Below are 549,174 nucleotides of genomic sequence, written 5' to 3' on the forward strand. Positions count from 1 at the left end.
TGGCCGTTCCCAAGGGGCTCTTGTCCCCACACCATGCCCGGGGGCAGCACCTGAGCTTGGGAAGCACGAGCTGCCCCGCACGGATCACCACTGTTGCATGCCTAATGGTTTTTCAGGTCTGATTCAAACCTGGTCAAGGATTTGGGGCTAAAGCCCAGTGCATGCGGTGTGCAGCAAGGCCCTGTGGCTGGGTTGCTGCAGCGAGCACTTGTTACAGGCTGCTCAGGCATGTGCTTTGCTCACCTGTGGATGGGGAGAGACCAACCCACCTGGAAGACATCCAGCTGAAACCCTCTGGCATCTTTTCATAAAGGTTTTGTACTTTTACCAAATAGTTCATTTCTGCTGGACAGCAGGTGGCTTTTGTTTTATCTTGGGTTTTGAAATGCAGTGCAAAACCCAGCAGAATAATTCCCTGACTCAGTTTCTGTTTGGCCAAGTCTGTGTTAACGTAACACCTGGCTGTAGCCAGGCATCATATGAATTAGCCTCTTGCAGCTGTCTAATTCTATTTTCAGTTCAGGGGGTGGGTCTTAGAACCTCAAAAAACAGAAATTACTTTTCTATGTCTTAGAAACAGATCCAGGACAAACTAAGAGGATTTTCACCTCTTCTAAAGAATAAAGGTTCATCACATGAGTGTGCGATTAAAGTGTCTTTATTTCCGTCAGCGCTTATTAGGGCATGCCACCTAAAACAGGCAGTAAAAGAATTTTCAGGATCACCTGTATTTCTTACCAGGTCCATCACGGGGTGCGGTGTAGAGAAGTACCCACAAGCAGCGGTAGCTTGGCAACAAGTATTTCTTCCTTCTGGCCATACCAAGAGCTCTTCCAGGCTACAGCATCCTTTCCATTACGAACTGCTGCAATTTCTGCAAACAGCATCCTGGGGTGGGGGGGCACGCGGAGGCCTGAGGCGCCCAGAAAACAAGGGCAAGCTGAGCTGGGCAGAGGGACTGCACTCAGCCTGTCCCGCTGACCGTGCTCGCTTACACCTGAAGGGCACAAAGTGAGTTTATCTGCCCTGAATGCCCAAGAGCAGCTCTCTGGCCACAAAGGGGATTGCAAGGCCACCTGGTAACACATTTAAGAGTGAATGCTGCGGTTCAGAACAAGTGATGCCAACCTGGCTGGTCTTTCCCCAGCAAAGGACTTTGCTGTTAAGCATAGGCAGCACTGCTGTCGGTGGTGTTTCCCCACCTCATGCTTTGGAGCACTCAAGACGGTGCTTGGCCAGCAAGAGCACGTGTGCTTCAGCAGTATTTCGGCGGCTGAGCATACTCCCAGCACGCTGAACCTGCACACATCCTCATCATCACCAGCCTCCTCCGAAGGGGCTTTGCAGCATCTTGCTAATAATACTTACAGAGCATTACTAAACCCCAGAAGACATTATTTATATACCGTTCATTGCAAGAAATGCATGATGACAAGGCCTCCCTTCTTAAGCTGTGTAATGCCCCATTGCTGGGAATTTGCATGGGCATTAAAAACAATATGTTTCTAATGGCGATTTTCTACTCTGCAGAGACATCACTTACAAAAACGAAGGGGGGTTGTGTGCTCAGTCATAATTATGTTGGGGGTGCTCAGGCTTAGGCCACTTAGGCCAGCGGGAATGATACAGGATTATTTGGCAGTGGGAAAGCAGCTTTGAAATGTCTGCTGCTCTTTCTGAAGGGACAACCAAGTTCTCTCTTGAATTGCTCCCTTCCACAATGGAGAATTAATCCAAACGGCTCTGGTAAAGGCCTCACTTGCCCCATTTGTAGCCCTAACTGCACCCGCTGGCCAGCATGCAGGAGCATGACATACATTATATATTATAAATTATATATATTATAAAATATGCACTATAATGTAGTATAAATGTACTATGTACAATAAATTTTATATTCTTTGTACATTATTAGTATATATCTAACAATAAAATGTTAAATTTTATTATACAAATATTTATTAGTTTTATCCAAATATTTTATGGTTTGCAGAAAGCATATACAATATTTATATTGTATATTATTTTATTTTATTTTTATTATACTATATTTATATTATGCATGTGCTCACACACATATATACACTGGATATGCATATATAACATCTATACATACACACATTGCTGTATAGACTATAATATATTCTGTATATACTACAGAAACTACAATATTGCATATTATATGTAGTATATTTCTTTAAAGCATAAATACTAAAAATTATACATGGTTATATAATCTCAGTAATGTATAAATAACACATCGAAGATTATATCTAATTATCAAAATAATACTTTATACTATATATGTCATATAATGAAAGTATAACATACATCATAGAATATTTGATGCAATGTACAATATAATATGGATAATATATAGACTATAGATCATAGATTATGCGTAATATATATATAATGTACATACATTGTGCATGCATATGCCCCATATACAATATGTGCATATATGTATAAAACAGTGCATTATATAACGCATGCTCTATATACTAAACAATATAGTCTTAGAAAGCTAATACATACATTATATAATAAGAAAATACTTCATTGTGTAAATAATAAAGTATAAATAATTATACATATATACTACATACAGTGCTTTATAATATGCCTCATATAATGTTTTATATAACAGGCAACATATAATTTGTAATACACATTATATATCTTGTGCTATACTGCATAATATAAAGTATACAAATATTGATAAATTTTATATAAATATGAACATTAATCTTCATTCATTTAATTTACATATTTATAATTTATTATACAGAATAAATTCTATAGCTATCATCTAGTTAGTTTTATAATTTGTTTCATTTATATGTATGAAATTTTCCAGGTCCGAATCTAAGGAACCGTCGGATGCAGATGCTGTTTATTTTCCTCCATTCTTTTTTTTTCTTTTGCACTGTTATTGAAATAGATTTAATTCATATATATGAAAAACTATAAAATTAGCAAATGAAATGATGACCTGGGTCCTTATCCTAATAAATAAATAAAATTTGCACCTCAGGCTGAAATGCAGCATTTCCCCGCGCACCCCAGCAGCAGCTACATCAGCTGCCCAGGGCTTTGCCGTCCTGTGCGGGGCTTGCTGTGAGCCAGTGCCTGGCACAGGGGGGCGGTTTAAAAAACTAAGTTTGTCTAAAGCCACTGTGGCCCAAAGGACTCTGATAAGGCACGTGGCAAGTTGGAGCCCAGGTGACAAACAGGGAGGGCTTTGTGCTCCCTGAGCTTCAAGGCCATCAGGTCTTTTGTTGTTGCAGCCTATAACGGGTGAGTTACCCAGCCTGGGAGGCCGCCTGGCAGGAGCCATGCCAAAGTCCCAGCAGCTGGGGGCTGCTTTCTGGAAAGTTCCTGGGGCTCCCTGCACAGTCGTGGCAGGGCCAGCGCAGTGCTGGGACTCGGTGGTGCTTCCCAGCAGCATGCTCAGTAACACTTCACAACAAAAATGCAAAGAAAAGGCACTGTTGGTGCCCTGTCCTGGTGCCTACACCTGTGCCCCCACCTGTGACGTAGAAGGCCACGCTGGCATGGCCATCCCAACCCTTCCGCGAGGCAGACCTTTGTTATGCAAATTGTAAACTAAATTTAATTAAAACCACTTATGGCCCCGTAATGAGGCCCTTTATCTGTGTGGCAGTATTTGAGACGTTTTAGCTCAGGGTGAGGAATGTGGGACAGTGGCAGAGCAGAGCGATGGCACCACCGCCTGCATCACCCGGTCCCAGCCCATACCACCACACCAGTGCTGGGGGGACCTCCAGCAGCTTCCCCACTCACCCGCTCATTAAAGACTGACACCAGTTTTTAAACAGATTTGTGTGGGGAAGGGAACTGAAATCTGAAGCCAAAGCCCTGTCCCAGACCCCTTTGCTCCTTTGCTGCACGGACAGTATTAACGGCTGCTACCTGACAATGCTGTTGGTACCAAAATTGTTAACAACATGCAGGCGAGTGGTGGCATTAGAAGCGTGGAATGGTTTGGGTTGGAAAGGACCTTAAAGATCGTCTAATTACAGAGAATTTCAGCTGTTCCCCTGTTAGCTGCACCGCCTCTCGTGCTGACAACACTGCAGGGAAAACTCTTTCCAGCTCATCGCCAGCTGTATGCCCGCGCTCCAGTGATGGTGTTTGAGCTGCATTTTTTAGGACCCTGAAGGTTCCTGTAATTAATCTCCCTGATTCCTTTCAGTTTGCAAACACTCCATTTCAGACCATGTGTTCAGCTCTTTGTGTGCTCAAAGAGCACAGATCCAGATCCAGAGCTTTGCAAAACAGGCAAACATATATGGCCATTTGCACAGAGAGACGACAACCTCTGTATCTGCCTCAAAAAATTGGAAATCAAGTTTTGGGTAGGCTCAGCATTTTCTGAGGTGCCCAAACCTGTTATTGCTGGATGAATTCAGAGCCATCAGCAAATTGATTTGTTAGCTGACAGCAGAAGGCTTTGTTTGCACAGCGCTGGCCACTCCTCGCTGCCGGATGGCGAGAAGATGGCACCAGGAAGGCAACACCTGCATTCCCAGAAGCTGCTGCATGTGGCAGCTGCAGCTTGGGTTTCAGCCATGCCGCTCGGGTCTCTCAAGGGGTGAAACCCCAGTGCACAGCCTCTGCCAAGGCTTCTATAGCCCCGCGACTCCAAAAGCGCGGCCCCGGTTTCACGGGGGATTTGTGAAAGGACCCCACTCTACAAAGCACTCAAGCTTCCTCTCTCCTTCCTCCTCCCCAAAGCCTGAGCCTCCCCTGCCCATGATTCCCTCAGCAGTGCAGGTTCCCAGCAGCAGACGCAGTGAAAGTGTGGGTACTGATGCTTACCCTGACATCGCCCTGCTAACCTGGGAAATTCTTCTGGCTCCAACAGATTTGACCTGGCTCCTGCTTGGGCAGGAAAGAATTTTCCTGAATATTAGGAAATCGACACTGACATGGAGCAAGTTTTGAGCACAAAGATTTCCGTTGGGATGCCGCTGAAGAGACGTGCATCCTCTGGGCCTCTTTGATGGATGCGCTGGGCTTCGGTCTGGGAACAGTGCCTGGCAGCCCAGGAGGGCTTCAACGCGCATTCAAAAACTTCCCCAGGGAGCTCCTGCTTTGGATGCCTGGCGAAGCAGCACCACCAGTGCATGGGAAGCTGTGCCCCAGCAGGCTGTGACGGACCCGTCCCTGGGGCTTTCCAGGCCCCGTGGAGCAGGGAAAAGCAAAGCAAAACTTGTCGTCAAACATGTTTTGCTGCCTGTATCTCTGAGGCTATCAAGGCCACACATTTTCAGTGTATCAATTTTCTGCTAAAACCACAGCTTTGCCTAGACCTGAAGCCAGTCCTGGTGCAACAAGGTTGGTTTCCTAGGAGTGGAGACAGCAGGTGCCTGGTGGCTTCAGTGCTTTTTGGCCCGACTGAACAAGGCAAAAAAAAAATAAAAGAGAACCCCAAAACAAACAAAAAAATCTCAGCAACTACTTTTTTCTTCCTATAAAAGCTATATCAAAAAAATAAAATAAATACTTGGAGCATTCCTGGGGAGCTGGGGATCTCCAGACGGCCACCTGCCTTTCCCAAGGCAGAGCAGCCCCATTTCAGGCAATAGCCTCCAGGTGAGCGAGCCCAGCAGGAACAGGTTGGTGAGTGAATGCCTCAAAGGCGGCACCATGCCCAAGGTGGCTGTGTGCCCTCCTGTCCCCAGCCCAGAGCAATCAAATGCCTGAGCCGTGCCCTCAGCCCACGCTGGGCCCTGAGCACACCAGCAAGTGATGAGGGGTTTGGGCCCAGCATTCTCACACAGAGCTGCGTGCCATAATGCCTTAAGGGTGGCTCCGAGGCTTCTCCTCCTGCTGCCGGAGGGAGAGATGTCATGGCGGCACCACAAAGCCTGCCAGAGGGCTTTCACTGGCCCAGTGTGCATCCTCCCCAGTCATGCTAGTATTTTAATGTTTTTCGCTAAAAAACTGAAGAACCTACTTTCTGAGCAAAGAGGGCGCGCCACCACACGTCAGGGCTGACTGCCCCAGCCCCTGGGGTGAGTGGGGTGCCTCGCTTGCTGCTCCCTCTGCCATAGCCGTCGCCCCTAGGTCTTTCACGCCGCTGAGCTGTGCCCCTCCCAGCTGGAGGGGTCCCCGCAGCTACTGGGGGTGCCGCAGAGCCCCCCGCGGGGCAGCGGGCTCGGCCCCAGTGGGTCCTGCACACGCGTGGCCGCCTCCCGCCGGGCGCAGCCGTCCTAGGGAGCCCCGGAGCCTGCCTTTCCGAGCGCACGGGAAAGCCTCCCGGGCGCCTTCCTACGCATCAGAACCTCTTGAATAGCTCACCCTTTCCCCCAAACGTGACACACGCACGCACGCACACACATCCCCTCCCTCCGCTGCCCCTGCACCACTTTTCCATGGCTCTTGCGCCCGCCGTAGAACGGAGCGCAGCGCAGCGATGGCCAGAGCCTGACCCGGGCTGGGGGCGAACACCCAGGGCTCCCATCCCTGCCAGCCCCCCCGGGACCCGGCCCGCCTCACCCCGCTCTCCTCCCCCCCCCCGGAACTGCCTTTTAATTAATCTCATCAGAAGGCGCAGAGCAGCGCGATACCTACTAGGGTGCCCTCCCGACAGGGCAGGCAGGGTCCGGCCCCAATCCCCCTGGCTAGGCCAAGCAGGAAGCAGTGGGGGCACGTCTGAATTTGAAAATATTTTATTTGAATAGTAAATAATTATACAGTTGAAACAGTTCTATCGAAGCACTCTATAAATAGCTAACAGTTAAGAAAATAATGTGTGTAGAAAAAGAGATTGCATCTAAAAGTAAGAGCTGTTGGTTGCACAGGATAAAATGGTTCAGACCGTGTGTTATTCTAGGTATAAAAGTTAAAACCTTTTAGCAGATCCCTTTAGAAAAAAAATCTTCTGAAATGCACAGTGAAATGGCAGGAGGGGGAGACAAAAAAAGCGCATTAGAACATCTGCGATCAAATAATATCAATTTTCATAATTAATATAAATAAATAACAAATAAATAACATAATTACGCAAACCAACATATACAAATAGTCAACTCATGAGCTACCTTAGTAAGGGCAAAACAAACAAAAACGGAAAGTTGGCATGTCACAGTTAAGGCAGTTTCTACAGCATTTTCTGGAGACCATCAACAGCAGAGTCAAGGCATTTGTGGCTACACTAAAGGAAATTCTCATTTCTCCTCAAGCGCTTTGATCTGTTCACATTTATAAAAACCGAAAATAAACGAAAAAAAGAAAAAAAAGGAAAAAGAGAGAGAGAGAGAGAAAGAGAACCCGAAAAGGTAACTGTAAAGCCAGATTCCAGCAGTTCACAAGCCATATTAAAGCTAACGGTGCGGCGAGTCCGGTGCGCAGCCCGCGGGAGGCGCTCGGCGGGCCGGGAAGGCACGGGCGGCTCTAGCAGGCGGGGCGCAGCGGCACCTGGAGCAGGATGACCTGCCTGTTCTCCGACGGGTGGCACTTGTTGATGTGCCGGGTGAGGCCGGGCGAACTGTAGAAGGTGGCCGGGCAGTACTTGCAGGGGAAGACCTGGGCGGCGTGCAGGAGGCGCAGGTGTCGCTCCTGGCTGCTCTTGCTGGGGAAGGTCTCCCCGCACACGGGGCACAGGCGGCACTCGGCGGGCGGCGGCGCGGGCGGCACCTCGGCGGCGGGCTCGAGGGCCGGACCGGGGACCGGGGCCGCTCCCGCTCCCGGGGCCGGTGCCGGGTGGCCCAGCAGGTGCTTGCGCAGGTAGGCCTGCCGGCGGAACCGCTTGGCGCAGCGCGGGCACTCGAAGAGCCCCTCCTCGGAGCCCGCCTCCGAGCCGCCACCGGGGCTTGGCGTGTCCCGCTCGCTGCCGCTGCCGCCCGCCTCCTTCGGCGGCTCCTCCGCCGGTGCCCGGCCCGGCTCGGGGCCGCCCTTGGCGGCGGCGGGCGGGCGCGGCTTGTGCCAGCGGCGGTGGGAGGCGAGGTTTGCGGGGCAGGAGAAGACCTTGTCGCACTCGGGGCAGCGGTACTCCACGCGGACGATGCGCGAGCAGCGGTGCTGCGCGAGCGCGAAGGGGTCCCCGTACTCCTCCTTGCAGAGCTGGCAGATGAACTCGCCCAGCGGCCGGGCGCAGCCACCACGCGCCTTGGCCGGCGCCTCCACCGGGCCCTCCTTGATGCGCAGCCCCAGCACGGGCGACGTGGTCACCTCGTCCTCGAAGGTCAGCTTGCGGATCGCCTTCGCCTTCTTGCCCGACGGCGCCTTCTGCCTGCCGGGCTCCGCCGCTCCCGGCGGCCGCTTGCCGGGCTGGGGGCGGCCGGAGGCGGCGGCAGCGGGGGGGGCCCCGGCCGGGGCGGGCGGCGCGGGGCCGGGGGCGGCGGGGGCTGCGCCGGGGCCGTTGTTAGCGGCGGGCGGCTCGGCGTGGCCGGCGGCGGCGGCCCAGAGCTTGAGCTCGGCGGGGGCGAAGAGCAGCGGGTCCATGGTGCTGGGCACGGCCGGCGCGGGGAAGGACTCCGCCGAGACGGGCGAGCCCAGGCTGAAGCTGCGCTCCAGGTACTTGTCCCTGCTGACGGGCCGCGTCGGGCTGTACAGCGCCTGCACGGCGGCATCGGGCGTCCCGAAGGGCACCGGCGGCGGCGATTCCCGCGGAGCCGGAGCGGGCAGCGGCGGCGCAGCGGGGCAGGTGGGCGGCGGGGCGCCACCGCCGGCGGGGAGTGGGGCGGCCTCGCGGCAGGCGCGCACCCGGTACGAGACGGGCGTGGGCCGCCGGCTGCGCTTCACCAGGAAGCCGCGGGGCATCTTCGCGCCGCCGCGGGAGGCCGCCTCCGCGCCCGGCGGCAGCGGCGCTCGCTCCCCTCTCGGCCGCCGCGCCGCCGCCGCTGCCTTTAAGCGGGCCGGGGCCATTGTTCGGCCCGGCAGCGGCGGGCACGGCCAATCAGCGGCGCCGCGGCGGGCGGCGGCGGCGGGCGGAGCGGCTGCACCTGAGCCCGAGCCCCCGGCCGCCCCCCCGCGGCGCGGCACACGCCCGACCCGCCCCCGGCACGCGTGGGCCTTTGTGTGCCGCCCGCGGCGGGGCCGGGCCCGCTCCCCCCGCCAGGGGCCGCCGGGGCCGTGTCTCCCCCCCCCCGGGGTGCGGAGCCGGGGGTTCCGGGTGCGCTGCGGCGCGGGGGCGCCCGGGGGCCCGGCGGGACCGGGGCGCCGCTCGGCGGTCACGCGTTGGACGGGGACCCTGCAACCGGGCGGGGGGTGTCATGGGGGGCCGGGTCCTGCCCCTGCTCTGCGAGGGGACGAAACCCGGGGCGGCCGCTACCTGTTACGCGCCGCTCCCCGGGCCGCGCGGACACGCGGCCGCACGGGGCGGCGGCAGGTGGTGGGGCGAGCACCGGGCCGCGGCCCCGCTGCCCCTCAGCCCTTTGTCCGCGCCACACAGCCCACGGCCGGGCCGTGCCCAGTGCCCCGCAGGTGGCGGCCGGGGGGGGGGGAAGCAGCCGGCCCGGCCCGGGGTGCTGGGGGGCGGGGGCACGCGGTCGGCACGCGCGGCGCCCCCGGCCCGGCCGCCTTTGTGCGCGGCATTAGCATAAAGCTGTGCCCGGCCGCCCGCGGGCCGCACAAAGGGCCGATGGGGAGGGGCCGCTCCCGGCACCGGCACCGGGGGGGCCGCCGGCGGGACGGGCAGGGTAGGGTCGGGCCGGGCCAACACGGGTCGAGCTCGGCCCACGGGCTGCGCTGCCCGCCCGTCTGCCGTGCCGTACCGCCCCAGCCCGCAGCCCCCCCCCCCCGCGGGGCGGCCCGGCCCGCTGCCATTAGCATACAGCTGCCGGCCCGCCGGGCACGCGCCGCGCCCCCCGCCGGGGGCTGCCACGGAGACACCGCCCCCGCTTCCCCCCACTCCTCCCGCTCAAAGCCCGGCCCGGCCCGCTCGTCCCCCGGCGCCCCGCTCACCTGCGGCCCGGGCGTACATGGGGAGGTGTGGGTGGTGGCGGTGCAGGTAGCGCAGGACGGGCTCTGGAGGCAGCGGCTGCTCGTCCGTGGGGTGCTCCGGGAGCGGCTCGGCCGCGGGTGGCGGCCCGGGCACCTGCGAGTCGGCAGCGCTCAGCCGCGGCGCGGAGCGGAGCCGCTCCGCCGTGTGCCCCTCGCGTGGCGCCCCGCGAGGGCCCTCAGGCTCCGTGCTGGCGGCCCTGGCGGGGACCCAGCCGAAGGGAAAGGGCCGGGCGCTGGGCACGGGCACCACGCCCGAGCCGTGCGCACGCCGTTTGCAGCGCTGAGTGAAGGTTTGTGTACGGGGCTTGAAAACACTTCCCGTGCCAGCCGTAGCTGGCCCCTCTAGGCATGTGTTGCTTCGGTGTTCCTTAAATATTTCCTTAAACATTGCCCCTAAACACGTGAGACTCATCACCAGTATCTGTGGAAACCGTAACTGGAAACGGCTGACCTGTGTGTGTTTACCCTCGGTTCTTACCCTGCTCTCTGGAAGACATGCTTTTTCCTCGCTTTTACATTTCATTACTAGCTTTTTTGCATGCCGAAGTGAGCTGAGCTATGAGCAACAGGAAGCACAGACGGCAGGTCTCCTGCCCCACACAGCAATACCAAGCCAGTCCCAAGGCACGTGTGAGATATTCCCTAAGTACCTACCATGCCTCTGGCAGCATGCCAGGGAGGAGCACCCCAGGAAAGTGTACAAAAGTGGCAGTCAATAAGTATTGTTAAAATCACCGTGAAGAAAATCCAAGCGAATATACAAAAGGCAAAGCCAAATTTGCATCCAGATGCAGTTACTGTCATCTGTGTTTCTGGCTCATAGAGGTGCTTTTGGTGCATTCAGTGAGACTATTTTTGTGTGTCAGGTCTGCTGCCACTAGAAAAGGGTAAGGCAAGCAAGTCTTTAATTGTGACATTTGTAGGACACCAATTCCCCTTTCTCTAAAGTTGTTCACATGTGAAATGTGGTTGAGTGATGGCAGGAGAAACACTTCTCATCAGGCCTCCTATTCTGCACAGAATTTCATTTTGTGTTTTTTTATAGATATCTTTCAAGAGAATCTAAAATAAAACTGCACCGAGGCATTGTCGGTATCATGACAAAAGGAGGAAAATTGCATCTCGCCCTTTGGGAGGAGGCAGGGGCCGAGCAATTGTGTATTACAGCTGTGACACAAGACAGCACACCAGTTTGGGCCCTGTGAGCGGGTGGGCTGCCGTCCACGCAGCATCCCTTCCTTTTGTCAGCCTCTGTCCGTTCATAGTTGATTCTGTTTGCTTTCTGCAGTTAAAAACTTTGTCAGCGAATGCTTAAAAACACTGCACTCGCACAGAATCTTGCTGCATAAAACAAAAGCAAACACAGTGTGAGGAAAGGGAGGGCCAAGTCCCTAACAGCAGGTTGGAAGGATCAGGATTTGGGCTGCCATTAGGTCTGAGAGCAACCAGAAATACGCTGGGGTAGGGCGGTCCTTGGGTGGTTGGAAATCTGCTGCAGACAGCGGTGGTTTCGCAGTGTGCAGTGGGCTTGGGTTTTGAGCAGGCAAAGTTACAGACTACTGAGGCTTTATGCCTCGTGTCTACAGTATGAAGGCTAAAGCTGTAAACAGCACTAGCAAACATTTTAATCCTTATTCAGGAAATCCACCTATCACTGAGAAAAAAAAATTTTTGACTCTTTTATTTACAAAGGCCATTCCCTATGTGTAGATGTTGAAAAATCTACTTTTCATAGCCTCAGCTGAGACAGGTTTACGACGGCATTTAGTGTGTTCCTATTAGGATTTTTTTTTTAAGTGATAACTGGATAAAAGAAGCCTCCAGATTCTCCTGGATATTTCTACTAAACTGCATGTGTAATGCAAAAATGCTGTGCAGGAAAACAAAGCAATTTAGTGAAAGGTTCTACTGACAAATCTAAAAATATGCCAAAACAATGAAACCAAACAATATGCTGTACTTGGTGAAACCCCCCGGCTAGGTATAGGATCTGTTCAGGTTTCCCAAAGGAAATAGCTAAACAGAAATGCAACGCTTTAGGAGAAGGATGGGGAAAGAAACCAAAGTGAACAACACTAACAAATTGCCCAAATAATAAAATGCACTTGTTGGTCATTTTTCTTACCTGTTCCGACAGCAGGATTTGGCGCAGTTCCTTCTTGAGATCAATAAACCGATCGTGATAGATGGCCATGGACCAAGGTTCCCTGAAGTAGCTGGTTAAAAAAGAAGAAATTTAGTTATCTTGTGAACCTCTCATTAACCACTAATAAAGTATTTACCTGCTTTTTTGCCTTTATAAATTACAGTTCTGGACCCATCATGATCGTTTGTTCATGAAATGCCTCCCGTAACAGCATGGTCAATCAGTTCTTTTAATGGATGTTCCTGATGTACAGCCAGCTTCAGTAATTACATTTAAAGTGGCTTAATTCAGAGCTGTGGCAAGACCCAGTGAAGAATCCTGATTTTATCAGAATTTAAAAGCCCGAAGACCTGTAAAGAACGGTGTCTCCATTATCTGTCCTCATTTGAGAAAAGCAGATTGCAGGATTAACTGAACTGCTGCATAAACAAATTAAATTTGTGTAGACAATGACACAAATGTTGTTCATCATTAAGGTTTCTGGATTAATAAAGGCCAGAAAAACAGGCCACCACAGTGTTGCAATATGTTCTTTGCAGTAGTGTGCTGAAGCTAAATTGAGGCTATTCTGGGAGGAAGCTCTTGTAACTTTTTCTTCCACTGACAGCATTCATGACAGCATTCTTCTGTGAAAAAGGAGTAAAAGGATGGCGAGGACATGACTTGACATAGAACTTCAATGCTGCAAAAATAATGGGAGGCAGCTTAATTACAGAGCTGTGAATTATTTCCGTTACCTCTATAATGAAAATAATTTTTACAGTTTCACAAAATGCTGTGCATGTGTAAGTCTTGCTAATGCTAACCGGAGGCTCACCCAAAAAACGACTGAACAGATGTCAGCGGGGTCACGCGGGAAGCTTTACGAGGGGTGTGCTCACATGGCCACAACCAGTGTTGCTCTCTTTGGAAAGTCAGTGGCATCGCTGGCACTGCTGTCAGGAGTGCACCTGCGCTACTGCTTGATGCAGTTGCATGGTCAATAAGTGAACATCTGCATAAAGCAACTTAAAAGGTGACATGCAAGCTTAATAATTCTGACTTATCTGTCTCTACAGAAAACTAATGTGCTGTTTCCTTTACGCAGAAGAAAGTTTTTTGTAATGTCGATTTGCCATATTTTCTGCCTCTCACTCCTTGACCGAAACTTCAGCTCTCATTAATGCCCTGCACAATTGACAACACTTTGTGTACCTGGCAGAACTTAGCTTGTTTTTTTACACACTCATCCCATGATAAGCTCTTTTCTCCCTTTTCACTGTGTCCCCTTCATCTGCATTTCACTTTGTATTGTCAGCTGTCTGGGCTGGGGCTGCCTCTCCATGTGATCTGCGGTGTCTGGCACAGTGGGGCTCTCCGGTAGATGTTTTCCCAGTATGAATATTTATTGACACTATTACAAATACTATGTTCTTGCTACAGTAAATCCTGCCCAGCCTCAGAGTCTCTGGCACCATGTGACCAAGACTGATGCTACTTGTTCATTTGGATATGAAATGCGCTAAAGAGCTCAGCTTCAAGTATCTTCATTTAAGTAATTATGTACCTGTAAGGTGCAGAGAGAACAGGATATTCCCCAAATATTGAAGCAAATTCAATTTCAGAAGAAAAGCCCCACCCAACCCAAACCTTTAACTTAATGTCAAAATTAGATAGCGAAGCAGGGAGAAGGGCGGTGTGTGAGTGTGCGTGTGTTATATAAGAATACATTAAGATAATTAAAGGCTCTCCAGTTTTACTGATATGCCCTTCTAAAACCCATGTTCCACCGGCCAAACATTTTATGTTTACAAGTTGGTATTTGGGTTCTAATTCTAACCCTAATGGTGATTTCATCTCTTGATTGAGGCACATCAAACTGCCTTACATTTGTTACATCATTCGCCCACCTCACCAAGATGTCACACTAAATAATGTTTATAAAATATTTCAGGGATGCTATATGTTGCTGCTACCATCACCAGTTCAGCCAGTAAGTGCATTTTTTTGCCAGTTCATGTCAATGTTCCCAGATTTGGAGCTTAAAAAATGAAATTTGCCACCAATTTACAATATTTGATGTGAATAAAATGCCCTTTTTGGAAAATGCTTTGTTTGCATTTTCTAGATAGACAGCCAAGAGGAGGTACCAGTAAACAACGTTTCCCTGATTTCCGTTACTTCCCTTCACCTGAAGAAACGTAAGCATCAAAGGCAGTTTATAGATGTACTTGACAGAAACACTTCAGTTGCTGTGCTGGCTCTGCATTTTTATCTGTTTTTTTTGTTTTGTTTTGTGTTTTCCATTTGAATCACCTTTCTAAAGAGACACATGGTGTTTTTGAGAAAGCAGATCTACATATAGCTGTTAAAGCAAATTTTAATAATGAAAAAGAAAAAATGAAGCCAAACCAACAAGTCAACTTTCTGAGGCTCATTCTGAATTTTATTACCACTTTAGCAGCAGTCCCTCAGGGCAAGCTGTAGAAGGCTTGAAAGTATAATGCTCTTCAGTATACAAGATGAAGCTGGCATGCTACCAACGGAGGCTCAAAGGCTCCTCAACTATCATGAGAACGGCATCTGCCACGTATGTTTGCACCATTTAGTCTTTCATAACCTGCCAGAGCGATCAGGCTAAATATGTACAAGATGACAATGTTTGCCAGAAGCATAACGGGTTTTCAAACTTGGTCACTTCCTAACGGGGATCCCCTGCTGGCAGACTTTTATATCTACAGAAGCTATCACAGGAAGGCATTTTTAACGAGATGGGATGAAATGGTCTCCTTTTGAAGACAGTAAGCGACATCCTTTTTGTTGCTAGGGAGCTGTTCTCGCCTTTCATTGACAAACAATATTTAAAGTCTGTTCTGCCTCATTTGTGATGTATAGCCTATATTAGATGAAAGGGAAGAAGGAGGAAAATATTTAGTGGCATCCTGTACAAAAGACAGGGAATATTTCGCTTTTGAAAAGATACAGCACAACAAAAAATGGGTAAAGTTGGCTACTGCTAGCAAGCAAAAATGGAGTATGCATGGAAATGGTTTTCAGTCCGAGAGCTTTAATCTGCAGTTCATTTGCACCTACACAGCACTTTCAGAGAACAACTCTGTTGTCTCAAGGGAAGTTAATTCTGAAGTGGCCGCACTTGTGCGATGTGACCTCTCAAAGGCAGCGAGGACCCGGTGCCGACCTCTGGCAACGGTCCAGTCGGGTAAGCCAGGTGCAGCAGGCATGAGGTGTGCCGCTGACTGCACGATGTGAAAGCCAGGAAATCTTAACGATTGAAGCAGAAGCCTTCAGAATAAGATTCAACTCTTACAACCAAAACAAAAAAGCAACACAAAGAAAAAATGTAAATAATTACAGTTTTACAAATAATTTTTAAGTCCCATGGTAAGAAAGTAATGGCAGAAGGGTGAAGACCAGCTCTGCAGACTGAGCTTATCTACTCTGATAGACTTAATCACAGAATCACAGAATCAGAATTGTAGGGGTTGGACGGGACCTCAGGAGATCATCGGGTCCAACCCCCCTGCCAAAGCAGGTTCCCTACAGCAGGTTGCCCAGGTAGGTGTCCAGACAGGCCTTGAATATCTCCAGAGAAGGAGACTCCACAACCTCCCTGGGCAGCCTGTTCCAGTGCTCTGTCACCCTTACCGTGAAGAAGTTCTTTTGCATGTTGGTGCAGAACTTCCTGTGCTCCATTTTGTCGCCATTGCCCCTTGTCCTGTCCCCACAAACCACTGAAAAGAGGTCGGACAAATCCCTCTGTCTCCCATACTTAAGATATTTGTAAACATTAATAAGATCCCCTCTCAGTCTTCTTTTCTCAAGGCTGAGAGACCCAGGTCTCTCAGTCTTTCCTCATAGGGAAAATGCTAATAATCATCCTTACCATTTGCAGGCTTGGCATAACTGTAATACTCATACAGACCAGTTTTATCACACCACGGCAGTATTTTCCAAACTTCTGCAAGTTGGGCTTCCCTTCATGAAAATGAAACAAAGTGAGGCCCAAGTAGCTTCCACGCATACCATCAAAGATGTGCTTATGAAGATTGTTGTTTATTTTGTCATTTTCATATTTGGCGCTTTTCTTGGAAAATCTCATCTGAAATTCTCTCAAAAAAAAATCACCAGCGGAAAGAGAAACTAAGAGCAGTGATGTGAATGTATCAAAAGTAGCAAAAAGAAATCAGAAACCAATTTTTTTTTAAAGTTTGATTTTCTGATTCCTCTTAATTTGAAAGTCAATCTCATTAATTACAACCTAAAACCCAATGGTTTACTTTTTAATACAAGGACTGTAATAGGTTTTTAATTATGTCCATTCCTTTTCTTGCTGCTTCCACGAGGCAGATGACAGCAGAGAGAACTGGTGCCACCATGGTCAGGCCTGGGGCACATCTTATGGATCAGGAGCGTGGAGCCAACGGCTCATTAAACTACGGAGGAACAGTTGCTGCCTGCAGGTGAGTTTATCAGGTTACCAGAAGGTGTGAGCGTGCTGAGACAGCCAGGCTGTAGTGCAGAACCCAGCTAAGAGAATTGAAGCCAGGGACCTCGCCGGCTGGATGCTCGCGGCTGCCCCACCTGTGCTCCTGGTGACTTCTCTGCTGCGAGGCTGGGACGAGGGAGGATTCCAACAGCCCAGAGGGCAGCTGTGCACCGGTTCCTTGTGACAACGCCTTTGGAGAATCCTGCCGTAGACCACTGGCATGTTTGAACCACAGTTTTGGGTGATGTTGTCTGATGCTGTTTGTTGGTCTTCTTTTGCTATGTAAATCTTTTATGGCAACAGTAATGAAACCAAACTGAACTCCTTGCCTCCTGCTATCCCCACTCTTTCACAGAGAGTCTATGAAGTGGTTTGCATCCCTTTGTAACTTCTGGTAAATGTCTCTAGATAGGTAGAATCCATATGGATCTCTTGAAATCACATTCGTGTCATAACGAAGCAGCCCATAGATCACTAATGACCTGCCTTATGTCCTGCTCAGGTCAGAGGCACTCTGCTCAATGTTGCATCTTCCATCATCCAGCGCTGTAAGCACATGCAGTTGGTTGTCAGAGCGGCGCGCATTTTTTAGGACACAAAATAAAACAGTCACTGGTAAGCTCATCTCCTGTGAATCTGTGATTAAAGTTTCTGTTTGTCTCCACAGCTTCCCACACTTAGTGGTGAAGTCAAAAATCAGTTGTCCATTTTTCTTGGGTTAATTTTTTTTTTAAATGTAATCCTTGAAATGCAAAAGTTTCCAGGCTCTATCAGCTATCTCTGAATGATACTGTATCACTGTATCACAGAATCACAGAATCATTTAGGTTGGAAGAGACCTCCAAGGTCACCTCGTCCAACCTATGACCTAACACTAACAAGTCCTCCACTAAATCATATCACTAAGCTCTACATCTAAACATCTTCTGAATACCTCCAGGGATGGTGACTCAACCACTTCCCTGGGCAGCCCATTCCAATGCCTAACAACCCTTTCGGTAAAGAAGTTCTGCCTAATATCCAACCTAAACCTCCCCTGGCACAACTTTAGCCCATTCCCCCTCTTCCTATCACCGGGCATGTGGGAGAATAGACCAATCCCCACCTCGCTACAGCCTCCTTTAAGGTACCTGTAGAGAGCAATAAGGTCGCCCCTGAGCCTCTTCTTCTCCAGGCTAAACAACCCCAGCTCCCTCAGCCACTCCTTGTAAGACTTGTTCTCCAGACTCCTCACCAGGTTCGTTGCCCTTCTCTGGACATGGTCGAGCACCTCAATGTCCTTCCTGTAGTGAGGGGCCCAAAGCTGAACACAGTACTCGAGGTGCAGCCTCACCAGAGCTGAGTACAGGGCGACAATCAATTCCCTAGTCTGCTGGCCACACTGTTTCTGATACGAGCCAGGATGCTGTTGGCCTTCCTGGCCACCTGAGCACACTGCTGGCTCATATTCAGCCGACTATGAACCAGTACTCCCAGGTCCTTCTCTGCCAGGCAGCTTTCCAACCACTCATCTCCCAGCCTGTAGCGCTGCTTGAGGTTGTTGCGCCCCAGGTGCAGGACCCGGCACTTGGCCCTGTTGAACTGCATACATTGGCCTCAGCCCATCAATCCAGCCTATCCAGATCCTCCTGCAGAGCCTTCCTACCCTCGAGCAGACCGACACATGCACCTAACTTGGTGTCATCTGCAAACTTACTGAGGGTACACTCGATCCCCTCATCCAGATCATCAATAAAGGTAGTGAAGAGAACTGGCCCTAATACTGAGCCCTGGGGGACTCCACTAGTGACCAGCCTCCAACTGGATTTGACTCCATTCACCACAACTCTTTGGGCCCAGCTACCCAGCCAGTTTTTAACCCAATGAAGTGTATGCCAGTCCAAGCCATGAGCAGCCAGTTTCTTCAGGAGAATGCTGTGGGAAATGGTGTCAAAAGCCTTACTGAAGTCGAGGTAGACCACATCCACAGCCTTTCCCTCATCCACTAAGTGCGTCACTTTGTCACAGAAGGGGATCAGATTCATCAAGCAGGACCTGCCTTTCATAAACCCATGCTGACTGGGCCTGATCGTCTGGTTGCCCTGCAAGTGCCAAGTGAAAACACTCAAGATAATCTGCTCCATGAGCCTCCCCGGCACCGAAGTCAGACTGACAGGCCTATAGTTTGCCGGGTCCACCCTCCGGCCCTTCTTGTAGATGGGCGTCATGTTTGCTAGCTGCCAGTCGACTGGGACCTCCCCTGATAGCCAGGACTGCCGATAAACGATGGAAAGCGGCTTGGCCAGCTCTTCCACCAGTTCTCTCAGTACTCTCAGGTGGATCCCATCCGGCCCCATCGACTTGCGTAGTGCTTTAGCAGGTCGCCAACCATTTCCTTGTGGATTATGAGGGCCACGTTCTGCTCCCCATCCCCTTCCACCAGCTCAGGGGGCTGGGTACCCAGAGAACAACTGGTCTTGACATTAAAGACTGAGGCAAAGAAGGCATTAAGCACCTCAGCCTTCTCCTCATCTCTTGTCACTAAGTTCCCCCCCCATCCAGTAAAGGATGGAGATTCTCCTTAGTCCTCCTTTTGGTGTTGATGTATTTATAAAAACATTTTTTGTTAACTTTAACAGCAGTAGCCAGACTGAGCTCCAGATGAGCTTTGGCCTTTCTAATTTTGTCCCTGCAAAGCCTCACAACATCCTTATAGTCCTCCTGAGTGGCCTGCCCTCTTTTCCAAAGGTCATAAACCCTCTTTTTCTTCCTAAGCTCTAGCCACAACTCTCTGTTCAGCCAGGCCGGTCTTCTGCGCCGGCTCGTCTTCGGGCACATGGGGACGGTCTGCTCCCGAGCCTTTATGATTTCCTCCTTGAAGAGTGCCCAGCCTTCCTGGACTCCTCTGCCCTTCAGGACTGCCTCCCAAGGGACTCTGCCAACCAGTGTCCTGAACAGCTCAAAGGCTGCTCTCCGGAAGTCCAAGGTAGCAGTTTTACTGATCCCCCTCCTGACTTTGCCAAGAGTAGAGAACTCTACCATTTTATGGTCACTGCCCAAGACAGCTCCCGACCACCACATCTCCCACCAGTCCTTCTCTGTGAACACCAGGTCTAGTGGGGCACCTCCCCTGGTAGGCTCACTGACCAGCTGTGTCAGGAAGCTGTCTTCCATGCTCTCCAGGAACCTCTTACACTGCTTCCCTCTGAGCTGTATTGTATTTCCAGGATATGTCTGGGAAGTTGAAGTCCCCCACGAGAACAAGTGCTGGTGATTGCGCGACTTCTGCCAGGTGCTTGTAAAATGCCTCATCTGTCTCCTCATCCTGGTTTGGCAGTCTATAACAGAACCCCACCATGATGCTTGCCTTGTTGGCCTTCCCGCTGATCCTAACCCACAGGGACTCAACCTTAGCATTCCCAGCCTCGAGTTCTGCAACATCAAAACACTCCATCACTCCTTCTGTGTTGTCTGTCCCTTCTGAAGAGCCTATAGCCATCCATTGCAGCACTCCAGTCATGGGAGTGGTCCCACCACATTTCAGTGATGGCAATAGCTTGCCTGCCACGATGGCTTCCAGCTCCTCCTGTTTGTTGCCCATGCTGCATGCATTAGTGTAGATGCACTTCAGTTGGGCCATTGCCCTCTCCCCCAGCCCTGACATTGTTCCCTCAGGCTCATCTCTAAAGAGCCTCATTTCATCCCCGTCCCCCTTCTTACCTAGTTTAAAGTCCTCTCAATGAGCCCTGCCAGCTCCAATTTGATCAGTTCTCAAATATTAAGCCTTCAAAATATTCAAAGTAATTTCTTAACACATTTAGCTTCTTCAAACTTGAGATGATTTTGGCCGTTTAGGGAAGCTGGCTTTCTCATTCGTGCTTTTAGCATGTGATGGAAAAAGTTACCCTACTGCTGGTGTGCCTTTGCTTCAGCATACTTCATTCCTTCTGCTAAATTTTTCCACAATAAGAGAAAGGTGCTGCAATTACAGACACAGACTTATCCACAACGACAAACACAGACAAAACTAAACAGTTGCTCAGCTGACCTGGGGTCGAGTATACTACAGTTACACCACAAGTACCTATGAAGAGCAGGGAATTCCACTCCAAGGAGTGGGGAGAGGAAACTGTTGTGATGGGTTGGGATGGACAGAAGTACACATAAGAAGAAATGTCCCATCTTGCCAGGAAAAGAGAAGATGCATTGTTTTGGGGAAAATAATGGATATTTTTATGACTCAATTACAAAAATACTGTGATTCTAGTGGAATAAATAGAATATTTGTAGCTATATCTTGCATAAGTAGACCAGAAATCAGAGTAGAAATTCAGTTGCTGACAATATAGATACCATAAACACTGAGCATTTCCTACTACATATCAACTGACCAATAATTTGGAAAGACAGCTTGTATATATAAGGAAAAATCAAGACCAACTTGAGCTAACTCCCATAATGCAGCACTTGAAAACATTGTTCTTAATCACAAAGAACATAAAATGTTCTCTGGTTTGCAGTTTCTTAAAATTCACTTAAAATTGCTGAACAATCAAGCACAAGTTGGAAAAATGGCATGCTAATAGCAAGAATGCTATTTAACTCCTTGCTCTAAAATTCCACTCACTGAACACCCATTTGCCCAAGCATTTGCGTTACTCCTGTTGAATTCATTAATCTGGGACTGTTACTGCTCTGACCCAGAAATTAGTGAAATCAGTAGCTTTATGGACAATGAGTCTGGATCTATGATTTACTTTGTTAGGCATATTTACAAAATAGTGATGCAGTTCATTAACTTATAGGCTGATGATTCATTTGTCCTTTTTGGTAAGTAAATCATAGACAGGAAGCCTGTGTTTTTTTACTACTTTTAACAGCAGTAAAGCCTTCCACTTGGAAGACAACTGGTTTAAAACCTCTGGTTTATCAAACCCTTTTGTTTGCAGCTGAAAGAGCAAAAAACAGTGCAGTGTAACGAATCTCACAGTTGTTGCTCAAGAAAAATGGCCACTGACTCCAGCCTTTGTAGCAGACAAGGCTCAGCCCCCAATCAAAACAAAGACAAAATCAAATCAAAACAAAACAACAACAACGACAACAAAAACAAACAACACATGCACACAAACATCACACTGGGGCTACTGCAGAGACATGGTGACTTCAGTGGGATGTGGGTCACGGTTTACAGTGTTTACTGCTTGCCAGCATCTTCACTTTGCAAAGGCCAGTTATCCATCATGACTGATAAATCACTTCTGTTTTCTGCATTTTTAATATCCAGGAAATGTTACAATAAAGTGCCATTACCTGGAGGCACCGTTAGAAAACAAATCTTAGCAGCATTTGCTTCCTGTTGAAATGCTGCAGTCCTTTCCTATTCTCAGTAACCAAAAAGAGATATTCTCCATTACTTCAGCACTGGGAATTGGTGTCCAGTGCTTATTTTACTAGATAGTAGCAGTTATTGTGTATCTCATTGTCACTAAATGCTACTCTTTAAACTTCCTAAACTCTGTGCCTTTTAGAACTGATATAAAAACATTGCTGTCTGTTCTTTCTACAGGAAAATTATAGCTGACCCTCAGGTAAGGTTTATTGCATTTTTTCACGTAAGACTATTTCACATGTAATGTATTATGAAAAACAATTAAAAAGAAATTAAATCCGGCTCACAAACTCAACAAATATGCTGTGTGGAATGGTATGATTGCTTTTCTGTAATTACTTGCTTATGAATTCAAAGTTCAATCATTCATAATGGTTTGCATAATTATTAATATGAATCAGCAATGTTTGACTGCAAATTAGTGTGGTAAGACTCAGCTGACTGGCCTTTACTTACTAATTTGGACGTGGGGTTTCTTAGTAACATAGCTCTTCATTAGCAAGTTAGCTGCTTCTTAAAACTACATTAATATATAAAAACTGAAAGTCACCTAAAGGGGTCTACCATTTGTATTGATTTGCTGTGAAAGTACAGCTTTACCAGGGTACCTTGGGGTTAGCATTTAATCCTAGTAAGGAAAATAGATGTTAGTGCTTTGATAGCCCTTCATGTGTTCCTTTTTCCTTCGCTCTCTTTTCATAAAAAGCACACAATTTGTCCTCTAATTAGGCTGCAAAGTGTACTGAGTAGCATTAGTCCCTCTCAGCCATGCTCACTACCTGCCACATTTCCTTTCTGTTTTTTTTTTCATGCCTGCAGAAAATAAATCTCACTGTCTGCATGATGAACAAAAGCCTAAGGTGGAATCCCTTAAATGTAACTGCAGTGTGCTAATGTATGGGACCCAGCACATCCCGGACAGCACTGCAGTCTAGTTTTTCTCTTAATGAACAATCATGCTCCATTTTTGAAAGTCTGTTTTAAAACCAGCTTTTGTATGTAGAATGTATTTCTTGTTTAATCACTTATTATACAGGCTATTTGTAATAAATGTATATCAGTAACTAGTCCTTTAAAAAATAATACTGAAAACATCAAATGTTCTTTTTCCTAATTTTTCTATTATGCTGTGAGATTTATTAGAGCTGTGTCATTAAACAATCCAGTGTGGTATTTCTGCTTAAACTCTCATTAAATGACACTGATTAATACATTACTTTTAGCCTAAAGTACAGAGTGTTATGATGTGTGAATTGAATTTAAGCAGAAAAGGCCAAACGGTTACTTTGAAAGAAGCAAATGTTGTTCATACTGCTCAAAATATTTAAGCATTTAGCCTGAACAGCTAGTACAAAAAATTAATGTGAGCATAAATGAGCGTGTTTGAAGAGAACAGCTATGGAAACATCCAGTGGTATTATCTGCTTTTATTGTTTGTGCGCGGAATTTTCCAAAGCTCCTTAGTGAATGGCAACTTGACCCCCTTCACTCCTTGCTGTTGTGTGTTTGGGAGCCTTCTGTCCTATTGCGTATCAGTAAGGCTTAGGTTCCTGCATCAGGGATTTTTTTGGTAAAAAAAAAAAATTAGACTTTAATAGGCACAGGGCGTTACACAAGATTTAGGCACTTATGCCAATGGGGGTACCTCAAAAACTTCTACATGGTTACTGGGTAACCTTGCAAGGCTTTTCTCCTAAACATCTGGTTGTGGAGATGCCCAGAAGTATATCTGTCTAACCATGAATGAGCAGCAGAGTCTTATCTTACATATGCACTTCTCAGTTATAGCTGGAAAGTTGACATATATAATAGAGCAACATCCGAATCTCCAGGTGTTCCCCTCAAAATAGGAAGCAGGAATAGACTTACTACTTCTCAATACACACTCAGAAATTACTTGGTGCCTTTTTGTTCCTCCCCTAATCAAAACAAGAAGAAAAAAATACTTCTGAGAATCCTTCCTGTTTTCTTCTCATTTTTTGAAGAAGGGCAGTCCTTATTTTAAATCAACTAATGCAAAATTTCAGCACTTACCTAGAATTGTTTTTACTGTTTGAATCTCAATGGCTTTGTCTTTGTCAGCAAACAGTTCAGACAGGTGGAGTGGACGTGACACCCCTGCTAGACGTGTTTCAGGGTTTTATTCTGATTGCTCTCTCTTGGGCCGACTGCTGTGTGGTCCCATGGGCAGGACACCAGCATGCAGTGCATTGTGCTAGTTCGTTTCTTCCACAAGGCACGCAGCCTGTGTGCACTGAGATGGCTCCAGGATGCAAACCGAAGCCTAGTGAGTACAGATGGCTAAAACACGTTTCTGGTAAGAGCTAAATATAAATGCAGTATAAATAGAGCACTTAGTACTCTGTGTTATGTGTGATTCAAGCACTTTGCCACATCATGCATTAGTCTATCACCATGCTTTACAAACTGTAAAGTACCAGAAGCGCTTCTCACACAGCATCTTCCTAACTTCAGCGTTACACCGAGAGTAAACTCTGAATATGCCCAAGAAGAAACTTTAGAAGGGGATGGCTGATCAACACAACATTTCAGAGGGTGCCTTTTAGAAACTGGTCAGCATAATGGTGTGCCTCTGACAGGATTCCTCATCACTGTCAGCCCAAATCTGCGCTGTTTGTCCCAGCACTGCTGCCTTTGCTGCTCTCGCTGTCATGAGATAGTGGTGCTCCTTTGTCTTGTCATCAGCATTACTGCCTCATTAACGGGATGTGACCGGCATCTTCTGCAGGTCATGTCTGAAAACAAGTTCATTAATGCAGTATTACAACATCCCAAGGAGGAAAAGCACTCACACCTAATTTGATAAATAAGCTAGTTAAGTATTTTAGAAGTTAGTGGGCCAGATTTTTATGCATTGTGTTAGTAAATTTGGTTTTCATTAATGCCAAATGAAGCCTATATGAAGCACTTCTCTCTCATATTAAAGGCATGATGCCAGTGAGCATCCATTTGGTTGCCAAGTATCAGGAGACCCCGGTAATTATCTGTTCTGTACTCAAGATGCAGCAGAGGGAGATTCCACCGCTCTGTAGACACGTTCCATAACTTGGCAACTGCCTTACAGTTGCCTTCAGCTCAGGAGCATACAAAAGGGTGCAACTGGCCAGTTACATTCCTCCTTTGTGAAGCAGTGTGGAGCACTGATGACCAAAACCAAATGCACAAGCTTAAAAGAAAAAGTATTTCAGGCCTCTCCCCGCACCTGCCTCTTTTATCTTATGCTATGGGAATGGGAAGGATTTGAAGGCTTTCAGCAAGTGCCAGAGACCTCTGAGGGAAGGGAAGGAGTGTGGTGCAGTGAGTGCTTTGTGTTACACCTGCTGGGATTTGCTTTCTTTTCCCTTCAAGAAAAATCTTCCCTGTTGGGAGGAGCCTTACTCTTAGGTGCTTAAATTCCATCAGAGCCTTTTCAAGATGCAGCCTTACAGGAAATCAATAAAAACTGCAGAAATTCCTTCCTGAAGTGGATTCTAAATCTAGGTAGTAACGCTGTGAAACATCCAAGTGACATGAAAAGAATGTACACAAAATCCTCAGCTTCAGGATACTGTCTGTGGTTCCTAAGGTTGTGTCTGCCTGACGTCTGACAGTGACATCTGAAGGATGTCGCTGCTCATTTTCTGCTCAGGAACGCGGTGGCCAAAGGCCCAGATGGAGTGAGTGCGACGGCTGTGGCGGCACCAGGCAGATGGAAGAGTGACCATTGCTGATGCGATGCTGGCTTCTTGGAGCACAATGACAAGTGACAATGAGACTTTGCTCAGTCAGGGACTGTTGCCTGTCTAAGTCCCTGACAACTTGCCCGGCAGACCTTGGCACCCTGTAAAACAGCCAGAGGGATGAAGCGCATCCCCCCATGGTGCAGGCAGAAGAGACAGCTGTCTGACTGGTTGTGACCATCTTTTGGCTTAACAGCCTATTTCGTCAGCTGTTGTTTGCATAGGTAGAAACAAAAACATTGGCTCTTAATTTCATGTTTAGCTAAGTAACGGACTGGGCCACTCAGATGCTACTCTAAATTAAGATGGAGTACCTAACACATGGTAGGATCAGGCTGCAGGAGCTTAACTATAGGCAATTATTTTTGAAAAACCTGGTATCTTTTGTTATCACATTAATGTCTATGTCACTGGGATCACAGCTAAGGCAGCTGGGCATTCTGAGGAGCATTCAGTTTAACTCTGCAGTTGTAGAGTTGTACTGAGACCTCCTTTAAGGATGTCCATTTAAGGTCCTCCTTTAAGGATGTCCACAGTACCTGTCTGCCAAAGAAGGAGACAGGAGAAAGGAAACTTGAAAAATCATTAGTTCCATCAGATTCAGTTAGACCAGCCAACACAAAGCTAAAAAAAAAAAAGCATTGTTTCCCTTAAATGCATAAAAGCATTGTTTCCCTTAAAAATAGTAATAATTCAAAAGCATTTGAGACTTTCAGTGAGCTGTCAAAGTACTGTCATACAGAGGAGGAGTATTCAGCTCACTAAAAGATAACAGACTCTCAAGTGCCCTAGCGCATTTCTTAGCCATGGGACCAAGGAAATATAGTTACACAATTTTATGCTGTTTTTGTTTGTTTGTTTTGTTTTTCAGTTATTGCTCACCAGGTTTGTAAATCTGCCAACTTGAAGTCTTAGAGGCTTCTTTTAGAGGCAGCTTTTAATCATGCTGAACTCATACTGAAGTCAATGGAACTTTTCCCTCCACACAAGGAAACGTTATTTATCTCATTATTACCTTTGGTGGCAGTTTCATGCGTGCAACTGGAAGGGGTTACTTCTTCAAGTTAGCTGAATCTTGAGGGCCTGTTGCTAATGCTAATTTGAAAATGGCACTGGCCCATTACGGCCAGGAAATCCGGTATCATGGGGTTAACCTTCAGCCTTTATACCAAATGCAAATCATCAAGGAAATTCATTGCTAGGTGCAGTCTCTAATTATTTAAAAGACAATTTGCATGCTACACAGAAATAAATTGGCTCCCAGGTGACAGCTGTTCTACTGTGTCCATTCCTGGAACTAGATGCCATGCCGTGAAATCTAAATGCAGAGCAAAAGATTAAAGCGATGTACTTTCTTGCCTTATAAGAAGGCCTTTCCCAAAATACAGGCATAAAGAAAGGAGGAAGGGAACGAATGTTTCAAACCAGCAAGTTTATAAGCTTAACTAACAAACTGCAACATTTTCAGTCTACTTTTTTTTTTTTTCACTAAAAAAAGTTTGCGCTTCACAACTTGCTAGAAAATGCTGCAAGTGGGTATAGGTGTAATGTGTAGCAGTTTAAAATGATTTTTTTTCCAACAAGAGAAATTCAGCCTTAACATCAGGTTTGCGCTCACCCAGTGCTGTGAGATCATTACAGACCATGTGAACATCACCCAAACCAGTTCTTCTTTCTATCCCACACAGAGAAATCACTGATCACATTTTCATATTCCTTGCCAAAGGAAGATCAGATGCCACTTTTCACCTGCATATAAGCCTCAAGACAATCTTCATCCCACAAGAGATGCCAAAACATTTTTCAATTTCATGGTTTTCTAACAGATAGTCTTCTAATGGCTAGGTTTAACATTGTACATTGTTGCACATTGTACACATACATGTACACTCTAAGACTACATTGTATTCCCAGCCTTTTTCCATTGCTGTACCTCCTCCTGAAGGAAGCAATTTCCTGTGCTGGTGTGCTTTGCACTAGGACTGCTACATGGAGCTTACAGGCAGTTTGCTTCCTCTTCTCACTGCCTCTTCCTTTTCTTACTAGCCCTTTCACTCTGCCTTGGCAACCTTTGTTCAGCATCACTACTTAAGAAGAGCTGAAGAGATGCGATGAGGACTGATGAGCAGTGTTCCCCTGTGGCACACCTGTGATCCTGGCCAGACCACCTGGACACGCAGGCTGTGGTGGTGCCTGTGAGTATGTGGGTGCGAGAGGACCTTGACCTTGCACGGCTTCAGAACCTGCTAGGCTCCCAGCAGTTTCGGCCAATAAATAGCCCTGAGAAAGACCAGCTAAGATGCAACCAGTCTTCTGCAAGAGCTGATGACTCCTCCATTGAGTGTCTGTGCTGGCATCAGATAAAGCTGCCCTTCTTATTCTTCTTATGTTGACTGGCCTACCTCATCCTATTAACAGATCATCACTGGGATCTTCATCTCTCTTGAGATTTTTTTAAATCTCTGTGGATGTTTAGAACTTGATCTTGCTTGTAATCCCTGATGAGCTTGCACAGTGTGTAGGGATCCTGTCACCATCATGACGGCAAGGGAGGCTAATACACACTTAATTGCTTTCATGAAGAAATAAGCTGTCCATTTGGAAAGATAATGTCTCATCTCTTTAAAATCTGTGTGTGTGGCTATCAGGAGTGCGGACAGGTGCAGCTGCACTGAGGTCCCTGGGCTGGGCTACACGTCCAATGCACAGTAACATAGTGAAAGGGAACAAATGCTGGTTTTGTCAAGGTCAGGAAAATACCACTACCTGTGTCGCAGACAGAAATCCCAAAGCAAAATGACGTATTCTTCCAGATGTTGATGCTGGTGTGAAACTTGCTAGTGCATGTAACTACTGACACTAACCACATCTGGGCAAACAGCACAGGCGTGTCCGACAATGTTTGTGGTTCACAGAAAAGATTAGTTCACAGCTGTGTTTGCATATTGTAGCACCATGAACAAGGCTGATGATACCTTGCCACAACCTGAATACTGAGTTTCTTCCAGTGCTCAAAATGTATTAGCTGATCAGCTGTGAGAAGAAAATTTTCTGCAGTCTTAGCCTTTATCTCATACAATTGTGTCATCCACCTTCAGTTTCTACTTAACACCTGCTGACAGTATACTGTTTATGTGAACTTTACATTTGCTGGGTGCTATTGTTCTCTTGGAAAACAAACCCAACCTTTTCTATAAATCAATATGCCTCCCAGCAGAGGCATATTGGATCTCCTGAACTGAAATCTGTAAAGAAGCATTTTTGTCCAAGAAACTTTTAAAACCCACAGTTAAAGTTTAAGTTCATCCCATCTTCCTGTAAAAGATGGGGAATAACAAAGAATGAGGAGTCAGACTCTGACATATTTAGAATGAGGAGAGACTGCAGAAAGAGAAGTGCAAAGCATCCGAAGAAATAAGAGAGACGCACATCCAGCTGCGGTGACGCACCAAGTCCTTTTCAGGGGAGCTCACCCTTTGAGACGACAGCTGATACCACTATTCTCAAGACATGGCATACAAACCAATCTTTTGTCATTAAGTGAAAGGCTTGATTGGATTCCCTCCCTCTCCCATTTCAGCAGACATGCTCATTTCTCTGTCCTCAGCCATGTACAATGCCTTATCCATATTCCACTGAAGCTTTTTGACACTGAACCAACAGAAGTGCAAAAGCTAGAGTAAGAGGTACAGGAATTCAGAGACTCGTAAGTCCCTGTCTCAAGATACCAGGTGCTTCATTCCTACAGAGAAGTGCAACTATCAGCACAGTCAATGCAATTTAGACACAGAGGACTGTGCCATTAAAACTACATATTTCTAGTTTGTTTTGGACTAGCAGACTCCTGTCATCACACAAAACTTCTCTTGGACCACAGCGCATCCTTTACATCAAACTTTTACTAAATATTATCTAAATAATATTGTTTAATCTGAAAGCTTTACTGTCATTTATGCCTTTTTTCAAATCAGTTACAAATATAACCAAATCATGCCTTAAGACTTTTAAGGCACCACTATCAGCTTTGTATCATGATGAAATTTTACCATTTGTTCCTGTGCTTAGCTGTCTGTCTCCAAACCAGTTTATGTAAGGCAGTACTTCACTTACCCTGTACCTGTGACAATTCTTGGTCCCAAGTCATCACTTGCGAGGGATTTAAAAAAAAAATCAAAGATGTATCAGCAAGTTTTAATTACATGCTCAAAGAATTCTATCACATGAATGAAACTCAGGAAATTTTTTTGCCACGCCTGAACTCAAAAGCACTTATTTTAGCTGAGGCATAAGGAATAAACCAAGTCTGAGTTTTCAGTCCATGTAACTTGTTAAGATATAAAGTTCTGCAGTAGTAGCAGAAGATTAAAGATATGGTAGATCTCATTTTTCAAACACCCCCCTTTTTCCAAAACAACTTCTTTAATTAAAGTTTGCATTTTCAAAAGCAATGAGAATGTCTTTCAGAGGAGACAGGACATAGATCTTAGCTAGAAATAGCCAGGCTCTCCAGACTCTCCTGTTGAGTCTCAGTCCTTGCCCCAAAACGCCTAGTCCCCAAGACTGCCCTGCACTTGCTCAGGCACAGCTGGTGGAGGGGAGCACCTCAGAAAATCTGCAAGACCTGTTTCACTGCTGCAAACTGCTTTGGAGGCCTGCAAGCTGTATGGGGAACATCCACTAAGCATGCAGACTCCTGACACAGCTTTCGGCTATAAAATTAAGTAACTCCCTATGTTCATTTAGACAGACAACAGTCTACAGGATAAATTCTAGGATTTGTTTTATCATCAGCTGACAGACAAGCTAAGCAGTGTGACTAACATTATGTGTGATTTAAAACCTCCCGAGAAAACTTTGGATAAAAGTTTGATTTGAAGTGCTTAAAACACTGACTTTTAATTTTGACTTCTGAATATGAATCTTGAGTTAAAAAATAAAAAAGGATTCTTCAGACTCAGCTTAATGAGTTAAGCCTACTGACTGTTCTAAGCAAATGTTATAATGATTCTGAAATGCTCTTTCAGATGAAAGCTGTTCAAGTAAACCACTGCTCCTTCTCTAAATAAATCTGAGAGAGACAGTTCTTTCCAGGAATCTCTTCAGAGCTTGCATTGCCACTGATAATTTTGCCAAGTAGTTGAAAATATTTTTTTTAATCTATCTTGAGCTCTAAGGGAAAACAGCTAGAAGATAAACCATAAGAAAAGAAAACTATAACTCATTCAGAACATAAATTTTATGCACAACGTTGAATTCATCTTACCTGTAAAGGTCTGTAATCTGCCCTTCATTCCAGCGATAATGAAGATCATTAAGAAGATGTTCATGCTGTCCATACAAGCAAATATAGTTGGACACAGGAAAGGGTGTCTTTGAAAAGCACGTGATGCTATCTACCATGCTGTATTTGTTGATATGCATTCTAAAATAATTCCCATGTCCTGCCTTTCCAGTTATCATTTCCATACCCTGGAACACAAAATAAAAGGCAAACTATGCAGATGGAGAGAACACCTGACCTGGCATACATACAGGATCTGCTAGGGTTTCCTATTTGATATTTACCATTTCTTAAAATCCACAAACATTTTTAACCAAGAATATCCATTCCTGGTACCACAGTTTATACAACAAGATGCCATCATTTGGGTACAAAGATTTGCTCTGTGATTTAGACCTTGGTTAACTGCACAGAAACTGTGAAGCATATGACTGTGAGCACGGCATAGGCTTTGGTTGCCCAAGCCCGAGTGCCACGTGAGACACCTAAGGGTATCTGGGACATCCGAACTGGGCTGGCAGTTATGACAAAGGAACCATGGGTGACCTGTGACCTTATGGAGCAGCACCTGGAGGTCGGAAGGGATGACCTGGGGCATCTCAAACACAAGATCGCTCTGTTTAGGCAAAATCGAACCCTGTTTGTCCTTGTATTCTATATAGTGTCCATACTATTGCATACACATGGCATATCATAACTTACTATAAGATAGCGTCTTGATGAACAAAGAACACACTAGTATACCTACACTCTCTCTCCAGATTTATAAGTATATATACATACATATATATTTATATGGATATACAGGCAGTATATGCGCAGAGTCCAAATTTATGGCGCACTGTAGAAGCTATATGACAATAGGCAGAGAGTTGATATTACCACATTAATCAGTTACAAGCAGGCTTCAATGTTACAACCCACAAATTTATCATATGTCAATCATTCTGTAGTAGTCCGAGGTATGATGTGCAGGAACAGCCTTCCAACAATAAAATTACCACCAAGAAGGACACTGTCTTTAAATTTTATAAATGGCTATGCACTAGATGGTTGTCTGCAATTGCAGGAGGCTGGGCTTGATCTCTTTGGATGTTACCTTGAATTACAATTACTTTAAAATATATGCATATACATATATGACATATATATATGCATATATATACATGCACACACGTGCAAATATATACATATGACTTAGAATTGTTCTCAGTGACACCCTCTTGCTAATAGAAACAGGGCTGTCGACTATTGCTTACCTTATCACTATCAATAACAAAATAATAGTGTTAGATGTTGATGTTCAAACTGTAGCATTTAGTTTCAGCTAGTTAAATCAATTACTTAATACAAGACAAAAATGTAAAAATGTGTTTCAGATCTCACAGTGGAATGATCAAATAGCTTGAAGCTATTTTTTAAAGCTGTATTCATGTTCCAATTTTATATATCTTTAAAACCTGTTGCTAGGCTACAGTCACCTTTGTAACTTCCACATCTCTCAGTTAATACATTTCACTAGCTTCTCTTACTACTTTCCTAGGAAATTCTTTTAGGATTTACATGAAGTTTGTGGAGTGGCTTTAAAGATGTTATCTTTTCAGACAATGGGGAGTCAAAGTTGCAGCAAAAGAATTCTTATCATGTTCTATCAATTCGGAGTGACAAAATCAATTTTTCTCTCTCTGATAGTCCTTTTTGCCTCCCAGTACGTGCTGCTTTGGACAGCTCAACCTGGATCTGAAAAGCTGGAAAACAAGGTGAGCCATGCTTTGATTTCCTTCCCCCTCTAAAGCATGGATTCCCTTTTTAAAACATCATTTCTTTCTATGGACCATTGCCACCTGAGTTTTAAAATGAACACTGAAGTAGTCTTTGAGAAAACACTCTACCTCATCTACAAGAATGGGCTTGATGTAGAAATCCCTGAGGAAAAAGGTACAATGTATATGAAATAGAAGCTTGAATAGGTGCACGGTCCTTTTTGGCTTTAAAATACATGAATCTAGTCTTCATGTTTCACAAGTGAGGTTCTGCAGTAAGAGACGTGGCTCCACGTTAGTGTCATGGGAGAATCTTCCACATAGCCTAACTGCACAAAGTGCTTCCCTCTTTCGCATTCAGAGAAAGAAGACTCTCATGGTTGTAGGACTGGCTGTTTTCTAGCAGCAAAGTACACACCATCCCTTCCAGGATACATTCTTTTCCTTCTAGTCTAGAAATCAACTGAATTTCACTGATAAGACTGTGACATTTTATCATCTGTATGCATTTATGGCACCTTATTACAGAGGGAAGAGGGTAAGAGCTAAGGCTGAAAGCATATTTCAGTGAAATCTAGCTAATGCTATCCTATCTCTTCTTTATAACAAAAGTACATTTTTGGAGAAAGCCAAATGTCAGAAAGTATGGTAACGAACATCTAAGAGGTTCAGTTCGTTCTAATTCATACTGTTATAATTCACCAGCTGCACCTGATTTATATGATGCACGCAGGCTTATCAGACTCTGGATTTACTACACGAATCTGATGGCAAATACCACCACTACCTTGAAGTTCTGTGTATTACCTATGTGGTAGGAACTTCAAAAGCAATATATTCCATGTGACTGAGAAAATGACTTGTACCTCTCTAGAGAATCAAGCAAAAAGAAGGCCATCCTGAAAAAGAGAGCACTGAGGAAAAGCAAACATGATATCTTCCCAACAGAGGAAAAAAACAAGGAAAAGTTAAATAACATAACTTACATGGTCAGACAGTGCAAGCTCTACGTCCAAGTGGATGGGGATTTCTGGTTTGGAAATATGCAAGTAATTACAACCTCTGGGAAGAACACCTCCTGCCATAAATGAAAAGATGAGATTTATTCACTCATACACAGAAAAGAAAATAAAGTGTCTGTTTACTCTCCTTTTCCCAGAATGATTATTATTTTTTTAACTAAGTGTCTAAAGAGGAAAATTTATATTGTTGTTGTGGCTTCATGTTCTTTGGTACTGTTATACATATTGGTGCAGCAGCCACATCTTGAAAAGTTCTGATCATGACTGCAATAGAAATAAAAGCACAACTTGGTCCATTACCAGCAAAAATCTTCAGTGTAAGCTTTTTCTTTTTTTTTTCTTTTTCCCCTTCCTCCCAACTCCTAGACAAGTCTACAGAGCTAAAGACAAATGAGGAATGGCAAATATTAGGGTACATGGTACATTTCACATGTAATTCTTGTAAATAATGCATCCCATCTGAGATACCTCTCAGTAGACAGCATCAGTCATGTTCTAGATGCTCCTGTTTCTCTCACTTGAAAATAGAGGGAATCTAGCATAGGTTAGACAAAGCTTTTAAATATCTTGAGCTAGGTGGTGACAAGAAGAAATGAATCCTTGCATGAATGCAAGCAGAATCACTCCCTGGTATCAACTGGAGGCCCTCACCTCTCTCCACTGACTGTACAGGGAGCTTTGATGACTTTACTCATGGCTACTGAAGTGAAATGGACCTACACTGACTATATAGCAGCAAAAATACCAAAGAGGGTATGAAAGGATGGCAGAACTCCATTTTCACATACCTTTAATTTTACACCCCTTGTACATGGGGATGAGGCTATCCATGCCTTCTGGTGGCTTAGAAAAGGGCTTAAGGGTTGGATCAAAGAGATTCAGCATAGATGTAGCAAGTTCAAAGCCAATCTCTTTTGAATTGAAGTTGCTGTGTGTCCATTCATCTGCATAATATTTCCTGGAGTACTTTGTTAAAGAACCTGCAGCCCTGATACTGACATCATTAGTATGGAATTCAGTATCAATCACAAGTCTTCCATCAAAAACAAGGCAAGCATCATTAATTGCCTTAAAGGTTTCATAATCCACAGTCCTGTAGGCAAAGCTGAAAAATGCCTAAGAAGAAATGTAAGCAAATGCAGGTTATTATACATTAGTTACTGGCTAATTTCATAAATAAAAAGATACATTTCATTCTGAATGTTATTTATTTTATAAAAATAGGAACATGAAATGCAGTTGGATTTTGTATACACAGATAAATCCTTCTTATCCAATATTCATAGCAACTAAAATTAAAGCTATAAATATTGGATCAGAAGGGGAGAATTACTAAACCAGACTCACCTACTTCTGGTTAAGTAAATTAATTTGATAAAAAAAACTCTAAGATTATGTATCTCAGATAGCCTGAGTAGATGTGCACATTTTCTGTGTTAGTATATGAAACAGACTTGAATTCTTCATAAAGTTGTTTTGCTTCTTTCAAATGGTGAAGCTAAATTGAAAAACTAATTAATAGAAAAAGCACAATGTAGTTTGTATTTTAGCAGCATAACCATATATTACAAATATTTTTCAAACTGTTGTGCCTAACTGTATACCAGCAAACTATGCAACCATGGCTACCAGCACAGGCACATTCAATGAAATTGCAAGATAGGAAATTCAAATTGTTCAGAAGAAATTTCATCCTCATTCAAAGTACTGAATTTATGCCAGTCAGTGCTGTGGAGGCCAAGAAGTCTGTGAGAGGTATAAAAAGACTGAACATGTACATGAAAAGGAAAGCACTCAAATTTAATATACCTCATAGTGACCTAAACTTTGGAGAGCACATTCAAACTTCGTCAGGGCTGAAACACATCTCTAACTATTCCAGGCCTGTATAATGCTTGCTTTAGGAAGCAGATTACTCTGCACGCCCTTACTGCTTAGAGTTACCCTGCTCTCAGAGACAGGGCACAGGGCACAGGTCTTGGATGTCGGACAGACCCACTGATCATCTGGGTCAATGCAGAGACCATGGCTAAGTGAAATCCTTGGTATATCTGGCAGTCCATTTCTGAATCTGGTAATAAACGGAGCTGATACATATTCAGTACATTTTGGTTTATGGGAGTGAAAAGAGACACGACTTCCACTCTGTAAACACCGCCCCCTCTGTCCTACTGCTCAGCTTACAGAACTGGCCCTGAGGTAGGGATTTATTCCAGGAGCAGCATCTACTGAGGCCATGAGCTTGTCTTCCCCACAGGAGATTTCAAGGGCATTGAAAGAAAATAGCCCTAAATCCCTGAATTCCTCCTCTAGGTCTGAAAGAAAAAGCTAGTGATAATTCTCTTCTTTTGTCCTCCTGTGGCATCTGCCTAGTCCCTCTCCTGGGATGCCAGAAAGCAGATGAGACCCCCACTCCCCAGAATGGGAGCTGAGGCAGCACCACCACGACGAGCACCACAAAGCAGGTGGAGCTGGAAGCAGCCACCGTTTCGACCCATGCACTAGGTGCCGGTGTGGAACAGATGTGCACACAGCACGTCGTGCAAAAGGCACTGGATGCCCCAAGAGCTGCTCTGAAACCCAGTGCAGTGCGAGGGGGAGGACTGCAGGGTCTGCCAACCCTCCCTTTTTGTTGCCTGCTCTGCATGGCTCTGCATGTTGATTAATAGAGTGGCTCAGACTGCTCTCAGAATCACGTACATCTAACACATCTCTTGATGCCTGATTTATTTGCTTTTCAGCAATGTCTAAAAGTGATTTAGAGAGGCAAAAGCCCACCTGAAATCTGGAGCCAAAAACATGCTCACCGAGGAAAGAAGTGCCTATTCAGGCCAAGATGAGAGAGGTACAGGTGAAGTTAAAAGTCCTGCGTCTCCGGGGGTCTCCATGTCCTGGAGCACAAGAAATGAAGCATGGGCGAGTGAGCCTGGGTCACAGCAGCTCGGGACTGGGGGCACAAGCCCAAACCCCTGCCTGCCCCACACCTTCACCTCTGGCAGAAAGCATCATAAGCAACAGAAGCGGGAGAAGCTACAGCTGCAAACAGGATCTTCACAGATGCCTCTTACAAAGGATAAAATGATGGCTGGCAGCTCCCAACAAGAGCGTAGAACAAGAGTGTAGACTGGGCATTGACGGTTAAAAGTAGTAATGACAAAGTTGAGATATGCTTTCAGTGAGATCACATGGTGTGCAAAGGGAACAGACAAAGACTTACCATCTTGTTGCTGCAATATATATATTGTGAAGCTCCAGATCCTTTAAAAGGAGCTTTCTCCTTCATCAGTGCCCTCAGCTTTTAAAACGATTACATGACAACAAATACTCCTGTCCACAACCAAGAAATATTACTGGGCAAGCCAAGGAAAGGGTGGTGAAAGAAGTTACCGGATGAGCGTGCATTACATTACTGCCCTCATCTTCAGCAGCCCGAGACGTAACCGCATCAGGGTAAACAGCCATCAGGAACACATCTGTCGCTTACAGTCAGCCTCAGGGAGGACACAGTTGTGACCAGGGTAAAGGAATTACCCAATTACACCACCACGGAGCTGTCCTAGGGACTGAAGGCAAGTGTCAAATGCTTACTGCCAGCTGGACAAGCCAGTCAGGAGAAAAGGCACAGGAGAGGGAAGCCAAGAGAGCTGGAAATTTTAGCACCACTGGTGAGGCAGGCACACAGCAGCAGAGGAGCTACAGCCTCTGTGCTTTTTGTATATAAACAGGTAATGAACAATGTGCAGCTAAAGAAAGGCTAACCATCTAGCAGATCCAAAATCAGGGAAGCTCTGGCCGGTGTCCTGCCTACTGACAAGCAGGACAGTGCCACCGGAGGGGAGAGGAGGGAGGGAGGGAGAGAGGGGACCGCTGCAGCCTCCAGGCTGGGAGCCATCTGTCAGCCTGGTAGGGGAAGGAAGGAGGCTGCTGCATTTGAGAAAGAGGATATTTTCTCCTGTTGTTTTTATCCTACAGGACTCTACAAATTAAACCCCTAAGAACTGCCAATCAACAGTTGACATTGGCTCAAATCCTAAAAGGCCCAGCGCGGCTGCAGTGCCAATTCCTGCACAGCCTGCTCCCTGGCAGACACAGATGCTCGCTGGAGCTCCTGTCCTCCTTGGAGCCCGTCCTCACAGGCGGCTGCAAGCCCCGCAAGACAGCTGAACTGGGTTTGGAGAACAGAAAGCCCCCAACATCACAAGTAACTGCATGTCCCTCAGCTTAGAGGCCGGGTAAGACCGCAAGAGGCAAGAGCCATGACTGGAGAAAGGACAGGCAAGGGGCACAAAGGGCAAGAGAAACAAACCACGAGGAAATGGGGTCTTGAAGGAATGGCACAGGCCACACAGGAAAGGTGATGGGAAAGAGGCGACGGGCTCATGGGGAGGTGGTGAGTGGATATTAAGTTACGAAAACCAGATTCACATCTCTGTGGAAGAAGAATAAAAATAGAGGGATTTTAGGGAAAGAGGGGAGAAACTGAAGATCTGCATATGAGGAGAGAGCAAGAGGAACGTCGCTACTGATATGGTGATCAAAGGTGACTGCCAGTGGATAAAAGTGTTGTGCAAGGTCTTCACCTCCTTCAGGAAAGGCTAAGATATCCATACATGGAAAAGGACTGGGAAAAAAATGATTTGGAGGGACCACCGGTGGCTGGGGACCTCTCTGGGGGTGCTACGTGGTCCCTCCTTTCCAGAACTACAGCAGACTTGAGGCACAAAGGAGCCTGCAGGCAGTGGGGATGTGCTGTGAGGGCCTTAAGGCTTCCTAAGGATGCACGTTTTAAAATGACTCTACTAGAAGCTCACTCACACAGATTAAGCCCAATGATGAGAAACAGGGCTGCTTTGCCCATTGGGAAAGGTTAAAAACCATCTCAGATCTCATGGATGTGTGAGTGTGTGTATGTAATTTACCTAGATAAGGTAGATGAACAAAAATGTAGTCATTAATGGTGAGGGAGAAATTTCTAGAATTATGCTGAAAACGTATTAGGAGTATTTCTCACTCAGCAGTGAACAACTACTTGTGAGTCAGCTGACTAAAATACATTTAAATCCAAATCAGTCAGGGAATTAACAATGGTATTATTTGGATTTTTACAAAACAATCCTTCAGACTAATAATTGAATGCTAATTCTTCTAGAGACAATGAGAAAATAGATAAATCAGCAAGGGACTATCATGATTTGATGGTCTTTGTCTTAAAGAACAGACTGAAGGAAATACAATGAAAGCATATACTTACCGAACACTGCAATTTGAATGGTTTTGTATTAGTAGTGAAAGCAGCACAAGTGATAAGGTCTGGGTCGTCGCCTTTGCTCCACTGTGCCAGGATACTGTCATAATAAACAGACACACCAGCCTCTGACAGTGCCTCCTGAACAGCACTTTCGATTTCACTGTTGTTAAGGCAAGTAACATTTGAGCTGAGTGGAGGCTGCACGAGATGTATGCGAGAACCATTAATTCCAAGAGATAAGAGGGTTTCTACCGTGGTGTAAATGTCAATTGTATTCCCATAGACAATGACGTTCCCTAAGGGGGAAAAAAAGGGGGGGGAAATTTCTAAGATGTACAATGAAAACCTTATTAGTGTAACTCAGATGATAATAACACAAAATTGCTCTCTTTGACCCTCTTATTTCTCTGATGCTATGAACCAAACAATGTTACCTAGCAACAGTAGCTAAGATAATTTAGTGAAGAATCTGTACAAAACATCCCACAAAGTAAGCAAGTACTTAACACAGAAGTATGCCATTCATTTTGACCCCATAATTTGAAATTATTTTGATTGAAAATCCTTTGGGAACAAAAAAAAACCACCCATTTTTATTTTCTTCTCCTCTCTCTCCTCAATTTTGCTCAGTTTTGCTTAGTCAAAGCACTTACTGGAGGGACATGGGGAACAGGAGCAAATTAAATGCATCATGCAGAAAAACATACACAAACTAGAAAGACCAACATAGAGAAAACCAGGCATTGTGCAGTACAGGAGGTCACCAGCTCTGTGGCTTCCTCTTGCCAAGCCTCCATCTCCAGACAGCGGAGAGGCCCCTGCGGACGCAGTCCCGTGCTGCTCTGCGCAGGTGGCTGATGGGAGGCCCAAAGGCCTGATGCTGTGCTGCGAAGCAGCCCAGCCAGAACTGCACACTGCTGGGAAACCAGCACGTTCGAGGCAGACGCTTGTGACAGGTATGAAAGCAGCCTTTGGATATCACTGCTCCTTTCACAGTGCATTGCCACTATTTCAACCAGCTCCATCTTTACCCTCAGGCAAAGGGAGCTCTGATTCAGACCTACACTTCCCACCTTTCAAGGGAATGCCTTTCGCTCCAAAGCCGCAAGCTGTTTGGTAGGATCCTGCAGCATTTGCCCACTGAAGCGGTACCACTTGAAACTGCGTAATTAAAGACGAGAGCAAACAGGCGAGGATGGGAGGTAGCAGGTTCTGTAACTCGCAGCCCTCCTGGCAAGGGGGGAGGCAAACCTGGATACGTCGGGGCATTTGTGTGCTTTATCTAAGGTCAGTGTAATATAAAGCACTAAGTACTCATCTGAGCAAGGCCCGAAAACTGCTCCTCTCCTCCCTGCCCTCTCTGTCAGAATAGAAAGCATCGCCAGGCTCTCCAATCTGCTCCGCCTTCAGGTAACCCTTGCAAAATGACACAGCTTTTGTAGGACAGACTGAGAACTCCCTTCTCAGTGGCAACAGGGAATAAGAAGTGCTTACTGTGGTGGTTTTACTCGGGTGGGCAGCCAAGCTCCACCACAACCACTCTCACTCCCCCTCCTCAAAGAGTAACAGGGAGAAAATACGATGAAAAGGGCTCAAGGGTTGAGATAAGGACAAGGAGATCACACAGTAATTATTGTGATGGACAAAACAGACTCAGCATAGGAGATAGTAAGATTTATTGCCTATTACTAACACGCTAGAGAAGCAAGAAACAAAGGAAAGAAACCAAAAGCACCTTCCTCCCCCATCCACCCTCTTCCACCTCCTCCCCCGAGCGGCGCAGGGGAACGGGGGAATGGGGGTTATGGACAGTCTATAGCGCTTCTTCTCTGCCACTCCTTCTCGGTCACTCTTGTCCCCTGTGCTGTGGGGTCTCTCCCACGGGATGCAGTCCTTGCTGGACTGATCCGGCATGGGCTGCCCACAGGCAGCAGCTCTTCAAGAACTGCTCCAGATATGGGTCCGTACCACAGGGTCCATCCCTCAGGAGCAAACTGCTCCAACCTGGGTCCCCCACAGGCAGCAGCTCCTGCCAGGTCACCTGCTCCTGCGTGGTCTCCTCTCCATGGGCTACAGGTCTGCCCTGGAATCTGCTCCGGCAGGGGTCTTCCACAGGCCACAGTCTCTGTTGGTGCAGGTCCACCTGCTCCACCGTGGTCTCCTCCATGGGCAGCAGCGTGGAACCCTGCTCCACCGTGGTACTCCATGGGCTGCAGGGGGACAGCCTGCTTCACCATGGTCCTCACCACAGGCTGCATGAGACTTCTGCTCCGGTGCTTGGAGCACCTCTCCCCCTCCTTCTTCACTGACCTTGGTGCCTGCAAGGCTGTTCCTCACTCCTCTCACTCTCCCAGCTGCTGTGAGGTGCAGCATTTTTTTTTCCCCTGACTTAAATATGCTTTCACAGAGGCGCAAAACAACATCACTTATTGGCTCACCTCTGGTCAGCAGTGGGGCCCTTACCAAACATGGGGCAGCTTCTAGATCCTTCTCACAGAAGCCACCCCTATGGCCCCCTGCTACCAAAACCTTGCCACGTAAACCCACTACACTTACCTAAGGTGCAGCCTAGCAAAGTGTCATTCTGACTCTAAGGCATGAAAGTCTGGGCAGCAGAGAGATCTTCACCATTTGGTGGAACCAGCCTCCTCAGGGGGAGTTCAGTGATTGCATTACATGTTGGCATTTCTGTATATACAAGATCAGATTCCAGCCCCACATTTCTCAAGGAAAATTAAAATTCTGTTTTATATGGTAATATTTAATACAACTACATTGGATTAAGGAAAGCAATGCTCCTTTACTGACCTCTTGTAAATCAACAATTTACGGTTTCTGCTTATTACAATATTAGTGGCTTTTTAGATTACAGTGCTAGTAGTCAAGGAACTACTGATATTCATTATGGACTGAAATTATGTTCACTGGACAGATAGCAATTCCTCAGGATGCTTTTATTATTTAACTACATGAAAATGTATCTATCTGTGAGTAAACATAATAATCTTCCATGGAAAAAAGCAGCCATAAATAAAGACCACTAGAGTAGTTTTATTATTTATTACTCAAATGTCAGTGTTCTGCTGCAGAGCAGGCTCATTCATTTTCCACAAGTGGAAGCACAAGATTTCAGTGACCCCAGCATGACCTGACTCTTTTTAGTTTGCAAAAGCTAAAGAAGAAAACCTGTATTAGCTAAAGCATCAGTGTCTCTGGTTGGTGATTCAGGCACTGGAATTTTAATACGATAGTATTCCTACAAACATGCTTTTAATAAGGCAGTAAACTATGTTTAGGTAAAGAGAAAAAATAATTGCTCGATTTTGGGCCATTAAAACAGTTTTGTTCCTTACTTTACTCCCATCCTACTTTTTATTTTCATGGAAAGTGCAGTGCTAATAGGAGATGAATTTCAATTAGTTACAATTACAGTTGTAATAGGTTACATGCGTTAGGTGGCTGGGTTTCATCAGGGAAGCTAAAGCACCAGGGCTAGGGGCTGGTGCTTGCCCTGCTCTGGGCCCCAGGCAGCAGTCGGCCCTTCCCGAGCTGCCGGCCCAGGAGTGGGCAGCTGCGGAGCAGTGAAGGATGTGGCTCGCTGCTTGTCCCACGGGTCCTCCAGCATCGCCTGCTGCTCAGCACATGTGATTCCTCCTGCCAGCCTGCTACCAGGTTGATCCTGCTCCGCTTAACTTTGGTAAAAAAGCACCCGCTGGTTTCAACCAGAATGAAGTGGTACCCAGCATTTGCACGGGAAAAAAAAGGCAGTTTAAAACCTCTACTCTAACTCCTAATTAAAAGCCGCTCTCAAAATCAGTGCTACCAAACGAAGTTTTCATCCAATTAGGCTAATAAGACTCACACGGTGAAGTTCAGTGATTAACACTTCCCTTCAAAAAAAGCTCCAGAACTACCAGTGGTCTTGGAGGTATACTCATCCCCTCTCCTGTCCAGAGCTTTTCCTCCTCAGCCCTCCATGGAGCTGGGGCAGCTGAGCACAGACCCATGCCCTGAGCCCGCTGTGCCAGCTGCCCCAGCTCTGGGGGTGTTGCTCCTGGCCCCGGCCCTAGCCCAGGGCTCAGTCCCACAGGACCCTGCCGCGTGCTTCCAGGCACCCTCTGGCAGGAAACATGCCTCAACACAGCAGAAGCCGTAGATTTAGCTTACAGCTGAAGACATGATAGTGCCTAACGAATATATCCATCTTTACACCACAGCAAAAGCCAGCAGCAATACTGAAATTATTAATATTAACTTAGTATTAATAAAGGTGCATTGGTCCCAAAAGAGATGAGGTGTAGTAAGACTGCTCTTGTGCCTGAGGAGCAGTTCTGGGTGCCTTGCATCCTGGACGCTGGCTCCTTCTCAGCTGCATTTCTGCTCAGGTGTGTTGGAGCACATTCCAGGACTGGGCATGCACAGATTTACATGAAAGATGAGCAGTAACAAATAGGGAGAAGCAACCACCTCATCTGTTTATGCAAACGCAGCTGTGCATGTCAGCAGGACACTAGGCAAAACCATACAGACTGCTTTATTTACATGCCTGAGGCCAGGAAGCTATTTGAGGAAAACGTGACCTGAGACATTACCATGTTTATTGTCTTCTGACCTGACCACAGCCAGACTTGGAGGATGATAAAGAAACCTCCAGTATCTTGAGAACTTCCTTAAAGGTCTGCCAAGCAAGACACAAACTTAGCAGACCATGGCAAATAACTATCAATTTTCATTATTCTACTCTCTACCAAGTAAGCCAGTTCAACTACATTTTTAGGAAATTCTTGTTGCATTCAATTGACAGGAACTTTCTACAAAGACAGCTTTCCTCCTCTGAACTCTGCCCTGACTCAGATCTGGCACAAAGAAGAGATGATACGTGAGTTCATTCACTGTTTGATCTCTTTTTCTGCAGTCGAAAGAGTTTAACTCAGAAGCCTGGATGATACCAGGTGTTTTCTATAGCATGCACATTCAGTGAATATATGAACAACACACACATGAGCAGGCTCAGGAAATACAGGTATGATGGACAAAAACCTGCACAAATGTGTGATGTAAAGGGATAAAAGAAAATACAGGGAGCCTGCAGTTCTATGTGTAAATCTGTAACTGATGCAACAGAACACAGAGATGACAGGTACTGAAAAAAAACCCACCTCCCAATTTAGACCTGTTTTCTTCATGTTATGCCTTGAATCTAGGTATTTTTCTATACAACATAAAAACACACTCACTAATTAAATTATTATTTAATTGTCAAATTAATGACTCTAACTAGCTTTGCATTTGGGATTCATTTTGTTTTATATAATAATTATAGATAATTAATCTATCTCAAGCTTTTTTTTTTTTTTCCTAGCTAAATATACTGGGTATCAAAAATGACAACAAATTTTAAATTCATCTGGAAAACAAAGCACAGCAGATGAAAGACTTTGTTGGAATTAATCAGGCACCAATCACACCATGGAATTAAGGAAAAAATAAGCCTAGAAAACATTTCTGCAAATGTGCGTGTGTTTACCAAAACCCCTACCTTCTGAGTTGACGATGTTTTCTTCCAGCCAGTGCATTGCCTTTAAGCAGTCCTGATCGTCATTGAGAGTAAAATGATTGGAAGGGACTTTCCCTGTGTATCTCTGTGGCCATTCACTTAGGACATCTCTGTTAGTTGGGAGTTTACTGACATCTGCTCCAGTAGGAGACACGACCTGGAACAAATGAATGAATGAATATATGGCATAAATCTTGGAGCACTGCTAAGAAAGATTTTTAAAATCAGCTCTATGTAATAAAAAAGAAACCATATGATAAAAATAATTCCTTCCTTCCTTTTTTATTTTATAGAGCTTAGAAGTAAGAATAGATGTTGCTTTCTTCTTGAAGACAGATAAAACCTGAGTTTTTTCTTGCTTCCTTATTTTTCTTTCTCCTCCAGTGTAGCTATTTCCCACAACTTATATTGCAAATTAGAGTTGCCTCCAAATATCTTTTTCTAGGAGCACTTAAAGTCATTCAGACCATACTTTAACTTCTGTTTCATCCCTGATGAACAGTGAACATAGATTGTCATTTGAAGTGTGTCTCAACTCTGAAGAGCGATTACAGAAAAAAATGAGTTTTTCTTGCTCCACAAATCTGTTGCACACATGTTGTCCTCCATGTAATGCAGAAGTTTCATGGAACATGCCCCATACCCATTTCAAAGTCAATAGTGCAATCACAATTAAACTAATGATACAGAACTGGAAGAAACTATCTAGTACACAGAGGTCTGATTCAGCAGCAAGACAGAGCTCTCAGTTCTACCCCACACAAGTTCATTTTACACACACTCTCTTCTGAGACCTGCACTGCTGCTGTAAACCAGGGGAATGGCAAAATTGCTTTAGTTGTCACCAAGGCTAAAACAAAGCACCCCAGCTGGAAAACTGGTCCTTCTCACTCTTGAGCCTTCACTTCCCAGGATTGTGTCCCCCAACATAAATGCTGTGAGACTCCACTGAATACCATAGGTCACCTTCCCTGAAGCATTTTATCTCACTTGAAACACAACTGTGTGCTACAATAACATACAGCACCTTGTAGGTGCCTAGGCATGGTCATCATGAGAACTGAGTAATTAATTTGATAAGGAATTGCCTCCATTGCCAAAACTAGGTCAAATGGTGTTACACCAGCTGGAGTTAAGTCTCCTGTGGCTGGGGCCACATGTTGTTTGGGCCTACTCTTCAGTGGGTTTAATGGTCACAGAGGCAAAATACTGGCAGCTTTGCTTAATATCTGGTACTGAGCAGTGACTTTACTTGTAGAAAAATTTGTAAATCTCCCTCTCTTATCTGCTCCAAACTCTATAGCTGCACTGAAGCAGAACAACCTGCCATGCTGTAGGGCTGCTTTCTGGTTATACAATTGCTATGGAGTACTCTACTCCTTTGCTGACCACAGAAATGCTCTTCACTCTAAAAAAATGTTTTCTTTTTTTTCTTTTTTTTTTTCTTTTTTCTTCACTCTGCACACAATCTTACCTGGTATTTCTGTCCCATGCAGAGAACAAGGTAGTCATACGGTACTTTTCTCTGCTTGGAAATAACTATATATTTGGCAGTGCGATTTATGCCAATCATTTTACCAACCACAATGTTAACCCAGGAACAAAGTGACATCTGTGCATAATCTTCATCATTAAAACAGTGGCTGTGAAGAAAGAATATCTGTAAGTGACATTTCAGCAGCTGACAGCAGGCATTAATTAGACATCTGGTGAGTTAGCCAAAGTCCCCTAGTGGTTCAAGTCTGTTCTCTTGCTGTGAGTTTACTGCAGCCTATAGTAAAAGATTAGTCATTATGGAATACTCAGTTACAAATTGACAACTTTCTGCTAAAACCGAATAATCCCTCCCAGCACTGGGCCATACAACCACATAATTTAAAAACAAAGTCAGAAATAAATGCTTTACGTTGCTTTTCATTTGCAGCTTGATGTGAGGAGGAGACTTTTGCACATGCAAAGAAAATATTTTAATAATCCATTTTTTATCCTATTCTAGATTCTCATGTTATTTTTTTTTCACTTGTGCTTCATTTGGTACTCAGCTTCACCAATAGCAGATATGGTGAGACGCAAATACAATTATGGCACCACTGGTATTTTAACACCTTTGTACCAAAGTGTTAGTCTGAAAAGTTTAAAAATAAGTAGAAAGGTAGTAAAATGCTTGTCAGAGGTGAAAGAGGAAGGCAGGGATATCCATTTTTTTTCTTGGTGATCTATTTCCAAATGAACTTTTCCAAAATATAAGAATGAAAGATGCTGGAAACTCACTAAAATGACCCCTACCCACAAACTTTCAAAAGTCTGTAAAATGCAACTGAATTCCTCTGCAAGATGAACCGAATATTAACAGGCATAAAGGAGAAATTATCATACTGGTTATCCAAAAGAAAACAAAATTGGCAGGTTTATGAGGGAAATGTGTAGATGTGAAAAACGCTACTCTTCACTAAGAGAACTCACGGACATGGTTTAGTGGGTGATATTGGTGGTAGGGGTATGGTTGGACCAGATGATCTTGGAGGGCTTTTCCACCCTTAATGATTCTATGAACTCAGAGACTCAACACCGACAACTTATTTTACTCCTAGTACCAGAATACGCATTCTAAAACATCAGAGCTGACTGGTACACATTAATTGCTGTTAGTGATTTCCCAAAATTATCCTAGAGGATGATGACAATAACAAATAGAGAACCAAAGGGAGAAACAAACAAAGTTGCTTTCATGTCCCGAAGAATTTTAGAACAGAATGTCCAGGCTTTCTGAGGTGCTCTGCATCCTCCGTACTCACAAATACCAGAGGGAAATAAATAAGTGAAGAAAATCACTTACAATTCTGAACTATAATCATGCAGAAATCTATAAATAAAACGGACATCAAGAAGAGATGAGGTTTTTCAAAAGCACCTTTATAATTGAGGTACACGGCTCCTGGGAGACTGACACTCCAAAATCACAGGGATGCTTTCAAAAATCATACCCTGCAGAGTTCCATTTCACTCTTAATCTGCTTTCAAATGTTAACAGCTAATTCTGGGGATGACAGCCATGAACAGCAACTTTCTGTCAGGGTGGATATTTTGTTATTACAAGTCTTTTTTTACAGTATATTCCAGAAAAAGTGTACATGCATTTGTGTGAGTATACAATCTCTTCATTTCCTAGACTTGTACTTAAAAACACCCCTTTCTACAGTAAAAAAAATTAATTCTGGTAACTAGTTATCAAAAATTTCTTACTCTTCACAGGGCAGAATTCCAAATATGGTAAGTTAGTTTTAAACATGTCCACATCACACCATTTCCATGGCTTTGTAGAGATTTCTGTTTTAAGGAGACATTGAGTTGTTTTGTCATTTAAAGAGCTGTCTCCTGAGGGCTTTACTGCTTTCTAAGTAAAAAATTGGTAAGAACAATGTGCTGGTTCCAAACGTCACATGCCAAATCCAAATAAATTATACCAAGTTCATCCCCAGCTACTCAAAATGACTGTGCTTCTCACTGTCCAGAACAACAATGATCTTCTCTGGAGCGGGGATTCCTGGTCACTACTCCAATATAAAAAATAAAATGTCTAAAAGAAATATACTAAATTTAAGTGAGAATTATACACTGTGAATTTTAATGAGGCAAAATTTTATCCTAGTAGTTGGAAGCTACTCTACTCATTGGCAAACAAGAAAACTTGTGAAAATATTTGACCACTCACTGGACACAAGCATCTTTCAGTCTTCCCTTGAGATGTTCTGCACCAGAATCATAGCTCTGCCAGCCAGGGGACAGTGAGCATAAGGGACTGGAGCAAGACTTCCAAACACAGGCCAATGACTGACACACAAACAGTTCACAAGCAGCAGGATTGATGCAGCACAGTTCTTCCAAGTCTGTCAACTTTATCTTAAATGTTCCCCTGCGTACTCTGCTCCCTCCCAGGTTGTCAGCATTATTTGGAACAAAACTCATGGAAGTTAAATTAAGCAATATTTAAACATCAAACATACATCTTTTGTCATCTATCCTTAACCTGGAGATCTAAGCAATCTAAGAAGTCTTGGACAGCAGAGCAGCGTTCTGGTATAATATGATGGACCACCGTCCTGAAGTTACTGCTTTAGTAATGCTTTGTGCTATTTCCCTAGTAACAGTTATATTTAACACATTTCACAGGTGAATGCATGTTGTATAGAGAGACTTGATTATTTTGAGAGCACCTGCCTATGTTCCTATTTAAAATTTAGCACAAGTTCACAGAAAATTACAAAGTGTTATGCTTTCCTTTGAAGCTATGGAATTGTTTAGATATTAAATCAAACCTGTTAATTAAAAATCTTCTATGTTTGGAGGCTGGAAGGTCTTTTCCTGGAAGGCCATGAATTGAAATCAAGGTCAGATTGTTAAACTTCAGGTGCGGACTGTGGAAAGAAAGACATGCCACAGTTAAATCAATGTGATTTTGCTGAGGCTCCATTTGGTACAGCTATAATGTGAGTGCATTTTAACATATAGTTATAAGCTGTATTGACAGATAACTGATTTCCCCAATCCATCCTTACGGCTCTTATTCGAGCTGTAGCACAATGTTGTCTCAATTCTGACAGAAATATTTAGATTCTCTCATGTCACTAGAAACTCTGATCCTAAGACTTTCTGGCAGGACTTAACTTCCATGACCATAATAGATATAGCAAGACCACCAAGTCTTTGCTCAAAGGCTGGAAAAAAATGAAAAACGAAATCCAGTACTCAGTCTGGTGAGTCTCACTGATTTCAAGCACTTTGCTTAACAGGAGTGGATCAAAGAATGAACTTCAGGACCAGCAAAAGAAAGGTCAAGAAGCACTTAAAAAAATCATGCTGGAAATCCGCAGTTATTTAGACACTTGCTGAAAAACTGTGCAATACTCTAATTACCATTTTTATGTCATTTGTCGAGTACATGCTACAAGGGAAGTCAATCTCTGCAGCAATGCAACGTACTATGCTTAAAGCAGGGTTCTAAAACATGAAAGGTCTTGTCCAGAGCAGTGTACTTCTTTGTGTTATTTTCATGAGTAATGCACTCTTTCCAGTACACCACCACACAACATGTGAAAACACAGGAAGCTGTGGTCCTGTTGGAGAACTGGGAACAGCTACTGCTGTTCATAGCTCACCTTCCATAAGCAGAGACATGGCTGCAGGAAAGGAAAAAATTATTCCTGACAACAAGTAATGTGGCTGCTTCCTGCACCAGGTCTACTGAAAGGAGGAGGCCATATCAGAGGAACAAGACAGACTTCAATTCCATGTGCAGGAGGATACAGAAAACAACTCCTTTACACAGGGAAGGTACAATGTGGTTTGTCATCTTGCTAAGATTGTGTCTTCGTACAGAAAAAGAAGAGTACTTACTGCCGTAGTTTCATTAACACCAGAGGGTGGGGGGGAACAAGACTGACAGTATGTTGAACTAAATGTGATCTGACATTTAAAAACAAATAAATATTATGAGTGATTAAGCCTTCTAATCTTCAAGGCTTTGTGTAAGTTAAGTATGGATTGATGCAAATGGTACAAAGGAATCAGAATGTTTTTTATCAACCGACGTTAATTTGTTATTCATACATTAAAAAAATATATTCAAACAAAGTTAAAGGTCATACTTAAACCAAGGAATTTTGAGGTTATGGCTGCCACTCTCAAAATGCGTATTAATAGTTTAATTCTGGATTATGGATTATCTATGGTAAGTCTCCATGCATACTCAGGCCAAGCACAATGTAATAAATAACCTTAATGTAACAGAGTGCATATATTTATACAGATTATGGGCCTGATTCTCATTTAAACTAAGGTCACTCTGCAGAGGTGGGTGTAAATAGAATTTGCTCTTCATTTACAGCCACATTATGCTGGGTGAGTGATATAAAGTGGTCTTAATGTAAATGACAGTTAGCCCAATATATTGAGCTGAATTTAAAGTGTACAGGATGCCATCTGCGCTCATGGAACGCTTCTAGTTGGGTGCAAATGTGAGTAATTGCAATAAACTATAGACACCTAAATAGTATGAGTGCTTGCCACATAGTTTACATGTAATTATGAGGAAAAGGGCTACAACAGTACACAAACATCCCAGACATTCTTCTATCCTGCCTGCCCTCCCAGTACCGAAGTTTCTTTTCAACTCAGAGTTGAAATCATCTTTCTACTTGCCCCATGGCCTCTTGCCAATGTCTCCAAATCCAGGTGCCATAATAACATTAGGTTTAAATTACATTAACAACAGTCAGGATGAAAATGCTGCAAGCAAGCATCAGAAAAATGGCAGAATGAAGGCCCCAGGCAACAGTAACGTACCTGTTTTGCATGGCTGCACAATGATGCACATTATTGATCTGATCACATGCTATTTGCTTCTACAGATGCTGTACCTCTGTTTAGTCCATATGGTATTTGTTCAGTTCTCTCCCATCAAATGTGAGGCTTCAGCTCAGACCTCTCACTCAGTACGATTTACTAACAATTTACTTGTACCTCAGAACTCCCACGGCATTCCCATACACCCCAAACATTAATTCATGTTTCCCATTCATTCATCTTGTAGGCATCAAATCATTGATTAGCAACTCTTTGGAATACTATGATGAAATCAGTAATAACTTTGATTCCTATTTTACGTTTAAAAAAAATCAATACACAAAGGAAATTGGATTAAAGCTATCAAAAGGGGGTGCTGATGTCAGAGGCAGAATAGAAGAGACCCTGAGTTGGTACCTGACACTGCCCTCCCGGTCCCAGATCTCAACTTGGAATTGCCAAAAGTGAGTGAAGAACAGCTGCAGGCTTCTTGGCTTTGTTCCCTTGGCACCGAGGTGCCACATGGCAGAAAGAGGCAGACACCCCACGGGCGCCTCGGTTTGGAGAAAGGCCCACTGTTAAGCAGCTCTCTGGCCACTAACCACACTGTGGCTCAAACTGTGGGTGGCATGAATTGTGTTTCTTCTGCAAAGAAGAACTCAAGGTTTGCAACCACAAACTATGAGGTAAAGCATTGTCTGAGCAGAAAGTGGAAGACTGGAGGTTAGAGGTGTGCACAGCGGAGAAGATGGCAGGGCAGGGAGCTTCCCCAGTTTGGAAGCAGATGGTGGGAGGTGAACAGATATATTTTTTTAACTGATTTCCACAAAGAGATGAATGGCGAAGCCTCCACAATAGAAGACAATCCTCCCCCTACCACTTTGGCCACTTGCCACATTTGCCGCAGCAGGGAGCTCTGGTTGGATTAGGGTTGGACTAGATGATCTTAGAGGTCTTTTCCAACCTAGATGATTCTCTAATTCTATGATTCTGATCCAGCCAACGGGGCATAAGGTTAGACGCTTGTGATGTTCTGAAAACTTGACAACTGCAGAGCCTTCAAAAAAAAAGTCAGGCAATAAATGATTATCTCTGTCAATTTCATGCAAATAATGCTCACATTTGCAAACAGGGAAGTAAAATTCTTCATCACCTAAGGATCAAAGTTATTGGGTTTAAACACAAACTAGCATTCATGAAAATTATCGGAATCTTTAAGTACGAAAATAAAAGCAAAAACTAGCCATGAAGATTATAAAGGTTGATTTGAGAAGTGCAGCTGGTATGCCTCAGCTTAGGATTTTAAATCTATATATAGGCACTTAATTATGAGCCTGAAAAATACAGGCAACCTGTAGGTGCTTGGCTGTGGTTACTGTCAGGCACTGGCACACAGAGTTACAGGCAGGTAACGGGTTCGACTATTTGGGACAGCGACTGTCAGGCACATTACCACTTGACATCATTCACCCCTTTTCTCCACATATCATTATTATTTCTAGGCTAACAAAAAGATGGTTTATTTATGATGGCTGGGGATTCCTTACTGATGCCTAAAAGCTCTTAATAATGGGAAAACAACAAAGGCTCTGAGAAACAGGTAGAAGAGAGAATGTCTTATGTGCTTCTAAAATATATGCCGACGCCTAATAGGGAGTATGGTAAAAGCACAGGTTCCCATTTGGTGAAAAAGTCTTCAAGTTAAGAGCCCGAACCAATGCAACGTTAAACAAGTGCACCTGCATTTCAGAAGCAAGTAATTCCAGCCGGGATTCACGTTGCTGTGGATACAAAGGGAAGAACAGCACAAAGATACTGGTGAAGCAGGGAGGGATTAGAGTATCTAGGGAAATAAGTAAAAGGTGTTGGGTTTCACTACACAATTCTAGAGGACAGCTACAAAAGCAAGTCTAAACACCCCTGTCCTTGAAATAAAATTGGATTACCAATTTATTGTGACCAAAATCAAAGGAACAAACAACAAAAATTTTAGTATGTTATTTATGTATATCTGCAAATCTGTTCAAATATTCCTGGCTAGTTTCTCAGGATTTTTTGCCTCCATGCTTTTCCTTCTTGGGTGTGTGGTGCAACAACAAAGGTTTAGATGGTGAAAAGGTGTCTGAACGAATTATTTAACTGCTTTCTTTAAACCCCTCATCACAAATAATGAGTCAAATCACCTTTGTAACAGCAAATAAAGTGCAGCAAAATAGTCTACCTGAACCTATATGTTTCAATTTATTTGAAACTAAGCATCACACTTTTTTTTAAGTTTTCCAGTCATTTATAAAAAATAAAATAAGAAAGGATTACAGAAGATAATACCAACATGACTACCAAAATAGGTAGCTCCATTTACTGCCCTCCTGTATGCATAATTGTTGAACAATTTAACTTTCATATTTGGCATTCCAACCTATCCAAAAGTAAAGTCATAATTACCCTCAACTTTCATGTAGCAGTGCATTTAAATACAGCAGCTCTAGATAATTCTAAAAATGGTAACAGTCTGTTTTCAGCACTACCAATAATTAGGTTGAGAAATTCTTGCATTAATGAAACTCTGATTCAGAGAAATTTCCCCACTGCTCTGCAACAAAAAACGAACCTTTCAACTTCTGTGGGGAAGAAAGAGCCCTGAATGAGAGAGAGGTGATGCAAAATGAGACCCTGCTGTTTAGGGCACAGAAAGTCCATGTACCCAGGTATAGGTCTCACCCCAGAAGGAAGGTATAGGCAGAACCTCTCCTTGACACAAATAATACAACAATTTATGCAAACCTGTTTTTTTTTTTCTTTTTGTTTTAAAAGGGGAAGATCGGCACCCCACACTTTTCAAGAGCAAGGTCATCAAGACATGACTTTGAGAACAGATATCTCCAAAAGGAAAAGATTTTCTAACATATTTTACAGCTCCACACAAAACTGCAAATAAAAAAGCTCAGCTTAGCAAAGGTTGCTAATAATAATAATAGTGAAAAAAAAAACACCACATATGCATATTTTTACTAAGTGATGAATATGTTTCTTAGTACTATAGACTTTAGGAGCAACCTTTACAAGCAATGCATTTTCACACTGCACTATACTAAATTGCTTTTGTTTACTTGGACAAAGCCCATTGCTGTCTTAGGCAGAGCTGAAAAAGCCTCTACCTTTCCTCTTCCTCCCACACTTCAGACAGCTACATTCAACTCAGACAAGTAAGAATCAGGTATGAAGATATGTGAAAATAACACAGCAGAACCGTTTCCCTGTATGGTGCTATGTGATGCCATCCTGGTATTATGAAGGCTCTGCAGCTGATCTTACACTGCCTAGTTAGTAAGCTTTTGGTAAGATAGTCAGTGACCGAAGCAGAAAGGGTTTATTGTTTGCATCAACAATTACCAAAAGCCTCTGTTCTCAAGAACCTTAGTGAGTGCATCAATTACAAACCTCAGAACAGGATTTTAGCTTAACTGCTGACCAACAGATGTTCATCTACAAGTCATCCATCTCTAATTACAAGTAATCAAAGATAAGCCATTTCTCCATTGGATCAACCTTCAAAAAAAGTGTTACGATTGTGAATGAATTTGCTCAAGGAAAGAAGGGATAACAATAAAGTCTTTACTGGGACACCTTTCAATGCAAGAGTCAAGAAAGAGGTTTTCCACATATACATTTGCTCTATAAACTGTGCTTGTTTATAGACTCTTCCTCTTTCTGCTTGTTTATAACTCTTTCTCCAAAGACCAGTGACAGATGTGTCAAGAAGAACACCAGCAAAACTAAAACAATAAGTGAATCTGATTTTCAGTAGCTCACATTTAATGTGACTAACACTTTTGGCCCTGGGCAATAGGTAAGTCAGTTGATTACTTCAGTGGGAAAATTCACACCTTCTTTGTCCCAGAACATGACTGTTTCTGTTCCAAGACGGGCCACAACATTGGTGATATACACCACCCATTTCAATTTCAGAAAATACTCTTTAAATTGTTTAGAACATAGATTAAGAGGGAAATGTTTGGGTCTGATTTTAATTTATGAAATATTTCAAGATGAAATTTCTTTTAAAAAAGAAGAAACCCCAACAAAACATTTTGTCATGTCCCAATAACTATCTCCTTATATGAAAACAATGTTCACCCTTAAAAAGACTTACATTTGGATGGAACAGTACTTTTTAATCAAGTACAGTGCTTTTTTCTGAAACTTCCTACCAGCTGTACTGCTGATTAATTGTATCAGATGCTGAATTCCAAAGGAAAGCAGCCTACAAGCCCAGGCTGTGAAAGACACGACCACCACTTCTGACATCTTATGCAAGAATCCTTTCAAAAAGCCAAACTATTTTTAGTTTGACCCTTCAGTAACAGCCTTCAATGATGCTGCGAGTATTTCTCTCTCCCCAGCTGCCTGCTCTCCTTCATTGGGTCTCTCTCTGCAAACTTGGTACTTGATGGCACAAACTGTGTTTTTCTCTCTGTACATTGTACTTTCAATTCTTTGTTTAATTTCTCCTTTTTAGGCAGCTTTAAATCACCCCCTAATCTCGATTACTCCCTGAATGTTACCAAACATGTCTTCTCCCATGTTCTTCTGTCAAACTCCTGTCCATATCATGACTCATTTCTCTGAAACAATCCTGCTACCCTTTTCCCGTCACTGCTTCTATTCTTTCTATCCACCTGTCATTTCCCAGCAACTGTTTTTTGCTTTCCTCACCTATGTCAACTCAGTTTCCCCTATTCTTTTTTGCGCCATTCTTCTCCAGTGATTGTGGCTCTAAACTGTAATTCAGTTGAGGCTTTTCTCCTTTGTTAGACTAATTCTTTTCCACACTTTGTTTCTCAACCCATATTGACCCTTGCAATTTTACCACTAAGCTCTTCCCCATCCCTTAACCACCTCTCGTTCAGCTCTCTTCTTCTACTGTCTGACTCTGCGTCTTGCCAGTACTTGCAAGGTACACACCAGGCTTTGAATGGGCACACAGGTTAAAGTGTGTAGCACACAAACGCTGGACTACAACAACTAAGAGGAAATTAACACAACCTAAAACTGAGTCTTAGGTACTTGCTTATTTACACATTTACTGCACAAACTGCATTTCTGTAGCATAGTATGAGCCATATTCTGACTGGTCAGACAACCCAATGACAGGTTTCTTAGAAACCTCTTTACAAAACTACAATACTCACCCAAGATTTGTTGTAGTTCCAGGATCTTGCTTATTAAAAAAAGCATGGCAAAGACCTTATACTATGAATTGCCATATGACAGAACAGGAAAATCTGAAGAGCTGTTTCCGTGACCCATACAAAACACACATCTGAATCTGACACACACATATACCTATGCGGGAACACCCCTACCTACAAAGTTTACAAGATTAGCACTGTTATCCCAAATGTATGTTGGCTTTGAATTTGACCAAATCCAAGTACCACTAGCCATTGCTTTTGCTAGAGCATTTCCGAACTAAAATTTTAATTTTCATTCCACAAATGTTTCCGTATTTCACCCTGTTCAAAGCACAAAACAGGGCAATTATTTTTCTAGACAGAAAATGAGGGATATCTCATGATGACACTGGTAGTTACAGTCTCTAGCTGTTTAAACCTAATCACCTGGCAGATTCAAGGTCACATCAACACCATTTTCCACAAATAAAGGTACCATAAACTGGGAAGTAAAACTAGAGTGGCTGAGAGGTTGCTGTTTTGTCTACTCCTGTGTGAATGTTTCAGTGAATAACAGAAAATGAAAATTCCAACTCGTTAACAGGACATTTGTAATACTATTGGACAATTATCAAAGTCAAAATTAAGTTGCTTTTTTTTTTTTTTTGTGGCTGTCTATTTACCCCAAGTTATTGCATGTTATTGCAAAGGAGATTAAAATTTTGACTCTGATAGTGGTTGATACAGATTTGGCAATGCTTCTTTCACCCAGATGAAAAAGTATGCACCCTAGAAAAGCCCACGGATGTCAAAAGTGAGGCTCCCCTTGAATTTGATGAGCTTGAGATTTGTACCAATATTTCTCCTCCTAATAGCAAGAGCATGCAGAAAGAGAAGATGCTCACAAAAGTTGTATGTTCCGAGGCACCACCCCAGCACCACATTCTCTTGACAGAAAGCTGGCAGCCTGGGAAGGATCGGGGCATGCATGGCTGGCAGAGGATTCAGCTGGGCCAAAATTCCTGATCTCAAACATCTGCATGTAGCAGCTGCAAATCTGGGCCTCACAGCACCTTCAGCCCTGGCAGTCTGATGAGCACAGCTGCCTCGCTGATATTGCATCCAGGAAAGAGAAGCAACTCTGAGAGGTACAGTGCCGCACACTGTGTAGTGCCCATCTCTTTACCCAGCCAACGTGACATTTCCCCAACAGCGCATCCTTCCGAAACAGCCTGTGCCCTGCAGCTAATGTAGAACCAGCGTTGTGCCTGATTAATGCCAAGATGCTAGCAGCTCCCAGGGAAACAAACCGCACAGCACAGTGTGCTACAGGTCACACAGAAAGGCAGCACAGTGCTTGGGTACTGGAAGCAACCAAGATACAGCACTGAGGAGCTCCATCGAACCTAGCCAATCTTCACTCAGGGAATCTAGATTATAGGGCATATGGTAAAGATTCACCATCTCATGAATATATCTTATGGACACCCAACTCTCATTGCAATGTAAACTGCATTCATGCTCTTCTCCTTCCTGGGATCTGGACAGCAGTTACAGCAATTCAGAAAATTTAAAATTTCAGCTCATCACACATTCAAAAAAAAAAAAGAAACTACCCTCATTTGTATTGTGATTTGTGATGTTCGCTTGCCACAACCCTTACACTGCATGTTAGAGTAAATATAGACCAACAGGAATCTAATCTACATCAATCGCTGGAGGGCAGAATCACAACATAACCATCAGCCAACTAATTATTTCTCCATTTTACTAGTCTGAGAAGTTTGCTTTCAAACCAACCCAAAGGCAGGTTATAGACTGCTTTGAAGAACTCAATACTTACAACACCTCTGCAGCAGCTCTGGGAAACAAACTTCAAAACAAAGAAAAATAAATATGAACAGAACAGAAAGTACAGCTACTCCATCACTTCAGCAAAGAACTGAAAAGCCTAAGTGTGGTGTTTGCACTTGCAATGCTTCTTTATTTGCTTTGAACTGCACTGACCAGATTGCTGCCAGAGCTGCTCCGGGTAGTCAGGTTACCGAGCTCTGTTCAGAGCTGCTGAAACAGCCACGCCGATGGCACGCCCAGTCACCAGGTAAGGCCTGATAAATATACTTCTATAAAAATTCTTCTGACTCACATCAATTTTGAAACAGGCCTTTTATGAGAAAACTACTATTTCCAAGATCACTTTAAATATACAAAAAGAAGTTATGACTACCGACATATAAATATTAACAAAATAAAATCTGCAAATACTTACAAGTTGAAAGTGCGAAAGAACAGTTTGGGCTGAGACAAGTATTTGTGTATGTTTTAAGGACAAGTACGTGAAGTTGAAATAATTTACTTAAAATTGAAAGCTCTCTAAAACAAGAATATAAACTACAAGATAACAAAACATCGATGCAAATTGAGTTCCATTTTTTGGCAGAGGCCAGTCAAACAGCTGCTGGGAATGATGAGGACCCATGCCCTCTCCCAGTTTATGTCTGGTATCAGTCACTGACAGCGTTCATTATGATAGAGACTACACAACAAGGCGAGATACGACCTATCGTATTTATCTCTGTCACAACTTGATCTCTATTCACCAGAAATGATGGAAGGCAACAATGTCTGAAGGATGCGGGCCTGGTGACAGTGAACACATGGTCAACTACAACATTGTTCTGGGTTTGCCTTGGTATGAAAAAACGGCAGTCAAAAGGAAGCACATGTATACCGATTCTTGTGGCAAAGATAGGTAGTATAAAACAATGAAGATCACTAAACCATTCATTACATGTTAGCTCTGTGATCAGCAAGTAAGCACTAACTATTTAATTAGTCAACTAATTAGTGACAGGCAACATGGAAGGCTTCAGATGTTCTCAGACAAATGCAAAGATAAAAAGCCTAATTAAACAGCAAGCATTATGCTAACTATTGCCAAACAGGACAGATGTGCAGGATATTGTATAATACTGTGCTGCCAGATAACGGCAGTTGTAGTTGTTCTGTCAGAAAGTGTGCTTTAAAATCCCCAGCCATTTCTATGTTCATCTCAGACACCTTTAACTTAGGAAGGGAGAAGCTGTCCTGCAGGCAGACTGACTGTGTTGGATTCTAACTCTATTTTAAGAGAGAAATTCATGACTTTGACAAAAAAAATACTTTAATACATTCACTTTTTAATGCAATAACCATTTTAAAGCATCCAAATGGAAAGAGAAATGTATTTCACAACCTTTTCATACAAAATGTGGTCTTAGCTGCCATTCATTTATTGCTATTTTGTGTAGCAATTATGTATATTTGCACCATCCTCAGAGAATAAGGCATTGTTTACACCAGAGGTTGGATTAAAAAGGGTTTCGAAATCATGGATTAAAAAGGGTTTTCCCTATAATTAGAAGACAATAACGCTTTCCACAGCTATATGCAAAGAGGTGGATAAGAAGCTAATTGGCTCACTACACTGGAACCAATGACAAGATACTGCTGTGAGCAAGGTTTTTGCACTCTTGCAGCCAAACTTCAATCACATGCCCTCAGAGCGTACTAGTTAACATGCTGTTCTGTGAATCATCCACCGAATTAAGTACAAATGCTATTTTTTGAACTGTATGTTTTTCTGGCCTAACTCTGCTGCTATGACCATCATTCTTAACTCATAAAAGCAAACAAGAAAAAACAAAACACTCTGCTCTCCTGATAAATTAGTATTTAACAATGAGCTTATTTTTAAATCATTTCAGTACTTGGGAATAGGAAGAGATTAAAATGTGCTATAGCTGACATTCTTCAGGAACTACATGTAGGGGAAGAATGATTTAACGGAGATCTATTCAGCTTGGTACTTCAATTTCTAGGTGTTCACAGTGTTTAAAATCTATTATTTATCCGCAGTTGCTCTTTTTTCTGCTGAAGGTCACCTCCAAGAATTGGTATTTTCAGAACTCTGAACTCAACCCATTACCCCTGTTCTCATATTCATAGCTACTGATATTCTATATTCATGAAAATAGGTTTTTCGTGCTCAAATCATTTTCAGATCCAATTTTCATTTAACATTTGCAAGCTGAATGCTTAAAACAGCTTTCTCATTTATAAATTAAGTATATGTATACTTTATCTCTGTGCAGACAACAAAAATGTAACTTTTTAAAATTTCTTAAATCAGACTCTTTTTTAGGGTCTTCATTCACGATAATTTGTCAATGGTAGTGACTCAGCACTGCAAGCTTAAGTGAAGGTCACATGTATCTACTGGAGGATCTGTTACAACTTTTTCTTGATTTTTTTTTTTTTTAACACCAAGTCACTCAAACGAAACTAAAAACACCTTGCAGTTTCAGCCTAACCACGCTTTGGATTTCTTTGGCTTGATTTAGTCTGATGCTGAAACAGTTTTCTCCCCACATCCACAACAAAGGGGAGGCAGCAGTGCCAGTTGCAATGACAGTTTGGAGGGTGGGGAACAATAGAGGCAGAGCCTCCGCGTTGCTAGGCTGAACTGCTTTCTCACAAGGGGAATATTTGTTCAGTTGCTACTTCTCCTTTAGGGCTGGCCATCCCTCAGAATTTACATTGCTTTAACAAGTGGTCTGATGCTGCTGCAATTTGTGTATGCCCCATCGTAGTGCTAGAGCGACCTAAGTCCCAGCTTTGTGCAAGGGGAAGCGCATAATTGCACTGCCCAGGAGAAGCCTCATGCAGGAATTGCGGGAATCACAATTTCTTGCCTGCTTGCCATGCTCCTGCAGGGAAGTTAATTACTGAAGCAATTTATGATGCAACTCGCTGCCCCCCTTCTGCAGCACCTCGGAGCTGCTGCGTAGCTTGCTGCAGCTCCTTGCATGCCGACCAGGCCCTCAGGGCGCCCACGTTCACACCTGTACCTGCTGGCAGCTGCACAGCCAAACCCACAGCTGCACCACTGCCCAGCGCTGCCTCCTCCAACATCTGCCTGTCCCTCGGATAAAAAATTCTTATGTGTCCTGAAAAAATGCAGCACTATAGCTCGGAACAGATCCGAATGTGACTGCACTCAAGAAAAGAAAATCAGCAGAAGCTATTTATTTGGATGGTGAAACAACATGCCCAATGAGATCACCTTCACTGACCTGGCATTAGATTAAGCACAATGGAGGTGGTACTCCAGGGCTCATGGTACGCCAGCACTAGGAAGAAGTTTCCCCTACTGTCAGGTCATTCCATATACTCACCTGCAGCATTTTTGCACTGCCCTTTGAAATAACCAGCACTGATTTGGGCACACCAGCGCGCTGAGCTCTGTGATGACCTGGTCCAAAAAACTCTCAATGCACAGTAACGAACCAGAGTGACGGACTGCAGCAGCAGTTTGTAAGGCGCTGGTTCCCAGCATCCACTCCTCCTTTGCAGCAGCGTTTCAAAGCTCACTCTCTGTTCCAGCGGATAGGATGCGGTGCCCATGGCTGCTCCCTGGCACCCTGCCCCACCGCGCTCTGCCTTGGGCATGTTGGCCGAGAGCTGCGGTGCCGCTGGCACAGTGCGGTGGAGCAAGAGGCAGCCTTCTGCATGCTCGAGGGAGGAGACACTGTTCTCATTGTTATTTCTCTGTCCACTGAAAAATATATTTCTTCAGTTGAAAACACTTGTAAAATGTAGTTCTAATAATTGTTAGGTAGGTAAGTGAATTACATTTGTGTGTTTCCATGGTGACTGATAATGTAAAATAATTAAGTATGAAGAATAATGAGGAGAAAACTACTTCCTCTTTTTAAGGATTAGGGGCTTACAAATTGATTCAATCTAGCTATTTTTAGTGCATGTAGCCTTTGCACAGAGTATTAGAAAATTATGAGTAAATCAAACTAGATTGTATTAAAAGGCCTTCACATTGATCAGGAGACTTTCTTTAACTGCTGCTGCTGAGAAAATTAAAAAAAAAATCTTTCTTAAACTTGTACATATGTTAATATAAATTCTGTGACATTTTGCACTAAGTACAGCTTGTTTTCTGCATTCTCCGAGCAATACTCGATTTCTCCTAAGCAGGAGCACTCCATTTGTGCAGTACTGAAGACAAGTGCTCTCCTATGTACAAGAAGGACATGTTCTGCACAAACTCTTTCCTGGAATATAGTTTAAATAAAACTTCTGGCTGAGGTGTCTCAGAGATATAAACGATTTCCCTGCAACACCGATGTTATCTGTATGTCCTGTTCACTACAGGTAGACAGCTTCTGGCTAAGGAGGACAGACCTGGTTGGTGCACAAATAGCTTTCTTTTCCCCTCACAGTATTTTGTACCGAAAGCATAGAAATAAGCAGCACGGGATGAATAATGAGAAAGCAGCTAATAGCACTAAAATACGTTTTCAACTGAACTTTGAGTAGGACTAAATGCCTAAAAGTGCTGAGAACAGGAAGATGAGAGGAAAGTGCTCTTACCCTAAGGTGGATAGAGGATGCTCTACATTAAAAGTCAGGAGCCAAGAAAAGAGAATAAGAAGCAGATGTTTTTTCTTCACTGTTCTAGTAATTTAACAACATTCATAAAGCACTGCAACAACTTCTCTTGCTATAACGATATTTTAATTTGTGATGTCATTGATGGTTGTAGAAGTACCAACTTCTGGCTTAACTGAAAAAGTAGGCAAAATTTTCCATTCTCTGCCCACCATAGAGATGCCAAACTCCACTAGTTTTTGTAATGAGCACTTTATTGTCATGATCACATTCAGAATTGGCATTTTATGTTCGTTTTTGCAATGCTTTCAGGACATTTCTAATATGTAAGTTTAAACTACAAGGAAAACAACAATTGCATTCTCACACAGACTAATGTTCTGATAACCCCATAAAATCGGTATGGATGGGGTACTGGCATAGAAGGTGTAAGCAGTGAGATAGCAGAGAGAGGGTCCCCCTTCTTAATTTTGGAAAGTCTGTAAAACAGACTGTGCCCACAGCTGGCTCTGGCTTAGAGAGAGGAAGGTATAAAAACAGTTGCATATATTTATCCCCCTTCTTAACCAGTTTATAGTTTATTTACTCCAGTTTGGATAACCTGAGGTAAACAGAGCCAATTTCCAGTTTTACTGCTGAAAAATTCTTTAATGTTTGCTGACAGCCTGTCCTTCTGTTGGGCCACCAGGCAGGCTTGTAACTGCCAGAGTGCAGTGCCCTCTGCTAGACCTTTCCCATGCTCACTCCAGGGCCTACAGTAAAAATGGTAGAGGGGCCAGAAATAGCAATTTTCCAGTTCCCAAGCACTCCCCAAAACAAACGCCTCATCAGAATCAGAGGTATCCTACTTCTCCTTACAGGCGGTGGGTACCATGAGGGTGCATCTCAACAAGCTCATGTTAGGCATCCTGCACAGCTCTGGAAACAGCACCATGAGGTAGGAGAATGGAGGGATTCAGACAGTGATTTGTGGTTCCAATAGGCAGAACTAGCTTTAACAATCAATAGTGCTTTGTAGCACATGTGAAGGGCTATGGACTTAATCTCTACCAACAGTGTTTTTGTATAAGAGCAATGGTCAAAGCGATTGTAAGTATGTGGAATTCGCATTTTTGGTGGGCCTTTGTTTTGAGGATCTACAAGCATCCTTGCAAGCACTTTTGAATTCCAGAGTTAGTCGGGGTGGAGACACCAACCTCTCTACATCTTCAAATTACAGGCTCAGAACTTTAACAGCTACTACTTGGATTCAGACTCAAAGCACATGTGTACACTTTTTTTTTTTTTTTTTTGGATAAAAAGGCAGCCTGAGATGATTTTTAAATGGAGGAAGCAAACCCCTTCAAACAAAAGGTAATGTATTCTCAGTAAAGGAAATAAAATTAGAAACTTACCAAAAAACAAGTGTTTCTAGAAATGAGATTCCAACATCAGATGCACCAACCACCACAATTCTACTGTTGATGGACGTTTTAGATTCCGTTATTAACTTTCGATTTATGTGGTTCAAAGAGTAACTCAGCTGTACAAAAAAAAAAAAGAGATGACATAGTGACATAGATATACATTAAAAATAACTGGAAAAGTCTGCTAAGAATTATTAAGCTATCAGCACTGTGCTGCCTTGCACTCATACAAAACTTATAGGTCACTGACATGACTAACATCATGATTTTCCCATGGACACCACAAGATAATACAGTAGATTAAAGGTACTAAAATGATGAAATGTATGCATCTTTAATAGGTCACAAAATTAGTAGTGCTTGATGTTCTGGCTTCTCTTGAAAAAGACACTATAGAGTCTTTTAAGGTTTAAAAATACTGTCTCTTCTAGAATTTACCACCATTTAGTTAATTCCTGGGGCACATATTTACATGATGCTGAGATCATTTTTGTACCTTCTGGAGCAATTTTTACTCCTGCTGTTTCATTTATGGAAATGCTTTTACTTGTAAAATCATTAGAAAGCTGTGTCTTGAATGCCTTAGTTTTCAATGTGCTAGTTAAATACACAATCTCTTTCAAAATATACATATATATTATTAAACACAGAACAGCTACACCAAAAGCCAGGCTGTCATATGTGTAAGCTACTATAATGTCACTGAGATGAATACCCTGGCAAAAATCTTGCCACAGAGTTTTAGTTAATACCTTCTCAGTTTTCCTTCTCCTGATGCATATACATGTACTGCATACATGTTTAAGACAGTTAATTTCTGGTATTTTCATTGTAACTGTTTCTTTAGGTCTCCTGAACTAACTGAAAGATTCCCAAAAATATAAAAGAGAGTCAAGAGACAACATTGCATTTGACATTTATTTTTTCTGCCCCAACCTATATTTAGTTTTCAAATTTTTGATGAAAGACAGGGAAACACTTTCCGTCTTACAGCACATCTCTGCTTTTTTTCTTATTTATTGCTTTGGGTTATATACCTTCACATTTCACAGAATGAATAATTATAGATTTATGGATGCACTGAAGGGAGAAATAGAAAACTGTGCTACTTTGTCAGCCACTTCTCCTATATATTTCTGCAGTGTCACTTAAGGAGGAAGCAATGTAGGACTTCTAACAGGTTTTCCTCTATTACTAATAGGATACATCAGGTTAATAAAATTAAGCCCTCTAAATTCCTCCTATAAAATTACAGTAGAAATATTCGCTATATATTAGTCGACAGAGTAACTCAATATATGAAGAATAAGTACTTTATTTTAAAGCTATGGTAATGATGCTGGCCTTCTCAAGAAGAACATGGCATACTGAGATCCCCAGGCAATCTGTTATGCTATGTCTTTGCAGTGGAGACCTACAGATGAGATTTCAGCAGTCTCGCTACAGAAGCTGTATACCACACTAGAGTGCTCTGCCACATCTTAAGATGACATCTTAAGGCAAGATTATGGGTCAATTATTTGCAAACCGTCATCACTGTAGAGGAAACAATTTAAGACTTGGCAATTAAATGTGTTCTTTGGGCAGGCAACTTCTTCTGTTTGTTTGTTGGTTTTTTTTTGTTTGTTTGTTTGTTTTTTTTACTGCCAGATAAATGTTCTTCTGGCTGTAGTTCTTCACAGTGCAATGATGACATCCAGTGGTGAGCCAGATTCATCTCTGAGATGAGTGGGCTGAACTCCACTGAGAAAATTCTAGAAGATACCTTAGAAAGTATACCGGCCCACTGTGCTGCTTATTGGGGAAGTTGGGAGTGTGAAGCTTGACACGTGCCCGCAGTCTCATGCAGCCCCACACCGAAGAGCCATAGCCAGGACTGAGCACATAACGGTTGCAGTGCTGCCAAGGCTGACGATACGTAGGGCATCTGCAGCTTTCTGTGATCCAGTGCAACTTTCTAATCCAAAGCCTGTGCTTTCTAACATGGTTAAACACTCCTTACAGCAGGGTTTGCCAATAAAAAGAGTTTGATCATAAATGAAGATATAACACTTCCACATTTCAGAAACTGAACAAACCTTATATATTGCACTGAAAACATATGTTGTTGTTAAAGATTTTCAGAAACAAGAAGAATAGATGAAAATTATTAACGCAGCTAAAAGCACTGCTTAAAATAAAACTTGCGCTATGCTTTTATAGCATACTAAATGGGTAAGCCCTGACTGCAACACCTAGCATTATTCTGCAAGGGCTGAGATGGAGATCTCATGGCACCACAAATACGTGCTGAGGGTGCAGTGTGTTCAGACCCTGGGGTCTGTGAACTCTGCAGTCAAGAGCAATGAAAGGCTTTTTTAATTTTATTTTATTTTTAGCTGTGCACAGATTAGCAAATTTCTAAAAAAGCAATGCCTTCTGAAGGAAAAATTATCAGCGATGCTTTTGCTGAAACATGGCTTTTAACAAATCCAATAAAATGGTAAGAAGAACATGAAGAGAAACTTCTTCTAATGTGTCTAATCAACCAAAATAACTAGACAGGAATGTCGGCCACTAATAGGATAAACCCAAAAGACCTTACAGCAATGCCAAGTTCAAATATCTTCCACTGCAGTGCTGTTCTTTTTGTTGTTGTTGTCATTTTTGTTTTGTTTTTTAATGTACTCCAACAAAGAAATATAAAGCAGTAATACAGTTTTCTAGGGAAGAGTTGTATCTAATTTATGAAATGGCTTCTGTATCAATGATACAAAGGCAGCATATGAGTAGAATATAACCGTTTTTGTTTGCCACACAATGGCCCCAATACCAACAGCTGTCATGCTTCAGAAATCACCTTTCTAACAGCTAAGTACACTAAATGGCCCCAGGGAGTAAGGAATTAGGTGGATTGGTCCCATAATACCACCTTATTTTAACAAAATGTCAGGACAAATGACTACATATGTTCCCCAGAGGAACAATCAGACATCATAATTGATAGGTCAATAGCAAAATCTAACTTGTTTACTTTGTATCCAATTTATTAAATAAAATAACAATCATTAACTAATGTGAAGCAAAAAACAATTATTGCCATTGTTAGAAAAAGCACACATAGCTCAGAGAAAAGTATTTTCTTTGATTATCAAAATGAGATTTTTTTTTAATTTATTTTTTTCCCTTCTACTCTCCTATCTGACAGGCTCTGCCATTGCACCACCTGTCACATTGCTTCCACCTGGGAGGGCAGAGCACCCACCTACAGCTTCAATTCCAGCTGCTGACAAGGGCGGCTTCTCTTGATTAGCCCATGGGGGATATGTCTCCATGTGGACCATCAGTGCCATCCACTTAGAGGCCTTCAAACTTTACTTCCATTAAAAATGCGTATGCATTTCTCACAGTGCTCCACTGAAAACACAAATCCTGCATGTAAATCATGTCTTACTCATCATTACATAGTATATGTTCCAGAATAAGAAATTTTACAGCATTAAAAAAATCACACATCCTTCTACACTAAGTAAGCAGTGAAAAAAAATAGTAATTTGGTTTTAGTGAACACGTTTGTATGCACTTTTTCCTCCCCACTTCCAAAGCAGGCGAAGCAGCATCATACATCCACAAGGCACGTTCAGATCTCTCGTCTGGGTAGCCATCCCGTTTGCATAGTGCCTGGGAATGTATTAATTGTACATTTACTCACAGTATACAATGGTAGTACAAACTCAGATGGAGAGTATTTTGTAGTTTCTTTTAGTTCTCCTTTTAAGCAATGGGCCCTGGGCTATTTGTAAGATATATAAAAATGTTTATTGCTATTGTTTTTAAAATAGGTCTGGTTTTATATCAAATTCCACCTTCATTTAAACAGAAACAATGGAAACCGAACAAACAAGAATGAAAAGAAGTTGGACAGAGCTTTGACAGAAAAGGAGCAGTGGGATGTTCTGAATTGGGTATTGGTAAATACATCCTAGTAAAACATCCCAAGTGTGTCAAGGAGAGCTATTGCAGCCACTGCTAGAACTGTTCATGCAAAGACTCCATAAAGCTGCAGAGTCTGGACTTGATTTTATTACACGCTGAGCACCTGGGCCTTATCCAGCTGAAAACAATCAAGTGTTTGCTAAATGTTAAGTATGTGAGAGTGCCACTGAACTCAGAAGGCCTGACTCTTGAGTTCGGGGCACTACTAGGTAAGCATGGAACTGACTCACTTGTGTGTTTGGCACCTTTACAGACCCTTTATTACTCCTGGAGGTAACAGTGCACCACCCGGGCAGACCTCCAGCAAGGAGCACCTTCCAGCACTGTTTTCTGTGATTCCACACCTGTATGCAAAGCTTTTGTTTTCACTGAGCACTTGCCACTGAGAAATCAGAATAACAGTTACTGCCATGCAGGATCTATGTAACTTGAAGTCTGCTACTTTAAAAAGCATCAGAAGGAGTTAAAAATTCAACAAACCTGTTCCTGGATCAGTGCTGAGATCAGCAACAGTGGCAGGCAAACAAGAAAGTGAACAAACAGACCTGTTTTAATTTCAAGCTCCATTTGATTCGCGAGAAAAACAAAGAAAAAAAAAAAAACAATGCAGTCTGAATAACTTTTTAATTCTAATTGTTTTTTAAGAAGAACCTTTCTTTAGTAACTTGGTTTTACTAACCAGATAAAATGTAGCCATTATATAACATTTTTCATCCACAGCCCTCAAAGGCCTTTATGAATGAAGTCAGTATTATTACATCAGTCGTCATGTGAGGAAACTCTGATCTTCAGCTTCTAGAAAAAACACAAATTATACATTCATGATCATTCCTATGACAATCCCTATGATTCCCTTTGAAACCAGGGATTCACTGTCGAACTCCAAAGAGCAGCAAAAGAGAGCAGACATGGACACACGTTTAATATCCTTGCAGAACCATTGCTACCATGGTAAGAAACTGTTCTTTTTTCCCTTTTAGCATTAACATTTGGCTTCCCAGCCCAAAGAGGGCTGGACAGTTTGCACTTGCACAAAGATCTCATGATTGCTGCTCAGCTTAAAAGAACAAATGACTAAACTCTAAATGTTGTCATTTTCAAAGAGAGTTCAGTTCTCCCCCATGTTAGTTGAAGAAAGTGATGTGCAGGAAGGCACAGGAACTGCAGCAGAGCCACTCAAGTGCGTAAAATGGGTTTGCAAGTGGACAAAGCATACAGCTGGCTCTCAGAGTTAGTTTCCCCAGATTATAAGATAAAGAAATCAGCTTTACAGTGGTCAATGCTCATCGGTTGTTTTGAGAAAGTCACTAATGCTCTGCTGGCAATTCTTGCTTCCCAGTTCATCTGTGTCTACTTATTTTTATCCCACAAGTATTTGGAGGGGAGAGGAAAAGCAGGCAATGAAATGGAAACCTTTTTGACAAGATTAACAAAAACACAAAAATGTAGCAATATTTAGGAGCTTCAGCCTGAAATACCTTCCAGATATTATATAGTTGGACTCTCAGCATAAATGTGGAAATACAGGAGGGGCTGGACTGGATGGCTTTCAATTCTGTATGCCAAATTCATATAAACCATCAAAGGTCTATTACACATAACATCTAGAAGCTATACTGATTTTCTCCAAGGAAGGCTCTAGCTGTGCCTGAAGCTACAGCAGCAAAACTGGAGTTCACAATAACCATGTAGACGCTACTGATGCAGTGCTGGAAGGTTCTCTCCTTGTCCCGCTTTTTGTAAATCTTTGCAAAGAGCTGACCTCTGTAGCTCAAGTCCATACAACAGAGAAGTGCAGACAGCCAGTCACTGGATAAAGGACTCCGATGAGAACGCTCTGACTGTACACAGCTTGCACAGAAACACCGAACTAAGTAAAGAATCCTAGCAGTTAGAATTACTCTGGAAATAGCAACTGGATTGGATGCTGGGCCAATGTGTAGGGGCAGGTAAATTATTGCACACAGCTCACCAGTGCTGCTAGCTTATCCCAGTGTCTCATTGCAACTGGCACTGAGCCCCCTGCTGCCCGTCTGCATGGAGATGGCTCTCCTCTGGAGAGGCAGAGGCACTTCGGGGAGATGCCATGGAAACTATTCTGCCGAGCACCTCCCTGGCACTTGCACCGCGCTGGCAGTTGCAGTGGGTACCAACAGCTTCCCGGTGTGCACCCTTGTGCCATGCTCCGTGGTGTCGGCGATAAGCCTCCACAGTGCAGGGGCTGGGGGGCCCAAGGAAGCAAACTTTCACCTGCATTTTCCCTGTGGCCCACGTGCCTCCTGGCAGGGGTAAGAGCAGACCTGCTCTTGCAGCGCAGCTCTGCTTTTCCACGGATCAGCAGCATAAATAGTGGCAGTTCCCCTGAATTAATCCGTAACCAGTAACAGCTTTCTTGCCTTCTCACCAAGGAAGAATAGCCCTAGTTTCTCTATTTGTACAATTTAGTGTACCAGATGCCCCAGGCACAACTGCAGGAAAGCCAAAAAAGTCCTTCAGATTTGCTGGAGACTGTATCCGCAATTCAGCTGGTGCAAACCACCTCAGAAATTGAGCACCCAGGAGCACCTGCCTCACCATGATCCTGCAACAGTGACCCTAAGGAAGTCATAACCCACACCTTTAAAGCAGGCAGATGCTAAATAGCAAAGATTTCTTTTAACAGCCTAAGACTGCAATAAAATGCTAATTGAAAAACATGAAAAACGTGTGACAAATAATTTAGATGTTGAAAATTACCGTAGAGAATAGTTTGTAATAACCATGTTACCAATACGATTAATTTTGGTAACGGACATCTTTAAACAAGTTACTTGAACAAATTTCTAAGACATCTGAACACTAGCACAATAGCCAACCCAGCTTTCATTGCTAATCATACAGTCCTTGATTTCTAAGTGTTTTCTTTACCGTGCATTTCCACAGAGAAGAGGCAGAAGTTTCCTTCCAAGTCCTGGTCCCACAAGCAGGTACCTGAAGCTTGGTCCTGATCACTACTCTGCACCAAAACCAGAGCTGTGGCGCTCTGCCCTCCTGCACAGAGAAGGCTGGAGCCCAAAGGGTCAAAAGAGCAATCAAATGCTTCTCAAGTATCAGAGCTGACAGAATTCCTCAAATCCTGCTTTTAGTGGCATAATTATCAAACATCTACTAAGTCACTCTGACTCCAAGGTAAATAAAGTAGATTGAAAATGTAGTCATTTTAAAACTAATTTGTTACCAATAATTTCACAAGAGAAGTTGGAGTCTAACAGTCTGAACCAAAGCCATTTGAAATTAATGGGATAAGAGTCATTTATTCAAATTGGCTCTAAACATAAATGGATATGGAAAAATACTTTCCTGCACTAGGACCAGGGTCTCAGCCACAGACCATCATTAACTTAAACAACGTTTCGCTAACTTCTCAGGTTTTTTTTATTTTTTTATTTTTTTATTTGTACATAGTTCTTGTGCCACCACAATGCACACCAACTGTATTACCTTCATGTAGAATAAACAAAGTAAATTAAAATTAGGATTTACCTATAAACAGCAAAATTATAGGCTACTGAAAATACCACTAGCCTTTCCAGACCTTACAAGGTTTTTTTTTCCACAAACACAGAACTTTCTTAAGCTTTGATTTTAAGCAAGTCCTGCTTCACCTCTCTGTTTATAAACTGTGAAAGCTAAACATCCCTGACAGGACCTGATGGCAAAAATCTCTCACTGATGGCTGGCTCGGGAGGGTTTCCCTCTGGGGATTTCTCTTGAGAAAAGTAATAATATGGCTGTTAATAACAAGTACCACTAGAAAACCACCACAGCACATCACAACTTCTATGATACCCATTTCAAAACAGGACTGTATATGCTCTGGGAAGGGAGAAGGCAGAACCATTTCTGTCCATCGGACCTACTCCACACACAGGCTCATGGCACATAGGTAGATTTTTCCTGAAGTACTGAGTTCATTGAAGAATGTAAGAGAAGTATAAAATTAAGAGCTTTAAAACATAAAATCTAAAAGACAGGCAAGCATCACATTTCACACTGAAAATAATAAACACAATTACTAACAGTATGAAGATACAAGGGGAGATTGATGCGCAGCTTACTGCAGTAGAGTCATGTTTTAGTGACAACAGCTGTGGTTCTTCATTTTGTAATAAACAACATTACCTTTCTTTGGGAAAAAACATCTATTTCCCTCCTTGCAAGTTGCAATTATACCACTTCCAAAGTCTTTGGAAATGTTTTGAAAAGGCTTGAAAACAAGTCTGACCTGTTTTTAAGCACAAATTACTATTTTAGTTTGCTGCAAATGTCATTAACACCTGTATAGTACTGACATCATGCTTTCAAAATAAAGATAGGTCATCTTACTTTTAATTTCACACATGCACATAAGTGGTAAACATTCAGAGCATTCCTGTTAATGATGCCATCTGGTGCCTCCCATAATTGTGTAATATTCAGCCTTCCAAACAAGATGTAATGGCAGCAATACACAAAACTCACTGACATTTACAGTAAGGAAATTTATTATCAGCCATCAGTTCAGAATGGCTGTGTTTGCATGACTACTGGTGCTAGAAAAATCATCACCTTCACCGAGAAAGTGGAGGTACCATAAATAATGGATTTGAATCCATGCATATGCTACAAAAGCATTAAAAATTCATTACTCAGGCACAATAGCATCTTAAGCAACAGTTACTTCTTTAAAAATTAATACTACTTTCCTGGTTAAATGAAAACTACATGCCAAGCCTTTGTTTTTAATATCAACGTGTTCACATACAAATTATATTATGTAGGAATGATTGTATTTTTACTTTGATCCGTCAATCTTAACATTTAAAAAGCAGGGAATTCTCTTGCCCATTTTACTTAAGCTTTTTTTGCTACATTCATTCTCTTTTATCTTAACCGAGGCTTACTGATTTAAAAAAACAACAAACAACTTTCATGTTTTAGCCACTTTCAGTATATTCCACTGCCTCACTCCAATCCATATAGAACAAACTGAGCCAAAATGAAATTTCCTATTGCTACAGATTTTCTACGAAGTCAAAATACATTTTAGGGGAGGGCAGGCAGCTATAACGTAAAATAGCAAGAACAGTTTTTCTTAACCACTTTTAGTAATTCAGCGCACTTTCAATTTTTATTACTGAATAATGTTGAAGGGAAGACATCACAGAACTATGGCTAACTTTTTCTGTGGTGGGACGCAGCACCAAACCCACTGCTGTACAGGTAATCTTCCCCCTATAGTCATTTCCTGGACATCACTCCAGGAACCCTGGCAACACTCAAGCCTTGAACAAGTTCACAGTGGACTAGCTCAGCAAACTCAAGACTGGATTGAGCACCTCACTCCGTGCTTTTGCCTGTCACTCCTTCACTCACTACTTCTTGTCCCAGTTTAGACATTTCCTCTAATGCACCCGTAGCATGACTTGAGAAGTACAAAATTACCCGAGAAAGATTTATTGTGTATGTTACTTTAAAATAGATTTATACAATGCTGTGCAGACTTCCACAACATTCAATTGTTCTGCCTTCCTTTTACAAGCTATAGCGCAAGAAACAATTCCGAACTGTGCAATAAAACCTGACAGCTTGAATGATACCATGAAATAAAAAATATATAACAAACCCAATAGCATGAATAATAATGATCAGGCAGAAACAAGTAAATAATTTGACAGATGTGTGACATTTTTTTCTTTGTTGTGGATCAGTTATTCTTGTTAATTATATCACCTATTCTTCCCTTTTATTGATAATTACATGAAGCAGATGGATAACAGAATGCTCCCAGATGGTGAGAAAGCAAACAAGTTTACAAATTGTTTATTTATGAAGATATCATTAAAAATTATTTCATTATCTACAGTTTTCTACTCCACCAACAAGTACAGGCACCTTAAAGGCCAGCAGCACTTCATAAGATATTTAGTATTCTGCTGTAACCAACTGCTTTTTAACATAACATGACTGAAATGACTGACAGATGTGCAAAACACAATAATAATCTAATCTGTTTTAACACTGTGGGAATTAAGATTTTGAATCTTTGGATCTTCTGCCAATTGGCGCTTCAATGCTGTTTACTGATTCTGAATACAAAAAATCAGAGATTTCTTTTTGATTTGGAACAGCTGTAGAAAGTGTTTGATCTAATGAGCAGACAGGAGCTTTTTCAGGTCTGTGTCATGAAACTCTATAGCTTGGCAGATGTATGGCCTGATGCAATTTTGAGCTAATTTGTGGAACTTCTGATATGCTTGCTAGAGAAGGGCAGGCTTAACAGCCATCCCAAAGTCTGGGTACTTCCAGGATTAAATGCAAATAAGACCATTAGCAACAGTGTCATTCCAGAGGGCTGCAGCGGGAGACTAGGGAGTATAAGGCTGCCCCCTCTGTGCCTTCTCAGTAAATCCTCACCTGATTTATCCCAATCTCTTCAGTAAAGGGATGCAAGATAGAGTTTTGTAGGATCAGACACAGAAAATCAGCAGCAAAATGTATTTGCCATCTCAAGGAATGCAATAAAAACACACACTATCATTAGTGACTATTACAGGAAGATGTTACTATGGTCATAAGAATTTTCAGCCCTTTAGAAAATGGACAGGCACTGCTTGGGAAGCGTCGGGTCTTCTGAAGCACAAGACGAAGCAGCACAGAGTCGTGATTTAGGAGCAACAGTGAAAAAACCTGTGGTTGCCTTAAAACCAGCACAAGGCTTTAATAACAAGGACAGGAATCAGAGAAGAGGAACAGAGTGTCTAAAGTCTGTATTTCTTCAGAGTCATGGCCATTTTAACCACGAGCAAAGAGGCAACACAGGCCAAAGCCTGTCTCAAACCAGAAACAATACTGAATGAAAGGACAAGGCGTGAATGGGGTGGCTGGATAATTGCAGTTAAACAGTTGCTTGGTTATTGGTAAGTTATGTTTTCATATGATAAATTTCTGCATTAAGAGCAAATATCTCTACCTTACACCAAGCTCTCCAAGAAAGACTACAGAAGGAAGGACCCATGCTGTCATAAACACCATGAAACCCAGTTCATTCTGCTTGCTAGAAGCAGGTGTGAGCATGCCAGGAGTCCATACAGAGTAGCACATAGGGTTTTCCTCTTTTCTCTTTTTCCAGACTCTGGAGTAGACTAGAGCTTTGACAGAGGGATGAGGAGAGCAAGTTATTACAGACAAACAACAACTTCTGGTGCTCATCTGTCTGTGACAACTGATCCAGACCTGCAGGAAAACCACCTCTCTTCTGCACAGCCAGGATCCTACCGGACTGGCAACACATGCGAATTAGCTGAGGGCAAAGCTTTCCTGATTTAGATCACTGCTTTGGCTTCTGGCTTTGGAGGAAGGAAACAGGGAAGAGAGTCCTTGCAGGTCCTCGTTATCTGTACTTGGTCACTGTTAACAAGTGAATCTCTTCAAGGTCACAAGCAGGCTGGAACGTATTAAAGAGAGACACAAATTGATTGAGCCCCCAGGCTCCCACTGAGCACTCTCTCTATGATACTAAGCCACTAATGGCCTACAGAGATATGTATGCACAAATCAAGAGCTGTGCTCAGACACCGAATGGCTGAGCTGCTGAGCCCCAAGCTGTTACTGGTGAAAAATAAATTTTGCAGCAAGAAAAAGAGAGAGACAGCTCAAAAAAAGGCTGGGACAAGAGGAGGGCAAAAAGCTGCAAAAGCAGTAGATGAGAAGCAGATGTTGATGGCTAGATATCAAGGGGCATTTTGTGGGTATCAAAGCAAGAATTTCATTACAATTATCTCCATCATAACAGAGATACTCAAGCAATTAATTAGGAAAGGCAGAATTTTCAAGAAAGAATTGAAAAAGAATTGAAAAAAGAATTTTCAAATGAAAATTCTACATTTTCAAAATCGACTTAAATTACAACACAGAGATTGTAAATGGCATGTGAAAAAACTGCCACCATTGCAGAGCTACCTACAACAGGAATTACAATAATAACCAGTCCTTCAGCTTTCAGGAACAAAGTGGGCTTGTGCTAATTTCAGAAAGAAGTGGGTTTTGTTTGTTTGTTTGCTTGTATTTTTTAACATAAGAAGGAAAACTCACCTCAATTAAAAGAAGCTTAGCAAGCCAGAAGAAACATGTGAAAAAGACAGGCGGAGCTGTCTCAACTACTTGGAAGTCCTGCTTGCCCAACGGTTTTAAGACCCTGCAAGTTCCTGCCATATCTACACAACAGCTTGGGAAAGATCTTGTTTAAAACCATCCTAACAAAGATGGTAAATGACATTTTCTCCTTACTGTTATTAAAGTGCTTGCCTCAGAAAGTTTCCCACTACTTCCTACTCCAGCCTCTTCTGCCTTTCATTTTTCCCTCTCTCTTCTCCACACTTTCCTTCCAACATTCTTTTTCATTTCCGTTTTACCTCACTTTATAGCCTGCTAGCATCTCTCTTCCATGACCAAAATGTGTCTCGCTATTTTTAGAGGTGACTATTCTCAACCTTTCCATTTGGCAGTTATTCTATCAAGGAGTTATATGTAGTATCTTGCTGCTTGCAACAGGAATTGTGCCTTCTGTTTCTGTCTGAGCACACTTTTTGATTGCTAAAATAATGTAGAGGTATAATAATCATGTGCCTGCTGAAAGCTAATTATACTAATTTTATAAAAATACACCTCGTTTTATTTGCAACTTAGCTGCAGGATTTTGCAGAGAAGAGTAGATTATTGATTTGCATCAATCTTCCTTTCTGCAACATTAAAGAGAGGGCAAATGCCTTAGGCCTGGCTACTTGCCAGAGCTAACAAAACATCCAAGATCTGAAAGCAGCAACAGCTTTTTACTTATACTAGCACATGCAGTCCCCCATGGTAGGTTACCTCTTAAATTATAAAGCTTTCCCAACTGATGCTGGCCAGAGGTCATTTCTTTCACTCAACAGAAGAGTCAGTTTAGCTTTGTATGGTTTCAAATTCTTGGTATTTCAGAAAACTATAGGCAGCAGTACAGGACTAGCTTTATCCTCAAGTTACTGCCTAGGGATCAACCCCAGATGTCAGTTTTGATAGAACACAGTCTGTCAAAAATCTATAATTAATGCTGGTGCATATGCATGGATACTTACATGGTGCTAACTTTTTTTTTCCCCAGCAAAACTTTGCTAGTGAAATATTTGTGTGTTTTACTCAACAGAAATTTATTAAACATTGGAGATTTTAAACAATTATCTCACTACCTGCAACTCTCAGAAATCCTTAGAAAGAACCCAGGAATGAGCAGACACCAGTTTGCAAATCTTTTAGAAATTGGAGGTTTGTAATTTTCTATCTCCAATAAAAACACTAAGATGAGCTCTTCTAGTAGGAGTACCAGCACACTTTAAAGATAAAATAGGAAGGAGTTTAAAAAAGAAGGCTTAGATAGTTTATTCTGTATAGAAGAGGAAGGTAAGGATGTACATGCTGAGGGAAAGACTTTGTTCAACAAAGCCAAACTCAATTCAATGGGCTCAGCCATGCTCTGGATTTTGCTTTGCCAATTGCTACCTAATTAAGAATTTTGAATGTCAAAAATTACTGACTAACTGCGAAAAGGACAGCACTAAAAATATTATATGGGAACCCATCTCAGCCAACTGGAAGGTAGTAGACAGACATAAAGCTCCCTAATTATGTTTCTTTAGTAAATTACAGTCACCTACTGAGAGTATCTATCACTAATTGTTTTTTTTCATAGTATTTCAGCTTCACTAGTTATTCTTGTGAGGAGCCTCTTCACATCAAATTTTAGTTATTTAAAGCTATAAGACAGCATAAAGTGTAAGTTATTTAACCAATGAAATTTTAAGAGACTTGAATTTCAGAAACTCTTGACTGCATGAGTCCTACATAAATAAGAACTGTTTGGTAGTGAAAACAAACTTTTTCTTTGCTGATAAATTATTCCTGGTATTTTGAAGCATTTTTGAAGGTACCCTATGCATTGAAGAAAACTGACTTCGGGACTGATAAAAAAAATTGATATAAGCAATTTCTACAGAAATTGTCAGAAGCATAAAATTGTATTTTTTCACTTGGAGAGCATAATACCTAAATAAACTTACCAGGAAGTGGGAATAAATAGTAAGTCAGAACATTTAAAATGTGTTATGAGTCTGAAAGTACCACCATGGAAAAATATTGGTAAAACATAAGCATGTATTAGTAGGTAAATGTAATAGTTCAGCAATTGCTGGTTGCAATATGTTTTAAATTCAAGCTTAGAAGAAGCAATGGTAGCGCAGAAGCAGAGCTGGGATTGTAAGGGTACGGACACCATGTTCAATGTAATTAAGAAGCAACCTATCAACACGAAGCTGGTAATGCCATCCCATCTGCCAAACCCTGCATTAGCTGGCACTATGCCTCTTGCCTGCTGCTGCTTCTGTTACCCACCTGATCCTTGGAGACCTGCTCTGATGGAGCGTTTATGCCAAGCTCTTCCAGAGGATAGACAATCTGTCGTCTTGGTCGCACGGGAACCATGTAATGAAGGGCAGATGTCAGGGAATGGGCACAAGGATTCTGAAACTGAAAGACAGAGATCTATACTTCAGCAGAGAGAATGTCAGAACAGTGCATCACAGATGTCTCTTGTATGGCTTTGCAAATACAAAATTCTTAGCTCTGTTGGCTAAATCTGAGAGAAAAATCAGTAAATAAACAAACATACTCAGAGCAGAGGAATGAATTGCAGATAATTCCTGACACTAATGAAGATAATTATGAGAGTAATTACATTACTATCTCTGTGGGAATGACAGATAAACAAGTGGTTTGGTTTATGGGATTTTTCAGCACAAGTATTTTCCCCAGGAGGATATTCTTCTCCATAGTGATCATGAATCAGCTTGATTTGACCTCATTAAGCTATGTTATCTACTTACTGCTAACCTTTACTTGTTTGGCAGAGAATGGTTATGAATTTATATAAAAATTCTATACCAACTAAAATGTCAATTTCATCCAAGTGATAAATATTAATAAACTGGCATAAACTTGAAGTGAATGAAAACCCTAATGCTAATGTGACTAGCATGGATCATTAGAAGTAGCTTTATTCCATTTATTATGGTATGACTGGCTCCATCATAACTTATGACACGAAAAGGAAAAAAAGAAAAGAATTACAGGAAATAGAGAATGACCATTAATTCAAACTAAATTACACTGAAGTACCATTCCATCCACAAAGATCGAAAAAAATGTTACTACACTGAGAACTGAGTAAAATATCACTTCTACTGCTTATTAGAAAGCAACGATGAGCTAAAGTAACTTAAAGGAACTCTAACCTGGAAATAGACCAAACTGGAATTATTAGTATGATTAACTTCTCCTTCCATCCACTGCCATTAAACTGCATTTTTGTAAGTGCCTCTGAAGAACTTGAGAACCTAATGCTACGCAAGGACATTGGTTTCTCAAGAGAGCACTTCATAGAACTCCACAAAAGTGCACACTGGAGAAGCAGAAAAATACACCCTTCTGAAAATGGACCTGTCCAACTTGTAAAAATCCCTATGTTGAAAAAGGTGACAATTCCAAAACCACATAAGTCAGAGGACTGAATTCATCTCAGTCGCCATCTAAAAGCTTGGAGCTTAGTCCAGCTAGCCATGCAGATACCCCCAAGAACTGAAGAAAGAGGTGAGCATCTCCAGAGGGCAATTCTTTCCCTCCTAAGATAGGTAGCTACGATCGATAGATGAACTGCCCTCTGCGTGCACTGTGTTTTCTCCATTAATTCTGCAAGGAGCCTAGGTGATTTGGCTGGGCTAGATACTAGCCGTAGATGGCTGCACACCAATGCATTGACATGATTGTAAATTTTACTTTGTGCTCCCTTTTCTTGCCTGACATGAGACTGATAACAATACAGACATGTGGGTATTTTTAGAAGAATCTTTTCTTCTGCTTCCACAAATTATGTTCTTGGAAATGAATCTTCTCATGCAGCATTAGGTTCTTATTTTTTTTCTGTAGCACTTGCAGAAACACATTTGTTTTCAGTAACAATGAGGTACCTAGATCCTCCTGAGTTTTGATGAAAGTCTGAAGTACCTAAATCACTTTCGAAGTACTCTTATAAGCCACTTGGATGTAGTTTTGATACTTTTCCCTTGCACATGCTCATGCTATACTATGCTCAGTGACATAATTCCTTTTTTCTTCCCTGCCCCCCAATTCATTCTGAATCTTAACAAATAGGAGTACTTCTCAAAATTCATTGTGTAGCTGAGTAGCTGTATGTGAGACAGCACAACTCATTTTGGTTCTAGTAATAAACTATGACAAGAAATATAAATTGTTAAATATAAAGGTGATATATGTGCATTATACCTTGTCATTTAATATTTGCTTGGTAACTGACATGCAAATGACAAAGACATGTCAAATGTATTGGCTTATTGAAAGCAATTAAACAGAAAACATTATGTTGGTCCTCACTTGATGAGTTGCGACAGTTCTTTGTTTTTTAACTACACGTCTAACCTAGGGGCAAGAACTTAGGCAGGACTGGGAATACTGAATGCTTGCTACCTCATCCTGGAACAGATCTATTGGGAAAGGACAGTAAAGGGCAGAAACTTGACCCTAAGTACTACAGTATATTTAATGGAAGGGACTCATACAACAAATACGAGAACCTATGGGGGTAAGAAGCAGATATACGTCACCCAGAAACAATGAGGAGGCAGCAAACAAATTATTCTTCTACTGTGCTGCTCCTGGGGCAACATACTAACGTGTGTAACTTAAGACATCTAACCACATTTAGAGAACAGTTGCCCTAGGATCCTCTAAATTTGATAGAAAAACAGACACTCACAAAGAATCATTCATCTCAGAAGAAGCCACCCCCTAAGAAGAGCTCCACTCTCTTAACAGCCTGGGTAAAGAGCCATGGACAAGTACACATCAAACTTATGGTCCTCCACACGCTTCCTGAAGATACTGAGTAAGTTATGACTTGCGTGCACTGCTAACAGCACTACAGACTAAGCCTGCTATGCAACAGATGTGTCCATGAATGCAGATTATGTGGCACAAGAAAACAAAGTACAATTTGCTCCAGGTTGCTAAGACAATTCCTGTTTACAGTCAGTCATAGAAGCAAGAAGAACAAAGTGAGCAAAGGTGACAATTTTTAATATGTAAAATGCAAACAACTTCCTTATTACCTTGCCCTCTTCATACTGTGGATAAATAGGGTAGTAAAGAGAAGATTTGTGGGCTAAGCGAAGAATCTCCTTTAGAAAGTGTTTGGTATAGTGATGAAATATTGGATTTAAGGCAAAGTGGTAAAGACGTCCATGTTCCTCTTGCTGGTGGTGGTTAAAATGAATAAAGTCTTCAATATTGTAATGTGATCGAATATACTCAATATCCTGGAAAGTAAGAAACTGGAAATCAGCAGTGATGAAACAGCTACATCCACAGTATTTTAGCAAGAGCCAATGAGTTGCTTTTTATCAATTAAGGAATTAAATAAGAATACCAAAATGAATCACAGAATGACAGAATTGAAGGGGTTGGGAGAGACCTCAAGAGATCATCGGGTCCAACCCCCCTGCCAAAGCAGGTTCCCTAGAGCAGGTTGCCCAGGTAGGCGTCCAGACGGGCCTTGAATATCTCCAGAGAAGGAGGCTCCACAATCACCCTGGGCAGCCTGCTCCAGTGAAAATGAAGAGCCTTTGAGGGTTATTCTCAATTAAAAAGCACATTGACTAAACACATTTTTCTTGGAAATCTTTTCATTGTATCAAAAACTACTATTCTATTTGTCCACCTTTATTTACAGGGAATGCATATTTGACCCCTTCACAACAACTGCTGATACAGGTTAATGGACATTCATGGGGAAGAAAACAACAAAAAGAAAAACACAAAAAACATCTCTGTTTGGCGGAGTTCAAGGCATAGAAGCCTGGTCTTCTCACAAGAATTAAACCAACAGAGGGGAATTTTACAGAAAAGAGCTGTGCAAGAAAGGCTCTCCAACAGATTTCCCCTATTAAAGTGATAAGCTGGGATTTTTGCATATTTATACACTCCAGGAATTGTTGCATCCTCTTAACGCACTTAGAATAATAAACAGCTGTTTTCAAAAACAGGAGCAACTACTCCTTAGTTTAAGAACTAAGCACTACAGTTGTTGAAAGATCTATAATCTACCTTTTCAATAATATCAGAAGTCCATAAAACTAAGCATTAAAGAATGTTTATTTTCCAAGAATAATGTTCAACTTTATCTTTTTTCGGTATTCCATTAGAGCATATGTTTTTTGCTCATTTGTTTTGAAGTCAAGTGCAATTTATAAACTACTGTTGGGAAAAGAAGTTAAGAAAGGAAATCTCGAAGGACAGGTGCTACTCTTTGCAGTATGCTTAGCAAAACTGCTCACTAACTTTGGATTCTTGGGGGCAAAATAAGTAATTCCAAACACCTGGAGGCAGAATGGCTTTATGCTAAAGAACCAAAAAAGGATGCAGGAGGCATACTTTCAGAACCCATCAAACAATTTCTTGCAAATAACGGGATGATTTTTTTTTCATTTGCATGTCAATCATAGTACATGAGAAGGGAAATAATACAGTTTACATAGGAAAGAAATAGAAAGCTTAAAGAAGCATTATTTTTCACATGTATTTTCTGTTAGGTACATGTATAGTGGCAAGCACAGAACTCAGCCTTCGGTGCTGAGGGCTCATTGTTACTATTTTCATACAATAGAAACGTAGCAAATGGGGAAAATATAAATAGAATTTACCATTTCATCTCTAATGACTGAAATGCCAACTATTTGATCCAAAACTTCTGCTATGAATGCTTGTACTGGGGTCCCATCCTGCAAGGCAACAGCAACATAGGCACAGTTCCTATTTTATTATTGATCTCAATATTTTACTGTAAACGTGTATTTCGCCACATGACCACAGTTAAAATATTTTCCCAGTGCATATTCATGCACTACCCAAATTTAGCTCTTCCTAAACTCAAGACATAATGAATGCTTAGAACAGTGTTGTATATAGTCGAACTCCTGACCATGCAGAACCACACTGACTAAAGTTTAGGTTAGGTCTAGCTGCTACAGCAGTGCTATAGGCTCAGCCACTAATTTAGTCCTGGGTTAAGTTCTGATGTTAGGAAATAACATTAATTAAAATATACATAATCTTCATCAATAGCAGTATAAAATGGATTTCCCTGCAGTTGTATGATTGGTAATGTTAATACTCGCTATTTTGTCCATGTAGCATGTTCCACCGAGCAAAAATATTCTGATGTTCCCTACTGTTTCCTAAGCATATGTCTGGTTGTGTTATGGAAAGGAGAAATAGGCCCCTATCATGTAACAAAACACACTTATGTATTCATCATGCAGTCAGATGTACATGCAAGAAAAGCAACAATGAAAATCAGGCTGTGCGTGGCCAACAACAACAAAAAGTATTCATCCTGCTCCTGTCTCAGCATTTGCAGAATCACCAGAAAAAGGGGCAGTTGGTCTAGGTGACAGATCAGATTAACCATCAAGTCAGGCTGAATACAGCCTATACCAACTGCTGATACTGACTGAGTACATACATAGAGTACACCTGTTTAGAGTAACATAATAAGTTCTTGATGTATTTATCTGTATTTATCCATTCTACTGTAAACGCATTTGCAGCAAATACTCACTGGATCCCTGCGAGCCAAAGTAAATATCTTTAAGTCATTCAATATACTTTCATTCAAGCTAAGGGTTTTAATAAGCATTTTGACACCAGGTATATCATTTGTTGTTGCTCTTCTTACATTAAAGGACCTAGTAAAAAAGAAAAAAAGTAGAAGTTTTCTCTGTGACAAATTAAAGGCTACAGTTACTATGCATGTGAAGATGTCTTCCTTCCATAAGCTCTAACTACGTCTTTCTTTTCATAGCTGAAATTGGTTGCTACATGACAGTTGTTCCAAATGTGTATATTAAATTTTATTGTGTAATAACAGGAAAGATCACACACCATCTGCTTAAAACAACTCAGAAATGCTGCTTTAATTGCTACTAAACACTTACATCCCAATGCCACAAAGCAAAGACTAGCCATAGCTGTAACCACAAGGTATCGTGCTCCTGAGACTAAAAGCCAGAGACAGGAAGCAAGGAATCTTTAAAAATAAAAATAGAATCCATTAATATACAGACATGTGGAAGAAAAAAGAAAAGAAAGAAAAGAAACAAAACAAAAGAGAGAGAGGGAGAAAAAAAGAAAAATAAGTAGAGCCAACTGTCATCTTCAGATACGGAAAAAAAGAAAGGCAGGAATATCAATACAACACAGGAATTTCTCCAATAAACACCAAATGACTAACACTTGTGTTAGGCCTCAATTCTTCAAACAGTTACACGTGAGGATAAATTTACACAAATAAAATGCCTCTGCTAAACATAAGATTGCCAATTACTAATCACGTGACAGTGACACGGTATAAAAATGTTTATGCAATGTAGCATGTTCCAGCAGGTTTTTTGTACAAAAACCACCAACATGTTAGCTACAGACAGGAATACCCTGGCACCTAACTAGTTCACACACTCGGTTATAAAACATGTTCCCACCCAAAAAAGAAAAAATTTACTTCACAGTAACAATCTACAGCAGTTGATAAATTCTTGTTATCTTTTAAAGGCATCAACCCTTCCTGGTTAAACAAGACTCACATACAATTAAGACTTATGGAGTGCTGCTCAAGGAACTCAATTAAAACTTAATTTCAAAGAATTAAGAATTAATCTTTCACCCACAGTTTACAAAAGCCTGCAATTCATGTAGTATAATTTCCATTCCTGTAGTTCTTGTTTTCAATTTAAACTTGTATGTGCTATTCTTCATCCTAAGTCACATTAATATTGATTTTGTGGAATATGGTTCTAATAATATCAGTTCTAGTAACTTTAAAAATATATCCCTACATAATATATGATATGTTATGGCAAATTTCACAGCTCAATCTCATGGAATACTTTCAACTCAATTATTTGAGTGCTCAAAAGCATACAATACATTTGATTACTACATTCTGTAAGAAACCCTGCAGCTGGCATCCAAATTACGAACTAATCCTGAATTTCTAAGTGAGCTTTGGCTCAGTTTCCACACTTGTTAACACATTTCTACAGACAGCTAATTGCAAGATCAAACAAGTGATGAGGATGATGGCCAGCAAGACCAGCAATCTGGTTAACTCTGCAACCCGTGAGCACTCTATCTCCCTGCTGCTCTAGTGTGCCCATGGTTTGAGTTATTCCCCCTCCAATGGCCAAAAGAAAGCAATTGGGCCAACAATGAACTACATTTTTAGCATTAGAAAAAACAGAACACATAAAAAATGAAAATTGTTTTAAAGATGAAATAAATATATAAATAATGAAACAACCAGATCCACTGTCAATATGAAAGAGTAGGAAGGACTATCCAAGGTTTGGGCTCATTTCTTTTCCAGCAAAGAATTAACTCACTTTAGATGCCCAGTTCCTTTGACTGCTCAGAAGCCAGGACACTATTATTATTATGCCTTTTAGTGAAAATTGAAGGAAAGTACCCATTAAGCAGTTCAGCCTATGCCTTCTCATCTGTTATTTTTTCTCCTTCACTGTTAAGTAGCAGACCTATACTTCCATTTGCTGCACTCTTGCTTTTTGTGTACTTAACACTTTTCCTTACTCCTCTTACAACCTTTGCTAATCAGTATCTCATTTTGTGCCTGTGCCTCTTCTGATTTTGCCCTTTCATGTCTTCACATTCCCACCTTCTTACCCCTGTTTTCCTTTTAATCCATTTTATGTGATGTCCTTTTCACTCACATGCCTTTTGAAAGCTCTTGGTGCAAGTACAATATATTGATCTTCTACTTTTTCATAATTTTTTTTCTTCCCTCTTTTTTTTTTTCCTAAGGGAGTATCTGCTGTTGTACACCAAGTTGTGCACAGAAACTTTCTAAAAGCTTCACCTGGTTTCTTCCACACCTCTTCTGATCCTAAACCTCACTTAAAGGCTATTTTTTCCTACTTTCCAGCACAGCTGCAGGGGAGCTGGAAAATGCTACTAATGACATTATTCTGTTGTCATGGAAAGACTGGTATGACTTGGAATATGCACAATTTAATCAGAATGTTAAGGTCTTTTAAAAACCTTGATAACGAGTTTAATTTTGAACAAAATCGCAAAAGGACTCATGACTACCAATCCTACTGCTGGATTACTGAACAGCTGTGACTGAGATTAACAGGAATTACTCCAGTGGCTTTATCTTTGTCCAGCTGGATTCTTACATAATACACAGAAGCCCAATTTCATCCCATGGTAAAAGGCTTCTGCATATGTCCAAGAGTAGCTGGCCAGCTCCTGCACAGGCTATTTGTATACCATCAATGGTGATTAAGTATGCAACTAAAATAGAATTATTTCTCTGAAATTACAGAGTATTTAGCTACATTAATAAGAAACAAAAGGAAAATGTCCTACTGTGTCAAAAATTTAAGATTGGTGTTTGGGCCAGCACAGGTTTGTGATACAAATGAAGGATTGTGACAGAAGTTATAAAGACAGAGTTTCTGCATCCCAGTTTACCAATACTTCAGACTATAGAAATGTTCAGAGTAGCATAAATTTGAAAAACATGAAATACCTGATTTGACACACACAAGAAAAAGAGATAAATTAGGTAAAATAGATACTTAACAATGAGGTTACTGCTGTGTATGTTCAAGAAATACATTACTGCAGTACTCTCTTGCAAGAGAATTTTATCATGTTTCCAAGAATTAAATCTACATCTGGCTTTCAAATATCAATGCTATTCAAACCAACCCAAGTCTAAAGGGTCAAATGTGGCACCATATTTCTCTGTTGGCCTTGTTCTACAATGAAGTAGCTTGGAGAAGCTACTCATCCATAATAACGTTCATCTTCATTAAGTTAGTACCATACATTCAAACTTTAAAGGAATCCTCCTATTGCAATTTTCTTTTTACTTTACAGGAAACCATATAAATGCTGGCAGTCAGAAGACCACTTGCTTTTACATGTTTAATTACCTTATTTTTTGTTTCATTAAAAATCAAGTCACTAATTAATTTATTTTACTGAAAATATAAGGTATTTCTACACCATCTAGTATAGTGCTATGTGGAGGAACATCTGAGTAGGCTTAGAATTCACTCCACAAGAAGTGATACAGTTGCAGTAATGCTGCTGAAGACTAAGTTACTTAGCCCTGATCCTAATTGTTCCAGGCACAGTCCCGTGCTATTCAACTATACTGGTTTTGGGACTCAAGCTACCATTTCTGCAAGATGTTGTGCTGTACCATGCAGACATATCAGCTTGCTCTGAGATAATGAAGGAATATGCATCTGGTGCCAGGTTTGATGATGCAAGTATATTCCACAAAAGTAACTCAGAGTACATCATTTGTTGTCACGAGGTGCATAACTCACTTGAGCAATCCAGCACGGTGGAACACGTAAAGCTCATGGCCAAGCTGGGTAGTAAAGTAAGGGACAACACGAACAAAACTCTGGATCAAGCAGAACTCCGGCACATGATGTGGCACAAGGATGATACAGAAGTCTTTGTCCTGAAAACATTTGCAGAGAATATAGGCTCTTAGTGATCTTAATGTCAGCTTTACACCAAAGCTTCTGACTAGAAGGGATAAAATGAAAATAAACAAACTTAAAAAATGTGCTTAAAATATCCATACACTCCAAATGTTGTTCTACTTAAGACACCTTGATGCCTGGGCAGCACAAAGGAACTGATGAGCCCAACATAAACTTGGCTTACAGAAATGGGTCTTTTAGCTCCAGTAGTAAAGACTTAGTTAAAATGCTGGCATTCCCTTAAGGTCCTTCCCTTCCCTGTTCTTCTTTTCTTCCTCAGTGGAAACAGTACGCCTATGCCCACACCTTTAGGGTTAATCTATTTTCCTTGAGAGTTTTTTTTTTCTACCCTGCAATTCTGTTGCAGTGGAATTTTAAGACAATGTATGCCTGTCCGGGATCTTTTGCACATTTGCAGCCAAGTGAGACCATCAAGGAGAGCAGGGTGTCCTAAGATCCTGAACAAATAGTCAGTGTGCATGCACAGCACCATACCTTGCACTGTACACACACTAAACCTGAAGAATGTAAGTTTGTATACATACAGTGATGTTCATCTTGTCCTGAATTTGGCATTGCTGGTGTGCATGTGCTACAGGTTGCCTATTCATACAAACACACATTGTATTTGCAGTCAACTTGAGCACATAGTGTGATTAATTTTTTTCTTACTACACCTGGTAAGTAGTTACTGCACTGTATATTCATATCCTTGTTTACCTCACGTTAGCTTTGCCCTAAACACCCACAGTTTAGGATATAGACAAGTAATACAGATTCCCTTAATAGTGCTGCTTCCTATGATTTAACTCTGGTTCCTGTAATGTATTTTCCTTGATATTATTTTGAATTTAGGCACCATATAGATCTATACACAATTTTAAAGGAGTTCGAAACATTTGCTCTCTAAATTTGCATCTCAAAAAATATAAAAAAAATCCCCCATGGAACATAAACAAAGAACTTATATAGACAATACAGAAAGTCCAAAAGCAGCCAAAAACAGAAGTCAGACTCAGGGTAACTCAGCACAGTGTAGCTAGCCATGCTGCACTCCTGTGAGTCACTGAATTAGTCAGGCATCAGACCTGAGCTACTCTTGCTGACAGCTGCACTTCTGTCACACCAAGCACACACATAAACTTTAAAACTTTAAAGTATACGTACTGGAAAAAGCTTGAAAACATAATGCAAAAAATCCAGTGATCTGCAACCAAGAGCAAACATTATTACAAAAAATGCATAACAAACAGATCCTAAACATTTCAATATTTACTTCCCCATAAATGCAAGGAATCTTTATTCACAATGCTAATCAGACATTCCTGCTAACTCAACATTAATCAATTGCAGACGTCACATGCTGCACATCAGCATGTTTGAAGCATCACTATTAACAAGAACAAGCCTCAATGTCTGAAATAATATCAAAACATTACTTTCTTCACTGAATGGAAAAAATTGACTTAGATGTTGCTGACTCAAAAAATATTTCCAGAAGACTTCCATGGGCTAAGAGGGCAGCATTAGTATACAGTAAATGTTAAATGAGATTACAAAAAGTTGTTGTCATAGACCACAGTATTCCCAAGGTTTGTGTCAGTATCCATTTGGCAAACCTATCCAATGTACTTTATCAGACTAATGGCAACATCAATACTTTGAAATTGTTTCTGACCATTTAACTTCTTTCCACTTCTCACCTCCTGGTTTGGAGTAATTACACTCTTCATCCAATGGGGACAGTGAAAGGTGACATCTGAGTTTAAAAAGCCATATGAAATCTAATAATTTAATCCTATTTCTCCTGTGTTTAAGGATACCAAAGAGCTCTCAACCCATCAAATAGAGTTATGATGAAGCTTTATGAAGTATTGTTCCAAAGTACAAAATTTGTCTTCTGAAGATATTCTATACGGATATATGTTACCTAAAAATACTGATAAAACCTCTCCCCATCCAGACCTGTAATTAAAATAACTAAGCTCCCTTTAATTTCTTCACCAACAACATTACTAGATGGAAGCAGAAGTATTTTAAAAATTAATATATTTGTGATTGAGTGAAAAATGTGAAAACTAAAAATGCTAAAAATACAGATTTGATTGGTTATTATATATTCACCTATATAATTCATAATTATGACTAGTTAGGAGAATATCTAAGGGAAAGGAAAATGTTACAGCAATGTATTTTTCTATTCTTTGGTATCTGGTACCTTCTTGGTAGCAAGGAATTCAGGCACATAGGTAGGAGATTTTCCAGCGGGTTTAAAAAAGTATCAAACATCTGCAGATATATACTAGCAGTTTGGTTCTTTTGCATTTTACTTAAAATGCACTAGCAAGCCACAAAACAGCTCTAGACCTAAGAGATGGAAACATTTAGCAACTTTACTGGATAATACAAATTCCTCAGCAGTGAACTTCCCTCGAGGGCTAAGATTCAATCATACCTACACAAAAACCAAACTACTATTTCGGGATCCATGCCATGCAGGGTCAGCAGTAACTCCTTCACGACAATATTCTGAGATACAGTCAGGATTACATCATGTCATCCTCTCAGACATATTTGCTTTTCTAACGGTCAGTACCTTTTGCAAACAGGTGGATCAAGCTAGTGCAAGCTAGGGAAGGATACACGTTAAATATCTGAAAACACCATGATCTACAGACTCCTCAGTTCTGAAGAGAGGACCTTGCATGAGTGTAAATCTTAGGAGAAGACTATGGAAAGGAATGCTATCTTCTCCACAGATATCCATCTTGGAATTCAAACTGTTCCAGAGATGTCTCCAGGGAGAGAAGAAAGGGTCTGCAATGTTCAGAGATAAACACAGTGAACATATCTTGAACAGGAACAGTGGTGCACATGAAGAACAGAATGTCAGAAGTGGGCAAAGAACTGACAGATCCTTATCCTAAGAAGGACACCATGAGCAGAGAATTCAGCTGGACTACAGAAAGATTATTTCTCAACATAGTTGCAGCAGATCACTGTTTTGTATTGTTACTTTGGTGTACTGAGAGTCATTCCAGAGCAAGTCCTTCACCTCAGTATTAATTTAAAATAAAAAATTATTCTATTCTGGAATAATTGACTTGCTTCATTTTGTTTTAGTCTAGATTGTCCATAAATTAACTGTTCTTGAACAGACTTCCTGCAACATGATTATTCTTTTGTATGTACCAGTGTTTTCATATGTATCAGTGTTTCTAAGAGCACAGACTTACAAGCACTGCACTTCTCTCTTAGATTTGAATTTAATGTTTTTTTAGAAAAAGAAACATCCAATTTCAACCAGCATTTTTCCACCAAAAGTAACTTGCTAATTTTTGTCCCCATAGTTCTATCACAGGTAGGAAGTTCTAGCTGGAGGTTGAAAATTTCAGTAAGTTATCAGTGAAATTAAAAAAAAAAAAAGAAAAGAAAAAAGAAAAATCTAACCTAGTTCCAGCAGGTGCTGTAACTTTCAGATTTGTCCAAAAATATTACATTAAAAGTTGTCACTAAGATTAGGAAAGCAGTAACTATTCATCCACACTCACCTAGTCTCATACTTCTCATCAATACAAAATAGACGAATACAGACAGTATTTGAAGGTCCTCTGTACACTGGATGGAAAGTATCTTTTTCTTCAGTCTCAAGGAGGGGTGATGCTGAGGCTTTAAAATCTTTGTGTGTGATATAATCTAAAAGCAGTTCAGTATGGGAAATGGTAATCACTTCACCTTTCTGCAAGAATAAGAGAGGTGATCACTTAAAACATTCCAGAAGAAATTTTATTTTTTTTAAATTAAGGTCTTGTATCATTCCTATCTTAGAGCATTCCAAGCAGACATGCGGGGATGTAGTTTTTACCTGTCACCTTGACAAACACAAAAGTTTGAGGAGGTATTTTTAATACGCTTTCATTTCTAAAACACTAGATTAAAATGGTCTTAAAAATATAGAAATTGTTGCCAAAGAGCAATATATTCATAAACTAATAGTTATCTTCTCTGGAGATATTCAAGGCCCGTCTGGATGCCTACCTGGACAGCCTGCTCTAATGAACCTGCTTTGGCAGGGGGGTTGGACCTGATGACTTCTCGAGGTCCCTTCCAACCCCTACAATTCTGTGATTATCATTAGAATCACTTTGCAAGGCAATAAAACATCTTTCAGAAATGCTTTCTCACGCATACTGAAACTATGTGAAAATTAAAACATGTTATGGTAAAGAAAATGGAATCAAAGCAGATAATGTTGTTAAAATGGAAATGAACAATAACATGAAGAAAACCGGAGTAGCTTCGATACATTACTGAAAGAGAGACTAAAAGACAGGTGTAACTGTTTAAGATTTCTTGGGATAAACTCTCTGCTGATCTGTACTGCACCAATACATGTCGTAGTAATGCTCTCTTATGAAGTTGAGCTTCACCATCAGAAACAACAGAAAATGCACAGAGAGAACAGGCACCCTTTAAGTTCTACAAATTATGGGAGAAAATTGAAGCTATACTTCTGTTTTTAACATTTTGGTAGCTTTCTGTCAGTTACAGATTTGAAGCCTGGTAACAGTCAAGTCAAAACCTCAAGACTCACAGACCTTTTAAAGTAAGCAGACTCCTGCCCTGCTACAGAATGCTCTCTTCACATCTGCAGCAGGTCCCACTTGAAGCTGTGCATCCCCACACCTTTCATAGAATCATAGAAACACAAGGTTGGAAAGGACCTACAAATTCATCTAGTCCAACCATCTTCCTGTCACCAATAATACCCACTAAGCTACTAAATCATATCTCATAGTACCTTGTCCAGGCACTTCTTGAATGCTGCGAGGGATGGTGACTCCACCACCTTCCTCGGCAGGCCATTCCAGTACCTCACCACCCTTTGAGAGAAAAAGTTTTTCTTGATATCTAATCTAAATCTCCCCAGGTGCAACTTCTGGCCATTCCCATGAGTCCTATCATTAGTTATCTGACAGAAGAGGCCGACCCCCTCCTCATCACAACCTCCCTTCAGGAAGTTGTAGAGTGCAATGAGGTCTCCCCTGAGCCTCCTCTTCTCCAGGCTAAACAATCCCAGCTCCCTCAGCTGCTCCTCATAAGACTTGTGCTCCAGACTTGTCACCAGTTTTACTGTCCTTCTCTGGATATGCTCCAGGGCCTTGATATCTTTCCTGTAGTGAGGGGCCCAAAACCGAACACAGTACTCAAGGTACAGCCTCACCAGAGCTGAGTACAGGGGGGTGATCACCTCCCTGCTCCTGCTGGCTACACTATTTCTAATACAGGTCAGGTTGCCATTGGCCTTCTTGGCCACCTGAGCACACCGCCGGCTCATGTTCAGCAGAGAATCAATCAACACTCCCAGGTCCCTTTCCTCTTCACAGTCTTCTAGCCACTCTGCCCCAAGCCTATAGCGTTGCATGGGGTTATTGTGGCCAAAGTGCAGGACCCAGCACCTGGCCTTGTTAAACCTCATCCCATTCACCTCAGCCCAGCAGCCCAGCCTATCCAGATCCCTCTGAAGGGCCACCCCACCCACAGGCAGATTGACACTACCTCCTGACTTGGTGTCATCTGCAAACTTACTGAGGGTACACTCGATTCCCTCATCTAGGTCATCAGTAAAGATACTAAACAAGATAGGCCCCAGTACCAAACCCTGGGGGACACCACTTGTAACGGGATGCCAGCTGGATTTAATTCCATTAACCACAACCCACTGGGCACGGCCCTCCAGCCAGTTCTTTACCCAGAGAAGAGTATACCTGTCCAGGCCATGGGCAGCCAGTTTCCCCAGGAGAATACTGTGGGAGACTGTGTCAAAGGCTTTGCTGAAGTCTAAGTAGACTACATCAACAGCCCTTCCCTCATCCAGTCTGGTCACACGATCGTAGAAGGAGATGAGGTTGGACAAGCACAACCTGCCTTTTGTGAACCTGTGCTGGCTGGGCCTGATCCCCTGGATGCCACGCAAGTGCCATGTGATCTCACCCAAGATGATTTGCTCCATAACTTTCCCTGGAACCGAGGTCAGGCTGATAGGCTTGTAGTTCCCTGGGTCCTCCTTACAGCCCTTCTTGTAGATGGGAGTCACATCGTCAAGCCTACAATCCTCTGGGACCTCTCCAGATAACCAGGAACACTGATAGATGGTGGAAAGCAGCTTGGCAATCACCTCCACCAGCTCCCTCAGCACCGTCGGGTAGAGCTCGTCTGGTCCCATGGACTTGTGACATTCCAGATGGAGAAGCAGGTCTCTAACTGTCTCTTCCTGGATCACAGTGGGTGATTCTCTACCTGAATCACAGGGGACATCCAGGTCCAAGCATAAAGTACCCTGAGGATAACTATCTGACTATTAAAGACAGATGTAAAGAAGGTGTTGAGAACCTCAGCCTTATCCTTATTGATCACATTCCCTGCTGCATCAAGTAAAGGATGGAAATTTTCCTTGGTTCTTCTCTTGCTGTTAATATATTTGTAAAAGGATTTCTTGTTCTCTTTTACTGCAGTGGCCAATCTGAGCTCAAGCTGGGCTTTTGCCTTTCTAACTTCCTCTCTGCATATCTTAGCAAATTCCTTGTAGTTGCCCCAAGTAGCCTGTCCCTTCTTCCAGCAGACATAGACTCTCTTTTTCTCCTGGAATCTCAATAAAAGTTCCCGGTTCATCCATGCTGGTCTTCTTCCCCTCCAGCTCACTTTACGGGACTCAGGTACAGCCTGCTCCTGTGCCTGTAAGATTTCCTTCTTGAGGAGTGTCCAGGCTTCTTGGACACCTTTGCCTTTCAGTAGTGACTCCCAAGGGACCTCTGCAATAAGTGTCCTATTCAGGACAAAGTCAGAGTCCGCCCTCCGGAAGTTCAAGACAGCAGTTTTGCTAGTTACCCTCCTGACATCACCAAGGATAGAAAACTATACAATTTCATGGCCACTCTGCCCAAGACAGTCCCCAGCTTTCACATCTCCCCCCAGTCCTTCTCTGTTAGTGAAGAGCAGGTCTAGTGGGGCACATCCCCTGGTAGGCTCTTGAACCAGCTGTATCACGAAGCTATCCTCAACACACTCTAGAAACCTCCTGGACTGGTTCCTCTGCACAGTATTATACTTCCAGCATATATCAAGGAAGTTGAAGTCTCCCATGAGAACGAGTGCTGGTGATCGTGTAACTTTTGCAAGCTGCTCAAAGAATGCCTCATCCATATCTTCATCCTGAGTAGGTGGCCTATAACAGACCTCCACCAAGATGTCACCCCTCCAGGACTTCCCCCTGATCCTTATCCACAGACACTCAACTTTATCATTCCCAACCGCAAGCTCTTCAACATCAAAACACTCTTTAATATAAAGAGCCACACTACCACCCTTCATACCTTGTCTATCCCTTCCGAAGAGCTTGTAGCCATCCATCACAGTACTTCAGTCGTGGGAGTGATCCCGCCACATTTCAGTTATTGCAACTAGGTCGTAGTTAGCCTGTCGCACAATTGCTTCTAGCTCCTCCTGGTTGTTGTCCGTGCTGTGTGCATTGGTGTAGATGCACTTCAGACGAGACATCTGCCTCACCCCCAGCTTCAGTATTGTTCCCCTAGGCACTTCTCTGGTGAGCTGTTTTACCCCCTTCCCCATCATAGCTAGTTTAAAGCTCTCTTGATGAGTCCTGCTAGCTCCTGCACCACGATTCATTTCCCCCTTTGAGACAGGTGAGTTCCATCCATTGACAACAGGCCAGGGGTCGAGTAAACTGCCCCATGGTCAAAGAACCCAAAGCTCCTGTCTCAACACCAGCCCCTCAGCCACTTACTCATTACCCATGTTTTCCTAGCCCACTCCGTGTCCTTCACCTCCCCAGAAGGAATAGGACAAAACACAACCTGCGCTCCCACTCCTTGAACTATTCACCCTAAACCCCTGAAATCTCTCTTCATAGTTCACAGGCTTCTCTGAGCGATTTCATCGCTGCCTGTCTGAACTATGAGTAGTGGGTAGTAATCAGCGGGGTGAACCAGCTCTGGGAGTTTTCTAGTTATGTCCCTGACCCAAGCCCCAGGTAAGCAGCACACTTCCCTACAGCTCAGGTCTGGTCTGCAAACGGGTCCCTCCGTTCCTCTGAGAAGGGAGTCACCTACCACAACCACCCTTCTTTCTTTCCTGGCAGAGGCAGTCTGAATGCGTGGAGTCGACTGCCTTGTCCTTGGTAACCTCTTAGGGGAACCTTCCTGTGCCTCCCCCCCCTTCACTGTCCAATGCTACAAACCTATTGCTTAGGGGGGCCTGGGGATGCGAGGGAAACAGAGGGGGAGTTCGCTCACAGTGCCAAGCAGGGACCCTCTCCCAACCCTCCCCATCCCTCAGGTCGCCCCCCGACCCGACAGGGACAGGACAGGCGGTTCACCACCAATTGTGGGGTATCCCCCTGGCACCTTTCTCTCTGGCACACCAGGGAGCTACTCCACCAGTCGATCTCCCGCTCACAGTCTCTGATGGCCCTCAGTCTCTCAACCTCATCTCTCAGCTCTGCCACCATGCTGAGCAGACCTTCCACTTGCTTGCACCTCACACAGGTGCAATACCTACCGCCCTCCCCCAGCAGCAGCAGGCTCTGGCACTCCCTGCAGCCAGAGACCTGTACAGCCATGGTTCTGGACAGGCCTTCCCTTTGGGTCACCACAGTCTTTTTGGGACAAGCTCTCTGCCTGGTGGAGACCATGGCAAAAACTGTGGTCACAGAGACTGCCAGCAGATAGGATGGACTCGAAAGGGAGGAGGGACAGCATCCCTGTGCCCCACCGCACGAGCTCCCACACCCACCGCCGCAGCACGCTGTGGGCGGTGCTCATGTGCTGGCCGCCCCTCCCCGTGCCTGGTGGCTCTTTCTAGGCGGAGGGCCTGGGTGCAGCAGCCATCCCTGGCAACGCCCACTCCCTGTCAGCCTCTCTCGGGAGAGCTAGCACTTGCGGCGTGGTCGTGCTGCTGTCCCGGGCCGCGAAGCAAGGGACCGAGGTGCCCCTGTAAGTCATGGGCGGACGCTGCGGTTGTGGCTGCGCCGGCTCCGAGGTGGCCGACCTCGACTGCTGAGGTTGTCTACTTTAGTCAGTGGCAGACCCGCACCAGCAGCCCCCATCCTTTTTCTCCCTCTGTGCCACTTGTTCCCATTCCCATGCTGCCTGCTGTTCAGGTGGAACTAGATGGGAAAACTCCTCTGGTTAATCACAACTGCCACCTCCACCCAGACCCTAGCTAGAGCAGCTTCTGAGCTATGCAGGACAGCAGACACTAGTGTGGGCACATGCAGTGGACATTGCAGGAGTGGAAACACTGCTTGTCCTAGCAGCCTCCACGTCTGCTTCAAATTAACTTCAAAAGTTAGCAGCACTGCTGTATACAGGGGTATTACCTGCACAGCTGCATCTTGGTCACTAATACGTTCCACATTTTGAGATGAAATGGACTCTGCTTCCTGACTTGTTTGGTTGCTTTTATCTTCACCTGAGTAATGAAAAAGAATAAACACACGTAAAAATGAGAGCATAACCATCAGAATCATAGCAGTAACTAAGAGTAAGTGTGCCAGACTGCTCCTGTTGACAGGTTTCTTTTATTTATTTGTAATAACCACATTTAAAATAGACTCCTGTATTTACTTGGCTAGAACTTCATTGGATAATTTGATCTCAAGGCAAAATCAGATAATTGGCTTTAAAATAGGAATTGAACAAGACACAGTTGGGAAGCAATTCCTAACTCTTTTATTACATGTAATAAATTTTGACCCTATCTGAAGAGAAAAATATGAGTGACTAGTGTATTGACTGGTATCTTAAACTTTGTCTGCTGCTACCTTTTTTTCTGATGACCATAAGAATGAGCAAGGCTCTTGATTCTCACATTAATTCTCCTAACAGAACTGAAATTCAGAATAAAATCTAGGCAAGCCATAACCCTTACTTATTGGAACCAATAGGGACAAGAAACAGGGATTGAAATTCCCTTCTCATTTGCTGAATTTAACTAGCTCTATAACCCTTATTTCATTTCTTATAAAAAGTGATTGCCATTTGGTCAACGGTTCTCAGTTTGTCTATTTTTGCCTCTTCATCTCATCTAAGAAATGCTCTCCTCTGCTGCTTTTCCTGGGTGCTGAAGCAACTGCTTCAAAGCACTTCATCAGCCATTGCAATTCTTTCATGTATGATTTTTCAGCCAAAAACCAGACACCCATCGAACTGCGCACAGAATGCCCACAGTAGCAGTGACCACAGGTATGGCAGGCTTTTAGACATCAGCAGCATTAAAAAAAAAAAAAAAGGCTCAGTCGAAAAGAAATACAATTGACAATCAAATTCACAGAAACCAGGTTTTAAATCTATATGAAAGATCGTCCTACCTTCTTTAGCAACATTACAGCGTCACTCTAGTTTAGTTCATCCCAATCAGAGTAGTAATATTTTTGTGAGTAAAACAGCTCCCTTAGCTGATAAGGTGAAATTACTTGCAGCCATATTATGAATTGATTTTTAATCATTGACTGACCTGAGAAACAGCCACGATATATATGTACATGATGCAATATATATGTTTACATACTTACAGCATTTCTGATCAAGTGCTGAATCCAATTAAAACAAACACCTACATATTAGGGAGTTTATCTAAATATTGTTATATGTGTTTTTTGCCATTCTACCCCCTTGGCAATTTCAAGGAGCAATTCCAGAGTTGATAATTAAAATGTTAACAAACCACAATAAAAATGTCCAATACTAGTGTGGAATATACACGATGCATTATATTTTATTTTAATTACTTAACCAGTATCTTAACACAGATCTTGACAGTTTACACAGCAACACACAACAGCCCTACAGAACTCTGCTGGTACCTGGCACCAATGTGAGAGAGCAGACTACTAACTTTCACAACACCTTGATGCTCGTTTGACAGCAGGCAATCACCATTTCAGCACGTGTAAAGTATGTTTGGGAAAGCAATTCCTAAATCTGCATGCTGATGGATTATTCCCTTTAAAGTCAGTAGAAGGTGAGGGTATTCAGAACCAGAGATCACCTGATAACCCAAAAATGCCACATCTAAAGTTTTAATCCTATGGACTACGATTATTCTAGTCATCAACCTGGAAAAGAAACATTGAAGTACTAGCAAAGCCTACATATGACACCAAATAACCACTTAAAATTACTAAAGCTAAATGTCAGCTGCCCTTGAGTGTCTCTCTTCAATAGTTCTGCCATTCCTTAAATCATCCCCTCCCTAATCTTACAGATACAATCCCAGTTTACTGCATTTATATTAAAAAATGAAGTCTGAAAATAACTTTTAACCAATAAACTCTTGAGGTATAGGTATCATGGCTGTAGAAAACAGATCAGGCCATTACATCCCTGCATGTGAAAGCTCCAATTACACAGGAGAATCATAGTTTCTGAGCTCCAGGAGAAGGATAAAAAAATTCAAAAATCACAGCACAAAAGGATTCTTCACTCCTCTGTCTGAATTTGGTAAATCCATCTAAGCTACATGCATTGACATGAGCATTTTTCTTCATAGAGTAATGAGCTTTTTTCTCCTTAAGAAAAAAAAATGCTCAAAGGTTTAAAATAGTTTAGCCCAAAATCTTTTTAAAAAATCTGTTATCTGAAAATCTGTTTCACTGCTAGTAGAAAAGAATGCAGATGCAATTTGCAGGGCAAGAAGAAACACAGGGGTTAGAAATCATGGTTTCTCCAGGGGTATCACAGATGTGAGACTTCACAGAAATGATCAAATGTCGTTTTGATTAACCCAGATACATTTCTCATTATGAACAGCCTTGCAGGTGTCAAAAGTTAATTAATACAAGCCTCTTGTTGTCATGTAAATATTGATATGTGGTTTCTGACTTCACACTAAAATGAAATCCCTTAATGGCTCCACCATTCACTACTGTCAAATATAGCTGCATCACTGTTTATATATATGCTGTACACAACTGACTGCAAAGAATGTAAATATTGTTGCACTCAATGAAGTAAGGAACATGAACAAAAAGAAAATTAAAATAATTCTGGGATTGCTAGGTTGTTAGCAGAGGTAACAGTCGGCAGGATCAAGAAGCCAGTTCAACATGAAGCCTGATGAAAAGCCCTTGAATCATTCCCACTGCATCATAATGTTTTCTGGCCACTAATTCGTGACACCATATAGAGTAACAACCAAATTACTGTAATTACCCTGAAATGTAAGTGGCATATCAATATTGTGTTAAACACAGATTTTTGTACACTCTTTCATTATTATTCAGTACTACATTTTGAAAGGAAAAAATACTATCAACCTGTGGTCTCTATTTTCAAGCTAAAGAGCTTGAAAAAAATATCCTTGTTGGTTTTTAGTTTGTTTTGTTTTGTTTTGTTTTCATATGGGAACATGTGAATACTCTATAAAGGAATGTGGCTCGCATTTTAAATTCTCAGCCTTTGAATTCAATAAAAGAAAGTCGACATCTTCTATTGACATAAGATGCAAAGGCAGCAAAACTTCCCTAGACAAAAGACAATTTGGCATCGCATTTCCAATACAATAGACTGCAGAAATGGTGCCATCATTATAACAGCATTTATATAGTCATGCGCATGTTATGCTATATAATCAAGTTTAAACTATGTGTCAATGACACTATAGTAAATTACAAGGACATAGGTAGGCCCTTATATTGGAAAGGCTTATCGATGGACTACCAGGTTGGAACTATTATTTGGGTCTCCATTTACCAAAAAAGCCCAAGATATAATTCCCTTTTCATACTAAATTTTTAATAAAATGAAAAATTCAGATAGAAGGGGAACTATGCTTATGCTTTTTTTTTGTTTTTGTTTTTGGCAGTGGTGGCCAGTGGGTGGAGAGGGGGGCGTTTTTTTTTTCTGTAAAATTCTTTACTAAAATGGTGGGCTCTTTTCTTTTCCTTTCTTAATAAGTAAATAAATAAATAAAGGAAACACCACTGCTTTTCCTGGATGTTCTCATGAATGACTGCTGAGATGAATTTTGAGTCATGTCTCATGCAATAATAAAACCTGAATCAGAGCCTTTTTTTTTTCCAACCATTTGAAAAATACAGACTTTTTGTTTACATAAACAATTTGTTTATAGTTTATAAAAGACATTTATCAAATATCCACCATAAAGCATATATTTTCAATAAACCATACAAAAGTTTTGTAACTTGTGACAAGCTAACACTTTATTGAATTGATATTACAGGGTATAGAAATAACAGTATATATTTGTTTGTTTGCTTTCTTTTTATCTTTTCTTTCTGTTTTCTTTCTTTAAAATTCAACTACCACAGCCTTTAGTTTCATCACTTTCTTTTTGGCTGTACTGGGCAGGCATAAACAACAGTTTACAATGCTTCAGGACAAGCAAAACTATTTTAAAATGTTATAATTGTTTGTGTTCTAAAATGTACAAAGTTACCACAATAGTTTTTATTATTATTCCATGATAATAGAATTAATATTCCTGAGCAATATATAGCCATGGGCTACCTCTAATTTTACTATTAAATTTCTAGTGGCTCACTCGTTAAGAATAGTATCGGAGACAGGCAATTCACTGCTGATAATCAAGTTCCTTCTCAGGTGTCTGTCTTTGAGACCCTCAATGATTTGTGTTCAAGATATCTGAAAAAGCCTACCAATAATTCTCTTTCCCCAAGGCTGCTCTTGAACACAACAAGCTTGAAATTTGTGGCTGTAGCTCTAACAGAATTGCAGCTGCAAGCACACCCACAGGCTGCCCACTCAGCAGGCAGATGGAGGAGACAGTAGGGTTGTAGCAGCTCCTGATGCCATTCTCTTCTGGAGACAGATGTTGGGAATTGGCTCGGTGCCGAAGGCAGGTATTTCACAGGATCCATGACACAAAACTTATTTGCCATTCCAAATAGAGGGATACTACTCCTTTTTTTTTTTTTTTAAATTGTACTTACAAAGTAAATACAGCATTGCAAACAACCAACAACCACCAAAAGTAATACAGTTTTTAAATGGAGAGGGAAAAGAGAGGGAATCATGTCCAAGATTGCTAACCAAGGTGCTTAATACGCTTCTCAAAAGCACTCAGATGCTAAGCTGGTAAGTGTTATAGGAACCTGAAAAGAATCATTTATGCTGATTTTACATGCTTTTTTTTTTTTTTTTTTTTTAACAATTAGAAAATCCAATAGCTCATTATTCCAGCCTATCCAGGCCCCTCTGGGCAGCAGCAGAGCCCTCTGCCATACCGGCTCCTCCTTCCAGTTTTGTATCATCAGCAAATTTGCTGATTGAAGGGAGTAGGCAACATATATGTCTAGATTTCCTGCTGATATAGCAGTAGGACAGAAGTCAAAGTGAAGTCAATACTACTCATAGGTAACGAGAATTTAAAATACTGAGATAATATTTGCAGTTTTAAAATGAAGTATATTTCATACTTTTCTGCACATTTTCATATAGCTTATCGAAGAACTAATCCCAAGAGAAATTTGCATGACTTTGCAGGGTGGAAAAGTTCTTCCCAAACTTTGTTCCTGATCAAACAGTGCAAGGAAGGCTGGGCCAGAACAGCAGGAAAGGAAAGAGAGGTCTAGTTTTTAGAAGAGACTATCATAAATTATCTTTCTTCCTCCTTCAGTCCTACCTACATTTCTACATATGTCTGTCACCTATTTTGAAATAATACTCCTGAAGTTCCAGGTGCGTGGACTGATACAGGACAAGGCAGCTGGGTTCCTTCATCTCTTACTATATTCTTCTTGGCAGGGGAGGGGAAGTCCACAAGTGTGGCTGGAAGGCATTTTTTTTCTTTCCCTTTACTGTTCCATGGCTTTCAGCTATGAGATACCAGCTGGTGACTGCTCTGAAGCTGCCCAGTTGCTTTTTTGCCTGGTGCTTTGTGTTCAAACAAGCAGATACGTAACAACCTAGTGGTGTTTCTTTAATTCTATTACTAATAATCAGCAAACAGCAAAATGCTGCCCTTCTGGACAAAAAGACCTTCAACACTGAAAAATAATGATGACAACTGTAAATTATTAGTGGTCTATAAATAGGCAACATATTCATGTTACTGCTATTTGTTAGTTGCAGTAAGATGGCTTGTAGGTGGTTTGTCATATTGTGTCCAACACAAAAATAGAATGAAAACAGTTCCTGATCTTCCAAAACCTCGTAACCTAAAAGACTGCAAACAGTAAGCAGACAGAGCAGAAAATGAGCCTCAAGGAAATAAGAGGGCACAAATCACAAGACAATGTGACAGCCACTGATAACCAGCTGCTTAGCTGCTGACAGACATTAGAACCAAGTTTTAAAATTAAGTCTTAATTTAACAGCACAACTGTAGTCAACTGATGGGAAGTAGATGCTATTCTGTGGCTTTCCAAAACTTGAAACCTACTTATATCTCACACCTCTGTTTTGATGAGAGTCTTCAATGTGACACACTGTACAGACCAGCTCCCCTGAATTAAAAAACACCAGGCAACCATCTCCAAAGTGCAGACACATTCTTTTTTTCTTACTAATATAAGCCTATGTCCTCTTCCATTTTTTTTCAAAACCTGTTCAGAAGCTAGAAATAAATGCACCTTGAATCTGCCTATAATTTTAGAATATAGGTACCTTCTGGAATGCTTGGCTCCTGTGACACTTTGAGAACATCTTCAGGATGTGGTTTACAGAGTCCATGGAAAGGCCCTAAGTCAAAACATGCATGAAACAAGGAAACATCTACTTGAGAGCATAAGCTCATGAATCCCACTGCAGTGTCTCCAGCCTGCAATATAAAAACAATGTCACACACACGCAAAAGTTGAGCAGATAATTTTAGTTGAAGCCAAAAAAAAAAGGGTTGTGAGGAGGAAAGGGGGAAAAAAAGGGCAAAACAAGAATTTCAGCATACTAGCTGTAGCTGTGTGTAAAAGAAAAGTATAAAGAAAAGTTAAAGATTTTTTTTCAATTAAGTGTATTACATCCTCTACATTAGATGTTATTGTTATTGTTGTTGTTATTGTTATTGTTGTTGTTTTGTTGTTGTTGTTATTATTATTATTATTATAGTTATGATTTGCAGGGGGATTAGAATTATTTATAAGGACCAAATTATGATCTACTGTTTCAATAAAACACCCTTCAACTAGAGACCTCCAAAAAGGGCATAATTTTTCCTTAAGTGCAGCTAACCTAGAATCTGGATTTAGCTAACCATAGTGGTTGACTAATTATTTGATGCTATTTTGTAAATAAATTGTTCTCAAACTGAAAAGCATATTTTGTTTTCCTAGGAAAATAATAAAAGAAAACAATTGTACAGTATATAAAGAGTTCTAAAACATTATATGGTATGTATTATGAAAAGTAATTATAAGCATTGAGTATTTTCAGGTTCTAAAAATATCTAAGAACCAGCCTTCAAAAAAAAAAAAAAAATGCCCTGGGAATGACAAGATCCCTGCAACACTGAAATGGCATGTCACTTTATGTTTGATTATTACTGAAAGTTTCCAGAAAGTTGCAGAGTTGAGACAGAAATAGACTCTGGAAAATCAGAACCAGTATGTTGGAGGGGTTTGGCTTCAAGCTGAGACCAGTCTAGAAGTAGGAAACTCTTCAAATGTTAGTCCTATATTCAACTTTCCATAAAACAAACAATCAAAAATTTTTTTCCTTAATACACATAATGAAAGCCTTCTTTAAAAACATTATGAAAACTCACAGGATGGATTTGTATGGCTGTTTTATTCTGCCATCAGCACTCCAATAAAAATAAAAAAAATCAAGTTTAATTTTTTTCCCCAAACAACAAGTGATTGTTTGTTTGCGTAACTGAACAAAAGCTGGGTCACTGCAGTTGTCTGGCTGCTGTGTAATTTTAGGCCCAAGGCTCAGCAGAGGCTGATTAACCAATCCATCTACCATATGTGCAAAAAGAGGTTGCCAGCTTCATTCTCTGCAGGGAAAATTGGCATCTATCTTGGTTCGCATGAAGGTATCTTTCACAGCAGCAGAGGCAAGTATAAAATATGAGGGCCTGAAACACTTTTTGCTGGTATCATATCGAGCTATGAACGTACAATCGAAATGTATTATTTATAAAGATAGCCATTTGTAATGTGCTATTACACTAATGGCTTATTGTTTCCTATTTGGCTTCCAATGACAGTGATTACATGTTAAGGTTTTATAAAATCATTTGGTATAGAAAGCAGACTTCTGGAATTAAGTAGGTTATGTTGCCTATCAGCTTACAATACCATGCACAGTTACTAACGCATGAAAATATTAAGAGGAATTTTCAGACGGATAGCTATTAGTACCTCTTTCTTATTTAAATTAATTCCTGAGTTTCTGTCTTCAATTCAGCAAAAATCTGACTGCCCCAGCCAGGAGATGGAAAAAATATACATCATTTTTAACTGAGAAATGATTACTGGCTACTAGTTTTTACATGCTATATTAATTTTCACAAGGAATGAAAATTGGTCATCTATAATGTAAAATGTCTAAAACAGCAACCTTTTTTTCAGAGTGGCCTGTTCCAATTCCTTGGAAAGAATCCACACAATTACAAGGAATTGCTGCTTCATTTACTTAACAGGAGATACCACTCCTAAAGAACTGAGATACACAAAGAAAGTGGCAGAGGGCATTGTGTGTGTGCAGATCATGAATTCTACCTTCCAAAAGTGAGCATGTTCTTTTTATTCACTGAGCTGCAGCATGAGCTACTTACATTTACATCAGTAACATGATGATTAGATCAAACAGGAGCATATGACAGACTGACCTCACAAACAACAGCTTGATTTTCTTCATCCTGATGTTCTATTATATCAGCAAGGAAATATTCACTATAGGTTTCTTTCAGAGTCTCATTCTGACGCGTCCAGATTGGCATGAGATCATTGTAATCTTCCAACCTATGAAAAAGAGATTATGTCCTAAAACTCTGCTGTTAACAGGTCCCAATACCTCTGTTTCCCTCTGTTAGCATACTGACAGATATTAAAAATAACTCATCCAAAGCCCCTACCAGTGAAGAAATAATTTCACATAGGACATCTCCTAACACACACTAAGTTGGTAGCCTCAGCACCAGAGGAGAGACGAAAGCACTTTTAAAAGCCAACGCAACCCACCTTAGATCTGGATTTCGCCATGGAGATGGTTATCTTGCCCTCACAGCAAAAAATATGAGGGTAGCTCTGTTCAGAATTCTCTCGCCTAAGGCATCTTAGGCCAGGTGGATCTGGGCTTTTGGCCTCATTTAAAATAATTACACTCAGTGAGCCCAATCTCAGTTGGTTAGAGTTGGCAGAGATCTCAAAAAGAGCTACGCCAGTGCAATTTAGGAAATCAGTTGTGTTTTTTAAGAAAAATTAAAAAAAAAGAAAAAGAAAAAAAAAATAGTGCCTTCTTGTATGGGAGAAACAGTGCTGAGTATTGGCTAGATTACTGTTATTACACACAGCAGTGTGGGAGTCAACCGGCAGAAGTTGAACCATTATGCCTTTGTAAGGTCGAGTTAATGCTCCACCACTGAAAAAGATACAAAGGCCAAAGTGCAATTACTGTATCCCTCTGCCTCATGAAAAGCCTTCTGCATAGGTGGGAGCGCAGCTCTGCCTCTGCTGCTCCGGTCTGGTCTCTGTGCTGCTGGTGTAAAGTGGCCAGAGCTGACTCCTAAGCTGTCCAAGTTTCAGTGTTAGAATCATATAGGCCCCAGATTGCATGGATTTTTATTTAAATAGATAACAGACTCCTTCTCATCAATCAACCTAAAAAAAAAGTTAATTCTTTAGCAGGATCAATGCAAGTCTCACCAAAACCTCACTACTTTTACCAACAGTGTAGAAATTGGCCATGAAGGAATTCAACAGAGGTATGTGCTGCACCCGTGGCATGTAAGCCTGGGCCAAGCAGCTCCAACACAGAACACCTTCCCGTGACAGGGTGAAATCGCTGCTTTATTTCTGTAAACAATGCCAGAACGTAAGTGGTCTGAGCGACAACTCTGTGACTCTGAAGTGGCTCAGAAAAGTCGGACTGCGGTGGGCGGTGAGGAGGGGCCGCTTTCACGGCACGGTTAAGAAATCCCTTCCTCCTAGCATGCTTTCGACCACCTCAGCTAGCGCAGCCGTGTGTGAGGAGGAAGATGACCCCCTGCGGGAGGCAGCGCTCGGCACACCACGCGGAGCGGGAGGAGAGCCCGGCACAGCCCCGGCGGGCAGCCCGCAGCCGCCCCACGACGGCCCGCAGCGCCGCGGGGCTCGCCCGCCCCCTCGCGGCCTCCCGGAGGGCTGCAGGGCCGGGCCCTTCTCTCTTGCCTTGCCTTGCCTTGCCTTGCCTTGCCTTCCCTTCTCCACTGCCCCACCTCGTCTTCAGGCCGGGGCATCCTTTGCCCAACCCCCCCGCAGTGTCAGTAGAAAAATACTGTAAAATAGTTCTTTCCTCTAAAAACGATACACGCTGTAGAAACATGTTTCTGACGTTCGTTATCAGGAATGCTTATTAACAATTCCCTCAGCTTTAGGAAAACTTGCGTTTTGCTTCAGGCTGCAGCCACTCAAGTTTGTACACACTTGTACCCAAGTACCTGTACCCATAGCTTAGAAATCTTAGCTCTGTACAGGCAGCAAGTGCAGTAAAAACAAATAAAGCTACTCTAATTTTCACTCTGCATGTTTCTGGATTTCACAGAAGCCTTAAAGTTAACACAGCTGGGCCAGAGATTCTAATTTATCAATCACGGCCTGATCACCTAAGTACTGATGGACTCTGACACGAGACTGAAGGACAATTCAAGCGGTACTCTGATGGCTTTTGCCGCTCCTACACACCAGAAGGATGTGACCCTCTGAGTAAGACCACCTTTCTGCCAGGGACCGGCAACCCCCTTTATTTTGACATTATTTCTTATTCTCAGGCCATCTGTCTGAGAGCTCTCCGCTTGCCCTCGTTGGTCCCATTGCCCAGAACAGCCCCGAGATAAGGCCCTACACACCCCTCCATCCCCGGTCCAGTTGCGCTGACCTCTTTTTATTCAGGTCAGCCAAGCAGGTTGTTCAGGCGAGATGGACAGTACAGGAGCTGTTCCAGCCACCAGTGGGTATCTGTTACACATGCCTTATTAACAGCCTTTTGAGCGGGGTGAATAAATGCTTAACTTGTGACCTTTAGGATGTCCTGAGTCGCTGTACTATTCCATCTGCCAGGAGTTTTAGATAATTTAATTTTTCTTCTGGAGGGCAGTCACCAGATTCTTTCATAGAGTTTTAAGTTAAGAAAGCCAGCGTGAGAAACTAAGAGAGAATATTGTGACTATTCCCTCAAAACTGAAGACAGCTGCTGGGGTGACAAACTTCCAAGCCACGCTTTTTCATTCTTTTTCACTGTTAAGACACTATAAATCACTTGTCTGTAGAATCATTTCAAATGCTGCAAGTGAAATGAAGCTCCGAAAACAATCAAACCTTGTAAAAATATATTATAAATTCACATTCTTTGTATTTCAAACTAAAATGGTAGTCTTCCCATTCTTTCCAGGCAGTAGTATCTCAAGGGCAAAACAGCAGAAAGGTTTTCTATTATCAGAACTTCACTACTTTCACATAGTAATTATAATATATTTAATAATTTATATATTTAATAATTTTTAATAATTATATTTAATAATTTATATTATATATATTATATATATAATATAACTTCATTAACACGTTATAAAACCTCAAAGAAACCAAACTGATTTACGGGTAGAGGATTGAGGCTGAAGTCTTAATTGAAATCTGTTGTTTCACTGGGATAGATAACAACACAGACCCCATCTCCAAACTGAATGCTTTGCCAATGCAACGCCTTGCCATGCAGGCTGCTCCAAGTCCCTCACAGCATTCTGCTCTTCAAAGCACAACACCACAAGGCCACCTCTCAAGACGCAGGTGGCAATTCTGCAGACTCGTGTTATGCAGAGACTGCCATATGTACACTGAGCTCATGACACTCAGCAGGCTATGCATAAGCCCAGTCATCTCCCAGCAAACTAGAAACTGTAGGAACAGAACTATTTTTAGTTTCTGCAACCCCCCAACCAGTACCTTAGACTTTTTCTAAACAAACAAGCAAAACAAAACAAAAATATATCATTAAAAAAAAATATATAAAAACACTACAAGATTCCTAGACAGAGAACAAGCACAATAAAGGAATTCCACAGAGCTGCACATTTGTGATGTCTTACATACATTGTACAAAAACAAGGAAGAGGATCTAAAGATGATGTATCAGCTAGAAACTAGAACATAAAGGCTTAGTGGACTGGGTTCAGGCACACTACAGATTTATTTCACATTATAAAGGTCAGATAGAGAACAACTTCAAAATTAATGGTTAAGCAAAGTATCAGTTTACAGCTTCCCCTTGCCATAAGTAAGGGTAGAGGGAAAAGAGATTACCCTAATCTCCTATCATTGACCCAGAACATGTTGCTAGGCAGGTGGCTGTGAGCAACTTCCATAGATAAATCTCTAAAGGGCTCCTTTGAATGTTACTATGGATGCCAGTGAAGTATAAAAGTGAATACAGAGGAAAAGGAAAGGCAAAGCATCTCCTGGAAATATAATTCTTACTCAGAGAATCTGTATTATCTATATATCTTGATTTAAGTATGAATACCATATCAACAGAGACTGTGTAATTCAAAAGAAATAAGCAGTTTCTTCGTTAGTTTTCTAGTTTTCTAGTTTTATTTATTTATTTATTTATTTTTATAAAAGCAAATCATGTATAGTATTCATAAAAACTACAGAAGTCCCAGGCAAGATGGTATCTCTTATGTGTTATATTGCTACAGCCTGCTTGACACTTCCAGTCATGTCAAAAATATTCCCTATTGCCAATATCTGATGGCCATCAAAATAAAGAATGTGATTCAAATTAAATGAAAAACTATAACAGTCAGAATCAAAGGGTACAGAAAAACTTTAAATCCTCAGGAATTAATTTACCTACTGATAACTTTTTAGTATTAAGGGTTTGTTCATATATTGATAGATGGTAGACTACTCAAAGGAAATACTTTTTAAAAGCCTTTAAAAAGACCTTACTTTTTTAAAAGTGTAGATCAAGTTGGTACGCAAATGATTTTGTAACATAATGAAATATCCAGACCAACAGCAGAATGGTTTTAAGTGGCCAACATCAGGTCTCAGCCCTTTATCTCACAATGCTCCAAAGCCAAGCCATGGGATATTGTAAGCATTGAATAAAACTCTAGGATAAATAGCACAGTCTGCAGATTTGTTTCAGGCCTTTTTGGCAAAATCAAGTATGTATAAAACATCTCTCTATGAGACAGAGGTTTCCGTCAGCACCCAGTGCAAGAAGTTAGCATGAACTATTTCATGAACAGATTGGTATGGATTTACCAGGCAGACAGAGGTTCCTAATGTGGCATTACCTTCCATTAGCACTGGTCACACATCAATATTGTATGATGAAGCCTCCCAGAGACGCGCTTGTCCCTAAACTTCAATTTCTATTACAAGGACTGGAAAAATCTCTTAAATCATAATACTGCTACATAAGGACAATGCAGCACTTCCATTTAGAACAAAGAAAAACAACACCAGAAAGAATCAGAATCAAAATTATTACCTCATGAAACATTACCCTACATGTGCTTTTTGCAGCACGCAGAGGAAAATAAGTGAACCAAAATGTGATATATACTACTTATATTTTGACCACAGTACAGAGAAGCATCTACATAGCACTGATAGCATATATGATACAGCAACCTATACAGAAAAACATAAAGCCTGTCTGGGGCAGAAACTGCATTTCTTGCTTAGTGTACTCAGTGCTGACACGTGCAGAAAACTGCAATTTGGCATAAGCAGCAGAATTCAAATGACAGAAAAAAACACAGCTGTAATGGTCTATGCATAGGTAGACATCAGTAGGCATTCAGCTAGAGAAACCTGCATCTCTGCCTGGTGTACACTACCAATAGACTGGCAGAGAGACTCAATATTAATTTTTTTCTTTCTCAACTTTTTAATGACATTTATGATGAGTCCCAAAATAACTGCAAAGCTGTGTGAAAGGCACATTGTGTAAGCATATCATACAAGAAAAAAAAAAAAAGTCTTTGCTCCAAACTGCACACATTGAAATACATGACACTATGTAGTAAATTAAAAAAAAAAAAAAAAGTGTTACCCCATTATTTTCTTAAGATATCTTGGCAATGTTGAGGAGGCCTGCTGGCCTGCTCCCCTGATGCACAATGACAGGGAATATATGAAGTGCTTATGCAGAAAAAACTGTACAAGAGCAGAAGGAGAATTACTTTCCATGTCTGACAGACTAGTGGAATTAGGGAGTCTCTACTTTTAATTAATTGCTCTAGATGATAAACCCTCCTCTTCAGTTTTTGCTCATCTGGTCGAAGTATGATACAATTAAAAAATACAAAAAAATTAATTGCAATATGCTCCTGAAAACTATATGCACTCACTAAAATACACAACAAGACAATAAAGCCAACATTCACAAAAAAAACATTGCTGACCAAAAAATGTATTATTTCTATTATTTCTAGATAGAAAACCAGATTTACAAAAATACAATTGATCTTGCGATGAAGCAGAATAAAAACAGCATAATCATAAAACAACTACTTAATTAGGTTATCAAGAAAAATCATGGCCACTGAATTAAGATACTGATGCTGTAAATCAAAACAGGAATTCTTTAAATTGCCCCAGACAGACCTTCTCATAAATGTAGAAGCAAGAAAAGTGCATTACCTTGCTTTGCGAACATGCAGCTGCGGGTGATACCGATGTCTGGGGCTCACAAGCAAAGTAAAGTTTGTATCCACTGCTGAACCTGGAGCAGTTATCATCTTTTCAAAGACACTTTCCAAGCCTGGCTCTGTGAACAATAAAAATCTGTTAGGAGCTGCAGAGAAACATCATTATTTGAACTTTAAAATTATCAGCAAAACTATTTGAGGAAAATGGATTTTTGAATTTAAACCCCAGATGGCATAATGCTCTCTTAAGTTAAGCAATGAAGCAGTAGCAACAGCAGCATATGCATGTTAAAGGATTGTTACCGGATTAATTTAAGGATTATTCTGACCATTCTTCTAGTTCCTCTACATAACCAATGTCTATTTCTTCAGTATCTTGTAGCAGCAGTAGGTGAGAGTTCCCTCAGCCTGCAGCATCCCAAACCTGAATAAGCTTCAAAGCAATCAGAAATTGCCAGAATCAAATCCCTATAGAAATGCTAGTCTTAAAAACAACACTGTAAAGCACTGGAGAATCTCTTTGTCAGGACTTGGTACACTGAAGAAAAGCTGAGATTTGTAGTTAGGGTAGTTTTCACAAAAGCCATTATATAGGTACTGGTTTCTGTACTTGATACATTACTAAGGAATTGTTTAACGTGACCTGGCATTAAGATACCGAGAAACTGGCATATCAGAAAAAAATCCAGTTCACTTTAAGGAAAGCTACAGGCAAACATATCAGTCATTAAGTAGCTGTTTAGCTTAGCAGTCCGAATTCAGGACTGAAATTCAAAGTCAGATGGTAAGATGTGCATCCTCCCATCTTTTGCTCTAAAAGAAACAATTCTAGCTTCCTTCCACGTCTCCAGCACTCCTTCTGTGCCTTACCAGAAAGAGTCCTCTTCTCCTCTTGTACTCACTTGGCCAAGTGAGAGAAAGTACCTGATGTGACTGTTTTTGATGTATAGGTATGATGCCTGGCTGACTGGTGTGTTAGTCATTGCCTGTCAGACAACAAGCACTCATTTCAATCTCTTGACCCCATTCAGCTGGAAGTTTTCACAAAACTTGTGGGAATTTATTTCTGAGACACCTGTGCCTCTGTTTGAAGCCCTATCCATTTCTGGCAAATGTTAAGACCGCGGGAAATGGATAGACTGCTGAATGGAACATGCAGCTACGTAAACCGCTTTTACAAGGGATGTCCATTAGAGGATACTTTAAGACTGTGGTTTCTCTATGTTTAGAAAATGGTAACTGTTCTCAATATATTTAAAAAACAAAACAAACAAACAAAAAAACACAACACCACACTTCACCAACGCAGTATAATAGTGATAACTAGTTCTTGTTAAGAATAAAAAAGTTTTAAATTCTTACCTAAATTCTCATCAGCTGGTATGAAGAGAAGTATAAACTGCAGTTCTGGTATTGCAATAAAAACCCTCCTGGACAAATAACATAACTGTATTCAGTCTTTCATCACTACACCAAATCAGAAACAGCAGCTACTCTTTTAATGCATGACTTTTTTTCTCCAGTGTCTCCAATCTTACTTCATGAGCCCATATGGCTCAAAAATTAAAGCATTTTATTTATCATAAATAATATGATATGGAATTAATCAGGGCATCTTTTACTGTTTCTTCTACCCTATTTCTCTCTCAATTTCCTAATGCTTAGATTTCAAACATCCTGCTTTTTATATCAGTTCCACAGTAGTGAAAAAATTAAAGATGCCAGATCTCTGCTGGCACATCTCTGACCTGGCATCTGTGTGAGCTGGCTTGACATGACAAAGTAACTAAATTTCACAGAAGCAGCACCAAATGCAATTCATTCTGCTTATATAAGTAGGTTCTGAGCGATACCAAATAACCCGAGCAATCACTGAGTATTGAGCTAACATGATATATTGTGCTGTTTGTACTGCATAGCTTGTGACTTTACTGTATAATCTGTAGTTAGTAAACTACCGAAAGATGAACTGGGACCATACTCCAGAAACATCTACAGCTTTTTAAGCTTCATGCTCAGTCATGGAAATTTAGAGTGGAAATTTAAGAAAAGAAAAAAATTCATTCTGCCTTACAATTGCAATACTCATAGCAAACAATGGGTGGAGAGTGCACGTGCTTCACTACAGAAAGCTGCATACTAACTCACCTAATAATTTCTTGGGAACATCCAGCTGCATATTCCTCTTTTGCCACAAAAAGATGCATGAACAGCGTGTTCAAAGGCTAGAACATGAAGAATGAGAATCTAAACACCACAAATATTGTATTTATGGTCTACCCAAATGCACAAATCCAATGCACGAATCCAATATCTGTGATCCACACTCAAAATGAGTAACTTTGCATGTGAGTAACTCATTGCCTTCAAGGTGTGTGTGGATAAAGCTATATGAATAAAGGACATTTTTTATATTATGATTTGTGCCGATGTAATGTTTTTAAATTTGATTCATATTCCATCTTACTGTTAGAGTACATTTTATAAACATCACTTTTTTATTTGTAACACTGTTCTGTTCCTTATTTGTGTTAACTAATAACATTTCAATTTAACCACAGCAACTAACTACTAAATCTTAACAACATTTAACATTTGATTAATAAAGACATTATTTCTTTCCAGGTTTTCAGGGGAAAAAAAAAAAAAAAAAAGCTTGCACATTCCTCATGCTCCCAAAATTGTTCTTCCCTTAAAAGATGTAGGAAAAAATACAAGATCTTATGATTGCACTGTTAGACACATTTAAACATCCAGAAAAAGGGCTGACTAAAAGATGTCTTTCCTATTTACCTCCAGTTAATCTGGAAAACACCTTACAGCAAAGGAATCTCACCTAGAATCTCAACTGGAACACGTACAATTGCTTTGCCAGTACAGAAGCATGAAATATCTACTGAATCTTCTGTATAGATTTTAGGAAATAATCTCCATTCTAAGCAAAGCAAGGGTTCTTCTGCTCCTCATTAATGTTCTGAAGCATCTTTTACTCCTGCTTCTGAGCAGTAATTCCTAACATGCTAAAGCTGCTTGTCTGTTTGTCTCCTTTTCTCTTTGTATGCCCCTGACACTGAAGTCAGCTGCAGCTTTACTGCAAGATACTGTCAAGCAGACTGCCTGAGGAAGAGCTTGCAGAACTGACAGCACAGCATAACCCAACAGTAGCAGCTGCACAGTGAATGAAGTGGTTGTGTCTGCAATATGCCAGTACACAAAGTACTGCTCAAGTGACAAAGAAAACAGATTACAAGAAAATTGCATGTTGGTCTTTTTTCTCCTATACTTCCTTTGGCTGTAATAATTTTGTTTCTCTTAATGGCACATACAGCAGTTTTTAATACAATCAGTGTATTTGTCAGTTTTTCTGCAAACCATTGCTTAATAACACCAAGAACGGCACCAAAAAACTGATGAACAAACTGTTGGGATGTAATTTCAGTATCACCAATACCTTATTCTGGCACATGCTGCCTAGCTTTTAAGTGTTTATGGTCAACGTTTTTGGTCTTTTCTCAACAACAACAGGATGATCCAGTGCCTAGATGGATTGAATGAGGGACAGAATTTGAATAAACTTCTAAGCACTTATTTCTAGTCCATAATTTCTAAGGGTAATTTACAAACTTGACTGAGGAGCTGTTATGAAAACTGGCACCACACAGAATGGAGTGCAGCCATATCCACACCAGCACTGAACAAACTCACTCCAGAATCAAGATACTCATGCCAGCATGGTCCTCTACTCAGTGTAATTCAGCATCTTCCAAAGAGGGGTATGCTCCTCATCCCTTGCTCTTCTCTGAAGCCATTAAATTTGGATTCCGTTGTGTAAAAGAGCAAAACTTTATTCCAAAAGGTGAGAAATTAGGATTTCAGTTCCCCTACAATAAGAAGTATGTTACAGCAAAGTCTCCACCTCCTGGGTAAATGCTCTGTTAGGTAGCACCAGAGCTGGACAGATATTTGAACAAAAAATGCTGGTGGCAGCTATAGCTCACGCTGCTCTCAGTGCTAGCACAGTGCATTAGACGTGTTCTGCACACGTCTAGCAAAGAACCTGCATTCCCTATTGGCCTCTGTCAGGATGACAGTTACCTTATGTTACAGTAGTGGCAAAAGCACAAGCACTCATGAACTTCTGAGCACCTGAGGGTTTAGAAAGATAATCAGCTTCTTTGGCCTGAACACCTCAGATCTACCTAAAAGAGATTTTAGAGGCTTATGTGTATTTTTGTACCTGAGCCTTAAGTGAAAAAAAAACAACTAAAATCATACAATTTACTTACAGTGCATTTGTTGTTAAGGTAGTTTTTATGTAAGAATGATTCCCAATCAGACTGATCAGTGATATTCCAATTTGGATAGTCCAGAAAGGCAGCATGGGCTATAACCTCATTCTTCTCATTGCAGAGTATCAGAGAAAGATTAGATTTTTCTCTGTGAAAACAATTTAATTCAGAACTTGAAGAAACTATACAAAAGAAAAGCATAGGGAAGTTTAACACTTAATAATCAGGTTGTATTCTAAAAATTTTGAGAACAGATACAAAAGCTGTTATAACGGTATAAAAACATGAAGACAGGTATTTCCCTTTAATCTTCCTAGAGGCAGGTCTGTGCCAATCATATCCAAATAAAAGCTCCAAAACCAGTGTTACTTACAAAAGGTGCATGACATCAATCCTTCCAAAAACATCTTCTGTAAAATGGCTGAAGAGGCTGATAATATCAGAAACATCACGTAACTCTGTCCTTCTGGCACTAACCACTTCTGTAGGTCCTCTTGAAGATGTTATTGTAGTCATCTTGTAAACTGTAACAAAAAGAAAGAAAACATTGCTGGTTCTAGCAGATCCTTTCTGCTGCAATCCATTGTTCAATGCAGTTACTTGAAATGGATTTTTATAACAGCTATGAAGAAGTGCAGTCAGCTGGATGGACTTCTGTTCCTATTTCCTGTGTAACTCTCTCTGTATACAGGGCTACTGCCTGCACACACACACGTACAGTGTGCTCACAGTGCACATGTAGAAATAACGCAGACAATAATGCCTACTGTATGCCTTCTACATGCTACACAGGAAATGTTCTTAAGGGGATACAAATTGCTTTTGCATTTATTCACTTAGAGGCATTTGCACGCTGCCTATCCGGGCAGTGCCTACCGTTGGTCCCCTCAAACTCTTACCAGCCTTGAGCCTGCAGGGCTGGGGATGAGAACGGCCTAGCGTTAACCGCAGCGCCATGAGAGCTCGGTGCACTTTGGCCAAAGCAGAGCTTACGTCGGTGGCACCGAAATGTCAGGGGATCCTGACAGGCAGCTCGGCAGCTTCCCCGCGTCGCTCCCAGCAGCGCGCTGACAAGGCGCAATCTGCCGTTTTGGTGCCGTTTCGGTGATTCGCAGCGCCGGCGGACCCGGGCCCTGACAGCCGGCGGGTCCCGCGTTGCCACCGGGCCACCAGGGACATCGCCGCCGGTCCCCCAGGCCCCAGCACCGGCACTGCCGCGAGCGGCTCCGTTTCCAGTCAGGACCGCAGCTGTCGCCCGCCCTGAGTGGCGGTGAGGGGCCGTGACAGGCCGTGAGGGGCGCTGAGGGGCGCAGCAGCGCCATCTCCGCGCCGCCAGGGGGCGCTGCCCGCGGGCACGTGCCGCCCGCCCGGCGGGAACCGCATCGCCCTGAGGGGCCGTGAGGGGCCTGAAGGGTCCTGAAGGGGCCGTGAGGGGCGCGGGGCCGCCGGCTGTGACGGGCACTCACCCGCCGCCCGCTGCCCGCCGCCGCTCTGCCCTGCCCCGCCGTGCCGTGCCGTTCCAGTGCCGGGACGCGCCGCCGTTACCCCGGCAACGGCGCGCGGCGGGGCAGCGCGAGGGGGCGGGAGCGGGGCGGGGCCGGCGCGGCGCGAGAGGACAAGATGGCGTCTACGGCAGCCGGGAAGCAGCGGATTCCTAAAGTGGCCAAGGTGGCTCGGGTGGCGGCTGGGAACAGGCCGGGAAGGCAGAAGGAGAAAGGAGCGGGAGCGGGGAAGAAGGAGAGGCCTGGCTGGGTCCTGGCCGTGGCTCGGGGCCCGAGCTCGTCCTCGTCGTGACGGGAGGTTGCAGTTGCGCGTTGGAAGGGGGAAGCGCTAACTGGGCCTTTACTTCGCAGGTGAAGAACAAAGCACCCGCGGAAGTCCAGATCACAGCAGAGCAGCTTTTAAGAGAGGCAAAGGAGAGAGAGCTCGAGCTTCTCCCACCACCTCCTCAGCAGAAGATCACAGATGTTGAAGAGCTAAATGATTACAAACTTCGGAAAAGGAAGGTAAAGGCAAAAAAAAAAAAAAGTAATATTTCTATAAAGCACCAAAATTTGAATATGCTTAATTTAAACGGAATGTTTTTCATATGTTCTTCATATTTATTACTTATGCATTTTTTACGTTTTAAAAAAGTAGCACTATCTTAAGAAAACTGTTACTTTTGTGTAAAAAAGCTGTTATAAACATGTTTAACAAAATTTGGTAATATGTGTTATGTGTCTGTGTTCAGTATGTTTCAAGCATTGCAAGGTGGGTTGCATACATGATTTGTACATAGCTTCTTCACAAATATTATGAGGGTATGATGTAACATTAGCAATCTTTGTAGTAGTGCTGGTGATATTTCCATGTCAACTGTTTAAAAAAACCCACAGTGTTCACAAGCAATACTTCTGTTTTGTATAATTAAAACATCATGGGACACACATTAGAACAGATTTCTATACTAATCATGCTTATTTTTTGACAGTTGTCTTGAAACAACCATTTTGCATGTGAGATTTGAGGTATATTTTTCTTTTTTATTGAAAAGGACTGCTTTACTTGTACAAACTTATGTACAGCTTCTTGTTTTTTTTCTTGGATAACTTCTGTCCTGGATCAATAGAAAGCAAAGCAAACATATTCTTAGTGAACTTAAAATGTTTTCAACTCGGCTTGATCAGTTACTTTTTAGATACAGTCAACATCTAGAGACAGATTTTTTAGTTTTTTTATTTGCTTGTATGAATTGCAATAACAAGCCACCACATGTTGGCTGTGTTTGAACCGTGTTTAGCCGCATGTTTTATACCAATAGTGCTGATCTTGACAGCAGCCAAACACAACACTGTCATCATTGCACTGAGCTGTGAAATTTGTCTATTACATTTAAAGCCAAAATATTAATTCCAGAGAATAATCATAAGGCAGCATGCTTTAAAGAAAAATGTAAAACAATGTTGTATACAAATCAAAGTGGATAAACTTATGCTGGTGCATTCAAGTATATTCAGGGTCGTGCAATGACTAGATTCCATCTAACCAGGTAGTGCTGCCACTGGAATTGCTAACCAGGAGACTGAAAAAAAAGTTCACAATTTTAGTGCTCTCAGTTACTGTTCCATCAATATTTCAGGTATCAGCTTGCAGGAACTTGAGTTTAGTCCTTATTTGTATAGCAATCAACATTTCTAGCTGCTCTGTTATGCAATTTTTAGGAAGTGCTGTGTTGAGTATGTATTGTCACTACATCTATGTAGATGTAGAGAGATGTAGGAGAGCACCTGAAGAGCAGCACAAAGGAATTCCAGCTGCTCCAGCCCATACATCACCTTCATCAGGGGCCCAACTTAAATGTCTCTGTGCTAAGCCATAGCATGGGGAGTAAAGAAGGGGAGTTACAGATGTACACACACCTGCAGGGCTGTGACCTCATTGGCATTACAGAGATGTGGTGGGATGGCTCTCCTGGAGTGTTGGGATGGAAGGACATGGGCTCTTTAGGAAGGACAAACGGGAGGTGAGGAGGGGCTGTTGCCCTCTAATGTCAGTGAGCAGCTGGAGTGCGTGGAGCTCTACCTGGGTGAGGAGCTGGTGAGGAGCTAACGGAGAGCAGATGGGTCAGGATTACAGAGAGGGTGGGTATGGGTGACATGTAGTGGGAGTCTGCTACAGGCCAACTGAGCAGGAAGATGAAGCAGATGAGGCCCTCTACAGGCAGCTAGAGGCAGCTAGAAGCAGCCTCATGTTCACAAGTCCAGGTGGTCCTCAGGGGGAGAGTTCAACCACCCTGATACCTGTCATACAGCAGGGGGTAGGCAATCCAGGAGGTTCCTGGAATGCATTGCTGACAACTTTCTTTTCCATGTGATAGAGGAGCCAACAAGGAGAGGTGCTATGCTAGACCTCATTCTTACCAACAAAGAGAGGCTGGTGAAACTCAAGGACAGCCTTGGCTGCAGTGACCGTGGGAAGGTGCAGTTTGGGATCCTGAGGTCAACATGGAGGGAGCACAGCAAGCTCGCTACTTTGGGCTTCAGGAGAGCACACTTTGGCCTCTTCAGGGATCTGCTTGGTGTGGAGTACCAAGGGACATGGCCATGGAGGGAAGAGGGGCCGAGAAAGCTGGTTAATATTAAGGATCACCTTCTCCAAGCTCAGGAGTGATATGCATCCCAACAGAGAGGAAGTTGTGCAAAAATGCCAGGAAACCTGCATGGATGAACAAGGAGTTCCTGGCCAAATTCAGACGGTAAAAGGAGCCCTACAGAGGATGGAAGGAAGGACAGCTAGCCTGGGAGGGTTACAAAGACATTGTCTGAGCAGCCAGGGATTAAGTTAGGAAAGCCAAAGTCCTGTTAGAAATAAATTTGGCCACGGACACCAGGGGCAACAAGAAAGGGTTCTGTAGGTACATCAGTGATAAACAGAAGACTAGGGAAACTTTGGGCTCTCTCCAGAAGGAAATGGGAGACCTGGTCACCCAGGGTAAAGTTAAAGGGTGAGGTACTCAAGGACTTTTTTGCCTCAGTCTTCACTGACGAGAGCTCCAGCCACATGGACTGGGCCCCAGCAGGCAAAGGCAGGGACTGGAAGAATGAAGAACTGAAGGGAATGAAGACATGGACTCCAAGATAGTCGAGAAATGGAGACCCTTTATTGTTCCAATGCCAGATATTATATAGCTTTCTGAGCCAGCTACACGCACTGCACGCAGCTGGCGTGCGTAGTTACGGACTTCTGATTGGTGCATTCCTTTTGATCACGCATAGCCCTCTATAGGCCGTCCGAGCCTAACAACTCCTCCTTATTGGTTCCCACTTTCTCTTCTTCTAGCCTGGTTACCACTCTATGCCTCTGAGTAACCTTCTTCTCAACCCTTAGTGCACCGCCGTATCAATCAGCTCCAGTTTGTCACCGAACGGGTCACCCATAAAGAACCACACAGAGTAGGAGATCAGGTTCAAGATAGTCTAAGGAACCTGAAGGTGCATAAGTCTGCTGGACCTGATGATATATATCGTCATATCCCTCGTGGGTCCTGAGGGAACTGGGAGATGTAGTTGCTAAGCCACTGTCCATCATACTTGAGAAGCTGCGGCCATCTGGTGAAGTTGCCACTGACTGGAAGAGGGGAAACATAACCCCCCATTTTTAAAAAGGAAAAAGAGGAAGACCCAGGGAACTACAGGCCAGTCAGTCTCACCTCTGTGCCTGGCAAGATTGTGGGGCAGATCCTCCTGGAAACTCTGCTAAGGCACCTGGAAAATAAGGAGGTGATTGGTGACAGCCAACATGGCTTCACTAAGGGCAGATTGTGCTTGACAAATCTGGTGGCCTTCTACAATGGGGTTACGACATCAGCGGAGAGGGGAAGAGCACTGGGGACTGACACTGTTTAACATCTTTGTGGGTGACATGGACAGTGAAATCGAGTGCACCCTCAGCAAATTTGCTGATGACATCAAGCTGTGTGGTGCGGTTGGCATGCTAGAGGGAAGGGATGCCATTCAGAGGGACCCGTACAGGCTTGAGAGGTGGGCCTGTGTGAACCTCATGAAGTTCAACAAGGCCAAGTGCAAGGTCCTGCACCTGGGCTTGGGAAGTTGCAAGCACAAATACAGGCTGGGCGGAAAATGGATTGAGAGCAGCCCTGAGGAGAAGGACCTGCGGGGTGCTGGTTGATGAGAAGCCCAACATGAGCCAGCAATGTGTGCTTGCAGCTCAGAAAGGCACCTATACCTTGGCCTGTACCAAAAGCAGCATGGCAGCAGGGTGAGGGAGGGGATTGTCCCTCTCTGCTCTGCTCTCGTGAGACCCCACCTGGAGCCTGCGTTCAGCTCTGGGGCCCCAGCACAAGAAGGACATGGAAGTATTAGAATGAGTCCAGAGGAGGGCACAAAGATGATCAAGGGGCTGGAGCACCTCTGTTACGAAGCCAGGCTGAGGGAGTTGGGGTTGTTCAGCCTGGAGAGGAGAAGGCTCCAGGCAGACCTTACAGCGGCCTGCCAGTGCCTAAAGGGGGCTGCAGGAGAGCTGGGGAGGGACTCTCTGTCAGGGAGTGCAAAGATAGGACAAAGATTAATGTCTTTAAATTTAGAAAGTGGATTTAAATTAGATATTCAGAAGAAATTCTTCACTGTGAGAGTGGTGAGGCACTGGAACAGGATGCCCAGAGAAGCTGTGGATGCTCCGTCCCTGGAAGTGTTTAAGGCCAGGCTGGATGGGGCTTTGGAAGCCCCTGGTCTGATGGAAGGTGTCCCTGCCCATGGTGAGGGGTTGGAAATAGATATCTTTTAGGTCTCTTCCAACTCAAACCATTCTGTGATTCTATGCAAGACATTTAGAGTTCATTCCAGTAATAATAATGCGTAAGCCATTCATAAAAAGATTGGTCTGCACAGAAGAAATTTTTTTACTTACAGAAATAATTTTCTTCTCAGACTTTTGAAGATAACATAAGAAAAAACAGAACTGTTATCAGTAACTGGATAAAGTACGCACAATGGGAGGAAAGCCTGAAAGAAATACAGAGGTAATTATGATATAGCTGTAGATCTCTTAAACCTCTTAAGACACATTGATAAACCCTCTCAGTCTTAGAGGCATGTTAAATGCGCAACTTAACTTCTCTTTGCTTTCCAGAGCCCGTTCCATTTACGAGCGTGCTTTAGATGTAGACTACAGAAACGTCACACTCTGGCTGAAATATGCAGAAATGGAAATGAAGAACCGCCAGGTTAATCATGCCCGAAACATTTGGGATCGAGCCATTACCACCCTCCCTAGGGTGAACCAGTTCTGGTACGTTTACAGAGAATGGAGCATTTCTTTTACCCCCAAAGACATCATTTTTTATTTTGGCATCATGCAAAAGTACATTTTCTTCTCTTTCTGCAGTTCTTCAGGCTAGCCCCAAAAGAGGTAAAGGCTTAATTTTGGCATAGTTGTATACTTTTCAAATGGTAAGAGTATTGGAGGGAAGGATATTCATGTGTCTGCATGCTGCCCATCACAATACTACAGGTGTTTCTGGAGTGCAAGTGGGGAATAGGTGTAGAAGTCTCAGTGATGCTTTTATTAAGCACTTGAAAAATGATTGAAATTTATGTACTTACAAAGTGATCATAAACACTTGATCTTGTTTTCCAAGGTATAAATATACTTACATGGAAGAGATGTTGGGGAATGTTGCTGGATCTCGTCAGGTGTTTGAACGTTGGATGGAGTGGCAACCAGAGGAGCAAGCCTGGCATTCCTATATTAACTTCGAGCTGAGATACAAGGAGGTGGATAGGGCACGTACCATTTATGAGAGATATATCCTTTTTAGTGCAGGATCACTGCTACCCAAGTTTAGACTTCTTCATTTCTTGCTTGTCTATTCTGTCTCTAGGTATGTCCTAGGCTCCTTTTTACTGGGGTGTGCTGGAGTAAAACACCATGCTGAGATCCAGCAGTTGGTATTACATACATGCTTAGTATATGCCTCCAAATTCAGTTAAGTGAATGGACATATCCTGCCACAGCAGTGAATATGTAAGAGCACTCATACTTCTGGCTTTTTTGCAGTCATCATTTATTTCAGTTTTCTCCTCCTTAACCTTTTTCCTGACCCTTGTCTGACTTCTATTCCTTTTTTTAAATTCAAGTTCTCAGTACTGAACATGAAGCCTTTGCATGCTCAGAGCTGTTTTGAATTCTTCCCAGTTGTGTCCCTTGTATATATGATCCATGGGAGTTGTTTCATATAGTCCGTGAGCTCACTGGGAAGAATGCAATTTGAGATGTCCGATTCAAGTGCTACTGTTTCTTTAACATAGCTCTACTTGTTATTGTTCACCCTGATGTGAAGAACTGGATCAAGTATGCTCGCTTTGAAGAGAAGCACTGTTATTTTGCTCATGCAAGGAAAGTATATGAGAGGGCAGTGGAGTTCTTTGGAGAAGACCATATGGATGAGCACTTGTATGTGGCTTTTGCAAAATTTGAGGAGAACCAGAAAGAAGTAAGACTTCCATACATCAGGCTGATACTAACTATCCCCACAAGATTTCTTTTTGAATATCAAACTCCAGGCTGCTTAACGATCATTTCAATACTTCTGTTTTTTTCCAAAACCTTTGAGGTCTTACTGTAGTCTGAGTTAAGGAATCTTTTTTTTGCCTGGCTTCTATTTGCCTTTTGGTGACATTGAGTAAATATATTCTAAGAAAGTAAGCACAAAATCTACCAAAACTGAAAATGGCGCCTTTAAATCCAATACATGTCCTCAGATTTATAAGTTTGACACTTTACATCAACTGACTGCTTGATAAAAAGAAGAATTAGATTAGCCATGTACTTCCCAGATGCTCTTGTTGAAGTGCCCAGGCTATTTAGCAATTCAAAACATTCTCTGAACCCCAAACCACAGACCCTTAAAAATATTTTAAATATTCCAAACCTGTAAATGACTAAGTGATGATAGATTTTGGTATTTATAGATTTGTTTTTTTCCCTTCAAGTCTTACTTCTCAGGGAGATTTGTGTTAGTCCTGTACTGAAACAATCGTTTACATTAAATACCACTAAAAGGTCATTGGCAAACTAAAACACACATTGTGGGGTAGGAGAAGAGTTGCATTCTAAATACAATTCAAGTGATGTTTAATGTTTTCAGTTTGAAAGAGTAAGGGTGATCTACAAATACGCCTTGGATAGAATTCCAAAACAGGACGCTCAAAATCTCTTCAAAAATTACACCATCTTTGAGAAGAAGTTTGGAGATAGAAGGGGAATTGAAGACATCATTGTCAGCAAGAGAAGATTCCAGTATGAAGAGGAGGTGAAGGTATGTATTACAGATATTCACTGGGCTCATCATACGTCCACCTGCTGCTTAAGGGAAGCAAGTGTCTCATGATAGGAAGGCTGGCTTTTTATTATATTTATTATATTACCTGTGGTACTTCAGCCAAAAAAGATCCCAAGAAATGTGGAGACAGAATTCCATCCACAGGCGAGAGAACAATACTTGTGTTCACTACTCTTTCATTTCTGCAGTCTAATGTAGATGGTGGAGCCAAAGTTTTTGATTGCACTGAGAACTCATTACCCTTCACAATTTAGCTTGTAACTTATTCCTTCACTTCTGTTATGCAGTAACGTCTACTCATTCGTGCAGAAATACCTTTTTGTAAGGAAACAGATGTGCCACACCTGTCTACTATTCACCAAATTATTGAATACTGCATATTTCTTCATTTCCTCTTCTCATACTTTGGTTTGCCTTCACAAAGAACGTTTGTAGGTAAAAAAAAAAAAAAACAAACAAACAAACAGAGAAATAAAGACACTTTAACCGACCTTAACCCCCCCCCCCCCCCCAAAACCTCTAGCTCTAGCATACCGGAGACTGACAATTTTTACTAATATTTCAATGATTAGTTTTAAAAGAGAAAATCTACATAGAAACTGTAAGCAAAGGAACAAGTTTTGTTATTTTCAGTTACTGAAATTTCTTTCCCATTTCTCTGCTCCCATCTTTCTGAAAGGCAAATCCACATAATTATGATGCATGGTTTGACTACTTAAGGTTAGTTGAAAGCGATGCAGATGCAGAGACTGTCCGAGAAGTGTATGAAAGAGCCATTGCCAACGTTCCTCCAATTCAAGAGAAGAGACACTGGAAGAGATATATTTATCTTTGGATTAATTATGCATTATATGAAGAGCTGGAAGCAAAGGCAAGTAGTAATTCTAAGTCTTTTTCTTTCCCAGGTATTTTCCTTACACTATATAGCTACAGATAAGTTAATACAAAAAAAAAAGTTGTTTTGTGTCATTTGCTATTTAAATCTTTCCCCCTATACACAGACACACTTGCATTTGTGTGTAACATCTCCCTTACATGGGAGACAAGTATTTAAGCTTCACTAGGTATTTCTTTTGTTTATCAGTCATATAACATAAAATTACAAATACAATGGTATTACAAGTAGTATAACAAAACTATATGTGAAGTTCTGTGAAGCAGTTAAATTCTTGCTACAGTGGCCTTTCGAGACTTTGTCTACCTTGTTATCAGTCGTGTAACATAGCTGTGCTTTATTTAATAAAATCAAAGTTCAGTGTCTGATAAAAGGAAAAAAGACTTTTTTCACCCTAAATGCAACACTACTGGTTTAATTGTATCGTTCTTAATGAGGAACTTGTTTCAAAAAGACTTACTGACCCTCAGAAGTTACCATCTTTGAATTGTGTACGCAGATAGGTAGAAAAATGTACACATATTTTTAAGTATATGTGATTCTAAACTCCTGTGCTTAAAAATACTGTTCTGCATTTGGTAATCACTGCGTGATATAAAACTGTGTAATTACTGTAGCATAATCTGAGTAGTGAATGAAGTATTTAGTTTTGCCTGTTCTTACAGGATCCAGAGCGAACCAGACAAGTTTATCAGGCATGTATTGAGCTCATTCCCCACAAGAAGGTATGGCTCCTTCAAGTTCATATAAAGTCTTGGATTAAAAACCTTAGGACTGAGATCCTTTAGTTTTCTCCCCTTACTTCTTTCCACTATTTCCTGGTTCAGAAGTCCCTTAAATTGTCTTTAATCGGGCATAGTGTAGAAAGCAAGGCTGAGGTGCATAAGCCCCTCCAAAATGCTACTAGCATGTTTCTGAAGACCCTGCTCAAGAACAAGGGAGGTATTTATTCATGGTTTTAAGTAGACTCCCTTCCAGTTTCATAAAGTTAATTTTCCAAAATCCATAGTGTCTCCCCCCCTCCCATTTAAGGCATTAGGTGTCTGTAACTTGCATCATCACTGGGAAACAGTAGGCTACACACTGATGTCAGGTTTCCTCATACAGACATGAAATTAGTGTTTCATCAGTATTTTTAAGTGATCAAGAATGCTATAAAAAGCTGAAATATCACATACTTAGAGTACACTTTAGTGCTGTTAAATGGTAGAAGATTCTTCTATCTCTTCTTTTCCCTTACTTTACTCCTCAAGTTAGTTCTTTCATACCTGTTCTCAACCTGTTTGTTTGCAGTCTCTGCAAAATATCTGTTAGTCAATTTTATGTAGAGTTACCACCTTTTATAGTAACTGTTTCTAATTGTTTACCTGGTCCCAGCTGAGGGAGGTACGTTTCATAAACCATCATTAGAGTTTATATCCTCCATTACAGTCTTCAAGACCTGACTTTCCGACTTTTTGGTGTTGTTTTTTTCTTTTTTTTTTCCTAGTGAATTTTAACTAAAATATCTGCATGGCCAAACCTTGAAAACAATTAACCAATGCATTGCTTTGGAATGTCAAGAAATCTTAGTCCCTGTACTTAGTCCTTCTCTAATCTGTTATTCATCACATCATATGAGTATCAACTAGGTGGATTAGTGTTAATCTGTAATAATTAAGAGTTGATTAGCAATTTTTTTTTCAGTAATAGCTGATATTTTATCAATCAGTTGATTGATTTACTGTTTTCTTCCTTGGAGAGACTTCTGTCCTGGCTATTTTTACTTTCCATCCGTGGTAGAGTAAATTGTCTTGGTGTAGAGAGTTTGTTTTGGGTTGCAGTCTCTCATCTTTTTCAGCAGGAAAACACAGAAGTCAAATGCAACTAACTGCAGTAGTAATAATGTGTCCCTGTATGTAGACAGCGATGATTTTTAATGAACACGTGCGGAATTAATTGCTAAGCTTCCAACCCAGGCATCACATTGTTCTTTTTCTTTCAGTTTACATTTGCCAAAATATGGCTGCTGTATGCACAATTTGAAATACGACAGAAAAATCTTCCACTTGCCAGAAGAGCTTTGGTAAGCTTTGGTTAATTCCATAATTGACTTTACTAACTAATAGTAACAAGGGAATGGCATAAAAAGATCTTAAATTGTCCTTTATAAATCACTGTACTAATCCACTTAAATAAAGCATCCTAGAAAATCTGCAGGGACCAGTATTTACTGTCATGTATGATTTAAAAAGAAGCATAGCTTGATACGATGAATTAGCCGCGGACTGAAATGAATGCATCTTTCCCGTTTCAGCTGACAAAATGTACATCTTAATACAAGGGTACCCAAATAAGCTTAGTACACTTGAAACTTTTTAACCGCTGATGATTTGTTTGAACGATATTTGTACTAACAATAGCTGTTTAAAAACCCAAATCAGTAGAATTTTTTTGACTCTCAGAAATTCAGACTTGCATAATAGGTTAAGTCCCAGCTACCTGGTTGCTGACAGAAGCAATCATGGGGACTTTGGGGCAGCACAAGAGCTTCTGCTCAGAATTCACTACCATGTCAGAGAATGATGGAATGCATTTTGGCAGAAAAAGCTTCTAAAATGAAAAATTTGCTTTCCCCTCGGTTCAGATACTCTCAATAATTTGGGTGACTGTTAGGAATTTGGAGAGAAAGTTAGTAATGGTAGCAGTTGAGGTGGCTTGACTTTAAAGAGGAAATTGATCATATACATGTCACAACAATGATAAGATTATAAATGTGAATGGCCCTCTGTAGCTGACACTGGATCAAGTTTACCCTCTAATGTGCTAATAAAACTTTGTCTGTTGAGCTGGGCTCCTGCCCTTGACCAGAAAAAAAAAAAAAAAAACACAAAGCAGAGGGATTAAGTCCACTGTAAGACTGTTAATGTCTCCCTGCAGGAGAGGACAACCATCTGTCTTGAAGCACACTTCTGTTCTAGCTTAGTTTAAGATACTTCCAAATTACCTTAGTCACCAATCAGCACCCTGCTTCCAGCCCCCCCCCCCGTTTTTTTTTTTTTAGGCATGATAGTTTTAGTATATTCTGGAAAGGCTGTTTTGGTCTCTCTGGAAAACCAGTTTCCTCAGTTTCTTTTAGACTTCTCTTTTGCTGGTCTTTTCCCTATTGTTGTTTAATTTCTGTTGTTTAGTTTGACAGACCTTTTTTTAGTAGGTTACTTTGCTTATCTTTCAAACCAGCTTTTGTTGGTGCAGCCATCATCTTTTTTGGGGGGGGATTGGACCTAGATTTGGCATGCAGTTAACCTTGCTTTTGCAGTAAGTTGATTGTGAACCACCTCTTTGGCAAGAAGCCTTGCTTCTGTCCTGAGGTGAGTATCTAGGTCTCACACTGTCACCATGCAGAAGAACAGGTCCAACTCCTGACCCTGAAGCTCTTGTCAGCATGCAGGCAGTACATTGTTATGCCTTATTTTTCTCTGGCTGCAGATATTGCATGGATTTTTTGTTTTCTTAGGGTTTGAGAGATGCTGGGACTTGGAGACAGGAGCCAGGACAGGCTGAAGCCTATGTTGCTTAAGAAATAGTAATGGGGTGGGCTATGGGGAAGAACCAAGCATATTTTGAAACAGAAAATGCATTTTTAGAGCTGGAGAGACCTAACGGTGGCCAAATCAATATTTCAGAGTTGCGGTTTCCTCCGTTTCTGTTAAGTACCAAGATAGGCAATGTGTAGTGAAGTTGTGCAGTAGAATTGCATTAAGGGAATTTGGTCTCAAATTACTTATTCATACCAGCTTGAAGGAGCAGAGGTTCCAGTGCCTAATAAATAATACTTGTCTTCAGAAATGTGTCAGAGTGAAGCTCACTATATACATGTCACAGACGTGGTCAGTCTTAACTATTGCTTCAAAAGATGCCCAAATTAAAAATCAGAAACCGCTTTCTCATGGCTTGGTACTTGTGGCTGAGGACAGGCAGTTTTGTTCAGATGCTGAAGCATATCAAAACAAATTCGGTTTAAACTTTCTTCTCCATCTATCCATCACTGTAAGTCAGTGGTCAGGTGATGTGGACAATTCTCTATGTAATGATGCATAGCACTGGTGGTCCAGGAGACGGTTTCTCTTGGTATAATTTGTTTTATAAGATACTTCAGAACTACTTACCTGAAGACTGGCACAGGCTGGTACTGTGCTTTCTTCAGCTTTTGATGCAAGATGAAGCGTTCATTTGTTGAGCCACGGTGAGATTCAATTAATACTTCATGGGAAGTTTATGTTACTTAAAAGTGTAACCAGTCAGAAAGTTTTCTATTTTCAGGTTTTTGTTGATGTTTTATGTATGCACACTCATTTTGCAGACATTGATTTGATTTCATATTAGCCCTGACCAGTGTCTTAAAACAGACTCTGCTCAAAAATGCATTTCAGTTAAATACCAAACAGTAAAAAGTTGTTTAGAAATAGCAGTGTGTTTTTTTTTTTCTCTCCTCCTTGGCAATATCTCTAAGCATTTTTTGGCTTTTGGCTTCTTAACAGGGAACATCCATAGGTAAATGTCCAAAAAACAAACTTTTTAAAGGTTATATTGAACTGGAGTTACAGCTGCGAGAATTTGATCGTTGCCGAAAGCTGTATGAAAAATTCCTGGAATTTGCACCAGAAAACTGCACATCATGGATTAAATTTGCTGAACTGGAGACCATCCTTGGTGATATTGACAGAGCCCGTGCAATATATGAATTGGCTATTGGCCAGCCCCGGCTAGACATGCCAGAGGTAAGGGGGAAGATGAACTTAACATTTGAGTAATTTTAAGGTATTTGTTACATAGTGTGGCTAATTAAAATGTAAATGATCTAACAGCTTGAACAGAACTGCTTACCATAGCGGCCTAGCCTGTGTCTCGTTAATGTAGCATCTGTTTCTTAGCAGGGTACACGGGACTATAAAACCCATGACAAAGAATAGAGAGAGAAACATGCTTATAGGAGTAAGCTAAACTGATTATGTGGGCAAGATTTCATATTACTTAGTCTTAATCTTAGCTAATACAGTGAATTAATACTCAGATCTCTGAAATTCATTTTTACAATGTTCACGTTTATCCACGCTCCTCCATTGAAAACTTTTTTTTTTTGGCATTATCTCAGTGTTAGATACAGGGTTATTTGAAGAGACTGTGAATGTAAGGAGAGACTTCTGTTTTGCAGGTTCTTTGGAAATCCTACATTGACTTTGAAATTGAGCAAGAGGAGTATGAGAAAACAAGAAATCTTTACCGCAGATTACTTCAACGGACACAGCATGTTAAGGTACCCAGAATACAGAATTGGGCTTGAATTGAGTCCATGGTTGATGGAAAGCCTTGACTGCTCTGGTTGCCTGGCTGTCTGAAATCGACTGAGAATCTAAGTTCAGTCTCATGCCAGTGGTATTAAAAGGGAAAAGAAATTTCTGACTTTCCTATAACAAAAGGAATATTTTATATGAAAGAAAAGTTTGTAGAAGCTTTGGAAAGCAGCCCTCTTCCTGCTGAATTGCTTTGGAATTTTAGATGCGAAAACATTGGAAAGAAAAATTGGTTGCGATTTTCATGGTGTAATTTGGTGCTGTCATTTGGCTGAATTCAAACAGATCTATCATGACCTGAAATAAGCTCAAGAGATTTGTCAAAGTTGCTTATGTGAATATTCTGTCTCGTCAAAATGAGGTAAATATCACATGTGAAACAAACATGAAATTTCTGGGTATCTGCTTATAAAAAAAAAAGTACTTTAGACTTGCATTGATATTTCCTTTTTTGGTTGCTTTGTTTTATTTTAAACTATCACTTAACCTGTCATTTTTGTAAGACTTTAGGATGGAAGTTTCATCTTGATTTTTGTTTTTTCTGCCACAGGTATGGATCAGCTTTGCACAGTTTGAATTATCTGCTGGAAGGGAAGAGAGTTTGTCAAGATGTCGGCAGATTTATGAAGAGGCTAATAAGGCAATGCGAAACTGTGAGGAGAAAGAGGAGAGAGTCATGCTTCTGGAATCCTGGAAGAACTTTGAAGAGGAATTCGGAACTGATACCACCAAAGAGAGAATAGAAAAACTTATGCCTGAAAAAATAAAGAAGAGGAGAAAACTGCAGGCAGAAGATGGGGTAAGAGGAAACATAATGCAAGTACTCTTTCTGAATTCTTGATTGCGTTATGCTGAGATCTGATACTCATGACAAATTCAGCAGTGATGGGTGCTCTAACTGCATACCAGTATTACTGCTCTGATTGAAGACAAGCATTGGCCTGAAATACACACTGCTAAGCTCCTTGCTCTTCAGCAGGCCAGGCAAATGAAACTAGCTGTAGGTAGTACTATACTGACAGTGTTTGTTTCGTAGCTTGGAGAAACTAGGCAAGCTGTTCATCACATCTGCTTGTTTGTTATGCACAGCAGAAGTAGTACAGTCTCGCACCCATTCAGCTTACTGGTTTTAGCTGATATGGATGTTGTAACAAACATTAATTTTAATTTTATCTCATTTTTATGCTTATTAGAAGCATCTTCTAATAGCTAACATTAACATGCAAATTAAACCTGCTTTGTGTTTTTTTTTTCCCTAGTCCGATGCTGGCTGGGAGGAGTATTATGATTATATTTTCCCAGAAGATACTGCCAATCAGCCTAATCTCAAACTACTTGCAATGGCTAAACTCTGGAAGAAACAGCAACAGGAGAGTGAAGCTGCAGAAATGGATCCAGACAAAGACATTGATGAAAGCCAGCCTTAATACATTGCCTTCCCCCGTTCCTTTTCTTGGGTGTTGTACAGTATTTTCATTGGTGATGAATAAATGTACTTGAAGGGTTTTACTATTTTTGACAGAGAAATTTTTGTTTTGAAAAAAAGCACTGTATTGGAGGTGATTCTCTTTTATAGTGTCTTATTTCTAGCAACTGAAAGGCAGTGTCCTGAGGCAAGTACAGGAATCTGCAGCTATTACCAGCAGTCTGAGAACTGTAAGAAGTGGACAGCAGCTTTCTTTTTAGGACAAGACTGACTGTTCTCAGGCTCCTAGAAAACGTCCCAGTACTGTACGGGGATACTAACTTGCCAAGACAACAGATCTACTTTCTTTAATGAGAAAGATGTCTTCAATTCATTCCTCATTTGATTTTTTTTTCCAGTAGTTCTGTAAAATATGTATGATCATGTGGATAGTTGAAAACAATACATACCATTGATTGCAATCTGTTCAACTTCCTACCAAAGTCAGCTTTTATCCCAGAAAACTATTCAGGACAGACAATAATAGAAACTAAATATACTGAAACTAACCCCTGAAAGACAATTCTATAGAAATTAGTACCAAAAATATTGTATATATTACATAATAGAGATATTTAGATAAATATATTGGCAACATATTTTATAGTAAATTATCTATTGGAAATAAAGTAGAAGCAACATAAGCAGGCTTCTCATTGTTACTTTTTGTACTTCAGAGGGGAAAAGCAATGAGCAGAAGATTTTCATGAAGTCTTGGGGGGAGTCTTTTTTTTTTTTTTTTTAAATTCATTAGTACAATAGAAAATGCTCTTGTTCATGGCCAGGAGAGGTCCAGAAAGGTTATGCAGGAGGGTGCCGTGTGGCCCTGGGTGATGTTCGAGGGCAGGAGAGCCCAGGTGGTTTCCCCTGACCCTGCCCAGTGAGAGGCCTGGGCCTGGTTCCAGTGCTAGCTGGTGGCAATTACAGTGATTAGACTTTTACCCCTGCAGAGCCGTTTTGGAAGGCTGATGGGAGATAGGATGCACCTGGCCAAGGAGAGCAAAGCCTTATTTGCCTGCAGGCTGACCAATCCAGTGAGGAAAGTGGCTTTAAATTAGGAATGGGAGGTAGCAGCTGGGGGTGGTGGGTGTTAGGTGGGAGACTCAGGGTGAAGGTAGGATGTGTTTGCTGGGGATGTGCCCCCAAACATGGGAATGCTGAGAGGATGGAGTTGGGGATGTGCTTCCCTTGCTCTTGGAGTGTCTGCTGGAGTGGGTGCCTATCTGAAGTGCTCACAGGATGAGTCTGTGCAATCCTCTGCTTACCCTGGTAAGTCCTTCTAGCCCTGTTTTGTCCCATGTTCAGTGATATTATTTTATGCGGCTGGCTGACCAGCAAGGAAAAGTCTTGCTCATGCGGTCTTGTCCTTGGGTTACTTGTTAATCACCATTCTTCTTAGGTAAAATTAGATGTTTGGGTTTTCTTATCAGCCTTATAAGTTTATACAGTCTCTCTTAATCTCTCCTGATTATTGAGTGTGTGTGCTTTTGTTTGCTTTGATAATTTCAGTGCAACTGCTGGCTGTGATGCTGATGTATGTTTGTGCCAATTCTTTCTTGTGAAATCTTCCTAAAAGCTTGCACAGTAAATCAGTGCTGTTTGTAAAACCAACCACATTGTATTGACATACAAGGTAAAATCTAGCTGTAAAATTTATACTGGCTCTTATGCCTTCTGGGCTTTAATTTTGCCAGTAGTCTTTAAATTTTTCAGTGGGAGGCAGCTGCCATAGTCCAGCTGTGTCCCGGCAGCCGAGCACAGCTCTTGGCTGGCCAGGCGTGCTGGGGCACCAGGCGGCAGCAGAGACGCTTCGTCTGAGGCTTTCTGCTCGACTGCAAGTTTCAGGGCTCCGTTCTTACAGACTGGGAAATACTGGGTGATCGGTGCGTCCTGGGGCTTGTGCACAGCTCGAAACGTTTGAAACATACTTGAGATCTAATGGGAACAGCTAAAGAAATCTCTTCTGCAGTAGTTTTTCCTTAAAATTGTGGATTGCTGATTTTTGAAAGAGGTTTTTGGCACACACGCATCTTTTCTGCTGGCAGAGAGCAGAGGAGAAGAGGGTCAGTAGGGCAGCTGTGACTTCTAGGGCTTGCTGGGTGAGTCCTTGGGCTTCACAATGCGTGCGTACTAATTGTAGCTAAAATCTGAAATGTTTACCCTCTTCTGGATAAAGCTCTCCTGTTTTGCACACCTTATCTCAAGCCTATTAAAGATTTTTCTCAAAAATATTTCTAAGAGAAGCTGAATGCAGCAATGTTATGGTGAAAACTGACTTTTCAAGCTCTTTGAATGCTGGGGCGATGTTTGCTTTGTCTTAAAGACAGAAGCTGAATGAAGAACACCAGATAAAAGGAGGAGCGAGCTGCTCCTTGTATGGGCGTTATGGAGCACAGGTGTTTCTGGTCACTTAGACTCACACCATTCCCATTTTTCTGCTCCATGTGTGAACCAGGAAGAAGCAAAACATAGGGTGCACGGCTGCTGTTTGGAGGCAGGTCAGAGTGTGTGGGTTGGCCTGGCAGCAGGATGGGGTGCACCAAGCTGGGAGTTTGTGTGCCTGTCCTGCCCTTGGAAGCACAGTGGTGCTGGTCTCTCCCCAGGCAGCCTGCTGCAGTGCCTGGCCGCTTTGCTGCTGGACCAGCCATCGTGGAAAACCATGCAAGCCTTGTACGATGGGACGTGCTGGGCTGTTGTCTTTCCGGTGGCCACAGGCAATTTGTTTCCTGTTTGCTGCTGGTTTGCTTACGTGAGGGAGGACACGGTGCCTCTTCTTCCTGAGTGTGAATTGTCACAAGTGTCACCTGAACTGTGCAAGGTGCTCCTCTGAGCCCAGACCAGTGGTCACTTTGTGTCACTGTCTGTCCCCTTGCCTGCTCTGCTGGTCCTGTTCACCACCTTGTTGTTACAAGACTAGGGGTGCTGAGCCTCCTGGCCCCCTCCGGAGGTCTCAGGGAAGCTTTGCTCCACAGTTTTGCCTGTGGGTGCTTCCTGGAGGCACAGAGAGCAGGCCTGCGCAGAGAAGCAAGAGGGAGGTGTGGAAGTGGCATCTCCAAACTCTTCCGCTTCTCCACCCCCTTGCCCTGGGCCTTCCAGAGCTGTTCCTCATGCAGTTGCTCTCAACTTGGGTCTCGGGGACTCAGCTTCACCTGTCCCGGCCAGGAGACACCCGTGCAGGGAGCAGAGTGCTGGGCACGCTGGCCACCCATGGTGCTCTCCCTGTTTCCCTCCTTGGAACAGTGATGAGACCGTGCAGGCTTAACGGGCCTGCACCTTGTTTATTCTATGGGGGGGTTATCCCACAGAAAGCTAAACAAAGCACATCTGGTAAAGAAATTTCTCTAATGCTTGTGCAGTCAAACACTGCTGGGCTCAAAGTGTGTATTTCTCTTTGACACTATGTACAAACACAGGGATGAGTGTGTATCTGAACTTCAGGCTCTCTTAGTAATTGTTCTGTGGTGTTCTTCCCTGCACACAAACTCCATGTCTGTAGGAAGAACTTGGTTATAACAGGCTTTGATGCCTCTTCTGACGCGATTGCCTCTGGGGCAGAGGGCTGCTGGGGAGAGCCGGCGGTGCAAGGAATGTGGGCCGTGTCCCAGCTGGGCTCTGGGGAGCGATGCTTGTGGGTTTTGTCCTTGCAGGTTGGATGCAGCAAGTCTCTTTATCATCGTGTATATGTATAATTTACATAATGCGTATGTATAAGATTCTGAATAATTTCAACAGAATTCCTCTGCTAGTGATAAGGAGGAATGCAAGAACTCACATGCATTTTTTTTAGTAAGTGAGGCAACTTGCTGATAAAGTGTATTGATAATGCAGTGGTGGCTTTTGTACAGGCTCCTCTATCTTAATTTGTATGGATGACATATCATTAGGTGTCTTTATTTCATCCTTATATTGAAATAATGTTTGTATCCTGGCAAGCCATAGTCCTGATAATAGCAATTTACAGTTTGCTAGGATGATTATTTTTTGGTAGATATAAAGAGCTCTCATGCTGGTGAAGAACTGCCTGCTTGATTAAACAGGTAGGGCTGGCTTCTGTTAAGTTAAGAGAGAGCTAACATTTCAGCTGCACTAGATGGGAGGTAATTTAGAGGAGATTGATGCCACCTTTGCAGTTCCCTACACCCTGGTGGATGGTAACTGCAGAAGTGGAAAACTGACTTGTGCAATTTAAAGTTTGCTTTGAAAAGGTTTTTTTGTTGTTGTTATTCTACCCTTGTCTCACTGCTGCAGCCCCTTGCCTTGTCCTCCCCAAGGTAAGTGGCTTTTCTTCCAGGTGTCCCCAGGACACGGGGGTGCTCTCCCCTGTCCTGAGCTCTGAGCTTCTTAGCCTTTCCTGCATCTTTGAGATGCGAACAAATGCAAATGAACTGCTCAAGGCTGTACCCAGGCTCAGCTTTGTGTTTCCCAGCTGCTTCCCCTGCCTCCCCCCTCTTTCCCTACTAGAGAATGCATCTGACCTCCTGCAGGCTTCTGTGTTTTGCACTGCTCTGAAGAGCAAGGCTGAAATGGTTATAACACATGTCAAAGTGATGAACTAAATTACAGTGTGCATCAAGAAACTGAGGTGGTGGCTCTGGTAGAGGCTATAATGTCATCTGCCTTCTCCCTGATGGAGAGCTACACTGTCAGTGTCTGAGCATCTGTCTCCAGAGATGCTCCTGAGCACCAGCCCCTGCACTGATGCCTCCCCCACATGTGTAAAACTGTCCCTTCCACACAGCAGATGTGGCCACAACTGTCTCCCATGGGACTATTGAAGATGCCTGAGTTTGACTGAAAGAGGACGCGCTTCAGCAGATGCCTCCAGGCCCAGCTTCAGTGTGTCAGACACCTGTTACTGCAACACGCTTCTGTGCTGCTTGGCTGGTGGAGTCACTGAATCCACAGCATGAGATGGGGATGGCTTATAACCCTGGTCTTCCTCAGCTGCACAAGTTGCAGAAACCCATCAACTCTGCACGCCTGAATTCAGGGCCAGGTTTCTGTGAACAACCAGGCATTGTGGCTAATGGCAACCTGTCCTCCTGTGCTGCTGGCCTGGTTTCAGGAGTGCTGCAGGCCCCATGGCTGGAGTGTGGATGTGAGGAAATGAGGATGGGGTGGCAGTGGGGAGGCTTGGTCCTGTGACCATCAAGTGTTGAGGCTGTGGGGAGACAGGTACAAGGAGGCTGGAGGGATGAGGAGTCCATCAGTAACTCCCATCGTGCTGAAGACAAAGGTGTGGATTATGAACTTCATGCAGACTTTTCCGGGAAATTAGTGTGTGTGGAAGGGGAGGAGGTCTGCAGATGTTCTTAGCAGCCACAGAGACCTGACTGTGAGGATGGAGCAGGAAAAGGCAGTCAGCAATCTATATGAAGAGAGTTCTATACAAAAACACAAATTTTGGGTAGAATCTGGCATCATCAACCAAACTTCTTCCTGTTACATGAGAGGTGGGAAGGAGCCTGAGCTGGGGAAGCCAGAGCTCCAAAGCGGTATCTGGTGGGTGATAAGGCAGGAGGGAAAGGTGGAGAATTGCAGCTCCCAGGGCAGCCTGTGGTTGTCTCGAGTAGCTGGTGCCTATGACATCGGCTTGCTCCTGTCCTGCACCTGCAGTAGGGGTTTTGTGGCGTGGTGGGGAATTGGAGCTGCGAAGCTCCCACAGTCTGTCCTGGGAAAGAAATCACAGACCTCCACCAGCGTGAAGACTGGCCCTGTCCAGGAACAGCAAAACAAAACCACAACTGGCCTCATTAAACTGAGCCTGCAACATCCCTGCTGCTACCTGAGGAATGTGGTGAAGTGTGAGGTCTCTTGTGTGTCTGAGAGTCACTGCAGTGCTGCTAAAGCCCAGTTCTGGACAATGTTGTCAAATATGAGGATTTAGAAAAACTGCATGTTAAAAATAAGTACAGCAGGATCATTGCATTTTTTTGTTAAAACTGTAAGCCTTTTGAATACTCTCCCATGCACTTCAAAGATCATTTAAAGGTTTGTTCTTTGTGAGCATTTTCTGACTTCAGTTTTAATCTTTGCAAACCTGCTAGGGTACGCTTTGGTGATATTGAATCTTTAAGCAAAGGACTGTCCTAAAAAAAAAAAAAAGGGAGGGAGAGGTGTGCAAAATAGTGGGTTGAAGAACTGCTCCTAGACCAATTGTAATTTTATTAAGTGGTACTTCACAGTTGTGTTCTGGACACTAAGCAGGATTAAATTACTGCTGGATGGTTAGAACAGATGCAGAAGTAATTTCTTTTTAATGGGGCTATAACACATCTGACTTCTAAAAAGCAATCAGTTAGCAGAGAAGTGTTTTGACTCAAATTCTGAAATTTTATGATAAAATCAGATGTTTTTTTCCCATGCCAGACTAAACACAGCAAAATCTGACACTGTAAAGCATGCTGCAGAAGGTGACTTTGTAGGAACAGCCTCACAGAGGTCTGTGTACTCTTAAAAAAAAAAAATTCATTCAGACTTTACATCTTTTAAAACTAAGGCCAGTGATTTTTTTTTTTTTTTTTTGACAGCTCTGTGGGCACTCGAGGACCTGAGCTGGCCAGCCATGCTACTGCTGAAGCAGAGCTTTGGGCAGTCAGAAAGCAAGCCTGTGTGTTCTCCTCTGATGTGGGGAACCCGTGGGAGCAGGTCCGTAGGAGCTGCTCAAACAGGTGATGTGGCGGGCTCCTGACAGAAGAGATCCTCGCTCACTGGACAGCCCTTTGCATGGGTGGCTGCTCTGAGCTGTCTGAGGGAGGGGACGGGTTTATACTATCCATGGGGCTGCAGGAGGTCACACCGAAAGCCTACTGATTGGCGATAACTGCAGAGGGTCGCTCAGGCACCAGGCAGTCCTTGTCTTGATGGTGCCTTGGTCCAGTGACGGGTGACACCTGCTCAGAGCATGGGGAACTGCTTCTCTCCTTGCAAAGTGTGTTTCCAGAATTGGCATGGAAGGCTTTGGGTATATGCACATAAGAATACCTATAACATAGTTATAGGTAACATAACTGTGTAACATATAGGTGACATAAACATACAATTAATGCTAATATACTATATGTCACCCTATAATTGATTCATGTATTTAAAAGAACATAGTGTCCAGGCTAGTTGTAACATACATTTTAGCAAATTGACTACAGGTCTGGAGATGTATTGCATTATTTATAGATGCCTTGATGAGCCAGCTGTCAGCCATTTCCTTACTGCTGTAATGGCAATTGTAGCATCTGAGCTCCTCACAGGCACTTATACGTGGAAATAATCTTGTACCTCCTTCTTTCTCTCCTGGTACGTAGGAAGGATAACTTGATTATTTTTATTAGGGTTTTGTTTTCTTTGATGCTTTATGGGCTTGCTGTGTTTCCCTGCTTAGATGGCACTTGTGTGAGGTCAATTCAGAAAAAGAAACGAGTTTTGCAGTTGGCTCTGAGCTGGAAGCTCCTCAAGTGGTGGTTCTGGGAAGGTGAGCTGTGCAGTGGAGGCCACGTCTCCCCTAGCAGGCTCCCTTATCTTTTGCAGCCACTGCCTTGATCCAAAGTGCCCTCTCTGCAGCCTTGTTCTACTGGGATTTTGAAGCTGCATGGAGAAGGAGATGGCTTCTGATATTTATAGGCAGCCTCCTGGAGATGGAGGGCTTTGAGTAATAGCACAAAGACCATGACCTGAATTTCACAAGCTGGCAAGGACAGAGGGCAGAGATGTAATGTGGCATGCTTGCAGGATTATTGCTGAGCAAATAGGTTATCAGTTATACCTTTGGGTTGTTCTCCCCCCCCAAGAAATATTTCTAGAAGTAATTATAACGAGAGCTGCATATCACAGCAAGAGGAGTATCTGAGACCTGCCTCTTACTTCAGATTTTCACATAGGAATGGAGGGGTATTAATCACTTTTAATCTAACTCTGCTTAAATCTGCTGCTTGAATTTGGCTGTGAGGACTCAGAGGTGGTGCTGGGATCTTCACTTTTGTATGATGGGACTTAGTGTGGGCTGCATACCTGGTACAAGAGTCTTTACTGGAAGTAATGTTGCTTTGCTTGGCTGCCATCTAATTGCTATTTAAGAAGTCCTGGTGCCTCTGTGGCCAGTGTCTGCACCATGCATAAAGACAGGGAGCCACAGCAGGCATGAGTCACCTCCAGCACGTATCCCAAGCTGCTATAATGCCTGGTGGAAAAAGATCTCAACATTCAGCAGGGGGGGCTGGGAAGGGACTGGATGACCTATATAGGATACTGTTTCCATGGCAACCTTAGCCATGTGAGATGCTGTTTTGGGTGCCACATTAGCTTCCTGCTGAAGTTGGCAGGGTCTTCTCCCAGCCTGCCTGCCCGGGTGGGACCCCTTCCTGCTGGGAAGACCCACGTGCTCCCAGCTAGCTCTGTCCAACGCCATGCCGACAGGTGGCCAGGAGTAGCTCTGCTTACCAGAAAAGCAGTATATGGCAAATGATGTGCCCAGTGCCACCCCCTTATCTGGCTCTCAGTTACGGTGGAGGGAGGAGGGGAGATGTCTAGCAGCTCCTCAACCCCGCTGGCTGATGCTGCTGCCTAGAGCCAGGTTGCGCTGCTCCGGAGCACAACTCCTTGCGGGGCTTTGGCTCTTGGCTGCGAGAGAAGATGTTGCCATCTCCTACATATGTGCTAAGCACTTTCTGCTCTGTTGTTTGACTTTGGTAGCCTCTGTCTCTGGGATTCATGTTTTGGAATAGGTATTAAAATATTTTAGGGTGCTTGTTTTATGTCTGTTTACTTAATTTCTGAAGAACTGCAGGACATGGTTTAAGCTGTGAAACCAAAGTACCTTACTGGCTCAAGCCTGACCTCAGATTTATCACCAGACCATGGAAAAGAAGCATTCCTGCCAGAGATGCCTCTGGCAGGGAGGGGGAGACGACAGATGCCCTGCTGGACGCACACCCCCTGGTGTGGACGGAGGCACGGCCAGGTGTCTGCAGCCCTGCAGCCACCTGCCTCAGGCTCAGCAGGAGCGCAAGGAGCTTCCAAGGGGATGGCCTGGGTTGGGCAGGCTGTGCAGGAGCAAGGCTCTGCTGCTGTCCCCTTCCTTGCAGCTGCCTCAAAGTCTCTGGGACGAGTTCAGCTGGACATGGCCGGGGTTTTGAGTGGTTGAGGTATGAAATGCCTTTAAATATTGTGAAAATCAGATTCTTGGGTAGAAGAAGGAATGCCTAGCAGCAGATTCACATAGAAAGACAGTTGGCTTACCTCTTGTTTGAGAACCCACAAGGCGAGGGGAACTTTAGGAATTCTGCTGCTTTTATTCTGGAGCAACTAGTTAAAGATAGTCCTGTTCATGGAATTGCTTGTTTAAAAGAGGACTGATGTTGTCATAAAGACAGAGGTAAACCATTTTTACTCTCTGGAGCTTGTCTTGTGGTTCAATTTGTGCTTTGTCGCTGCCTGGGCAGGCCAACCAACTTGGCAATTGTAGCTGCTGGAAACTCACTCCACAATGGCGTGTCTGAAAATTACTGAAGTTTAGAAGCTGCAGTCTGCTCTTCCTTTTTTTTTGTTTTTTGTTTTAAGAACATTCTTCATTTCCTTACTCTTAATTCTGCAAGCTAGCTTTATAGGAATTGCCTTTTTCCTGCTTTTCATAAAAAGATGTCTCTCTGAGAGATTTACAGTACTTGTGCTTTCATTCCACTTGTGTAGATACAATCAGTCAATAAAACACTGCTCCTGAAGGAAGATAAACATTTGTATATGCTTGTAAGCTGTGTTTTATTAGCAGATGGTTCATCTGCTTCTGCAAGAGCTCAAAGTTAGGTTAAAACTGAGGACAGCATACTGAAAATATTCTTCCTGGAGTCCCAGCTGAGCATTGCAAGCGTGGAAAGCCAAGGGGCTGCCACACAGAGGGCTTGGTTCCTGCAGAGCAGTATTTTGGGGAGGAGGAGTAGGCAGCCTCTGCAGGTGAGACATGCTTTCCTGTTGTGGCGAGGCTCGCCCTAGCATGTGTAACCTCAGGCTTGTGTGTGGCAATGCCCTGTAGCCAGCTCTGGCCACAGCTGGGCAAGGCTGGGCACTTCCCCAGCAGCCATGCCCACCGGTCCTGCTCTGCTCTCTATCTTTGCGTGCCCAAGTCCCATCAGAGGGCTAGGGTTTGTAACTGCAGCCTCAAGTAAAGCTGTTAACTCCCCCAGTGGAAATACCAATGATGTATGTTTGAAAAAGAGTGGAACTTATTACCAGAATTACTTTCAACCCTCTTCCCACCCCCCCAAAAAAAAAAAAAAAGTGTAATTGGTAAATTTTAAAAAATAAAAAAAATGATGCTTATCAGTAGGCAGGCTAACCTTGTTTACAAGGAGTGTATGACTAAAGCATCTGAGAGTAGAACACATTGGAATTAAAACTGTATAAACCAACAATCTGTAAACAGCGTATGGCTGGTATTTCTGTTGCCTTAAATGGGCAAGGTATTTTGTTTGGAAGGTGGTTTTCCTTTACCTCCAAATTCTGTTCTGTGTTCTCTGGTGATGTTTTACCTCCCCTACCCCAAAAACACTACCTCCATCATGCGTGCACCTGTTTTCATCTGTACCCTCATAGCTTTAGCACAAGATGTCCTCAACCCAAATTGTGTGTAACCACAGCAGCCCGGTCCTCAATGAGGATTGCCTGCATTCCTGCTTGGAGGAACTGAGCTGCTGCATGGTTTGTCCAGGAAACGGCATCTGCAGGAAGCTGGAAAGCAGAGGAACAGAGCTCTTTCCTCTCCCCTCTGGATTGTGTATCAGCCCTCAGAAGGGTCATTGCCCTGTTTTCAGGTGCCACATTAAAGGCATGGAGTTGTCAAGGCAGAGTGCTGTGACAGGCCTGGCCCTATGCCCTCACCCCTCCATCTGCTGATGGGATAGGTAAGGAGGTGCTCCCTCCATGCCACCCAGAAAATACTTCTTCCTTATCTTCTGCAGAAGTTCTCCATGCTCTTTGCATGGCTCTGCTGCAGGCATGTGGCTACATCCTTCAAACAACTGCATGTGTTTTGGCCCATGGTGAGGGCATCAGAGGTGGGATGAGGGCTGCATCTGGCTCTTGCTGCCTGGGGCTACGGGAAGGAGCCTGTGGTGTTGCAATCTTAGCAAAGCTGGTGAGACATTGGTTTTGTTCAGGTCACCTGGTGGGAGCTGGTGAGGTGAGGACAGGTAAACTGTTGGGGGATGGCATGGTGTGGCTCAAAATGCAGTGCGCAGAGTTTTATCCCTGCCCCTGTGAGGGTGCAACCACCCCATGGATCATCAGGGCTCTGCCAGCCTCTGCCCCTCTCTGGGGAGGAGCTGGCTCCTTCAAGGGTTTTGCCCTTGCTGTCTGGGCTGCCAGTTTCCCCTGTTGACTTTTCTCTGGTGATGCTGGTGGTAGTGACATTGGCAAAAGCCTGGAGAAGATGCAGGTTACCTGCCTGCCTCCTGCTTGAGTTTCCTGTTTGCTGTGTGAGCATCTGACTGCTTCGGTCTCTTCCCTTCCTCCATGAATCTCATTCTTCATACCTAAAGATGGGGCTTGCAGGACATGCTCAGGGCACCGTTCCTTGTCCAAAGGTAAGCTTTTATACTAAGTGTCCAGTGTCCATGTGGCTGCTGGGTGCGTTCCAGGCTGACCTTGTATGGGAATGGCTGGAGTCAAGGCTCCCTCTTCCTCTCAAGACACACTGCCCATGCGTGCTGCAGCTCCTGGAGCTGCTGGTGGGCGTCCCTGCCTGGGGCCAGCCGCTGGTGCCCGTGATGCTGCTTGACATATGTGCTGCCATCCCTCCCACATCATGTGAATGTGGCCTGGGGAAGAACGGAACTTAAACTTGTCCTTCTCTCGTCTTCCCTGCCCACTGCATTTCTTTTTATGGTCACGCCGGCTGCTCTGCTCATGCCTGGGAGCTTGCGTGACGGCAGTGCTTCTGTCTTTGCTTTCTTCAGCAGGAAGAGACAGATAAACCACCCTGCAATGCTGACAGACAGAGATTAGGCAACTAATTCCTGCTGAATAATTCTTTAACGTCATTGAATGTGACAGTGAAATGTCGTTTTTGTCGTTTGTTTTTTTTCCCAGTAGCAGTTGGTTATCTGATCTTTATAATTCCTCAGTAATGTGTCATTAATGTAACGTATAAGTAACTGAAATGTAATTTTATCTGTTCCTTGTGCTGCAATCTTACAAATACATTGCTTTCAAAATTAATCCAGAAAATAAATGCCCTTTACAGAATAAAAATTGTAGAGAGAGAATATCCCAGCAATTTGTGAAACCTTAGTAAACAGCAGTAGCTACTTGAGTTTAATTTGCTGTAATCTATTTCAATCTTACTCAAATTACATAAATTTAAAGTATAAAGAAAAACTGTATTTGAACATCACCAGTATGTGCTGAAGCTTGGCCTTTTCAGAAGACTTGTGACTTGCAAATTCACAATTTTTTTGAACGTGTTTATATAACAATAATAAAAAATTAAAGTTAAAAGAACTAGCTGACACTTACCTGAGCTATCAAAACACTTCTTTTGTAAGTCTGTCACAAAGTTTTGCTTGAAAGACAAAACGGAACCATGGATTATAAAGTGCTGAAGAGAGAATACAGAGGCATAAAATGACAAAGGGTCAGTGTAAAGATGCTCTTATCCCATTCATAGTTGATGACAGTGATTACACTTGTCTAGGGAAACAATAGGGGCTTAGCAGCTAGACTGTGGGATTCATACTGACTATTTTTTTCTTTTTGCTAGAAAACGAGAAAAATTGAGTTTCTTCATGGGGATGTGAGCAAATTGGCTGGATGTGTAACACTTGTGTGGACAAATTCAATGAAATGTGTTACAGTCTTTCAGAGTGCGGGTAGATAAAGTATTTCTTTTCACTCTTGGTTGTGATACAGATAACAAAAGGGCTTTTGTTAGCAAAGCAGTGGAAATCACGTGCTGTAGTTTCCAGCTTTAATCTGGAAAACGATTATTAGATTATTTTTTTTTCCAAAAGTTAGATGTATCCATTTCAATAATATTGATAAACAGGTTTTCATGGACAAACAAAGGATCCATAGAAGTCACATCAACAGTTGCAGTCCTGGTGATGCATCATCTGAAAAATAGGTTTGAAAATAAACTTTTTTAACATCCTGATCACACCCCCCCCCCCAACACACACACCTACCTTGTAATTTTGGGATAGGGAGAGGTTTAATTCTGGCTTTCTCGAGCAGCGAGCTTTATCTAGTTGTGGGCGTGAGCCCTTCTCCTTCACTTCGGGACTGGCAGGCTGCTCTCTGCCACGTACCACGGAAGGCGAAGGACACGAGGGCTGGATTTCCTACCAGCCCGTACTGCTGGGTGCCCCCTTGCAGCCCTGAAGAGACGAGGGGCTGGAGCAGGGTAGTGATCCGGGGATAACGCCTTGGTGCTGGTGGAGGCGGCCCGCAGTCTGCTCTTTCCTAGAGGATTACCAGGATCGTCCCTGGGAGAGAGAAACGCTCTCTTACTCTTCCTTTGTTTAGTATGTGCGCATTTGTTTTTTCTCCTTTTATGTACAAACTTGGAGCTATGGGTATGGCAGTCTGCTTCTGGTATTCCTTGTGGTGGCTTTAGAGCAGAGTGCTGATGGGCTGTGAAGGCTGTCTCTGGGGCTAGGAGGGAGGAGGGGATTTCCTCAGGCTGCAGAATACGGCGTTATTGCTCCTGCAGGTTACCGGTCCCCCGGGTAATACCCTGTTTTTGGAAAGCACCCTTCTGCTGTGGAAGCGAGCATGAATCTTGCTGGGAGCACCATCTGAAGTTTGGGGAGAGCCTGAAAGAACCAGGTCAGATAAGATGAAACTGGGAGTTAGAGGCCAATACTAAGCGTGTAGCAAACTGCTCTGTTCTCTCAATGAGGTCTGATGCACTCGTTGCTGAGACAGGGTTAGCCATGCCCAGAATGCTTCCTGGGCGTCTTTGTTTCCTTGTTTAGATTGAACCTGGGGTGATAGAATCTGTCTGTATTGGGGAGGGACTCAAAGGTAGTAAGAAGCAGACAGAATTGGAGAAGGAAGCGGTTTAAGAAGCTGCTTGGGGAAGTGACATGGTAACAACTGAAAAAAAACAAAACAAAACACAACTCTGAAAGCATTATGGATAATTATGGAATTCGAATTGAAAATGTTCTGTGCATTTTTAATACTTCTACTAGGGGAAAGAATATAGCAGCTTTAATGTTTAATGTGTGCACAGTAATAGAAAGCTGAACTGATCTCCTTCAGCCCATTTGTTCCATCATTGTCCAGAAGGAAATAAATTGAATTCTATTTTAGACTGTATTTTGGATCTGGATGTGGTGGTGGGAGAGATCAGAAGAATGAAAGCATTGAACATACCTATCCCTGGACCTGTCCTCATCTGTCCTGTAAAGCACCACGCATGTGCTTGTGTGGGGAAAAAAAATGTTTTTGCAGTTACATTGTTTAAAGGTAAAGGATGTGGTATTGAGATATGCTTGCAGTGATGATAAAACTTAGCAGGCGACCTTGTAAAATGCAGACAACCAGACTCCTTAGGACAATCAGGTGAAGATCATGGTGTCAAGTCAGATAAGTGAAGAAACATTACCACTTCAAACAGTAAAAAAGTCAAAAGAAATTTGAAATTTAACAGGCCGGCAACTGAAGGCCATGTATTGTCTGTGAAGCATTGGACAGGTTGTGAACCTGGATTACCCAGTCAATGGGGAAACAGGGGAGGGTCCTGGTCGTCGAGAAAGAAGGTATATAAATTGTACTATGTCACTAGTAGGTGTGCTCCTGCTTGTGGGACACCTGCCATTGCAATCGCAAATAAATTACTACTTCACTGAGATCCTCGCCTGAGCCTAAGTTATTGGCTACAGAGTGTTTCTCGCACTTGGTGTGATGCAAGGAGCAAGTGATAACATGGTGCCCCTTGGAACAATCTGTGCTGGAATGAGGGGATCTTCTTGAGACTGGGATGCAGGTCATTTGCAATGTAAAATGGTGGCTGGATTTCAATAATAGAAATGCATTTTATGAATTCCAGATACCTATCAGTTATGTGTTAAAGTATTCTCATAACTCTGCAACCAAGAGTGATTTCTCTCCTGAATGTGAATAAAGCCCAGATCCAGCATTTTAACTTCTCTATCACTTAATTTCAAACCCTTTAATACAACATTGCTGGAGGCATTTTGGCTCCCCAGAGATGCTGCAGCTTGTACTTTAATGTTGAGGCAGCATAGGAATAATATCAGAGTGGTGTAAGCACAACGTTAGTGCAGTTGGTGTAATTACATTTTTAGATTAGTTCAATATTTAAAGTTATTGTCTTGATTATTTGCCTTCTCATTTCTAGTATTTCCTATGCATGGTCAGGATGCCTCCCACGAAAAAAACACGTGGGGTATAGAAAACCCACCAGAAAGAAGAAAAGCATGTCAGGAGAAGATGACGGGGCTGAGGCACATGTGAAGCTCCCCCCGTCCCACGTGGGCCCATGCACAGCCTGCCCTGCGCTAGCAGCCGAAGCAGGGCTCAGGTGGCAGGGACACAGTCTCAGCACATCGCCTGGCATCTCCTGTGGGCCAAGCTTCGTGTTGGCCTCCTCTTGCCTGCAGGCTGACTTGTAAGCTGTACTGCTCTAAAATATACTCCTTTTTGTACTTACTTTACACCTATACTCACTGTATGCATATGATATTGTGAGAAACACTCCGTAGCCAATAACTTAGGCTCAGGTGAGGATCTCAGTGAAGTAGTAATTTATTCACGATTGCAATGGCGGGCGTCCCACAAGCAGGAGCGCACCTACTGGTTCCAAAACACAGTTTATATACTTTTTGATGACAGGACTCTCCCCTGTTTCCCCATTGACTGGGTAATCCAGGTTCACAACCTGTCCAATGCTTCACAGACAATACATGGCCTTCAGTTGCCAGCCTGTTAAATTTCAATTTCTTTTGACTTTTTTACTGTTTGAAGTGGTAATGTTTCTTCACTTATCTGACTCGACACCATGATTTTCACCTAATTGTCCTAAGGAGTCTGGTTGTCTGCATTTTACAAGGTCGCCTGCTAAGTTTTATCATCACTGCAAGCATATCTCAATACCCCATTCCTTACCTTTAAACAATGTAACTCTGCAAAAACAACATTTTTATTCCCACAATATGAAAGTCGCGTGCTCGTATATTGTGTACAGTATGTATGTATATATTCTGCACTTACTAATAGTAGATTTGGCTCATGGCATTGAGCATCTTGTCTTGTACTTCCAAATGGTTTGTAGCATTCTCTGGTCTTCCTGCACGTTTCTCTGCTCCAGTTTTACAGCTAAGAAGCTTGACTATGGCTGAAACAGGACTGTCTGACTGGATTGCTAATGCAAACATTAAATGCAGTGCTCTCAATCCCATTAGCAGCCCCCACAGCACTGCACTTGCAGCTGCCTCTTGCTTTGTGATCTTGGCAATTATTCTTCTCTGTTCCTTACAGCTGGAGCTTCCCTTATCTCTTCCACTGTGGTTTGGTCTTTTGACCTCCTGCAGCTTCGCATGTGGAAAAATTTGCCTTGTTTAATCTGGTTCTGCAAGCTACTCCAGGTGTTGGCAGATGATCTGTTATTAACCTATGTTGCCCATCTAGAGAATGGCAACTCCAGGAACTTATTTTTCTTCTAACTGAAATGTCAGATGATGTTTGTAAATGCTTTTCTTACTGGGATAACTTTGGGTAATATTTGTAATGTACTGCACTTGGGGTGCATCCTAACCTGGCTTCTTGGCGCTGTCGCACCCCAGCAGCCCCCCATCCACTGCCTGCCTCCAGCTGCCCTGCCCACCTGCAGCCTGCTATGGCCGGCCTGTGCCCTCCCTGCCTGTGGGGCACCCCTCTGCCCACCTCAGAGCGGTGGCTTTGTGTCCCCAGGAATTGGTGCCTGCTGCACCCAGAGTGCTGAGTGGGGCTGTGGGGCTCTGCTCCCCAGAACCCCCCTGTATCCATGCATAAAACATTTTATTGAGCTAGAAATGAACAAGTTTGCTCAGTGACATTGGATGACTTGTTTTTCAGTGTTGCTGACCTCTTCAGCAGAGTTTCTAGTTCATACTTGTTGACAAATGTATAGCCTTCAAACTGTAGATGCATAGGTTGGATTAGAATTGATGTGACTCTATCCCCAGCAACCTCCTCAGCATACAGCATCCCTCTCCTGCATAGGAGAGCGTTATATTGTGCAGTTACTGTTGTTTTTTTTTCTTGTCTTTGAATTACTAGAAGCCTGGATCCCCCAGTAATGGTTGCTTTTAGGACTTCAGTTGCTTTAATGCTTGTGGAACAAATTTAGATTTTCTAGATCTGTGATGCAGGCATTAAAACTAAGACTGGGAGAAGAGCATGCAGAAATACATGTGGAAGTCTCATCTGGGAGTGCATGGTGATTTGCATGAATACAAGAAACTAGAGAATATTTTAGATAGCTTGTATTATTTTAAAGCATCAGACTCTGTGTCAGTCTTTCTGGCTAAAGAGAGCATTGTCTTGAAGATGAGCAAATCACTATTTTACACATACTTTGCCTTTTCAATTTTTAATCTTTCTTTTCCAGTTACGTAAACAGCACAAGAACAATATTAACCGTGTACCACTTGTAAGCTGATCCACTTGCTCCAAGTTATCAGACACAAAAGCGCTTGCAGGGCTGGCTTGTAAATTGAGTTGATTTTTTTTTACATCTGTGTTATTTGGAGCTCTTATGTAAACACTTGGAATGCAATTTCTATATATACTGGGCTTGTTATGCAACTGCTCTGTGCAGTGATGCCAAAGGGATTTAATTTGCTTATTGTTGGCTTTTGGAAGAACTGATCAAGCATTCTTTCTGTGGAGAGCATGGAGAATGATCAAGTGAAAAACAATAATAAGGATGACAGACAACAAGGACAACTACAAATTTAAAAAGAAAAACAGAGTTCCCAATTTACAAAACTACTTATGCTGGCTTTTACTGAATGCAGGATTCCTGCTTCAGTACAAGTTGACTACATTCATTCTTCATGGAAATTTCATTTTCATTGAATGGTTCAATATACATCTGTTTCACAACCCATGCTGAATATGTTCTTTATGTATTATTGATGAAACATGATTATTTATAGCAGATGTTTAGCAGGATGGCAATGGAAAGCATTGCTGGAGATGCGTTCTATTTGATTTCTGTGCTGGCGCGTTCCGAGGCAATGATCAGAGCATTCTGAGAGCAGTTGTATGAATATGCTGGAATTGTCCCAGTGATGGATACATGGCAGCATCTCTGGGTGCTCTCTGCAGGAGCAGCCCTCACTATGAGGCGTGGAGCTAGCAGCTTCTTCCACTGAAAACACCTTGGAAATCAGTTAGCTCATATAAAAATTGATTTTTTTGGTGGATTGAACTTGAATTAATTCTTTTCAGTTAATATATTATGTGCTAAAAACCCCACTGAAGAAAAATTGAGGTTGCAAAGTCAAATGGTCAAATGCTCTGCTCTGGCCATTAAAGATGCTATACTGAAGTTTACCCAAATGGGCTTTTCTGTGCATGGCCTTGTTGAGACAATTATAACACAAGCAAAATCCAGTTCTGGTCCCACACAGGCTCCTCCAGTGCCAGGCAGTGTGCTTGCTGCTTGGTTTCTGGAGCCACTTTAACTGCACAGCTCCTGTGCTGCAAACTGAGCCAAGGGCAGCCCTGCAAGCACCGTCCACCCTGTCCAGCGGAGCTGGATTAGAAGCATCCCCACAGCTTAATTTGGAGTGACCTGGTAATGCTGAGTCCCTGTGTTACACAGGGCTCACCTGCAGCTGGGGACTCTTAGCTCACTGTGTGCAAGGGAGGAGCTGGAGGTTGCACACCTGGGCTGGAAACAGCAGGGACATCAAACCAGCACAGATACAAAAAGCCCACTGGTGAATTTCTTCTATGTTAATATTTCCCCCAGAAATATTTCTTGAAATAACATTTTTTCCCCCTCTGGAAACAGAAGGAGTTCAGTGATGTGCAGAAGCAAGTTTGGAAAGTTCCAGATAAAAGATGGGTTGTCGCACTGTGGGAATAAAAATGTTGTTTTTGCAGAGTTACTTTGTTTAGAGGGAAGGAATGTGGTATTGAGATATGCTTGCAGTGATAAGAAAGCTTAACAGACAACCTTGTAAAATGCAGACAACCGGACTCCTTAGGAGAATTAAGTGAAAATCACGGTGTCAAGTCAGATAAGTGAAGAAACGTTACCACTTCAAACAGTAAACAAATCAAAAGAAATTTGAAATTTAACAGGCCGGCAACTGAAGGCCATGTATTGTCTGTGAAGCATTGGACAGGTTGTGAACCTGGATTACCCAGTCAATGGGGAAACAGGGGAGGGTCCTGGTCGTCGAGAAAGAAGGTATATAAATTGTACTATGTCACTAGTAGGTGTGCTCCTGCTTGTGGGACGTCCGCCATTGCAATCGCGAATAAATTACTACTTCACTGAGATCCTCGCCTGAGCCTAAGTTATTGGCTACAGAGTGTTTCTCACAAAATTAAGAGTAGCTAATGCTGCGGGGTATAATGGGAAGTGTTGGGTGATTTTATTGAAATGTCTTTGTTTGCTTTTCAGATGGATTATACCACTTAGGGAGACCGTACTATCTCTTCTTGTTTGCATATCTATGGGTTGCTTTCTGCCTTATTAATAGCAATCAGCAGAGCTGTCAGAGGTTGGTGTTTAAAATTCATGGTCCATAAAGCCTTTTATTCCAGCAAACTGCTGGTAGTGAGCCTCCGTTCTGCACAGGGACAGAAGTGTGTGTTTGCCATGGAAAATGCTTGGGATGAGTAAAAATTTACTTTTGGGAACAAGGTCTTTGTTCTCACTGCCTTGTTTTCACATCTGTTTGCAGGAAAAAAATTGCTTCTCCCATAAACACTATGAAATTTCCTTACATTTGTAGCTCATTGTGGATTTTCTTGATGGCAATCTTTGATGTACTAGTAAAGCACATGCATTTCTCATCCTGCTTTCTGTAATGAACACATTTCTAAGTGAACATCATTTTGTCTCAGCTTGTTGAAGGGGTACTTCTCTATTGTTAAGATGTTTCATTTTCCATTTAAAAGCTACTGCTGCAGAAGGGCATTTGGGCATTTCAGAAGCATTTCAAGAGTTGCATTTGGAAAGGGCTGGCACCTCCTATTGCCATCCACGTGAAATGGAAGACGGCCCATTAAGATGTTGGGTTCCACTCCCTTCCCTCTGGTGCTCCAGTCCTGTGTGTAAAACAACCTGTTCCCATTACAGCAGCGGTTACCTCTTTGGGTTGGAAGCAAAGGCACTTCTAGCCTGCTAAAGCGACCTCTGCTGCAGCTGTCCTGGCAAACGAGCTAGCGACAGCTGGGGTGGGCTTCGTGCTTGCCAGCCCTGTTTTGACAGGACAGAACTTTTCCCTGATGTTCTGCTGTATTTTTAATCCTGAATTTTTCACGAGTTCAAAACTTGGCGAGTGAAGCAGTCACAGCTGGTTTGTACAGAAAGCCTTAATCTTGTTTGATTTAAGTGGTAAAGATGCTGTTTTTGTGAGACCGAACCAGGCTTTTTGTAGTGGAAAATAAATTTTCACTGCAGGAACTTGTGGCCTTTCTTCCCCGACAACGTAAAAGCAGAGCTCAATGCGGTGTTCAGAGTACCACAGCGAAATGGTGCTGAGGAGCAATCCCACTCCTGTGCAGCCAGGTGTGGGCTTTGGCATTCGAGCTCTGCTGTGCTTTGCGGGGGTGACTGCTTTGTCCCCCAGGGAGCCGGGGGTGGATCTGTTGTGCAGGACCAGGTGGCCAAGGGGTGATTTGGATCTGGCTGGGCAGCATCCATGCTGCTTGAGCCTTTTCCCCTTTCTCTTCCCTGCTCACACCCCCGCAATGAGGGCAGGTGTCCCATTTTACAATGTGCCCAGAAGCTGCTAACCTGAGGTCCTGCCTGGTGCTTTGTGTGCTGGCTGAGGGCCTCTAGGTCTAGCCAGGGGCCAGACCGCACTACGTGAATACCAATAGCTTCATCCGTGTGGCTTCTGGAACTGGAAGTCTAGTGTGTTTTCTGCTTAGTCCTCCCCGAATCAGAGTAAATGCATACTAAGTGGATTTTATAAATGAACGTGGCTAGTTTTGTATGTTTGTTTCCAAAAAAACGGTTGGAGTTGAAGGTTAAACTGCAGTGAAGTTCTTGCCTTTCTTTCTCTCTGAAAGGATTGTAGGAAGGAAAAGCTGCATTGCTCATCTTCTGAAAGTTGTTTGCATACGTAGTTTGTGACTTTGGTTAGTATCTTGTAAGAGCAACAGAACTGAAAACAAAGACTCCTTGGTATTAATCATGAAGCTTATCTGACAGCTGTTTTATCTCTGTGCAGCTTTGCATCGTTGTTGAGAATAATACTATAATACCACATCATCCAATTATACGTTTTTCCCTTTTCATTAGGAATGTGCCTTATCTAAATGCCGTCGTATAAAGCTGGGTTGGTGGTTTTTTTTTTTTTTTTTTTTTTTTTTTTTTAGTTTATAAATGTGCAGAAAGAAGCTGGCTTATATTGTTTTGCACAACGTTGCTGGAGTCCCAAATAGAATCTCGGATGTTTAAGTTGCCATGGGCTGTGGACAGGAAATAGATTTGGTTGTTTGTTTCTTCTCATAGCTGATTTGAATGTAGAAAACTGAATTCTATCTAAAGGCCTCTGTTTTTTTTGAATAAAACTGTTTAACTTCATTACTAATACAATATTCTGTAGCTGAATGAGAAATAGTTACTCTTTCACCGCTTAAATTAAATAAATAAACCGCTGCTTTATTTCTGCATTTTTGTTCTATTTCAATAATAGGTGAATAAATAGGTGTATTAATTTCACTTTTCCAGTAAAGTTCTTGTGCACATAAGAAAATTTTGCTCCTTTGTTGGTTTTAGCAAAAATGACATGGGAGCACTATAAGAGAACGCCTAATCCGTCCTCTTGTTTTTGTGTGGAAACGAGCAGTTCTGTACAAAGTCAGGTATGGCTGTTGCGTGTTTATTATCAGGTTCACACTTTAAGCAAACTCAAGTTTTAGTGCGTTCCTGTCCTCCCTGTGGCCAGATGCTGAGTCTCCCCAGCACAGGGGCAGTGCCAGCCCTGGCACGATCCATCCGCTCACCTCGGTGTGCCAGCAGCCAGGTGCAGGATGCTGCTCCTGCAGCCTCGAGGTCTGCAGATATGAGCGCTGGGGCTTGAGGGGATGAGGGTCAGTGCTTGCCTGTCTGCATCTGAAGTTATTCTCCTTCTGAGCTTTCAGGCTTGATAGCTAGAAGCATAGCAGTGGTAATAACCCTCTTAAAGGTTTGAGGGGTGTTGACTCGTGTGCGATTCTGCCTGCCTGCAGCGCTTTGTAGCCCAGCACCTGGGGTGTCTGGTCCCACTGTGTTAATGTGAGAAACACTCCGTAGCCAATAACTTAGGCTCAGGCGAGGATCTCAGTGAAGTAGTAATTTATTCGCGATTGCAATGGCGGGAGCCCCACAAGCAGGAGAGCACACCTACTAGTTCCAAAACACAGTTTATATACTTTTTGATGACAGGACCCTCCCCTGTTTCCCCACTGGAGTGGGTAATCCAGGTTCACAATCTATCTGATGCTTCACAGACAATGCCTGGCCTTCAGTTGCCGGCCTGTTTTTGAGGTGGTAATGTTTTCTCCCCTTATCTGGCTTGACTTAACATAGTGATTTTTACCTGGTTGCTCTAAGGAGTCTGGTTGTCTGCATTTACGAGGTCACCTGCTGAGCTTTCTTATCACTGTAAGCATATCTCAATACCACATTCCTTCCTTCTAAACAATGTAACACTGCAAAAACAACATTTCTATTCCCACATTAAGGCCACGACTGTTTCAGCCCCATGTTGATGCAGCTAGGCTCTGTGTTGCAGCCCAGTCCCATGCTGCATCTCGTGCCACGAAGCAGCATCCCAAGGTGCCTGGGAAAAGAGCAGATACCAGCTCCACAGCGCAAAGTGCAGCACCTGTACGAGTACTGCACAGAGCCAGCAAAAGCCAGAGGCAGCTGATGCAAACAGCTCACAGCATTTCTGTAGGTGAGATGAGTGTGAAACACTGCATAGAAAGCATGCAAGATGTTTAATTGAATCAGAATTGTGTGCCTCTGGTTTTATTCATTTTAATACCGAATCTTAACCAATCTCAACTTTTTTCAGCTTGCATGCAACTCAGTCTTTCGTAAATGAGTATTTTTATAATATCCTTTCAAATTGCTCAAACAGTTTGAAAGCAAGGAAATTAAAAAATTGAGAACTGTGATTCCTACATGGCCTGCATAATACAGATGAGTCTGTATTTCTTGAGTACAAAGAAACGCAAATTCAATCATTTCCCTTACATCAGAACTTTCATTCCTAGACGATAGTATAGGCGCAGGCTGGAGAGTACACGTCTATGCACAAATCCTGATTTATATCAGTATTTTTTAAAAGTTTTAGATGATAGTACTTGTTCCTTTATTAATCTTACCTTTAATTTACTATAACCTTTATTTAAAAGCAAAACAAACGCAAAATCCTGTTCGTGATGGGACACTGGCTAACACAGCTTCTCCAGTTAACCTCTTCCCTCCTCAAAGCCACTTGTGCCATTTTTCTTTGGGTTGCATCAGTATTGTCATTGCCAGTTGGCCAGTGGAGGGAGGCACATTGAAATGGTAGTACAGCGTGCCATCATACTGAGCCATTTCCACCTGTATGTTACATATGGACAAATATGAGTTATATTCCACAGAGCAAGTCTCATGCAGTCTGAATACACAACTGGTTTTCAGACTTGGGAAACCCAGGGCCAACTCTGTTAGCTCACAACCTTCTCAAAGAAAAACATCTCGGTTTGCGTTATTCCTGCCATATGTTGTAGGCTTTTCTTGGGTGAAAGAGGAGAATGCTGTTTAGAGAGCAGTGAATGTCATGCCATTCACTAATCACATAATTCACAGAAAAGACAAAGTTATGAATTGCAGAGCCTAGAGGTGCACAGGCGAGAAACTGCTTCCTGCACCTCTACCACCAGAAAAGGGCCTCTGATAGGATACTTGCTGCAGGAAAAGCAAGAGGTACAGTTGGCCAAGGGAAATAAGCCTGCATGCAAATAGCTGTTTATAGCTGTGTTGGAGCAGGTTTGGCTGTGTGGCACACTTGTGTTGGAAGGCTCTTTGTGCTACTGGCTCTTAGGCTGAGAGCTGGTAATCAACATTCATTGTGAATATGCACTGCCTGCTAGTAGGGTTACTTAAATACATGCAAATCTCTGTTTTGAAGCCTGAGAGCTGTGCTTTCTGTTCTCTGAAGCATGCAGCTAATGTAACGTGCATTTTCTTCTCTGAAACGTTTTTGTGCTGTCAAAATCAATGAAATCCCAATTTTGATTTCAGTACCTGTGTGATACTGTTGCTATTTACATAAATAAGGTAATGAACACACAGAGACCCTGGGAGTCAATTGCATGGGTTGCATGTGCATGCTGTTGTCCTGTGTGGTTAAATGCCTGCTTCAAGCCCGTGCGACAACCAGATAAGTGCAGGCTCTGCTGGTGAGAAGCCCGTGTCCAGGGCCTTGTCTCTGCAGCAGCCAAGAGCAGGCATCCCAGGGGGTGTGTGGGGTTGTTTTCTCACTGCGTCAGCTGCTAGCACCCCTAACGCGGCAGCAGCTTGCCTGATTCTGTGGAAAAGCCACCTTTTTGGAGATGTCTGACGTTGGCTGTGACATATCTATGAATGGTGTGCTTTATCTAGGCAGAGCTGTGGCAGAAGCGGTTGAGAAATTCAGTAGATCACGGAAACTGGCAGAACTGACAAACTGCATGAACAAAGTGTCTGGAGTCACTTAAGCTATTGATCTGCAGTGTCCCCAGCGTGAGCTGCAGCCTGCCCCTCTGAAGAATGGGGGGGAGAGGCAAAAGTGGAAGCTGTGCTGCTCGGCTCGCCCTCTGCAGCATGGAAACCTCTGCGCAGACAGGCGGCCAGGCAGCGCTTGCAGGTAGCTCTTTCCAATCTGATTTGACATGGATCTTCTGTATCCTATATGATGCTGTGGAACATATATCTATGTAGGAATAAATTTATTCTTGTTTGAGGTCTTGTGTGCTGCATTGCTCTTGGGAACTTAGAAGTGACAAAGATGCCTCTTAAAAAACAAAACAGGAGAGTTTGGCAGAATTCAACTCCCCAGTTTTGGCCCTTGTGTTTGTGCTTTGTCATACCAATGGATTGTGTTGGGCAGAAAAGGAACTCTGAGAAGCAGAGGGTTATCCTCCAAATATGTGTGCTTATCAGGCTCGGGAGATAACGGTGTTTAAGATAATTCAGTTTTCTCCATACAACTGAAAACATCAGCTTTGGCACTTTTTTTTCCTATTTTATTAATTTATGTATTGTCAGAGCTGCCTTTTTTTTTTTTTTTTTTTTTTGCAAATGCATGATATATGATTATTTTTCTTCCAAATATCTTCTGCAAGGATATCATCCCATTAAATATTTCTCCCTCTCTTTGTTTTGTGAATAGCTGAAGAAACCTGAAACAGCAGCAAAGAAGAGAAGACCAGAACCAAGGTGCCATCTGAATGCAGTGAAGGTGACTGCAGCAGAAGTGTCTCTGGACAGACAGATGCAGAGCAATCCTGGAGGCTCTCCTCCTCCTTGGGCTGTCCCCTCCTGCTCGTTGATCCCTAACCTGGGGGCTGTGGAGAGTTGTCCTGGAGACACTGGAAGGTGAGATCCTGATAGCCCTGTTGGCACTACAGGGCTGTTGTCAGGCCACCTCGGCAGTCAGCAGCTTGCTCAGAAGCAACCTGCTGCAGATTACAGCTTTTGATTTCAGAGTTTCAAGCAGTACCCAGTGTTTCTTTAAGCGGTTTAGTGGGATGTATATTTTCTTTCCTTTCTGCATTTGCAACCAGCAGGACGCTTTGAAGAGTATGATGGGGAGACACAGACTTCAGACTTGGCTTTTGGGGTCCTGGGACGGAGCTCATTACTGCTTGGCCCAGGGGAAGGGGCAGAGGGCCTGCTGGCAAAGAGCTGCTGCTGGGCATATACCCTAGGTGCAGTGCGAGCTGCTGAGTGCCATCCAGAGGCACTGTTCTCCCTCTGGGTACCCTGTGTCCATGGTCTCAGTGCCTCCAGGAGTTGTCCCATGTTCCTGGAGACCTGTGGGGAGATGTCCCCTGGTCTCTGCTCCCAGTGCCCTGCTCTGCAGCGGCATCTGGCTGCAGGGTGGGGAAACAACCCTGCAAACCATGTGGCGCTCTCAGCAGCACTGTGATGTTTTGTCCTCGTCGCAGATGGCAGCTGCTGAGTGTTGCATGCCAGTGTGGCTGGAGAACACGCGGCAGTGTGTAAATGGTCCTGCCTGTGATGCACTAGGCAGTGTCAATGTATAAGCACAGGAGTCTTTTCAGTCTTATATGTAATGAATTGTACAGCTCTGAGCATTTCTCTTGGAACAGAATGCCTAAATCCAGGCACTCAAAATGCAATTCAAACTTGAAATTCGAAGAGCATCAATAATCCTACCTCATTTTAGATATAAAACTTGCTCCCACTTGCTTTTCATCATCAGTGGAGAACAAATTCCCCATGGGTGTGCTCACCTCTCTTTTGATCACAGCCTCAGGTGAGTCTGTTCTTAATGCCCCCCCAAGAGCAGGTGGTATGAATCCAGGCAGAAATTATATGTATGTAGTTCAAGCTTCTGAAAATTGCCCAATCCCTAAAGCTGGTGAAATTAGACTAATTTCTTTTTTCTTTAATTTTTGTAACAATGGCTGTGCGTTTTTGCTCACTGGTTCCCTTACTTTTCTTCCATACTGCCAGATGATTCACGTCAAACTCACAAAAACTGACAGTAAACAACCTACTGCTCATCAGAGTGATTCAGCATCTGCTTTTGGGGATAAATTTCAGATTGTTTGTTTTCCAGCCCTAGGGATGTTCCAGTGCTTTAGCTTTCATAAGCACTGGAAATCCAATGTTTGGGTCTTCTGACGCAGCAGTGGCTGAGGCCGGCGTCCGGCTCCATCCTCCCAAGCAGGATGTTCCTCTTCCTGGCACTCCCAAACACAAAGGTCACTCTGAACAGCCCAGACACTTGCAATACCAAATAACACTTAATCCACAGGATCTGAAGTGGAAAACATTGTGAAAGCTGGAGACAGACCAGAACCACAGCTTCCAACTGTGGTCCCAGCCAGGGCTGCGTGGTGTGGCCCAGGACAGCACAGCAAAGTGTGCTGCCAGCACCTGCAGGGCTCGCTGCGGAAGTGCCACTTGTGGGTCTTACCCCCGCTGTTTCCAGGGGGCATGCTGAAAACCAAGTCTTAGGGAGCAGTCATTCCCATGCTGTCCAGAGTGCTTTGGACAGCCCATTACTTTTAACAGTGTTAAAAGGTATGGGGAGCTGGGCATTTGAGGAATGTCAAATAATTCACCACTGACTTGCAAGCTGTGGCAATTGGGTACTTTTCCTTCTGTGAGGTGAAAGAATACTGACTTTCTCCACCTGCTGTAACATATGTTCATGTTCCATTGCTTTTAGCAGTTTCCCATGTGAGAACAATGCTGGACCCTGGAGGGGCTTGCCGGAGATCTGTGGGCTACTGACTATGGCACCGCTTTCCTGGAACTTCAGAAGACAGGAAAATGGGAAAAGTGGAACTATGACGTTGGAGACCTGTGCTGTTGAGTGCTGAAACAACCCAACCAAGGCCGTTCGATGCAGATGTTTGCATGTGGCATCAGCAGAAAGAGGGCTAGCGGGGTTTCTGTGCATCTCACACTGTAACCCTGGCTGAGTGAGGGACTCCTGTGGGCAGACGGCAGCAGGATGTTCACTGCCAGCGTGTGTGCACCTTGCCAGAAGTAAGTCGAGATTCTTCCTTTGAACTTGCACTTCAGTTCTAGACATTGCCCAGCAAGCTCATGCTGAGGATATTCCCATGGGCCATGCCCCACCTGTCTTTGTGGCAGTGTCTGCATCTGTTTTGGTGCTTGGCCTCTGCTTTGCTGGGCATCTCTCCACATAGGTTGAGTTAAGGCAAAGGTCAGCTACCAGTCACTTTTCAAGTGGAACACATCCCTCTAGTAAACTTTTTAAAGAATGGATGATCTCAAGAAAATAAGCAATGCTAGCCCATTGCCTGTTTGCTCATCATCCCCTGAGGTACTACAAGACAGCTGACAGAGCAGAACTAAGAGGCCTGAAACACCTGCCCATGCAGCTCACCCACCTCTCCTTTGGAAGCTCATGCTAGGCTACTCTCCTGATGTTTTTGTTCTCAGGGGTTCCATGAGTCAGCTGCTCTGTGTGCTGGCCACCAATGTGCAGCAGCTGCTCTGCGTCCTGCAGCTGGTGATGTTTGGACTCACCAGAGGCAGGGCAGCCTCAGGGAACCGCAGCTGGAGCTGGGAAGCGGCGGTCTGCAGATCAGCTCTCCTGTGAGTGTGAGAGATGAGGAAGTTTGGGCAAGCTGAGGAAGGGGACATGGGAGCTGCCAGTTGTCTCTCTGCCTTGCCTCAGAGGTGGGGGTACCTCTGACACAGTGAGCTCACCCAGGGATGTGGTGCCTCCTACAATGAGAAAAACACTGCAAAATACCTCTGAGTGCCTGGGTTTGGTTTGGGGTCACTCGAGCAGCTTTGTGATGAACTGGCTCCCAAGGTCTAGCTGCAGGAGAGTCCATTTTAAAATACGTGGTGCGCCTGGATGGAGCATGTGGTCCTACGTGTGTCCTTCACTACCCAGAGCCTGGAGCTGCTCACACCTCTCTCCGTCCCCCTGACACGCAAGGGGAGAGTTTAGCCCATGTTTGGATAAGTGATAAATTCTGGTTTTTGACATTTTAGGGAAGACAAAACTAGAAACACTTAAAAACAATTAAACAAATCCTTGGCCTAAACCCACCGGTGGCTGCTTTGCTGAGGGGTTCAGAGGCAGCTTCCAGCTCTGGCAATCTCCAAGTTCTGGCTGCTGGGAAAGGCTGCGCTGGGTCCATACATCTGCTGGTTGTGCCCTAGACCTGCACCATTCCCTTGCTGTCTGTTGTTCGCCACTGTCTGAGAGAGGATGCTTGTGCTACTGCTGTACTTACCGTGATGGTGATTGTTGTTCTCAATCCAAATGCTTACCATGTTTGCATTACTCCAGAATATGAGACTGCTGCAGACAGCATGGGTCTTTTGAAGCCTTCCCCTTCTAGCTTTTTGCTTATAACTGCTCATTTAGAAAAACAGCATTGATACCAAGCAGGAGGCGTTCACAGTGGCAACAACTTGACTTTTTAAAAAGCTGAAATGCTAGCTGTGGTCTGCCCAATCCAATCTTTACTTGTATTTAAAAGAGCTGTCAGCACTCAGTGTAGAGTGAAGGGCTTCATGTAATCTTGTGGAGTTTACATCATTTTAAACACGGCCAGGATGCACAAGTTGCTGTGCATGAAGTTGTACCTTTGTTGCTGCAGCTGGGCTCGCATCCCCAGACACACATGGCTCTTTGGAGAGACAGGACCAGGGGCTGCACCATGCCTGGTCCTGCTGGTGTGGTCCCATGGGACATCGCAAATTTGTGTTCCCACCACTGGGCACTGGGGGCCTGCAGGAGACGAGTCAGTCCCACTTCAGCCCTGCATGGACTGCAGCCCTTTGGAACCTCCCTGCCTGCTCCACAGCTTCTTCCTGAAACCAGCAAGGCCACAAGAAATTCCACCAGCCTCTGAATCCTGAAAGGTAGGCTAGCAAATGCCAGATGAAAACAGAACAGTCACTTCAGAAGTCAAAAAGTAAATGTGTGCGCTTCTCAGTGAGAGGCAGGAGGTGGTAGAGCAGCTTTATTCACCCCAAGAGAAATGTGTGCTTATTCCCTGCCTGACCGTGACCAGTGCGTGCCCAGACCTGCAGTGCAGCTGGTGCAGGGCTGAGCACTGAGAGCATCCCTGGTACCCTGCAGAGCTGTGCTGGCTGCAAACCTTGCACTGTGCCTGGCTCCTCTCTGCCCTGTGCTCTGGTGACATCCGATGCGCCACTCGTGGGGGCTCTGCCTGTAGCAGGCCGTGAGCACGGGGTTGCCTCTGGACTGCTCTGCCCAACCAGTCTTGTTCTTTTGCTCTGCTTTGCTCCTCTCGGCTCCACATGGCGAGGCAAATCTGAAGTCAGATGGAATGATTTTTTTTCCCTGAATGCTGCAAATGGCCTTATTTAGCAAAAAGACACGGTGGTTGGGTTGGTTTTGTCTTCTTGGGTTTTGCTTGTTTTTTTCCCATGTATTTATAAATGTAGAGAGAGGAAATTCAGGAATGATGAGCAAGTGGCTGCTTGCCTAGCCTCTTTCTACAAGCTCAGGCTTTCTCACCCTCTCATCCCTGTTCCCTGCCCTGACCCATGGGAGGCAGCTTTGCCAGTGCCCACCTGGTCACCATTCATCAGCTTCAGCCCGAGAGTGGCTCTCCGAGGGTCCAGGGGTTAAAAGCCTGTGAATCCTTGGGGAGAGATGGCAATGTTAAGCATGGCACGGAGGGACTAGTGGTACAGCCCTGCAGCAAAGTGAGCTCATTAGTCTGTGGTTTTAGTTATGGCTTTGGTTATTTACAGTTCAATATACATTTTTGGCAGCCTCCACGTGCCCACAGTGTAGCTGTGCGCTAACAGGTGGTTGCGCATTTACAACCAATGCGCTCGTAAAATTACAGTAAATGCCTCTTGGTGGGATTTCTGTGAGCATCCTGTGGTGCTCACGCATAGCAGGCAGCCTGCGAGAGATGCCCAGCAGGTATCAGCATGACGTGCTGCATCTGAATGCAGATATTTCCCATAACTCTTGTTTAAAGTACCAGCTGACAATGGAGCGGCTGCAAATCATTATGTATTGAAATTTACACTTGTATTCTGGCAATTTACTGCAGGTCTTATTTTTCTTCAGAAGTGATTTTTATTTTCTCAATAGAAAATTTCCCAAGGAAATCTCCTTGGCAACCAGAAATTATGTTAGGAGTCCTGCAAAAATGTACTGCTGGTTTTCATTGACTGCTGTACCCAAAAGAGGCAATAATTATAAAGGTAAAAAACCTGAATCAGTAGGTATCTTACCAGCATCTCTGTTCAGATACTGAAGCCAAGGGCTCGACTGCTCTGAAAAAAGTAGGATTTTACAGGTGGAATAGCGTGGAGAAGTCATGCTACTAGAATAGGCCGCTTGGAGAGCAAGGGGATTATTTTAATCTGATAGGTAAATACTAATGAATTCAAGGACAAATAATTTATGACTATTGATTTAAGTGCTCAAAGAATCTCTGTCAAAATTAGGGCTGAATAGATGACCTCCCAGTTTCTTCCAACTTTGGAGCCGGTGTGAGTTCTGAATTAAAAATGCCCTGATTTAGACAGAGCTGTTCTCGGCAAATCTTGTTTGAGATGCTGGCTGCAGCTCCCTCCATGCCATGTTGGTGGCTGCATGGTGGCAGGTTTTGGACTCAAAATAACCTGCAGCACTTCACTGACCTGCTTCCTTATTTCCTAGGCACGGTTGTGCTTGGCTCAACAAGCCCTCTTCTTGTTGACCATCCCTCTGCAGTAGGTCTCTGCTCCGGTACCCTTGGAGGCTGGGGTCTCACCCATGCCCAGCTCTTGCTCTGAACTAGTGAAACAAGTTTTATCAATGCTGCCTTGTGTAGGTTGGTCTTTTTTGTGTGTATTTTAAGTGGAAAGCTTCTCTGCTAAAGATGAGCACACCCCTACCTGCCGATGAACTGTTGCCATTCTGGGTGAAAGGAGGTCACATCCAAGCTGTGGTACTACTCTTTGGCAGCTGCTGGTGGCCCAGCTCACTCTCAGGTCCCTCTGGAAGCCTGTATGGCTACGGGCATTGCAGTGTCCTGTGGCAGAGAGCACTGCTGCCTCCGCACTCTGCTGGGCGTCTTCTTCCATTTTGCCACCCTTTAGCTCTTGACACCAGCAGCTCTGCTTTCACCCACAGAAAAAGTCCATTGTACTATTACTGTGCGCCACCAAGAGAGCAGCAGTCCCTGAAAATGAGAAGAAAACACCTTTTTTGTCCCACGAGCCTCAGAGTGGTGTCGAGCAGCCCCTCCTATGGGAGCCAACCGCCGCATCGATCCCCTCGCCCATCCACACTGCCGCTGATGTCGGTCTCCACAAGAACACAGTCCCTTATATCCAGGGCTGTTTTCTCCACTGAGTTAGCCAAAGTCCATGTTCAGGACAGTGTGGAGCAGCACTTACAGCCATTCCTGATGGATGTACCTACTGCCCCACTGGTGGGACGGGGAGCTCTTTGCTTTTGAAGTCACACGTGGGGATTGGTGGGGTTTGTTTGCATTTTGGCTTTTGTTTTGTTGTTTCAGTTCTCATTTGTGAGTGTTTAGTGTTGTTTTTTGTTTTTCTGAAGCACTTTAGCTTTGAAACAAACACAAGAAGCTGAGGATGCCAACCTCTGACTTGGAAAATCCAGCAGAGGAAGGAACTAGAGCAGAACTTTTCAAAGCTCTGGACTTAGTGTCTGCACAGACCTAAATGTTGCCTTTCAAAGAGTCTTGCTGCTTATTTGTAGAAACATATTTTTGAATGATTACCATTTTACTAAGCAATTTTTCTAAGGTAAATTTTAGCAGATGTGGCTATGCATCCTGCCAGGATCTTTCTTCAAATCGTCTTCTTTGCTTCCTCGTCTCTTAAAAGTTGCTTGCACGCTGGCTTTTTTTAATCATTAGTGTTGAAAAATGAGCAAAGGTCTGCCCACAGATGGTGCTTTTTAGCTGAGCTCTTGCCAAGTGCTGATCCAAGCTTGAGCAGCCCATGTGGAGTTGGGGGATGCACTGGGGGGGGATGCAATGCTTACTGCGATGGGGGTGTGATGCAGGGGGGGTTCCTCGCAGTGCACGGCAGGGCTCGGCCAGGATGGTAAGGACCCCAGGCTGGTTCATGGGGCAAACACCACAAATGAACAGTGCCGTCTGCCACAGAGCTGAGTGTCCTGAGCCACTGCGTGTTAAAAGCTGTATGAAAAGGAAAATACCTAGCTCATGGGTTCTTTTTAGTAAAACCAATGATTGAGTTGTTGAAAGATGTTGTCACAATGTGCCTTAACAAAGCAGAAAAAAAAGGCAAAAAAAGCCATGTGCAACATTTAAAAGTTATCTTAATGAACAATGGTATGAAACAAAATGTGTGATTGAAAATTTTTGGTTGGTTGCATCAGATTTAAATGAAACTTTGTCTAAGAGCATCTTTCTATGCACTCTTGCAGGGAAATGACTGCAAAGCAGGAGATTTCTCTCCTGCAGTGCTGAATGTCTTTTGTGTTCAAATAAGAGCTGCTAGGTGGTGATTTACTGGGAAATAAGGCGATTCATGCTTTTATCCCTCCTTTTTCTGCCTCTTGCTGGTCCGGTGAAGGCCTCTTGAAGCATTGCTGTGGGTTTTGGAGGTGGTTTGCACACAGGCTCAGCACAGCAGTGGCCAATTCACCATGGCTGCTCCCCTGTGGCAATGGGTGGCTGCCCCAGTCCCACATGGTGCCCCCCGGGAGCTTTTTGCAGCCGCTTGTCACACACTCTTTTGGCAGGTCCCATATCCGAAACTGTCTTGTTGCTATGATCTGGGGAGGTTTCATGTGACTCGCCTGTAGCTCTAGCCTGTCTGCTTATAGAGGAATTAATGTCAGATGTCTTTTTTTTTTTTTTTTTTTTTTTTGGTCCCCAGCCCTTTGTAGACCTATCGGGATGCTCCCATCACAAAATGTGTCAAAATGAGCAGCAAAGGTGCCTGCCCATCACACTGCCAGGAAAATCTTACCTTCTGTACTAGTTTTAATTGTGCTAACTTCTCAGAGTGGGTAAAACCTGGCGGCAGGCGCTGCAAAAGAGCAGACGCCTCTCACAAGCTGAACAGAACCAGGATTTTCCCTTACTGCACAAACCTTGCTCATTTTTACGATGCTGTAGCAGTACTAAATGTGCACAGTGCTCTTCTCACAACAAGAGTGAGTGTGAAATGGTGCAATGCACTGAGCCCAGCCTTGGAGTGTGCCTCAGTGGTGCTGCTGTGCCTGGCCATGCTCGGAACAGACGCTGCTGTGCATGGTTGGATCAAGCGCGGGGTGCAGTAATGCTGAGGTGAAAGGCTTTTGGATGGATGCATTGGTTCTTTTGTATGCAAGGAGGGAGCAAAACACGTCACTGAGACATAGCTGCGCTTATTTCTGTCGCTGCATGAGAGCTCGCGACGTCTGGGAGCAGAGCGTCATGGCAATGGTGCTGCGAAGCGATCCGTAAAGCTAGGTCCCATTGCTTTGCTTCCAGCTTAAGGGCAGCACTGGGGCAGTGACTCACTGGACCAGCACCTCTGTTGTCTAAAAATACATCGAGAAAACATCTCACAATGATATTGCTGTAAGTTACCCTTCCTAACAAAAGGGCCTACGGAAAACTTACACTGGAGGACGTGGCTCTCATCTCCCCATGCAAAGAAACCACTTAAAACAGAGAGCTCCTTCAGTGTGTGCAGGAGGGACACTTCGGGGAGCGGCAGGCAGGATGTGGCTGTCCCCTCTCAGCTCTTAGTGGGGTCCCCTGCCTGGAGCGCAGCCATGAGCATTGTTAATAAGGGACAGCATGGCACTTGCCTAAGAGAACCTGTTATCCCAGCAGGCTGTGGGTTGGGTGGAAGGGGCAGGCAGGTAGGAGCCTGACTCCATGATGATTCCTTCATGAGTGTGCTGCCTGTCCTGAGGAGCCAGGCTCTGCTGGCAGCATCTGTGCCCAGGCTCTAGTGGGCTGGGAGCTCCGTAAGGCAGCAGCCACAGCCTCCCCGTTGCTCCTTAGCTGGAGGGCAGCCAAGAATGCTTACCTAATTCAGGTAAACCCATTTCCTCCCTGTTTTCACCAATTTGTCTCCCATCCAGCAGCCTGTGGCCTGAAAAAGTTGCTGTTTGAAGGTTAATAATAGCTTTGGGAACATTAATTACTCAGCATCACTTCCAGCACCTCACCAGATCTATTTTTGCACTGGTACCTTGACGGCATGCCTGCCCAGCAGTGGCTGAGAAAGCCCCAGGGTCCTGGGGCACAAGCAGGCAGCAAGAGAAATGTGCTCCAGTGGGTGAGGTATGGAAGGGTGCTGGGCACTGCTGTGCCTGCCCCCAGCCACTGAGCATGGTGCAAGACACCCTTGGCGTCCGGCAGAGCGCAGCCATCGTCCATCCTCACCTCTCTGGTATTTGCTGCATGGGCTGTTCCGGGCTGCGGGCTCCCAGCCAGAGCTGCAGAGCTGGATAGCACACACAGACAGGGCTGTAACTCTTGAGATTTACGTCCGTGTTCTTTATGCGCCTGTGGTGAGACGCCCTCTCAACTGCCTTGAAATTAAGACTATAATTTTTTGTGCTATTTGGGTCACTTTCTGACATGCCTTCAGTTCATCGGAGTTTAATAGGGGTTACATTCTTTTTACAAAATGTTTCCAAAATGAAACACTTTTTTTTTTTCTATGAGTTTTTATTGTGGGTGGGAAAAGGATGGAGTGGGTTTGGATCTTGCTTGACGCAGTTCGTTAGGCACAAGGAGGAGGTTTACAAATGAAAGGGCAGTGAGGTGCTGCAATAAAGTTTCTGGTAGAATTTAAGAGCAAATTAAGTAATTTTTTGCAAACATTAGGGTATGGTTACTTTTGCCTTCAGGCAAGAGGATGGATATCTCCCATCTCACCCTCTCTTCTCTGATTCAAACTTGGTATAGAAAATCCCTGTCTGTGTCTGTAAGCATGCTAGCAAGAAGCCGTAGCAGAAAGCCTTTTAATTTACATGAGGGGTTCTGGAAAATTGTGCATCAACTGCTAAGATGGTTCTGCTGCTTGCTCTGAACACAGGGGAGGCGTGGAGGTGAGGAGAGATCCTGGGCTTGTCTCTTGTGTTCATGTGCAAGAAGCACCCCAGCACGAGCAGGACTCTGCGTAGGGAGGCAGCCCTGTGCGTGACATGACATCTTTCCTGGGACTGAGCAGTCCCAGGGCTGGAAAACTCAGCTGCAGCCTGCAATTGAAAGCCCCTTTCCAAGCTATGCCTATCTAGGTGAATATGCTTCACATAATTCCTGACTTGCTCTAGGGTGGAAAATATGGAACATTAAAAGTTGTGAAAGGGAGCTTTACAAAGGGAGCCGCAGACAGCAAAGCAGATTAGTTGCCTTGGGGGAGCTCTGCTCTCCTCTTTGTTGCTGCTTTGCAGAGAAAGCCGAAAAAGCCCAAAGCTTCAATGAGCAATGGGGTGTGGGTGGCCAGGTCCTCAGGGCTGGTGGCGGCGAGGGTGCACATGGGGCATGTGTGCTCATGCAGGTGGGTCATCCATCCTTCTGTATCTGCCAGGTGCATGAGACCTGCCTCTTTTCGGACTGCAGATATCATGCACCTTTTTTCCCCCACCTGTCACCCCATCCTGTGATATTGCCTGTGGGTGACATCCCGTGACTTGGTGACTCTGCTGTTGCTGCAGTATTTTAATAAATGCACACCACTGCTTTTGATTCTTCCTGCTTGTGCCAGGAGGCAATATGTTTTGGATCCTGGTATTGAGTTAAGCCATCAGATGTTGAATTGAATACCTGCAATTGGATCCATGCTGCTAACAAGAGTTGGTAAATCCTTCCCTAGTTCATCTGCCAAAAGTGAAGGGAAATGGCAGGCCCCACTTCTGCACGTGGATTTATTCCCAGTGTCACTTATTCCAGACCAAGAGCCAGCATCCACGCATGGCTAGTGGGCTTTATGAGTGTCCAGAGAGCAAAACCAAGGGTGGAGACCCTCAAGGTGCAGCAATCATGCTCTAGGGACTCTTGCGCAGCCAGGTTAAGTGCAAGCAGATGACAGCCCGCCCTGTTTAATCACCATCTTTCTGTGTGGTCTGTTCCTTCTCCCCAGGCACTTGATTACTCGCAGCAGTGAATGAACCCCCAAGAGGCTGGGAGGATTCTTTTGTGCAGCCCATGAAGAGGGAGAGGGCAAGGGCCAGAACCAGCACATGACAGGGGAGCGAGGGCAGGCGCTGCTGGCCCCTTGCAGACATTGCTAACATCCATACGGTGCCTTCCCTGCACAGCCCGTCGGATGGATGGTGCTGGATGCTCCCTCCTCTGCCTCTGGTGACTAGCGGCCAGCCATGCGAGCCTGTCCGGGCAGTGGGGCAGGGGCTTCTGAGCATTGCAGGATGGGCAGCAGGGAGGGCTGGGGCCTGAACTGCCTGTTCTGCAGTCTGGTCACCTCTAGCATCAGTCCCTGAGCTCCTCTCCAGGGTGAAAGGGGACAGATCTTGCAGGGAGGGTTGAAGCAGCTTGCTAGAAGGCAAGGCACTTCTTGTAGAGTGGTGGAAACACTTCCTTGCCTCAGAAGTTGTAAGATGGGTGCCAGGGGCTGAGTGTTTTTCTGGTGGTGTTTTGTCGGGATGGCTCTGGAGGTTGCCTCTCAAGTGTCCCTGTGTGTTTCAGCCTATTTTTTCAGGCCCCATGAGCACTGCAGCTTATGCTGTGTTTTCCCAAGCCCGATGCTGGGGCCTGGAAGCAGTATGACAAGCTGACTTTTCCACTAATCTATTAAACATCCAGAGTACAGGGACTGCTGTGTCCCCAAAACAGTGCAGTGTGGCAGTCCCTCAGCGAGGATGGGGAAGGGGAGGACGGAGAGCAGATGCCTGCAGGGCATGGGCACCTCGGCGCCTGCTCTGCCCTGGTCCCACCTGGGAGTGCAGAGGGAGCAGGGGGAGGAGGCACATGCCTGGGATGTGGAGCAAGGCGCAGCATGCGCAAATGCGGCACCCCTGCAAAACGTGGTGAGAACAGTGTTATGAAGTAGCCTTGCCTTGGAGCAGACAGATCTGCTTGTTTGTTTGGCCTGCTTTGTGTGCTCCTAAGCAGTAGGAATGCAGTTTGTTCTTTTTAGCAGTGTGTAAACATTTACGTTCTCCTTTCTGACCCTATCTCTTTGATCTCCTCCATATACTTTTCCAGCACTGCCTACTGGCAATGGAAAAAATGCATTAGCCTAAGCTAATTTGTTTTTCCTTTATATGCAAGTGCATTAAGTCTTGGGAAATGGGACAGCAAAGTGAGTTTGTGGAGCTACAGGGCAAACTGGTGCATCCACGACACTGTGGTGAGGTTTTGGGTGCACATTAGTGGTGGGAGGGAGCAGAGGCTCGTGTTGGTGTACTTGTGCCTTTTCTCTTTAGAAGCATTTGCTTTCTCTTCTTCAGTGCTAAAAGGTTCATTACAGTTTTTTTTTTTTTTTTAAGAAAAAAAGATCTCATTGCTCTGCCCTTTCTGGGGCTGTTTTATGTGAGTAGAAAAAAATAAGAGGAAAAAAGGAAATTATGAAGGTTTATAAACATAATGCAAGTAGCCAAACTGTGAGTGAACGTAAATTAGCTGTTGCTTTGCTGGATTCACTCAGCTGTGTTGCTTTGGAGCAATAGCATTTTCCCTGTGTGTAGCGCTGCAACCTGCGCTCTGGCGAGCGAGCAGGCACGCTCGTGTTTGCTGGTCCGGTCCCATGGTGCATGCTTATCACCTGGGCAGGTGGGCAGCCTGATGCTCCCAAGGGACACCTGAGGGTCCTGCTGCACCTAGGCTGCTGCTGGGGCTGCAGCCAGGCAGAGCACGGTCCAGTTCTACCTCTGGACACTGCAGCGCGCCAAGCCACAGAACTGCTGTTTCCTTAGTTACTAATGTATTTCAAATGGAAAAGGGTGTGAGGAGAATGTCAGAATGCCAGTATGGCTAATTGTACCACTGCTTAGCTGCTTCTCCTGAGCATAGCAAGCGTGGCCTGAATTCCTGCAAGCGGAATGTGAGCTGACCCTGTCAAACAGCGTGGGTTTGCCAGTGGAGCAGGTGAGACAGAAGGCCTCTGTACTCAGGAGTGGGTGTTCTCCACATTCAGGATTCATTCATTTCCTCCTGCTAGCTTCAGAGGTAACTAAAATACCTGTCCATCTTCAGCTGTCTGAAATCCACAGGAAAAAAAAGCAATGTGTGTTTGGAGGCTGGAGCTGCGCTCGGGCCAGGTGCATGAGGCTTGCATGGTTCGCGAAGGAGCCTGCAGCTGCCTTCAGGAAGGACGTACTGCCTGTGCTGCACACTGTACCTTGCTTCTGAAGTGCCTGTGCGGGCATGTGAATTACGGACCTACTCCTGCGTGCAGCTCCCTTGTACGCACAGTAGCAGGCATTTGCAGAACAAGAAGGTGGGCTTAATTTAGTATTGCACTGAAACAGTTCACAGTGCTCCTCGTACAAGCATGCCGTGTGATATGGCATTCAGGCAGTCTTTCTGTGCCCTGCCCCCCCCCCCCCCCCCCCCCCCCCCCGAATATTTATGTATTTTGTATATCACAACAAGCTGGCAGTATAACAGCTTTGCTGTTGTTTCTTGATAGGGTAACTCAGGTAACTCTCCTTTTGTCCTCAGGACAAAGCTAACACCAGCTGACTCCGTGGTGTGTGGGGTTTGGTACCTGCCTGCTCCCCTGGGTAACATGGCGGCACTCCTGCTGATGGCCTTGCTGTCCCTGCACCCTGCTCCATCTCCTGCCTGAGCCCAGCCTTGTAGCCAGGCCAGGTAGGACACAGCAGTGGTGCCCTGTGTTGTGCAGGATATGGCCTCCTGGAACCAAGAGGCCCTCCAACATGTCTTAGCCAGGTCTGAAGACATCAGCTGGTCACCTCTGCGTAGGACAAGGCCCTGGGAGACCTCTGGAAAAGGTACAGTCCAAGGCTGAGAAAGCACATCTTGTGCTGATTCCATCACACGAGAGCATCCTAGCACTGACAATGCTACAGCAGCAGTGCCTTTTGGGACATCTTCCGACTGCTTCTCTGCCCTCCCACTGGTCAGATATCTGAAGGGCAACCAGCAATTTATTTTCAATCCTGTTACAAGAGTGATAGGAAAAGGGTTTGTTCCTTGCATTACTTTTGTTTCAAGTAATTTGAGGTTGAATATTTGTGACAGGTCACTTGGAATGTTGCTTGTTGCAGTCAAAATACTAAAGAAGGATTCAAGTACTGTAATCTGGTTTCTGGTTTTGACAGCCATAAAGCCACAGAGACATTAAGGAATTTTCTGTCTCAACATTGCATACCTAGGAGGGAAATAACCTATTTCTGTCTGCTGTCCTGAGGTCTGTACACTGCTTGGGAAGATGGGATGGGACTGCGGGCTTCAGTAGTAATTATGGGCACTGTGACTTCTGCAGAGTTTAGGTTGTCTCTTGTGCTTACTCTTTGCACTATAAATGTTGAAAAAAAAAAAAAAGGTCTTGTTTAACTTTAGTTAAAATGAGTGCATTGCTAAGGCAAATCACTTGAAAAGCACCTATCAGAGCAGTGCTTGGAGGCACCAAGTGTGTGTTATCATTACAGATAGCTGCCAATACCAGCTTTTATTCTGCATCTCTGACCCGGGTTTCCCTCGGGTCCCTGGCCGTGCATGTGGCCAAGGGCTGGGGAACTGGCACCACATGGAGAAGGAGAGCAAGGCAGTCATAAGTGATGGTGCTGCTTCAGCTTCCTCCTGAGCACAGCACCATGGGACCTCATATTTTGAAGCCTCACAATGCTTGAGTCAACCTCAGGATCTGGGGGGCTTGACTCATGGTTTCTGAATAGCTGGGTTTGGCAGCTCGGTGTTTGTTGGCTTTCTGCCCAGATGACTAGCTACAAAAAGACATGTTTCGATTTCTGCAGTGTTCATAATTTATGTCAGAAAACACAGCTATGTGTTTTTAGGCAGACCCAAAAATAGTCATTGCGATACAGTTTCTGTATCATCTCAGTTTAAGAGAAAGAAATGATCCAGATTCCAGCACCTTTTTCTTACCCCAGCCCACACCTGGCACCAGGGATGCCTCTGTTAAGGATGTGGAAAACCTTTCTAACTCTTACTGTGCTGCCTATATCTTGATGTCTTCTTAAAAGTCTTCCCGCTCCTGGGGATAGCAGAAAGTTTCTGATATTGCCCCTTAAAAAAGTAATTTCCAGCACTTTTGCTGGGATGACATTCTGAAGAAAAAAACACAATAATGGGATAGGTAGCTAGCTAGAAATCAGGAGCTTTAGTTTTAAGCACAATTTTTCAGCATGTCTTGCTTTTAAGGCTTGACCCCACTGGGTCATGGGAAGCACATGCAGCACTGGGCTCTCCCCTGAGTGCCTGCAAGCAAGCGCAAGGTGATCTGTGGGTGCAGAGCTCGCTGTGAGGAGCCACCTCCACCCCAGGATGTTCCTCCCGTTATGGCAAGCACATGAAGAGCCCTCCCTTTCCTCCTCTCACGGCACTGCTGCCATAGAGATGCCATGCTGGAGAGCATCCCGCTGAGCTGCTCTCTGGTGTGGTTTGCGATGCAGCGTTTGGACAGCAGATGGCCCAGCCCTTGGGCACAGCACTGGTGCAGGAGCTGCTGCTCACTTATGACAGCATAGCTTTCTTCCATCCCTCTGGGCTGGTTCTGCTCTGCTCCCTGGCCTCAGGCCATGCCCACTCAGCTCCACCAGTGCCTGCAGGTGTCAGAGGTGCTGACCAGGGCCCTGGTGGCTCCCACACCCACTGACGCCTGTCACAGCACTGTGTGCGATGTGACATCTCCCCCCCTTGGCTGTCTGCTCCTCACCACCCCACCGGCCCTGGGCTGTCGTGGGCCCTGCCAGCTTCCTGCTCTCCCCCATCTTTTGCCAAAACCAGGCCAAAGGCGCTGCCAGGGCTTTTCTTGGCCTTTGGCCCTGCAGTGAGCTATCAAGTCCTTCCACATGGCCTGTCCGTGTGCCTCTACCATAGCGGCACAAACCAGCATCTCTGAAGCTTCACCCAAACATCCAGCACCTTCCCATAAAGTGCCTGAAGTTTCATTCTCCCTTTCCTTCCCTTCCCAGCCTCTCCACATGTCACGCATGCAAGCTGTCACCTCTGGGGACCCTCTTGAGGGCTGCTAGCTGTCCTGCCACAGAGCTTCTCAACATCCAGCCTGCACTCCATCACTGCTCCCTTGCTGCTCACCCTGTTCACTGCAGCCATGGAAAACAAGTTTTTTGCTGCTCTCTGCAGCAGCCTTTCATGTATTTAAAGCCTGCCTTTGCAGCCTACCCTCACAGTGGTGCCCAGCTTTCTTTTTGCCAGATGAAATATTCTTATCTTGCCTGGGAAGCAAGCTTCTGGGGCTCTGCTTGGCGTGCTGCGAGGCAGTGAGCGTGAGTCTCAGCACGGTGCTGCAGCCAGATGTCGAAATGGCTCCTGTCTTAGCAGTGCTTCGCTGCTGGCACCAGCACGAGTATTTTTAGGAGCGGGGTCTGGACGAGAGGCAAAAGGGTGGCATGCTTGCTTGGCATGACAGGCTCTTCAGCAAGTCTGCCTTTGGTCCAGGTTAAACTACATTGTGGCATCTGAGCTCAGCCTCAGCGAGAGGGGACAGGCCAGTGAAGGTGGCAGAGCATGTACATTCCTAGTTTGTGTGCGTATACATATGCTTGTGTATGTACATAAACTGAAATTTGGTGCTTTTTTTCAATTAAAATATTCATAGGCTTGCTAAATCTTGCATTTCTATCTTATGAGACTCAGGGAGCTTTAAAGTCCAAGTTCTTGTAGTCAAGAGGATTTGAGTTCTCTTTTGTCATATTGTTTGCTATTTTCCAGTCATTTCTACCCCTTTTGGTTCTAGAGAATAACACTTGAAAGTGTGACTAACTGCACGTTCAAGTAGCAGGAGGTAAAGAACTCACTTATTCTCTTAGAAAAAAAAAATCATCTAAGTCAAAGCCATGGTTTTACTACAGCTCAATTTGTTACCCCAGAATATTCCAGGTGCCTCCACTACCCAGCCTTGTGGCTGCCAGGCCTTATAATTACCTTAATTTCTGGTACTGGCTGACAGTTTTCTCCAAAGCATAATGTACTGGCAGGGTCTTGCTCCCCAGAGTAATCCATGCAGCCCCCATGCCAGCAGCCACACAGACATGGCAGGTAGCTGTGCTTGTCATCACATGCCTGTTTTAAAGCCTTGCTTTAAGTCCTCCAGGAGGTGTTGGTGAAGGAGTTGGGGCTGCTGAAGCGCTTTGCTCGATGGGATGGAGAGTAGCTCCGGGCCAGGAGCAGTTTCCCACCCCTGATGGTGATTCAGGTGTTTCCTTGCTGGGATGTGGTGCCTGGTTCCATGAGGGTAAAGGCATATGCACAGGTAAAGCAAGTGGCGAGAGAGCAGGAGAGAGACAGCGAGGTTAAGCCAGAGGGAATGGGTAACTGGCACGTGATGAGAGAAATCAGAAACAGACTGGGGGAGAGAAAGAGTAAGCCAGGTAACGAGCGAACCTGGATTTCTCCTATTTCTGCCCTCCCCATTAGCCACGAAGCTGAGCTGCTGCTGCTGCTTGGTTTCCCAGGTTGGCTGGGTGGGAGCAGCCGGCCTTGGGCTTCCAAAGTGTTCCTGCTTTGCAATCAAAGCAATTAACAGCCAAACCACTTACTGACAACAAGGTAGCTCTGGGAAAGAGAGGAGAAAATGACTTCCCCTCCTATCCTGCAAAAAGAGGGTGAGCTGTGGTGGAAAACCACCCTTGTGCTGCCTGGTGTGAGCACTGCTCTGTGGCTGTGCTCCCTGAACAGCCTAGCCCACTCCCTCACTGTCACAGGTAAGCACGCGCTGTTTGCGCCTTGTGCCAGCAGCGTATGCTGAGGGGTGCATTTGGGCTTGGCGACTTCTCCGTCCTCCAATTAATAAATCACCTGCCATTTTAGAAGTCTTGGTGTTTCTCTTGTACCAGTGATGTTCAGGGAGCGATGAAGCCAGTGTTGTTTTAGCAGCCAGTGTATGTGTTGCAATAGCAACCATTAATTGTTGCATGACAGCAGTGCTTCTGAACCAGGATCAAGCTCGAGCACATCAAGAAAGGCCAGCCTTGGCCTCAAGCAGTTGCAATATCACATGAAAGCAGGAGAGGAAAGTGCAGTGAGTGTGGAAGGAGTTCTGGTGTGGGTCAGAGCAAGGACACAGCAGAGCTAGGAATAGAAACCCGTTCTCCAGGCTCCTCAGCCCCAAGCCTTCACATCCTTAGCCCTTGCCTCCTGCTCAAACCCCCCTCAGCTTACTTCAGCCCCGCTCTTCCTCTCAGCTTGCTTGCCCCAACTCTATGGCTATGAGAGGCTTGGGGAGCTGGAGGCTGAGTGTGGCTGGGGTCCCGCCTCGTGGTGCACAAGCCCCTGCAGGGGCAGGCTGTGTGCCCACTGCCCAGCTGCTTGTCCGGCAGTGCTGGGGAAGATGGATGGTCCTTCCTGCTCAGCTGCTGGTGGCTCCTGCCCCTGGCGCAGGCTCGGCAAAAGCTGCACGTGCTTGTGGCCCTGCAGCTCTTGGCTGCAGCTGGCCAAGCCCAACCCAGATCAAAGCTGGGCCCCTCACTCTGCACAGTGTGGCTGGGCTGGGAGAAACTGCAGGGTGTAGGCAAGGAGAGGCGCGGGCTCTTTGAAGTCACGGTCACCAGCGTGCCCACGAGGAGCTGTAGATTTCCCTCTGTGGCCCTGGGGAGGGTGTCAAAATGCTGGAGAGCTGGGCCTGGCGAGGGACCGGTGCTGCCCTCGGGACCCCAGCCCGTTGGGTGGCGAAGGGGAATGGGTCAGCCCCAGCTCCTCCCTGGTCCTTATGCAACAGCGCAGCCTCTCAGAACCAGCGCTTGGCTTCAGGGTTTTGCATTTAAAGCTTGCTCATTTTATTGCTGTTTTCCATTGCTTGCTTTGCAGTTGTTTGTCGGTGGCTTTTTTAATTGGCTCACAGCAGATAGTAGGAGATTTTCTTTGAGCACATCCACTAAGTCAAACTTGTACCTAATTTTAGCATATGTGGCATTCACTGGGAATGAGTAAGTGCTTTAATCGCTTAATGATTACCAGTTGCCTCTTACTGCTGTAACAAACTGGATTGAAATCACTTCCATGTCATCTTACCTTCCTCACCTCTGGGTTCCAAGAGCTCAGAACAATAATGAGTAAGTGGTCAGAAAATAAAGTATTGTGTTTGCTGAAAAGCAAAGTTTGGTGAACTGTCAGCTGGACAACCGATTCCAGCATGCGATGCCCAGCAGCCCGCTCACCTTGAGCCAGATGTGGGCAAAGCATTGCACAACAGACAACTTTTTTTTCCCGCTTGGCCATTTAATTTTCCTACATGCAAATTTCCACAAGTTCGCTTTGAAATTGCTCGAGGTCAGCAGAGCCTCTCATGCTGAGAACTTCTGGAAATGATTTGCAATGTAAGCCTACAAACGGGCTTTGTGCCCAGTGAAGATGCAACATTTCCACCTCGGATGCTGCGCCGAGCTGCCTTTGGAAGACCACACTGAAACATCTGTTTGTGGAAGGGGTCAGGTCATTAATTCATCATTAGGTTTGGTAATTTCAGGTTGTCAAATGTTTTTCAGCATAGCCTAACTGTGACTTGTTCTAGGTGACCTGCTGTGGCTCCCACCAGCATTGTTTGCTCTGAGCCTGTGACACAATTGTTCTGTGGTGTTGACCCAGCTACCTCACATTGAAACTGAGCCAACTTCAGACCTGTGTCATTTTAAGAACTGGAATCCCAATATAGATATAGTACCCTGAATTAAAGATGTAGGCGAGGGTCTAGGCAATGTTGCTGTAAGCGTTAAGTGCCCTCTGCTGTGGGCTTGCTGTTGAACCTCAGGCAGAAAAGCCGTGTGGGCCCGGGCTGCTGTTTGTCTGGCTGGGTTGGTTGGTTTGCTCGCATCTTGCGGCCACAGCTGTGGTGGGCCAGCAAAGGGCAGATCCTGCACACAGCTTCGTTCCAAAGGAGTGCGGCCGTGCACCTTCTCCTGGGCCTCAGAAGGTACCTCAGCTGACTTCCCAGCATGTGATAACTTGTGGCCAGCACAGCCAGCAAGTGCTGTTTGTTTATCCACAAAGCAGCATTCCCAGCTCTACCGTGGAGCTCAAGGAAGACAAGTCACAGCTCTGTCCCAGCTCTCCGTAGGGCAAGTGAATACAAGCAGGCAAAATGTAGTTTCTGTGCACTGCCTTTGGCTGAGTTCATCATAAGCCCATAGGAATTTACTGTGAGGTTGGAGCTGAGTCTCAAATGGTTGATCTGGAATTAATGGGAGAAAATATAGTTGTGTTTCTTAGCAGCTAGATTTGCTAATATACCAGTGTCTCTGCAGAAAGCCTTTTTGCAATATATTACAGTGTGTCCGCTCAGAATTCTGGGCGAGGTGTGGTGTGGCAGCACCTAGGAGCAGGCCCTCTGTGAGGATGTGGTGCCTCAGGTTGGGCTGGCGTGGTGTCCTGGCAGCCTTTGTCACAAGGCTTCGCATGAGGGGCTGCTGATGCTGGCATGGAGACAGGCAGTGTTTTGTCCCAAAATCCTGTCTGGGAGATGTGAATGGACAGGACAGCAACAGGCACCAGCCCTCACGTAGCTACCCTCATGGGTGCTGGCTGGGGCTGGTCAGTGCCCAAGGTCACCCTCAGGAGCCCCAAGCCTGCTGACCCTGCTCTCTGGAGCTTCTGGATTGCGGAACTGTTCTGAACAGAGATGCTCCTCCAAACAAATATCTTAGCATGATCCAAAGAAGGGAGTAGGAATCCTAGGGACAGCGAGAACACTCAAAGTGACTGTAATTAATGATAAAAACGTTTTTGGCTAAATGCTAAAACTCATGAAGCCAGGTCTAAAATTATCTCCAACTCTGAAAGATTAGGATAAAATGTAATAGTCCCATCCTCCTAGGGGAGGACTATCCAACATCTGCCTTTGAGAAGTTCTTACTCCTTCCTTTGCCATGTGTAATGCTGGCCCAGTCCAGGTCTTTGTTTAGTTTAAAAAAAAAAAAAAAAGTTCATGATACTGTGCTGCATCCTTCACTATGTGAATGAGTAAAAGAGCAAGCTCATCCCTAGCTCCACGGAATAGAGGCTGACCTCCTGGAGGGTGCAGGACCTGCTGGCTCTTGCCTTACCTGCAGGTAGCTTCTGTTGGCGCAGAGCTCCAAGCGTCTGGTTCTCTGAATGCTAGTAGTAGCGTGTAGTCCTTGTGTCTCTTGCTGTGCTTTGTGACTCTCAAAAAAAAATATTTGATCAGAGGTCAACAGTAAATAGAAAACTTTTATGTGAAATCACAGTTCAAAGACCTAAAGTTTAAACATAGGCATGCCTGCTCTGTCTGCCTTGTGCACGAGCCAACACACTCTTTCCTCTCCATCCGCATGCAATGCATTCGCTACCCGAGGCATCTCCCAAGGGCACTCAGCCCTTGTCACAAGCAGCACTACTTGTACTGAATGGACTCTATAATCATCATTTGTTCATGTATTAATATGCTGCCTAAGGGCAGATCCCATTCAATGGAATTTGCCTCTTCTGCTGTGCAAAAGAATAGTCTAATTGTTTCCAGCTCAGCATCTGATGCAGCTTCCTCCCCCTGGCATTGGCTAATCAGGTATATGTATATACATGCATGTGTATGTATATACCCATGTGTGTGTTTGTGTATATAAATATTCTTACCTGGATGAGTCGCAGAGAAGTTTCTTGAAACTTGCACTGACCAGTCAGATTTCAGTGGACGTCTCCAAGAGGCTGTGAACTTGTAAGGCACTGCAATCAGGCTTACCACTTGGTGTTGCTGCTATGCAGTGTGTTCAGAACTAGTAGGTTTTGGCAAAAGGATGGCATCAGTGCTGGGTGGAGTTCTTTGTGTATCCTGCTCATTCCAATGGGTCATTTTGGGGAACTATTTCCCCGAAATCAGAAATATTAAAAAATAGTTGTAGGATGTAAATGAAGGATACACAAATGAATATGTAGAGGATGAAATTTAGGTTGATGGATTATCCAAATCTTAACTGTGACACTCGCTTTTTCCGAAATGTGTTTTCCTCTTTCTGCAACACATCTTTCCACAAGTTCTCCCATCTGAGCAATGATTTTATCTTACTATGCTTGTTTACAGAAACTGCCTGCAGGTCCAAGTGCTGGGGTGTTGCTGCTGTTTGTAAACCAAAGTTAGTTTGTTCCTAGACAGACACACTTAGAAGAGGAAATTTGTGTGATGGTGTATAGGTAAGGGGCCGACGGATAACATCACACGGAGGAAATGTGGAGGGACAGCAAATACAGCACAACAAGATCACCTACAGGAGTTCATTACCAGGTTTCTGGCAGTCGCCCAGTTGTGAAACATCACCTAAATTTTATTCAGCCTACTATTTGCCATCTAATGCACTGCCTGATACAGGAAAAATGAGTCAACACGTTTTTATCCTATCCCACTGTCCATTGGCATCAGTGCAGGTCATGTGAGGCACAGCTCAAACACTGAGCACCACATGCTTCTTTGAAGGGTCTGGGGGAATAATGGAAAGCTTCTGCCAACAGAAGATAACACTGAGTGGAGTATATGGCTTGTTTTCTTTATTTAAAAATAAAAATTAAAAAATGCAGATTTTCTCCCTTCCTCGTGGGTCAGCATGGGAATTCAGTGAAATGACTATAACTGGGCTCTGAAATTAGGAGGCAGATGCACGTATCAGGCTGTCTTACCCCATGGTCAGACTATTCCTTAGCTTTGCACACCCAATCAGCAAACCCTAACGAGTTGGGACGGCTTGGAAGCGGGATGATGGTGCAGACTGTGTGCGGCTATGATCCATGCTTCTCTTCAAACACGGGCATGGTCCAGACTGGGGATGCTGGCTGCAGGCAGGCGGTGCTGGTGGTAGCCAGTCCACAGCCACCACTCACCATGGGCCTCGCATGGTGGTGCTCGCAGTGGACAGACAGACGGACAGGTCCTCACTGTGGTTCTGGCTGGCTTTCATCCATTTCTCAACGTCTGAGTCCTCGCAAGCCAGTTATTCTGTGCACTGCCTAAAATACTCTTTGCATGACTTTTAAAAGTGTTTGGGGAATGGAAATGAGTAACTCCAAAGTCAGTACTGCAAACTTTCTTCTGTGTTTCATTTCTTTGCTTTTTAATACACAAATACCAGCTTGGCATATGCAAATTAGGCATTGAGAGATGTTTTTATTTGAGGTGCATTGATTTGCTTATTTCTGTGATTCAGTTGATATTGTTGTAGCCAAGATCCCCTCACAAATCCTGGTAAGCTGGTGAGTAACACAGTATGGCTTATGCTAGTGGGTAGCTGAAAAGAAGTTAAGTCAAAATATTTGCATCTGTGCTTTCTAAATGTCTGATAAAAATTCATTGAAAGATAAAGAACATAAGACTAAATTACAGGGCGGTTACTTCTGGAAAGCAGTGGAGTATTGTTGATTTTGCATTATTGAGGCTTTGTTAAGGAAAATAAATAGTAATGCTGCAGGAATGTATGTGGGTTCTTTATTTGAAGCAAACACTGGGAAGTGCTATTTATATATCTCAAAATGCTAGGAACAGTCTATTAGCTGATTATTAAAATAAAGTTACTTGAATAGCTTCACCTTTACATTACCTTTACGTTTAAAATGGTATGTCAGGAAAGGCGGATGAGGTGGTGTGTGTTTTTTTCTTTCCTTTCTTTGGTATCATTAGAGTTGCAACTGATCATTTTCACACTGTCCAAGCCACTAGTGAGACCTGAGACAGTGGTGGTTTTGCTGTCCTGTCTTTTCCCACATAGCCCCAGCCGTGTGCTGGCGCGCACGTGTGCTGCTGCTCGTGGGAGGAAGGCAGGGTGATGCACACACAAGGCAAGCCACTGCTGTGCCGCCACGGCCGGTTCAGCAGATCTCTGAAGCTGGTGCTTGGATGCAAGCACCCACAGCCAGAGAAGCATGGAGACTGTCGTGAAGTGAATGGAGAAGGCTCTCTGTGTCGCCCCATCCTGTCCTCAGGTTTCAGAGAACGAGGCTTCCTCCCCCCAAAGAGCCTCCAGGGAAAAAGAGCCTTCCCTTCTGCAGCAGCCAGGGCACTGGGGTGTGCAGCGCTGGCTCCTGCTTGACAGGGGCGATCCCCACAGGTCTGGCAGCATGGGAGAGAGGGAAGGCAGCCCTGCCTAAGGGTTTAATGGAACTGCTGAATTTACCAGATAATGAAAGTGGGGTGCAGTGGATAATTAACTTGCTAAAACACTATCTTGAACACGAGAGAGTCTTTTTTCAAAGGTTGGCTATTTACTTAAAATATGGTTGCCTTTGTAACTCTATGGCTTTGCTAGGAGTGGAAACTGAGGGCTCATTTACTTCCTTAATTAACAACATAACCTGCAATTATCCAAAATGTTGCAGAAGAGCACCCACAAAATGCATAACAAGCAGCTGACTGAATACCTGAGTGTTAATCTGATTGCTTCTAAAAGACAAAGTGGATTTGTCACACCAAGGCAATTTCTACAATACAGGAATGTAGCGAATAACAGCAATTTCTACATACAGGAGCACAGCCTGGGTGGCCCAGTTCTGGGCCGTGAAGTTGTCACATGGAGTCCTATGTAAAAGCAAACTATGAGTGACATCTCTATAACATTTGAGTGGGCAGATGGTAACATTTGTGAAGTTACTTTAGCCCCTCTGATAAAATATATCAAATTTCCAAGTACACCCTCTTTTTCTCCTCCTCCCCCCTCCCCCCCCCCAATATTTAAGAAATTTGGGCAATTTTGGTCGCAATGGATGATCACAGGATGATCCAACACCTGGAGATGATGTGGTTTCCCTCTAACAGGGCAGCTGGGCACCCTGGTCTTGTGGACTTTCCTGGTGTGTGTATGCAAATCAGCTGCGTAGCAGGAGTATGTGTAGCACCCCTCTTAGTTAAATATGTGGGGATAAAAAGTCCCTGAACTTCTGTGTCAGTAGGGTGTATGGCACATGTGCTCTGCCATGTGTATAGTCTTAGTTCTTTTCCAAGAAATACAAGACACAAATATTGCAACTCTGGAGAAAATGCTGAGGTGACACTAGAAGATGATCAGCGCTGTGCTATGGACAGAGAAACAGAAGGTTGGATCAATTATATGACAAGGCTTATCCATGCCTGTTACAACTGGGACTGTTCATCTTCCAGCTGAAGTTTTGCAGAAAGCACCAGCACGTGTAGTTAGGTCCATTTGTACCTGGGCTAAGAAGCCCAGAGAATGAGATATCTTCTCTTTTTACCCTTTTTTTTTTTTTTTTTTTTGGTGCATGAGGGATCTGGCTATTGTTGGTGGTCTTTACGAAGTGGGGGATCCTGCCTATTGAAGCTTGCGGTGCTGCCATGAGGTTCTGCAAGGAGGCTTGTGCCTGCTGCAGCTGCCTTGGTGCTGATTGGTAGGAGCCAGTCCCCATCTAAGGGCTCTGTGGGCTCACCGGGCAGTGCTGTGCTGTCAGAGGAGCTCAGCAGCAGCTCTTCTACATGTGAGTCCGCTGACACCTGCCCCATATGGACTGCAGAAGGGGAGGTGCAGGTCCCTCTGCAAAACACTGCCGAGATGGCTGCTGTGCTGTGTCCCAGACCTTGTGCAAGCAGCAGGATGTGTCCTGTGGTTCCAGCACAGAGGTGGGACAGGGCTGCTCGCAGGGCAGAGACTAGGTTTTTTTACCATCTTGAGAAGGTCTCATTTTGTGGTGGATAAGGATCTAACAGGGTTCCCATGGTGTGAACCTCATGGTGGTCTGTAGGCTATGGTATTTCCCGATGAAGCATATTTCATTTTTGTTGATGGTTCAGTTCTTCTATGTCTGATGTTGTCTTCATCTCTGTTCGTGTCCTTTTGAAGCAGATGTTCAGCTTGTTGTGCCTGGCATGGCCACACCAGCTTCAGCTGACAGAGAGCTGCTCTCCTAAAAATGTTTCTGAGCATGGGAAACAGAGGAGTCTACCATTTTGTTTTGTTTGGATTAGGGGAAAAAAAAAAAAAAAAAAAAACCCTGATACTCAACAGAAATTTAACTTCCTCTTGTGAATTTCTTTGCCTAGGGTCAAGTTTTGTTTTAGGGCAATTAGGAGCAAAAAAAAAATAATAAAATTTTTGCTGTTAACAGCCAGCATTAACTAATGAACTACTAGAAAAGGAGATTTATTAATTTGCAGTTTAACACCAGTTGCTTTTGAATATTTTTTTTTCCCCTATTTAAGTGGATTGCTTAAACTGCATTTAACTTCCAGGGGTCAATCTTAGTCGGATTTAAAGCAGCCTTAATATTTTTTAAGTTTGGAAATGACTAGAGGTAGATCAAATTTAGGTCATTTTGCTTCTGAAGAACTTCCTCTTGAGCGATTGAATGCAGTTTAGCTAATCCTCTTAAAGTCAAGTAGTGACTTAATTCAGATTATTTTCCTGAGTGTGTCTGTCTAGGTAATATCTTGCACTGCTGTCCAGCCTACCCAGCTTTACTAGGCACACAGTAGTGTGGCAGCCAGCAGAATTACACCCATTTGTGCCAGACAAGTGATAGGCCCCAAAGTGTGAAATTAAAAAAAAATATTATATATATATATATATATGGAGAAATGAAGTCATGGTCTGGGTGAGTTTTTATTTCTTTCTAAATAGCCAGCAGAAATAGAAATACAGGACATGTATATTCAGGAAAAAATATGGTATCTTGGACAAGAATTCGGAACATATCTACCGGAAACTTTCTTTTCTATCCCTTCAGCTGTGTTTAATGCACATAATTTGAGGACTCCATCTCCTGTCTGGTGCTGCTGGGATGCATGTGCTGCTGGGCTGTCGGGCTGTGGACACGGCAAGTCCTGGCAGCCACCCCCATAGAGCCTCTGCTTGCTGGGCTCTGCACAAAGGCGAGGGGGTGGTGTTCACCAAGCGACTCATGGTCCTGCCTGCCTTAACAGATAATGGGTCTTATATTCATTTTTACAATATACAGTGCCCTGATGCACACGAACTTGATGTATGTGTCATTTATGCTTCAGGATGATAAGTATTACCAAAAATGATTAGGGCTAATTTGCCATTAGAACAAATGAGAGAGCAAGTGCATTTTGTGATGTAGCTGCTTTCCTTTTTAATAGCAATTCTCTAGCAGTTGCCCTGCTTGTTGGCTCGGCCATGGTCAATGTATGTTTCCTTCTCACACGACTGTCCTGTGGTCTGCCCCAGACCGTGGCTTCACCAAGTGTAGCCATGTCACTGCAGGGTCACTTCAAACAGCTTGTCGTGATGGCTCCCACCCAGAGCTGGGGAAAGAAACCGCTCCATGAGTGGTGCTGGTGCTGACCTGTCTGGAATGTCTGAAGCCCTTGGGAACCTGCAAGGCTAACACAGCCACCAGAGCCAGCACATCCCGCTCCTCCAATCTCTGGTAAAGGGCAGGGAAAGGTGTTACCCTGAAAGAGGTGTCTGGGAACTGGTAATCCTTGAGAAGGGTGGGACAGAGGCGAGATGCTGGCAGTGCCACGAGTGGGATGGTGTTGCACGATGCAGGATTTGTGGGAGAGCAGTGAGGCCTGGCTGGCCCCACAGGGCGAATGCTGCCCTCACCTGGCAGCGCCACCTCCGGGCAGACTGCGGGATGCTGCCTGTGGGATGCGGCCTGGCGGCCGGGCCACAAGGCAGCGTGCGGTGGGAGCCAGTGGTCACTTCACTTGCACCCACTCACACCTCCTGGTCGCCTACTGCCTCACCAGCGTGCAATTAGGCAATGCCTAATGCATATGGGTTTTCAGTGTGGTGAAATGCCCCGAGTCCTAGTGAGATGCCTTTGCAGAGGTTATAGCTGATGCATCGGATCGGATTGTTGCTAGAGGAGGCAAGGTTCCCATGTGTTTAAGCCTGTGTTGTATAATTCAGCACAAGATTAATAAATTAGATATTCACCACATAAAATGACATGTATGATTTTAATAAAGCTGGTAGAGGTATAGATGTTAGAGACCAGAAATTCAAAGTCCTCTTTCACGCATAGCATGGAAGGCAAGTTCCTTGGTAAAAGTGCTCTGGATGGCTGTGTTAGTTTCCATTACTCAGCCTCCTCACTAGATGTCTCCGGGAGCAACCTGCACACGACGATGCATTGCCTGGTACCTGATAGAGGCTGGAAAGGCACCAGGACTGAGTCCGAGTAGATGTTTAAGTGTTTGCATGATCTACCTGCCTATTCTGGAAGCCAAGTGACGCTTGTACAGCAAATGTGGCTTTCTGCAGAGTGCCACAGGTGCACTGCCCCACTAGCATCTGCAGGGAGACATGTTTGGTCTTTCCACCAGGGTAGCTGTGCTCCAGCTCGAGCCGCGTCACAAGCTGGTGATTAGTACTTGAATACATTTGTGCTCGGCTATTGACAACCAGTGACAAATTCTGTCAAGGAGCATGTTTACAAGTAGAGTTTACATTTCACACAGTTTATGATCCTAATGAGGCTTCCTACATGAACTTCTTTCCCATCTTCTCCTATATCTGGAATTAGAAGTGGAGGGAAGGGGGGAGATAAGCATTAAACCGCATATCTACTCACCGGGAAAGACGAGCACTACTTTGTTCCAGTGACTTTAATTAAGCTACTTTAGCTGAGCCAGTAAGTTTAGTTCATTCAGCCAAGCAGCAACATTTCTTATTATAATTGGGAGTTATGTGATGAAGCTGATGAAGCTGCAGCACCACGATCTGATTGCATCAGCTAATATATGAAGTGTTGATGAGCTGGTTTTGGATATAGACCCATAGATCAGCCCACAGCTGTCTGCCACATACAGGTCCTTCCAGTGCTAAGGGAACAAACAGCCCCTGGGCTCTAAAGCTTTTATGTTCCTCCTGCAGACCACAGGTTCCTCTGCTGCTAGCAGCAGCAATTTCCAACCTTCACTAAATCCAGAAACGCCATTGAGAGCATGGGGAGAAAGTAGGAAAGGAAGAATTATCAGATGTCTGAAAGAAAGTCACGCAGAACAACCTGGGAGAGGCTGCCAGAGCTACCACAAAGCAGCTGATTTTGCAGGGCCAAGGCAGTAAGGATCCTGGGAGGGGCCCTTGGCCATGACTTGCTGGAGATGCCAAGCTGAGTAACAGACACTACTGCACCCTGGGATTGGAGCGTGTGCTGAGTAGTCATTACTCTTTGCTTCCTCTAACCTCCATAGAATAACAGGAAGCCACTGACCAATGCTAATAGGTCAGTGGAGGGAGTGCAGTTTGAATCTGTACCAAGAGAGTTGCCATTTCCTACAGTCTTGCTCCAGATTGCTGTTCAGCACGTGAACTAAGAAGGAAGAACTGGCTGAACCGCAGCATGACACCCAGTTGGGGGCTGTTAGGAGGCATTCCTCAAGTGTCAGTGCTGCTTCGTACCTTCATGATGGACCCAGATGGTGGCCAGGGTACACCCTCAGCAAGCTGGAGGATGCTCCCATCCTGACATGCTGGAAGGCCAGGCTGCTGCTGAGAGGGACCAGGACATACAGGAGGAATGGGCAGGCAGGAATCTCATGGGGCTGAACAGAGGCAAGCTCCAAGTCCTGAACCTGGGACAGACTGACCAAGGCAGGACAGACTGAGGCTGGCCGGTGAGAGAGCAGCTTTGCAGAAGGGGTCCTGGTGGACAGCATAGGTCAGCACTGTATCCTTGCAGCAAGGACCAGCTGCATCCCTGTCTGCATTAGTAGGAGCATCAGCAGCAGGGCCAGGGAAGGGAGAACGTGTGCCATGCATGGTCCTCTTGGCAGGTCCTTGTGGCATCCTCACCTCATGTTTCCCCAGAGCCGCTCTGCAGCTCTCTGGTTGTCTTGGACCCATGTGGCTCTTGAGGAGGACAAAGTTTGCTGAGCTGCACCACTGCTGAGCACCGCGGAGTTTTTTGGCAGTAAACATGCAGATGGACGTGGGGTGACCTGAACTTCACATTAGATTTCTGGATGATCTTTCTTTTCTAGGACTTCGACAAGCTGTAAACTGGGAACTCTGGATATCGTAATGTTAGGATTAATTCTGACACTGCTATTTAAAATGTTTACACAGTGAGCCAACCTTCTTTTGCATTTCAGAGATTTTTTTGGCCTTGAAACCAACTTACTGGAGCAATGGGTCCTTCAGGCTAATTTCACTGTGCGTGATAGAATTTTATTTGCATTTGGTTTTGAATTTTCTTCCCTTTAATTTCTCAAATGTTGCTGTTTTCTACTGTTATCAGGCCAGGAGAATAGCAGCTCTCAATACGCTTTTCTATCAATCACGTGTTGTTCTTCAGCCTTTCATCAAGGCATGATGCATGCAGGCATCCCACCAGCCCATTCTGCACCTGCGCGTGCTTGCGGAAGTAGAGCAGAGTGCAAGCGGACATCTGATAAGGAGATACAGAATTGCCATGTGTGTAAACTGTATCATTGGTTTGAGAGCAGATGAGCTGGCTGCTGAAAGAAAAAGAGGAAAGCAGAGTCATCCCGAGGTGTTCAGCAACAAACTATGCAAGGCGTAACCTCAAACCACAGGAAGCCCTGATATCCCATGAAGGAACAAATATTTTTCTATTAATACCAGCATTTTTATTGCCTCTTTCATCCTGAAAGAAGCCTAGTTGGCTTGCATGCTTTGCAGATTCAATTCAATAATTACTTCTCCTCACCACTGAAATACAAGATATTCCCAAATATATGCAGATAGCAGAGGCTTAACCACACAGATGAGCCTCTGCATGGCACGGCGAGTGGAGAGCAGTGTCTGTGGAGGGCAGAGGAGGATCCTCGGTTGCCAGATGGAGCGAGGTGCTGAGGCAGGCCTGGGCAAGTGACGGACCCCTGGGTTGGGCAGTGCTGCGGCTGTGGCTTGATGCTGATGAGGGGTGAGACTATTCTCACACTTTGGAGGCTGTCCGTCGAGGCGCTAGCCCCACAAGCCCTGCCCACCCCAGGGGCAACACATGCCCAGCTCCATGCAGCAGTGCGCTGGGATGCTGCCGCCACCAGTGCTCCAGTCCCCGCGTGGCAGCATGAGCGCTGTGCCCACCAGCCTGGGAGATGCTGGCATGGCTCTGCAGCCTGCAGGCTCGGTTAGCAGCATTTCTCTGCAGGGAGATGGCCTGAGCCCCTCCTCCAAGCAACACAGCTGGGCTGGTCCTCTTGCCCTGAGCAGGGGAGGCGAAGCCCCCGGGTTCACATTAATGACTGTCTTAAGCCACAGGGGTGCAACCACCATGGGGAGGAAGAGGAGTACAGTCACATTTGGCACCTTTCCAATCCTGTTCAGCTCACACCCTGGCTGGCCTCAGAAAGGGAAAATGACACCTAGAGATGAGTGCAAGTGGAGAAGAACAGCAAGAAAAAATATCAAAGCCTCAAAAAAGGACAAGAATATATATGAAATACATTATCTCTTTCTCCTGTTAATGAATATGTTTAATTGTGAATCTTCAGTCAAGGAAAAGAAAGGACAGGGAAAGCTTTAGAGAATCAGAGAAAACAACAAAAAAAAAAGGCATAATAAAGCCAAAAGATACTGCCCTCCTTTAACAACCAAAAAAAAAAAAAAGCCTCCAAGAGAAGGCAACCCAGGAGTCAGCTCTGTCACACTTGTTTATTTTCCTAAACAGCTGAAAGACAGAGAGCTTTTCCCTTTTGCTTCCTCCTGTGCAACAGGCACCACCATCACCAATGGGAGGGAGAAACAAAACAGCGATTACGGACACGTGTGTGCTCTGGGAACAGACAAGATGCCTCGGTTTGACATGCTGCTCGGACTTGTTCTCTCTGCATTTCCCGTGGGCATTTCCCCAATTCAGTGACCCAGAAGAGGCCAATCTCCTGGTCCTCAGCACTCAGCCGAGCAAGGACAGCTCTGAGACACCCTGGTGCCACCTATGGCAGGATGCCGGTGGCTTTTGGGTGGCTGTGGGCACTGTGGTGAGCTCCATGTGTGCGGCAGATGTGTTCCTCCCACTGGCATTTCTGCTGGATCACTGCAGCACCTTTGAGCACTTCCCCACCTCTTCACCTCCCACCCCTGCGGCCTCCTGCTCTGCCTCCACCACCTGTCCAGCCAGCGCAGCAGGAGGGCCAGGGCTGCTCTTCTGTGGTGCTGGCAGGGCTCGCATGCTTTGGCAAAGTGCTCCCAGCCCTTCTTTTCTGCAACTGGCTTGGAGAGCTGGTGAATCAGTCAGAGGCATGGCCTCTGCTCCTCTCGGGAGAAAGGGGAGGCTGTCGTATTAGCTTTTGGGTGGAGGTGGGCCACCTTCTGGTTGCAGTAAGTTTTGTATTATAGTGATGCCTCCTTAAAACCCTGAATTCCCCCAAAGCACATAAGCACAGGCATTTACTCAATCTTTTCAGATGGGAGAACTGCCAGCCTCCTCCTAGGTAAGGAAGACACAGCATTATCCAAAGGTATGACCTTTAGCTGTTTTAGGTAAGCAGATGCAAACTTATTTAAATGCTCTTAAATCAAATGGGAAGAGGTGTAGCCCAAACTGCTGTAAACTGTTCTTAAATGGAAATCATATCAACCTTTTGAACTGCCATGGGCCCTGAGTAGGAGCACACAATTGAAAGGGTTTATCGTCCCTTCCAGTGGTGCTGCCCACCAGCTACCTGAAGACATCCCACACCTCGGCTGCTGGCCATCAGTTGGCAGTGACTGCCCTGTGGCTCGCCCGTGGATGGAGTGTGTGTGCTCCCTGACCTGCTTCAGTGCAACGCAGCTAGAGTTCCTTAAAGCAGCATCACTAGGAAATTGCGTTAAGACAGCTAACTTTGCATGGGAGCAGAGGAGGATCACTCATAGAAGCATTTCTGCTCACCAGGAGATCCTCTTCAGGAAGGAGGGAGTAACCATCCGTGGTAATTGGCAGCGTATTTAATTGCGTCCTCTTTGAGGTTTGCAAAGAGGATATGTGCCTAAGGCTTGTGGGTTAAACAGCTGGTTTACACCAACCCCTCGTACTTCTCAGGAGAAAAGCAACCATGCCCAGCTATCACCGTCCTGCTGATAGCCTTTTGCCTTCAGTCTTGGGCTTCAACCAATAAACTGCTTAAAGCATACGTATAACCAGCTGATGTGTAAGATGAGATGGTGAAGGCTTCTGCATAGCCAGAGCCTTGGTGGGATGGCACACAAACTGTGGTGAAAAAGTAAGGCCACAAACTAAATAAAACCCAGCCCAAGGAAACCTTCTGATGTTTCGCTCTGCTCTGCCTAGACTGCCTGAGGCAGATGGGTCTCCAGCAACAGTTCTGCGAGTGTGAAAGGTGACAGCAGCAAAGCTTCTGCCCTGCAGACCCTTCGGGCTGCTCTCTGGACCTGGGCAATGCTTACCACATAATCTTATGGCACTGCGGAAGCTTGGGCAAGGCTCGACAGCAGCAGCTGTCCTGAGGGCCTCGCGGTGCTGTCCGGGCCCCACTGGGTTCTCAGAAGTGGCTCAAAGTGCTGCCCTCAGATGCTGCCAGGTGTCTGCCCGCCGGCCTGAGATCGCCACACCTGGCGGTTTGGAGCCTCGCTGGCTAGTGACTACCTAAAGATGCTGCTTGGCATTAGTCCTAAATATGTTCCTTCAGATCTGAAAGCTCTTTGTGAGCGTAATCTGCCAGTCCAAACAGAAGAAAATCTCTATTTGGTCTGAAGAGCAGAACTTGGCATAGTTTCCAGGGGAAAATGCCAAGTACACAAGACTGCTTGCTCTCCCCAAAACAGTCATGACTGTTCCTTAACTCTGCTAAGGCACATCTGGCTGTCATCTCAGTACATCTGTATCCTGTGATTTACACAGTTTTCTCTCGATGTTTTATGTGGTTTTATGCTGTGACGAGGCTCTGGAAAGAACAAAAGTGCATCATGCTGCCTCTCAGAGAGTCAGCTCTCTGGGAACCTTCCTAGGGATCTAGCAAAGTTAGTTGGGACCTCATCTGGAGCCTGCAGTAAAGCATTCCCATAGCCTTCTCAGGCGAAGTTAACATGGCAGCAGAGTCATGGCTTGTGCGGAATCCACATGCATCACTAAAGCACTGCAAAGGAAAACTCTCTGCACCTCAGTTATTTTTCATCGGCCCCAAGGCACATTCGAACACCATTGCTCTGACAGAGACTTACAAGTCAGCCTTGCTAACCTTTTACACTTCAGAGCCAGTTGCTGGCCTGACTGATCTGAGAGTTTCAGCCAGGCAGTCTGTCGGTTCTTATTACAGGTGGGATCCCACCACGCACAGGTACCCAGGTGACAAGAATGGAGCCTACGAGCATTTGTTCAAAGCCGCAACGGTTTCCTATCCTACAGTGAGTAGTTACTGGAGGGTTGTGCAGCTGTTATATCCCCTCCCCAGCCCTGCTGAAGCTGAAGCCAGCTAAAAAGGAGAAGGAACTCGGAAGAAGATGTGGTGATTCTGCTACTTACACCACATCTCCAATAGTTGTAAAGTCTCTAAGATGCAGTTTCACTAGTTAGCATTCAAGAAGTGCTGAGATCAGCAGATTATTATTACTTTTTTAAGAGGTGGAATTGGGTGGTACATAGGTATGATCTGGTGGCTTCAGTCTGACACATTAAGCTCCCCTGCCACTCGAGTGTTAGGTGATCAGGAGAGGCTTCTCGAAGAGTACTGATATGGTCAGAAGAGGAACAAGAGTGATAGGAAGAAAGTGGAAAAGGTGTCAAAAAGCATGGTATATATCCAGCAGCATGTTAGTCTTTCTGCTTCTTTTTTAGTTCTTTTCCTTCTTTTCTTGCAGAAGGCTCTATAGAAGATAAACGTGAGAGCTTGTCTTTCAGGAGAATAACATCCACAGTGAGTCATCTTCCTTCTGTTTCCTCAAGCAGACAGATTAGTTAAAACCTGCTCCACCCACACACTGGTTTATCACTGGGAGAGAAGAAGGAATTCTCTGCTGTCTTACGCTGCACAGGAATGGAAATGTTTCACAAGCTGTCAGGTAGCACATTGGGTCTACTACACTAGTAAGAAATTTCCTAAATGATTTTGTGTTCGAGTGGGAAATTTGTTCCCAAATGACAGAGGCTTCCCAGATAGATATTCCTGGTCTTCTTTTTCAGCATGGTCTTCTTTTTCACCCACACCTCTGTATTTCCAGCAGCTCTGCAGTGGAACAGAAGGGTGAGGGTGACCAATGATTTCGTGGTGACTCTCAGGGTAATGTTTTCAAGTAGTTACAGACTTCAAAAGGGTACAGATGTAAAAGGAATACCTTGGGAGTACGCTCATAGTACTCCTGGATGTCATCGAGAATGACTTTCACCCCAAACCTCCTCTCCCCCCAAAGCTGGATGATTACTATTACATGGTATCAACCAAGACCAAACAATGAGACAGGCACAATCTTTCATAAATTGTGGTGATTTATTTTAGTGTTTGATAGAGCTATAGGTTTCAGGGTATTTAAGGCTTTGCACCATAGGATAAAACCTGCCCTGCCAGTGGGAAGGTAGTCTTTCCTACCTGGAAAAACAAAACAAAACAAAACAAAACCAACAAACCAAGCAGAACATGACTTCCATAGTTACATCCTAGGTCAGCTGTTAACTCACTGTATTTACTGTCTGGATGGGAACCGGCTCTGGCTTACCCAGAGCCAACGGGGGCAGCAGCATTTCCGAAGTTGTGTGTATGGGCACAATCGATAAATCTTTAGGAGCGGCGTTCAAAACTGAGAACAAGTGCATAATGGGAGGCCAACCCCAAAGTGAGGCCCCACTAATGAGTGTTTAGTAACTAGTCAAGATGAATGAGGCTGATGTGTTATTTCTGAATCTGAGTGCATCTAGGCATAGCAACTGTTGGTTAATACTTAGACCGTAGGAACAGTCTTCTTGCACGTTCCTCTGATCTAAAGGTGGATCTCCAGCCAAAAAGCGTTTCGCTGTCGGGCAGGGCAATATGTGGTGCACAGTGGCCCTGTCGGGTGTGGGCTCTGGCCATTCAGGGTGCAGGAGGGTCGCCCTGCAGGCTTCTGGGCTCCGTGAGCAACTTGTGAGCACCACTGGGAGCCACGGAGCTGCTGAGATAGGCCAGGCCGCCACCAGAAAGTGTTCTCCATGCTGCTGCCTGCAGCCTAAGTTTTTGTCAGAAGCATTCTAACTTGAAACGATGAAACATTTGAAATATTTTTGGAGGGTTTCTGTTCTGTCATTGCATCAGTCTCCTTTGATTTAATTCAGCATGTTCACAATGAAGACAGTGCAGCCCATGCCTTTGTGCTCTCTCCTCCCGTCGATTGCAGCCGTTGCTTGTTTATGTCTGCAGCTCAGTCGTCGGGATGCCGGGGCTGGGTGCCCTGGAGGTCCCGCGCAGTGCCTCCAGTTTCGGAGACGCCGGGCTGAACCGGGACGCTGCCGGAGGTTCGCTGTGCGCCCGCAGACAGCCGTGTCACGCAGCCTCGGCGCCCTTCCTGAGCAGCAGGGATGATGGCGTTTCCTCAAATGTGTGCAATCCTCCGGTCCGAGCGCGGCCACCGGGCACTTGCTGCGGCGGTGCGTGAAGGGGAGGAGGGAGGGCGGGTCGGAGCCGGCTCCGCAGGTTGAGCGGAGCACCGAGGGGGCCGTCCCGTCCCCCTCCCCGCCGCGGTGATCGGCCGGGACCCGCCGCACCACGGGCCGGGGCTGCCGCGGGGCCAGGCCGGTGCGCCCTGGCGGGAGGTCGGGGGGCTCCGGGCCGCTCGGGGCTGTCGCTGAGTCGCAGCGGGTGACGGGCGAAGGGTGAGGACGCGACGCCGGGGGCAGCCGCGGGCAACGTGGCACCCATGACCGGGCGCACCGGGAGCCGCGGCGGGGGGCGCCGGGCCCAGCTCCCACCCCTGCCCGCCCAAGAAACCGCCCCGAGCGGCCGAGGGGGCCGGGCGGGTAGAGGGCCGGGCGGTTCCGCGCCCCGCTGCTCCCGTGCCTTGCCATCCCTCCCGTCACGCCGGGCCGCGCCCGCTGCCCGTGCCGCGCAGGGGCGGGCGGCGGCGGCGGGGGGCGGGCAGGGGCGGTGCTGCGGCGCCCGGCGCGGCTCGGCTCGGCTCGGCGCTGGGGATCGGAGCGGAGCGCGTTGGCCGCGATGGGCGCCTCAGCGGCGGAGCGGCGGCGGCGGCGGCGCGGGGAGCTGCTGCGGGGGCAGCTGGGCGCCCTGGCCGCCCTGGCTCTGCTCCTGGCCGGCTGCGCGGCCGGCCGCGGTGGTGAGTAGCGGCGGGGCCGGGGGCTGCCTCCGGGGAGCGGCCGGGCCTCGCCGCCGCCTCCTCGTTCTCCTCGTCCTCCTCCTCCTCCTCCTCCTCTTCCTCCTTCTTCTCCTCTTCCTCTTCCTCTTCCTTCTCCTGCCACGGCCCCTCGGCTGCTCCGGGAGCGGCGGCGGCGGGAGGCGCCTGCGGGCGTTGGGGCGAGACCGTGAGGGGTTCCCGGGGGCTGGCGGGGGAGGGGGGTGGACACAGCACTTACCGGCAGCGGGGCCGGGGCCGGGGCCGGGGCGCGCTTGGTGCCCGCGGTGCCGCCGGGACGCGGGGTCCCGCGGTGCGGGCGGCACGAGGCGGCGGGTCCCGGTCCCGGTCCCGGTCCTGGTGCGAGTCCTGCCCCGCCGGCATCGCGCCTCGCGGTCGCGGAGCAGCCCTCACGCCAGGCTCGTTTCCCCGCGGCGGAGCAGCGCGTCCCTCTCCGCGGCTCGAATTTGCTTTTTAAATAAACAGACGTGTCTTAAGGGGTGTCCAGCGTGCTGCGAGGAGTGCTGCGCTGATGTTTAGGAAAGAGCACAAACGCTATCTGGGACCCGAGCACGGTGTTTTATGGAGCGAAACAGTGCCTGGATGGGTTTCTAAATTTTTGGACTTTAATGCCTTCAATTAATCAGATTTTTCTCTTTGGTTTTTATGTGCGTGTTCTGAAAGTTATCCGTGTTTTTCTCAAAGGTGGTGGTTGGTTCCTTCTGCAAGTGAGGTCAGGAAAGGTAAATGTCAGCTCGTTGTGAGCAAACAGCAGTGCATGTGTGTGCTGAGGTACACTTTTGCCGGCACACATGCGGTGTACACCGGTGTGTGACGCGCATGCCAGCCCTGCGAAGGCTGCCGCTGGCAGCGTGCCTGCCTGATATGCCCCGCACGAAGGCCAGAAGTCAGCTGCAGTCCAGCCGCCCACTGCTTGCCTGCACGGTGTGATGCACTTTCAGGTGGTGCAGCAATGCAAAATTCAGACCTGCTCTAAACTGGGCACAGGGAGCGCTCATCTTTCTGAAGGGTGGTGTGAATTCCCATCCTCTGCTTTGCTCTTCTTCAGCATGGTATTCCTGCTGATGTGAAAGGGAGCTCTGTCCATTGAGTGAACGCGGCAGAGAATGTAGAGATCCATACTGCAGATAAATTTTTTCACCACTTTATTAAAATTGCCCAAAGTTCCCCAGCAGGCACTGCTAGCCCTTGTCAGGGCTCTCTCTGTTTTGGTTCAGTTCATGAGAGCATCTCACGTTGTCTGTGACCGGAGCTAGCTCAGAATAAATTGTAGATGAGAGGTAGCATTTGGTGCGATCGATGTGGCCCCCCGCGTGCTGGCGGCTGCATAGAACCAAAAAGGCGGCGAGAGGAATGGTCGCGCAGGTGGAAGTTTTGAACGGCACCCTCTGGGTCTGCTGCCTCGTCACCGGGACCCAGGTCGCTGGGCTCTATAGGAGTGGTGGTCACAGCCTGCAGCCTGCATGCTCTAGAGCTTGTATCGTGGTAGGGGGTGGAAAGATGCATTTTAATTTAGCGATTTGAAATTCTCTCCTCTAAAACAATGTGATTTAGGAGGGAATGCAAACTTTTGTCTGGAGTTCAGTGCCTTTGTGTCACATCGCATCACCCTTCCTATCCCTGAAGCTGGATTGCAGGGGGCAGCAGGCTCAGCCTCTGCTCCTGGGGCAGTGCTCAGCAGATTGAGGACATGGTCTTCAGAGTCTGATGGTGCCGTGAAGCTGGTCATGGGATTCGCTGGGGTGTGGTGGGGCACGAGCGGTCCTGTGAAAGCTTTGCATCCAGGCGCCAGCCAGCTCAGCAACCCCGCATTTGAATCACCTTTTAGATGATATATTCTTGCTTTTAATGCTTCTGTTTTTCTTGGTTGGTCTCCTTCCCCTCGGTTGCCATCTCTGTGCCAGCTGAGGCAGCCACAGCCTGGATCCAGAGGAGCGCAGCTTTTGAAGTCACGGGTAACCCGTGTTTGCTGAGGGCTGTGAGGTGCTGAGCCCTTCTCCAAAGGCAGACGTGCCTGCGTCTGCCTGCAAGGAGTAGGCTGGGGCTCTTCCTGCGGAGGCAGGTAACTGCAGTGTCTGGTGGGTGTGCTGTCGGGAGCAGGTGGCTCCAGAGGACAGAGCACAAGCTCTGGGTTTCTTTTCTGGTGGCTCTGCTGCTTCTCTATGTGACTTGGTCTCGCCGGGTCTCATTTGGCCAGGTCTCTAAAACGAAGCCTGCTTTTTAAGCCGCTTTGAGATCTCCTGGTGCTAAACGATGTGTAATAGCAAAGTGCTGTAATGTTGTAATGTTTATATGAAGGTCATTCCAGAGGCCTTTATGTTCTACAAGGCTCAGGCATTCCAAAAATGTATAAAGTGCAAATTAAGAAGAAATCCAAGTTCACAAAGTTCATCCTAGCAGTAAAAGTACAGCTGGATTGCCTCTTTCTCTCTTCCAGGCACAGTGTAAATCTGTGGTTGTGCTTTGACTTCAAGGAAGTCACACTGGTAAGTCAGAGGTGTAACTGAGAGTAAATCCAGCTCTACAGACCCAAAACGCAGTAGCCAACCACTGGAATGCCTTATGCTTTTCAGTCTGGTAAATGGGACTGGAGCTGAAGGCAAATTCTAAAAACCATCTCATTAACTTGAGCAGTGTAAGTGGCTTCCAAAACTCTACCCAACTCTGCCATCCTTGCAGAAAGAGCCGAAGTATGAGGGTTTTTTTTTTTCTGTTTTTTTTTTTTTTCCCCACACACATCAGTTTGACTCTTAAGATGTCACTTGTAAAGAGAGGTGTGAGTGGAGAAGATCTTTCCTTTCGCAAGACCATCTTTCAAACTGCAATGATTCAGGTTTTTTGAGGGAAGCTTCTGAGTCAGGCCTTTTACCAGGTTGCTCTCACAGGCAGGATAAACAACAGGGGCAACAGTCAGTGGGATTTTTTTCTTCTTTCTGTCCATGCTTGTTTTTGGCAGGATGGTAAGGAAAAGCTGGGTCTGATTCTGCAGCCCTTACTCATGGGGATAGGCACATCCAAGCAAACGGAATTGCCTGCATGATTCAAGCATGGAAGATTTGGGTTGCTTTTAAGTCTTGTTCTAACTTGACAGGAGTGAAGCACTCAGAACGGTGAGGCAAGGCCTGCTGGGTGCGTTTTGACTAGCCCTGAGACTTATTCCGAATCCAGAGCTCAGGCTGTTCTCCCAGGATGGCAGTTGCTCAGTCCTTGTGGGCTATGAGCGGCTGTGAGCATCCATGTCACAACAGCAGGCTTACAGCCAGCCTCTGCGCGATCCTGTGCACTGTGGGGAAGGTGGGGAGAAAATGCCCTGGTGCGTCCTCATTCCATCTCTGCACTGGTTGGAGAAGCTCACAGGACAGGGATGAACCATGTAGGCTGTTCCCTTCTGACTCCTTTGTCACGGGCCCTACCTCACAGGGCTTTTCCTTGCAGATCTCTTTACTGCCAAAATAGCATTGAAGACCCTTGGTGTGACAGATCCTGGTCCTCTAGCTGAGAGTTAAGTGAAAACTCCCTGATTTCATTTGAATGTTTAGGTTTGCTCAAACCAAGAAACCCAAACCAAACTTTAGAGGTCATGCAATGAAAGCACAAGAGCAGTTGTTTTCCTCACCTCTTCAGTGATGCGGGAACTGCATGAGAGTAATCCTAGCCCAGATGTAATGCTGTAATCACTGGACCCCTGGATATGGGAATTTACCCTCATAAACTAGGGAGAGGTGTCAGGCCAGAGCATGGTATGTGACCTCTTTGGCAGGGAGCTTGTTTGGCTTCGCAGGAAATGACTTGTTCATTTATTTAGTTCTTATTCATGGTCCCACACCAGCAGCAGGCAGAGCAAAGTCTCCTATGTGGCCAGCTGGCAACTCGGGGGCTGGCAGGGCAGGCGTGTGTTGGGAGCGCCTGGGGAGACGTGTCAGAAGGTGAGCTCAGCCCTCAGCCCGTGCCTGTGGCACTGGCACGGTGGGGCTTGTGTGCTGGACTGAGCCTTAGCCTTGTTTCGGGGTCTCCACAAAGTGCCCTGAAAACGTCCAAATCTCCATACCTGCCAGCTCTTGGAGCCTCTTGGTGAAACTGCTGCGGAAGCATGGGGATGCGTGCTGGGCTGGACGCCTTGCCAGAGCTGTGTTTGAGGTTAACGCACCGCACTGCCTACAGTCGCGGGATCATGGTTCTCGGGATGTGGATGCAGGATGCTTGGGAATGGGTGGTTCCTTGGCTTCAGTGGGGCATGAAGGCAAATGGTTGCTGGCCTCCCCAGCGGTTCGTAATGGAGTGAATGCAAGGCTGCGAGGCCAGGAACAGCAGAATGGCTCAGCAGCTGTTATTTCCTCAGTGCCTGTGAAGGAAGGTAGGCTGCTTGCTCCTTGTCTGCCCGTGCTGATCTAACTGCAAATGCTCAGTCCTGCCGTGTGCTGCTGGTGGCTGCTCCTTCCCTCGGAGTCTTCTTTTACGTGGCGTCTGTCATTTCTGTGTCCCTTGTCTGAGTCTTTTCAGCAAGATAACCCAGCAGAAAACTAGCCTAGGATAAATAAAGGAAGTCTGATGCCAAATCAGCACACTGAAATGACACGGTGAGGATTTAACAATCCAGGGCTGAACGAGAGTCCTTGGGTGGTGCCCAAGGTCAGGGTGGCCTGGCATATGGTAAGGTTGCCTGTTATGTTGTTTTTCTCTAAGCCCTGTTTCAGGAGATCCCTCCTGCAGCTAATCTTAAATGGTCCTTAATGTGGAGAAGGCTGCCTGGTCGCACTGACTGTTTTTGGTCACACTGTCAGAAGGAAGGACTCAGTTGGACCTGTCGAATATATACGGGAGGTACTCATGGCTGTAGCCTCCTGGGAGTGAGGCAGGGAAAAAATCTGCCCTGGGATGGGAGAACGTTGTTGAGATCAGCCACCAGCCCTGCAGCTGGGGAATGTGCCTTGCCCCTCAAGGTGGCCCTGCTTCCAAGGGCATTTTTCTCTGGTTTGTCTCTGTCCTTCTTTCTTTAAATTGATGCCAACTGCACAGTAGCAAGAGAAATAATCCCTGCCCCCTCCCCCCCCCTTTAAATTTTTTTACTTTGCTTTTTTTTCCCCATTTCTCTGACTTTGGAGTGAAATAAGTTATCCATTCTAGCTTTCCAGTCTACAAGAAGCATAGCAAATGTAGTTTTCATAGAGGCTTCTTTTTCTTAAAGAAAAGAGCCAGATCTCATTAAACCTGTCACGGAAAACTTTGGAGGTTTTTTTTTTTTTTTTTTTTCAAATGAAAACCACATGGGGTTCATGGAGCATTAAGCCTGAGGGACACATCTGGTTACTTCTGTTACTTAGAAGCCAGTGCAACTCCTTCAGCCAGTTTCTGCAAAAATGTAGGTTTCTTCCACAGGCACGAGTGTCTGCTGAGCTGCCTTGGGAACCTGCATCCTGCTGCCACAGGGCTATGTTTTGCCACCTGTTGTAAGGCACACCACAACAGTGTTGTGTTTTTTTTTTTTTTTACAGCTGACAAAAAGACAGTTGTTACAGTGCTGCACTTTTGGAGGAGAAAAAAACCACTTTGCTCTTTTCCTCCATGCCCTTCTCTAGAAGAATCTTTAAGCATTAGATTTTAAAAAGCACTGGGGATTTTCAAAAGCTTTGTTCTGCTCTAGGTCTTACCTTTAATATCACCAAGAGTCAAGTCAGAGCAGTGCCCAGGAGCCTTCGGTAACCTCATCCTAATTTTTTTCCACTACTGTGGCTTTATGGGAAGAGGCAGTGGGCGTGCCCTAGTGTGGGCAGGATGTTTATAATCCTGCTGCTTTATTCATCATGTTCTGTAGACACACTTTGGGAAAAATAAGGTTTCTCAATGAGTAAATCCTTGTGGCTGGTCTGCACCAAAGTGGAATTACTCACAGCATCAAAGGGAACTCCTCTGAAATTGAAAGCAGTAAGTGTGTGTAATTTGCAGTTCATGAATGGATTCCTAAAGGGATTAAGGTGTCTTGCCTCCACCATTCTATGGGATTGTTGCTGGATTGTTAGACTCCTCCGGCTTTCAACAGCTTGTCCTTGTGTTATTTACTGCCAAGGGCATCCTGAGTAGGGTTTTTGCAGTTAGCTACTTGAAACCCCTAAGGCGCAGTTCCATCTCCCTTTACTTTATCTCCCAGCAAAGTTTACATTATCTTTCCTTGCCTTGTCTTCCACAGATGGTTGTGACTCTACAGCAGTAGGAAAAGTGTCTTTTCAGGCTAGACTTAGATCTGATTTTGCTGGCTTGGAAACTGATAGCAGTGAAGCTGCCTTGATATGGGGGTGGCCATGGAATCAGACCACCAGACTGCACCCCGTGTTTTTGCAGCTTGTGGAGGCTTCCATTGCTTTGGCAATGGAGCCAGCTAGATTAAAGGAGCATCTGTACCTCCATGAGACATTAGGTGTATGCAGTGAATGTGTTCATACAAAGCACGGCTGGATTTCAGCGTAATGCTCACATTTAAAAATGAAATGGGTACAATCTCCAGATGTTAAACTTTTCTTTGGAAGCAGGCTGAGAAGACTGGAAATGAGGGTGTTTCTTTGTGTTTAATTGTCTTGGTGGGTAAGGAAGGACAAGGGAGGAAAGTGAGCAGAACGGGCTGCTGCATCCAGCACAAAGGGCTGATGAATAGAAGCCCCCGGCAACTGGAGACAACCTCAAGCTGGATTAAAAGCTGCAGCTTGACGTGGACTGAAGATGTTTAAGTGGAATTTTTTTGCACAGTATCTCTGATACTGGGAGCTCTGCACAAGGGCTCCAGGGAGGAGTCCTGGGTTCTGTTCTTCTGAAAAAAGGGAGGCGTTGAAGAGGAGTCCAGATGTGGTGTCCAGGGAGAAGGCTGTGTGGGACAGTACTTGCTGGGTCTTGGTTTGCCTTATATGAACTTTTTTTGGCTAACGGGGACTATTAAAAAGGTGGGATTGAATGTCATCTGCCTACAGGCCTTGCCTGTGGGAAACAGCTGGTCCCCAAGTCCTGCTCGGGACCTGAAAACTGCCTGCAAGCCCAGAGAGAGGGGATAAGGAGCATGTCTCGAGTCCTGCATGCTGCCCCACACCATCCTCTCGCTCAGCTTTGTAGGCTGCCTTTGGCAGCGCCGGGTCACGGGTGCTGTGTTGGTGGATGTGAGTTTGTGTGTAGAGAAGGGCATATACCTTACACAGAGGAAAAATGCTCATATGCACAAGGGAGTGTCAGGACTCGTTTGGAGGCACAGATTTAGTTGTTTTGAAACATTCCTTTGCTGAGCTGTGAACTGAACAGCTGTGCTAAGTGGCTGAGATTCACAGTCTGGTCTGACCTTTCTATACCTCCAGTAGTGTGTGCAGTACTTTGGATAACAGCCATGTTTGTGTGTCCATAGGCAGTTAGGCCCTGATCCAGGAGGCAAGTGCTTAACTTGCAGCATGCAAAGTAGTGCAGTTGACTTGAAGCAGGCTCATGTGTATGTAAGGTTAACCAGATCCTTGCACACTTGATCTGTTCCTCGGTCCACAGCCTTTTCTCAGGAATAAGGCAAGTAAGTGTAGCCTCAAATTATAAAGCGGGGAGACTGAGAGACAAGAGGAGTTACCAGAGTACTCCCAGCAGAGGAATGACGGAGGCCCCGATGGAGTGCAGATCTGCAGATTTATGCCTCGTCCACAGCGCATTGACACATCCTTACAAATCAGCTGCTGGAAGTCTCTTGTGGCCCCATTGTGGCTGAGGAAGAAGCACGCAGCCAGAATGCTCTGTGTAAACGTAGTATATCTTATCTGTTACGATGGTGGAAGAGGGGAAGGACGTGTGTTTGGATGGTGCTGAGCGTGCTCTTCTAAAGAAACTGTGGGATGCCAAGCCTTGTCCTCAGTGTTTGCTCCTGCAGCAGGCATCACCTATTAAACAAAAACTTCAAACAAATTTTAATAGCTCAATTGTGAAAGAGCCTGCTAAAAAACAGGAAATCATCTTTTTGATATGCAAGCCAAAAACATGCTAACTGAACTACAAACAACCAAAAGGTCTGCTATTAAAATAATTCTCTTTCAGAGATGGGCTCAGCAGCTTTTCTTCCCTAAGATGGCCAGAACATCTTGCAACATAAAGCAGGGGGAAAAATGAGCCTTACATGGACATTCCTTTCTCCCCTGAGAAGATCTGCCCTCCAGTTCTTAGTGCACCTCATTGCAGTAGTCAATTTTTATTTCACCAGCTCACAGAATGAGACAGAAAGGAACTTTTTAAAATGAGCACTGAATGCACCAACAGAGCACAACAGTTTATTTTTAGGGACAGAGGGACGTAGGCCATTCCAATTGACAGTGCACAAAGTGAAGTGTGTACTAAAAGGCTCATGGCATTTGATTTCTATTGTTAAAGAAGAGTAGGTGCATATGATGTGCAACTCCACAGGGTGGTGGCAAACAGAATTGCTAAATGCTTTTGTGCTTGGTAAATACCAGGCCGTGCAGGAGCTGGTGAGGATTCTGGCCACAATCCTGCTTGACACGTATGCTCTGCTCCCTTCTCGGATGTTGAGGTGCTGTTGCAGAGCTCAGTACAGAGGATGCTGTGGAGCCTTACCAAACTGCACAGGTGGGAGAGATCAGTGGTGGGGTGGCATAAAGTCTTCCCACATAGTGTGCTGGACAGCTGGTTGGACCAGTCACTTGATGTAGCCAACATACAGTACCACGGTTACAGTTTTTCAGCTGAACATGCATTGTGTCTCAGGTCTAGTTGGGCAGAGGCCATCCTGCCACAGTCTGTGTACTGGCTTCTACTGGGGTTATCACAAACCCTGTTACGAAAAATGAGCTAAAAAGACCCTTATATCAAAGGGCTTCCAGCCCAAGGAAATGTTATATACAGCTTGTTGTTGATATGCTTGTTCAACAGGTTAAATCAGTCGTACCCATAGCAAAGTATTACTAGCTATGGACTCCTCCTCAGACAGTAGTGTCATAGGAGGGGAGGGAGAGGAAGAAGAAGTGATTCTTAAAAAAAAAAAAAAAAAAATTAATTTGACTGCTGACTGCAAAGACAAATACATGGATTTATTCTTGCACTAAATCAAAGGAGGCTACAAATCAAGCTTGTTTAGAAGTAGAAGAGTTTTCCAAGAACATAACTAAGCCTCTTAAATCAAAAAGCAATCCAAAGAGGGGTTGCAGGAGTGTGGTCTTGCTGTTGCTCGCAGCTGTCCTTCCTGCACACGCTATTGACACAGTTGGTAATTTTCACAGCCATGTCCAAGCTCATTGTGCTTGAGGGGGAAGGCGTGTGGCCTCAGGAGCTGACCTACAGGCTTCAGCCAGTGCTGCAGCTGGAGCTGCACCTCGAGGCAGAGCTGGTGCCGCATCTGGGGTGGGAGAGACCTGTGCAGGGCTGTATGTGAGAGGTGCTTCCTTAAAGATCCCTGCTGAGCATTGGTTGCATGCCTGACCAGCAGGGTGTCTGAGCATGCTGCCTGCCACGGGCATCCGTGCTGCGGAGCGGGTGGCGGATCTCCCTCAGCATGGCCTGTGAGGGGCAGGGAGCCCACGGCTGAGCGCCATGAAGACACTCAGCTGTGGGGTGAGGGCGGAGGCCCCACTGAGATTGGTCAGGGCTGTTAGAGCTGAGGTGCCTCCCCGTGCTGCCTGGCATGTCCCCGCGCCCTGCAAAGGTGTCAGTGTTGGATGTTTTCGCTGCAGCACGTCCCTGGGGGACATGAGGCCTGGGTGGGGACAGGGGCAGGGGAAGGGCTCTCCACTACAGGAGAGGAGGCTGCTGGGCAGTGTGTGGGGTAGCTCAGGCTGTCCGTGAGGAGGACAGGAAGATGTATGGGCGCTGGGGCGAGGTTCACCACCTCCCGGTGGGGCAGGGAGGAAAGTCTGTCTTGGTGAATCCCAAGTCCCCCCTGAAGTCCAGGATTTCTGCAGGGGAGTATCAGGTATTTGGCATCAGGTACAAGGGACAAGCACTCCTGCATGCCACTGGTGATGAAAGCAGGTTGAGAGAGAAATTTGAGAAGATTTTGGAAAGGCAATGAAACTTAAAAGGAGAGGAATGAAAAAAAGTACCAATCATCACCCATTGCTGTATGCTAAAATTAAAATCCTTAGGGATTTTGCATCAGCTAATGTATAACAGACTGTGAAATAAAACTACAGCATTGGTGGTTTTGCTTTTAAAGCCTTGATCGTAAGGTTATTTTTCAAAAATACCAAAGGCTTTTTGTTTCATCATAGTGAAAAACATATGTAATTTCCAAGGGCAGTGTGAGTTGTGTGAATTTAACTACCTGTCTCTTACAGTACCACTTGCACATTTCCAAGGCATCCTAGAAGCCAAGCTGCTATCAGTTGGCAGTGCTGTTTGAATAGGGAGGCTGAGGACCAAGGGACTGTAGGACTGGAGTCTCAAATTGTTTAAATTGACTTTGGTGGCACAGTGCCAGTTGACACCAGCTGAGAATCTGGACAGAACAACTTGTCCAAGGTGACCTCACACAGCAAAGCAGTGGATTAAACTCGGGTCTGCAGAATCTCACTTCAGGGTAAATAAGGAATGCATATCACATCTTGAAGGGTCCTGCACTTCTTAAAGCCTTATAAAGAAAGGAGTGTGTCAAACACTTGATTCTGGTATGATGTAGAGTATCTCCTTTTTGTGCCAGCATCTCTGGTTAAAAATAGAAACTTTTTATAGTATTATTTATTTCCCTGAAAATACTGTGGAAAGTTCCAATTTGGGATTTTACTACAAAGATGCTCTTCCTCTACGAGAATGGGTGCCCGAATTGAGCTGGGCCAGGCTCATCTCTCAGAGGCTGAGATACTGCTGTACTGCTCACAATTGGTTCCTGCATGTGCTTTGCATCTGCCTTTTGTGTCTGCCTCATTTTGCATGTAGGGAACCATTCCCAAGGTGAAAAGAGCAAGAATGTAGAGAGCCATTTGGACAGGGAGTGTCCATTCACATCACCCCCTTGCAGGGATAGGCAGCCTTTTCGTTGGTCTGCAAATGAAACTCCGCAAACCTCAGTCAAGGCTTGGTGCAGAAAACCTTTCAGAAACTTTGTAGGAAGTTAATGTTACTATCACCCTGTAAGTACATCTCAGGGCTAGTCTAAAATCTACTGAAATCAATGATGGTGTTCTCTTGATTTCAAAGGTGACAAAGATTGTATTGAGTCCTCACTTGTTTTTGGGGTGAAGTTTTCAGAAAGCTTTTTTCAAGGATTGACACGACATGTTTTTTGTTCTCTGCTTTCCGTGTTTCTGAATATTTAGATGGCATCAGAGACCATTATCTTTCTTGTGCTGTTTTCTCGGTGGTGGAAGGGGAAAGATCAGAAAAGACAGGGCTGTTCTAGCTTTTGCTATCTGGAGTTATTCCTTAAGGTCTGTTTGGTTAGACTTTCATGAGTGGGTTGCCACATACGTCTACACCATCATACCATTTTCTTCTCCATCCCTTGCTCAGAGACTCCTGAGGTGGTTACAAGTCTGCACTGGACCCGTACCACTCACAGATCCCAGATGGGAATCTGACTTCTGATGCCCTCCATGCCCCTGCGGTGGGGCAGAGGGAGTGTGGCTCCCAGCTCAGGCATGGTACTCCCTGGGAGTGTGCTCTGTTGAGTTGTATGCCTTGGTGAAAGAGCTGACCGTGTGCTCAGCAGCAGAAAACTTGTGACTGCTGAGTCTGATCAGAAGATAAAATCTTCTAAGATGTGACTTACCATTGTTGAGTGATAAACATACGTGTTAGTTCTGTTAAGCCAGTGAAGTTGCCCAAAATATGGATATTATGACTGTGTGTCTTCCTGTGCATTACCAGGGCTCCTCAGAAAAGAGCTGAAAGTAGTGTTTCCAAAATTGCAGGGGTGTTTTCCTAGTTTGCATCTAGACAAGCTGACGTGAGAATTTACAAGGTGCTTCCTCATTGTTTCTAGAGATTAGTTTCCTTTTTTTTCCTTTTTTCTTTTTTTTCAACCTTTGAATAGTTTTTCAATAAACAATATATTAGTATGAAAGTGGGAGAGAGAATAAGAGGACTGCAATAAAATGCAGGGTCTGCCAGCAGAGATGCACAGGACTTAACGGCTTGGTTCTTGCTGGAGGGAGTCCTGCAGTTGATTTCCTGATGTGGAAAGTGACCCTGATGGCACAGATCAGAAACAAGCCAGAAGGACACTGGCTGTGTCCTCCCTGCCCTGTTTACAAGGATCAGCACACACATCCTCCCCAGGTGTGGGAGGCAGCTAGCACCCCTGTGCTAAGATGAGCTTGAACTTCACAGCCAGGTTTGCCTGCAGGAATGAGGACGGACTAGTTCTTAGCTGGGGGAGGAAAAAGGGGCAACCTGAGATAGCTCAGTGGTGACACCTGTTGACTGGGAGAATGGCAGTACTGGTCATCTGTACCAGTGCTCCTGACGATGACCTGGCTGCCCCATCCATCTCCCACAGATGCAGTTTATGCCGAAGCTTCTTGAATTCACAGACACATAGAGGGCTGCACATAGGGGAGCCCTCCTATTCTGGGAGTTTGGGGAGGGGATTAGTGTATTTTTTTTCCCCTCCTGAGTGAACTCTCCCTGAAAAGTACACCCTAGCAAAGGCTATATTGCAGCTAGAGAAAGCCTGCCTCTGTGCTGTTAAATGCTGCTCGTGTAGTTGTAGCTTGGCTCAACAAGAGCGTTATTTTTCTGGTAGAACTAACATAAACCTTTCTTATTCTGTTATTTTCCTTTGCAGTGTAACTGCACCTAGAAACTGAGGTCGGCTGCATTCAAGCGTGCCTCACCAATAAACTGTACAAGACTGTCTTATTGGGAAAAATAAACCTTCTTGTAGAGCTGTTGTCTAAACTTGGCCTTCTGTCCTTTTTCCCAAGTTCCTCATCAGACAAGTGTCCCTGTAACTGTGCTGTTGTGCTCTGACACAGGCAGAAGCTTTCTGAGATCTGTATTCTGGCACCATCTCTGGGGGGTGCTCTGGTCCCTTCTCCCTCCCCAAAAGTAAATATCTTTTGGGGGGTAAAAAGTTGTTTAGTCATCGTAATTTCTCCTAGGGCTTCAAGTCTCTCTGTCTTCGCTTGTGAGTTGTGGGCTGTCTGTGGTGGCCTTCCTGTGAGCATTGGTGGGGCTGTGGTGAAAGCCAGAGCTTTACCCTACTGCTGGTGTCCACAGCCTGATGTTTGGTAGCATTGCAAGCCCAGGACATAATTTACACAGCATGAATGACAGCTCAGGGGAAGTCCTGCATGTGGAGAAAGAGGGGCTTGCGCTCCAGGTTGGCATGGTGGTCAGCGCTGTCTGCAGAGAGAGACTCTCTCCTCCCTGGTTGTGCTGACTGCTGTTGAGCTTTGCCTGACGAGGGAAGGAGCCTTAGCCATGGGACCAGTGAGAACCCCAGCACTAGGACAGGCTGGCCAGGACAGGCAGCTCTGGGCCACCAAAGGGATGTAGGAATTAACTTTTCCCTTGCCGTGCTTCTTCCTGCTGTCCCAGGGCTGAGCAGATCATGGGGAAGGGCTCACATGGAGAAGGTACACGCTCTGGGCCCTTCTCACTGTGCTAGGAAATAACTGCAGTGTAGCAATGAGGAGCTGGAAAGGAAGCAAAAAGTCACCCTAGATTCTCAGCAACTGTTGTTTCAATGTCCATGGTCTCTTCCTTCAACTGGCAGTTGTAAAATCCAAATAAAATTGGAAAAACACAAGAATCTGCCTTCCTTGGGGTTTCTTCCCTTAGCTTTGCTCCTGTGAAGCTGTCTCAGCCAGCTCCTAAGACTCGAATCTGTTTGGTCCCAATTTTGCTGTGAGGAGTGGGATTAACACAGAGGACAACTCTGCTTGAAAGGTCTGCCGTCACCCTGTGTCCTGTCAAGCTGTGATTCTGACAGTACATACTTGGCCTGTTCCTAGCCTGCTTTTTAAAGGGTTGTTAACTGTCCCAGCCCACCTCTGTTCATTGTTATGGGTGGCTTCTACCATGGCACTTCGTCCCTTTCTTTCCCGATTACCAGATTTATTTTTAGATATGTTTACTTACTTTTAATAAATGTAAGAAAGAGATGTCCTGGGGCTTCTGTATATATTTGTCTGTAATTAAGGTAGGATTAATTGCTCAAAATTGTTTTTAAGGGACTGTTATGAGATCAGCAGACAGGAGCAATGGATAAAATGCATAATGAATACATTATGTTATAAGTAATGGACACAGCCAGTGTACAGGCATCCCTGAAAGGTAATAGCTCTTTCAATATTTAATTAAGCAGGTGCCATAGGGAAAATGCTATATGTCACTAAGGTAATTTTAAGCCTGGCTTAGTGACACATAGATTAGTCTGAATGAGAAACCTGCATGCAGCTGGGACCCCAAGTAGTCATGGCTGATGGTATTCATAGGGAGATATTTGTTGGCTAGAGAACTGGCAAGAAGGGATAATGTCGAGGGCTGATGAGAGAGGAGATGCTGATAGCAACTGGAAGATGTATTGGAACTAGTGCTTCGTTACTTTTTTTTTTTTTTTTTTAATTGAGTTGCTGATCTAGCAGCACATGAAGCCTTGTGCTTGGGTCTGCTCTGTGGAAGAACCAGGTTTTCCAAGAGGACTCTAACAGAGATTCCCTCTGGCTCCTGGAGGCTGTTTGCTTGCAGATAGCTTTTGGAGGGAGCTCCAGACCAGATTCACTTGCTGGCAAGTGGCAGCAAAGAGGGTTGAGGGAAGGACCCTGAAACATCTAAAACGCTGCGTGTGGGTTTTCATGGCCTTTCTCTGAGCTCTTTGTGCTGATTCTTTCTGTGGCTTTCCTGTGTTAATTTTTGCCCCGCACACAGGGAATGAAATACATTAGTGCAGGGAATTAAATTTCGCAGAGAAGGTGGCAAAGCATCAATTGTGAGGCCAGCCGGCTGCCCTTCAGCATGCTCTTATCTGTGGTAAAAGTTGAGTCTGGTGGGTATTGCCCATCCTAAGCCCTAGTTTCGCACCTCTGTGTGTAAGTGTAGGTTCACATTTCCTATCTCCTCCATGCTGTCATTTCATTATGTTTTACCCCGGATCTTGCACTAGCTCTGTTGCAGTTTCGCCTGTGCCAATGCAGCGGGTACTTAAACAAGAGATCTCAGCGTGAGGCCTGAGTGATTTGTGATGGTTGCCAAAGCCCACTGTGTCCTCCTACACATATCTCCAGGCCTCTGTGTGCCATTTCCTGCTTTGGACTTCATTATCTAGCTATCAGCAAGTTATCATGTTGTATAGAGAGCTTTTAGAGAGCAAATCCAGTTCCAGTGTTGTACAGTGGAGTTAAATGAGCTGATGTATTCTCTGGGGCTGAGACCTCGTTTCCATGTTGTGAAATGCCTAGCATGATTCCAGCAGTATATAGGCAGTAAATAATAATGATTAAACAAATAACAGTTCCAGATTTATGTAGCACAGTTGCAGAGAAGCACACGGGGAAAGGAGCTGTAAGGCTGAGGGAAGGGAAAAATAATCTTTTTAACATGAAAAATTTGTTTGCATTGAAATTGAAAACAAAAGCTCCCTTTTCCCTCTTGCTTGTTTATTTTTTGCGAGGTCCTTTTTTTCTTTATCTTTTGTGGAGAAAAGCATGAAAAAACCCTTGTCTGCTTTTTTTTTTTTTTTTTTTTTTTTTTCCTGATGGCTGCCCTATCATCAGAGCATCCTGATGTTTGGTTACCAGACCGGGAGCCAGGGCTCATGACTTGTTTCCCCCTCACACGCCTTTTTTTTTCCCCTACTGAAAGAGCTGGCTTCTTTTTGGTGCTTGCAGCATGCAGCTCACTGGAAGGGCCACAGCAGGCCTGCTCCATTGGTGCGAGGGTCCCTTCCCCCTGGGGAACAGGCTCTGCTCCTGCTCTCTGCATCTTTCTGGCCTGTCCCGTCAGACAGGGAGGTGTCAGGGCTGCCGGTGCCAGCCTCGACTGCTGCATGAGGCCTGAGCAAGGCACCTGAACTGCAGGGTGAATTCAGTGCTGATTGTGCAAGCAAAGCTGCTATGGTGACACTTCTGGTATAGTCCAGAATTAAAGTGGGGGAAAAGTCATCCTTTCTTCTCTCTTTCTCTCTCTCTCTCTTTCTCTCTCTCTCTCTTTCTCTCTCTCTCTCTTTCTCTCTCTCTCTCTTCTCTCTCTCTCTCTCTCTCTCTCTCTTCTCTCTCTCTCTCTTTCTCTCTCTCTCTCTCTCTTTTTTTTTTTGAAGTGCTGCAACTTTCTCTGCCCAGTGTGTCTTTATTATATTTTCAGACTAAATTTTAGTTCTACAGAGAAACAGCCAAAACAAAATAAAGTTCTTTATTCTAAGTTGACTAATACATTTCACCTCACCCCAAACTGTCTTTCCTCCCACTGTGTCAGATAAGAATTAGGTGAGAAATACATAAATATGGAGGAGGAAGCCGTGAGTGTTCATCTCCTAAAGAAACAAAAAAAATCCCCCCAAAAATATCAGCTATTTGCTCTTGTTATATAGGCTTGGAATACAACTGATTTTCCACTGCTTTTAAAAGATATGTCTCCTCCAGATAATTACACTCTCACTGTGTGACATTGTCCAAGTCTTCCAAGAAAAAAGGATCTGTTTGATAACAGTGAGGCTCCCAATTACTGCTTTTTCAACCATGCAAGGCTTTGATTTCTAGGTTCAAGCAGCCACACAGTCTTGGAACTGTATAAAAAGTAGCACTGTAACTGATGGGAAATCAATTTTAGGTCATTTTTAATTCATTATTGCTAATTTTTCCCTGCTGCCTACTCTGAATGAAGAAAACCATGATGCGTAACTTAATTGATACAGCAGTCAGGGTTGACCTGGGTGACTTGTGGTGTAACCACCCATAAAGTAACTCCAGTAAAATGTACTACTGCTGTGATTCTTGCCCTTTGTTTCTTTGCTTGTGCTCTGAAGTTGTAGGGACCTTTTATTCTGGCTTCACTGGGCTTTGTATGGAGCCCATATTTTGGATAGTGTCCTGGGAAGATTCTGAACAGTGCTTTTGGCTTGCCAGCAGCAGGGAGAGTTGGTAAATGGAGTCAAGAAGGTTACTGACACAAGAAGGGATTCGGCGGGAGTTTTAGTGAAATGCAGAACAAAGGAGTCAGCGGGGAGTCTGACTGCATTTTAGGATTGTCCGGTGTGCCTTGCGGGGAGCAGGTCAAGGAGCATGGCTGGGAGGGAGCATGGGCCAGGGGAGAGAACTGCTCCGAGGTCGTGTTGGCAGTGGAGATTTAATGCCTGTCTTCCTTGTGTGTTTTTCCTTCCTAAAATCTTCTTCTCTGTTTATTGGGGAAGAAAAAGTGCTGGCCTCTGCAGCAGGGCAACGCAAAGGATGCTGCTTTATCTACCCCTATCATTCATCCCAACATGAGCCAGAGAAGCAGTGGGAGGCAAACAGCACGTGTTGCTGGCTGGTATTAGGGCATTGTACCAGTTTTGGAATGTCTCAGGGTAGAAGAAACAGGCACCAGCTCTGTCAAGAAAGATGTACTGTGCTGGGGTGCAGCAGAAATCATGCCTGGCAGTCAGCAGCTGCCAGGCAGCAGAGATAATATCACCACCGTTCAGACCCTGCATTTGTAAAAGGTGAAATGTTAATGAAATGAAAGGGCTGTCAGAAGAGTTACGATACCCCAGAGAAATGAAACTAATGGAGAATCAGACTAAAAATACAGAGCACTGCTGTATAGATCACTGAGAAACTGTCACCTTGAATGTCACGTGTGGCTTCAGCGAGGGCAGAGAGGAAAGTCCAAAGAAAAATGATGAAAATGATTAGGGGCACGAAAAGATTATCATAAGAAGAAAAAAGAGTGTTTAGTCTTTAGAGGATTTGAATCACAGGAGATGTGAAGGGAAATTTTACAAGTGGTATTTTTTAAGTGCTCAGCTCTTTCTTTTGTACTTAGATGTAAGGCAAAAAGAAGGGAATGGCTAATTTAATGGTCAAACTGATAGAATAATAAAGACAAATTTCTGCACGAACTGTGCAATGAACACTCAAGGCAACCTAGGATAATCTGATATGCTGTGACAATCTTTGGCATGAGACAGCAGACAAGAAGCTTCATCTTCAGTTATTATGCTTAAAACTAACATTGTTGAGAGGATGGTGAAGAAGCGCCTGCAGGAATCTCCAGGTTCTTGTGAATCTGCACGCTGCCCAGAGGATGAGTGCTGCACCCCTCTGACGTCCCTCCCAGCTGAGCAAGCTCAGGTCCTCATGGCTTACACTGCAGTGACAAGGAGTGCTACTGCTCTGGAGGGAAAAGAAGGAGACTCTTTTATACCCATTTAATTAGTGAACATGAGAGAATGCAGTAAAACTGCAGGTTTGCGTTGTGCAGCATGGAGGTTTCAGTCTGTGCTCCAGATTATGGCTATGCTTTCCTCAGTCTTACTGCCTATGCTATGATTGCCTTTAGTTATTGCGTCCCCATTGTTCATTTTACCTTTGGTTTTTCCATTTAGGAGCAGGTTTTGGTGGTATTTCTCTTTAAATGGTGCAGTGAACAGTAGATTTCATCTCTTGCAGATGCGTGTCCATCATCTGAGCTTTGCTGTATAAAGCACTGAAGGTAATCATATATCACAGAATGGTTTGGGTTGGAAAAAATGTTAAAGACCACTCAGTTCCACCCCCCTGCCATGGGCAGGGACACCTCCCACCAGACCAGGCTGCTCAAAGCCCCATCCAGCCTGGCCTTGAACACCTTCAGAGATGGGGTATCCACAGCTCCTCTGGGCAACCTGTTGGAGTGCCTCTCCACCCTCTGAGTGAAGAATTTCCTCTTAACATCTAAGCTAAATCTCCCCTTGTTTAGTTTAAAACTGTTTCCCCTTGTCCTATTGCCATCTGCCTGAGCTGCTTGCGCTTCCCAGCTAGATTGGACGTGAAGGTGTGGAAGAGGTTGATCTGAGGTAAACCACAGGATGAAACACTTAAATTAAAGGATGGGCAAGCTTCACTCTCCAGCAGCCTGATACTGACCTTGCTGACAGGCAGGGCAGGCGCTGCAGAGGAGTTCCCCCGTTTTCAAAGTTTCCCCCAGCAGGACACCTGTGCCAGGTGGTGTGCTTTGCATGGACCTTCTCCATCCGCCTGCCTCTGCAGAAAACCTTGAAGTTTTCTTTGCCTCCAAGATGGGAATAGAGGGAGACTTGAGCAGAGTGCATGTGGAAGTCTCGTTTTCAGACAATAGATAACTTTCCTGAGTTAAAATAAGTCCAAAGTTACATTTTTTGCCATTCTTCACACTGCTGTGGTAGCTGTGGAGTTGTCACCTAGCCTTCAGAGCATGCTCAGCCTCATGGCCTGCAGCTGAGCTGCGTTGAATGTGCCGCTTCTCAGCTGCTGCTTGTGGGCTCCACAGTGGCTGGGAGGGCCAGAAGCTGCTTTGGGGGGCATGTAGGCTCCAACATGCTCTGCTGGTACGAGCTGCCAAGCCTCTGCCCAGAGCCCATCCAGGCAGGCCTGAGAGCAGAGGCTGTGTGGTGCCAGGGCCAGCGCCTGTGGTTTTCCCAGGGGGGTTCTGCTCCTCTGAGAGTGCAAACACAGTGCTTTGTTGATACCATGCGGTGTGTTGTGACTGAGACGGGTCTTTGGGTGCGGAGAGTCAGCCCATCCGGTGTCTGTGAAGGGGTCTTCTTGCTGGAGGAGAGGAGGATTGGTTTGGACGAAGGCCCTCACTGGGGCAGCTGCTGGTAGGGGAAAAGCCAGACCGCTGGTTCCCCCTAGCAGCCCTGACACCAGGCTGGATCTCTGACTTCAGTTGTGTTTACCTCTGCAACAGAGAGCAAGAGGTGTTTGGGATATAAGTGCATCAGGGAGTTTTGTGGGTACTCTTTTTTTCTGCTGGTGATTACGTACAGACATGGTGCTGCAGGGCTTGAGAGTTTTGACCCTGGTTCTGCCCCCTTTTTGGCTGTGTTTAGGAGCTTGTCTGACAGCAGAAAGGTGAAGTTGTTTGGGGCGGGGGTCACTGTCTCCCCCGGAGCTCTCCAGCCCTGCCTAAAGGAGTAATGAGGGCGGAAGAGGCCAGAGAGCAACTTTGCAGAGCAGTGACTGATGCTTTGCCTGGCAGGGGGACATCTGCGTGCTGCTCCCTGCTCTAGGTGAAACAAAACCATCTCTCCCACGGAGCAGCGTCCGTGGGGAAATCTGGTCGCAGGGGGTAGCCCTGTCCCATGCAAGGGGGACAGTCACAGCGCGTTCCTGCCCACATTGCCTGGGGGGGCCGCAGCTGATGCTCTGGGCACGCAGTGATGGCTGTGGTGCTGCCATGGTCTTCCTCAGCAGCTGCCTGTGCCTTAACGGAGGATTTCACCATCCAAATGAGTGTATTCTGCAGGCCCCCGGGAGCTCTGCCCGGCATGCTGGCCTATGAGCGGCCACCTCCCTTTGTGCTGTGTGGCCGGCAGTGTGATCTTCCAGGGCAAGCTGCTTCTCCGCTCTGCACCTTCCTTGCCTTGTGGTATGCCATCTGGCTAGGCCTACCGTGCAGGGTCCTGGCGTATTTATCGTGTGCCTATAGCTTCTCTGTGGCCTCTCTGCTCTGCTTGCTCTATGCAAGAATTAATAATGATGGTGGCCTGGCCAAAGTGCCTCCCCTACCCTTTCCACTTAGACTGATACAGAAATACAGCCTTGAAATCAGATAGAGGGAACAGGTTGCTCTTCAAAGCCAGGTGTAGTTTTTTCATTTTTGCTTTTTCCCTGAGGATGCTCTATTTATGGTCTTTGCTGCTGATAGTTCTGAAAGGAGAACATCTCCCAGATCAGACTGGAAAGAAAGATAATCCATTTCTGAAACGCTTATGCAATCCTGAGCTCAGATTACCCTGTGAAAATCCGCGGCAGATCTGTTGTGCCGGGGAGATGAGACGTGGGGATGTGGGCTGGCCGGGCACTCACCTGCGGGGGCCAGCAGGCAGATGGATCTTCCAGGTCTTTTCTTCCCCAGAAATATTTCCCTGTTGTATTCACTGTAGGGGAACTTCAGGGGGAGGGAGATAATTCAGCTGGTTCAAAAAAAACAAAAAACAAAAAAAAACCTTCAAAGAACTGAAACTGCCACCATCCAAACAATAGATAAAAGGGACAGATGAGAGAGGAGGGAGGGCAAACATATTCCAGAAAAGCTGTGCTGTTTTTGGCTTCAGCCAGCAGGACCTAGCAGTTTGCATAGAAAGTAGTTTATTGTCAGTAAGAGACGAGGATACCTGCCAACGCTGCTAAGCCATTGGCAGTAATGCGTTGTGCTTCTAAAAGGCCACGGTGACAGATCTGTCCCTTCGTCAGTTTGGCTGGCCAGCCACTGCTCTGTCAGCTCCTCGCTGCCTACCAGCGCCTTTCACCGCCAATGTGCTTTTGCGCCCCGGCATTGGTGCTGAGCTGCAGCACAAATCCTCCACTGCTGTAGATCAGTTTATACGCTGAAGCTCAAGGAGTTATCCCAGCTGAACATCGTGCCTGAGTGCTTTCTAATTTTCCCATTAACCTAAGGCTGTCTTGTCCGCTGACTCAGCCCCACTCTGAATGAGAAGTGCTATGATGCAGTCAAGTAGAATCATGTCTGTACATGAGCGTGATTCAGGAGAGCTTTTCAAGACCCTGATTTATCCCCTCATCTTCCTCTGAACTTTTGTCTTCTCTTTTCCCTCTAGTTATGGGTAACAGATATTTTTTGTGGATTGGGTGAAATGAGCACTGTTTCGTGGCCAGGTCCATGCAGTGGCCTTCTGATCTGATGATGGCAATGGGGTGAGGAGTGTTTGAAACCAGCAGCCTGGAAAGAAAGCTGCTAATAGCTCCCCTCTTGTGGTGGCAGGCACTTAGAGCAGGGACTGTATGTATGTGTTAGTTACTGGGCCTCGTGGTAGGTGTGAACTTGCAATATGTGCAGGTCTCACACTAGGGCAGTGCTGTGTTTGGGACGGGTACTGCTTGCATGCAGTGCCCAGCAGAGTGGCATCGGCACCTCCTTCCATCTAGAGCTCCTCAGTGCTACTGGACCAGAAGTAATTAACGCCCCTAATGAGGGGGACAACTGTGCTCATTTTTATGGGAGTAAAAGGACAATGCTCTCTGTGGGAGCATTGGTGAAACCTGTGTGAAAATGTACTTTGCTGGGGAGCCACGTGGTTGCAGGCGAGCTGGGAACCTTTGCTGCTGCAGGGGCCCGCAGTCCGCGCCGCATCACATCACCCTTGCTGAGGTCCAGCTGCGCTTCTGGCCTGATGAGGTCCCGTAGCTCGATGCTGAGAGCCAAGACGCCTCTGAGATCAGCGCCTAACGGAGGAGCACCAGCGTGCTGTGCCTCATTATAACATAGTGCTCTTCGTGCTGAAAAATGCCAATGAGGATGTGCCTCGTTGCATTTCTGCGGCACTGGAAGCAGTGAACGGCAGGCAGAGCCATCTGGAACAGCTTAAGGAGCTCTGGAGTTCCCACGTGGAGCTTAGGGTTGGATGCTGAGCATTTCTAGAAGCTTTGGTCGACTTGATCAGTTCTTCTTTCTCTATTTCATTTTTATGATCATAAGTAGAGCAGATCAGTGGTCTTGCTGGAGAGCCTGTTCCCATAGGACTGCCACCCCAACCTGTCAGCTACAAGGGTTTGCAGCAAGCAAACGCTACTGTGCTCGCTGTGTTATTGGAAGAGGCAAGACCAGTGGAAGTGCACCGTCTGCGTTGCCTTACATGTATTATGAAAGGCAGTACAGGCACAAAAACAGGGAACAGTGATCCGAGTGCCAGTTCTCCATGGAAATATCTCTGGGAGTAAGCAAAAATAAAGCTCTCTAGAACCTGGCTTCAGAGGCATTAATTCAAAACTGGTGCCGGATCATTGGAGTTGTGGAAAATACCTTGTGGCAATGATCACTGTTCAAAAAAAAAATTCTCCCACTTTGGAATATGCCATGGAACAGAAGGTTGGGGGAAAAAAAAAATCTCTACTGTAGCAAAGTTTTAAAAGATGTCCCAGTATTATTTTATTATAAATCCAGCAACTAACGCATTAATAAGAAAAATGTCTAACATAGATACAGGCCTGAACAAAATGACAATATAGCTAATGCAAGATGTTTAATAGTTCTTAACTAGCCTGAGAAATTGAAACAAATGGCTTTGACATGTTTCCCATTAAAAGTCATCCAATTATGAGTAACTGTGTCTTCAGAAAGAAAACTATTGGCTTTCTTTTTCTAACCTTTGTTATTTGTCCTTGAAAAGAAGAATTTTTGCTTACTCTTTGCTGTTTCACAGTCCTTCTGCAGAAGATAGGATTTTTGTTCTACGTTTTGCTGGCTGTGATTTAGCATATATTGCAATCAATGGATTGGGCTCTTGTTCAGCAAAGTAAGGGCTCAGGCCCCACAACTTCTGGCAGCTGATGGGAAGCTTCATGTCAGCATAAGTTTTGCATTAGGGCAGATGAATAAAGGATTGCAAGACGCAGTCAGAAATGAGGAGCCAAAAGCACGTGTTGCAAAAGATTTGCTCTCAAAGACTGTGATTGTTGTGCTGCCTGTTTGAAACTGTCCTGGAGATGAGATTGGGTGAGGTCCCTGGTTTATGGGCTTTTGGGGTCAGTGGGGAGTGAGTCCTGCCATGGGACAGCTGGCCTGCATAAACCTGGTGTGGTGGGAGGAAAGCTTTTGCTGGTGCAAGTTGCAGTCGTCCCCTCCAGTTCGGCTGCAGACAGATTCTGCTGCTAGTTGCGATTTTTGTGAATACTGAATGAAGCCATTATAAACAGGTACTGCTAAACTAATCCTCCCTCTGCCCCCCAATCAATCTCAGATGGCTATTTCTTTTTTTTTTTTCCTCCCCTCTCTCCCTCTTTTCGAAAAGCTTTCAGTTGGAGGCTGAAAGCTGTTTAGGGCTGGGAGGAAGCGGGAGAGGTTTCTGCAGGAACCTCTGGGTTGCTGCAGTTCTTGTGGGTTCTCCTCGTACCTTTCATCCCTGTAGCAATGTGCAGTGAAGCTCTGACTGCTGGGAGAGGAGCCTCAGTGCTTTGAAAACAGCTAGCATGTGGAACCGAAGCTGCTTAGCTCAGATTACCAGAGCATGTTTATTATTAAGGAAGATGCCTGATGTTGCATTATTGGGTGTGCTCATTTTGAGAAATGCAGTCCATTTCTATCAGTGATGTTTGTCTATGTTTAACTCACAGCTTAAGCTCTCACCCATGCTCACAGACTAAACAAATAGCAAAGAACATTCTCTAAAGTTTGTAAAGCATAGCAAGTGGAGAGTAGTGTGCTATTTATTTTGCTTAGGACACAAGGTACTTAAGGCTGCCTGTGCAATGTGTGATTTTCCCCTTGTGACTTGGGAGCTTCCCTGACCAGGCTTTGATGTGGGCAAGACAGGAAAGTCTCAGGTTGGCCACCTTCATCTCAATGGGATGAGTTAGAAAAGTAGAGAAGGGGTTGGGACCCACAAGGAACCTTTTCTGTTATCCTTAGACATCCTCTGAGGCATGTCGTCTTAAGTCTCATTTCCAGTGCTCTGTGGTCTTTCTTCAGAGCATCCTTCAGACTGAACAGAACTGGGAAGGGTCAAGTTTTTAGTGGTGGCTTTAAGTCTCCAGCCACAGGGTGCAGACTGCAGCCTCTGTAGAGTCAAGCCTGCTGTTTCTGGCTCACTTCAAGATGCCCTATGTTTTGGACAAACAACTGCATATTCTTGCCAGTTGGCAGGAGAGCCAGGCTTTGCTACAGCCTGAGCATGTTCAGGAGAAAGGCCATGGACGTCATCAGTGATAGGCACTTGAAGGGTAACTTGAGTTGCAAAGTCCTCGTGAGAGAACCCCGGTTCTGCTTGGCAGAAGGATGGATGGGTGGGTAGAGATCTTTCACATGTTGTTTGTTGTCAGGCTCAAGGTCTCTGCTGCAAGATGGTCGTTATAGGTGCCTGCTTGAAGTGGGTGCCTTGGCTTCTTTAAAAAAATATATTTTTTTTCCTCATTTGAACTGAGAACTATATAGGAAGCATGGAACGGATACATGAGTATGTCCCTTCAGTTAAACAGGTAGATGTGACATGTCCAAAGCTGACCAGCGTTGTACTAAGAATGCCATGGAAAACAGCCATCTGTTTTTGTTGACATTGCTAAAATACAGCTTTGTTTCATGGCATCTTGCAAAGCTGAAGATGAGAGTAAAGCAAGGAAAGGGTCAGAAGTAATGGGGCAAAGTAATTGTATGTTACATTTGTGGGGTTACTTGTTACATACTGTTTTCAGAAATCATCCCATACCTTGTAAGCCTGGCAGGAGAATGCAGAGTGAAGTGTTCAGCTGCAACCAGTCAATGAGTTCGGGTCATGAAGCTGCCCTAGAACAACTGCAGTTTGATACACTGTGCTGCAGATGGGAGCCAGTTGTGTGGCATGATGCGTCTTCAGGTTTATTGCACACAAATTGGTTTTGGTACCCAGTCAACCTTTCAGTCTGTCTCTTGCCCAGCTGTAATTGCATACACTTGCTTCTCAATATCTGCTCTTCAGTTCTTTCTGGCTTCTCTGCAGCAAAGTCCCGATGCCAGCTTCATTCATCTTTTGCAGGAGTTGAAGAAGTGTTGCTCCAGTCTCCCCATTTTACTACTCTGCTACTTGCCTTCAAGGTAGTGATTCGTTTTTCACTGGCTGATGGCCTAGGAATAGACTTCTGGGATTGGTTTTTAGTATTCTCAGCAGCAATTGTGTGTAGTGCTGAAAACATGTTTGATGGCATGCAGTGGTTTTGCAATCCAGTCTGGGTCTCACTAGCAAGGAAACTGGCAAGCAAAAGCAAGATGGCCGATGTTTGGAAAATGTGAAGTCATTAATGTACACATGCTTTGCGTTTGAAGGACTTTACATATGAGGGCATGGTAGAGAGTAAACTCAGACCCCCGGTCTAAAATGGCTAACACCAGCTGGGCTGAGGTTTATCCCTTTTTCCATAAAGTGCCTCCCTGATATCTGTAGGTATTACTTGACAATTTGAAGTAGGGAAGGCTTCTGAAGTGGCTCAGAGGCATGCTCTGGCCCCATACCCTGTGATCTCAGTGGCTGAAGTGAGGCTGTGTTGGGAATAACGTTGCATTTGGGCTTAATAACTGTTCTGAGGGTAGATATGGCCATGTTATTGTAAAGACATTTTTATCAGTTGTTTTCTGCTCTGTGAGCAGAACCTGAAGGAAGTTGTACACTTCATGTTTATGAATGAATGCTTCATAATGCATTGAAAAGCTGCTGGCTGGCCCACGGGGAGCAGGTTCAGGAGCCTTTCCACTGACATGAAAATAGGACATTGCATTGGACACACGATATTGAAATGGGTCCCTGTTGACCAGTTTGGTCAAAATAGCTGTTCCAACCTTTATTACAAGACATAATTTTAAACGGTGATTGCTCCTGCACCTCAGTACCCTCTCCCTTGCAGTCTCCCTCTCCTGTTCCCTGGCATGGTGCAAGTAGCTGAGCTGTGCCTCTGCAGGCACAAGAAGCCACGCGCTCTGTGCAGGCAGAGCTTTCCTAGCACCTGCTGAGCATGTTATTGATCACAGAGAAGCCTACCTGTCTTCTGTGTCAAAGCCTGCCTCTCTTAGGCCTCATTCAGCAGCCAGCTTGATCTCAGTCCTAAGCAGAAGTGGTTGAAGTGTTTTCTCACCATGTGCAAAATTCAGTAGGCTTTTGCTGGTACTGTGGTACTGAAGAGCAGTGAGATGCCTACAGAGCTAACGAACTGTGTAGGTGTTCATGGATTTTTTTTTTTTGCTTTTTTTCCAGGCAACAATGGATGATACTTCAATTTTAAACTGATTTTGCACTTAAAACTCCTTGTGAGATTTTAGACGCACTTTTACTATGAACATTTTCAATAAGTGAAGTTGTGAAGGAATGGACCTGACTCCTTGTGGTGGTTTTACTCAGATGGACAGCCAAGTTCCACCGTGACTGCTCTCTCACTCCCCCTTCTCAAAGGGGAAGGGGGAGAAAATACGACACAAAGGACTCAAGGGTTGAGATAAGGATGGGGAGATCACTCAACAATTATCGTAATGGGCAAAACAGACTCAGAGTAGGGAGATAGTAAGATTTATTGCCTATTACTAACAAGCTAGAGAAGTGAGAAACAAAGGAAAGAAACCAAAGATGCCTTCCCCCCATCCACCCTCTTCCATCTCCTCCCCCCGAGTGGTGCAGGGGAACGGGGAATGGGGGTTGTGGTCAGTCTATAGCACTTCGTCTCCGCTGCTCCTTCTCAGTCACTCTCTTTTCCTGCTCCAATGTGGGGTCCCTCCCACGGGATGCAGTCCTTCCCGAAGTGATCCTGTGTGGGCTTTCCACAGGCAGCAGTTCTTCAGGAACTGCTCCAGATATGGGTCTGTACCACAGGGTCCATCCATCAGGAGCAAACTGCTCCAACCTGGGTCCCCCACAGGTGGCAGCTCCCCCAAACCGCTTGCTCCTGCGTGGTCTCCTCTCTACGGGCTACAGCTCCAGACTGGAATCTGCTCTGGCGGGGCTCCTCCACAGCCTGCAGCCTCCTTCTGTGCAGGCCCACCTGCTCCGCTGTGGTTTCCTCCACGGGCTGCAGTGTGGAATCCTGCTCCACCGTGGTACACCATGGGCTGCAGGGGAACAGGCTGCTTCACCATGGGCCTCACCACAGGCTGCAGGGGACTTCTGCTCCAGTGCTTGGAGCACCTCTCCCCCTCCTTCTTCACTGACCTTGGCACCTACAAGGCTGTTCCTCATTCCTCTTCCTCTCCCAGCTGCTGTACCGCAGCAGTTTTTTCCCTGTCTTAAATATGCTCTCACAGAGGCGCAAACAATATTGCTTATTGGCCTGCTGCTGGCCAGCGGAAGGGCCATTATCTAATATGGGGCAGCTTCTGGATTCTTCTCACAGAAGCCACCCCTATGGCCCCCTGCTACCAAAACCTTGCCACGTAAACACACTACAGTCCTCGTGTTCTTGGGACTAGCTGGGATGTAGAGCTAGCAGCAGCATGCCTTTCCAGTGGGGTTTGAAATGCCTCTGTTTTTAATGCAAGGGGCACTGAGTCTGAAATGCAAACGTTTTGGGTGCTCTAAACATCTGGGAACAGAATCACGAGTCACCTTTCCTGTGCAGTTTCATGTATCTGCTGGGTTTTTTTGTTTGTTTGTTTGTTTTAGGTTATGATGCTTTGAGCTATTCTGTGGAAATCGATGACAAATGGAGCGGGAGACAGCTACTGCAAGCAAATGAGGACAACACGACTGAGGTCCCAGAGGATGGGGGGCAGCTCTATGTCAGAAATTGCACTGAACCAGGTAGGAATGAAAGTTGCTTCCAGCCCCTCGGTCTTATGGTTGGCTTTCTTACTTCCAGATGTCTGTACTAGTTTCACCTATACTGCCAAAAGCTTTTCCTTATTTTTAGGTCTATAAACATCCTTGTTGTTTTCCTTGTGCACCATATGGATCTTGTACCCCCCTCTGTGGGTGGGGATAAGAAAAGGGCCTGCTGTCAGCTAGAGTACAAGACAACATTTAACATATGCTGACAGTCAAATCTTGAGACTTGTGCAAAAAGCTCAGTGCTGAGATCTGAAGAGGAATGCCGTCTGTGTTTATTGCATAAACACTACATGCAGTTTTTGCGGTGGGATTTACATAATGAATATATGTGTTAGTAGGAGTATTATTTGTGATATTAGTATGTAGTCATATCTTTAGTACTTGTAGTTCCAGCAAGCAGTGGACCCAAAGAAATTTAGTTTGCAGATTAAAGTTTCACAGTTGAAATTCCATGTTGATTAGCTCATGTGAAACAGAGCTTAGATCATAACATAGCTTTTTCCTCAGAGAAAGACCTTACCGGGGTTGTCCTCATCTCTGACTCCTGTTTTTATGAAACTCATAGGAACTTGATGGCATTGAAACTCTACTGCTCTGCTACGCTTGGTTGAAGTTGGTTGACTTACTCAGAAGCTTTCTGGGGAGGTGGCCACAAACATGTATTGTCTGTATTCGTGTGCTTCATGTGTCCCACTGCCGCAGGGGTCCAAATACAGCTAGAACCACAACTGGTTGGGTCAGTGGGATTATTTAACTGTAGGAGATGAGGTGATGTGTTCTTTCAGCTTGCATTTCCTGAGCTATTTGGACCCTTTTTCAATGTATTTTAAGTATTCTTAGAGTCCCCTTCTATTTAGAGGCAGTCTTCTTTTCCCTTGATTAATAGAAGAAATCATTTAAAACCCTGTACAAAAAGAAATCTTTCTGTGGATGTTAGGGAAAAGAACAAGATGGGGTATCTTTCTGATTTACATCCAACTGATTGTGTTGTTTTTATTTTTATGCAAATAGAAGTCATCGTAGTGTATCACTAGTAAAAAGGGGAAGCTTCATAAGCTGTTCAGTCTTTTTCCTTTTCACAGAGGAGCTTGGGCATCATTTCCCCAAAGTTCAGATAGGGGAGGTGGAAGGGTTTTCAGGGCTTATGTGGGTTATGTGCCCCAGGAAAAATTCTAATAAATACAGTTCTTGCTGCATTTCTCTGCATATAATTTTTTCTCTCCTGTAAGCCTTATTAACATTTCTGGAGAAATGGATGATCTTATTTTTTTAGACAGCAGAAACTAGTACAAAAATTCTTCTTGTTCCACTCTTCACTTATTTGCATATCTCCAGAGTAGTGCAGATTCTGTCTTACAGCCTCACATCAATGTGTATAATAATCCCCTCCCCGAATGTGTCTGCTGTCTCACCATCCTCAGCCATTTCTACTGTCTTTGCCAAATAAAATGGACTGTATGAAATGTGTGGGATTTTATTTGTTGTGTTTCTCCCCCCTTCCCAGAAGATAAAACAATAATTACAGAGTGCATTATATAGTGTTCAGGAGTGAGAAAGTAGAAACACTGATGTGAGTTACTGTTTTTTCTTTGAATTGTCATGGAATTGCTACAGAATACAGTCTCTAATGGCAAACCAGTTAGAATTACTGTAGGAAAGAAAGCAGAAGTAACAAAGTTTGGGGTCCATGTGTTGTTTCAGTTTTCTTTTGGAACGTTAGCAAATTAGTAAATCATTAAAGTTATACCGGATGGCATTCAGAAGTGTTCAAGTTGTATTGCGTTGAATGGGGGCAGGATTCTACTGAAGTGTCTGTGAAAGGTATTTGTTGACTCCAGTGGACTTAAAGCCACACGCAATATGTTTCAGTTCTGTTTTTTCAGGTAATGAAGTAAGTGAAAGAAGAGCTGGTAGAAGAAATGCTGTTAATAGCTTAGAAGAGTCTTCTTGTTCTGAATGTTTGTTGTGCTGTGTATGGTAACATAAAAAAGCAAAGTGTTCTTAGTTGTACTTTGCGAAGAATTTCAAAATTCTCCATTTTCCCTGCGACTCAGAGTGATGCCAGACTTCTGAATCTTGCACAAAATGGGCCACTAGTCATGAGCCCATACAACGTCATCCTCTTTCTCTCTTCCTGATGCAAAGGAGAGGAAACAGCCATTCAGTAAATTGAAATGGGACCCGACAATGGAAATGGGCTGCTGAGTTTGCTCTAGTCAAACGCAGCTTTAACTGTCATCAGAGCAGAGTTAACATGCACTGATTCTTGAAGGTTTAGACCTAGAGCATGAGAAAGCAAGCAGAGATCCTGTCTGCCCTGCCCTTGTGTCATTGATTTTGGCTTAGTACTAGCAATAAGAAGAGGTAAAACATTTCTGATGAAAATCGTGTTCTTAAACTAACTGCATCACTAGCTGAAAGATTTATTTTCTTGTTTTATTTTACTCATTGATTATTTGTAGTTGTCTAAATGGAAGAAAGAGAATAAAGGAGGGTTTTGTTTGTTGAGTACTTCTTGTTAGCTGGTGTTTGTTGACACCTTTAGCTGTCCCAGTGAGCTATGTGGTTGGAGCTGGTATTAAAAGTTTACTGATTCAATAGAATCAAAAGTTTCTTTTTAAACACTCCTTGCTGATTTGATCTCCTGGGTTCCCAATATTGTTGTTTGGCCCGTATAACTCCTTCCACGTACACATGGGCTCAGCTGGGGCAGGAGAGCCACTTATTTCCAGAGCCGATCCCTGGGCAAAAGCCCTCCTTTCCTTTCCCTTCACACCCTCACTTCTCCAGATTTTTTTTACAGGGTGTAGAAAAGCATTTTTTGGCTAGTTTGCTGGCTTCTGTTTTACAACGAGAAGACCTCGTCTGTTTCCAACAGTTTTCATGTGTAAAAGTATAGTTAGGAGTTGGAGTGGTTCAAATCAGTGTACAGTTTTGATACTAGTACTTGTTAACCAAAGCTGATCAAAGGCTTGATTCAATACCATTTGAGGGCAGTAAAGACCTTCCTTCACTGGCTTAGTGTTAGTGTTAGATGTTAGTGATAGATCAGGCCCTGAAGCCCAGGGTCTAGCTATGAAGTGAAAATAGAGACCTTGTCTCATTAAGGGGTGTAGATGATTAACTGTTGTGGGTCTGGTCAGATTCCGGGTACTGAACTATCACGGTTATGGATTCTCCAACAACGTAACACTCTAGTTGCATTCAATGAGAACTGTCATGGCTAGGAACAAAGCAATTAAGTGCAATTTATTACAGCAACAGGTACACAGGTTCTTTAGATTGCTGGTGATAAATTCACTGTCTGCAAAAGCAAGCTAGCATGCATGAAATACACAGGTACTCATCCTAGCTATTAATGCGTTAAAAGGCACAAAGACTCTAGAGATTTCTAAGTTTCCACGGGGACACCCAGTATAACCAAGTGTTCAAATCTCACCCAAAGGCGTCCCAGTGGGGGCGGAAGAGAGGCTCAGCCTGTCGACTGATCCCAGGAGTCAGGATAGTATCTTCCCTGACATCCCCTCTCTCTTGAGCCAATTTATATTATTTTCTATCTTTTAGGTGGAGCTTGAGTGACTCTAGTCAAGCATATCTTGGTTATCACAGAATGATTGGTAAAAAGTTTTCTTGTTTTTGTTTAAAGGTATAGGCTCCAAGAAATTCAGAGCACATGCTCAGTGAGGGTTGGTCTCACCTTAGAGGCGGGTAGCTTTTGGGATGGAGGTGTGTTTTGGTATTATAATGATACTGTAATGCGCAAAAGTTCACTAGAGTACAGTGTTTTGTCAAAAACATGACAGGTCGTTGGCTCAGGGTAGCAAATGTGCAGCTTATCGGTCTCGGTGTGCACAAGAACGATCGAGTCCCCCTCTTGTCACAGAGCCTATCCATGGTTGGAAGCCTACGGAACGCTCAAGTAATGCAGCTACGCCTCAGTTCACCCTGAAAGCCTCTTCAATGCTGTGCATTTTCTTTAACATGTGAATATTAGTTTAATTTTCCTAGTCACTTTAGGCAATTACTCAACAGACCTGAATTAGCATAGAGACGAGCGTAAGAATTCACCAAACTTGTTTTTCTTCGCCTTTTCTTAGGGATTGCCTTTACAGTGCTGCTTAAGGAAATTGAGGCAATTGCTAAAATTGTGGTATTGCTGAGAATAATACAACATGGGATGCATAACCTGGGTGTCGTTATTTGTGAATTGGCATAGCTTAATCCTCCTTAGCATCCCCACAGGAGTTTCACTTATGTCCATTTGGTCTTCAGGTGCTGCTTCTTCCCTTTGGTGGGGATTTGAAGGAAAAAGCCATCTAAAAAGACTTTTTTTTTTTTTTTCCTCCTGTATGTTTTCAAAATTGAGGTCTATGAAAACGTACAGCTAGGCAAAAAGGAGGGTTTAAAAAAGGCAGTTTTGCATCATGTTGGGGTGTGGGGAGCCGAGTATAAAATGCCTTATTTTGAAGTGTACTGTGCTTTATATATTGCATCGCTTGGGTACTGTAGTTTGGTGGCAGTAAACACAATGCTAAAAGAAACATCTTTTTTTTTCTTTAACTGCGTATATATTTTCAGGCTCACTTAAAACCCTAGCATGACTTTTGCCAGCTGCTATTTTTATTTTCTAATAGTTTATTGAATGGACTATCTACTAGCATTTTATCATGAGAACTGCTCCATATAGTGGTTTGAGGGTTTTTTTTCTGACTTTTCACTTGAAACATATGTTGTAGAAATATTAAGGGGCTGAAATGGACGTAATCCAGCTTAAAGACTGTATTTTGTAATTTTTGGTGCTCCTCTTGTAATTTTTCACTCTGTGAAGCTGTTGCAATTGGCGTGATAGCATGGTTGTTTCGAGCAGTTACATTTAAAATGCACCACTTGTTCTGTGCTACATAGCCTTGATTCACAGAACCCCTGGAGTTTTTGGGCCCAGCAATATGGCACTTGGAAATAAATGTCAGTTAAGAGACCACTATGTTTCCTTTGAAAAACCTGTTGGAGGTAGCTGAGTGGTGATGGCACAGCAGCCTTCCTGCTAGCTCCCGTGCTCAGTCAGTGCATACGGAACGGGTAGGAGGCTGCATGCACGGCTCGCTGAGGGCCCGTCTCTGTCAGCAGCTGGTGCACTGCTATGGGTGGTGTGGGTGGCAGGGCATGCATCCCCTAATCCAGGGTGAGATCCTACCCTCAAAAGATGACCCCCTATCTTTGCAAGTCTACTACGCTACTTGTTGCTGTGGGATCTAAGGATCTTCAATCATGCTTGTAAATGTCAATTTCAGCCTTATTGCTGTGAGCCCTGCTGAAAGAAAAAAGAAGTGTTCAACATTTGCTCCGCCCTGATTCTCCGATAGCATTTGATTGTGTTAAGTGCTTCTGGAGGCAGAACAGGAAAAAACACACACACACACGTGTATATATATATATTGATTTTTTTAGTAGAGAGTCTCTGTACTCTTGTCTTCTGCTTCCTTATTTTCCAGTCCTGTAGTCATACCTGCTCAGTCTGCTCTTGGCTCCCTGGTGGCTGTTCATGGGAGTATCTGACAGCTACCATGCAGCAAATGTTCTGGCCTCTCATGCCATCTTGTCCTTGCAGTGTCTGTGTGAAGGTGTATGGAACTACAGATGGAGAAAAGAGTGGATAAGTTTTATTCTTAAAAAAAAATGGTGATATTGTTTAAACACTTGTGTTTTGGGGTTAGGCTTGGCAAAAGTTTCTTAATAAAAAATTATGAGGAAAGAGTCAGAAATATTCATGTTACTACAGGCAAAGTATCACTTAACCATGTAGTCCTGTATAAAAGTGTGACTGACCCACTGGAAGACAAAAAAAAAAAAAAAAAAGGCTTCAGCTGATTTAATCTTGAGCTTTGGGTCAGGTCCACGTGCTACCAAATTTGGAGCTTGGCTTGCACTTGAGAAATTCAGAGGAAGTTGCTGTTAGTCAAGACTTAAAAATAAAGTCTTAACAGGAGAGCTGTGCTAAGGTCTTGTTCCTGCAGGGTGGGGAGAAGCTCACAGACTGCACTGGGATGGGGTGTGATGTGTCTAGAAACTTGCATTGGAAGCTGCTTGATCCCTTTCAGGGGGATCCTACGATGTCCCTCTAGACAACCAGAAAAATGTGATAGGCTCCCAGAGGCAATCTGCCCTCTGAGAATAGGAGAGAAGTCTCTGAGGGAGTCGAGCAGTATTGCAGCATGGGAAAGTGACCACAGTCTGGTCACTTGCTTATGTTGGCCATTTACTGCATTTGGCCTATTGCAGAGGCCTCCCGTAGATGATGACAGCACGAGAAACGAAGTGGAGGAGGGTCAGATGGGTGTTAGCTGGAGTCACTAACAGGTCTGCAGCACTGCAAAGCTTGCGTAGCACTGAGAAAGTGGTCAAAGGGACAGAGGGGACGGGTCCCCTTATGCAACAGGAGCACCTGGCAGCAGCAGGGCTGAGGCAAAGATTGGTCTGCCTGCCTACCTGCTGGAGAGCTGCAGGGAGCAGGCAGAGCCTGCCAGCTGAGGAGTAACTGTTCGTGGCAAGCCGAGGTCCTGGTGCCACCACCAGTTAGCTCTTCACTGGACTGACATGTTTCTGCTGACAAGCTGTCATCATGTTCCTCCCCCAGTGTTACCACTTCCCACGTGCTTAGTCTCTGCTCCTGTGCTGAAAAGGCTGTAAATAAAACAACAGTCTTACTTAAGTGTGCCATTTTAAAGTCATTATCAGTAATAGCAGGAAATATGTGATTCCTACAGAAACTATAAGAGCTTCGTAGATTCATTTATACCCTCAGGCACAAAAGCATTTAAATAGCCAAATAAGTTTTTATGCAACTATTTCTTTCGTTTCCTTCGCTTATTTCAACAGCAACTTTTCCTTTTATCCATATTTCTCCAGTGAGTCATGGATTATGATAATGTAACTTGTAGTGCTTGGCTATGAAGTGGGTAACTCTTCCATATTGCTTGCTTATGCTTGTTACTGTTTCTTTAGAAAGCACTTTTTGGTTTGAATGGCAAACCTTAACTGCTGGCTCATGTCCAGCTTCTTGTCCATCAGGACCCCCAAGTCCTTCTCCGCAGGGCTGCTCTCAAGTTCTTCTTTGCCCAGCCTATATAAATACCTGGGACTGCCCCAGCCCAAGTGCAACACCTTGCATTTGGCCTTGTTGAACCTCATTTGGTTCTCATGGGCCCACTTCTCCAGCCTGTCCAGTTCCCTCTGGATGGCATCCCTTCCCTCTGTTGTATCAACTGCACCGCTCAGGTTGGTGTCACCTGCAAACTTGCTGAGGGTGCACTTGTTCCGTCATCTATGTCATTGATAAAGATGTTGAAGAGCACCAGTCCCAAGACTGACCCCTGAGAGACACTACTTGTGACCAGCCTCCACCCAGACAGAACCGCTGACCACAACCCTTTGGCTGCGACCAGCCAACCAATTCTTTATCCACCTAACAGTCCATCCTTCAAATCCATACCTCTCCAATTTAGAGAGAAGAATGTGGTGAGGGACCATATCAAAGGCTTTGCTCAAGTCCAGGTAGGTAATATCCATCGCCCTTCCTTTGTCCACTGATGCTATCACTCCATCATAGAAGGCCACCAGATTGGTTAGGCAAGATCTGCCTTTGGTGTGCTGGCTGTCTCGGATCACCTCTTTATCTCTTGTATGCCTTAACATGTCTTCCAGGAGGATCTGCTCCATGATCTTCCCAGGCACAGAGGTGAGGCTCACCAGCCTGTAGTTCCCCGGGTCTTCCTTTCTCCCTTTCTTAAAAATGGGAGTAATGTTTCCCTTTTTCCAGTCACTGGGGACTTCACCTGACCGCCATGATTTTTCAAATATGGTGGAGAGCGGCTTGGCAACCACATCAGCCATCTCTTTCAGCACCCTGGGATGTATACCATCTGGCCCCATGTACTTATACACATCCAATTTCCTTAGGCGGACCTGGACTTGTTCCACTGTCACAGTGGGATGGAATCTGCTCCTCTCACCCTCTCCTCGAGGTTCAGGATCCTGACAGACATAGGAAACTTGACCACCAGTGAAGACTGAGGCAAAGCACTTATTGAGTACCTCAGCTTTTTCCATGTCTGAGGAAGCCAGTTCTCCCTTCTCATTTATCAGAGGGGGAACACTCTCCTTGGCCTGTCTTCTCCTGCCTATGTATCTGTAGAACCCCTTCTTGGTATTCTTCACATCCCTTGCCAAGTTCAGCTCCATCTGTGCCTTGGCTTTCCTCATCCCGTCTCTACACATCCAGACGACACCCCAGTATTCCTCCCAGCCTACACTTCCTGTACATTTCCCTCTTTTCCCTCAGTTTAAGCTGCAGGTCCTTGCTCAGCCATGCCGCTTGCCCGCCTCCTCTGCTCGATTTCTTCTGCTGGTGGATGGAGAGCTCTTGCGCTCTCAGAAGGGTGTCCATAAAGAGCTGCCGGCTCTGTTCTCTTCCTGTGCCCTCAAGGACAGTTTTCCAGGGGATCCCAGCCAGTAATTCCTTGAGCAGCTGGAAGCTTGCTCTCCTGAAGTTCAGGGTGCTGACTCTGCTTTTTGCCAGACCCATATTCCTCAAGATTACAAACTCCACCAGGGCATGGTCGCTACAGCCCAGGCAGCCTCCAATCTTAACCTCTCTAATGCTCTCTTCCACATCAGTGAGCACCAGGTCTAGTAAGGCTTCATCTTGGGTCGGTCCGTCTATTACCTGGACCAGGAAGTTATCCTCAACAGACTCCCAGAATCTCCCGGATTGCCTGGAACCCACCGTGCCTCTACCCCAGCAGATATCCAGGTGGTTGAAATCCCCCATCAGGACAAGAGCTTGTGAGTGTGACAGTTCTTGCAGCTGAAGCAAGAAGGCCTTGTCAAGAACTCCCGCTGATCAGGTGGCTTGTAGCAGACCCCAACCACTAGATGTCCTTTACTGGACCGATCCCTGATTTTCACCCACAAGCTCTCAGCCTGGTCATGGCTGTTTCTCAGGCACAGCTCTTCACAATCTATCCACTTCCGAACATAGAGGGCAACTCCTCCTCCCGTCCTTCCTTGCCTATCTCTTCTGAACGGTTTGTAGCCATCAACGACCACACTCCAGTCATGGGAATCATCCCACCAGGTTTCTGTGATGGCAACTACATCATAGTTCCCTACTAGCATCGTGGCCTCCAGCTCCTCCTGTTTGTTACCCATACTGCATGCATTAGTGTAAATGTACCTCAGCTGGGCCATCTTTTGGGCGGGAGAAGCCCTAATACCCTCTTGACCGTACTCAGGTGTTTCCATAGTTACCAACCTCTCACCAACCCTTGTGTCCTTCCTGCAAAATGTTATGTCATCCTCATCCTTCACCAAGACACAAGACTGCGAGGTCTTGCTAGCACATTCCTCACCCACAAGAACTGGCATGTTACATTCAGGCTCCTTTATAGCGTCCGCGGTTCCACCCCCCTTCATACCTACTTTAAAGCTCTGTCAATGAACCCTGTCAACTCCCATCCTAAAACCCTTTTCTGCAAGAGGAAAAAGCTATTCCTGTCTGTTGTCAGCAGGCCTGGTCTCATGTAAATCGACCCAAGGCCAAAAAAAACAACAAAACCCTGCCGGTGACACCAGGCTCGGAGCCAATTATTAACCTGCTGGCTCATCATGTCCAGTCCCTCATTATTTCCTGTAACTGGAGGGATAGAGGAGAACATGACTTGTGCTCCCAAACCCTTGACCAGTTTCCCCAAGGCTCTGAAGTCCTTTTCCTTTAATTCTCTGAATTCTTTTCATTTAAAGATTTGCTCGTCTTTATTTTTCAAATGAGGCAGTGAGATTATCCAGCATGGGTCTTCTCGGTGAATAGAGTTTGGTAACCAAGCTCTCCTTGATACATGGTGTGGCTTGAAGACAGGAGGAGGAGAAAATGTGGTCCGTTGTTATACCACTTTCTCTTGCTGTGGGAGAGGAGTTTTGCAATTGTACTTGGGTTCCTGCGCAGGCATTCTGTACTTAGTAAGTGTTCTCCTGGCTGATATGTCATCTCTGAAATGTTGTTTCCTCTGTATGAAAACAGAACAGCACGGTCCTCTTCCCTTGAACATACCTTTGGGTATGGATGTGCTGAAGCACAGCCCAAGTGGACAGTTTACAGCCAAAACTGTCTCTGTGCTGAAAAAAAGGAAATGATTTCACAGAATCACAGAATCATTTAGGTTGGAAGAGACCTCCAAGGTCACCTAGTCCAACCTATGACCTAACACTAACAAGTCCTCCACTAAATCATATCACTAAGCTCTACATCTAAACATCTTCTGAATACCTCCAGGGATGGTGACTCAACCACTTCCCTGGGCAGCCCATTCCAATGCCTAACAACCCTTTCGGTAAAGAAGATCTGCCTAATATCCAACCTAAACCTCCCCTGGCACAACTTTAGCCCATTCCCCCTCTTCCTATCACCGAGCATGTGGGAGAATAGACCAATCCCCACCTCGCTACAGCCTCCTTTAAGGTACCTGTAGAGAGCAATAAGGTCGCCTCTGAGCCTCCTCTTCTCCAGGCTGAACAACCCCAGCTCCCTCAGCCGCTCCTCAGCCGCTCCTCATAAGACTTGTGCTCCAGACCCCTCACCAGCTTTGTTGCCATTCTCTGGACATGGTTGAGCACCTCAATGTCCTTCTTGTAGTGAGGGGCCCAAAGCTGAATGCAGTTTTGGTTGTGGTTCAGGTTTGGTTGTGGTTGTGTACCTGAGGTGCAGCCTCACCAGAGCTGAGTACAAGGGTACAATCACTTCTCTAGTCCTGCTGGCCACACTGTTTCTGATATGTGCCAGGATGCTGTTGGCCTTCCTGGCCACCTGAGCACACTGCTGGCTCATATTCAGCCGACTATCAACCAAAGACCAACCCAGGTCTTCCTCTGCCAGGCAGCTTTACAGCCACTTATCTCCCACCCTGTAGCACTGCTTGGGGTTGTTGTGCCCCAAGTGCAGGACCCGGCACTTGGCCTTGTTGAACAACATTTCTTCACCATCGTGTGCAAAGATTTACGTGTCGTCACCTTTGGGTGCTCAGAGATGTCTGGACATTGTTCTGGGCACAATCACAGGACAACACACACAGCAGACGAGACCTGTGGTGGTTTTTCGTTATTACCTATAAACACATTGCTCGTGCTGGAAAAGGAACTATAGAGGAAAAGTCCCTGCCCTGAAGACGTTTAGTGTTAGAATAAGGACAGGAATGCTAGAAAAGCTGGTATGTTTGTTCAGCTGTAAGACTTACTGCAACAGGATGAAATGTATGGCTTTTGATGCTCTCTGTTTTCCTTTGGGTTATATCCTATCCTCTGTTGGTGGACTGTCTGCATTGTATGGATAAAACGGCACAGGAGATCATGGCAGTGGCAGAAGTGCCTATTAAATTCCAGAACTTCAGTACAGTCTAAGGTGGGTTTGTATGCTAGAAAAAGAGAAAGCAGTCAAAGAGGTTTTTCCCAGAGAAAGCAGTCAAAGAGGTTTCTGGAGAGCGTGGAAGATAGCTTCCTGACGCAGCTGGTTAGAGAGCCTACCAGGGGAGGTGCCCCGCTAGACCTTCTGTTCACAAACAGTGACAGACTGGTGGGAGATGTGGTGGTCGAGAGCTGTCTTGGGCAGAGTGACCACGAAATGGTTCAGTTCTCTATTCTTGGTGAAGTCAGGAAGGGGACCAGTAAAACCGCTGTCTTGGACTTCCGGAGGGCTGACTTTGAGCTGCTCAGGACACTGGTTGGCAGAGTCCCTTGGGAGGCGGTTCTGAAGGGCAGAGGAGTCCAGGAAGGCTGGGCACTCTTCAAGAAGGAAATCTTAATGGCTCAGGAGCGGTCTGTCCCCACGTGCCCAAAGACGAGCCGGCGTGGAACTAGACCGGCCTGGCTGAACAGAGAGTTGTGGCTCGAGCTTAGGAGAAAAAGGAGGGTTTATAATCTTTGGAAAAGAGGGCGGGCTACTCAAGAGGACTATAAGGATGTTGCGAGGCTGTGCAGGGATAAAATTAGAAAGGCCAAAGCTCATCTGGAGCTCAATCTGGCTACTGCCGTTAAAGATAACAAAAAAAGTTTTTACAAATACATCAACACAAAAAGGAGGACTAAGGAGAATCTCCATCCTTTACTGGATGCGGGGGGGGAACTTAGTGACAAAAGATGAGGAAAAGGCTGAGGTACTCAATGCCTTCTTTGCCTCAGTCTTTAGCGGCAAGACCAGTTGTTCTCTGGATACCCGGTACCCTGAGCTGGTGGAAGGGGATGGGGAGCAGGATGTGGCCCTCACTATCCATGAGGAAATGGTTGGCGACCTGCTACAGCACTTGGATGTACGCAAGTCGATGGGGCCGGATGGGATCCACCTGAGGGTACTGAGCGAACTGGCGGAGGAGCTGGCCAAGCTGCTTTCCATCATTTATCGGCAGTCCTGGCTATCAGGGGAGATCCCAGTCGACTGGCAGCTAGCAAACATGACACCCATCTACAAGAAGGGCCGGAGGGTGGACCCGGCAAACTATAGGCCTGTCAGTCTGACTTCGGTGCCGGGGAGGCTCATGGAGCAGATTATCTTGAGTGTTTTCACTTGGCACTTGCAGGGCAACCAGACGATCAGGCCCAGTCAGCATGGGTTTATGAAAGGCAGGTCCTGCTTGATGAATCTGATCCCCTTCTGTGACAAAGTGACGCACTTAGTGGATGAGGGAAAGGCTGTGGATGTGATCTACCTTGACTTCAGTAAGGCTTTTGACACCATTTCCCACAACATTCTCCTCAAGAAACTGGCTGCTCGTGGCTTGGACTGGCGTACGCTTCGTTGGGTTAAAAACTGGCTGGATGGCCAGGCCCAAAGAGTTGTGGTGAATGGAGTCAAATCCAGTTGGAGGTCGGTTACTAGTGGAGTCCCCCAGGGCTCAGTGCTGGGGCCGGTCCTCTTTAATATCTTTATCGATGACCTGGACGAGGGGATCGAGTGCACCCTCAGTAAGTTTGCAGATGACACCAAGTTAGGTGTGTGTGTCGGTCTGCTCGAGGGTAGGAAGGCTCTGCAGGAGGATCTGGATAGGCTGGAGCGATGGGCTGAGGTCAACTGTATGAAGTTCAACAAGGCCAAGTGCCGGGTCCTGCACCTGGAGCGCAACAACCCCAAGCAGCGCTACAGGCTGGGAGATGAGTGGTTGGAAAGCTGCCTGGCAGAGAAGGACCTGGGAATACTGCTTGATAGGCAGCTGAATATGAGCCAGCAGTGTGCTCAGGTGGCCAAGAAGGCCAACAGCATCCTGGCTTGTATAAGAAGCAGCGTGGCCAGCAGGTCTAGGGAAGTGATTGTCCCCCTGTACTCGGCTCTGGTGAGGCCGCACCTCGAGTACTGTGTTCAGTTTTGGGCCCCTCGCTACAATAAGGACGTGGAGGTGCTCGAGAGAGTCCAGAGAAGGGCAACGAACCTGGTGAGGAGTCTGGAGAACAAGTCTTACAAGGAGCGGCTGAGGGAGCTGGGGTTGTTTAGCCTGGAGAAGAGGAGGCTCAGGGGAGACCTCATCGCTCTCTATGGGTACCTTAAAGGAGGCTGTAGCGAGGTGGGGGTTGGTCTATTCTCCCACGTGCCTGGTGGCAGGACGAGGGGGAATGGGCTAAAGTTGTGCCAGGGGAGGTTTAGGTTGGATATTAGGCAGAACTTCTTTACCGAAAGGGTTGTTAGGCATTGGAATGGGCTGCCAAGGGAAGTGGTTGAGTCACCATCCCTGGAGGTATTCAGAAGATGTTTAGATGTAGAGCTTAGTGATATGATTTAGTGGAGGACTTGTTAGTGTTAGGTCATAGGTTGGACTAGGTGACCTTGGAGGTCTCTTCCAACCTAAATGATTCTGTGATTCTGTGAAAAAAAGTTGTATTGAATGAAATATTCAAACGTTGGAGTATTTTAATGAGTGGAGTTTTCCTGAGATGCCAGCTCATTTTCGTGCTTACAGACGTACAGCACTGTCCATCACTACTTGGGGTTATGCGTATCTGAGCAGTAGAGTGTGAGCTGTGGGATTGACATGCCTTTGCATCAGGGCTGGAGAGGTCATAGAAATTAAGTGTTGGAAGATCATGCTGGGTTTCCACCTTTACCAGAACCAGTAAACCCTTTTAGTGGAGCCTTGATACTTGGGTGTAGAGGTTGGCAATGACTCCTGTGTCTATGTAGGTGACACAGATTTCTTGTCTCTTGGTTTGCATATGTGGAGATACACTGCCAGGCTTGGGCTCCATCCCATCTAAGCATCCTTGGCATTTTACAAAAGCAGAAGTCAAGGTGTGGTATCTTTACAAGCCTGTGGTCTAATTTATCAGGGTGGGCTGGTGGATGGGAAATGAGAAGACAGAAAATGAGATTCCTCACTGTCCTTTTGTGTCTTCCCACCCCTGTCAAGGCCAGCAGGAAGGCTGTTCAGCAGAGCTAGCTGGTGCTCCCTTCCTGGTGCTGTTTTCTCCAGCATTCATCATTGTTTTTACCAGGAACTTCTTCAATTATTAAGGGTTGACTTCATGGACTTGGCAGATGTTTTCTGACCTATCTATAGTGTCTGGCAGAAGTCGTATTTTCTGTAGCTGGGATGAACTCTGGGTTTTTAGTTCCACAGTGTATGTAGCACTGTTGCAATTTGTCTTTTCCAGACAGCTTTTAATATACCTATGAGTGTGACTGATGTGCAGCCACACAAAAAAATATTTTTTTAGCGTTCAAAAAAAATCTACCCTTAATTCCCACATTTTTGATCAAATACTCTCATTTCTAGTGGCATTTTTACCTTCTTTTATAACTTTCATTACATTACTCTTGCTATTGTGTAGTTATATTTCAAAAGAAATTTTGAATTTTTTATCTGCTTTTGGCAGGTTCAGTATGTATGTGCTATATAACCCAAGCGCAGCACCAGGAATGCTGAGCAATAGCGGGGGTACTGGAGGTACCTGCTGACAGAGCAAGCAAGACAGCGCTTGGCCCATCGCTGCTGAGTTCAGGAAGACCACCTTCAGAATCAAATGCAAGAGGCTTTGTGAAGAGTGATTTCTTTTTCTCTCTCCTGTCTGAACCAAAATGCAATTAAAAAAAATCACTTTTCCTCAAGCAGAATCACTTCTATCCTTGCAAAACAAAAAATAAAAACTTGTTTCTGCCTCACAAGTTGCATAACCTTGCTTTTGCTTGTGGAAACGTTGTGGAAACGTTACAGCGGTTTATTTTTCTAATAACAAAACATCCTTGAGGAATATAAAAAATACATTCTTCTCTCCCCTAGCTGTAACAGTTCTGTGAATTAGACAGAAATTTGCTCAGACTTTCCGCTCCCACACTCTGCTTTTGTCTGTTGATTGCTCTCTTCCTCCCTTCCCCTCAAAAAAGGGGAAGACTTGGCAGAAAGCATGAGCCAGCTTCTCTGAAGACAGTGTGATAGCTCTGGAGTGAAGGCTGAAAGGGGAGCAAGTAACGCTCGCCAGATAGTGTCCTCTCCTCGGTGGTCAGAGGGTATTGCTCACTCTCTCGGGATGCAGCCTTGCAGTCTGCAGCGGTGTATTTATTGTCTGCACGTGCTCCGAAAGCAGGCATAGACATCTTCCCATTCTGTGTCCTGTCTCTTACCTAGGTTGAAGGTTGTTTTTTTTTGGTGCCTGACATCACAACGGTCAAGTGAGTTCCAGTTTTGAGGAATGTGGTGTGGTGTACTGTCATTCACCTTTACTTTTTTCTTTGGTGGTTTGCAAATTAGTGTTGTCCTCTGATTTGGGGGTCCTGTTTCGGTGGCTTGGAGTCTGCAGTGCTGAAACTCCCCAAGAAACAGGTTGAAGTGATGTTTTCTCATGCAGTAACAGCGCAGGCCATCAGGTCTCTTGCTTTGAGAGCAGTGGTTCTCAAGTGATGTACTGTTGCCTTGGAGAGCTGCTGTGTCTCTCCAGCTGGGTGGTACAAGAAAGGAAGGCTTCAACACCAAAGCTAACATATTAGAATACAGCGAAGGTGGGGTTAAAAATTCAGGAGAGAAAAACATGATTTTTTCTTCTAGATTTGTGTGCTGGGATGGGATTAGGTTATCTTTTCCTACAGTCAGGAAGAAGAAATGTTCTTTTTGTGGGAACAAGACCTGAAGTTGTCAAGCCTGGTCCCAAGAGCTGAGATGATGGGATCCTGACACTGGCAAAGCTCCACGTGTGCCACCTGTTTTTTGAAATAAATGTCGTTTTAAAGTAGGCCATCTGTCCCACCGGCATATACTCTTTGCCCAGGGGAATACCGGAAGCAACTGGTGGGCTTGGAAGAGTTCTTTGGTGAGCCTGTCGTCTTGGTCTGTTAGAAATATTGTGAATGATTTTCCTTTTCACCCCTGGTTTCCATGGGCTTGGCACAAATGCACTAAGTACAGGCTGTTATGGTGCTTATCTGAAAATGGCTACACCCAGCTTGCTCACCAGTAATTGTCTGCATCTATTTCTGGCAGCCAGAGTGTGTGTCTGGAGCCAAGTTCAGATTCAGGTGAAACTGGGTCAGCAGAGATGCGTGCACATCTCTCCTATTTACAAGCCTCACATCATACATTTCAGTTAGGACGGGCCTTGTTGGACGTAGGGGAGAACTCAACTTTGCTTTGACCACGTGTTCTCATTGGCCTATGTCAGAGAAGTTGGCCTATGGGTTATAAAATGCTACAAGGGATACGTGAAGGTAATTTGCAGGTGGTAGAAAGTGTTCTGCTGCTTGGTTACTCACGCTGTTGGTTTTTCGGAGGGTATCTTCCAACCATCTGGTCCTTGGTGCAGGAAGGAATGGTTTCTCAGGTGCCAGACATTTTCTGCAAGCTTCTGAATACCATCCTTCTCTTCTCTCGGTGCAGTTAGATTTATTTCACAGTGAGCTAGAATGGGAATTTATTTTCCTTACTGGGAAAGCATTTAATCTTCTGATATCAGTGTGTCACCAAATGGGTGGCATCGGGAGGAACTTGCAGAGACTGATGGACCCCTGAACCTAGCAGGAAAGAGTGATGCCAATAAATATTTTTTACAGGGAGGAACCGTTCACCATTGCAATAGCTGGCCAGGAGAGTGGAAAATACAGCATCTCTTTCTTTCTCTTTTCTGAAGGAAAGAGAAGAAGGCTGTCTTGCTCAGTAGTACTCCTCTGTCATGTGGAGGACACCAGCCATGAGGCAGCGGTTGGCAAGTTGTGTGCAGGAGCCTCGGGAAGCCTTATGTTCTCATGGGCTCGTGCCAGGCTGCGCAGAGTACTGGGCTGCTTACTGGAGAGGTGTCCTCCTGCGCTCGGCGGCCATCGCAGCAGTGGGAGCGCTTGGAGCACACCGAGGGTGCTGGCAGTGCCACCCGCGCCTGGCTCGGCCATGTACACGTGCACACAGCATCAGAGCAATTATCCTCAGGCTGAGATTTGGCAGTGAGAAGCTTTTAGCTCTGGAGTTACTTTGTGACTTGGTTTTGCTGCTTTATTTATAAACATGTTCAGCTGCTCTGAAACTGAATTCGAGTGAAGCGAGTATTTGAATCGACCTCTGTTCCAGCTGTGCTGTGCACTTGCTGCGGGTAGCTTTGTAGGTTGTATTTTGCAGGGCCTCGGTCTGGGGAATTGCAGGATCTTTTTGCAGTAAGAGATGGTCAGAAGCACTCTTTGAGATTTTCCTGTTGTGTAAGTTTATGACAGCCAAAGTGTTGCTGAGTTATATTGGCATGTAGGTGAGCAGATTCCTTGGAAAATCCTCTTTTTCAGTGGCTGAGCTGATGATCTGTTTCAGAGTAATGCAACAACCATATTCATATTCATTTGCCAGTAGGCATTTAACTCTCCCACAGATTTGAGGGGCAAAAATGGGTAAACATTTCCATGTTTCTATAAACAGACACGCTTGTCCAAATGGAGCAACACTGAGGAGGATTGAGTCACATGGACAAAGCCAAAGGATAGCTAGGGTTTAATTGACAGAAGAATTAAACCACAGTGTTTAGAGGCATCCATCACTGTCTCCGCTAGCCATTAGGAGGGAAGTCATTTGCTTCCTTGGCTGCACAGCTGAGCTGCAGTTTCTTGAACACAAATAAATCTATTTTTTAGAGGAATAGCTCCCTGCCTTGGCAGCCAGCCCCACCTGCAAAATCTGTGCACGTCCTTGCCCCCACCCCTCACTTCCCTAGCCCTTCTTCACCTTCCCTGACAGCTCAGTGCTTAATTTTGCACATGCAGATGAGCTGATACAAGAAGGCAGCAGATCCAAACTTTCTGCTTTAAATGTGGCAAAATCTAGGAAAGTGTGGTGGATAAGGCTCAGCTTCTTACACTGAATAAAGTACCTGCCCTTGCATGGAGAGTTGATTCTAGCCTGAATACCAGAGGACGTGCAATACTTTAGAGCCAAAAGTATGTGTGGGGAGATTTTGAGAAAGAAGGCCTTTCAAGGAAAACCTTTAAATTCAGTTATACTTGGAGAGAAATATTTTGGCTGTGGTTTGTCTTTGTTCTTTGGATTACAAAAATCATCTCCAGCCCAACACAGCATGTAAATTTAAGTTCATAAAGCATGTATGAATTGCTCACTTGCAGGCAGGAACTGTTGTGTACTTAGAGCTCTGTATAGTACCTGGACCATGTGTTGAAGAAGAAGCTCAGAACAGTTGCTTTTTGCTGAGTACTTTAAAAACACTGAACTGATCCTCAAAGTCATGCAGTTCCCTGGAAAATAGGGACCTCTCTGAGCACACAGGAAGCAAATAGCTTTCTTTACGCTGAAATTTTGCCAGTGTCCCCATGTGATTGTGTGTGTGACTCAGGAGCTGAAGCTTTAGGGAGAGAAATAATACAAGATCTGTGATTAAAATCAAGAGGTGTCAGTGGTATTTCCCTGTTTGTCCTCAGTGTGCTCTCTTGCATTGATGAAACAAAGGAATTAGAAAAGGGAGCAGAGCTGAGTGACGAAACAGCAAAGCAAAAACCAAATCCCGAAACCAGCAGCCTGTAGGCAGAGGAAGAGTAATGAACTCCTGTGAGCACATAGTGCCCTTGTCAGAAAGCTGTTTATTTTTACAGAGTACATTGTTGCATATGTATCAAATGGTTGTAATTAAACCACTACTTTTTCTATTAGAAACAAATCTCATTAGACCCATTGGCTCCTGGCTTGTGTGTGTTCAGCCTCCAGCCTTCTGCATCACAACGTGGCCAGAATGTGCAGTGGTAATCTGCAAATTCTCACCTACTGGGACTCATTTGCTTAATTGGTGATACTTGTGATTAGCATGTTCCCATTGTAATTTTTGTTTCCAGTGGAAATTACTATATTGTCATATGCTAGCTATGCAATAAGGGCCTTGCAGAGTGTTTATGGAAGGGTTGTATGACATGCTGAGTGTCAGAGCAAAGAATGCTAAAGGATAATTGGCTGTTGCTACCCCAGAAGAATGTTAATAGTCTCAAGAATTGATGACTAGAAGAAAGAAGAGAATTCTCCTGTTGGGAACAAGGTGCAGATCTCAACCTGCAAACCTGTGGCTATCAAAGACACAGGCAGGACATAATCTGGGAGCCAGTCAGAAATTCAACACCATTTGCATGGTAACTCTTCCCTGTATCACACTTACTAAATCCATGTGTCTGCTTTAGGCTGCTGATTAGCTGTAGGCAAAACCTGAAACCAGGAGTGCTAGGTGAGGAATTGGCAGCCAGGGAACGTGGCGATCCTAGTGGTGAGGAGCACACAGCTGCAGTACCCTCACGAGGGCTGCAGCCCTGGTCACTTGGGACAGAGCAGTTTCTGCTGCTCCCACCCCTTGCTCCCCATTTTTATTCCTGTCCCCCTGGTGACATGGAAGCATCCACAGCCAGGTGGATTTGCCAAAATCCACATCTTAATTTTCTGTATTTCAGAATGTTTGGCTAACAATAGGCTGTACAGTTACTTAGCTTTTGAAGGACTGTGCAAGGAGTTAATTCTTAGCTGAGTTTATATATTACCTAGGGGCCATGTAAGATAGGGCTACAACTTTTTAAATCTTTTTAGTCTTCATTTGGACTGTAATAAAGCAACCCACCTGCAACCTACTAGTCATCATTTAAACTTGTTCTGTAGGGATTGTTAATCGGGCAGCCTTCGGCTGCTGTTAAATATTGTCTAGATGTTAAATACTAGCCCTGAAGCTACCAGTCATGGTGAGAAAGCTTCCCCTCATGTTCTTTTACTAAAGATGCTCTCAGCCTGTGACTCAAGCGTGACCAGTGCAGGGCAGACATTGAGCTGCATTGCTGCTGTGAGGAAAAGCCGAGCGATCACAAGGGAGGCTTCCTGCATGCCCACGTAACCTGGGGGGCTGGTGGAGGGGAGGAGGAGGTGTGTTGATAAACATGTGCAGGGGCTGCTGTGTGGGAGAGCGAAGGCAGGAAGGTGCTGAGCTGGCAGGCTGGTTTCTCCGCTAAAAATGTGGAGCCTTGGTGGCCTGTGCCTGCAGGAGCAGCTTCTTCCCTTGCTTGTCAGGGACCAAGAAAGCCCTTGTGGTCATTCCTCCTCAGGCCTCCAGTGCCTGAGGACCTACACACCGACATGCTCTAGGAGCAGGTATCCTGGTTGCTGTCTGCTCTGAAGTGTGTGAAGTTTCAAACTGGTTTTGCTGTTCATGTAGACTTGCCAAGCAAATAAAAAATAGGCATGACAGAGTGCTTATCCAGTGTAAAGCTGGTATCTTTTATCCCTGTCTTAAGTTCTTGTTTCCTTTTCAAAGATGATGATGAGTCGGGATAAAATGGCTTTTAAGTTATGGGCTCATGGGATTCCAGTCGTACTTGATGGAGTGGGCCACAGTAAAAATAAATGTGCTTTTAGGAAAGGAAACTGTTTTGCAATGGAACTCGGGTATTCTGTGGAAGATCTGATGGACTGTGTTTGCGCACACGACTTCATGAGGGATAAATGCATTTTTTTCCAGTTACATCACCTCTAAAGGAGCTGCCTACGTTATCTCCAGAGAAAAATGCAGGTAGCAAATATCAACATTCTTCAGTACAACGAGGAGGAAAATACTTTCCCAAGTATATCACCAATCAATTATTACAGTTATGTAGTAAGAATGCATGTTTAAAGTGACATCAATGGGGGGTGGGGGGGGGAGGAATGTATCTCTCTTTTATGATTTTTTTTCCCTTCCAAAATGGCTTGAAAATCCCCAGAACTCTTCCCCCCCCTCCTTTTTCCCCGCTTGTTCTTGATATCTAGAGAAATAAGACTTTCTTTCTGTAACTTTTACTGAGCTTGGGTTATTCCTTTTGTGATTGTGCTGCTGCCTTTTCCACTACATTCAGATAGGTTTAAAATGCTGAAGAGGAATTGTTGCTTCCAAATCGTTGAATTTAAAAGGTATGAAGAAACAAAGCAGTACTTCAGACGGATTAATAAATATTACATCTTACCCTTCTGAAGTGGTTTTTAAACTTCTCTGATACCTGAGGCTGCCAGGCTGCATTGCTATGGTGCATTGCTCTGGGAATCTAAGAGTTTTATGTGAAGCCTGAGACCTCAATTTCTAGGGAGGTGAAAAAAATTGAGATACCTGTTTCTCTTGGAAGAAAACAAACTTGGATTTCTGTATACCAAGCATGGAAAGTTGAACTATTGTAGGTTTGCGGGCTGTTAGCTGGAAAGAACCGCTGAGGTCCTCTCAGATATTCCTGGTGAACGCTGGCAGTTGCCTCTCACCCTGCATGCCTGCTGCAGGTGCTCAGGGGAAAGGTGGGACACTGCCTTGCTCCCAGCCCCGCTGCTGTTTTCCCCTCCCTGCTAAGGCATGGATCTGTTGGGAGGTGCTGGTCAGGTCTCCTCCCTGTCTCAGTGGCACGACAGCCCAGCTAATACTGACTGGCGCTGCAGGGCACAGTTGAACTGTGCTGATGTGCACTGTAAGTGCACTATAAGGAATTACTACCAGTTCAAAATCTGTGCAAGTGACTGTGTTCGTGATGCTTTTTTGACCATCTTTCTGATGGAATCAGAGGTTGACACTTAGTTACCAGATGTAAGCTGCTCAGCCTATCATAGCCGCAAGACATTACTCAAATACAAATAACAGCTCACAGCTGTAATAAAAGTAAATGTGTTTCAGATGTAGATGTCCTAGTTTGGCCAGATACCAGGATAGAGTGGTTTGGTTTTTTTACATACCTGAGTTATACTTCTGTCATGGTAAATGCAAATTGTCCACTTAAGCATTTGAAAATATTGCTGCATTTTTGTAAAATGTCATAATTCTCCCCAGCATCCTATTTCTACCACGCTCCTCTTTTGTGAACATATTTCCTGCAGCATTTTATAATGCTGCTGGTTTCTCCCAGAGCGAATGACAGCTGGCTTTTTAAATTATTTTGGAGCTCAGAACAGATGCAAGTTCTCACATGGCTGCAAAAGTCTGCAAGCCATGGCTATTCTATAGCACAAACAGATTTTGGGAGGAGGACTTGTGAGTAATTCAAATTGTTTCCCGTTGTTGACAGTAGATTAAGTTGACAACCTGTAGGCAAACTCTGGACAGATACAGATGTAAGTCTGAGAGGCTCTGTTGGTTGACATCAACTGATGGTTTAGCCCTTAACGACACATTATTTTCAACATTCATTTGAGCAGGTAGGACAGATACCTGTCCCTTGCCCAAAAGTGGGAGCAAGGAGGATTTTCTGTAGGACTGCACCAGATATTCCTGACCAACAGGTTATTCTTGCTCTATATAGCAGGGAGGAATACGGCAGCAGCATCTGCAGCTTTGGCAGGTGATAACGCCAGCATGGTGGGGTTGTGCATAACCAGACTGTCCTCCTGTTCTTGCTCTGTCATTAACTGAACCCAAAGCACTGAGTGGCACGCAACTGCAGTTCACTACTCCTTTGGCATCTCACAGACGATGAGCTCCTGGTTGGGTTTCTGTGGCCTGCTCGCCCCGTGTGCCTTCCAGCAGCTCCCCCAGCTTGTGGTCCCCGTGACATTAAGAGACAAAGTGCAGCTTATGGAAATCCGTATGCTGGCTTTCACTTTGTTTCACACTTGTCAAAGCAAAAGAATACATGTAGTTTTGCAGTACCATAAAAAGCATTACTTATATTAAGGCAGAGGTAGAAAATGCCACTTTTAGATTGTAGGCTTAAGCAATAAGGTCATCATTTTTACTAATTCACTAATTTTATTGAAGCCATATTGGTATGGCCATTAGTGAACCCATAACAGATTGGTGATTTTAAAGAAGAAATAAAAAAAAAAAAATCTAAGCTACTCTAATTTTTTGGTTGTTAATTTTTTTTGACTTGTGATATCAAGGAGTTAGGGAATGCAGTCACTTGTCTTAGTGTTTGTTGAATCCAGGTCTTGTAAAATCCACTGTTCTCTCTGACTCTGTATTTGCTCTTCTCATTAAAAATATTACACGCGGTTACGTATCTTGAATTATAATGTTCAAATTTGGCTTTCTTTGCAGATTAGAATGGTATGTCAAAGGCTTAAACTCCTCAAATTCTGGATTAGACAGATTATGCAGGGTTAGCAATTCCAGGTTCAGCAAGATCTACAAAAGAGCCTGATCGGAAATTTCTGATTTCAGTGCCTTGTTTTTATTCGAATAAAGTTTCTGATCAAAGCACATGGAGAACAGTATCTTTCCTAACCCAAATAATGACTAAACTTCCTTTGCTCAAACTTTAGAGGAGAAAAATTCACAATGAATAGGGGTGAAGGAGGGCTATGCAAAATACCAGCTCTGAAGAAGTGTGTTTCATAGAAGTAATTGAAAAGGGCGGCTTGACACGGAGTTTGAAATCCAGTCGTAGCTACAGCAAGTTCTGTTGCTCATGTGGTTTTGTGTGAGCTTATGTACAAGTGCTGTTTTAAAGGATAACTTTAGAGGGCATGCACTGAAATGTAAAATGTTTCAAAGGATTCTTAGTTTTTGTGAGTTTCTGCATAGATCAGAGAATTACTCCATTTGAGTTGGGGAGGGGATGGGAGGCATTGCCTTTTATTTTTACTTTTAAGTCTTGGTGGTCTTTGATGGTAGGCTGATTTTTTTTGTCCATATAGTCTGTCTCTTGGGCTGAGCTCTTGAGTTGACATCTGCAGTGGCTCTTGCCTGTGTGTGTAGCATGCCTGTGTTATCCCTGCATGTATGCAGCTTTCCATCTTGCTTACAGGCTGAGAAGCTGCATGTTAACTCAAAGCAACGTTTTAGCAGAGCCTGAGGTTTGAGGCTTTTTGACCTGGCCCCAAGCTGGTCCAAGCTTCAAGTGTCCACTAATATTTAACCTATGGCAAATTATAGTTGAGTGCTTATGGAAAGAGGTGTGAGAGCCACGTGAGCACCAAATGAACCCATTGCCTGCAGTACATGCTGGAGGAATTCAGAGTAGTGGGCCCAGTACCAGGCACCTCTGCTGCTGGACAAGCTGATGGCCTCGCTGTTGCTGCAGTGAATGCAGCAAATTGTACTTGTGCCGTGACCCTGGGCCTCACTGCAGAGGGGTGCCGTGGGCTGGCAGCGAGAGGCAGCGTGAGAGAGCAAACCTGCGGGGAGGGGTGCGCCTCAGCAGGGGGCATTAAGCTTAAGCCAAAGCAACAGAAAACTTCTTAAATCTTAGTTCTGTCCCCCCGAGGAGAGATCACTGGTAACAGAGACAGAATTTGGAATGATTAGACTGGTGCAGGGCAGTAGGTAAAGTGTGAGAGCTACCCAACATGAGAGAGGGCTCAGCGCGTGCTTCTGGCTCTCTTAAGCAAGGTCTGTGCGAAGCACCGTGTAAACATCGGTGGGGCAATGCTCCAAGTTGATCGTGCCAAATTAAAGGATCTATAGGTGCAAAGTGCGGTCGTGTGGTTGCTCAGGTTTGTTGCCAGCATGATGCCAATCCCCCTAAAATCCCCAGAGACCCTGCGGAGGTGTGCTTGGGGAGGGCATCCTGCAGGCCCCAGGCATCCAGTCCTGGTGCAGGGAGCGTGTTACCCTGGCATGGGGCCCAGCGTGGTGTCTGTCAGCATCATTCCAGGTAGGCTTTAAAAAAGGTTGACGCCGCTTAATAAAGGACTTGTTCGCGCTACGCAGCCTTTTGTTTAAAATACAGCTGCAACCATCGTGTTGTGTGGGTTGGGTTGTAATTTGCAAAATGTCACTGCTGACAAGAGAGCAGGTCGGTTAAAATGGAGGCAGTTGAAAGGTCTGGGGCTGAGGCACGGGCGCCTCATCACAGCCTGCTGAGAGGCCGCGGGTGCCCTAGCCTTCTCCGTGCTGATGCTTCTCAGACCAGCATGGGGCTAGTGGGAGCATATGCATCTGTTACAGCCTAAATTGCTTCCTCACATCTCGAAAGTAATGTAGATCACTTCTGCTCTTCCCCTGCCAAAATTGTCCTTCTGTAGTTGCCAGCACACCAGCGAAGCAGGTGTAACATGGGAAAGAAGAGGATGTGGGACTGCCAGCCTGGTGGGCTGACATCCCACTGTTAGGGCCAGCTCTGCCAGCAGAGGACAGGGCCATCTCCTGCTCGGAGAACAGCCTTCATGGGGGTTAAGGCCAGGTGAGGAGGAGCAGCAGGGTGCCCCAAGTCTTCCTGGAGGCCAGGCAGCAGTCACAGCAGCTGTCCTGCTGGGGCTGAGGTGGCAGATGCGGCAGCAGGGCATGGCTCGCAGCCACGGCTCGCAGAGGTGTTGCCCAGTCCTTCTGCCACCCAGCTGTGATGTACTTCAGAATCTGCTCTGTGTGATGTGACTGCACTACCCCATGTAAAAGGGTCTGACCTGGAGGTGGAACAGTAATAGAGCTGTTGTTCCCTTGTTCTGAAAGATCTCGTGGCCTTTAGTGCTTTAGTACTATCCCAAAGAGAAGAAAGGAGGCCAGGCATGGAAATTTTGACTAGTCTGAGCCCTAACTAAACATTTGCTTTAAGTTATTTTTATTTAGTGAAACACTGAAGTGTGAAGCTTCCAAATGAAAGGGTTTTGTTCGTACTTCTGCTAAGACCCTTTCTACAAGCTTACACCTATAGAGAGGAGCCTTCAGCAATACAAATACAATTTTCTCCTCTTTTAAAGTCCCTTTGTGCTGCTAGAAGGGTGCAGAGAGTAAGGCTGATAATGAAGAAAATCAGAGCAAATAGTTATATGCACATGCTTTAAATTTCAGTGTGTTCTGGAATTTTACAAATTACACATGAACGTGTAAACGAGGGCCTCAAGATGTAATTTAAATTTCACTGCCTTCAGGGGTGAAAGCTGATGTAACTCCAAGCTCCATCCCAGAAGAAGTCTTATTAGAGTTTCTGTTTTAAATTTGTTATTTTTGAGCTATTACTGTAAAAGAAGAAAAATAACATCTGGCCACATATCACAAACTGGATTTCTGTTGCTTGTTTTGCAATTCTTGCTAGTAGTATTTAAAAATCAAAGGTCCAGATTTTCCACTGATGTAAATTATTACTAGTTCCATTGATTTCATTTTGTTTACACTAGTTTTAAACAACTGAGGATGTAGTACAACATCCAAAGTCAAGATTTAATACGATCAGGATGGAGTCTTTATCATGTGTCATTTGCATTTTAAACAGTGCTTAATTGTATAGTTTTTATACACACATGCGTGCATTAACTCACTTATGCATGCTCAGAATAATGGTTTTATGTATTAATGTTGCAGCAGTTTAATTTAGTGCACAGCAGTGGGTAAAATGAAAGTATTTAATTGAAATGGATTTTTTTTTCATGGACTGCGTAAAGAATTTTCCAGATACTGGTTACCCATATGTGCAAACTCTTTGTTACTTCCTCGCTGTCCCTGTTAGGAAGAGGAGAAAAGAGCTCTTTTCCTTTCCTCCACTCTGATAGCTCAGACAGCTATAGTGGGCAGCTCCCTTGGTGGTTAGCAGTCATACTGGGTTAAGGAACAGATCTCCAGTTTAGGTTTTTCAGAGAGGTTCGCAGTCATGATCAGATCAAAGTCTTTCATGCCAGGTGTTATAAAACCACACAGTAAGAGGAATTTTCTGAGCAGTTCTGACAGTCTGAGTCAGTGAGGCTTAAGGTAACCTCTAACACAAATGATCCCCTGGGTCTCTTGAGAAGCCAGGGAGAGAAGCACTGTTCTGTTTCTTAAGTCAGTGCTTTAGCCCTTTAGCTGTTCTGCTGCAAAACCTCATCCACAGAAGAGATGATAGCTGTTATCCTTGCTAAGTCTGTTTGCAGCAGCCTTCCTCTTCTGCTGCCAAAATCTTGTGTGTGATGAATAGGAGCCATGTGCTAAAGCTTGGGTAGCCCAGCACTTCTCGTCTGCTTGAAGAGTTAGCATTACAAATATAGAACTGTCTGTAAAGGCTAAGCATACTCTAAACAAAAATAATAATAAAGGATGACAGCTGCTTTGTCCTTTCAAACCAGGTAAATGCCTATGCAGTCCCATATTCATCTGCTTTGTTGTGGGTTTTGTTGCAATTTGCAGCATGGAAAAGCCTCTGCATTTCATGTTTGCTCATGCAAAGTTAATGGTTGGTTTTTGTATTTGTTTTCATTTCCACCCCAAATTTCAGGGGTTTAGGATATTGCCATTTATGCTACAATGTTGGGATAGTGATAAATATCCTTCAAAGGACAAAAAGTGCTGGTGCTTCTGTAAAAACAGTAGTGTTTCTGGGGAGCCATCACCATGCAGAGGGTTGCACCAGATGTCCGGCTGCCTCTCTGTCAGGTTGAATCATAGAATCATAGAATATCCCAAGTTGGAAGGGACCCATAAGGATCATCAAGTCCAACTCCTGGCACCACACAGGTCTACCCAAAATTTTAGACCATGTGACTAAGTGCACAGTCCAAACGCTTCCTAAATTCCAACAGGCTTGGTGCAGCAACTACTTCCCTGGGGAGCCTGTTCCAGTGTGCGACCACCCTCTCAGTGAAGAACCTCTTCCTGATGTCTAGCCTAAACCTTCCCTGCCTCAGCTTGACAACCACTGTCACAGGTCCTATCACTGGTGATTAAGGAGAATAGGTTGGCGCCTTCCCCTCCACTCCCTCTCATGAGGAAGCCATAGACCGTGATGAGGTCTCCCCTCAGCCTCCTCAGCCACTCCTCACACGTCTTCCCCTCTAGGCCCTTCACCATCTTTGTCGCCCTCCTCTGGACACTCTCCAACAGTTTAATGTCCTTTTTGTCCTGTGGTGCCGAGAACTGCACATAGTACTCGAGGTGAGGCCGCACCAGCGCAGAGTAGAGCGGGACAATCCCTTCCCTTGACTGACTAGCGATGCTGTGCTTGATGCACCCCAGGATATGGTTGGCCTTCCTGGCTGCCAGGGCACACTGCTGGCTCATATTCAACTTGCTGTCAACCACAACCCCCAGATCCCTCTCTGCGGGGCTGCTCTCCAGCGTCTCGTCGTCCAGTCTGTATGTATAGCCAGGGTTGCCCCGTCCCAGGTGCAGGACCCGGCACTTGCTCTTGTTAAACTTCATGCAGTTGGTGATTGCCCAGCTCTCCAGTCTGTCTAGATCTCTCTGCAAGGCCTTTCCACCCTCATCCGAGTCTACAACTCCTCCAAGTTTGGTGTCAGCAAATTTGCTCAAAACACCTTCTAGTCCTACATCCAAATCGTCTATAAAAACATTGAAGAGGACTGGCCCTAAAATGGAGCCTTGAGGGACCCCACTAGTGACCATCCGCCAGCCTGATGTGGCCCCATTTACCACAACCCTTTGAGCCCTGCCCATCAGCCAATTGCTCACCCATCGTATGATGTTTTTGTTTAGCTGTATGCTGGACATTTTGTCCAGTAGGATCCTATGGGAAACTACATCAAAAGCTTTGCTGAAGTCCAGAAAGATCACATCAGCTGGTTTCCCTTGATCGACTAGACGGGTGATCTTATCATAAAAGGAAATCAAATTTGTTAGGCAGGACCTACCCCTCGTGAACTCATGTTGGCTGGGACCAATGACTGCATTGTCCCCCAGGTGCGCTTCAGTAACTTCAAGGATAATCCTCTCCATAATTTTACAAGGCACTGATGTGAGACTGACAGGCCTGTAATTGCTAGGGTCTTCTTTCTTGCCCTTCTTGAAAATTGGAACAACATTTGCCAGCTTCCAGTCTACTGGGACCTCTCCAGATTCCCAAGATCGTTGAAAAATAATTGAGAGAGGTCCCGCGATGACATCAGCCAGCTCTTTAAGCACCCTGGGATGAATTCCATCCAGACCCATGGACTTGTATGGATCCAGGTGGAGCAGCAAATCCCGCACACGTTCAGGGTCGGTTGGGAGTTTATCATTTCCACTGTCATGGTCCTCCAGCTCAGGGCACCCTGGGTCCCAAAGCCCATCATCGGTATTGAAGACAGAGGCAAAGAAGGCATTAAATGTCTCTGCTTTGCCTATGTCCTTGTCTGTGAGGTGACCTTCCCCATCAAGTAGCGGACCTATGTTTTCTTTGGTCCTCCTTTTTCTGTGCACATATCTAAAAAAACCCTTTTTATAGTCTCCCACAGACTTGGCCAGCTTCAACTCTAGTTGGGCTTTGGCCACACTAATTTTCTCCCTACAAACGCAACAGTGTCCCTGTATTCCTTCCACGTCACCTGACCCTCCTTCCAGCAGTCGTACATTTTCTTTTTTCGCCTAAGTTCCAGTAGAAGATCCCTGGGCAGCCAGGCCGGCCCTCTGCCCCGCCTGCTTGACTTCCGATATTTTGGAATTGCCTGATCCTGTGCTTTTAGGAGGCAGTGCTTAAAGACTGACCAGCACTGATGGACACCAATGCCTTCAAAAGCAGTTTCCCAGGGGACCTTGCTGACTAGTTCCCTGAGCAGCCTGAAGTCTGCTTTCCCCATATCCAGGGCTGAAGTTTTGGTGGCAGTTTTCCTTCTGTTGCTATAAATTTTAAACTCAACCACTTCATGGTCACTATGACCGAGACGGCCGCCAATTGCCACATCCCCCACAAGACCCTCTCTGTTCTCCAGCAACAGATCTAGGAGGGCACCTTTCCTAGTTGGCTCCCTTAGCACCTGCACCAAGAAGTTATCATCTAGGTGCTTTATGAACCTCCTGGACTTGCTTGTGTCGGCCACGTGGTGATCCCAGTTGACGTCTAGCAAGTTGAAGTCCCCCATAAGGACAAGGGGAGTTGATCTTGAGGCATCTCTTAGTTCTGCAAAGAATAATTCATCGGCGTTGTTGTCCTGGCCAGGTGGTCTGTAATAGACTCCCACAATGACATCCCCTTTATTTGTTCGTCCCTTAATCCTTACCCAGAGGCTCTCAACTTTGCCATCGCCAACTTGAAGTTCCTCATAGTTCAGCCCCTGCTTCACATACATCGCCACCCACCCACCTCGCCTACCCTGCCTGTCCCTCCTGAAGAGCCTGTAACCATCTATTGCAACACACCAGCTACAGGACTCATCCCACCAGGTTTTGCTTATGCCGATGATGTCGTAGCTGTGGGACTGGGCCAAGACTTCTAGCTCATCCATTTTATTCCTCATACTGCGTGCGTTTGTGTAGAAGCACTTCAAATGCACCTCCCTACACGCAGCACCTTGTGGAGCAGACCAAAGGACCTCAGTAGCACACAGTCCCTCTGATTCTAGCGCACCATCCCTTAGCTCATCACCGTCGTGCCTGTTTTTATCCCTTTCCCCCTTCGACTCTAGTTTAAAGCCCTATCTATCAGCCCTGCCAACTCCTGAGCAAAAGTCCTTATCCATCTCTGAGAGAGGCGCATCCCATCTGGTGCCAGCAGGCCTGGTGTCACGTAGAAAAACCCAAAATTCTGCCGGTTGCACCAGTCCCGAAGCCACGTATTAATGTGATGAGTTTGCTTGTCAACATCGATCCCCCCTATTGGAAGGACAGAGGCAAACACAACCTGTGCCCCTGATCCTTTAAGTAGTCGCCCTAAAGTCCCTTTTGGTCGCTCTCAGACTTCTCGTTGCTACCTCGTCATTACCAGCCTGAAAGACCAGTAGCGGGTAGTAGTCGGTGTGCCGTACCAGGCATGTGACTTTCTTAGCAAAGTCTCTCACCTGAGCCCCAGGGAGGCAACAAACTTCTCTGTGGGTTGGGTCCGGTCGGCATATCGGGCTCTCTGTCCCTTTCAGAAGGGAGTCCCCCATGATGATAACCCTTCTTTCTTTCTTGGCAGAGGATGTAGCAATGCGGGGGATAGGTTGCCTTGCCTTAGGCATCCTCTCCAACTGGGACAGGCTTTCGTTTACATTGTTGTTTTGACTGTCGTGTTCCAGACCCTCATACCTGTTACATAAGGGTAGATGGGAAGGTGAGGTGGGCAGGGACAGGGCTCACCTACCACCCCGAGCAGGAACCTGCCTCCATTCCCCTCCTTGGCCTAGGTCCCCTCCTACTGCCTGGCGGGATGAGGGAACTTTTGTCTTCTGCGTAGAAGAAGACACTTGTGCTGTGGCAGGCTCATGAGTCTGTTTCAGAGAGGGTAGAGTGCACCTCCACCAGTCAGTTTCCCTCTCTGACTCCCTGATGCTCCTGAGCCTGCTCACCTCCTCCCGAAGCTCCGCTACCTGGCTGAGCAGCTCTTCAACCCGGGCACACCTCCCACAGGCTTACCCACCACTGCTGCTGTCGGATACCAACAGAAGACTCGGGCACACCCTGCAAGGCTGAGCCTTCCCCTGCCCTGTGTGCTTCCCCTGGACTGATCGTGTCACCACGTTGGTGGCAGAAGTTGATCGGCCAAGCTGCACTGCAGCTTTCCGTCCCCACTAGCAGTCCTGGTGGCAGAAGTTGTCCACAGGCATAAGGCCAGGTGAGGAATCCACCAACAGCTGTAGAGGTCATTTTCACAGCAGTGGTTGTGCATTTCTGCTGGAGGGGGAAATGCTTTGGAACACCACCTTTCGTCAGTTCTATATGTATATGCATATGTTAAAAGATAAAGAGAGGTTTAAAAAAAATCAGCAGTCATGACCAGTGTACTTGTAACTTAAGGCAATCCAAGTCTGTAGCCTAATGAATACAGAATTAGCGTTAACATGGGCTTCTGGTGATGGACAGGCAGGAGTTGACAGGCTGAATGACCACTTCTAATTAGCACTCATTAACAGTATCAGAAGCAAGCTACTGGAGAGTTAGCGTTTGCGCTGATGACTGCGATTTCTAGGTGACCTGAGCACTGCAATGCTTCTGTCCCTTTGCAGCCTGACAAGCTACCATGTCCTGGCTGAGTGACCTGCAGTGGCATCCTGGTAATTACCCATGACACCAGCTTCATCTAGTAAATGCCTCTTATTAGTCATGAGCAAGAGATGCTGTCTTCCCTTCTCTTAATTGATGGGAGAAGAAAAGGAGAGGAGGAGGTGATAATTGTTTTGTGTTAAAACAAGGATAATTACTGCTATAGAGTTTCACTAGAAAACAAAGCAGCAATTAATTATTCATTGTTAAAACTGAAATGGGGATCAGCTGAGCCGTGGTTCACTGGGTTACTGTAGGGCTGCTGTGGAGTGTTTGCCTCTGGTTGCTGGGAACGCTGCTCTTTGCTGCCCAGTTGTAGCATCCCTCAGAAGGATGCTGTTTTGGGGGCTGTAGGGGCAAGTGCCAGCAGAAACTAAACCAACCACATCGCAAAACTCAGCTGCAAACTGGGTGCCTTAGGGGACCCCTGCCTGTGTTCATGGTAAGATGTGCCCTTTCCTGAGTCGATCAGGCTCCTTACAACTCGCCATGCGCGGTTCAGAAATCTCTTTTGCGAAGGCAAGACCTTTGGCTCTTGTCTTGCCTGGTTCAGATGGGACGAGGGGGCCTCCCCCAAGTGGGCAGCGTGCTGGAGGAAGCTCTGGAAGGCTGTGCTGCCAGCAGCGCTGGGCTCTATAAACCCTCTGGCAGCCCCTCCAAGGCGGGTGGGTGCAGATTGGCAAGGGGGGCTTAGAGCAACAGGGGGCATAGGGGTGCCAATAAATGCCACCACGTCAGCTGCATCTTAAAATGGGATTGTTGAATACCTACTGAGCGTGAGGCTCTGGCAGGTAACGCTAAGCCTTCCCTTTTCCCTGACCCCTTCCCTGGTATCCAGGATTACAAATTTAATCAGGATGCAGGAGTAGACAAATACTTGGACCAGGCAATGGAAAGTTCCACTGAGCCACCACCTCTCATGTGCTGGGGGTGGGGAAGCCAGCAACAGGGAAATTAGGCTGTTCGTGAAGCCTCCATTGAATTAATTTTATGTTCTGCTTGCACTTGGGTTCCTCCTTTTTGACATGTCTTTCAACAACTCCTTTTCTTTTTTAAATTTTTCTTTTTTTTTTTTTGTTTTAAAAATTTTTTTATTTTTAAAATTTTTCTAAGTGAAGCCTCTGTTACAAGCCAGCACATCATCTGCCCTACCTACACTGTATCCATACTAGAGGTGTTTGGATTGAATCAATGTCTCCTGGGAAAGACTTGAAGGGATATTTAACTTTTTCTTCGGTGAAGGATTAATAAACAGGTTATCACGCAGGAAAGGGAGAGCGAGCTCTGGATTGCTGGGCTAAGTATGTGCATATGTCATTATTAATAACCTGCTTTGTTAAGTTTCCTTGAAACTGGTTGGGATCGCTGCAGGAGACTTTGGTGCACATGCACGCATGCATCTGTATTCACAAACATGTGCACACAGTATGAGTGCATATGTCAAGTTTCCTCTGAAGAGCAAATTGAAATGCTTTGCCCATTAAGTGACAGTGCCAGTAAGGACCAGATTGACAGCTTCCTGGCAGGTTTGTCCATGTAGGAAATTCCCTGCTGTTTAGTCTATAAATCAGGATCAGATGGCCTTTTAAGGGAATGTGCTGTCATTCAGCGTTCCCCATCCAATTTTGATTTTGCAGATCCCTGAAATATTCCCAGTGGAGATACAGGCTTTTCTGCAGCAAATTCAGCTAGAAGAAGGCTTGCTTTGCTTTTGCTCCTTTCCCCTGTTAAAGCAGCCTGTGGTCCTGCAGAGACCTCCACTGCCAGCAGAGCACAAACTGCCGGCAGCCAAAGCACCGGTTCCAGCAGGAGCCCAGGAGTGGGGTGAAGTCTGGGTGTTACTTGCAAGGGACTGGGTGACGCAGCTGCCCCTTCTGGGCACCCTGCCTGTGAGCTCAGTGGAAATATGATGCTGCAAATCCCCACTAAATCCCAGCTGAACAGAGGGGTGGATGTGTTAAAGCAGGGTCTGTTGCCTAGTTTTAGGGAGATACATGCCAGCAAATCAGACCTAATTTACAGTCTGATTTACTGCTTCCACAGGACTAGTGGAAGAAACGCTTCCCATGTAGTTTGTCTGTAATTTGGGGGAGAGATGTGTGAACAGTTCATGTGATGTTTCTGTGAGCTGTGTGATGTATGGGAAACTGAAAGAAAGAAGAGGTTTGTGCTTGCTATTTTGAAGGTAATAGGTTGAATTCCTTGTCAAGTTTGTTACTCTTTTGATTGTTACGTAGGTGCTATAAATTGCAGCAGAGGTAGGTCATACAGAATAAAGTCCTGTGACGTGTACCTGCTCTAAAAGGAGAGGCAGTGGAAGGCTCAGGATGCGCTGGGATTTTTCAGCATGTGTGACAAGCTGTGCTGCGTTGTGGCAAGGTCTGGGGCACTTGGCTCCGTAGAAGAGGCACCGGTTGAGTGTCAGGGTAGAAAGCAACCTACTAGAAAAAGAGCTGGCTTCCTGCAAAGTGATTGGGTTACTGGAATCTCAGGTGCTGTTGCCAGTGCAAATGTATCTGCTTTTGGGTGTGCTTGATGGCAGACACAATATGGCAGCCCTGGTCTTCTAAATCAGAATGCAGGCACAAGCGAACAAACATAGCAGAGTGTTGTGGGAATTTCAGTAAACTGCTTCTGTAGAGGCAAAAATAATTACAGAAAAGTCAAAGTATTTCCCTCTGTCATCTTGTTCATTCCCCCCACCCCCTCCCTTTTAAAAGTTGTGAAAAGCTTGGGCCTTTTAGAATTTGAATTTTATTTTCGGACCACTGAAAATTGTCTTTTGGCTTTTAGTCTAAGTTGACTTTTGCATTGTTTGGAAACCTCAGTGAAGCAGCCAAGGGTGTTACAACACTGCCAATGCCACTCTGCTCGGAGGGAACCCCTGATCCATGGGCCCCCGGGTGTTCCCCGCTTGCTGGCAGGATGCTTCAGCAGAGGACACGTGGGCCACTGCAGTGCTGGCAGCTTTGTGCTACACCGGCACAGCATTGGGGCCCATCTCAGTGTTGTCTCTGAGATACAGCCCTACAGGGTGCTCAAGGCTGGCCTTTCAGTCCAGCCGAGGGACAGAAGGCTGGGTTATTTGAACTCTTTGTAGGGACTGCTGAAGCACAGCAGAAGGGTGGTTGGGCGGGTAGTGAGTTTCTAAAGCAGGAGATGGGGGTAGCTCCATCATGGTTTTGAGATGGAAATGCTGGGCTTCCGACACTGGCTGCAGCTAACCACTTCGGGGGAGCATTAAATCCTGAAGCAATTAAATGTATCAGCAAAGCAGGATTTTTTTTTTTGAGATACTTTGCCAGCTGTTGTTTATGGAAAAAAAAATGTAAATCCTTTCTATGGGAACTGTTTTTAGGTTTCTTTGTGTTTGGGGCTGATTTATACATTATGCATTAGCACTGGAAGGCAAAATATTTATTTACCAGCTTGAGTATTTAGAGCAAGGAAGGAATGGGAATTGGTGAAAAGCATATGTGAGTAGTGTATCCAGATCCAGAAGAACATTACCAATATTAGAATCGTGGTAAAAGTTAAATTTTCAGGGAAGTCTAAGACAATAAAAAGGCCTTAAAACCACTTACTCAGTTGCAGTTAACAAAAGTCTATTTAACCAGTTAAGCATCCCCACCTAGCAGCTGAAGCCTGAAGAGAAGGACCTGCTTCAGCAAGGTCCTGCAGCACCTTGGTAAGGCTTTGTGCACGGCACGGATGACTTCAGTTGCTTCCCTTTGCTGCCAACTCCAGAGCTGCAGCAGCTGCCTCCTGCCTGTCCCCACGCCTCTTGCCCCGAATTGCACAGCCTGTGGTATCTGCCAGGGTCTTTCCACCTCCTTCCCTGGACCACCGTACGGTGCTTCCCCACCTTGTCGTCAGTTGGTGGTAGCCGAGGGAGCATGCACAGGCTTCTCTGAGGCAGGGTCCAGCTGTTCTGCCTGGGAGGGCTGGGATGGGAGAGGAGCCGTGGTTCATCTCCCGCCTGCGCCTGGGTCACCGCCCTGCTTTCACGGGCTTCTATTGCTCTCTGGGCTTGAGGGGCTGCTGCACAAGGAGACTGAAAGTCCCAAATTCCTTTTTCCTGGGTTGCCAGCACTATCTGCGGTTCTGTAATCCCTCAGTGGCCGGAAGAGCTGGTTTTGTGGAGCCCAAAAAGAGGAGGGAGATGTTGAACATTTTGTAACTGTAACTGTGTTGACTATGTTTGGAAGAAACACAACAGGATGAGTGAGGGAGCTTTCTTTGCTTAGGCATGCTGAATGGTATTTTCTGAGATTTCTTTTATAAAGCAGTGTTCTGAGAAGTATGTAGCTCTTTATGCCGTTCCCTTTTCTTTTTGCTTGCAATGAAAGAATTTTGATTAGAGCTCTTGGTAAGCAGCATGTCATTGTTTTGCATGAGGCATGCCATAGGAATAATACTGCTATAGAAGAAGGCCTTGGACTTAAAGAAGTTAATTATATTGCCTGCTGATTGCAAAAAAATTACCGCCAAATGATAGTTTATGGTAGTTGGACTATCTTAGGAACAAATGGTGCATGTGGGATGGAGCATTGTAAAAAATAAACAAGGCAGGGGGAAATAAATCTGTATGGCAGAGGATCTGCTTTTGAATGGGGGTTGTTGGGAAACAGCTCCTCTCTGGCCCAGGGAAGGCGTCAGTGCCCAGCTCGCGGCCGGAGAGGCCTGGCTGTCTGCTGAGCTGCTTGCTGACTGGCACGGTCCGTCTCGCATGGCTGGCCACGGGGGCTGTCAGCATCACCTGATACTGACGGCTAAACTGCTTTGGCAGCTCGCGATTTAGTTCCTGGCTCTGAAAATACCATGAGATGTACAGCACCGCAGTGCCATTGTGAAAACCCTGGCTGTTTTGCCATGGAGGCATTTTTCATAGGAGGTGGGTGGTATTTCACCTGAAGCATCCAGTGGTTATTTGCAAAGTTTCGCTTCAGTCCTGTGAAAGCACTTGAAGGAAGGAGCAAATATGGGAATTCACCCTTCCTGCTAGGGATGAGTGCACACTGACTTAGGAGACTGCCCTCATGGTAGGAGGTGCTTGCATGTCATCGTGAGCCAGAGCTGACAGGAGAAACGTGTCATGGGGAGAAAATCCCAAATGCTATCTGCTGTTAAAATGGAGCTGAATAAATTCAGGGTCAGTTGCAATAGCAGGCAACTGGGCTCTCAGCTCAGGACATCCCTCACCACTTTTTTTCATCACAAACAAAAGTTTCTAAAATTTGTTTGTTTAAAAAGGCAACAGTGTTTCTCCACAGATGCCCAGGAAAAAAAAAAGAATGGAACCTCAGGACTTGGCTGGAAATTACAAAATTAGTTTAAATGAAATACATTTACCACCAAGCAAACCAAGCTGTGAGACCTGGGAGGAGTGTTTCAGCCTGATGTGTATTAAATAGATAAGTTGCAAACCTTTCTGAATAGCATTGCAGTGGAAATAAGGGCTGACGTTTAGCAGACTGAACAGTGCTATTGAGCAATAACACATACATCCCTGTTCCTTGGAAGTACTGCAGGAACACTCACTAAGCAGCGATAAATAAGGATGGAAAAGCACTCATTGAAAATACAGAGATTTTTCAAGGTCTTGCAGTGCTGCTGCAGCACTCCTGAAAAAGCATGGGCACTCTGCAGGGTCGGGTGGTTGTACATGCGGAAGAGATGGGACAGGGTGCTAGCAAAGAGGTGGCATCCAAGCAAACGTCTGTCCCCCCTTGGCAGAGCTATTTCACATGGCAGATTTTCAGAGGCTGCATGGCATACGTGAGGTTGTCGCTGGGGATGTTGGCGTTCTGTTTGGTGGTGTTTGCCCATTGCACTTCATCTCCACGCAGTTTCCATGAGGTGGCTGCTTTTTGCCGTTTTGTCTCTGATTGTGGCTTTGTTTGTCCTATTCTCACACTGAATAATAAAAAAAGCAGAGGTGGAGCTGCACTTGGTCTGGAAGCAGTGGAGCAGAGAACATGGGGAAGAAAATAAAGCAAAATCACCTTGGGCCTTTTGCCCAAGTGTGAAATACAGGATATTTTTCAGTTCTTGGAGAAAGACTGAAGTGAATAACATCTGATGAGGCTGAAAGCTGCAAGCCCAGAATTCAGAAGGTTTCATGATTGTGCCTCCAGAAAGACCAGCATCATGTCCTGAAATAGTAATGTTTTGATAGTGTTTTGGGGTAACTAAGCTGGAACATGTGTATAACTATTAAAATTATGAATGCCAAAAAAGGGAATCCACGCTAAGCTCAAAAGTATGGGCTCATCATTTAATTCAAATAAATGTTACCATTGTAATTTGTTTTTGTTGCCTTGTGCTATAGGCTTTTTGGCAAAGATTTCGTGGGAGATGAGGAAACACTGGTCCATTTAGTAAGACGGTTCCCTCAGGCCTTTTTGAGACTATTCTCTTGGTTTTGCCAAAGTATATGTGATGCATTCTTCAGAAATCCATTCTGGGCTCTTCAGCCCCACAGTGGAAACTGTGGGAACTACTCCGGAGGTTAAGTGTGAGAAGCCAGACCTGTGCATCTCCCAGCGATGGGTGACTGGCAGTTCAGCACGCTGCTGGGGGAGTCTGTGCCCCCCAGCTGCTGGTGCCGAGCAGGGACACTGCTCTCGCAGGCTGTGGGACAGGGCAGGATGGCAAGGGAGGCAGGTGGGAGTCCACACCTCCGGAGCACCTGCCTGGCCGCTTCCCTGTGTCCCTGAACAGGCGCTGATGGAGAGGAATGCTTGGGGTGCCAGGGCCACCCACATGGGCACCCAAGGAGGGACACCCCGAGCTGGCCCCCTGCGCATGGCATCATCCCCCCTGTCCCAGGTGGTCCCAGCTTGCCCCCTCTTCTGCCTGATTTCTCCTGCACTGGCCTCTTAAGAGCTGCTCGCACCCTGGAGGGGCAGACAGCATTCGCAGGTCGTGGCCAGGCAACAGCACAAGGTTAATTGCAAAGCAGTGAGTACGTTCAGGAGGCAGTGGTTGTCATTCACCCAGTGCTGCAGAGAGCAAGGTTCAGGTGCCTGTGCAGTGGCTCTCCACTCACCAGGGCTGTGGCAGGGAGTTAATGCCATGATGCTGAAGACTTGCTTTGAAAACCAAGGTGAAGAGCTGCAGATTACATTGATTAAGAAAGGAGTTACTCCACTGCTAAGCTAGTCCTTGCACTTCAAGGAGGGGAAAAAAAAAAAGTTCTGTCTATGGTGCTTTGAGGGACATAATTTTTATGATCTACTGTTAAGTCATGGCTACATTGGGTGGTCTTCAAAATTAGGGCTGAGCTAAACACTCCTAGCATTTTGTTACTTTTACACATGGATAGTAAATCCAAACAAAATCACTTTGTGTCTTTGAGCACACAAAATCAGGTTATAGCCCTTACAGGAGAATGTGTCATAAATGCCCTGGAAGCAGAGGAAGATTAAAAATGCAGAACCCCATAATATGGGGAATTTCTCCATTTCTTTGAGGGAAATAAAACTACAAGGGCATTCCCTTTGCTTGGATTTTAATTAGTCCAAAGTTTAATTTGGGCATTCCTTTTAGTTCATAAGGTAGGTGGGAGTGGACCAAGGTGGAGAGATGTCAGGAAATTAAACTTTACCCATTAAAAAAACAACTTACTGCTGCCTTTGTGCAGGAATTACTAGATTGGCTAAGGGGATGGGGAGGCAACAGAAGTTTTTAAAGCCAGTATCTTTGTCCTTTTCATTTGCTTTCAGGTCTGGGTAACATTTTCTTGGTCTCCCCTCCAGCTGTAGGGACTTGGGCACGGTTTGTGTGTTGGTTTTGTAACACCTGTGTAATGAACGCACTGTACTCCTGTGGCCAAGCAGATCCCAATGCGCCTGCCAGGCACCATGAGCGTGTTTGGGTGGGAAGCCAGGGGGAAACCTGCCCTGCACCCCCTGAGGAGCCATGGAAAACTGTTTAAACGGTGCCTCAACCCTTGGTGTCAGCATTACCAGCAGGAAGGTAATGCTGCATTTATCTGTTCCTGGAGGAAGTGCTCTATGGTGGCTGTGCATTAGCACCCAGTTTGTGCTGGGGTCAGCTGGCTGTGGGATTTCTGTTCAGCAGGGAAAGTTCATTAAGTGCTGTCTGCTTTTACTCTGCTGGGGACAAGGAGCAGAGCTGGTGGCTCGGCGATTGCAGCTGCAAGGAGCACGGGGCACCCTCCCGTCCTGTTAGCTGTGTTCTCGCCATTGTCCCACATTTGGGTGGTGGTGGGGATGGTGCGCTCGCTCAGCAGGCGATGCTGGGCTCCAGTGCTGAGAGCTACAGGCATATGGCAGGGGAACGGAGCGGTTTCCATGGCAACCTTTCAGCAGTGTGACATCACCAGCGCTGTCATGTGTAAGCTCTGCAAGGCTTTTTGGATTTCGGGATTACATAACTTTGGAGGGGTTAGACTGGGGCTCGGATCTAATCAGCATTTGAGGTCTCACTTGAATTAAATTTCCCAAAAACCGAGCTGCAGGCTGGGGGGCTCAGCGGAGGCTCGGGGTTCCTGCAGAGCTTCCCCGGGACATGGAGAGGGAGCCAGGGGTGCCAGCTGAGATGGGTGAGGGAAGCACATTTGTTTGGAGAAAACAAGTTTTTTTTGCAGGACTTCAGCACTTACTTAAGCAATTTCCAAGGCTGGAGATGCACTTAAGTGCCATCAAAGTCAGGGTGAGAATGTAACGCTTTGGAGGAGAAGAGCTGGTGCATTTGCCTGCTTGCTGTTCAACCCTTGTATTGCCTTCAGTCATTTAGCTGAATACTTCAAGAACCCTTTCTAGTGTGACTGTCACAGAGGAAAATAAACTGTTCATCCTCGCCTTTTCCTTCTGTTTGAGACAAAGTGGCTTCCTTAGCGTGTCTTAGTGTTCCTCTTTCCCATAGCCATACAGCTCCTGCTTCCTAGCCCCTTTTCTCTGTTACCTGCTTGATACATACTTGTTCAGCGTTTGTGCAGGAGTGGTTCCACAGCTCGCACAGTTCCACAGCTTTCATGGTCCTTACAAGCACTAGCACGGATTAGCAAAATCAAGGCCTTAAACTTCATCTTCTGAAGTGCCAGATATGCCTGAAAAATTGGCAGGCCAACTTTCAAATACATGGGGTGCTTGCTTTGTCAGCTTGGTACAGAGCAGCTCCTCAGTGCTCAGGGCAGAGGAGACTTGGGTGCTGAAGCATGGGTCAAGAAACCTCATGCTATTCACTGCTTTTTCACCATTCATGCTAAGCTGTGGGCAATCAAAACTTACACCCCGGGTACTCGCCATTGCAAGGGGAAAGGAGATTTGTTTTTCCTGGCTTTGTCCGGCCATGACAAGTTGTCCAGGTGTGTAACAGTGGTGGTTTTGCTGTCCTGGTCACAACAGTGTTTTTCACACATGGCTGGGGCAGGCTGGATGCTAGAGTCTGTCCTTCTAGAATAGGGGGTTTGTCCTGTCCACCTTTCTTTCCTTGGCAGGTTTTTCTGTCTGTCTTTGCCTCCCTGTGGTTCCCTCAGTCCTCACAGTGGCTGGGAGAGCACTATGAGCACTAATGAAGAACTCAGTTCAGCTGGTTCTGTAATTTCTGAATTGGATGACAGCTGGCTGCTGAGCCAAGCCTTTTTTTTCTTTCTTTTGCTTCAAGCAAAAAAAAAAACAAAACAAAAACAAAAAAAACCCTCCATCTTGTTTCTAAGTTTCTGTAATTCTTTCCTAATAGTTGTTTGTGTTCACATTTCTGCCAAATAATTTTTCATATATGTGTCCTTAAAGAAAATGCACGTGCGGTTTTCTAAGTCAAATGCAACCATTAATTTTTCTGGGACCTTCAAGACTGAAAATGTCATGCAGAAGATTTTGAAATAATGTAGTAATGACTAGTGAGGAGATAAATCTTACAGATAATGCAGAGAAAGTCTTAGAAAGGCTACATGTATTTTTAAACATGGTATAAGTGCTCCAAACTTAGCGTTCATGATCAAGCACTCTTGATGTTACTGATTTACAGTACTAAATGGCAAGTTAGTTCTAGGTTTCTATGGAACAAAACATTGTCTGGGTCTGAAATGAGTGACTTATCTTGAAATCTAACTGAGTGGATGTACAGCATGGAAATGAGGGGGGAAAATGAAATCCATTGTAAACCAGTATGTCCAATCCTTTGCAGTGGCTGGAAGGCTTTCCTGGGGTATTACACAGCTCTCAGCTGGCGTGGCTGCATGGTCCTTGGGGTGAGATGCTGCGAAATTGAGCTGCAGCTGCTGAAAGCTGATGTGCTCAGTGTGGGATGGGTGTCAGCGCCCAAATCCCATGTGCGGGGCTGCACAAGCCTTGAGAGCTGTGAGCAGTGTGGTGGGAGAGAGCCGAGCCCTGCCCTGCCCTCTGCAGAGAGGTGGTTGGCTGCCCATCGGCTTGCTCTCACAGGCTACAGGCCACCCGTGTACCCTGCTGCATGCGGGTTTTCAGCCCAGCCACTGCTGTGGGAGCTGGGCACACGGCTACAGAGGCTTTCCTCACATCTGCATGAAACACTGCTTGAAAGAGGCACTTGGGAGCTTTCTGCTCTTGTATGGTTTCTCTTCGTGCTGCACGTAAGCAGTCTCTAACAGTCTCTGCTAGCATTTGACAGCTGCCTAGCTCCAAAAAGGATTCATAGCCATTAGCAGCAGAAAGCAAGCAGTGCACATTAATCTTCCTGGCAGTCCGTGGCTGTGTGGTTTGCTCGTACATTCGCAGCCACGCTATGGAATAACACAGAGGTAGTGACCAGGCCAGGTGGATGATTCTCCTGGTGATGCTCTCAGGAGAAGTATGCCTAGCCCACCTGGCTGCTTTCCATTCTGAAACTGGGTTCTTGCTTCACTCTTCTTGTTTTCAGTGGAAAGTATATGCTAAAATCACCTACATCTCAGCATCTCTGCAGCAGATGCACGAGCCTCTTGGAATCAGTGTGCAACACCATGACCATAATGAGGTGCTCGCTTGACAGGAGAGAGGAGGGCGTTAAAGACCTCTCTCAACATAGTTTCTAACCGCTGCATCCGTAAGCTCTTCCGACTCTCATAAGCCCTCTGTTTTGTAAGAGAAATGTCTGTTGCTGCAAAGGAATTTGAGTGCTTGTAACAAGGGCAGGAAAAATCCCCTGCTGAAGAAGCTCTGCAGTTGCATAGGCTGCCCCTGCACTCATCTCCAGGTTGCTGCCTTGCCTGCCTGCTGCCAGTGTCCGCCTGCAGGGTTGTGCCGTGGCAGCAGCAGGAATGCTACCAAGGTGTGTGTGGAGCCCGCGGGCAGATGGGGACGCTCTGTGCCCACAGGGATGGAAATGTCTCAACACCCCGTGTATTTCATTGGAATATTTTCAACAGGAGTCAGTATGGAAAGCCCTAGTGAAGCAAACCACTTTGTGCGTACAGTTTTTTTGTTCATAAACTTTTAGGCTGCACAAAGGGATGTGGCTGTGGTCTGTGTGCTGGATTGCAGCTGTCCAGCAAAACATGCAAATAAATTCAAAACCTGGTCAGGATGTCCTTTTTCCTGTGGTGGGGGTTTGGCCAATCTTCTTGCCTTGCAGATGGATCCTGGGACTAAACAAAAAACATTGCTGTCTACTTAACTGGAACATTTTCATCAATGCAAGATGGGTGTAACAGGGAATACACTTGATACTCGCTTTGCGCTTCCCCACCAGTGTGACTCAGAAGTGAACGTGGGGGGATTGACCTAGGTGTTTGCTCCTCCTGTCAGCATCACTTTCGTGCCGTGTCTTCCCCTGCCTTGTGACAGATGGGATTCCGGTGCTCCTTGGCTTCCCCTGCTGCCACCTTCACTGCCGGGGGAAAGGCCGTGGAGTTGGAGGCTGTTTGTAGCTGCCTCTGTCGTGCTTTGCGTTCATCCTCCTCCCTTGCAAAGCCTTGTCTGACACCTTGCTGAGCACTCCTCAGGTAGAAACCCTATCAGCCTTCAGCTTTCAGATGCTTCCTCAAAGCTGCTGTGCTTTCTGCAGGTTTCTTCCTCCCAGCAGCGTCGGTCTCCGTGGACAGGTTGTCCTCCCTTGCACTGGGGTGCTGGTGTCCCTGCAGGCCTCTGAAAGCCTGCTCCATGTGGCTCCTTTCCAGCACCCAGATGAGCCCCAGATAGATGGAGTTGTTTACCGCCAGGCTCAATTCCCACGGCACTCTGCAGGCTCTCTGAAGCTTGCTGTTGTGCGTGGCATTCCTCAGTCCCCCAGCTGTCCGCCCTGCGCTAGCTGATGCCAGCCGCCCTTTTCACAGTGTGGGTGTAGCCTGCGTCAGTGAGGAGCTCCCCATGCATCGTGAATGAAGCTGGGGGGCAGCTGCAGCCCCTCATCCTGTCTGGTCACCAGGAACACCAGGACTCACGTGAGAAGCGCAGCGCTGCCTTTGGCAACGCCAGGGTTAACTGGCAGAGAATCTTTGGGGGTTTCTTTGTGTTTGATATTTGACTGGATTTTATCAGCTTTATCCAATGCTAGCTTTTGCCAGAGATATTTTCAGCCACTGCCCCAGTGAATTGGCTGCCTGTCTTGTGTTGAAGTATTATTCTATTGCAAAACTGGAAGCAAAGCATTCTAGAAAAGAACAAAAATGCCTTTTTTTTTTTGGCAAAACCTGCCTTTAACATCTCAGAAAATGTGCAGAAAAAGGTTTAAAAACAATTTTGTGAAATAAATACGTAACAGTTTGGGGAACAAAGAAAGATAGATTTATTTCTAATACTTCTGCAGTGTTAAAAAAAAAATACGGATCTACTCGTATCTCAGTCCTGGTTGTTGGGTAAAGCACCACAGGTCTGTGCTGCAATGAACTGATGAGGAGAGCAGAGGATTCGGCTCCTCAGCGCAGACCATCAGGCTCCGTTCATTTGTGTCTAGCCATAGGAAATCTGGAGAAAGTTTCCACATTTGTTCCTAGCCTGCGCTCCAGCGAGGAGCTGTGCAGCATCTTCTTGGTCTTGGGGGCCACAGGAGGCAGCATGGGGCAGGACATCTCCAGCACCTCCTGAATAAGTCTAGTTAAGCATCTTCTGGTTCAGTTTTACTGATTTGTTGACAATCAGCTGATCCTGTGATGATCTATCAGACCCAAACTCTCTGTAGAAGTTGTTTGATTTTTCATCACAACCAAAATATGAATTACTGCTGCTGGAACACTTGGCAGTTGTGTGGGGATCGTTGCTGTGGCCCTTCTGTTTTGGGAGAGGGTCACTGGCCCTCCTGAGAGAAGGAGGAACTTGGTCTGAGAGATGCTGAGATGGCAGTGCAACGCCAGAGATGTCACCTGTGCAAGAGACAACAGGACAGGAGCGGGGGAAACTGAGTGGGATCTCTCCTCAGGCACTGTAGGGTGTTGCTTTCTTCATAGAATTGTTTAGGTTGGAGAAGACGTCTAAGATAATCAAGTCCCAACAGTTGAGTGTTGCTCCACGCTATGGCTAAAGAAGCCCAAGGACTTAAAAGTTAATATGGGTTTCCTGAAAAAACGAGGTTTTCTGTGAACAACAGACACCTTTTGCAGTAATGATGATGAGTTTGTTTTAGAGGTCACCTGAGGAAGCAGGTGGGTCAGCACAACCACCAAGCCATCCTGTAGTTGCCTGCTGGAGGTGGCCTGGCCTCGGCTGTGCTTCAGGGGCTTCCACTGAGGCTGGTCTCCCATCCTCCAGACTGTCCTGTTCTGCTGTGCTTTAATTGCTGTTTAGCATAGCCTTAGCTTGCCAGGGATGCATCATTAAACAGCTTGGTTTAAAGACAAAACGATTGGGGTGATAAATACAAAAGCATTTGTCCTTTGTCAAGAAAGAATGAAAAGTAGTGTTGCAGCACTGTGGGGTTTATGACATGTTACCCGAGGGAAGGTGGCTTTTAAGCCTTTTTTTAAGCAAAGCACATTTATTTGTGTGCGTAAAAAGACATTTCATCTGGAAGAAGAGTGTTGTACCTAGAATGATTCATAAACCAGATGGCATTTTACTGCCTAAGGAGAGATTAATCTCATAATCTGTTTGTCTTTTACCTGTGGTTGTGTATGAAAGGCAACTGTTATTTTCAGGAAAAAACATAAAAAAAAATAATATTTTTTTTACTTGACTAATATTATTACAGTCCATGTACAAGACTTTGATTTGCTAAACAAGAAATTCCTGTAACTGCCTCTCACACCCTTTTTTAGAAAGGCGTCAATGCAGATAACTAGAAGTCTGCAGCTATTCATTTCTCCAACAGAAGCTTATTGTTATGGACAATCAGTCTGAAAAAAAATATCATTTTTCTAGGAGTGAAGAGGGTTGCAACTGAATAATTGCACCTGCCTCTATTTGAACATAATGATATGCATGCTTTACCAGCATGGATGCGAGCTCTTACCTGTCGAGGCTGCCCCTCCTAGGAGCCAGCCCCTCCCAGCGTCACCCTGCCTTCCCCTGACAGCATGGTCCCATGGGCCTGGAGAATGTCCGGAGCCTGGAGCAGGTCCCAGCTGGGTCGGGGGCTCCGCGTCCCCCCGTGGCTTCGCTGCGCTCCAGGCAGCAGTACAACCGAATGCGTGGGTCCAGTCTGTTCTGGAAATCATAGAAACATAGAATAGTAGAATGGCTTGGGTTGGAAGGTATCTTAAAGATCTAGTTCCAACCCTCCTGCCATAGGCAGGGATGCCACCCACTGGATCAGGTTGCTCAGGGCTTCATCCAGCCTGGTCTTGAAGACCTCCAGGGATGGGGCGGCCACCTGTTCCAGTGCCTCGCCACCCTCTGAGTAAAGAATTTCTTCCTAACATCCAATCTAAATCTCCCCTCTTTCAGTTTAAAACCATTCCTCCTTGTCCTATCATTATCTACACGAGTAAAGAGTCCCTCTCCACCCTTTTTATAAGACCCCTTTAAGTACTGAAAGGCTACAATGAGGTCTCCCCAGTGCCTTCTATTCTCCAGACTGAACATCAGCAGCTCTTTCAGCCTTTCTTCATAGGAGAGGTGCTCCAGCCCTCAGATCATCTTTGTGGCCCTCCTCTGAATCCATTCTAACAGCCCCACATTCTTCTCGTGCTGGGGGCCCCAGACCTGGATGCACTCCAGGATGGGCCTCACAAGGGCAGAGCAGGGCTTTACCTTGCCCTGAACCCCTGTCCCTCATGTCCTTTTTGGGTTAATACTGTGTGCTGCTTCTCTTTAAACTACCCTGAACTTAGTGGGTGCGTGTTGCCAGAGATCACTTCTTCGGTGTATCATAGAATCATAAAATATCCCGAGTTGGAAGGGACGCATAAGGATCATCAAGTCCAACTCCTGGCACCACGCAGATCTACCCAAAATTTTAGACCATGTGACTAAGTGCACAGTCCAAATGCTTCTTAAACTCCAGCAGGCTTGGTGCAGTGACTACTTCCCTGGGGAGCCTGTTCCAGTGTGCAACAACCCTCTCAGTGAAGAATCTCTTCCTGCTGTCTAGCCTAAACCTTCCCTGCCTCAGCTTGACAACCACTGTCACAGGTCCTATCACTGGTGATTAAGGAGAATAGGTTGGCGCCTTCCCCTCCACTCCCTCTCATGAGGAAGCCATAGACCGTGATGAGGTCTCCCCTCAGCCTCCTCAGCCACTCCTCACACGTCTTCCCCTCTAGGCCCTTCACCATCTTTGTCGCCCTCCTCTGGACACTCTCCAACAGTTTAATGTCCTTTTTGTCCTGTGGTGCCGAGAACTGCACATAGTACTCGAGGTGAGGCCGCACCAGCGCAGAGTAGAGCGGGACAATCCCTTCCCTTGACTGACTAGCAATGCCGTGCTTGGTGTACCCCAGGATACGGTTGGCCTTCCTGGCTGCCAGGGCACACTGCTGGCTCATATTCAACTTGCTATTGTAATTCACTTACGGCTTTTATCTGATATTCTTTCATTCATGTAGTCTATCTGCTTGTGTTTACTGACATCAGCAACGGTTTTTCACTCCTGACAGGGACATAAGAAGGAGTAACCTGGGAAAGAGCCAGATGGATTGTGTTATAGCCTGGACATCCTCAACAATATTGTCTGGTCTCTGGTGATTTCACAATCCTCACGATTTTGTTAGTGATCGAGCAAAGAGAAGCCAGCTTAACTTTGAGATATGGGCTGAGCTAGTTCTTCAGGCATGTAGACATCAGTCTTGTTTTTATGGGTAAACAGAATGAGTTGGATAAGCAAGAGAAAGAAGTGCCCGATGCACAGTTAGCTTTTGAGACCACGTCCATGTCATCAAGTTTGGGTTGTTCCGGAATGGTCTTTTTCATGCATTTGTTAGTGGCTTTTGTGCTCAAAGTCAGAAGGCAGGCAGCTGGGAGGTGTCATAAAATCAGAGGAAGACTGGGTTTTCATAAGGAAGAGCAAAACAGCCATGATTCTGAGAGGAGGCCCAAAGCACAGCTTCTGCAAGAGGGGAAGTGAGTTTTTGCGAGACTAACACAAAGCGTTTCCAGCAGCGATCAGGAAGTGTTTGTGCTCCAACCCACAACTGTAGTGAGACCTCATTAGTATTACTCTGTACAATGGTGTTGTGAGAAACACTCTGTAGCCAATAACTTAGGCTCAGGCGAGGATCTCAGTGAAGTAGCAATTTTATTCACGGTTGCAATGGCGGGCGTCCCACAAGCAGGAGCGCATCTACTAGTGACATAGTACAGTTTATATACCTTCTTTCTCGACGACCAGGACCCTCCCCTGTTTCCCCATTGACTGGGTAATCCAGGTTCACAACCTATCCAATGCTTCACAAACAATACATGGCCTTCGGTTGCCGGCCTGTTAAATTTCAAATTTCTTTTGACTTGTTTACTGTTTGAAGTGGTAATGTTTCTTCACTTATCTGACTTGACTTGACACCATGATTTTCACCTAATTCTCCTAAGGAGTCCGGTTGTCTGCATTTTACAAGGTTGTCTGTTAAGCTTTCTTACCACTGCAAGCATATCTCAATCCTTCCCTCTAAACAATGTAACTCTGCAAAAACAACATTTTTATTCCCACAGTGTCATCACACTAAGAATAATTGAAACAGGAGTGGGTAAATAGGACAATAGTAGGATTTCACAGGATTTCAGGGGACTGTGAAGCCTTAAGAAGATAACACCTTAGTCTTGTTTGATTCAGCCTAGTGAACTAAGTGCTATTTTTAAATTTAAAGAGATAAATACTATACTTGTGGACAGGGTTGGAACAAGAACTAATGGGTATAAGTCAGCCATTAATAAATACAGTTATTTATAAAAATAAATAAATAAATAAATACAGGAGATTTCTAGCCAGTGGATGAGCAGCGTTCTGGAAGAGCATCCCAGAAAGAGCTGTGGGGAAAAAAACATACCAAATTGTAAGAAGGAGCATGATCAATTTGTGAAGGGGATGAAAGAACATGATTTCTGGGATTATGGAGGATTGGCTTAGAAAACCAGCAAGGTCCCAGCTCATTTCCTGTGCCGCGCAGGAGCGCTCTGCAGGACTGGCTCCCTCACTCTTTACTAGTTGTTCTTAGATAGGTAACTGGGGACCAGAGCCCCACTGTGTACCAGCCTGCACAGACATGCCTGAAAGACTCCCTGCCTTGACAAGCTGATGGTCTCAGTGACTGCATGGGCTTTGTTTTGTGTTTTGTATCCGAGCTTCTACTGGGTCTGGCTGGGATGTTAACTTTCCCTGCAGCAGCCCATACAGTGCTGTGCTCTGCACTTGTAGCTAGAACAGCACTGGTATCGCACCAGTGTTGTGTCTACTGCTGAGCAATGCTGGCACAGCATCAGGACTGCCTCTAACCCCCCACCCTGAGCCAGCAGGCTGGGAATAGGAAAAAAGTGAGAAAGGAACATCACCAGGGCAGCTGACCTAACCCAACCAAAGGGATATTCCATACCATATGATGTCACACTCAGCAATAAAAGGTGGAAAAAGGAAAAAGAGAGGAGGGGTGGGCTCTTGTTGTGAAAACGTCTGTCTTCCCAAACAACAGCTATGTGTGTTGAGGCCCTGCTTCAAGGACGTGGTCAAGCATCGCTCATTTGTGGGAAGTAGAGAGTAATTTCTTTCTTCTGCAGTTCCACATAGCATTTGTTTGTTGTTTTTTTTTTCCTTTCCCCTTCTTTTCCCTTTAGTTAAATTGTTTAATTAATAATAATTTCTCATTAATAATTTTTTTCCTTTAATTAAATTATCCTTATCTCAACCCGTAAGTTGTTTCTTTCCTTTTCTTCTTCCCCTCCTCTTCTGAGGAAGGGGCGTGAGAGAGTGGCTGTGGTGGAGTTTAGCTGCCTAGCAAGGTAAAACCACCACAGAACTGTATGATGTCCCTGGGGTAGAAGAGCGAGCTGGGATCTTAATGCTTGGATGGGAACACGTTTCCCATCCAGGTACCGCAGGAAAATAAAGATGAGTGTAGCTTAGTGACCCACATCCCTGTGTAGATTGATCATTTCATATGCTGCTTTTGTTTAATCTCTAAGAAAAAAACCATTCCTTTTGCACGCAGTTCAGGGTCCAATGTGCTCACCCACGTGTTGAATAACAGCTCACAAGTTATTATCTGATTGGCATCTAGCCATTAAAATTCCAGTGACCTGCTTGCTGATATTATTGTGTGCGCTGCATTCTCCTGACATATCTCTGTTGAGCATGTTGTATTGTTTTAGGAATAAATATGAGGGTAAACAATAGAAATTGAAAACAACTGCTGAGGATGGAGGTGAAACATAAAGTTTGTAACTGGTGTTGGAAATAGGACCTTTGGTCTGGCTGCCCTCTTTAGAAAGGGGTGATTGTGTTTGAGCAGTGCCAAAATGAAACACATGTGACCTTTGCCATTTCTTGATGCCAGCTGAAGTGGCATTGAGTGCAAAATCCAGTTATTTTTGGCTTATGCCCCCCAGAGTGGGTTCTACAGGTGAGTGTCACGGGTTGTAAAACCATAGGTCTCTGCCAGCTCTTTCTACAGATTGGTGTTCTCCAGTAGTGTCCCTGTGTCTCTTCACCACAAATGTCTGTCTTTTTCTTCAGGTTTAAGACCTGAGTCACAGCAAGAGAGTTTACTATGAAGTCTGTGCCATGTTCCTAATTAGTGTATTTGGGAGGTATATAATATGAGCTTTTGCAGTGGGCCAAACTGCAGATTTATTTTACCTGCTGTCCCAGGTCCAATATGACCAACGGCTCTTCAGCAGTTGCATCCAGATTGTGGTTTTTATAAGGCACTGACAGGACCTATCTTCAGTGAATTAGACTAATCCACTGTCTAAAGGAGTTTAGATTTTTTGGTCTCCACAGTCCACTGAAGTTAAATAACAAGATAATTGGTGTTACCAATCTGTAAAATGCTGAATAGCAGGGATCCTGGGTGGTGTTGGATGTTGCATAGGGCATGTCAGCTACGGGCCTAGCAGCTGAAAGCAGTGAGCAGAGCATGAAGTTTGTTGCTCCTCATCCCAGCTCTGCCACCAGCCAGCTGGGTAAAACTGGGAGAATCCTCTTGCACAAGCATTTTATTCACTAGGAAAATACAAGCTGATCTTACTGTCCATCTGTGCAGGACCCAACACAGGGAGGTCTGGGCCTTGGATGAAGCCTCTTGATTCTTTACCGAGAGATGAGTCTGTTGACTGTGTGGCCTTTCTGTCCTCACTGGAGCATTGCAGCCTGCCCTGAACATTGGAAGGTGTACCCTTTAATGCTGAAAACCTTAAGGCAGCAGATGTGGCTAGCTCTGAGGGAATCACGGGCAGATTTCTGGTCAGAATCAGATTTCTGGGCAGAATCACTGGTATTTTTTAAGAGCTGTTGCTTTTTTACCTTGGGTGGCAAGACCTTAACAAAGACTTTGGGGATCCTCTCACTGGTCTGGTATCAGTGAGTTCTTTGAGTGTCAGCTTGTGTATTGCCTCATTAGACAGCCTGACAAACGTTCAAGTACTGCTTAAGGGCAAACACTGATGTTAGGCAGGGGTTTTGTTTATTTGTTTGCTGTTTTTGTTTGTTTATTTTGCTTTTTTTAAACAGATCTGTTATAAGAGAAGTTTCAGCCAGACATGCTCTCCAAAGTCCCTGAAATGGGAATGGCTAAAACTTCATGGATCCCTTCAAAGTGTTTCCAGTCCCAGTTTAAATGAACTCATTATGTTCCAGCTTGGCAGCAATAAGAGGAATGATGGGGAAGAGGGAAAATATCAGAGTTAAAAGAGATTTCAGAAACACCTTAGGAAATGTTCCCAGACAACCACAAACCCTCCCCAGGGATCATATCCATGTTTTAGAGAGCTCTAACTGCATATATCAAACAGTTCAAAAAGGAAAACTTGGCAACTGTAGCTCTTGGACAGAGAGAGAGCAGGCTGCAATGGAGTGCCAGAAAGTCTCATCCAGCACGGCACAGGAAAAGCCACTGCTGTGCTGGGCTGACCCAATCACGAGTCAGGAAGCCTTTCAGGAAACTAATAGGAAAATACATTAGGTGGGGATAGTAATACTTTCCCTATGCATCTTGCAAGAATATTCTGCTCTACAGATTAATACCCTCCCTCAGGGCCTTGCAAGAATATTCTGCTTTACTGATCAATTCAGCCTTGCTATGGGAAAACACTGTTTTAATAGCCTGTGACACAATGTGGTAATGTATTTTGGAAGGAACATTGGCTGTGGTGCCAGATCCATGCTAGCACAAGTTGGCATCACTCCATTGCAGCTAACCAGAGAAACCTGCACATTGGTTCAGGAGAAAAAATCTGGTATGATAAGGGAAAAAAAACATGCTACCCTGCACGAGCGGTGGGGGCATTGCTTAGTAGCAACTCAAATGGCAAGTGGAGGGATGGCCATTCTGAAAGAGCAGCCTAGGCTTTGCACCATGCTTAACAATAGTGGTTTGTATCTCTGCAGCAGTTTAAAACAGCTATTGCTGTCTCAACAGACAATACTGACAGCTGCTTCAGTGTACCCACAGAGCGCTCTTAGAGGGAGAGTTTGCCTCCAGAAAGTTTGAAAGAAATCCTGTGAAGTTGGTAATGTTTTGAAACACTTGCTTGGTGTTCGCGGTAGTACTGCAGCTTGCATTCCCTTCAGTATGTGCAAGAGTGCCAACTAGAATTTATGCCTTGTACCAGGATATGTTATTGTTCCTGTTTGATTAAAAATGCAGCAAGGATCTTTTTTTAGTAAAGTCAAAGCATACAAATTTAGGTGAATTTCAGTAGTTGTTGGGAGCCAAAACTTGCTCTTGGTCTCAATGCCAACTTACATTATGACAGAAAGCCAAAGTGTTGTTCCCAGATTTCCATCAGGGTGATTGAGAGCCAAGATGGGGATGTGTCCTCCCTCCTTTACTTTTGTGATTTGGATCGTTGTTCCAGGTCATCTCTAGGGGGCACAGAGCCCTGGTGTTCCTAGCTGGTCACCCTGGAGCCCACCCTGTCTTGCCCTGTGTGACACCATCCTTATTGCTCTGGCTGTAACTGGTCCTGAAGGAGAGAGCACCATTCCCAGCTACTCCTTCCCCCATCCATGCCCTCCAGCAGACAGCTGTCCAGCAGAAATTACCTTTTTGCTATTTTTTTCAAAAGCAGATCAGCTGATGAGGAGATGCTCTCTGGTGTCAGTATGTTGGTGGTTACTTCGTTCACCAGGGAGTTCATTCAGGGAGTGAATACCTGGAAATGACAACCTGATCATTAGTGTCCACAACAAGATGTATATTTGGGACTTGAGATGTCTTAAATCCTCCTCGTTTGTAGGGAGCTATTTTTGCCTGTTGCCATGCTGCGGAAGCCCCAGCCTCTTTAAGACTCGAGACCTTCTCCTTTCTTCCTGGCCCACCCACAGGCCTAGTGCCTGGTGAGGGTTCCTCAGGCTCCTGGCGCCGCTGGGCTGCAGCAGCAGAGGTGGTGGTGGCAGGACCAGTGGGTACAAACCTACTCCGAGCTACTGGAGAGCAAGTGTTCGAGGTTTGTGCAAGGCCGGCTCCGAGCCCTTAAGCAGCCAGCATAAAACCTCCCTCGGTATCGGTGAGCTCTGGCCAAGCCCAGCTACAGGAAGGCAGCTCGAGAGAGGGGAGGGAGGCATGAAACAAAGTAATTTATTTTTCCATAAAAGCAGTGTGGCTTGAGTCTCATGAAATTAGGTTCTGAGGGATTTTACTGGGGTTCGGGAAGGGTGGGGTGGTTTCTGTTGGGGTGCTGAGCCCAGAGGGAACAGGGGAAGCTGTTACGGTCTGTGCGTCTGAAGTGCAAGCGGTCACCTAGGCTACACACAACAAGCGAGGGAATCAGGGCATTGTTATTATTGTTACTGTTATTTGGCACACACTGCCTGCTATCACCTGCCTGTATGTGGGCTCGTAACAGCTTTATAGCCAGCATTGCTGCCAGGGCAGGTGCTGTCACAACCCATCTGCTTGTTCAGGTTTTTGGGGATGCTCTCGATGCTGTCCCCAGCCTTGAGTCTTTCAGCTTTATGTTTTTGTCTGGTTTTGGCATCTTCACGTGATAGTAGTGTGTCAGGGTGACAGAGGATGAGGGGAAGGCTGCAGCCCTTGTCACGCAGCCAGTTTGCTCGCTGGAATAATGTTCTGTGGGTGTGGGAACCTTGAAACTTGCACTGCCCTCGGTGAGCAGGGAGGAAAATGAAGATCTTGGAAATAAATGCAGCCAAGGGGAGGTGGGGGAATGCCACTCAAAGCGAAATGTTGTATTTATGATGAAATTGCAAGATGTGGTGGTGTTGGAGAAGTGAAGGAATAGGAATTTGCAAAATGGGCTGCCCATGTTCGACTGTGAGTCAGCATTTGTGAGCTCCTTTTATTGAGTTCTGCAGCGTAAAAGGATGATATTTGTTTAGTCTTCTTTCAGATGACTAATAATTAGCAAATGTTAATTGGAAATTGCAGTCTAAGAAAGGAGCGTTTATTTAAATGTGGAGGTAAGAACAAGGGAACAGGAAACAGGTCTTCAAATCGTATTTCCAAGTCTGCCTTATTCCTTGCTGTTACAATATCTGGCGAGTTACTTAACTTCTCTGTATCTTACTTTACTGCTCAGTAAAGTGAGAATAATAATGCCTGTTCTGTGAGGGTGCTGTAGGGATTAGCAAATCCTTTGCAATACTTTTGGGAAATCTCAGTGGAAAGGATCCTCTAAAAGTGGAAGAAATTACTATTTGTCATCCAAATATTTGGTACCCTCTTAGCCAATTCTGAACTCATGTCCTACCTTTAGTTACTGTGTTACCCAGTGCATGACAGAGCAATCGTTTTGGAATTATTTTTGCAAAATAATTTTGAGGTGCATTGATCTCGACTAGCATTGCAGTTCTTGGGTTTCTACTGTCACTCTCCAGGATCCCTGTAGTTGTCCATGCAGGGACCACGCTGGAGCCCTAGCTCAGCTGGAGCTACCCTCGGGACTCAGGCTGCCTCCAACAAGCGCATCTATGACTTCACCTGTCTCCTGCTTGGCCAAAAACCAACAAAATCCCTCCTGGGATAGCAAGTGAGGGGTCAAAGGCCACACCCAGAGATACTGGGACCTTTCTGTTGCGTCCATGGCAGACCCATGGAGCCCTTGGAAGTCTTGCCCTTGCACATGCGCAGTCTGGAAGTCCAACTGAGAGCAGAGTAGCCTGGCTACTGGGAAGCTGGGGAAGAGCAAATGCAGATACTCCAGCAGAGTATTTTCCTGAGTAAAGAGCTGCACCTTGTAGTCTTATTAATATTTGGTTGCTCTTTGGTGGCATTTTGTTTCACTGAGACCTGCCTTAGAAATACTACTGGTTCTTCTATCAGGTTCTGTAGCAGAAACACTGTAAATCTCTAATGTTAAGTGACTGACAACATCCCTGCAATATTTTGCTTTCTAACCAAGCCATAAAAAACACCTTCACTGTGGCTGATTATTGGGTGTTGATTAGACAGACATCTGATTTTATGGTTATGTCACCCTGAAGAATGGAGTTCTTTCCCCTAATAAATCTCTCCTCTTAAAGTGTTTATGGTTTTAGCAACGTGACCAGGAAGGCAAGCAAATCAAAGGGATTGCCAGTAATACTACATGGGGCAATCGCGTGGGGCTGCGTTGGCTTCAACAACCAAGTTGAACTTGTTGTTGTTGTCTGCATGCTGGTAACAATGCTGCTGCTTTGGCAATGGCTTTCCTGATTTTGCAGTGTTTGCTTTTTCTCCAAAAAGTTGTTACTCCAGGAATCTTGAGGTAAGATGTGAGAGCCTCTGTGTTCATTGAAAAATGTAGTCTTAGGTCGTGGTGGTGGAGAAAAGCTTTCCTGCAGATTTTGTCCCCAGTTCGTTTCAATAATTATTTCTTTAACAGAGACCTTTCTAAGTAGTTTTGCATTCATCTTGGATTACAGCAGCATGGATCCAATTCGCAGTCTCCTTGCTGAGGTTTCCATATTGTGTTTGTCATAAAGCATCTCTGAAGTAATGTGGTTGCTGGCAAACGGAGATCCAGAGATGCCAATTTTAATCAAACCCTTTCATTGCAAATGCAATTTTTAGTTTATTTGGGATGACAAGAGTTTCTTACCATGCGAACTTTCCAAATGTGGCCCTGAGCAAAGTCGTCATGGCTGGTGTTGAAAGCAGCCAAAAAATGCAAACGTTAGGCTTTGCCCTGTATGCAGACGCAGCACCTCATGCTCAATGGCACACGCGACCGAGGGGAGGAGTCCGGAGCGGTTTGTGCCCGGCTCCTACACACCTGCCTGTCCTGGGGCCAGGTCCTCCCTAAGCCTCTTGGGAGTGGCACTGGCAGTGCCGCTGCCTCTGGCTGGCCCCCGTTGGCACCTGCAGCCCTGCACCTGATGGTGGTGCGCACTAAGCTTCTGGGGAAATCTTTGGGTTTGCAAGGGGCTGCTTGTCCCCTTGTTCAGACCCCTTCTGGACTGAGGTAATGCTGATTTTAGTGCAGCACACCTGGCTGACTCATCCTCAGGGTCAGGCACTTCTGTGTTGCTTTTTCCCATTTAAAGAGAAAAAAAGAAGTTATTGACAGTTGAATTTTAGTGAACCAGTAAAATAAAATTACAACATTAACTTTCTTCTGAAATCCTTAGATTCATTTTTTGCATAGCAAAGGGAGTTTTGTTTTTAATAAAATATTCTCCGTATCTTCACATGGCAGCTCTTTCCTTTTTTTCCTTTTTTCTTTTTTTAATAATCTGATGAGAAGACCTCATATACAATGGCTGAGGAAAAGCATGCATACTTCAGGAACATCATATGAAAAATATTTTATATATAAACGAATGTAAATAGCTTTAGACATGGCCACGAATGGTGCATTTCCTGGCTCAGCTTCCATGGGTGCCAGCGGTGGCCATGATTCCCAGTGGTCCTCGCGCTGGTGGTGCTGCCCAGCCCTCGTGGTCACAGCACTTCCCTATGCGGCACCTTCTGCAGCCGTCCCGAGTCCAGAGACTGGACAGGAGGCTCGAGCAAGGGCAGTGGAGGCTGTGTGGGCAGCGGAGGCTGTGTGGGCAGCAGAAGCAGATGGGCGACCGCAGGCAGCCTCTGGGAGGAGGTATCAGTGGGGATGCTCACAGTCCCCTGCCGTGAACAGGGGGAGCTTGAAGGGAATAGGCATCCCGAAGCTGTGAGGAAGAAGAAAGTGGCAGAAGAGGGGAGGGAAAATAGTTTCATTTTCTTTCTGCCTCGGTTAGAGGAAGGGCAAGGCTTGTGATGCACAGAGGGCAGCAGGGTTATGGTGTACAGGTGTCCACCCAGAGGCTTGTCCAAGCACTCAGATAACACAGATCCCCCTGCGAAGTGTAACGAGCCATCTGCAGAAACGCAGGAGAAAACTATGCTTGTAGTTCATGCAGAGTGATGCAATTAGTATGTTAGTCTCCTTCCTACCAATTCTGTTTTCAACCTTACTAGCCCATACCCTTTTTTTTTTCTTCTGACTGATGTGAGATGATAACTGGGGGAAGGAAGTCAGCTGCATTTTAAATGTCTCTTGACGTCTAGGTTTTTAAGGGAAACAATGTCTAACTTTTGACCTCGGAGGGACCTTACAGAATTAGAAATGACTCAGAGCTTGCAGGAGGAGATGTTAAAAGATGCTAATGCATGCGTTAATTTCAGCCAGGCCTGATTTGTGCACTGGCACCTCAGTCTGCTTACAGCAAGAAAGAGCTGCCTCACTGCTCACAGTTCACTGCCTCTTCTTCATGTTTGCATCCAGCTGATCCATGGTGAACTGAACGGCTGATTGGACATGCAATGTAAACCCACTGGCTTTTTAAGCCTTTAAAAATACTCACTGTTTCTAAGACACTGCAGGATACTCTGCCACGCAACACAGTGTCATATCCTCATTTCCTCTTAAATGACCCTCTTTCCCACCCACCTGTGCAGCAGTGAGCTGTCATGCTACCCCATTGTGTCTTAGGAAATATGGGTTTAGAGCCTATCACCAGAGACGTCAGTAGCAGCACTATATATAAAACATTGCATTTTTTTTATTCCCTCCTCGATCAACAGCATTTGTGAGTCGGGACCTACTTGGTTAATATCTAATTCTCGTCTTTGATAACACAGCTGTGCTTGATGTGTCTTGCCCTCTGCTTCCTTTGGCAGCAGGGGTGAGAGGGGTGTACAGCTGAAGGAAGAACCTTAGATCTGAAGTTAGCCATACGATCAGCAAGCTTTCCTCAGTGAAAAGTTACAAGCTGCTGGTGGCTAAGAGAGGTCTCTCCCGGCACCCCAGCTGCAGGTACATGGTTGCATGCCACATGGCGCCGTGTTTCTCCTGAGGGATGGAGACAGCTCTGGAGGTGCTGCGCTTCCCACAGCTCCAGAAAAACCAAACCGCCTGTCTGGAGCTCCGCAAGGTGAATCGGCTCTGGGCTCCTGGGAAGCTGTTGTGGCTGTTGGTAATACTTGTCCTTTTAAGCCTCCCTGTTGCTTCAGAGGACCCTGCCTAGAGTGGGGTTGTTAGCATGCACAGGAACACCTTGCCTGGCCGTAAGCAATCCTGTTTCCCAAGACAGCTTCAGCCACAGTGTTCCTCACTGTTTTGTGCCCATTTCCTAGCAATCTCAGTGACAGCTGAGCACTCAGCAGCCTTGCGCCATGGAGCTGGCAGGGTTTAGTTTGGCATTGTCTTTTACAAACGCCCAGAGTTCCCCCTGCTAGAAGGGTTCCCGTGCCTGCATGCACGAGTGTCTGCGAGCCCCCCTTGCACAAGCACAGCCTGCGGGGCAGTCTCCTTCTGGTTCACGCTTTACAAGCCTTGTTCTCTGGAGGGATGTGGTCGCTTGAGACGAGCGTGAGGCATGCAGCAGGAGGTGGGCCTGCTCCCATGAGGCTGACCACCCCAGCTTTGACTGGTAGCACAGCAAAAGGCAGCAGATGCAGTGCTCGTGCTTCTGCACTTCTGGAATGAGGCCTGGCAGCGAGTCTGCCAGAGGTGGCCTTGGGACATGCAGCCTTTCCTACCAGGCACCCCTAGGATGAAGTGTTTGCTCAGAGTGGGGCGAGAGGGCTTTGTAAGGCTGCCTGCAGATTATTCACCGCAGAAAAGTGCAACAGTTACACAAAGGTTATGCCACCAAGGGGGACACGATATCTAGATGAGTGCCACTGAAATCCGGTGCCCTTCGAGCTAAACCTCCCTGAAGCATTTTGGAAATGCCTAGCATTTGTTCCTCAAGTGTGATACAGAGGCATATAGGTCAGATCAGGGAATTAGCCTATGCAGTCACCTCTCTGGTGCCTGCATTGTTCAGGAGCTGAGGAAAGTCTCTTTTTCAGGTGCTGAATCTCTAGAGAAGACTCACAGCCTGGCTCATTTGCTACAGCTGCTTATGCAGCACTTAGCTTTGAACAGCTCACATCCTGAGATGTTCCTCATGTCTGTTCTCCTGTGCTGGGCTGCCTCAGCCATTTCCATTTCTCCTCTCGGTGCCTTCACGTGGGGCAGTGCTTCTGGCCCAGCATCCGTAGTGGTGTAGCGCCAGGGTCTCACCTTGTCCCTAGCCCAATAAAATGGATGGGGATGCTTAGCTTCCTTCTTGGCTTTGCTTTAAATATGCTTTATCTCCTTATAGCCATTAAAACTGAAAGCCACATGTTACGCAAGTGGATTTTCTCTGCATTAATGCTTTCAGGAGCCATAGTCCGCTACTTATTACAGCATGTGGCTACATTATAAAGAAATGGAGTTGCAATTGTGGGATTCAATGAATTTGCAATTTGAAACACATGAAGTTTAAACACTTGCATCTTTACCGTGGATCTGGAAGGTCCTAAACATAGCTTAGGAAGAGTGCTGTTGTAGATTTCCACAGCAGATCCGAGGAATCAGAGCTGTTCTTGCCGTTTTTTATTTTGCAAGACAGGACAGCAGAAGGGAGGGTGGGGTGGCGAGGCGTGTGATGTTTGAGGTAAAAGCAGAAGATATGAAATAAGGCTGTGATAGGAGAACACCTCTGTGATGATCTTCTATCTCCAGCTGCAGTTGTGATCCCTCAGCACTGCAAGCACCACCCTGACAGGCAGACCTCCTCACAACAGGGTTTTGCTGTACAAAACAGAATGAGTGATTCTGAGAAGGGGCTCAGGTCGTGTTTCAGCATGCACCCAGCAGTGGACAGCAGACCCAATGAGTGTTGTCACCACTGTCTTTGTGACCTCCTGCAGCTCAGTAATGCTTAGCAGTGGCCTTCACAGGTGAGGAGAATTTCTGGTAGTATGAAACCAGTCAATCCCTGTTTGGATCAAGTGATCTGCTGGTGTATGAACTGCAGGTGAATGGAGGAGTGGTGAAGTTATCTCCATTGGGGTTCATGTGTGCGGATTGCTGTTCTTGCTATCTTGTCTCATCGTTAGCAGTACTGCCTAAAAAGGTCACATCCCTCATGAGGCAGCCACTGAGCCATGGTGCTGTTGCTCATTGCTCTGCTGGAGCCTGGAAGTCCTAGTTTTGGATGATGAAACTTGTTAGACTGAATCAGCCCCAACAAAGCAAGATGGTCTGTCCCCTGAAACTCGAGGTATTTTGTACAGTCAGACAACTAGCGAGGAGGAAGTCAGGGTGCCTGTGAAGCTGATGACCACTTTCCTTATGTCTTTATTGAGCTAAGGTTGTCTTACCAGAGGAATATAATTTTATGAATCTGGACAACTTTGTGCAGTCTTTTATGTTTATGCTGATGAGCCTTGTGTTGAGACAGAAACTGCTTGGAAGAGATTTTGGCCTTGTGTTTGAAGCTTTGACACGATCGGAGGAATAGTTTATAGCCCCCTTACGGATTTCTGTGGTGTGCCCTTCTTGCCAGCTGGCTTTTCCTTTCTCAACTACCCATCAGGTTGGTTGTACCTCTGAAGCTGAGGCCACCCTTCTTCCTCCTCTGCCATGCCTAAGCAGCTCTATCCAGCTCTGCCACCTCTCTGCGGGTGAGCTGCAAGTTACTCCTCCTGCTGGAGCCTCCGTTATCCTCCAGGACAGAAGAACAGTAGGCAAAGAGCCGGGGTGAGGAAGAAGCACAGCTTTCTCTCTCAGGGAAATGACAGGGATACCTGCTGAAGGGCTAGTATCACTAGCACTGGTAAAGCGCACGCCGGACAAAGCACTGGAAGAAGACTGGAGTGCTTTTGTGGGTGTGCACGGGGAAAAGAGTTGGAGGAGAAGGCTTTCTCTAAGCTCGTCTGCCATCATGTGAGCACTTCTCATTTGTTGTTCCATGAATGCAGCCTCTTGCAGAGTAATGAAGTTGTAAGCATATCCTCTGAAACTGATTGAAAGCCTGGTTGGCTGTTGTAAGGTATAATCCCACTTTAAAGACTCTCTCATTTAAAAACATAATCTTGTTTTAAGACTCTTGATATTACCACAGCAATGCTTCCATTTAGGGGGAAGGGGGGAGGAAAAGAATATAATTGGAATAAAAAAAGAGCTTAGTATCTTTGTAAAACAGATGGTCCTTTCTCTAGCTACATGTAAAATAGAGTCCTGCCCATGTGGGGATTTACATGTAATTACAGCTGCCCTTGTAGTTTCCTCTTTTTTTTCTTTTTTTTTATTTTCTCTAAAGAAGGAGGAAGCAAATTCTGTGTGTAGTCATCCCTCTTGGGATTTAAAGGTCTGTGGGCCTCGCCGTGCACAAAGCTTTCTGATGTTGTGCATTCATCTCCAAGGATTTCTTGTGCTCTCACTGAAATCCAGCCAGGAAAAGGCACTGAAGAGGAAAACCCCTTCCTGGATATGCACAGCCACACATGGCTGAGATTCCTTTATGGGGCAGGAGCCTGAAGCATGGCTCCCTGTAACTATCACCAAGCAGACCAAAATCCTGTTGGTCAGGCATTAGCCTGGGCTGTGCCTTGGGCAGGCCTGAAGATCACTTGTGGGGCTGGCTGATGTGGTGGAGTAGTGTTGTCTCACAGCTTTGAGGCGCCCCATTGGCAACAGCAGTCAGCACCGCACCTCACCTGTCCGGGGGGCTGGCAGAGGAGCCAGGCCTGAGGGTCGCTGGTGGGCAGCTGGGTGCCCCAGGACGGTGCCTCCAGGTGCCACCTTTCTCCAGATCACCCTTCCTCCTGTTTCCAGGAGGTTATCCTTGCCTCTTTGTAAGCCAAACCTCGTAGAAGCCTAGAAGAGCATGTCACCATATCCTGCGCATCCTCTACAGCTGTGCTTTAGAAACACCTTTCATCTTTTGCTGTCCATAAGCCTGGGAGCAGTCCCAGAGTACTTAAAAGTAAGCACATGCCTCAGCACGTTGCTGAATGGGTTTAAATGCATGGTGATGCAGATATAGCTGGTTAAGAGCTCAGATAATTACACATGGTTTTGTTCAGAAAACTTTCCAGCTCAACTGCCTCATTTCATGGCGCTCGTAAGTGATACAAGTTCATTGCACCAATGTTTCTCTCAGCTTCTCCCCTTTCGCTCCTGAGTTTCCTCATGTTTGCACACAAACAAGCAGCAGTAGAAAAGCCCAGCCCGTGCTACACGCTGCACCAACCATCTCAATGCAGGCACTTGGAGCAAGGGGCTTTGTGTGCAGTTGCTCTTGGCACTTGTGCAGAGTTTTTTTTCCCTCTTTCTCTTGCTGACAATAATGATGATTTATGTTGTTCTTTGCTGCTAAGATACACGGACTTTTGGCAGATGTGGGGCTTGCAGGACAGAGGAATTGATCGAGCAACTTTTCAAACCCCTAACTCTGATTTCATAATCTTGATTAGGGTTTTATCATTTGAATTAAACATTTTAGCCAAAGAGAAATGACATGGGAGGCACACAACTATTGACCCAGAGCTTTTCTTCCCAATCTCCTGAAGTCCATAGTAAGGGCTTCATTTATGCCAGCTGAGGTTCTTCCCTTTAACTATAGCTCCTTTGGAAGGAAGTAGGTGCCTGGAGGGAATAATACCAAAAATAAAATATTTCTATAAACAGAACCATGCTTTTGTTATCACCAGTCACAAAAAGCTTTTCCTTGGATGCCTCAAAAATGCCTACAAGGGAAAAGACTAAACATTTTAAATAATATCTTTCAAATGACAACCATGGCTACCAGTACATAAAGTTTTTTGGTGAACTTTGTGTGTTGTTTTGGAACAATATTTGCAGTGTGTGATCTGCAAAGGATGTACAAATTAAAGAAAGGGAGAAATGGTGTTGAGGGAATGGTTCATTTATGAGCAAGAAAGGGGTGTTGCTCTTTTTCTTTTTCAAACTTAGAAACAAGCAGCAAAGCATGCTTGGCTTTCCCCAGTTTGCTGGGGTTGACTTTCAGAAGGCTGAGCAGTTCTTTTGCCATAATATCAATCTTTGGCAAAATCCTCCCTTTGGTATATTTCAGAGGGGCTGTGGCGTCCCCGTCCTTGGAGCTACTCGCAGCCTGGTGTGGCACAGCCCTGCGAAGCCTGCCCTGGGTGGCCCTGCCTGGACGTGGCCACCTCCCGAGGTGCTGCTGTGGGATACAGGGGCACCGGGCTGCGGGAAGCCATTTCCCATGCGTTCCTGTAGCGCCAGGAGACTAGCAGCGATCCTGTAATACAATTGTTGCCCAAGTCCTTCACAGTCTTGGCATAGTAACATCTCCTCAGGACAGTGGCATCAGAGTTAACAGCTGGCAGTCTCCCTTTACAATTTTTTCTTGTGTTACAATAGGATGGTTATGAGTTTGTCCTGAATTTTGCAGACTTTGCCATTGCAGCCGATATCGTGGCCGGGCGTTCAGTCCTGTGCTTCCCAGCTGTGCCCCAAACCTCATGCATAGCATGGTCAGTAGTGTTCTGGTAAGGGTATCAGCAGGAACAGACCCGAGGTTGGTCAGTCCCTTTTAATTTTGGCCTTGCCTCCTTCCTAAATGTTCAGCTATAAATTAGCAATACTTTCCACTATGATTGAATTGCCGATTTTTGCTTGGATTTCAAAGCCAGATTGACCACAGGTGATTTACTACTTTATTTTAGTTGAAGCTTCTTTACTTGTGTCTGAAGTGTTTAGCAACAAGTAAGCACTTGCAGGATGACAGCTGTTGGTCAAGTTATCAAAGCCTCAGAGATTTGTTGAAATCAAACCACCTGATTTTTGTGTCTGTTTTTTTTTGTGTACAAGGGAAAGTGAAGGAGTTACTCCTTCCTTTCCGCAGCTGTTTTCAGCCATCACAGCATGTAGCAGAAAATGCTTCTTCCATGTCAGTGTAGGTGTCTAAAAGTTTGTGCATAGAAAAGATATAAAAGAACAAAAGCATCACAGATAAAGGAACTGTTCTTCTACCTCTTTGTATGAAAAGTAAGGCTGTATTGTGATAAACCTTTAAGATCAAGTTGTTACAGTAGGAGACTGCAAGTGGGAGTAAAAGGATCTGCCTTTGATAACGAAGGCAGCATCCCAATCAGCGTCATCGTCTGCAATGAGACTGTACGAGCATTTGTGATGCACTCATTACCTGCTGATTTGCTACAGTGCAATTAGCAGGATGGTGTTGCATATTTGCAATGGGTTCTGCCACTGAGGAACTGTGACTCTGCAGCAGTCTTTCCCATTCTGCAGCGTAGCTTTGCTCTGGGAAGTGCTTTGAGTGAATTCGTAGAATTCATATTACAAGTGTTGTGTGGGACACAGTTGGTCAAGAGGAGTAACAAAGCGATATTCCAGCTCTGCGAAGCAGCACCTAAACCTTTTTAGGAGACTTGTGCAGATGTACTCCACAAAGCTGGTATCATTATCATTTGTGAACTAGTAAGCATGAGGCATCCAGATGGCAGAAATAATGTGTGTATTGTAGCAAAGCCTAATGCTAACTCCTGGTGATAATGCTATGTTCCTTGAGCATCGGTAGCAATGTTCTGTTCTAACATGGTAATAAAGTGCACATTTGCTTATTAGTAATGAATGTCAAGCTATTCACCATCATGGAAATGTCCTATTTCCATGGCTTTGATAAATAGCTACTGAAGCTCATGAATTTTTAATAGTAGTCCTATATTTAGGGGCTTTCAGTTTCTGAGAGAGATAAAAGGCCCTTCGGAGATGGAGTTCTGGAAGCGCCTCATCTTCTGCAACTGCTGGTACCTATGTAAAGACAGTGTTGTCTTTGTGATGTATGAATATTATGGTGACATTGATTGACATGATTTTTGTGCCGGAGATTAGGCTCTAAGCCTGGCTGTCAATATAAAGCAAAATATGTACCTGCAAAGGACCGTGCTGTGTGTTTTGCTTCATGTACATGTGGTGCTTGTTCACTTTTTCCTGATAATCACAGCATAAAACCAAGCAGACAGATTCTCCTTTAAGGCTCCCCTACTTTGGACACACAAAGATGGACAGATGTAGCATTGCATGGGGGGAGTGCATGCAGATAAATACAGGTCTGTGCATACATATACGTATGTAGCCTCTGTAAGACCTTTTTATAGCCACATAAATGAAACTCGTGTCAGTTTGTATTTCACTGTCAGCCAGTAAAGCAGTATGCACATGTACAGAGTGTGTGCATGGAGGTGAAAGCGCTCATCACAACATTACTACGTGCTGTGGTGTCAGCTAGCTGGATTGCAGGTTTTATGGTGCTCCTCCAGCTGAGTGAGTTCATCAGTGAGTAAAAACAACTAACCAGCAGCCAAACCACAGAAGCCTTTAAGTATCTTTTCTGTGTGGAAACCAGCTAGAACAAAAATGGATGAGTAAAGTTGAAATCCATAAGCAAAGGTCAAGAGGAAAGGGCAGCGCACAGCCCGCTGTGCTCCAGCTGCTCCACACGTCAGAGAGCAGTCCTCAGCCCTCCATCCTGCCAGGCTGATGGCTGCTCAGAGCAAAGTTTGTGCGTGGATTTTCCAAGGATCTGGGCACTGACAGCTCATACTTTCCAGCTGAATCGCCCTAAACAGCACCAAGCTCTTCTAACAACGATGGACAAAAGGAGAAAGACTGAAGAACGGCACTATATAGGTAACTGAGAGATAAAACTCTGCTGAACTTCTTCCTTTGAAATTCAAGTTGAGATGTGGGGAACAACAAAGCATCCCTTCTATGTAGGCAGTGCTGGATAGCCAGAAATTTCAGTGTCACTGGTCTTAGCCCTCAGCATTCAATTTCAGAGAAGCATTGTGACAGACTTGCTGCTGCTGTCAGTTTGTAGCAGGCCACTGAAGTTGGTTAGAGTTTTTCAGTGCTAATTGCTGGAGTGCCGTTAGTATAATCAGAGCCATGATGGTTTTCATCAGCAGAGGATCTAGCTTGCTGCATCTAGTTCTGTCCAGTCATTGCTGGTTTTCAGCTGGTTCAGTGTAAGGCTTGCAATTGCTGGAGACACCTAAATATTTTCATGCTGTAACTGGTGACAATGAGCATGCTACAAGAGGGCATTTTTGTGGTGACTCCTCGGGTTGGGCGGCCTGGCCAGGCCACCCCTCAAGCAGGAGGTGTGGGAGGACTGCGGGTGCCAGGACTGCAGGACTCAGTGGGGCTGGCTGGAGGCAGTGCTGCTCTGGGTCATGCAGCCAGAGGTGAAATGTCGGTGCTCAGCCCTGGAACAGGCCTGGTTTCATCTTCTCCCCAGGAGCAAAGCAGAAGCAGCGTAAGGTTGCAGTTGGGAGGCTCAGGGGATTTACTTAATCCCTGTAAATGGGAGCCCTGACTGTTTTTAGAAAGTGATTTATTGAGCTTCTTGGGACAGCATGCATATCAGTCTTCACAAAAATGGTCATTGGCAAGCACCATGATTAATGCATATAATATGAGGAAAAATGGCTAAATCTCAGCGTGAAGTAGGGAAAGAACTAGTGACAGTAATTAGATGACTTAGAAGCCTCCAAATTAAGCCTGGATGTGATGAACTTCATGGTGTAGTAGCTGAAGAATTGGATTAAATAGTCTTCCAGCCATTAGCAGATAACATCGAGGACCTGGTGGCTGTGCAGGAAACATGAAGCTTTGAGGGTCCTTGGGTATGTTTGAAGTAGCCAAGTGTCAATCTGGTATCTTGATAAACTGGAGAAGTGGTCTGAAAAAGACAGGATGAAATCTGAAGGGAACCAGTAAAGGTTCTGCACTGTGGTGTAACCAGATGGGGAGAGCTGACTGCAGCTTCGTCTGCCAGAGGCAACCGGGGCTGTCGCTGATCATGGCTGAGTTCACGCCAGAAGTGTTGTCGTGTCTCAGAGAGCCAAAGTACCATCCCACGAGGCACAAACAGGAATACAGCCTAGGAGAACAGTGAAAACGATTCTTTTTAACACATGTAGAGTTTATATTGTGCATAGGCAGAGCTGACTGTGTCTTGAGGTTACATCAGTCTGTTTTAGCCATTTTTTCTACATTTTTCTGATTTGCAAAGGAACTGCGCTTAAGTCCTGAAGGTATCTGTAAAAAAACAAACCATCAAAAAACAAAAACAAACAAAAAAAACCAAAACCAAACAAACCTATCGGCTGTAAAAGCACCACAGGAATTTGGGGGAGCTGCATTATTTGTCGCCTGAAAATCTCTCCCCGCCTGTTTCTTTATTAAAGGTTGTTGTTAAAGACTGAGCCCACAAAAATTTCTGCAATGTGTGCAAACAATTTTCTCTTGACGACACATGCAGATGGATATCTGGTTTCCACAAAAATGCTTGTTCACATTTTGGTGAAAGTGTTTACGGAGAATCAGGTTGTCTTCAGATAGGTTTTCATTGGCTAATTTCAGTGGTGGTTTACTTCGGCAGTATTGCTGCTACTGGGCATGGGTTGCAAGATAGATTGCAGCAATCATCTTTTTCATTTGGGTGAATGCTACTTGTTTACATCCCCAAATATTTCCTTTTAGTGTACATTCATTAATCTATCAGAGTAAAGGATTACTCTAATTTCCCTCTCATTAGTTGTGTATATCATTTTCACTTTGCAATCTTGGAATGTAAATTTATAGTTTCAGTTTTATATGCAAAGAGCAAAAAGATGGATGTCTGCAGTATGTAACTCACTCTGATTTGCTCAATATATTTACTTAAGACAAGGCAGCCTAAGCACTTAAGTACCTTGCTGATGATACTGTTGAGATGGAAAAATGAAACAGTAGCTTTGCTTCTGTTTTGACTGAGATGGGGAATGGCGCAGATACCTTGTGTGTCTGGAATGTAAACTTAAAGGAAAAACCTTAACAAAATTTGGGGTCCTATACTTAGAAAAACAATCAATCTTAAATCCTGCATAGATGCACTGCGTGTGGCAAGGAGGTGGGCTGAACAGAAAGAAGCAGCTCTGAAAGGTTGTTCCGTAAGGTGGTCTCATACATCAAGTTTGCAAATTTTTGCTCTGCAAAGGACTGGGTTCAAAGGCAGCCAGAGTAGACTCAAACCACTGGCACCAAGGTGAATAAATTACCCCATCTGCACCCGTGCAACCTGTGCCTCGGACAGCATGTTTGAAGTGGAGACAGAGGAGCAGAGACACAAGAGGCCAGGGTGGAAGGCAGGTTCTGTCAGCCCTGAGGAGCTGTTACCTGTCCGTGTGTGTCAGCAGCTGCTGCGGGGAGCTGGCAGATGGCCGTGCCACAGCGGATGAGAGCAGGAGGCTGGGCCCGGTCGGTCGGGGCTGCTCCCCAGCACAAAGGGGACGATGGCTTCGCGCCTCACACACAGGGCTCCTGCGCTCAAAGCCGGTCTGCTGTGGAAAGGACAGGCCATTTGGCCTCATTGTCGAGGATTAATCTCCACATAATGTAAAACGCTGATTACATCAAAGTAAGAAAATAGTTAATGGGATGCCTAATGTAAAAAAACAGAGAGATTGTAATAGCTTTATGCATTTAGAAATTTGAGGGAGCTTAAAGAGTACTAGAGTTGCTGCGTAGATGCGCCAGGACAGTTTAAACGCAGAGATTTCATTTGCAGGCTACAAATCCCCGCAGTGACCGCATGCGTACGTCGGAGCCTGTGGCAGCTGCACCACTGCAGGTCGGGCTATCCTCAGGGAGCGGAGGCCAGGTGGAGGGCAGGGCGGGTGCAGGACCATCCTCCTGCCCGCAACCTGCCGTAATGGCAGTGGCACCTGGCACTGGGCAGAAAGCGTCACGGTTCAGGCAGCATTGCAAGGAACAGTGGCGGAAGGGCGGCGTGAGCCGCGGGCAGTCCATGCTCTGGACCGCACTGAAGCGTCCTGTCTGTGTCAAACCCACATGTGGCCCCAAGTCCTTGGGGTAAAGTGGGGGTCAGAAGCACAGGCAGCTGTGGAGGGCTGCGGAGGCAGGGAGGCACCAGGCTGAGGGTGGGCCAGAGGAGCTCCAGGTGGGTGAGGATGCGTGTCTCTGCCTGGGGACTCAGGGGCAGGCAGGCACCCGTACCTGCCGACGGTGTGCTGCAATGCTGACATGCCCGGCCGGGATGCAGCGGGCCTTAGGCCTGGAGTGGGACCCACACTGCTGCTCCCCTTGCAGGGTCTCACCGTCCGCTTATGTGTCCCCCAGCCCGGGTGCTGGCCCTGCACCTCTCTGCAAAAGCCGGTCCCCTTGCTGGCCGTGCTCTCTACCTGGCAGTACTGGCTTTGGCTGACTCAAGCTGAAGCTGCCTCCTGGGGAGAAGAGAGAGTAAACAAATGGTTAGAAGGCAAGAAATATTTCAGAGTTGTCCAAAGTAATTTTTGGCTCTAGGCTGTTGCTGACCCTGTTCCCTGCTCGGATGCAAATGAGAAAGGACAAGGCTGAGACTTCAGCACTCTGTGTCCACTAAAAAGTCTGAACCAGTAGCAAGGAAACAGCTGAGAGAGTTTCCATTTCTGTCTTTCTGTCCATCTTTCCTGCGTAAATAGGAGATTTTGGTGAAGGCATGAGAATAAATAGGCAAAGCGGGAGCCTTCGTTCCTGTGAGGTTAAATGTCAAATACCAGGGCTTCTTGTTCACTGGAAGAGCTTAGAGACTTGCAGTCTGAACACCTCACAACACTATGGTGTTATTCCAAAGCAGCACACATCACTCACACTTATTTCTGTGCAGACCCTCCCAGGGCGCAGTGGCTGGAATCAGCAGAGGGCACGGTGAGTGACGAGGAAAAGGGTAGCTGATTGCCAGGTGGCAGCAGTTCGGGTTTGAAGCAGAACAACAGATGGCAGTTTCACAAATGAGATTTAATGGAAGTGGAAGCAAGAGACTTGTGTGGTTTCCTTCAGTTACAAAGAATGCAGAGACATCAGCCTCTCTCGTTTCCAGTTCAGCTGTGCCAGCTTGCTGAAAGAAATATCACAAATACAGTTATGCTGAGGAGACATCTGAAGTACCACATCTGTGTGAAAAAGCGCAGTGTACTCTTCTTTTTGGCCGGATCACCTCTGGACTGAAGCATCCGGATGTCCCCCAACCAACGGCAGGGTTGTTCATGTTTGGCCCCCAGAGTGGCACGCGGCACTGGCTGGGGGCGTTGGCGCCGAGTGGGGACATGCGCTCAGGTTTACAGAAAGCATAGTGACACTGCCAGTGGTGCCCTGGATTTGCGCTGCTGGCGTCAGCTCCACATGGCAGAGCAGCCAGGATTAATATCCCAACTAAGGTCACTTCTGCTGTTGAGTTGAAGCTTATGACTTGAAGGCAGGGTTAAAAGCAAGGACCAGGTGGAGAGCACTGTGAGGGTGAGGCTGTGCTGGGAGGTGTTCCTGGAGCTTTGTGCAAGAGACACAGAAAATTCTGCCAAGAACATAGCAAAGCAGGTGAGTGAGGTCCCGGCTGTGTCACACTGTGAGATAAATGGGCTTGAACTAGACATTTATCTGTCATGCAGCCTGTTATTAAGCTTCATTATGCCCACTTCTGCAACAAACTAGAAGCATCAAGTGGTTTGGAATTGCTCATGCCTGTGCAGACCAGTTGTGCACAAACAGGAATCATTATATATAAAGCACACTGACCGCAGCAGCAGTGGCCCAGGCCTTCGTGGTGCTTGTTGAGGGACGCCCGGAGGCGATTGGCACCAGGATCCCCCAGGGACAGTGGGCTCATGGTGTCGGGCGTGGCAGGCTTTGCCCTTGTTGGCAGGTGGCTATTTTTTGCTTGTGCTAACCTCGGTTCCCAGCTGCCACGTAAAGGCAATATGGCTGAAACATACAGGGGGGAGGTTGCTTCTCTCCTTTAAGCTCATGACATCCCTACGTCCTGTGCTTGAGATGACAAAGTCCCTCCCTTTTCTTCCCAAGAGAACAAATAAAAATTCTCCTCTAGATGTGATGGAGCATCTATTCCTTTCCAGCTGGCTATATAAACGTGCTTCTTGCAAAAAATAGCCTTTTTTCATTAACCTTTCCATCAATGTGAAGGTAATATACATGCTGGTTCCCCAAAACAAAGCTAACGAAAGAGCTGTTTCCATTCAAAATGAGTTCAGTAATACAGCATTGAAGGAGCTTGACTCTGACAGAGGCAAATTTGTATTGCGCCAGCAAATCCTCTGAACAGAGTGGAAATGTGGATCATTTTGTAAGTCATCTAGCGCCAAGGCTGAACAGGATTCCAATTTTAATGAATTGCACGCTGATTTAGAATAAAAAGACAAGAATTTATTCCGACTCATTATATTATGACTAAAATAACTTTTCCTCTATCAAGCCCAGATACGAAATCTTCTGGGTCTGGATGGGAAGCATGTATCTCCATGTCCTCGTGGGTGCTGTCCAGAAGTGCCTTGTGCTCGGGGGCTGTGGCGTCCCGCAGAGCAGGATCCCCGATGCAGAGGAGCAAAGCTCATTACACCTGTGCCAGTCTGCACTGCTATTACTTGGGCTCCTTGACAAAGCTCATCCATAACTTGCTGATGGAGTCACCTAGTTCCAGTTACTGCCGAATTCTAATAACCCTTCTATGTACTAGGAATGCTATGTTGCCACTGCAAGATTGAACTGCACCTTAACAACAAAAAAAGGCATGTTGAGCTGTGGACTCGTTAGCTGTGTTTTCTGAGAAGGTACCTCTTGTTACCCAAAAACCAAAGGTGAGTTGTGGGCATTTGAAGGCAGGAATTGGCACGTACTGGGTGCTGTGCTGCTGCTGTAAGGGCCAGGGCCCTGTCCTGGCAGCTAGCATCATACCACGCAGGCGGTGTTGGTGTCGGTGCGGAGTTTGTGTAAAGACCTTGCTCTTCTGCAGTTTTCAGGACAAACACCCGCAAAGTCTGCAGGACAAGAGTGGATCAATTAGGCAGAAATTTTTAGTTCTTTGAGTTTAGGTTCATTGACAGAGTTGCTTTTTTTCCAGTGCAATCAAAATAAGCCTGGCAAAATCTGCCCCTATTTTCTGTACAAAAGCTGAGTGCTCTGTTAAGCAAAATAACAAACTATGAGCTTCTATACTAACTAAATAAGGCAGCTGTTGTTGGAGTGGTGTACCAGCAACATCCTTTATTTCTTCTCAGAAAGGAGCTCCTGTGTTTCGCAGAGCTCTCCTCTTATCTGTACTCATCTGCACCTGATGCATCTCATAAAAATGCAGCAGATTTCAAATTTACATATATTATTTTATAATTGCATGCGTCCAAGTCTAAGCCACTAAAAACATTTGTGTTCAGACGGTGTCTTAGAGAATGCAGTGACAGTCCCAAGAGATTTTCTCAGATGAGGAGGTGCATTTCTTTACAGCACGGGGGTGGGAACCTGAACCTGAGCGAGGATTAAATCTTTCTATTGTTCACAGAAAGGATGGCTAGGATTCCCCATCTCCTTCCCATAGCTACAAGCCTATTCTATTTTTACACTGTTTTTTCTGCATGCTTTTACCTTAGGTGCACTTCAGTCTCCTTGGACAAGCACAGACTCTTAATGAAGGGATAGGGTTTTCATCATGTCTGTTAAGAATTGCCATGCTAAATTTTCCTTGGCAGCTGCAGGAGAGAGAGGGAAGCATATGTGTGTGTGTTAGCAAACCGTTCTGCACAGGGCTAAAAGCGTACCTCCCTATGTTTCCTTTGCAATGTCTTAGGTCTGGTGAACAATCAGGAACGTTTCCTAAACAAAACTGTAATGAAAACGTTTGGTTTTCACATAATAATATTGTGCAGAGGAAATGTGACTCCTTTCCTGCTCTTTTAACTTCATTGTCTTGCATCTTCCATGGTTTTTCTTTGTTTTTTAAACTCTTGCCTTTGTGCTGGTACCTGCCTGAACAGTTGCCTCAGGTTACACATCACATCCTGAGCATGTTTTTGACAGCTTTGTGTGCGGCTGGCACAGTACATGTGCTGGGGCTGGAGGCTGAAGGGCATCCTGGCTGCACTAGCTCTGTTTCCGAAGAGAGTTAAAGCCCTGGCCGAGGAGTCCTGCTGTGTGGTGGGACATCGCCAGCACCAAGGCAAGGTGAAGGGGGTGTCCCAGCACGGGGGGCGAGTCAGAGCCAGGCCTTGGCCCAGCATTTCTGAGTCAGGCTCCTGGGGACCCGCTGGGCTCAGCCCTCCCACCTGGTGCTACTGCTGTGTTTTTGTGGCCTTGCCTGCGTCTGGGATAGCATTTGCTACAGGTTAAAGGGTGTTCGGACGCTCCTCCGTTGTCAGCAGGTTGAAGTCACCCTCTGTACTTCACCTGTAGCTCCCACCAGTCGGTTAGGACCCCTTACATTTACCACTGCTTTAAGGATACAGGGAAAAGTAGTAAACTGAGTCTTTGGTCAAAAGACTGCTTATGCAAACAAGAACGTTTTCCTCGGATTCAGTGCCTGGGTAGCATCCTTGCTTATTGCATTTGTAATAAAATTGATGTAACTACTTTTTGCTCAGTTATTGCTTCACAGACAGCAGAGCTGTGAGAGTTAGCTGGGTTATTTTTCCATTTAATCATTTATGGAATTGCTAATTAAATTCCAATTGCTAAAGCTTTATTAATGATAATGATGTGAAAGCTGGGAAAAAAAAAGCAGCTTTATTTTTCTGACTCAAGGCTGAATGTGTGGAACTGACCATTAGAAGAAAACTATTATTTCAGCGTTTATTGAGCAATTCAGATCTGGAATTACCAAGAAGCATTTGGAATGCCAGAACATCCTCCTCACACTTGCTTTTCAGTTTATTACCAAAAGCCATTCGCGCAACCTAGTTGGCAGACTGTCTTTAAGTGTTTTATAATTTAATTAACATCCAGAACTGTAATAAAACATTTGAGTAAATGAAAGTAATTTGTCTTCAAGTGACTTGCAACACCGTATTTGCAAAAGGTTATCCAACTGTATTGTATGTTCTTTTTGACTGTTACATCAATTACTTGACTTTGGAAAGAGAACTGCTAATCTAACAAAAATGTATTGCTCGTAGTGAAGATACATTGAACAAACTAAATTGCTGAGCCATTTTCTGGATTGGCATAGCGGGCCATCAGCTTTCCTGGATGCTTGTTGGTGTGTCATTTCCAAGGCTTTATGACTGTGCGGGATTTAATCCTGGTGATACTACCAGGTGAACTGCAAACCTCCTTTAGGTGTAAGCTAATTACTTTGGAGCTGGTATTTTTCTCCGCGGTAAGGAGGAAGGGAGCAGAAGCATGAATGCTTGAGGAACCAAGAGGTCATAGTTCTACCTCCATCACCTCTCCCTGCAATCTCCAGAATGTCCCTTTCTTCTCCCCTTGTCATTTAGAAAACTGCCTAAACTAGGAAACAGGTGTGACAGCCACCTATCCTAGCACCCCATTTCTAGAAGTGAGCGGTAGGTGTTGCTTAGGGAGAAGTACAAGCACCAGAGCATGTACGGTTCAGTTCTTCGACCTGTGCATACCCTTGCTGATTGCTCAAGACAGGGTTTACAGCAGCTGGATTTCGCATTTAGATTACTGTGGGTAATATTGCTGACAGGCAATCGAGGGAGTATCTTCTTCTGGGCCTGTCCTACGTCGTTACCCGTCACAGCATCCTCAGTGAGTGAATACCTCCATTTTATAAAGTATCCTGCTTGTTTGCAAAGTGTGCCACCTTGAAGTTTCAAAACATGGAAGGACTTGGAGTTGACACCTTTAGCACATCACCTTCTGACCATGTAGACTGCCTTCTTTTTTCCTTTGTGTGAGCTTGGCCACCTGAGGGCAGCTGATGACTGCAAGGTGTTGTAGAACACTGGGGATATATCATAGTCACAGGAAGACGATTTCAAAAAAAAATTTTTTTTTTGAGAATTGGAAGTCTTAAACTTATCTTAGTGGTGAGAAGTATATAAAGAAACTCTGAAGATCACATCAATTAGTAAGGCCACAGTCTGGCAGTGTAGTTGTATTGAAACAGAGACCTTGGGTGCTGATAACATGGTCCCAGAGAAGCAAGGTAAACCTCTTTTTTCCTAGAAACTTAGCCTAAATTTATGGTGAGACTCTTGAGGTCAGAAACAGGATCCACTTATCCTGAATGAAACAGCATCTGATATAGATGGTGGTGTTTTTTTCTCTCGCTCTGTCATATTGTTATTTGTTATATTGTTATGTTTCTGCATGAAGTCTCTTCATGGTTCACTTCTACTAACAGATGCTGTTTCTGAAGCTAATTAGACCATGGAGTATGCCTGAATCGTGCAGCATTACTGCAGAGTAAACACTTTCATCCTTCATTCAGAACAATGATGACTTTCCCTTTTCGTTTGCTGCAAGGCAATGACTACTATTGGGAACATGTAGAGGCCATGCCAGGGGAGTCCTTGAATACTGTCCTTGGACTTCTGTGGAAAATAGCTGTTGCCTTGCCATGGCTCTGTTTGTGGGGGTGTGCGGCTGAGGCCAGGACCTGAGGCTTGGCAATTTTACACAAACTAATTGACCATCTCTGGTCGGGCGTGGTGAGAGTATGCAGAGAAAATGGGAGCTCTTGCCAGTTGTTGTGGCACAGAGAACAGCAGCTTCACAGAAAAATCGCTTCCAACCTTTCAGATGTATTGCTCTGATGAACTGTGGTCTTCAGGAGGTCTCTGGCCTGCCTTTCTCCATCCACGTATGTAGGGTTACAGCTCATGGGGCATCATGGTAATGCTAAGCCTTCCTTAAAACTCCAAAGGCTTTTGCACACTCGCTGTTTTTCAAAATATTTGACGTGCCTTTGTCAAAACCTGTGTATCACTGGTGCCATACATCAAAGGTCTCGTTCATGTTGAAGACCTCTCTGAGGAGGCAGAGTGAAATTTGAAGGCAGAGAAATTATTCGTTTTGATCTGAAATGCACAAATGAGCTAAGAAGCAGGTAAAGTAAAACATTTTTTCCTCTGTAAATGGCACGGTCTATCCACCGCTGTCTTGGGCTGCATCCCCTTTCAGACCCTAGCTAATTATCTAATACAGCAGGTTATCATCAAAACACTTACTGTAAAGGAAATTGCAGCATCTCGACATTGTTATTTGTTCAGCGAGGGCAATCAGAGATAGCTGTGCAGGGAAACCAGCCAGAACAGCTGAAAGGTGGGTTGTTGCAAGGTCCCAGAAGACTAATGTGTCTGCTGTTGGGGGCAGCACCTGAAGGAAGCTGCTGCCCTTGTGGAGGGCGTTAAGTATTTCCAGGGATTGGTAAATGTTAGCTGCGCAATAACGTTGGAGAACGTTCTCGGTGCTGGGAATTCACAAGGAGAGAAGCCAGAGGGAAGGCGTAACTCCTGCAGCGCGGAAAGCAAGGCTGTAGAGGAGCAAAATGAACCGCCCTCTGAGTTTTCAGTGTCTGGAGCAACAAGTTACAGGCTTAAACTGCAGGAGAGGTTTCACACGAGGTGAAAAGGAGCAGTGCCCGCGTTGCATCAACTAGAATAGCTGGAAGGAGGGAGGAATGCGGCTGGCCAAGGGGACGGAGCCCCAATGTGCGGAGACCACGGGGCAGGCCCTGGAGTCCCAGTCGTGGTTGGGCTGCAGCTTGGGCGAAGCAGCTGTCTGTCCCTGGCCACCCCAGCACCTCAGGATGCCAAGGGGCACGCACGCGATGCCCCCCATCACATGCGCAGGGGAAACACCTTCTGCAAGAGCACGACACCGAATCACGGCAGCTGCTGGCGGCCTCTTCAAAATAAGCATTTTCTGTGTGCAGATGAGGGGGGAAGGCATCAAGCCAGCATGCATTCAGATGAGACAGGCGCTGCTTTCCCGCAGTGCTAATTGCAGCTCCCTTCGCTTATTTCATGAGGGATCTGAGACCCAGCCCCTGTTTCCTAGCTAATGATTTCCTGGTGTCTCTCTGTGTGTATGCGTTGTCATCCTGGTAAAAGCGGCAGCCGAGTACCCAGAGGCAGAGTCCTGGTGCTTGGAGGTGCGCTGTGTCTTGCCTCACTGTGGGTACAGGCCAATGGTATGTTAGCAACAGACTTTGGTCAGTAAGTGAGGTTTATTTGAAATATTTCTAGCACCTGCCCTCTGCTTTCACCCATCCATTTTCAGGTGCAAAGCCATAAGCTAGAAATGCTTTCTGAGAGTGACCTGTTAGCGCTTGCTCTAGAATAAGCTGTTTCCCCTTGAACTTTTCCAAAAGAGCATGGTGACGTGTTCTTGGGGTTTATCTGCTCTCTGCAAATTGTCTTTAGGTATGCAGTTGCAGTTGCCATGGAAGCAAATTACACACAAACACTTGGAGCAAGGCATATAACTGACAGAGGACAAGTTATGCTAAGCTAACACAGAACAAAGAGCCTGTGCATAAGGGCCCATAGGCGTGATTGTTGTGAGATTGCTGAGCCCTTGCCCTACAGGACTCCTGTGTTTTTTTCATTATGTTTCTTAACAGTACTTGTGGCAGTTTTGAGTACTTGATAAAGCATCTGGGCTTTTTTTTTTTCTTCCTTTTTGCAGCTCTCCATGAATTCCCCAATGACATCTTTACAAACGAGGACAGGAGGCATGGAGCTGTCATCCTGCACGTCCTTTGTGTAAGTTTTGTGACTGCGTTTCTTTTCCTATCAGTTTGGACTGGATTTGATATGTTTGCTGACAGCTGATACCGCTCCCTACCCACAGGGTTTTCTGCTCTTGCATACAGACATTCCCCTTCTGTTCTCAGTCATGGTTGAGAGTGAGTTTTAGTGACTCATCTGAGTATAGTCTTAATGCTCTCTTCTTAGTTTTTTCACTAACTCCTAAAAGGCCAACCAACTGCAGCCCCTGAATGCGTGCTGTCAGCTGAATGAACTCATGCAAAGGGCTTTGCCGAAGCTATTGGGCAGCTGTGCAGTGCTGCCAGCGGAGCAGCGCAACCCCACGCTCCCAACTCATCTGCCAGCCACTGCTGTGCAAGGGGATGCTTCCAGGTTGGTGGGATAAAGGAGAACGTTCTCTGGCACATGGGACATGCTGGGACAGTTTGGTGATGTTATCAAGTCCTGGCTGCTGGCTTTCGCAGGCACTGTCCAGAGGGTGGCACCAAACAAGTGTGCCCCACTGCACTGTTGTCTCGCTGATTTTTGACCCTTTCACTTGTCTTTATTATACTTGGCCAAATGCAGAGCTTAGAGACATGCTAAGTTAAACAACAGGCCAAAAAAAAATAAACTCTCTCAAAATATCTGAGAGCCAGAAAGGTTTTATTTCAGTTTAAGACCCAAAGGGCCAAGGATTCTCCCAGCAGCAAGGTAGATGTCATCTCAGTGAGCGAGACTGAGATGCCAGCATGGTTTGATGGGCCTGGAAGGACACTGCAAAACTTCTAATTTTTCCTGACAGGGACGGTGCCTGTAGAAGAACTGTATACGTGGAGCTTGAGTAATATTGTAATATAGCTGGAAAAATACTCTAGTCAGTCTGTAGTTTGAACCTCCAGAACTACCCCAAGTAGTTAAGTTGCTGAGGTGAGTTTTTTCTTCCTGAATATATCAAAGAAGTGATCATAACTTCACATTTGCTAGCTGCACAGTGGTCCTGGATTCATTTGGGAATTCTAGAAAATGTTGGGCTTCAAAGTTCAGAAATGTGCCAGCAAGATTTTAATAAATGCTGTTTTTAAAATCTTACTAGTCAAAAAGGTGTGCAGTTTTGGGCTTGGAGTTGTGTGATCTCTGCTCCAAGCAAGTCATTTTAAATGGGGTGTATGGGCAAGGTCAAAATTCAAGGTACTGGAAATAAATGTACTTGGATGTAACCATGGTGTGTTAGTTCCCAAGACACTGTTACAAGTCCATACAGGCAGCTGCAGTAATCTCGCAGAAGGAAGCACTTTCTCTCCAGATCATTTTTTCAACTTTTGTTAGGTAGATAAAGACAATTGTTTTCTTTAACGTCTCCTAAATTTACGAAGAGCTGCCAACTTGGTACTCCTCAAGGGGGAAAAGACATTCTTAAGCAGCAAAGAAAATACCTGCTTGTAATGAATATTTAAAAGCATCGTATAATTTTTAGTCAACTTAAATGAGCAGTCACCATTAACTATGTGCAGTGATTCATGGTTTCTCTTTAAAGGTAAATTAGATTGTATTGCATCATGTAATGTGAGTGCTCTGTTATGATCTTATTTCGGCTAAACGGCTACAATAAATTGTTGAGTAACATCACTATTGACTTTGGCAAGCCAAAGGCGTCCAAGGTTCTACGGGAACAGTTAGCTTTTGGATGTTTTGGAAAGCAAACCCTGGACCTAAGCTGGATTTTTTAGCACCCACAAGAATACTCCCCAAAAATCCAGATAAACCATCTCTCAGAGTCGTGCCCTGCTGCAGCTAGTCACCCGGAGTTGCTCTGTGTTTAGTGGAGAGAAAGACATCTTCAGTGGATCTTCAGCTGCCTCGCTGTAGGTGTGGGGTAAAGGCCACAGGTTGGGTTTCACCTGCCTGTCTGTGGTCCACTCCACAGGTCCTCCCCTACCCCTGTGCGTGCCCCACTTCAGCTGCGAGCCGCAGGACCACCGGCTTCTAAATCACCACGGCCACCGTGCATGGGCAGCTTGAAAAGCCCCGCGCCACCGGGATCAGACTTCCGTGTTGTGCGGGCTCTGTGCCCTCCTGGCGCCAACTGCCGGACTGGTGCCCTTCTCCAAGGGCCTGGTGCGGAGTTTGGGGTTGTGTTTAAATGGCATGGGAAGCAGTGCTCCTGGGATTAAATGGTTCTCAGTGAACAGCCATGGAGAAACGTCCAGGTGTCCCAGGCAGCCTTGGCCTGCTGTTTCCTAATTTCAGAACGTTTGTCAGTTTTACTGTCACAGTCAGCATGTTGTGCGGCGCCTTGTGTGGTATTTCACACACAATGTAACGTGCATCTTGGCCAATGGGTTTTATTTGTTTGTTTGCATGCTGGATGCTGATTATTTGTTTCTCTTGCAGTGCTCGTAGCCTCACACAGTTTTTGTGTTTTGACATGGAAAGGTCACTCTTGATTGTTTGTTAATGCAAGAAGCTGTATTATCTGCTCTTAATCTGTATGGCAAATGTGTATTAACCACATCATGAGGTCTTGGAAAATACTGGTACGCAGTTTGTCCCCTTGTAACTCTACTGTGGGTAATACAGAAAAGTATTATGAGAGTTTTTAAGAAAAGGCTTAAGTGCTTATAGTTAAATTCATCTCTGTATATGAAAAACAGCTAGCAGACTCTTGTGTAGCCACTCTAAGCAAAATACAATGGTTATAATAGCATGCTGTTGCCTTGTAAACTTGTGTTTCTTAGATTTCAACACAAAAATTATTTTAAAAAAATCTCTGGAGTCACAGGAATAAGTTTATAATGAGACCATTAAAAATAAGGGTTGCTAAAGTCAATCTTAATCCCAGTGGAATCTGTTCCTCAACATGTGTTTTTCCAGGCTTTTTAAAAGAGGCAAGACCTGGACTGTATTTTTTCAGTATTAGTAGCAGTGAAATCACACAGTATTCTCATACAGTTGACTACATGAACTGTGAATTGGGCTGTTTTCCAGTCTATTTCAAATTATAACTTGGGCTTCATAATTGCTCTCAAGATAGTTTATTTTTCCACAGCCTTTTTGTCAGCTCTGAACAAGCTGAACATACTTTAACATATAACAAAGCAGATTTTTGAGGACTGAAAATCAAAGGTGAACTACCTGCTTCAGAATAGAAAGAAAAATCTGTTTTTAGTAAGAACTAGGTGTAAGCATCTGATGTCCCAACAGAAGCATGTCCAGTCACTTCCCCTCTAGCAAGCAGCTGCTTCAGTCCCTTGGTGCGCTCTGGTTCCCCTCAGCAGCTTTATTGGCTCTAAATAATGCGGCGGGTGGAACGGATGATCCCTGCCCAGCTAGCAGGACTGCCCATGGGCTGTCCTGTCCAGAACCCCACCACGGACAAGTCCGCGTTCAGTCGGGCATGCTCTGCGACCACGCGGCTCCAGGCAAGCCCTCAGCTGCTGAGGCTGTTGGAAGGCATACAGCCCGTGACCACGGGCATCAGCTGAGAATTTTCTCGGTGTCTTTCTGCCCTGAGCCATGAACTTGTGAATCCCCAGGACAAACTTTGCTGTCTTTGGCCCTGATCCAGCCTGTTGGATGCAGTAGGAAGCAGAAAGAACAATGGCAAATGCTTTGTCTCCTCTTACTGTGGAGTATCTGTAACCTATCATCAAAGAGAGAACTGATACTTTGAAAAAAGACAACTGTCAACTTTTAGCAACCTGCCTCTTTAGTCTTGATTGGAAGGGGTTGTCATCGTATTGGGGTAATCAATCTCTAATTCTGATTTTACCCTCCAGCAATTCAGTTACCAAATGTCTGATCAAACTAGAGCATGCACAGAACTGCACTTTGTAGGAGAAGATGCAGACAGAGCTAACTGTCTCTGCAGGTTTGAGGAGACCGGGCTATAAAATCAAAGGGACTTTGTTAAACTGTTTTTATTTATTTTACTAAAACCTTGTTCTCTTTCTCTCAATCCCCTTTTGCCAACATTTTTATGTTACTTTCTAAAAGACATCAAGGTAAAACTTGTTTATCAAAAAAACAGAGAACCAGGGGTCAAATTGTATGAACTGGGAATTTGGGGGGATGCATTAAATAGCCTTTCAGGGGATTCCCAAGGCATCTTCCCCCTATTGTTTAATGACAGTGAAAACAGAAAGTCTTACACCTCAGCACATCCTGCAGTGAGGCAGTGAAGAATTACTTAACATGATCTGATGCTTCACAAAGATGATAGTAACTCACTAAACACTTTAAAAACCTAAGAGCAACTGGGCAGGAGCAATTTAGCAATAGTTTTAGTCAGTAGAAATGTAAAACACTTCAGTTCAAGAGGAAAGTGGGCCAATGAAAATGTACTGCTGGTTTGGAGCTAAAATGTTTAATTTTCCCCTAGGTAGTTAGTTCTTCAGAGCTCATCAACAGATTGCTTCACTGCTATTAATGATTGTCATGTCCTCTCTGAGAAGAGGGCGTGTTATCACAAACAACAACATCCCCACTAAATCACTCATTTGGGATGTTCAAATGGGAGGGAACCAGGGTCTGGCTTTTTAGAGTCCAGTGCTGTTCGTTACTAACAGATTAAACATAAAGCCTGCAATCTGGGAGTGTCCCAGTACTTGAGAGCTTCATTTTGAAATCTGAACGTTGTCCCCAAAGGGATGCAGGTTTCTAGATGTTCTCATAGCATTTTGCCTTTTTTGATTTGTTCTGGTGGATTCATGCTGATGCCCGTGTGGACACTCAGTGATAGGCACCCGGTACCTCCAGAGCCAGGGGCAGGGGATGGTGTCACCCAGGCACTTGTAAGGTTAGTGCTGGCAGCAGAAGGAGGGTTTGGGTGTCGCTGCGGGTTCCCCTGGAAGAGCCCAGAGGGATGGGCACTACCTTTCCTCCCAGCTGCAGACTGGTCCCAGAACGCGCTGATCCCCATTTCATCGCAGTCTTGTGCACGGTGCAGCGTGACTTCCCCTTTCCCCAGTGCTCTGCAGTGCCAGAACACGAGCCGTCTGCGCGTGCCTGCATGGGTATGTGTGTTGGTGTGCAGCAGCAGGTGTGCTCCTGCCAGAGCCCAGGCATGAGTGGCTGCAGGGATGCTTCCTGCCTGCACCTGCAGAGGTTTGTCGGGGGAACAGCTCTGGGAACGGGCTGCACAAACAGGGCTTCCGCCAATGGCTGCGAGCGGCTCAGAAAATTCAGGTCGCTCTGTACCTGTCCTGTCTTGCCTTGTTGCTGAGTCAGAGACCGGCCAGGTCGTGTTTCTCTGGCACAGAGATGTCTCCTTCTGCCGATGATTTTGTGGTGCCCTAAACATACTTATTTTACTGATAACATGCAATACAAAGCGATAGTTATACACAGCTTGCTGCTGATCACATCCTGGTACCACAGCCCACTGCTACAAGTGAGCTTGGACTGTGTGGGTTTCTTGTTTGGTTGTGTTTTTGTGTTGTGTTGTTTTGTTATTGTTGTTGTTTTTTAATTTCTATTCATTAGTGGACTTCTAGGTGGTTTTTGCATGTAGTCAGAATTAAGGAAAGCTCTGTGCTTGGTTGCAGTGGTTCCAGTGAAGCACTATGGTGCAAGGTGGCATGTGCATCATTTATGACAGGTTGTCATTTTGGAGGTGAAGCAGGTCAGATTGGCAAATGAATTTCATGTAAAAAAAAAAATAGTTAACTTCTCAGGAGAACCATGCCCTATGCATTCTTTCCCAGAGAAATACAGAACCTGTTGATGGAAAAAATAATAAAGCTCAACTCATCCAAGCAACTAGTATTGGGGGACACAAAAGACCTGAAGTTCGAGCTACAGGAACAGCGACACGGTGGTGCTCTGCTTGTGACGTTTTCTGTCAAACTTGATTCCTTTACTGAGGATGAGTATTACTCCATTTTAGAATAATCTCTAGATCTGTAGCTAAATTGATCCTAAATTCAGCCTGATCATTAGAATATAGGAAAAATATGAACAAGAATTATGTACAGATACTATTTTTATGATAGACAAGCTGCTAAAAAAAAGAAAAACACAGACTAGATCTTTATGTAGGTCAAGTCTGTGTAAGCTGTCCTGGCTATTTCATGAAGTAATGTGATATAAAGCAGATTTCCCAAAACAAAGATGTAGGGATGAATATCTCTCAGTTGTGACATCTTTAACTGTCCAGAACAAACTTTTAAGTAGAAAGGTAGGTATGTATCTGAGCCTTGTAGGTAGGGGACCTGTGCTTGGTACCTCCAATCACGTGCTGTGTCTGGAAAATATATACAGCTCTTTCTTCAATTTAATGCTGCTTCAGGCTGGAAGTCTATCCTTGCCTTTTCAGTACCCATTGGATGGAACAGAGATGGAATTGTGTAGGAGTGGGCAATGGCTGCTAGCACTGGCTGCCTGGGGAGGGTTGGATAATTAGGCTAGCGTGGTTCGGTCCTTCAGCTGGAAGGTGACTTGGCACGTGGATGACAGAGCTTGCAGTCATATGGGGCTTGGATGGGAGTGGAAGGGTTGAGCTGTGAGGCAGGACAGGTCCTTCATCCTCTGTCCATTGGCACAGCTCAGCTGCCAGGAGGAGTCAGGAAGGTGCTTTCGCCACTGCTCATCCCAAGGCTTTTGCTCCCATTCTGTAAATCTTCTGGCAGGCACCTTCAGTCTATCCATAGCAGCTTCTCTGGCTTGGGAGATTGTTCTCCGAACATCTGCTGAACTGCCTCATTGCTACCTCATTACCCTCTAAACCCTCAGTGTTCCTGTACCACAGTGCCCTAAAATATATTTGGCTGTGATTGAAGAGGTGGTCAGCATAATTACATGTCATACCAACCGAAATTTTCTTGTTTCCTTTTGATCCCCCCCTACTCTCGGAGCGAAGCTGCTGCCCCCTGCAGCGCTTAGACGTTCCTGTGGAATGTTCCTGGCTTTTGCTCAGTAAAGGAAGCTCTAATGGAGACTGGTGCAGGAAATTCAAAGGGACGCTGGACAAACAGGAGCAATAATCACCTATGTCCTGAGCAGCAGAACACGTTTTTCGAGTAAGATGTTTAATCTACTTTCATGTAGAGATTGCAATTACTTCTCTGATGCTTGTTTATTTGAAGCATCATTTTAAAACCAATCCTAATGTAATACTTAATCTGGAATTTATAATCTTTTAATACAGGGTCATTATATTTCCGTCATTTTTTTAATGGCCTTTTGGTGAGGAGAAGTGTCTGTTAAGAAGGTTGCCTATTCAAAGACTTTAATGTCTTCACTTTAGCCGAATGCGACCAAGCAGTGCTTGGGCTGAGACGTACTTCTTGTCCTCCCCATCACCTCGCTCCATTGCCATTACACCTCTCGTCTCAGCTCTGCCCCAGCCCATCCACATTCCTTCAGGCCCTGCCTTTGTCCCCAGTAGCTGCTTGCAGGTGGAGCTGACTTCAGCAGTGCTGCCCTGCTGCCTTCCTGAGCCGTGTGAAGCTTGCTTGTGTTTGTTGAAGGCTGAGGCAATGCGACCCCTTGGATTCGCATTGTTTCCAGCTTCTTTGCAATGTGAGCTCTTCCTTTGGCTCTGCCCAGCCAGGTTCACAGCCAGCTGGCTCACTGAAGCCCTAGTTGTGTTTAGGATTTAGGGAAGCTGTGGGGGTTTGCCCCTTTGCTTGTAGGGGAAAGAGACAAGTTCATTGATGTACAGTTGGCGCTGCAGTGCTCACCTCTCTGTGTCACCCAGTGTCATTGCAGACACAGTCCAGGTGAGTGCTCCTAGGTGCCACCAGTGCTGGCTGGCACAGGGAAGCTGTGGCTCGGCGTCACCCCGCACCCCAGGGGTGCAGTTAGTGCAGGTGTGCCTGTATGTGCCAGCTGGGAGCGCCGTGTAGTCACATGAAGCTGAGAGAGGCTGGCCAGCAGAGGAGCAAGCGGTTGGCGCAGTAACAGAGCCACAGCTGAACTTGGGTGGAAGCTCAAACCACCTAATTGGCTGCAAAAGCTTAAAGTCGTGCTGTTTGCATTTGTCCACATTTGACATATGGAACAGAGTTGCTTGCCCTGATGCTGGCTCTCTTCCTTCTTTCCACATTAAGTAGCCTGGACTGGTGTCTGAGCTATATCTTTAGGAGCCTGACTTGCAATAAAATTTATTTTTTTGGGTGTGTTCCTGCTGGCCCAAACTCTAAACTTTATTTTTGTTTATTAAAAAACAAACAAACAAAAACACTTTCAAGGAAGTAATGTTTATTGTCATCACGTGTTCACTTACCAAAGGTAATTGCCAGTATTTTAGCTTGTGAACCAAGTTGTTTTCTCACAAGATACTCCATAGATTTGGACTCTTCATACTGTATTGCATTCAAGCCAGTTAAATTAGGAAAGACTCCCAGCCAGAACCAGAATTGTGACAACAATGAGGTCATTAAAAATAAATGCTGAAGCATGTAAGTCAGTATGGGTTCAGCCTGATATGTTCCGTCAGCCTGGTGTAAAACTTGCTGAAGTCGCCCACAGCAGTCTTCCTGACTTAGCAGGCTTTGGTCAGTGCTTTCAGCAGGCATGGCAGCTTGGTGTTCCCCAGCACCTCCAAAAGGATTAGAGAAAGTGTGGCGGTAGTTTCTTCACATTCATTTTTCCACTCCTTCCTGATTTCAGTCCCCCTTTTTTACCTTTTCTCTTGTACCTGATCCTACAAATGCATAAGACGGAGTGGACAAAAGAAAATTCCATTGTCACCTTTTTGGCTTGTGATTGTACACTCTAAAAATCATTAGAATGCCATGAAATGTAGCTTTTTTTACACATGTATGGTTACTGGGACATGGGTATGCTTTCCTGTTATTGTTTGCATTGGAGATGATGCAAAACCACGTCACATCGTTTGAGCACTCATTTAAAAAATCTCAGAAGCATTTGCCTGAACTTAAACTGATGGACACCTTGCACCTGGTGTCTGTCCAGGCTGAAGCTACCTGCTGCATACCATGTAGTGTGCGGGAGTTTTGCACAATCTGAAAAAATAGTAGGAGCACAGAGGAGAAAAAGACTGTGCACCATGTGTTGAGGTAGATGTTGAAATGACCTGATTGGGGCGGGGGGGGGGGGGGGAGGGGCACGCTGTCTGGTTTTGGCTGTCTATTTTCTATCTACCTGTCTTTGTTCAGGAGAACTTGGCTACCACAACCATAGCTGATTGCAGGAATCCCAAGCAACCATATGATGCCCAGTGCTCTGTGACTGTAGATTATATCAAGTATAGAGAGTGCACTCAATTTAGAGGGATGATGGTGTACAGATTAGTGTTCTTGAAAGGCATTGCTGTGCATTTGGGAAAGGAAAATGACAGCATGGCCACGCAGATTAATATGATTAGCAGATTAAAAAATCCAGGCTGAAGTTGGGCACCTGCTATCCATTGTATTTCAATGGGACTTGGCCACTTAACTCTCACAGGCTGCTTCTGATCATGCTTCCTGTGATGCACAAGGTTTGTGAGGCATTTGCTTCCTTTACCTAATTAACTGTCTAGCACTGAATCTTCAAAATGGCTTCAAAATCATCCATTGTGATGAAATTCCTATCTCTAATCCTGAACAAGTATATTTGAATTATTTTTGAGCTTGAAAAGATTGTTTGGCAGAGATTTTCATAGAAATTATTGACTTTTTGCAGTAGAGTAATAATTAATTAAGTTCTAGCAAGTTGATTTTTTTTTTTTTTGGTGGGGAGTGGGTATTTAAACCTGTTCCTGGAAAATTGTAGCGAGATCAGAAATGGGTTGCGACGAAGGGCTGTGTGCACAGGGCACAGCTCCTAGCGGGGTGCTTCTCTACCAGAAGTGGGCGGTGAGATCACAGCAGGAGAATGAAGAAGGAGCTCAGGTGTCCATTTCTCCTGCCTTGCCACGCACAGCCCTTTGTACTCCTTGTTCCAGACACATCTGGCTGCTGCTGTGCAGTCTGTTCCAGGCTTATGTCCGGGGCCTCACCTCTCTGTTTACATGCACACAGTTTAAGGATCTCTCACACGCATGTGCTTTTACATGCATGCAGCAATAAATAGACCTTTGCTGATACCACAGTCTGCTAGGAATGAGATCCAAGATGGTGAGGTAGCATCTCTTGCAACAGTTTTTTTGGCAGCATGTGCAGATAGATTGTTTCTGATTCCTCATGGGAATGCCAAATAAAATAGATATGCTGCAGGCCTCGCACCAAGGAGTGCTGTAAGAGACAAGTGCTGGCCTGTCTTACAGGTCGTCCAAGGGTACAGTTGTCCTCTCTTGTTGTCCTCTCTTCTTTCCCACTTCCCCTGTTGTGCAGAACACTTGGCTTTAAAACTCTGCTAGTTTGTCCCAGATGACATGCAGAAAACAAGCTACTTTCCTCTTTTTCAGAACACTAGCATTTCAAAAGCTGCTGCTCCTCAATAATCCAGATTTTCACAGAATATAATCATAAAAAAGCTTTGCACTACACAACGGAGAGAAAAGTTAAGGGCAACTAAGCAATATCCAGAGATTTTATTTTTTTAATGTTGTTGTGATAAAGTGCTGGCAGTTTCTGATGGCTTGGTAGAACTTTTAGATAAATACTTAATGATCTTTCTGTTAAGTCCCAGAGGGCCCCATGAAGTTTTCTTACAAGAGAATGTTTTTTACAAATGTATATCAAAACAAGCCTAAGATAAGTTGGGACACTGCAGTTCAGTTTCTTTGCTTGACGGTCTCCAAACTCAACATTTTCTTTTCTCTTTTGCAGGCCATGTATATGTTTTATGCTTTGGCAATTGTCTGCGATGATTTCTTCGTCCCTTCATTGGAAAAGATTTGTGAAGTAAGTGTTAGAAATTTGTACTTGAGCTTGTGTGCTGTTTTAGCATCAGCTCTACATCCCATCTACACATACATTTTGATCATGTGGCCTTGCTTACAGCAGAGGTCTGGTCTGGGTCTAGAGAGAGCTAGCTCCTGTAATAACTCTGCCACTGACTCTCCATGTGGCCTAGGATGAACTATGTCACTTCTCCATACCTCTATTTCCTGCAGTGGTCAATAGAAACGTTGTTTCTCAGCTGCATTTACAAATAGTGATAGGAAACACCATATACAGTGTTCACAGTTCCTAACTTTGATGGTGGCGAGCTTAGTTATAAACCAAAGGTTCAGAGACTGGAGGGGTCCCTCTCCTTTTACCATCATTAGCCTCTCTAGGTGCAAGATTTCTACATCTCTCTACCTGCTCCAGGAGGTCTGTAGGCTTAAACACTGGCCAGTGATAAAGGTGCAAGTGGCAGAAGTTACAACACCATTTGTTCTCCTAACAAGTTTTCAGAGTGTTTGGTTTTGCATGGGCATCTAATATCTAAAAAGCAAACACCCTCCCCATGTGACTTTAACATAATATTTACAACCCCCTGGTCCTAGAAGGCTACTTTCAGTTGACTATATCTTTACATTTCAGTTGTTCTTTCATTTGTTATTGTCTCAGTGTTATGGAACAACTCTTCATATGCTTTAACAGTTATGAACCATTGTGTTACCCAACACCACCAGTAAAATAAGATGATAATAAGTTTTATTTAATTGTGTGTGAAAGAAAAAAAGCATAGCAAAAGAATAGTACATCTGGCATACTTCTGTTAAGAAGTTACTGTTCAGAAGAAAGATACTGTGTCTTTAGAGATTATCAAAATGGGTCATATAAGCGTATCAGAATTTTATTTTTTCTATTGCTTCGACTTCATTTTCCCCTCAGAAAAAAAAAAAAGAAAACTTACCCCATAGCTAACCTTTGGGGGCATTCAAATCTTGTTATTTATGTATTTTATGCATAATTGAGCAGTTCTGCAATTACATGATAGCAAAAGACATAAGCATTCTTGTTTCCTGCTCCAACCAACTTTTCATTTTATCAGTCCAGAATGGCTCGCCTTCAAAACATCCAGCTTTTCATGGTTGGTCCTTGATGCTAGCACTCAAGAATGTATGGGAAAATGCTTGGGTCACTTCACAAAGGCCTCTGTAGTTCTTTGGTAGTAGTCACTCTTGCCTGTTTTTCTAGGAATGGGAAGGTTTGATCCCTGCCCGATGACAGCAGATGCTACCACCATTGCTCACACTGCTGAATACACTCCCCCACAAAAAGACCCAGTACAGTGAGCGGGCTGACTCAGGGATCCAGGGGTTCTCTGCGAGGGAGACCACCAGAGTCCTCCTGCATCACCTGATGAGATGAGACCTGTGAAATTTTCAAGGGGATTCTCTTGGTTGTTAACTCACAAAAAAGAATCATAAGAGAGCGAGCCCCTTGTCAGGAACACAGATTGTACAGCAATACTAGGTATTGCAGTACGGGTAATCTGCATAGCATGCAAACAAACTAAACAGTAATGACTTGCTGCTGATCTGAAGATCGACCATCAGTAATTCTACTACCACATACTGTCATATTCCGGAAAAAAGAATTCAGACCACCCTATCTGAGGACTTTTTTGGCCTTGGAGATCCACCAATAGTTATTTTATAGTTGCTTCCAGATTAGATGCACTATTTTTGAAATAAATGCCCTTTGTCTGGCTTAGCTCCATCTAGTTTGGAAAGTGGTTGTTAAGTTAAATCAACTAGGCATTTATGCTCCCAAATATGTGCATAGAGATTAGAATTTGTTCAAGAACACTTGTTATGATAGACATTCGTGTTCTGTCTTAGTTCAGATGTACTTGCAACCAAAGCCCTGACTTTCATTTGTTTTCTAAAACAATTTGTACTTATATTTGTCCAGTTACTCTCTGTTACTGGTGTTACAATGTGTTTACATGACACAACTAACATCGTAACATCAACTGCAAATGCAGTCTACAAATACCAGAGAATATGTTTTTGACTCTGCGCAGTGGGCAGTATTTTCTGGTCTATTATATTAGATTAATTATCATATGTATTGCAATAAGATTAATTATCATATGTATTGCAATAAATTATCCTCAAAGGAACTTACGATGGCTTTAAATTTAACCATCCCCACAGAAAACACTGATGGTTTCTTTGACTGGTGTTCTTTTCGAAAGGTACCATCTAGGTGTGGACTGACTATTGTAGGTTGACCATTTCTGTACATCCGTTGAGAACCCTGCAGAAGAATTCAGCCTGTGGGGATCTACTTCTGTTGCTATGAGCTTCTTTTATAATAGTTTTAATCTATCTAAAATCAACCTCCGTAAAGCCATGTTTTATCAGGTTCCACAAGCTTTTATAACAGTCTAGCAATAGAGTGGTCTCTTGTTTAAAAAGCATTCCTGATTAGGGCAGTTCTTCTTCTTTTCCCTTATCCCTGAAGCATACACAAAATTCTTTATTATGTGAGTATGGTCAGTGGGCAGAGTTAAGTTTTCTTACAAGCTGAAAGTATCCGTGATGGGATCTTCAATCAAGGTAAGATTTGAGGTGGGGGATTCCTGCAACGTTTGGGAGCAGCCTTGTCTCTCTGTAAATATACTTTAATAATGAAAGACCTTCAGAGAAACCCTGCATAGCTGGGAAAGGCAGAGGGGAGAGGAAGGCTTCCTCTGGCCTGTCAGGTTGGCTGTGGTGTTTCAAACCATCGGTTCTGCTAGGGAAACATTTCCACCACTTTCAGCTCTCTTGCCCTTGCTTGTAAAATGGCAGCCGCTGACTCGCACGCTGAGTAAGCCAGCTTTGTGTAGTAACAACTCAGCAGTTCATGACCGTATGTCAGGGGATGGCTTTTTTTAGCCACTCATATTAAACTGTGGAAGGTGCCAGCAAGTCATGTGGTCTTTAACAGCTTTGTCGCATTTGCTGAACAGTGACTTGTACAGATGGAGCAGTGGGAATGCAGAAAACATAAAGGAAGCAATTAACCAAGTAAATCTTTGGAAACAGCATATGTCAAAAATTTCAGAGTAGAGGTCCTTTTCCTTCCAGAAACCACTGTTTTAAATAAGAACAGTCCCTGGGCACATCTAGTGGAAGGCCGTAGGAGTTAAGTATCTTTGATGATGACCCATGCGAAAGGGGTGTGAGGACAGGTTAAATCTCACAAGGCTGAAATGATATTCAGGGAAGAAGGTCGGGTTGGACTGAGCCTGAGCTCCAGCCCTGCCCATTACAGGCCAAAGTAGATGAGATAAACTGTATAGCACAACTTGTATATATGCCTTTGATGACTTTCTCCCCCATGCTGAACTTTTAAATGTTAATTGGCAGTTTCCCACTCTTCGCAGACAGTGTAATGTTTCTAGTTGAATTCCATCAACCTGTCAGTGTTGTAATCAGTGACTCTGATGTGTTTTTCTGCAGCGCTTGCATCTTAGCGAAGATGTGGCTGGGGCAACTTTCATGGCAGCTGGCAGCTCTGCTCCTGAGTTGTTTACATCTGTCATAGGTAACTAACCTACTGCTTCTTGAAATCTCCTCTTTTCCCTCAGTGTTTTTCAGAGTTGAAATGGGATTGCTAAGCACCTATAATGTTTGTCATAATGCCTGACCCCTTTCCTCATGGACACTCATGGGATTAATTGTGGGAAATCCTCACTAGATGTAGAGGCTTTAAAAATGTACTGTTATTTCACAACAGAGCTACGCTGGAAGTAGTTCAATTTGACCAGTCAAACCAAGGTCAGAAATGCAGGCAGCTCACCTTAACTATCTATTAGCCTTCCCTTGCTGTAGCACTGCCAAACTGCAGAGCACTGATCTCTGCACGTGCAGCTTTCCTATTCACCTTCCTATGCTATCTGCTGCACCACCTCTACAGCTTAACGCCTTCAGCCTCCTGGGTTGGTCCCCAGGCAAACTCTCAGTGTCCTGAGATGCACATTCTCTGCCATCACCTCTGCTCTAGTTAGTTGTCTAACACTGCTTCCTTCAGGGAAAGCCACAGCAGGAGGAAGAGAGAATTTGAGACCCTTGTTCACAGAAACAGGTTGGTGAGATCATCACACTACCATTGCAGCACTCTGCTTATGGGAAGTGTGATCAAGAGATTCAGCAGTACTTGGGTGTGTGTAGCTTGAGGAGACTCGCGTGTTCCTTCAACAGCCTTGAGCTATGAGGGGACTTCAGTCAAGAGAGCTGCTATAAAATGATTCTATATGCATGCTACCAGGTGAAAGGTGAGTGTTCTTGCAGTATTATACACCCTCATCTCCAGTGGTAGGTAATCATTAGAACAATGGATGGGAGGTTAAGGTGGCCTCTCCATCACTGAGGAGAAGTGATTGAACTCTTCTGAGCTTAGACACTTTCTCTAGAAGATCCTTCTATTTCAGTCACATCTACCAGAGGCAGAGCACGAATTAATTCACACCAAGCTGCATACTCTGCAGAGAGAGGTGATCAAAGCCTCAAAACCTAGGAAGCTAAAATGGAAGCCTATGGAGTTGGGCTTGTATTACAGTTAAGGGCAGCACACTGGCAAGGTGAAAATAAAATCAGACTCCTTCAGGCAGTTTAGAGAAGCCCTAACAGTCTTGCTGTGGTGTAATCCACCAGATACTGAATGTCACTTGAGGTATGCCTACTTCTGGGTAACACATTTCTCAGAAAAGGGAAAAGTGTAGAAAAAAAATCTAAACTGCACTGGCCAGAAAAATACTGCTGGAAACTTAAAAGCAAGTGGTGAATTTAAACAGACTGACAACTAGCAGGAGATGGAGTGTTATTTTTAGGCTGACTTCCTAAGGAAAAAAGTTTGTGCAGTACCACAGTGCATGTGTCTGTCAGTTCATCTCCCTCACCATTAACCTCCTTGGCCAATTTTAACCAAATCTGACAGAAGAGCTCTGAAAGGAGCTTGTAACATAGCCCCATAACCTATTCTGACCAGCATCATTTTCAGCTTGCAAATAATAAGTGGCCAGACAGTTCTGATTCTGTTCTAGCTCATGCTCCTACTTCCCTTATTGTTGTAGTCAGTAGGGGTGGGGATATGGGGATATGGGGAAGAGCAGAGCACTGGTAAGGGGGCGTCTTACAGGAGATAGTTTCTTGTAGATTTGTGTCCTATAAGATGCTCTCATGGAGCTTACTGTCTTTTATAATGTGTATTGCCATAACATTGGTTTGCAAGACCAGGAGGTTGGTGACTTAGAAATGTCTAAGGTATTTGGTTTTCATTAGACAATACATCTGAATTCCCACATCAAGTTCTACCACCTTTATTCACCCTAGTACCTTTCTCTGCAAGTTGCCCTATTAAATATGAGTAAAAGTAACAGAACTGGTGCATGCCTTTATATTAAGTAATGGGGCAATTTTAGAGGAAAAACTCTGTACTTTCCAATTTACACAGCTTGCCTTGAACTTGTTTTTCAGGTGTTTTTATCACAAAAGGAGATGTAGGCGTTGGAACTATCGTGGGCTCTGCTGTATTTAACATTCTCTGTATTATTGGTGTGTGTGGGCTTTTTGCAGGACAGGTAAGAGACATTTAATAATTCCTAACAGTTATTGCATGCCTTGGCTCTACTGTGAAATCAGTTGCCAGGTTTGCAACCTTGCCACAAAGTTCTCTGGTTTTGTTCTTTTTCATAGGTCCTGTACTGTTCCTCTTGCATTTTTTGAAATGAAAGGCAGAATAGCAAATGTCAGCTCGGACATTTTAAGCTGCCCAAGATATGTGGGTGGTCAAAGGAATAAAGGATGGTTATTTAACAGATCCTCTTGCTAGCTATTGAAAGATGTGTTGTGATGTTTGTATCTGGTTCTTTTAGACCAAAGGAGCCAGAAAATGTGTGTGCCCCTGGCTGGTAAAAATGCAGTTTGAAGAACTGTGAAAGATGCCTCCAAAGGAATCATGACACTTCTGGAACATCATAAAAGATGCTGCCTTTTGTGTGAGAGATGTTGTTGGCAACTGACTTGACTTAGGAAATTATACAAGAAAGATTCAGTCTTTGCTTGTAGTTTAACTCTTATTTATGTCCTCAGATTCACAGGATGGTTTACATGGGAAGAGACCCCTGGAGGTCTCTGATCCAGAGCCCCTGACCACCCCCACCAGCCCCAACTCAAATCAGGGCTAATTTCAGAGTTGGATCTGGTTGTTCAGGGCCTTGTCCAGTCAGATTTTGAATAATACCAAGGATGCCAGAAATCCTACCTTACTAGCACTAAGGCTATCCACCCCTAGTATAATTTCTGTTTTCCAGTATGTCAAACTAATATGACGAGTTATTCATCTGAAATTAAAGTAATTAAGTTGTGAGATCTGAGCTGCTGTCTGATTTGCAGACATGATCGGCTGTATAATTAAATATCTAAATCTGCAGTCACCTTAACACTCGCCAACATGCCCAGTATTTCTATGATCTTGTAAAATGTTCTTTGAAATCTTATTGTACAGACTTTTTTTTGCAAAGAGGCTAGGCAGGATAACAGAATCAATAAAGAGCAAGAGGATAACTAGCTCTGGAAGAAAAGCCTCAAAGAAGGGGCCTCTATGACTTGGTCAAGAAAACAAGCAGAGAGCTTGGGCTTTCCTAGGAAATTTTGTAATCCAGTTTTATTTGCCTTAACCGTGAAGGTTTTTCAGGATGAAGATAAACATTTTCATTATGGGGAGGCTTGGGGAAGAATCCACAGAGGTACTTTTCAGCCACCTAGGCTCCCTGATTTGCATGGGAACATGCAGCTGAAAGCTACACACACTTGCTCAATATGTTAGTCGTTCTACTGTAACTCTTACTGTGAAAGCCTAATTGATTCAGGCTAGTTTTTAATTACCAAAGCTTTCCCAGCGCTTGAAGCTGTGTTCCCCAGAGGTGTTCTCCTGTAATCAGTAGGACTGTCTCTTCAGGTTGCTTTTCTCAATCAAATGAAGAAGATTAACTGTTTAGCACGATGACAGAGGAGCTAATTCTTCCAATTTTTGCTCTTCACAATATTAACTGCAAGTCCGAAACATGCTAAAAAATCTAGCTACAAATGACAGCTTTTAGTGGAAAAGGCTTGATGGAGTTTGGGGGTTGACAGAGAATGTCAGTCATCTTTGTCAGCGGGTGGGAGGTGTTTGTTTCTGGAGGGCACAACACAGCCAAAATGTTCTCGTAAATGCCTTCAGCCTTCCAGGCATGATATCTTTCAGAAGTTCAGAAAAGGATTGGCTGTCCTAATTACCCTAAGCACGGTCTGTGAGTCCTTTTTCAAGCAGAGAATTGAGATTTGGACTGATTTGTCCTGATTTTGTTTTTCCCTGGCTCCACTAGTGATGGTTGTGTGATTTCATCAGGTCATTTTGCTTGTTTGGTGCAGTTTAACCTGGAATGGATTCGTGAGAATTGGAATTATTTAAATCACTGTTTGGAATCATGATTTAAGTGAGCAAATAGGAAACCTCAGTTTAAATAATTCTGATACTCTAAACAAAACTCTGTTTTATTTTGTGATCTTCAGTTTTTCCACTCCCAACGCTTCATCAAACAGTCATTTGCTTTTATTGGTGTGATTCAGTGCATCTTTTGTTATTACTGAGAGGAATTTTTTATCGGTAATTTCTCTATACATGCTCTAACATAATTAATGGACCTGGATGCCAGATTTGAGTTGCCTTGTAACGACCAGGCGAGTCTGGAAGCAGGTTGTTGGTCTCAGCTGCTTTCTGTGCTCCAGCTCGGGCAGGGCAGGGTTTTCTCTTCAGAGCTCAAATCTGAGAAGTCAGCAGGCAGAGTCCTCTGTTTTTCAGGTGAGACCAGTGTGTCAATGGGCAGGGGTTTACGAGCCAGACTTTGCTGTCTTCTGAGCCTGCCCAGAGGCTCACAAAGACACAGTTTTCTGGGACTCCCATCATCCTGGAAAGCTGTGTTAAAGCACCTCTGCTCGAGGCTGGAATGCTTTCAGGTTTGTCAGGTGAAGTGAGATAAGTGGAGAATTAATCCCATGCTATGGCAGTTCCAATCCGATGGTGCTTAGGTGCCCTTCATATTCCTCAAAACCTGTCATTGGATGCTCTGCAGTCAGGTGGTGGTTGCTCAGAATTGCCAGGGCGGACAAGAAGGGCTGATGCTCCCCCCGTGTCTGGTTTACGGGTGGGTGGGATCCCACTGGCAGCAAGGGACAGTTTCAAGATGATCGCAGTGCTGATTTCTGCCCAGGGAACTGCACAGGGTAGGATGCAATCCTGCTGCTTTCCTGTATCGTCCACCAGCAGTGGCTGGAATGTGCCAGTGGGAGCGTTTGTGTGCTGATCAGGGCAATTTGCAACTGCAGTTGTGGAAGGGTGTTGGGACCTTCTAGGGGTCAGTACCTGACAGCACTCTGTTGGTTTGCTGGGTTGCTAGGAGATGCTGAAAGCCCAGGAGGTGCACAGAGAGCTGCGCATGCCACAGATCTCAGTAAGCCACAACACTGTGGCAGTGCTGCTTTGTCCCCACTCATGGTGTGTGGCTTGGAGCTGGGAGAAATATCTCTGTGCTGGATCCGGATTATAGGGTGACTGATGGGTGGCAGAGTGCTTGGGAGTGTGCAATGCCCATGGTCTGGAATACCCAGAGCTAAAGCTTGTAGGGGACATCTTTAGCGTTTCTGTAAACACTCTTTAATTTTGCAGAACTATTCAGTATCATAGGAAAGCCTATTTTTTTGACCAGTAAAAAAATGAATTCAAAAATATCTCTATCCAGGATATGTTTTATTTTTACATTAGTCTGTAGTCTGCATGTGCTATGTTGTACATGTTATTCTTTGGCTTAAGAAAATACTGGGTTTGGCTACATGCATCTTTTTGTAAAAAAAAATAAAAATGAAATGCGCAGCCCCAAAAAGTTGCTATGCATTTACTTGAACACCAACTCTGATTATTTTTCTAAGCCTTTAATGGCTAGTAAGTGCACGCTTCTCAGTAAATCAGAATAGACATCCCACTGCTGGAACTGGAGAGGAAAGTATGATGCCCACACCTCTGTATGACACTACACACCTAAAAACTGCATTAAAAGAGCATTATTAAGGTTGAAAGTCAAACACTGGAAAGTTATAAAATAGCAGCATTAAGGTTCCTTGCACAACCTTAATTTGCACCCCCCACCCCCACCCCCCCCCGCCATGTATGCATTATTATATGGTCTTTAATTACATGATTGCAGGCTGGTTTCTCCACAGGCTCCCTGCCTCCTTCAGTGCACAGAATGGACTTTGCTCACTTAATGAGCAGCTATTCATTTTTTTGTTTTCTCTTCATTGTTCAGTGTGTGCCCTTCTGCCTTATTTACCAGGCTCTATTCAAACCCTGTTCCAGAGGCAGAATTATTAATTTCCTCTTGAACTTATGCTGATCTCATCGCTATTGTATCCGAGCAGTTGATAAACAATTAATTTTCCCCAAACCTCTGTGAGATGAAGAGGTGTTTTAAAGATGGGGAAACAAAGCACAGAGAGATTAAAGACAAAAGAAAAATTTGTCATTTTAGGTGCCAATTAGAGTTGGCATGGGTCTGTTTTTCTTGCTGAACGTATAGCGTCCCGTGGCATTTCCTTTGCTCAAAGAGCAGCTCCCTCTGGCGCTGGATGCTGCTGCCATTGCTCCTGCTGCTCCAGCTCAGCATTGCTCAAGAGTTTCCTTGCTCGGCTGAGCGTGGTGGCAGTGGCTGCTCATAGCCCAGCTCTCCCAGTGAGCTTTCAGCTACTTTAGTAGTGTGAACCCCTTTTCTTCTCTGAGGTCCCAACATACGCTTTACTTTCTACAAGGGCACGCACTAAACACCTCAGTCATCATGAACCCAGGTTTCATCTCTAGGACCATTATTGGCTGAATTAGCAAGTGACTTAAGTACCTCATCATGTCACATTTAGTGCTTGGTTTCACTAGTATAATCATGTTCCTGCTAAGCAACCAGCCACTCCAGGTTTCTTTCTGTGCGATCTGCCTCTCTACTCCCCCTCTATCCATTTCTTGAGACTCAAGAGAAGAACTTTCTCCAGGTTCCCCCCCAGATCATTGATCCACCCTATACCTGTTTCTCAAGTGCCTGTCTTTCCCCCAAGTCCCACAGAGGTCTAGGTCTCTTCTCCTCTCCCCACTTCTCTTCCCTGTGGCCCTTTGGTCTGATTCCTCCCAGCTAACCTCATCCATCCTGGGGAGGCACCTTGGAAAGCACAGGCAGGAGCCTGCTTGAGAGCCAAGACAATCACATTTTCTGTTGGTTTCATCTCCTCCACCAGCTGGAGACTTGGTGTACCTCACAGGCAGTTCATGCTGAAGCCTGCGACACATCTTGCACAGCCCTTACTCTGCCTGCAAGCGGCATGTGGCCAGAGGACCACACGGCCCCTGCTTTGTAATTGCAGCAGAAAAAGAGCTTCCCCAAGAGGCTCCTAAAGCCTAGCGAAGAGCTTTCCTTACAGGATGAATCTCTGAAGTCCTTAAAGGGCCTGTAGCAAGGCTCCCTCATCCAGCACAGCGAGTCTAAAAGGGATGGACACCCTCTGCCCTGTGTCCACATGCTGTCCTTGCTCCAGGCCCCCAGCAGGTCTCAGGCTATGTCTCAGTCCAACACATGTGTATGTTGCTTTTGCTCTCTGCCTTCCAGGTAGGAGGCTTCCTGCTCCATGCTCAGAGCCTGCTGGAGATAGGTGGTAGGGGCTGTGGAGATCGTGGCCACCTGGGCTACAGGCACCTGCTCAGGCTTCACTCGTCCAACACCAAGCCTTGTGTCTTGTGCACTGCCCATGTGGGAAGAAGCTGCTGGGAGCCAATGCAGTGCAAAGGGAAAAAAGGAGGAGCAGGGAGAAGTGCTTCATGCTTAGCAGCTGGTCTAAAATAGCTTGGGAGCAGGCTGCCAGAGGCCCTCAGGCAAGGCAGTAATTAGAAAAGCTTCCGCTTCATTTCTTTATTTATGTATTTAATTTTGAAATTTTGAAGAATTTGTCAGCTTGGTAGCTAGAGCCCCAGTCCTGCAAGTAATTGCAGCCAAATTCATTTCTGCACAGTGATCTGCTTGCAGGATGGGTGTCTGAAAACCACACAACTTGTTTATACCGTCTGCTGTTACGCCTTGTTTTAGGGTTTCCAAATAACTGTGGTAGTGTTGTAAGTCTCCTGAAGAGCTGCTCTCATGCTAAAAAACAATTGATGTAGATGAAAATCAGCTTTAACGTACTGTTGTGCTCCTTTTTTCTTTGTGGCCCAGACAGAATGGACAGAGTTGAGATGGAACTTGGATTGGTTTGAATAATGTCAACAGACTGGGGAGATTAACCATGTGGCTGCCTTGCGCCAGCCCAGAGCTGAAATTTTGTGTTGCAAACTCTAGGGAAGTATTAATAAATGCAAGCAAAATTGCTTTAAGCAACCATGAAGACATTTCTGTTAGTGTTAAGTATTATAAACCCTCTTGTCTCCCTTGCTTGTCTTTAAGTAATACAGAAAATGTGAAAAAGTTTAAAATGTAGTACAAGAGTACAAGTCAGAGAGTAGTACCCATCACACCCTAAGAATTGGCTGGCTTCTTACTGATTTTGAAACTGAGGTGCTTCTAAATTCTAAATATTCGTGCCATGGTTTGCTACTAAAACATAGGAAAGTGTGCTTCAGTAGCCTGAAAGTGGGTTGATTTTCTCTTCCAATTAATGTTGATGACACTTTGCAGGTCACCAGTGAGGATTCTGGACTGCAGGGATTTTTCTGTCTCTTCTCACTGATAAGAGCAATGAAATCTCCCAAGGTCTTTATCCTTGGCACACAAGGACTAGTTTTCAAAAAGTGACAATTGATTCAAGCTGCCTCCATTTTTGGATGGCCAAATCAAAACTACATGTAAAGGCTGGATTTTCTAAACTAGCATGCACACTCTGAAAATCAGACTTTTACAGTATCTTAAACTGGGCCTCTGGAAGCTGAGAAACTAAACCTCTGATTCGTTTTGAAATCCCCAACCAAATCATACTTAGAGAGAAAGATAAAGTTTACCCATGTGGATGGCTGAGTGCAGCCTACCTGACTGTGACTGTGAGCCTTAGAAGCTTTTCTTTCTTTCTTCTTGAATCCTGTGGTAGTATTCTGATTCTGTCTTACATGCACATACACACATACACAGAGGAAGATTTGACTAATTTCATCTAGTCAGTAGGTGCAATTTTTAAGCTGTAGATGGTTTTAGTGTATGGAAATACTTTAAGATAAAATACTTTAAAACTGTCCTTGCTTCCCCAAATGCTAATGTGCTGCAGAACAGACGTCTCTATAGCTGTTTCTTCTGTTGTCAGTATACCTGGGATGCTAATCTTTCAATTGTACAGCTAAGTCACATATCCTAAACACCATCTGTTTGACTGTCGTGTCTGTTTTATTTGCTTTCCATTGGCAAAGAGAAGGTACAAGAAAGTGAGAGAATGCTGCAAGAGTTGCAATGCTATAAAATGCAGCCCTTCAAATAGAAGTTCATCAGTGCTTCGTGGTAGTGAGTGCTGCATAGCAGGGCAGAGATTCAGGCATGGAGGCTGCCGCCTGTGTTGTGACAGTTCACATTAGGATTTTTCCATGACTGCAAATCAACAGTACAGCCCTGGAGAGACATGGGGAGGTTGACCTTAGCCCAGGGTCCCATCCAAGCCACAGTCTCTCTGTCCTCTTTTCTCTCACTCTCATATTTATGCTTCACAAATTCTTCCATCTCCTTCCACTGCCTTCTCGTCATCCTTGGTGGCAAGGATGTGGGACTCTTGGAAGCAGGCAATGCTTGCTTAATTCAGTTCACATTCAAGCCAGTCCAAGCAGAGTTTGTTCAGTTTTAAAAATTCCTCCATCTACATTCTTCTTGCTTTTTGCAGCTCTGCTGCTCTATCCAGTCCTTCTCTGTCCTCATCCAACACTGTACTGCAGCCTCTTGCACAGAAGAGGATGAAGGATTAGGAGAGGTTAGTGAAAAGTGCAAAAGTGAAAGTGATACAGCCACATGAGTTGCAAGCATTAAGCAGTCATTTTTAATCTGCATAACTTGGATTTGTTAATCACCATCTAAATAGCTGTGTTTGGCAATTGAGTTCTAGTTTCCCTGTTTCACCCTTCCCTAGGTTGGGACTGGCTGTTCTGGTCGCGGTGTACCTCGATGCTGGGTTGTGCCAGAGACTTCTTGTGCTGGAAACAGTCTTTTTAGGGGCTTTTCTGGTTAATTCTTCAGTCAAGGGGTCTATTTGGTGGTCAGATGTCATTCCTCATGTATACTCCTATACTGGAGTTAAAAAAAAAAAAGGACTACTTTGGCAATCTGCTCTGCTTTCTTCTGCTTCAGTGGTATTTTACCTGAGAAGGTAGAATTCAGAAGTTTCTTCCTCTGTCCAAGTCATGGTAAGCCATTGTGTAAACTAAGAATGCCTCTCAAAATCATGAGCTGATATGCACTCAGCTTTATTTCAGGGTGTGTAAATATATCTAAGAAATCAATGTTACAAATAGTGAAGAGCTGAGTAGAGAAAACTATGAACAGAGGTTTAATAACCAGGTAAAACCCTTTTTATTGAAGAGGCTGGGACTTTCATAATCTATTTTTAAGCTATTTGTGTCATGCAGTTCACATGCATGCATCTTAATCTTTTAAGCTTTAATTTCTCAGACAACAAGTAATTCAGACTGGGGTCATTACTGACCTTTGGTTTTAAGATAGTATTCATGAGCTTTTTTTTCTTCTGGATTGCAGAGGAGTTTTGAGCAGTGGGAATTGGAATGTTTTTTGTTACTCTTCTTTGTTCAGTGACCAAAAACAGAAAACATGTTAGCTAGTGAAGCAGTAGTTTAAGGAGAACTTAGTGCCAACTGTTGGGTCTTGTATGCTGCTCTTGTAGCCCCGTACACTATGAAATTTTGTTCTGCCAGTGGTTTTTAGTGGCTGTAGGCCTGCTCTTTCACTGATATGTCTGTTGCAGACTTGAAAGCAAAGAAGGGACCCAATAACAAATCAAACAAGATCCACATTCCTAACAGGAACATAACAGGAACACACAGCTGTGGGAATGGCCATGTGTGCACGAAACCCCAAGCATCAGAAGAGCAGAGGGAAGAAGCTGGTAGAGTCCCTCCCTGTCCTGCAGAAAGTCAGGCCATCAATAAGCAGACTGCAGGCAGAACAAAAAGGAATTGCTGGGGTTTCAGAAGAGAGAGGCATCAGTTTCTATAGAGGTGCTGCCAAAGGGTCCTCACAGTTCAGAGGCTGCAGCCTTTCTGAACACCCTGGTAAAGCCCCTGCACACCCCAGAACAAAGAGGGTGTGCCCAGCAGCTGGGCCAGCAGCAGAAGTAAGCTGCTGCACAGCTCCTGGGCATGCCGCTGAACAGACTCCTCTGCCTCTCATGTACTTACTTGTATGTTACCCGTACTGCTCCCTGAAGGGGCAATCAGGGAGAATGCTGTAAATGCAGCAAAGTGCTCCTTTTCCCTGGGTTTTTCCTGCTGGGATGTTTGGCACTGGCAGATAGCAGACCAACTCTGAGTGATAAAGCTGATTAGATTCCTTTCCAGCTCCCCCTTTAACACAAACAGTGTTGCCTTGGGAATCAGGGACTTGTGGATTTAAAGCAAATTTGTAGCCATTGTCCAAGCTGATACTTCATACCCAGAAAACACTGAAAAAGGTCCTTTGTCCTGTGGGTCATGCCTTGTCTTTCATGATGCTGCATGCACATCAGTCTGTGCATGGTGAATGAGCTCTGTCAGAGGTATCTGTCACACCATGAGCCTTTTGGTCTCCTTTTGGAGAGGTCCGATAACTCTAAAAGCCTTTTGTTGTTCCAAAAGTCACTTTATTTCCCAGAACTATGCCAGCAGCCTGCATGAACTCAGTATTGCTGCAGTGGGTGCCAGTTCAGCAAAGTGTCTTAAAGCAGGGCGGCTTGCATCATTTCTCTGGAGAGAGGCAAGTAAGCCTAGACTTTATGGTGTCAGGGGCCTGGTTCCTGCGTCTAAGTTGAACGAGAAACTGCATGGTGAGGCCAGTGAGATTGGACCTGATGATGGTTTTTATTTTCTCGTAAGGTCCTTGTGTTGCAACTACACCTAGCAGCCGCAGTCATGGATTAAGACTCCTCTGTAGTGTGCATTTTGCAAATACAGAGCCAGAACATAGCTCTTGAGCTTGGAAACTGGTGACCAGAGTGTGCAGTGGGAGCTGACAGCAAGGGTTCAGGCGGGTAGACAGGAAATCACCCTCATCACAGAATTACACTCAGTAATAGGACAGAAGTAGAGGATGCAATCAGAAGAGTTGAAAATAGATTCCCTTCAGCACCAAAACAAACCAGTTCCTAATGGCCACTAAATACCATTGCCTCTTGAGGTCAAGTTTTCTCTGTCAAAATTCACACACAAATCAATACTGCAGACTTACCATTGATGCGGTTGTTTTACAGTCATTTCTACTGCAAAAGCAGGGGAAATCACAAAGTCTCTTTGTATGTCTAACAAGGGCTTGCCGGTGTGAAGAGCCTGGGCAGCGTCACCCTGAGTGCACCTTCCTGTACCACGTTGAGATCTGTCTTTGAGCCCTGCTGCTAATCCTCCACAGGATCTGTCTGCGGTCGGAGGCGTCTGTGAATGCAAGTCCTTGGGATCTGGCTGCCTTGGCTCTGCGGGAATCTGGCTGAAAAGACATGCTGGTTTGAACATCTCATGGATGATTTTGAGTACCAGCAGAGCAGGGAAATATTTTTGGCTTTGTCCTGAGGTTTGGATAGTGTCCGCTATTTCCATTCTGAGAATGTCACAGAGACGGATTGCTGCCACAGTAATGAAAATACTAAGAGCTGCTTAAAAAAGTAAATATTCTTGGGGAAATAATGAGAATAGATTTAGTTGGTCTGCAGTGTACGAACTGGGATCTGGAGTGATGGTTGAACTCTGCAGAGAATAGCTAACCAGCAGTAAAATTAGAGGCATGGTAAATGGAAGAAGCTTTTGTCCCAGTGGGCCCGGTAGATCAGAGCAGCTCAGCAATTACTGTCTTAGAGATATGTATTTTTAAGGCCTGGATTTTTTGGGGCCTGGCAATTGCTCATATTTTGTTTTGCTTAATTTCTGTGGGGAGGGGTAGGGTTGTTTACTATCAGTCAAAGCCCTGCGCAAGACCAAATGCTGCATCGCAGGACGTGGGTGTCCTTGCCAGGAGGTAGAGGTTATGATCAAGGGACTCAGCTGGATGTTCAGCGTGTCATGGGTGTTGGGATAGCTGTGATCTCTGCGTGTCAGCAGCAGGGAGACATCGTGGTGGAGTATGGAAATCTCTGCCTGCTGCCCAGGATTTGGTCCAGGACATGGTCATGTGCTGCGTATCCCCACACAGGGGCTGTCAGCTGCCTCCTGGTGTTCCCAGGAGGCTGCACAGGCGGCAGTGGCTGGCTGTGCGCAAAGCCGTCTAATGTTTCAGCCTCAGCTGTTGCAGGACAGCAGAGTGGTTTGATGCTACAAAGGGACGTGGGTGGGGTCAGGGATTTCTGCTGCACTGTCATGAGATGGGCCCTCGTGCATTTGCCTAGCGGTTTGGCAGTCAGTTTCACCTTCCTTCACCTGCAAAATGGGGCTGTCCAGCACAGCAACCTATGCCTTTCTTTACTGTGGTTTCTCATGCCTCTGTGGCTCTCTGACCCCAGCTCCTCGCAAAATACCCAGAGTTGTTTGGACCCTGCTCTCACTGATGTGTCCGTTCCCCCCAGGGACCTTAAAGTGGGAATAGGTGGCACTGACTCACAGGTTTGGGTCTGTTTGGTTCTGGCAGATGGTTGCCTGGGGGCGGCCAGGGGAAGCTTACACCCTGTGATCTCTACTGTGTTTGTTTTGCAGATAATGATTATAAGCTTCTGATTGACTTATTGCTCATTGCAGGTGGGATGTAATAACTCCCAAAATGAGGCAGGTTTTGTGAAAATTAACTCACAGGTCCTGATGGTCAGGCAGTTCCTCTCTTGTATGCTCTACTGGAAGACGGTAGTAATTATCTTATGAAGTTCTTTCCTGCCTTATATCTTCATTACAATTGCTGTAGGACTGATACATTTAAGAGCAAGAGAGAGAAAGCATGTGCAGAATATTAAACACACAGTTGCTATTTCCCATCTTATTTTGGCCATGACCTTTCAAAGAGCACACAGTCTGCCACCTTTGAATCACAGACGTAACCTTTAGTGCTCCCTTTGCTGATTTTCCTGGTGGCTGAACGCTGCCAGGTGCCTTTGGGCTGCCTTTGGGCAGGGGGTACCTGCTGCCACCCTCAGCTGCATCCTGGAGCAGGGCTGCCTCCAGAACGGAACGGAGCCAGCAGAGATGTCACTGTCCCATCTGGCAGGATTTGTCCTGTCCTGTAACAGGAGAGGTTGTGAGACTAGTTCATGGGACATTTTACTAGGCAGATGAGAGAGATGCTGTTGAGATGAAATTCCCTCAGAGAAGGTTCAAAATGTGCAAAAAGTATCCCCAAAAGGCCATTTGCAAAGGCCTTGTGGAGGGAGCGCTCGTGGCCAGAAGTCACAAGGCAGACTGCAGATGAAGACTGCTGCTGGGAAGATGCAACTGACATGACAGGAAAAACATCCTCCAAGGAGGTCCAGGAGCCACTGAGGTGGGAGGACACATGGGCAGCCCCTGAGGCCCCTGCTGCACCTGCACTGCTTCCTCTCTCTGGACTGTAGACTGGGTCAAAGTGCTAGCAGTAGCTGGGCAACTCTCTGAACCATAGTACCGCCTGGCCATGGGATTTTTAGCCCATGCCTCCTGGTTCCAGCACAACTCTGTGTTTTGCTGTGGGAATGATGCTGGTGAAGTTGAGGCCTCCGGTATTGTTTTGGCAGGCTAATGAACTGCTTGCCCAGGCAACCATAGCAAGTGGATGCTGGTAAGCTGCTTTACACTAGGGCAAAAAAAAGAGCTAATCAGAGAGAAAATCTATCAAAACAGAAATGCATGCCTAAAGGTGGGTGACAGTGAGAAATTAATGTGGTTCAACAACTCCATTAAGTGTGTGTCCGTGATGTTTGTGGATCCCCTGTTACTGCAGGATCTCAACCTTGTACATCCCACATGCGTTTGTTCTCCAGTGCTGCTGCTGGGTACAAAATGTTCCTTTATGCCCCCCTGTACAAAGAAGGGATAGTGCTTACTTAATTCATCCGAGCTTAAGCTATAGGGCTGGGAGCAGAATAAGGAATCGCTCCTACATTGCTTCATCCCAAGTGAATACCTCCCCCTCCAGACTGACACTGCTCTTCAGTATAACAGATGGAGGGGAGATATCTCCCAGGAAGTGCACAGAGGTTCTCCAGTGGCTTCTTGTTGAAAGTCATAGATGAATGTATAGCCTATTTTAATATAAAGATGAATATAAATAAGGCAGTGCCACTATCTCATTTTAATATGTGGTGCTTCATTGATGTCATGACCAGTGAGGGTGAACAGGCGGATGGCAGGATCCTTGTAATTACTTGAGCTGAGAAAGAAGTTCCTGAAATAATAAATTTGCAAAGTTAAAAGGCAGAGCCTATGCTTTGTCAAGGGAAGTTTAGCCCTGGGAGATGAAGCTTCCCCCAGGGCTGTCCCAGAAGGCAAGACCTGTGACAGATTCACCAGACAGTCAGTGATATTCAGCTTCTCAGAAGTCAGAATTTCCCAGGCCACTGTCAGGATAGGCAGAAATAAATATTTTTTGGTGTTTTTGTTGTTGTTGTTGTTTTTCCCTACAGATTGACAGGTGCCAGGGCAGCATGAAATCTGAGGGGTCTTTTTAACTTCTCCAGTTTGAGCTGCCATCTTATGAGGGGTGTTTCAGCATAGTGCTTCAGTCACAGGACAGGAGGGGGTGCCCCAAGGTCTGGACTGTCCTGAGCAGTCTGCTGTGGTCACCAGCAGAGCTGTCCCTGGAAGCATGAGCAGGCCCAGAGGTCGCCAGCCCACTCTGGTCTTGGACCAATTTCCAAATGCTCAGAGACCTTACTGCCATCACCCAACACATCCAGGAGCAGCTCTTCAGCTGCACATATACCCACACAGGGGCACATGAGCGAGACCAGGCACGAGCTCCAGCGTACGGTGCTCTGCTTGTGCTGGAGGAGGCTCATTGGTGTATCTGGTGAGGGAGGCTGGGTGCTGTCTGCATGGGGTGTATGTACCTGGGAGGATGGAAGAGCTCTGTCTCTAAGAGAGACATCATCTCGGTGGCAGATGGTGGCCTTGTCTAGTTGGTGCCAATCTCCGTGATGATGTATGGGCTTTGAGGAACTGCCCCAGAGGTTTGTTCCTGTCTGGAAAAGCTCCAAGATTTTAAATGCTACTGTTTGTAGGAACTGTAAGAATGTCTTTACTTCTGTCTCATTGATGTACATATCTCCATAACCACTATGCCTTTTGAGATTTGAATGAACCTAATGAGCGTTAATCTGTATTTAACCGAATAAAATGCAGCGAAACCTACTACTGTGGCATAATGACCACACGGACACCAGGGTAAGTTTAGGGATCAATAACTTCAACAACTTTATTGAGGACAGGCTCCCTTCTTGCACCATTAGCTCTACAAGCAGTACTTTCCCACTAGCTATTCATTGGCTAACAACTTTGCCCAGCAACAGCAGACATTTAGCAACTTCCATATCTGAACGGTTGGAGAACAAGCAGTTTGAGACAGCAAGGCGTCTCGTGGATCACCCATATTTTGTTCCTTCTAACTTGTTTACATTCCTCATGGCTTCATTGTCATGAGTCCAATGTTATCGCCAACCACGGAGCTTGTCAACCCCCATGGCGATACTCCCAAATACTACATTTTACCTGAGCATGGTGAAATAGATTTTCTTGTTATATCTACCCAGAACTGACACAAATGACATATGATGGCTCGTAACTAGAATTTTGTAAATGTAACACAGTCCAGTCATTAACATAAATGTCTGGCATACAAGGATCTGTCTGAAGACTGATTAGGCAGGTTTTGCTGTGTCTAGTCAAGTCATTTCCCTCTCTCACAACTACCTAGTGGAGAAATTGTTGGTTGTTTCATGGAGGATATTTTAATTTTCTGCTTGGCATGGCTGAGCAGCTGTGATTTCAGGATGATGTGCTGGATTTGCATAAGGCCATTCAGACCCAAAAATGATGTTTATTACTAGTTCATCTGCCGTTTATATTCATGTAGAGAAAGTAAAATTAAACCTCAACTAATATCACTATTGTTACCAATGCAATTAATGACACTGAAGCCCATTAATGGATGAGGATTTCACAGTGGACTGCAGCTAATTCTCTTCCAGAAATGACCCACTGGAATGATAATGTATACATCCAATAGCCTATACATATGATGTCTGTACATATTTGCAGTCTATACTGTGCTTATCTCCTCGGAGCATTGCACAGCAGGTGACATCAAAAATGTGCCCAGGTACCTCCCCTTGCTGCAGGTCAGCTTGCAGTGTCTGTGCCCAGGTGGAGCTCTCTCTAGAGCATGCTGCAATGCTGAATTGCAGCCATGAGTTCTCTGTCTTTTCACTCCCTTATCTGTCCTGCAGGAAACGGCAAGGTAGCAGCGCCCATGTTTGGCATCACATGCTTCCTCTCAGGCCTGTCATAGATAATGGGGAGGGCAGGCATATAGGCTTTGAAAGAGCCAACTGGATGGCCTCTGTTGCCAGGTCTTTCCTGGATGGGAAACGCAGTGAGAGGAGCCTCTGTTCTGTTAAGGGGAGGGAAGTAATTTGGAAGAGCAGAGGAGAAGGGTCAGTTTCATAGAGGGTGACTGGGGAAGCCCTGAGCTGGGGTATATTGCCACTGAGGCTCTGGGCACTCTGCACTAACTTAGGTGCCAAGCACAGCAGCTGTCAGTGTTCTGTCTTCAGTGATTTTTCTCCCTGGTTGGTTATCTCTGCGTGTGCGCTAAATGGAGGAAATTGCGTGTGCTGCATGGGGCTGCTAGTTCAGGAATTAAGAATCGCAGAAGTCAAACTGGAACCGATCAAATCATGATTTTTCTGCTCTCCAGCCCTTCAGAAAGGGAAGTAAACATTTGAGTAGTAAATGTCATACATGAGAGTGTGCAGGATGAGAGTTTAGCAATGAGAAACCCAGTTTCTAATACAGGATGTGTTTTACCCTTCAGAGTGGTACTGCAGCATGCAGGTGAGTGCACGCCATAGGTCCTTCTCTGTGCCTGGATCACGGGCAGTTGCTCTCATTGTAGCCTGAACAGAAGAGCTCTTCCTTTCTGCTCTGGAGATGCCACATTTAGTCCCCAATGTCGTAGTTAAGTGAAGGCTACCGGGCTCTTGTCTGGGATTTGAATTTCAGGTGCTTCCTTTGAATGGAGGAAATGTGCAACGTGACAGTCAGTGCTTTTCTACAGCTGGCTGTTGGTGCTCAGCTCCCAGAAGACCGGCTCTCCTCTGGCTTACAGTATTTCTGATTTAAAACTCTAAATCTCATCATGTTTTTACCCAAGCTGATTGCTTCCCTGATTTCCTTTCTGTCGTAGTCATGATCTGCTAAACTGTGAGTTAAGAGAGTTCCAGTGCATTAAGATTTACATGCAGTCCTTGGCTGCAGCAAGAATATATAGCACAACTGATGCGTTCAAGGTCTTGACAGTTATAATGAAACTACGAGATCCCTGTCAGCAGGCTGAAAGTGCTGCCATTTCTCTCAGTGCTAACTAATTAGCTCCTTTTACCCTGGGTGTGTGGTTACCCTATGCACACAGCTTCCCTATATCAGATTGTTCTTCCCCGTGATCAAATGGTTCAAAGGCTTCAGTTAAATGGCTCACCCTAAGGAGACCTGAGATTTAATTGCCCATATTTACTGCATCAGGGAGAGCTTCTAGGATGTCTGTGAAATGTGAGCAGTTTGTACAAGTGTCTTCACTCAAATCTGAATGATAGCTGCATTTAAGGGCCTGGGTGTTAATGCGTTCACTCAGGTGTCTGAGGAAAAATCCCTGGGAGAAAAATACAGACTACCTTCAAGACTATTGTAGAATGTCAAAGAACAGGAGAGATTCTAGCTTAACTCATGGTAACTGCAACATCTTGCTTTTAGTGGTATGCTCTGCTGCATGGTGACACCCCTTATACCCAAGGGAGTGTTTAATTAGATAAATAGCTACGGTTACCAGCAAACCTGCTCATTCGGGATTTACTGTCCCATATTCATTTGTTTCAGAAATGTTAAAACTTCTATTATGCACAGCTTAAGTTTGTAGCTATCAAAGCTCCACCAGCATCTGTGCTCTGAAAGGCACACAGGACCTTAAATAGCATCGTAAAGCTGACTGGAATAATATCAAATCATTTCATAAACTCTCTTACAAAAATTACTCAATCAAAAGGAAGGAGTCCAACTATCCATAATGTTTAATTAAGGGCCTCTGAACAGAATTATGCACCTAACTCCAGTTTTCTACATTTGGAAATTTCCATGATAAATCATTGCCGTTCATCTATCCTTACATAAATAGATATTCATTGTCAGCTGGTATAAACGTAATCTGACTCAAGGACTTTAAAGGCCTGTTTTTTGTTGTTGTTGTCTTTTTTTTTTTTGTTGGTTGGTTGGTTTGGTTTGTGATTTTTGTGAGTAAGGGTTTCTTACTGTCAATGTTTCCATAAAGAGACTTTACTCTTCACATAAATTACACTTACTTTAAGTGTTAAGAGGTCACAGAGATTTTAAAGTGTAATGGTAGGTATCTTAAGTATTTATTTTGCTAGCAATCAGGAAAGTTCCACTACTATGAGTTGATAAGCAGAGAAATCTGGGAAACTACTTTTTGCAAGCACTCTGAAGTAGGATCTTTCTATAGATTGAAATGAGAATGAACTTGTTGTTTGTTTGGCTGATTTCATGCATGAACAAGACTGGAGGATGTTGTCAGAAAACTCATTTTTACATTTAGAGATCAAACCAGAACAGTGTAATTTAGCCACCTCCCATCTGCCTCCTTGTGGTTTACACCTGGGAAGAATGTGACCGATGCTGTTTGAAATGCACTCTGGAAATGAAAAATAAAGATTTGAGGATAATTTTGTACTGAGAGTGGGGGACTTCCCAGCACTGCCAAAACTGTAATCAGAGTTTTGGCATATTGAAGACGTTACCACCACGTGACTGCTTTTCATTGGCCCTTTCAAATGCCGGTAACGAAGTTAAAGGCTAACTGACTCGCTGGTGTTATGTCCTCTAATACCTGAATTCCAGTCTCGTTCAGCTTACAATGAGAGTTCTTCCTCATTTCTTTGATTCTTTGAGTTCTTCCTCATTTCTTTGATTCTGAAAGGTGTCAAATGAAATGAACTGCACAGCAATCCTGTTTTATCCTCTGTTGCCTATAAATCACTTGGATTTTGTTCTTAAGGTGCTGATTTGCTGGACGATTGAGTATTTGTCCCAAATACTGTGCAAACGTGCAGAACTGCAGTGATGTCCGTGACCAGCAGGCAAAGCCATGGCTCTGCAGAGGCTCAGGCTAGCGCTGTGCTGGGGGTCTGGCTGCTCCATGCTGTCAGATAGCCATTCTGCAGCGCCACTTCTGTTCCTTCCCCTGAATGAGTTGGCGTGGGTTCAATTATTATTTTTCACAAGGACAAGCCCAGTGTAAAATCCAGCAGCCTGCAGTTTCCTGGAAACCCAGCACAGGAGGGTCCAGCAGCTGGACTCTTGGCGTGTGGGGTAGGGGTTTAGTGGGGAGTGCGCGCGCTGCTGGGCAGTGCCTGGGAGCTGCCCTGTGTACCGCACCGTCACGTACCTGGAGCTCTTGCTCAGCGTTTCAGGATGGTTTCCTCTCAAAGAAGGCAGGAATCCCAGGCTGGGGAAAATTAATAGAAACATGGTGGTGGGAGTGGAAAGAGTGGACATCCTGTCCTGTAGGCCTGGCTGGGCTATTCATCTCTTTGACCATTCTCAGCTGGGATGCTCACTGCTGGACGTCGGCACTGACACAGTGACACTGACACAGTGCTGACTTTCTTTGCCCTGCTGGTAGAGCCGAGCCCCTTCTGCTGCCTGAGCAGCAGCAGCAGCATGTGCAGCCTCCTCTGCGGCACAGTGCGCCAGCCCTTGTGGCAGCTCAGCCTGCAGGAACTGCTACTGCTGGCTCAGCAGTGGGAACTGCACTGGTGCAGGGCAGGGCTTTCAGGGGAGAAGGGTGTCTGTAGCCTCCTGGGCTCATGAGTATCTTTTCCGTCATCCATAAATATAGGGGATTTGATTCCCCTTTCCATTGGTTTGACACCACTTCTTTGATTTTGTGTGTCTGTGACCTTGCACTTTCTTCTCTTCAGGTTTGGCCATCCCACCCTAGCAGCTATTCCTCAAACAGTCTCAGAAAGCCAGTTCGTCTCATACCTGCGATCTCTTCACCGTGTCCCAGCATGCATGGGGACAGCTCACACCAAGTGACAGGCTTGACCTTGGCACTCGCTGTTGACGTGGCAGTTGTGCTGGTAAGAGCCTGGCTGACATCCTTTCTTTGCCTGTTTTCCCAGGTTGTTGCACTGTCGTCATGGAGTCTCCTGAGAGATTCAATCTACTATACACTGTCTGTTGTTGCACTCATTGTGGTAAGTTTTTGAAGGCAATTGTACATGTCATTCTTCTGTGGGAGCCCACATGTCTACTGTTGCCTGTAAAGGGAACCCACTAAGAAACTAAGCTCCAGGAGCCATGTGGTTTTCTTCTTATGGAAAAATGTACTTGTGGTCTCTCTCATTCTGTAGAAAATCATGGCCCAAGCGTAAGAGATGGAGAAATGTCCATAGAGGCTGCAGCAACAGCTGGGGGGAAGCGTGTCCCAGTCCTAGTACAGTGGTGGGCCGCAGAGCTGAAAACCCATGCTGCAGTCCCACTGAAGAAGATGTGTTGCTCTGTCCTCTGCAGACAGTGACCCTCACAACTTCCTTCTGGCTGTGCTGCAAGACATATCTAACTGACCTGTAAGGAGGCAGTGTTTGTGCCCAGAGGACAGAGATCCTCAACAACTACAAAACATTAATATGTAACTGGGGGCAAGGTCTTGTACAGTGCATGCTAACAGCAAATCCTGTAATGAAGGCTACAGTTCCAGTAACTCATAGTGCTACTCTGATTCCAGCTTCCGCCAAGTTCAGTAAATACCCTGCAACTCTGAAAGTTGGGCTATACAATGAAAAATGCATGTACAAGACAGTGCCATGAGTTTAGCATTACCTTTGCAATAAATGCCAAAGTAGGAAGTGCAAAAATCGACTTTCTTGGTAACAGTTTCTACTTTTCTTTGTTGTTTATTTGTTTGGGCATTTAGTCTAGGGCCATACATTCCCTAAGAAAGAAAGTGATTTTGTGAAGTTAACTTCCTTATGTAAACAAGAAGGGAATTTTAGAGTCAGAAGATGGACACTTTGCATTTCTGAAGTTCATGCAATGTTTCCTAGTCACAGTTTCAACAGTGTGCTTTGTTTTGCCTTCACTCATCATGTATGTGTGCCATGTATGTATTCTGTAGGTACTAAGGCCTATATCTGTCTTTAATCTCAGAGGGCTTGCCTCAACCTGCTTGTACTTTTATTCTGCTCACTGCAAGGTCAGCCGTTTTGCACCCGATGAAAAGTAACTTGTCTTCAATCTAATGCATGCATCAATATGGTTGCTAGAATAAAAGCTACATAATTGTTAGTAATGGGCTGCAAAACAAAACACTTTTTTTTTTTTATTGCTTTGACAGCTTGGCAAGTAGCATTGTACCAAAAAGTGTTCCTAACCAATAAACTCAACCACACCTACTAATTGTAATAAATTACAGTGCACGAGCATAAAGACATCTAGCAGGTATTCTCTTAGTTTACTCCAAGGGAAGCACAGATGTGGGCAGCTACCTGGCATTTATTTAGCCTCTTGTTGTCTGTGTTGGGTGCATTATATAGTGAGTGCAGGTGAGTTAAAAATCTGTTGTTGAACCTGTCATTAGCTTTTAAGTTCTTAAAGCAGGGCAGATTTTTTTCTTTGTATCTGGTTCATCCTCGTGGCTGTCAGCTGCTTCAGGACACTGAGAACCATTCTTTATCATGTCCAGTGCGTCCCTGAAATTCTTAGCTACATATCCTACGTAATGAGTAAGTTATACTACTCATTGAACACCCATCTCTGTTATCCTTAAAACTTTTCTCCTATAGTTTATTTCGGTGTGAGGTGTTCTTCATAGTTACAAAACTGCAGAAATCCTTTTCTTATGGAACTGTACCCCATTATATCAGAGTACTGTTATTTTTTCTTAAGCCTCGGATTAGGTGCTTTTTTTCTTAAGCCTCGGATTTCTCTCCAGATGTGTGCTCACTCTTGTGCTCATCTTACACTGTGAGATTCAAAGTCCTTCATGCAGCCAGGACAGGACTGTGAAATTTGAGACTTGGAGGTATTGCCAGAACTCTTATTTAGATGTTAGAGCACTTCATGGCCAGCTGTGGCTTGGGAGATGCAGAATGGTCCCCACATCTCTTCACTGGTACTCAACAGAAGTCATTGCATGTGTCCTTTAAACACCTGTTAAAGAAAAACAGAGTAAAATGAGAGGAAGGGAAAACATTTTATATGGTTAAAGACTCGACTGACATACCACCCCTACTGTATGCAGTATTGTTCCCCAGTTGATGGCAAATGCGGATTTTTCCTTTCAGACTCTAAACACTGGTTCAGCTTAAGAATTTTTCTCTCTTCCCCGTTATTCACTCAAGGACCCCTGGCTTCACAGTAGCTCAGATCTTATATGTCCTTTCAAGGTAGAATCAAATTTAGGTGGCAGCACATTGTTATTCAAATACTGACTCTCCTGGCCCTGATGTCTCCACTAGGATACATGCTGCTGGCTCACAGCAGAGTGTAGCACAACTTTAGCTCATTTTTCTCATTTCATAGAATCATAGAACGGCTTGGGTTGGAAGGGACCTTAAAGATCGCCTAGTTCCAACCCCCTGCCACAGGCAGGGATGCCACCCACTATATCAGGTTGCCCAGGGCCTCTTCCAGCCTGGCCTTGAACACCTCCAGAGATGGGACATCCACAACTTCTCTGGCAGCCTGTTCCAGTGCCTCACCATCCTCTGAGTAAAGAATTTCTTCCTAACATCTAATCTAAATCTCCCCTCTTTTAGTTTAAAACCATTCCTCCTTTTCCTCTCGCTGTCTGCCCATGTAAAAAGTCACTATATTTTTAATCAGCTCCCATTAAGTACTGAAAGGCTGCAATGAGGTCTCCCCAGAGCCCTCTCTTCTCCAGGCAGAACAGCCCCAGCTCTCTCAGCCTTTCTTAATAGGAAAGGTGCCCCAGCCCTCCTGTCATCTTTCTGGCCCCTCCCCTGGACCCATTCTAACAGCCCCACATCCTTCTTGTGCTGGGGGCCCCAGACCTGGACGCAGTACTCCAGGAGGGGCCTCACAAGGGCAGAGCAGAGGGGCACAATCACCTCCCTTCACCTGCTGACCACTCCTCTTTTGATGCAGCCCAGGATGCAGTTGCCCTTCTGGGCTTCTAGTGCGCACTGCTGCCTCATGTCAAGCTTTTCGTCCACCAGAACCCCCAAGTCCTTCTCTGCAGGGCTGTTCTTAATGAACTCTTCTCCCATTCTGTCCTCACATCTCACATGAGGCTTACCAGTCTGTTGTTCCCTGGGTCCTCCTTTCTACCCTTTTTAAAAATGGGAGTGATGATTCCTTTTTTCCAGTCACCAGGGACTTTACCTGACTGCCAGGACTTTTCAAATATGATGGAGAGAGGCTTGGCAACTCAGTTCCCTCAAGACCCTGGGATGCATCTCATCAGGCCCCATAGACTTGTACCTGTTCAGTTTCATGAGGTGGTCTCAAACCTGCCCTTTGCTTACAGCGGCCATTCTCTGCAGTGGGACTTTGCTTACAGTCTAACACCTGTTAGACTTGTATGGGCCTTAAATTATAGGAGGCACTTAAATGCTTTTCTTTATAGGGATAATTTACTGTGCCAGGGCATTGAGACTTTGCTGCAGCCAAAATACAGTTGTCTTACGTGAGGAATGATACTGCTTGTAGAAGGTTGCTCACATATTATTTTCAACAGCAACTTGTGGTGCTCTAATACGAGTTGCACTCCATGGTTGTCTAAGCTAACCAGAAATACACCTGAGGGGAAATAAATACATCCCTGCCAACATTGAGATTCAATGGTTTAACATTCTGCTGGGTAAATCCATGTGAGTTTGTTTCCTTCCATTTCCACCAGCAAAGGAATTGCAGTGCTGCAGTAATAAATGGCAAAGCAGCAAACTCACCTGTTTGGTGCTCCATGCCAGTTGAAAAGAATGAGTGAACTCTAAATCACAGAGATTAGAAGTAGATAAACTCTGCTTATCACATCTACCTCATGATGAGTTAGCAGTATGATTTTTGTTATATTACAAAGTAGCCTTGTCTTCTTTTAGAGCTTGGCAAAACTGTTACTCCTTATTTCCCTTGAAAGGAAAAAGATCCCACTGTTTCTTAACTTGAAGGGATGTGGTCATTGTCATTTGTGAAAAAAATGTGATCGGTGCTATTTTTAATCTCAGAGGTCAACTCACTTTTGTGTTCTATCACACCAAAATGCTGTAACCTAAAATAGCTGTTGTCAGGTTGGATCATGGTGACTGGGCACTGTGACATAACATGCATAATGTTTTGCTGTCGTGTGTTTTTCCAGTAACAAATACAGCTATTGTTTGGTGTGTGCTGTAAAACAGGAGTTGCTGTTTACAAGCCCTGTAGCTTAAGGGAAGTGTTTCACCATACTTTCAGAAGCTCATTTCCTTTTCCTTGGTGTTCCCTGGAGCCGCTTCCACGGATATGTTTTCCTAGTGGAAATACAGCCTTCCCACCTCTTCAGGCAGGCAAAGGTGCCTCGGCAGGACCAAGTGGCAAGCAGCAGCCATCCCGGCACTGCCTGGCTGCTCCTTGCCTCTGTCCTGCCCACCAGGCATCCCGGCCTCCCCACCGTGGCCTCCCCACACGTCAGGTGAGCCAGGCTGGGTGTCCCTGGCTCTGGGACTGGCAGCTGGAGCAGCCCTCACGCAGGTGTCCGCTTGAGCTGGAAGGGGAAGCAGAGAGGGGTGCTACCGGCAAGGCAACCATGGAAGTCCCCTGTCCTCCCAGAACCTAGATGTTGGTGGTGATGGGTGTACACTGGGAGAGTACCCAGCCGTGGAACACTGCAGCCATCTACCGGTGAGCTCCTAACATCTGCCTACTCAAACACTGGAGCCAAGCGAAGATGGGCAAATACCCCTGCACTTCTCTGCCACAGAATTGTTTTTTCCCCAGCACACGGCATCTTATATATGCAGGAGAAAGACACATTTCTTTCCCGAAGAGGTTTGCACAGCATCATGAGGGAGGCTTCAACACTGGTCTGCAGATGTACTAAAATGGCTATAACAGCAGTTAAATCCAGCTCCTGTGGTGATAGCTTAGCTCTTAGGAAATCATGTCCCATGGCCAGTTTTAGCCAGAATTTTTTTTTTTGAGCACCTGTCATTCACGCCAGCTGTAGAAGTGGCTGTAAAACTGCGTATTTGCTGCCCAGTTGCCACCTAAGAGCAGCTCAAAAGGAGAGGCAGTTTCTGTCGAGACCAGCTGATGCAGCCCCTCCTCCAGGTCACCTCTGTTTTCACTGTAAGCACTTCTGCTCAGTGCTGCAACAGTGCCAGTTCTGCAGAACCCCATGGTATTTGGAAAGAAGTACCACCCTGCTTTTCTAGGGGGGAGAAACTGGGAGCTGAAATGTTCAGAGGAAAACAGACGAGATCCTAATCCCGTTGCCCAGGCCCTGGGTTGCTCTGCCCCCCATACCCTTTGTTCAGGTGGTGGGCTGTTTTCAGCTCTGATGCACGCTGTCACATTTCTTGTCTAACATGCCTCTTTTAAAATCTTTCCTCCACAGTTTATTTATGATGAAAAAGTTTCTTGGTAAGTACATCCAGCTGTGGATCCCATTTCTTTCTTGTTCATTTTCCTGTTTACCCCACAAAAGCTGCAATAAACAGGGTTCATGAGAAGGAGGGAATCAAAAGTTTTGCTTAGATTGTTGTATTTTCAGCACATCTTAGGGCTTGGATAGTGAGTGGTAGCTTTGATTTCACTCACAGACAGCATTATTTAGATTACAAGCACTAGGGGGAGTCAGGCTTCTTGTGTTGTGTGTTTTCTTAAACTCCTTCTCACTGGGGGATTTATGTTTAATTTCAGAGGGGGATTTCTGAAACACTGAGTTTTGCAATGTTTTTTCTTTGTTTTGTTTTGTTTAACTAAAATTGACTTGAGGCCCAATTGTGTTTGACTGTCCTACTCAAAACACATTAATGAGGAAGCTGTGGTGAACTGCCAGGAATGAGATATTGGTATGGTTAGTGCAATGTTTCAAAATCATTAAAAAGAAAGTAACCCATGAGTTTTAGTACATAGCAGTGTGATAATGGATTATTTCCACAGGGACTAGCAGTTTGCCATGGTGATCTGTGCAGAATACAGCATTTCGGTCAATGAAAAAGGACAGAAAAAAAAAACGTTGGCCAGGAACAAGTGTAAAGTCATAATCTTTTTTTTTTTTTACACAAATTTCTTTAGTTTGACGTAGAAGCAGCAGAAGAAACCGTCACTGTCTGATGGGTTGTTTAAACTGCTGCCTGCTGCCTGCTCTGTGGTTGTGCAGCAGCAGTAAAGAGCAGCCAGCCCTTGTTCAGGTCATTTCATCACGACCAGGGTGCTTTAGCACGCTCAGAAGGCCCCCACAGCCTGCTTCACGCCCACGCCTGCTGAGCAGGACAACCTCTGCCCTCCCTCTGCTGCAGTCCCATACGTGTTGTCCTTACAGAAGTGTCGATCTTCCTTGGATGCACGCTTGTTCTCAGAACTCTTGGTTTCAGTCATCTGTTCTAGCTGGCAGACTGATCTGGCCAAGTAAAACCAGAGCAGAAGTCAAAGCAACAACGCAGGCGTTCGGGCATGCGAGCTGTTTCTTCACCCATCTCCTCTTCCAGGGTGGCATTAAGATGTGCCGGGAGGGTCGAGCTTTTCTGCGTGCCTGTGGCGTGACGGGAGCGGGCACTGGGCCCTGCTCTGATGCGCTTTCTGTGTTGCTTTTGTTTGCAGGTGGGAGTCCTTAGTCTTGGTGCTGATGTATGCCATCTACATTGTTATTATGAAGTAAGTCAAATGCACCCCTGGCTTGTTTAGATTGGAAGGTTCCCAGCTCTGGTGTTTTTGCAGAGGCTGCAAAGGCAGTTAGAGCGTGCTGTAGGCAGGGCTTCTGTTGCACTGCTCAGCTTGCATGCCAGCAGCACCTCCAGCAGCAGGGGACAAAGCATCTTGCCCTGTCATGTATCTATTTGTCATGGATCCTGATGAGGCAGGGAGGGGCTGCTTATCCCCATAGTACAGCTCAAAGTATCAGACATCTACAGGTAGATGATGCTGTCTGGATCTCACACTGTGTGAACTGACCAAGGCTAACACAGTGAGCCTGTGGCAGAGCAGAGGCCTGAATCCATCCCCGACTCCCACCAAAACAACCTCTTCATTCTTTGCTTTAGCACCCCTGCTCAGAAACAAACGTGTGGAAAATTCCCCTGTACTTTTTTTTTGGGCACAAAACCCCACAGTGATTCATTATTCCTTCCTTTGACACCTGCGATAAAACTGAAGCACAACCCACACTGGTTTTTCGAGCATCTGTCCTGTGTAGCTGCTTTCACGTAAGTTGATGCTAGGGAAGTTTATTCTGCTGTTTGGTTGCCCTCCTCCTGCCTTGTTTTTAAAAGCCAGTGGAAAAGAAACCCAGATTTACACTGGAACATTAAACAAAACCTACCAGCTGCCAAGCACACCAGTGGTCTTGTCTCAACAAGTAAGAGTAGAGGTTTGTTTTGAAATGATGAACAGAGTAAATATCATGAGAGCAATTCTCAGAACAGCAAAGCTGTCAGGCTGGATTAAAGGGAACAAAGTCAGAATTCATCTTACTTCCAGTAATTAGAAACTTTCTCTTTAATGTGGAGAGTAAGTTCACCCTTGCAACAATTCACTGGCCAGCAAAGCAGGTAATTTTACTGTTGAATCTAGAATTGTTTTTTTTGTTTTGTTTTGTTTGTTTTTTTGTTTTTGTTTCGTTTTGTTTTCCCAAAAGTGATGCTGTAGTTTGAACAGATGTTTCAGATGTGTCTGGAGAGAGCTGGCAAGGTTGTCCACCTGGTTAGGGACCCCGGCCAGGAGCTCACAGTGGTCCACCCTTGCCTTTGAGTCTTGTGGGAAGATCCCTAGCTCATGTTTGTGTCAGCACCTGGCTACTCAAAACATGATAAGAAACAGGTTAAAAAAAAAAAAATTCAAAGTTGAGACCAGAATTTAGCAGGTGGTCTTGTGTTTCTCTGGTATGCCTCCATGGGTAAAATAGCACTCACACTCAGGAGTGACTGTGATTTAAAAAAAAAAAAAAAAAGCACAATGATGTATAATCATTATTTGCTATGGGAATATTGCCTACTTATAAAAAAGCACAGTGTTAGAGATTGTGCCCACAAGGCTTTGAAATATGATAAATCAGAGAGGTTGCACTGCATTCAGTTCAGTTAGATTTGTGGCATGTTATACCTAGATTTCCTTAAAACCAGGATCTGAGTGTAGGAAAGGCAGTGTCAAGAAATCCACATAGAAGCAGCAAAAAGGTACATCTAGAGTTTGTTTCATTTGTGCAGGTACAACTCTACCATTCATCACTGTTTTGAAAGGAAGACGAAAAACGCTGCAAATATGGTGAATGGATTAGCAAACAACACAGAAATGGATGATAACAGCAACTGTGATGCTACAGTGGTGTTACTAAAGAAAGGTAACTGTTCCAGTAAGTCACCCCACTTGCTTGCATCGTTCAGAATGTTTACAAATTTGTCTGCTGGTCCTGTGGTGTGGGCTGGTCTTGTCTGATCAGCACTGACATAGGCAGGGAGGTGGCCCTTCGTAAGCTCCACTGGATGGCCATGACTCTTGTGCCTGGGAGCAAACAGTGACCCCAGCCACTGCATCCTTGGCAGCGGAGGCAGCTCAGGCCTCCTTGGGGTAATTGGTGCTGCTGGACAAGTACCTGGCTGAAAGCACCCCCTCAGCTTCAAGCCTGACTTGCACAGGAGCTTCTTATTTAGACTGTCCAGCCACACCAGTGCAAGTCCTCCTGTGGAGGTGGTTATTCTTGACTGAAGACGTTCATTCACATTTGGCATCATCAGTAAATTTAGTTTCATTCCAAAGCAACATAAACTGAACAGGAAAAAAGGCCATATTTAAACTAGGGTGTGTGCCTCCTCAGGGAGGAAGGGAAATCTATGTTGGTCCAGATAACATGCTTTTTACTGTGCATGGTGCCTTGAACTTGCACAACTTTTCCATATAAATGATCTATTAAGTGGATGATTTCACTTTGTCTGAAATCCTCTTCCATTTGAATTCAGTTGTGATCATATTAAAAAAAATATTTTATGTCCTCAGCTTAAAAAATCACCCACTCCATAGCTCAGGTGCAGTAGCTCTGTGTATGCAGTGGTGAGCACGAGTTAAACTGCATGTACAGAGGATACAAAGTCATACTTTGTCTATGCAACAGGCAACAAGCATGTGCAGTAACTGCCTGGGATTTTTCTGCACCTATTCTCAGCAATAACAGCTGCCCCTGCCCCGTGTCACTGGTTTCACTTGGGAAGGAGCTGTTTTCTTGTCTAAAGCAGTCCTGGTCTCTGAGTGCAGATGAGCTGCCCTTTTTGTTCTGCTGGACTCAAAAAACCTAACAAAAATAGCTGTTTTCCCATGAACAGTGATTGAAAGATATAGTCCATATACAATAAGCATGAAATGTAGATGTTTTTTCTTGCTGACCTGAAACCCTTTGGTGAGTCTACCAGATGCCAGCTATCATGTTACTGCCCTCTTGCTGAGCAGAGGGAAAGCTTTTGTGAGTGTGGTGTACTGTGGTTTGGGGAAGCTGCTCTTACTGGAATGGCAGTCTGTAGTCTTGGGGTCTCAACAGCAAAACTGCACTGTACCAGTAGAGCTAGACTGATAAAACAGAAGTATAAACTCGGGTTTACCCAGTGACCTCAGGATTACATACAAATGAGGCATTTCTGATTGTGGGATTTTGTTTAAATCTTACCAGAGTGTTTCTTTGCTCAGCTGCTGGTAATTTTTTGTTTTGAACATTTGCGTTTACTCGAACTGGCTGAGGAAGGAAGACCAAAGAATTGCTTCATTTTCTTGCGGATTGTTGCTGTGTTTACTTGGCAGCAGGCCACCAGGCTCAGATAGGCGGGTGGTGCTGCTGTGCACACCAGCAGTAGCGAGGGGTTACAAACAGCCCTGATTTCAGCAGGCTGGATTGTTGAGGGTTTCCACTAGTACTGTTTGCTTTCTGAGCTCCTAATATTCTGAACAGAGGACAAAAAGAATCAAGTAGAAGGGTTTCTGTACCACATAGGACATGCTAGTGTGATAAAGTCATAAGGAAAAGCTATCTGGCTATTTTTATTTTTATGTATATAGGTGGCCCCACATGTCTGTTACCATCCATGGAAACCTCCTCAGAAAAAGAAAGTGGCACTAAAGCTGAGGAGATACTCTGTTCTAAGACTAACAGGGATGGTGATAAGCAATCACCATCCAAGTGACCAATCACCAAGTGTTTGACACCATCAAACACTTGCCAGTGCTGAGCACAGTTGTGCGGGGAGATCTTGGGTTTCCCTACTGCTGAGTCCCAGTCCTGGCCCAGGATTTACAACCCAAGGAGTCTGGGCCTGTCACACAGAGGTGGCAGATGCTGGCGCTGTGCCCCAGCTGGAGCGCATTTCAGAGATCTGCTCTTTGCTCTCATGCTGTGGATTGCACCCCACGGACTGGCACCTGTGTTTGCTGCCAGATTACGAGCAGGGATGCAGGACCCTGCTTTTATTTACACTGGTACTCTGCAAGAACACAGTGACAGTTTTCTCACCCAGTGTACAGTCAGTGGTGGATGAGGCCAATATCCTTGCACAAGTGCAGACTTTAATAGTGGAATTAATGCAGCCTTACTGCAGCACCACCTCCACCTCAATGTTGTGGAAGCAACAATCCACTTAACAGAAGCCTATGATGAACTGTGCAGAGTAGATTTACTTTTCTAGTAACATCGTGCATGGTGGTACCATGATGGTGATTTATTTATAAAACCTGCCATGTAAAGACAGAAATTAAAATTAGAGGAGGCAGTAGAAGCTACAGCTATGGCAGTAGCTAAAGAAATGGTTCTTAGAAAGGACCTCTGGAACCTGCAAATTTATTCTGCCAAGAGCCACATAGGGTGGAGAGAGAGGCTGGTGGTGAACAAAGACCTCAGCTTCTGTTCATTTCTTGGCTGCAGGGAATTTCCACCGTAAAGCCTCGGTGATCATGGTGGATGAGCTGCTGTCTGCTTACCCACACCAGCTTTCATTTTCTGAGGCTGGGCTCCGGATCATGATAACCAGCCACTTTCCCCCAAAAACACGTCTCTCCATGGCTAGCCGCATGCTAATCAATGAGGTATGTCTGTTATCTTTTTTCCCCCACTTTCTCTCTCTTTCTCATTCTTTATTTTCCCTTTCCTGTGACACTGTTCAGGTCAAAATGGACCTCAGTAGTTTTCTGGATCCCTGATAGCATTTTTCCAGATTTCATCCTTCTGACAATGATTAAATCATCCTTTGATATCTGTACACATGGAGATTCTAGGAAAGTTATGTGGTTGTTATGTGGTTATGCTACCTGTAGCTGTTGCTCACTGCAGATGCCCCCAGCATTGATCTGATGTTAGCATCACTTATACTTATTTTATAACATAGTACTGCACTGAATCTGACCCTGGTCTTGTTGTACACCTGTAGTCAATTCTACATCTGCTGCTCCTTCTCTTCTAAAAGTTGTATCTGTGTGAGATTTGTCTTCAAGCAACCATTTCATTACGCGTGATCAAAATTCATCCCTTTTAAAACCAATTTTTTTAAAAACTCTGCACATCTCTCTGCTTCTCTCTTTCTTTTTAAATAAATTAATTAATTAATTAAAAAGAGTCTGTCTTTGAGCAAGATTTTTTTCCTGTTTTTACAGAGACAGAGACTGATAAACAGCAGGACTTACACCAATGGTGAATCAGAAGTAGCAATCAAAATACCAATCAAGCATGTGGTAGAGAATGGAACAGGCCCAAGCAACTCAGCCGAGCGGGGCATGAACAGCACACGGCGAGAGGAGGACATGGCTGAGGCTGGCACTGAAACAGAAAATGAGAATGAGGATAATGAGAACAATGAAAATGATGAGGAAGAGGACGAAGATGATGACGATGATGACCATGAAGGGCCGTACACACCTTTTGACCTACCCAGTAAGAAGCTCATGTGTTGTGTTGTTCCAGAAAGCAAAACTCGGTTTGACTGTGCCAGAAAACATTACAGGCACATGTTGGGGTAGAAGTGTCTCTGTGACAGCTCCCATCAGCCTTCACCTTGCAGTGTAGTTCCTGGTCACAGGTAACAGATGAATTGGAAAGTAGCAGGAACTTCTCAGGATGCAGACCGCTGGGCTCAGGTGCACCTTGGTCGCAGCTTATGTGTTGGCCCTGCAGTTGTCCAGTGCTGCTGCTGCAGTCAGCGGTGAGAGGCAGCAACCTCTGCCAGGGGGTTTCTGACCCAAAATCCAGGTCACCCTTTGGAGAGGACCATCTCTCCCCGCTGGCTGCAGAGGAAGCCAAGGACGGTGGGGCCACTGGCAAGTTGCCTGAAAACAGGTCAGATGCATCTCAGCCTAGGCTTTATCTTTGGTGGGAAATAAGGTATGCTCCTATCTCGGTGGTACTACTATGGTAGTAACTATTCAGAATTTCCCTTGTTGCAAGTTGGGTCCGTTGTCTCTCACGATTTCCTTGTACACTCATAAGAAGGCCCTGGCTCCATCTTTTCTGTACCTTCCTGTTTAGTAGTTGAAGATGGATCGTATCTCTTTCTAGAACTTGGTTCTTATGTGGCACCTGTAAGAACTTTAAACAGAAAGTGTAGCAGGTTTGTTCTGACCCATGGCCTATCACAGTCACTGGATTTCATGGGCATGCACTGCATACTCCTTCCTTGTGCCCTTCTTTACCCTCCTATCCCCCGTCTTTGATCTCATGCTGTGGTCTTCTAAACATGAAATGTCATTATCTGTTTGATTAGACCTTGGGCTGAGGCAGCTCTGGCTTCTAGTTTGTTACAATTAACTAAAACAGGCTAGAATCATGATTCTTTCATATTTTTGTTTTACAGCTGGCAAAATAGAAGTCTTGAAGTGGCTCTTCACATGGCCATTGAGTTTTGTCCTGTATTTCACAGTGCCCAACTGTAACAAACCCCACTTGGAAAAATGGTTCATGGTTACTTTTGCTTCTTCTACCCTCTGGATTGCAGCTTTCTCATACATGATGGTGTGGATGGTATGTACCCACTAAAGCAGAAAGCACAGCCTGAGAAAGGCGACAGAATTGATTTTTGTCAGCTTAGAGAAATTAGATGGTCTGTACTCTTAAGAAGAATTAGACAATGGTGGGGCACTGGCATCAGGAAAGAAAGGGAAGCCTGGATTTGGGCTGCTGCTCTTGTGATGGAGTGCACAACTCACGATCTGTCTCGGCGTGGAACCTGAGGAGTATGGAGATACCTCACTAAAGCAGTGGCCCCAGCTTTCCCACTGGGAGGAGGGAAACAATAAAACTTTTCCTCTGCCTTCACAATTCATTCTTGTACTAAGTGCAAAAATGAACGCCAGGGTTTTCCCTAGGAACTAATCAAACCGGTTACAGAAGAGAGTTTATTTGGTTTTGTTTTCAATAAGCCATGCTACCCTGGACAGTAAATAGAAAGTTACATGTTTTCTTCTGCGAGGATGAGATGTTTTTCAAGAAAAGGCTATCCCCGCTTTCCATAGCTGAAATACCAGAACCCACAGGGTCACTGTTCTGCTTCTAACGTATGGTTCACATTTCTTGAAGTATACTGTAGAGAGTTCAGAAGAGCAAGCATTATCCCTGATTAAGCTTTTCTCTCTTTGCTGTGCAATTAAACATGGCTAATAGAAAATGTGGTATCATTAAACAAAAGCATCCAAAATTTTAAAATGTGGGTCACATCAAAGAGTGCTAATCTATCATAGACTCTGTTGCAAAGGAACAAAGGAAATTAAAGGTATCTCCTCTCTGCCAATAGGAATTGTTTGCAGTGGCTTGGGTATATATTTTTGTATATACCGTTTTCGTAATGTAATGAACCTTGGGGTTGTTTTGGTGTCATCTTAGCTATTATTTGTATGTAATAATGTCAATGAGCTTCAGACAAGATCAGGAGACTGTTACACAGGGTAGTTGCCCACCGTATAGCCTCTTCTCCAGGTTAGCGTTAGGAAAATTGTGGATGAAAGGTGTAAAGCACCTAGTCACCTAATCAAAGAGAGTACGTAGCAGGTCAGTGCTATCCTCTGCTAGATGATGAATATACCAAAAAAAAAAAAAAAAAAGCCTGTCATTGCTTCTCTTTAGAGAAAGTGTCAGTTTGCACTGAGCAATAAACATTGTCTCACAGCATCTTGCAGAATTAGGCCAAGCTGGCCTCTGATTTTAAGCTTTGTAAACCACCTGACAGTTTAATTCTGCTCCTTAGGTGACAATCATTGGCTACACACTGGGAATTCCAGATGTGATAATGGGCATCACTTTCTTGGCAGCTGGAACCAGTGTGCCAGACTGCATGGCAAGCCTTATCGTAGCAAGGCAAGGTATGTTCGTCACAGAGATGTCAGGCTACTGTTGAATTGTTTCTGTGTGTCCTTGTCCTCTCTAGGTAGCGAAGGTGTATCCTGGATGTGAAAACTTTCATAGCCCTTTCCCTGAGGCTGAACTTTAAAACAAGCTCAAAGGAGGAAAAGAATTTTGTTGTTATTGCAAAGCAGCTAACAGACTCTTAATGACCGTGTGGAACAAGTTTTGGCACCATTGCCAACTTCCAAAGCTTCCCAAAAAAGCAGGGGTGTGTTGTTGTTGTTGTTTTATAGGATCTAAATACCTGTGTTGTAGAATTGTGTAGAAGATGGCATAAGGGTCTTTCTGAGACATGTCTGATTTTCTGTTGTTTCCATTCTTGCAGGTATGGGGGATATGGCTGTGTCCAACTCCATTGGAAGCAATGTTTTTGATATTTTAATTGGCCTAGGTCTCCCATGGGCTTTGCAGACCTTAGCAGTGAATTACGGATCATATGTAAGTCCTACATTTGTTTGCGTTACTTTTATTTATTTATACACATATCTGTTTTTTTATCACAGGCTTTTGTATAGACTGACTAGATCTATCAAAAAAAAAAAAAAACAACCCACACCACATTCTGTGGATTGGATTTGAAGAAACAAGTAGTTTGCTTTGTTTTGATTTGGGGGTAATGGCAATTACTTGTGAATATACATTCCATATCTCTTGGAGGACAGGTATTTCCATTTCCTCCTTAAAGGCAGCAGCCTGTGCTGAAATAAGCTAGCTTACTAGAGCATATGGTGTTTTTATGCTCTTGAATATGTTCCAAATAAGGAGAATGCTACTGTTTTAATAAGACAGGGTAAATACATAGGTGGGATGTAAAGGATAGAGGAAACCTTTAGGGCTTTTAGTAAGAAAAATGCTAGTGTTCCTAAGCCATTAACACACTGAAAGATGAAGGAAGCTGTTAAATAACTGGGCTATTTCAGAGCCTGACCATCATCAGGAAACACTGCAGAGCTTTTCTGTATGAGAAAATCTACCCAACACCAGTGAAACCTCCTGGTAGTTCCCAAATAATAAAACAGACAACCACCATGCACAAGGCTGTTGGAAGCTCCCTTCTGACAGAGAAGAGCAAGAGATGCCATGAAATCCCAGAGGGAAGTCGCTGTTGCTATTGCTGTTAAGCTGGACCACTCTCATGCAACAGTGTGGGAGAGATTCTTCTTTACGATCACTGAGCAATTGCAAAGTTAAGACTGTAGAATCACAGAATTGTTGGGGTTGACGGATACTTCTGGAAATTATCTAGTCCCCAAACCTCTGCTCAAAGAATGGCCAGCTAGAACAGGATGCTTAGGACCATGTCCCTTTGCATCTTTAATACCTCCAAGGATAGAGAATCCAATGCCTCTCTCAGCAGCCTGTTCCAGTGTTTAATCACCTTCACGTAAAAAAAAAAAAAATCTTTTAATGATTTCTTTTATTTTTCTTGTATTTCAAATTGTATGCATTGCCTATTGTCCTTTGAATAGATAAAACTCAGAAGAGTCTGGCTGCACCTTTTTTATGCTCTTCCATCAGGTTTTTATACACACTGATAAGATGCCTCTGAGTCTTCTTCAGGCTGAACAGTCCTAGCTCTCTCATTCTTTCTTTGTGTATCAGATGCTACAGTCCCTTAAATCATCCTTGCAACCCTTCACTAGACGCTCTCCAGTAAGTCCTTATCTTCCTTGTCCTTGGGAGCTGAGAACTGGACCCAGCACAGCAAATGTGTCTCACTAATGCCTCACTAATGCCTCACAAATGTGTCTCACTAATGCTGAGAAGAAAGGAAGGATCTAATTCTAATTCTAATTCTAATTCTAATTCTAATTCTAATTCTAATTCTTCTAATGCAGCCCAGAATGCTGTTGGTGCTCCTTGCCACAAGGGTGCATCGTGGACTTGAACTTGGTGTCCGCGGTCTTACTCTGCCAGGCTGCTTTCCAGCTGGTTGGCCCCAGTGCATACTGGTGCATAGGGTTGTTCCTTCCCACATGCAGGACTTTTCATTTCCCTTTGTTGACGTTCGTGAGGTTTCTGCCAGCCCACTTTCCCAGCCTGTTCAGGTACCTCTGAATGGCAACACAACCTTCTGGTGCATCAGCCACTCCTCCCAGTTTTGTATTAGCTGCAAACTTGCTGAGGGTGCCCTTTGCCCCATTGTCCATGTCATTAATGAAGATGGTAAGTGGTGCTGACCCTTGGGGTATACCACTAGGCTCTGGCTTCCAGCAGGACATTATGCTGCTGAGCTCAACCCTTTGAGCACAGAAGTTCATCTAGTTATCAGTCCACTCCACCATCCATTTATTTAGTCTGTTCTTCCTCTGTTTGTCGATGAGAATCTATGAGAGGCAGTGTCAAAAGCCTCACTGAAGTCAACACAAACACCGTCTGTTGTTCTCCCCTCGTTCAAGTCCACCTCAACCATCTTGCCATAGAAGGCTATCAGTCTGGGTAAATATGATTTTCCCTTCATAAATCTCTGTCGACTCCCAGTCACCTTCTTGTCCTTCATATGTTTAGAAATGTTTCCCAGGATTATTTGCTCCATCCCCTTCCCAGGGATCAAGGTCAGGCTGACTAGCATCTAGTTCCTTGGATCTCCCCCCTTCTCTTCTTGAACATAGGAATGACAAAAGGAAGCAATGCTGTAGGAATAAAATCCTTTCCTCTAACAAGTAACTTACCTACTTATCCGCAGCTCATCTATACTTGTTACATTTTTTTTCCTTGATAAGAATGAAAACAAGTGACTGGACAGAAGCAGCCAGCTTTCATGGGGCACAACAATGTCGCTACTGTTTTGCTCACCCAAAATGTTCATTGTACACTGTGATCACATGGTTAGAAAAAAAGAGCCTTGGAAACAGCCCCACAATTAGCAAAGAGGGTTCTCTTGGTTTTCACTTACAGTTTTTATATTTCTCTTCAAATCCTTGAAAAAGTAGACTTCAGAACAAAACAGCACCCCCTCACACACACCCATACACAGTAATAGTAATTAATTATATTTAAGTATTATTGAGTTGCCACAAAAGGCTAGAATTCAGTCAGGTTCGGTATAGCCTGGTGCCAGCATTAAGAGCTGCAAGGTGGTGTTTATTATTCAGGGAGCCACCTTGCTGATGTGCCCACACTGAGGTCAGCAGGGGCAGCACGCAGATTGCTCGTACATCCTGAGTTTCTTAGGGGCAAGCCTTGGGCTGCTTGCACGAGCAAGGGCTGCTCAACAGGTTCATGGAGATCGCAAGGCTCAGGCCAGCTGGATGTGACTGCAAGTCTGAAGCACTGGGTGATCTCAGCAAATAATTACAATTTAATACTGCTCATTTGTTATTTGGAAGGATCCCAAATTTGTCTTTGTAGCATCTCTTCCAAAAGAGGAACTCCTCAAAGCCATCATGATTCTCCTGTCTTGTATTCTTGTATACAGAGTGAAACAGATTTCTAAAGGGAAAAAAATAAAAAATAAAAAAATCCTTTCCTCTCCAGAATGTTTAATCCAAGAGAACTGTGGTGAAGTCAGTTAAGCTTTTGCTGTAAGTAAAGAGTAAATGCATTTTTATAGACAAGCTGTTATGACAGTAATACCTTTTGTGTAAGCCATAAAAAAGTAGACTGCATCATTTCAAAGTTAAGCTCTAAAGCAGAGGAGCCTCCTTTAACCTTATTTTTCTAAAAGTCTAAACACTCAGGGCTCTCTTGAACATCATACTCTGTAAAATCTCAATGTATCTCTTGTTTCAGGCTGCCTGATTCAGAATCCCTTGTGGCCAAATTGTGTTCCCTGTTATGCTGGCATAAAGCCAGAACTCTGTTACCACATGTTACTGTGCTGAAAGGGAGAGCAGGATCTGTTCTCTTTTTCTTTCCCTTTGTCTGCGTGCTGTGGTGTGCACATGCACATCACAGTGTAGTGTCATGTGTTTGTGCACATCCTGACCTTTCTCAGCCACATGCGGCAAAGTGGCTTCACACCATAACCAGACAAGCAGCTGCTCATAACCAGGAGGAGATTTACGGGATTTCATTCTGAACATGGAGAGTGGTCTCACTGCTAATGGTGCTTGCAGCTGCTGTAGCACCCTTGTGTTTGAGCCTTCCTTATACTGCCCAAGGGCAGGTGGGGGTTTCAGAGCCCATTGTACAGATGGTGCATTTTGATTTGAGGCAAGCAGAGAGCTTTAGATGAGGTGCAGCCTGCAAGCTTGTAGCTGGTTGTGGCACATCGGTATGTTGAAAGCATTGTTCTGCAAAGGCCCAGTCACTGCCTAGTTCTGCCATATATCTCACAGCTGTGACGGTAAGCCCCATGCAGAATCAGGACTTACTGTTGTAAGTGTGCTCCATGAGATAGCGGCTGAGGGGGAAAAATACAGATTGTGATCTAATACAAAAGATAGGAGAAGTGCCAGACGCGACCTGTTAAAGGGAGATTAATGGACTTGCTGGAGGTCACACAGTAGGTAAGTGGCAGAACTGCAAATAGACTGTGAATCCCCAGAGACACAGCCTGGTGCTAGGTTGCTAAATTGCAATCATTTTAAGTGCCTGTCCCAGTACTGACTGCTCCTTTCCCCAGACAGTTGTTATCGGATGTGTCGGTGTATTATTCATTTTATTCTTCCTTTAGTATTAGAAGAAAGGAATGGACAACCTTCTTTTGTTTTTTAAGGCTGCATCTGGAAGTATCTGATGACTGTTTTAGAGAAGGAAGTTCCCCTTCTTCTGTTTTCCTAATTGAAATGAAACATCTTACTGTAGGATGTGGGTAGTCCATGAGTGGAGACTGCAGGGCAGTCAGCCCCAGTCTGAACAGAGGGGCTGCCCCATGTGATGCCATGTGGGAAGCCAGCACACTGGGCAGCATTTTGCAAAATCAGTGTCTCAAAACAGACAGGGCAGTGTTCTCTGATGTCATTCTCTCTGCCTCACCTGTGTGCATCAGTTACCAGGAACCAGATCTCTCAGTGTGATCATCAGTGTACAATACTGGATTTTCATTCTTCTCCTTCCAGTGCTGACTGGAGTCAGTCCAAACCCAAGAAACAGAATACTCCATCTCATGCTTCTCCACGAAATTGTTAGTGTTTATTAGGAGACGAGAAGATCCTCCCGTGCCTTCGCCTTCAACTCAGGTGTCAGTACAACAGTTCTAGAACTGGACCGGGCCTCTGGCCTCTTTCCACCAAAGGGCAGATCTGGACAGTCTCAAACAGCTTCCACATCAGATCCCTTCTGTTTCTTTGATGTCTAGTCTCTAATCCATCAATATATTTATATTTTAAAGAGTCCTAGTTTTTTCTGGACACGCACTGATGTCCAGGCAATAATTCTGCCTTCCCTGTGTGCTTCCCACTGGAGCTTCCATCTCTGCTACTTGGAGGTCACTTGGCCACCCTCCTGCTGCAGCTCTGACCTGATGTTATCTACTGTAGCTCATCTAGCATGCCAGCAGGGCTTTTGGAGAAAAAGCAGCATTCCTCTAGATCTAGACAGACCTTTGAAAAAGTTCACTTTCTCATCTCTTCCAGCTCTGAGTCCTGGACGTGTTGCTGAGTCTGTAATCCTGTGGAGGAACATTTGCTCTGTGTCTTCTATCCAATTGCTTTCCTCTGGATTTCTTTTTGGATGCAAAGCCATTAAACAGACACAAGCCAGGAGTATTTTAGGGAGTGGGAATTTTAGCTTAAGGATAAACAGCCAGGTTCATTTGCTCACATCTGCATTTGTGAGTATGCTCATATGTCTATCCATAAAAAGAGGAGGAGTAATCCCAGTGTGAGCCTTGTTAGAAAGCAGAGAATCCAGAGGTAAGTGGACACTTGAGAGAAACACATTGAGCAAGTAAGCGAACTTTACTGGTTTGCTACTCGCTGACCAGTTTGCTATTCATTGTTTTAATTCCAGGGCATGGTGATGAATCATAGGAAATTAAGACCAAGCTGGCCTTCACCTCTTCACAGCAAATATCTGTGTATCTGTTCCCTGCCCCATTCTTGCCCAGTTATCTGCATATAGACCACGTTGAATCCTTGGAGAAAGGAGGGAGGATAGGTTCAATGTCTCTGTCAGTCATCGGGGCAACCACTAACATGGTGACGCTCAGTATGAGCAGGGGTCCCTGCTTCCCCCCAGCATTACCCTGCACTGCAGTGCATGTTACTCCTCCTCCCCCTGTGCTGGGGTGCCATGTGCACACCTGACTGCAATGCCAGGCTCTTTCTAGCTTTCACAGTAGCCTCTGCAAAGTGATGGTACCACTCCAGCAGCAGTATGCAGCTCAGCAGGTATTAATGGATTAATTTATTGTCAGATCCCAAAAGCCTGTAGATGGGCATAGCACCATGTGCAGACTGAGGCTTGTAACTAATCTCTCCAACTTCCTGTAATAGTTTTCATGTATTGAATCCCATTGCTCCCCAGACAGGGAATCTAGGATGATGATACTGTATCAGAGCAAAAGTATCTGATCCCTTACAAAGCTCCTAACAACAGAGGAATTTCCTCTGACTGTAACTCATGCATTTCTTGCTTAATATATTGAGTGTCTATGTGCAGCACTCAGTGTCGCATACTCCAGGGTGTATACCCTCTGCAAAGTGAATTGTGTGATACAGAGCAAAGCAAAAATGCTTTCTCAGGTGTCTCAGAAGAGCTCCAGGAAGGAAACACCATTTAAACACAAAGGAATGCAGCACCTGTCTGAAGTTCCAGTTTGCAAAGTTCCAGTTTCGTCTTATGGCAAGATGTGAGGAATGCAGGATTTTACACTGAATTTCCACTGTCAGGCAAGGACACTGCAGGAAAAGGATCCTCAAACAGATTTAGGACTTGTGTTTTTTGCAGCTGAGGTACTGGAAACGTAGTAGAGTCCTTTTAATATTCCTGAATGAGGTAATCTCTCTCATATTTGGACCCTGGAGCAAAACCATTTTGGATTTTGGCACTAGTTCCTTGTTTTCCCTTCAGCAATTGCCAGGAACTGAATGGAAACTGAAGAATGGAATTACATTGATTTTATTTCCATAGTTTCTCCTCCACTGTTTAGCTTCAGCCTCAGTTCCTTGTTGCCTACAAATGCTGTTTGGGAATGGCTGGAATTGGTGGCAATGTCTTCATGTTTGCTACAGAAGAGATAGCCTCCATTTAAATTCAAACGGAGTAGGTTTTGAACTTGCAAGCCTTCTGTGTGTGATCAGTCAAAACAGAGAGTTCTTCTGGTCTGCTTTAGCTGCTAGATACAAGCCAAACCTCAAAGGAGAGTTTGGGAATGTTGATTTTTCCTGCTTGCAGTACAAGCAAATGCTTCACTTGAAGACAGTTCTCTCCTGGGGAAGAAACATTTCCTATTTTTAAACAGAGAATTGAGCCTTCTCTTCCATAATTAAGAAGATTCCATCTGAGGCCATTTTTCTGCTCTTTGCAAAAACCTGAAATTAAGTCCTTTTGTACTTACTGTGAGTTTTGAAAGCTTTGCTAGCCTTGTTTTTCCTGAGCTCACACATTGTCATGTACCCTGAGAAAAGCTATCCCACTGCCTCTTGCAGGAAATACTACTTGTCTCATGAGAAGGCTGCTTGATTGATTTGTAGCCTAATTTGACAGATCAAGGAAATATTTTTCTTAAGCTTTTGTACCAGATTTCAGGGTCTCTGAGCTCACAGTTAAAAGGTTGCACTGATAATCAGTGACGTGGGAATAGTTCATCAGTTAAAATGGTATTTTCAGAGCTGTAGGCTTATGGGAGGTTTGTAAAACAGGAACAGGTACTCCAACGTCAATCACAGAAAAAGAAGAGACCCTTTAGGCAAACATAGAACTAAAACGAGAGAAAGAAGAAATAAGTGAACAGTGGCCATTCAGCCTAATTTGGATTTAACTATCTCAAAACCACTAAGCAATACAGTATAAAGCAGTTCATAGTTCCGTTTGGTTTCTTTTTGAAATGGATAGATGGGCATTGGATTAGAAAATGGTGAGAGGCTACCAGAGCTGGAGAGGGAGTTAAAAAAGCAGCACACTTACTTGTTTGACTTTTGTGATTGCAGCTCTTGCTGTGGACAGATGGCATTAATGTAGGCCTAAACAGAAGGGGATTGCAGGAAAAACTTTAGCATGTCATCAGGTAGGAGAAAACAGTTGGAAGCTGTTATACCTGCCTTCTTGCTCTGATGAGCCACCCCAGCTATGCACCAATTAGTGCAATACTTTCCAGAGTCACAGCAGACTTGGAGCAAATCTGAACCTGGCTCATTTGAAAGTGTATGCTCTCTTTTTTGGCATTAGATGAGTAACAACAGTGTATGTTGAAATTAAATACTGTTTTTCTTAAAATTTGAGGCTTTCCATTATTTTTTCATTTCCCGAGCTAGCCTGTGCCTAGCCAACAGCTTTGGCAGAGGTCCTCTAGTTATTCTTCCTGCAAGAATTAAATACCTCAACGCCCAGTAGCAGATTTGATAGAAGGGAATATGTGCTTGTACCCTGAACAGTGTGGGCTATTTGGTCAAGCCTTTCTCCCTCAGCTATGGTAAGTGGGGACTGCTCTAAAGTGAGGACATACTTCTGTCACCTGTGTGTCAGGGAAGCCAGTGCTGGCAGAGTGGAGAGCTGACACTGGAAATCCCTCAAACTACCAGTGCAAGACTTACTAGAGAACATCTCCAAATTCTCTGGCTGCAGCCCTCAAAAAACTTGGCAGTGAGTTTCAGCTGGCTCCCAGAAGATCTTTATTTGTTGGAATTAGTATATTTAGCAAAAAACATCCCTCAAAGACCTGACTATCATTCCATGTTGGACCTGATCAGACCCAGACAGCTTTCGTTCTCTCCTCTGTATGTGCTATAAAGTCTGCAAGAATCTCAAAGAATCATATTGCTCCAAGAAACCTTTACAGCAACAGGCTTAAACAGGAATTGTATCTGCTTTGAGGGAAGTTTCATACTTTGAGGGAGGTTTGGGGTTGGAATTAGATGATCTTTAAGGTCCCTTCCAACCCAAACCATTCTATGATTCTAACCATTCTATGATACTGGTGTGAATCAGCTTGCTCCAGGGCTGCCTTAAATAAGCAGGAGCCCCTGGGCACAGGGCCTGAATTGTGCCATTCTCCACATGTGCAAAAGTCCAGTGAGGTCAGACCTACTGCATGTGCCAGAAGAGCAGTGAACCATATGCTGTTGGATTCTCTGCACACACCATGCAGAGGTGCTCTGCACACAGGTGGCAAGCCAGATTAATTGGACATTTGTTTGTTCAGAAAGTGACACTGCACCGTATGTGTACTGCAAGTCCAGCGCATCTGGAGTTGCACCCAGTGCCCATCCATGGATACCATCTCACAGCCCTCCCAGGGCAAATCTGCTGCGAGGACGGGCCCTTATATCAATGTCAGTTTGCTCCAGCTATCTTTCTGCTGCTTTTCATTCATTTTTCATTGCTTTATAACCTGTATCACCTGCTGTCCGTCTTCTTCCGTCCCCTTTCTGCCCGTTCCATGGCATAGCAGGGAGATGCCATGTGTGCACCACCCCCTGAGCCACTGCGGAAGCAACTGGAATTCTGCACAGCTTTTATCACCCTGTGAGCTCACCAACAAGGTTTTGTACCCAAAGAGTTGCACTTTTTCTTCCAGAAAGTACAGCTGTGATATGTATCTACTTCAGCCAAATGAATTTCTTGTCAAAGTGCATTCCACAGCTAGCATTTTTCCCCCCAAGGAAACCACCCTCTACTATGTATGTGGAAGGATTTTAATCCTGCTGTCCAGTGGCAGAGTGAGGTAATCTGAAAAAAGGCAATGATCTTAATAAATTGTCTGACTTTTGCCCTGCAGAAAGTGAAAACTGCATTAGAAAACACCCTTTCATTCGTCACAGGAAATCCTTTATTTCTGTAGGACTAGGCAAACCTCATAAATTGTTGTAATTTATGTTAATTAATAGCTAATACTTTTGGCCAACAATGAGAGCTGGGCTTGATCCCAGGCCAGGAGTATTGCTAGTTAACTAAAGCTGGAGCTGAAAACTGTTAACCTGCAGTAAAACTGAAGTCTTGCAGTGCAATTCCACAAGGGGAAATTGGTGCTCATGCTGCTGATGGGGTCGCTGCATTTGCTTTGCCTTCACGGTGTCTAGCAGCATGACACGTGTTACTGGTACATTCATAAACCTGTCATACATAATTAGCATATACTCTCTAATTTTGAATAATCCTTAACAGCAACTCCTATTCCTATGAAAGACCTCCAAAGAAGGGCCTTACAGATAGCCCAAAGAAAGCAGCCCTAAACATCTTTGGAAGCACTGTCTTCAGCAAACTGTAGACACAGGACTTACTAACTGTTTGTCTTTCCAAATGCCTGTTCTTTTTATGGAGGATAGTGATGTAATTGAGAAGTGGTGTCTGCACTTCAGGTTGAATTCAGACATTTTTTATTCTAAAATAATCCCAGCTGCTTCATTTGCTTCCTTTTCCTGTAGATTCCTTTCCGACTGATGTATTGCATACTGACAGTTTTTACAGCTATTGGCCCTGGTCAAACTAAATTTCTGACCAAAATCCAGACAGGAATTTATTGTAAAATAGCATCTGTCTTTCCTGGCCAGCTGCTGTTCATTTGGGGTAGGGGGGAGCTGGGTTTAAATTTTTCTTTTAGTTATACAAAGTGAATTTAATTGATGTCTTTGGGTTTTGGTTTTTTTTTGCACTTTAGAATAGCTAAAATGGAAATTCAGGTTAGGTGTCCTGTATGGACCATTCATATTAGTGGAAGCAGGAGAAAAGGAGTGGATGCATGGGAGTGGATGAAGTGCAGGCAGCAGATATGTCTGGGGCTCTGTGGCTCCTTAGTGTTAAAGGACTTATACTATAGAGTATCAAACAAAAAGGTCTTCTGGGTCAGAATGTGATGTATGTCTCATCTCAAGAACAGCTCTTATTTCAGCAAAACTTAGGGTTTTGCTTGGAACTGGTAATAGAAGCTGCAAGTAGAAGTTGCCTTAGAGACTTCTTCCATAGCTACAAAACTAGGCTTCTTCCTGTCTGCCACATACAGCCTGCAATTTACATTATCAGTAGGATCATCACATTTTTCACCTTCAGTTAGGTAGTTAGTGGCAAAATTGTCCTTCATGTTTTGAAGCCATCCAAATCTTTGATTTCTTTGGACAGTCAGTCTAGTGAGAATATTGTATGTATGTTACATGTAATGACCACGTGAATGTAATGGTCCCTCTGAGCATACATATGCTTAGAGCTTATGACTTGAAGATGCACTGCAATACCTTTAATAACAAATGGTCTTCATGGCAGTGGCCATTTATATGATGGCAAAAATCAGTGAAGCAAAATGTTCTATTTGTTTAAGCCAGTATTTTAATGTGCGAAAAAATAACAGCAAATCTAAGCCAGCAACATATCTCTGCAAGTTGGTGGGATTCTTGGGAGTACAAATGTCCTAACAATTCCAGTGTATAGTGGCTGTACAGGATAGATCCATGTTTATCATGGTGTATTAGAAGTACAGCAATGCTTCATCATGCTGAATCTCGAGCATGTAGAGGTAAAGAGGGAAGTCCTCCCAGAACTGCCTTTTTGCAGCATGCTTGCCCCTGTCTCCAGTATGGACCTTCAGGAGGATCCTGGGTGTATGGAGTTCATTGCAGGCACAGGTTTGCAAAATGTCAGAACCGATAATCCTTTCCTTGACTCTGGAAGTCAGATTCTCCCCTCAGTTGCACTTGGGGAATGAAGCTAAATAATTACTTAGGATTTGGAAGTAATATTTAGCTCACTGGGTGAACAGTTTCTCCTGACTGTGAGGCAAAATGATATGAGCGCCTTAGCAGTCTTGCACAGTGTCATTCAGGAAATTGTAGCGCTGCTTATCATTACATTAGCAAATGACTGCAGTAGCAGTCTGACTGAAAGGATGCCAGCACTGAGAAGTGCCCAGTGATACACGGTGTACTCTTATTCTCCGTGTTGACTTTTGAGAAAATAACATTGTAGCATAAAATTCTAGTTTGAATTGTTTATTGGACTAAAACAGTTTCAGGAATGAGACAGAAATCCATCTGTTAGGAAGAAAAACGTGTTGTTTGAGGTGGATGAACTTTCATTCTCGGAACTCTTTTCTCGTCTGCAGATCATTTGCAGGAATAGACTGAGGCTTTTGCTTTTCCTTATACACAGATATAGAACAAGATGAGCAATTAAGAATTGGCCACCAGCCTGTTTAAGGAAGATCTCTGCGCTTAGCTTTGTTGATCGACCTCAGCCACAGAGTGGTTTGACTGAAAATATACCGGCACTAAACTTCAAGAACTCCTAGACAAACAATAGCAATGTTCTTATCTAAAACACCTTAAGAAAATAACTCATACACCATTTCTAGCTAAGACTGATCTCTAGCCAGGAAACTTAAGTGAACAGAAATGGTCTATTGGAATCAGTTATGGTAACTGTCAGTTGAAACTCAGCTTCACATGTGGCTTTGTTGCATGGAATGAGCGGGGAGAAGCACATCAGGCTGCATTACCTGACAACAGCCTCAAGATAATGGTTGATACTTGGTGGTCTGCAAGTTTAAAATTCAGCCAGCCGCGCCGCCCAGCTGGCAGCACGCAGCCTCCCTGCTGCCTGCTGGAGAAGGTGGCCCTCCCTAGGAGGCGGCCCCTGCAGCAGTGCCCTGAGAGACTTCCCTGGGAGCTCCCTTGAGGAGGCTGCCAGCGATACTACTCGAGATAATAACAGGAATGCCCAGAGGGATGGAGGTCGAGCTTCAAAGAGAAGAAAGGGAAATGGAGGAGAAACATGATCCTAGATGGGGAATGGGGTAGGAGAGGTGGCATTACTCCCTGTAGCTTTAATTCATAGTTGTAGGTTTGCATCATGTAAAGTCACGCGTTTAAACATATCTAGGGCTTAAAGATGCAGGTGAGTGCCTTAGTTTAGAATGCACACCTTAAAAATAGCAGGTAAATAGCTCCACAGCTTTGAGGACCTGATCTCTCTGCCTTAATTGCCTCAGCACTAAGTAACCTTTGGCCTGTGGCTTTGTGCCACAGTGCATCAGCATTGATGATCTTCAGCAGCTGAGGCTCAGGCCTTGAGGTGGCTGACTTGCATCCTTCACCAAGGTGAGAGTGGGGAAGAAATTAAATGTTTGTGCATGACCTTGCTTGTTTCCCCCACTGTGAAGCACTAATTGATGACTGAATGAAAAAATTCCTTTCCCCCACTTGTTCTTACATGACTTAAATAGGAGTTAATTGGCAAAAAGACTATTTATTTCTGTGATGTAACAGTATGAGGGAGACAAAGTGTGTGTGGCAGTGGAACAGTTTGAAATGCTACCAGGTCCTAATCACTCTGCTCTTTAGTAATATTTTCTTCTTTGGCAATAGAGAGTAGGCAAAAAAAATCTGTGATGTAATGGTCTGACTTAGCTTTAACAGCTTGTTTAGCAGTGTTTAGCAATTCAGCAATTTAGGGTTACAGAATCATCAGCAGAGAGAAATATTGTTGCTTGAAATTGTGACATAGTTTTATAAACTTCCTTCTCTTCCAGATTCGGTTAAACAGCAGAGGACTTATCTATTCTGTTGGTCTCTTGCTGGCATCTGTTTTTGTCACAGTATGTATATAGTCTTTTGTTCTTCATTTCCAAAAGAGTGATTTTATAGACATTTCCTTCACTTGTTCTTTTCTCACCTCTAGGTGCAATAGCAATTTCAAGTCTGTTGTTAAGGGATAGGAATGGTCACTCTTATTGTAAACTTTCCAAGACCTTAGTCTGGCCCTTGGCAGAAGCTATTGCTGTCACAAGATGGCTCTCATATTTGCGTACTTTCCATAGGATAACCCCTGGGTGGTCCACTACTAATCACTAATCATTTTTCATGATAGTGTTGAAGCAGATCCTTCGATGTATAACAAGATCCATTTTCCTGTTGAACAGCTACACAAAATATTGTATGGTTTGCTTTGGCCCTGTGTAAAAACTTACAGAGATACAACACAGGCCAGAACAAATATTGCCTGGATGTGACAACGTTTATTGAAATTGGTGGCTTACGTTCCCTGACCTGTCCAAGTCCAGCATAGAAGTAGACTAGAACAGATAAAGAGAAGAGGATTAGCAGACCCTTGTGACATCTTCCAACTCCTAAGACCAGCTGCTATAGGGGAGCAGCCCTTCATATTGCACATCAGCACAATTCCCATGTACACAAGACTTGAACTACAAGAGGTTTGTGTTGTAGCAAACCAAGCAAATTCAGGCACAGCCTTAGCCTGTTCAGCTCTAGATTGAGATGCAGAGAGGCACTTGAAGTATTTCAAATGAGGAGAAGGGAATATAGCACTTGAAGGCACTTCTGTTGAATTAAATGGGATTGTTCTTGCCAAAGTGAAATTCATTGCAGAAACGTAAGGCCATTGGGCCAGCAATCAACGTGGTGCAAGTCAGTGTGGCTCCAGTGACTACGGGGGAGCTACTCAGATTTTCTTCAGCTTACTTGTTGCAGTACTTACATTGTGATTGCTTCCAGTTGATCATGTTCAGTGTGGGGACAGTCATTTTCATGCTCCTGTAATTGAGAAAGGGATTTACCACTTTATTCAAAATTATCCTGCTGTGGTGGCTTACTCTGTGTTTATTTTAGGTTTTTGGCGTCCACATGAACAAATGGAAACTGGATAAGAAGCTAGGGTGTGTGTGCCTTTCCCTTTATGGCATCTTCCTGTGTTTCTCCATCATGACAGAATTCAATGTTTTCACTTTTGTGAACTTGCCAATGTGCAGAGATCACTAATGCAGGTGGCAGACTCAGGAGGAACTTCCTTCTTACCTGTGCAATACAAACCACGGCTGGCATCTCCTGAATGCGGTGCACCTCCAAGTCGTGAAGTATATCCTGTTCACTGTTCATAGGACCTGTAGCCCCATCTTGGTTTACCCTCTCCCTGACCCCCACAACCTGGAAGAATCCTGCATCGATGTGAAGATTATTTTTTCAACGTTCATGTAATTTCCTAGCTCAGTTTTTGAACAGTGACTGGGACTCTAGGTGAACTGGCTGCTAACTGGCATCAAGCCAGGCAAAACTGGTCTGCTACAATTCCTTTTTAAGTTATTTGATGGAAGACTAATCTAATTTATGACTTAAGACTATTGGTACAATGCTGAAGAGGGTACATTGTACAGGGGCTGATTTTCAAGGAGAATTCTGGGATTTTTTGGTTGCTTTTTTTTTCGCTTTTTCTTTTTTTTTGTTGTTGTTGCTTGTTTTGGTTGTGGTTTTTTATTGTCTGAGATCAACGTCCTCTATTTCAGCTTCTCCTTCTGAGCTCTGGGTCTCCTGTAACAGTCCAAAAGTCACAGTGCAGTGTAATATGGGAATTTAATTCAAGGTACTCAGCATATGAGTGGACTTACTGTTTATTAAAAGAAGATTGTCAAGGCAACAGACAGACTCTTTACCATAAATAATGAATCCTGTACAGGTGTGATGAGGAATGTGAGGTAAATGTGGATTCAAAGGATAAACACTGCTACCATTTTACTATTAATGTTGGTGTTTTATTAATAGCGTGTTTATGGTATTTCCAAGCAATAGTTTGATTGCCAGCCCAGGAGGGCTACCAAGGAGGCATCCTGTTTTTTAGTGATCTACACCTGGACATGGAAGGTCAGAACTTTATTTGCTTCATCAGATTTCTTGTAGTTTAGGGGGGATTCTATAGTTTATGTCTTATGTGTTCTGAGAAGGACGTAAGTATGTGTCAAAACTTTTCTAAATGAGTTACAGACACTGGTTTCTTTAAAAGGAAAGAGGCATATTTTGCACAGACATAGTTACTGAAGTCATAATTTGCCACTCTTTAAAGAATACACTGGACCTGGCCAGATATTTGTCTTTTTTTGTGAACAGTTGAACTTATCTGATAACAAATCATGTGGATTCATCACATCTCCTTTGGGAGGGAGAAAGACGGAAAAAGAAATGGCACTTTTAAAATGTGGAATATCTCCAATGCAGACTCGCTCACAGATCTTAAGTTATTGTGGAAATTTAACTATTCATTGTTCCAGTATCCTTGCTAAATTTTGTATAATTCTGTATTAATACGCAGGCAGATTCCACCCCATCAGAAATGCTATCACAACTACATTCGTATGTATTGATACTGTGGATTCTTTCCAGTGCTGGCTGTTGTATTTACTTTAAGCACTGATCACTTCTGATTAATTTGGTATGTTTTTCTTCTTTCTTGTATACATTCTACTACGAAGTGTGTTAAGATAGTACCAGCTAGGTGAATGTTTTTGTCTATGGTACAAACAGTGGCAAATATTGGTAGTGAAAGTACAGCAAACCCTAGGTCTCAGAAAAAAAAAAAAAAAAAGGCAAAAAAAGCACCACTACCAACAACAAAAATACCTAAACCATAGCAGGAAAGAACCCTCCAACTAAAAAAAAAATAATCCTATTTACAGACATCCAATTTGCAATTCATTTGCATTTTTGGACGTGTTTATTTTGGCATACTTTTCTTTGGACAAAATGATGTAAATCAAAATATTTACACCCTGTGGTTTCCATTCAGCTCTGCACCCTATTTTCTTTCTTTGTTACACTAAATGTGTGGAGGCTTTGGCAGCCATTGCACTGTGCATGTTGGGGAAATCCATCGGAAAAAGCCATGCCCTGCTGGCCTTGGTGAATAAAGCGTGCTTGTGGATCCCTGGCAAGAAGAAAGAAGGGCCCAGGGACAGAGAACAGAGAGTCAATGACAAATCTGCGTCGTCATTTTTCATTCTGGAAAGCAGTTGTCTTGCTACCTGTTGAGCTATGCAGCCTGTTGTTGAAGCAGCCTTCTCCTAACTGTGCCCACGTTAGGAAGCCCATTGTACCTTCTTGTTGCTTTTTTTTGTTGTTGTTTCTTTCTTTCTTTGTTAATGAGATTAATAATAACCACTAAAATGCCTAAAATACTTCCTTAAGTCAAACAATGTTAGCAGCAATGTGGCACATTTCAATAAAATCCACCCCACAGACACACAGCTATACTCTTTGTAGCAAGATGCAGTCACTCCAAAGCAGTGTTTCCTTGCTGGCAGAAGGGACAGATTTGGGGAAGGAAAAAACAAAAAAAGAACAAAGAACAAAGTCGCACATCCAGGGCCTATTATTACTTCTATTTTGAATATTTATACTGCTGCTCCAATGGAGCCAGTTGGATCTATTTCTACGAAATAGCTGTTACCTATCCCATGGCACAAAAACTGCATGACTATTTTTTTAGGAACCTTTCTTATTGATGTGCATTAAATACTGTAGTATATTGTAGCTTTGCATTGTATGTGAAACCTGAAATAGCTTGTTCTGAAATGTGTGTGTTGTGCAAGAATATTCTGCAAATTGTTTGTTCTAAGCAGAAGCAAAAGGTACGTTGAACTGCCATTATCTGTGCTATGTATGACTTGATAAGCACTTCCTGTGTTGACAGTTTCAGTGAGTTGTGCTTGTGATTTGCAACCAAATCAACCAGTGCACACCTGGTTTGGAACAGAATAGACCAACTGAATGTTTTGTCTCCCAAAATGAGAGCCTGTCGAGTTTGTTAGCATAATCAAAGGTTATAGAAAAGTCCCCACAGCAACAACCTAAGCAATTTTTAGCATCCTTCCTGTGTGACATCTCCAGAACTTGGACAGGTATATGCAAGTACAGAACGTGCTAATAGCTTTACCTTGCAGAGCTGAGGGGTTCTTTTCCTTCGGGCATTCAGTTCTGAGAGTTGCAGGCTGTGCGTGAGGGCGGCTGGGCCTTGTCTGCTGGTGCGAGGGCCACGGCGCCCAGCGCTGCCTGGGGCATGGTGCCCCGCTGCTCACAGTGTCCCACTGCTCATGGTGCCTCTGCTCCCACCTGCAGGAGGCCAGGGGGTCAGAGTTGGGCTGGGCTCAGGATGTGACTGTGACTCATTTGGGTTTTTGCTGTTCTGAAAGCAAGGGTCACCTTCACATTTGGGGCTGCTCTGGTCTTGGGACCAGTCGAGTGTTGTTGTTTCCATTCCTGGCAGTTTCGGACAATCCTTAATGAGCATTTCAAAGGGGGATGAAAGAGCTTTTTCCTCAGTGGAGAGCGCTTCACTGCAGCTCTTGCTCTGACCTGATTTTGTCTTGATCGGTGTTAAATATGTTGTCCCTGGCTACCAGCAGCTCTGCTCGGCATGCAAGTAGCCTTCCTTCAACACCATTTCAAAGGTGGAGTGAAATGACATGAGGAGGTCTTAAGTCATGCTGCAAAAACTGCTTTTGTCTCTATCACAGCTGAATTTTATTTTATTTTATTTTGTTTTTCATTTTTTTGGATGTACTGCACTTTTTGGTAGATTGTTTCTGCTGTAGGGACACCAATCTGAAATGTGTGCACGAGAAGAGATTTTCACTCATGTAATTTGTTGTTTTTTTTTTCCTCTATGTTTCTACTTCCTGCCTTGTTTTTAGCTTTTTGTCTTTAGCTGTGTCATTGAAATTAATTAGCATGCTTTGGATTTGCGATGTCTGTGCCTGTGAAAACGAATGCTCATTCTGAACTTTCAGATGTATGACTGGCTTTTTTTTTTCCTTGACGAAACAGATCGGGAAGAACAGCAATCTAGTTTTAGAAACACTACATTCAATGTAGGTGGAGCAACCTGAGGGTAACATTTAATATCCTGCTGACAGAACAGTATTTTTATATGACTTTTCCAAATAACCACATTAATACTTGTAAAATAAAATGTAAATTTAATATTGTTGGATAACTTTTTAGAAAACCATAACTTTCTGCTGATTGACAAATGTTTCTTATATCAGGATTTTTGAAAGCCCTAATCCTTTCAAAATAATCTCACAGAGATGCAATAGTGTCAGGTTTATCTATTTCAACATTTCAGCATTGGAAATTTTAAACTGCTTAAATATGTACTTTAAAAATCAATCTCGATGGACACTGCTTAGCTGGATTTAAATCCACCCTGTAATCGTGAAGTTTCACTTGATTGGTAACCAACTTAAGTTACTCTATAACAGACTTAAACCCAGGTAAGACTGTCCATGTTAGGTTTTGTACAACTTTAACTGAATCAGTTCAAAGCCGTGTTTTTAAGGAGAGTGGTGAAAGTTTGAATATACACAAGACCTCAGTGACTTTGCTTCAAATTAGAAGAACTACAGTTTGAATAGACTAAATGAGTGTACCAAATATAATGCAAGGCTTAAAGGAAGAGAGTTTTTAGTATTCATTAATTTGAGTGAAAATTGACCTCTCTCAAAATTAGCAGTAAAACTCCTTTGGTTTTTTGCAAGGTCAGTATATATACATCTTTGCAGCAGTGATTCCTGTAAGGACTGTTGTTCTGTATTTTTTTAAGGATGAGTTAACTCTTTATTTTCTTTTCAGAATAGATAAATGAATTCCTATTAATGTGACTAAGTACCTCTAAGGAGCTTTACATGAATATTCTGTTAGTAGTGAGCGCTTAGTGGCCTCAAATCTGAAGCATATTTCATAAATGCATCTACTTCCACATAACCTGCTCTGAGTTGTTGGTCTGAATCTCCAGAATCCATCTCAGCCATGGACAAATCCATGCCTGGTGGAAAAGGTTTCTTTATTAGCTGGAAAGCAGTCAGGGAAGAAAATGGCAATTCCTTTCATTGCAAACCGGGAGATATAGCTTGGCTGTGAAATCTATCATTTGCTACCCTGAAATAGCTAAAGATTTAGGCCAAGTTATCCAGGTTGAATATTCCTGAATATGAAAGGACTAGAAAACAAGACATGTGAGGGTCTGAGGGAACTGGGACTGTTCATTCTGGAGAAAAGAAGGCTGAGCAAACCTCATTGTTCTCCATAGCTACCTGAAAGGGGGTTATAGCAAGGTGGGTTTTGGTCTCATGTCTCAAGTGACAAGTGATAGGACAAGAGGAAACAGATTCAAGTTGTGCTAGGAGAGGTTTAGACTGGAGGTCAGGAAGAGCTCTTTTATGAAAAGAGTGGTCGGGCAATGGAACGGGCTGCTCAGAGAGATGGTGGAGTCACCATCCCAAGAGGTATTTAAGAGAGGTGTGGACATGGCACTTAGGAACATGGTTTAGCGGTGGACTTGCAGTGTTAGGTGATGGTTGGATTTGATGATCTTACAGGTCATTTCGAACCTAAAAGATTCTATGATTCTGGGAAATTTGGGCAGAAACATCTAATTTCCGGAAAGCTTCTTTAAAAGCACAACTTGTGTAAAGCTTCAGATTTTGTAATGTATTTATATAGTTAAGATGACTATATCCTGGTATGTTTTAGGTAGTTTTTTATTTCACTTTTTCTAATTGCCTTGCAGAACAATTTTTAAAATTTCCACACCAAAAGAATCAGACAGAAATCCTGTCAACGTAATATTCATTCACCAGGTAGAGTTTGAATGGTGCTAAAACTCAATGTAGTAACTTTAAAACAACAATTTCACATAACGCTTTTTATTGTCAGTTGAGGGAAATGACTGAACCTATGAGGACAGTTGTAGCTGATTACAGATTTACTCAGATTTAGAGTATTTGCCTTGTAGGTTTCCCATGAGCACGTCTGGCAGACAAAGCAGACAGCTGGGATTCCCAGAGGAGTAATCCCTGTTGCTGAATGTTTTTTGATCTTGTACTGTAATGGAAGAAGGGGCTGCTGGTACACAACACCTCTTTGTCACTGATATTTCCCTGCTAGCTTGGAATAACACTTACTCCTTTTTCATAGCAGAGACACAGATTTCCCATAGGTCCAAGTCCTAGCCTTAATTCTGATAAGTGTTGTCTCCTAGCAGATAGACATTTGAGCAAAGGAAGAAACAAGCTCCGTTCACTTTGTGCATGTAGAGACAGAGATTTCATCATGGAAGGAGTTCACTGCAGAAATGTCTTGTGGAGAAGGACCTGTAATGTAAGCATTCTTTAGTAATCATAGGGATATTACCAGTAGGAAATTCTGCTCTTAGGACTGAAAAATAAAAACCTCTTCACTCATTCGCTGAGGTCTGTGTATAACAGATGAGGTCATTTGGGTAAATCAGTCCTTGAGGTAGGCAAACCACCAGAACTGTGAAGGAGACCTGTTATAATAGTTCCTGTGAAAAAGGGTTTTATCAGTGGAGTATCTCCTGTACAATCACTTTTAGTTAGTGTATGCTAGACTTAAAGTTTTCAAAGGTAAATTACCATGGGACAACAGGAGCACTGATTTGCTTTTGTCCTCTGGGATGTTTCTCATTCTGTGCAGCTACTGATTTCCATGACTGGGTTGGTCTGTGGGAAATCTTGAGCACCATGCAGCTCTTGTCCCATACCATGTCTTCTCCATCTCCCTGTAATAACATCCACTGGCCAACAGTGGCACATGGGGCGAGGGTGTCAGGGTAGCCACAGACTGACTTGCTCTCAGCCAGGATGGGCACGGCCTGCAGTGCTCAGCTCGGGTTCATTTCTCACAGCCCTGCGCTTTCAGGGTCCAGGGGGTAACACAAAGTGCATATTCCTGCAGCATGGTGGTGAGAGTGCACTGCCACTGTTCCTGGGGTCATACCCTGCCAGTGCAGGGGCACAGGGATATTTACACCTCTTCCTTGGCCTGATTCTCATCCCGGCACGCTTGGTCAGGCTGCGCATGGCCAGGCTCCTAAGCTCCAAGTCCACTAAGTACCAGAGCCCTTGCTTAACTTGGAGCTCATACCTTGTTGTGCACAAGTCAGTGCATTGAAAGTTAAGAACATGCTTAGGTGCTTTGCTGAAAAGCTCACTTTAGTGAATCCAGCTCTTTGGCATCACCAGGCTTTATTTAAGTGCTCAACAAAAGCAGCACTTGAAGTCAAAGAGTGTAGGCTCTCGTAGGGAGCAGCTGCAGCAAAGTGTTCCCATTGGAAGAGGCAGGGAGGAAATACTGTATGATTAATGAGCAGATAACTCCAATGAGGAGAGCCCATACCAAATGTGCCTTGGGTTTAAATATGGAAAGTGACTTCTAAAAGTCTTTGTCAAAGTTTTAAAAACTGTTCACCAGGAGTCAGCTACTGAGAAGGTTTTTATTACTGATGCAGTTTAGGAAAATAGATTTAGCTTTACAGATCTCAGTTTGAGGTGGTGCTTTCCTGTGTGGGTCTCTAAGGAGGCAGTAGCCCATGTTAGCAGCTCTCCTCTGCAAACAGGACCTGTTGCTGGGCTTACTGAAGTTAAAGCATAGTTTCTTCACCAAACTAGACAGGCTTTGAATCAAGCCTGGGGCTGCCTGCAGGTGAGGTGCAAGCAGCATACCTTCCATGGCACCCTGTGGGTGTCTGATCAGCAGCTCCTACTAGCACAGAAAGGAGAGCTGGGCAGTTCCTCTGCACGCCGTATGCTAGTGCTAGTGAACTCAGCTGGTGTTCTTTGTTGCGCTTCTAAAGCGTGCGTGGGGCTTGAATTTTTATTTTATTTTATTTTTTTATTTTTTGGAATTGGAGGGTCTGGTTTGCTTTTGGAAGAGTTAGAAAAAGAACTTTGCATTCAACCTTTGGGCTAAAATACCACAGCAGTAGTTTTCTCTAGTGTTCCAGCTTCATGCAACCGCATCTGTAGGCACGAAGACTATGAAGTATGAAGGGTTGTCTCCAGGCCCCTCAGAAGTCAACAGAATTGTGCTATTTGACTGCTCTTGAGCTAACACTTGAAATTAAGTTGAAAGTCATGTTGCAAAAACATGATTTACATCCTGACTTTGAGTCCTGGTGCAACTTATGTGTAAATAGGGTTAGTTGCTCTTGGTAGGACTATGATAGTGAAGACGCTTTACAGGACTTGGTCCTGTATTAGCATCCATGTCACTTCTTGATTTCACTTTGTTGAGGACAGTCTTTGTTGAGAAGGGTGAATTTTCTGTAGGATGGCTAATTAGGATGCCACACTGTGGCTATAGAAACAAATCCACTCTTCAGCAGAAGGCAAACTTCCTTCCTGGCTGTTACAGACTTAGAATTATGTCTTGTAATTTTCTTAGCGACTGCTAAGATAATGACAGCTATGCTGTACAGCAAAGGGAGAAAGGAATGGGAAGCTGGGGGAAGGCGAGGGAGAAGATACACCCTGTAATACCGTCATTTGTGATCATTTGAATGATGAGGGCTTGACTTTGCCTCATGTTATCTACAAATACAGTGCACCCTCTCATGCTGCATCAAGGGCACCAGCCTGTGGACAGATGTGCTATGTCTGGAGCTGTGCCAGATGAAGAGGCAGTGACCCTTGTCCACCTTCTGCAACCAGCTCCCTTGTGCTGTTGCTGAAGACAACACTCTGTCTAGCAGAGGTGCTTGCACAATGGTGCCCTGGTCAGAACAATGGGAGTTTGTTTAAGCAGTGCAGTGAACAGTTCTAGGAGCACAGTTGTTTCAGGAGGGCACATCTGTCTGGGATAAAGACACTGTATATAGGAGGACCTCTGACAGAAATGAAATACACAGATACTGTAAAAGCGTTGGGAGGCATAATGAACTCTTTTTCAAAAGCAGACGCACCTGTACACCCAACAGCCTGCTAGTGTGCTTAGGATTTTAATTTTCTCCTTCTGTTACAAAGATGCAAGGTTTTGCTTCCACTCTCTCACAACCTGAAACACTGGCTTTGAAAGCTGACCTAAACCTCCCTCCTTAACACAAGATACATGCACTGGGCTAATAGAAATAGGATAGAGTTTTTGATGCATTAATTTGAAGGGATAAAGTGCAAGGATATCTTTGCTTGACACATTGATCTCAAACCACCAGACTCTAAGACAGTGTATGCCTACCATCTGCCTTTAAAATGCCCCAAACCACTGAAATAACCAGTAATTACACACTACAGGGGAAGAGTTTTCATAGGAGGTCTTTTAAGACTCTTCAAAGGGAACTTTGTACGTAACGATATTTTATATCTTCAGTGGCCTTGTTCCTGACTCATTTACAAATACACTGTATATTTGTTCTGACTACTGCAAAATGAACAATATGGATACAACCCTGTTTGCAGTTTTGGTTATGCAAAGGCACTCATTATGCAATAAACATAATTGATCTAAGTAGGTGATTCTATATCTGACCTGGGCGCTTTAAGCTTTATGGAGCCAAACTCTGCTGTACTGTTTTTACTAAGAGAATCAGTCATAAGTTCATATAATTTTGCTGGCAGGTTTTTGGCCTTATTTTTTCTTTTAATGTATAAACATGGATTTGTATTCAAGTAACATAGATATATATATATACACACAAGCTTTATCTAGTATGTCTACTGTTGTTAAAATAAAGCCTTGTAGTAACTGGCTGCCATTTGCTTAGGAATAAAGCCCTGTCATGGCAATTACTAAGATGCTAAATTATATCAGTATTTAAAGTAGTTTCACATGTATCTATTTATAAATATAAAAGATGGTTATGAGTTTTTATTTGTTTCCGCATTGTATTAGCAAGGTGTTTTTAATGGTGCATGGCAGCTGTATGTCTACAATACAGCAGGTCAAAAGCTTAAACTGCTTATCTTTGTACATCCAGTAATATAATAATAAAAATGTACATCCAATAATATAATAATAATATTATTACTCATTCAAAATTCCAGTTGCATATTCTGAATGTAAATACAGGTTTAAAAAACAGGAGGAAAAAACAGTATGCATGAGACATTGAGAAGGTTAGGAAATTCTGCACTGAAGTATTTATATGATTTATTTATTTATTTATCTTTCACTGAGTGTTGAGCCTCCAGATCAAGATGCTGGCAGGAGTATTAGGAACTTAATTTCAGTTCCCACCTAAAGCTAAAGCAGGTTTTCCTGAACTAGGCAGATTAAACCATTGAAAGCATTGTAACATTCTTCTGAGTGGCCACAAAAAATGTCAAGACCTTCTCAGCTGCTTCACGTAACTTAGTTTACTAGAGAAGCTGGGGAACACTGAGAGACCCAAAGGTGCTTCTGCAATGCTCACGGCTTGATCACAAGAGCAGAAATATATAAATAGCAAATACTTACTTCACTCTGTCATGTTTGTAATACCACTGTCACGAGGTACCATTTTCAGCAATTAAAATTCACATTTCTTAAGATACCAACAAGTAGGGTGGGTCTTTTTGTTTAGTTGTTTTTTTTGTTGCAGTTTCTTGTTTTTGTTGTTGTTGTTGTTCCTGTTTTTTTTAAATAATCCTCCCTTGCCCAGGTTTCACAGGTCATTTTAACAATTAATGTTAATTCAGCTCTGGTTAAATGTAATGATTTCTCGTTAAAACAGTTTTCATGTACCAGCAAGTGCTTGGGTGAAGCTGACATATATTGTCCCAGCTTCATAATAGTGATTACCGTTTACAGCAGACAAGGATCTCCCCCTTGAAATCCTGCAGTAATATGAGCCCACCACTCACAGATGTGGTACTTCCCTGTTTCTGCTGTGTTGCTTTGTTTTCAGGTAGGTCAGTAGATCTCCATTGTAGAAAAATACATCACGTGTCATTGCTGTCAATATGAATTACAGTAGGGCTCAGTGCTGAGAAATAAAAGAACAATGGTGGAGTCATTTTACAGACAAAAATTTACTTGGGGCGGGGGGGAAGCTGGAAGCCTGTACTTCAGCACCTCTTAAAGACTTGGGGATTTCTCAGATTAGGAAAAAAAACAAAACAAAAAAAAAACCAGAAGATAAGGCTGATTGCATAAAGTATTGCATAAATCTTTCGTAATTATTCATATATTTGTCAAGATTTGCATAAAGTGAACTTCCACATACTGTCAAGAACAGACTTCAGATGAGTTCTTCCTCCTGGATTTTCAGAAAACAATCCTTTTCTTTCAGTAATCTCACTGGTGAATCAAAATGTCTGATTGTAACATACATTTCTTTATCTCAAAATTGTGTTACGAAATTATATGATGCTTGAGCAAGCACAGAACTCAAACTAAGATATGATGAGTTCATGAAAGAACGGGGAAAAACTCCAAAGTGGGAAGTTTGTGGAATAACTTGGTTCTTAGGACTTTTTTACGCACGTGATAAGCACAAGACACAAGTGTGAATCCATATTTATACTGCACACAGGGAGAGCAAGTGCAAATAAGAGTACTATGGCATCACAAACAGCTGGTTGCTGTTTAGCTGGGATGCTGGCAAGCCTTGCAGGGATTGCTTTTATGCAGTGCTTTACCTGAATACTATTTGATCTTTACAACTCATCCTCCTGATGAAAGGGGTTTCTCCCCAGGGAGAAACATGGCATCCCTTTATCAGGGAGAGGGGGAGAGATACGCCAGGAATAATGCCTCTCACTCAGTTCTTATCCTAGCTTCACAAGCGTGCATTTTATCTTTTACATAAACGTTTGAGCAAACATGCCTGTAGCAGTCTACATGCCTGAGAGAGGGACTGTGTCTTTGCCATGCAATGAAGATTTAGGAATGAATTTTGCTTAATGTTCCCTTGAGGAGCAGTTCTATTGTCTTCATTGCCTGTCCTTTTAAAGCTGGGAGTCATTACTAGGCCCTTAATGCAGGCAGCATTTGCAAAAGATGATTAGCGGAATGATAAATTCTGTTCATTCTCACATTAAATGTTTGGTTTCAAGACTGAAACCAAAGTAAGATGTTTCTGGTTTTTCGTTTTGGTTGTTTTGTGGTTTTTGTTTGTTTGTTTTTGTTTGCTGTCTGCCAAAGTAGCGTGTGCCTGGAATCCCTCGGTAAGATTCGGCTGTGGTCCAGTGTTGCTGTGGCCAGTGCAGCAAGCAGACAGGCCTGGTGCTTCTCGGCCCTCTCTGGGCACGGTGGGGCTCAGGCATCTGCTGGCCCAGCAGCTAGCCACTTGGGATCTGGTAACTGCTTGGGGCTCTTGTGGAAAACTTGTTTTGGTAACATTACTGGAGTCTTAAACCATTGAATGCAATCCCTACTGTGGCTTGTTCTAACTGTGATGAAACCATACAGATTTTGTTGAATTACATGCATGATAAGTTTTCTACTTGATGGTGCAGTGAAGCTGCAGGAAGCACAGCAAAAAAAACGCAACTGATACAAGCACCTTTTGTTCAATTCAGGATCAAACAATGTTATCTGAATGCAAAGATTGTGTGATACTCCTAACCATAAGGAAGAAAATGTAGGTGGAACTGAGTGTGAATGCACATAATGCATATGTTTATTTACAGTCAGCCAGAAAAAAAAAAATCAGTGGTTTATAGTAATACTGTTCTATTCAAAATAGCTTTTTGTTAAGTCAGCTTAGAAATGTTAACATGGTGGAGCCACAGACAAAATATTTGTTACCTTTTGAAATGAGTTACAATGGTTTTGTCATACTTGTACGAGTATTATAAGGTCAGTCTTTCTGTATGTTTGTTTTACAGCTTGTTGTAGAATAGTCTTTTATGCATAGTTGTTCCACTTGCCTGTGTAAATTACAAATTTAACAGAAAAGAAAGCATGCATTTTTCTCTGTTTGCTGGTAACCTATGAAATTAGAAACTTGTATTTCTGTGTTTTTAATGTGTTATACTATAAACAAAATTCACAGCACTATTGTCTATGGAATATCAAAAAGTTTTATTAGAATGAATTACTTTAAATGTTTTGTCATTTGATTTAATAATGTGTCAGACATCTACACTAAGACAATATAATGTTTATCAATAAAAATATCCTCTCTTTTTACTAACTTAACACTTCAGGGCATGCTTGGACATAGGCATTGAACACCCCTGTAGGTCACAATACCAGCGATTTATTCATTTTTTGGCATAATTGTGAGAATACTTGGTACCACTCTTTTGACATGAGCATTGAGCTGGAGAGGGAGCAAAGAAAGAAAAAAAGAGGGTTTTTATACCTCATATTTCCTCCACCACTTAACATACATTTGCTGTAAAGCTGTGTGCACCACAGTAGTTCACGGAGAAGCTAGCTGGCTCACGTGAACTGTACATGTCAGACTCCTCTACAGAAACAAACACTGAGGGAATTGTATTTGCTATTAGCTAATGAGCTAATTTCTGTTAGGTTACAACAATATAGGTCTGAAATTACTGCACTGAAGTAAATTAATTTTTGAAGCCATAGGATAGTATGAGTTAATTGTCACTCTCCAAGCTGGCAGGATTCTGTACCTGTGACCGTTCAACCCTGGCCAGCTGTGGTTACAAGGTCCAGTCCTTTGAAGTCGTTCCTGAAGTGATACTTTCAGTAATGCTCAGAGTAGTAATGAGGACTAAGTGTTTTATAAGAGGTTCCGATGCATCCAGTTTCCACTACAGAAAGTTGCAGAAAACCTGTGGAGAGGGCTTGTTAGAAGGCATAGTTCTCAAGTAGCAAAATACTTGGGCCATTTTTATGCTCTGTGCCAGCAGAACAGAGACTGCTGAGCTTCCCTGATCAATCTGAGCCTGACCTGGTGGCAGGATTCTCATTGCTTCTACCTAACCTGATAAGAAGGTTGGGACCCTTCATCTGACAACTCCTCTCCCCCCCCATCTTTTCTCTGAGAGCAGTGTTGAGACCTATGAATGAAAAGGCAAGTAACTGGGACCAGCTACCTCAGCTGAAGTGCCTTTGCTCATGTCTTCGTAACAGCCACTGCCAAAATGACATCTTTCTTCCGTACCTGCCACATCCACAAAAATAGTGGTATGTCCTAGGCAGAAGGGATTGATCACTTATTACCCATATGCAGCTATTTCCGCGTGCAGAAAAGATGTGCATACTGATCCCTTATCTCTGTCCATGAGTGAAGGGATGAGGTACAGCCTTTGATGTTAGCGCAGAAAGTGTTTTTCATTGCTGCAAGCCCAGCAGTTATCTTGAAAATATTTTCCATTGGTTCGATTGTTTGCATTCTGACTCTGTGTGCTGGCAACCTAAAAGGTATGTTGGAATCCGTAAGGATGCTGTATCACTGTAGAGACTTCCCCATGACAAGTTTACTGGTTCAAAGATAATCTTGCTTTTCATCACAACTTGAAGCTGTTCCAGGTGTCTGTTGGACTCTGAAGATATTGCCACTCCCTACTCCCTGACAGAGTGATATGCCAAATATGCATCTTTTTTGATTCAGCCTTATGATTACTTTACTTTAGAAAAATTCCATGTAATTTACAGCTTGGAAAACTAGAATGTGGTTGCAGGACAGACCATGGTATCAGGAATTTTACCTCATGCTGGCAGAATGGAAGCATTTTCCTTTCTTTCTGTTCATCTTTTGAACAAAGGAGAGCTTCGAGACAACCCTCACCCAAAATATTTTATAGCTTTCCGGGACACAGGAAATGAAAAGAGCATGTGCTTGCAGAGTAGGAGATACCACCGCCTCTGCTTGACATCCAAAAAGAAGTGCAGTCAGCACCCATTCAGTTGCAACAGGCCCTGGACGGACCACCTCTTGAGAGAAGTGATGAGGTTATGCATCCCAGAAGGGCTGAGGCATTTCCCTGCAGCTCTCAGTCACAGATCTCAGTGGATGGCTGCAGCATCTGCCAGCTCAGTGGGCTGGCCAGTCAGACATCCCAGCTGGAGCTTCTCCCTGTCCTTGCACGGGGTGCCTAGACATGTTAACTGCACCCTAGAGAGAAGGTGCTTAATGGTTAGGGGTTTCAGTGCCAAAACCCATTATTAGTCAGCATTTCCTCATCCCTGGTGCTGGGAAGTGTACACAGGAACTCCCAACCCATTGTGCTTTCTGAAAAGCTCCTGAAGCAAAGAGGAGACATATGGCTATGCTTCTGAAAGGGAAATATGCAGTCACAGGACTCAGGACAAACTGCAGGTATGTTGATTTTTTGTGTTTGTTTTTCCTCCCTGCGGTGATGGTAATCAGACCTCTTAGCACAGCTGAGCAGCTGCCCACTTCCCCTCCAGCTGCTGTAAGTGGGCTGCAGCTAGTAGTGAGGGAGAAGGAGGCTTGTCTTCAGCCTCCGACTGTTGGGAACAAACAGCACTCTGTAATTGGTGTAACCTCCTTCATGGTGCCAAGCAAATTGCTAGAGAAGAGTAGGATGGAATAAACAAAAACAATTAAATACTACAGTCTGGAGAGAGCAGGTGCAATGAAACCACTTCAAACCAGAGCAGTTGCTTACTGTAACTGTTCACACAAGAAGATTTTACAAGTGAGCCTTTAAAGAATGAATAAAAAATGTGGTATAATTAATGTATCAGCTGCAGTGGAAAAGTCTCAAGTAACATTTGAAAAGGAGCTCTGCTATTGTTTTTGTGTGTGCGAACTTAAATCAACACTTTTCTGCCTAAAATTTGTGTTGACTGCAGTGAAAGCCTGGATTCTAGAGTTGCATTTTCTAACACTGCAGAGCAATGCCATCTAGGGCACATAGACTTACAAATACCATCAGGAGTGGTATTCTTCTTTAGAGCTTGATGGATTGAGTATTAATAACTGTTTCATCACATATGCATTAGGACTGCCAGGATTTGCTCATTTTCAATATCTGCTTCCAATTTTCCAGAGTATACTCTCTGTCATATACTAAGGGATATTTTTGTCTCAGTAGGAAAATAATGAGTTTCTATATACCTTATTTCCTCTGTAAGTCCACCTGATACCTTTCATCTGTGTGGCACAGCTGGGATTATCAATTGTCTCTCTAATCTTCAGCTACTGCATGTGACTGTGATTAGAGCAGTGATACACTTAGCAGATTAAAATATTAAATCTAGTAGGCCAGATCTCGGTATCCTTAATCACAGAACTACTTACTCTTGTTATTCTGGTCTTTATGTTCAGGTCTGGCTGCCAATAGACTATGGATCTGATTTAATGGAAAATGGCTCAAGAACCTGGGCTAGTTGCAGCTCTGTCCTCACTCCTAGCTATCGCAGCTCTCTCTAGCCTGAGGAGTGCACACCCCATACAAGTAGGTAGCAATGTGCTGAACTTGATGGAGGTCTTTGGCTATAACTGGTTATGAACTTGATCTCACATGTATTGCATCTTAGGCATGATCTAGTCCTCTTACCTCCTACTATTTGGCTTCATTGTGCTTGGCCTTTTGGAGCAATAGTAACAATATTTAGTTACACATAAGTCAACTTTGTTCATCTCTGTAGTAGGTTTCCTTATTCCACACAGCTGAATTTGCTTGGCACTAGAGGAGAGCAAGGGCTTTAACTCAAATTAGTCTGAGGAAATCTCTCAAACTGCAGGACTGCATACTAGCTTCTGGAACAGGCAGCATTGACAAACAACTGCAAACCACTGACAAAATATTTGACTACAGCTTGAAAGCATGTTGATAAACATTAATACTTATACTAATAAAGGCAAGAGCTTTTAACATAGCTACAGGCATTTTTTCCCCTCCTTGAATAGTGGCACTCTTGGTGGTACCCAAGGAAAGGGAGGGCCTGATTTTTTTCTAGACTTGTTCTGGTCTGGTCTGGCTGCCAAGAGATGATAAAAGCAAATGCCTGTTGCCACCTTAGAATGCCACTGCCTACAGGCACAAAAAAGCACATGCACATAGGCATGCTGCAGCAGTGGAAGTCTTGGGAAGCAATAGGCAGAAGTTGACAGTACTAATTAAGAAGCTGAAATTGTATTAATACATTTTTTTTGGGCTTAGCTCAACAGTGCACTGGTATAATAACATCCTGCAGAAGTGACAGAAAATTAGTTGTTAACAGTGCTCTCCTGTGATCTGTTTTCTCTTAGATTGGTATTATATACCAGTTCTCATTGTAACTGGAGATTTGAAGCACAGTTGACTTTATTTAGCAAACAATTTTATGGCCAGACTACAAACACTATCATTTTTTCCCCTTTTTTTCTTCTCCAGTAGTGTTGGAAAGATGAAAGGATGACTCTCAATCGTTACGTTCCTGCAAGATAAGACAGTCTTACAAGAAGGACTGGAAATGCCAGCATCTATTTTTGGACAACAATGAGAGTGTGTTCCCCTTTGCCAGTACCTCCACCACCATAATGAAGGTAGAGACTAGTTTCCTCTGTAGCTGGTAGTTCTGAGCACTTTAAAACTGATGTCCAAACTGGAGTCAGCTCATGTTGCTGTGCTTCTGCAGTGTGTCTGCAACAACATCAGCAATTCCAAATTGAGGTGGAGTGAGGAGACAGTTACCCAAACACAGATCTTACTACCTCTTCCCCACGTGCTGTCACAAAGAAAAGATAAGTGTTCAGTAGTGTGATTAGAATATGGCTCTGACTCTTCCCAAATTCATTGGGATTAATCACAACTAGTGTCTGGCAGTTGTCTCTCTGGGCAGAGATTTCATCCTTACTCTCATGTCACTTTGGCTCAAACTGTAGAGCGAGGAATAGTTTTTGTCACGTACGCAGCTGGAATGAGCCTTCGTTGGCAGCTAAGGGCTCATTACTGCTCCTTCCTGCCTTGATCCCTAATCCAGCAAGGCTGCTGGCAAGAGCAGGTGTGGGGGCTGTGGCACTTGATCTTTCTTTACACAGGATCAGAGAGGGTTGCCTGCATGAGTCCTCTGAGAGGGCAGAATGTGCGTAGTGCCCTGGGTTGCTCTTGGTATGCACTCTGTGGGGGCTTTCTGAGAACGTTAGGGTTCTGGTCCATACCTTCTTAAAGAGCTGGTGTGTCAAAGTGCTCCCGAGTCCCTGCACAGGTATACATTTTATCTGAATACTGTTTTCAACCCAGTGTTTCCACTTGAAGAGAGGGAAGGCAAAAAGTGCTACTGAGCTGGAAATGCAGTTATGCAGCATTTGCACTTACTCATTTTCTTCAGCAGAGTGTGAAGATGAACTGGTTTTTGGATCTCTCATCAGAATTCCATGATGAAAATTTGCCTTGATGTAGGCGAGTGTTGAAAAGCTGTTGGCTGATCTCCCTTAATGGGACAATGCTGAGAGAGAGGAACTTGAGAGCACAGTGCCATTAAATAATAAAAAAGTAATTTCCTCCCATGGATGTAGAGACTAGCAATCATAAACAATTTGATTCCAGTCCTTTGCTATCAGTCTTATAGAAGAGAAACAGGACTGAGGAATTGTAAAGAGTGTGTCTGCCATTTGTACAGAAAATGGAAGACGGACATTTTTCTTTTTCCATATTGAAAAGGCCCTATGAAGAAGCAGAAACAACCCTTTTTTTTCCCATATTTGTCTAGCCTCATTTTTGTCCTACTCGTGTAGCCTTTAGTTCAGTAAGTACAAGAGCACTGTAATCTTTAATATATGCGTGCTCGTGCCCTGCAGTTAATGGTGTGACCAGCAGAAAGAGTTAGTTGTTCAGAATTGTGCAGGCAGAGCTGGGAAGGGAACCAAAATATCTTGAAAACCAGGTTAATCCACAAGATACCATTTCTTTCAAGAAACATTCTCTAATATCATTAACAAGCTTTTAGCAGACAGCAAGGAGATAGCAGTCAAGTATGACATGGGTGACTATGTTAGGCTCACCTGCGTGTAAGTATCCATGTTCCCTCTGCTCACTGTATGAAAAAGTCATTGGGAAAACTGAGCAGAACAGCTAGTTTTGCTTTTAAGCAGTGTGCCTTCTTCATGCAGTTTGATTCTCACATCCCTCTTCCCTTTGTTGTAACAAATAGCTGAGCGTTAGCGTTGTTTTACAAATCAGAGCAAGAAATCTGACTTACAGCCTGAAGTGTAATACACAAAATACTGCTAAGAGATGAGATTTTGAATGTACTGAAGTGTTGTGGCTTAACCCAGCCGGCAGCTAAGCACCACACAGCCGTTCGCTCACTCTCCCCCCTCCCTCTCTGGGATGGGGGAGAGAAACGGGAAAGTGAAGCCTGTGGGTTGAGATAAAGACAGTTTATTAAGACAGGAAAATAATAATAATGGTAATAGTACTACTAATAATAACGTGTACGAAACAAGTGATGCACAATGCAATTGCTCACCACCCGCTGACCGATGCCCAGCCTATCCCCGAGCAGCTGGCACCCCCCACCCCGGCTAGCCACCCCTATGTATTGTTTAGCGTGATGTCAGATGGTATGGAATACCCCTTTGGCCAGTTTGGGTCAGCTGTCCTGGGTCTGTCCCCTCCCAGCTCCTGCTGCACCCCTAGCCTGCCCGCTGGCAGGACAGAGCAAGAAGCTGAAAAGTCCTTGGCTTAGTGTAAGCACTGCTCTGCAACAATTAAAACATAAGCATGTTATCAGCACTCTTCTCATCCTAATCTGAAACATAGCACCCTACCAGCTACTAGGAGGAAAGTTAACTCTATCCTAACTGAAACCAGGACATCACTGTCACATACAGCTGAAACACAAATCATGTTCTAAGGTGAAAAAAGATTATTCTGAAGCTGTCAGTGGACGTGACCAGATGCTGGGGGGATGCAAACCCATGGCTGGGAGACCACACAGGCCTTCCCGTGGGGCAGCAGCAATGTGCTGAGCACGCAGGAGGTAGGTCCCAGTGACTCATCTGCCTTTTCTGCAAAGTGCTTCAGTTTCTCCTTCCTCCTGCAAAGCTCACGGTGATATGGCAGGCTTCTAGGACAGGAGCCAGTGGAAGCACGCAGTCTCTTGACACACAAATTCTGGCCACCATGAGAGAAGCTAGCTGAAGGATATAATTGCTGCTCCTTTCTGCAATTGCCAGGGTGTGACAGCAGATAAGCGAGTGCATTTCCCATCTCCTTGGTATGCACTCAAAACACCAGTAACACTGTTTTGCTCTGTAATTGTGATGGAAATAGGAAACAGGCATTTTGATTTTTACAGAGCTAAAGTACATGCTGCCCAGGCTCTGTCAAAACCAAGCTACATGAGAAAGCTTACCTTACCTCACCTCGCAGGGATGTCTGCAGCAGTGCAGCAACACTGGCAAGGCACAGTGCCGTTTCTTGTCCAGACTAGTCAAGTCCTGTGGGGCATCCCAACAATGCCTAGAGCCTTTGGCCTACATGTTGGTCTCTGCCCCATGCCCACATGATGACAAATACAGCCCAGTAGCTCAGGACTCAGGAAAAAAATCAACCTTTCTGCAGGCTTACTGTATTTGTTAGAAGACTGTGCCAAACTCATGCTTGCAGTTGGATTTAGAGGGTCTCAATTAGGGATAAATAAGAAACACAAGCCATGAAACTTCACCTGGTATCTTCTCAGGTACTTGGAAGACTGTGTGTGGCAAAGTTTTTGCCAGTAAATTGCCTCCAGTCTTTGGAGCTCAGCACTGCTCCAGTTCGGCAGGGCCATGTATGTCTATACCTGCCTCTCATTTACTGCCTCTTGTTTGCTGTGTGCAAGGTAAGCAACTTTGTTGTCCCCACCCCAGTGAGTAGGGGTGACATGGGACCTGATCTGGTAGGTGAATTCAGCAAGTGGCTGTCCCACGGTAGCAGACGTGAGAGATCTATGAGAAGAGCATGTTTATTATGGTGGCCCCGTTCTCTTTTGTCAGGGGGCTGGTGGGCTTTGAGAATCCCAAGGGAAGAGGGGTGCCTGCGTGCAGCCCTGGGCTGGATCTCTCCCATACCTGCTCCTCTGCCACTCTTACTGAGGTGAGTCAATTTTTCTCATTGGCTAGCAGGTGCCTCACTGCACTGCTCTCAATTGCTTTTTAGGGGCAGTGGTGTCTCACCACACTGTGAGGAAAGCTGGGGCTCCAGTAAGTTATGCGAAGCCAGGCACTGCAAAACCGCATGTTAGTACCATCTGCAAGGCTGCCTGAAATGTTTTTTAATGTTGAAGTTCAGAGTGGTATGCATGGCATCTGGAGCAGAAAGGTTTCAGTAGCTCTCGAGATGGATTGTAGAACACGCAGCAGCTTTTACAACCTGCAAGCAGGATTACTTCAGCTGTCTCCAGCTTGCACCAGAAGTTTCACACTACTCTGTCAAAGGACAGATATAGATTACATCAAAGCTGCAGCAAGAGAAGCTGCTCGTGGTTGCATCAATATGAGCCAGCCACGTCTCTTCCAATGCCTGAGGATTAATGGCCATTTTTATGGAAGCCTTGGATTAATGTAAATGTCATCACCTCGTAACTAAGACAGTACTGCTTTGTGGTATTTTCCCAAAGCTACCTTTTGCTTTAATAATCTGGATTTTGGAATTGCAATACCTCCTTTAAATATGATTTTCCACCCCTGTGGGTCCTCGAGTATGTTCCTAATCATGTTCAACCTGTCAGCTGCTATCTTCAGTGCGGTTGCTGGCATTTAACCGGTATTCTATTTATGGAGAAAGCAGCTGCCAAACGGGAAGGAAAATCTCGCGCTCGTTGTTTTGTTACTGAAGTAACTCGCCCTGCAGTAAGCATGATAACCTTGTGAAAGACTGGATGTTAGGACCCTGGAACGACCTGGGGAATGCGCACATCCAAACAGCTCGGACGCTGTTTTCCAAGCGCGCCTGTTGAAGCCCGCGAGGAGGAGCTCTCCGGGCCCGCCCCGCCGGCACGCACACAGGTACGGCAGCGCGGCGGGGCCCACCGCGGGGCCGGGCGGGCCCGCGGCCGGCCGGAGGCGGGGGCCGGCGAGCGGGAGCCGGCCGTGGCGGCGCTCCGCCGGGCAGGGCAGTGGCCCAGGCCGGGCCTCCAGCGGCCGCCCGGACCCACTGAGCGCTGCAGGCCGCTGCCGGACCCCGGCCCCGCCGCCTCAGGTGCCCGTCGAGGCGGGGGCAATGAACGGCGCGGCGTCCCCGTCCCCCGCGGCCTAGCTCGGCCCGGCCCAGAGGCGAGGAACGCGGCACCGAGCGGCCCCGCGGGCCGTGCCGAGCTCCCCGGGCCCGGCGGGGGCGGGAGGAGGGCGGTGGCAAGGTGCAGGCGCCTCGTCCGAGGGAGCCGGCTCCGGGCTGAGGGGAGGGGCCACGGCAGCACGGGCCGGGTCGGGCCGGGCCCTGCGGCAGGCACAAAGCCGCAGCTCCTCCCCGCGCCCCGGCCCGGCCGGCTGCGGGCTGCGCTCGATCCGGGCCGGCCTTGGGAGGTGAGTGGGCGGTGGCTCCCCGTGGGCGTGGGGGAAGCGTCGCCCCCGGCCCGCCCGGGGCCGCGCCGGCTCTCTGGCGGGGGAAGGGTGCCCGGGGATCTCCGGGGCTACCGTGGGGCTGGGGGGCGCTGCGGGCCGGGGCGCAGCGGTCGGGTCACGCGAGCCCCAGCGGAGCAGGCCCGCGGTGCCGGCTGCAGTCAGAGCCACCGGCCTGGGCGTCTGTGGCGCGCCCCTGACTGGAACGGGGGCTCCTGGCGCCCAGAAGGACGGCATGAAGACTCAGTTTCGGCAGTTCCTCTCCTTAATTATTTCCTCATAAGTGTTATTGTGCTAATGCATATTAAATCCCCCAGGTCTGACTGCAAAGGTGTAGAAAAGCAGGTGGTGTACTGGCCTCTGTCAGTGCAGCTTTGTCTTCTCATCTTTTCAGCATGCTCAGCTCTCCCTTGCTCTGCTCACCTGATGCCTCTTTAGGCAATAATACTTAAGCCCCTCTACCTAGGACACATCTTTAGGTGCCTTTGTTCATGAGGGTTGGGCAGAGCATAGTTTCCACCTGGTATTTCCGTGCAGGCAAAAGCAGCCTTGATAAATGTGACAGGGCTTGGAGAGGTGTCCTTTTGCTATTAGAAGATTGTTTATGGAGAACAGCCGAGAGACTTGTAAAGTGACTGGAATTAATTTTCTTTGCAGAACCACCTATTTGTCTAGGTGCAGGCTGTACGGCTGGTGAGGCAGTGCTTAGAAGAGCAGTTACGTGGAGTTGCAGGCTATACGACTCTGCAGCAACTCCGTGTTCAGTTTGGCTACGTCTGTGCTGGCTTTGTGAGTATTTCTGTGTTTTGTTGAGATGAAACATGCCACTATAGCTGCAGAGCAAAGCTCTTATAATTTTTTTAGGCCAGATCGGTTTTATTTAAATTTTCATTAGATTTAATGTTCTATTTAGCTCTAAAAATACTTAATTGTTGGGGTCTGTGTATTGCGTTAGTTGAGCAGTGTCCTGGTTTTGGCTAGGATAGAGTTAATTTTCCTCCTAGTAGCTGGTATGGTGCTGTGTTTGGGATTTAGGATGAGAGTAATGTTGATGTCACACTCATGTTTTAATTGTTGCAAAGCAGTGCTTATACTAAGCCAAGGAAAGAAAGACTATGATAAATTGTCTGTTAATCATACAGCTAAGCAGGAAAGCTGTGCTCTGATTCTGAGGACACTCATGTGGAACAGTCTTTTGTATTTTGCTGTGTGTAATCCTAGGATGCATTTAATTTCACTGAGAGGATTTGTAATAAACCTGCTGCCTTAGTCTTTGTATTAATTAAGAACATCAGCTAAGTAATAATTACCAAGAATTCCAGCAACACTAACTTTTCTCAGAATGATGGTGGAACAGCTATATGAAACAAGATTCCCAAATGTTGCTAGGAATCCACTCACTGAGTTGCTTTTGAGGCTGGTGTGGAATATTTTCTTAAAGGGATTATCAGTAGATCAGTTTGTTTCTGTTTGGTAAGCTTGTAAGCATTTGAATCTTTTGTTTGCTTGTGTCACTTCTCGCCGGGTTTAAGGATCAGACTGTGCTGTTGGAAATGGGCTTCCAGGGTAAGGTAAGTCTGATAAGTCAGTCTGTGAGGATTCGTTTTTGCAGTAGCAGTAATATAGGTTTCCTCTTAGGCTAAGGCTTTGAAAGGACAACTAATATAAATATTAGCCTACTGAGAAATTAATCACATTAAGCTGCAGGAATTCACGTTTGCTTGAGAAACTTGTGTTGAACATCTTGGAAATCCAAGAAAGCGTAATCACTGCTAGTGAGAGTGCTGGCGGTTAAGGTGTGGGTTTGGTGTTTTTTCTTGTCTTTTGAGCAGTTTGGATTCCCTTGTGTCAGGGCCGTGTCATGTCAGTGGCGTGAGGCTATGCTGGTAACGTGTCCCTGACTCAGTTTGACAAGGTGTGCCAGAGGGCCTCTTGACTTAAGCACATTGCTCCAGTGTTCTTTGCACAGCCCACCAGCTTTGTGTCCCTCAGTCTGACAGCAAACCAGTGGGGGATATGTGGCCATCACCTCTGTGAAACTCTGCTACTGCATCCTTTTTCCTAGTTCTCTGAATCATATAGCCTGTGATCAGCCACGTGAAGATTTTGGTATGTGGCTAACAGGACTAGGAAAGTTGGCTCCTGTTGCTCTGAAATATGTCTAAAGTAGAAGACAATTAGGTTCTTTTACTTAAGGGGATTTGAGGGACTTTTTTTTTTTTAAGTATATGATAAAGATGGATCAAAATACAGTAATTACTGAGGCAGCAAATGGATACTGTGGTTACTGAATTTTTCCCCAAGGAGCTAGTGCTTATTTTAAAAAACATGAAGGCAAAACAGTTCTTCCAATACAGAAGCTAAAGAGCTTCTGTTGTCTAGCAGAATAGTGTAGCCATTGCGTTGTAGTGATCAGTAATGTAATTTATCTCCCATCAGTGGGAGGGAATGGATGTAGTGGTATCTATAGCAGGCATGGTCTCAGTCCTTTTCTTAACAAGTGCTACCAAGCTGCAGTCACGGCTTCCAAGCCTACATGATTACTGAGTGGCTTCAGATCAGGAGCTGAAAGGGGTTGAACAGCAAAGTTGTGGCCCTGCCTTCCATAGCAGAGAGCGAGGCGTGTCAGTGAATAACACGCAGGAAACTGGCTCTGTGGTCATGTGCATTGTAGGCTCCATGGTAAATAGCATTCACCCGTGGATCTAAATACTTGGCATACCGTGTAGGTCTCCAGAATGAGATTTATGATACCTCTCATCTGTAATAATAATGTATCAAGATACATGTATTGAAAAAACACCACCAACAACAAAAAAAAACTTGAAAATTTCTTACTGAAGAGTGGCACGGGAAGAATGCTAAGCAGAGTCAAGTGTTGCCAGTTAAAGCATTTGTTTTGTTCAAGTCGTTTATCATTCAATTGGTGCGCATTGGGAGAGGGGACAGTACTGTAAATATTTGGTACCCTGTGTTAGATTAAGTCATTTGGTAATGAAACACAGAGGTCGTGTAGAAGGAATTGGATGGATATGAGGCTCTTATTTCCAATACGTGTCTGTTTAGAACATGGCAAATAAATGCCTCCTGACATGCAAAGTGCTACAGCAAGACACTTAATGCAATACAGTTGTCACATACTGTTGAAGCAGTATAGTCTTACAGAGCATGTTACTGAGAGCTAGAAAGGATGCTATGTCCACTTGTTAGCATTTATGGTGCTTATGACCTATACTAGGACTATTATTGTCATTAGTTCTATCTGATATTCTACCACCTGCAGTTACCCAATCCTAAATGACATTATGGTTCAACCTACCATAGTTGTTTGGGAATCTAAGTATTTACAGTTTGAGCAGGACAAGGAGGAAAGACTGGCAGGAACATGGAATTTTCTGTGTCTCAGCTGCCATGAGCTCTAGCACAGTTTGTTTGTGGAACGGCAGCTGCTACTGCTTCACATTCTTGGCTGGTGAATCTGAAGTGCTGATGTGGCCTGGTCCTGCTTTTGGTCTAGGCCCCACATGATATCGCAGCCTGTTTTAATTTGGCTTAAAGGACCTCTTTTAGGTGGGCTAAGACAGACATGTAAGGACTTCCCTCTGCCTTCCTGTTCCCTAAAGTTGCAGAAGAAATGAAAGATGATAAAGGGCCTTTCAGATATCACAGTGACTCTGAGCCCGTGACTGTTTCCATGCTGGAAAGGGCCTGCTTTGGTTGGAAAGACAAAGGTTAGTTAGTGCAGTGTGGAAGCACAAGTCCTTTCCTCAACTGTAGCTGCTGTACTGTTTGACCTAGTCACAGCACCCTGTGTGAAAAGCATGCTTAAAATGCATACTTCTTTGTTAACAGGTGTCCTTTGTTAACAGGTGTAACATGTGGTGTCCATGGAACCAACCTGGTAATACTACAGCAATAGGGAAGTGTTCTGGCAGCACAGGTCATTCTGAGTAATGTTACCCTATGGCCTGTGCCTCATCAGAGAGGACAAGGAATGACTTCTCAGGCAGCAAGCATTGTCCTGGTAGGTGTGCTCCTCTGGACTGCCTAGCTGAGAAAGACAGGGCTTGCAGCTGTGGGTGCTGGCTGATAGTGGCAGTGACAGCCTCTGCCTTCCTCAGCAGTTGTCTGTGCCTCCAACAGTCAGCCTGATCGTGCCAGCGGGCCTGGTCTGGTCACCCTTTTGTTGCCCCTTTCCTCGAAGCAGGGCTGACCTGTTTTTTCCTGTCCGTAGGGTAGTGTGGCTGGGGAGAGCGCTTGTGTGAGAGTTGGGCAAGGAGGAGACATATGAAGGGGCTGGTGGCTGAGGAGGGAGTTCTTTGGTTCCACAGTGTGTGGATGGAGTAGGGGTGTTAACCAAATCCTGCATCTGGTGCCCAAGGATACAGAAAAGTGTGGTAGGAGTTTTAGGACTGAAGTGTAAGTAATTGCATTTTTTTCAACCAAATGTTTCTCTTTTTTTGAATATATAAAGCAAAAGGCAGAGTAATGTAGCGTAAAAATCCAATAATTTCTAATACTTGGAAAGTTCATTACTTATAAGAATGGTTCTTGAATCAAAAGAGGATGGGCCTAATTCTTCGCTTTACATTAATTTTTATATTCACATAGTTCTATCAACTTCAAGGGAGTTGCTCATGAATTTATGCTGTCAGTTGTGAGTGCTGAATTGGGCCTAAGAGTTTGGTGTTATCCTTGTAACGTGTTGCCGATTGTAATTTTTATGAGCCTGCATATGTAGAGGCCATGCTTCATTTTTTCAAATCAAGTTGAAAATTGTTTTGCAGGATGGCTAAAAGCGTACTTCTGCCTACGTTGGGTTTTTTTCCTCATATATTGTTTGTTGAAAGCTTGCTGAAAGATGTATATGTATTCTCAAAGAGAAATTACTAACACTGGATGTCTTGTAAGATTGATGGTTTACTCGTTCATAGTGTTGCTTAGTAGAACTTGGAGAATATTAAACTACTATACAATCCAAGTTAATTTGATTTGCAGTTACTTGAACATAGTACTCACAATACAGAATGTCTTGCTCCAGTTGTAATAGTATGTGGACTTAAGTGCTTTCCTCTTGAAAAGCTGAGGAGTGAATTTTAGTGGTTCAGTATGACCTGTAGGCATTGTATTTGATTCTTCTAAATGTTTGTATGTAGGTAGGGATTCTACTGTCAGTGTGAATATGAGAGAGAAGTATGGAGATCTTGCCATGACAGTGAAAGTAGCAAAAGGAAATTATCAGGGTCTAACCAATCCTCTGACAGGAATCAAAGGTATTTTGTGATGTGTAATTATTTTATCATATATGATTTGCCAGCAGTGACCCTCTTTGTGTTGCATGTTATATAAAATGCAGCTGCATCATGGAGGATTCCAGTACATGAAGATGATGTGTGACAGGAGGCTAGTATGAGACAAAGGAACTGCATTTTCTCCCGTTCTTGGACCAGGGTTTTTGAGACAGCCTTGTAAATAAAAGTTCTTGGAAGATCTCTTACCTGTGACTTGTCTCTGAGGAGTAAAAGCCCTACTTTGCACATGAGCAGGCAGTGTCTTCTTCCTGAGTTCTGACAAGTCTGCTGAAATCACTGAATTGTTGGTAAGGTATTTAAATACTAAGGGACAATTCATTAACTGCAGATTATTGTTGCTCTATTCCAACCAGTAGAACCCTGTACGTTGACACTGAGGTAACTGTTAGCTTCCCTCCCCAGGCTCAAGTTTATAGGCTTAGAGGCAGAAACAACTTAATTTTTGAGGGGCTTCCGTCAAACGAGAGCAGTTCTTGCTCCTACTCCACCAGCTCCAGAACATGAATGTCTCTGGCCAAGTGCCCAGCACTTGAACAGTGCTCTGAACATGGTCTCACAAGTGGCTTGTAATGGAAAAGAAAAAAACAAAACTTCCGGGACTTTCTGAGTGGTTTTCTTTACAGTTTTTGCATCCAAAGTGATGTCTGTGACTTCTGCTTTATATTTGCTGAATACAGATCCATGTTTTCCAGTAATTAACTCCACGGTTCTTTGACCCTGACTTTGTTGAAACATACTTCCAGCATGAGAACAACCCAAAGAGTTTTCCTTTTGCGTGTGGCTTGCATTACCTATGTTAACATTCCCTTTCTTAACTTGCGTGCAGATCTGTAGCCTTGTTTTCCTGTTAATCCGTCACTTAAAATTTTCTCTTAATGAATGATGCTTTTTGAGCATATGCTTAAAATATATTTAAGCACATTTAAGATTGAATGTGTGGAAGGCAATGGAAATGCTTGCTTGACTGTCTTGATTGTGTTCCTTGCAGAGCTTACTGGTTCAGATGAAGACTCTAAGCTGTGGAGCATATAAGCAGATCTGAAGGGCTGATCTGAATGAGTGGCAAGAGCAGACAGCAGTGAGTGCGTAGAGAAAACCCTATTTGCTATAGTATAGTGTCCTCTTTTATCTTCCTACCCTGCAGATGCCTGGTCAGGTGCTTAAAGCAAAAGTTAAATGTTCTGGCACAATATCGCTCGTCTGATGCGGAGCAAAAGATAGGTTTGCCAGCTGTTATTTTCCAGTTCAATCTGTGCCCCTGGGCCAGTGTGGCAAGGGGCTGCCTTTTACGCTGGCTTCACGTTAATTCCGTAACTAAGCCTTGTAATAGCTTTTGTTTAGGAAAAAGGCGCGGACTAAAGTTTGAGTACGCTTGCTGACTGGTCTGGACCTGCATGTGGAAGAAACTGCTCATCAATTTTTGCAGAGAAGTTCGATTTCTAAACTGAATTTCTCCTGGTTGTATTTTTCTAAAAACATAACGTAATCTTCACAAGAATAAATATGTATTCCTCCTGCCAGCTGGGGCCTTGGCATGCCTTTATGTATAACTTCCCAAGACTGCAATTCCTTATGAAAAATTAGATGTTGGCAACACTGAGATGCCAGTACTTGGTAAGCTGTCATGGTAAGCTATTTTAGTTATGGCTGATTGTGGATTTTTTTTCAATTGCTTCACAGTGTTCAGAGTAGTTAATGGAAGACCATAATTTGAATGCTTCACATAGCTTCGAAGGAGGAAGCCAGGGTCTGTGTGCTGTGTTTGCTAAGGGCCACACCTGTTTGGTTTGTCTGTCTGGAAACCTTTGGGGTGCTGCAGGTGATTTAAATTGTCTGCATGTGTGCCACAGTATAAACCCTACTTTGTATACTGCTTTTATAAGGGTCTAGAGACAGCTCTTTAAAGTGGTGGTTTTGGAAGTTAATAAGTGTTCAATGAGAGTTGAGTTTTGGAAGGTGTGGTTAGAAAACATAAATTTTCAGTCCTGTGACTTACTGCTGGTAGTTTGAACTTGACTGATTTAATAGCTGCGGTAAAACTCATATCCTGAAGTGTTTCTCTGTGCTGTTAGAGCAGGGAGTTCCTGCTGAAGTCCTTGCAAACTGGTTATAAATACTTGACAAGCTAGAGAATTATCTTTGAGCCATGAGTAAATCTTTCCACTAGTTAAATATGTTAAACTTAATAAAGCTGTTCAGTTAAGTTGTTCACGAATGTCGGTCAAGACTGCCGGACCCTCTCCAATGGCATGGAACGATTCCATCTGTGCCTCCCCTGCCACATGAGAAATGGGCCTTGGCTTTAGTTTAAACTGGGGTAGAATCCCAGAAACTTTATTACGACAAAAACAACGAATAACTTAGTGAACAGCAGCAAAGTTTGAGTGTTGCCAGCTTATCGTGAGGAGCTACATGGAAAGCCTTGGTTCTAACTCAAATCAGTGGTCTTTGTTTTGCATAGTAAATGCTTTACAAACTGCGTTGCTTGGAATGTTCGGATTATCTGACCAATTCAAAACAAAATCACCATCAAGACAGCAGTAAAACTTCCTTTGCTTAATTCAAACTTTGTGTAATGGTTCCATAAAAATTTTAATTAATAATTAAGTTGTTTTACTTTGGTAAATGCACAGCTCATCCATTTTGGCAGGGATTCCGTACAAAGATACTCTCATCATTTGTTTTGCAACATGTCCCGTAAAGTACTTTATTGCAATTTTTTTCTAGAAGGTATGGACTGCCAAGAAAAATATTAGTTTGTTAAAGCATGGACTCATTTTTTTCATCATCTGTATGAAATGTTGTTTCACCCTTTGGTATTTCATGAGTGATGGCACATGTTATCTATTGCTTATAGTGCATTTCCCTTACGGTTAACAACAACTCTAGAAGTCAAGAAGTTTGTTTTGGCTCTCTTGCATGTCTTGTTCCTTGCTAACATTAGTATGTTAACACATGCATGCCCTTTTAGCAGACATACCGGGCATCCTGCTTTGCTGATGGTTATTTTCTCTTTGTCATGCCACAGTTTAATCTTGTGAACCATGTCATTCACTACTCCACAGTGAGTTGGAGGCATGCTTCGTTTTTAAATATGACAGCCTGAGAGCCACTTTGAAGCTTTTTAAATTTATGCTTGACTTCAGGACAAGGAGTACATAATATTGTGTCTGCTTTCACTGATGTTCTGTGTGTTGCTTGTATAATGTGTTTTGTTTAAGGCTTAGAGTTATATTACGTGTTTTAAGAATGGAAAGTAGGTAATAGTTGTCTTTCAGTAGTTGGTGATAATGTTCTAAAAATGCTCTAGTCATTCTTAGTTCTAGCATTGACCACCTAACAAAGTTCAGTGCAGGTTTTTAATCGTACCACAGGAATACAGAATGCAAAAACTAAGGAAAAGTCTTGGCTTTGGAATAAACACACTGCTCAGTTTTAACTGCATCGTTGGGCACAGACATGAATTGATTTGGATAGAAAATTGAAGAAGGTAGTCTTAAAATATCAACATGCTGTTACTTACAACCTTTTGTGTCACAACTAAAAGCATGGTCTTCTTATCAGTGTAGTTAAAACTTGTGCTGGCGAGCAACATCTTGGCCATGATAGGAAAATTCCTTGGTTTGTTTTTTTGCTTTTTTTTTTTTCCTCTGTTGAACCTTGCAGTTTCCAAATGTGGATGGGACATTTCGTTCCCCGTTGATAAGGGTTCTGTTGATAAGGAGGTTTCCTTTCAAGGTATGGACAGACTGGCTACAAGCATTTCCTGTGTCAAGGCTCTCCGTGCCCTGTGAGACCATCAGAATGGGAAGATATCCTTTATTTCACTAGCAAATTCACTAGCTCACTTGGAGCACTTCGCTGAAATGTGATGCTTGAAAAGTCCAGTGAATTTAAGAAAGTTAGATCAGTGGTACAGTTTATGCTCAGCAAACTTTCCACTCAGCCAGGTGTGTATACTTTATACTGCTGTGTATATTTATACTTAGCATGTATGGTCCATCAGTTTTTCTCTGTTCATGATTTTCTTAACTGATGCAATTTGTTAAATGAGCTCTAATGCAGTGTAGGCCATTAGATTGCATTTAACTCTTAAAACTGTGGTGAAGACTGTAAGCAAATAAAACACTAAGTCTAGTGACTTAGTGACAAATGAGGTTTAACAAGAGCAAGTGTAGAGTCCTGTACCTGGGAAGGAACAACCGCCTGTATCAGTACAGGCTGGGGGATGACCTGCTGGAGAGGAGCTCTGCAGAGAAGGACCTGGGGGTCCTGGCGGACGACAGGTTGACCATGAGCCAGCAGTGTGCCCTGGTGGCCAAGAGGGCCAGTGGGATCCTGGCATGCATTAAAAGGAGTGTGGCCAGCAGGTCAGGGGAGGTGATCCTCCCCCTCTACTGTGCCCTGGTCAGGCCTGTGTCCAATTCTGCACTCCCCAGTAAGAAAAAGACAGGGATCTCCTGGAAAGAGTCCAGTGGAGGGCAACAAAGATGATATGGGGCCTGGAGCATCTTCCCTATGAGAAAAGGCTGAGAGACCTGGGTCTGTTCAGCCTTGAGAAGAGAAGACAGAGGGGATCTTATCAATGTTTACAAATGTCTTAAGTGTGGGAGACAGAGGGATTTGGCCAACCTCTTTTCAGTGGTTTGTGGGGATAGGACAAGGGGCAATGTCTACAAAATGGAGCACAGGAAGTTCCGCACCGACATGCGAAAGAACTTCTTCACGATGAGGGTGATGAACAGGCTGCCCAGGGAGGTTGTAGAGTCTCCTTCTCTGGTGATATTCAAGGCCCATCTGGACGCCTACCTGGGCAACCTGCTCTGGGGAACCTGCTTTAGCAGGGGGGTTGGACCCGATGATCTCTGGAGGTCCCGTCCAACCCCTTCAATTCTGTGGTTCTGTGACTTTCAGGTTATATAGGTTGTTCCTGGTATCTGTAGTGTGTTATTTGTTCTGAGTGTACAATATCCAAAACAAGATATCCCATGTGAATTTTTTGAAAAGTTCATTATGTATGATATCTAAGTAATGCAACTTTTCTCCTCAACTGAGGAAGCAGGACTATATCGCTGTGAATCTGGGAGGAAGACAATTTAGTTCTATTACTAGCTAACTGGACCTGAATGTATGGCCTTAAGTGCTACCGGATAGAGGTATCACTGCAAACTGTGCAACTAAGAGACAGGTCCCTGCGGCTCTGAGTGTATCTGCTGTCTTGCCTTCTAACCTTCCCACTTCTATGCCAGTAGCCCAACAAGCTTACGTATGTGAACATAGTTTCTGTCTCCCACTAGTAGCTACACCGCTTAGTATTCAAACTTGGAGTGAGCAAGTGAATCAGTTCCAGCCTTTCTAGAAGATTCTGACCTAAGCTTTTGGAAGAGTTAGTTTGGGTGCCGTTGATTGCTAAGGCCCCACTAAGTACTTGCCAGGCTTCCAGCAGCACCGGATGTTCTGCAGTTGCAGCAATACCAATAGTGACCGGGGTATGCAACAGTTCTTAAAAAACATCTGCAAGTTTACCACTCCAGGCAGGGCTGTAACAGCCCAAGTTTAGACATTCCGTTAGCTAGCAGTAGTGCCCAAATACTATTTACAGTTAATGGAAATCAGACATTTCCGTCTTTACCTGTGGCCTCTAAACTGTTAGATAAATATTTAGCAAAACTGGATCTATTAATAAACAGTAATATGATTTGATACTGGAGCTGAAATGTTGACTATTTGGTACTTAAAATCATGTAACTTTAATAAAGTATCTTAACTATGGCATCCAGTCTTGAAAACTTTCAGCATTATCCATGTTTCTGAGTTTAGTGTGGATGATATAACACCCTTAAATGGACTGGGCCAGGATAGGCAGTCTGAGGAGACTTCTTACAAACTGTTTCCCTGCTTTGAGGTGGCATCATGAGCAGTTTTTCTGGAGGCTGTCACTTAAGAAAGAGATAAAGTAGTCCTCTGGTCAAGTGTTTTCTGTGTTCAGGACAGGATTTGATTGGGTTTTGGGAGAAAACTTTGTGGAAGAACAGCCAGAGAGCAAACCATGCATATCTTTTAAATCCTCAGTGTTGTTTAAACTCCTTTTTATTTCTAGGCATAGAATTGTCTACAGCAATCAGATAGTTAGCTTAATGACTTTAAGTACTTACATAAAGCTATTCTGGCAGGCAAATGCTAATTAAATGGAACTAGTTCGGGGTTCACATGAGGCTGATGGGTAGTAGGCTTTTTTTTTAAACAAGTTGTGTGGTTAGCATCCAAAACTGAACAGAATATAGCAAAGTTGTGTGAAAATCAGGCTAGGGAATGCCTGTGACAATGAAATAAGCATGAGCTGTGTTCCAGAAACCTGAGGCTACTTCGGCAAGCCAGCACTAGGGTCCCACAGTAATGTGCGTTATTGTGTCATATGTAAGGAGAACTGTCAGCTGACAGTATTGGCTGTTTTAAAATTACTTTTCATCTACAGTTTTCCTGACATCATGAAGAAAATAATGCACTTATAAGCTTAAGCTGTAGAGCTGTTGCTTAGTTTTAGAGCCAGCTCTGCAATGACTTTCCAGTGCTAGGAAAAAAGGGAAACAAGGTAGGAACTAGATCTGTCTTTCTTACCCGACACTTGTGGATTTTTTTTGTCATACTTTTTATGGAATACCAGTGAAATAAGAGGTAAGTCATCTCAGTTAAATATACAGCCTTGGAAACATCTAAGATATATAGCTGTAGCCTTAATATTCCTCCCCAAATCATCTGTGCCTGTTACTGTGCTTTTTTATCTAGATGATAATTGAACTGTGCACAGCAAAGGATTTCTGAACAAGAAGTGTATTTTTAGTAGAGCATATGATGCTTTTCAGTTGTTTGTGCTGTGAATCCCAATCTTCCATTGCATCATGTTTCCATTGCATTATCTGGTAGTCTGTCGTAGTGCTGCATGAGTTCTGGAAGTGTTATTACTACCAATCTCTTAGTCTTTAACTTGAAGACTGTTAACAGAGAAGCAGTATTAATTCACATGCTTTGATTTTTTTTTTTTTTTAAACTTAAAACTAATAGTCAGATATAATGTTGTATTTGATAGCAGGAAGAAGCTTCCTGAGATGTTGATATGTTATGTGCTGACTCCTACCAGTATTTTCTCTTGAGATCTGTTGAGAAGAGGAAAGGTGTATTATTCATACAGGAATGAAGAGTATGCTTGACTAGGTGCTGATGCTGGGGTAGAAGGTATTTCTGCCTGTAGGGTGACTCTTTGATCGTTTTGTAGAACTCTTTGCTTCTACTCGTCTACCATCTGGTGGCTAGCAAAGAGAGAGGTTCTTTGGGAGTTTACATGTTTGAAGAGACTGGAGAGACGCTTTTTTGTGGCAAGTTGCTAAGAAGCGTGGCAGCTGTTTGAAGCTGCACGTGGGCTCAGAATGTGTTTCTGATCGAGAGATTAAGAAGCCAAAGTTGTCAAAGGTGTACTGAATGCAGGGTTCTGACAAAAAGCTGTTGCTGCTTAACTCCGCAGTGCTGATAGAACGGGATTGTCTGGTGCTGCATGAAGCTGCAATGGTAGAAAGCTTAGGCTAATGTCACAGGTAAGACGGGCAAAGCACAGGAGAAATGAAATCAAAGAGTGGAAAGTGATTTGCCCACAAGTACAGTAATGGGTTATGGTCTGGATCTCTTTCCACTATGTGCTGCTGAATAATAGATTCCCCAGACAGGAAGGAGCACTGCAGTTGTATTCTGCAGAATATAACTTTTGTCTGAAGGGGAAAAGAGGAAAAACAAATGGTTCTATCCCTCTGAGCTAAGGATAAATGCTGAAACCATGAGCTGAATGCAGTCAGGCTGGCAGCTGACAGCAGCTGCTTCCGTTATGCTTTGGGCTGCAAAGGAAAACAGGAGAGCTTTGCTCCTGCTTTTGAACCCTATGGGGGCATTAAGGAGCCCAGCTGAATGCAGCCACGCCTCTGGGCTGATGAAGGAGGAGATGGAAGAGTGCACTGAGGCTGGTAACCACTTCCTTGCTGGGCATCGTAAAGATTCACCTTCTCCAGTAAGGGCTGCATGGAACCTTGCATGTAGGAGGTGACAGGACTCGGTGGAAGCAGTGATCCTGCAAGTGAGGTCATGGTCCATGGACTGTAAAAGAATTAACTAAAAAGAAAGATACTTTGTTCCTCCTTGACTTGCCTTTTCTGTGTTTTGGTTTTGGAAGGAATGCAGAATGGGAAAGAAGTGATGAGTTTTTGAGGGTGGATTGAGTTCCCCTCACTCTGTTGCTGTAGGTCAAGTTACTCCGGAGATTTTTGACTCCTCAGAGATGTGAGCTTGTATTTGTGGGGAGGACGCATTGCAGCAGAGTTGCAGAGGAATAGAGACAAACTTGGTGTTCATTTTAAGAGCAGTTAATAGGCTTTATTGATGATGTGTTTTTGCACTGTACAGAATTGGTACAAAGAAACTGTACAAGAGTAACTTGCGTCAGATATAGAAGCAATAACATAATGCCATACGAGGTCTTGAAACTGTGGTATATAACCACAAGAACTATATTTAGGTATTGGCAGCTTTGTTACTATCTGCAGAAAGAATTATTTGTTTCTGTTAGCTGTGTTATTCAAACTATTTTTCTCATTTGTAAAAGGAGAAAGTAAACATTGCTGTATGGTTAGCCCCAGCTCTCTATGCACAACAATTGCCAGTGTTTGTTGCTAGCAGTCATGGAAATCTTCTGGTACCAGTGTGCCAGCAGGAATTAAACCTAGAAAATATCTTGTCATATGTATGACTGGTACTTCGTTTTCTGGGTTTCATCACATTTAATCCAGGTTAGCATTTGTTAATTTCACTCATTTGTATTTCTTTACCTAACTCCTACACTAGAGGTTTTTGTTATGTATATGAAACTTGTGGAGTCACCAGTGTGTTTTAGTTTAGAATGGTCTCCTGTTGTTGGTACTTTAACCCAGTTTCACCATTTCACTGGATGAGGCTTATTTTCTCCTAAAGCACTTATTTCAAAACTCTGTCCCGGGAGAGAGAAGAGAAAACAAATTGTTTACTCAAGCAAACGAAGAGTGGAGAATTAAACACCCACGCTTCCTTCTTTAGGAGTTCCTCTCGCAGTAGTTCTTATGAACTTGTGAATCCAGCAGGGAAACAGAAGCTTTTAGTAATCAAATAGGTCTTGATGTGGGTGCTGGTGATGCTGGGGAAGCAAACTCTAAGGGTGATAATCTCTGTACCCCTGGGGAGTCAAAACTAGGCAGGACAGAGAAAGGAAAACTGATGATCCCAGAATCTGGAGAGGGGGTCGTACCTTTATTCCACCCTTGTCCAGATGAAGGCAGTCTGGGAGAAGTTTTAAGCCTTTCTCTCTGCCATAAGAGACAGTTGGTGGCTGTTGCATCAATTCCTTGCTCTTTGTGAAGGGGAGTGAGTATGTCCCAGTCCTTTGAGGGACTTGAGGAAAGAAGCAGCTAGGTGAGTTGTTGGGGCTATGATCTTGGACCACCACCTCAATACAAGCATATTGTTGGAGGAAGGGGAGGGGGTTGGAAAGGCAGCTCAGACTTCTGAAAAAAAATGCAAGGTCTTGGAGATGTCATACAAAATGAAATTCATCTGGCTTTCCAGGATCCTTGTGCAGATGTTAGGGAAAAAGGGGTAGAAAAGGAGAAGAGTCTTAGCTGGAGGCAGGAAATAGCAAAAACTGCAAAAAGTGAAGAGAACTGCAAGTCTGCAGTGGCAGTAGAAGGTGCATGAAGATGAAGGGGTTGCCCAGGGTAGTTACCAGAGAAGAAATGTATAGGGCGAGGTCAGAGGGAACAATCCTCCTCGGAAGGAGGGGCAAGAGGAGCAGTGAGGACAGGAAGGGTGGCCTGTATTTACATGACTTAGAAGTTGTGCAGACTGAAACCCAAGCCAGGGAGGCTAACATTGTCAGTCACACAGTGTATATTACTAAGAAAGGAAGAGGAATTGAATTGGTTTGGGACAGATACTTCAACAGCCTTAAGCTTTGAATTTCCTGGGTTTCATTGGCATGTGTCATAATCTTTTTGTTTTCGCTCTATTTTATTTTTCTTTTTGCTGTCAAGAAGTTGAACAGAAGAGGAAACAATAAGCAGTATTTGTCAGAATAGTATGTCATCTTTGGTTTCTCTCACATTTTGTTGGTAAAAGTATACTTAGAAACTAAATTGTAGATTCTGAATATTTGAGGGTCTGAAATTCCCTTGTCTGTCAAAAAGAAAACATCTCCCAGATGACTTCCCCCTTCCCCCCCCCCCCTCCAATTCCCCAAGTAAGAAGTATGAGAGTGTGAGTTGTATGAGAAATTGTGTTGAAAATGTTTTAGAACACAGGTGTTGGTTGAAGTTGTGGGTGACTTTTCTCATAAAACAATTACTCTCTATGTAGTCATAGCCTTAGCCTTTAAGGGAAATCATGAGTGTCTTAGAAATGATGTTGAAGCTTAAATTTACTTGCTAATTTTCATACTCTGTACCAAATCCCGTTGTACCAGTAGAGGTGCTAGCTTGGTTGCATATTATGATTTCCCTTCCCCTTCTGCTACTAGTTTCTGGCGTATAGAATATTTACTATTTGTCTTTCTCATTTCCTTAAATAAGCACTTTATGACTTGTTAAATCTCTTCCCCTGCAAACATATGCATCTCCTACAACTAGAATCCAATTCACTCTTCAGATACCCAGTCACCTGCTCTTTCAGAGGAGATTATGTTCATATGTACTTTAGGGAAGACATTCAGACATAAAACTTTTTTTTACTTTAAGTTTTACTTAACTTCTAATTAGTTTGAAAAATCTTACTTTGATTTTAGTACTGAAAAAGGGATTATATAACTGAAAGCCTAATTTTTCCAAATATACCAGTTAGCATAAAAGAATCATAGAATGTTTTGTGTTGGAAAGGACCGTAAGGATCATCAGTTCCAACCCTGCTGCCATCTGCAGGCTTGGTTCTCCAGAACTGTCAGTGTGCCCTATTCCTGCCCCTGTCCTGACCTGTTGGTTCCTCAAACAGACAAGGAACAATAACTTGGTTTGTTTTTTCTGGGCTCTTGTGTGTGTGTTGTGTGTGGGTTTTTTCTCCTAACCTTATGAAACAAGTCTAGGCATTTCATCTCCTAAGATGTGTATATGACATAGCTGAAAGAGAGAGCGCTGTGCTTTGGGGATTATCCTGTTGGCACGCTTGTTGTTGGCACTCACAGACATGGCTCGGTCTGTGTTTTATGCTCTGTACAGTCAGTGATTCAGGAACAATATCACACATTCTCAGCTTTGCAGCAACTTTCCCTCTCCATAATACAGGTTAGGAGTACTGTTTTGTAATATTGCGGAAGGTGAGAAGTCTCTGTTCTCCCTCCTTCCTAAAGCCAGGATGACCAACAATACAAGCTTACTGCACCAAGTAGCTTATTCGTTCAGTGCTAATGGATCTTAGCTAGGTTAGGCCATTGAAGACTGGTATAGGTGTAAATGTTTCACTGTCTAGTATGCTTACATGGGAGGTCTTTGGGGAACGAGTTTGGTTTAAATAAGTAGAAGACTTTCTTGCAGTCTTTTTTTGTGTGCTAAGTAAAATAAAGACAAGTGCTATACTTTCTATTTTTTTTTTTCAGTGAAAACATACTCATTCATTGATAAATACATCTTCTATTTAGTTCTTAAGTAGGCCTCTCCTGATAGGAGAGGTGCTCCTGGCCCTTGCTCACCTCAGTGGCCCTGCACTGGACTCTTCCCAGTTCTTGTGCGTGTCTCTTGACCTTGGGGGTGCACAACTGGATACAGTACTCAGGTGTGGCCTCACCAACACTGATTAGAATGGAAAAGATGAATGGTTAAAAAAAAAAATAATAAAAAAGGTTATGATTTTCTTCATGTAGGCTGTTTGATAACATTAACCTTTTGGTCAGAAAGCAATAGCGGAGATACAGCCGGTGACATGCAATGTTCTCGAACACGAAGCACATCTACAATAGCATGGCTTGAGTCTACTCAGGTTAGTTGGTTGTTGCTGACCTGGTTCAATTCAGTATGTAGGAACCTTTGCATTCTTCAACAGGCAGGATGAAAATTGATCCTCCAAGATCCAAGGATTTCTGCACATTTACACTAGCTGACCCAGAACGTTTCTTCCGCTTGTTTTCAGAGGGGAAAATGAAGTTCAGTCTTTTTTTTTTTTTCTAATTTATTTAAAGTTAGGTAGATGTTCGTATATTACTCACGTTTTTGTACATGTTTTCCAGGGGCGGGTAATTAAGTAGTTTTTTCAATAATGCTGTCCCTGCAGGCAGTGGACCACCAAATTTTTCTTGTCTTTGTTGATGTGTAGCTCCAAAAGTACATCACTTCGTTTGCTCAGATTTTGTCTTCTGCACCTGGAGTTTTTTCTCATCTAGCTTGGGTTTGTATACCCTTAGATATGTTTCATTTGCTGATAAAAACAAAGCTAAAAATCTTATTTATTGATCATTTAAGCTGATATGGTACTCATTGATTTTACACTTCATAAAACGAGTATAATAATTCCTGTGTGATGAGAAATGGGTTCTGGAGGGAAGAAGCATAATTTTTAAGAAAAAAAACTGTTTTTCTCTGATAATTCTTGGTGTTAATGCCATAATGTTTAGATTTGTCTCGTTTTAGATACGCATAATACAAAATATCAAATGCTTCCCTCGCTACTGGACTGACCTCTAAAAGTGGCTTGAAGACTGGTTGTCAGCAGGGTTTACAGAGCAAGCTGCTCTGGGGCGCTGGTGCTGAGAGTGTCAGAGCCCTACCCAGCAGGGCAGGAGATGGTGGCAACTTTCTACACGGCTGCAAGCAAAGAATGCTGTCACTCTGACACTGGTGCAAGTGTTTGTATCATTGAGGTAACTTAACCTGCTGACTAATATGAAATCATGTAAGTGAGGAGAGTGAAAGCACCAGTACTTAGCATGGGTTTGCACAGCTATAGTATTCTGTGAGTGGTTGTCTTGGGATGTGTTGTTGTGCAGCTCCTTGATGCTGTGAACACAGCTTTTGATATACAGCTTGAGTCTATGTGGTCCACAAAAGTCCTATTTCACGTAATACTTAATAGCTTGATTAAAGGGGGGCAAAAAGTATGAGATTGTTCTTCACTAGTGCTGAGGACTAAATTGAGAAGTGTTGCAGGTGGTTGTGTGTCTTAACAGTTTTTACCAAGAAGGTTGAACCCTTGCCACTGACTTGACTGAAATAAAGTTTTGGTCTGGTAACTGCCTGAACCTATTGCACTCAGAGGAAGAACAACCTGCGTAATGAAGAGTTGTGGCTACTGTCACTGGGGACATCTGAAAAATGAGATCTTGAGCACAGTGGATTTCTGATGACCTGATTCCATAGCTAATAGGTAAAATATTAGATTGGTGGAGGCCCACTGGCACAACTAACATGTTTTTCATTTGAATGTGTCACATGGAAGATGAGCTCAACATCTACGTCAGAATAAGAAAAGGCTGTTTGCTTTCTACTGAATCATTGCTTGATGTTTTATGCTGTGTTGAAGTCGAGGTGCACAGCAAATAATGCTTCAGGCGTTTGTATTCAGCAGTCTTAGGATGAGCAGTACAAGCTTTTATGTAGACCTTGGAATAGCAGGTATGCTCAGTGACACATGGGTTTTGTCCTGATTCTTCCTGCATGACACTTAGTGTGCCATATACTGAACCTCGTACCAATAGTTATAGGCATCAAAGGAAATTTTTCCACAGATTTTTGAGACACTGCATGTCACTTATTTAGGCATTAGCTACCTCCTGAATGACAGTTTACTCCTTTTAACTACAGAGATAAGCAAAAAATATTCTTTGCAAAACATTTCTTAAGTATTAGAAAAAAAAACAGTTGCTTGCAATTAGAAAATTTTCTTACAGAACAATATTTGTTAAGCAGGTAGTGATACAACAAACACCTATAAAGTGCTATTGCATTATAATTGAAAAGCCACATTTTGTAATTTTTCTCTGGAGTACAAACTTTAACATGCAATTGCTTTATTATTATTAAATAGTGAAGCATCTAAAAGATACAGTGGGTTATGTGTTCATTGGGAAGGGAATACAGCCTTTGCAGTTATTTTCAGGTTGCTTTACTACATTGCAATCCATGTCTACTTTTTGCTTTTAAAGTCAAACATCTTTTAGTTCTGTCTGCCTTTCATTTTTTTTCCTTCTGTGTGCTGCTTTGCGTAAACAAGTGAAATCCTTTACAACCAATTACATCATGAGGAGTTTTTCAAACAGGATTTGTTTTGCACTTTCTCTGGAAAGGGAATTGCTCTAACTGGAAATCAACTGAAACAGGCTGCTTGGTGTTTCTGAAAACACTGAGCAAATGAGCAGGAGCCCCGGTGTACTTAATGCTCTGCCGCACTGGAGGATGTTTTAAAATGGGAGTTGTGCGTGTTCTAAAGTGTTGGGAAACTGAGTGCCTGGTGTTTACAGGACAGTGGGGTCTGATGACGAGGGCGAGACATGCAGTCATTGCTGCTCCCGCCAGCCTGGGAGCAGGGACTGTGGGTGGCCTGCAGTGCCTGCTCTGCTTCTGCACCCTGGGCCTGGGAGGAGGCCACGCAGTGCCACCGCTCACGCACTTGACCATGCAGAGAAGTCGTGTTTCTGTTGTCGGACTAAAGAATGAGTTTTTCTCTGTTATCTGGTTGTTGCTCACGAGTCTGAGATACTTGGGCAGCATGTTAGGATTGCAGTTATCTAAAGAAAGGAACATTTTGTGTGTGAACTGTTGATGTCTAATGTAGGAGGAGTGTGGGGTTTATTCTTGGGGCAGGTGAGTGTGTGACTTTGTACATGTTTCAGGAGGCTTCAAGTGGCCCAGTGAACTTATGGCACCAGAAGTCAATTCTGGTTTAAAAATAGTTATCAGATGGAGCATCAGCCACAGTCCTGGTTTTTGTGTCTGCATGGCCTGGCTTATTCCACTCAATTTGAAGAGCCTTGATGGAAACCTACTAATCATTCTAAAAAGCATTGTTGTGGTTTAATGGAAGAACAGGTGAAGGCATGCTTCAGCTGGGGCAGCTCTGTCCCTGGGCTCTCCCTGCAGCCAGGTCAGGAGACCTGCAAAGTGTCCGTGCTCTGTCCTACACCCTGGAGCTGCCGCGCTCTCCCCACTAACTGAGGAGGACCCAAGAGAGACTGGGCCTCTCTGAACTAGATGAGGTCCTTGCTGTCATCTGCTGGTACAATATAAAGCTCTGCAATCAAGGAAGAGAAGGTAAGGTATGGCATTCACACATCAAGACAGAAGACACACAAAATTTGGCAAATAAATGATGAACTAGGAGATATCTTCCCATGTCTAGTAGTGAATTTATCATCACTTCAAACATGTGTACCTCAATGGTTAGGTAAAGATCCCTTGTATGCAAGAACCCTTTTGCCATAGCATGGGGGTGTGAGTTTGAGTCTGATCCCTTACATAATGGCGTCGTGGGATTTCTTCTCCTGTTTGTTACAGTCACAGAATGGTGATAATGGCTTGCATTAGGCCTATAAAGGAGGCATCCTGGTGGGGGTCTGTTACAGACTGCCAAACCAGGATGAGGAGACAGATGAGGCATTTTACAAGCACCTGGCAGAAGTCGCGCAATCACCAGCACTTGTTCTCGTGGGGGACTTCAACTTCCCAGACATATCCTGGAAATACAATACAGCTCAGAGGGAAGCAGTGTAAGAGGTTCCTGGAGAGCATGGAAGACAGCTTCCTGACACAGCTGGTCAGTGAGCCTACCAGGGGAGGTGCCCCACTAGACCTGGTGTTCACAGAGAAGGACTGGTGGGAGATGTGGTGGTCGGGAGCTGTCTTGGGCAGTGACCATAAAATGGTAGAGTTCTCTACTCTTGGCAAAGTCAGGAGGGGGATCGGTAAAACTGCTACCTTGGACTTCCGGAGAGCAGCCTTTGAGCTGTTCAGGACACTGGTTGGCAGAGTCCCTTGGGAGGCAGTCCTGAAGGGCAGAGGAGTCCAGGAAGGCTGGGCACTCTTCAAGGAGGAAATCATAAAGGCTCGGGAGCAGACCGTCCCCATGTGCCCAAAGACGAGCCGGCGCAGAAGACCGGCCTGGCTGAACAGAGAGTTGTGGCTAGAGCTTAGGAAGAAAAAGAGGGTTTATGACCTTTGGAAAAGAGGGCAGGCCACTCAGGAGGACTATGAGGATGTTGCGAGGCTGTGCAGGGACAAAATTAGGCCAAAGCTCATCTGGAGCTCAGTCTGGCTACTGCTGTTAAAGTTAACAAAAAATGTTTTTATAAATACATCAGCACCAAAAGGAGGACTAAGGAGAATCTCCATCCTTTACTGGATGGGGGGGGAACTTAGTGACAAGAGATGAGGAGAAGGCTGAGGTGCTTAATGCCTTCTTTGCCTCAGTCTTTAGTGTCAAGACCAGTTGTTCTCTGGGTACCCAGCCCCCTGAGCTGGTGGAAGGGGATGGGGAGCAGAATGTGGCCCTCATAATCCACAAGGAAATGGTTGGCGACCTGCTAAAGCACTACGCAAGTCGATGGGGCCGGATGGGATCCACCTGAGAGTACTGAGAGAACTGGTGGAAGAGCTGGCCAAGCTGCTTTCCATCGTTCATCAGCAGTCCTGGCTATCAGGGGAGGTCCCAGTCGACTGGCAGCTAGCAAACATGACGCCCATCTACAAGAAGGGCCGGAGGGTGGACCCGGCAAACTATAGGCCTGTCAGTCTGACTTCGGTGCCGGGGAGGCTCATGGAGCAGATTATCTTGAGTGTTTTCACTTGGCACTTGCAGGGCAACCAGACGATCAGGCCCAGTCAGCATGGGTTTATGAAAGGCAGGTCCTGCTTGATGAATCTGATCCCCTTCTGTGACAAAGTGACGCACTTAGTGGATGAGGGAAAGGCTGTGGATGTGGTCTACCTCGACTTCAGTAAGGCTTTTGACACCATTTCCCACAGCATTCTCCTGAAGAAACTGGCTGCTCATGGCTTGGACTGGCATACACTTCATTGGGTTAAAAACTGGCTGGGTAGCTGGGCCCAAAGAGTTGTGGTGAATGGAGTCAAATCCAGTTGGAGGCTGGTCACTAGTGGTGTCCCCCAGGGCTCAGTATTAGGGCCAGTTCTCTTCACTACCTTTTATTGATGATCTGGATGAGGGGATCGAGTGTACCCTCAGTAAGTTTGCAGACGACACCAAGTTAGGTGCATGTGTCGATCTGCTCGAGGGTAGGAAGGCTGTGCAGGAGGATCTGGATAGGCTGGATTGATGGGCTGAGGCCAACTGTATGAAGTTCAACAAGGCCAAGTGCCGGGTCTTGCACCTGGGGCGCAACAACCTCAAGCAGCGCTACAGGCTGGGAGATGAGTGGTTGGAAAGCTGCCTGGCAGAGAAGGACCTGGGAGTACTGGTTGATAGTCGGCTGAATATGAGCCAGCAGTGTGCTCAGGTGGCCAGGAAGGCCAACAGCATCCTGGCTTGTATAAGAAGCAGTGTGGCCAGCAGGACTAGAGAAGTGATTGTTCCACTGCACTCAGCGCTGGTGAGGCTGCACCTCGAGTACTGTGTTCAGCTTTGGGCCCCTCACTACAGGAAGGACATTGAGGTGCTCGACCATGTCCAGAGAAGGGCAACGAAGCTGGTGAGGGGTCTGGAGCACAAGTCTTATGACGGAGCTGGGGTTGTTTAGCCTGGAGAAGAGGCGGCTTGGGCTGACCTTATCGCTCTCTACAGGTACCTTAAAGGAGGCTGTAGCGAGGTAGGGGTTGATCTATTCTTCTGCGTGCCCGGTGATAGGAAGAGGGGGAATGGGCTAAAGTTGTGCCAGGGGAGGTTTAGGTTGGATATTAGGCAGAACTTCTTTACCGAAAGGGTTGTTAGGCATTGGAATGGGCTGCCGAGGGAAGTGGTTGAGTCACCATCCCTGGAGGTATTCAGAAGATGTTTAGATGTAGAGCTTAGTGATATGATTTAGTGGAGGACTTGTTAGTGTTAGGTCATAGGTTGGACTAGGTGATCTCGGAGGTCTTTTTCAACCTAAATGATTCTGTGATTCTGTAAAATAGCCTTAAATGTTTATGGTTCTGGAAAAGAGACAAATATCACATAGCAATTTGAAAAATGTTGATATCTATTTTGGCAAGATCTTAAAAATGCAGGTGAAGGGATCCCCTTCCTCCCTTCCATTGTGTTTTTTTTTTTATTTTAAACCATTGGCTGTTTATTTTAGCAGAAAAATCCTATTTATGCTTTTCCTTAGAATCATAGGATCACAGAATGGTTTGGGTTCTGATTCCAACCCCCCTGCCATGGGCAGGGACACCTTCTACTAGAACAGGTTGCTCAAAGCAGGTTCCCTATGTCTTCTAGAGTTTTGCCTGTCTTACAGATGTTTTGTTTGCATTTAATAAACAACTTCAAGTGCTGATTTTCAAAAGCATGCTATGGTATCCTGACTTGGCTTTCCATGTAACTTACATGCCTGTATTTTTTTCAGACTTAACAGTATGGAAATTATGGTGTATGTAGGTAATTGTGAGGTGCACAAAAGCAAATTGTAGAAGAAGGTGATGTACAAGGTACTGCTGTCTAATAACAGACTAAGCATACCCAATCACCTAATGCTAGGCCACAGAGCTACTCCAGCAGGTAGTGGTGTTTGAGCTCATCGGACCCGAAGTAGGTCAAGCGCATGCTCCTCCTCACCAACTGGAGGGATGCTGCCTGTGGCAGTGGTGTGCTCCAAGCTTGGCTTGGTGCCAGTCTGGGAAAGCAGGTGGTATGTAGTTACAGCTTGGCCACAGAAAGCCTTGCACTTCTCCAGGCTTCACAGGATGGGAGGCACCAAGGGGTGCTTTTCACAGGCTGAGTCCAGCAGGTGGTTGCCTTGTGCCCGCCTGCCCAGGTGCAGGCACTGTAGCTGTCTCCCTCTGCTTGTGACTCAGTGCTTTGTCGTGAATTCTGCATTTCCTCTAGACTTTGGTGCTCTGTTGCAATTCAAGCAGTTACCTTTTCTTGCTTCCTGCAGTAAACGCAGCTCAATGTTAAACACCTCTAAAAGGTTTTAAAACGTATATCTGAATGTCTTTGCTTTAATATTTCCTGCTTCTGGCAGAAATAACAAAGGGAAATTACCAAAATACTTCAAGAAATTTTAGTTTTGGGAGATAGTCAGGGTGGGGAATTTGAGGTGAATGTGAATGTTCTGAAAGGTTGTCCAGACCTAAGCCAATCTTACAAATATATTTCTCTGACATCTCTACAAGCAAAACAAGACATGAACACATTAGCATATAATCATTCTCTTATAAGAGACCTGGTAATATTCTTCAGCATTAAGTGCTGTGCCAAAGGAAATGACCTTGGTTTTTAATCCTTTTCAGTAATGTGGAAAGTATGCCATGGGAGCAAGCAGGAAGAGCCTCTCTAGTGGAAAAGAAGGTTGAGGAAATTTTTTGGAAAGGGTGCAAAGAGAGAGCACTAGCAGCAAACACAGTCCCTTTGATAGCGTGCCACGTCCAACAAAGCTTAAGGGTAGGATTTTCTGAGGATGTGGGTGTTTGCCTAAGTGTATGCTCCTGTTGGAAAGAGTGATGCAGCCTGTTTGTTTCAGTGGGAGTGGTCAGGCCAGCTCTGGAGTAGTGTTTGGGTGCTCTCCTTCGAACATTTGACTGCAGCACAGATAAGCAGGTAGAGATCTGTGAGTGGGACAGTAGATCTATCCAAAATCTAAGGGGTCATAAAACCTCTCCTCAGAGTGCCATGCTGAAATGTGTTCAAAGTAGTTCCTCCTTATCCTTTAATGTCTTAAAAGGCTGCCAATGGGCAGGATCTTGAATGAAAGGAAAAAATAAGTCTGTAGGCAAAAAGTTGTTTGGGGGCAGGAGCAATGGCTAGCTGAAACCAGATGTGTAAAGATCAGTTTATAAATTTGGCAATGACTGTTTCCTTTTCAGGTTAGTCAGACTTAAGCCCTGGTGCGTGGACTGACTCTCAGCCCCTGCGTATCTGAGCCTGTCTGGATAGTAATTTCTTAAGCAGTTGCTGATATTTAATGGCTTAAAGCATATTGAGGTGAAGGACTCCTTGGAAAGATGTCTGTGATCTAAACAGCATTGTTACGTTAGCCAGGATGAGGTTCGTTGATACTTCGCGATGCAACTACAGGCATTGGAAACGATCAGCCAGGGGAACCGAGAGCAGCCGTGACCTATGATGAATGAGCCAGTCGGCAATGTTGGAAGCAGAAGGGTAACCTTTGCATGGAATGTGTGGGGAGCTGGGGGTCGGCCTCTTCTCGCAGATAACTAGTGATAGTACTAGAGGGAATGGCCTCAAGTTGTGCCAGGGGAGGTTTAGGTTGGAAATTCTGAGACATTTCTTCTCAGAAAGAGCAGTCAGGTATTGGAATGGGTTGCCTAGGGAGGTGGTGAATTCACTGTCCCTGGGGATGTTCAAGGAAAGGTTGGACGTGGTACTTAGGGACGTGGTTTAGTGGGTGACATTGGTGGTAGGGTGATGGTTGGACCAGATGATCTTGGAGGTCTTTTCTAGCCTTTATGATTCTATGAAGTATGTGGATCCCCTGGTTGGGTCTCAGCTCATTGTTCCTCAGCTGATTTCCCATGCTGTCCGCCTCCCAGAATGCTGCTGGAGCCCAGAGCTCACCAAGCAGAGCAGGCACATCTGGTGTTTGCCTCTTGTCCCTGTTGCGAGCCATAGGACGGTGACCCTAACTGGATGCCTGTGGAAGAGTAAGAATAGGATTTACTCTCCCAGGCTCCAGCTGATCTCCATATGAGTAATGTCCAGAGTCAGAAAACATTGAAAGGTTTAGTGATCTTCAGTCCTATCTTCTCTCAGCCCACAGAAATTCAGATCTCAGATTAAAGCTGTAAGTGAAATAAGAGTCTAGGATGGTTTTTTTTTTTTGAAAGATGGAACTATAGTGAAGTCCTTGACTTGGCTGCTTTTCGGTAATTTCTGTTTCATGTGTAAACTGTCTGAGTGACTGCCCTGCTACAGATCTTGAACAAAACAGAGCAAAAGGCAAGGCATCCCGGCAGAGGAAGCTTTATTTTGAAATGAAATTGCCCAATGCTGTGAACTGCCTGAGAGGAAGAATTATTGCTGTTGGGGTATACAGTGCCTTGTTCTATCTGTATCAAGAAATGAAACTTAAGAATGAAGGTGCATGAAACAGCAACTTAAGGTTAGAAACATAAAATGGTATGTCAGCAGGTGTGAAATAACGGAACCTTATTTTGCAGATTAAAATATTTGCACGTCATTTAATTCTGCTTGTTTCCTTTAACTACCTCATATATTCTCCTTTCTTCGAGGGGAGAGTTGTAACTTCCTTAGAACTATTTATTGAGGTATGCAACTTCATTGGAGTTGGAGATGTTAATTTGAAGGTATTGCACTTTGAATTTTGCAAAATGCATTTTGGGATACAAGTTGGGGAGTGAGAAGCATTGTTCACTGGTGATCATCTCACTTTTTCAAAAAGGTAGTGGGACCATTGCATATTTCAGCTTCCTCTTTAGTTTTTTGGAGAGTTTTGTTTACTGCAAGTAGTCACGAGCCCTTCTGCCTACATGTATAGTGTATGTCTATCTTTCGTAATATACTTTTAGCTCATTGTGGGCAGAAATGCTGTTGCTCGCTGCCAGCGTACTGGTGACAAGCAGAATCTTTTCAGGGGAGTAGCTCACACAAACTCACGTTCAGGTAGCAGACATAAAAGTAAAAACAGTGCTTGAAACAAAAGGAGGTTGATCAGGGAATGTTTGTTATTTCCATTTTTTCCAACACTTCAACTGAAATAACAAAGTACGAAAATGTGACATTGTGTAAATACTGACTTGTCATTTTTGCTGTATGCACTATTTGTTTTTTTACAAGCACAAATAATGTGCTCTTGCACCATCTGAAAAGAGAAATGACTGTAAACCCTTTCTGCAGTCAGAAGAATGACGGAAGTTACACTCCTTTTTGCATAATCCCCTCACTTTTTGCTTGTGGATACAGCTGTGCTAACACAATGCAACATTTGAGTCGAGAGGTCTGCAAAATCCTGGCACCAATGATAGCTTTCAGAGTGAGGCTCTTATTTGATAGGTTTTCAAAGCGATACTGTGCTCAGTCGTATCTGTGTGTCCTTGGAAGTAGGCTTTCAGTTAACTCCTCAAAGGAAACACTTTCAAAAGGAAAAGTTTAATTTTGCCAAGAGCCAGCTAAGGTCAGAGTAATTAAACAAACCAGAGCTTTGTGGGTAATAAATGAACTCAGCTTTCTGTGGGGAAGTACAAATGCGTTAGGAGAACAGGAAGACAAAATGCATGAGAATGCTAAATTTGCTGAAAATTTGAGTTTGTGTGTATCTCTTACCATTTTGTTGGGTATGGGATTGTGTTTTAGAAGTATTCTTCCACAGTAAAAACCAAACAAATCTGTGTACTGTGTGATTCTGTGGAAAAAAAACTATCAAAAAATAAAATATACCTGTCCTCCTTGTTCTTGCTTTCAGTTTAACTCAGAAAATAGGTTCACTGAACGTATGTAACTTTTGTCTTGTTTTCTAGAATGTTTTAATATCATATATTTGTAAATTGCTGTTATAATTTGATTGCCATGGTAATTTGCCATAGGCTGTCAAGTATGTGTGTCGTAGGGTGTACTTAGCTTCTATGCATTTCTTGTGTGAGACTGGGATCATATTTCTGCTTCTCTACTGAACCCTGGTACTGGCAAAGTGGGCAGCATAGGGACTACATTGACAGCTGTAAATGAGTGTTACTCTTCTGACAGCAGCTGACCTTTGCCAGTTTATGCTGAAGTAGGTCTGGATTTATGTTTTCTCCATTGTTCCTTGGCTGCAAAATGGTAAAACCTTTTTGGTTTGTTGAAAATAGTTTGAGTGCAACGCTCAATGGTTGCATGGCCTTTACAAACAGAAGACAGCCAGTTTTCATTGGGATAACTTGTGTTTAAAATACAAAAAAAAAAGGGGGGGGGGGATGGAATCCTGCTGATGAATTTAGGGAGGGTGTTTCAGCATCAATTTGGTCCTCAGGGTTTGCTATCATGGACTTGAATTGGAAAAGTTGGGTCATAATGACCTCCTTCTAAATATTTCAGTTGTTTCCTAGTAAAAATCATTTAAGTGGGGAAAAAAAAGTCTCTAATGTATTGCATTGTTTTTTATCTCCCCCTGCCATTGCTTATGTCCATGGGCTCGCAGCAGGCACTTCTTTCTCAGGCTGCGTCTGTGTTGTGTGACAGATTTGCATAGTGTGCTTCCAAGATGGTATATGTCTGGCAGTGATGCCTTCAGAGGCCACTTGGTAGTCTGAATGGGATGTGACCAGTCTGCTGCTGTCCACCTTGCTCCAAGGAGCAGCGGCGTGATGTGGGGAGGTATCTTGGTTTCCAAGCGAGGACCCATTGCTTGCTATTTTATGCCATGCTGCTAGACCAGATAGGACATTGGTTGGTGGGAAAGTCTGCAGCTGGCTGTCAGCTTTTGACAGTGGTAGCGTCTTCCAATGGTGCGGAGAGGCTGTTCTCTTCATAGTAGCTTTTAGGATTAAAGTGATAATAAGAGAAGGAGCATGATGATGGTAACTATAAATGCAATCCAGTAGTTCTAAATACTGAAGGTGGTTGTTCCTCAGTACCATCTCTTCGGTTCTCCCATTGGACAGCACTCCTTGATACATGAGTTAGACTTAAATGCAAAATGAGTTTTAGTTTAACCAATTTTCCCATTCTGTCCTCTAATAGGTTTAAGTTCAATTAACTACCATAAAATGTCCTAATCAAATGCAATACGGAAAGACATAAAAGGTACAAACTAATACTGAGTGAAATATGAAAAACATAATTTGCTTTTTAAACATAAAATGACAAAAAATCCGAGCATTACATTTATTATGTAGTTGTTTAAATATGAGTAAGACAACACTAAGATTTCAAAATGGTGCCAAAATTATCATAAAAGCTGTGTTATGTTTTTAAGATACCTTGTTGATGAAAACTTACTTTTTAGGAACATAATAAAAATCTAAAGCAAGTTTGAAGAGGAAAAAAAGTGCTTTACATATATTCTTCTGCTTTCGTTATTGTGAATAAAATGACTTGGCCATCTATTCTAGGGATGTTGTAAGTTCTGTACTTGTGTGTAGGATATGTCTGTGATGATCAAGGGATCTGCTCTAACACCTCTAATCTCTGATCCAAGTGCTCCTGATACGTGTGTAAAACAGACATGAGCATGCACATAACGGGAGGAGTTCTTCCAGGAAGAAATTCGTGTTGGATGTTTTGCTGGCATGCCTCTTAAGAGTGGTGGGATAGGAGAGAAAAAGTTGATGGACAGGAGCTGTTTTGATTTGGGAAGGGCACAGGAAGGGCAACAATAGGGAATCAGGTGGAAAGAAACACAAGGAGAGCAAGAAGGTAACCAAAAGAACACTGAAGCACACGGACTGCAGTGTCCCAAGCAGCAACACTGCCTCCCTGAGTGCTGCCCCCGTCTCAGCATGCTTTGAACTGCCTACCACACCTTTGGCAATGCTCTGCCTCTCTGCAGCACGGCATCCTTGGGTTGGAGCCATCTCCCTCACCTGATGGCCAGGTGAGCAGCAGCTTTGGGAGCTTCTGACCTGATCAACCAGCGAGAGGAAGGCTGCAGATCTCTCCTCTTCATCAGTGGCATTACCACAGTACTCCCCCTATTACCAGAGTCTTCCCCCTTTATTCCCTCTGTCAGTGCTTGCAAGCAGGAATTCTCCTTCTCTGTGGGATCGTGTTGGGTTGCCCAGAGAATCAAACATGGTGGCTACCAAAGTCAGTGTGGTTATGTAGCCCTCATTCCTTAGGAAACTGAGCTGGGGGAGCAGGTGGGGAATGACAGGCAGTGACTTAAGTTCCCCAGACTCCTTTGTTTTCTGGCTCTGAGGGAGGAATACGGGTTGTCTGTATCTTTCTTGCAGCTTTTAGCTAAAGCAAATGGGATGTTTTGTCCTGGAAAAGCAGGATTAGAATGAGGGGGGAAAAAAACAAAACATGAACAAGGTTTCCAGAGGTATGTCTAGGCAGCAGATTAGCTGAAAGGAGGGAAGAAGGATTCTGAGAAGTACGGACAGGTGGTGATCAGAGTTTGGGTGGCTAAGTGTAATTGCATAAAATGCCAAATAAAATTTCATGAGAGGGAGCCAAGAAGGAGCTGTTTTGACAAGAAGTCAAAAGTCTCGGTTGCATTAAGGTGCCTGAATAGTGCTTTGGCATTCCCATGTAAATGAAAAGCCAGAGGAGAAGGACGCAGAGGAAGGAAGATGAAAGGCAGCAATTATTTCCTTTAAACGTACAGCTTGCACGGGTGTCAGCATCCACGGAGAGGTGTTGTAGATAGAACCGCATTTCGGAGGAGTTACCCAAGCATCCTGCTTGCTCCTCTGCTCTGTCCTGCCTTGTCATTGGCACACGTGGGCTTTGTCCTGAGTTAGTGGTGCTGTGGGAAGACAGACAGCGCTCCTTGCCAAGCAGGCTTGTGCTGCTGTGGAGTAGCCACCTGAGCTCAGGGCCACTGGCAAGAGCCCAGCACCTGCTGCCCTGTCAGAGCAATGAGCTGACAAGACTACTAAGCAGGTGCAGCACTGGCAGCTTAAACACATGCAGAAAATGCTGCCTTCCAGGCAGCTCAGAGAAAAGTCACACATCATACGGCGACTTGGCTCCTGCAGCTTGATGGCATTTTCAGATGGGTTTCTGAGCACTCACCCAGGCAATGTCTAAGCAAATCTATTCTGACTCTGCCTTAGTCCTTAAAGCGCAGAAGGAGAAAACGCCCATCTCAGGCACATACAGAAGTAGACATGCTTTGCCATTTTTCTCCACCCAGCTTTGCAGTCACAGGAAGGAGATCCCTCCTTTCTGACGGACTCACGGTGCCCAGGCTCAACAAAGACAGCTTCCAGGCAGTGGTGTGTTGCCCGGGCTGACCTGCAGAAGTGCAAGAGGCAGGACCAAGTGGAAAAATGCAGCCTCCGGATGGTTTGTCCATCCGTAGTTGTTTCTGCGTCCGCTTCGGACGTGCCCTCTGAGCCCTGGGGCAGGAGGGGGCTGTGGCCACCCTCATTGTGGGCAGCTGTCCACCTGCCTCCGGCCACCCATCCCACTGTTGGGTGTAGCATCTGTTTGCCTGGTGGGGGAACAAAGGGTTCTAATCGGAAGTACTGAAAGCCAGCTGACCAGTATTTAGGTTACCAGAAGTAGTTCAAAAGCACTCTGTAGCCAGGAAGATGGTGGTGCAGAGGTGCGTGCTTGCGTGTTACCTTAAGGGGCTGCGTCCAAGCGTGTCCTTCAGAAGGAGCAAACAAACCGCCAGAGTCTGCTCACTGCAACAGAGTGCTTCTCCCGGGGTCTCTGGGTAACCTCTTGGGAAGCTTCCTCCTCCTATCAGTTTCATCGGTGCCTGCAGAAAAGCTGAAACTATTTTGAGAGAAAGGTTGTGATTATCTGACTAGTTGGGAGAGTTAGTGTTATGCAGTGTTATTCTGTGCTCTTATGGCTTTAGCACATTATGTTGTGTGGGTTTAGCCCAATGTACCTTCTGATTTGTGAGGCTGTTGTCTGGCAAAACTGTTGTAATTCAGTTTAGGCTTAGTTTGTTTGCAGTTTTCCCCCTTGTACTCTTGAGCGATGTGGCCAGGCAAATCTATTTATCTGGCTGCAATGCCAGCTCTTGCCGTGGATCCATTCACTGGCTCTAGAGAGCTGAGAAGGGCAGGGCCTTGAGCACAGCTGAGGCTCAGAGTTACAGTCATAGGGACAGTAACAGTATTACATAGATGTTAACGACTGTGGAAGAGTGTAGAGCCTCAGAACCTCAGCAAGCAAAATCACCAGTGATCTCCTCCAAGGCTTTCTTCTGACTTAGAGGCACAGCATTCTCGGAAGGGAAAACTTTGAGTTTGCGTGCTTGCATTCTTCTGTAGGTTTGAGTGTGGAAACTTGAATCTGTTTTGAAATATCTGTAGAAGTCTTGGCATGGTCTTATTTTGGTAATGAGATTGCATGTAGACATCCTTGTGGTAAATTAAAAAAAAAAAAAAATCCTGTGAAGGAGACATTGTTCGCAAATGGGTTGATGAACGACTGAGAATAGAGGTGCCAAAACAGATACATGGTCTTGCTCATAACCCCTTAATGTAACTCATTTGAAATCCACACCCGCAGAGCTGATTTTAATGTTGTCATTAAGAGGATAGCATGAACTTAGAAAATCAAATTTTTGTTGTAATTCCTTCCTTTTGGGGTTTCATGGGTCTCACTCTACCTTCAGCCTTTCAGGTGCAAATTTCAGAATTGCAGAATTCATTAAAAGAAAACATAATCATTGTATAATTAAAAACCTCTTGTATGCCAAGCTTCATGTTGTTTAGAATACCCAATATCAAACCGGAGAAGTCTATGAAATGTCTGGTATTCCCCAGAGTGGAACGACTGTTGTGTACCTGGCTTTCCTTGGCCCTGTTGCTTGTGACAGACAAGGACACAGTTTGTGTCTCAGCTGATTTAACAGCACCTGCAGTCCCACCCACTTTGCTGGACTTAAGTCTTCTGTAGGATTGGCTCTATCGAGTTATATAGACAGACTTTTAATAAAGCAACCCAGATGACAGTGCTTTAGAGCCTCATCAGGAATGTGTTTCTTTAAATACATTGATTTTAAAAGGAACATCTGGATTTTTTTAAATTTTTTTTAGCTGATTTTTGTTCTTTCTGGGTCATCCTCTAGCATTTGGCTTTCACAAGAATGCAGCGTTCTGGGTTTTTCTTCTGACCTTTAAAGTCTGCTAACTCTGCCTGGAAAACAGGTTGGCTCCCAACATTCCCAGCATGGCTGCTTGCTAAGGAGACAGTGGTAAAACATAAGCTTTTCTAGTGCTCTTGTGGTCTCACCTCTGGAAAGGGGGTGCACATTGTTAAACTTTCTGCTACATATTAAAACCAAGGGTAAATGTTTTTCTCTTGCTTCTGCCTTTCACCCTTTTCCAGTGTGTGTGCTTGCAAGGGCTTTCCAATTAAATCCTCTGTCTTCAAGCTCCTCCTTCCTGCTTGGTCCTGTTCACCTCTGATGCCCTCATAATTAGCAGGAGGGGTGTAGGTTTGGTTTTTTACGCCCAGAATTCTCTTGCCCAGCTGCTGCTGTTTGCTCATGTTTCATCTGCAGCCATGCCACTGAACTTGCTTTTCACTGCTGCTCCCTGCCAGTTATTTTCATTGATGTTTGTATTGAATCAACAGCCCTACCTTCACCTGTAATGCCTTCTGTATGTAATACTTGCCCCCTGGGTAACTGGAACTTCCAACATAACTACTGCTGTGTTGTCAGTGGACAGGTGAGTAGGCTAGTTTGATGCTTGCTGTTAAAAATCCTAGAAGGACGACTTAGCCATGGAATTTGGTTTCTGTTTAACTTGACATTTACTTACAAGTTACTGATGTGAATTGGTTGTGACTTGAGAGGAGCTGTGCTAGTCAGCTAGAGATCACCATTGTGATATTTCTCATTATGTGCATACGGGCTGCTTACATGTTGTAATACTCTTCCAGATATTAAACTGTTCGTTCAGTTTAGCTTCTTCCTAACTGCATCTTCAGTTTCTGGTTTGGACATGACTCTCAGAAGAGTTAATTGCGTTTTAATAACTTCAAGCAGGATTTTTTTTTGGGGGGATGGGGTATTTTTCTAACTTACGATAACGTGTTTTTTCCCCTGTGGGTGATTTTTCTTTTTCTCCCTCTCAGCCAGTCCCACTAATACTATGATATTTCAGAGTGGATTGTAGTGACATCTAACATTTTGTTATATTTGTACTTCAGGCTAAGGTCAAGCAAACAAACAAAGCAATTGTTACATTTTAGCATTCTTTTCTAATGAGCACATTAAACATCATCCTAGATCTACAGGATCAGCTGTGAAGAGATGGCAGAAAAGTGGAACTTCAAGTAGTACTGTCTTTTTGAAGCAATTTATTGAAAAAGAAGAGACTAAAAGGACATGTAATGGCATTGGTACGAAATAAATGGCACCATGTTGTTGACAGAAAGGGTTTTGGCAGAAGGCTTGTTGTTACTGTTTCTGTGGCTTAGAAAGGAATTTCCTACAGACTGGACTAACCATTAAAAATGTCTCTGCTTTTAGGAGTTCAAGGCATTCAGTGGAGTCTTCCCAGGGACGATGTCGTCTTTGACGATGAAAGCTCATTGTTTGGACAAAAGAGGAAGTTTCTTTAAGGTAAATACGGTATTTCATTTATCCTGATAGGAAGAGATGCATTTGCTTGGAAGCACTAGGTTGCATATTTTCTAGGTTGCAGTGAAGTCTTTTTTTTTCTTTGACAAAAGAAACAACACCAACACCCCTTTCCTGAGAAAACTTGCCTTAGTTTACATTATTCTTCACTGTCTGTGTTTTGTAACTTAATAGACCAATACAAAACAAAAAGTGCATGATTTTAAGTGAAACTAGTGTTGCAGAATGTGAAGTACAATCTGTGGTATGTAGAAAGCCTTTTCTGTAAAATTAGAAGCATTCTTTGAGGATCTCTTCTTACAAGTATTAGTTGTAGTTGAATTACCACCCATTTATTTCATGTGTATGTTTTCCTGTACACTGAATAGAGTATTTGGTGTAAAACAGCTTGTGGCATTCTTTGCCAATGAACATAAGCTTTATTATATGCAGGCATACATTGTTAGAGCTTTCATAAATTGGATTTGTGTAGTTTGAAGTTACAATATGGGTTTATGATTTCCATTATTGGATTCAAAATCAGTTTCATAGCCTGTTTTAAGAAAAAACTTGTGGAGCTCCTTGTGTGTGTAATCTCAACAATCACAAAAATACTACCTCCACATTCTCAATGTGTTTTTCAGTCATTTTTGCATTGTGTTTTGTTTTTTTTAAAGCCTAAGTGCATCTTGTTTGAAACAAACAAGAAGCTGGTGCTTAGCTCACCACAGTGTTCTGAAAAATCCAACAACGTGCATCTTTGTCTTCAGGTGCCTATGTACTTTAGAGGAATCTAATCCTCTCTCTCAAGAGGAAGCCCAGCTTTTCCTTCATGATGCAGGCAATGAGAGTTAGTTGTTCTGTTCTGGCTTTGGTATTGTATCAATAGAGAGAAAACAGAAATAATGGTATTTAGTGTTTTGATGTTGTGGGTGCTGTTTTGAGATGTCATGTGGCTTACAACACACTTATTACAACATATTCCAGTGAGAAGTAAGTTTCAGGTGAGAGACCTTCTGTCTTCCCCCAATTCCTTTCCATCACAGAATAGAGCTAAAGCCTGGGAATGTGTGAAATGTGCCAGGAAGAAAAGGATGCAACATGTGCGCTCCTTTCTCAGTGTCCTTGGGAAGCACCTGGGAGTACAGGCATGGATAGAGCGCTCAGCTGAAGCAGCTTCTTTCCTTCAGATACTCCCTGGAACCTCACTGCAGCTGGAAAATAGGACAGTGAGGAAGGAAGGATGTACTTCAGGTTGGCTGCCTGCAGCCATTAGGTTCTGTTTGTCCTCTGTGATCCTCTATGCTTCTTGCATAGTTACAAATGAGTTGTGTCTCTGGGAACTTCTGTCAGGGATTAAGTGTGGTGACTTCTCTTGCTTTTTCCCAGTGCTCCCTGTGGATTTAACCTGTAATTGGCCCCACGTTTGCTCAGCTGTAGGAGTGTAGCTCAGGCCCGAACAATCACAGTGCAAAAGTAAACACTGTCTCACTGTGGCCTTGTTCAGCCTCATGCTCTCTGTGAGGTTTTTTGAGGTCTTGGGGGATCATCAGTCAAGAGGGCTTTCTGTGCTGTGGTGAGCTAATTGTTTTATAGGGGAATGAGGGAACACATTTTAGTCCTTTTATGCAGCAAGGTGGAGAGACCTTGGAGAGCTGTCAGCTTTTAAGTCTGCATCTCCGCTACAAAAACCAGAGGTGGAGTAGGAGTTACCAGTGTGGTTTTCAATGCACCACTGAATCCCATTTGTTTTATTTATGTATAATGCAGGAGGTGTGGAGGCAGTGCTGGAGTTAATTGCAGAGATGGCTGCAGTTAAGATTTTCTTCCAGAGAAAAGGATTAGGTGATCTGAAGTGTAGTTAACAAAACCTTCATGTATGCTGTATGGGTGCAGCTGCAAACACCATATGCTCCGAGAGAGCAGGACAGGGAAAATGTTGTCCAAACAATACCACTGTACTGAAAGCATGTTCACCCATCAATTCATGGTGTCCTGCTGCTGGCTAGGAAGATATGCGTGTTTTTCTGATGTGAGGAAAGAGTAAGGTGTCGCATAGACCAGCTTGGGGCCAGGGTTAAATACAGCAAAACTGAACTTGTCTGTTCTGCAATAGAATTTTGCTGTTTGCATAATGCCAGGGTCACAGTTGCTGCCTTACTGAGCAAAGGTTTGCTCTTAGCTTTTTGATAGAGCAAAAATCAGCAGGTGCTTCTGAGCACTGAATTAACCTATCTCAGTTATTTCCTGTAGAATATCTGTGCTTGCTGTAGCTTCTTCCTGTGAAAGATGCTGCCATCTCAGCTTGTATTAAAGCATACTGCTTTTCTTCTAGTATTGCAGCAAATGTGATTGAACAGCCAAAGCTTTAAGTATTGGCAAGTGGCCGCCACTTCACTGACTGTTCGTAGCTTCTACGGCCTCTTGTTCCCAGTGCACTGCGCTCCCCTCACAGTCATGTGAAATCCTAAATTTATTATAGAATCACAGAATGGTTTGAGTTAGAAGGGACTTTAAAGATAATCTAATTCCAACCCCCCACCATGGGCAGGGACACCTTCCACCAGACCAGGTTGCTCAAAGCCCCATCCAACCTGGCCTTAAACGCTTCCAGGGATGGGGCATCCACAGCTTCTCTGGGCAGCCTGTTCCAGTGCCTCACCACCCTCACAGTAAAGAATTTCTTCCTTATATGTAACCTAAATCCACCCTCTTTTAGTTTAAAGTCATTACCCTTTGTCCAGTCCCTACACTCCCTGACAAAGAGTCCCTCCCCAGCTCTCCTGCAGCCCCCTTTAGGCACTGGCAGGCCGCTGTAAGGTCTGCCTGGAGCCTTCTCCTCTCCAAGCTGAACAACCCCAACTCCCTCAGCCTGGCTTTGTAACAGAGGTGCTCCATCCCCTTCATCATCTTTGCGGCCTTCCTCTGGACTCGTTCTAATAGGTTCACATCCTTCTTGTGCTGGGGCCCCAGGGCTGAACACAGGGCTCCAGGTGGGGTCTCACGAGAGCAGAGCAGAGGGGGACAATCCCCTCCCTCACCCTGCTGCCATGCTGCTTTTGGTGCAGCCCAGGGTATGGGTGCCTTTCTGGGCTGCAAGCACACATTGCTGGCTCATGTTGCACTTCTCATCAACCAGCACCCCCAGGTCTTTCTCCTCAGGGCTGTTCTCAATCCATTTTCCACCCAGCCTGTATTTGTGCTTGAAACCTCTGATGTCAAACTGGAAACTGCAGGCAATCAGTGTATCCATCGCCTGTGCATTGGACACATCATGTATGTTTGTGCACTTGTGCAAGTAGATTACCTTTATCCTTTCCCTCTCCTGCATCTATGAAATTATTAGGATAGCTAATTTTGAGTAGCGATTTTTGAGTTTGTTTAATTTAATTTGCCCTGTATTGCTGTGTTTAGGAGACCTGCTGATTAAGATACAGCTTTTAACCACTCTGCCCTCTACTTCACAATGCTCTCCCAGGTGCCCAGATTGCATAGCGTACTTCCACACATGGCTCTCGTGTTGCACGTGTTTGTTTACAGTTGCCAAAAAAAAACACTTTAGCATGCTGGCATCCAGTTTCTCAGGACACTTAAATACTCAAAAAGAGTATCTTACTGTTCTCAGTAACTTTTGTGAGAAAGGTTATTGGCAACTACCAGTAGGCAACTCCACCTTTCCTTTTCTGTTTGGTTCTTAAATAGTTCCCATTGCTGTAGCTTCTAGCCATCTCTTACTTTTTTCGCATTCGTTCTCCCAGCTGTTACTACACCAGGAAAACAGTACTGTCCCCACCTTACGAAGAGTGAAGGTCTGTGTGCTTTATAGGGTAAATTCTTCCAAGTCGTTATTCCTAGTACTCACAATTGTTGAAGGCTCAGCCAGCAAACTGGAGAAGGGAAGCCAAGATGGAGTTAGGCTGGGTAATTCGGGGCCTGGAAAGCTTGCCAGTGGCTAAAGAGGGAGCCTGTGGTAAAACAAGGAACAGAATACATGTCCCTGACAAACATCCTTTCTACTGAATCAACCTTCTCATCAAAATATTACTAAGTTGCAAGCAGTACTGAACTGGCATCAGAAACTTTACACCACTGAATTCTGTACCAAAATCAAGTATCAGTTAAAACTTTGTTGTTTACAGATGAATGAGACACTGAATAGTGTTAGTGGTCTCAGAAATCCATAGCTCACTGTGCAAAATAACCAGCAATTGCAGCCACATATCAAAATATCTAACTGTATACATGTAGAGACGAGCCCAGAAATAGTATTCCCGGTTTGGTTCATCTCTAGCACTTCGCCATCTCATCACACGGAGTGCTTTTTGAGGGTTGCTACGCTCTGCTCATCAAAACAGGAAGGAAAAGATGAAATGCTAAAGAGGACGCAGGTCTCCAGCAAGAATGAAAAATGAGATGCTGGATAAGTGCTGGGGCTCATTTGTCCTTTCTGATGATGGTCCTTGTTGTCTTTAGCCTGTATTCCCTTGCCAGATTAGAAATGCTGATCTTATGCTTTCCTTGTTAGCTGTTGTAAGCATAGAGCTTGGAAACATTCTACAGTGGTCACCTTGGTTGACTCTTTTAATGTACTCTAAGAAAAATTGCAGTTTCATTAATGCTTTTACAAGATTATTTACGTTTCAATACCGAAGACAGGAATTTGCCACAAAGTGGTGGCTTCTGCTTTCAGTTGAGAAACTCTTAAAGAGCTGAATGAGTAAAGCAACCTGTAGCTATGCTGAGCTCCTGAGAGAGGCCCTGCCCTGTCTCTGTCCTGTACTTCCCACTGCACAGCAATGATGTGTGTAGATAGAGCAGCTTCATAAAGGTGCCTGTAGCACCTCGAGAGCTCATTGCTTCTCATGAACATGTTGGAGAGCAGCTCGGAGGTTGCTCTGATTTTTGCTGCTCATGTCACATTCTGAAAGATGTAGAATTGAGATGCATGTGTTCAGTGACAGAACACTGGAGAGCTGTGGATAATTCTGTTTGTGGTCTGTGTATAGGAGTTATGTTGTCACCCCTGCCAGTTTCTAAAGTTGGCACCAGTCTTATTGAAGGAGGCATCAGTTGACAATAAGCATAGTGTGATGCATTATGAAAGGAAACGTCGTTTAAGATGTTTGCATTTCGTTATTTCATTCATGGATTTTAAGAACGTAAACAGTACGTGGCTATTTGTGGCAATCTGATGTTAAGGGTAGGTTTGGTTAGGGAATATCATGCTGGGCTGCTCTGTGAATTCATGCTGTCTGAGTCATAATAATTATTTGGGTTTACGGTAGTGGTTTTGATGTTTCTTTTTCAACTTACAGAAGTGTTTTGTCAGAAATAAACCAAAAAGAGAAAACGTTAGACACAGAAGTGGCTAGTTATTCTGTTACACAAGTTATTTTTAATTTTGTTTCTGTTTTACTTTTAACTACCTTACCACCTGAGATGATGTCATCCGTCCAGATACATTTCCATTTATAAACCCTCTTGTTTCTGTAGCAAACCAAGGTGATGCTTATTTCATGTTTCTGAAGGAATCAGTCACAGGCAGATTTTTAAGACTTAGGTGTTATAAATGAAGATACAACTCAATCTGAATTTAGTAATATTTATAAAAGGCAAGTAAACGCGCTGGGTGCGCGGGGAGTCTACGCTCTACCAACACACACACACAACCGTCGAACTTTCTAAATATATAGAACATTACTTTTACATCATAAGAAACCCGAGTACACCTATACGTATGTACAATCAGAAAAGGTATCAATTGAAACATAAACATGGCAAAGTTTTCCGAATTCTGGCAAGTGTTTAACAAACAATCCTTTAAGTCTATTACTATTAATGTCCATGACTGGGGGAGCATAGTTGGAGTTGGTAATCCTGGTTGAAGTGCTCCCATATCTTCCATAACTTCATTAATTTTTCTCAGATCATATAACAGTCTCTATTTTCTATTCCTTTTCTTGATTACAAACACCGGAGAATTCCAGGGCTAGTCGTGGGAACAATATGTCTCGCTTTAAGTTGTTAAGCAACTCGGCCTTCGGGCCTTATGTATCCTATTCCTCCCGGATCGAAGGGAAACAGATCCGGCTCCTTTCCAGGGCCTGTAGGGCCTGGATCAAAAGGAACGTCCAGGTCACCAGGGGGCGTAACAGCAAAGGCCTGCGATGGCGGTAGCGGCGGGGGGGCCGATGGTGTAGCAGAAGGATCGGTGGACGAGCCCGCAGCTCCCTCACTATCTCGCAAACCATACGTTTCTGATTGTGGTCGCACGTGGCTCTTTAAGGCCTCAGAGATTGCTGGCCAGGTGCCGAGCAATCTCACCGCAACCTTGTCGTTTTTAGTAGCAGAGTCCCACACCTTGACCTCAATTTGGTCCCATGTTTCAGGATCATAAACTGTCTGAATAAGCTGTAAGGTTACCAGGACAGTCTGTTTCTAAGGACGTATGATTCCCCATAATGCGCTACTGCTTACCTTCGGCCAGCGAGGGGCAGTTGTGTGCGCGGGTCCGCTTCTCTCAGCTTGAGCTTCCTTCCAGCTCCGGTGCGCCTATTTCCAGCGACTTTCTATACGAGCTTCTTAGAGCGGTTTGCCGAGTTTGGCCGAACCCATCTTCATTAGGCGATCAATGTCCCTGTTCCTGTCCTGGTCCCTGTTCTGTTAGCCTGTCCCTGTTGTTCATGTCCCTGTTCGTTTTCTTCAGGTCCCTGTTCGGGTGCCATTTGTGGCGTAACGACCACACAGACACCAGGGTTCTTTTAGGATTAGTAACTGCTACTACTTTATTGATGATAGAACTTCATCATATCGTGTTGCATGCCATACTGAGGACAGGCTCCCTTCTTATACTATTCTCCCCACAGCAGTCCTTTTCCACTAACTCTTCATTGGTCAAACAACTTTGCCCGGCAACCAGCAAACCCCCAGCAACTTCCATGCCTTAACGGCGGGAGAACAAACAACCCGAGACGGCAAGGCGTCTCCTGAATCACCTTTCTTTGTTCCCTCTAAACTCTTTACATTCCTGATGGCCTCATCGTTAAGAGTCTGTTGTCACCAACCATGGGGCTTGTCGACCCCCATGGCCACACTCCCACATCTCCCCCTTCCTTATTAACATCAACCATCTTCTTGACACGAATTATTACTCCATATATCACATAGGTCTTATCTATGTTGTTTTACGCTGACAGGGGCCTCTAACATATTTCTGCCTGCTTCAGTTGTTTCACTGCCTCTTCTGGTCTTGATTTCAAGTCCGTTGAAACCAGTGGGTGAGTTTTCCCATTATTTTCAGCAAAATAGGCATCACACAATTTATGAACAGAGATCTGTTTAAAGAATTCAGTCTGAGCCTTCCACTAAAACGAAGGGAGCAGAAATGCCTGTTTTCTAATACTATTACACATCCAGGATCCTTCCTGCATTTTGTAGAAATGTATAATTAAAAGCTCATCTTGTATAACGCAAGTCATGCAAGTGTCACATACGTTTTATAATGACCAGCAGCTTTGTTGATCCTAAATACTCCAGAAATGATGTCATACATTCATGAGTGGACTTTACAGCATTTGATGGGAAATACTTGTCAGGTGCTGGTACATCAGTTAATTGCAAGAATACCCCAAATGATGCAACTGCAAAAGATGGTTACTCTTCTCATAATTAAAAACACTTTTTAATAAGAAATGATTTCCGGAAACATTGAGTGTCATTTGCAGAAAATATTGGCTGTTTATATAATATATTTAGGAACAAAAAATTAATTTTTCAGTTCAAGTGTGGTACGTGCTGGTTGCTGATGAGTCAGTTTGATTGCAGTGTCCCATATTCTAGGAGACTATAGATCAGGTTCAGGCTTGATGAGGTTTGATCTCAGCACTTCAGCTTGTCTCCTTCTCCAGGATGCACTCCCTTGTGTCATGAGCAATACATGGTGTACACAGAAATAGAGCCTGTGGAAGAAGGCATGAGCATAAGACTGCTTGAAGTGTGCTGTTTAAAGAGCTCTTTAAAAAAAAAAATAAAATAAAATAAAATTTAAAAAAGTCACTAGAGACAGAAAAATTCCTTTGGGGAAAGTGGCTTCTGATGAGTTCTCTTTAAGACAGACATGCAAATTAAAACGCATCAAGAAAACAGTATGTTCAAGATACAGAGAAAATTCAAGATGTCTGCAATGCTTGTTTTTTGCTGTTCAGATTTGTTGTTACAACAAGTTATAACTCCAAAAAACATTTATTTTCAGTAACTTAAATCTTAAACAAGTACTTTTTCCAGACAAAAAAAAATATTAATAAGGCAGTTAGCAAAGCATTGCAAACATGCAAAAACAACTACAAATAACTTGCAAAGATGAAGTGTATATTGGTAAGCATCAGAAAAATAGGTACAAGTGAATTAAAGAACTAACCAAACAACGGCAGTGTTATGTAGTATTTAAACTCTGCCTTTGCATTATGGATGAGTTCTGTCTTCTGGGGTCAAACTGATAGATGAAATGTTTCTGTGAAGTGTCAGCCTTACTTTTTGTGTTATCATGCTGTTAGTACAGGTTAGGTTAGAATTATTTTCCGGAGTCCCCAAAGATGTTTGGTTTTTTGGGGGAGGGAGTTATTTCAAGAGATTTTTAATTTTTTTTTTTTTTTTTTTAACTCCGATTGAGGATTGTTAATACAACTAAGCAGTTAACAGCTAGTTAACACAGCAAGGCAAGTGTTGAGGTGGTGGCTGAAAACCCTTGGATGTTTCTGTGCATCGTTCCTCCTGCTGTATGCTTCAAGGGAAAAATGCTGAAAAATTCTTCTGTTTTGTGAGCTCTTGGTGTAGGAGCCACTTGCTCTGTTCCGATTTGTCAGAGAACAGTGCCTATTTGCTGCTGTAATGTTTTTTTGTGGCTACTGCTGGTCTTGTGGGTGTAAAAATGTAAACATTATGAAACATTATTATTATATTAATGAAACATTATGTAAAAATGGCAAATCATATCTTTGTACTGTATATTTTTCACAACATACATTTATTAGCCTTTTTTCTACTTGTATTTCATATATCTTGATAACAATAACAAGAAATACATTGTGTCGATGTTTTAGAGTGCTCTTAATTATTTAAAACTAACTGTAAGAAAGTTTATGAAAACACTTGGGTTTGAAACTAATGGAACAATGTGAGTGTTTACTGCAGCTACAGATTGCAACAGATCATTCTTCAGAGACTGAGACCTAATAGAGCTGATCCTTCAGCTTCTACTATTTAATCACAGCTTGAAAGAAAAATGCATTTTTCTGTCTTGTTAGACTTCTGATAAGCTTCTGTGTTTTGAATTAAGTTACTATGAGCTCAATTAGTGGATGAAGCGAAGTGGGAGAACAGTGTTCTCTGCTTACAGGTACAAAAGGATTGCTGCTGAGAAACCAAAAACTGGTTAAGTACGCATCATCTCTAGTTTGTTCTTCCTGTTTTAAAGAAAAAGTACAGATCTACAGAAGTCTTTGGCTACAAAACAATCAGGTTATTAAAAATTTTACATAAATATAATTCTTTAAATGTTTGACTTGAAATCTTGGCATAGCTTGTCATTATTTCAGGTGTTAGTCTGATCAAATATTTTTCTTTTTAAAATAAACTGGGAGTTGTCACATGCCCATACACACTCTCTGAATACAGTGCACGATAGGAGTGTGCGGTTTCTTATTCCCTGTGGAGGCTGGTAGTTAATTTTCTTGTTGTTAATGTCAGTCCAAAAGCATGTTTCCTGTTAGTGAGTAGATGGCTGAAAAAGCTGAATGGTCTGAATTGCAGACACATCCTGGTCAGATTCCTGAGTTTGGGGTGTCTGATGTCATTACCAGTTTGGGATTCATAAGCAGGGGCATAGTCTTTGTTCTGAGGCAGCACAACCAGCCCAAAGGCCCAGGCTGGTTGTGAAATGGGACGTGGCAACACCCTGGGGCTGATGGCATCTAGTGACCTGCTGAAAGGAGCAGGCTTGCTCCCAGCCTGAGGCTGTCCTCTGTTTCCTGCAGCCTGCTCTGGAGCTTGTCTCACACCCTCTGAGAGAAGGTTCAGGTCAAGACACCAGTGGAAAACTAGCCCGATGTCAAAGCGGCAACCCTCCTGCCATTCAGCAAACTGAATCACCTCCTTCCTGAGGGCTGGCCAAACAGCCACACCAGCATGAGGAACGGAGCAGAGCCTCCGTGTTTGGGGGCAGCACACCGTAGCATGAGGTTGGTCCTTCCTCCCCCTCCATCCCTTCCTCCCCCTCCATCAGCGCAGCTTGTTTTTGAGGTACCATGCTGGTGGGAGTGTGGCCTGTGAGGTGCTGAGTCCTGCACGGAGCTGCTCTGCTCTGTCAGGGCAGCACGGGTTCCTTTGCGGCTGCTCCTCGTGGTCAGGAAGGCATTGCTCACGCCTTGCAGCAGTGAGTCACGGGGTGTTTGAGAGGCAGCAGGAAGAAGATCTCTGTAAGCTGTATCACCGGTGGTACAGCACTGTGGGGAGTGTTGACCTTGAAAGAAAGAGGCCTGTGGTGTCAACGTAGCATGTATTAATTCTCGCTTAAAATAAACTGATTGGAGTTGGCCTAGTGTAAATAGAGCCTGCAGCTTTGAATTAATCAGAGTAAAGCTGCATGATAAAGGAGGGTGTGAATTTCTGAGGTAGAAGAAAATATGTAAAACAGTATCAAAAAACGTGCTTGATGATGAGAAGCCTTGGAAAGAGCTCCTATACCGAGCTGCATCATGGGTGACAAGAGGACAACTGTTTTAACTGGAGTGGAAAGCTGGTTTTGCTTCATCTGCCAGGATTTTAGTTGCTTGCTGTGAGGTGCTGGGGTGGTGGTGGAGCTTACATCACTGCGAACCTTTCATCATGTTCCACTCTGAGCAGGAAGGATGAACGCTGCACCAGGCTTTATGTATAATGTTGTCACTGTGCTGCCTGTTGGGCGAACTTGATGCAGTTGCTGCAAAGAACGTTCAAGGCAGCGAGTCTCGTGAGCTTCACAGTTAATTTCTGCCATGTTCTCAACAAAGCATCTCCCAGACATCTGGCTAGCCAATGCTACAGTTCTCGGTATGCAGCCTTATTGCTAATCTTGCCTACTTTAAAATGAGTTTCCTGCCCTAGTGTCCAGAGTTGGGATTGTGTTCCACATGCGCTGAAGTGTTACAGTGCAGTTTTCTTTTAATTAAGTCCTTTCGTTCAAGTGTAATCCAAGGCCTAATGTGAAAAGCAGCTCCCATTTCCTTGTGGTTTTTGTTACTTTTCATCCACTGAAATACTGTAATGCTGGCTTAGTGTACCTTCTGAAATAACTCATGCAACTGAAACTCTTCAAACTGTCTTTTTATTTGAGAAAGCAACTGCTACAATTGATCAAATCATTTACTTTTTAGGCTATTGTGTAGTCTGATTGTTTGTTGAGGCTGCAGATTTAATATGTTAACAACAACAAAAACCCAAGCAAAAGAAACAACAAAAAAAAAAACACAAAGCTGACCAGCCTGGAAGGTTTTGTATAGGCACAAAACAGGAATTATTCTTTCTCCGAGAACAATTATAAGTGTTCCCAACCCTTACTTTTTCCTTTGCAAGGGGAAGTCCAAATAGGAAATGATTAAAAAAAAAGTTTGTAATCTCTGACTAAACTTGCCCAGGCTTCTTTTCCACACCTCTTCCACTCACTTGACGTCATATTATTTTTGTCCCTTTCTAGCTCATTGACACAATTGCCTCAGAAATCGGAGAACTGAAACACGAGATGGTACAGACAGATCTCACAGTGGAAGATGAATCTGCAGATTTGCAAAGGTGATTAAAATGCTCATTCTCAAAGTTCCTGGAGGTGCGCCATGGCAGGAATGTTTTTATTGTGCTGATCTCTTGGGTGGTTTATGTCCTAGCACTTTGCGTCCTAGGAACAGAGGGTGTAGGTAATCTTGCTCTTGGTTAAAGGAATTTGCTGTTGTGTTGGAGAAATGCCCAGAGGTTAGTTGTTCTGTGTATTTGCTCTAATACCTTCTAAAAAGCAACTGAACTTCGCTTCTGCTTCCTTGTTTCAAACCTAGGACACAGATGAATGTCTAAAGGAGGAAACTACTAATGTTGTTCCTATTGTTTATGGCAATGAGCTTTGCTTTCACATTGTAAAGACTAAAAATGTACATTGCTCAAGATGTCTTTGTGAAGATTCAACCCAGAATAACATTTATCTTTTCAGGCTAGCAAGGAAAATATGGACTGTTATGAGCTCACATTTTTGTGGAATATATTCTAGCTCATTTACATGTATATTGCAAGTTTTAAAACACAAAAACAGTAGATGGATGCATTTCGTTAACTTCAAAATTGAGATGCGTATTATAGTGCAGATGTAAGCTTGTGCTTTTTGAGATAGCTGATGTCATGTAGGTGTGGATTGTGTAAATTTGTTATTTAAACATGTGACCTTAAGTGGGCATACTGGGGACCTTAGCATTTTGGTTTGATTTTGTTATTCTTGGTTGTTAATGTCTGATAAATTTATATCCAGAGGATATTTGAAATTGTAACTATTGCGTTAAGAAGTTTGTTTGTTTGTTTTAACTTACTACTCAAATACTAGTTGCAAGAGGAGATGTTGACACAAGTGTTCTGTCTTATCTGACTGCACAGTCGAGGCCAGCCCTGGAGCTGGTGGGTTTTGCTCTTCTACAAGGCAGTGAGTTAACAAAGTAGATAGTTATGTGGAATTACATCTGTGGTGTATTATTTTTTCTTTTATTTCTGTAAATACCTTTTGAAGTGTGCTAAAACTTACTGCATTGCAAAACTTACTGCATTGCATTTCAGTTACTGATGTAACATAAAACATTGAGCAGCACCTTTGTTGACAAGTGGTAAAGAGTATCAGACAGATGAGCTCATTAAAGTCCTTGGCTATGGACCAGATTGCACGTTATTTTTGTTTTAAAGGTTTTGATAATGCACTTCTTTTACAGAGGCAGAAAGGATACTTTCTGGATTTCAGTGGATTCACCTAATTAATTTCAATGATCATTAGCTAATTTTGAGTTAAGAAAAAGCTTCGTGTGTTGTCGGATGCACCATAAATTTGAAAGACTAAGATTTACTAGTTCTAAGATCTTGATGGAAGCACTTAGCTGGAATCAGTCAAATTAAATTCTCTGATTTTTACTGATAGTATTTTATATTTTCTCTAAACTAAATCTCTTAGTTTGGAATACAAAATATATTTTGATTAAAATATGCAGGTAAAGTTAACTTCAGAAAGTGAACAATGCAGTTTCCATGAACAGTTGTTTCCTATTTAAACAGTAGCCATCCAATAATTTTATTTTTTTTTTAAATAATGTAAAATATGGAATCTGAATAAATGAATTACAGTCAATTTTTATGAGTATGTGATTCTGAAGTGCATACTTCTATGTAAGGAAAAAGGTGGTGTAAATTATATAATTAGTAGTATGCTGATACCTCTTCGTTATGTAGAGCTACAAAGCAAGATTTGTCATTTCAACTAAGGTTTTCCAGAGAGCTTCGTGAAAACTAGACTCCACTAAAGGATGTTTGCTATTATAACTTTGTTTCATTGTAATTATTTAAAAACTGTAATTAATATAAGATGCTTTTATTACTGTGTATGCTGCTGTTCAGAAGTTGGTATTTTAATGTTGCATTGGATTTGAATCTAGAGAAATTTGAGCTCAAAGGAATGTGTATTATTCTTGCTAGTTTTCCATCTTTGCCTATATCCACATGCACCCAGGGTAGTTAGTTCTAGAAAGGCAGTATTTGCAAGAGGTCTCAATTGTGTTCAGAAAAATAAGTATATGAAGATGCATGTCTACAGCTTCAGTGAATTTTGTGGCTGTGTGGTGACTTCACACTTGATTTCCCTGATTATATTTGGAGATGTCTCTTTTGACACCTGTAGCCCAAGTAATACTGAGAATGATTCAAGTAACTGGGGCCTACAGCTTTTGATTGTAAGTGTGTAAATGCTCTGCAAAAAAAAAACACAAAGCTTGTTAAAATGTTGGAAATGGGATACTCGTGTCATCATTTTCAATATTCCATGGTGCCATGGTGTTTGATGCCTGGACTTTTTCCCAATGCAGACACGTATCTCAGTAATGCAAGTGAGTGAAGTTGTCAGAAACAGGGCATAAATAGGATAATTTTCTGATCAGCACCATACTGGCGGCCTTTGAAAGGGTAGCTAGAGAGTTTCTGTGTGGCATGGCAGCCCAGGTCCATGTAGGATGGGACTGTAAGCATTCCTTTGGGCAGCCGGGGGAGTAAATGTGCCATGGCTGGTGGTGTTCAGATGGTCTTGTAGGGTGCATTCATCCTCTCTCGAGGGCTCTAAATCTCTTGTGTGTCTGTTGCCTTTGTAAACAAGGTGAGGGGGAAAAAGCTTGCTGCCCTTCCTCTGTAGGGAAGTCTCTAAAACCCTAGTTTGTATGTACCATTTGGTGCCTGTTAAATGGTTCAGGGATATTTTGCTATAAGCTGCTGCAGCTTATTCTTTCCTGCTCTGTAGTTGTGACAGGAATGTGGGCAGAACCTTGTTCCTCAGTTGTTTTGCAATGGACAGCCTTCATGCATAAGTCTTCTATGTTTTTTCCACATCAGTTATTAATTTAAGTAGTTTTCTTCTGTGTCTTGCACAGTGATTTGCTTCTGTTACCATGAAATGGTTGAGGTTGGAAGAGAGCTCTGCGTCTACCTGGCCCAACCCCAGGCCCAGCCAGGCCACCAAGCAGGGCACTCAGCACCACATCCAGGCGGCTCCTGAAGGTCTCCAGGGAGGAGACCCCACCGCCTCTGGGTGGCCTGTGCCAGGGCTGCGGCACCTGCCCAGCACAGAAGTGCTCCTGGTGTTCGAGGGGCACCTCCTGCATTCCAGTTTGTGCCTGCTGCCTCTCGTGCTGTCTCCAGGCACCACTGAGAAGAGCCTGGCTCTGCACCTCCCTTCAGGTGTTTATAAGGCACAGATGGGATCCCCCTGAGCCTGCTAAAAAGTCCCAACTCTCTCAGCCTTTCCCCATAGGTGTTTCAGTCCCTTAACTATCTTGGCAGTTCTGCATTGGATTCTCTAACGTTGACAGGTGTAGATAGTTACGGTCTGCAGGTAGGTAGGTATTCAGCAGCCTTCTCAGCAGCTTTGTCCTGTCCCTTCAGCAGGATGGAGAAGAATGTGACAGTCCAGTTTCTGAGGCACAGAGGTAATCTTCAGAGACTTTGTGCCCTCTCTCAGCTGATGTTTGAGATGACTGTATTGACTTGGCTGGTGAAACTAAGACCTGCTAGAGTGCAGGATTTACAGAAATCCAGACGCTTCTGCAGTAGGGAGTCATACTGAATTAAGTGTGGGTTGGGCCTTTGGTGGGACTGGAGCAAGGTTCACACTTATCCCTTTGCAGTTCTATGAAGGTTCACTTCATCTGCCTCACTCTTTGCCATTGTGACTGAGATGGAAACAAACAGGAGGAATATACCTTGCTGCTGAGTAACAGTGGGGTGAGAGAATAATGAATCTGGACGCAAAGTGGTGTTGTGCAAGGCTTGTTAAGTTGTATTGCTGCGTGTTCAAGTACAAGTCCTTATCTTCATTATAGCATCAAACCTGGTGTCTGACCCTGCCCTTCCTCCTGACTAGGCACAAACCCTTTCTTCCTGGCTAGCGAGTGCATCAGGGATGATGTGCTAAACCCAAGGCTGCTCTCTCATGTGGGCTGATACCCAGCTTTCTCCATAACAAGGGAGCAGATGTAGTCATCTAGGTCCTTCTCACGGCACCTCTCACACTCTTAGAAGTGCAGGTAAATTCTTCAACTGCTCACTGGGGAGTGGGGGGGGGAATCCTAGAGCAGTTTTCATGCAACACTGCGAACCTATGGAACAGCATTGGTCATCCTCGTAGGATGGGCACATTAGCTGGATGCACCTTGACTCCCAAAGAGAGAAATCTCTTCCCCAGGTCAGCATCTGTCAATGCAGACGCAGAAGGTACAGAGGGGTAGGGAGCAGATCATGTAATTGTCCCAGGTCCCACAAAAAATGGGAGAAATGTTGAAAGCTTAGATTTTATGAGGTCAGAGCAAGACACACAGATGGAGACCAAAAGAAAAATCTCACCTAAGGCTGGAGTGAGGGGCTGGACAGGAGCACTTGTGTTGTAGTTATGTGATCAAGATGTGTTATAGCCCTGTGGGTATGAGGGAGAAGATCATTCTGATTACAGGCCTCAACCTCTTCTTTATCCTTTTTATTGTCTTTTACTGGGAGTTAGCCTTAAAAAAAAAAAATCACAAGCAACACTTCCCTCCCCCCAACCAAAAACAGCAATGAAAAAGAAAAACTGAGAGGAAAAAATTAATTGTTGCATAATATGCAGCTTATTTTGCTAGTGCAGAGGTTACAGCAACTTCTTCTGTTCGCTTAAATTAATCAGGTGATTATGAGGAATTTGTATGGTTCTTCTTTCCATGCTATATTGTTTCCAAAGAAGCAACACACAAATCCCAGTCCCAAATAATTTTACAAACTAAGTGATAACAAATTTCAGGAATTTCCATGTGTCAAGATTTAGCTGTGTAGTGCCTGGATTGATAATCAAAATACTTTGAAAAATTAAAAAAAAAAAAAAAAAAAAAGACTGTGGTGCTCAGTAGTGTTATTCTTCACTGTCTGGATAGGAAATATTTGTTTGAACACTGCTTGTTCCTAGTTCACCTTCCTGGGGATTGCACTAACATGCTAGTACTGATCTAGCTACGATACATCAGAGTCACATGAATTGGTTGTGTTTAAGAGCAGCAAAAAGTCTCGTCCTGATCAGATGCTTGTAATCTTTGGCTTACTTCTTGGGGGGGGGGGAGCAAGTGCTGCTGTAGTGCTGCATGTCTATCTAGGTCAGTAAGGTATGGACTCACGAGTTGCGTCCCTTCTTGGATGGGACCACATGGGATGGGTTGCGCATGTAAGTACCAGGGGTTTCCAAAGAACCTGGCAAGTCCTCATTCAAATTCATCTTCTGATTTATAACACTTGGAGTATGTTTGACAACAATTAGCCACCCATACAGCAGAGGAGTGCTGTGACCCAGGTATGTCTGCAAATTCTTACTAACTTCACATCATTTGTTGGTATCAAGCAGTGCCTGACCTTGTAGCTGATACAGTCATTAACCTTCTTCTGCATGTGGTGTAACTTTCTTTTGTAGGCAAAGTCATTTCCCTCAGCAATGTGTTTAGTGCCCACCTCTTGAGCAAGGAACAGAAACAAGTCGTATCTAGTTAAGCCTGCAGCCAGTGTCTGTAACTCATTTTGCTCTAGCTATCTCTGGTTTGTAACATAGCTCGATGTTACTGGCTCTGAAGGGGAGTGGAAAGTTTTTGCATAAAATTGCCTGGAGGAACAGCTCATGAAAACACTGTTGTGATTCGTGATTTGACTTTTGTGGAGATTCATATGCTACAATACTAGGTTTTGCTGGGACCATGGTAGAAAAAGGGAACCTAGAATCTGTATTGCAGCAGATTCAGAGCCCTGTCATAACTTATGTAAATACTACTTCTCTTCTGCACACAGCATTTCTTGTGTATTCTGTGTCTCTGGAAGGCGTATTGTCAGCTTTTGACACTTGAGGATGTAAGGTATTACATGTATTATAGATGCCTTGCAAATCTAAAAGGTATCATTACATCATAAGCAAACAGAGAATGAGGACAGAAGGGAGAAGGCATGTAGGTGATCTGGTAGTGATAATTGATCCAGGTAATGAGAAATTTGAATAATAGTGACTGTTCTCATATAACCATGCAAGGAAAGAAAGATCAAGCACTTTTCCACCCCGTTTATTTTCCTTTCTAGCCCTGTCCAGAGACACTGTAAGGTGCTGACCAAAGCTGAGGGGGAAACATTTGATTCATTGTTTTTGTTGTTGTTGTTGTTGTTCTTGTTGTTTTTATTTCTTTATTATTCAGCGTTCCTGTGCTGAAGTCTCTACCTCACTTGCTCTGGCTACCGTATCTGGCATAATAAAGATGGTACATGCTGTCAGTGACACTTACTGCCTGTCTAAAAGGCAGTCCAGAATTGTTGCAAAGTAGTTTGCAGTGCTGAAATGCATCTGCATTGCCCTCTGCTGTTCAGGGCCTCTTCTGATGGCAGAAGGAAAAACAGAGCCTCTGCACCTGACATCTTACCTGAGTCAGATTCTGAGCCGGGCTGGTCTTTGTCTGTGTGCTAATATCGGCATCAGGAGTGCTGTTACTGGAGTAACTGTTCTGTGGTGATTTTTAGCTCTGAAAGAATAGCAGGATGTACTTTAGCTCAAAAATGAGGAATCTGAGCCAGTGACACACATACAATTGTACTGGGTGTTGTGCAGTGCATGAATGGTGAGGAAACTTTGCATAACAAAAACGGCTCCTGAAGTAGTGCGTTTCATTGGATTTTTAGTGCATTACAAGCATCTGCAGCCTTTATTGCTGAATTTAGCAGTAACTTTAACTGGCCTGACACTAGAGAGAAAAAAAAAAGACCTTAGTTTGACACATTCACACTTAGCTTGGCTTTTGCCTTCATTGCTCACATAGCAGTCAATCCAGAGCCAAAGGAATTGGGAGTATAAATATACTCACTATTCCCTGCTTGTTTATTGTGAGAAGTGTAGTACTGAATTGTGAGGAAAAGTCCTTTACTTGGAAAAATGTAAATGCGCTGAGAATTTGGAGTACAGACTGAAAAAAATGTTCCGATTGTAGGTGATTTCTTAGTGAAGTTGTGCCTTAGGGAGGGTTATTTGTGCTGGAGAAGAGAGGGTTACTAGGGTTTTCAACACACGCACAAGAAATAAGATTAAATATATTTATCTGTTTGAAGGAATTACTGAACTTCAGTAAGCTAAGAGTTAAGTGCTAAGGCTTATCTTGAAATTAACTGTTAAATTGAGGGAAAGTGAAGGAGAGAAATCACACAGATAACAGAACTTTTGTATACTAATTATATGAATTCTTAATAGAAGAAATACCCACCTAGGGTGCCAGCAGTACCATTAGTCTTGTGATAACTGTGTTTGCTGAACTGAGCAACTATTTATAGGTGACTAACTTATCTAACTTCACTGTTTTGTATTCATCATAGTCTAGTAAAGGACATGGATAATGTCTCTCCAGAGAAAAAGGTTGTAAAAGGCTGCCCCCGTGACTCTGGATATGACAGCCTATCCAACAAGCTAAGCATATTGGACAAACTCCTTCATACTCATCCCGTGTGGCTGCAGCTTGGTCTGAATGATGCTGAAGCCGTGGAAATTCTGCGTGCCCAGCCTGCTGGGGTAAGAAGTTAATTTCAGCTTATTGATGCAACTGTTTGTCATAAAATAAAATTAACACACACAGGCACATAAATACATTCCATTAAAACAAAACAAACAAAACCCAGTGAAACCAACACCTACAAAACTATTTCAACGTGTGCTTTGGATAGTCCAAGTGAGAGCTTCCTGAGTGTTTGGCAGCTGGACAAGCTGGAGTTTGACCCTTTATCTGGGCTGATATGTCTGGGGACTAGTTTGGGGTCTTCTGCAGCTGAGAACTAGACTGCTACAATTAGAGCACCAGAGCTGGACCTTGCTACGCAGGATTGTAACAGATGCATTTTTCCATGTAGAGACAGCAGTACTAAATGGGAAATACATCAGTATTTTGCGGTACCCACGCTGAAGTTTCTGTAATGGGGAAAACAAGCCCTCTCTGCTCAGCTAAGGCTGGTGGACTCTCTCCGCACCCTGCCACTGCCTCCATCCTCATGTAGAAGGATTGCACAAATGCACTTGTTCAACACAGGAGTACTCCACCATCAGTCTCCCCAGGACTTTGTAGCTTGACTCAAAACTGGGATTTGCTTTGTGTTTAAACTAGAGAGCTTACAGAAGGACATAATGGACCTGGTGTCATGTCTGTGTTACTAAAGGATGAAACATTTTTCTAAATGTTCTACTACTGTATTACACCAAGCTGTTGGATGTGATAGAGGAATGATTGAATGAAATTCTGAGATGTTGTATAGGGGATCAGAGATCCTGAGGTTGTTATGGTTCCTTTTGTCTATACTATCTATCTCTTTTAAGGCATATGTGGTAAAATTAAAACCACATCTCTTTCCCTTCTCTACAACAGATATTTCTGGTTCGGAAATCTGCAAGACTACAGAAGAAGGTCATATCTCTGCGTCTGCCCAGAGACTGTGGGTCCTGTCTAAAAGAATTTGCGATAAAAGAAAGCACATACAGTAAGTTTTAAGTTTTAGAACTTTCAGCGATTTGTCACCCTGCATAAGCCAATAGCAGTCTGTGTTGGTGAAACCTACAGCAGAAGATATCCAGTCACAAAAATTGTGTCTCAGACTGCCTGCCATGCCATCTGCTGAGGTCAAGAAGGATTGCATGGGCAACTCTGCAAGTGGTCAGGCATACCCAGGGGAAGGGAAGATATTCTGAAGTCTGTGTTGGACCTGGTTAGAATATTTCTCTCCTATGCCTTGCTTATTCAGGGATTAGTTGGTAATTGTCTAGTTATCAACTTGTGTAGAAACACAGGCTGTAATCCTGTCTGCTATCAATGAATTGTCCTCACATTTCTTCATTGTACTGAGGTGACTGTTCTTATATCTATAAATTTTTCTGTCTATAATTTTTATTCTTTTTTAAAATGCAATGAATAGGTGAATTTTAACTCTTTGCTAGAACTGCTTGTGATGTGAGATCAATAATGACTTGATGTTTATTCACGGTTTTCTAATAGAAATGTTAGAATTCAGTCAGTTTCAAAACAATACTGCACTCATCTCTTTTGAGAGAGGATGTGAAAAAAACGTTGTAGACGCAGGAATGAAAAAGGAAGCTGCAAGTGGTGAGTGTAGTGGTGCAGAAACTGCAAGTGGAGCAAAGGGGTTTATTTTAACAAGACAGTGAAAACTGCAGACAATCACTGACAATTTCAATTAAACTGCCCTGAGTCAAAGGGTCTGTAATTGACTTCTATTAGTGACGTAAGTTAATTTCATTTGAGTTTTTCCTTTCTTCCTATCTCTTCTTTCTCCAGCAACAAAAAAATTGTGTGCCTGGTTTTGGTTCCAGTTACAAACAAGGAATGACAAAGAGAAGAGAAAGCTGTCAGTGATAGGGTTGTCCTTTTTGTTTTTGTTTTGTTTGTTTTTATCCAGATACAAAGTAGGCTTTCTCACAAAAGTGAATTATTATTTGTGGAAAGCTGCTTGACTGGCAGTAGTACAGATGTATTTAATCTGTGAGATCTATGGTTGTGTCCTTAGGCATGTGTTATACTAGTGAATTCTTTCATGAGTAACATTTTACCACAAGGGGGAAGTATCTTCTGATACTTTTTACTCACCATTCCTATTTGAGGTTTTCACTGTAGTCTGGGATCTGAACGTACATCTCCTCTTAACAACCTTCCCAACTGCCAAGGTCACCTGCGTGTTGACTATCTGAGCTGTTAGTACATCTCTTAAAGAAATACCTTTTTCTAGGCACATGAATGGCTAGCTTGACCTGTCTTTCAGTGTAAGGTTTAGGTAAAAAGTGTACCTGACTTAAGTTTTGCTCTGGTTCGTGTGCAGACTTTATAGTCAGTAGCACTGGGACCTTGCTTTAGGAGCTGACTTTGCAACATGGAGTACTGACAAAATTACATTGCTGCTACTCACCAAGAGGTATTGTTGATGTAACTGAAGCTCTTGCATGGCTTTTGGCTTTCCCCAACAAGCCATCTAGACTGAAATGAGGGGATCTGCCTCATCCCCCCCCACCAGTGACTTGGCTTTTCTGACATAAAGATGGGCTGGAGCAGTCAGACTCTACATTCACCCCTTTGTAGACGTCATCTGAGGCTACACGAGACCAGCATTTGTGTACTTAAGGAACCTGTCTTATGCTGCCATTGTATTTCATAAACGGCCTTCTGTTGTCCTGGTCTCTGTCATGTGCTGAGGTAAAAGATCTAGATTGTGTCACGGCAGGAGCTTCTTCTGCTTGATATCTTGTAGTCCTTGGGCGAGGTTTGTCAGTGTAATCAACGAGACTTAAAATTAGGCATATTAGTACACAGGGTAGAACAAAGCCTCAGTTGTTGATTTGTTGTCTGTTGGCAAAAACTTGTGCAATTCTAATAACATTTGATCTGTTTCCCAAAAATCAGACCATATGTTTTGAATGCAAAAACAAACCCACCAGCAAGACTATATTTTTGAAAAGGGCTTTAGCAGAGACATGTACTCCTCCAAACAGTTGTTCTATGTTAACCATACAGTGGCTAGTTTGATGGTGCAAGCTTACTAATTTTATGCAAAAATCAGAGATGAATTTAATTAGGCTTTTTCTAAGAAAGAGTGGGTAGATGTGTGACTCAGTATCTTTTTGTAACTTTCTTTGCAGCATTTTCCTTGGAGGGCTCTGGAATAAGTTTTGCTGATTTATTCAGGCTCATTGCTTTCTACTGTATTAGCAGGTAAGATGGTGTTATGTTTTGTGGGAATTTCTTGCAGTAGGTACACAATGTAGGTACAAGGAGTCAAGGATTATCTGTCTGCATATTTTGTCTATGATGATGTTCTAGACTGAATTGTCTGTAGTATGATGTGGGCAGTGTCTCTTCAAATACTTTTTAGCTTGCCAATCAGTCTTCTTCATGTGCTTGATTTGAATTTGCTTGAAGCTCCAAGAACCTGGTATTGTTTGCTGTTGTTTTTCAACAATTAAACATATAACGAAAAGAATATTTGTGATAAAAATGATGTGTCTTTCCTACAACAGATGGTTGACTTGTTTGCAGCCTTAAAAATAGTAATAAAAATTATTCCAGCATCAGCGGTATGTAGGATTCCTGTGCTCTGTTTGCTGTCATTTACTCTTAATTATATAGGTACTTATACCTACAGATTTTGCAGTTCAGCAGGTACTATTGCTTGATAATGTAATGGTACCAGTGGGGTGGACAAGAGGTATGCTGTTGGTTGATGGTAGTACTTAACACAATGTACATATGGTTAAGTAGCTTTGTCCCTTGAAAACTGTCTGAAAAACTTTTTACATTAGATTTAGCTTATGTTGTTGATCACCATTCATGCATCTCCCTTTAAACATCCATTGACCTTCTTGTATGCAGTGAAAAACTGCATGTGAGAATGAGTTAAGACTTGTTCAAATGAGGTGTGTTTTCAGCCTGGGACAGAATAGGATCAATACATCCTAGCTGAGAACTGTTTAGGGTAGCTGCCAAAGTATTCATTTATTTTTTTATTCTGAGAAAATGGAATTCAATGTTGAGAACAATTAACAGTGTATTCAGAAGATAAGAAGCTTAGTTGAAGAATTAAAGGCAGATGACAATTTGCATCTCACTGGTGTGCTTGTGAAAAAAAAAAAACAGGTGTAAAAAAATATGCTGTAATGGGAGAAAATATAGGGTGGGGCAGTGGAAATGAGCCCCACGAGAGTCCTGGGGACTTGAAACTCATTTGTATTTCACACTGCTTTCCAATGTAAAGGAACCCTGGAGCTGGTAATGTTTTTGTTGTGTGTTTAAGGCTCTTACTACCAGCCATAGCTCAAGAAGAAAGCAGGAATCAGAGCTTAGCCATAGCATGTGTTGAAAACAAAGGCTTTTAAAACTTTGGATATTGTTTTGAAAATTACTGTTATTTTTCTCTTCCACAACAGGGATGTCCTTCCGTTCACCCTGAAGTTGCCTCATGCTATTGCTGCAGCAAAGACAGAAGTTGAACTTGAAGAGATTGCTCAGCTTGGACTGAGTAAGTAGTTATCTACACAGATGCCATTCCCTGCAGCATTGCTGTAAGCTTGAAAAAATAGGCTATATCAGTAAATAGCTCGTATTGGTCATTGATGATCCAAATTTCATTTGGAAAAGCAAGCTTCTCTTACTGGGAAGGCCAAACCGTGTACTTGCCAAACAGTTACCTTGGTGGTTTTCCTTCCTTCTGTGTCTTCGGTGATATTCTTTTCCGTGTTAGTACTGTTTCCTTCCTTCCTTCTCTGTGCAGCCCTCAGACTGATGTAAAGCAAGCCTCACATCCCCAGGCAAAGTTTCGATGCAGCTTGTCCTTGGAGGGTAAAAGTTGGCTGCAGGCTCACAGAGCAGGCACTAGCTTGATAATTGGCTGTAGCTGCCAGGAGAGTATAGGAACTGAGATTCACTATTAATAAAACTCTATTCAGATTAACATGTGATTGTTTATCTTACAGTGATGATTTTGACATCTGTGGCTTAAAGCAGTAGCATGTTAATAAAAGGAGGGGGTGTATACATAGCATCTGCAGAATGCATCCATGCACATTGGTTTGGTGGAAAATACTGTGACTGCTTCAACCAAATACAGGCTCAGTGTAAAATATACCCTGAGCTTGCAGCAGATATAAAGCCTGGCAAGATTTGAAACATAGGCTCAACCCAGATGAATCATTGAGCAACTCCTGCAAAGTGCTGAATGGCTTCATTTCCTTTTGCAGGAAGGGAGGGTTAGCTGAGGGCAGTCTTTTGTCCCAGTAGATTTTTGAGTCATCTTTAATTTAAAAATGGATCCTCAGTAACTCAGGGTTAACACAAGACTCTCTAGGACTGTTTGGTGGGACTTGGCAGCTAAGCTATGCACTGGGGAAGTGTTGCATTGCTTTGCATTTAGTTTTGCTGGAGTAGCTCTGACAGGGATTGGTTTTAGAGAGTAGACTAAAGTCTCCCACACTGCTCATCTGCAAGGTTAGATATTTAAATGGAAGTGTGAATTTTCATGGGAATACAGAGTAATGTTTAACTGTTTATTAGATAAATGTTTAGGGAAAAAGGTCTGATTGGGATGCAAGGTGATGAAGATGGTCTCCTTGTGACACCTGGAGGCCTTGAAGGACCATTTAGGCAAGTCTTTTCCATAGAAGATTATCTCCATAGGACATCATAATGGTTGTCCGGATGAACCACACTCTTTGTCCTTGGTACTTGAAAGCACCATGCTTTGCTTGCTCTTGAACCATCTCTGTGTGTCTTGTGTGTTGTTTCTTTAAGATAATGCCTTTGAAAGCTGAGGAGGAGAGACTGATGGATCAGCTTCCAACTTTGTGGTGGTTGCATTTGGGATAAGTTATATACTATCTACCAGATTAAGCTCACAGCTGCTGTAAGCAAAAGCTAGGCAGCAAAGTTGGGATTTTGATGGAGTTCTGAATGTCCACATGCAAAGGAGCACACCAGGAAGTCAGTCCTGCAATGCTGTGGACCCAAGAGATGCCTAAGAACTTCAAGGGGCCCTTCCTGTTAAGCGTGAGCTTTCCTTAAGCAACAAGAAGGCACAAAACATCCTGCTCTGAACACCAAGAGCCTTAGCTCCTGTCAGCGCTCTTTCATGCTCTAGGCTCAGAAGGAGAACTGCACAAGGCAGGTCAACAGCACAGAGCCCAGCAAAGCACAGGAGGAAGAACTGGTGGTAAAAGACTTGAGACTGTTGTTAACCTGTCGGATTTCACGTGCTAAGCATAAGGTTCCCTCTTTCTGCCTCTATTCTTATTTGGCCTGCAGTGGTGCTTACCTCGCACGTGTTTGTAACAGCCCACGTGCTAGGCATGCTGCAAGCAGGATGTGGAGTCATGGAGCAGGAAAAAACAGGGGCATTGCATGACTCCATAGAGAAATATGTCTGTCCTTACATACGTTCTCTGGCAGCAGCCTATCACCAAGGGCTGTTCCCTGTCTTCTGCCCTGTAGGCAAGGCCCCACTTGTCAGGCATGGATCCTGCCAAGGAGCATTTGGCGTTCATGCAGTTGGGCCTACTTTTGCTCAACAATCAACATAAGGTATCTTGGCACTAGAGGAAAAGAGGCTGTGTCAAGACTGGCAAACTTGAGCAAAGTCTGCCTTTGGTATTCTTCACTTGTTCCAGTGTGGTCGTTGTCCTCAAGGGCTTGTCTGGTTTCAGTCTTTTTAGTTTCATGAACTGATGGGCTTTACTGTTGACTCAGTTTCACAAACATGCTGATGCTTTGCTGGGACAAGAGGCAGCAGCTGAAACTTGCTGGTTTAGCACAGGTTTTCCACCCTGTGCTGTTCTGGGATGGCACATTCGGTCTATTTCTGTGCTGCTGAGTATCTAAAACCTCAGACAAACTGTGTCACCATTGCAAACACAGGGCTGCAGGCCAGCACTCCTAAGGAGACACCAGCATTTGTTCTGCATAGCTAAAGACTACGTTGCACCCAATGCAGCAAAAAGCGAGCTGTCTTTTCATTTGTAGTTTTGTTTGCTCACTTTAAGAGGAAACAAAATGGAAAATTTCTGTTGTTGTTGTAAGTGGCTGTCAGCTGGTGTAGATCAGCCCAATTCTGTTCTGTTTAATGGAGTGAATTAATACCAGCTGAGAACCTAGGCTTATTCCTCCTGATTGAGATGCTAGTAATTGGTTTATACTCCATTTTAGCCTCAAATTGGTAAGGATTGCTGTGTTAGTCTGTTCCTTTCTGTGATGCTCAGCTTATTTTAAGCCTAATTCTCTGGTCTGATTTGAAGCTATGCATTGGTCATGAAATATATAAATGAGTAAGAGCAGCACCAGGAGTATAGCATACAGTTATGTCTGGTAGTGCTTCTAGAGGCTCACTGGGATATTTTTTTCTTGACTTAATAAAAGCTTGTCTGAATTTCTTATTACTTGAAGCTGTTTGTGTTGAGCTGAATGTTTTGAAAGCCATCTGCGTGCTTTTTTGCATTCTTACATTAACACAATGATGATTTTTAGACTTCTGGAGCTCTCCGGCTAACAGCAACCCCCTGGATCCTTCACTTCCCCGTAGGCCTCTGCCTTTAGACAGTGCTTGTAAAGGCTCACGTCAGCTCTGCCTTATAAATGGAGTGCATTGTATACGAACCAGAACGCCTTCAGAGCTGGAGTGCAGCCAGACCAACGGAGCGCTGTGTTTCATTAATCCACTCTTCTTAAAAGTGCACAGCCAGGATGTCAGTGGAAGCCTGAAAAGGCAGAGCCTGAGATCTCAGGACTTGAATGGCACTGAGAGGCCTCGCTCCCCGCCACCCCGGCCACCACCTCCTTCTATTAATAGTATCCTCACGAGTCCACAGCTTTCCAGGACTATAAAGCAGGCGAGCATGCCAGAAACAGTCAACCATAAGAAAGAGAGAGACTTGGATTTGCTGCAGAATAAACCAGCCCCTATTCCGCCTCCCCGGCTGAAGAAGCAGGCTGTTTGTGTGGAGGTGGAAGGTAGCCCAAAGACCGCAGCGGTAATTCGACCTGCCTGCAGCTCTGTGCCTGTCCCGGAAGCTGCTGGCATTCTGGGTGAAACCCTGCCTGAGCCGGCTCTAGCAGCCTCCAAGAAGAGTGTAGCTACCAGCTCTGAGTCACATGTACCCCGGAATGGAGGCAGACAGAGGCTGAGCGACATGAGCATTTCCACCTCCTCGTCAGACTCGCTGGACTTCGATCGGAGCATGCCGTTGTTTGGCTATGAGGGTGACACTAACAGCAGCCTGGAGGATTTTGAGGGGGAAAGCGACCAAGAGAGCATGGCACCTCCGTTGAAGCCCAAGAAGAAAAGAAACAGTTCGTTTGTTCTCCCCAAGATTGTGAAATCTCAGCTACGGAAAGTTAGTGGAGTTTTCAGTTCCTTCATGACTCCCGAAAAGAGGATGATTAAGAAGATTGCAGAGATGTCCCAAGATAAACGCACCTATTTTGGGTGCCTAGTGCAGGACTATATCAGCTTTCTCCAGGAAAACAAGGAGTGCCACGTTTCAAGCACCGATATGCTGCAAACGATTCGGCAGTTCATGACCCAAGTCAAGAATTATTTGTCCCAAAGCTCCGAACTTGATCCCCCAATTGAATCACTGATTCCAGAGGACCAAATAGGTAAGGAACATTGTGCTGTATTTTGGGGGAAGGTAAAAATGTATAATCTATGTTTATAGTGATGGGTTTTGTGCTGGTCTGGGAAGGTGAGGTTGACTTTGCTAGCAGAATTCAAGCTGGTGAGTATTTGAATTGTCTTTTTTTGAGGGGGGGGCAGGTGGAACAAAACCCCAAAGCATAGCAACTCAGAGCTATGCTACAAAGTTATTTATAAAAAATAAAAAAAAATCTGTAAAATAACAACAGTGGTTGTTGAACTTTTTACCCATGATTTTTTTTAATCTGCAGTACTGTTAATGATACAAAATCCCTTATTTGTTGGTGCATGTATTTTTTTTTTCCTCAATTGGGCTCATACATTTCTAGATGCCTTGGACCAAAACTGTGGCAATTTTAACTATACGTTAAGTATGCATTGTAGCCATACAAGAATTTATTAGAAACTGGTGATGGTTAAGAGCAGAGAGGCATTGTATAGCAATTTACTTTGAAAATAAATTTAATTCATCCCAACAGTCTCATTCACCCCTAGCAAAGATGCACTGTCCTCACAGTTGAACCCAACTAAAAAGTTAGTTTAAAAAACAAACAAACAAAAAAAAAAACACGAGCAAGAGAGAAGGGGATGCTAATCTCGGGATTTCTATACCTCTCTGTTGCATGTATGTGTTTATAAATGGTTGCAGATGAGCTATAGGCTTGAATATATGTTTTATCAACAGGGAGAGACTTGTATATCCACCAAAGTGAAATCATTGTTGCTGCATAAAATCTCACTGTCCCTCTCTGTCTTGTTGAGGTTAAGCAGTATTTGTAAAAGAGCCTATAAGCCACTTTAAGGAGGTAAACATCCCTCAAGGCAAAATACTTTCCTTGTGAGCTCACTTAGTCCAAATTTGCTTGTTTTTCTGCTATAACCCAGTGTCCCAACAGTTCGCCCAGTGCGAAATTGGCAGGATAGTTCTTTCTCTGGGAGTAGAGGGTGATTTTGTTGACATTTCTGTCTGTCCTTGACTGAGAGGAAGTATTCTCATGTAACCTCAACTTCATTTATGCAAACTCAAGGAAAAGTAATAAGCATGGCTAAAGCAAATATACACAGAGCGTCCTCCAGACTGAGACTCTTTTGAAGAAGTGTAATGTTCTTGCTAGATTATTAAAGAATATTAAGTGTATGTTACATAGAAGAAAAAGGCAAATGGAACAATGATGGGGGGAGGCCTCTTCCCCTGGATTTCTGCAGAATACTGACTATTTGTCATAGGAATACAGAACTGTATTTACTAGTGGTTTGGTCAAAGCTTGATTTGACTTGTACTTTTTGTTGTAAGGGTGTGGTTAAATCAGACTGTGGGTCTCTGAAGATTGGCAAAATGATATCTGCTTTTAAATGTTTCAGTAGTTTGGAGTAGCTGAAGTTATGAAACGTAATTACATTGGTTTTCTTCAACGACGGAAAGTCTGGCTCTGGTCATGTGATTAAGTGCAATTAATGTATAAAGCAGGGTAGTTTAAACAAATGAACTTACTTTTGAATTGTCTGCTGCCTATTGCTTGAGCCTGGAAACAGCCACAGTGATCAGGAGCATCAGATGTTGCTGATCTCAGCAGATAACTATGTGACAGCAAGATTTAGTCATCCCTAACAGAGATCCCTAACAGAGAACTCTTAAAATGTAGCCCTGCCTTTTATCCGGGTATTTTCTTGACTATTTCAGTACAGAATTGCAGCCAAGATTTTAACTTTGTAAGTAGTCAATTATCCTTTCTTGTCAGCCTATGCTTTTGTGCTGCAGGTGTTGCCTCAATGCGTCAGCCTTTGGCTGGATTTGCAGTGCTGGGAAAATGCTGCTTTTTCTACGTACTGTCCCATGGCGGTAGTGAGTAGATGTCAGAGCTTGGAGGCTCTGGTCAGGCCTGGTGACTGCCAGTCCTTGCCTCCCTTTCCAGCCTGCAGGACTGCTCCTGCCAGTCGCCTGCTCTGGGGCACCTGGACTTCTCTGTATCCCCCTGTCTCCTGAATTTCAGTATGTGCTGGAGCAGCAGACCCTCAGGCCTAGTGAAGCCCCTGGTGTCTTGGATTTCTGTGTCTGTTTAATGGTCTTTCTGATGGCATAGCTTTTCCTGTAGAGCTGCTTCTTCACTGAGTTCCAGACTCTTGCAGACAAGAGATGCTGTAGGGAGATCTTCTTCTAAGTTTCACAGTCGGGGAGCTTATCTAACTATTTAACTTCTGCCAAGTCATCAGGAGAATGTGTATCAGCCTCTCTAATGGTTTCTGACAGGTGCCCCTTAATCTTAGCACTGAAGGCTCGTAACCCTTCCTGGAACAGTAGGATTCCTAGCGCTAGGACTGAATTAAGACTGTTGGCTTTTTATTGTTCGAGACTGAGTGCAAAACAACTTACTTATTTTAAGTTGTGAACATCTGAATATGTGTCCCCAGCATAAAGACCTGGGCTGGTCAGAGGAGATCCTGTCAGGCCACAGCTGCTTAAGTAGCAGATGTTTGGGAGCTGGTGTCGGTGTCCTCCTTTCCTGGCCGTGAGCAGAAGGGCATCACGTGGGCTCTCACCATCATCAGGTGTCACAAACAGTGCCTGACACCTGAGCAGCTTGAGTCTCAATGCCTGAATCTGGGCCTAGTCCAGGAAATGTCAGGTTTAAATGGTTTGGCAAGAAAGTGTCAACTGGGAAAAGAATGCTGCCTGTTGCTTCTTTTGATATTTCTAACACATAATTTTCTGACACTGCAGCAGGCTGGGGAGGGCTCTGACAGACAGGAGGAGCTGGCAGACGCTCAGGAGCATGGGCCCACTGCTCTGGTGGTGGCAGCTCTGAGCAGCGTTCGAAAGCCTCTGCACGCAGACCAGGAGTCCTGAGTCTCCTAGGAAAGCATGTTCGCTGTTCCTAAGCCTAGAAGGGTTTCACTTCTGCTGTGAAAAGTCAGTGGGTTACTTGGCCAGTTTACCCCCCGCCCTGTACCACCTCCTCCCCTGTTGCTGGGCAGGCAAGCAATCAGCAGTCCCCACTGCAGCAGCTTTTTATATCTAGGATGTGGTCATATGGCACCTCAGTATTCACATTTTTGGACTGAAAAGCTCGCTTTGTTCGTCCTGCCTCCCAGGTCTGATTTCTAGCCCTATGTGGGTCTGCCTGACCTCTGCAGCTCCAGCTGGCTGGCCTCTGCAGAGTCAGGCCATGCCCATTCTGAGCACGGCAGCAGGACTGCTTCCTGGCATTCAAGCATGACCCTGCTGCTAGCAAATCTTACTGGAGGATGTATTTTCTTAAGAGCCTGCTGTCAAAATGCTTGCTTCAGGAAAAGGACTCTGACATCCAGTTTGTCTTTGGCGACACTGCATCCTGCTTGATCATGTTTCATTTTGTGCTTTTGCCTTTGCATTCTTCTTGCTAAGAACCATAGTTCATACTAAGAACCATAGTTCATACTAATTTTTTTTTGTGTGTTTGACAGTCAGCTGTTGGTAATTGGGCTCCCAGCAAGTGCGGTATTTTTTGCACCCATTCATTTACCCACCTTATAATTACAGTTACACCATATTTGATATAGACCTTGTTTGCTTATACGAAAGTTGCATGGAATAGGGTTGAGGGTCTTAAAAAGGTCAAGATACAGCTCACCAACTGCTCCCTTCTTCTTTGAGCTAATTATCCTAAAGGAATTAGAATGGTATGCCATTATTTCTTCTTGAAAATCCTCATGTTAGCTGGTTTTTAGCGCTGGGTTACTTTCTAGGTGCTTAAGCATTTGTTTTGTTTTGCACTCCCGCCCCCCGCCCCCCCCCCCCCCCCAGTTGTTCATCTTTGTACCTTTTGGTGTTGAGCTGGGGCCGACCACTGTTCCCCTGTGCTTCTCCTTTCATTAGTGGAGCAGGGGGGTCAGGAAAGCAGGAAGCAGTGGTAAAAGCACTGGGCAGAAACAGTGGGTTCAGTTCTTTCCTGACCATCCATTTGATTTGCTTTGTGTCTTATTCCCCTGCTCCTTTATTACTACTTCTTGAAGAGAACACACACTTACCACACAGCCATGGGATGAGTTTTAAATAACCCATGGCTTGTCTGATTGAAGCAAAACGAACCTAAAACCAATGTCTGTGACTCACTGCTGTGCTTTATGTAAGCAAAATGAGGGGAGGTTTATCTTGGAGACCTTTCTTCCCTGGTCGCTTGTCGGCATCCACCAGGAACAAGACACCTGGCCATCCTGACATAAACTGTAGGTTGGTATTAGTGTCAGCCTACAAACACACAAGGTACTAGTGAAAATCTAAAACAAAGCAAATGCAGTATAGTCAAATGTCCTGCATTTGCATGCCTGTGGTGTAACAAAGCAATCTTTTGCTTTCAGACTCCCAAGCAATGTTGCTTGTGCAGAATGGTGCCTTTTTGTGATGGATCCCAGGCTCCTTCCGTCCCTCCACTGAGTCCTATTACCAAAGAATGGTTTGGCCATTATCGGTGATAAACAGGGCTTGTGTGTAAATCTGGGGAGTGGAAACTGACAGGTAATCTCAGTGGAGCAATGCTAGCTGTTAACAGGGAACAGAGAAGACTTTAAATTCACGGTTTAGAGAAGGTTTTAAGGTGACATTCTGGAAGAGGTGAGCAAGTACAATTCCAGGCAGTGAGGGTTGTAAAGAGGGTGCATAAGGACATTTACTATGACTAATATGTTGTTCTCCCTAGATTCAGACTTGTGTGGTTTGCAGTGAAAAAAAATAATAGCATGTCAGCATAGGATACAGATGTGTTTCCACAAGTCACAACGAAACTAGCTGGCCGGCTTTGCAATTCATTTATCAAAGCATTTCCAGTTCCCATTTTGAGGCTAGAGGCTAATTATAAATGGTATTTACCATTTCAGGATCGCTAAATGGAGCCTAACTCAAATTATATTTTTGTTTTTTTTTTTTCTTTTGTCTGCTTAGTTTTTTGAAATATTGAGCACCCTGGGATTATTTGATATTTAAAAACAATTTGCTTTTGCTGTAGTAAGGAGCAGGTTCTGTTGTTGGTTTGGGTCTGAGAAATGTGCAGAGCTATTAACTGAAAGGATCAGTCCTTGATCCTCAACCTGTAGACGTTAATTTGTCTGGGAGACCTCCTATACTTTTTATGGCCATTAGAAATAAAACAGTGAAAGCTGCTGCTGGCAGGGAATCATTTTGTGGGATCACATCCAGGAGCCGCTTTCTTTGAAAGGGCCTGTAACAGCAGTTCAGATGAAAGGGTAAATAGTTGGATGGTCTGATCCCAAACATGGTTTTAGGTGTCCAGTGATGGTGAATATTGGTCTAAGACCCAGATCACACGGAATGCTGTCCTTCTGGTCTTTAATAATAGTACAGATTATTGTTTGAATGTTGTTATTAATGAATTACTACCTGACGTACTGTGTCCAGCTGTGCACCACCAAGGTCAATAGAGACACACACATGACCTGGAAAGAGCCCAGCGCAGGGCCACCGAGGTGAGTGAGGGCCGGGAGCACCTCTCCTGCCAGAGAGGCCAAAGGGTTGGGGGCTGCACAGCCTGGAGAAGAGGTCAGGGTATCATCCCATCCATGCCTTATAAACACCTGAAGGGAGGTGCAGAGCCAGGCTCTTCTCAGTGGTGCCTGGAGACAGCACGAGAGGCAGCAGGCACAAACTGGAATGCAGGAGGTGCCCCTCGAACACCAGGAGCACTTCTGTGCTGGGCAGGTGCCGCAGCCCTGGCACAGGCCGCCCAGAGGCGGTGGGGTCTCCTCCCTGGAGACCTTCAGGAGCCGCCTGGATGTGGTGCTGGGCGCCCTGCTGAGGCTGGGGTTGGGCTATTAATAAAACTATTAATAGTTTTAATATTAATTAGGATAAATATGGATATTATTGACCATGGGGGGGAAAAACCAAAACACTCCAATCTTTATGAATCTTGCTATGCTTTTGGCCTCGTCAGCTTGCCAGAGTTTGCCACTTTTTAACTTGAGGGCAGAACTCTGTGGTTCTTACACTTGTGGCAGAAATGCATAAGGGAGAAGAAAAGGGATTTTTTGTTTGTTTTGCCTTGAATATATATGTGAAAAAAACCTACTAGAAATACCAACAACAAAGAAAAAAAACATGGATACATTGTCATGTCTTACTTCCTTATTTACTGGCTACTTATATGCAAACCTGCTACATTAAATCCCAGTCTTTCCTCTATCCTTACCAAGCCGAGACAGTGTTAGTGTCTCTTTGGAATCTCAGCTTTGTCGTTTCATTTATCTCCTATTAGCTGTAATACAGATGCTGAACAGTACTGAAAGATGCTTTACTAGATAGCCAATCCTGTTTTTATCTATTCAGTTTGGTAACAGCACAGATACCCTCAAGAAGAGCCTTGAGCAATGATCCCTTAGCAAGTACTGGGATGCTTTTCCATCTTTTATTTACCAAGGAAGGGAGCTGCTGCACACTACCTTGTGCAGAGCTTTGAGCACAGCTGCGTGAACTATCTGCTCTCTTCCTCTGGGTTGCTGCAAATCAATTTGAGTTCCCTGAGGAACTGTGGAATGTAGACTGGGTAAATTTGAAGTGGTTTCTAGACACTGCTTTTGTAGCCTGTGATGAACTGCAGATAATAAAGAACTGCTGCCTCCCCATCTTGCAGTGCTGTAAAAATACGATTGATCTGTACTGGAAGCTGCAGGAGTGGCACTAACTGGCTGAGGGCAGAAGATCCGAGGCTTCCACTTCTTGCCAACAGATAACATCAAGCAGGGCACCCACCAAGGAATTTTCCTACAAAGCCTACCAGCAGTATCCAGCCCCTTCAGCCTCTGGAGATGGGCAGCAGAAGGAGCTCGCTCTGTACTGATACTGTAGGCAGCAGCTGAACCAGCCCCAGGCTAGAGCCTGTAGGGATTGGTCACAGAAGCGTATGGGTCTCATACCCCAGGGTAGGTGCTCCCTTGCTATCAGACCAACTCTTCACGCTGAATTCTTCACAGTTTCTTGAGCCTCCTGTGACCAAATGTGGTGGTGACCAAAGTCATCAAGATGACTAACTTTCTGTGTGCAGAACTGGGTGAAAGCCTATAGTAGCTGAATTTCATGGTGATAGAGAGTTCTCTCGCTTAATATGTTTGGCAGCACTGACTGCTTTATTCTGACTTAAACGAGACCAGGCAGTTGGAATGCAGACTGCAGAGGTGTTCCGCTTACAAGCAAAGCAGTTAGTGTTTTTGCTATTCAAAAAATTGTGGACGGGCAGTAAAAACAAACAGAATAGCCAGAAAATTCAGTATCAGTGAAGCTAATAGGGAGCTGTGTGTACTCCGGAGAAATGTAGTCAGCTAGCATACCTGTAGGTGAGATTTGTGTGTTTTTCCTGGTGGAAAAATATTTCTTCCCCATGGGCCCTGAGGACAACTCTGGTGATGGAGGGAGAGGTGGTTTTGGTCACTGCAAGGGATAGTGATGCTTCTGCTTTGCTGGGCTTACTGGCTGGGTTTGGCATGGCTGTTGGTAGTGGCTGTGTGGCTCTACCAACTACAGCAGATAAGGATGAGCCATTTGAAATGTTGACAGTTGTCGCAGTACAATTGGTGGTGGTGCTGTTTGGATGGGAAGCTGGGTCTGCTCTTTGCAGTGTGATGGTCTGTCGTGATCATCTGTCAGACTGGTCATACCTTTACTGGTGACTGTAGGGAAACCTGGAAAATCAGAGGGCAAACATTGGTCCTCGTGTTTGCTCTTTTTCCCTTCCAGCAGCTTTTGCAATCTGCATGGTGACAGTAACCCAGATGCCTTTAAAGCATCAGGGAATAAAGCAGACCTGGCTTTGCCATGTCCATGAGTGTCTCAGGAAGGGAAAGTAGCAACAAAAAGCTACAAGAGTCCCAGTGGAATTGGGGAAAGGGAGATGGGAGCTTGCAGTACAGTCAGAAATTTGGGAATTGCATGCCAGATAAACACAGAATAAAGGCTATGTATGGAGCAAAGGCACCATAAGAGAAGTAGGTGTGGAAAAGAGAGGTATGACATGAAAACCCAAAAAGAAAAATGGCTGAACAAGGATAAAATAAATGTTGTCTGAAAGAATAAGGCAAAGAAAACAGAAGTAACTGCTTGTTGGAAATAAGTCTCGAGCTGTAGAAATAGTCTGCAATTTCTAAAAGTAAGGGGAAAAAATGAGGGGAGAGAAGGAACAGATTGCAGTCTATGAGAAACACATAGGAAGAAGCAAAGGGTTTAATCTGAAATTAAAGGACCCCGGAAAGGGCACAAGGTTGATGAAACTAACGAGTCACCACTAATATCAGGAACATCCACTGCAAGCTTGTATAAAAACGTGTGATGGAGCAGTGATGCCTGGCCTCTCCTCTTCCCACCGCTGGTCCCTGTGTTCCCCAAGTACGTCTGCCTACCCTGGGTTTCTGTCCTGCCCCGTGGTCAGGGTGTGTTGGGGCAGTGGCCAGGCTGAAAGGTCCCCAGTTCCTTTCATGCTTGTGGGAGTTGCGTATGGTGCAAATAATGAATGTAAGCAAATAATTAATGTGAGCTATGCTGCCATAGGGATACTTAGTGGGAGATGAAATTAGCTTATAAAGTGAAGGTTTGCAGGGAAAATGTTTAGTAAAGACCTTTTGCTATTGATGTGGTCATAACTTTGAAAGTAGAGTTATGAATGTTAAACTTGAGTAGAACAAGAATTTAAAAATAGAGTGTTTACTGTACCACGTGCACACTATTGCCAAACAAAGAACTTCAAAGTTGATGACAAAGCTGTATGTAATCTTGCATGATGAAATCTGAAATGGGACAAACACAGCTTGGTTTTCATTTATAGTTTAAGGCCCATAATCTGTCCAAGTTCATAAAGATCTTAAAGCTGAGCCAAGTTTTTAGGAGACCTTGAGTTACAGTTTGATGGAAACTATGCAAAAAAGATGGGACTTCTTGCCAAAGCAGACAGAAGTTATGGTTTTGACCGTGTTTTAAGTTTGGGAGTTAGACTAAGCTCAAAGTAAAATAAAACTCAGGCCAACAAAAGAAAAAAGTGAACTGGAGCCACAGCTCTTCTTTGTCAGTCTGTAAACCCCAGTCTGTGGGTTTATTTGTCATTGCTGGTGGTGGTTGGTTTGTTTTGTATTTTACCAGATTGCCGTAAATAAAAATGCAATACAGATTGTGCTCTGCATTCTTGTTTTCTTGTCAACAAACATCTATAAATTCAGCCTGTGTAATAAATTGACTTTGGCATTTTTTTTCTCTACAATGTCTCTTTTGGAAATGGTTGTATTAACACTTGCTCTGCTCTAGAGGAGGAAATCAGCTGGGTTTGTGTTTCTTGTTGCAGATGTTGTCTTGGAGAAGGCCATGCATAAGTGCATTCTGAAGCCGTTGAAGGGCCACATTGAAGTGATGTTGAAAGAGTTTCATACTGCAGATGGTTCTTGGAAACAGCTAAAGGAAAACCTGCAGCTGGTGCGCCAGAGGAATCCTCAGGAGCTGGGCGTGTTTGTTCCAACACCAGACTTTGTGGATGTTGAAAAGATTAAAGTCAAGTTCATGACCATGCAGAAAATGTATTCGCCTGAAAAGAAAGTCATGCTGCTGCTGAGAGTTTGCAAATTGATTTACACTGTTATGGAGAATAACTCAGGTATGGTGCTTCTCATGGTTCAGGCTCACTGAACTTCCAAACCTGGAACAGGGGATTGTCTTTTGATGCAGGAAATTAGACCACGTGATTTTGCAGATATGTCTCTCCTCCTGGAATTCTTGTAGCGTATCTCCTTGCCATTTTCAGAGGGGTTCTTCCTCTCTACTTCTTTCCTGGTATCTCTGATGTGTCTGGCAGCACATCTATTCATCTACAAATTCAATGTGAAACAGTTGTGAGGCAGCTTAAAAAAACATACTTGCTTCACTGTAGGCTTCTGAAACTGTCAGGCTGTGATGTGAGCCTTGAATTCTCCGCTGAGTATAAATGAGTATTTTTCTGGACATTTTAATTGAGGGTACACTCAGTATTTCAGTATAGTCATTCAGTGGTGTGTATTCAATAAAACAACTACAAGGTTTCTCTGTTAATAGGTGGTCAAAATTACCCTCTGATCCATTGTTTTTGGCTTACTGTGCCTCTAAACGTTCTCATTTGGACACTTTTTTTCCTGTTTTTGGAACAGCAATAACATATACTGTAGGTGTGTCAGAAAATGACATTGAAACCTAGTTAATGAAATGGAACTACAGACCAGTAGGAACTGCTGAGTAGTCAGTGAAATAATTAAAGTACTGTGCTGGTTGGCATGATTTCATGGGTGCAACTCTGTTGCCCAGAGTCTTATTGTACACTGCTCTGGTAGGTCATGAGTTTAGATGGGCAGTGCTGGTGATATGGGGAGAATTTTTCCTAAGCAAATATAAACTGCTGCAGGTGGTAGGTACTTTGCTTTCTAAGTGAGCACAGAGTCATCGAGTCTGCAGCTGGGTCTGGTGCTGATTAAGGTGTCTGCTTTCTTTTGAGATGAATAGTGAAAGCTTGTGGTCGTTAAAGACCCACAAGCACTTTTGTGGCATTTAGGTCCAAGCTCCTGCCCAGCTTATATTCTGTGCAAGTACCTGCATTTTAAAATGGGTGTAGGAATCTTGGCCTGAAGTGCTGTGGACTCCTTTCTCTTTGCTGTTATCGTATTGAGTAAGGTGTTTCCAACATGTAGAAGAACTATTAAGAGGCTGCTGCTGGTTAATGCCTACACTGAGGGGCTTGAGCTAGGTGTGGCACATGTTCTTGGGTTATCTTGTTTTGTCCTGTGAAGTTGGTGAAAGATGGCATTGAGTGTCTGCTTCACCACATGCTCCCACACAGTGAATGGTGTAATATTTGGAGGGTGTGCTTCAGGTGGTGTAACTTTAGGTCAGCCCTTCAGTCATCCGGAGTTTCATCAAAGATTAAGGTGGCTCCTGCTCTTGTTGGCTTGAAGTGGTCATCACACCAGTTCTGCAGTTAACATAGTTTGGCCAGATTCAGCGATTTGGTCCCATAGTATTTTCTAAACAAAGTTTAAATGCAGTAAATGTGATAGGGAGCAGAAACAGATGTAGGTAGCCATCTGTGCTTTAGCCATGTGCTGCTTTTGCTGATGGTGCTTCACCAGCCAGTTGGGGATGATTTATGAGGCTTTGCTCACTAGTATTTTTAACTGTGATAGATCAAGAAAAGGAGCTCAGTTTTCATGTGAAGTCTAATAGGCTTTTATATTCAGGCCTCTCTGCTTAAATTGAAATTCAGACTGGTATTTGTGGCTGCATCTTTCCAGAAAGTAGATGTCCCCTGTATTGAAAAAGAAAATGTCTGTTCATCTTCTCTTAGCCTGTGATAGAAGTGGAGTGGAAGCCAGTCTGGATTTCAGGATTAGCAGCCTTTTGGGAGTTGACCAGTTGAACTGATTCCAAGGTGAATCCAGTCTTTACATTCCCTCGCATGCTTCAAGGCATGCATCATCGGATTTGTGCTCATTGGAAATAAGGGATCAAGCTAGTGTGAGTCTCCTGTCCATTGAGTGCCAGATCACAGAATCACAGAATCACAGAATCATCTAGGTTGGAAGAGACCTCCAAGATCACCTAGTCCAACCTCTGACCTAACACTAACAAGTCCTCAAGATGAGAGATGACATTCTCTTTGCCACATGTTGAGAACAGAAGGCTGTAGAGCAATATAAACTTGTTGGTCAGAAAAGGCAGCAAAACAATGCTTTGCTTTCAGACAACGAAACTGGTAAAAAATAAGTTGTCTATCTCTGTGCTCCTTTCACCCCAGGGAGGCTATATGGAGCTGATGACTTCTTGCCTGTGCTGACATACGTATTAGCCCAGTGTGACATGCTGGAGCTGGATACTGAGATTGAGTACATGATGGAATTGCTGGATCCATCTTTGCTGCATGGAGAAGGTAATGTTCTTATTTATTTTTATTAGAATTGGGCAAAGAACTAGGGAAGGGGGACTTTCTATCACAGTGTAGCTGCTGTTACCTTGTTCATGTAGAAGTACTTTCAAGGGGAGTGCTAAAGCCAGTGGTGCCAATAGCATAACAAGAGAACATCCTAATTCTTTCCATCTTACAGTAAGAGTTGGTTTGCTTGAGGTGTATAGGCTTCAGTGATCAGGGAAGCTACTGGTATATACTCCTTTATGAGGGAATATCTTGGTTTCATGACTTGGCAAGCAAGCACAAGCACTGTGCAGATGCCAAATGTGTTTATCCTTCAATGCCTGAAAATATCCTGAGGGGTAATATCCTATAGGGCTGCAGCATTCAGTTTAGTTGTGACACATAATGGGGCTTGGCTTTGGTGCTTTGTGGTGAGCTTTTTCTTGGAGAGCTCTGTGCCAGGGCAGCACTTTTGAGAACACATCCCCTTTGGTGGTCTTCGCTTCTTCCCAATAGTTGTTTCTCACAAAGCATTTTTATGAGCCCTAGGAATACGTTTACTAAGGTTACTAAGATACTCTTGACTTGTGGCTGAAATCCAGTACAGAGAGGGAAATCTCCCTCCTCTCTGTTTTCCTGGTGGTGTTTTGAACAAAAACATATTCTGAAAACCTTGGTAGGCCCCAGAATCTACTGCTTTATGAAGAAGTTTTAAAAGTTCCTTCAACCAAGCTCAGCTGTGATTTTGTGTGTGTGCACGTTTCACGTCCCTGCTACCTTTCAGCTTTGTGGAATTGCTGTATTCTCTTACACGTTGGTATGTATGAAAGAGCCTTGCCAGTATTCCTCCCATCGATGAGGACCATCAGCTCTTCCTAGTGCATCGTCTAGGAGTGTTTGCATGGAAAATACTTGAGATGTGAAACTGGAGATCGTGAACACGCTTACAGTTACCAAACTATTGAGTCATGGTGTTTTTAATTCAGCAAAAGAAGTCCAGCTGTTGCTTGGCCCTGTCTTCAGCACCAGCCGAACTATGCTGTGCAAGAAAAATTGTTTAGTGCTTTGGGGTTTTGCAGTTCCAATGTAATGCGTTGTCCAATTTGGCTCATAGGTCTTGTATGTGTTTGTGTATAAAATCTGTTGCAAAGCTGAAGGCCAAGAGAATGCTGTTCTGATATGCTGAAAATTGCATACAGTATGAGCATGGAGTATGTCTTTGAATCACTCCATCAGTAGACTGTCCTGATTCATAGTTGTACTCTCCCATGCAAATAATTAAAAAATAAAACAAATGAGAGGCATGTCTTTTTTGTTTCCAGTGGTTGTTGATGACTGTTATCTTGTGCTGAGACTGTTTCCTTTGTGACCTGCAGCTTCTTTTGTATGTCAGCAACTCCATCTTGTCTTTAAATGTATTCTCTACTCCTGTAATGACAGTGATGTATGTAAGGAGGACTGCAGACATCACCTGCTGAACTAGATGGACATTATGGGGAATGCTAAAAAGGTGAAAAAAACAGAGTTGTCTTTTTAAAAATGAGCAAACTCTGGGATGTTTCCAGAGTGTGAGTCTAAATCTGTCATTACTTCATTGCCACTAAACATAATTGCTTTTGTGTTCCTGAACAGTGGTAGACTGACTTCCATTTCATTTAAACAGTTATGTTTACTGCATCAATTCTCGAAGCTTGGGAAGGGAGTAAATGTTTGGAAATTGTTTAGGAGAAAACTCTTGTTCCAGCTTTGTAAAAATGTTCAGGAGTAAAGGAGCATGTTACACGAGTCACATAAGTAACCAGCTATCCCCAGTGCTACTGGACCCAGAGTTAGATATTACTGTACCGCTTGATAATATGGAGTGCGTGTAACTACTACTGCATCTCTCTTAACATACCATGCAATAGGTAGCAGGAGAATTAGCTATTTATAAGCATAAATATTTTGACAGTTGAATACAGCAACCATCAAATATATAGCAATTGTATATAGAAACTGTGACCAGTAAGAACTAGTGTTGTGGTTGTGACCACTCTGAGAACTTATTCCCTTGCTGTCCTTCACAGGAGGCTATTACTTGACAAGCGCTTATGGAGCACTTTCACTGATCAAGAATTTTCAGGAAGAGCAAGCTGCCAGACTGCTAAGTTCCGAAGCCAGAGATACTCTTCGGCAATGGCACAAAAGGAGGACAACTAACAGGACGATACCTTCCGTTGACGATTTTCAGGTAGAGCCCAGGGCTTAAGAACTAAAACAAACACAACCAGAAATTGTTTTGTTGAAAATGTCAATTTGAGAGGTATGTTTCATTATGATTGCCTTGGGGGTATGACGTCAGTGAAGTGAAGCAGCGCTGAGAATAGGGGCTGGCAAACTTTCCGCAGTTCTGAAGTCTTTGTACTTTATAACAGAGTTCAATTATGATGTCTGAAGAAAGTGCTAAATATGCATTTCCCACCCTCCCTTCCATTTAAGTCACTCAGAGCATGGACAAACTGAATCCTATCCTTGATTTAGTTTTTTTGTGTGCTCTACTGCTAAACAAAAAAAAAAAATCATGTCTCCGGTGTTATAAATTGGCACAGCTCCCCAGTGACTAATGGTGGCATACAGCAGGTGGCGGAGAGGTGGGAGAATAGTTGCCTACAGTTTTGAAGTTAATGCAAAGAGTAGTATTCTATAATGTGGATGTTTTCATGTGTGTTTGTTTTTTCCCCACCATTTCTTGCTGCTCTTTTCAGAGTAGGGCAGTAACTTCAGCTGAAGAATGACAAAAGTCGAGACTATTTCATCTTTAAAAAACAGGCCTGTATGTCTTTCACATAAAATCATAGGATGCCAGTGACTGGCTGTTCAGATGCATCAGTTTGTGGACTGAAACAGGGAAGATGTTGGAATTAAGAAGGAAGGATTTACTACTCTTTCACTTGTTAATAGTTCACAGCACAAAGTTTTTAGAGAGGTTAATGACAACCTTCAGTTAGTTTTGATGTAGTTAAGAGCTTGAGAAACGAAGGTGTAGGGGTCATCAGAAGATCATGAAACCTTCCGAATGAAGCTTCCTCTGCTTTATCCATGTCCACCTGAAGGACTACACAGCAACACTGAATGAGAAAGTTCTGGGAGAAGAAGCAGTCTTGTGCAATTCTCCTCGTAGGAGGACAGCCAATTAACAAACACCAAACTCTACGATCAGTGCTCAAACCTAGTCCATCGTATCGGGATACATATTATATTGTGCTTACTTGTGTTTAGGTGGAGTCTCAAGCTACTCAAATCTGATGTTCTTTCTTGCAAAAACATTGCACCATTCATAGGAAAATTCATCCTCTTGTATCTCTGCTGGATGGCTAAATCATGGAAGATTCTTTTGTCAGGATCTTGTTCTGTCTGACCTCCTCCTCATCAAATCAACTTCAGCCAAGCTGAAGTGCAGCTGGGTGCCGTGCTGGAACTGGGAGGGTGCAGGGGATGGGGGAAGAGCTGGCACGGAGTGTGTACACTGCTTCTCGTTCTGTTGTCCCTTTCAAAAGAGTCTCTTCTGCCTGCTTAGAATGCCAGTTTTCCATCTTTTTTTCTCAGTGCCCTATAGTCCTTGAAATAAAGCACCTTCCTTGTGACAAACCTGTAACACAAATTCAGCTATACTAATTTGTCTTACATCAAACCAGGATGCACCTACTGATTTGTGATGGTCTCACAGCCTTGTAGCTTTTGGGCCTCTGAACACCTTCATCCTCTGTCCTTCAAAAGGATGGAAAAGTCAAAATCCCATATGTTGATGATGATTAGACACAACTTTCTTATACTACAAAAATAATTTTGATACTTACTATATGAGTTATGAGTATTTGTGCAACCGTCAGCTTCTCCTTGAAGCAATTCTGCCTGCCTGAAAGCACATGCATCTAAAAATGCACCTTCTGTGTGTTAATTGCACTAGAAATTAGAACTGTGGTATACTTGACCTTATTTAGGGCTGCTTATATTTTTTACTTCAGGTTGGATAACAAAAATAGACTAGTTTTGCCCAGGTGGGCTCAGTCCCAGTGGTTTAAAAGCTCTTGCAATGCTTCAGTGTTTCAGTCTACAAGCTATCAAAAAAAAAAAATCTTTAATAAAGACAGGAATGCTCTTTGGAACTGAGGTAATCTTAATTTATTTAGCATACAGACAGAGGTACCAGCTCACTCAGTAAACAAATCTTTCTCGATTTTCCCAGTCTACTTTTGAGTCTTCAATTCCAGTTAACTTTTTGTTGAAACACACCAAAACAAAAAAAAAGCAACAACAAGAAAAAAAGCATTCAGCAGCAGGCTGCTTTGCTCATGTGTCTGATTTTTTTTCTAGTTGTTGTTTTTCATATTTCTTTACAAATGCTTTTTGTAAGGTAGAACTGCATTTCCTCTTGAAGCAAATTTAGAATATAATACTGTTATCAGAACTGTGGGTATATGTTCAATCTCAACAGAGAAAAAAGATCCAGCTTTTGCCTCAAGATTATATAAGTTTACTCAAATGTGGCAGAGTAAATGTTCTTTCTGTGGCATCCCTCTGTGTCTTGTTTAAAAAAAAAAAAAGAAAGAAAATGCCATCACACAAAATTTGTTGCATCATACTCAGACATGTGACTTGATAGTTACTGGTTAACTCAATGAAAATGACGTAAATGAGGCTGGATTACTACCTTTTGCATGCTACAGCATGAGAGCACAAACAGATGTTTATCATGCGGTAACTTGTGGGTCAACACCCTTGTTTTCTTAAAATTAGCTTTTTTTCCCCCTTCTGACTAACATTGTATGAAGCTTCTGTTTTCTAGTACTGACCTAGCAGTGGCAGCAACAATGTCTCTTGGGCATGCTGCATCAGATGTTTATTTTGCTTTTCAGAATTTTGTTTCCTACTAAAGCTTAATGTGAAGTCCTATTAAAACTGTCAGAGCTTTCCATCTGGCTTTAAAGGCTGTATCTGTTCACTCTTAGTTGCAGGACTAGAATGCAAACCAAGGAAAAAGAAGGATGTTGACTTCCTGGGTTTCGATTATGCCCACCACAGATTTGTCAGTTTCACCACCAACATAGCAATTCATGGGGTTGGCAGAATTTACAGGAACCACTGGTGTGTGTTTCATAATTAGATATTTGGTGTTCATTGCTGACTCTGGAGTTTTCAGAGTTCTTGTTAGTTTATTTTATTTTCTGATGTCTGTTTTCTTACTCTGCAGAACTACCTTCGAGTTGCATTCCAGGAAGTTAACAGTGGATGTACAGGAAAGACCTTACTAGTAAGGCCATATATCACTACAGAAGATGTATGTCAGCTTTGTGCTGAGAAGTTTAAAGTGGACAATCCAAAAGAATATAGTCTGTTTCTTTTTGTTGATGACACCTGGCAGCAACTGACAGAAGATACCTACCCTCAGAAAATTAAGGCTGAGTTGCATAGCCGTCCACAACCCCAGGTCTTTCACTTTGTCTACAAACGCATTAACAGTGATCCTTATGGTGCCATTTTTCAGAACAACTCTGCTTCTTAAAATCAGTAATTTGCAGTTTAATTTCTGTTGCTTAACTGTTGAAAACATCTTTGTTGGCTGCCTGCCTTAGGATCTAAAACAGTCTATGCAGGTTTTAAACCATCAATGCCTAGTAAAACACATGCAGACACATCTAGCGTTGCTTACAAAAAAAAAAAAACCTGCAAACATGTAAACCATGCATATGGCCAGTTGTACAGGATATTCAACCAGCATGTTTGAGTAAATGGCCCATAAAGCTGAATTTCTTGTACCACAGACTCTCTTGAAATGAAACATACTATATTCTGGCCTTCTGCAATTTTTTTGTTGTAGTGAGCCAAAATCTATTTTCTTACACTCATCCTTTAGCCAAATGTCACTTTGATTTAAATATATGTATGCTAGACATATACTTCAGTAAACTGTCTGCTGTATGCTCAGTTTCACCAGCATGAGTTAAACAAGACTGTCCGATGCAGGGCATCAATTAACTCATAATTACCTGGATGATTGCATCCTTTTCTAATTTTTTTATTACAGAAAAGCTTCCTGTTATATATATATATATATTTCCTAGAAATTTTATAGCAGTTGCAGGTAAACTGTCAGGGTTGGTTTTTAAAATATTTTTTTAACTATAAAGTATTATATAATTATGCATGTGATTTTAACACTTAATATACAAGAATAAATCTCTTGCTGGTTTTAGAGCATTGCATTAAAAGTCTCTTTGGTTTCTCTTCTTTTCCTGTTACAGGAGAGTTTTTATGAAATTTCTATTATGTATAAGATTGTAACATTGGCACTGGTGATTTCAGTGCCTTTATATGAACTTGATGTACTGTTTCCTGGTTTATTGTTTATATGCGTTGTGTAAGATAGAACGAGGTGTATGGAACAGGAAGTTGAAAGAAAAGGATGTAGGGAAGGGGCAGAGAAAGAATTTAGAGAACCTGTTTTAGGATTAAAACATGTTTGTCTGCTGGTTCAGGCTCCTTGCAGAAAATAAGCAAAGGAGGTTGGTAAGGAACTTCTATGTAAACGTTATTGTAGAGGGATTTGACGGAACCTATTCCAGATACTATTTGTGTTGGCGGAAGATTAGATGTGTTAACACGGTGAATGAGAACGCTAACCATTTTGTCTGTCTGTCAGCACCATCAAAATGTGCTTTGGACTGAAGAGTGTGTTGTAGCATTTCATGATTCTAAGTTACTGAGTAGATGATGTATGAAATCAGAGTCCTACGTATACAAAGATAAAACGGTATTTAATATGTGTATTCTGTACACTTGTACAAGATAGATGGTGCTGTGCTGTGGGTCAGGTTGACCTACTTAAGTCAGGTATGGCTGCTCTTTTTAGAGGGATGCAGGGTTCTCTCCAAATCCAGCGTGAGCAGCAAAATGTAAGGCAGATGACTGCAGAAATACGTCATGAGCAGTGTGTATTGTACATATAAAGATCTGTAGCATTTTTAATGTCAGTTTGCCGTGTATTTGAAACCCCTAGTAACTGTTTGTATTGCGTTTTGTAAAAGGTAAATGGTGAGTTTTGCACGTAATACATTGTAATACTGAATATAATTTTGGATGTTGTGTGCTGTGACTTTTTTCGTTTTGTTTAGAAATGGTTCACACTTTTGGATGTGAATGTTTGTGTATCAGTAGACCGTACTGTTTCTATTTTACTTATATTTTTACTGCTTGGCCTACTTTAAAATCTTTGCAAAGGAAGGATGCAATAAGTAAAGATGATGCTACATAAAATAGTTTGTGGAAGCTGAATGCTTGAAGTAATTTGATTTAAGACCAAAGCAGAAAAATGATTGTGTTGTCAGATAGCAGCAGTTGTACTCCCAAGGCTAGACATCAATTCACTGGTGGTGGTTCTTTTTTTTTTAGTACAGTATTAACTACTATCACGGTTTTGTTAACTATTTAAACAGCATAATAATGTGTAGATGAAAAGTCTTGAAGTTGATGCTTCTTAGATTGAGACAGTCATTCTAGTGTGCTGTTTGGTCAGCAGGCGAAGTGTGCAGACAGCTTGACTGCTGAACCACAAAGTCTGACATTCAGTGCTAAAGAAAATTCTACTATCTCCATATGATGACAGCTCTCTTAGGGGAAGGAAGGATGGGGGCAGAGGTGGAAAGTACTGAGAAACTCAGAATTTCAGGTGTGAAACTAAGGAAAGGAAAGAGTGCAAAAAGGGAAACACGTGCCCAAACCACCTCAGGATGATTCTGCTGTCTAATCTTATGCAATTGTGTCTTTTGAAAAGTAGAACGCTTTATTCCCTTTGCTGTGCAAAACGATTCTCGCTTCTCATAATGCCAGGAAACAGATGATACCAAAACTCAGGAAGGAATTTGGACTTGTAAAAATAAGTTACTCCATCTCCTCTCAGAGTTAGATAATAGATATTCTAAAAGAGTGAGAAACAAGAAAAAGCTTTTAAATGGGGTGGTCACTCAGTGCTGTCATAGAGAAGTAATAAAAAAAGGCATAAGGAAATAAAGCTGGAGGTAATAAATCCCTAAATCTTGCTAGTAAGAGGCTTAACATAAAAGCAGAGGTTATGTGAGGGTATGAGTTGTGAATTCACAAAAGTATGTATTGAAAAATGACAACATGCCATCTGCAGTAGATTAAGTCAAATCTGTTGTTTCTCTGTGCTGTTTTTCTTGTTTGTAATCCTAAAAGCAGTCATCTTCCAGTCTCAGTCTTCTATGCCAGTTCTTGCAGTGTCACAAGGCAGGTCGGGGGGAGCAGACTACTTCTACTGTACCAGAAACACGAGTGCACAAAGCCTGTGGTGGGTAAAGTGCTGGGTGTTAGCACAGAAATTATTGCGCTGTGCTGTCCTGACAGCTCTTCCACGACATGTGTGGATAAGGGAAAACATCCCCCAGGAGTGCTTCCATGGAGAAGAGAAGGCATTGGAGGTTGCTGGAGAGCTGCTGCCAGCTGAAGCTGCCGCCACAGTTGATCGTGACAGGGGGACAAAGCGCGGGGGCCCTGGCTGCCCCCCCCACCCCGAGCGCGCTGGGGCTGGGGCTGGGGCTGGGGCTGTGCGAGCAGGGCTTCAGGCGGAGCCCGCCGAGTCGCTGCTCCCTCGCTGGGGCCCGGGGTCCAGCCCTCGGGCTCCCTGAGCGCAGCCAGCAGGAGGCCGCTCCACCCCTGCAGCAGCGGGGCCCCGCTGCCAGCGGCCGCCCACGAGGAAGCCGCGGGGTGAGGCGGAGCTGCAGCCACGGAGGGGCTGGAGGCTGAGGGGCGTCGGGGGGCGGATGCACCCCAACGGCGCCGTTACGTTTCGGGTCTCGCGTGGGCCCGAGGTGCGGACCGTCACCTGCTGGCGTAAGAAGCTGTACGGCGGCGGAGCGGTGCTACGCATGCGCAGTTGCGCCGCGTCGCCCCTCTGCCGCCACCTGCTGGCGAGAACTTGGTACTGCAGGCGGAGCGGCTGGGGGGAGTTTCCCATCCGCCACGTTTGTTTCCGCGGCGTGGCGCGGAAAATATGTAGTTTTTCACATTGCCGCTCAGCTTCCTAGCCGGGAGCGGCACGTTGCCCAGGGCAGTTACTTCCTCCTCGAGACAACACGGGGTGCATTTTTCTGCTGTTTTCATTTGTGGCTTTCCGTGCGGTTCCCCCTGCTTCCGTTATTGAGAGAACGGTTTGGGAAGCCGTGCCTGCCGTCCTCGGGACGAGCGTGGTAGCGCCCTCTGCCGCCACCTGCTGGCGAGGAAGCGGTACTGCAGGCTGACGGGGCGCCGCGCATGCGTGGTATCGCTAGTGTCGCCGGCATTCGCTTTGGTGCCCCTGCCCGCGCGTGCACCTGTGTGTTCTCCTGCGGGGGTGGGGGGAGCAGCTCAACCTCCGGATCCTTACCGAGGAGGAAGCCGGGGAGAAGGCGAGCGAGAAGCGCCTGGGTCCGGTGTTCGCAGTTAGATCCGGGATGGGAGCTCCGGGGTCGAGGGTCCAGGGTCAGCTCTGGGGTCCAAGTTTCAGGTCTGGGGTTCGAGTCCGCGGTTTAGGGTCTGGGTTTTGGGTCTAGGGTTAGTTGTGGGGTAAGCTCCGGGCTCGGGGTCAGCTCCGAGTTCAGGGCTTGGGGCCAGATCTGGGGTCTGGAGCTCGGGTCCAGGGCTCCTGGTCACCTCTGGGTCAAGTCTGGGTCTAGGGTTGAGGGACTGGGGCTGGGGCTTGGGGTTAGGGCTCAGGGTCGAGGGTCGGGGTTGAGGGTCTGGCCTCAAGGGTCCGGGGTTGGGGCTTGGGTTTTAATTTGGTTCCAGAGTCTGTTCTAGGGGTTGAGAGTTGGGGTCAGCTCCAGGGTTCGGGATCAGCTTGGGGTTCGGGGGCTCAGTCATCTCTGGTCTCAGGGCTTGGGATTGTTTCCGGGGTCCAGGGCTTGGATCTGGAGCTTGGAGTTAACTCCGGAGGGGGGGGCTCTGGGGTCAAGGGTCCGGAGTCAGCCCCTGGGTTTGGGGATTGGGTCCAGGGCTCGGGGTCAAGTGTCTGGGTTTGAGGGTCCAGGGTCAAGGGCTGGTGCTCAGGGTTGGGGCTTGGGGTCAGGTCTGGGTTTGGGGCTCGGGGTCGGGTCCAAGTGCAGGGCTCGGGGTCAAGTCTGGGTCCAGGGTTCAGGCCTGGGTCTGGGTCTGGGTCCAGAGCTCAGGCCCATGTCTGGGTATGGTATTCGGGCCCAGTTCCGGGTGTGGGGGTCAGGGTTGTGTCTAGGTCTGGGGCTCAGGCTCGGATCCACGTCTGGGTCTCGGGGTTGAGGGTCTGGGGTTGGGGCTCAGGGTTGTGGCTCAGGCTTAGCTCTGGGTCTGAGGGTTGGGGGTTCGGGTCCATTACAGGAGTCAGGGATCGGGTTCAGCTCTGGGGTTGGGGTCACCTCAGGAGCGGGGACTCAGTATTGGAAATTGTGGTCATTGCTTGGGGTCAGGTCTCAGGTTCAGCTCTGGGGTCCAGGGCTCCTGTCCAGGCCTCGGGGTACCTCTGGGTCTGGGTCGAGTGTCTGGACTTGAGGGTCCGGGGTCGATGGTCTGGGCCTGGGGCTCAGGTGGGGCTCAGGGCTGGGGTTTGGGATTGGGGCTCAGGGTCGAGGGTCTGGGCTTGAGGGTCCGGGGTTGGAACTCAGGGTTAGCACCGGGTACGGGGTCAGTTCCTGGGGTGGGGAGTCACTGTCTGTTTTGGAGTTCAGGGGCCAGGGCCAGCTCCGGGTTTAGGGTTGGGTCCAGTTCTGGGGCTCAGAGTTGGGTCTGGGTCTGGGGCTCAAGGTGGGGTCTAGGGTAGGGGCTCTGGGGTTGGGTCCTGGGTCAAGGGTCTGAGGTCAAAGGTGCGGGGTTGGGGTTTTGGTTTGGGGTACGGGGTTAGCTCCAGGTCCTGGGTCTGTTGCAGCGGTTGGTGGTTGGGGTCCGTTCTGGGGGTTGGTGGTCGGGGTCAGTTCCGTGGTCGGGGTCAGTTCCAGGGTCAGGGTCAGCTCTGGGATGGGGGCTCGGGGTTCGGGCTCTAGGTCTGGGGTCAGTTCTGGGGTTGGGGCTCGGGGTAAGCTCTGGGGTCTGGGGCTCAGGGTCACCTCCAGGTCCAGGGTCAAGGGTCAGGGGATGGGGATGGGGGTTGGAGCTCAGGTTTCAGGGCTCGGGGTTGGGTCCAGGTTCAGGGCTCGCAGTCATGTCTGGGGTAGGGGCTCCAGGGTCGGATCCTGGGTCCGGGTCCAGGACTCAGGCTCGGGTCTGGGTCCGTCGCTCGGGGTCAGGGTCTCCAGGGTCGGGTTGGGGTCAGAGGCTTCGGGGTCAAGGGTTTGGGGTCAAGGGTCCGGGGTCAGGTCTCCAGTGTCAAGGAACCGGGGTTGATGGTCTGGGGCTGGGGCTCTGGGTTGAGGTTCAGGGGTTGAGGGTCTGGGGTTGGGGCTCGGGGTTAGTTCTGGTTCCGGGGTCTGTTCCAGGGGTCAGGGGCCAGGGTCAGCTGTAGGGTCAGGATCAGCCCTGGGGTCAGGGGCTCAGGGTAGGGGGCTCGGGGTCAGGTCTTGGGTTCGGGGCTCAGGTTAAGGTCCAGGTCTAGGTGTGGGTGTCGGGGTTGGGTCTGGGTCCGGGGCTTGGGCTCTCGTCCAGGTCCGGGTCTGGCGGTCAGGGTCTCCAGGGTTGAAGGTCTGGGTTTGGGGCTCAGGGTTGGGGCTTGGGGTTAGCTCCAGTTCTGGGGGTCAGGGGTTGGGGTCCAGTCTGGGGGTTGGGGGTTGGGGTCAGCTCTGGGTCCGGGGCTCTGGGTCATGTCCAGGTCCGGGGGCGAGGGTCCAGGGGAGAGGGTCATGTGTTGAGGGTCTGGGCTCGAGGGTCCAGGATTGGGGCTTGGGGTTGTTTCTGATTCCGGGGGTCAGAGGTCAGGGCCAGCTCCAGGATTCGGGGCTTGGGGTCAGCTCCAGGGTCGGGGCTCCAGGTCAGCTCTGGGGTTGACTCCGGGTCAGGGGTTGGGGCTCGGGACTGGGGCTCTTTGTTGGGTCTCAGGGTCTCGGGGTCCAGGGTTGAGGGTCTGGGATTGGGGCTCAGGGTTAGTTCTGTTTCCGGGGTCTGTTCCAGAGGCTGGGGGTCGGGGTCGGCTCTGGGGTCTGGGTCAGCCCCTGGGGTGGGGGCTCTGGGCTGGGACTCATGGTTGGGGCTCAGGGTCACCCCTGGGTTGTGTGCTCAGGGTCGAGGAACCGGGTTTGAGGGTTGGGGCTCGAGGTCGGGTCCAGGTCTGGGGCTCAGAGTCATATCTAGGGTAGGGGCTCCAGGGTCGTGTCCCAGATCCAGGTCCAGAGCTTGGGCCCATGTACAGGTGTCTGGCCCAGTTCTGGGTCTGGGGTTCAGGTCCGGGTCCAGGGCTCGGGCTTGGGTCCCGGTCCAGGACTCAGGGCCGGGGGCTCCGGCATTGGGTCTGGGTTGGGGTCTTCAGGGTCAAGAGTCTGGAGTCGAGGGTCCATGGTTGGAGCTCCATGGTCGAGGGTCTGGGGTTGGATCTCCAGTGTTGAGGTTCTGGGGTCGAGGGTCTGTGTTTGGGGCTTGGGCTTGGGCTTAGGACTTGGGGTTAGCTCCAGGTCTGGGGTCAGTTCCAGGTCTGGGGTCAGTTCCAGGGGTCGAGGTCGGGTCTGGGGTTTGGATCTGGGGTTAGCTCTGGGTTCAGGGCTTGGGGTCAGGGTTCAGGGTCCAGGGCTCAAGGTCCAGGATCAGGGATCGGGGTTAGCTCAGGGGTTCGGGTCCGGGGTTAGTTGTGGGGTTAGCTCCATGGTCAGGGCTCGCTCTAGGGTCGGGGCTCAGGATCGGGACTTGGGGTCAGGGCTTGGGGTTAGCTCCGGGTCCAGAGTCCGTTCTGGGGGTCAGGGCTCGGGGTCAGCTCCAGGGTCAAGGGTCCAGGGTTGGGGCTCGGAGTTGCGGCTTGGGGTTGGGGCTCGGGGCTGGAGCTCAGGTTTGGGGCTCGGGGCTGGGGCTCAGGGGCTCGAAGTCAGATCATGGCTTGGGGGTCGCGGTCAGCTCCAGGGTCCAGGGCTCAGGTCTGGGGCTTACAGTTAGATCTGGGATGGGGGCTCCAGGGTCCAGGATCAGGCCTGGGGACAGGGACTGGGGCTTGGGGTCTCAGGGTCCGGGGTCCGTTACGGGGTTCAGGGGTTGAAGTCAGCTCTGGGGTGGGGGATCATGTCCAGGTCCAGAGCTCGGGTCTATGGCTCAGGCTTGTGTCTGGGACCCCAGAGCTGACCCCGAGCCCCCCACCCCTGGAATGGACCCCAGACACGGAGAAAACCCCATGACACAACCCCGAGCCCCAGCCCTGGACCCTTGACCACGGACCCTAGACCCTGGACACTCGACACCGGAAACCCCACCCCAAGCCCCCAACCCCTGGAACAGACCCCAACCCCCAGTGCTTGGAACAGACCTTGGACACAGAGCTAAACCTGAGCCCCAACCCAGAGCCCAGACCCTTGACCCCGGACCCTCAACTCTGGAGTCCTGGCCCCAGATCCTCAACCCCAAAGCCCCGAACCCAAACCCTCAACATGGGACGCTCATCCCTGCAGCCCCAAAACTGGACCCGACCCTGGAGGCCCCAATCCTGAGCCCTGGACCCAGACCCTGAGGCCCGAACCCGATCCCAAAGCTGACCCTGACCGAGGAGCTGACCCTGCCCCTGGAACTCTGGAACAGACCCGACCTGGAGCTAACCCCGAGCCCGAACCCCAGACCCTAGACCCTTGACCCTGGAGCCCCCGAGCCCGGCCCCTTGACCCTAGAGCCCCAAATCCAAACCCTTGACGTGGGATTCTCTTCCCCAGAGCTCCCCACCTGGACTCAAACCCCACCCCGAGCCCCGGACCCGGACCTGACCCCAAAACCTGGACCTGGACCCAATCCCGAGTCCCAACACCGGACTGGACCCTTGACACCAGAGACCCAACCCCAGACCCTCAACACAGGACCGATGTCCCCAGACATCCCCAGCCTGGACCAGACCCCAGAGCCCCTGACCACAAGTCCTGGAACGGGTCCCAGAGAATTCGACCCAGACCTGAGACCAAGCCCCAGGAGCCTGAGCCCAAGCCCCGGACCTGGACAAGGAACCAGAGCTGACCCCAACCCCTGACCCCCAGAACGGACCCCAACCCCCAATCCCTGGAACAGACCCCAGACCTGGGCTGACCCTGGACCCTTGACTCCAGAGCCCCCATTCTGGAACCAACCCCTTACCCCGGAGCTGACCCCGACTCCAGAGCTAACACTGAGCCCCCAACCCTGGTGCTGACCCCAACCCCCAGAACAGACCCCAGAACCGGAACTAACCCCGAGCCCCAGGCCCGGGCCCTCGACCCCAGACCCAGAGGTGACCCCAAGCCCCAGACCCTGGATCTGACCCCGAGCCCCTGACCACAGACCCAGACCTGACCCCTGTCTGGGGTTGAGGGTTCGGGGTTGGTGCTCGGGGCTGGGGCTTAGGGTTTGGGCTCAGGGTTGGGGCTTGGAATCAGGTCCAGGTTTGGGGCTCAGGTTCAGGTCCAGATTACGGGTTCCGGGGTCCGTTCTCGGGTTGAGGGTCAGGGGTCAAGGGTCCGGGGTTGGGGCTTGGGTCGGGGGCTTGGGGTTAGAGCTTGGGTCTAGGGCTTGAGGTCACATCCAGGTCTGGGGCTCGGGGTTGAGGTTCCCAGTTCAAGCATCCGGGTTGATGGACCGGGGTTGGGGTTCAGGGTTAGTTCCAGGGTCAGGGTCAACTCTGGGGACGGGGGCTTGGGGGTCAGATCTGAGGTCTAGAGTTCACGTTCAGGGCTCCCCGTCACCTCTAGGGCTGGGGCTCTGGATCAACTCCAGGTTCGGGGTCGAGGGTCAGGGGTTCAGGGTCCGGGGTCGACCATCTGGGGTTGGGTCTTGAGTGTCCGGGTCTGGGGCTTGAGGCTGGGGCTCAGAGCTGGGGCTTGGGCTTGGGGTTCAGGGTCAAAGGTCAGGGGTCAAGGGTCATGTCCAGGTCCAGGGCTCTGGGTTAACTCCGGGGTCGATGGTCCAGGGTCGAGAATCCAAGGCTGGGGCTTGGTGCTCGGGGTTGGAGCTCAGGGTCGAGGGTCCAGCCTCAAAAGTCTGGGCTCGATTGTCTGGGTACGGGTGTCGGGCCCGGTTCCGGGTCTGGGAGTCAGGTCCAGGTCCGGGTCCAGGGCTTGGGGTTGGAGGCTCTGGGGTTGGGTCTGGGTTGGGGGTTCTGGGGTCGAGGGTCCGGGGTCGAGGGTCCAGTGTCATGACTCTGGGATCGAGGGTCCAGGGTCAGGACTCCAGTGTCAAGGGTCTGGGGTTGGGGCTCAGGGTTAGCTCCGGGTAAGCGGTCTGTTCAGGGGATCAGGGGTCCGGGCCAGCTCCAGGCTTGGGATTGGGTCCGGTTCCGGGGCTTGGGGTTGGGTCCAGGGCTTGGGGTCGGATCCATGTCCGGGGCTTGGGTCCAGGTCCGAATCTGGGTCCAGGTCCAAGGCTTGGGGTTGGGGGCTCCGGGTTCACGTCCAGGTCAGGGGCTCTGGGGATGAGGGTCCTATGTCAAGGTTTTGGGTTCGTGGCTCTGGGGTCAAGGGTCTGGGATCGGGGTTCCACTGTCGGCACTCTGGGATTGAGGGTCTGGGGTTGGGTCTCCAGTTTCAAGGGTCCGGGGTCAAGGGTCTGTGCTCAAGAGAACAGGTTTGTGGCTTGTGTTTAGCTCTGGGTCCAGGGTCTGTTCCGGGGGTTGAGGTCCGTTCCGCAGGTTGGAGGTTGGGGGTCAACTCCGGGTCCGGGGCTTGGGGCTGGTGCTCCGGGCTGGGGCTCTGGGTTGGGGCTCAGAGTCAAGGGTCTGGGGTTGAGGGTCCAGGGTCAACCATCTGGGGTTGGGTCTTGGGGTTAGTTCTGGTTCCAGGGTCTGTTCCGGGGGTCGGGGGCCATGGTCAGCTCCGGATCTGGGGCACAGGGTTAGCTCCGGAGTGGGGGCTTCAGGGTCAAGTGTCCGGGGTCAGCTCCAGGGTTGGGGGCTCTGGGTCGGGGCTTGGGTTCGGGGCTTGTGTCCGGGGCTCAGGTTCAGGTTCAGGTGCGGGGGTCAGGGTTGGGTTCGGGTCTGGGGCTTGGGCTTCTGTCCAGGTCTGGGTCTGGCGCTTGGGGTCAGGGGCTCCAGGGTTGGGTCCAGGTCAGGGGCTCTGGAGTCAATGGTCCAGTGTCGAGGGTCCGGCATGGAGGGTCCAGGGTCGGAGCTCCATGATCGAGGGTCCGGGGTCGGGTTTCTGCTGTCGAGAGTCTGGGTTTGGGGCTTGAGGTTAGGGATCAGGGTTAGCTCCAGGTCCTGGGTCTGTTTCAGGAGTGGGGGGTTGGGGTCAGTTCCAGGCTTGGGGTCGGGTCTGGTTCCAGGGCTTGGGGTCTGGTCCGGGTCAGGGGTTCAGGGTCAGGTCCATATCCAGGGTTTGGAGTTGGGTCCAGAGTAGGGGCTCTGGGATCAGGACCTGAGTTGAGGGTCCGGGGTTGAGGATCCGGAGCCGGACCCTGGAGATGGAGCCTGGGGTTGGGGCTCGGGGTCGATGGTCAGGGTTTGAGGTTCCGGGCTCAAGGTTCCAGGGTTGGGGCTTGGGGTTAGCTTCAGTTCCGGAGTCTGTTCTGGGGGTCGTGGGTCCGGGTCAGCTCCAGAGTTCGGGGCTCAGGGTCATCTCCAGGTCCAGCGTTGAGGGTCAGGTGTCGAGGGTCCAGGCTCGAGGGTCTGGAGTTGGGGCTCAGGGATAGTTCCATTTCCGGTGTCTGTTCCAGGGGCCGGGGATCAAGTTCAGCTGCAGGGTTTGGGGCTCGGGGTCAGCACTGGGTTCAGGGTCAACTCCAGGGTCAGGGGCTCGGGTCCGGGGCTCGGGGTCACCTTTGGGTCCAGGACACTGGGTCACCTCTGGGTCCGGGGGCAAGACCTGGACCTAGAGGTGACCCCGAGCCCTGGATCGGAACCCTGGACCCTGGAGCTGACCCCAATCACCAGCCCAGAGCAACAACCCCAATTTCAGACCCTGAGCCCCCACCACCGTGGTGGTGATCCCGACCCCAGAGCTGACACCCCTGAGCCCCAAAATGGAACCCAACTCCCGAACCTCAGACTCAGAGCTAACCCTGAGACCCGACCCCGGACCCTCGACCTCGGAGCCCCTGACCCAGACCCGACCGTGGAGCCCCAAGCCCCAGACCCAGAACCGGGCCTGATACTTGTACCATGACATGGGCCTGAGCTCCAGACCCAGACCCAGGACCCGACCCTGGAGCCCCTACAGCGGACATGACCGTGAGCCCCTGACCCGGGCCCAACCCCGAGATCCAGACCCAGACCTGGACCTGACCCCAAGCCCCAGACCCGAGCCCCGATCCTGAGCCCCGACCTCAAGATCCCAACCCTGAGCCCCCGTCCCCAGAGCTGGCCCCAAGCCCCCTACCCTGGAGCTGACCCCGACCCCGAAGCTGACCCCAAGCCCCAAACCCTGGAGTGAACCCCAACTCCTGACCCCTGGAACAGACCCCTTACCCAGAGCTAACCCCAAACCCCAACCCCAAACCCAGACCCTCGACCCCAGAGCCACCACCCCAGAGCTGACCCCGAGCCTGAGACCCAAGCCCCGGAACCTGGAGCTGTCCCCGACCCCGGAGCTGACCCCGACAAAACGACCCCGGTTACAGACCACAATGACCAACCCCTGGAACTAACCCCGAGCTTCAACACTGAGCCCCAACCCCAAACTCTCAACCCTGGACCCTCGACCCTGGTGCCCGGACCCTGAGCCCTCAACCCCAGAACCTCAACCCACCCCGGAGCTGACCCCAAGCCACAACCTCGAGCCTGAACCCCGAGCCCCAGCCATGGACACTCCACCCCGGACCCTCAACACTGGACCCTCCACCCCAGAACACCCACCCCGGACCAGACCCCAAGCCCCAGACCTGAACCTGACCCAAAGACCCGGACCTGGAGCTGACCCCCAGGAGACAACCCTGAGCCCAAGCCCTGAGCCCCAGCCCCGAGCTCCAGCCCCAGACCCTCGACCCCGGAGCCCCCACCCTGGAGATGATCCTGAGCTCCAGACCCAGAGCTGAACCCGAGCTCAGGCCCTGGAGGTGACCCCGACCCCCGAAACAGGCCTTGGACCTGGACCCAGAGCTAACCCTGAGCCCCAACCTCGGACCCTCGACCCTGGAGCCCCCACCCTGAAGCTGACCCCATGCCCCTGGCCTCTGGAACTGATTCCGGACCCAGAGCTAAGCCTGAGCCCCAACCCCAAGCCCCAATCCCAAGCCCTCAACCCCGGAGAGCCTCGATCCTGTGCAACAGAACTGGAGGTGACCCCAAACCCTGACCCCGAGCCCCAACCGCAAGCCCCTGACCCCAAACCCGGAGCTGACCCCGGACCTACGACACCAGAGCCGACCCCGGACCTGACCCTGACCCCCCCACCCCAGAGCAAACCCAGTGCCCCGGACCCTAGAGCTGACCTAGAGCGGACACTGGAGCTGACCCTGGCAAAACGACCCCAGAACAGACCACAACCCCCGATCTCCGGAACAGACCCTGGAGTGGAGGGTCTAACCCCAAGCCCCAGCCCCGGACCCTCAACCCTGAACCATCTACCCCGGAGCCCCCACCCCAGACCCTACTCCGGAGCCCCCGACCCAGACTTGATCCCAGAGTCCCAGACCCGAGCCCCAGCCCCAAGCCCAAGCACTGGACCCTCGACCCCGGAGTCCTCACCCCAGAGCTGACCCCGAGCCCCACCCCAGAGCCGACCTCAAGCTCCCTACCCCAGGAACAGATCCCGGACCTGGAGCTAAGCCAGAGCCACAACCACGAGCCCCAGCCCCGAGCCCTTGACCCGGGACCCTCAACACTGGACCCATGACCCCATGCCCCAGATCTGGAGGTGACCCCAACCCCCGGAACTGAGCCCCGACCCTGTGACCCAATCCTGAGCTCTGACCCCAGGGCTGACCCCTACCCCCGAAGCAGACCTCGGACCCAAACCCAGAGCTAACCCCAATCCCCAGCTCCCAGCCCCAACCCTGGACCCTCGACCCTGGAACCCCCACCCCAGAGCTTACCCTGAGCCCCAAAGCAGGATGCTCGACCCTGGAACTTTGAACCTGGTGCCTCACCGTGGACCCGACCCCCGAGCCTCCACTCCAGACTAGATCAAAGCCCCCGACCCAAAGACCCAGACCAGGAGCTGACCCTGAGCCCCGGACATGGAGTTTACCCTGAGCCTCAGGCCAACCTGGAGGTGACCCCCAGCCAGGGCCCTGGAGCTGACACCAAGCCTCGACCCCAAGCCCCAACCCTGAGCCCCACCACAGTCCCAACCCGGGAGTAGCCACCCTGACCCGAACTGAAGCCCCAGACCTGGACCCGACCCAAAGACTTGGACCCATAGCTGACCACCAGCCACAGACCTGGAGCTGACCACAAACCCCAACACCGAGCCCACAGCCCAAGCCCCAGCCCCGAACCCCATCCTCAGACCCGACACAAAGATTTGGACCTGGATCTGACCCCCAGACCCAGACCTGGAGCTGACCCCAAGCCCCAACCCCAAGCTTACACACCAAGCCCCAGCCCCGAACCCCAGCCCCGAGCCCCAGGCCTGGACCGTTGACACCAGAGACCCCACTCCGGACCTGAGCCCAAGCCCCCAACACCCGGAATAGACTCAGGACCCGGAGCTAACCCCAAGGCCCAAATCCGGACCCTCAACCCCAGAACCTCGACCCCAGAGCCCATGACCCCGGACCCTCGACCCCAGAGTCCTAAACCCTCAACACAGGACTCTCATCCCTGGAGCCCCCAACCGGACTTGGACAGGGACCCGAACCTGGACCCAGAACTGAGCCCCCAACACCAAGCCCTGACCTCAGAGCTGACCCCAAGCCCCCAATCCCTAGCGCTGACCCCGGACCCAGTGCCCCAACCCCAAGCCCCCAAGCCCGGAGCTGACCCCTGACACCATAGCTGACCCCAAGACCCCAACCCTAGAGCTGACCCTGAGCCCCAACCCCCAGAACGGACTCTGGATCTTGAGCCCCCATCCCAAACCCTCAATACAAGACCCTCGACCCTGGTGACCCTGACCCGGACCCAACCTTGGATCAGTCAGCAGGGAGTAAACAGTTGGGCATTTTATCATCATGCTTTTGCATAGAGTCTCAGCAGTGCATGTGGTTTTTCACATCCGAGCACAGCATCACAGAATGGAATTGTAACCTTGTTTCTCTGCAAAGAGGCTAGTCAGGTCCTGTTGACTTCACCAGCCCAGGCACATAGTCAAAGCTGAGTGCTTTAAAATAAGGGCCCGGCACAAAGTTACCCAACATTCTTCTGAGCACACAACATTTCACAGTCATGATGTGACAATACATTACTATGAAAGCTTCCAGTCCAAGAGCTCAAAAGGCCCTATTGCACTGCTTTGTTGATCGATGACGTTAAAACACTGCACCGTAACTTGCAGCTGGGGCATGAACTCAAAAAGCTCTGCTCTGTGTCCCATGAAGTTACAATGCCAAACTGTGACTTTGCAGGGTGAAAAAAATGCCTCACTGGGACTCTTTGCTGGCCAGTGCAGTGTCACGGGCCTCCTGTGACTCTTTGCCTGCAACTGATGCTATTAAACCCCTCTGTGACTCACAATACCCTGTTTAGACACAGTACTAAGCCTTCATGTGGCATCACCCAACTGTGACACTGTGCTCTGCTGGGCACTCACAAAGCCCTCCTGTGACTCTGTGCCGTGAAACAGTTTCACAAAGCCCTGCTGCTGACCCTGTGTTGGCTAGTGTGTTACAAAGCATCACAGCTATTCTGAGCCGCTAAAAGATGTCACAATCAATCCAGATATGTAGTGCTCCATCAAGCAGCTGTGTCTTGATATTACAAGGACACGCTGTGACTCCTTCCGTGGCCACACCATGAGAACACCATCCTGTGACTCTGTGCCTGCTCAGAAGACCCTCTTTGACAGTACTGAGCCACGATGTGACCAGAGACCACAGTGACACTCTATCAGGGCATGCGCTCACAAGGCCCTGCTGGAATGCTGAATAGAGCGATGATGTTCCGACTCTTCACCGTAACTCCCAGCTGGGCCATGAGTTCACAAGGCTCTGCTGTGACACTGTGCCATGAAGTTACAAGGCCAATCTGTGACTCTGCACTGGATCGTGAGCTCATAAGAACATAGGGTAACTTTGTGCCAGGTCCGTATCTTATACCACTCCACTTTGAATATGTGCCTGGGATGGTGAAGTCAACAGGATATGACGAGACTCTTTGCAGAGACACAAGGTTACAATTCACTTCTGACACTCTGTGCTTGGATGTGAAAACCATAGGCACTGCTGAGACACCCATATTCTGACTCCCTTACAGGACAAGAGCTCCCAATATGCTGTTGTGACAAGGTAGCGAGCCTTCATGAAACATCACAAAAGTGTAACTCTGTGTTAGGCTGGGAGCTGAAAAAGCCCTCCTGTGACACTGTGCCCCAGCACGATGTCTAAAGGCCCTACTGTTGACACGCTGCTGGCTAGAATATTACGAACCTTACTGTGACTCTGTGCCGCCCACGATCTTACAGTCCTGTGCTGAGATTCTGTCCTGACTCAGTTTATTACAAGGCCCCATTGTGACTCCTTCATTGGCCACGCCCTGACAGGACCATCCTTTGACTCTTTGCCTGCTCAGAAGACCCTCTTTGACAGTACTGTGCCATGATGTTATAAGAAATATGATGTGAAATGTTCTGGGCCAAGAGCTCTCATGGCCATGCGGGAGCGCTGAATAAGGTGATGATGTTCCAACACTTCACTGTAACTCCCAGCTGGGCCATGAGCTCAAAAGGCTCTGCTGTGATGCTGTGCCAGGAAGTTACAATGCCAAACTCTGACTCTGTGAAGGGTCATGAGCTCAGAAGACCATAGGGTAACTTTGTGCCAGGTCCTTATCTCATAGTACCCCACTTTGATGATGTGCCTGGGATGGTGAAGTCAACAGGCCCTGACGACACTCTGCAGAGACACGAGGTTACAATTCCCTTCTGAGACTCTGTGCTTGGATGTGAGGACTGTAGGCCCTGCTGAGACTCTCTGCAGAGCCAAGATGGTAAAATGCCCCACTGTGATTCTCTGCTAGCCCATGAAGTCACATGACCCTCCTGTGACTCTCTGCCTGACACTGATGTTATTAAGTGCCTCCATGATTCTTTGCTTTGGTGTGATTTTACGAGGCCCTGCTGTGACTCTCTCCTTTGCCAGGAAGATACAATACCATCTGTGACTCGGTGCGTGGCCAGGATGTTACGAGCCCTAATGTGATGCTATCCCCCCACCACACTATGACACCACCATATTCTGACTCCTGTTGCAGAACATGGGGGGGTCCCAATACACTATTGTGACACAGTAATGAGCCTTCATGCGACATCATCGAACTGTGGCTCTGTGCTTGGCTGGGAGCTCAAAAAGCCTTCCTGTGACACTGCCGTGAAAGGATGTCACAAGGCCCTACTGTTGATGCTCTGCTGGCTACTGTTACAAAGCCTCACTGTGAATCTGTGCCACCCAAGATGTCACAGTCCCATGATGAGAATCTGTCCTGCCTCAGGTTATTACAAGGCCCCACTGTGACTCCTTCGTTGGCTATGCCCTGACAAGACCATCCTTTGACTGTTCACAAAAGCAAGCGAGCACGCATGAAATACACAGGTATTCAGCCTGGATATTAACACGTTAAAAGGCACAAAGACTCTAGAGAGTTTCCACAGAGACACCTGGTACAACCAAATGTTCAAATGTTACCCCACGGCGTCCCAGTGCCGGGGGGGTGGGGGGGGAGAAGCGGGGAAGAGAGGCTCAGCCTTTTCTTTGTCTTTGTGGTTTTTCCGGGAAAACGGTTTGGGAAGCCGTGCCTGCAGTCCTCGGGACGAGCGCGGTAGCGCCCCCCTGCTGCCCCCTGCTGGCGAGAAAGTGGTACTGCAGGCGCAACGGCGCGGCTCATGCGCTGGTGCGGCGCGGTAGCGCCCTCTGCCTCCACCTGCGGGCCAAAAGCCGGTACTGCAGGCTGTGCGGCGCCGCGCATGCGCGAAGGCGCCCAGTCACCATCTGCCGCCCCCCTGTGGCGAAAAGGCGGTACTGCAGGCTGAGAGCCGACAGTCTCAGTCTCTGTCAGCGCCGCCGACATTCTCATTAGTGCCCCTGCCCGCGGCAAAATAGCGGCGCCCTGCTTCGGGTCAGAAGGTGCGTCGCCTCAGCTCGGGACGGGACGGGACGCGACACCACGAGTTTGGTGGTCGGGGCCGCCCCGGGACGGCGCGCGGGGCGAGGCGGCGGGCGGTCGGAGCGCCGCGCGGTCGGCGGTTCCTGGGGCAATGGCCTTTGTGCGGGGCGAGGGGCGCGCCGCGCCGGACCCGTGCTCCGCGGGGCCGTGGGGTCTGGCGGCGGCGACCCCGGGCGACAAGGGGCGAGGGAGGGAGGGAGAGCACGGAGAGGAGAGGAGAGGAGAGGCGGGGAACAGCACGAGGGGGGGGACGTTCCGGAGTCCCCGCGGGGTGAGGTGCGCTGCTCCGTCCCGAGGCATGCTGGGAACTGTAGTCCTGCGCTGCCGGGCAGCCGCCTCGGTCGCTGCGCAGCAACTGACCCCGTTGTCGCTGTCGCTTTGGCCCGCGTAAGGCGTGTCACACGCCGGTGTGTTCTCCTGGGGGGTTGACAGCTCAGCCTCCGGATCCTTACCGAGGATGAAGCCGGGGGAGAGAGCGAGTGAGAAGCGCCTGAACCGTGAAATCGTCCCGGCAGCACCCAGAGCGGGAGCTGCGGTGAGTGTCCTGCTGCCTGGCCCCTTTCTTAACCTGTCCCCTGTCCCGTGGAACGGTGGAGAACAGTATGGTGGGGGGCGGAGGGGGGACCACTGCTCGGGGAGGGCTGGGCGTCAGTGAGCAGGTGGTGAGCAATAGCATCATGCATCACTTGCTTTGCAACGTTCCCTCATCATCGTTGTTATGATTTCCCTGCCTTCTTTGTCCTATTAAACTGTCTTTATCTGAATCCACGAGCTTTGACTATTTTTTCTTCCCGAGTCTTCCACGGTGGGGAGAAAAGCACCACTCAGACGTTCGCTTTGGCCGCCTGCCGGGTTAAGCTGCAACGAGAACACAGATGGGAAAGAGTAGAACGCGCACCTCCTCGTTTGGCTTTCAAAAGGAAATGGACTAACAAATTACTGTAGCGAACGGTTTGGGGTTGATTGGGCAAGTTCTCCTGACTTCGGGAACTTGTCGGGACTACCGGTCTTCTCTTTCTAATGTTATTTTTCATAATACTCACCGTAAACCGTTGCCGAATTTGAAAAAGTTACAGGGAGGTCACCTGTGACATCTTTGCGTCTCTCTGGAAAGGGGGATGTGTTGCGCAGAGGTGCGACTCTTTTTCTGTAATCTCTCATCAAAACTTTCCGGGTAAACAGATCCTTCAGCCTGTTGGATACGGACGACCTGCAGGGTCGTCTGCAATTCCCACGATAGGGATAGCTGAAGAGTGGGTACCGAGCGGGAAGGAGATCCGAGCGACAGCTAATGTCGCCATCGAGAGCATGGTGGGATGGGAGCAGCCGGGGACAGGATGCGGAAGGAGAACTCGACAAGAAGGAGCTGCTCTGGAAGGTAGAGGCGGGCAGCGACCTGAGAGGACCAAAATCAGCAGGGGAAGGTGGGATCGGGGAGGGGGGGGGGGGATGTTAGGAATGTTAAGAGAGGAGGAGCAGCCGACAGGAGCAACTTTTCCCTTTCCTGCGGAGGGAGATGATGATGGAAAGCCTGCCCCGAGGAAACGCTTGCCATTTGCCATTCAGGCTGTAAAGCCGCACACGCGTCTTCCTGAGAATGGCTGCATGCACGTGGTGTCACAGGCCGTGAGCTGCTTGGGCAGGGATTTCTCCATGTGGGGCGGTGAGTCCCCAGGAAAGCCATCATCTGGCGGAAGAAAGCCCCGGGGGACTTCTCAGAGGTAAGAAGCCTTCAAATGTACGGGGACCCCTAACTCATGCACTGAGTGTGCGAGACAAACGTCTGTGGCACGAAGATCGAGGACGACTTCTCAGAGGTAAGCAGCTTTCCCTTTGTTTCTCCGTCCTTGCAGGAGCCCTCCTTATGCTCTTTGCGCACTCTTGAGGCCCACAACACTCATTTTCTCCTCTACTTAGCATTCCTAGTCCCTGCCGTGGAGAATAATTGCCTCAGGTGACCTGAAAATTAAACTGATATTCACGTTTTAAAGAAAAGGTACAGCGCTGAAGAAGCTTCCAGGGTGGAGTGTAGCTGTGCTACATAAATCCCGAGGCCTCCAGCTTTAGATGTTGGTCACACTGGGGGAACCTGGTGCGCTGACTCTAAGAGGAACAGCAGTATGGAATGTAAAGCAGAGCAGAGGCGCTGTGGCTAAGCTCTGTGACGAGATGGGAACTTGGTTGTTCTTGTGCATAACCGAGACTGATCCAGCAGAATAACAGTTTTATTAATGGGGTGCTCTCAGACCCTGAGAGCAAAGATACACTTGCCTTGGAAAGACCTTGAAATGGGGCGGAAGCAACGACAGAGATGGACAGTTTTACCTCAGGGCCACCGAATATGTTTGGGCAAGTTCCAGAACAAATTTTTGAGCTATTCCAGCCTCCGGAGGAGGTGTTGGTGTTCCTCTTGCAATATGCAATGAGAGAGGACCAAGCACACCCGGACCTTCTTAATAAAAAACAAACAAAAAAAGGCAACACAGGGGCAACCTCTGCCCTAAGTTGTGTAAACGCATAAAACTGTGAGTGGCGTTTTTTATTTTTTATTTTTAGCTCGCACATCAGCGCTGCTCCGCGAAGCCCTGCCTGCCACTCTCGCCTAACGAGGGGGAGCCGGGCGGCGCCGCAGGACCCCTGCACGCGGCAAAATGGCGGCGCCATTCTCCGGAGCGGGAGCCGCGCCGGGCTGGGCTCGGAACGGGACGCCGAGGCGCGGTGCCGCAACGAGGTTGGTCGTCGGTACCGCCCCGGGAAGGGACGGGACGACACGGCGGTCGGTCGGGGCGCCACCCGGTCGGCGTCTTCTGCGGAAAAGGCCCTTCTACGGGGCGGGGGCAGCGCCGCGCCGGACCGGACCGGCCGTGTTGCGGGGTCTGCGCTGCGCGGGGCTTCGGGGGGCTGGGGGAGAGCGGGGCGGAGCGGTGGGAGGCGGCGGGGGGGGGGGTGGGGCGGTTGTGTGCGTTTGGCCGACTCCGCTCTGGGTTGGATGGACTGCTCCGTCCCGAGGCATGCTGGGAGCTGTAGTTCTGTGGTGCCGGGCGGCCACGTGGGCTCCGCGGCGCGCGGCCGGTCTTTCCCCGAGCCGGGGCCGGGCTGTGCGCGCCGGGAGGCGCAGGTTGCCGCTGGCTGCGAGCGCGGTTGCCGGCGGTGAGGTGAGCGAGAGCCTTCGGGGGTGCCTCCCCGGAGCGTCGGGCCGGGAGGGGTGGGGGCTGCGGCGGCCGGGCGCGGGTCCTCGCTGCGCTTGATCGTTGGACTGCGACTCGGAGGTTTTCCTCTCCCTGTGTTCTGACAACCGGTTCTCTCCTTTTTCTGCGGTTCACCAGGGCAGAAGCAGCTCCCCGCCGCTAGGACCCCTGTGGGTTTTGTTGCCGAGCGAAGGTGGCGCACCGGGTAAACCGAGGAAAGCTGCAGCTGGCGTGCTGCAGTCGCCTGCAGGTTTCCCAGGAGAAAGAGCAACCCGACTGTCCAGGTAAGTCGTAGCGATCTTCGGGTGAAATCGAGGCGTGACGGGGATTTTGTTGGCTCTTTCAGATAGCTGTTCCTACCGAAGATCCCATTGGTTACAAAAGGTAGTAGTAACCTTGCAGTTTCTACGTTCTGTAGTGTCTGTAGCAAAATATACTGGCAGATAAATAAATGAGCAGGTACACATACATGTGACTCTATAGCTGAGATTAAATAACGTGCAGTTTTTTCTGTGTTTTATCTTTCAAAGCACATTGTTGCAGCGTGCCTGAGCTTGTTGCCGAGAGCCTGAGCTTTTTGCTCATGTTACCAAGGAAAGGAATGGCTGTGCTTCTCCCCCCCTCTTTTTTTCTTTTTTTTTTCTCTCCTCTTCTCCCTCAGTGACGGGGACTCGAAATGTTTTTCTCAGATGTCCACGTGAAAATTAAAAAAAAAAAATGCTGATGCTGAACACTGACAGAATTGGGTGACTTTTTCAAGGTAGAGAGCAAATAACGTGGAAATTTCTAGTACGTTAGTGTTACTCTGTTAACAAAACTGACGTACTAGCTGCTTGCTGTTCCTAGTTTTTTGGTTTGGTTTGGTTTTGGTTTTCTTTTCAGTAGTCTCCCCAGAGGCCTTTGTGGACAAAACTTTGTCCCGCTTCAGCTTTAAGAATCATCCTAGAAATAATGAACAAGTGCTTGCAGGGCTTTCCAGAATTCTAGTTGTGGTTGGTCAAGAAAGACTTGGGAGGCAATTCCTTTCATGGAATCGTTGAGTGGTTTGGGTTGGAAGGGACATTTAAAGATTATCTAGTCCATCCCCCTTGCCTCGATCAGTGGCATCTTTCACTAGGTCAGATTGCTCAAAGCCCCATCCAGCCCAGCTTTGAGCACCTCCAGTAATGGGGCCTCCACAATTTCTCTGGGCAGCCCGTACCAGTGTCTTACTACCCTCATTGTGAAGAATTTCTTCCTTTTGTTCGATCTAGATCTATCCCCTTTCAGTTCATAGCTGTTGCCTTGCCCTGTCGCTACAGGCCCTGGTAAAAAGTCCTTGCCTGTCTTTTTTGGGAGTCCGTTATACGTGTTTAAAGGTAGTAATGAGGTCTCCCCAGAGCCTTCTCTTCTCCGGGCCGAAGTCTGACAGAGCACTGCTGCTGGCTTGCAGGTTAGTGCCGAGCTACCAGAAGGAGGTTTTTATGTACTTTTCCACTTCCTTCAAAGGGAAGTTGAAGCACAGACAAGCTGACTGAGAACACTCCAAAGTGGTGGACGTGAGACTTTTTGTAGGACGCCAGCTCTTTTCCCCTGTGAGCGGAAGGAAAGCTTGTTCGGACACAGGTATCTACCACAGAGGGATGCAGCTCTCTCGTTACCACTTCTGCTGACTCCTGAAGCGATCCTCTGCGCTGGTCCGATATCCCTGCCTGTCTGTGGCAAAAGAGTTTGTCCCTCAGATTGCAGAAGCAGCATTGTGGAATTTAGGTTTTGGTAGGTATTGAGATTGTACCCCTGAAATCTCATCTATCTCAAGATACTACCTGTCCTTGCAAACCTTGCTTCTCTGAAATCCAAGTCATTGTCCTTACCCCAGTAATACCGAAGGGAGAAATGCTCCATTGAGAAGTTATCAGAAAGACAGAATCTGTTTTGGCAAGCCTCCCTCCCTTGGAATCCGTGGATTCCTTAACCTGGCCCTGGCATGAGTATTTGAAGACAAATGCTATCCAAGAAAGAAAAATTATTTTCTCTCTCATTTATCATTCTGTAATAGTTTCAGCTGACTTTGGTGACAGCATAATAGCGAAAGTGATTTCACTCTCTACCAAATAAAAACATAAAGTTGCTTCTTTTGACTGTCTTGAAAGAATGGTACTAATAATAAATAGGTGGGAAAACCAGAACTGTTGCATTTCTAGAATTTTAGGTGGCCTGAGAAACACACAGCATGCACTAGGGTAGCAGCACAAAAGTATCTCAAAAATGGGCTTCTGCAAACAGAAGGACCTTTGGGAGGTCACTGACATTTGGTCAGAGTGGGCTGACTGAGCCATCATTCTGCCTTCGTAATATTTCATAGCAATTTTGCGATATTGCATGTCTTCAGCTTAAGGAAGACTTTTCTTCCAGGGATTTTCCCTACTGCTTTTACTTCAAACATTACCAGGAAACAAAGTTGGAAGTTCTCACTTGTCCCCTCAAGGCTAGGAGCTGGTTACCCAGCAAGATGCTTGCTTGAGGCACGGGCTCACCAGCTGATTAAATAACTGTCCTGGGGCAGGAGCGTGTGGGACAAAATACTGCAGACAGCACAATCCACGCGTTTGGTTGCTTAATGCCACTGAGCTATGCTTTCGTAGCAGGAATGTGTCAGAAGTAGCAGTAATCCAGGGAAATGACGCAAACCTGGAGGTAGGCAGTCAGCTTTGTGAGCAGGGAGTGCTGGCATGGCCCTGCTCCTCTGACTACATCTGTGTGAATCAAGTAGGGGAAGTGAGTATGGATGTGGTATTTCAGCCCTTTCAGGGAGCTGAACATCACCTGAAAAGATGATGACATCCCTGCCCTGAAGGACCTGCCCACTGCAGTCTGTAGCATTGTGTGCATTTGTAGCTTGATGGGCCTGAGAGTAGGGGACCGTGGGATGCTGGGGCTGGGGTTTGATTTGGGGGTTCCTGCCACAGCCCCACGAGCTTATGTTTTAAGTTTAAGCTTGGAAATAAAGGGGGAGTGAGGGAAGAAAAAAAGCAAAGCCTTGCAGAGCGTCAGCTCCACCGAGGAATGAATAACAGTGTTTGCTTCTGGAAGAACTTCCCACTGCAGAGGACGGATGGAGCGGACCCCAAAAGGTAGATGGGGTTGTGTGAGAGCTGGTGATACTGCCAGCAGGACTCCACAGCTGACGATAGACATCGTTGGTTTTGATGTCCATCACAACGGAAAATGCTCGTTTCATTCAATTTGGGGAAGTCGTATGAAACTCGCAGACAGAAACAATATCAGTGAGACTCTGTTATGCAGTCATGGTGAAAGCTTAGCATAGCGAAGACACAGTGTGTATTAGGTAAGGTGTAAAATGGAGTCACACCTCCCAGAAATCCCAGTTTGTGGTCTTTAAGCTTTTTTTTTTGGCCGGGGGGGGAGGGGGGAGGGGGAGAGAGATGAATATTACCCACCAGAAAGGTGACCAAATCCATGCCTAAAAAGGTCAGCTGCTAAAAGCTTTTATAAATGATCTTTGCACTGCAAGTTTCAGTTTTCATGAAGCCAAGTTGAGATAAATCCAAAAAGTTCTATGGGTTTAAAAGAACGCTTACTAAAATATTCTTGTCATTCACAATAATAATGGAGTGAGTGAACTTGTTCCACGCAGTGACCTTACTTTTTTTTTTTTGTATTCCAGCAAACTGTTTACAATGCCAGGAGCGTAGGTATGGTTTTGTGTAGCATTGTCATTCTGCTCCACCACTCTGATATCTAACAAAGTAATACTTTCTGGATGTTGTCTACGAATTCTTTCCTTCCTTACATAGGAGGTTGATGCACATATTGCCTAGTTTGTCATAGAGCATCGCTGAAGTGCTGTTTTATTTGTATTTGTGAAGACAGCAGAATGAAAGACAGCAGCTCGGTGACTCCCACCGAGATGGTCATTAGGATAAAACAGTGAAGTTTCTAGCATATATTAAAAAGCCTGGAGGAATTAGCATAGCTTGCAGGAAAGCGTGCTGGAAAGAGATGATATTTGAGAGCAAGCGTGAAAATGTTGTCTTTTTACCAAGAATGATGAGAACTGATGTGTCCGCCCTGTGTTTGGATAGGTTAGTGAGTGAAGAGGAGCTGAACATAGAGTTTGCAGGGGAATTGGGAAATGAATGAGATAATTTAACCTCTTTTCCATGCAAGCATGTGTTGGTTTTTTTTTTTAATCCCATACTTTTGTTATTATCCAGAATTTTTAATATAACTCTCTATTTTAACTGGTTCGGTTTTATGGATAGCAGCTAACTATAAAAGAACTAAGATCCTGAAGTGTCCTTGGAGCCGCTAACTCTACCTCTTTATCTGTTCCCTAAGAAGATGCCCCGGATTTAAAGACGATGTGTATTAAATGAAGTATGAGAAGAAACAGCTTCTTCCGACACTTGCGCTCCTTTTCTTCAGCTCGTGCAGAAGGCTGACAGCCTGTCTCACTCTCATCAGTGCTATCCCACCAGCTCCTTTAGGAGCTCAGCACCACGTTTGGCCTGTTCTGATCTTCCTGATCTCCTCATTTCTGTGCTGCAACACCACCATCCATAAGAAGTCAGGTAGGATCTGAAGACCTTTGACATTGCTAAAGAATCAAACCTCAGCTGTCAGTTTTAGCCCTTTGTATTCCAGATGTTTGTTTTGCTGGATGATGGTTTCATTTTTGATTTTGTAATATGTTCTTTGTAGAGTTATTTTAAGCAGACAAGTAGGTAGCCTCCTTCCTTCAGTGGAATTGTGCAGGTTTTAGCTGAGCTTTGCACATCTGAGCAATTGCCCAGTGGTTGTTCTAGTCTTGACACGCGTCTCTAAAACCTTTGTCTGCCTCGCCCCTCCTCTTTGTGTATTAAGATGCACGTTTGTGCAAAAATTATGTACGCTGTGCATAAGATGCCCAGCGGTTATGGGGCATTCTCAGCGTTTCACAGATAAGGCTCCATGTTTACTTAATCACTTAAGTGTAGTCCTGGCTTTAAGCGTAGGTGTAGCTAATGATTGTTACTCAAGTGGTTATAAAGTTTAAAATTGTGTATATTGGTTGTATATAAATATATATATATATACATACATATGTATATATGTATGTGTATATATATATATAATGAAACTGAGTCTGTGGAGTAAAAGACTTATCTGCTTGTTGCATATATTCATCTATCAGCAGACTCATATGCAAGCTGATCCAAACTGGGTGCCAAGCTGTGCCTTTTTTGTTGCCTGGAATATGCAATCTGTGCACCTCAGGTGTACCTGGTCTATTAACTATCTCTTATATTGTGCCACCCCGTTAATATCAGTCAGTGGATGTACCCAGCACCACCTGGGGCTACACAGAACGTGGAAATTTCTAGTATGTTAATGTCACTCTGTTAACAAAGCTGACGTACTAGCCGCTTGCTGTTTCTATTTTTTTTTTTTGTTTTTCTTTTCAGTAGTCTCCCCAAAAGTTTTTGTGGACACGTTGTGTATCTTTTCTGTTCTTCCAGGATTTGTTTGTCAGGAAAGACGACCATGAAATCCGAGGGCTGTGGACAACCATCTACCAGATGGTTGTTGCAGATGCCTTTGGTCACGTTATTTGTCCTTTTAGCTCGCCCTTTCCTTTATCTTGAGTTGAATTTTTTTTGCAGCGCTATGTTTGCAGTGGTAACATTGCTGCCGAAGTGTTTTTGATTAAAAACGATCTTAACTGTAATAGTGAATTCACCGAGTGTGGCTTTGTATAATGACTCCCACGATCATAACATTTTTTTTTCCTTTGTCACAGAGAGGAGAAAAGCTCTTTCCAGCGAGATGGAGAAGGAATTAATTATACCTCTGCCTCATCCTGTGAGACCAGAAGACATGGAGTAACTGTAAGCTGCGATTCTCAGGAGACACTAAGAGTCTGGGTTCCTTCTCTGCCTGCCTCCCAAGGCCTCAGGGATGAGAAATCTTAGGCTTTGTTTTTCCCTATGAAATACTGTCGTGTTAAGGGGCATAGCTGACTAACTGTTACGGGTCTGGTCGGATTCAGGTTACTGAACTATCACGGTCACGGATTCACCAATAACGTAGCACATCCTTGATCTAGTCGCATTCAATGAGAACTATCACGGCTAGGAACAATGCAATGAAGGGCAGTTTATTACAGCAACCAGGGACACAGGTTCTTTGGATTGCCGGAGATAAATTCACTGTCTGCAAAAGCAAGCGAGCACGCATGAAATACACAGGTACTCGTCCTGGCTATTAATGCGTTAAAAGGCACAAAGGCTCTAGAGATTTCTAAGTTTCCATGGAGACACCTGCTACAGCCAAGTGTTCAAATCTTACCCCACGACATCCAATGCGGGGGAAGAGAGGCTCAGCCCGTCGACTGATCCCGGAAGTCAGAAAGGTATCCTTCGTGATGGTATCTTCCCTAACATCCCCTTTCACTTAAGCCAGTTTACATTGTCCGCTGATCTATTCTCTTTAGTGACCAGTGATAGGACCCGCAGGAATGGTGTCAAGCTGCGGCAGGAGAGGTTCAGGCTGGACATCAGGAAGAGGTTTTTCACTGAGAGGGTTGTCGCGCACTGGAACAGTCTCCCCAGGAAAGTAGTCACTGCACCAAGCCTGTCGGAGTTTAAGAAGCGTTTGGACTGATGCTCTTCTGAGTGAAGGGCTAGCTTAATCTAAAATGTGACCTCTCTGCACCACAATTTAGCAAGAAAAACTTGACCAGTGTAGTAAAAAAATGATGAAATCAGCACAAGCAAATCCAAATATTGTGCTAACTTGACTTCACCTGGTCTACAGCCTGCCCTCTGTGAAGAATCTGAATACATTTCTAGGCTCTTTATTGCATATAACGTAGGAAAAACTAATCAGTGAAATTGCCGCGTAGGTTGAACTGCACTATTGTCATACCGTCAGGATATTGTACCGTCGCTATATGAGAAATTCTTAGCAAATAGAACTAATTGGTTTTTATAACCCTTTAGAACTAAATGAATATGCTCACAATTATAAAAACCAACCAAACAAAAAAAAGTCCCTTCTATTGAAGGGTATGGATTTTTTGAAAACGTAACCTACTGAAATCTTTATGCAATATGAAATTGTTCTGGTACACTGTACTCGTGGAAGTAGATAAAACTTTTAGTGAGATGGAGAACTTGTTTTTCACTGCTTTTGCATCTAGTGAAACATTCTTGAAATTAACAATTCTCTGAGTAAGAGTTAAGGAAAATGAAGGAAGAAATAATGCATGTAACTCTTCTGAACTTTGTAGATGGAACAAGTACAATAAGGATCGAACGTCATAATGAGGATTAATATTTTAAACTACTTAAGTAGACTTTTGTAGTGTCGTGCCTCTATATAAATAGTGGTGATAATTCTCACTGTACAAGTTTGACAGTGTTGTCAGTAGCTTGTTGTATGTACTTAGTTGCATAGCAAAGCTTATTAATTGTCTAACATAAGGCATAGTTCTTGCCTGTAACTTTGCACAGGACTTATCACAGCAGAACCATCTCTTCTCAAAAGCAGCTCAGTACGTTTGAAATCTTAAAGCCATTGAAAATACACACCCAGCAGGTCTTTCCAATTACTCTGGAAGAACAAGCACAGGGAGTACTACCTGAATATGACAGGGCCCTTCTTTACTGTGAGGGTGACAGAGCACTGGAACAGGTTGCCCAGAGAGGTTGCGGAGTCTCCTTCTCTGGAGATATTCAAAACCTACCTGGGTGCCATCCTGCACGATGTGCTCTAGGTGATCCTGCTTGGCAGGGGGGTTGGACCAGATGATCTTCAGAAGTCCCTTCCAACCTCAACCATTCTGTGATTCTGTAACAGAAAGTAGCATGAAATATTGAAGCTGTAATTCACGTGTTTCTCCAGCAATTCATTTTCTGTTACTGCTTCTTAGAAAGCTAAAGAGGAGGTAGAGCTGATGAGTGCAGGGAGGCATGAAGAGATTGCTTCAGTTAAAGCTTCTTAAAGCTTAACACGAAGCACCCTTGACATAGTCTCTGTCGTACGAACCAGAAATGAGTGAACAGTGTGCTTTCATTGAGTAGATGACTGTGGTTTTTTCCCCTTGCAAATACTTTGCAAAAAAAAGTTCTGCACTTACAGGAACAACAGAGCTGCTAGAAACAAAGAATTCCTCTTGTCTTACACTTCAAAACTTACAGCTAAATAAAAACTTACCATTTTACAAATGTGAATACTTGTATCATACACCTTAGGAGGAATCTTTTAATTTTTTTTTTCCAACTGTCTCTAGTGCTTATGCAGAGACTTGTGTATTAACGAGACAGATCCTCTGAAGGATATCTTGTATTGGCTTCAGACCTCTTTAGCCTAGAGAAAACAGATGGTGTAAGACTTGAAAATGTGGTGATAACCTTAAGCCAGGTTACTTTTTGTCTGCTACAGAAACATGCCCACCTGATTTATGGATACTTGATTTGTCTAAGTGTGTTGCTTAAAACTTAATTTCTGTGATGTGCTTCTTGATCGGTTGTGTTTTGTGTGTATTTTGTGCTAATGACAATAAGGGCTGGCTAGTAGAGGCAAAATTATACCTAGTGTAGGTGAAAGCCTAGCATATTGTCACACTGACTGGCTGACTGCAGCTAGTGTTCAGCTCCTTACGATCAGCAGGTCTGATTTTTCTGTCCTAAGGTTATGAAGGTGTGATGCAGTGTTTGATATTACACTGACTGGTTATATATAGTTTTGGTAGTAAAGAATTGTAGCTAACTGCTATCAAGTGTAGATATCAATTTCAGGCTGAGAGAGAAAGCTTCATTACATACTTTTCACATTCTCCTTTGTCATCTGTATTCCCATTTGCAGGAGGAACGTGGTGCTATTGAAGTCAGAAAAATCTCTCTAACAAAACTTCGTCTGCCGGAATAAGTGTCCAGTAAATGACACTTATTGCTGCTGACATCTCTGAATATAAGAGGTTGTCACCATAATTCCTTTTCTTTTGCCAAGGGGGTGGGAGAGGGAAACATCGTTTCATGTTGATTTAGTGCAGGCTACCAAGTTGTCACTGAGGAAGCTGCCATCCATCCCTTAGCCGCATGTTCACTTCCCTTGTGTCGGATCGAGCAGTTAAGAGAATGTAGAGGCATTTGATTTGTTTTGGCTGATATAATGAGAAGCTAATCCTAAAAAAAAAAAAAAAAAAAAAAAAAAAAAACCCACAAACAACAGTGTTTTCTGATGATGAACTCAACTAGCTGGTTCTGTTGCCAGTCACTAAATCCAATGTGAGACAGAATCTGCAGCTGAGGTAAAAGAATTGTCTTTAGCCACTTGGTTTGCATGTGTTTGTTTTTTTTTTAAATCAGCTTATCTGTGTTCTAAAACCATACCTGTAAGTAGAGACAGCAGGATTCCCTGCAAATGTTAGAGACTCTTAGAAAAAGAAGAGCTAAAAATAATGTCAGGGGCCGGTAGCAAGCTCCAAATCTACACTTACTCAGATTTTTCATTTACACCATTTAGTTTTTTGCAGGGACGCAAGTTTTCTTGTATTGAAGCAGTCTAGGCACTCTAACTAGAATCCAGCTGTTCTTCCAGTTTAGCATAACAAAGCGGAGAGGCACAATAAGTTCAACTACATTAAATAAACTTAAGACTGTCAGTGGACAGGCATCCACAGAAGAGTCTAAGCATGTAGCTGCCTTGTCCTATTTTGCATTATTGTTATCCAGGGCATTTTGCTAAGTGGTCTTTCTGGCTCTTCTGACCAGTGAGCTCTTTGCTTTGCAAGTTTATCTTTTTCTGACTTTTTTGGACTTACATCTGTTAAGACAGTTGCTGGAGGATCATTCCTTTTTTTTTGGGTGTTTAGTTCAGCCTTGTTAGCACAGGATATGTATTGGACACAGTCTATATTCTTAATTATTTTTTGAATCAGAGGAACTCCAACTCAGCTCCCATACAGCCAACTTGCCCAGCTGGGGAGACTATAAATGGGTGTTAGTAGACATTCCTAGATGCTTTCAGATGAAATTAACTGATGGTCTAAAATTGGGATACAGTTCTTTAAGTATGCTCCTGTGGAAGGTTTTAAGGAAGTGTTCATATTTTTTGTACTTCAAATACATTTTGCTTTTTCAATGGTCTCGGCCGTTTGTAATACTCCGTTTCATGAGACTTAGAGGCAATTTCACTATTCCATTAGATAGTGAGATAGCAGTCATTAATGTTAGTCAATATGTTGTAATGAAAGAGTTTATGGGATTGTGCTGTGTCTCCCCTACAAGTACGAATGTACCAAGGCAACTTTCAGAGAAAAATCGGGGAGTTATATTGCTGCTATGTATGTTATTGAACAAAACTTAGCTTCAGAAAGCCATTTCCTGTTACTGCTGGGTTGTTCTGCTTTCTTTGCTTTTCCTATGTGCCCCTCTGCTTTGCTTAAAATGACCGTTGTGCCCTGCTGTGAGGATCAAATTGGAAGCAATTCTGTGAGATGGAGACAGCTCAAGCCCCATAAGCAGAAATATAATAGCGTTCCATGTAAGTACTAGCTGGTACTTACTAAAGCTGAGTGATCGTCTGTAGTTCTGTAACGCTTGCAAAGTTCCCACCTTCACAACAGGAAATTCTTTCATCTAAGAGTGGATAACTCATGTTTTTTTGGGTCTACTTCAGGTATTCTGATCAAAGGGAAACTTGCCCAAATTGATCCTTCTAACATAATTTCTCTGTACTCCAAGTGATATTTTTACAGAGTTGTCACCCCTGCGTAATAAAGGATAACAGAAGGTATTTCTGCATATTTTGAAGTAGCCTGGCACTGATCACCCAACTAGCAGGATCTATGGTTTATCTGCCCCACTGAATAGATCCTGCTCTTTGCTGCAGTAACAGTAGGGACAATGGGGCAAAGCTGTATATTTCTGGTGGTTCTAAGGCTTGGTCTCTTACCGACCATAATAAATGGGTTTTCTTTTCTTAGAGATGTGGCCTTGCACAGTGTGCCAGAAGGTTAGGGAAACTTACTCCCTTGCTGTGTTCTGCATTGTGTGACTCTATTTTAAACACGTTCATCAAGTTAAATTGTTCAGTACAGCTAGATGCTTCAGTTACGCTGAAGTGAAAAGCATTAAGTATCACTGTCCTAAATTACAAGGAAAGGATGGTAAAATGTTGTCTCCTGTTGTTGGCCGCTCTTTTTAGAGAGGAAACTTAATGTTCCATGGGGAAGTAGAATTTAAAAAAAAAAAACAAAAAAAAAGCTGTCCAGTAAGTTCTGCTTTCGTATCAAGATTGGACAGCTAAAGTCCAGTAACATCTCGCTTTAGACTGATAGGTTAGTTCTGTATCTTAATAACTTTTTTCATGGTTTGGATACAGAGTAGGATGGGTTGTGTTGAAGTAGAGGTGTGGGGTTATTAAAACTTATTGTTTTACTTGTTTGAACTAATACTTACCACTGTAACCTGTTCATTGTATTCCTTGGACTGTAGGATGATGAAAACAATATCATGTCTTCATAGGCCATGATGTTATTAGAATATTTTACGAGCAATTCTTGGGTCTGGAATACTGAAAATATGACTGTGCTAATGAATCAGCTAACCCCTGAAGACAAAAAGGTAAGTAGCTGTGTGATATGGAGACCGAACGTGAAATACAAACTTACTGTTCTAAGATGACATGAGTCAGAATGCTGCTTACCGCAGTGCAGAACTAAGTGTGGTACTAACTCAGTTCTGGATAGTCCTGCCACAGCCATTTGAATGTACCAAGGTGTCTGTACAGGGCTGTGTTGTAAGCCGGATCAGTGATCTGATCAGAGATGAAGAAGGACAGGACCCCTTGAAGGAGGCTGTATACAAAAGATGGTTGTTAGGGTGGCTTGATCGTACATGATCAGGTGTTGCCCTGTATGTCAGCCAAGTAGCCAAGCTGTTACTGGTTTTACCTGCATCATGAGTAAAACAAGGCTTTATTTCTTGACCACTATCTCCTTTTTCTGAGGAACAGGAGGTATGTTTTGAGGGGCTTTTTTGTTTGCTTTTTGTGTTTCAAACTAGTGACAACTCCTGTGTGTGCTTTTCATGCTTTGGCAATACAGCTACACGTCCTCAACTTCTCTCACTCGCTGTGAACTGAAACTGCCCCGTGCAGTGGGAAGTGTACCTAGAAGCAGGATGACAAAAGTTCTGAAGGTGGTTGAGGAAGAACAAAAACTGTTGTTGAACAGAGGACCTGAGTAAGAGTGAACGAAATGTCTCATCAGAAATATCTTACTCTTCCTCCTGTTCCATCCCCTCCCCTCCCAGATTTTGAAGTTTTTCCAGAATTAGGTATGTTATTTTCTGAAACACAGTGGAACTGTGTATTCATTGTTACTAACTACATTTCATAGCGTAAGCTGTAATTGATTTCTGACTTGCCCTGTTTGGTGAAATTTCACTATCGGCTTGTTCAAATGTCATTAAATACAGTATTTTTAGTAGTTAAGCATTGGATTTCCCATCTCTGCTCAATGGATTATTTTTTTTCTGCTCTTTTAACGTGTCTGAGCTGATCACTCTGAGCACTGCAAGACATTTAGTGGGAACATGCAACCTAGGAGGGATTGGGAACAACAGAGGAGTGAAACTTGCAGAAGCAGTAAGCAAGCTGTTGTAGTAGCTTGCGATTTCACAGAACGGTCATATTAGGCAGGTTCTTACAGAGCAACGTTTAAGTATTTTGTTCAGAAGCTGTGAGCTAGAGGTTTTATTGTCCTTATCGGGACTTAACTGGCTGCTGTAGTATCGTTTTGGATGAAGTAACGGACGTCAGTGAGAAACTGAAGTTGTGAATGTACCGTAGTAACTTCTGCAGTAGATATTCTTATGAGTCTTTTTAAAACATAGTGGTACAACTATAAGCACAGTTAAACAAACTGCATCTCTATCAGTGAACTTGGTACAGAGCAGTGTGCTTATTCTATAGCATGTGAGAATTATTTCCTGGCTGGAAAGGAAACAACAGAAAATAATTACTTCTAGAGTAGAGTTCTTTACAGACAGATGAAATGTGAAACTAGTGCACTTGGAAGCTGAGGGAAGAATATTACTGAAGAGGGAAAATAAGGCATGGAATGGTTGAAATTTGCAGGAGATCGATTGTATGAGAAGCTGGTGGTTGGGTCACAGACGGATCTAAATGTGAATCATTCTTATGATTAAGGACAAAAAAAATTGTCATTGCAATGAAATTAATCTGATAGAAAGGTAGTTACTTTTCTTTACATCTTTATCAGAAATGATTGACTTTCGTGGCAGTTAATAGTGGAAAGCTTTTATTTTATGCAGGCTTTTAATTTTGATGTTCGACAACTACATTGGGCAGAATACATGGAAAACTACTGCATGGGAACAAAGAAATACGTGCTGAATGAAGAAATGTCTGGCCTCCCTGCAGCTCGGAAACACTTGAATAAGTAAGCGTGCATCTTATTTTTGTTTCTCTGTCCTTGTCAAGTTTTACTTTTCCATTTTATAATATACTGTTCTTAATAGCACTTGTTTAGTTCCACCAGAGTTCTTCTATCCAGGCATGTTGTCTAAAGCGTTTTCTAATGCTTTAGTCAGATGCCATCTTTCTTCTTTCATTTGTAGATCTTGCTTCGTTCTCTGTATTAGTAGTCCTAGTATGTCTGGGTTTATGGCTATAGCTCTGATCACTAGTGTATACTGGAATCCAGGTTTCTGATGTTACTTGTGTATCCTTTTTGGAACGTCAAAAAGGTACGCAGTAATACAGGGTCAGAGTGGTTTGTTCAACTACGGTGGTTTCATACAACAATCATTGTTTCTTTTGAGAACATGACTGCTGGAAGCAGGCAAGTAAACAGTCACGGACTTTGCACCTCAGCGCAGGAAACTTTGATGTTGATGCTGTAAGATGAAGTCTCTTAGCGTCTTATCTGTGGCTTAACTCCTCCAGTTTGAATGCATTGTAATTATTCAGAACTTTACTGGCATAGTTCCATTTGTTTTATTCTTGGGCGATTCATAAAGACGGTCTTCTTGATTTTTCTCTTTAAAGAAAGAAAAAAGAACAATTTATCTTGTTCTGCAATACTGCTCATCTGTTATGCTGTCAACCTGAGGGGAAGTGGTCTAGGCCATCTTCAAAAGAGATTGGCATGGCACGATGTCAGTGAGAATTTTGGCCAAACTTGCCAGTGTTAACCTTACAATAGCATATTCAGAGACACAGCTGTGATACATGCTTGTAATATACACATGGTATAGCAACAAAGTAATCTGAATTTGTGAGAAATTAAGGGTTTCAGCTAGACGTGTTGTAAGCCTGAATTACATTTGCAGGCAATTTTTAATGGGAATGAAGGCTTTCTGGATTTTCAGAGATTAATTAATTCTGAATCTTGACAAGGACTTGACCAACAGAATTAACGCTGATAGCAAAAAAAGACTGAAAAAAGTGAGGGATCTAGAGGACTAAGTGAATATCCTTGTATGTTTACTTTGACTGCATTTTTCCTGAATTCTCTTATGATGTGGCTCTTGTCAAAAAACAAACAAAAACAACAAAAAAAAAGATGAATAAATTTAAAATCTCAAATATACTCTTTAAAGATGGTAATCTTTGACAATGGCGGGCATAGCTGAAGAGGTGTCCCCTTCTAGTTTTGGACTTAGATGCAGTTCAGAAATGCGCTGAACACAAGTGCCATTCTTTGTACAAAGGATCATGCCAAAATAACATGAGAAATAGTCTTATATTGGAATGGCATCTGGTCATCCTATGTAAAGGAAGGCCTGGCGGTAATAACACCCAGTATGCCTGTACAGCAACATAAGGCCAGTGAGTATTTTCTTAAAAAGAGCTGCCTTTCAAGTACAAATTGTCATGGTCTACTGAACCAAAGATGTCATGCTCTTTTTAATAAATCTGAGCAAATGCTGGTTTCAAGTCATCTTGGAGCTTCCATTTTCACATGAGAAGATTGCTAAAAATCACAGATACCCTAAAACAGCACTTCCTTTTTCCTAATCCTTAAAGGATTAAGAAGGAAGTTCTCTGCGACGGAGGGATTTTAAAATTGCCATGGAGACTATGAACTTTGTGGCTGGAAAAATCTTAAACTTTTTTGTCAGCAGTAATAGGTGTTTCTACAAATACATAATTTTAAATACGTAATTTTAAATGCTTGGAAGGGAGCTAGGGTGAAATTAGCCCGTTTTGGGTGAGTGGCTGTCTTGAGGTGAGCCAGTGTGCGCGACCTTGGCATTGAAAGGTTTTACCAAGCAACTGTGAAGCAGTTGTATATGTAGTTAGCTACAAGGCTGGTTCTATTCCTGAATTTTCACGTTTCTCTTTGAGCAGCGAACAATCGAAAAGGCCTTCTCTGCTTGTTCTTCAACTTACTAGCTTACTTAATGCACTAACTTAATACCACTTTAATAAAGTATCTTGAGATGAATAGATGAACAAGTTAAATTCTACATTAGAAGTTATTTTAATGTTCTTTTCCCTGAAGTTCTTGGTACCTTGGCTTTTAAATTTTTTTTCCTTTTCCCCACTTAAGTTAAGGAATATACGCTATGGATTCAATACAGTTCTTGTGATCCTGATCTGGCTTATCTTTATTGCAAGATCACAAATGGCAAGAAATATCTGGTACTTTGTGGTTAGTCTGTGTTACAAGTTCCTCTCGTACTTCAGAGCCTCCAGTACTACGAGATACTGAAGAAGAGAATTGAGCACTAGGGCATCGATGCATACGGTGGTCTAACTACACAAAGCCTGTAACATAGTCATCTCACATTTTGTAAAAGCATAATTTCATCTTAAATTGGAGTGCAAAATATATGGTATGGTAGATGTAATGTTAGTTGTATATTTCCAGAAGACATAGAAAATAAAACGGTCAAGTGCGGGTCTGAATTGGCGTTAGCCAAGCATTTAAATAACTTTAATTCACTGACCTGGGGAGAGAATGTTTTAGACCACTGACCAACATAACTGTGCAATTTGGAACATTTTGATTGAAATCTGCCTTAACATCCTTATTTTTTTTCTTTTAATTTTTACACCACATTGAGGAAGGTAAATATTGTCATAGTAATTGCTAGTTTATTGACCTATTTATTTGAAATCCTAGAACTGCAAAGGATTTTGAGTTTCAGAAGTATATAAATGCTGGTGGATCTCCTGGAAAAACTACTGGAGGACTTCTATATTTGTCTTTACTTCTGCCGATTCTTCACTTCTCAAAGTAGGGTCATAATGGTGACTACTTTGCTTTTAAAAGGAAAAAAAATCTCCCTTCTTCATTATGGAAAAGCCTTTTGTCCTGTCTGGTTTTCGGAATGCACTCAGTGATTCAGTTCTGTGCTCAAAATTGGCCCCGTTCTATTTGCGTTTGTCAGCATGAGCAATTTGCTTTTCCAAAAGGAGAACTGAAAAGATAAAAGGGAACTGAAAATCACTGAAAAGATAAAAGGGAACATTACCATGAGGGGGGAAAATAGTCATTGACCGTCCTCGTTTTTAATGATTTTTGTTGGGAATACAGAGCCAGCACTTGATAGTTACATTTCTGACTTCAAAAGCTAAATGTATTTTAAAAAAATTTATTATGCCTAGTTGATACTTACATTACTGGTAACTGTAGTTGGATGAAGTGTAGGCTTTCATTAAGAGAGAAACCTGTTCTTAAATTCTAAGTAATGTTAGCAAATACTTCATGAATTAATAGCTTTTCAAAAACTCTGAGCTATGAAATTTGATGCATGGATAGACCAAGGCATTAACACTCTCTCCTCTCTGCCCCAATAAAACCCTTTTGTTTCGCTGGGCAAGCAGAGCAAGAGGCATCTTGCTTCAAAATTTGAAACATGTTAACAGTTTTTCATCTATTCCTTAGATTTCTTCAGATTTAAACCTACTGATTTAAACTGTTTTTTTCTGTGTAATTTGTTTTGGTAGGTAAAACTCAGACAAAACAAGTTGTAAGAAAAGCCTGAGTCCCAGTTTAAGGCAATACATAAAGATTCCTTGAAGCTCTGGTTGCACAGAATTCTATTTGAGAACACTGTGATGTTCCTCTTACTGATGCACTGACCAGCACCCTTGTCCAGTGTTTGTTCGTTAAAATCAATTTATACTGTATGTGAATACGTTCTTGAATCTGCTTGGAAAGGCAAATAATGACTTAATTACACAGGAGCTACATTATACTTGCCCTTGGTAGTTTTTTGTCCGACTTGAATTAAGCATGTAAAGAACTTACTTTGCCATTCTTGTGGAAACTTATTTTAAAGAGAACACCTTTCATGCAGGTGTATATCATTTTGAAAAGATAATGGCTTCCTTGTTGAAGCTAAGTATTCTGTAGTAAGTAGTTAAACTGTAATTCCTTTTTAAAATGACCTGTGTGTGTGTGTGTGTGTGTGTGTATATATATGTGTGTATATATATATATATATATATATATATGTATGAAGCTAGCGATGGAAAGCCTAAATGGTCCAGGACCACACCTTATGTGAGAGACCTGACTGTGGCTGAAAATAAATTATGGCTTCTGTGACTGAAGATGTTATACTTTAACAAATACATTAGGTATGTTGCTGAAGTTTGCAAAAAGACATGCATCATATTCTGAAAATTATTTCTGTGAAGCAGTTGACTTAGAATTTTTGTTCTTTATCACCATTACATGTGATACTTTTAATGTTGATTTGTTAATACTGGGAATTGTGAAGCCAATTAATTGATTATTTCTGATCCATGCTACTTAGGAATCTATTCTGTTGAATATGTGACTGAAGAAAAGGATTGCTTCAAATTAAGTAAGGACACTTAACCTCTACTCTTTAAACGCTTGGCAGTTTAGAAACCACCTTTCTCTTTTGAGTTGTGGTTATCTGTTGACTATTGGTATCTTAAACTCATCAGTCATTCTATTTAATTGACAGTAGATTCAGTGTCACACTTATTACATCTGTTGTTTTTTGTGGTCAGTGTGTGAAATTTCTATCTGAAGATAATGTTTTATTTCCATATCAGGACCCTGTTTTATTGCATTTCTTAAGTATTTGCACGTAATGGATGTTGGTCAGAAACAGACTTCAACTTTATTTTGATAGAGAAAGTTTGATTCACTATACTGACTAGCAAGTTACAGAAGGTATTCTAATTGGTTAAATAAGAGAAGCAGTTGAAACAAGAAACAACATGGTCACTTAACAGTTACTGGTATTTAAATTTGGGACCAGGGAAAAACTGCTTTTTCCTGTAATGTTTTTTCTGCTATAGGAACACATTTGGAAACAAATGCTAAATCTTGTGAGCTTTTATAAGACAAACAAATATTGGGTGCCTTTGTTTGTAAACCAAAAATAAACAAATCCCATAAGTGTTATTAGTGTTTTTTGTTGTATTTTTGCATGGTTTTAGTGTAATTTGTGGAAAATATCTGAAATGTATAAATTCTGTCTTAATATACATATATATGAACATGTTCTTTCCCTTACAAGAGACTTGGAAAATGAAGTTAATGGCTAAAATTGCATTTAAAAATCAAAAAAGCAATCCAACAACACCTCCTTTCTCTCCCAGCATCCCCCCAAATCAACCCAAAATAATCAAAAGGTAAAAAAATTAAATCTTCATGAGGTGATAACGAAACACGTGGTGCATGGTCATGGAAACTTTCTTGAACTTCAGGTAGTTTTCTCCTTACTGTTACTGTCATCTCACTTGTAATATCAATTTCAATTTTGCTTAAATAGGTAAGTGCTTTTTCACTTGAGTTAAAAGAGAACTGTAGTTTAGCAGTAGCTTGTGGATTACCATTTCAACAACTGCAAGCAACCACAGCTGTTGTAGCATCTACATTTTGTGGTGAGGCAGAGGAAAGTACCATTGTTATTAACTAAATGCTGTGGCTTAGTCTGTTTGGCTTCTGTTTAAAATGTTAATTTCTCAGAATCCTCAAACTTAATGGATAACAACCTTAAGGTGCTATCCCTCATGTTTTGTGCTGTTAAATATTTTGCCCTTTCTGTGTAGTACAGTATTACATAATGTATTTTCAAAAACGATGTACAGGCTGATAGTGGTAACTTGAATCTGAGAAGTATTCTGTACAGTGCTGGGAAGCATAACTGTTCATAATACTTTTTTTTTACGTATTTCACAGTCTGCTGAGCAGACAAAAAGAAGTGAAACAGTAACCGGAGAAGGGCTACTCAGGAAAAATGTGGGTTGCATTAAAATGTGTTTTGCTGTTTGTCCAACTCCGTGCTGACATACGTGAGATTTGTTTGGAGGCATTCATTGTGTATTTGAATAAATCCACAGAAGTTTTTAAAACGGCTCCAAAGGAGCTAATATGAATTGCCTACCCCAATTTTTAATATATACTATAACTGTAAACTTAAACACTAAAGTCGGGGCAGGTCTCACTCTTTACTTTAAATTCTAGGTTTTTCTTGCTTTCTTTTTCTAGAGCATTCTTCAGAATTTCTTCAGACACCTTTTGTCTTCCTTTCTGTCTGGAGATGATTGCAAGTTACAAAAGGCTACTTAACCAAAATGACTTAACCAAACTGAGCTACTTCTGTCATCTTGACCTAAAACTTAACCCTGTGCTGCTTTTTAGATATTTGTCTTCCCTAATGCTGTCTTGGAGCTTCAGTGCATAGTTGATACATACTTTGGCTTTCTTTGCCTTTGCAACCACTATGACTCACTGATAGTAATTATACAATTGGCTTTTCTGGAATATTGAACAGTGACAGCTTTGAATGGCTTTTCTGTATGTGCGTGCTCTTAATTCAGCTATATTCATTAATCGCAAGTATAGCGATTATTACCACAAGCCTTTAATTTCAATCTGGTTTTTTATTTTTTTCAGGATGGTAATTCTGTAGTTACAATCACTTCCAAAAAAAAAAAAAAATATCCTGGTGTAGAAGCAAGACCTATTAATTGTTTTTTTATGGACACAAGGAAAAATTTAAAGCATGAACTTTTATCCTGAAATCATTATCAACTTTCCATAAGGTTCTTTGAGGAAGTGAAAAGTTAAAAACCACTGCTTGATTAACCTTTTCTGGATGTAGGAAAAGGATTAAATCTTCAATTGCTCTTGGCTCATAAGGTATGGCATACAAAGGACATATGGGACAGTTCTATCTGTACTGTAGAAACAGCAGTTTCAGCCTCTTACCGAGAAGGGTCAGAAAAGTAGCTTTGTACGCTTGTTTTTTGTTGACAAAAGTCTGATTTTTACTAGTTGCACTTCAGTGCAAATTATTTAATGCTTAGCCACTGATTAACTTTAAGTAGCATGTTACCCTAATCCAGATTCAAGACAGTGTCACGTACCTAAAATTTTTATCACTTATTGAGGATAGTTGATCTGTTTTCCTGTCATTTCTGATGAAATTATCTCATCGACTTGTAATTGCTGTTTTACTGAGTAGAAACAGTCATATATTTTGAGTCATATTTCTTAGCACTGTAGTGCTTGTAACTCCTTTTCCCAGTATTAACATCAAACATTAGCAATGTGTGTTTTCATTACGATTCTCTCTGAAAATCAGTTATTTGTGGCTTTATTTTGAGAATGTGTCCTGTCATGCATCAATTTATCGATGTGTGCATATTTGATGGTAATTTTTACTGCTTTTAGGCCTAAGGTTCTGTTGTAATGTGTGCAAAAACTGCAGACTGAGACAAGCTGTCTGGAATGGAGGGCCTGTTTCTCCAGTGTCAACCGTTTTCTTTTTGTAGTTGAGATTTTGCTAGAGTGGGGAGATGCCCTCGTGCCCTTTGTGCTCATAAAAATAGCTGTGGTACAAAGGCCCGGTGAAGCACAGGTTCATGTGCGTTTCAGGGCTTTGTTCTTCTGGATGTGGAGAGGGTGCTAAGTCTAAATTCTAGATGCCTGCAGAGGAGGGGAAAAAACCAACCAACCACCACCCAAAAAAAAAAAAACAGTAAAACTAGTATGGTTAGCTCAGCATATGGTAGTACAGTTGCATGAAACTAATGTCTTTAGTGTTCCTACATTTGTTTTATGTTTACACTGAGAGAGGTATTTTTCCACTTTTTTTGTACAAAACGTTATCTTTCATTAGAACAATACTTTCCTGAAAAGGGATGCTATATGTCTGGGATCTAAGCAACTAGGGTACTTCTGACCCAGGCACTGGATTTCCTTAGTAGGATACGGCAGTCTTTTCCTTAGCTAAAAAGGTTAGTATTGAATCTCTCTTACGAAGCATTTTGAGATATCTAGAGGCACAAATAGTTACTGTTTTAGACACATAACCTAGGTTGGAAATTCAAGAAATCTGAAGTGTAGGAGGCATGAGTTTTCCTCTATTATAGGTGTTTTCTTAGTAGGAGATTCAGAATCATAAGGCAAATGCTTAAATAAACAGGGTCTTCTCAAAGCAGTCATACTGCAGGGTGGAGAGAAATATATCCTTTGGAAGTGGAAGGAAATAGTATTAAGACTGTTCCATCATTCAACTGTCAGTATTTGTTCTCATTTTAATAGGGATGTGGTGTTGTGGCTGTATTGACACTGTTGTTACGTAGATCGTAATCTGCATTGTATATAAAGCTTCTTGTCCAAGAAGATAAATCAGAGAGCAAAGTTAACTCTTAGTTTGAGTAAGTCTGTCATCCAGTAGGTTCTCACTTAATATACTCTCCTAGGACAGTAGTCATTCCAAGTTAAGGGACAGCAGCTAAGGAGATCCTGTTTTACAATATTGCTTACAGTGCATGGAAGCCTGCAGAGTCTGTGGAAGCTGAGATCATCTTTGCAATTTATGGCATAGAAACTTTCTTGCAAGTTTATTTACATGACATAAAAGGCAGCAGTCGTGTTCCTCAAACACATGTTGACCCTGCTATGCAATATCTTTTCAAATGGGCTTTAAAAATGTCATGTACTTCAAGGAGCTAACTAATCTTGAACAAATTGCGTAGGCTAGAACAAGACATCTTGGTATCTACTGTAAGTCCTTAGCAGGAAGAATGGACACTTCCAGATCCATTTGCTGTACTGGTACACTTTCTTGCTTCATGTCCTTTCAAGACATCTTGTTCAACGCACTTAAATTTTAAATTGTAAATTAATAGGTAAGTATAATTATTCAGTTGTTAGTCTAGCTTTTTCTTTGCCTGTATCTTTCAAATCCATCTTACCTTTTCAATTTCACACAGGCCCTCCCAATTTTCATCAGAGAGATGCTTTTTGTTGCATAAAGCACACAGCACATACTTTCAGAGTTTTGTGCATAGTAACTAGGAAAAGGATTCAAGTCTAATATTGGCCAGAACAGCACAATCCTTCCTGAATCTGATGAGCCTTCACAGAGTAAACTGTGAATCAACAACATATGCTATTCTGACTGTTAATGGGATGTTTTTCCAAAACTGCAAGTAAAAGACCTCTCTTCTAATGCTGTGTTGAAGGACTCATAAATCATTTCCCACTACATTGTTTGTTTGTTTGTCAGAGCACTTGTCTGTAATCAACTATTTAACAGTATATAGCTTAGGACTCACAATCATCACTTGTCTCTATATCATACTGTACGAAACAACAAGCCCGTAGGTTGCTTCTGTGTTGGATTTTTACTCTCCCATTTCCGAGGGGGTGCTTTTTTTTGTCTTTCTTTGGTTCCTTCCCCCACTCAAGTTCTACCATTGGTTCCTATGCTCTTGCCACCCACTCAGTTGACTGACCCTAGCCATAGTGCTAGGGCTATTGAGATTAAAAATTTTATGCTTTTGATTGTAAACACTTCATTAATTCCAGGCACTGAACACATTGGGAAATTGGCCAGTTTGTTTCTTTAAGAAAGAATATTAAATTCTGACTCTTGGAAACAAACAAAAGACTTCTAGTTACTCTGTGATAACAAATATCAGTCTAAATTATACACTTGTATGGTCACAGAGCAGATCCCTCTACTTTTCAATCCATGTGTGTGGTTTTAAGCTACAACTAATCTTTCCTTATCAGTGACACCTGTGTTTTTCCTCTGTTAAATATTTGATTTGGAAAGAAAAACATGCAATGTAACTTCCACTCTTTGACTCCAATTTAAAACCAAGCCTATTCATTTTTAATAGGAATGTGCTGCTCTTAGGCTAGTAAGTCAGTTTCTGGATGAATTAGTTACTTCAGTGCTGTTTTGTGTGCCATGTAGTTTCTGCATTTCAGAACCAATAGGTGCTTAGCATCTATATATACACATTCAAAGAGTATGAAATAACGTGAAATTAGAATAGTAGGCTGCTGAAAATATTTTATAGTCTTTCCAACGGTATTCCATGAAGGCTTTCTTTATAAAAACCTTGGTTAGAGAGGCAAAGAACACTTCACTTTTACAAATGTTAAGTGATACCACTTTTAGATCAGTCTCCGCTATTAGAATGGAGAGAGAGTTAAACCACTAGTAGGAAATACTAACTAGCTATGTCTAAAAACTATTTTTAGCTCATTAACCCAACTTCATAGAAGAGAAATACTGGAAAAATTCAGAGCTGCAAAACAATGTGTAAGCAGTTGGTGCTTTTCTCTTTAAACATGGTGCCAATACCTATCAAATAACCTATCAACTTTCTTTTCAACTAGAACTTTACTGTTACTTTGTTAGTTTTTTTTCCTTACAAACCCAACACCAGAAAGTAAGTATTGGAGGGTGGGGTAGAAATCAGTCCTTGACACTTTTTTTACACTTTTCTTCTAGAAGAAAAAACAATCTTCTCATTTTAATCATTCTGTTTGTAGACTCAGATTTTGTGCTTCTTGTTTTTCTTTTCTGGAAATATCAGAAGTTATTACCCTGTGCGCCAGCAGTGATCACTTTAGCTGGCATATTAAGCTGAATGGGGAATCTGAAACAGATGCTCCCTTCACTCATGGTAGCTTCACAGGTGCTTGGCATCCAGATTTAGTAATTAACCTTTTTATGTCTTACATCTCTTAGAGTAAACTGGATATGAAGCTGGATATGCAATGTCATGGTAAGATAGCTTGCCTGAAAAGGCCATCTCTTTCAGTCACCTGTGGTGGGGAGAGCAGAAAAAAAAACCACACTAGAATAGCCATGCAAAGTGGAAAGCCAGTGTCACTGCACTGTCACTAATTAATACTTAATACACCTTTCTAACTCCTGAGGTGGTGTTACCACCCCTGTGAATGTTTTTGCATTTGAATGTTTTGCTCAAGACCTGTTAAAACATAAGTGAGGATGATGACTTGCATCTTGATTATAATATTTAAAGCATGAAATCTCTTTCAGGGCATCTCTCTTAATTCTTCTTCCCACCAATGAAAGCATTGGATAGCTCCTGTGTTATGGACAGATTGCCTTGAAAAAAAAAAGCCCAGGTGGGAGAGTTTAGAACAGTACTTAGCATCTGTTTTTGTAAAAAGACACAGGCATTGCACATAATTAACTGCCTGGGGCTCTGTTATGGAACAAGAAGCCCACCTGAGCCTCCAGTCCTGGTGAAAGAATGGGCTGCCACTGCTTTCAACTGAAAGTATCTGTTTAGTCTTTCTGCACAATTTGCTTCCCATTCCTTTAATTCCGTGATTTTCAAGGTTGTTTGCTGCTGCATCTTCTCAATCACTTTTAGAAGCTTTTGCTTACTGTCTTCATCAGCAGTTCCATAAGGTTCCATAGGAAGCTTGATCTGGAGATGGACACAGGCTTTCAGGTAAGGCAGAAGCACAAATGAGTGTTGGTTCTGTACAAGGAGAGAACAGAAAAAGGCTGAGATGTTCTTCTGTATAACAGCTTGGTTGAACTGACCCACGGTGAACTCCTCGCTGATCTGCCTCTTTATCTTTTCCAATAATGGACATGCCCCTCCATGCTGGCTTGTAAACAGTTGCTTCCAGAATGACTGTTTGCTTCCTCCACTTCACTGCGTTTAATTAAAGCATTTGTCCTCAAATGCAGGCCTTTTGGCAAGCATAGCTCTTTTGATTTGACAGCAATTTTTTTTTCTGTTGAATTTATATTGTGTTAGCTGGCATTCAAATTTTTTTAATGGATTTTGGGTTTTGTAGAGCTTCTCAACTGTCCTAATAAATAGACTGCAAATGACTTCCTTTATAGTCCTTTATCAGTTCAGTGCTTCAACGTCCTTAGTTTGGACTGCAGAGATGTAGTTCACCAGAAAAATACTGATGTTAGAATATCCCAAGTTGGAAGGGACCCATAAGGTCATCAAGTCCAACTCCTGGCACTGCACAGGTCTACCCAAAAGTTTAGACCATGTGACTAAGTGCACAGTCCAATCTCTTCTTAAATTAGTGACTACTTCACTGGGGAGCCTGTTCAGTGTGCAACCACCCTCTCGGTGAAGAACCTCTTCCTGATGTCCAGCCTAAACTTCCCCTGCCGTCAGCTTCACACCGTTCCCACGGGTCCTGTCACTGGTGATAGAGTGAAAGAAATTCACAAAATGTGAAATGGGTGCATGTCTCATCTCAATATTCATGCATGTGCATATAAAGAACAACATATATATGGCCAGTTTCTTCTCTGCTCTGTTTTTATTCAGGGCTTCTGTTTTGCTATTCTATCAGGGACTATTTTTGGAAATAAGGGAGGAAACAAACATTGTTTTCAAAACCTAGCTGCTTTACTAGAAGGCTAATTATACAGTGTCTATGGTAACTTGTGTGAACTATTGGATACCTGGCTTGTATCAAAACTGCACTAGTCTGGTGTCCTTTCTCTGTGTTGTATGAAGGAGCACCCTCTGGTCTGAGGAGAAAACACGAAGTTGGCCTGGGCACGGCATTACTTGAAACTTCTGGGCTACTGACTTGATGTTGTGATGTAGAATTAAATACTCTTAAGCATGTGCCCTGCCAGTAATCTTCTAAAGAAGGCCTTTGAAGCATACACAATTAATAGATGTTAAAATGTTAATAGGTTTGTTTAACTGTTAGTTTACTGGGGGCATCAGAACTGAAGTGTGAGGGAAGCACAGATTGTCACCTGGTATCTCCAGTATGTTGATGTAAAGCGAAGGAAGGGAAAGAAGCCTTTTACCTTTACTGCAGAAATTACTTCCCAAGACTCCTGTAAAGCCTTCTGCCCTGCCACCTTTTGAAAGTAAGAAGCGCGGGAGCTTAAAAGAAAAAATTGGGAAGTGGTTAGAAAAAGTGTTATTTTATACAACTGGATTAATACAACTTGTATAGCTCATGGTAATATCTTCACTTGTCCAAAGGAGAAGTGGAAAATGCGAGTTAAAATGGAAGCTGGATGATGAATCAGCTCTTAAAATATTTCTACTGTTGTTCTTTTAGGGTGGACAATATGAGATTTGTTTTGAAAGTAAATACTTACTAAGTTATTTCAAACACTGATTTTGCTCAATCGTAGTTCATTACTAAAATTGCTGTTGGATGATTTTTCTTGGGCTTTTTAGTTCTGTTCTGCCAAAATAAGGTATTTGTTGGAAGATAAAACTTTAAAAGGCTGTAATTGAAATTTGGATTGTACGGTCGGTTTTGATCAACAGACTTCTGGGCACAGGCTGGGATTGCTTGGAGCTAAAGTAACTCGCATACGTGTGGTGTTAATTGGTACACTCTGCTTAGATTTAACTGCTGTATCAGTTTGAACTGCGTGCATTAATAAGCATACCAGAAGAGCAATGTTCAGTGTTCTAAGGAGGCAACACACAATAATTGTCTTCATGAACTCGGACTGTAAGATTATCACAGTAGATTTTCTGACATCCCTGTTCTTTCACCTTTTTTCCGTTAGAATAAAAGAATGACTGTGAAGATTAGTTGTTGGAAACTGTAAGAAACAGATCCCAGATCTCTCTTACCTGGCAGTTAACCTCTTTAGGAAAGACTCTTGCTTCAGAAGACTGTAAGGGCAGACATGCATCACTTACAGGTTTTTAAAAGTACTGCAATAAGTCACCTATACAGTCAGTATTTTTTCAAATAAATTGAAGTTTAGCACTGTATGGACAATACCTGCTGTACTGTGGTTTTGGCAGAAAGCTCTAACTTTAATTCAATTAAACAATTTCCACGTCATTAGTGACTAAAATAGTAGCCCAAACTTAAGTATTTCCAAATAAAAATCATCCTCTAAAATACATGACTTCCTTATTTTTGTCTGAACTCTAAGCATGTGTATACAAATAGGAACGGCTTTTCAGTGTTGATCTCTAGCAAAGTCTTAAATGTTTGCAGTGCAAGGTGTATGAGAGGATTTTCACTGCTTTACAGAACTAAGAGGTTTATCATTATAGGTATATTAAATGTAGTATGCAGTTTAGACCATATCGTTGTATTTTTATGATATATTATTAGCTATTGCATATAGAGACAGTGATGCATATAATGTTGGTAAGTTCTGCTCCAAAACAATTGAATTTTGAATAACAAAGTATCAATAGAGCCTGGAAATATTAAAAGCTGCAAGTGATAAGAACTACTTTTTTTTTTGGACTGCAGTAAGATATGTAGGCCCTAGTTTATTTACCATTGGGTTTGAATGTTTGATGACTAGTAAGTAAACCTGCATGGAGGCTATCAGAATTTTAAAAACATTTGCTACGTGCTTAAGCAGGTAGCAACAAATGGAAAGGTGAGAGAAGAGTAGCAAGTTCAGCTGCAATCCATGAAAGGCACTTTTCCTGCTGCCAGTTAATGAAAACAACCTGGGAGCTTGTAACTAACTGCACATGCACACCTTGTCTGTGTGTATCATTTTAGTTTTACTTTTTCCTACAGCTCTGTAGAAGCTGTATTCTATGATTAATTTTTAGAGCAATTTAAGTACATCTAAGCAGAAGCTGAGTGAAAGTGCTGATACACCAATAATGATATTGCAGATGCTGTTGCTTCAGTGAGTTTGTGGACTGGCAATTCATTCGAATTGAGACAGCATGCCAGAGGAGGAGGAGGTTTTAAAACAGGGATCATACAGTGGACTGTTGTTGCACTGCAAACTGTTAGGTAAGCAGTGATAAATAGACTGAGTGCATGTCAACGGCAATTACTGCGTGCTGTTTTGAAAATGTGTGTTAAAATCAGCCCGGTTCAGTCAGCCACTGCAGTAGGAACGCTGTATTAAGACTGTTGTCTGACTTCCCTGGTGTAACAGAATTCCCTGGTGTTGGATACCTTGAGACAGGTATTTAATTTTTTTGCTTCATACCTGTTCATCTCTTGTTACATGGTAATACTTACACTGTTAACAGCTGGCATGACTGTGAATGTCCTGCTCCGCAGAGATGAGAAATTCGGATGTCTGGCTTCAAGTTGCTTATGTTTTTGCGACGTCGCTCCAAGCCCCCTGTTGTTACAAAACTGTTTCTATAGTAAACTCCAGGTCTGCTGCCTGCCTTCAGGGTGGAACTTGGGCAGGCCTGATTTTGCTGCCACTGATATCAACTGCAGGATCATGAACCAAAAGAGGGAGTAGGGTCTTCTGAGAGGTTTGACACAGATTCTGCATCACGGATACTTTATATGGCAAAGCCAGCCCTTTCCAAGATTTTGTGTGCATGCACATGCGCACACTAAACATCTTTTTGGGGAAGAGGATTGTTCTGATTAAAGGTAACTTTCCCAATAGAGGGGGGAGGAAAAATGACCAAGCAGGCAAACAGCGCAACTCAAATGCTGTTTGAGGCTGATGGCTGAATAAAGCCACAGTGCAGCAGATGACTTTGCCTAGCAAACAGTGAGTCTGCAAGTATCTTCCGTGACTCGAGGAATCATAAGCTACTATAGAGAACTTCATGTTAGTGAAGACTGCAGTGCTTGCTGGGAGTTTGTGTACACAAAGTATTCCAGCTGTGACAAAATGGAGCTTTCTGTGGGCTTGATTGTTCTGATAAGAAGTCAAGATAATTAGCCTCTGAGCTTGGAGAGTTTGGGATATTGACACTTCTGGGTGATCAAATGGTCAATGTGTGTAAAATGACGTGCAACATAAGAGTGATGTTACAGTGTTTCTGAATTGATGGGTTTTTCTTCTCTCTGATTCTAAGTTAATTTAGCCATTTGTGCTATTCTAACCTTTGCAGTGGCCACTCACGCAAAGTTAATTCTGAGAGATGAAATTCTGGCTGTGTTTAATTGTATCCTTTAATAATCGGGTTTTGTACAGGAAACCTTGGATATTTCAACATGAGTATGTGAGGAATGAAGGAGGGTAACTTAACTTAAAAAAAAAATAAAAATCTCAATTTTAAGAAGTCTTTAAGCTGAAGTGTTTCTAGATCCTGTTCTCAATGTTTTTGCACATTTGTGAAGTTTAAACAGTTGCTTTGTGCATTTCAAGCTTATTTTTTTTTTCTAGGAAGTAGAAGAATCTAGGCTAAACACAGCTCACAAGTGAAGGTCTGTGAAAGCACAGAAAACTGGAATGTAACTGGAAGCTTCTTGTTCTCAGCGTTGCATCCAGTGCATAGGATAGGCTCTGTGGCCCAGCAGTGTCAAACACACTGATTTATCTTGGGTTTAGAAATGACTCACAGTGAACACATCTGTTAAGTAACCAGTAGTTTCTTGCATGATTCTTTACTGCCTGTAACAATGAAAATGCTGGACACTAGTTGAATTATTAACTCTTCATGGTCTTAAACCTGGAATCCTTCTGGCAAGGTGAGATGAGGGGCTGAAACTACAGAAACCTTTTGGTTTGCTTTCTTGCACGTGGCAACAGTTCAGGACTCCAAAGAATGTATTAGGTGCGTGGAAGAACTCTCAAATAGTCAAAACAGTGTGGGAAGAAAATGGCTCTGTTTGTTTTGGTGGAGAAAAGCATGCAAAATCTGCTAACCTGATGGGGTTGTCTGTTTGTAATATCTACTTGAATGTCAATGGCAGTGCTTCCATTGGCTGTCTTCTGATGTTTATCCCACAGCCCTGGTACATCTCCAGCTGTTTTCAACTCCATATGATTTCAGTGTCAGGAAACTTTTTCGGTTTTGCTTACTCTGGAGCTTAAGATGTGCCTTAACTGAAATTTGCTTTACTCAGGTTACAGGTTTATCTAGCCTATCCCATTTCCGTTCATCCATTCCCACATGTACACACGCAGTTTGAGTGATATATATACATATATATATATATATATATATATATATGTATATACACACTCTTTGTTGAATGAGAAAATAAAAGCTATAGCTTACCTCTGTTCTGAACAAGGCAGAAAGTTCATGACTCATGAATTAGTGATCTAATCCTATGCATATTGCATTAGGGCAAGGAACAGTGCAGCAAGTGATGTACTGTAATTCAATGTAACCTAGCATGTAGTGGCACAAAACTACAGTATTCCACAGTTTTGTGAGCTGCAGTGTTCTAGGGCCTTGACATGGCACTTTCTTACGTGAGAAGGGTTGCATTGTGCACAAAGTTGTAAAAGAAACACTGCCACTCAGTGTTTTTCAGCTGTTTATCTGTAAGGAGTTAGTATTTGCTGTCTAGTTTTTTTTTTTTTTGTAGAATTGGCCAGAGATCTTGCATGATCAGCATGGTGCTGCTCACAAATGTGTGGCAGACCCCTGTGGCAATGAAGTGTAAGTCAAGCATGTACAGAATTTGTGGGTGTTTTTGTTCTATCTCCTCTTCTAGTTTTTATTTCCTTAAGATCAACTTAAGAATAAAAGTTGCTTATTCTAATTGAAAACTGCTTCTGTATTGGTTGAATTCACATCGTTTTGGGCTCGTAATAAATGTACAAACTGGTCTCCTACTGCCACATAGCATTATTCCAGAAATATTGTAAGTTGAAGACAGGGTTGACATTAAACCTTAGGTGGCTATATTTCGGTTGTTCTGTGTAGAAAGAATTTTGCGCGCGTAAACTATTGCTGATTGTGTGGAATATCACACATCTGCTGATTAAAGGCAAATGCCACTTTGAACATAATGTGGTTTTTGTAGCGTTGTGATGTTCATTAAAGGCCTTCAGTTTCTGACTCTAGTGCTTTAACAGAATTGACCGGTGATGTGGTTCAATTTTTATCATACTGAGGTCTCATATCAGCACTGGAACTCCTTTAAAGTTGATTTTCTTAAGCTATTAAGAATCTCCTATGATCATTTTGTTGCCATGTGCTGCTTGGAGCTTGTTCTGGCCTGTCATTGCAGTTATGACGGCAGTAATTTACACCCTCAAACTCTGTCATCTGCCAAATCTTGCTGAGACAGCTGAAATTCACCCCCTTCAAAGCAGGGTTGAGATGGAATGGCTGTACATCCATGTCATCTCTTCACAGCATGCACGATCACACTTGTGGTGTACAAAACATTTTAGTAGCTGCAGTATTTAGCTCTTTCATATTGCACCCAGAGTATTTGATGGAAGCTCTCTGTATTTACTGTCTGTTCAGCAGCCTCGGCGTACTCAAATGCTTTTTCTAGTGTTCCCTAAGCTCCTCTTTCCAAAGAAAGACCACTGTTTGTCTTGAATTCATTAAGATATTCATTAAGACATTCATTAAGACACTTACCCAGTGTGTAACAGACCCGAAGTCTCAGCTCTGCGTGTTTTAAAAGCAGGGACCTGGACTTCATCCCAGATACCAGTTCTTGCTGCTGGTTGTTCTTGCCTCGTCTCTCCACAATTCTTTTTGCAAAGACCTCAGTTGTTGTGTTTACATATCCAAAAGACTTAAAACGCTTGATACCTTGTAAGACAGACTTCTAATTTCCTTCTTTGTACTCATAGCTACATCTACTACTGCAGAGACAGGGAATCTGTCTCCTTGGCTTCGTTAGAAGGGTTTTGTACTTCCCCTCTTTAATCCTCCTGTGTGGTATGTACCGCAGCAGAGCATGCGCAGCACATTTCACTAAAAGGGAGAACTAGTAGTTCCACTGCTGGTTGATAATACCTAAGCAGTGAGTGCCCTGTGGCAGAAAATACTGCAGGTGGTTGTAGTGGTAGAAGCAGCTTGCCACGTCTTTGCTTCTTGGAGGCAGAGGGCTAGTTACGGAAGTGGGAAAGTAAGCATGTTAATCCAGTTAGGAAATTTTAAGCTAGCTAAAATTTAAACAATTCCAGAAAACTTGGACAATGCTGTTTCAGTGCATATCCACATGCCAGGATTATCCACGTGCTAGGATGAATCCTGCTAAGATTTGTCAAGGGGAGAAACGATTCAGGAATGACTGTCACTTGCAGTCAGCATGGGTAAGATACAAAACTGGCAAAGCCATGCAAAAATCATGGAGGAAGAGCTGTGTTGATTGTGTCACTGTTATTTGTAGTAATTTTCCTTTTGATTAGATAGCATTTTAGGCTTCTTGGTTTTCTTCAAGCTCTCTCTGCTGTCATGGAAACAGTTTAGAACTGACTCTTTGAAAGTCTGTTAAGAGGATTATGAACGAGACTTCTGATCAGTCTGACATGACTTTAGATATTTCACTGGATTTAAATGAGGTTGGTCTTGCACAACCAATAGCAGTACAGGAGGGAGACAACTTTTTTCTACAGATGCTTTCATAGCTGCGTGTTTGCAGCAACTGTCAGACTGTCAGATGTAGCTCAACTACACCTATGACAGAAATGGTGTTGCTCTGCCACCTTATGGCAGAGCTGAAGCCAGAACGCACCACTTCCCACTTCAGTTTCAATGGAGATTACTGTGTGTGTATTAATGTGTGGAAACTAGAGCAATAAATATGAATGCAGATGCTTCTGAAAGGGGCTGTGTTTTAATTATAAATAAACAATTTTATATTTTGTCTTATCAGTGTTCTTACTAACTTTTCCATCTCTACTAAATGGCCTGCTCTGTGGGCTTGGGCTGACCTTCCTTGTACTTCCTGTATTCCTGTGTTACTACGATAGTGTGAGATAAAAACAGAACTGTCTGCTGGCTCCATTACAGATTTCTTCTCTGGCTTTTCTGTCTCCGTTTCCCTGTTTAAATGTAGAGACTGTAATTTCTGTCATCTTTCACCAAACAAACAAACAAACAAAATCTACTGCCCCCCCCCCAAAAAAAAAAAAAAAAAAAACACCAATAACAACAAAAAAACAACCATCCTCCTCTGATTTCAGTCTGAGAATTACCCCTAAAATTTTAAAATCTGCCTTTCTACAGTTCTGGCACAAAAAGTTTTCTGGGCATGCTTCTTTCGCCTTTCTCTTCTTTTCTTGCTGGACCTCTTGGTCTAAACCAGTAGCTGCAGGCTGTTACCCTGCTTCCTGCTTCTTCCTGGGCTGACTGCATTGCATACTGGGTCCTGAAAATAAGCTATTAAGCCACAGAGACCAAGTGTGGTCAAGAGCACGTAGACCATGGTTATGTGCCACTTTTCTGTGATAGTGGAAGCTGTCTCATCAACTGCTCAAGAGCAAATACATGGATTACCTTAGGATTTCTTGCTCCTGGAATTTTAATCTACTTTGACAAATCTTTCATCTCTAATACCATATCATTTGGACTTGGTTTCGCCTCTGCACTGGTAAAGCAGTGATACCCTCACTGAAATCAGCTGCACAGTGATACTGAGTTTTAGACTTAGTATGTTGGACTTAACGGGAACATGGAGTGTGGTCCTTTTGTGTCCTCATGTTGACGTGATGTGAAGTACAGACATCACACTGGCAGCATGTCCACGCTAATGTGCTACACAGTTATCTTTAGTATGTTTCTGAAAAAATATGCAAGAATTTATCTAATTGCTGTTTGACTGAGATGGAACAGTCATGTATTTTGAGCATATTTCTTAGCACTGTAATGCTGTAACTGCTTTTCCCAAGTGTTAAAATCAGACATTAGAATGTGTGTTCACTATGGTCTCTGAAAATCAAGTTATTTGTTGGCTTTATTTTGGATGATGTGTGTCTGTCATGCATCAATTTAATCAGAGGTGTGCAATTTAATGAGAGGTGTTCTCCTTTTAGGCCTCGCTCTGTTGTATGTGTGCAAAACCGCAGACTGAGACAGCTGGTGGGAACGGAGGGCCTGTTTCTTCAGTGTCAACCATTTATCTTTCGTAGTTGAGATGCCTGCTGAGTGGGGAGATGCCCCGTGCCCTTTGTGCTCATAATAACTGTGGTACAAGGCCTCGTGAGCTCAGGTTCATTGCGTTTCAGGCTTTGTTCTTCTGGATGTGAGAGGGTGCTAAGTATAAGTTCTAGATGCCTGCAGAGGAGGAAGAAACCAACCAACCAACCAACCAAAAAAAACAGTAAAAACTACTATGTTAGCTCAGCATACGGTAGTACAGTTGCATGAAAGTAATGCTTTACTGTTCCTACGCTTGTTCTTGGACTACGTATTTCATTAGTAACAATGCATTCCTGAGGAGATACTATATGTCTGGGAGCTAAGCAACTAGGGTACTTCTGACCAGCACTGATTTCCTTAGTAGATATGGCAGTCTTTCCTCAGCTAAAAAAGGGCAGCATTCATCTTCTCTTATGAAACGTTTTGAGATACTCTGGCCAAATACTTAAGCTAAGCCCAATTTTGTTCCCTTTCTCTTTCTTCATTTGTCCTTTACCAATTAATCAGTTATGCTCAGGTCTAAGGCTGGACTTTATCCAAGGAAAGCTTTGGCCTCTTTCTTAACATGTCATGCTTTTTATAGTCTGCAGTGTGTTTTTGCATTTGTTGACGTCGTTCATCTTGATTGGTTTTGATCTTGTTTACTCTGAAGGGTAAAATCATCATCAGTTAGAAGGCTTAGCTACAGAGGGAAAATGTATTTCACGGCATTATCCATTACAGATACAAGTAACTGAGCGTGCATCTAGGATGCTCATATACTGCTGAGTTCTGAGAGCAGGAATAACAGAGCTACTGTGAAAAGTGGGAAAATGCTAGCAGGTGTTGTTTCTTTTGGTTTCCAGTCACTTTTGGCTAGTATAGCAACTATTCTGCTTTGCTTTGCATAATGAAAAAGAGCTTAATGCGTTTTCTTTTGAAGTTGCACTTTTCCTTTGCACAGGAAACTCAAATAGATTTTGATGCATATCCAGAAGTTTGAAATAAAGACTAAAGTGTTCCGAGGAAAGAAAGTTTTGGGGCACTTCTGTGGGTTTTTATTCCACCAAGCACTCATTTGAACATTCTTGCTATTGTGTGCTTTGTTTTGTGCCTTGACAGGTCAACTTAAGAATTTAGAAGGATGTAGCAAGTTAAAGTAAAAACACTATCAAAAGCCAGCCTTTCTTGTTTTACTGCTCCCTCCGAGTCCTTGCCTTAGTTAATTAGAAGCAATAAAACATAAGTAAATGTCTCTGTGAGGCAAGAACGCTGGCCCTTTCAGTTGTGCTTAAGGCTGTAATGGGAGCACAGTGGTAGTGGGGGAGGAAATGATGAAAGCACAAAGTCTTAGAAAGTCGTCTGTACCTAAGGGAATTTGATATACTGGGCTGACTAATACTTGGGAGGATGAGGAGTGAGTGTAAGCTGTGCAGGGGTGGTAGCAACTATCCTGTTGGAGCTATGGAGATACGGGGTGACCGTGCCCTTTAACTTTTGTTACGCTGCTAAAAATTTATTAGGATGCTTTGTCCTTTCAGGAATCTTCACGCTCTAAGAAAAAGAACTTTTTAGTTAAAGAACTTTTTAGTTCCCAGAGCGTGGTAGTTGAGTTAAATATCGCCGAATGTTCAGCTCAGATGTGTTTGCTAACCAGAACCAGATGGGAGGTCGTGGCAAAGCTTAGAACAGAACTGAAAACTCTAAGTCTGGTTTTAGGACAATATCATGTCTAAAGTCCAGTCTGGCTTCAGTTTCATGGTTGGTTTAGGTATTCTTAATTATGGAGGTTGCAATCAAAAAGAATGAACTGATCTGTTTAATGCATGCATTCATTCCTCCTCCTTTGAATGCTTGTGCCAACGCCAACGCAATTCTTGAGTAACAGCTTTAATCAAGAAGCCAATCCAGCTACATTAAAAAAGAAGAGTATTCAGCTCTCCACCCCAGCCTGACCAGAACCGGGGCTAGCGCAAGGGGAATGGTAGCAACAGAGGCTTTTTTTGGAGATTGGCACAGCTGTCTTTTTTGGTAGCAGCCTGAACTTGGGTTGGTTTAAAGCAGCTGTGAACCTACAAGCGCAATGGGAACATACTTACCACTTGTGAAGAATTTACCTTGTGTGTTTTTAACAGTTTGTCCTTGGTAGAGTAGCAATCCACCACCAGCACTGTTTTTGTTAATAGATTCAGAATGGTCCTTGCTGAACACTTTTATCTCTGGCCATTTTTTATAAATATTTCTTTGATAAGTTTTCAGTCAAAATCTGGCTTCCTAAAAATGTTCTAACTGAAAAAACATGGGTATGAATCTCTCTGGAAAATGAGTTGATAGCATTATGAGCATTATTTGGCAAAATTTTAGTTTGTAGATCTTTTCAGCAATGTTTGCCAAGCTTAGCTGTAATCATAAACCATGAAATAGCTGAACTAGGAGCTGCAGGATTGATGTGGGAATGTTGAGGTGAAACTCTGTGGTTTGCAGTATGCAGGAGGTCAAACGAATTTATTGAATGATCTCTGCTGGTCTAAAAGTACACGAATCCCAGCCATGTAAATCCCAGCTGAAGTATAATAACATGGCAGAGTAGCATGGTTCTGCTCTGAGATGAGACATAATTTGCGGAGGCAGAGGAGAAAAGGTGTTTGTGAGTAGATGAATTACTGAACGTTTTGACTCTAGGAATGGGTGATTTCAAGGAGGGAGCTCCTTCAGCTTTTCAATACATTGCTCTCTGAAGTAAGATGAAGGTTTTGTCTGAAAAAAAGTGAACAAAAAGTTAACCATTCATGTGTGGGGGTTTGTGTGTGTGGTTTGTTTGTTTTTATGCACATTAAAAATGAAGTGACTGTTTTTGTGCTGGTTACATGCGGTGTCTTTTATATGCATCTAAATTACTTTAACTTTGGGAAAATGTTAGGCAATAATGGAATAATGAGAGTTAAACTTGATTTTGTTGTTACATCAGAGTGAAGCATGATTTGAATCAAGTAATTGGAATTACAGTAGGCTAAAATTGCTGAAAAAGAGTATGGAAAGTTGAAATACATTTATTTCCTATTAAACATTAATTAAAACATTTGGTTCTGTTTTCATTTAAGAACTACTGGATTCATAAATGTAATACACGAATGATAACGTTTATGAAGTTTAATATTTAAACCATATCATTTTCAAAATACAGAATTGTTAATTTTATCGAACAAGTTTTCCAGTTTTCAAGCAGTGACCTTGCAAACAGTTCAGATGATCGGTGACCCTTAAAAGCACAAGCCAGTGTTTCCAAAACAAAACAAAACAAATCCCCTATTTAAATATCTCTTTCCTAGTGATCTTCTAAGAGGTTAATTACTAACCAGCATTTGCTGCTTATGTTACCATCCTCATCCTCCATCCTTCACTCCTTCTCTCTCTCTTCTTCTCTTAAACTTCACATTGTCACTGTTATTTTCCACCTTTCTTCTTGGATGGATGGAACAACATGAAACAACTTTTCTAGCCAGAATAGAAAATTTCTGAATTTTATTTATGTATTTGCATTTTTCAGTCTGGTCGTGTCAGTGGTCCACTGACCTTAACTGAACAGCAGCCTGCATTCCCTGCCACCAGCCCCAACCGCCCCCCCCAGACCAGAAGAACTGAGCAACCATTCTGGAAGGTTCTGGTGATGAATGTTGTCTATATTCTTTGCCTTCTTCCAGTCTTAAACTTATTTGTACTTTTTTTTTTTTTTTAATAACCTAATAGGAAGAAGTAGCTATATACATTTCTACAGCATTAAGCTGTATCCTATGGAGCATAAAATATTTGTAAATCAAATGTACAGCAAAAGAAGAGCATCCCAGACGAAGGGCAGGTTGTACAGAACATGCCATTCTGTGCTTTTTCTTTCTGACCTTTTTGGCTGCTGCATAGTAAGTGTTGCCTCACTGTCATAAATTTGAAATGAGCTGATTGTTTTTCTCTGTTTGCCAGTGGCTGGATGTTTCTATTTCTCATCGGTAATGTGACAGGTAATGTTTGCACAGTGTCACTTAAAAATGCTGAGATTTTCTTCTTTTTTTTTATATCATCCTGTTGGATGGCATCATTCCAAGAGATGTCATTGTGGTGGATAACCAGAGAGCTCAACAGTACACAGAACTGATTTTGGGGATTGGGACTTTTGTTTTGTCACAAAGGAATTAATGATAGAAAGCAGCCTTGAAAGTTTTTGATTACAGCTCGTCCTGTCTGTTTGGAACGATGTTGGTGATGCAGGTTTCAGAAGTTGCAGAATTAGGGATTGCTGCGTAACCAGTAGAAAAACAGCAATCTTAAGAAGTTCTGTATATTGATAACAGAAGAAGCAACAGTTTCCACGACAGGGTTTGTATTCAATTGCTTGTTATGAAATTGCATAGTTAGGGTAAAAGCTTGTTTCTGTTTCCTCTGACTGGCAGAGGAGAAGAACAACAAAACCCTAGAACTGAATAAATACATAAATGATTGTTGGGATGTTTACTGGTACAGGATTTGGGGGTAGGAGGCATTGTGAAATCCTTGGTCAAATAATAGAATACATTCAGTAGACTGGGGCTGAAGGGTTGGGTATAAGATAGTTTTCTTTGGGAGACAGAGCAGAGTCAAAAAAACATAAGTCTTCTCCATTGGGATGATAACCACAAAAAGAGAAGCTGTTTCATTACTGTTGCAAGTTATTTTAAAAGCAGATATATTTGCTTTTTCCTGTTGGCATCTTGAAAAAATAGATTTTTTTAATAGGTTATGTCTATGAAACTGTTCAAAATTGAAACTCATATTAGCATGCATGTATTGTTCACCTCCTATCTCTCTGTCTTCAAAGTTTAATGCATCTCCCATGTAAAAATTATGTTTCTTGTGGGATAGTTTAAGGTGGAAATATTGAATTATTTTTTACAAAGACAGGGAAAGCTGAGGATCTCAACCAGTTAAAACAAGGGAAAAAAAAAAAAACTATCCTTTTCCCTGTCTTGTATAAGTATTTCATTTGTTCCAAGGTATAAATATCCTTTTCCCTTTCTGGTACAAATGAAACTTATTGCTTCTGTCATCTAGAGTTAGTTCTACTGATTCTCTCGATGTCTTTAATGTCTTTCTTGGTGCTTATATATTTCATATGGATTTAGATTGTTTGGATAATATTTTGATGGTAATTACCACTTCATTCAGTCATTTCTGAGGCAGTACCTGCTAAAACTGATGAGACAAAAGTTTTAAGTGATGAATTCACAGGGTAATTTAACTTACGGTTTCTGTTTTGTGAAATCTCTTAATTTAGCTGCTAATGTGTTCTTTATTTAGGATTCAAATATCCTTCTAAGAGACTCACACTTAAATTGCTTTTTAAAATGGAGCTTAGCCACCAAAGTGACTGGTGCTGCTGACTGTGGTAAAGCTGAAATATTTTTAAAAAGCTGAGCCCTGTCCTCCTTAATTGCTTTTAAAAATGGGATGTAAACACACCAGTCCTTTGGAAAAATGATGCTTTGACACAGGGAGCTATCTTTGTCTCATACAACACAGCATACTGTCGACAAAGTGAAATCTCTTGGTATGTTTCTGAGGTCTTTGAAACTGGCTAAATATAAAATATAAAGGAAATACAAAGTATTGCCTGTTCAAGAGCTGTAGAAATTGTCAGTGCAAATAGCAACTGATATTTTATTCAGGTGTGTTCTGTGTGCAAATTAGCCTGGGTAAGTGTTGATAGAAGAGCGTGCAATGGTAACTTCTGGTTCTGTCATTTTGCTTGAAAAAAACAAGTGCTGGGGGGATTTCAGCTACTATTTCACAGCAAATACCCAGTATTGAATTATAAAAGAATCATGCTCCGGTAAATTTGGAAAAGTTATTTGTACAGTTAAGTGCTCTATGTCTAGATTAATGAGTAACTTCTACTTCAATTAGTTGTTGTTCTCCTGCGGTGTAGTAGTTGGGCTTCTTTTTCTCTATAAAAACTCTTCTTGTTTTCACTTCATCACTTAGCACCTCAAGATGCACATTGCCCCTGGTAAGCTGCGTTACTCCTGATGGGGATAGTTTGTGTTACAGAGTTTCATGCTGTACCATTCCTTCTTCAGAAAGGTAGGATCAAAATTTCACATCTAACTAAAGAGTTTTCTAAGTACTAAAACTTTTTGTTAATACACAGTGAAAAGCAAGGATTATAATGCTGAAATAAAGAAGCTGTGGTTAGTTTTTCATCCAGTGGGTTTTAACCCTAGCGAGCTTGTAGAATCTAGGGCACAAGGTAGCATTAGACTAACTTGTCTGGTTTTGATTGTTTGCTTTTGTCCAGATCCAAGTCTGTAACCTGAAAGGTTTAATTTTTAATAATTAATTTCTTATGCAGCTTTTGTCAGATTCCTTGATGATTCAGAAATGAATAAAATTAAATAAATGTGCATTTATAACTAATTAAATAAAATTAAATACTCTCAAATTAAGCAGTAAGTTAATTGAAGGTCCTGGTTTAGCATGTTACCCATGGGCTGCAAACAAATTACAGTGAGTCTTCTCTTACATTGTCTTATATCTTACAATCCAGAGCATACTTCTTTTTGGCACAATTAATGATTGCAGTTGTTCCATTTTCTTCATTAGATTTACTAATTTGTGTAATTGTACACAAATGTAATTAGTGTACGATTGTACATTTGTGTACAAAATGTACACATTGTACATTAGTGCCTCTGTGCCAGGCCATGCCTTCCAATTTTATGCTGCTGAAAAGTAGAAAAGCATCAACCCAAAATAAATCGTTCCTTCTTTTTCCCCTTCTGTCCCTCAGATCCTAAGTGTGGGCAGAAAGTTCATGAGACAAATCCATGGAGTTACCTTAACCTTTTCACTTGGATTGTTGGGGGGAGCCAGGTGAAACAAGGCTCACATCCATGGCAGGTTTGCACAAGCAAATGTGGTTTTATCTTCAGAACAAAGTCCTTGCTTTCTTCATATTCATATAAATGACAAAAGAAAACTGGTATACTTTGTGCTTACTGACACTTAATGACATATTGTGGAGCTCCACCCTGCATTTATGAAAAGCAGTGAAGCAGGCTGAGAGGACATGAATCTGTCCTGCTCTCTAGGAAACCTTTGCATATTGTTTATCATTAATTCTGAAAGAGCATCTTTAGATTAGTCTATGTAAAGATGCATGGGCAAAACTGCTCAGAAATAGGATACCCCAACACCCATAACCATCGTCAGGCATCACGGATTTGCACTTTGGAAGATAGGGTACCTCATGGTGCTTGGTGATTTAAGCTTACAAACTGAATAAAGGTTATGGAATAGATGTCAAGGGCTCTGCGGTGCTCCCAGTGATCTACAAAGGAAAAATTCGACTAGCCAGTAGCCTTTACAGCATGCTGAATAAGTCTGTGAATTGGCATTTTTATGTATGATGCTTCTACCTAGTACCAAGTCATAGACAAGGAAAACAGCAAGGTTTAGCATCTTAGTCTCAAGGAAAGTAGGAGTACTGTGAAAGCATCTTTGCTTGAAGTGCAGCATGTACCTTAGCTATGTGAATCTGCAAAGTCTTTATGTGACACAGGTTTCCTTGAAACGAAGGCAGAAGCATTTCTGTGGAGGCACCATTGTTTCTGCTCAGTGGGTGGTCACAGCAGCTCACTGTATCTTAGACAGGTATGGATGTGATATTTCAGGAGCAGATTGCAGGTGCAGAAAAACATTGATTATGAAAGTGTGTGTGCTGCATCTTTCTTTGGAGATTACTTCCAGGTACTGCTCTTTAATGTGTAACCAATATTTTCCATGTTTTAACAAGAGGGGAGAAAAAAAAAACCTTTGAATGTTTCAAAACTAAGAATAAATAGCCTTACAAGTGAGATGAAGACTGATTTTGGAAGAGTAGGTAAAAATCTAATATAGATATAACCTAATTATAATTATCAGGTAGCATCTAGCACCATAGGTGCAATTAAATGGTGAATGGACACAGTACTGATTTCTTGCATGCTGAAGACATTAATGACATTCAGCCTTAGTTGAAAAACAAAAACAAAACACAAGGTTTCAGTCCTGATTCTGTTGTGGCTTCACAGAGATTCTGAGATTCTACATTCTAATTCCCTGGCAGTTAATACTGAATCTTTGTACTAACGGATCACTTAGAATTTTACATTTGATCTGTATCAGAAGTAGTATATGACCACATCTTGGTTAAATTAGCCAATAATAACTGGAGAGTTTTTATTAACTACAGAAGGACTGGCAGTACCTGAATCAGCATAAAGCCTCCTGACACAAAAGTAATTCATCAAGTTGGTGATAAATCTGAAGCAGAATAGCAAGTTCATCATGATTGTTTTTTTTTTTTTGGTTGGTTTCCTTGCTGTACATTTTGATTTGGTACTAGGAACCCCGAAGCAGGATTCACTACGTTTTAAGACATAAACAGAGAATGCTAGAGAAGTGGTATTATTTTTTTTGTACTTCCCTATACTCGAATTTTCCATCCTCTGAAAATGCAGTGTGATCAAACATTTTTAAACACAAGAATAGGAGCTGGTTCTTTAGCAACCACTTAAACACAGTCAGGAGTGTAGCAAAATGTATTTCTCTCGGTCCTTTTATCTCTCAATTTCTACTGTAGGGCATGCATATTGACTGTAGATCTTAAATGCTTTAAAATCTGAAGATGAAAGGTATTAAGTATCAGTAGTAATAACTTCTCTGTTTAAAACAACTACATTTTTACTTTCGTTTTGAAGATTCTATAGCTGAATTATTTTACTCTTCTGCCAGAACATACTCGAGTATTTGAGTGTCACTGCAGGAGAGCATGATTTGAGGATCAGAGAGAATGGAGAGCAGACACTCCCCGTTAAATATGTCATTAAGCATCCAACCTTTGACCCCAGAAGGCCGATGAACTATGACGTTGCCCTTCTGAAGCTAGAGCCTTCAACTTCAGTAAGACCATAGTTAAATATGGGAAATGTGAAGAAGAAAAGCAAGGATAAATTGTCAAATGCCTGATTAATATTTCAGACACCCAAAAATAATTAGTTTTAAAGAACTAGATGAAAAATAAAGCACTTTTTCGTTGATGCTTTTTCAAATATTTATCAAGAAACTTCATGTCCATGTGTGGCAGGTTCGTCAGTTTTGCCAGCATGTCTTCCTGATCCAGGTGAAAAGTTTGAAGCAGGATATATCTGTACTACTTGCGGCTGGGGACGTTTAACTGAGAGTAAGTCACTGGAATTGTTCTTAGACATTCTAGTTTCATTGACACTGGCTGTGTCAGTCTTTGCTTCCTTCGTTCATCCTTCTCTTGCCAATGGGCAAGGACTTGTATAGCAACTTTGTGTAGCAGGTAGTTATTTTCAGATGAGCAAACATTCTCTTACCATATTGTTTGGTTTCAGATATTTACTTGAAAATTATGTCTGTCCCAACATGCAGTGTTAGCTTATTTCTGAAGCTAAGAGCTTCTTTGCATAGGCTATAGACAACCCAGAAGAAATGATAAACTGGTCATAAGAATTGTAATCTCAAAATGGGATCTTTGCTAGCTTTTATGTCTACCTGTGAATTACCTCAAGATGGATCACTAGAGTGCATGGACCGTATTTCATGTTGGAGACACTTTGAAGTTTATTCAAGTAAAATTGCTTATGTATGCAAAACTGGATGTTTATCAAAACACACTTGTAAACATAAAATGGCCCAGAACAAGTTTCCAATGTGTTTTTCTTTGTGTATATTAGCAGTGACATTAAGTTCATCTCTTAGCATTTCTTACGAACATTTTTTTTTTTGTGTTTCAGATGGAGTACTCCCTCAAGTTTTATATGAAGTCAATCTACCAATTCTGAATAGGAAGGAATGTTCAAGAGCTTTGTCATCTTTAAAGAAACCCATCCAAGGACACTATAATGTGTGCTGGATTTCCAGATGGAGGAAAAGATGCCTGTCAGGTCAGCTGAACAGAGGGCCTTGTCTACTTACAAGTATTTCTCTGAAGCTCAAGGCTCTGTGCATCTAAGTGAATAAATACACTGCACATTGTGATATTTGGGGTGTATTTATTTTGACATGTGAATTCTTGGAAAAGTTCTGTATGGAGGAATGCAATTAATTACATGATTCTATTTTAATTATTGTGTGAATTGTATGATAAGTGTCTGACAGCAATTTCACAGTGTATCCCAGTGCAGTAATGCATAGAGCTTTCTAACTTTAGAAAACTTGATAAACATTGATTAGTGAATGCTGCTAACATAGTATGGAGGAAGTTAGAAAGTTTTGCCTTGGAATGAAGTGAGATAAAATTGATTGTTGCTTGTCATGTAAAATTAAAAAAAAAAAAGAAAAAGAAAAGCTCTTCACTCCCTTTTTCATGCTGAAACACAGCAGATATGCACTTCAGAGTGAATTAATCTCTCCCCCTCTTCAAAATCCTGACTAAATATGATGTCTTTTTTTCTTTTTTTGCCTTTTTTTTTTTTGAAATGACTATTCCGTTTTGTGGCAGGTTTATTACTATGATTAAAAAAAAGGCAACTCAATAAACTCTTAGAGGCTTGCTCAGTGGTTGGTATGCATGCACTTTTGTAAGCTGTGGGTTCTGGGGATTCTTACAGGGAGACTCAGGGGGCCCTCTTTTGTGCCGACGTAAGCACGGTGCCTGGATTCTCGCTGGTGTGATCTCCTGAGGGATGGGATGTGCTCGTGGCTGGATAGGTAATGAGAAGAAGAAATTCTATGAAAGAGGATCACCAGGAATATTCACAGACCTCAGTGCAGTGCTTTCCTGGATTCAAGAAAATGTGAGTGCTGGTATTAAGTCTCCACAGTAATTTCTCTCTCACTTGTGACAACTCTTCTGTCTCATAACAACATTTCATTTATCTTTTTCAAGATACCGTACTAATATTATCCCTTTATTCCTGTCAAAGTATTATAGCTTTTCACAATGCCTTTGAGTAGATGGTACTGATTGGTAATTGCCAAAACCAAATTGAGATTATTGTAAACGATTGTTTCTCTTCCACTTTGTCTTCTACCTGGATGATATATGTATTTATTTATTTGTTATTACTTATTCGTATATTACCTTTAAGGGTAGTCCTTTTATCTAGCTAGCCAGTTAGCCTGGTATTTTTGGTTTTAAGTGGAAATTTAACCAGTTGAAAGTGTCTGAAATTCCATATGCACCTCTTTGAAGTTGCTTATCATTTTCCTCAGCTAAAATGTGTTTATTGGCCATTTGACTGTATGGGGAAAAGTCATGGTCTCAGAAGCATTTCTGCTTACTCTGCCGAAAAGGCTACATGTCCTCTGTACAGCAGAGCAGCATGAAAATTATCAATCACTTCCAAAGTCATGCAGCTGGAGATATAAATAACATTATGTCTAGGTGTTAACTTCACTCAGAGCATTAAGAGTCTGAATTAATATTTTCTTCCATTTTGAGCTATGTTCTTTAAAAGATAAAGGAGATTGTATTAAAATGTATGTGGAGAATTGGAAAACTGAGGAGGTGTGTTTGAGAGGTTTTGTTAGTCAATGGTTTAAAAAAAAAAGGTGAGAAAAAAAAACAATTTCCTAGCTTCACTTGCCACTCTTTTACATTGTTGCACTGATGCAAAGAATCTGGACCTTAACTGCTGTCAGGTTCAACGTCTCTGTGTCCCTGATGTGATGCAAGCAGTTGGATTCTGTTATCCTTCCCTGAAATGTATCATATCTACTCAACCCGTATGCACGAAGAGAGTGCTGCTCAGATTGAGCAGTGGCCTATCAATGTGTGGTTAATTCTAACAGTGGTTGCTCTAGAATTGTTTATTCTGAAATTAGCATTGCCTGAACTTGCAATTTTGTTTTAGTTTCAAGCCTAGTTTACTGTAGGCACTATGTCCCCAGGAAGCATTCAAATTTGCGCCAGTGCTAGCTGTATAAACTTACTATTTCACACTGTTAAAAATAGAGTGTATGTTGTGAATACAAAACTACAGTAATATATGCTTCTTTTTTTCACCCCCTTCCTCCCTTATTAGACCTGAAAATGAAAAGTTCTACACGTGAGTACAGTATTTTTTCAGAATCTTTTATCTGTTAGAGCATAACCAGCCTTCTCCCTGAATAGTCTGATATATAATCCGTGAAGGAAGAAACATATTTATAGCATGACTCATCAATGCACTTTAAAATGCATACTTTAAAAATACACTTTTTTCTTCAGCTTAGTAAAAAAAAAAAAAAAAAAAAACTTATGTAGGATACTGCTTATGTGCTGGTGACTTCAAAAAGGAATTTCCCTTAAGACAGCTACGTATGAAAAGCAATATTTTTATTGAAATGTAAATAGGATTAATGGGTAAAATATAGAACAGAGCCTCAACCAATGCAATAAATCCAGTTAGTGAGGTTGATTCTGTATAACAATATAGATTCTAAACAGGAAGTATGAGATACATTGATAGTACTTCTGAGTAGTTTATGATGAATCTACTTGTCTGATGTCCATTTCTGTGAATGAAATGTAAAAAAAAAATCAAAACCAAAAATAACTAAAACCAGCATATCTGAATATAATTTGTTTTACAATTGAAGTTTTATTTTGATTCTGTCATGTTTATGTTCTTTCTAGGCACAATTCAACTAGATACAACTTCACATAAGGATAATAGTAACTCCTGTGAACTAGATCTTAGGATTTCAGTTTTTACTATCTAGGAATTTCTCAGATGACAAATGAACTTAGGCATGCAGTCAGTTTGCATAGACTTGTTTAGACCAATGAGCATTGGGTGTCTAAGTGCTGTCTGTGTCTTTTTGAAAATTTTTACTGGTCTTCCTAGGACAATTTAGGTAAGATAATCTTTAAAGTACATGACTCCTTATTATTTTTTTTCCTGTAAATTGTTGATAAATGTCTTACTAGCTTACCTTGGCAAGGAGAAAGAAAGGCAAGAGGATGCAATTTTTGTAAGTAGTTGTAGTTTCTAGCAGTAGCTATCTCAACAGAAAAGCTTTTGCTTCTTCCAATACCATGTTGTACTGTTACAGAAGTATCCTGCTGTAATATAGCTAAGAACATTATTATAAATGGACAGCAATGAATGTCTTGTAATATGCATTTTTTGTCCCTGAAAAATACTTTTACCAAAATCTTAATTTAGCAAATAGTTTATTCAAGGTGAAAAGCAAACACTGCCATTTTTACAGTAAAATATGATAGGGCACTGGCAGTGCTTGTTTTTTGCCTCCAAATTCTGTGCTTTAAAAATGGCTTGCTGTAATTTTAAATAAAAGAGAGAAGACAGGAAAGCCCCAGCATCATTCTGCCATCAGTAACAAGGTACTGCTGAGCAGTCTTGAGTCTCACAATATTCTCAGATGATTGCAAATGTATTCTTCCTATTTTTTTTTTACTCTGCAATGCAGCATTTTGTGGTGTTCAAGATGGCAAACTCCCAGACAGTGAAGGAGAATTACATTGTCCTGGAAGTCTCAAATAGTTCTATCAAAACCACCAGTGAGTAGACAATACAGAAACCTTGTCCAGAAACTCTTCCTGGTACCTGTGTGGTTGTTTTTCGTTGTAGTTTTGTCAACAGGAACAAATCTATCATTCCAGATTGTGTGTATGGACTCTACTTGTACCGGAAGGAAATTATATATTGCTTCGTTTTTCCCACTTTGATATAGTATAGAGCCAGAAACATTTTGTGACTATGATTCTTTATCAGTCTATTCAATAGACAACAGACTTATTGGTGAGTTGCTGTCCCCTTGTTCTTTGAAATAATCTGTTAGCATATCCTTTCATTCTAAAGGCAATTAACCCTAGAGAGGACATTGCAGTTGATGATGTTTTACTCATGTTTTCATAATGAACACATTGTGACGTGATCTAAACTAAACGATGAGAGGTTGTGAGAGGAAAAGAATGGAAGAATACCTGTTACGCAGCTGTGTCAGCATGTGAATTGATGGTGTCAGGGATTTTCAATTTTTAATATTTTAATTCTATTTTTAATATTTTTATTTTCTTTTATTTGGGCTAGTGGATTAATAGCAAGTAGAGGGGATTGGATAGGCAATTTCCTTTTCGTCTATAGTTTTTTATAGCCAGGTACAAAAAATGATACATCAAAGTTTTCTCAAGTGACTGAAGACTTTGAACTGTGATTACTCTCTGATACCTTGTTTCAGGGAAATTCTGTGGAGGAGATCTTCCATTACCTATTTTGATTGGCTCCAATAGTATAAGGCTGAAATTTGTTTCTGACAGTAAGGATTATGGAACTGGTTTTTCCATGATGTACAAAGCTCTTACACCAGATATACTTCCTAGTAAGTCTAAGTCTAGTAAAATACCTGTCTGTGCTCTTGGGTGGTGGCCTGAAAAAATAAACTGGAGGAGAACATAAATCAGAGGGAATTCCTTTGACTTTTTCTAAGTGGATGGTGTAGTGAACGAGGTAAGTGTGCTTAGGCAGCTGTGTGACATTGCGGAAAAACTGGGATGTCAGAAAGAGAGAGGATAGATGCTGTTAAGAAAAGCCCTCATGTTACTTTGCCTCTTCTCCATCCACTTCATGTAAGATTTCATTTCCTTCCGTACGTCCAGAATATTCTAAAACTTAGTAAAATTAGTTTAAAATGAGGCAAATTTCCAGATGAAAGGTGCTTTGCTAGTTCCAAGCATGCTTTCCTGTAGGGGCCCTGAGGGAGGCAGCTAATGCTTAGGTATATGTAGTGAAAAATTGCTTTCAGGTCTGCTGTGTAGAGCAGTTTACCATTGCTAGGGAGCAGGTGCAAGGGCCATCTACTGAGTCTAGACAATCCCATTAAAGACAGACACCTGTTTCAGTTTCTACAGTTTTTCCAACCAGTTTCTTTCCTTTGTGTAGCGTAAGGGCTCCTTTGTGGAGTGTATAGGGAGAAATCCCCTCTGAGGGGCCTTGCCACTGCATAGCAAGGATTGGGAAGACACATCCAATGGTTGTGTTTTATATCTCCACTTTCATTTCTAAAGCTGGCAAATGTTCTTCTGACATGCCTGTGTCCCTCTCTCCCCACAGGTGCACACAAGCACCTCAGTCTGCAGTGCACTGCCTGTAGCAAAGGGGGAGTGCTGTTGTCATGGTTGAATCTGTTCCACCTGGGAACAGATGAAAAATTTTCTTTGCATGTTTTTCATGCAGAAGAATTTAGCTTGCTGCTCTTTTCCTGTTTTCTTTCTCAATTGTGTGAAAGCACCATGAGAGGTTTTCCAGATTTTATTTTTATTTTTTTGCAAATGATTTAAGAGGTGCCTCTGTTTTTGTTTTTCTCTGGATTTCCAGATTCTGGCTGTGAGTTCGTAGCTGTCCTTTTTGAAGAAGGAGTGTTACAAAGTATGCACTATCCAGAACAGTACAGTAATCTGGCAGACTGTCAATGGATTATTTATGCGCCAGAGGACCGTGTAATCAAGGTATAATATGAGTGCTTCTTATGTCTACAGAATGGAAGTGGGTAGCATTTAGTTGACAGGAAAATGTGCAGCTAAGGACAAACAAGATCTAGCAACATAAGCTTGAATAATGCTGCTGGATGCAGTTAAGAGAAATTGCTTTCCATCCCAAAAGCCAGAAAGGTTTTGATTTCTCCTTTAGGTTAATAGTAAAATAGGATTTTCTGATTTATCTTGTGTCATTTTATTTTGACACATTTTTCTATCAAATTTAATATGACATGTCACTTGTGAGAGGTCTGAATGCCACAGAAACCAGACCCTAAAAGAATCTTTGAGACTATTAAAGACGTTATTGTACATAATTGAATTTTAATTTGTGAATTTAACAAGTTTGTGTTTTTTTTTAACGTGAAGCTCACATACAAATCTTTTGAAGTAGAAGAGAGTGAAGATTGTTCTTACGATGCTGTGACTGTGTATGAAGATGTGGGAAAAGAGGAGGAAATTGGTTTGGCTTTTGATTTTCAACGTATTTTGGGGATGAACCTATGAATTTTGGGGATGAGTCCTATGAATTTCAGTAGCCCTGTTTTACACCGTAAAATCAAGTTCAACATTAGAATCTCAGGTGATGTTGTAGGTACCAGTCTGAGTACCTTGAAAATACTTACATGTATTGGTTCTTCTGTTCCACGTGTTGAGGCAAAAAGACATCCAATAACTATTTGGTGTATTTAAGTTCTATATGGAATGCAATCTGAATTCATGTAAATGAAGAGAAGAATTTAAGACAATAATTTGTTTTTATAGTAATTATGTTGGTCAGATTGGGAACAGAAAGCAACCCACGGGTTTCAGAGTCCAGTTGTTCTTCACTCCAGATGTGCATTCATGTTATTCTTACCACCCTGCTGGAGATTCCCCTGGCTTATATCAAAAGAAAGGAAGACCTGTGCCAATCAAATCTTTTCAACAATAATTGATGCTGTTGCTTGCTGTTGCTAGATTAGCACTGGCAGATATTAGTGCTGAAACAGCAATAAGAAAACCAATTTTCCAGTGTGTTCTATATGTAATGGCAACCTAAGAGCTTGAGTGCTGCAATATTATCTTGAGCAACAATGCATGATTCTCCTTGTTCTTACGAGATAATTACTGAACAGACTGACACGAACAATAGAATTGTCCTTCAGTTTCAGTCTGGTTATCTATTTCTCTCTTGTGTATAGTTCTTTTTTTATTATTTATTTATTTTTTAACCTTCCTACGTACCAGCTGGAATGCACAGACTGTTGAAAGAGATAAGGATGAAAAACTACCTTCTAATCTGCTGTGAACATTTGCTTTCTGATCTTTAGCTAAGTCTTCTGGATTTGACCTACCAGCACCTGTTTTAAGCTCCTCTGCTCTGATGCTTGTTGTCTTTCACTCTGATGAAACAGAGACCTTTGAAGGATTCAAAGCTACAATCTCTTTTGTACATGTAACAGGTAATAGAAGTAACTTGGGAGACTGCCTCATTGGGGCAGCACAAAGGGCTCTATGCTGAATCTGGATATTCAGAATGATTTTGTTCTAGGAGATTTTCACGTAATACGTAGTTTCAGTGAAAAATCTTATGAACCTATTGAGACATTGAACAAAGGACTTATTGAGCAGGTGAAGAGAAACAATGGATCTCCCCCCAAACCTCAGGGTTTTGTTTTGTGTAAAAGTATTTTGGTACATTTTGAATGGTACTTTAGTTCCATGTGAAGATGTAATAACACAGGCCCCTGCTGTAGAAATCTATTCCTTCTACAGAAATGATAATAGAGAAATAAAAATAATTTTGAAATAAAAGTATCATTCAAGACAACCCACTAACACATTTGCTATTTTCATTTGCTAGATTTAGGTACTGTGAATTCAACTAGTGAAGAAGTTTTTGAAGATATGGATACGACTGTGGAAGAAATACAGGTTACAACAGGTATATCAACCTGAGGTATGTTTTCTTCATGGGAATGTGGAGTACCTCTAGGACTTAAATGGTGTTTTCTCCAAATATTTAATGGCTGCAGTCTGAGTTTTCCCAAGATTTTTCATTAAGATGTGCTGAGGAAATAAAAAGATGAATAGTAACCTTTCTATGTTTTAGCTTTTGAATAATAGAAGGCATTTTTTGCTTGTTTCCTTCATCTTCTTAAGTCACTTAGAGCAGTAGACTGACATTTTTACAGACTGTCAGTCAGTTTTACACCCTGCTTCTTGGAAAATAATTGCAAAGAGTACAGGGTTTTTGAAACTAATAACCAGAGTTCTAGAACTTCCTTTTTTTTTTTTTTAACCTCTAGCAGTTTATGGAGAATGGAATGTGTCCATATTCATTGTAAGTCTGAGGCTAAAACCTTTGAAGTGGCAAAGGATCTGAGAATCCTCTCATAAGCAGTTGCTTTCACCTTGGTGAAGCTCAGTTTTTGCAAAGATCATCTCTCGTGTGGAGTGTGAATGAGACGCACTTATAGTGCGAAGCGAGTGTGGAGTCCCGATCTGCGGTTCCGTAGTCCTGCGAGGGGCGCGGCCAGATACGGATGAAGCGAAAGATAGATGAGCAGAAGAGAGTCTCGGGGGTTTGGGCCCTTAGGTGTAGGGTACCCTGAGCACAGTGAAGTGAGGTGCTCAGCAGTACACCCCACCTCTGTCCTAATCCTAGGTGAAGGCGTGTGGTACCCTGTGGGTGGTGAAGTCCACAGCAGCATGTCAGGAAGAGCTGGGGATTAAGGGTTCCAAGAGTCAGCAGGGTGGGGTTGCAGACCCCGGGATCGCTAGGGAGAAACAGGCGACATCCGTGTTTTTTAGGGTCCTAATTAGGGTCATGTTTAGTGTTAGGGTTAGAGTTATGTTTAGGGTTGTTTGGAAAGAGAGAAAGTGCAGAGTCCTGTTGTGTGTGGGGTTGTGTAAAGGCTCCCAAAGGGAGTTCAGGTCTACCCAAAGGCTTCCGTTGGGAGCACTTTTTGATGGGAGAAACTGACAACGTACCTGTTTTTATAGGGTCCTAATTAGGGTTAGGCTTAGTATTTCGTTTAGGGTTACGTTTAGTGCAGAGTCCTGTTGTGTGTTGTGTTGGAGTGTGGCCATGGGGATGGACAAGCTCCATGGTTGGTGATAACATCAGACTCTTAATGATGAGGCCAGTAGGAATGTAAAGTGTTTAGAAGGAACAAAGAAGGGTTATTCAGGAGACTCCTTGCCGTCTGGGACTGCTTGTTCTCCAGTCGTTAAGACATGGAAGTTTCTGGGTGTTTGCGGTTGGTGGGCAATGTTGTTTGACTAATGAATATTTAGTGGAAAAGTACTGCTGTAGAGCAAATGGTATAAGAAGGGAGGATGTCCTCAATAAGAGATAGTTGAAGTTATGCCCTCAGTGAGAGAGTCCTATCATCTGGAATGAGCGTGAGAAAGTGCATTTTGATATGGGACTGCCCTGCACTCAGATTTTGTCCTTCCTTCTTGCCTTCCCCTCCTCACCACCTCTCCTCCTTTTCCAGCTGTGAGCATTTCTGCACTCTCAAGGCCTTTTCCAGGCACTGCCATGGACCTGCAGTTTGCTGACCACAGCAGCTGACAGATGTGAATTTTGGATCAGCTGACAGGATGGACTGCTCAGGAAGAGCATCCTTAGCCTTTCCTCACTTGTGAGGTAGACATGAAGGCTAATCTGTCCTGTGTCACCCTCGTGACAAGCTGATCAGGTCAAGTAAGGCCTGGCTAGAGTGAAGGCAGTTTCATTAACATTAAGCCACTTCACGCACAGTTCTTCCCCCAGTTAGCCATATGAGGGTAGTGCTTTGTTTTCACCCCAGACTGGTGCTAGAATAGTTGTCTAGATGCTCTAAAACAGCATGTGTACGTTCAGTGCATCTGCGAGAAACCAGCCAGGGAAGTTAGGAAGATATGCACTACTCCCTGACCTCTTCCAACTCCTTCATTTAATGTTGACCTCATTTTGATATGGGTTCGTCTTGCCATTTCTCTTCGTTATTTCACCAAATTGGTACCTGTATTGACTTAAAGGGAAAACAAGCATAAAGTCAGTAGCACTTAAAAGGGAAAGACATTTATTTAATTTGCTTTGCAACCTGTGAGCTCATGAGGTTCATTAATTTTGTAGGAAGTAAATAAGTTCCAGTGTTTTGTTCTGGAATTTATCACTTTTTGTCTATTTCCATTTTAACTCGTAGTTCAAGCTCTGCATCCTGCTTGACTATGCTCTGTGACAGACCACGTCTGGGCCTTTGCAGCCTGGGGGACACTTGTGCAGAAAAATTAGGGGTATTTGTTGCCTCATTGCTATTGCAATTGGTACCGCATGGGTCCAGGAGCACAGGTAGCAGGGTTGCATTTGCAATATCTGTCTTTTACTGATAGAGGGGTGGGCTTCTTGGGCATGGATGCTAGTGGTCTTGGGATACTTGCCTCTCACTGAGTGGCATGAGTGCTCATGGGCATGTCAGCCAGATAGGCATCTTGTAGCCAGGAAGAGAAAAGTGTAGCATACTTGTGCGCTGTCTTCAAGCAGACGGGAAGCACAACTGGATGAAGAAGCTTCATTTAAAAGAGTAGGAGTTCTCCTGAGGCCAATATATCAGGAGTGCTGGTGGGGAGGGGGAGAGGAGGGTGGGATACGTTAGATATTGAAGATCATTTCCCATTCTATTATTTTAAGTAGAGATAAAAATGCAGACTGATTATCTTATCTCTATAAAATTCCCCCCCCCCCCCCTTTTTTTTTTTAGTATACTATTTTACCACCCAAAGCAAATGCTACACAAAGAGTTGTGGTTAGGAGGCATACAGTTATTTATCTCAGTCAAAATGTCTCAGTTAAAAAGCTATCAGTAGGAGATAATAATAATAAATACATGTGGCATTTGGCTAGATGAATACAAGATTATTCTAAACAGAACATATTCCTGAAAAGAATTATTGTAACCAATTAGAAATCTCCAGTTATGCTTAGAGTTGTAAGAATGTGAAATCAAATTTAATTATGCAAGGTCCCATTTGTGCCAAAGGTGTTATAAAGAATATCTGTACAGAAACATTCAGTATAAGAAGATGATTTGGTGCTATTATTAGCATGCTCAGTTGCACATTTTTTTATAGTAGTTCAGAGTTTAATGATGGTATTTGTAGGGCTAATTACTGAGAATCTGCGCAGCAGACATTGGGGTAGCCATACAAAAAGCATCTGTTTTTGCACTGGCAAGTTATTCATAACTCCAAAGTGAGCTTTGACTAAACTCTTTGTATTAGGTATATGTTCTTGAAAGTGGAAATACCTCTTGTTGCTTTGCAAGCCTGATCAGTGAGCATCGTTCCTTCACTCGTGCGTGCTAGCAGAGGACTGCTGGCAAGCCATCAGCGCTTTCTGGGTTCAGCAGTAATCTGGGAGATGCTCCACAGAGCACATCTTGGGTGATAGGAATGGTCTGGAGACAGGGAGCAGGGAAACGTGGACAGAAAGGAAGGCAAGCAGTCAATATTCATATAAATATTCCTTCATAGCCAATTTTCTAGGAACGGTGAGAAGGAAAGCTAAGGCATCAGGTGTGGTCATAATAGCCCAAGATAAAATCCTGGTGCACAGCAAGGATATCGTGCATCTCGGGCCTGAGGACAAGGAGTTAGCTGGGCCACTCTGAGTGTGAACCAAGCACTTTTCCAGCAGCACTCAGTGTATTCTGATCCTGGAGACCATGGTCTCCCATGGAGAAAGCAGCTTAGGTGACACTGCTCACGAGTGTAGTTGCGGAGGAGAAGTGATCATGAGAAATAAGCTGTGATATTAGAGGAATGTGGGAAGAAAACTTGATGAAAACCCGTTACGTTTGGAATTGACACAGAAGTCAGGTACGGCTCCTGGTTATGGCTGTGCTGCCCAAATGGTTTTCCCATCCTCTCCGCATGGAAGGAATCTGCTCCCCCTTCTCCCCCCCACAGCATCTCTGGAGGCGATGCTAACAACATAGGTGAATTAAGCTTTCAAAACCACGCAAGTCTTCCCACTGATACCGTCAGGCCCTGTGAGGCTAAGTCTTTTCTTCTCAGTTATGAGAGCTTTCCTTTCAAAGAGTGCTATGTGATTCCCAGCCCCAGAGATGGCTGTCTGCTGCCAGTAACAATCCCCGCAGGCCACAGCAAAGCAGTTTCATCTTTCAGCCCTCCTGACCTGGCACAAAGGGACCGTCTTTCTTCTCCTCCACCTACCTAGAACGTAATCACAAGGCATCCATCTGTCTCAGTACCACTCCTCTCCCCTGCCTTGCCAGCTTCTGTGGAGGTGCAGCTAGAATTGGGACTGAAAATCTCTGGGTTTGGGTCCTCTGATCTGCTCAAACAAACCTGAGCAGTGACAGGAGCTGTGCTGCGGAGCTCAGCCTTGCCCTGTGTGTTCCCAGGCTTCATACTCGAGTAACTGGGGTTCAGCCAGGGGAAGGCAGAGAAGCACAACACAAGTGCTTCTCCCAGCTGATCTTTCAACCTTGTTGGAAGAGGAGGGTCAAATCAGCTGGATCAAGGGGTCATTCCTGCTACTGAGAGTGACTGACAGGAACCTGAGCTGGGATTCACTTCTTGTATCTCAGAAATCTACAGCTGAGCTGGGCACTCCAGGCTTCCCGTATTAGTTAATGGAGAGGATTAGGTATTTTTAGGCATGACTCACCTGGCCTATTTTAGCTCTCTGTTTTAGTGCATGATGAACTGTACTTTATCCATTAACTTTAAAGAGTGTCTAATCCAAGTAGCTCAGATGTGGACCTGTTAATTGATTTATTCAGTTGAATTCTACCCCGTGTGCCAAGGTCTTTAAAGCATCAGCTGACTTTCAAGGCTGAAGCGGGGACAACCAGAAAGAGAGAGGCAGTACAGAAAGCTGCTCTTTGCTTGAATTTTTTTATTTTTTTTTTCCAGGTAGTGGCATCTCTTCAGGTGTGATTGTTGGTAGCCAGACACTTGAGTTGGCTATGGTCATTTTGTACTCTGAAGGTACTGGTCCTTCTAGTTTAGGAGCAATGCAGTCTTCTCCACCTGTACGACCTCCATCTACTGGTGAGAAAAAGAAGAGTTTCAGTTGCTTTCTCTCTGAAACATCTGCTTTCCTGTGGACAAACCCTTCTCTCTCTTGCTCTATCCCTGCCCTCATTTTCCTCACAGCCCTCCATCTTGACCCCTCACGATGCAGCCAAAACTGACGGTTCTCTGCAGCTTCTCCAAGACTGCTACCTTCCTTACCTTTTGCTGGAGTTAAGCAGAGAGGTTCCCCGGCACAGGGGCAAGAAGAGCTGCTGCACCTCTGTAGTGCAGCCAGTGAGACCAACAGCAGCAGCATACTCCGCTCGTGTCCCGTACCCCTGCCACTCCCTGCAGAAGAGGCTGCAAGAGAGGAGGCTGGGTAAGGGCTTGGCTGGTCCACAGGAACTCCCCAGGGGCGGTTCCTGTGCAGGGGCCAGCCTGGGACCAGACAAAGGCAGCGAAGCACATCCTCGGGAGTGAAGTATGGAAATGATGAAGCATGCCTTGCATGCCACCATCGTATCGTAGCTTATCGTACCGATAGGAACAAGGGCATCCTGCTTTAGCTTTCTGAAGCTGATGTGGGACAATGCCATTTTCCCCTTGGGTGGAATTGACACATGGCACAACACCGAGCCTCTGGCTGCGTGGGGAGCTGTACAAGCTCCCTTCTGACTCTGCAGGCTGCACACCACAGGCAGCCGCTGGCTCCCGTACCCTGCCTCACAAAGCGCTAGAACAATCAGCTGGCAGCACAATGCTGTCTCTCCCGGTGGTGGTCTCTGTAATGACATTCTTGGGGTGAGGACCTGAGAATATAAACTAGGGGTAGTTTATTTGCAGAGTGAGGAATGAGGCATTATTGATAAATACAGGTGTCTGATAGAAGAAGGATGGAAATTCTCATTTCTAAGCCTTGCTTGTAACCTCAGTGTTGGTGCACCTCTTCCTTCCCTTGCTCTGTTGTCTGGAGGATTTAGCTTCATCTTTTCCCATCCCTTCTCATATCACATAGTTGTTGGTGGCTGAACACTCTACTTGCTATTTCTCTGTTCTCATCCTTGGCCTTTGTGTCCATACCAGCTGTCTAATGATGGCACAATCATGAGCTCTGAGGGCTGTCATCCCTAAACTCATTCTTACTGAATCCAATACCTGCTCTAAACTGTCACTACACACACACACGATGAGTTTCTGCTTGCTCTTGTCCCAGCTACCATAAGGAATCGTAGCTGGACTGAGCACACTGAATCCCCTTTTGTTTTGCTCACCTTTTTGCACTCTGATTTCAGGCCATTGTTCCAAGAGAGCTGAGGAACTTGGCCCGTACAGGCTCATTGAAGGCTGGGGTAAGCATTTTGATGAACTGCAGAGTCTTTGGATTAAGGACAAACACTGATATGGACAGAAGGGATTTGTTCTCTACAGGAGAAATGTAGATGTCCAAGGACCTGCAGGATGCAGAGAATTCATCTTGTGCAGCTGACACTTCATAAATCGGGGTTCAGGGTGCATGTCCAGCTGTTGGTGTACAAGAACGACAGTGGTGCAACTCCCAGCGGGCATTGTCTTTCTTCCTTCTGGATCTTTCCACAATAGAAAGGGAAGATGGCAGGAAAATCTTTCCTGCCATCACCTGAGCTTCTTCAAGCTCCCTGTGCTAGTGCAAGATGGTCCTGTAAGATGTCTAATACTGAGTGCTGTGTCCATGTCCTGGGACCATTTCCCAGTTATTTACTTCTTAAGAAGGAGAAGAGAGCGCACACGTGGCAGGTCCTACGTCAACTACTGCACATCTGAAATGTGTCAGATGCTAGAACTTCTGCAAGATAGCATTAAATATATAACATACAAGTTGTTTGGCAATACAAGTCAATTGGCACACTCGGGGAGCTCTGTCCTACAATTCTTTCTCCTTTCACTTCTCTTTTTGTTAATGAAACAGCTGTTCTTTGGTTTCAGGCTTAAATATATTTTTTAGATTGCTTTTATGCTGCTGGCCCTTGGAAATGCATGAAGTGCTGTGAAAGAAAGCCATTGCTGGGAGGCAAGAGGAAGGCCTGTAGGTGAAATCATGTCTCGTAATAACAGTCTGCATCTCACGTATTCATCTCATCCCTTCCTTTGTTTCTGTAGAGGGTCTCAGCTCCCTTGGGCACACGGTTGCACGCCTTTTCTGCCTTATTTAAGCATTTACAGTGATATCAGCCAAGGTCCTTCACTAGCACAGCACCAGCTACTGGGTTGTTCCTTTGGGGGCTGTTTTCTTCACGGC

The 549,174-nt window shown here is 44.3% G+C and overlaps 5 protein-coding genes and 1 pseudogene across 18 annotated transcripts; 4 read left to right on the forward strand and 2 right to left on the reverse strand.

Annotated features, from left to right (window-relative positions):
* Nucleotides 1-7,425: 7,425 nt before the first annotated feature.
* Nucleotides 7,426-8,793, reverse strand: INSM1 (INSM transcriptional repressor 1). Its single transcript, XM_035565493.1, has one exon. The coding sequence runs from the start codon at nucleotides 8,791-8,793 to the stop codon at nucleotides 7,426-7,428; it is 1,368 nt and encodes a 455-aa protein (XP_035421386.1).
* Nucleotides 8,794-9,892: 1,099 nt separating this feature from the next.
* On the reverse strand, nucleotides 9,893-116,844 carry CFAP61 (cilia and flagella associated protein 61). Its single transcript, XM_050709837.1, has 26 exons — nucleotides 116,681-116,844; nucleotides 116,155-116,305; nucleotides 115,779-115,929; nucleotides 113,641-113,717; nucleotides 112,855-112,922; nucleotides 111,485-111,611; nucleotides 105,460-105,592; nucleotides 103,296-103,449; nucleotides 97,028-97,119; nucleotides 91,182-91,369; nucleotides 88,798-88,837; nucleotides 87,466-87,605; nucleotides 83,667-83,793; nucleotides 82,750-82,827; nucleotides 81,160-81,366; nucleotides 78,371-78,505; nucleotides 63,941-64,068; nucleotides 48,903-49,001; nucleotides 46,061-46,229; nucleotides 44,569-44,743; nucleotides 39,033-39,325; nucleotides 34,570-34,897; nucleotides 33,746-33,837; nucleotides 30,979-31,184; nucleotides 12,101-12,191; nucleotides 9,893-10,531 (listed from the first exon to the last, which is right to left on the reverse strand). The coding sequence occupies exons 1-26, from the start codon at nucleotides 116,736-116,738 to the stop codon at nucleotides 9,893-9,895; spliced, it is 4,146 nt and encodes a 1,381-aa protein (XP_050565794.1). The 5' UTR covers nucleotides 116,739-116,844.
* Nucleotides 116,845-117,353: 509 nt separating this feature from the next.
* On the forward strand, nucleotides 117,354-132,365 carry CRNKL1 (crooked neck pre-mRNA splicing factor 1). The gene is made up of 14 exons (XM_035565479.2): nucleotides 117,354-117,449; nucleotides 117,635-117,787; nucleotides 122,210-122,301; nucleotides 122,412-122,570; nucleotides 122,920-123,086; nucleotides 123,596-123,774; nucleotides 124,429-124,599; nucleotides 125,303-125,494; nucleotides 126,184-126,243; nucleotides 127,503-127,583; nucleotides 130,039-130,278; nucleotides 130,713-130,814; nucleotides 131,402-131,650; nucleotides 132,111-132,365. The coding sequence occupies exons 1-14, from the start codon at nucleotides 117,402-117,404 to the stop codon at nucleotides 132,276-132,278; spliced, it is 2,061 nt and encodes a 686-aa protein (XP_035421372.1). The 5' UTR covers nucleotides 117,354-117,401; the 3' UTR covers nucleotides 132,279-132,365.
* A 27,860-nt stretch (nucleotides 132,366-160,225) lies between these two features.
* LOC118257452 (sodium/potassium/calcium exchanger 3-like) lies at nucleotides 160,226-470,929 on the forward strand. 14 transcript variants are annotated; one of them, XM_035565467.2, is made up of 26 exons: nucleotides 195,303-195,483; nucleotides 223,706-223,843; nucleotides 302,368-302,444; nucleotides 313,148-313,222; nucleotides 316,708-316,792; nucleotides 318,724-318,827; nucleotides 337,849-337,923; nucleotides 343,281-343,306; nucleotides 344,489-344,542; nucleotides 346,090-346,235; nucleotides 348,783-348,943; nucleotides 349,508-349,784; nucleotides 350,701-350,867; nucleotides 352,087-352,201; nucleotides 352,570-352,682; nucleotides 423,819-423,911; nucleotides 435,637-435,731; nucleotides 443,076-443,268; nucleotides 444,113-444,224; nucleotides 446,389-446,461; nucleotides 447,673-447,764; nucleotides 450,758-451,888; nucleotides 461,237-461,542; nucleotides 463,706-463,837; nucleotides 465,886-466,049; nucleotides 469,050-470,929. In XM_035565467.2, the coding sequence occupies exons 1-26, from the start codon at nucleotides 195,366-195,368 to the stop codon at nucleotides 469,359-469,361; spliced, it is 4,434 nt and encodes a 1,477-aa protein (XP_035421360.1). In that variant the 5' UTR covers nucleotides 195,303-195,365; the 3' UTR covers nucleotides 469,362-470,929. The 14 variants fall into 14 exon arrangements, 13 of the variants coding, with proteins under 13 accessions (XP_050565760.1, XP_035421360.1, XP_035421361.1 ...); XM_035565468.2 differs by having other exon boundaries at nucleotides 346,090-346,223; XM_050709803.1 differs by lacking the exons at nucleotides 195,303-195,483; nucleotides 450,758-451,888 and adding an exon at nucleotides 160,226-160,265.
* Nucleotides 470,930-490,153: 19,224 nt separating this feature from the next.
* Nucleotides 490,154-496,675, forward strand: NAA20 (N-alpha-acetyltransferase 20, NatB catalytic subunit). Its single transcript, XM_050709800.1, has 4 exons — nucleotides 490,154-490,306; nucleotides 490,478-490,623; nucleotides 494,768-494,913; nucleotides 496,122-496,675. Exons 1-4 carry the CDS (start codon nucleotides 490,163-490,165, stop codon nucleotides 496,205-496,207), a joined length of 522 nt encoding a protein of 173 aa, XP_050565757.1. The 5' UTR covers nucleotides 490,154-490,162; the 3' UTR covers nucleotides 496,208-496,675.
* A 21,631-nt stretch (nucleotides 496,676-518,306) lies between these two features.
* On the forward strand, nucleotides 518,307-547,929 carry LOC126913117 (ovochymase-2-like; annotated as a pseudogene).
* Nucleotides 547,930-549,174: the final 1,245 nt, after the last annotated feature.

Source organism: Cygnus atratus, chromosome 3 (assembly GCF_013377495.2).
Source record: "Cygnus atratus isolate AKBS03 ecotype Queensland, Australia chromosome 3, CAtr_DNAZoo_HiC_assembly, whole genome shotgun sequence".
NCBI classification, from domain to species: Eukaryota; Metazoa; Chordata; class Aves; order Anseriformes; family Anatidae; genus Cygnus; species Cygnus atratus.

Excerpts from the sequence above, each read along its gene's own strand:
- INSM1 (XM_035565493.1), bottom strand. The coding sequence starts at position 8,793 with ATGCCCCGCGGCTTCCTGGTGAAGCGCAGCCGGCGGCCCACGCCCGTC.
- CFAP61 (XM_050709837.1), bottom strand. The coding sequence starts at position 116,738 with ATGGCGCTGCGGTTAACGCTAGGCCGTTCTCATCCCCAGCCCTGCAGG. Across the intron at positions 83,794-87,465 it reads CACCGTGCTGGATTGCTCAA|GTCCTTTAATGTAAGAAGAG; the intron begins GTGAGTTATGCA and ends CTTTTTTACTAG. Across the intron at positions 44,744-46,060 it reads GCATGGGACAGAAATACCAG|GTCGTGTCTCCTACTGGAGC; the intron begins GTAAGATTGTGT and ends CATTTGTTCCAG.
- CRNKL1 (XM_035565479.2), top strand. The coding sequence starts at position 117,402 with ATGGCGTCTACGGCAGCCGGGAAGCAGCGGATTCCTAAAGTGGCCAAG. Across the intron at positions 123,087-123,595 it reads ACGTACCATTTATGAGAGAT|TTGTTATTGTTCACCCTGAT; the intron begins ATATCCTTTTTA and ends ACATAGCTCTAC. Across the intron at positions 123,775-124,428 it reads TTGAGGAGAACCAGAAAGAA|TTTGAAAGAGTAAGGGTGAT; the intron begins GTAAGACTTCCA and ends TAATGTTTTCAG.
- LOC118257452 (XM_035565467.2), top strand. The coding sequence starts at position 195,366 with ATGGGCGCCTCAGCGGCGGAGCGGCGGCGGCGGCGGCGCGGGGAGCTG. Across the intron at positions 447,765-450,757 it reads GATTGCTCAGCTTGGACTGA|ACTTCTGGAGCTCTCCGGCT; the intron begins GTAAGTAGTTAT and ends GATGATTTTTAG. Across the intron at positions 461,543-463,705 it reads TGTTATGGAGAATAACTCAG|GGAGGCTATATGGAGCTGAT; the intron begins GTATGGTGCTTC and ends CTTTCACCCCAG.
- NAA20 (XM_050709800.1), top strand. The coding sequence starts at position 490,163 with ATGCTGGGAGCTGTAGTTCTGTGGTGCCGGGCGGCCACGTGGGCTCCG. Across the intron at positions 490,307-490,477 it reads GCGCGGTTGCCGGCGGTGAG|GGCAGAAGCAGCTCCCCGCC; the intron begins GTGAGCGAGAGC and ends GCGGTTCACCAG. Across the intron at positions 490,624-494,767 it reads AGAGCAACCCGACTGTCCAG|CTCGTGCAGAAGGCTGACAG; the intron begins GTAAGTCGTAGC and ends CCTTTTCTTCAG.